General features: G+C 48.5%; 12 protein-coding genes, 2 non-coding genes and 1 pseudogene across 15 annotated transcripts; 7 read left to right on the top strand and 8 right to left on the bottom strand.

The window, feature by feature from the left end:
* Window positions 1-46,813: 46,813 nt before the first annotated feature.
* LOC149372333 (uncharacterized) lies at window positions 46,814-60,506 on the bottom strand. The gene is made up of 3 exons (XM_089581975.1): window positions 59,411-60,506; window positions 57,892-58,150; window positions 46,814-46,988 (listed from the first exon to the last, which is right to left on the bottom strand). The coding sequence occupies exons 1-3, from the start codon at window positions 60,504-60,506 to the stop codon at window positions 46,844-46,846; spliced, it is 1,500 nt and encodes a 499-aa protein (XP_089438101.1). The 3' UTR covers window positions 46,814-46,843.
* A 19,710-nt stretch (window positions 60,507-80,216) lies between these two features.
* TRNAT-CGU (transfer RNA threonine (anticodon CGU)) lies at window positions 80,217-80,288 on the bottom strand. The gene has a single exon. It is a non-coding gene; the product is annotated as a tRNA-Thr (tRNA).
* A 7,139-nt stretch (window positions 80,289-87,427) lies between these two features.
* Window positions 87,428-87,499, bottom strand: TRNAT-CGU (transfer RNA threonine (anticodon CGU)). The gene has a single exon. It is a non-coding gene; the product is annotated as a tRNA-Thr (tRNA).
* A 1,123-nt stretch (window positions 87,500-88,622) lies between these two features.
* Window positions 88,623-212,489, top strand: LOC149372336 (uncharacterized). Its single transcript, XM_089566801.1, has 3 exons — window positions 88,623-89,121; window positions 198,684-198,883; window positions 207,774-212,489. Exons 2-3 carry the CDS (start codon window positions 198,763-198,765, stop codon window positions 209,246-209,248), a joined length of 1,596 nt encoding a protein of 531 aa, XP_089422927.1. The 5' UTR covers window positions 88,623-89,121; window positions 198,684-198,762; the 3' UTR covers window positions 209,249-212,489.
* Window positions 212,490-217,341: 4,852 nt separating this feature from the next.
* On the top strand, window positions 217,342-280,350 carry LOC149372337 (uncharacterized). The gene is made up of 37 exons (XM_089566804.1): window positions 217,342-217,528; window positions 219,955-220,101; window positions 222,455-222,553; window positions 223,748-223,834; window positions 224,142-224,228; window positions 225,807-225,953; window positions 227,304-227,369; window positions 230,850-230,937; window positions 233,053-233,399; window positions 236,098-236,269; window positions 237,032-237,143; window positions 238,134-238,250; window positions 239,398-239,628; window positions 242,758-242,871; window positions 244,045-244,351; window positions 245,375-245,537; window positions 247,004-247,150; window positions 248,180-248,326; window positions 248,774-248,883; window positions 252,591-252,780; window positions 255,232-255,374; window positions 255,976-256,194; window positions 256,370-256,489; window positions 258,998-259,119; window positions 260,641-260,726; window positions 260,900-260,960; window positions 261,303-261,549; window positions 262,722-262,871; window positions 265,468-265,614; window positions 267,012-267,059; window positions 267,261-267,341; window positions 269,633-269,716; window positions 271,680-271,753; window positions 272,805-272,988; window positions 275,310-275,381; window positions 276,396-276,502; window positions 280,187-280,350. The coding sequence occupies exons 2-36, from the start codon at window positions 219,982-219,984 to the stop codon at window positions 276,492-276,494; spliced, it is 4,788 nt and encodes a 1,595-aa protein (XP_089422930.1). The 5' UTR covers window positions 217,342-217,528; window positions 219,955-219,981; the 3' UTR covers window positions 276,495-276,502; window positions 280,187-280,350.
* LOC149372338 (uncharacterized) lies at window positions 228,379-229,287 on the bottom strand. The gene has a single exon (XM_089566803.1). The coding sequence runs from the start codon at window positions 229,270-229,272 to the stop codon at window positions 228,379-228,381; it is 894 nt and encodes a 297-aa protein (XP_089422929.1). The 5' UTR covers window positions 229,273-229,287.
* Window positions 280,351-293,336: 12,986 nt separating the features above from the next.
* Window positions 293,337-316,886, top strand: LOC149372339 (beta-1,4-glucuronyltransferase 1-like). Its single transcript, XM_089566802.1, has 3 exons — window positions 293,337-294,076; window positions 308,667-309,875; window positions 313,449-316,886. Exons 2-3 carry the CDS (start codon window positions 308,685-308,687, stop codon window positions 313,671-313,673), a joined length of 1,416 nt encoding a protein of 471 aa, XP_089422928.1. The 5' UTR covers window positions 293,337-294,076; window positions 308,667-308,684; the 3' UTR covers window positions 313,674-316,886.
* A 14,078-nt stretch (window positions 316,887-330,964) lies between these two features.
* On the top strand, window positions 330,965-341,418 carry LOC149372340 (uncharacterized). Its single transcript, XM_089586102.1, has 4 exons — window positions 330,965-331,171; window positions 333,769-333,879; window positions 335,938-336,117; window positions 340,693-341,418. The coding sequence occupies exons 1-4, from the start codon at window positions 330,965-330,967 to the stop codon at window positions 340,831-340,833; spliced, it is 639 nt and encodes a 212-aa protein (XP_089442228.1). The 3' UTR covers window positions 340,834-341,418.
* A 7,005-nt stretch (window positions 341,419-348,423) lies between these two features.
* LOC149372341 (uncharacterized) lies at window positions 348,424-352,246 on the bottom strand (annotated as a pseudogene).
* On the top strand, window positions 349,476-354,674 carry LOC149372342 (chitinase-3-like protein 2). Its single transcript, XM_089566805.1, has one exon. The coding sequence runs from the start codon at window positions 352,500-352,502 to the stop codon at window positions 353,895-353,897; it is 1,398 nt and encodes a 465-aa protein (XP_089422931.1). The 5' UTR covers window positions 349,476-352,499; the 3' UTR covers window positions 353,898-354,674.
* Window positions 354,675-361,399: 6,725 nt separating this feature from the next.
* ft (cadherin-related tumor suppressor fat) lies at window positions 361,400-464,861 on the bottom strand. The gene is made up of 20 exons (XM_089581999.1): window positions 462,303-464,861; window positions 428,241-429,563; window positions 424,103-424,483; window positions 422,031-423,248; window positions 385,646-385,972; window positions 383,109-383,342; window positions 382,343-382,544; window positions 380,215-381,315; window positions 379,067-379,247; window positions 378,266-378,519; window positions 376,077-377,807; window positions 375,203-375,442; window positions 373,056-374,917; window positions 371,778-372,432; window positions 370,652-370,986; window positions 370,324-370,427; window positions 368,818-369,122; window positions 368,186-368,394; window positions 365,711-365,984; window positions 361,400-364,331 (listed from the first exon to the last, which is right to left on the bottom strand). The coding sequence occupies exons 1-20, from the start codon at window positions 464,838-464,840 to the stop codon at window positions 362,647-362,649; spliced, it is 15,159 nt and encodes a 5,052-aa protein (XP_089438125.1). The 5' UTR covers window positions 464,841-464,861; the 3' UTR covers window positions 361,400-362,646.
* A 2,771-nt stretch (window positions 464,862-467,632) lies between these two features.
* Window positions 467,633-487,091, top strand: LOC149372344 (uncharacterized). Its single transcript, XM_089566807.1, has 3 exons — window positions 467,633-467,916; window positions 485,562-485,760; window positions 486,753-487,091. Exons 1-3 carry the CDS (start codon window positions 467,779-467,781, stop codon window positions 486,797-486,799), a joined length of 384 nt encoding a protein of 127 aa, XP_089422933.1. The 5' UTR covers window positions 467,633-467,778; the 3' UTR covers window positions 486,800-487,091.
* A 1,541-nt stretch (window positions 487,092-488,632) lies between these two features.
* LOC149372345 (uncharacterized) lies at window positions 488,633-544,493 on the bottom strand. 2 transcript variants are annotated; one of them, XM_089586120.1, is made up of 5 exons: window positions 544,341-544,493; window positions 495,266-495,457; window positions 492,765-493,013; window positions 492,313-492,519; window positions 488,633-490,875 (listed from the first exon to the last, which is right to left on the bottom strand). In XM_089586120.1, exons 2-5 carry the CDS (start codon window positions 495,395-495,397, stop codon window positions 490,189-490,191), a joined length of 1,275 nt encoding a protein of 424 aa, XP_089442246.1. In that variant the 5' UTR covers window positions 495,398-495,457; window positions 544,341-544,493; the 3' UTR covers window positions 488,633-490,188. The 2 variants fall into 2 exon arrangements, with proteins under 2 accessions (XP_089442246.1, XP_089442237.1); XM_089586111.1 differs by lacking the exon at window positions 544,341-544,493 and adding an exon at window positions 496,052-496,391.
* Window positions 544,494-544,678: 185 nt separating this feature from the next.
* Window positions 544,679-554,525, top strand: LOC149372346 (xaa-Pro aminopeptidase 3). Its single transcript, XM_089566809.1, has 5 exons — window positions 544,679-545,015; window positions 545,247-546,197; window positions 548,162-548,403; window positions 551,711-551,831; window positions 553,280-554,525. The coding sequence occupies exons 1-5, from the start codon at window positions 544,985-544,987 to the stop codon at window positions 553,459-553,461; spliced, it is 1,527 nt and encodes a 508-aa protein (XP_089422935.1). The 5' UTR covers window positions 544,679-544,984; the 3' UTR covers window positions 553,462-554,525.
* LOC149372347 (ATPase family gene 2 protein homolog A-like) lies at window positions 553,238-567,247 on the bottom strand. Its single transcript, XM_089566808.1, has 14 exons — window positions 566,920-567,247; window positions 566,421-566,753; window positions 565,696-566,205; window positions 564,702-564,831; window positions 564,291-564,347; window positions 563,459-563,579; window positions 563,203-563,337; window positions 562,542-562,659; window positions 562,073-562,227; window positions 561,079-561,288; window positions 559,076-559,209; window positions 558,536-558,662; window positions 555,447-555,611; window positions 553,238-553,657 (listed from the first exon to the last, which is right to left on the bottom strand). The coding sequence occupies exons 1-14, from the start codon at window positions 567,113-567,115 to the stop codon at window positions 553,478-553,480; spliced, it is 2,571 nt and encodes an 856-aa protein (XP_089422934.1). The 5' UTR covers window positions 567,116-567,247; the 3' UTR covers window positions 553,238-553,477.
* Between the last annotated feature and the right edge of the window lie 9,469 nt (window positions 567,248-576,716).

The following is a 576,716-nucleotide window of genomic DNA, read 5'->3' on the forward strand; positions in this document are numbered from 1 at the left end:
CTCTCAGTGAGGAGAGAGGAAATTGGAGATAAAAGAGAGGGTGATAGGCGTGTGTGCAGAGGGACACCGTGGTGGCCAATAATAGTATGGGTGTACAGCGTGTCTCATGGTGATTGATGGACTGGATGGCGCCACCAGCTCGCGGTCTCAATCGGACAGCGGCAGAGGTTGCGCCATCCGGGGGAACACTAACGCATACTCTACCACGTGAATGGCAATGATCGTCAATAGAGTTTTTCTACTTTGTTTTTTTTTTTTGCAAATTACTACATGGCTTGAAGCATTCGCGGTAAGATAACCTTTGTTTCTCATAGAGTATGATCTGTGCCATATATGCTGCCATAGAGCAACCACCCGTGTGACGTCACAGCTGTGGGCCTGCGCGATTGCCAAAGGAAACGGTGAACTGACGCGTGCTCCTCGCCCGCAGCCACAAATAGAGGAAGAACAGAAGAGAAGATTTCAGTTGAGGAAAACTGCAAAATATAGATATTGCGAATTTAATTTATTTGCTCTTTACTCGCGTTTAGGCACAATTCTATCGAGAAAACGTCGCTCGTTAGGCTCCCTGTTTATTCCGGTGTGTTTCGTAGTCTGCCACAAAGAGAAAAAACGGCCCTACCTCGTCACAAGCATCCTCCCCGATTCCTAATCGTTCATCTTTTATTTTTCATTTTTCGTTCAGTGGTGCCATCTTGTGTGCAGTGAGAACATGGTTTCGGCGCAGCCGTCTTTGCTGCGTTTATTTTTCTCAGGGAAACTACACAACAAGAGACTCCACTGAACAAGCAGGGCAGTTAATTGAATTCGATTTCCGCAATAGGTCGCTTGGTGCCACGGGTGCAGAGCGCTGCGAAAGGACTTATTTTTCTATGCACGCCTGTCTAGAATTCTCTTTCGTCGTCGAAGCTATAAAGACATTACGAAAAAACTCGAGCGGCCTTAGTGTATACAATGTCGAAAGGCGAACTAAAACTCAATTTATGCGCCGGCGCGCTCGCAAAAATCGGTTGTAAGCATCAGCGAAGTCTCGTCTTTCGTGTGTATTTTTAATTTTGGAATTAAATGTTGGAAGTATCAGCGGGAAAGCGAAATAAGACCTCCCTGAAATAAGGAAAGTGGGTGAGCAAAGAGCGAGTGTCATAAGAACTTTCTTGTGAGTGTCTTCTTGCACACTAAATTCGAGATAACCTTCACTTGAGAAATATCGCCGGAGTGACCTCTGTATCAGTTTTATTTGTTAGTCGGCATCATGAAGTTTTGTGCGCTGCGTTTGTTTTATTGAACTATGGAACAGTAACTGGAGCTACGAAACGAAAAATCGCAAATAGCGTGCATCTCTTACTCGTTTTCTATGGTACGGCAGCAATGTCATCTTGAGCAGAGCAAATATTTGGCTCACTTCTCTTACAAAAAAAGTTTTAGACATTCTGTAGAGTGTCTATAGACTTCTGTCTATAAAGTCTATATACTATCTCTAGACAAATCCTGTAGGCAATACAAATGCCATAGACAGTCTATAGACAATCTATAGATTTATGGTCATATACTTTTAATAGACTTTTATCCATAGACAGTTTATAGACTATGAATAGACAAAAAGCAATATCTATAGGAAGTCAATAGAGCCAATAAGAAGTCTTTATAAGGGGTATGACACTCTCCTCCCTTTCTCCCGGCTAGAAGAATCGTTCGAAACACATTCCTAAACATTTTTTCCCCGTTTTCCTTTTCACGTTGAACAATGTGTGAGCCTACAGATGTAAAACGTAGAGAATAATGAACTAAGAAGACATTTGTAAGATTCAATGTCTTCTTCCTTAAGAGAATGGGAATAACGGAGTCCTTTCACCACCTTTTTTACGTGTTTGATTTTGCTTTCCGTCTAACGATCTACCTGTTTTTCACCCTTGGGAAACACTACATCGCTCGCAAACTCTGGCTACTATCATCCAACCCAGTGATGGAAAAAAATAAATAAACAGAGTCAAACAGGAATTTTGAAAAAAAAAGTTTTTTGGGTTCTTTCTTCTTCCCGAGGGGTGGAAAACAGGAGAAAAAAAATGGACATGGTCTAGGGCTCGTAAATGAGGCACTGAATAATTATTCCAGTGCAAATTGAAACTGTGATGGGCTGCTGCGTAAAAAAAATAAAATCTTGAAGAGTGCGTTGATTTGGTCTTATATAGAAGTTCCGAAATAATTAGCGGCTGAGCCATATAAACAGCGCGAAACCAGAACGGGATAAGACGGGGCTCACGACGCACGAACGATAATTTCAAACGGTCTTTTCTTGCTGAGGTACGATTTATGTATGTACAAACACCGTACAAATTTGCGCATACATAATTCGTGTCTCAGCAAGAAATAAACAATTGGGAGATAGAGCTCGTGTTGCTGAATACGCAGTTTGATTCTTGTCCCGTCCTATTTTGGCGCTGTTTACACAAACTTCAACTCTAGGGTTTAGCCATTACGTCAAGCTTCCCTGTCAGCTGCTCAGGATGGCCTAAATGACCAATGTTGCTCTGTTATGTTCCACACGAGAATGCAGCTGCATGTGGCGTACATTTTAAAAGCGCATTTTTAATAAACTGCTATGTTCTCGCTACCGCATGCCCATGCCTAAATAATTTCCTTCTTCAAGAAAAAAAAAAAAAACTCGTAGTACTTTCTGGTCTTGGAAAAATTGCACCACTTGCTATTTCTCACTTGTAAAAAAAGTTCATAGGCTCTAAGTGCCAAGTGTGGTGATGGTACAGAAAGGAATCGCGATTACATCTGAACACCCCCTCGAACGTGAGAGTGCTATATATTTTTTAAGCATCTTTTCTAGTGTTTGCCACTTCGCCCTCTCCTACTAAGCCGTCGAAAGCTGCCCTATTCCAGGCTCCAAATAATGCAAGGTAGCTCGAATGCGAGTGTTCGACGCTCGAAGGCTTCAAGCCAGTATCGGTGTACATTGTTTGTGCTGACTCCTTATAAAGTGTCCTCTAGCAATCTGGTTCTGTCCGCTCAACAGACGTTTCTAAAAAGTTCGCTGATCGGCTTGTCTGTGAGCTTCATTCCTTTCTGTGGTGCAGTGTGTTTTCAACAACGTACTCCTGAATCCCACAACTTCACTACATTGGCTTCTAGAGAGATGTAACCAGACAGGATCCTTGAGACACCGTCGTGTAGAGACTGAACAGGTGACCCTCTGGTGGCCACTTCGCGCACCTTTCAGTGTTGTTCTGCATGCGCCTTCTTTGCCTCACTACGGGCGTGAGGGCATAAAAAGTTTCAACCATCGGTAACACACTCAAGCAAGTGGCAGACTTAGGAAAGCCAAAGCACCAGGCAGTATTGCATATATGTGAACATGAATCCATGAAAAGGCTTGTCGGTGTCAAACTTCGAGCTTGTCTGGATATAAATCATGTGCATATCCTTGTTCTTAGTATTTTCTCAATCTTTCTAATCCCCCCCCCCCCCTTTCCAAAAAAAAGTTTTTTTTTTCTTCGTCTTGTTGCAGCATACAAAATTTCCGGAAATTTTACATCAATTCCCATCCCAGTTCTCACTTGTAAAGCTGTCTTCTCCGCTCAAAGAAAATATGCGCGGCGAAGAAAACTTTACAGGACTGGGCGTGTTGGGGAACAGGGAACCTGTGACGAATCACGGTGCGTGAGTGCAGCACAGACACAGAAGCGAGCGTACAAAAAACGCGTAGATGGAACGATACGCTTCAAAGCATTAGCGTGGCAAGCGCTGTGTCATTGCAGCCCACTCGTCCCGCTGCTAGCGAAGGCAATGTAACGCCTGAACATGACGTACAGTTTGCTGCCACTCAAGAGAGAGAGAGGAATAAAAAGAGTAGGAACATTGCTTCCCTGTTTTAAACGTAGACTGCACGTACAAAACTTTTTTTTAACCGGCCTGAAGCTACTCAGGGTGAGCCCAAAAGTTCTTTCCTTAGCTGCGAATGTGCGGTACCCGGAGGTTTTATGCAATGTGTCTATCATCTCGAAAGCAGGGACATCGGCCCGTTTCGTCTAACACGGAACGCAACCCTGTGTACCGTCCACATCATTCTTTATGAATGCTTTTCGTGCTTTTTTTTTCCCTGTTAATTCTAGTTAAGCAAACGTTATGTTTATACCTACTAAGGCTTGGGTTGCCGAAGACATGCTTCTTCATAGAAGAAAAGACATAGAGAAGGGGGAAATGAAGTTAAGTTGGATTTATTTTTAAATGGTTTCCTTTCCCTCTTTTTTCTTCCCATCAATGAAAAAAATGTGTGGCAGTAGACAATAGATTTTAACTATATGCCTCGACTGGTTATTTGCGGTCCGTGACACCCGGCTTCGAAATGGCTCTGGAGAAAATAGCCCTTCAAAATGGCACATGCCCTCAAAATCGCGCTTTCAACTTGTATGTTTAGCAGTTTTTTTGTTACCACCTTTTCCAAACAAATATATACTTTCCATTGCACCCAAGCTTCTGAATACACCAGTGCTATAAAACTATCACACACATTGCTTATTTTGGAAAAGAATAGACTCAACAGCAACCTGGAACCCTGCGACCACATTGTCCAAGTACAACATATTCGTATGTTTCTTTTTTATCTGCCCACCCCCTTACGGTTAAGGCACTAGCACGCATTCAAACCGTATTCAGACAAGTAAGAATAAGACATGGACTCCGACGCATTAGCGATGGAGCATACATTTGGTTGCCACACACAAGTTACCACACCCGTACCCTTGGAAATTAAAATATGCGTACGATGTATCTTTCCAGCGCTCCCCTGTGGGGAATAAGCTTGGAGGCTGACAAAACGGCTATAAATCAGGCTATTACGGCACAGCGGTAGAATGAGAAAAATAATACGTGTAACTTTAAGAGAGAGAAAAAGAGCAGAGTGCATTAGAGAGAAAATACTACCAGCTGAGAAATGGAAATTAAAAATGATAAATGGACATGATTAAGACACGTAATGGGCTAAATTGACTAACTGCTGGTCAATTAATGTGAAACAGTGAATACTAAGCGAAGGAAAACGTAATTTAAAAGGGCCAAGAATCATGATGTAGGCCGAAATTCAAGTTAGCCGGAATAACGTGGCATCAGCTACCGCAAAAAAAAAAAAAAGAATCTTCGGAGGTCAACGGGCGAGACCTTTCTCCTGCAGTGGACTTAGTTATGCTGATGGTGATGATTATAATGAGGATGAGGGCGATTGTGTTGTGCTTCAACATCTGTCTTTCAGCATTTTACTGGGAAACTCTATCATTGATATCAGGTACTGATCTTTTTTTTTTTTTTGCGTGTGTGATATGAGAGTAGGGAAGCAAATTTAAATTCTCTTTCATACTGCTTTGAAGTTCGGTATGATGAGTGCGTTACCGCCTTTTCTCAGCTTGCTATCGCCGGCGATAAGTTAATTATTTTGGGAGCCACGCTTTCTGCACGAAAGACAGTGCATTAGAAGCGCGAATTCAAATCTGCACATCACTCTTCTTGGCCTTCAAATCCTGCTGAAGTTAATATTTTTTTCATGCACATTGTCGTCATAAATTGCCCAAGCACATTGCAGGCAAATGTTGCAAAATATCTCCCTGCAGGAAAGACGACTCGAAACACCTGGCATACGTCCGAGACGTGCTGACTTGAAAGCAAACTGCAGCGATGAACGAAATTTATCAGGCCTAAGCGACGTCGTTAGTGTAGTACATGGTCACGTGACCCAGCCGCTCATTGGGGAGGGCTTTCAACATGAGGTGGGTTGGAAGAGCGGGGGGAGGAGGGGGAAGGAACTGCTATCCCTCTCACTCCTTCGCTGAGCATGGGATGAGGGTCCTAGGAATTTCTTTTCTCTATCCCCGCGGTGAATAAAAAAAAAAAATATCGGAACAGAACAGTTCCCGAGACACGTACGTACCACAAACACATTCTCAAGAGAGCACGAGGCACTGATAATTGGAAGGTGATGAGACTCCTATCACGGCGATAAAAATAGTAAACAGTAGTAGACGAAGCAAACGGCTGAGAGTCCAAAAAAGGAAATAACACAGCCAGAAACGACGCCGCCCCTCATTAGCGCGAGGCTTAACGCCGATGAGCCAGGCTTAACGGCCACACGCCAGGCTTAAAGCTCGTAACAGAGCTAATGTGCTCAGCTCGTCTAACGCCCCGGGTTTGTGGATGTGAGGGCACAATCGACCGTGAAAGCTGCGCTGAGCAAGCGTGGCGAAAGCGTCGTCGGTTTCATCGGGCGCACCCGTGGCGCATGTTAGCGCCCCGCATCTCCGGCACACCTCGTTATCTTGGGCGTGCTTAGGGCCGAGTGGAATACTGCTCGCACTTCGTCTTTCGTTTTTCATGCAGCAGTGTCAAAGGTGAAGTTATTCGGAGAGGCGCTTATTCGAGTACGCACGCTAACATAAGAAGAAAAAAAACATTTGCAAATGCGCAAACCGCTGCAGGTGTAGCTACTGCAGACATGAATTCCACGCCGACTGACCGCAGTTCTTGTGCAAGCATCTAATGGCACATACGCAACACTAGCGGATCGTCCAATAATTATCGAGTGTAGAAATGCTAAGCAGCGGGACCTTTTCGTGGCAAAAAAGGAACGAAAAGGTATAGATGATGACGCACGCGGTAGAGCATTAACAGGCAGACCTATTGAAGTTACGGAGCGGACTGAATTCAATAGAAACTGAAGAGGTAAGTAATATTAAAAGATTTAGCGAGGCAGTCCATGGGATTCCATCATGATATTTTGAATGGCGAAGCAAACAGTCCTGCGGCTGTACTCAAGCACTGCGACAACAAATGATAGCAAGATGGAACACCCTCAGTCTCAAAAAAAGGAGGGGACGACAAAGCTGGTAAAAGTGGTCTACTGATCCGAGTCCACGACGAAATGCACGTGGGATAGAGCACCAAACTAGACCTGTGTACGCAAAATTTTTTTAGAACAGGGGGGGTTGAAAGTCTAGCATCGTTGGGAAGGATGCCGTCAAATGTAATTTGAACAGAGGCTCCACACCTGAGCGCCATAAGAATGTTATATATTTGAACATTTGAAAGGACCAAGTAGAGTTTGCACAAAGGTAGTTAACTTGTGGGAAACAGCGCAACATAAAAACGTTCACAATTGAGACAGTCAAGACAACGCGTTATGCGGTGTGAAAACAAGCTCCATGTGTCCTGTGCTGGCAGGCAATCTTCTTCAACAATTTCTTTCTCATCTTATTCTTGTTCATTGAGCTCACATGGGTAATGCGGGATACTTATCCTCCTACGTGCTCAGTCATGTATGCGCAGTATCCATATATGGCATATTCCATAAATGGTCATGTCTAGAGTTTTGAAAACAATGGTGGTCTTTATTTTTACTCATGTGGGCTCTGCAGAGAGGACGTGAAAATGTTTGCCACGACGTGCGGACACCAAATTAGATCTGAAAAAAAAAATTGCATAGAAGACCTAGAATGTATTTCCCCGTTAAGAAAAGAATATAGCATTGGCTGATAGCCTCGCGGAGATTACGTATCTGCTTTGTAATTATCTATACTCAGGGCCAGATTAAACAATAAAAAAGTATCTTTAGAAACCCTCGAAGCACTGGTTCGAGATCGAGACTGAACCGTTTCAGTAACCATGCTGAAAAGACCTCGCTGCGTAAAAGCGTCAAGAATCGCTATGATAGACACTGTATCTTTTATGAGCAATAGGGATAAGGCGTCCCAATAGGGGTACTTGGAAAGTTTTTTGCTTTCGCTTTCTCAAATGTATGTCTTAATTCAAATTTTTCAAACTTTTCGTTTTCTGCTTTTGGAGTTCAGTTTTACCGGATGTTGTCCATCTCGGTATATTTAATCTTCAGTAGCTGATAATGTGTGGAAAGCGGCTTTTCATAATGTAATCAATGCGTCAAGCGGACTCTGGGTTTTATTGTTATTTTAATTTTTTATCTGAACTGATATATTTTCTGTTATTTAAAAGTTTTGTGCTGGACAAGGACTGGCGATGATCGTTTTAAATCAAGTACGAATAAATAACCTGAGAGGATTAACAAAGCTGAGCTGGGCTAAATTAAAGAGCACAGCATTAGACCCAGGCGATATGATGTGCATGCAGTTGCAGCGTGTCCTCCATAATTTGTTTAAAATTCATTTTATTCGAAATTCATCTCGTTTATAAACATGCCACCACTGAGTATTTTATTCCCTTTAACTTGCTTCAATTGACCGGTATAAGAGAGAGATGTAGAAAGGACCTCTACAAATTGCGCCCTACTGCGTTCATGACAGAAGAAAAATTCGAAGGACCAAAATACTTACTTGTCTGCGCAGTAATTAAATTTCAGAGCAAAAAAAAAAAGTAAAAAAATCGGCCATTAGCTGACGGTCCAATGATTAAAAAGATCAACAGCTAGAGAATAATAACCGCTATGTAGCTTAATGAAATTATACATCAATAGGCAGAGGTTCCTAATGACGACACTAATTTGACGACTACAAACTTCGACCAAAAATTACCGAGGGCACTTATGAACTTGCGAGCGAGTATGCGAAAGTATTTCATTTCTATTTTAATTCTATTCCAATTATGTTCTAAAAACGTTCTAATTTTATTCCGGTTCTGTTCCATTTCACTCTATTTATTTGTAACTGGTGGAGCTCTAAGTATCATTCAATTCCAATTATATTCCAATTATATTCTAAGTCTAATCTATTCCTTTGTAGTTAGTGCATTTCGTATTTTCCGGCATTTGATGTGTAAACCGTTTCGACCAATCGCGAGTTTTGTAACGCCATCACTTTTTAAGCGACGCCCGATTTTCGTGTCAATGAGCCATTTAATGTTTCCGCAATAATAAGCCCCTCTTCCCTCACCGCAGCTTCTCCGTCGCGAGGTGCCCTTGCCGAGCTCATTAAACTCGCGCGCAGCCGAAGCACTGTTTTTATTTGTTGGCGAGAATTCTGCAAGCAGTCTGCCCACCCAAACCACTGTTAATATCTGCCTCTTTGTAAACATATCTGCCTTCAGGACGTTCATTCATTCTCAGCAGCCTTACGCATCGCGACAGGGACATCGCACTTCATGCATACTTTTTCGCAGCCGGAACCGGAAATACATCGCGGCAAAGGATGAATGAGCATCGCTCAGCACCGCACCGAGGCGGCAAAGAAAACTGGAAAATAACAGATTGCGCCTCCGACAAGTCATTTCGTAACCCGGACAAGTTACACTCGCGCCCTCGTACATCGTCTCGACTAATCTAAACTAAACATGGCGGGCACTGTATTCCCGTGTTCGCCACGGCAACGCGTGTTCATATCGCTTTGCCCGCCGTAGTAGGAAAAGAAGTGGCTGTAATACGGGGCAGAAATAAATAAATAAAATGACTCACGGATTGAAAGAAAGAAAGAAAGAAAGAAAGAAAGAAAGAAAGAAAGAAAGAAAGAAAGAAAGAAAGAAAGAAAGAAAGAAAGAAAGAAAGAAAGAAAGAAAGAAAGAAAGAAAGAAAGAAAGAAAGAAAAAGGGCAAAAGCAGAAAAGGAAGCAAGCAAGATGGAAGGAAACGAGCAAATAACGAAAACAAAGAAAAATAGAAAATAGCTAAATCATCAAAGAGAGAGAAAAAATTAAATACACTGCGAAGAAAACGACGAAAAGTGAATTAAAGAAGTGGAAATTCGGCGCTCGCAGAGGACTCGAAATGAAAACTCGTGTATTCGCCTTTACTTCGGGTGTAATTTCGGCGATGGGCCCGCAAAGGAAGGATCGTATTAAGGCCGTCAGCGGTTTCTCTTTTCTTTTCTTCATTTATTTACCCATCAAAACATCGTTCTTCCTTTGTGGACGCGGACACTCATCATTCGCCTCCCGCTGGTTTAATTATTTTTCATTCAGGCAGACCACACATAAACGCCGCGTATTTCTTTTCCCCGTGCAGCATTTATACTTATTTACATCCTTACCTCCAAAACCGTACAGCACTGCAGAAGCTACAGCTCGCATTCCGCCAATCAGAGCTACTGACGAAAACCAACGCGGGGCGTGCGCATGCCAGAGTATAGGCCGTCTGCTTTCCGAATTAAGAAGCAGACGATGCTGTTAAGGGCGCAGTGTGGGACGAATCTGCTTTGAAGAGTTCGTCTACTGAGCTCGTGTACAGAGCAGTTACGAATACTCGGCTCTGTATACTCTTGTGAACCGCATTACAATGTCTTCTACTGCACTGCACGGTTTTAGGGGGAACAAGGCGTATCGTCTGGCGAGTATCGTCGGCATAATCTCCCGCGGGAACGAGCGAGAGATGTATATGGACATTGTTCGAAGTGCGGGTTCGGCTTATGCGTCTATATTTTCCTTTTTTCGCGTAAGCCTTTATTTCCCGACTGCCATGGCTGTCACGGTTTTGCCTACGCGAGCTAATTGAAACGCTGTGTTTACGTTAGCAGCGCGTGAGGATATATCTTACAACGAGTTCTTACATAGCGGAGATATTAGGACTGCCGAGACAATTTACCCCATTTATACCCTGCTACATTTTTACAACAAAATTTCTTAGTCTCTCCCACTCACTTTGGGTCTCTTATTTCGAACTGCATTTGTAATTCACCCGACACACGATTTCTTTATGGGCATGGCTACGTAGAAAGTGGTATGATTGACTTGCTCATTGTATGCATAGCCCTGGTCATGAATAGATGCTAGTTATCTGTTACGAAAGACAAAACATAAACTGGACACTGTCCTAAACTACACAGCCTGTTCTGTTTGCTCGCTTTTCAGTGTCATTATGCTGGTGCATAGTAGGATTTCTTCGATCTAAATGTACTTCTAGAGCTAAAAAAAAAAATGAAAGTAACTACACTATAACCGGATAGGTTGAAAGGAGTCCTTTCTTCATTAGCTCAGATTATGCGAAGCATCAAGGCGTCCAATCACAAAGCAGCTTTTTGATTTATCAGCGTGTTCATCACCACTTCTGTGGAACTCTATCTTTTTGTAGGAAAACAATCGCAGCTGAACGTCAAAACGTCAGGAACAAGCAAGCAAAATCCACTCGAAAAGTTTCACTCATGGGCTCTGACGTAACATCGGAGGCTGGGCTTTTTCGAGGCCAACTCCACCTCGAAGATGCTAGAAAGCGAAGTTTGCTTTCAACGACGGGAAATTAAATTGCCTCTCTAAATAAAAGCAAGTAGCTCAATATTTTCATCGAGTACGAACGTCTAAATGGCATGAACTCCTTTATTCAAGTGGTCATCAATGCATTTCAAATGTACGGTTCCTTCGACGTCGATCATTTGGGGTGCAAATAATCATTATTATTACTATTGTTTGCTAGTATTATTACTATCGCTGCTTGGTCGGCGGTTGCGGCTGCTAAGCAGAAAATTGCATTTAAACCGTGCGTAATTTACACTTTGGTAAAAAAAATGTAACAGTAGTTCAGCTATATTTCGGGCTTAGCTGGAGCTGATAACAGTCCCTGAACCAGTTTAGAAATGTTTCTTTGCATCTGCATCGGCTCAAAGCGCAAGGAAAACATTGGTTGAAGAATACAAAGATGAATCAAATGTTCATAATTTAACCAGATTGAAACTAGAGCAAATTAGGTACAACAGTATTTAAAAATACAATTATTAACTTAAATACGCGTTCCTGCATTGTCTAGCATTGAGAGTTGAAAAGTTATAATCCGATTAAGATGACGAACAAGCATACAACGCAATGAATAAGCTGGTCAGCGCCAGCATTGCTTCGTTCTTTCGATTCTAGCAGCTTAAAAAAACCGCAGTCTTGAAGCAGGGAGCCAATTTTAGCTTTGCAAGCAATGGTGAGAAGGAATTCGGGCCGAATAAATTCGCCCCATGTTTAGTAACTGGCGCTGAAACTTCCTTTCTTCTTTTGACCTGCAGGAAATATATTTCCATCGTTTCGCGCGCTTCCACACATGGTTGCTAAACCAAATAGCTATATTTCTCTCATCCACTTTCGTAATGTCCACACAGTGAAACGCCTACCGGCCTCGAGCGGAACCGGCAGACGAGATCTTCCCGTCCATTTTTCGCGGCGTTGGGACGGTCGTTGTGCAGCACATGCAAACGCTGCTTTTTTTTTTTTAGGTTACATATTTATGGCGTCACCACATTTGCTTTACTATCTCTTTTTTGTGGAGGTACGCGCACTGCTCGTGGCTCTGTATGGACAGATAGATATATGACCTTCCCGGGCAGTGCAAGAAGGGGGTCCCGACGGCCGCCTGGCTTTCCACGTATATCTATATCTCTCTTCTCTGCAGCTGCGGATTCTCCTCTGGCTTTGTAGCCGGCAACGTCGCAATCACGGTCCAACCCAACCTTCGCTTTCTCCAGTACGTTTTTCATGCTCGCGTCCATAACTTTGTCGTGGAAATGTGTGCAGCTTTGGGAAGGCTGCGAGGAGCGCTCGACAGAAAACTGTAGCGTCCTGCGTATATAGGCTTCTCACGCACTACACACTTTCTCGCTTAGAAAACCAACACAAAACAATATGAGTCAGATTTCTTAACTATGCCAGACGACCCATAATACACGTAAAGACCGGGCAGTTTTAAACTAGCTGACGAAGACGCTGTCTATGAGCTGCCGTTCAATCTATTCGCAATACGTCCAGAGTAGATCAGACTTCAAAGAAAAAGTTACGCGATAATTTGCGGATCCAATGCAGGGCGTCCAAAATTAAGATTTGCAGATTTCTTAAAGTTAGGCACTGAGTGATGCTTTAAGTCCACCTCTGCACACAAGTTATACGGCTACGGGGTCACAGAGTGGAATAAGAGTGGTTACCATCAGGCACTAATTAACTAAAATCAATAACCTGACTTTTGAGGGACTTCAGTGAGCGGCATATTTATATCGGGAACTAAAAGGCATTCATATTTCTTAACAATTTCATATTATAGAATTCCCGTAGCGCGCGTGTGTTCCGAGATATTCGCGTCTAAATTTTCATCTCGGTCCGCGTAATTGCGCATGTAAGGAGGTGAGGATATGCACGAAACTACTACCGGTGTGACGCGGCGTTTCGTCTGCCAACGGCGCAGAGCACCCCGTAAAGCTGATAACTGTTTCCTTTTCAGTTTCGGCTATCGATGTGGAATAAAAGAGCCCGAAGCAACATCTGCGTCCCACTAAGGAAGAGCTTCGCTTCGACTGCCACCGCTTTGCATGCGTAATTATGCGAAATTAGTGGAAAGTTTGGTGGCGAATATGTCGGAGCACATGTGCTCTAGAAGAATTCTACCATATTGAGTAATCTAGAAATTCGTCCGCCTCTATGTTTCCATTATAAAGATTCACGCTAGCAGCAGTGGCTGAAACGTTCATTAATATATTTTAGTTATTAGGTGCCTGACGGTGACAATTATCACCTCACTTGGTGTCTCCTTAGCCGCATAACTTGTGTGCAGACGTGGTTTTCACGCACCGCTCAGTGCTTATATTTAAGAAACCTGTTTAATTTGAACACCCTGTATAATAGAACATAAAGAGGCGCCGGCTGTGCCAACGGGTGCCAACAATTCCTATAATCGCATCTAAATAAAAAATGTGCTAATTTTCTATTCGGCCAATAAGCATATCAAATTTTGAAGGACGGGTCTCTCGGGTACCTTCGGCATCTGCTAAGGTTATTTAAAGATCGGCATTCTCCTTCGTGACTTTAGTCCCACTTGCTGCCAACTTGCAGCGTCGTCTGCTTTCTGTTTTGGTGACCAGACGATGTAACCGTCAACGTTTGCACCCGCAGAGAAACACTCTGCTTTAGTACGCCTGCTCTTTTGATTGGCTCACGTTGGCTCTAACCGATACAGCGCTGCACAGTTCTAGTGAGGGGGAGCACAGACAACCTACATCGGCGTTGCCACTTTTGTTGTTCACGGGAACGGCGCGCTGAGATTGTGAAAGGGCTCTCGACGTCGGCTCGAGTGTTTTTTTCGCGAGTGCCATCTCGTCACCCCCCCCCCCCCCCCCCCCTCCCTAGACCTGCTTCCCCTTTGGGGAATGAAGGTGCGAATCGAAAAAATAGGCGCACAAAGCCGCTTGAAGTGGCAGCCGCGCGAATACAAAGAGAACCTCGAGCGCATTGCGTAAGCAAATTTTTTTCATATGTTGGCAAATCGTCACCTTAGAAAACAGGATTTCCGCAATCCGGGCGCGCGCTCTCCTCGAGTGGGCCCAACGAAAACACGGCTTTCAATTCGCGGTACCGTTCCTAGACCAATTTATTGGATCGTTGTTTGCGACGCGCATTAGTTGGGGTGCTGAGAAGCTCTGTTATTTCTTGTCGACCTATCACAAATCGAAAAACATGACAGAAAATGTAAAAATTGCTTATCAAAGACTGCGGTTAAGTTCAATCATTAGACTTGGCAAAGAAACTACATAGGAAAACAAATCAAGAAAAGTTAATTAAAGCGGACGAACCAACCGAATGATTTTTGTAGCTTGCGAGTGACAGCACTCACTCACTCACCCACTAACTAACTCACTCACTCATTCACTCACTCACCCACTCACCCACTCACTCACTCACTCATTCTCTCACTCACCCACTAACTCACTCACTCATTCACTCACTCACCCACTAACTCACTCACTCACTCACTCACTCACTCATTCTCTCACTCACCCACTAACTCACTCACTCATTCACTCACTCACCCACTAACTCACTCACTCACTCACTCATTCTCTCACTCACCCACTAACTCACACACTCGCTCACTCATTCTCTCACTCACCCACTAACTACTCACCCACTAACTCACTCACTCATTCACTCACTCACCCACTAACTCACTCACTCACTCACTCATTCTCTCACTCACCCACTAACTCACTCACTCAATCACTCACTCACTCACTCATTCTCACTCACCCACTAACTCACTCACCCACTAACTCACTCACTCACTCACTCATTCACTCACTCACCCACTAACTCACTCACTCACTCACCCACTAACTCACTCACTCAGTCACTCGCTCACTCACTCACTCACTCACCTACTAACTCTCTCTCTCACTCACTCACTCTCTCACTCACCCACTACCTCTTTTTCTTAAATTTTCCATAAGAACAGACTACGCTTAATCATCCTCTGCATTATTCGCTGACAGTTACTTGTGTAAAAAAAAGAAAATCGGGTCAATCACGCCCTTGTTAAAAAATACGAGAGCTACGTTTTCCCTCGCTATACACAACCAGAGCAACATTACTCATATTGCGAAATTCGAGTAAAGTATTGAGTAGCTGTGTAGATTTAAAAAGTTTCTCTCTAGTTGTTTGCAGGGGTGCTCGCTTCTATCTCGGAGAAAGTTAATACGGTTGTTTTATTGTCTTTCATTCAGCCTTTGTAGACTGCAGCAGCTGCAGTAGGCTATCATATTTTTTCTTCGACCACAGGATGCCTTAGCACTTTTGTATTGAATTCGTTACTGCTTGGCTGAATTTGAGGCTTGCCATTATTTGACAACTTTAAATTCCATCCGCAATTAAACCAAGCTGCATGTATTCTAACGTTGAGTCTTGTTGTCATACTCTAACGTTCAGTCTAACCGGCTGGCTCTCAATGAACCATATTTGAACAGCAAGTTTTTAACCTAACAAGCATGCAGCCCTTCTTAGACCGGATCTACTTCTCAAAAGTGTAGCGTGTGCCTACTTGCTTTAGAAAAGAAAAAAATATGTAGGAAGAACGTATTTGTAGCGTTTTGCTTTTCAGAAAGCTTTCGACTGGCCTGCACCTTGTCCTTCGGGTTAATGGCTACTGTGATTGGTCAGCTGCTGACACTTATAGCCAGTCACAATCCAACCTTGAGTATGAATAGATTGCTATCAGCCAACAGCAGTTCAGCTTGGAATGAATTTAATGGTTTTTCTTTCTTTCTTTCTTTCTTTCTTTCTTTCTTTCTTTCTTTCTTTCTTTCTTTCTTTCCTTCTTTCTTTCTTTCTTTCTTTCTTTCTTTCTTTCTTTCTTTCTTTCTTTCTTTCTTTCTTTCTTTCTTTCTTTCCTTCCTTCCTTCCTTCTTTCTTTCTCGCTTTCTTTCTTTCTTTCTTTTTCTGACCATTTTTCTTCCTTCCTTTCGTTTGATTTTTCCTTTTTCCCTTCTCTTTTTTATTCCTTCTTTTCTCTGGCTCTTGCCTTCTTTCTCTCACGCTGAGTTACACCTTTTTACGTGTATCACTCGTCCCCCGACTCGACAGCACGCCGACATGCGCGGCGGACGCGCTAAGCGGATCGAGACACTACGCGCGAGCCGCAAATATCTCCCTTCTCTTATGCCTCGTTTCTTTGCCCCCTCTCTCGCACTGTCTGGCTTCTTCTACCCCGATACTCACCTCCGTCGACTGGCATCGACGTAAGCTTGCGTATGCCAACGACTGCGCGTTCCCGCACACCCTCTTATATACACCGCTTCCAGAGCACCCCGGATTCCCCTGCCCCATTCTTTGGCTGGTGTGGCGCCGAAGCCGCGCCAATTGCGTTAGCCTGATTCATGGTCCGCCCGACTTCGGCGCTTTCCGATCGCCTTCTCCCCCCCCCCCTCCCCCCCCCCCTCCCCCGTTCTCTCTCCCTCACCTTCTTTTCGAACGTCAGACTCTTCCTTTTGTATTGTCGAACAGTGCTTTCTTTTTCTCGCTGTCTTTCCATCCGTTTTGAGCTCCCCGGCATGCTCCATTTTTTTCTTAGCCCTTTATGCCTTTTTTTCTTGAGCAGTATGTGGATATGACCCGTTTTCGTTTTGAGCTCTTCTATATGTTTCACTTCTCGCACGCAGTTTTTCTATGAGAAGCCGCGTGCGATCGGCGCTTCGGCCCGGATGAAGCACGAACGGTCCCATTGTGACAAGGGTTGGTGGATTGAGACAAGTTTTATGATGGCCGACGTGTTTTCTTTTTTTTTTTTTTGCGCGCGCGCGTTACCGGACTGCTCCGTCGGCTGCCCTACTGTATGCGAGCTTGAGCAGCGTTCTGCCTATTATTTAGCAACAGAGTAGTCCAATTTGCTTCGCAGAAAACCATTTAGTAAGTTTCTGGATAATTGAGTTTCATTCAAATACACATCTTGCGCTGTTCCTACTTAGATGTTAAAACGGACTTTCCTTGTCTCGCTATCGGTGAGCTGCATGGCACCAAGAGCTTGAAAATTGCTCTCGAAATGTATAGCGTAGAATTAATTAAGGAAAGCAGTTGTTGCCACATACATATTTTCGCTTCAGATATCGCCTCATTTCAACGTTCTCATGATATCAGACCTGAGCGGGTGTGTTTGAACAAGCTTCCCCTCCAACATTTTTTTCTTTTAACGTGTTCGATTTCGTGTTTCTACAAGCATGCTCTAGAACCTTTTTCAAACCACCGCATATGTTCCAGCTTGTGCGCACCTTACGAGCTCAACCGTTTAGTACACAACGTTTGTGGTATCTACCTGCACTTAAGAAAGCTGAAGAGAGTATGTATAAGAGAGACATCTGGATTGAGAGCTTTCCATAACTGTTTAGAGCTTTACGTTGAGATCACCTTGGGGCTGCATTGGCTTCGTTGCGAGAATTGCGGCGTTTGTAAATTTTTATGTGCCAGATTATTGGGGCAAAGTGCATCGTGTGTTCATTCAGTGGATACGAGCTTGTTATGCGCAGCGATCACTTCGTTTTCATAGCGTCATTCACTCCCCGCTAAAATTGGTGCAACCCTTCCAGTAAACAACAAGCAATAGGAGGTATTCACTGAGGCCGCGCTACCAGACGGCGCGAGCGTCGTCGCGGCAGGCGCGCCATGTTTGCGGTCGTTTCAGGCCAGTTCGCACAGTGTCACGGTGCGCCGTGAGGTACCCGGCCTGAACTGCTAGTTATCCGTAACATATTTGTACGTTTTTGAATACGTCAGCGACCACTTATCTTTGTGGAGCGCGTATTGTGCATGAAGTTTGCAGCAGAATTCTTCTGCGCCGTAATATAACCGAGCTGCCTCAACTCGGCAGCAAAACTGGCTGGCTGCGCTGCACGCAAGAACGTACACGACTTGCAGCTTTTAATATCAGTTGATAACTGTCAGCTAGTCATGCAGGGCACATCGTGGATAAACAGCACGATTAATTACCGAAATTCCAGAACTGCCACCGCAGAAATTGACAATTCAAGCGCCTAGCTGTAGTCCGCGAACTGCTGACGCTTCTCAGACGTACGGTCTTTTAGCAGAAAGGCAAAGCGTCATAGCTGCCTTATTTACCCAACAGAACGGCCAAACAAATACTGCCATGCGCTCGCAGCACGAACGGCAGACACAGCGAGAATGCTTTGCAGTTTTGATTGTAGCTACGTAGCGCTGCTTCGTATGCACAAGACCGTTTTCGCAGCAACGCAGTGTGCAGCCATTCCGCTAGATTCAGTTGTAACACGTCACTTTCAGCAGGTAGAGATGACAAGTTAAGCTACAGCTAAGTGAACAGACCCTTCGAATTACTCACCTCTTCAAAAACGGCACTTCGGCCGTCGGCACCGCGGACGTCGGCACCCATAGCACGACTCTTGGACTCACCCGCTTGTCAAGTAATTGCACCCTCTCATAGGTTTATATCCTTTAATTCCTTGGCCTGCCAGCAAACTTAAGCCGTGCACAAGGTGGGCCTCGATACCGGTGAATTCAACGCGCGGCAGCAGTCTTGTATACGTCGCACACCATGCCGGTGCCTCCGCATTCCTACGGGGGGTCGACCTTTTCACAAAGTGATAGAACCTTCTGAGCGTGCCCGCTCTTTTCTGCTTCGCACAGTTCACGGAATATTCACTCAGTCACGCGGCGGCACGGGTCGGACGGAAATTACGTGCGGCGAGACGCGAAATACACTCACATTTCACCCATCACCAGCTATTCAAGCGCTGCGGCTGGCTGCGGCGGCCGCGCGCGCGACCACCAACATGGCGAATGCCGCGCCGGCCGCTAGCGCCCCTTGCGGATGACGTCATGTGAATACCTCCTATAGAAGGGAAATGAGGCAGGGCATTTACATATTGTTTGCTGCTTTCGAGTACTAAGCTTCCGTTCAGACAGAACTGCTAGTGGTGTATCCGTTAGCTCCCGTAGCTCGAAGCACAGCTACTGTAAAATTTCGCAATATTCAAGAATTCAAATCTATATAGGCTGTAGGTGAAGCATGCCAAGTGTTCTTGCACTAGCGTTTAAAATAGTGAGGTAATCGACGATCCAATTTTGCGCTTTTTCTCAAAGCACTGAAGTAGTGTGGGGAAGTTTAGTGTGACGTCACGGAAGGTATGATTTCAAATTAACGCTGCCGTCAGTCACACCCTGCCGTGCCTCGTTGGATGCTGCCAAACAACGCTCAGCGGGATTTGCCTTCTGTGGGGTTGGCTTTTTCTTTCAAAGCAGGCGTTTATGCTTTGGAAATGTACCGATACCTTCGATGACGTCATCAGCCCCCCCCCCCCCCCCACACACACACACACTTGGCGTTGTGCGCTGTGGAGAAGCTTGAACGTCGTCGCGATTTTAGTCTACGATAACGCCACTATTTCAAATGCTAGCCCAAAAGGACTTCGCATGCTTTACCTGCAAGTTTCACACATTCGACCATTTTAAGGTCGCCGATATCTAAAACCTGTGCAGTTGCCATTTAACCTAAAATAACTAATAAACTTTTTATCTTTAATTTTAGGGGCAAGGTTTTATTCCGAAATTGATGGCCGTCAACACGGAAGTGGAGCCCTGATTTTATATTTTTTTTAATCGGCAAGTGGCTAGAAATATCGAACGTCAGAAATAAGTATTTGAAAGCTTGTTTTCTTTCCAGCATTACGTAATTATAAAATGGCGTCGCTGCACAAGGTGTCTTAGCCGAAATCAAATAAACTTATTCTGCATCATCACATTCGCGTCTTTGGAGCTGTTAGGTTCGTCACAAACCTCTACACTGTAACGAGGCGGTAGGTGGACTTGTGTGTACTTACGCCCAAAAGATTGAGGCTTGAAAGTATTCTACGCCTATCAGCGAAAGTCCGAAGAGTACGTGTTCTGACAGAGATACTTGTTCAATGAAAAGGTCTCTAGGCGCTGTCAGGAGTCGCTTACAACGGCATACAGCAAGCACAGCACCGTACATTGTTCTGGAGCAAAGTTTGTGAGGCTGTAACGAACGATGCTAACAGGCTTTCCTTGCAGACACTACTGCACGGCGGTAAACAGACCAACAGCAAGCAAAGACGCACTTTCGGAGTGCAAAAGAACTTGGCGCATTTGCTTTATGGATGCCTAATGTAGGGATACGTTACCCTACGACCAAACTGATAAAAATCAGTGCGCCTGAAGCATGAACCAATCTCACCCAAAATCCGAACAATATCACATGAACCAAGAATTCTAGGGGCACGATACCTGCGGCTTGCACCAACGATGGTTCACTCCAGGGAGGCCTGAAGCTCGGGGCAGGGCACTGACGAAATCACGAATCGCAACAAGTCAAACTGGAGGGAGAACCTGTTTAGCTTCTTTGATTGATCTTAGCGTTCGGCCTAGAGAGCTGTAGGAGCAGGAGTTGTAGTTGGCTCTGGGACTTCGTTGGCGCCTCGTTAGGCCTAAATGCACTTCGCCGAGGTGTGCCAGCTTCTGGCGGTGATTTCGTCAACCCTTTCGCGACCTGGCCCGCCTTCAGGAAGGAGGCGTGTCGTTCTGACACTCCTCGGCCTCTCCTCGCTTAGCCTTGGCGGGCGTAGTGAGGTGGCAAGCTCAGCTCGTTAGAGCGCCACTCCGAACGAAGGCGCCATGGATTCTCGCGGCGTGGCAAGCCAAACGTCGCGCGGCGTTGCCTTTGGCTGACGCGTCCACAGGTAATAAATGTCAGCCCGTCTGTGTGCAGCGCCGGTAATAAATGTCACTCAGGAGGGACAGAGAGGGAAAAATAAATAGGTAAATAAACAAAGAACGCAAATCACAAGCCAGGCATAGAGGTAAGGGGCTCTCTGGAAAGGTGACCTGCGGCTTCTGGGCTGGATTTTGCGAATCGTCACAACAAGGACGAATGAGTTGACGCAAGCAAGTCACAGCAATGCGCGAGAGCTATTTCGAATAAAGATGCGGCGTGCACGACACAGCGATTATTTTGGGCTTCGCGGTTCTGAAATAAACGCCTCTAGCGTTGTGCTCCTCATTTAAGTATAGTTTGATCACTAAGGTTGTTTTGTTTCAGCTACTAAAGTTAGTTCGCGCCTAAAAACTGGGCATGCATGTCAAGTCTCTACTTTCAAAACCGCACACTGCACAGTACAGAGCACATGAGCTAAGTAAATAAGAATAGCGGAGGGAAGTCACAGTCTTCTTTTATTTTTTTAAGTGTGTGTGTGTGGGGGGGGTATAAGTCTTGCTGTCGCTCCTGTACAAGTCGCGTACAAGGGGTGTTCAAAAAGTGAGCAAACTGAAAATGCTATGTTGAAATATTACCCTCCAGATAATCACCAGTATACAGGACCCGTAACCCCTCCGTCTATACGGTCTTCGTCGATTCGATGTAGGCTATACGTGCGAGCACGGAGATTGCTGGAGAGAGTGTTTTACCTTACTTTAATGTGAATCGGTGCGCAAACCGTAGTTCTCCACAGGAAAAATAAAAAAAAAATCCCACATGATGGGTGCCAAGCAAGATGACAGAATATTGTTGCTGGCATTCATCGCATGTTTACACGAGGCATTTATAGGACAGCGTTGGGAAGAAGAGTAACCTCCGATTTACCGACGATATTGCCTTTGTAAGTAACTCACGGGGAGAAATGCAGCCCATGATTGAGGACCTAAACACTCAACGCAGAAGGGTAGGAGTGAGCATGATTAATATGAAGAACACTTTTGTCCAGTAGCCAGGGAAGGACCGTTTGTGAAGGACCAATAGGGAAGGACCTATAGGCAGGAGTTATCAGAGGTGGCAACTGAATGCATCTATTTGGGGCATGCGCGACGCATGCCCCAAATCTCCCACTAAGATAACGGACTGCTTGTTGACGCGGAAGAAAATTTCCCAGAGGTCAATCGTGGCAGCTCGATCTGTCGTCGCTGCTGGGAGATGTGGGCCTCGACAGAAAACACGCCGGATGGTGGTAGTTCGATGGCGCGAAACCACCGTGGTCATGCGCTTCCTTAGCGTCATTGCAGTTCTCGCCTTTATATCCCCTCCTCCCTTTCCCCCAGCGCAGGGTAGCAAACTGGCTTAATCTACCGGTTAACCTCCCCGCCTTTCCTCTTCCTCCTCCTCCTCGTTACAGTTCTCAGAGGCACTCTCGCTTTCCTGAACTGAGCGATCCTTGACGACATTAAGGAGAACACAGGAAACAAGGAAAGAAGTTGACATGACGCGCGCTTCTTCCTTTGTGTTCTTCGTCCGCTTAAAGCTGTTTTTTTTTTAATCCTAAAGTTAAATGCAACCCAACTGCCTCGATTTCCTAATCTTTCTTTATTCTTACTAGTCGGGACCACTGAAAACCTTTTAATTATTGTTTAGTTCAAATTCAATCCTTTGTTACTTCTAACTCTAGCTTAACAAAGGGTAACAAATTTTCGTAATGGTAACACTTAACCTGAAATATAATTCTCTTGAGGGATATTCCCTCAAGGCTAAATAAGCGTAGCTAACCACCATTTGGTACCCCTTAATACAGCTCTACCTTTTTTAATGGAAACATTGCCGGGACGGCGTCATCGTTAAAATGGAGCCCACGAATGGATCATTTCATAGATAATGGCTGCACTCCCATCTACGCTCGCATTAATTCCAAGGCGCTGGAGCGCCGGCAACTTGTTAGGAGCGAAACATCATCCTTCGAGCGAGAAATTTAGTGAAAACCGCGTATCTTGCGTCTTCAGCAGTAATATATGCCATGGATTGAACACTATGGTCTTCGAAGGCTGTCGCTGCATCTGTAGACATGAAGACCTACGCAGAACTAGCTTCATGGGTTGGTAGCCAGGACACTTCAGATAGGATCAGGTCACGATGGGAACTCTTATATTGAAGCGGCGAAGAGCTCTTTCAGTCTGGAGACGCCAATATCCCGGACGTATGCGACCTGCCTGTCCACCGTTTTTCGGCCCATCGCCATGATTTACGGATGTGGCAACCGATACGAAGATTTACGCTCCAGTGATCGGCCTTCATCGACCGCGGCCCAAGACGTCCGGCTATTGAAACTGCCGGGTAATGGGAACATGCTTGTATAGGGCGCTGTGTAGCATAGTGCCCGGGGGTACCTCTGGATTCTGCACTTTTTTCCCCCTCTATTTGCTGTTCACCGCTTCATCTTGATTAACTCCTACGACTCGCTAGATGTTCTACAGTGGCTAGAAAAGCCAGAAAGTAATGAGAACAGAGAGTGGTATTAAGGAAGCCACTGACGTTCTCCATCGCACATTTCCGGCGAATTGACTGACAAATTGTTTCTTAAGCATCTTTCGCGGCTTGCATAACGCGAAATGTGAATAACCCTGTGACCAACTGGTTACAAGAGTTGCACAACGTATGATACAAAGTTTATGTTGGAATGCCTCAGATTATCCTCAAAGTTCTTTCAAGCTGTTCCTAAAAAGATACTGAAGGACTTTGTGCTGGTCAAGTTTAGCAGGAACTAAACAAAGTATCCCTACTAAACAGAATACGTGCAGGAAGCCTGTAAGTGTTCTATATACTACGCAATTATGCCAATACGCATTTTCAAGTTTTGCATTTTGACATACCACAGCTCATACAACTGAATTCCGTGCCCCGTATATGAGGGCCGGGCCTCAGCCACTTAGAGTCCGTGGATAAAGTGAGTATACAGCCACCATACGTACGACACCACACCTCGCGTTTCAGCTGCGTGCAGTCACAATGTGCGTTCAGGGCAGCGGTGACACATTAAGCGGAGAGGCGCGATGCTTGCCCCCTCTTCCTCCTCGTCCGCGTCCCTGGCCGGGCGCCCGTGTCGACGATCGACGAGCGGGGTGGCGCGGTGACAGGACGAGTCCGATGACGAGCCAGTTCGACTGGCAAACCACAATTTACGACGCGATTACCGCCGTCTCTTCCATCATTCCTCCTCCCCCTCGACCCCCTCCCCCTCTCTCTTATTCGTCGTCCCGCTAAACCCTCCCACCTCTGCATCCACGCATCTCTTTCCTCTCCTCTGCGCCCATTATTTTATTTACATGCATTTCCTTTCCAACGCGCTCCCGTTTTCCGTGTCCTTCGGCACTGCCTTTGTCTTTTTGCCTGTTCCGGCGCTCCACTTATTTCGCCGCCTTCTTCTTCTTCCTCTTCTGCCGGGCACGGGTTCCCTCGGCAGAGAGCCAAAAAAGAAAAGAAGGGGGAGCACTCTCCCCGCTTGTTTGTCGCGACGGAAGAGCTGCGTGCCGTTATTATACGAGCAGAGACCGAAGCACGGCGAAGGCCTGCCGCCGCACGGAATCGACCCGTATAGCTTCGCTCCACGCAGCCGCCGCGACCATCGGCCCGCCGCTGCTGCACTGGCGCGGTGGCGTCCAGGCGACGACTGACTGTGTACCCCCTTCTTGGTCCCTGGTCGCGTACATATACGAAAGAGCGGCCATCCAGCTTTCGCTGTTATTTCTTCGGGGCTCCTTTGGGCTGGGACCTTCTAGAGTCTCCTTTTCTCCTGCCAACCTACTCCTTAGCGAAGGCGCTACATTTTTTTGGACTGACATGTCTTGCCCGTGCGCCGTTTCTGAAGACGGCTGCCATTTTTGTATGTTTTTCTTTCTTTCTTTCCGGTATTGTTCGCATTCCAAGGTAGAACAACTGAATCCCGTTGGTCGGGTTTTACCGCGTCAGCGACATCGCGAGTCCGAATGGGACTATTCCTTTCCTTCACGGACACCACTACGTAGCAGCCAAAGATATGGGTTCGGCATATCTTCTTCGACGCCCTTGGTGGCTGCTGAGTTTGGTAACCTAAGCGAGGCGAGTTGTTTGTGGTCGTGGGCTGCTAGAGCGGAGCTTGAATATACGCAGTCTTCCCTGTCGGATACGGTGCATGTTTGGCGCATTTGGGAGGAAATGTCACCACATAGCCAGACCACTACGGCGCTGCATATTTTGTGCTGGGTGACAGGCAGGGTTAGCGACGCCTTCATCAGAAGTCCTCGTGAGAGACTTTCTATCGTCCGCCGTGCTGCATGAGACCCCGAAAGAAATACTGTGTGTCGTGTCGTGTGGCAGCGTTTCAAACCACACCATCATATAGGGGTGGTTAAACTACGATGCAAAATACAAGGGGAAGGGAGGGGGGGGGGGGGGGGTAGAATATCTTTATTATTTATTTACTTGTCGAATGCTGTTGACCAAATGTGGTGCAAGCAGCGATTTACTAAGAAAAAAGATATAGCGCAAACACAGACAACCACAAGTAGATGGCAGACATATACACAAGCGCTACTGACAGCATAGCGCTTGTGTATTTGTGTACCGTCTCGTTGTTGTTGTCTGTGATTGCGCTATAACTTTTTACTAAATCGCTATGCACAAACTCGCCCAAAAAGAAGTTAAAATGTGGCGCAAACAGGAAATGGCGAATGCAGATTGCAGTACAAAAACTGCAACCATAAGAAAATTGATATTGACAAAACATTCGCTGTTCGAAAAGGACAACGCTAACTTATGCCCTTTTGATGAAAGGCGGTGCTGCCACGCATTGACAAATACCAGAATAAGAAACTCAACAAAACGCAACGTCGGCGTCATAACACGCCCTCGGTGACGCTCACTCAATATAAGTTCGAACCACTTACATAACATGAATCGCTGGCAGCTTACGGTACCAAGTCTGAGTTGTAATTGGAAGCATTAATTGCTTCTTTCTGCTTACTTGTGCCAAACCGTGGTTCAATGTGCTCAAGTAAACGAAACCATGAAACCGAATCACGTACGCATACTATTTAAAAAAAAAAATGGTTAACCGAAGTGAAACGTGCCTGTACAGTCAGGTTGGACAAATTTTTGCATGCCGATGCAATACAATAAGCTGAGTCGTAATGTGAAGGGCTTCAGGTTAGCTTAGACCACCTGAGATTCTTTAGAGTTCATCGAAGTCTCAGCACGACGTCATCTTCGCATTCGCTCACTGGTGCCGTGCAATGAACCCTCGAGATTGTGCTTGGCAACCGAACGTCCTGGTATGCTGAATCACCGCGGAGGGAGGAAATGAAAGAGAGCGGCAAAAGGAACCAGAATACGAGAGGCGCTTAGCGACAACGCTTCGATAGAGAGCTACGCCAGGAAGACGGAAACACCGCAGAATGCCAACACAGCGTCGTCACCCCAGTCGCCTGTTTTTTGCAGACAGAAGACGATTCTTCGTTCCGCATTCGGAACAGTTATTTACGGCGTGCTCGAAAGAAGCCCTTCAAGTCATCTGCTACAAACTGAGCACAGGTCAGTGCGGAACTAGGCTCTGTTTAGTTCTTCTGACGTGGCACCTGAACTGAATACCGCATTTTGCAGTCCATTAGCCGCATCTTTGAAAAGTTGCACCTCTATATACAAGGTGTTTCAATGAAGACTAAGTAATTTTCAAAAATTGTCTTTTCTGCTGTAAAAATAGCGCTTTTGCGACATAGTATTACGAGTGTTGGCGGACACCGGAAAGCCTGAATTGCCTTAAGTAGTAAGCTGATTAACTAATTTCTCATAATTAACTTTTTAACTATCACAGCTAGGCAACTGGTTGCAATTAGAGATTTTCAGCCGGTTGTTAGTAATAGCCATATCATTTTTTAAATTTCGAAAACGCGATTATCCTCGGTGATGTGGCTCGACAAATTTGGCTGCATCTTGCCAAATATATGCGCTTTCGAAAAGTATGCAGACAAAGCAACCTTTCCTGTGTTCGTAACTAGTCAAAAAAGCCAAATTTTGCCGAGCCACAGCGTCGAGAATAATCGTGTTTTCGAAATACTAGAGGCTGATATGGCTATTACTAACGACCGGCTACAAATCTCTAATTGCTGCAAGACTCTTAACTCTAACAGTTAAAAAGCTAATTATTAAAATCTAGTCAACCAGCTTACTACTTGAAACGATCCACAGGTTTTCTAGTGTCCTCCAACACTGGTAATACTGTGCTGAAAAAAACCATATTATTACCTCAAAAACCTATTTTTGGTTTGGTTTGGTTTATTGGGGTTTAACGTCCCAAAGCAACTAAGGCTATGAGGGATGCAAACCCATTTTTGAGAATTTTTTAAAGTCATCCCTGAAACATCCAGCATTTTTACGATGAGAGTGCCATAATAAGACCGCATGTGTGTTTTGAGGTATAACCCTGCTTTGTAGCTTGCCTGCCCTAGCATGATCGATTCGCGCACACACTCGCACAAGAACACGCAGTCACGTACAGGAAAAAAAGGACGTCTTTGTGCACTGGAAAAGACGATAGCCTAAACATTTGTCCGCTATGTTTCGTTTATTTATTACAGTTTTCTCAAAGGCCTTTGGGTAGGGCTTTACAAGTGACGGCTTTACAAGGTTAAGCTAGCATGTCTCCTTCCGTTTTGTTGAATACCGTGCCAGAAATGCACTTACATGGCAATAACTAAATTTGATTGTTAAATTTGCTCCATGTGTCGGTACCCGAAAAGAAGCATGCAATAAGCTAACCCTGTGATCGTAATAATCAACATCCGAAGGGGGGACCAGTATTCCGGTGTTATAAACGGCGTCATCTAGGCCATCAAGGCGAGACAGAGGGCGGCGAGGACAGACCTCTACAACAAGAACTTAACACGTACAACCCCGTGTTGATGTTTTTTAGCCTGCAGCAACACTCGGGCTGCGGTCATCAATCACCTTCGTGCACAAAGGCTGCGAAGCCGCTTCGACGCCTCTTTAATTACTGACGGAAGCACTGCTGGCACGCATAGCATCACTTCCGGCACGCTGCAGCGAGTCGGTGAAAAAAGCTCAGTGTTCAGCGACGCTGTAGGCCGCACGGTGCACACTAAACGAAAGTAGAAAAAAGGGAATAATCTGTCCTCAAGCACACTATCTTTTATGAAAGGAGCAGAGGTTACTCCCTTTTTACTCCCATATAGGCGTATTCGTGCTTAGCGTGTGGCGGAGAAAGCAGCCACGTGGTGACGTATACGTGTGATGCGCGTTGCGTTGACGACACCGGTCTAGACATTGTTTCTTTTTGCGTCAAAAGCTTATTGGGCTGTTTTTTTTTTCTATTTTGATTTGTCGTGTTTCTACTGCCGGAATCGGTTTCTACTGCTGTGCTTGGCCTTTTGCTGTTGTGGTCGTTGTCAAGGTGCGAACTGGCGCCGTGTTGTTCTCTTGTTGTAGGTTCCGCTCCCCCCTACCCCCCTTTGCTAACATAGACAAGTGCTTATTATTATAAATTACCGTTACGTTTTCTGGCCTCCTTAAAGAGCAACTGCACCTCTTTTTGAGAATTCCTCTTTATTCAAAGATTCAGATTCGTATATAGCGGCTGTAAGCAAAGCATGCCAAGTGTTTTCGCGCTGGCATTTGAAATACTGTCATGATCGGTAATTAACTTCAGGCTTCTTCTCAAAGCACTAAAGGAGTGCGAGAAAGCTCAGTGTGACCACTTGGTAAGATTTCAAATTTTCGCGGCCGTCATTCACAACCTTCCGTGCTTCGTTGGATGTTGCCAAACAACGCTCGGCAGGCTTTGCCTTCTGTGGCGTTGGATTTTTCTTACAAAGCAGGTGTTTATGCTTTGGAAATGCACCGGTACCTGCGTTTACGTCATCATGCGACTTCCACTTGGCTCTTCGCGCTGCAGAGAAGTTTGAAGGCCGCAGCGATTTTAATCGGTGATTACGCCACCATTTCAAATGCTAACCTAAAAGGACTTGGCATGCCTTACCTGCAAGTTTCCTGCATTCGACCCCTTTAAGCTCGTCGGCTTCTCAAACACATGCAGTTTGTCTTTAATCAGCAACGAGGAGAAAAGTATTTACAAATGCCTCCCAGAAAGACCTGCCGAAATCAGCCCCCGGTCCTCCAAAACAGCCTCTTTTAATTTCTGTATCCCCGCCCTCAGTAGGGACAACAACCAATTTTGCAAATTCCAAAACTCTCGGTAATCAGAGCTTGGGGAAAGGACTATACAGCAAATCAAAGATACTGGAAAGGAGATAAGCTCCACTAGCTTGGCAAACACCCTTGCTTTTCCACGCTTCGGTATATTTACAGACTCGCAGAAGACGAGAATAGTATGTGCACAATTTCGTCGAAAACCCGCCTCCGAGGCAGACTGCGGCGTCACTTTGTCATCACTGAAAGCATTCGGGGACCCTGTGTTCGACAAAGCGCGCCTCCACTGCCTGTGTGCCTCACTTCAGAATGACATGCTCTAATGAGCGGCCATTGTCACCTGCGAAGTTGTGGCAGCAACCGACTTGTTGACGATAATCCATCCAGGAACTCCCCAGAGGGCAACTTCCGCTTCCGGCGGCGGCGCCGTCGAGTCGGGACAGAAAGGCGCAAAGCGGACCACTCCTTGCTACCCGCGTGCGGCATCGCTAAACGGTGTAAACGGGACGTTAACAAAGGATGCCTCCTCCCAGTTTCGTGGACTACTCAGCGCCTCGAACGTGTCTCCATAATACATCGCCAAGTGCTCTAACCAGCACAGTCCTCAGTAGCGGCTGCGACTCAGCTCTTTGTTCTGCTGTCAAATTCCTTCTTATGCTGTCGCCTTACCTCACCGCCATTCTCTCAACCCCCCCCCCCCCAAAAAAAAAAAAAAAACACACACACACACAGAGTAAGCAAGACAGCGCTCTTTAAACGCCGGCTAAAATCTGCTTTTCATTAAAGAGCCTCTCTTCCTCGTCCATACGATTTAGTTCTGGGCAGGGCTAAAATTTTTCGGGCTATTATGTAATTTGTGGTTCGGCCAAAAGGAGAATCGTGAGGGACAGTAGCTGAGAGAAAAGCAGTAGCTGTCGTCACATGAGGTGGCTCAGTTTTCAAGTTTTCTTCCACGCAGTTCGCAAAAGAAGATATAGTGATAGCAACTGAACATAGCTCGACTGTGAGGAAAACTTTATCGTGCCACTAACTGCTTTATAAATGAATAGACTAGAAGGACGTTGCGATACTGACAAGTCGGAAAACACCAAAACAGCGGTGTTCGACACCATGTTACTTTTCAACTGCAGTGTATCCTGTAATCGAAAAGTGCTTCACTAATAGCGAGAAAGAAGCTCTAACATCTTTTCTCCCACTCTTTCTCTCGTCGCAAGGCTGTGAACGCAAGAAACAACGAAAAACTGACGAAGTGAAATCATGGTGAGCTGGGCGGACACTCACAGTGGGTGCAAATTTAAGAATCCGGTACGGTTACCGAAAGCACAAGAGGTTTTTAGAGGCTTTGTTGTTTTGCGGAATTAATTTTTGCTAATCCTTCACGCTGTAGTAAATAGAAGGAAAGTGTACGAAAGGGACGATGCTCTTCCAGTGCTGGATTCTGGATCCCCGACTTCCGAGTTACTCCGCTTTGCCGATCGAACTAAGGTGATGGCTGCCTTGCTTTCTGTTTTCGAAGCACAAAAAAGAAAAAAATTCACAGGGACACCTACCTTATGTTATGGCAGTGCGCTAGTATTGGATGCTGTTGATGCCTTTATGCGAGGAACGTCACTTTCGGTTTTGTGACGTCACTTCGTCCAGCCAATGAGCAAATTTTATGACCGATGACACGTTTTTTTTTCTTTTTTCACGATGAGGACTTTATTGCTATTGCGTTAATAAAATCGACGGTAAGGAAGCCTCAGTCAGCTGGCCAACGTCTCAAGAGGGATTGTCATCGCTTGGGCTGTGGTCGGACACAACTCAGGAAAGAAAGCGGCAAATGCCCTTCAAAGGAAGTCCTCCAGCCAAAGGAGTCCACCGAATTTCATGACTCCGTAGATAATCTCACTAAGCCGTGGTTAATTCTCTTTCGTCTGCCAAACCCTGCAATGTCGTGCTAGAGAGGTCAAGGGTATTAAATACGACGTCCTGAGAACCGGTCGACGCCATTGGTTGGTAGACGTCCCTTGAAGGGCATTTGGCGTTTCGTCCTTGAGTTGTATTCGACTAAAGAGATACTTTCTTGGTATTTTGCTATTAATGTAATATTAATAGCGATTAATTTCTTCGTATTTTGCTATTAACGCGAAAAGAGAATACGTACCGTGCGCTAAGCCTCGGGCCAGTACCACACTCTTTGATCAAAAAGCTGTGAGCCCTAAGGCAAAAAGTTTTATGCAAAAAGAAATGTCTGTCGTTTTATTTCCTCTCAACCACCGCTATAGCTATGCCGGTGAGGCTTGAAGACTTACATGTTGTCTGAAAGTAACTTAACTCGCCGCTATTGACCCACTAAAATTTCCTCGCTGTTTACTTTGTGGACTTTTTTTTCTCTCGCTTCTGATGCCTCTCTAAAAGCACCGAATTTTATATACCACTTCTTCCTCCACTGCTACCATTTTCCAACTCTATAATAAAGAATATGCGATCCGCAGTGAAGCTGCAACGAGAAAGTGCCTTCCATAAATACACAGTCAAATCGTGGTTGATTAAAAAAAAAAAAGAAACGCTTGCAATACCTCTGTGGACAAAGAATCCTGTTCGACGAGTACCTTTATTCCATGGCTTCCTCCGACGGACTACTTCAGCGTCTGCTGTGAACATCCTTGGTGATCGCCTCTACTTTTCTGAAAACACTCGGCGGTACAGATGTGCCGGTTGAGCAATGCCAGTCAAATATTCTAAGCGCTCTCCTACGAACCTAGTGCCTTCGAATTCTACTTGAGCCATCTTCTGAAAGGCTATCTTGACCGATTGCCGCGAAGAGTGAAAACTGACTATCTTTTGCGGAGGGACACCGATCAGCTTTGCTGGTTTATTTTCTACGTGCAAATAAACTTGTAGTGTGTGGGGAACGGAGTGAGGGGGGGGGGGGGGGGTTGCTTTGAAGGCGGCTTTCGTCTTGCATATATAGCACCGGAATTCCTTTGCTCATCGATATCACGGTGGAATTTTCACCCCGATGGAGCACTGCTCGGTTATTCGGGGAAACAGATTGCAGCTCGTCGTGTTGTCCGTCATCGTACGAGTGAATGCATGATTCAATCAAGTAGACGGATGGCAACGTAGACGTCCTCTGAAGCCTCTTGCAACATCCGGTTCCCACTGCTTAACTCTAAGAGAAATATGATCTGTTAAGGAGAAAAAAATGCCACGGCTTGCGCTTGGCTGTAGAGAGGGCTCTCTCGCTATTTCGCGAGCCAGTAGTGCCACCATCAAGCACAAGATATGTGATTTATCTTGGCGCACCCATATTGGCAACATCATTTCAGCATCGAATAAAACACTTGGTTTTCTCAAGCGCCATCTCCGCCTTGCCCCTCAACACGTAAAATTACTCGCATATAAATCGCTCATCAGACCAAAATTAGAATATGCCTCTGCCATATGGAGCCGCACTAAACTTATTTAATTAATGCATTAGAAGCTGTCCAAAACCGTGCCACTCGATTCATCCACTCTTCATACTCATATGACGTCAGAATTTCTTCATTGAAAGCATTATCAGGACTACCGCCTCTTTTGTTCCGTCGTCGCATTTCAAGTCTCACCCTTTATCACAAATTATTTCATTCTTCCCTCAATCGGTCACCATATATCACAGCTGCCGCACGCATATCTCACCGCACCAGTCATCCCCTACAAGTTGCCCGGCCGCCATCGCATACTGCCACCTTTTCTGCTTCATTTTTCTTTCGAGCAGCAACGGACTGGAACGGCCTACCCCGTGACATCGTCAGCATCGCTTCATCCTCTACTTTTCAAGAACATGTAACCGATCACCTTCAGTGCTAAATAATATTCGCTGTTTTGTTTGCTCATTTCATTAAAATCCCACCCCTTATGTAATACCCCCGATACAAGGGGGCCTTTAAGGTAAATAAACTGAACTGAACTGAATCTCATGGTGCGCTAAAGAGTTCTCCAGCCTGTGGACGTGCTGAGCAGACTGCCTGCTATCAGGCCCGTATGATACGGGTCAATTGCGCAAGATGTCTAGTAATAGACAATAGCGCGAGTGGTTGCTCATTATGACACAGTTTACGTGTCGGCTGAGAGAAAAGTGAGAGCGTGGCGAGTTCATTAAGGTGTGCCGCTCAGGAGTGAGACGACCACGCCATAAACTTGCTGGGTTCTAAGTATGCAGAAATAAAAATTTGACCTTCTGCGGTCATTCTAATATCTCACGAATTCGGCGGATTTTGAAAGCGATATTAGATCCACCCTCCTATTTACTAGACAAGCATACTGAAAACCGCCTCTTAGCCTCGACTGGCGATTCTCTTCGTCTTGCAAGTGATGAACGGACGTTCTTGGCTTTAGCGCCTCTGGACGACAGCACCAAGTACTGTGATTTAACTCAGTTTTTTTTTTCATAACCCTGCCTAAGGCCCGTTTCAGATGCTGCGAATTTCACCACACCGACACTGCGAACTCGGTACCGCCGCTGATGCTGCAATGTGATTTCCGCTCAGTCGTTTTACATGCAGCGCATAACCTGCGAATTCCGTCGGAGTGACACGCATGGTCATTTGATGCTTGCATAGGCAACCCGTTGAAAAACGCGACAGTAATCTAACATGGAATGTGTTAATGTTGTTGTAGCCATGCGTACTTTTAGATACAAGGTAATATTTTGTATGTGTTATTCAAGTAACCAGTTCTGAATTATTATAAAAGTACAGTTTTTGTCAAAAGTAACCAGGCTGCATGGTTTGCTTCTAGCACGTACAGTGGAGCCCTTACAGCTTCCCTGAAGCTGAAATGGTCGTTGAAGGTAAGGACTGGGGGTTTTCTTACCTTCCAACACGTTTTGATCTTTAGGAAAGCCACAAGGGCTCCATTATGCAAGCTAGAAGCAAACTACGCAGCCTGGTTACTTTTGACAAAGACTGTACGTTGATGCGCTGAATGAAACCACCGGGGCGTGAAAACAGCGCCAGCCATCAAAGCGTCGATATAACGCCCAGCTCAGGGTCGGTCCTTAGCTCGTCTCTGGCCATGAAAGAAAGGTTCTTGTGATCCTGAAGACGTGCGCCTTCTAAATCTCGAGGAGTATACTTCCTATATAAAAAAAAATGATACTCCTCGCTGTGCATCGAGAATGACATGACTGTCAAGGGAGCCTTAGCTGGCCAAAGCCAAGCCCAGTCTGACGAGGTGCCAAGCAGAAGATAATCCCCATTGGTCAGTCGCAGAGCGAACACACCGACAATTCGTTTGCAAGCCGTCTGCGGCTAGACCGGCGGCCCCCTGCCGCAGATCGAACAAATTCGCAGTGTCGGACAGCATGTGAAACGGGTCAAAGTGTTCGGAATCTGGAGCCGTCTGCGTGATGTTCATTGCAATTAGGTTTTCTGGACACACCTCGACGTTCCACTAATGCCTACTCCGGCGCCATTTTGTACGCAGGCTGGCTTCAGCGTACACAATAACGCCCTTTTGTACAGCACCACAGACCCTACCCGAGCAATAATAGCTTGAAATAAGGAGCAAGAAAATAACTATGTCGCAATTCGAACACTCTCCCTTTACCTAAACGCAAATAAAGGTTCGATTTCGCCATAACTTATGTAATAGGGCACTGTGTACACTTCTCTCGTCCTCTTTAATGACTTGTTACGTGTACAATGCGCTTGATGACATATTTGTTGGTGTTTTTGCTTTCTTTTTTTTTCCTACCACTCCTGTAATGACCCTTCAATAGGGTTAACAGTATCAATAAACAAACAAACAAACAACTTCAGTTTCTTGCTCGAGGCATGACCCTTGGTGCGGCCGGTTGCTTAAGTAGGACCACGATATTCACAAAACGATTGAAACCGGGGGCGAAAAAAAAAACAGATGAATGTCAAGATGGGGCGAATTACTGTGTCGATGGGGCTGAAAAAGTAAAAAAAAAAGAGGTGAAGAAGAAGGATATTAACAGGATTCACGACGTTTCGGCTGGAGGACCATACTTTTTCAATGTACTATATATATATATATATATATATATATATATATATATATATATATATATATATATATATATATATATATATATATATATATATATGTGTGTAGAGTACACTCGAAAAACATTAATCGATATTGATCAATCAGCTGCCAATAAATACCCCTATATATATATGCGTGCGTGCGTGTGTTATGTGTGTGTGTGTGTGTGTGTGTGTGTGTGTGTGTGTGTGTGTATGTGTGTGTGTGTGCGTGTGCGTGTGTGTGTGTGTGTGCGTGTGTGTGTTGGCATGTAACTAAAACAGCGGACATCATCTTTACTGGCCCCTGGCAAGTTCTGTGTGAAGGGAGACGACCTTGCCTTACCATTGTGGGGTCACCGGATGCTCCGGTTGCCAACGCTGGCTTCCTCGCTGCTTTTTTTTTTCTGGCATTTCTCTCTTTATGTCTTCATTTTACTTTTCATTACTTTAACGTCGGCTTCCTTTCCCCAGCACAACCTTTTTGCTGAGCGTTACGAAAAATGTTCGTTGTCCCCTCGTTTTCTTGCGGTCGACAATCATGTTACGTCCGGCCGTGACAAACAACCGCGTTGTCTTGCTAAGGATGGAACTTATATTCAGTAAGTGCACATAACTGAGCGTGGCAGAGTAGTATAAGGTAGCCGATGTGCAGCCGTATGCATCCAACAACTGAGTTCATTTAGCTTAGTTATGAGCTTCTGCAAAACTTCACGAAATGTGAGAAAACTCGCTAGACATTCTTTCTTCGTTGCAGCGGCACTGTGAAAACGAAGAACATTTATGCCTTGGATATACATAATTGCATCTTTTGTGAGTTAAAAAAAAAGGCAAAACAAAACGCAAGATATATATTTAAGCAAAACTGACAAACATTGGTGCTACTCGAGCTCGCTTGAACCTACTTATTAAACCTCCGACACCAGAAGACAAAATTGATTGACCTCAGAATCCTTACAGCCTTACGTATCTCACCCAACCTTACGTATCCTTACGCATCATTGCCCAACCTGACTGCGTCTATTTGGGACTTCGGGAAAACAAACCGTTCAACATATTTTGAAACAGCACTCACCTTATATTGCACGAGAAGCTCAAGTTGGCGAAGGAGGTTTTCCAGTGACTGTTGCGAGCATCCGACAGGCGACGTACAGCAAAGAGCGGCCTCGACCCTTTTTAGCAGCCCACTTATAGGCGCTTCAGCGACCCACAGCGCGCGTACACGGGTGCATACGAGGACTGCGAAAGTCAAGGCGGACCCATATGCCACCAGCGTGCGACTGGTTGGATACGTCGTGCGTCACGCTGCATGAGGCGAGAGAGAGAGGGAAAAAGAGAGACGGGGGAGGAGGCTGAGTGCCGTCCGGGGGGTGTGTGCGTGATTGGGAAGGGGGGGGGGGGGGGGCACTTTTTGAAAGTAATTCACAACTTCTCTTCTTGACGTTGATCCGCGGGGCGATATTTATATAGGAGACGGACCGTGTCCGCAAAGACAGCCGGAATAGCTGGGACGACTCGTGTATTTTTAGAGCCCCCACCACGCGATGTGGTGACAAGGAATCGTCAGTGAGAAGCTTTGGCTCACCGTGCGGCCGCTGAATTGCGGGGTGTATCTTATGGCAAAGGAGCTATGCACCGTTTCCCACCTGTCGGCAGATTTTTCATCCCTCTTTTCTTGGTCTTGTTGAGTGCTCTTTTTTTGCTGGCTTTTTTTTTCCCTCCCGCCATCCTGCAGGCGGGTTGGTAGAGTTGCTACGCATGGCTAGCCGGTTAACAAATTACTGTTCTTATTTAGAGCAAGTGGAAAGCGCGTTGGGCGTGTACCATTTCGGCGCCGCCTAGAAGCTGCCTGTTGGCGGTAATGAGGGCGTCGGGACATGAACGTTTGAGTGCAGTGGGGCCGTGCGGGGGCCCAAGGACCGACGTGTCCAAAACTCCCTTGTTATAAATAAAGTTTTCATCATCATCATCATCGGTGCGGTTTGGTGACGCTTAGCGCAATCTGTACTTGACAAAACTTGCTGGGCACTTTTTTTTTATACGAAGAGATTGAACTGAATTAAGAAAAAAAAAACGGGAGAAAAACTACTGTTCCTCGCCACATTTTTAACTGTCAGTTAGCCGCCCGTTGAGACAAATTTCCGCGCCTTGTGTTGAAATCTGAGAGTCTCGCCAACACCCTCAATGTGAAGTCCGCTCGCTCAAGTTGATTAACTGGCGTGTCCTGAATAATTTTTTCTAGCTAGTCAACTTGGCTGAACTAGTTAATGAGCTGTGTGTCAACTTGATTAATATTTAGGCGCTTAGGTCATGCAGCTCTGAAGCTTTTTGTGACAGCGTCAGGATTTTTTTATTAGTTAAAGGCGAAATTCGAAGGAGCGGTCGGAATCACGTAATCTGAAGAAGGGGTGCTTCGATCCTCCCTTCTGGCTGAGGCTAACAACCTTGTCCAGTCTTTTGGATTGTTGACATCGTTAATTACGGCTAACTTTATTGACTCGTGAGTGCTGGAAAGTAAAAGATTGAGGGTGGAGACTGGCAGGAACTATAGAAATCTTGTTGTTGTTGTTAGTATCGATTTATTAGCAAAAATAAAAATGGAAGCAAAAGATGTTGCTAGCCGCGGCATCTGCCATCGAAACAGGCATCTGAGCTCCGGCTAGTGGGCAGGAAGAGGGCAGGAAGAGGGAAAGAAAGGGAGGGAGCAATAGTAAGAAAGGATAAGGGTAGGGCGGCAATATACACAACGTACAAATACAAGATATGGAAATACTGGAACCACCTTCCCCACGAAATTGCAGCCATAACCTGTCCATCCACGTCCCTAGACGAGGTCACATCGCAGTTGTCATCTTGAAAATATTTTATATGCAATTATGTTAACCCCACCTCTTATGTAATGCCCCAGAAAGGGTCTTTAAGGAAATAAAAATGAAATGAAATGTTATCATTTTAAAACGTCGACATTGGCTTGAGACTGGCGCCTTTTGTTGACCTTTTGTTGACAGTGTTGACGGCTCGATTTTTAATCAAGGAAGAAATTTCTCGTTATCATCGAATTGAGCGCCATTATACAGCTACAAGAAAAGGCTCTGGCTAAAGTAAGTTTCTGATAAAGCTGTACAACTATTCTTTGTAGCCATATGCTGAAGCTAAGGAGTATGCTAATGAGCAGCTACTCCCTCGATTGAGATCTAGCTACCCTACCTTGCGAATTTTCTCTAAACTTTTCGAACTAGTGGATTTTTCCATCTTAGTTTAACACTGCTGACTGTGCGGTTACATTGTAGTTGAAGACTTCGGATAAATTTCAACCACCGCGGCTTCGTTCACATGCTTCGAGATCTCAGTACATCGTAATATTTTGCATTTCGCCTCTGTCAAAGCGCAGGTTTTGCGCCCGGGATTCCATCCCACGACTTTAAAATTAGCCGCCGATCGTCATGGCCACTGAGCCACTGCGGGGGTTTTCTTTCTTACGACATTACAGGTGCACTAAAGAGGATTCTCTGTTCGTATTTTTGCCGCGAGAACTAAACCTACACGCTCCAAACATTCTTAGAAGCTGCGAATTATTCTCCTGTGCAGCCCATTTTTTTTTAAACTCACCTCCGAAAAGTGGAGGAGTCAGCGAACGCGTGGAGTGCCTTTCAGCCAGCCGCGTGGCGGCTTGCCGCTCTGCCATCGGCGGAGTGATAGGTAGCGATCGGCCAAAGCAAACAGTCCACGCGTATTTTTATTTCCGTGGGCCCAATTTGCGGCTATGTAGTCTGCGACTGAAACTATTTATTCGCGGAGACCGAAAAAACAAATTAAAAGCGAAAGCGAATTCGCCACTCGACTGGTCGCAAGGAACTCTGCACATTGGTTGACTCCTCCTACTCCGGAGGGCAGTTAAAAAAAAAAAAAAAAAGCGGGAGCCGGGACGTATATTTCGATTTAAATCGGCCGCACAGGACAATACTTCGAAGTTTCTAACCGTTCTCGGAGCGTATAGGTCGATTTCCCGCCTTAAAAAGATTATTTCGGATTCCTCTTTAGTGCACCTTTAAGTCAGATATATCATTTTTCTCTTTTATGCACTTATCACCATGGTTTTCTCAAAAACTCATGGCGCCGTCAGGGAGGAGCCATACTCCGTTAATATAATTACACTTTCTCTTTCCTGTAAAGTTAGAGCTAGCCTTTGAAATGATTGACAGTAAAGAAGGATGGATAATTTGGCGAGTTGGTAATAGTAGTTCATTGCGGGCGGTACAGCTTAGAGCTGTGCACGGGCTCGGGCCGGCCCGAAAGCCCGTACCCGGCCCGGCCCGCTGGCCGGGCTCGGGCCTTTCGGAAGTCTATTCACCCGGGCCCGGGCCGGGCTCGAGCCACGGTATATTTGACTCGGACGGGCCGTCGGGCTTCGCGATCGCGATTGCTCCTGCGTGGCTCCAGCCGCCCTACTGTTGCAAGGTTCGAAACTAATCTGCAGGAGCGCCACACTTGCCTCAAGCCGTCATCAATGGATGATTTGTTGTTTTTACATAATAACTTGAAGTGATAACTCTCTACATGCGCCGTGTTTGCATATACTCACTAATTTTCATCTAGACCATGAGCGCCGAGCATTTTAAAAACATTGAAATAAACTGATTTTCCTTAAATTACCTCTTTCTGTTTCATCGTCACTTCAATTAAAGTTTTGCCGGTCGGGCCGGGCCCGGGCCGGGCCTTAACTCGGGCCGGGCCCGGGCGGGCTTAGGTTTCTTCAATGTCGGGCCGGGCCGGGCCTCCGTCAGTACTGTGGGGCTCGGGCCGGGCGCGGGCTGAAATTTGCGGCCCGTGCACAGCTCTAGTACAGCTTCTTCTTCAACTTTGTTTTCCCTCTGTTGGCGCCGCCGCGATGGCTCGGTAGTTATGGCGCTCGGCTTCTCACCCGAAAGACGCGGGTTCGATCCCCGCTGCGGCGGTCGAATTTCGATAGAGGCGTAATTCTAGAGTCCCGTGTACTGTTCGATGTCAGTGCACGTTAAAGAACCCCAGGTGGTCGAAATTTCCGGAGCCCTTCCCAACGGCGTCCCTCATAGCTCGCTTTGGGAAGTTAAACCCCCATAAACAATAAACCAAACTTCTTTTTTTCTATTAAGTTAGAGCTAGCCTTTCAAATGATTGACAGTAAATAAAGACGGATAGTTGGGCGAGTTGTTGTTGTTGTTCACCTCGTAGAATGGCGCATACTCACACAGGGGGATTGGCCAAAAAGAGGGGTGATTTTCTGGTGATTTTTTTTTCTTCTTCAACTTTGTTTTCAACTTCGTCTTTCGTCTGTTTTGCGCTGCACCACCGACAATGATTGACAATCTCTCCTTCAGCATCGCGCTCAAACGAGATGTATTTCTATCATGGCAATGAGCCGCGAATCAAGCAAATTAGGGGTATGCACGAGAAAACGCTCTTCGCATCGCCCGTGATGCAACGATGGTCCATTAAGTGGGACGCGAGACCATGGCCCATGCAGAAGAGCGGTGCAACACAGGCTCGCATATAGGGTGCACGTGTAAGCGCACTGAGAGGTATAGGTACACGCGAAGACCCAGAAGGCATTCGCGGCTCCGGTGACAGGGGTGGATGATTTCCCAGGAGAACGGGAGATATATAGCGAGCCGTATAGAGACCGGTCACTGCGTCCTTGCTCCTCCTGCCTTCTCCGCGTTGCGGGCGATCCCGCGAATACGGGCTGATATCTCCACGGGTTCCCGTGTTTTTCCGGCGTGAGACGAGAGAGGAAGTGACACATGGCGCCAGTCTTCTGCTCAATCATCGCCAGAGGACGTTGCATCTGCATAAGCAACAGCGTGTCTTCTTTTCGCTCGATCCCTTTTTAGGCCACGATATGCACGGCCCTGGTATAAATATGTATATGACCGTATATGCAACGGACGTGCCGTTGTGTACTGTGTGTGTATATATATTGCGTATATGATGCATATGCGTTTGTCTGTAGTAACGCATGTGTATATAATTGTATACAGATCTTCATTCCATTAGGAGCTCCGTCAAATAAAGCTGCGTTCGTATATTCATATGGCAATTTTTTCATATATGCGCACATTTACGCTCACATTATTCATGCATCGGCACATGCTGGCATACCCATATGCGCGCAGTATCATGAAAATGTACGTTTGTGTTTAGGGTTAACTATTATTCTCAAGCCTGACTTTCAAATTTTAGCAAGTTTTTGTTTTTTTACTTTTTTTTTGCCGCAGAAACTCTGCACAGAGCATAAAAGTTCAAGACCTCGCTAGCGCGTGCTCGTCGACAGTGTTGCCAGTTTTTGCTCCCTGTTACCGTGAGACAGTCTGCCTCGCGGGATTCGACGAGTGTTGGGGTGTCCGCGATTGAAATTCAGCATAAATGGGAGCGACTTTTTATCCGTCCAGCCTGCTTATAAAGCAGGAAACTAGGATGGCGTGTGTATACAAGGTGCGAGAGCACCTGATTGCTGCAGAAGCTGTATAGCTGCGCTGCCGCCGTAAGCCTTTACGAGCTCCGCAGTGCAACACATTCAAATGAATATACGGGAACCGCACGAGCAGTAAAATAAAACAAAATAAAACAAAATACGAAGTAAACTTATTGGCTGCAGATCGTAAAAGCACGCGTAGGTGTTGCTGCAAAGTTTACCTCGTAAGTTGGGGAGGCGCGCGCTGCAGCAGGATTCAAGAAGCGGAGCAGCGCGTTGGACGGGCCGTGTTCTCGCTTTTGCATACCCACTAACGGTATTTTATTGAACCGGCACTTTATTATCGATGCTCGGTTTCCGGCGCGGCCTTGCGAGTCGGCTCGAATTGCTACCCGTTGAGCCGTGCTGGGCGGGCGAGGCCTGGTCGAAGCCTGGTGGGATATCGGCGCTTCGACGCTGCGGAGACGGAGGGGGAAGCCTCCGTATTTCACAACAGCGAGGGTGGAAGTCAGTTAAAGGTATTCCAAAACAATTTTTACGTATGTGCCATTTTGAGCGAATGAAGTGCTGATGGCGCACCCAGATGTGATTGCACTGTCTTGTTGATGATGCATTGCCATACTGTTACGAGACAGGAGGCAATGACGAGGGCACGGGAACGGCTTGGTGTGCTTGCACTGAGAACGAACCTTCTGTTAAATCACGTCATCAACATCTTTCAGTCTACACCTTCCTTCGGCTTGCCGCCGCGTGTTCATTTCTTTTTCTTTCTATCGGTTTCACGAGCTGCAAATTCGACGTCTGCACAAAACACCCGGGACACCGAAGCACTGTATGTGGACGTGGTAGCCTACCCGAACGGTGACGCCTTCGTGGTGGAGACCTTGGACCACAGTTTCAACGCGGTTCTAACGGCCTCTATACGAGCCGACAGCTCAGCCACCGCAGAGGCCATTGCAGTGGTACTGGCTATGAAATATTTGATAGAATTGGTACCCTTTCTAACATCTTCACCGACTATCAACAAGCCTGCCACGGTTACACTATAGGCCTATCACCCACTCGAGCGGCGATCATCTTGGGCTCCCGCCTCACCGAACATCATCGCATTACGTGCACACTAGGCCACGAGGGCTTCAAGGAGAACGAGAGGGTTAACGCTTTAGCTCGCGATTTTCCCAACCGAGTTCTGGCTGGTAAGATGTGCACTGGCTAAGTTCTTCCTACTCATCCCAACAATGCGTTTAGGAATACAGGTGCTCTTTTAAAAGGGCAGTTTGACCTGAGTCGCATTAGTATTAGTGGATATATTCTCGGCAGACCCGACGCACATTATGTAGTACATTTTGATTACAGGGCGCTTTTTAAAGAAATGCATCAGTTTTAAACCTTAACCACTATTGAAAGTCAGAAGAACTCAATGTGCTTTTAGCAGCCACGCTTTCGAGAATGGTGTAGCAACAGGGAAGCACTGTCCAGCCCTATAAATTGGTTGCTTTTCCCTGAATCAGCTCCAAGCAGCTAAATAACTTCCAGGGTTCTCGCTACAAATTAGATTACTTCTCAACTTGAATTCAATGTGTATTCTGCCGTGTATGTTCTTGGCTAAATGTGCTTCATAATACGCTATACTTTCATATTAATGGACGCACAGAAACCTGTAGCACAGAACGTAGAGAAACGTCATGAAGGTAATTTGCTGAACCGACGGCTGCAAAACGTTTTGTCTGAGTTCATGGGAACACCCAGATCTGAGAAATCCATTTTGATTAACCCCTAAAGACCAAAGATTAGCTCAGATCTGAAGTGGATGTGCCTAAGGCTTGAGTGAAAACAAGCAACGTCCCCTCCGTAGCACTGCCACAGCGTAGACATCCTCTCAAAGCAGGAACTGAGTTTCCGGCGGGAGCCGTAAACAAGTTGTAAACTGCGCGTAACCTGATACCTGCAAAGTGTGATTTGCGAAGCAGCTGCAAAAACAAAACTGAGCTTTAAAATGGCCTCCCAGTACGTGCCACCTTAGTTCCCCTGGGACCATTCGGCGGAGACGGGCAGTTTAGTGTGGTGAGATGTAAAAGAGAAATAAGTGAGCTTCGTACATTTTGTTCTTGGTGTTACACGACCTGACCAATAATAGTTCTACTGCCTTCGTGTTCATTTATCACATAAGAGCAAAACCAATTAAACAGCCTTCCCGAACTTTTCATATCGTCTGTAGATCGACAGATTCGGAATGGCAAGCAATCTCGGTTGCGGTCCCTAATATCCTTTACTGTAGACGGGCCTTTGGATGAAGGGATTTAGTACATAAAACAGCCGCCGCATTCCAGTTTTTAGTTTTTGTTTTTGTAGCGGATATTCTTTCAATTATTATGTGCTTGAAGGCTGATTCCACCGTGTCAGGAGTGTAATATGATCATCTATTTATTATTTATTTATTTATTCATTTATTTACAGAATACTGCAGACCGAATCAGTCCAAGCAGGAGAGGGTACATACATTTGTTAGTAAGTACTGTGCCTTAGGATCAGCAACAATGGTGAAGTTACAAATTACAACAAGAAAGTATAATAACAAAAATAAACAAGGTTACAAAGCAAACACACTATGTGAGAGTACATGCCCCAAACACAGGCACATAGACAAAGAAGCACACTATGCACTGTTAATAAATAATCATCATTTCTAACCATACAGTCAGATATATAGGCTCTAAAATGGTTGAAGATAGGACAGGTGAATCATGAGGCAGAGAATTCCAGTCGGATATTGTTTTCGGGAAAAATGAATATTTGTCGAAATTCATGAGGGCAAATATTAGCCTGATGCTATGACTATGTTTATGTCGTCGTTTTTTGCCACCTGTCGCGAGTCCTGACCGGTGGCTAGCACCGGTGATAGCGGAAGAATAGTGCGTTTGAGCCAGTCAGGGGGAGCGAGAATAATCTAAATGAAGCAGAATAGGAATAGAGCCCCAAACTCTTTCAGAGTTTTGGAAGTTGCATCATCATTATCATCATCACCCCGACTACGCCCACTGCAGGTAAAAGGCCTCTCCCATATCTCTTCAATTAACCCTATCCTTTGCTAGTGGCGGCAACCGTATCCCCGCAAACTTCTAAATCTCATCTGTCCACCTAATATGCCGCACCCTGCTACGCTTCCTTTCTCTTGGTATCCAGTCTTTTACCCTTAACTATCATCGGTTATCTAACCTTCGCATTACATTCCCTGCCCAAGCCCTTTCCTTCGTCTTGATTTCCACTAGGATATCATTAACCTGCGTTTGTTCTCTGACCAACTCGGCCCTCTTGCTGTCTTTTAACGTTACAACTAACAATTTACTTCCCATAGCTCGCTGCGTTCTCCTCAATTTAAGTTGAATCTTTTTCGTTAGCATCCACGTTTCTGCCCCATAGGTGAGTACCGGTAAGACACAGCTATTGTACACTTTCCTCTTGAGGGATATTGGCAAACTGCCATTCATGACCTGAGAGAACATGCCAAACGCGCTCCACCCCATTCTTATTCTCCTAGTTATTTCTCGTGATCTGGCTCTGCGGCCACTACCTGTTCTAAGCACACGCATTTCCTTACCACTTCCAGCTCTTCGCTACCAATTCTACATATTCTCGCAAAGTAAGTTCGCGCAGGTTCTAGGGCAGCCTTGCAATGAGTCCGAAAAGTATCCCTCAAGGGTGAATTGGTGAAGTTCGCGCAATCTCGCAGCGCCTCCAAGTTATTGAATCAAAAATTTAATTCCTCCTCCCCTCCAAGCTTGGGCAGTCACGGCTAACCATGTCTGTAAATGACCATTGACTAGTAAAGCAAAGAAAGCCGACCAAGCCAGCCATACAATCGTCGGTGTCTTCTTCCCAAGAACGACGCCTTACTGAACCATGTGCTCGTCGCTGTTACTGCGCTTTCGGAATAGTGGATAATGGTGCTGATGCGGAGCGCGCGATTTGGAGGAGGAAGAAAATATCAGACATTGCAGTCAAAACGCCTATAAGATTGCGACGAACACGCATTTGCGCCTTGAAGAGAGTCGATAACTATTTTCTCTTCTATGAAAATTTCACACCTATAATCTTTTTTTTCTAATTAGTTCTAATATATTTATAATTTTTCCCTTTGTGCTATTCGCTGTGTTCTTTGGCTGCACAGCTCCTTCCCTAATGTACGTCTTGTACAGATGTGACGAGAGAGAGAAAAAAAAAAGCCCACTTTCATCGGGACTGATCATTCGTCTGAACACTCATGCCAATGCTTTTGTTCCTTTTGATCGGTGAATTCTCCAGCGAACTCTGCCCTTTTTTACTAATAAGACAGCTACAAGTTATCATGTGGAGGCAGCGAAAAGTGCCTTAAAAATCTTGAACTAAGGATTACTGCACTCTCGTGAGTAGACTTAAAATTACACACGTTCAACGCAACCTGCTCACTTTCCCGGCTTAATTTGCAGCGTATACTAAAAACTTTTCTCCCCCATATTTGAAAATTTGGTCATGGTCGTCTTCCTATGTTCACATTTATTATCCACGCGTCAGAATGTCCTTTTCTTCGTAATTCAGTATACGCAGCAACCTGCATGCATAATAATGTAGAGTTAGGGCAAAAAGAAAGAAAAACACCGTGCTTCTTTTTGCACTAAAACAGTCTAATGTCTCATAAGCTTGTTCAACAATTTCTTCGTCTGTCTCGCTCCATTCTCGTCTAGCCACACAGGAAAGGCAAAAAGCGCATAGAAAAATATCAGCCTGTACCAAAACGGCAGTACATACTGAACCAACGCTATGGAGTCCTGCCCAGTGGCCACTATTGATGATCTATACTATATAGTAGAGATACAACTGAAGACCAAACGACAAATGCCTCACAAATGCGACCCTCCAGACAATGGCGTCGGCTGGTTCTCTTTAAGTCGGGGTCAATACCCTTGCACTTGGAAGCACGACCTCGGAGGAGGCTGGCAGATTCAAGCTAACTAACCATGGATTAACAGTTTAACTGTGACGTCATGACAATCACTCGGCACCATTGACTGGAAGGCTTCCTTTGAGAGGTATTTGCCAGTTCATTCTTAAGTTGTATGTGACTATAGTTACATGACAATGCTAAGCTCCCCCGTTTAATAAAAAAAGAGAGAGAGAAGGAGAAAAATGCGTGTTTCAGAATAGAACAGAAAAAGTTTTTATTTCGTGTTACAATCCCTTATTTTTTTTTCTTTCCCTCCCTCGATGCACGGCGTCCGTTTGATCAGAGGTAGTAGTACGGAGGGTGGGTGTCGAAAGTGGCCGGCTCGCCGTCGTCGACCTCTTCGGCTTCATCCTGCGTCGGAAATTCCGCGTCTCCGATGTCGATGATGTCGACGCCCGGCTTGGGCGTCTGTAGTTGGGAGCCCCTGCGAGTCATGCGCGCGCATCGCGTCGATATCACATCGGTCGACGAAGCAGCAAGCAGCTCCTTTCATGGCTGCGTTCACAGAATAATGGTGCATGCGTACTTATGTTTCATGGCAAGGAGAAAGAAGCAAGAAGGAAGTGAAACTCTCGCGCGAAATATTTATAGTAGGATACAGCATAAAATAAACAGCAGTTAACACGGGGTCATGGTCTGCGGAGTCTTGTGTTACTCCGATAGCCAATCACAACAGCAAACGAAATCAACTTTTTAATGTTCGACTTGATTAAACGCGCCATTTATCAAAATTTTAGAGCTTATAATTTTTTTTGTCATTGGTTTCTTGTTTATGTGACAAGAAAAGTTTTAACAAGAGTCTACTTTTTTGTCATAGAGTTATTCTGTGTGGCCGCCCTAAATATGGGCGGAGCTTCACTGCAGACTTAAGTTGTAACCGACTACAGTCAGAAATTCCCGGCTCGTCACATACAGAAAAGCATTTGTTGATAAAATACACATTTCCAAGCTCTCTCGTCGTTCTAGCTCAATTGGAGCGCCTTTTGCTGAACGGGACTTAAAGCTCCTTTTTTAACGCTTCATAAAGCTCCTGTAGAGTCAGTGGCATTCCTGTAATGCTCGTGTACAGTGTTTGTTACTGAAGCTCAGTGATAGAACCGGGTGCAGTGACACAGGCTACGGAAGGAGCGCTATAGGGATGACACAAACGCTAACAGGAGCACTTGCAGGAGTTACAGAAACGCTTCAGAATGCGCGCAGATACAACTCTGGCGTGCCCAGCCCCGTTCACAGAAATCAACTGAAAGTCCTCTAGCCCTGCGCCGCACCTTCGAGATAAGCCTTTATTTAATTCATGAATTCTGATCAAACTGCATGAATGAAGGAGGAACAGGCAAAATACGTATCAAGACGCTTGACAGAGGCCTGTCCTCCTCAAAAAGCATGGCAATCCATTTGGATAATGCCATCAATCACACAGGTTCAGCAGTTGATGAAAACAAATTTTATACAAGAAACAAAAATAGAAAATAAAACAATATATTATCAGATGCTGATCTGTGTTAGCAAAATGAGAATATTAACATAAAGTACGTGCGAGGAATAATCACTTCGTTTACTTCATTACAGGAAAGTAACTACGTCTGCCGTGTACGTCAATTCAGGTGTTAGCGTTGGTATTCTAAGGTGGTATTCTAGCTCGGTATGTAAATGCGACAGTCACGCTCTGTCAGGCTCTTGACTGTAACCATAATTACTTACTATAACTACTGGCGCAGTTGCGTGCAATTATCGAAAGCTGCTTTTCTCCAGCGAGTGACAGCTTGCCGGACGAGCACTCGGGCCTCTCCTCACAAGGTCGGTCGAGCTTGCGTTTGCGCATGCGCGCGTTTGCGTACGTCTCCCAAAACGCCGCGACAGAGGTGTCCCATTTCACTGCTGACCATGCGCTCTCGCAAGCGTGACGCCAGGGCAACTTCGAACTTCTTTAGACTGACTTTTTTTTCTTTTTTTTCCCTCCTTTTTTGTTATCTACTAGTGGCTGATTTGTCCTACTTTCTTCCTTTCCGCATGGTAGGCTTATTGCAACGCCTCTTCCGTTAAATGGTTGCAACATTCCGGCTGTACGGGCGCGTGGGTGGAGAGTGACTACGCCGCCGACTTTCACATAGGCTTCTGGACAGAACGAACGCCCGAACGGATCTCAAGCAAAAAGATGGGAGTATGAGTACTGACACCAACCAGGTCAGGATACTGGGAACACCGTGTCTTGTTCGACGAGCAAATTGTTGCAAGGGTGAATAGGCACGACGGAAGTAGTTTGATGGCGTACGTTAGTTTCGCTCACTGATAGAAGAACGAAACTTGAACGAGAAGGGGGAAGAGATGGACAGGGGGAATTGGAGGCTGTAAAGTTTCACTTTTTACTAGCGGTTGGCAAAACGATTTGCACGTCACATTTCATATAGCCCAAATATCTCGCGCATGGTTTCATAAATTAATGGTGAATGAAAGCTGACACGGGCTTCAAGAGGACGATGGTCGGCGCACCGCCTCCGTAAGTACACAAGTGGCTCGGATATGTTTCGGCATAAATATTCTATAAAGTTGCATTTGCAGGATGGGTCGCACGCTGTCGAGCAGCTTTGTCTGCATGAGGGCGCTCAGTTTCGCTGGGTTGCTGCGCATGGAGTTGAACGAACGACAGACGAACGCAAAAGGGCATAGCAAACAACAATATAGAAAAATAAGAATTGCTACTACAATCAAAAGCGGCATTACAGCGAGCAAGGCTAGTCGTCGTAGGCGGTAATTACCATGTGTAGCAAAAAGCACTTTTTATCCCTACCTGTTTTTGCGTTGCAAGAACGCGAAAACTTGTTCGCTACTATTGCGTACAAAAGTCTATGCACAAGCCCGTTATACTTATGTGGCACGGGCCGGGACGCTTAATTTTTAATAAATTCCACCTAACTAAAACGCAAGGAAACGTACACTTAATCTTACTAATACCGTCCAGAGTTGCACAAGTTGGAGCTGGCGTAGGTTGGAGCTAGCGTAGGCTGTGGTCGATAGCCATGAAGCGCCTTTTTTGTGGGGACTACTTTGCAGCCAAATATCATGTTGTAATAAGTCAGGGTAAAAAAAGGCGGGGGGGGGGGGGGGGGGGGGGGAGTAGGCACGGCCAATTATAGAGAAGCGATAAGAGCTGCAACGAACTGCCGGGAATGATGCTAGTACTACTAATAGTAATGTGCACGAAATGAACGCAGAACAATTTTAAGCACAGCCCAGCAGCAGAGGCGCGTAAAGGAAAGATTTTTCAATATTATGATGCTCATCCAAACCCGCCAGAAAAGGCCCGCTGCATGCGTGGCTTGGTGGCTTTGGCGGTCGGTTGCTGATACCAAGGTCACGAGATCAAATTCCAGCTGCAGAGGCCGCAAATCGATGGAACAGAAATGCAAAAACGGCGTCTATGTACGTTAGAGAATTCCAGGCGGTTTAATTTAATCCGGAGTCCTCCGCTACGGCGTACCTCAAAGCCCATGCGTCGCTCCGGAGCGTCCAACCCCACATAGCATCCGTAGCCGTAATTACACCAAAAAAGGACACTGTGTTCAAAGCGCGATTATTTAGTGGGCACTGGTTAATTTAGTTCACAGCTGGAGCGAATTAGCGGGTGTCAGCTTGCATGAAAAACGGCTCGCTTTCATTTCAAATCGAACAACTAAGTCGATAAAAACAGAGACACAGTGAGCGCTGGGGCCACGCCATGCTTGCACGAGAAGTGAATCCCCCGGAGTAAGTCTCGTTTGTGCGTGGCAGGAAGCTGGAAGCTTTCGTATTAAGCCGACTCGTATCCGCACATAATCTGCTTAACGGATACGCCCAACCCCCGAATCCGCATCGCGCCAGCCGCAAGTGGGCATGAAGGCTAGGCGGATTAATGTGGCAACTACTTTTTGCGCGCTTTATCTTTTTTTACTTAGATGATGAAGAGACGCAATGTATGCCGAAATTTTTTTTTCTTTTACTAACAAGCGTATAATGAGAAAGAATTCTTTTTCGCGAGGCTTGCGACAGCTCATCTTTGCAAAGCTTACTGTCTCAATTCTTTTTTGTCTCTTCTCACCACTGGTCTCTGCAGCCTGTGACATTAGGGCTTCTATAGCTAGCACACCGTGCTTATTCTCGTTCTTTCATTTACACGTACGCCCAAATAATTGAAAGGAGGCGAAAAATAAATAAAGATAGCAACAAAATAGTAATCAATCATGGCAAGTCGCGTACCGGTGTCAGTACGCATTTTATTTAGTGGGCTTTCTTGAAAATATTAAGCGAAACGCATTCCTCGTTTATAGAATCTGCAACAAATCATAAATTTCTTTGTCAAATGGTTCATAAGTATTTTCAAACAAGAAAAGAAAACACAAGTGGCACCACCTCAATATTGGTCGGCACTAAAGGCTTCCTGGAAGTGAGCTTCTCAAATATATCCGACGACACCGAGAACCCGGCTTATCATTCAGTTTTCACCGTTGAACACAAACCCAGAGCCACGTCATTGTTTGCTTATTGCTCTAGGCAAGTTCCTGGCGTCGGGGCAGTTTCAACTGTCAATCGTTCGCATTGCTTCTGGTCGATGCTGAAGAACACTGCTGCCGCCTGCAGGAAATTCTGCTTTCTTGCAAAGAATCGTCTTCGCATCATGAATGCGTCTAATAAAATGGACAAATCAAGAAGCGCAGTCGGCGGGCTTTTGTCAAGTGTCTGTGATACAAATGAGCGCATGTGAAGGTATATCTCAATCAGTCGTGTACTTTATCAGGATGTAATAGCTTTACATGGCTATCACTGTACGACTTTGTCGGGGGGGGGGGGGGGGGGGGGGGGGACTTTGTCGTTTTCCCTCAAACCACACTTACTTGTTACACTTTTTGCCACGTAAGGATGGCATTGCTCACTCGCTAAAAATAAAGCGCTGCTTTAAAGGGTAACTGCACCACTCTTGGAGAATTGCGCGATATTCAAGAACTTAAATGTATATAGGCTGCAGGTAAAGCATGCCAAGCTTCTTCTTTTTTTTTTTGCGCTAGCATTAAAAATTATGGCGTAAGCAACGATTAAATTTTGGGCTTCTTCTCACAGTACCAGAGGAGTGCGGGGAAGCTCGGTGTGACATCCCGGACGGTATGATTTTGGTGTTATTCCTTCAAAGCATGTGCTTATGCGTTGGAAATGTACCGGTACCGTAGATGACGGCATCACGCACTTTATACTTGACGCTGTGCGCTGCGGAGAAGCTTGAAGGTCATCCCGATTTTTATTGGTGATGACGTCAACATTCCAAATGCTAACCCAAAAGGACTTCGCATGCTTCAACTGCAAGTTTCACACATTCAACCACTTTAAGCTCGTCGAATTCTGAAACCTCTGCAGTTGCCCTTTGAAGTACTAACCAAAGAAAGTTCGCTCACAAGGCAGTTTCCTGAAGATGAACAAAGAATATATAACAGTCAGTACATTTAGAGATCAGGGCGGTCGTTACATAGGACTTGCCATTCTGCACTTCCAGCCCCACACCACCAATGATAATAGAACAGCGACAGTTTTATGAACAAAAACATGACAGTTTAGATTAAAGGTAACTAAAGAAGACAACTAGGATAGGTTCCAGTAGTTCGGCAGCTCAGACATTGTAACAGCGCTCTAAAAACACAAAGAACAAGGAAATGCACTTTCGCAGCACACAACGCTCTGACTAGGGAAAGGATTTTTTCTCGACGTTTGCTTTTTAGTTGTTATTGTTTATCAAGCGCTAGCTACCATGTCCGGGTCGATTAAGCGCATTTCATTGCCCCTTAACAAAGCTGCATGCATGAGAGACAGGGGAGGGCGCAAAGAAACCGTCTAGAGCACGGCCGCAGGAACGCTTCTCTGCTCGCTAACCGTCTGTATATAGACGAAAGCCGTTCTGCTCAATGAAGATGGAGGGAGGCCCAATTCTCAAATTCCCGCGCGACACGGCGTAGCGCCGATGAACTTCTCGGAGCGAAAAGTTTTTTGCGGCGTAAAGTCGAGGGAGGCTTACTCTGCGACCGCGGCAGGGAAAGAAGGATAGGGGAGAGGAGGGCAGCGTAGCGTCTCTTGATTGATCTGCGCAGCACTTAACGTCGGCCGTAATTGCCAGAGGCAGCGGGCACCATGGGTCCGACGACGGCTTTATGCTCGCCCGATTCTCGGCCGCACGGCGATGACGGATGGGCCCCGTATAGAGTCGCGATGCCTTATTGATTTTACATAATGAGCGCTCGCCGCGGTTTCCCGATAGGCCTGCGCCCGCTCCATGCTCTCAGCCGCGCTGCACTCTCCGTCAATACTGCCCCGCGCGCACTCTGCCAGACACGAGCCGTTGGCACCTGCCATGGGTTATCTATGCGCGTCCTTGCGAGGAGCGCTGGAAGCGTGTGAAACGACAATTGAAGAGCGTTGGTTCGTTCGTTCGGGCGAAAGTGGAATGGTTTGTTTGGGAACAGTCTGTGGTTGAGCTCGGTGTAATGAGCCGTGCGCCCTGTAAACACGGGAAAGAACGATATCGAATCGCGAGCAGGCTTTAAACTTTCCGTATATGAACTGAAGAAACTCCTGACTCTCACTCACTCACTCACTCACTCACTCACTCACTCACTCACTCACTCACTCACTCACTCACTCACTCACTCACTCACTCACTCACTCACTCACTCACTCACTCACTCACTCACTCACTCACTCACTCACTCACTCACTCACTCACTCACTCACTCACTCACTCACTCACTCACTCACTCACTCATTTTGTTATTCTACTCAATTCCCTTTAGAAGTGGCGAAGGCTGTCGCGAAGACCAGGTATGCAAAACAGAAAATAAGCGATAAGGCTGTTCTTGGAGAGAGGGCCGTCCCGTTGTTCGTCACGCCTGCTGTTGCGCGCGCATCAGAGCTGAGCGGCCAACTCTGCAGCATGCAACTCAGGTTTGAGTATGGCTAATTTGACGATCGCTTGCCGTGCAAGTAGTACCTGGAAGCGGCCTCCTTTCGTCAAGCTGTTAGAACTGTAATTGGTGCGAGACGCGCAGCGTCCGAATTAGCGTGCATCCTACACCATAGACTCAAACGGGCGACGTCGGGACCGCGGTGGCAGTTCGATTTATCCGGATTTGCGAATTATTGAACTTTTGCTGTATCGACGCACAAGGCGCACAAGGCGCATTTTGTGATGCCAATGATAATAGGGCGTTACTGGCGTATTAACATTTTGGTACTCGATTCTAACGCTCATGCCATGTTTCGCCAAGTTTTCCCGCAAAACGGGAGCGTTAGAATCGAGTAAATGCGGTAACCTCAGCTACACTAGAAACCAGGGCTTTTTCTCTGTTTTTTGCTTATTTTCCTTTCACGCTGCTAGTATATCTCAATAACGCGGAAGCGTGCTCTCTGAGCTTTTAGCCCCAAGTGCAGCAAGGGCTTCAGTGAGGGTCAGTTGCTTGTGCCTTGCCTAGTCATTATTTGCTCTTAACTTTTACGGCAACGTCTGAGTGAACCAAAATGGTTAAAAAACTGCGACCAAGAGGCATAGTGATCCTCGACGTGACGTATCAACTTTGGCTTCTTTTTGCAACTCGCCTGCAGTCTCAATCCTTGCAGATAAACGACACGTTTCGTGTCAGTAAGAAAGCTTGGCGAAAGAAGATATAACCGGGGCACGCAACTTCCAAACGCTTCAGTTGCATATGTTAGAGCAGAAGAGTGGCTGCAACGGTAACGACATCGACAACTGGGAAGATATAACAGCGACAACAGCGAAAGCAGCGACAGCACGCTGGCGTATATATACACATCTTCGAAGACGCCACTCATGAAATGAAAAAAACGGCAGAAGACAGAGCTAGGCACGTGTCTTAAACGTCCTAGAATACAGCGCAATTAAAATAAAAAGGGAGACCAGCCTCGCTCGAACTGGAATTCGATTGATCGCCCTCGCTGCAAACAAGCCGTGGGCTGTTGCTCTTCCGATTCGTCGGCGAACGAAGGACGCGTGCCGTGCGCTATACGTACGAGCCCTCGCATCCACGGCGACGTAATTTCGTCCCAAAGCCGAGTTTCAGTTCGATGTTGCTGTTGCTTCGGTCGAAACCGTCGCGGTGCGAGGTCGCTCTATTTCCATGCAGCACCGGCCCCGTCTGCTGCGCGATATGCGAACGAATATTTCGATATGGGCGGTGCTTCGAGCATGTTCGCTTTTAAGCACGGTTTATAGTCTGGCGTTTTTTTCTCGAAGTTTTGATCGTCGGGTGTCACGCGTCTATAGTCCAGAAATTTTGCATAGAATTGCGTGTTGATGCCGGCGTCAGGTGGCGGAAAAAGACTCGCTCTGCGGTGGTTTTAAGAATGGTTACAGCGATTTTGAATCTGGGTGCATATGGGGACTGCAGTTCGAGCAATCGCTGTATCTCTAACGAAAGTAACGGCGAGGGGTATACACTGAGAGCACAAAGGGTATATACGCATGCGCGCTGAGAGAGAGAGATTTGTTCACAAAGAGAGGCGGAAAATGCAAGCCTGAGCTATAAATAATCTCAATTGCGGCTTAGAGCGGACTGTCTGGGGGGACTCACCCCCCCCCCCCCCCCCCCCCTAATGCGACCTCATGCAGATACGTTCTGTAGGATAGGGTCAGCTTTACTGAAGGCCGAAACACGAAGCCGAAGCACGCGCCTTACCAGGATCGCTTGTCTGCTATTAATGAAGCCCTCGGTAATAATTTGCCGCTCAACTCACTGTACAGATTGACGCAAACTGCTGCTTACTGTAGTTTCAGCCAACACTCTGCAACTGGCGAACGCACAGAGGAGGTGGACTATACTTGGACTTTCTAGCCGAGTCTGTACCTTTGCCTTGCCGTAAGCATGTTCGGAATCTAACGCAGATTATGACACCTAAGAAATGGGCTACAGCAGAATTGCGTGGATGTCACTCGGTCTCAGGACATTCGCTTTTGTGTGGCTTCCCTCCATATTCAACTTGATTAGCATCAATTAAAAAAAAAACGTACGTTACCGAAACGTGTGAAACCAAAAGCAGGATGAGGTCCAGCAATGTAATACTGAAGCAAATGATGCAGATGTCAGTTGGTGCCGCAGGAACATGAATGTGGTAAAGATTTATTACAGACATTGAGAAAGTCATAGACGATAGTAGCGCCCGAACGCGGGGCCGAAACTAAAGCTCTGTCTACCCGACGCTGCAGTCAACTATAAATTCCTTGCGAAACTCCTCCCCATCCCCTTTTTTTCCCCTCTCTCTCTTTCCAAAGGCGCTCGCGCGCGCCTTCGGAAGCTTGGCAGCGCGTGGCGACCGGACCCCGCTGCTTCGTCGTGAGTTTGATTGCGTCGTCTCAGGATCCGCCGTGCTCCGCTCCACGCCGCCGTCGAAGACGCAAAATCTAATATCCCCAGGATCTATCTGGCGGCAGCGGCGGACGCGCTGCAGATATATCTCTTTCGGGGCTCGCCCCTAAGCAAACACAAACCTCTCCTGTCCTTCCCTTCCTCTCCCTTCTCCTCCCCCATTTCTCGATTCGCCGCTTCGCTTTCGAAAACTGGGTCAGAGAATGGCAAAAACAAAAGGAAAAAAGAAGTCACGATGCTCACAGATCGACAGAAAAACCACAGCCTTTTTTTTTTCTTGTACCGGATGAATTCTTCGGTGACTCGGAAGGACTGCCCTTATCGGTTTGGCTTTCCTTCTCGAAATAAGTTTATGTAATTCCCTTCTTTATTGCTAGAGCATCCCAGCTGCCTAGAATCCTTTCTCCCTCCCCCCCCCCCCCCCCCCACTCCACCCTAGACGTTCTTAGTCAAGAGGGGGCGTATACATCTTTCGCTACATAGGCCCCCCGAGTACACGTCCCCTCCTTCCGCCCTATACGTCACATTCAATTGGGCGCGCCGTCCACTTGAGAGGAATTAATGCCGCTGTCCCGTGTATCCACGAGTCCGCGAGAAGCGAGAGTTGAAGACCGGGGCTCGCGCCACTCTGTGCCTTTCTCTTTCATACCTCTTCGTTCCTCTCTCTATCTAGCTGTGCGTGTGTGCTTGGGACTGGTCGCTCTCCGGTCTCGTCGTCCGTCGCGTGAGTGGATTCATTTCCGCTGTTTGCGCCGTCCCGGCTATCCCTGTGGACCCCCCCCCCCCCCCCGCCCCCTTTCTTACTATAGTATACCCTTGCCGCACTCCTTCCGCTTGCTTTGTTCCTGCCGTTTTCGCCTCCAGAGGGCGACCGACACGACATGTCAAGCTCCGTACATGACGACACGCCACGCAGATAAACACACACAAATGCATGCACGCACACACACGAAAACCTCGCAAGTACAAGAGTGTATATCTGCTACCTCCCGGTTCTGCTGACACTGAGCTTGTAACGACACCGCCCTGCAACAGCGTGGCACTTTAATATTTTGTTTTTGTAAGCTCGCTTCAGCTTAGTTTATTTTTCTCGTCCGTTTGTCCCCTTTTTCTACTTCTGAGCGCGCGAAGTACGTGCGCGGAGATCCTCGAATCACGCCATCTCGAGTCACGCCATAATCGAGGGACGCGAAATGAAGAAGAATTAATGTTTGTGATTTCAGCATAGCGTTCTTTTATTATTTCTTGGTTTTGCCCTTTCGTCATTTTCGTTCACGAAAGAACTTAACGAGCGGTTGGAGCGTCAACGATAATTGAAAAAGTGGGAACCAAAGCCCTCTTAGTCTGACCCGTGCTCGATATACTTTTCACGAAGAAGGCTCAGGTTGATTACGGACTCGCTTCCTCGAAGGCAGCGACGTATGTGTTCTTTGTGGTATATGGGGTTTAACGTCCCAAAGCAACTAAGGCTATGAGAGACGCGAAAACATACATACATCAAAATAAAGGTTTTAAAACATGACGTCTCGGGACTCCTACGGGTCCCTTGTTCACAAAATGGACGCAATGGGCAGCTTCTTTCGCATAAGCAGCGCTCATGGAGAAAGGAATGAAGATATTGTCGATTTCGCTTTTACTTACATGACACTGGTATGCATTTAGGCACGTTAATCGACTCGATCGAGCAGTAGTTACCAAATTTTCGTTTCGGACCCGTGTGATGTGCAGTGTCAGTGCGCGTTAAAGATCCCCAAGTGATTGGAATTATACCGCAGACTTCCACTACGGCACTTCTTTCTCTTTTCCTTCTTTAACTTCCACCTTCCTTCATTCTCTCACAGCGCAGTTGAAGTGTCCACCAAGAAGTGGAACATTTACTGTTCATTTCGTTTCCTCAGTCATTTTTTTCCCCGTACAACCGGGCAGCAAACTCACCCCAACTGCTTGTCGTCGAGGGGCTGCTTCGCTGCGGGAACTTCCGCGGGGACCTCGGCCACGGCCACCAAGAACTTGAACGGTCCTCCAACCGCGTTGCGCAAGCTGTAGAAGACGCCATCTTGGGTCGCCGACTGAGCCGCAGGGGGCGTCGCGGTCAAATCGCCGCCTCCGCCGCCGTCGACCGGCGGAGGGCCCGTGGAGGTGACGCCCCCTGGACCGGTGCTGGTGGTGCCGTTGGTCGAAGGGCCGCTTTTGTCTTTGTAAGGAGGAAAGGGCATATACAGTCAGCGTGCACACTGCTTGCTATTCGGGAAGCAGTCCATTTTCCTCAGTCGCCTTAGTGGCTCTTCATCCCGAGGTTCTAAGTTCGGTCACCGCAGTGGTGGCCGTATTTCGTCGGAGGCGAAAGGCAAGAACCCTCACGTACTGAAATTTCATCGCTCGTTAAGGACGCAAAAATGAATGAATGAATGAATGAATGAATGAATGAATGAATGAATGAATGAATGATATTCTCACTGGTTGAGTCGGAGGGACTGATGCACCATATCTAGTGTCCTCCGCCATAAGAAAAATATTAATTAGGTTCCTTATTTGTAAATAAATTATGAATTCTCGAACGAATTTGCTATTCCAGGGGAGCGAATTCGTCGACATTGACGAGAGGGCAAGAGGTGCAAATTGAATCTTGCGCAACAACAAAACACCGACATCCAGTCCTAATGATGAATTTGTAGGAAGGTTCAATATGGATGACAAATTGGCAGTGAGGAAAGTAAAATGAAATACATTGCAGTGATCAGTTATTTCAGCACACACGTAAACTTGTGGTAAGGAATAAGAAAGAATAGAGAATACTGTTGTCCGTAAACGCAAGAACAAGAATCGGACAGGATAAGGCAAACGAAAGCTTCGTAGTAAGCGCCAATGCCGGCATCAAAAACGACGTAGAAAGGCTAAGCAGGGCAAAGCATACCGAACAGGATCATGAGGTCTGGGGTGAGTTAAGATGTGAAAACAGAACGATGGAAAGACGTCGGAAACAAAGCAAGTCAGTGTTGCTCGGAAAGGAGACAATCTAGCTAGCATTGCCGCACCTACGGGGACATCTCGCGTCGGTGGATACGGTTTAGAATGCGCACATAATCACTGCCATAGCGTACAAGTGAGCCAGAAATCTTGCCCGCGCCTTTTGAGAGAAAGGAATTTAATGAGGAAAAGGTACCTACTACGGTGCCATAGTCGCTGAGACACTTTGCCCCTCATCACGAGTACGCGGGATTGAACCGCGGTCGCGGTGGACGCTTTTTTGTCGTGGAGAAAAGTAAACACGATCGTGAACTGGGTGATGTCTGCGGGCATAAAGGAATCCAAGGGTGCAAAAATGAATCCGTAGCCCTCCATTAATAAGACTTCTTACGGACCGCAATCCCAACACGTAAAGCCTGTCTGGAACATTTTCAAGGGTGAAATTGGTGAAGCGCCGTCACAAAACATTCTTATCCCATTGCCGTACCTTTGACCGTTCCGGGCTTGCCCGTGCTGACGATGCGGGTGACGACGCGAAGGAAGGCGTCCAGCACATGGCCGACGGTCGACGCCCTCCGGAAGACGGGTTCTCCGTAGTCGGGTTCTCCGTACAGTTCGAACTCCGGCTCCACGAGGTAGTCCCTCAGGTACGGCCTGTACGGTCTATACGGCCTATACGGCCTGCGGCGACTGGGGTAACCGGGGCGGCGGTTCGGGTAGTAAGGCCTGTTGTAACCACCCCCCGGATAGCGTTGACGTCCTTCGACGTCCAGGTGCTGGTCCGCTGGTTCAGACTTCACTGGCTGTGAACTCCGAACGTCGTTTGAAGGCTGTGTTGGGTGGCTGTGTTCGACGTGGGGCGCGGTGGAAGGCTTCGGAGTGTATGTGGTGGAGGCATCGGGATGGGGAGTGCTATTTCCTTGAGATACCACGCTGGCGGCGTCGGCACCCTGCTGGGAGACAGCGGGCGGCTGAGGGTCGAGATGACTGAACGTGCTCCGGTAGAGGGATTCTCCGTAGTCGGGTTCAACATACAGCTCGAAATCCGGTTCCACGAGGTAGTCCCTCAGGTATGGCCTATACGGTCTATATGGCCTACGCGGCCTGTACGGCCTGCGGCGACTGGGGTACCCGGGGCGGCGGTTCGGGTAGTAAGGCCTGTTGTAACCACCCCCCGGATAGCGTTGACGTCCTTCGACGGTCGGGTCTTGGCGCGCTGGTTCAGATTTCACTGGCTGTGCCGACTGTGAACTCCGAACGTCGTTTGGAGGCTGTGTTGGATGGGCAGGCGTCGTAAAGCTAGGTAAGGGGTGATGAGCTCCGTTATGCGCGTGTGACTGGACGTGGAGCGCGGTGGATGGCGATGGAGTGAACGTGGTAGTGACATGGGGAAGGGGGGTGCTATTTCCTTGAGGTACCACGGTGGCGGCGTCGGTACTCTGCTGGGAGACAGCGGGCGTCTGAGGATCGGGATGGCTCGGCGCCACACCGTCGGGCTTGTCGGCGGGGACAGGAGTGGCTACGGCCGGGTCTTGACCAAGCAGGCTTACCAGCAGGAAAAAGACGAAGCCCCACGGGCCCATTCCTGGAGATTGGGGGGCAGAAGAAATGACACGGGTCACGTAGCGCGAATATCGAATCCATGGTAATGCTCTGTTGTAACATTACGATTCTCCAGGGAGAAATATGCTTTTTCTTCGCGTGTACTCTGATGCGCGAAATGCAAGAGCAGTAACCGAGTCAGAGTTTAATGGTCGTACTTTGTGCGGCTACTGCCTTCCAATCGAAATCGCTGTCATAAACTTAGCAGTGATTGTGAGCGAATTATTACATTTCTTTCTTCTCGTGGCATGTAAAAAATAGGTGCAGTGTTTGTTACAGCCTTTGCGGACAGGGTAAGTTTAAGGAGTTTGTAAGCGGTATTTTGTAAGCCCGTTTTTAACCTTCATGCTAAAAGCTGTCCATTGGCTATGAAGCACATGACCTCGCGCGTCACAAAGAACGGCAGACCTAAAGGATGACACGAAATGTGCTTACCTAGAACTTTTTGGGCCAATGCACTGACCAAGTATCGTCGGCTTAGTGTTCTTTCTCACCTTTATATACGGTCGCTGTCACGTGACGGTAAGGTTGAAGCCTCTTATATGCTTGCCGAATATCCAAAACGAGTTCTTTGTTTTCTTCCTTTTTCTGCGCGACCGGTTTTTTTGCGTTAGGGTAATTCTTGTCTGGTGCGGCTCTTTTGTTATTTTGCTTCAGATACCCGCAGGAGATAAGGCGTAACTTCTGCCGTTAACGAGACTGGCGCCGTCGCTACTTTACGACGACGCCTTGTTATCTCCCTCTAGGGAGAGTTTCCCGTCCACATATGACGTCTCCCGACAGGGGTGGACCGTTCTTATCGTGCATGCATCATTTGGTGCTTGTTATCCAGGTCTCTGTCCCGTGAACCTTTTCTCTTCTTATTTTTGTGACCTGAGCATTCTTGCAAATGGCTTCGTGCCTGCCCCCCTCAGGGGTGACAAAAACATTTGCTTTAAACCGAAGCGGTTCGTGTGTAAGGCAATAGTGTGGGTTCATACCATGTCTGGATAAACAGCTTCCCATAACGAACATCACGGTCTCTCGAGAAGCTGTTGTAAAATTTTATTACCGCTTTTACATCGGCATCAACGGCTATATAGCTCTGGGCCGAAGACCACCGCGTGTATTATAGGAGGCGCTGCTACTCGCTACACGGCCCGCTAGTTGCAAGAGTCGAATACACGCTTCCCGTCAACAGGACCATTCTGACGCGAACGAAACCGTTGCGATCTGCGTGCTTTACGGCGCGAAACAAAGCCATTCCGTTTCTCTCCTCGGCTGGAGGGAGCCGTATTCGATGCAGCTAAGTATTGCGAACGCTCACAGACGTGCCCCCAAGAAGTGGGAGGCCGGGCAGGGACAACAAGGCTTCGACAGGTGTTTTTGTTTCGATGCGCCTTTTTTATTGACGATTCGGGCGCGTTCACGCGGAGGCCAGAGCGAAAAAAGCGAGAGAGAGTGAAAGAAGGGAAAGAAGAGAACATGGAAAGGCGATAGGGAAGCAATGCTTCAACGTCTGGCGCAGGCCTTTTCGAAACCGTGTGCGGTGGTCCCGTCCGAGCACTGCCTTCCCGACTGGCACCGCAAGCAAAACGGCCTCAAAGTGAGAATAATCTCCGAGACTCAGGCGGCCATGTGCGCGCGCACCTTCCTTTCGCCTGCCCGCTTTCTGAGGGGGTTTGTTTTTTTCGTCCCTCGCGTTTCCTTTCCATTAGGCAAACGCACGGTTAGGCGTCCAACGTGCACGTCGGTCGGTCGGGCTGCTGCTCCCGCTCTTTTTTTTCTTTCTTTTTACAATTTTTAGAAATCTCTCTTTCTTTTATATGTTGTTCTGGTTCCCACTGTGTGCTTGCGTACGTCTCGTTCACTTGATTTCTTCTTTTGGAGCCGCTTGAAAAAACATTCCAAGGCACCCTCCGCTTGCCGCCACTTATACGACGCCAACCTCTTCTCTAGATGGCGAACGAAACCTCCACTTTATCGTTAAGCTCTTCTCCCCTAGGCAAGAATGTCCTAAAAGAAAAGAAAGTGAGAGAAGGTGAGGTCGAGTGAGAAGGTTCTGATAGAGAACGAGCGAAGGAGAAAGAAAGGAAGGTCCTGTTGTGAGAGGGGCATGAGTGAGGGCTGGTTAACTTAGCACAGTGCCGCCCACTTAAGCCTCGAATGCCGTAATCTTTAGAAGGAAGGAGAGAGAGAAAAAAAGAGGATGAATGAGGTTTTTGCTTTAAAAACTACCTTTCACACACCTTGCGTTCACTTGATTTTCTTTTTTTCTTTTGGTAGACGAGAATGAATGGTTCGTTCCCTCGCCCCAAAAGTGCCACACTCTCAACGACTAGTGCCCGGCCGCATGCCCCGGTATCCTGTTACCCCCTGGTTCCTCAAGTTTCTTCCAAAACGTGTCCTGTGAGGGAAAGGGAAAAGGCCGAGGCAAATGGGAGAGCGGCGCTGTTGTAGCGGACGCTTGCGAAATTTTTGCGCCAGGTGTGTGCAGTGGAACACGAAACCGTTGTCGCTAGATTCGATGGACGACACGTCAACAAACAGGGCGCAGAGTCGATGTGCTGACGCGGCTCCCTTTTTTCTTCCCTTACTGGCTTCTGCGGTTGTTTTTGCTATGGCTTGGCGACTGGCTCTGAACGCTTACTGTATGCATGCATTCCTGATATCTATTTTGCTTTACGCGGCCAGTGCTACTTGATGGACGACGAGCCGGAATCGGCAATAAATCCCTCGCGCATTCGTCGAAATTGTGGACCGTAAACACGTCATCGGATTCCGTGTCGCTAGCACCGGAAGGAAGAAATTTGGTGGACGCTTTATTTGAAAACTCGACAAAGCAGTAGAATGAACCATCTTTTCTGCCACATTAATATTTGACGACGCTGATGCAAGCCAGGTGAGAGGAGATTCAAAGGTGGCAGCTTAAACCTGACCAAAATGCCACGCACCTGTCTTCAGAACGCGTTTGTTACAAGTCATTAAGATCATGACACGCGAACTGGACAGCACCAGAAACTCATTTCAATCATTCGCTGAAACAGGTTTTTGAACTGGCACAACGCGTAAGCATGCTAGCTATTTTGGAATTCAGGTTTATACGCTGGAAAGCAAGCTTTCTTGTAAGTGGAAAGTGTGCGAATAGTCCAGCGGACGTCAGAATTAGTGGTCTTTTAAGTGCGAAAAGTTCACCCAGCAAAACCATGGGCACACTCGAAGCCTGGCCACTTTATTGCGGAGGATCCCCGGTTAAGTAGCTTTTTGATCCACCTATACCTGGTAATTTTTAGTGCATGGAAATACCCGCCCTCCTTAGGACAACCTCCGAGATGGGGCCGATTCACTCCTTTCGTGCACCTCCGTACGTTCTTACTGACTTCTCCTGACTCCATAATCGTCCATCTGACGCGGTTCGCGAAGTTTGTGCTCATACACGCGAAACACGTTCTTCTCACAACGAATCCTGCAAAGTACCCTGCGCATTCCGCATCCATTTTTTTTCTTTCTCAAAATTCGAAGGTGCAGCCATGCACCTCGTATATATACACAGACCGCGCGCAGCGCCTCTCTATGCTGCTCCAGCCATCCTCGTGGATTTGTGAGGGGAGAGAGTGTGGGCCCAAACGCTGAACGGCCAAGGAACGCTGCACATGCACACACGGGACACGGAAGAGGGAGAGAGAGAGAGAGCGCCCTGCACGGTGCCTGCACACATACGTATTTTTTCTCGAAGACGCCGCAAGGTGTCGCTGCGCAACCTCGTTAGCATAATCTCGTTCTAGGCGCCGCTGCGCTCGCTCTAGCTAGCTGCCGAGCCGGGGAGAAAGCGTTTTGCCGAGCTATTTTCCGTGAGCTTATTTGCATCGCTGGCAGATATATACCGCCGCCGCCGCAGCCGACGCTTTCCTCCCCCCTGGGGCTCGAGGTTAGGCTATATCGCCCTGAGGACTTTGTAACGTAATGAGCGTTCCTCCTCGCTCGTTCCCTCCTCACCTACAAACCCCCTCTCCACCTCTTCTTCAAGCCCGCGTCGTCTTCTTCGTCCATCTCTTTTCTCCTGTACGCCTGCTGTGCGCCTCCCCAATGCTCTCCCGGAGATCCATTGAGATCCATTTTTTTTTTTTGTCTTCCGCGCATTCGGGGCGTACTTCAAGGGAAAACGTACGCATACAAGCGAGCTCCCGTTAAAGAGGGAACTTCCTTGGGAGGCCCGCTCCCAACATTAGCTGACTCGATCAGCACGACGAAGGGTTGTTGCAGGGGAGCAAGGACCTAGTGAATACTATTGGCTTGAGTTGTGGAATGGAATCGAAAGTTCGGCGAGCTTTGGTGATAATTCATGTCGAGTGTACGCAGCGCAAGAACCGCTGCGGGGCACACAGCAAAGTGATTGGTAGAAGGCGAAGGCGTTGGAGAGAACACGCCCAGAGCCTGTGTCGGATATTTCAGTTTCTTTCCAGAGCGTGTTTTTGCGCAGCGTATATATGTGCTCGAAATGTGGTGCATCGCTTTAGCTTCGACACCGGATGAACAGAGCCGCTATCGTAATATAAATGAATATGTTTGTTTGAGGACTGCACATTGGATTGCCGAGAGGCTTTAGAAAAGTTTGGCAGCGCTTTCTACCCCTCATAGCTTTTCATGAACAGGAACTGGTTCGGACGTATCAAAGCTTATCTGAGATACTGAGAGTTTGCTAGGGCGCGGCACAAGGCTAAATGGAGACCACTGACAAAGACGTTTGTCCTACCTGCAGTGGAGATAACCAGATTGATGATGCTAACCGCTATTAAATTAGTAGAAGAGCAAACAAAACGAGTTTTTGATAAGTGCTTTTTAAGTATCTAACACCAAAAAAGCACTTCAGTGCGCCTGGAACTCTCACAGCGCGAAAAAGGGAGTACTGGTGGTTCAGTACCAATTATGGTTGGTTTGGTTTGGTTTATGGGGTTTAACGTCCCAAAGCGACTCAGGCTATGGGAGACGCCGTAGTGAAGGACTCCGGAAATTTCGACCACCTGGGGTTCTTTAACGTGCACTGACATTGCACAGTACACGGGCCTCTAGAATTTCTCCTCCAAAGAAATTCTAGCCGCCGCGGCCGGGATCGAACCCGTGTCTTTTGGGTCAGCAGCCGAGCACCATAGCCACTGAGCCACCGCTGCGGCAATTATGGAGCTCGGCCTAAACTTGATCCGACCTCAGGGTGCCTGTAGCGGCTTACTGTGGGAGCTGCACAATGGCTCAGCCGTTGCCTTGTGCAGATGTGTTACTCACACGCACATTCGGTGCGGCCTATAGTCGTTACATGCCTCCGTCAGTGAGCGGACGGCGATCAATTGGAAAGCAGAACGGCGCGCCGGCACTGGCGCGAGATCAATGGGACTACTGGTTCAGCACACCAAGCACGCCTGCAGGCAAGCGCCTTGCGGCCACGCTGACAGAAAAAAGGACGAAAGAAAAAATGTTTCACGAGAGAGGTGGTGGGGAGAGGGGACACAAGAGTAGCTCTGGCTCTTCCTTTTCCCCGTCTATCTGCACGCGACGTGCTATGAAAGGGAGAAGAAATCTCTAGGGCTCTAGCCGCACGAGAATTTCTTCGTGGGCTGCAACAACTGCTGTAGCTGTTGTAGCCAGTGGGACCCACCGTCGGACGACCGCGGGGAACCCGAGTCGGCTGCCGAGCTGCAGGGAAACTGGTCGGCGCCGCGGGCGAGGGAAGAAGCGGTTGTTCTGTGCGGGCTCCGAATCAAAATTCGGGTCAGACATTTTCCCTTTCCTCGCGGTCCTCGTCGATGTTTCCGCGATGCGTCCGCGGCTGAAGCCTTTGCTCGTGCCGGGAATCCCTCTGGTACACTGGTGCCGGAGATGCTAACGGCTTACAAGTCGCCTGCTCTTGTATAACAGTCTTCGCTTCTCCTTTCAGCTACGATTTTCTCGATATGTAGTTTCATCCTGGTGTTTAACGCGACGCCATTTCGAGTGTCATAGGGAATTCCCAGCATACGTGGCCGGAAGCAGTGCAGGAAAGGGGTGGAGTGGAGCATTGGACAAACAGTGTAGCAGATATATTAAGTTTACCAGTGGGTATTAGAAGAACCTTCTGTCAGTATATCTATGTAGTTTTAGAGAATTTGGAGTTAATTTTATTTTTTATTTCGCCCCTAATCAAAGTAAAATTCTGCAGTAGACGAAAATTTGTCGGTATTTGCTCCGGATAGGTCACCGGGATTGCGTCGCATCTAGCAGATATTAAAAGAAACCTCTCGACTGATTTGGAAAAATAGGGTTTTTGAGGTAAGGAGAAGCTTTTTGCGGCATAGTTATACCGGTGTTGGCGACCGTCAAAGAAAAAAAGAAAGAAGACAACATTCAAATCATGTTAACTTGTTAACTAGTTAACTAAATTTTAATGCCTAACTTTTTAACCTTTACCGATCGGCGCCTGCTTACAATCAGTGGCTTGCAGCCGGCAGTTAGTATTAGCCATATCATTTCTTAAAATATCGGAAACGCGATTACCCTCACCGCTGTGGCTCATCAAGTTTGTGCCATCCCTCGAGCTATTCGAAAGCCACGCGCCTGCGGAGAGCGAAAAGTGACTACAGCGGTCACTCGCAGTCACCTGCGTGTATGCTCCTGGCGAGATCTTTTTTCTTTAGCCCACGTTAGCAGCTTTACAAATGACATAACGCGTACCGCGCCGAAGCAGAGCTGAAATGCGGAACGCAAGAAGACGGACGAGCGAAACATAATCAACTGAGGTTTTTGGAAACGCTGAAATACGCGCCGCGAGTCGGTGCCATTTAGTACTGATTCTCAAGGAAGATAATGAAAGGAGAAAGAAGAAGAGCTTGAGAGCGAAAAAAAAAAAGAAAAGTTTGCTGTGTCAGTTTTTTTTTTTTTTCATAACAGGCAATTCCTTCTCCAACCGAGGAACAGAAGGCTATAGCTCACAGAAGATTCCCCATTTGGGTAAACGGCGAAGGCTCTGACATCCTCGCGGTTCTAACCGACCATGTCAGACCTGCTCGATCTGTCCACTACAAGAGAGGTAGTCGAGCGCGAATACCTATTTCCAGAAGTTAGTAGAGTGGAGTAAGCATAATATTTGGTGCAAAAAAATTATAATTTTGTTGCTACTAGGATGATTGGTTTGGTTTATGGGGGTTTAGGGTCCCAAAGCGACTCAGGTTATATGAGAGACGCCGTAGTGAAGGGCTCCGGAAATTTCGACCAGCTAGGGTTCTTTAACGTGCGCTGGCATCGCACAGTACACGGGCCTCTAGAATTTTGCTTCCATCGAAATCGACCGCCGCGGCCGGAATCGAACGCGCGTCCTGCGGGTCAGCAACTGAGCGCCATAACCACTGAGGCACCGCGGCGGCGCTACTAGAATGAAACAGCTCTATAGTATCGAGATACGAGCGCTGGCTGCCTGTGCCGTAAATATGACTACAATGGTGAAGATCGCTTTGCTGAATGGCAGAAGTTCCCAGTGGGGAGGGCCAAACAGTCTATGCGTGCTGCGCTAAACGGCATAAGAATAGCAGTAGCACAGAGAAAGTCGCTGATTGGCCTTACAAGCCACATGTGGTTGAAACGTAACTTGTAGGGTAGTTCCTGTCAAACCAACAAATCCTCGATGGCATTTCGATCACGGCCCCGCTGACACGGTTGATGAAAATAAAATTTAAGGGTTAAGCTCCGCCTTAATTGTATGACGCGATACCCCAATGAATTAATTCCCATATATGCAGAATTGGTCATTCAGTACTTTACATTCATAGTTCCCCGGGAGTCCTCACACCACTCGCGGCGCAGTGGTGCAGCGGTTAAGCGATGCATCACTGCGCTGACAGGTGCTGCCATAGGATGGGGCTTGTGCTCTTCCCGAGCGGCCACTCATTGTTTAGCTGCCGCCTGCCACGGTGGGCAGTTTGCTCACAACCCGGGTGGGCAGTTTCTGATAACGCCGCACGGTCACGTGACCTAGGTGGGCCACCTGACTCCTTGATCGCTTCTCTGGGGATGTTTCGTGGATATTTCGCTGACGGTCAACGACGCCGTATTTTCTGCGACATGAGCTCCTAAACGTTATTGCGTTAAAAAATGATGGTCGGTATGCGTAGTTAGGCCAAAGTGCGCCAACTCTTCGGTTCGGTTCCGTTGTTCAGATGCAGTGTTCCCTGATGGCAGTTGACTGGATAGCGATAAAGGGCTAATGTCCATATACGCGGGATTGGTCATTCTCTCTTTTACATTCTAGATCCCTGGGAGTCCCCATACCACTCCTGGCGCAGTAACGCAGCGGTCCAACGTTACGCCACTGCCTTTGTATGGCAGACGCTGCCATCGGTGGAACTTGGGTTGCTTGGGTTTAGTTGCGACTCAGGTCCCTCTTCTCGAGCATCCTGTCGAGATTAATTGAGCTGCTGCCTGACGCAGTTGGCAGGTTGCTTGGTATATACTCTATAAACGTATATACACACGGACAGACAGACGGCTCAATGCGGAGAATGGGTACTATAAGTGCAAGCCCACTAAATATTTGATTGATCGATCGATCGATCGATTGATTGATTGATTGATTGATTGATTGATCGATTGATTGATTGATTGATTGATTGATTGATTGATTGATTGATTTTTTACTAAATGAGATGTGCATTACTTCGTGTGCATTACAGATATGTCTACTACCTTTAAAGTTTCGGTTCTTCCAGAACGGTCACATCCAGCCTTATGGGGGGCTGGAAAATGGCAGCTACAGAAAGACAGAAAGAAAGAAAGAAAGAAAGAAGGAAAGAAGAAAAAAGAGAAGAGAAGAAAGAAAGGAAGAAGGAAAGGAAGAAGGAAAGAAGGAAAGAAGGAAAGAAAGAAAGAAAGAAAGAAAGGAAGAAAGAAAGAAAGAAAGAAAGAAAGAAAGAAAGAAAGAAAGAAAGAAAGAAAGAAAGAAAGAAAGAAAGAAAGAAAGAAAGAAAGAAAGAAAGAAAGAAAGAAAGAAAGAAAGAAAGAAAGAAAGAAAGAAAGAAAGAAAGAAAGAAAGAAAGAAAGAAAGAAAGAAAGAAAGAAAGTAAGTCTCGTCTAACCATCCCGGCACGACGTTTATAAAATAACGTTCAAAAATAATTCTGGTTTTATCGTTTCTCAATAGCTGGAGAAGTCAGTACCGAGCAGCCGTATTCCCGTTCAATACGGCCAGCGACCCCCTTGCAACACAGGGAGTATCTGCGGGCTTTCGCAGCGCATCCGGGGAATTTCATGCCTGTCTGCCCTTTCAAGGTCGATTGCGCGCGATCACGCTAGGTGCCTCCAGGGATGGATTTGCACTGAACTCTCCTCTGCGTACCGGTCGGTGTTTACTTCCTTTTTTCTTTCGTTTACCGCTGAAGATTAACTGTTCCAGTAACAACACAAGCATGAACGTCACTTAACAGAAAACTGGCAAAATAGACAGTGAAAAACTTTCAGGCGACAGCCATCGATTTGCTCGGACTCATTTTCGGAGAGGACGTTTATTTTTGCTACCAAGTTTTCTACACGTATCGCAATCATCCACCCCTAGTTTCACTCCTCTATACAGATACAACTAAAAATATGCAATGTAAAGAGCACTTTAATCCTGCTTTCCTGGCGCCAATGACATCTGTTTTCATTTTGTTGCGTACGTAAGTTTAAATTTCGTTAAAAAACAGCATTAGAGCTCGAGAGGTTGGGTGAAACGCAGGCAGTTCAGTACTTCTGTTCCGTTTGCATTGCTGCTTTAAGCTGCAGGACTTTCAGCTGTTCTGTGTCGTTTCGGCGAAGCCTTTCATAAAAGTAGATACACCATAGTGCTTAGTGCGTATAGAAAACTGAATGCTGTGCTTAGCTGTCACCCAAGAGATCAGAAATTCGGCTGTCTATCGAAACTTAGCGGTACCGGATTTCCGCTATTACTAGACTGACTTTGCCAATTCATTCCTATCTCTTACTTTTCAAGTCCACGGAATCCCCTGAAAGCATCGAAAGGGCCTTGCGTTAAGCTTTCGCAAACTTGGCACGATTCTATACGCCGCCCATAGCTGTGCACACTGCAGTGGATTCTAAGCAACGGGCTGCGTAATCCAGCCAAAGGAGCGAACGGGAACCTGTGCACGGTTCGTCCAAGCTGTGCGCGAATCTGCGCCTGCCTTGGACCGCGAGCAGTTGACGCGGAAAGCTTTCGTGGCACGAAGCGATACGCCGCTCATGAGGAACTCGGGAGGAGTGCGTCGCGTCTAGTTGTATAGCGTCCAGACTACGCGGGCGCGAAATTCCCTGTTAACCTAAACCGGTCCTTATTAGTTTCGCTGTGCGCAAATAAGCCTGCCACATATCTGCAGATATATCTCGCAATTCGCAAAGCCACGCAATCTCTCAGCCCATTTCAACCCAGATTTGGGCGTGGATCCGCAAGGGATATTGTATTCCACACAACCCGTATTTGTTTTGAGCTTAGCAAATGTCCTCCCTCAAAGAAATTGAATAGGAGGGAGCAAGTTCTGCGGAGTGTGAAGAAGGAAAAAGGAATGCGCTGAACTCTGCGCGCGCTGCTTTCGAATACAATTGCGTTGACACAGAGGAAGAGAGGCAAGAAATTTTGAAGAGAGGGAAGGCGTAGCGTAGAGAAAATGTTAAATTAGAATGCGGAAGGGAGAAGAACACAAACGACTGACCCGCATCTGCTCAGGTCCGTTCTGTAGCAGCCTGTGAACTTCAGACATCCCTGCGGACTCTTTGAGCAAAATAGATAGCACTATCACGCTTACCCAACAGAATGCGCTGCTTCCCACCACCAATACTGCGCCACAGTCCCTTAAGTTCCAGCGAAGGCAGCCAAACTTAGCGAAAAAAGTTTGACTGCTAGTATTTTCCTCCGCTCTCGTCATACCCTCTTTTTTCTGCGGTAACCACCATCAGAATGGTTACCGTGGCACCGATTACGACGACTACTACTACTACTACTACTACTAGTGCGACGACGACGACGACACAAAAGGTAGAAACAGGCGGTTAACAGCTGTCACTGTAAAAGAGCGCTCTATAACTACACATATAATAATAATAATAATAATAATAATAATAATAATAATAATAATAATAATAATAATAATAATAATAATAATAATAATAATAATAATAATAATAATAATAATAATAATAATAATAATAATAATAATAATAATAATAATAATGTTTATTGCCACTTTATAGCTAATACAATAAGGTTCAGGCCCGTCAAAGCCAACAAGAGGCTTGAGTGACTGGGCCCGGCAGTTACGGCCAGGACTACAAAAAAGGCATTAGATACAGTAACGCTTCTCGTTACACCCAAGCGAGAGCAAAAAAAAATGTGGAAAACACAGGTTAACAGCATAAGTATTCAGAAATTCAAGTCTAAACCAAGAGTATACGTGAAAATAAAAATAAAAATAAATGAAATAACGACTATTTTAAGCATAACTTCACTCTAACAGAAGAATACCAAGATTAACACAGGGCTTTCAGATGCATCTTCAGGTCACGCATAGAAGTTACAGCAAAAATTTCATCCGGTAATTCATTAAAGATTTCAGGTACATAAGCACAGCGCCTTGCTTTCCCGTATCTAGTTACACTCCGCGGTACATAATAACGAAATGTTTTCCTTAATTTCCGTTTAGGAGTATTAATAATTAAAAAGTCTGAATTCCAAAAATGCCGGTGAACAACTGTCTGCACAAAAAGAGAATGAAATGACGGAAGACCTAGGAACTGAAAGACGTCCGTGCCGGATGGCATGTGACAATTGTACACAATGCTCTTCAACATGTTTTTTAGTATACTATCAATACGGCAATGCCAGCGTGAAGGACATGGCGCAAATGCAGTTAAGCCGTATCTGAGAACACTGTACGCAAGTGCATGAATTATAGTTTTTTTTCACTGACATCGGCGCCAAAGACTTCATATTGAAAAGTAACCATGCAACCTTCCGTAGCTTAGCACACAGATATGACAAGTGGTCATGCCAAGATAATCTGCTGTCAAAAACAACACCAAGATATTTGATCGAGTTTACATATTCTATTGGCTTGCAACAACAGGGAAGGGAATCACGACCATGCAAGAATACTTGTCTGTCTATAAGTAGCGTCTTTAACGGATTTCTGAAACATATCATTTTGGTTTTGTTTATGTTCACCGAGATTCCATTATCGGAAAACCATTTCATGACATAATTAATGTTTTCCTGCAACACATTCACTGCCGTCTCGTAGTTAATATGCTTCGTGAGCAGAACTGTGTCGTCCGCGTACTGAAAAATCAAGCACTTGGATGTTACTGAGCTGAGATCATTTGTGAATATATTAAAGAGCAATGGTGATAGAATAGATCCCTGTGGCACACCCGCTTTCACAGGGAGCTTTGCACTCTGCTCCATTTGGCTGTTAATTCTGACCACTTGTGAACGTCCGCATAAGAAATTCTTTAGAATAGCATAGAAAGGATCTCGAAAACCCAGAAGGTACAATTTTTCTAATAAAATAGCATGATTAACCGTATCAAACGCTTTCTTAACGTCTAGAAAAAGAGCACAGCTAAACGTGTTTTCATCGAAAGCAGCGCACAACTCATCAGCAAATTCCTCAAGCAATAAAGTAGTATCTCTTCCCTTAATGAACCCATATTGACGGTTTGAAATGACATCGAATTTATCTAAGAAGGAAGTCATACATTCAAATAGGAATTTCTCTAAAATCTGTTATAAAATTGGCAGGATAGAAATCGGTCTGTAGTTCTCGATAGCGTTCTTTTGTCCTCCCTTGGACAGCGGCCTTACGATAGCAGTTTTCAAATCTTCAGGTATTACGGCGTTTTCCAGAAACCCGTTAATCAAGAAGAGGAGTATGTCCGAAAGAGCGTGAAAATTCCGCTGTACCAGTGCAGCCGATATACCATCTATTCCGGCGGGCTTGTTTCGTCGGAAGCTAAACACAATTAATAATAATAATAATAATAATAATAATAATAATAATAATAATAATAATAATAATAATAATAATAATAATAATAATAATAATAATAATAATAATAATAATAATAATAATAATAATAATAATAATAATAATAATAAGAAGAAGAAGAAGAAGAAGAAGAAGAAGAAGAAGAACTTTACTTGCCATCAAAATATACCGAGTGTTCCACCGAAGATGTTTAGCAATTTCCAAATATAGGATTTTTGAGTGAGAAAGGCGCTTTTTTCGGCACAGCATCGTCAGCTGTGTAGCGTATCAGAATATTGCTGGTTAACTTGGAATCGGAATAGGCTGGTGAACTAATACTGAGTACCTAGCTTTATAACTATTATCGTTGGTCTCCTTATTTATTGAGACGCGTGTAGCCCACCGTAAGTAATATCCTATGAGTCTTTCGAATTTCTGACACGCGGTTACCCTTGGCGCTGTAGCCCAACAAATTTTGGCTATTTCGACGTGTTACGTACGCTGGAGGGGTTGCTTTGCCTGCAAGGTTTTCGAAAGCGGATGTATATTTTGGCGCGATGTCGGCAAAATTTGCTGGGTCGAAGCTCAGAGGGTAACTGCGTTTTCTAAATTCTAAAACTGACGCGGGTATTACTTTCGGTGAGCTACACACCTCTCAATAAATAAGACGACTTGAAGTAATAGTTAAAAGTTTACTATACAATTCATACTAGTTCGTCACAGACGTATTCAGATGCGCTACACCGCTAAGAATGCGATGCCGAAAAAAAAGCGCGCTTCTAAATCAAAACGACTATTTTCAAACTGCAGGACATTTTAGGCGAAATACCCGGTACGCGTGTCGCTCTAAAATTCTTCGCCTCAATATATCGTGAGATAAAAATACCTCTTCAGCAGTCGCTGAATCTTACGTTACAAAGTACCCATCCTAAGATAGGCGTAAACTACGTCTTCGTATAGTATTTCGTATCGAAACGTTTAGGCTTTCGTAGTAGGCTGATATTAGCAGCTTAGTTATGCCGTAGCTAAAGGATATCCATTAAGTTAATTATTAGCCTAATATTTATTGCGATCAGTATCATGAAAACTAAAGCAATGCTCAAGTCTTGGAAGAGATCACGATAGGCAGTGAGGCACTCTATATTGTAAGGGAGTACACTATGCCTACAGGCCAAAAATTGGCCGCAGATCTGGAGGATAGAAAAAGGAAACAGTTTAGGTTACCGCCAGGTTATCGCCAGCAGCTTATCAATACCCGCCAAGAGGAAATTGTATAATAGAGGCATTCTTCCGGGTACTTACCCACAAGGATCAAGCTTGGAGTCCAAAGAAAATGCTTGAAATTAAATTGAGGAGAGATCAGCGAGCTGTGAAACGGAAAATGCTATGGGTAAATTTTAGAGAAGGAAGAGAGCCGAGTTGATTAAAGAACTCGGGTTAATGATGTCCTAGCAGAAATTAAGGCAAGCAAACTGACTGAGGCGGAACATGTGGTTTGGAGAACTGTTAGCCAATGGCTCATTAGGTAGCAAATTTGGCTCCGAGAGAGAGAGAAAATTAGTGGGGAAGAAAGAGATTCAAGTGGGAAAATGAGATTAGAAAATTTGCAGGGACATGGGGCGGCAGCACACGGTGCGGGATGCAGCTAATTGGAGATATATAGGAGTATGGGGAATGCGTTTGTCCTGGAGTGTGCGCAGCCTGACTGCTGATGATGGTTATGATAATTAGCGGCGACGTTTGACCAGCTGTATAGCTCGAGAACTCTACTGTTCAGTTAGTTCGGGTGAGCCGTCTGGAGTGAAAGCTGCAACCTTTAATTTCTTGTTGATGTTGAAAACCTTATAGGGGATCCTGAACAAAAGTATGGTAGCCGCTGAAGCCTTACCGATGTGGTTTCTACCCAAACTATAACGTGCCTATTAAAGCTACAACCGTTACCCCCTCCCCGTATCCTTCCGGAGAAGCTCAGCTGGTACCAAATCATTTTATATGAAGCAGCCTTTTTTTTTTCTTTCCCGCGCTCTCGGAAGCGCATCGTGTAGCAACAATGCAGTGTGCTGCCGTGGTCTGGTTCAGCTGTTCGAGCCTCATTCTTTGTGTCTTGGCAGCTCTTGTTGTAGGTGTCGGAACACTGCGCGCCTGCTGTCTCGATGTTGACCGCGATGGGCGGCTTTATAATGCGGTCGAGCCGAGCCCCCCTACACTCCCCCACCAGCTCGCACACACGCTCTCCTGCACTGGTGCTAAGCATTTCGCTCTTCGTGTCGTATACTTGCCACAGCCGGTGCACACTCAGCCTTTCGTCGTTGGTCGTCGGCGCCTATCGCGGCTGCACTTGTTCGCCGCTGGTCGGAATTTTACTGTTGTTGATAACTTCTCTGTTTGGGAGTTTTGTGCTGCTGGTGTCTGTCCACCTATCTTCTCTGTGTTCCCGCTTGTAATAAAGAGGGAAAAGAGTAAGAGGGGATGACTTTCTCCGATTCGCGTCGAGTGCTGGAGGGACAAAGACATATTCTGCCTTCATGGGTGTCTTTTTTGTTTTGTTTTTTTCTTGTGTCTTCTTCTCCGGCAATCCTCATTCGCGCGTGAGCTGTGTCAGCGACAGTTTTGACACTCTTGAACACAGCCAGTCTCGGTCATGAAAAGCGGAGGTCGGTGTTTAAGCTTTTTTAAAAGCAGAGGGCAGCACATTATAGGTCACCGTTATTGTGCGAATACAATCCACATTTTTAGGTGCATATCTGTAGTTTTAATGACAGGCGCCTGTTGGTTGCACAGCAACAACTTTTTCTGCTGATGTTAGAAAGGTAGGAGTAGATGCTGTGTTGAGACGCTTATTAGTGTAAACTGAAAACACACTATAGTAGGTGTTTCTATCCTTATTAGATTGGACTATGAACTCGACGTATGACCAGAGAGATAGAACCTGACAAAAATATCAGAAATGTGACACAGCTTTTTAACGAGTGCACTTCTATTGGTCACAAAGTGCGCTCTCTGTTAAGGAACAACGTACGTTTATCTGCTTGATACTACGCGTACAACATACGACATATGACACGTGCAACCAACTATTACAGTACTTCAAAACTATCCAGAACACGATTATCAGTGCTTTAGCAAGAGTCTCAGGTTTGAGAGCGGCTCCGCCTACTGAAAAATGAGCAGAGTCAGGGCACTGGTTCCTTCCGTGATGTGATTATTATCCGCCAACGCTCTTCATCAACTTGTACTTTTATGTCGTCGCCTTCTTTCCACAGTGAGCGCTGCAGTAAGTCAGAATGCGTGCCTCCTTACGCGTCGTCGTCTTTATGCGCAAGCCAGAAGAACACCTGTGGCACTAATAATTATTTTTATCTCGCCTTCGTCCTGCGTTTACATGACAAATTATTCCCTCACGTAGACGCAGGTGCCCCGTTCACTGAATTCTTCACTTCCTCCATTTCGCTCTTTATTCTTTAAAATGTCCCGTACGCCGACTGCCTAAACACTAACAGCCATGACTTTTTCGTAATCTGTCTTCGCTAAGCTTTGTAGTGTTTCGTTAACTGACACCGTGGGCGCGTAGTTTGCTTAATTGAGTTCTCTCTTCTTTCATCTCCTTTCTCTCTTTCCAACCCCTCGCCCCCATGTCTGTCTCTCACTTTCCTGACTGTCGTTTGTCTTGCATGCATTGGGGACCTTGTGTGCGCGTACGCTTCCCTCGACGACGATGAACTAGGAACGACAGGAAAGGTAAAATGAGGGAAGAGTGAAGAAAGAAGCAAACGCAGGCGCTGCACTCACTTGTCATTCTCGCTGAAAACAAAAAAAAACAATAAAAAAACGAAGAAAGAAAGAAACGAGGCGTGACGGCAGGAAGAAAACAGGAGTCAAGGCGCGGCGGCGGCGGCGACGAGTTGCCGCGGAAAAAGATGAGGAGGAGGAGGAAGGGGGGGGGGAGGAGGGGGCGTCTCCACAATGGCTTCTTATTGTGAGCGTCGGCTTCCGCTCGTTGAGCATTCAGAGCCCGCTTCGCAAGGCTCATCCATCACCGTGCAGAAAAACCACCCCCTCGCGAGCTGGCGAGCGAGAGCGCAACTCCAATCCCGGGCCGTGGCGGCGGCGGCGGCAAACTCCTTTCGTCGAGGAGCGCGCCCTTCACACGGCCGGTGCAGTGGAGAGGCAGGCACTTACTTCGTGGAGGGACTTAGCTGTGGAGCGCTGCTCGTTTCTGCTCTAGTCACACTCCATCGTCGCTGCTTCGCCCGTTGTTCTGCCTGCGCCAGCCTGGCTCGATACGTATGCTGCGCGTCACCCTCACTCTCATGATCGCTTTCTCTCTTTCCGCCTGGTTTGCATGCAAGGTATCAACCTTAGACATCAGTGAATGCAGCCTTCCCTTGGTTGTGCAGGCACTACTCACTAGATGGCGGAGATCGCGGTGATCGAACGATGCATTCGTTGAATGCCGGAGTGCTAACCGAAGTTGAATACAGCACGAAGGGCGCTGAAGCCGCGATCGGTTCGCATACCTCCCACGCTTTGGGTCCCCAACTCCATCTTGCTCTACGTGTCAACGCTTTCAAGAGGTCCAAACTCTCCGGCCCCCTTTAAGACTTATGTCATGCAGTACCTATATCTGGCTTAGTCTATGTGCAAGTGCATGCGTTCTGGTAAGGGACTACGCCGCTACCGGCTCTTGTTCACTGCCGCAGGCTTTCCCTAAGCTGCTTTGATTTTCCTGCAGGTGGTGTTCAACGCGCTCAGCGCTCGTCGCGTATCCGGCTTCGCAGGCTCACGTCCGGTTTAGGGGGTTTTTTTTTCTTCCTTCCGTTTTTCTTTCGTTAATTTCCTGTAAAGAAGATTCGCTTCTTAACCATCCAGGTCATTTTGATTACAGCGCCCACTTCGCAGTTTTTATTTTTCCGATATAAAGGACGCGGTGCGTGGGCTGAGCTTGCCTTCTCTTGGATTCCAAGAGAAGGCAAGCGTAGTAGAGGGTGGCAGAAAGTTAGACGGGCGGATGAGAATAAGAAGTTTGCGGGGATACAGCGGCCGCAGCTGGCGAAGGACAGGGTTAATAGAGAGACATGGAAGAGGCCTTTGTGTTGCAGGGGCATAGTCAGGCTGATGATGATAATGGGCAAGAAATAAAAAGAACATATTATTTGTAAGCAAAGAACAGTAGCGCAACCAAGACGAACACAAAAGAGGACCACACAGGTGCACAAAAAGTGCCAACCACGGTTTCATGAGATAAAGATTTTAGGTAAAAGCAAAGACACAAGGGCAAGGGAACTATTGGAAGCATATCATATAAGGAAGATAGGTGTATCTTGTGTTAGCGATACGTCGGTGAACCTCTTCAAATCGGAAATGGCATATCTTGAACGGTTCTGTAGATAGTGTTGTGTGGAAACTGGTATCTCTCTGCACGTGTCCTGGTTTTCCTTATATTTGCTGCGCTGTTAGTAAATAAAGTTAGATGAAGTTTAGCGCTAGTCCTGTGTGGTCCTCTCTTGTGTTCGTCTTGGTTGCGCTACTGTTCTTTTCTTACAACATGCACCATCTAGCCCAACAAAAAGTTCATCTAAAACATATTATTTATTTATTTATTTACAGCTTCTGGGTAGGAACATTACAAAAGGGGGAGGGGGGGGGGGAGAGATAGGTTAAATACAAAGATATCCATACGCACATTTCTTGCTGTGCTTTGTATTTAACCTAGTTCATTTAATTTCCCTAGTACTTGCCATTACCAAGCTACAGAGAATTGTGTGTTGCTTTATGAGCGACCTTTGCAGAAATTAGCTAATAAACCCATTACTGTAGAGAAAAAAAGAACTGGCTGTCTATCTGTCGTCGCTAAAATGTATTTAAAACTTAATTCCGGGAGCGATACCTTTGACTTCATCAATGTCCATTATCTTATATTGGTCGTAATTTTTTTAAAACTGATCTTTGTACTTATATAATACGCATAGTTGCAGTGTACCATCACTGCTGTAAAGAATTAGTGCACTGGCCCAGTCAAGCCTCTTTCGCTTTTTTGTATGGAGGAAGGAAAGAACTTGGCTTTTTGCCTTAACATCACCTAGTGTTGAATAAAGATGAATAAATAATAAAAACTCAACCTGTAGGATAAACTTTAGCTAGTCCAATAAATTATTAGGTTTGTGATCCTATGTGATTTAGCCCCAGGAGAATCCTGACTCTCCTAAATTACATGATTTTGCAAAGTCATTCTATGGCAGCTACTGTACAGCTCAAGCTCCCCAGTGTCTTCATCGTGTAGTAAAGACCACGGAAAGAATCTGTTGACCTGAAGCCTCCTCTGATCCTGAGGTAGCTGGATTTTCGGAAAAGGTGGCGCACTGAAATAACGGGAAGAACAAGTGAACAATATGCGCGCGTCTGAGGCTTCCCCCCCCCCCCCCCCCCTTTTTTTTTTCTAAGTCTTCTTCGCCCAGCTTCATCGCTAGAACCAAAAGCTCGGTTTTCAAAAGAACTCATGAAATACACACCAGCAGCAAACATTTTGAAATGAAAGCTTCGCGTCATCACTTTAATGCGCAAGCTTTTGGTATATTCATGGTAACGTGTCTCAGCGAAGTATCTGAAGATATGACGAAACTGTGCGTTTGCAGTGCGCGAGATATCTGCGCACTTAATGGGTAATTTCTTCTAAATGACCAAGGTTATAAAAAAATTGTTAGCCGCCAGTGAGGATCGAACTCACGACCCCTGGTTTACGAGACCAGTGCTCTGCCACTGAGCTATAGCGGCGGATGTGCGCTCGGTTATCTAATCTCGCCTACGTAGAGAGCTAATTACTACAATGCAGAACTTGGCATTATGGTCTTTGCACGACCGAACGTATATGAACACGTTGCGGTGGTCACCCACAAATATGCGAGCTCTACAAACGGGAAAGCTAAGATTATCAGGGCAGACTTTATGCCTTCCAATAGCATACAGGTACAAAGAAGGAACGGTTCACATAAATCGCTGTGCGAAGAACCCGCAGCGAGTGAAATCCAGTCACCGCGAAGGAACTGCATGAAACTCCCTTTGCCAAGTGTGAAGTACAGATGAACCTCGTTATAACGAAATTGAAGGGGCCAGGCGATTACTTCCATATAGCCATAGCTTCGATATAGCCCGTGTTGACCGAGCTTCCAAGGGGAATTGTCATTCCTTCTCTGTAATATCCATTATTTCGTTATAAACAGTTTCGATATAGCCAGGTTCGACTAGTAATACAAAGCCAAAAAGTATGCAGCGACCCGCGCGGCAGACGGTGGCGAAATATGGAAGAGGACGAAGTGTCACTAACATGCGCTAGAGAACGCTTGGGGTGTGCCATTAAGCCTGAGGTCATCATCATCATCATCATCATCACCTTGGCCTCGGCCGGACGCTGCCGGTGCCGCTGCGCAACTCTCTCTTCTCCGGCAGCCCTCTAATAAATGTGGCCGCGGTCGCCTCCTGGGCGACCTCCACAAGTACGATCAAAATTTGTTTTCGCAACCTGCTATCAGGATTCGGCACTTTCTTCCCTTAGGGCGTGTGTGCCCAGCATTTATAATAAATACGATGGAAATCAAAGGAGGGGGGGGGGGGGGGGGGGGCGGAGATTGCAGTGTGGAAAATGAATTCCGCTGAGGTGATCCTCGTCAAAACGCGACAACGTGAAAGAGCTCACCGCAAGGCTTTCAGTGCGCCGAAATCGAAACACGAGGGGTAAGCACCGCCAAATTGTAGACAACGCTGCCGCTGTTTGACCACTACATAAGCTACTTTGCGGTTGCTTTGCCTGCCCTGCGTCGCATCAGACGCCAACGATACAAAGGCACAGTCCACCGATATAAATAATATCAGAAACGAATCTGGAGACATCTTTAGGGACTTAAATTAATGATGACAGAGCGATCACAGAACATAACAGAGTTGGATTCGAACGGCCTTGTGACTTGTTCTTTACGACCTGTTGGATTCCGCTATGGTTAGTGTCCATTCAGTTGACTTAATTATTTGTTACTGTGAACTAGAATATTGACTATACGATGTGTATTTGTGATTGTACTTGTGGCTATACTTTTTCCTCAAAACCAGTTCTGATTGATTTGATTGGTTTTGAGGAAAGGAAGGGGGGCAGTAATGGTCTTAAAAAAAGTTGGTTCGCTTTAGTTCTTGGGGAAAGGAAAAGGCGCAGTATCTGCCTCACATATCTCGGCGGACACCTGAACCGCGCCGTAAGGGAAGGGAAGAAGGTGGGAGTGAAAGAAGAAAGGAAGGAAGAGGTGCCGTAGTGGAGTGCTCCGGAATAATTTCGACCACCTGGGGATCTTTAACGTGCACTGACATCACACAGCACACGGGCACCTTTTCGAGTTTCACCTCTATGGAAACGCGGCAGCCGCGATCGGGATCGAACCCGGGCACTCCTGATCAGTAGCCGAGCGCTCTAACCACTGAGCCACCCTTGCGGGTATTAAAACCAGTTAATTAATCAATTGCAATTCGTTATGAGGAAAGCAAAGGACAGACCTCTTTTACTCTCACCTTCCTCCCTTCCCTCGTAGCGCAGTTGGCGTGTCCACCGAGAAGTGGCACAATTACTGCGCCTCTCATTTCCTTGAAGCTTATTTCATTTTTCAAGGCGAGGTTGACGCATCCATTAAGAAGTCAGACACTTACTGCGCTCTTTCCATTCCTCGAAGACCAATTTCATTGAGTGTTTGGGTGTATAGTGGGGTCATGCGGGGGCATAAGGTCTGCATGCGCAAAGCTTGTCTGCTTCAGTAAAAGTTTTTACTATTACTACTTCACAGGGCGGTTGAGGCATCCACCGAAAGTGAGACAGCTATTGCCCATGTTCTTTCCCAAAACCGATTTTTTTTTTTTTGCTCCATGTCAACCAATCGACGGTACTGCTTTTTTCATTGATATAATTTGCGTTTAGGGCCAGCCATGTATACCAGGTGTAAAACTTGTAACTTTGTACTACATCAACTTTATAACTTCACCCAGCCGGTATAAAATCATATACTTCACCCAGCCGGTCACCCAGCCGATATAAAATCGAATGGACATATATGACAGATGTTTCATTTTCTATTTGATAATTATTGTTATATCACGGGTGATCTGTTTTTATTACCTTCAAGGGCATGAACAAAAGCATTGCACTGGGAAGTGAAAATAATATACAGTAACAAGCGGGGAAAGCGCACATGTTGAGCACGAGGAACTAAAAACAATGCATATAAGTGACGAGAAAAATGTCAGGGATCAGCTGCGAGGTATATCATGCAAGTGATGAGCGCTACAGATTGTGATCTGGTAATAATGCGATGTCGGTGGGAAATGCGATTCTACTCTGTCGATCTACTACGAAGAAAATAAAGGGCACTGGTTCTATAATTGATGAGATTGATTTTTAAAAATAGTTTCTGTGGTTGCGAGCAATAAGATGACCTTGAAATGAATGCATGCTTCGACTTTCTTTTTTCATAAATTTTATAAGCCCATGGAGCTCATGATGATGATGATGATGATGAGCTCAAGAAATGGCAACGATATTGTTAGTTTCACTGAACTAATGCTGCTGGTCCGACTATAAGTGGAAACAATGAAACGCGCCTAATTGGTTTGGTTTATAGGGTTTAACGTCCCAAAGCGACTCAGGCCATGAGAGACGCCGTAGTGGAGGGCTACGGAAATTTCGACCACCCGGGCTTCTTTAACCTTCACTGACATCGCACCTTACACGGGCCTCTAGAAATTCGCCTCCATCGAGATTCGACCGCCGCGGCCGGGATCGAACCCGCGTCTTTCGGGCCAGCAGCGTGAGCACCATAACCACTGAGCCACCGCGGCGGCGCCCATGATTGTTCAAATATTTTTGACAAATGAAATCTTGAAGGGATAGTGAGGCCAACTCAGTCTAATTTTTGGTCTCAGTGAAAGGCGATTCTATGGAACTTTATTCAGGTGATGTTGATGTTCGTTCGGTAACAAAATACGCATTTATAGTTGATTGTAAAACATTTTATTCGCCGGGAAGAGCTTGGCAAGAGGTCGCGTTAAGTGGTCGAGAGTACATAGCCCTCGCTCAAAAGAGAAATCTGGATTTCAAAATCTAAAAATTTCCCGCCACTCCATTCACGCTCGTGAAGCCAAGACCAAAGAAGGATTCCGTGATCCCCATTCGGAAGTGAATAGATGTGTAGCCTAGCCTCTGGGATCGGCGACGGTCTTGACGTCATCGCAGTTTTAATGCGAAACTGGCCAGTGGTGGCGCTACCTCTGTTCCATTTTTTATCTTTTCTAGCTCATAAATATTCAATTTTAAATGAAAGTAACCTCTTTGTTATTGTAACGCAGTAATTTATTGATACAGGCTGACTTCGGTTTAATCTCAGTGCCCATTGAGGCGCCAAAGTCGCAAGCAATGGCGTCTGTAGTGTGCAAGCATGTCCAAGTGTGTAGTGCGCCCCGAGTTGCTACACCGCGGCTCCATATTCAAGTGGTTTTTGCCCAGCCGGCACGCCCTAGAACATGCAGGTATGGGTATTATTTCACTTTTCGCTTCCTTGATTCCTTCTCTTACGGCGCGGCAGCGCAGTTACCACGTATCTCCTTCGCCGACAACCTCCTGCTCTGTCTCAAGCGCTGCTGGCCTTAGAAGGAACATGGATGTTGCTTGGCTGCTGAACACGAGAGCGGTGCACGTTCAAACCCAACTGCAGCGACCGCATTTCGAGAGGCAAAACGCAAAAAGGCATGCCCGTGTGCTGTGCGATGTCGGTGTACTTTAAGATCCCCAGGTGGGCGAAATTATTCCGGAGCTCTCCACTACGGCATTTCTTTATTCTTTTTCTGCTCTCACTGCCTTTATCCTTACCCTTACGGCGCAGTTCAGGTGTCCGCTGAGATTTGAGACAGATACAGCGCTATGTCCTTTCCTCAAAAACCAACTTTCATCTTTTTCGCCGCCGAATATTTCCAGCACAACGAATGGTAACTTGTCCAGTGAAATCTCCAATTGCCAAATTTTATTATATTTATTTATTTATTTACTATGTTTAAATACTTGAGGGCCTGGGGTCATTACATAAGTGGAATTGAAGAGGTGCAAAAATGCAGGAAATGAATGCGCCAAATAACGAGGGAAAAATTTTCAACACAGCAGAAAACGCATAACTGAGAATAAACATGTTTTTCAATGACGGATTTGTTTAACAGCGCGTCGGAAATTGTGGCAACTGAGACGGGCAGATCGTTCCGTTTGTTACTTAATTGTCTTTGGAGTAAATGAGTAAAAAAAAAAATGCGTTAGTCTGGCAAAATGGGACGGCTGTTTTCGTTTATTTTTTTCTCCCTTTTCTTCTGGATTTAAGTTGCAATACCAGCCAACCTACCTGCCAATGTGTCTCCTGGCTTCAAGTTCATTGTTCACAGTAGCAGCAACGCAAAAAGAGAGATATACTACCACAGTGTGTACCGCAGTGGGGCCTATTATTTTGGAAACACCATCTAGATGTTCTCACTGGCCTCGGCGTTCGACTGCTGAGCCTGAGGCCACGGTCTTGATACTGGTGAAATTTTAGCTGGAGCGTAATGCTGTGGGACGTCAGTACATGCCTTGAACACCTGGGCGTTTAAATTAATGCAGAGCTCCGGATCACGGCGTCCACTCCTAGCCAGTGTGCAGCTTCTGGAGCCGGTGGAAGCTGTTTTTGAATGCCGGTGGCGTGCAAAGAGGAGGTATGCGGAACTCTAATATATTTTGTAGCGTGAGCGACATTGGCCACAGTCTCGCCGTTTCGCGTGCTCCCTCCGTCGACCATACTGCGCATGCGCGAGGAGCGAGTGACGTCACTGCGCACAGCTGGCGCGCCTCACCGCGCGCGCTCGCCGCTGCCGCTGCTGCCGCCGGCGCAGAGCCGCGTAACGTCACTGCCCACGCTACGTATATCAGGGCATAGCAGAGCTAAGCCACTGCCAACTTTTTTTTCACTGAATTTACGATTACCGTTATCCATTGGCAAGCATTGTTGTTGTCATTTAAAGAGAATGGCAACAATGATTTCAAGAACTTTCCTTGTCAGTGCACGTTGAAGAACCCCAGGTGGTCGAAATTTCCGGAGCCCTCCACTACGGCGTCCCTCATAGCCTGGGTTGCTTCGGGACGTTGGACCCCAATAAACCAATAAACCAAACCTTGAAACTCTTTTTCTTTACGCGCGAGCATGTGCAGCTCGTTCGGCCGAAAAGCCGTCGGCGTCGTAGTAGTCGGCACCACGTGTCGGAAATAATCGGGGGTTGTGTAAAAAAAATCGCATCATGATAATTGTGGTTCTAGTGATTAATGATTGGTTGATTCGTGATAGGCAATGGTGAGTTAATGAAAGCATTGTAATTAATTGGTTAATTGATTTATTAAATAAGTAAAAAAACTGGAAAAGGGGGTTGCCGGTAGGGATGTGTTTATAGCATTGCCTCTTTATAACAAAAAGAAACAAATAAAACCAACAAAATGCAGCAGCCAGAGACTAACGTACAGCGTGGAGACCTGGTCTGCATTATCATGTAGCGCCCTCCTCTCAGGGTGTATGAAGAAAACAGGAATTTTATGTGTAACATATTGCAATTACTCAGTTCAGCCCTTGGGCGCGGCCGGGCAGCCACCGTTTGGTGACGTCGTGACGTCACCAAACCCTGTTAAAAAAAAAAAAAATGAAAAAAAAAGGCTGAGCATGGTGGCGGTTGCCACCGCCCCGTTTCAAAGGGGGCGCTCCTATCCATCCATCCATACGTCACGAAGGAAAAGCTGCTCAGAAAATCGAGTGCCGCCAACATGGAGGAAAAAAAAACTGAGGAGGGAGCGTCCGGCGACAACCTTGAAGCCTAGTCTTAACAAGTAAAGATATAGCAAAAAAAGGAGAGTGTGTCCCCCCGTGATCGCACCACGTGATAGCGTGCGGTAAAGTCTAGCCCCGCTGGGCGCGCGCATGCGCCGATTAGAGCGGCAGACTAACTGTAGATCAACTTCCTTGCTGTAGACGCCCGCGCCGCGGGTCGCGCATACGCGCGCTCTAAAACATACCGGAATCAAAACATAAAGGACCGGCTCGGAGAGCGAAAAACTGAGGGAGAAAACGACTTCAAAACACTCGGCTGCGCGAACGCTGGCCGCGTGACGTCATGCTCCCTCCTTAGTTTTTTTTCCTCCATGGCCGCCAAGCAATACCTCGCGCAAAAAGACCGCGCAATATGCAACGCATTCTTGGCTTAACCAAGCTAAGCCTGGGCATGTTTTTTTTTTTTTGTCATTTGGAAAATTTTGGCGTAGCGGCTGCCACCACTCGCTTTCCCTTGGCTCCGGCACTGCCCAGGCGGTCAGAATTACTCCGGAGCCTTGCACTACGGCGTTCTTCATAGCTCCTAACGTTGCTTTGACAAGCAAAGTTCATCAACGTTGTCACTGTACTTTTCAACCTGTGACCAGTTCAGAGATCTATCCTACCTTTTTTTTTCTTATTTTAGAGCGAATGTGAGTTACTAAGGAACTAACACATGCGGCAGTTAATCCAAGTTTGAACTAACCCTTGCTAAAGAAGGCCGCAATTTTCACTTGTGCTGCGGAATATTCAAGCGGAAGGCGCTTTGAATTATTTGGAGTAAACACTATTTACTGAACTGCACATTCAGAGAGCATATTAAATGAGAACGGCAGGGTCTTTACAATGCCTAGACTGCAACGCGAAAGGGGCGCGGCTTAGGTGCGGAGCGGGCGTCAGCGGCGATCTTTCTTTTTGTTCGCTTGAGCGGCCGTTTCAGGAAACCTAAGCCAAAAGTAAAATTTTTTTCCCTTGAAAGTACGCAAAAAAGTAAAAAAAAAAGAAAAAAAAAACGCCTGCCGCCAGTGAGGTTTGAACTCACGACCCCTGGTTTACGAGACCAGTGCTCTACCACTGAGCTATAGCGGCGCTGGTTGCGGCGGTTTTAAAAGGCGATCAGATGCAGCTTCACTCCTCTTTCACTTCTGCAAGCTGCTGTTTGGTTTTGTGTTCTCGTCTTTTCTGCCCACAGCAGTCTCTCCAATAACGGCGTTTTCATTCGCCTTTTCCCTTGTTTACTTTGCTCACTGAAGCACATCGAGAGACGTTATCAACTTCACGATTTTCCTGCTCCGGCAGCATCGCAAATATCGAGACACGGTTTGGTTCGGTGTTATGAGTTTCCATGTCGTGTCCCACTTGCTCCGAGTTTCGAAAGTTACATTCACCAGTCATGTCTTCGTACTGGTCGGTGTGAGCCGCTGAGGAATTTCGCTGGCGTTAATGAGTTCGCATTCGAATGTCAGCGCACTTCCGAGCTCCAGCGGCTCTGTCAACGCGGTTTACATCTCGACCTTATGCTGCTGCTCGCGTTGACGGTGCTGTCTCCTCAACGTGCTTCGCATATTCTTTTCACGATTAGCACAAATTTCAAGATGTTGCGCTTTGAAGTTCTTTGTACCACACTGGAAGCAGACACTGAAGCGTTGATTTTACGAAATAGCTAGCTGTACCACTCCTGCAAACACGTAACTAATGTAACGTAGTCATGTTCTTCGAAGTAAATTAAGAGTAATTTAATCGGGGACGACATCGGCTATCTGCGGTCAGCTCCCGCAAAACCTCACAAGGACAGCATTATTGTAAGGGTGTAAGGGTTTTACAGTATTGTTTCATACATATATTATAATCTTAAAAGGCTTTAGTCTCCAACACCGAGCGGTCCAACAAGAAATATTTTCTATTGGGACAGCGTGCAGTCCGAAAACTTAATGAGAAAATAAAGCCTGCGGCTCTGCGGGTCTCGGAACAATTTCAACACATATTGCTCGCGCTGGAAACAAAGAAAAAAAAAACTATTGGAAGATGCGACTCTTTGAAGAGGGGCTTTGCGAATGACGAGAACAAGCGGAGAGCCGCGACCAACGCAAAAACCACTGAGAACAAGAAAAACGCAAACCCAAACAACTTTATCGCAAGCGATTGCCGCGCCGCAGCATTTGCGGCGGCCGCGCCTGAAAGCTCTGCCCGAGTCGTCTGCTTCTGGGCACAGTGCGGCCGATACAACGTTTCGCATCGGAGCGTGCGCGCCGGCTTGGAGCCAGTGTTTTTCGACCGGCAGCTTTTTCTCCGCGTTGTCACTGTGTGCTGGACTCTTGCTTTCTTTAGCGTGCTGCGCAGCCGCCACGGGCCAGCGCGGGTGGCATTTTTGACAAGAAGTTTCGCGGGGCTCGCCGCTCGCTCTTTTGTGTGTTGCCACTGTTCCCGATCGTCTGCTTGGTGTGTGTTTTCCGACGTGCGTTCCGACTTATGCGGCGCTGCAAACGAAGCGCTTGGTGCGGAACGACGCCGTGAGAGCTCTCTCTCCGAGAGATAGGCGACCCAGCGGCGGTGGTCCTGCCGTGCTTCTTGACCCCCGCTGTGGAATTCGGGAGATAAGAAGTCATTTGGGAACCGCCGTCTCTCGGCTACCGCTCCATTTGTTTTCCCCGCTATCAGTCTCCTGGAGACGTGGATGCGTGGACCGTCTGACCAACAGCGTTCGCCCCTAGGTGAGTGCCGCAGCAAATCGTGATTGTTTTTTCTAGAATTTGTATGACACTTTTTTTTTCTTTTTGACAAGCTCGTGAAGGAATGCAGAACAAATATGTAAGAAATGAAAACGGAAGTATGAACTCGTGGACAGCCTTCTGCGAAAGCCGTCATCTCGTGCTGTCTGTGCAGACAAACCTTCACCCGCCCAAATAAGGTTTTCTTCAAAGCGTGATTACTGTGATATACTATGTATACAAAGTTAGCGCTGTCGCAATTTGTTTTATTTCCTAGCTGAAAACTACTCTATCTCGAATTAAGTGATCGCAGTTTTGCTTAACAGTTGATTGAATGCTACTTCTGGCGGCAGCAGTTTAACCAATGCCAGCTAGACGCTTTTAATGGTTAGCGTCTTTAAAAGCACTGTCATCCATTTCCTTAAAAGCCGCTGGCACGTGACGCTCGTCCATGCGTCCGTTATCCAGACGTGAGCGCCCCGATGTGGTCAAGAGATCGCCGATGGTTCCTTCTGCCGCGCAGCGGTTATAGTTCGTTGGTATTTTCTTCGGGGCGGGGACAGCTCTGCACGTCAGCGAAGAGCGGAAAGCCGACGCCATCCGTCTCTCCGAGCATACGTGCCTTCGTATACAATGGCTGTGCTGTACGTGCGCACGGCTCACTTATTTCTTTGTGGCCTTTTACGGGCCATCTGATCGCTGTCATTCCTCGCGGTCTTCGGCTCATTGTTCTTGCTCCTTCAGAGCGCGCTGCATGCAGCCTTTGGCAAAAGTCAAGCCGCCGCCTTTTTCGCTTTGTCATTTTTATTTTGAACAGTTTAGAGAGGGTAATGGAGAAGGGGGCCTTCTGTTAGCGATCGCGTCGCTCACGTTTGTTCCTTTTCTTTTTTTCTTCGCGCGATGCGTTCAGTTTAAAAAGACGCCCCGACGGCAAACGTGTCACTCTATGACCTGTCGAACGTCGCTCAATGTCTCCTGTTTCCAGCGCGCTTGTCATTCATGGGCCGCCTTTCACCGGGTGAAGGTGAAAGCGAACACGCGGGAGCCGGTCGAGGCTTCCGCTGGGGGTCGACAACTGCGCAGTTTTGCGTGCGCTCGCTGAGAGCGTCGCCTTCGTCGTCTTTCAGCTGGCGAGGCCGCGTGAAAGCCACCACCACTTTGTTCGCTTTCCTTTTTTTTTTGTTTCTTTATCTCTCGGTGAAACGGCCGTTTTATGGAACTGCGCTACTCACATTACCAGTTTTGTTGCATAAAAGTGGACGACCTTTTGGGCTCCCACAGACCACGTTGATAGAACAGCACGTGACAGGCGCGTTTGCTTCGTCGTATACTAAACTCTGGAGTGTGCCATAAAAAGTTTGGTAGATCTTCAAGGATTCCTTGTGAAGGTGCGCCTGATTTCCCGTAGAAGCGTGCATAATGGCGTCAAGAAAATAACGTTTCCTGAAAGTGTGCGTAGAATCTCTTGATGGACTAAGGTCAGCATTGTGCCTTCTACCAGCTTCAAGTGAGTGGCAAATCCAACTGCAGTGTTCGATGCGCTATTTTAACGTTAGGCAGTGGTTGGACAGACTGAAGCCTTCGTGCACTGCGAAATATCATCGGTCCTGAAGAAACCAGGCATTTTCCTCTCCGCTCAAGTCTCCACCAGTTGCCGCAGCGCACCCGTGGCCTGGCGGTTTTACCACTCGCCTCGCAAGCGGGAGGTACTGGGTTCGATACCCAGTGCCGCCGGGTACCCACCGGTATACAATGGGTACAAGATTTCTGCTGGCCTGGCGTTTGCCATCTCTGGAATGAAATACTTGGAAGATGAGTATTTGGCCCCGCCTTGTGTAAAGAAAAATACTTTGTGCATAGCGCTCTTTATACACAGCTGCTTTGCGCGATTGAAATGCAACACCATCATCCGCCAGTAGCCGAACTGTTCGAGAAAGACAGAAAAAGAATAAAGCACAAATCTCGCGTCTCTCGTTATCATCCAGTTCCATGCGTACCAATGTCCTTCCTGGTCGCATTAAACAAAACAGGTCCAGAGAACTGCCACTGAACTCAGTTTTTTCTGTTGTCCGTTCCACGTTCAGCCCCAGCAGCGAAACAGCTCAGCGGGGCGGCTGCACCGTTTCCGCTGGCATGCATTGGAATGCAGTGTCAAAGTTAGTCTCATCGCGAACAGTGTCAAGCCCACAGCATGCAGTCGACCTCCTCGCCCATGTCATCGTTACTGCGCTGACACCGGAGGCCGCCGCGCTCGCTAACGGTGCCGAGGTCACGGGCTCGGTTACCCGCTTTGGCAGCTACGTTCGAACCTAGAAAATCTCCTGCGCACTATGCCATAACTTGGGTGAAAAGAAAAAAAAAATTACGTATTAGCACTGTTGTGAACGCGGTCAGCCAGCGTACAGTATGTCACGTGGTGAGGCAGCATATAGTTTAACATCGGCGTTGTATCTGAGGAATCTGTGCATAGTCTAATCGCGTATGCCTGCAAAAAGTTTAATGATGACCCTCGCTCAATCTGCTCGCTGTGAGGAGGTGTAGGTACGGGTAATAAGTTCTTTGAAAGAAACAGATTTGTGCAGAAAACGGCCCGGGACTGATTACTGGAACACGAAGAGAACGCAAAAGAAGCCTTGCGCTGTTAACCACACTTCTTTATTATTCATAATAGAACATGAGAGCGCATTAAAGGGTCATCTGTCTCTGTCTGCAGCAGTGTACAGCTTTACTTTTGAGCCGTATGGCTGCTCGTGGGTGGATGCCAATGTCTGTTGTTTAAAACCGCGTACTGTACCTTGGGAGATCCCCTCAAACACACAGGACCATCCGCGAGGAAGAGCTGCTTCGAAAAAAAAACAAAAACTATTAGCTTCTTTTGCATATCTGGGGAATATAGAGTCGGTGACGGCGCGCTAAATAAGAGTTCGCTTGCGTATTAATTGACTTGATCTGTATGGGTGCAGATCACCGCTGTGTGACATAGCTCCGCCATATGAGGCTTATTAGCGTAACTGCAGCGGATTAGAAATTAACAAGCTCACACGTGACAAAGCTACGGCCTGCTCTATTTCGGATACAGCTTCGGATTGCCGCAGTTGAATCGTCTAGCGCGTTCCGAGATATCAGTACGCGGGGGTTTTGGCATTTAAACCCTACTGCAGCATCATCATCATCCACTGCAGTATGAAGGTATTTCCCAGTAATCTCTAGCCACCCTTGTCCTAGCAGGCTTCTTAATCTCCTCTGTCTCCCCCACCTCCCCCGGTTAAATTACTCTCCTTTGGAATTCGCTCTTGTTCTTCACATTACACGTTTCCCGTTTAAATCAATTTACTTCTCTCACTTTCCGCTTTAGGATGCCATTCAAAAGAGTAGTCCCCTAATCCACGGTGCTCTCTGTCTCCCGACGTACATTTCCGGCTATAGTACGGAGCGTCCTTCGGTGATCACCCTCCTATCCCGCCTTGCGTAGCGAAAATTACGAAGTACTTTACATATTCGTTAACACATGCCGCCAGTGCGCTTTCGTATGATCCCAAGAAACCATCATAACTCGTCTGCAGAACGCGTGAGAAAATTTCTTACGCGAAAGCGTGCTCCGTAATACTTTGGAGACATCTGTACGTTCCTTTCGCCTCTATCGAAATGCGGCCTGGAGCCGAACCCGCGTGAGATAGCCGCCTGAGCCTTCGCGGCGGGTGTGACGTACTGCACCGATGTTCTCGAGGCGAACGTGTACACTTCGTCAGACATGCGAAACTCGCGGCAGATGTCTGTGCAGTCCTTGCGAATCGCGCGTGGTGACATTTCCAACAGGGCAGAAGCGATGCAACGCAGCGCTTCACGAACGAGTGTCTTGTACTTGGTCTGTCAACCACGTGTCAAGGATTCGCATGGAGGAAAGAAGGATTCGCAAGGCAGCGCCGCTGTACTGAAGAAGCAGCAAAAGCCTTACCCATGGCAACGTACTGGCCCACGTAAACTGCCTTCTTCTTTTCCTCCTTATCGTTTTCTTTCTTTTTTCTCCTTGTGCCCTTCGAGACGTCATATTCAGCACTTTACTCCAGGTAAGGCAACAGCGGCGCGCACTTTAGGCGGCTGCCCGACGCACAGCGGAGAAAATGAAATTTTGATTTCCCAACCGCTTGCAGGGCAGGGACGGCAGAAAGCTCGTTCGAAAAGGTCCGCGTCCTATCATATGTTAGCTCACGCCGACACCGCTGTCTACAGCCGTGGAGAACAACGGCCGGATATATCTATAGCAATCCAATTCTGTCAAAGCTGCCGCGCGTTCGTTGAGGCCGAAGCCGCTCGAGAACGGTGCGAGGGCATCGTCCGTACGGATGAGGATATCGGATTGCAGCTCAGATCCGTTGTTATACTGCTGACGTCACCCGTAACCATGTCGCGGTTCTTCAGGAGCCATGCAGAAACACGATTCTTCTGTGCTGTTCGCATCATACTGAGCCTAACTTCCGGACGAGGACCGAGCATCTCGTCCGGTGCATGTCGACGGTGTATCGCGGATTCCGGGTGAGTGGCAGCTAGGGTTAATACCTTTCCCACTAATTGCTCGGAAACGTGGTCTCGTTTGGAGATTCATCCTTTACCACTTCGACGACCTTATTCAATGAATTGATCCGGTTCTTTTACTTGACCGCTTCGGCGTCATTTTTCCGGCTGGTACAGCATTTTTTTTATTTGATTTATTCAGTTTAACGTCCCAAAGCGACTCAGGCTATGAGGGACGCCGTAGTTAAGTGCTCCGGAAATTTCGACGACCAGGGGTTCTTTAACGTGCACTGACATCGCACAGTACACGGGCCTCTAGAATTTCGCCTCCATCGAAATTCAGCCGCCGCGGCCGGGATGGAACCCGCGTCTTTCGGGCCAGCAGCCGAGCGCCATAACCACTGAGCCACCGCGGCGGGTGGTACAGCATTTGTTCAGAGCAGCTCATCAGCATGTCATCGGTCCACTCGTACATACTATCGGCCGCCGCATTGCTTCCACCATAGGCATGGTTTGGGCCTTTGTTTCTTTAAAATTACCGCTATATATCTACTCCCGAAGCAGACAGGCGTTCTAGGCGACCTCCTGTAGTGAACCTTTCACATTGCTTTGCTCTCCAACCAAGTAACGGATATATGGAATGTATACGGGGAAGGTTGCGGTTGTTGTAATTTTAACTCAGACTGGCTGATCGATTGGTTGAATGATAGATTGAGTGATGTTCATGTGCCAAAGTAACACTGTGGGATATATGATATATGAGACACGTGTAGAGGAATCCAGCAGCTGCGGTTTTCTGGCGTCGCTGAACTGTCAGTACACCGGTGTTTTTCAAGCTTTGTATACATTAGAGGGCTACATTGGCACCTCCTCGCGGGCTCAAAGTGTTATCCAGGTAGGTTTGAACGGAGTTGATAAAGCAGACGAAGAAGTTGCTCACCTGAGTGGCAATCTCTATTAAACTCACATGGGCAAGTGTAAAGGGTACCCATGTGTCGTGCGCGTTTGTTGTGTCACCCCCGCGTTTGAGCGCAACCAACGCTGCGTGTGCTTTTGTGTGTGCGAGCGAGCAGACCAAGGAGGGCCAAGCGTTTCGTGCCGCGGAAATGTGTGTACTCTGCTCGAGGGGGCCGGCAGGTTGGCAGAGACGAAACTCCAGCTGCAGGAAAGCGCGCCGCCCTCGAAAGGGACACCTGATCCTCCCGTTTTCCGCAGCGGGGCCGGTGTGGAAGCGATATGTTCTAAATTCTATGGACCGTGTACTGAGCTCTGCGGCCTCTCGGTTCTGAGAAGTGGCGCGCCGCCGCTACCTCCTTGCGCGAAGGAGCTCTGCGGCGTGAGCGTCAGCGACCAAGGGCCCGCTGGGAAGAGAAGACCTGGAGAGAAGGAATCGACGAATTTTCGAAGGAGACGCCTGAGAGAAAAGAGGAGAGAACGGACACGGATGTCATGTAGATAGACCCCAACCTGGTGATCAAGAAGATGTAGCCGCAAATGAATACACGTGTTCAAGGAAAGGAGAGAGTGAAAGAACAAGGAGAGGACCCTTGCGTAACGCCACTGAGGTGGTCCCTTTAGTGGACACAGTTACAGCGCTGCACAATCAGCCCAATATTCACATATCCCCGCCTTGCCAAAATTACTAATAATACTCACTGAACGAATAAACATCTCGGTAGTGATAACTACATGGTCACGCATAGGACGGTGGTGATGTTCAATTCCATTAACAAAAGTTCGGTCAGTGACATCCAATAGATCCCTATTCAGGCTCTTTTTTTTTTCTGCAGAAGCTTGGAAACTCTTGCGATTTGTTAAAAATGAGAGTTTCGGTCCTTAAAATATCCTGGAACTACGTACAAATTCCCCTTTCGCCGAGTTTTACTGCTCAGATTCCCCGAAGAAGGGAAAATTCTGCGAATGAGATATCACTGGGCCACGGGTATATCGTACACCGCATACGCAACCGCGTAGGTAGGAAGACGGGCGATCCGTATTATCCGGGATTCTTGGGGAAAGAAGATGAAGAAGTCGTAGTTGCACAGACGAAAGAAGAAGAAAGCCTAGATCGAATATATGAGTTTCAGCCCGAGGACATCATCATCATCATCATATGAGTTTCAATCCATTAGCTTGGCACCAATTTGCCTTCTTTGGGCTCTCCTCACTGAACCCTGGCCAATCCCCCGTCGTGGGTATGTGCCATGCCACCAAGGCAACAACAACAACAACAATAGGAGCCCCATAGATACGCAATGCTCGGTGTGTATGCACCTCAACACAACATGCACGCAAGCTTACGCATGCATTTTATGCACTTTAGTAGCATAGAATATAGCTTGCTAGCTTTTCTTCCTTTTGCATTCCGCGTCCGTTCAAACGCGCCAGCCGCAGTCAGGAATAGCACCCGCGCTAACTCTGGCTTAGCAGCCAAACTAATACGCCGTTCCGGCCTTTAAGACCGACCCTTCCTTGCCCAGATTAGTGCCACAGCTTGGGAAAATAAAATAAAATAACATCTGCGGCAACCCGGGCCGCTGTCCCAGTACTGACTGCGCTCGGCTAGGGAGCAGGGCCTCATAAAAATGCCATGGGTGACCGACAGGCTTACAGTAGTCTCTGAATTGAGAGTCCACGAGAGGAAGTACCAACAAGTACGCTAAACTGGGCTAGTCGGAGCAATTGCATCTTAGAAAAACGTAGCGCGAAAAACGAATCTGTGTCTCGTTTTTCGCGCTACGTTTTTCTAAGATGCAGGAAGTACGAAGTGTCCTATAGAAATCAAGAAATTTTTCCCTTGAGGGCAGAAGCTTGGTAAGTACGTCATCGGAAGGTGCTGCTAACGCGTGACATCAAGTGCGTCTTTAGGACATCTTGTTGGTGTTCTCTTCCCCTTGGGAAACGAACCGAGAACAACGAAGTTACGCGTTAATCAAATAAAACAAAAAACATTGTTTACGAGTGCATTCGGCGTTATAGCTAGCTGTCGTGCAGCATGAATGTCCAGGTTTTGCTGAAGGTTACCTGAATAACGTCGGCTAATCGTGGTTTTTCGCTATTGACAGTAAAGACACTATTTTACAAGGAGTGGACTGCGCTATTACATTTCAGGCCAAGTCGCCAACTACGTTGTGCTCTGGCACAACTGAACAAATAACTGATAGATAAAAAAGCTAGCTCCCTCACCTCATCGATTCACCGCCATTGTAGGGCAATATCACCTTGCAATTTATTCCATTCAGTGCTAAAGACATCACTCTATATTTCCAGCTCCTTGCGCCGCTTTAGAACATACAGTTAACGGACTGTTCACTGTGAATTGAGGAAGCCGTAACTTACAAACATCGAGGCTTGTTACCCTCACCCCGGATTGTGTTTCTCAGTGTCTGTAATTCGTGCAACTGTTTGCTCATCAAGTGTTTGTAATACGTGGCTTCCTCTTGTCCCTGTCAATGTCTTGACGACAGCATGTCGTAAAGCGTAGCGCAAGGACCTGAAGCACTAAAATATCGCGAAACATACAGTCTTACGCACTTAACAGAGAACGCCGCACGCACCCAGCACGCCAGTTCAACCTCCGCGAGCGGCCAACAGACCGTGCCCCTCGCCACCGAGCAGCACGTTTTGAATTTTGCATTCGCAAGACGACGAGGCGCGATTGAGCGCCGAGCGGGCGAAATCTGCGCCGCGTACGTGAGCTCGAGCAGCGTTCCCACCAGGGCTGCCCCGCAGCTGCCAGCTGTCCCGAGGGCCGGCACCCGAGGGCAGCGAACCTGCGGCCGTGCACCGTCTAGGGGCGCTCAATGGGCCAGGCCGCGGGCTTTAAAGGGACCCCAGTGTGCGAGGCTGTGCGTGTCCTTGGCTGCTCGTCCACGCGAGGGGAAGGAGGACGAAGAACGGGCTGTATTGTAAACTGACGGGAGGGGGAGGGCAAAGGGATTCGTACGGAGAGGGCGAAGGTCTGAGCAGTGCGACTCGCGCTCTTCTCAGCGAGGAAGGAGCTTTGAACTGGGGCCGCTCTGTGGGAACGCCCGGCGCTAAGATGGAGCGTCCACTTCTTCAGAGACACCCTCCGCGGCGAGTTCTCGCGTCCCTTTCCACCTCCCTCTCTTTTCATTCTTCCTCCTCCTTTCGCGTTCCCGAAAACTGTCGCTACTCTTCTCCGCCGAAGCCCTGCTGGTGTCGGTCTGCTCGGCACGAAAGCAGCTTGAATTACACATAGCTTTCGCCTCCGCGTGTAATAACAGTAATTCAACGTCTTTCGTCATTGCCCCGCGTTATTGAACCGTGTAGAGCTTGTTTTCTTCCAGCGTGAGCTCGTGAGTCGGATGAGTTCGTGCAAAGCCGGTCGCAGTGGGCATCGCTACCGCACATTTGCCAGCGCGCGTCGTGTCCTCTTGCTGCAGGTGAGAACTCCCGGGAACCCGTGCAACAATAAGTTCGTTGGCTTCAGATTAGCTTGTAGCCACGCTCTGGCTTTGATCTTTTACAGGCGCTTTTCATTTCACTTCGTATATAACTCCGTCATCAACTTGATTTCATCTCCCCACCCGACTATTTTCCGTCCCCTCCTCACAGAATCAATCCGCTAGCCTAACGGACTATATCGGCAATTCACCACATTACATTTTCTTTTCTCCGTTTATTCTCATTGAAATCGCCACATGACATTCTCATTGATTGACATTGACATTCTCATTGACGTCCACTCTGTTCTCTTCCTACCTCTTGGCGTTCATAACTTATAGCTCGATACTTGTAATAAGCTCCAAGAAATCTGCTTCTCGAAAAGCATCTCCGCGACCGATGCGCGATGAGCTCAACTTTCTTGCTCGTTTTTTTTTTTTTTTTAACTTTGGCTACTTTTGTTTTCACTCAGATTACCAGTTACTCAACTTACTGCCTCGAGCACCTGTCTGAAAAAATTATACCCCACCCGCGCACGTTGTCAAAGGGACATTGATCTAAGCGTGGACAACCTCTGCGATCAACGTCATTGACCGCTCGTGGAATCTGTCGTCCGCGATGACACGCTTGACAATGCCCGTGGCTCCTGACACACTGTCAACTGCGAGACGATCCTTGGCTCTGCATTCTTGCACATCGTGTTCGGCTCTTTCGTAGGTGCATTGGCCTTAGATCGAAAGTGTCAATAAAGCAGCCGTCGCGCAAAATTCAGTCTTTAAATCGCCATTAATGAGACAGGGGAGGGCAGCCCAGTTTATTACGGTGCAAGGGGAAACGACAATGTATAACGAGAAACAAACAAAAAAATTCGCAGCCTTGCCTTCTTCTTCTGAAAAAGTTCATTCCGGAGAATGACCGCGCACATCTACTACGGTAAAAAGAAAAAAAAAATATCAGGAAAAAGATTAGCACACAAGTGAATCGATAGTTGTTTCTTTAGACTGCCTAGCTGTTTTGATACAAAATGGCAGTAAATTCTCTTTCGTATTTTAACCAGATAATTTGTTTTTCGTGGTCTCGCTGTCGTGGTGGTTTCTCTTCCCCTCAGATGAGCCAGAGGCAAATGAACTGAGTTTGGTAATTTGATTTGAAGAAAATAGCGCCAGAGCATGCAAACCACGAAAAGACAAGGACGAGACACAAAGCGCTAACCCGTACAAAGTTCTTATTGATTGCCGCGTACGCCTTCTGATCGTACAGATCCTCTGGCAGGACAACAAAACCAGTCTCCTTGTCAGCTTGAACCAGCTTTAGGCGGTTCTGCACAAAGAAGGTCACTACGCCGTTTAACATTCTGTCGCCCTGTGCTCTAGCGCAGTCTGAAGCACTGTTTTTTAAGCAGTCCACACCCTCTAGGAGGCACCGGTCTTGGTGTTCATCGACGCCTACCAGAGGATCTGCCAGAGGATCTGTACGATCAGAAGGCGTACGCGGCAATCAATAAGAACTTTGTACAGGTTAGCGCTTTGTGTCTCGCCCTTGTCTTTTCGTGGTTTGCATGCTCTGGCGCTATTTTCTTCAAATCAAGTATGCACCAACTCGCCCAAAAAGAAGTGTTAATGAGTTTGGTAAGTATGCGAAATGCTAAACTGATTAAGTTTATGGGGGCATAAGCAAATGGTGATGTAGGAAAGAAAAGGAAAACGGGTTTATCGTGGAAACGTCTTGCAGCTTTGCTGTTTCAGTCCAGACTGACCCATAGTTTGCGCAGAAAAGTCCCTACACTAGAGGGGAAGTTTGGGAGACGCGGTTGTGAAAAGCTTTTAGCGTTTGCGGCTTCCAGAGCAGGGTCCCAGGGCATCTCGGTACGCGGTGTCGTCCATTGTCAGGTTTCCCTTCTTCATAGCGCCGGTGGCGTTTCCCCCCAGCTCGTGGATCGGGATACCGTCGTCCGTTTTTTGCTATCAGCGGCTCCATCGTTTCTCCCCTTCGTCCAGAAGCTGCAGGGAGCACCCCGCTGGTCTTCGCATCTATCGCCCCCTTTTAAGATTAGCGGCTGTATTCCACTTGTCGACACACCCGTTCGGGCTCTACACACATAACCTATGGCCAACCGGCACTTGCGAGAGTCTGACGCCTCGAACCATCATCTCGAGTCCAACAGCTCCGAAAAAAAAAAATCAAAGAAGCACGCGCCCTCTTTTCTCACCTATAGTCTGCTGCTTAGAGCAGTTCAGACTTTGCAGGCAAAAATGCGACATACCGAATGCCGACACCGTTTAGTTCGCAGCTAGGTATACTATACCCCTACGTCGACCACAGCCTACGCGCTCTTGTCAAAGTATTGAAGGTGTTGCAGTGTGAGGCAGTACCGCAGAATCCGCTGTCTATTCTTAAACGCATTCTGCGTCAGCTCTTAGAATATACTAGAAATATTAGCACACAGCCTCATGATGACGCGTCTTTCCTTGCCTCCGCGCGAAAAGGCCTCTAATTCCTAATCAGTATTCCGGCGTAGTTCTACGACTCCTCTAAGGACGGCTCATCTGGAATGTCTGAGGTGCCCGCAGGAAACCACTTCCTCACGCGTGCTCTGCGACGCATCTGAAACTTTATACGAGCCAGCAGCGTCTTCGGGGGGCATCCCATGATGAGGTCGGGGAATGGATGGGGAAAACAATGGCCAGCGCGTTTTGAGCGAACGTGCGCGAAACCCCACCATGACCGCTGAACGTGCACGATGCCTTGCGAGGTACGCATTGCTTGCCGGGTCGCTAGGAGGCGCGCCATGCAGTTGCCCCTTACTACTCGCTCAAGATAACCCCTTCGCATCTATGGGGTATGCGATTTCCGTCCTCGTACTTCTATGCAGCGCTCTCCAAGACTGCGTGCATAGCCATGGAGCGGAGGGCACGCAGTGGTCTACGAAAGGAACTCACGTACTTTGCAGCGCCGTTGCTGTTTTGTGGTACGAATCTTCGGCCCTTTCTGTACCGAGAGTGCAGTGTTTTCGTTGAGTGCTTCAAATTCACTTTATGTGAGCGTTTGACTCATGTTCCGCGGGGCTTGCAACGCTCCTTTGGTCGATTGCTTCGTTGGCCTCGGGCTACTCGAAGGAAGCCTCTTGCTTGGCTTCTGGCCGGTTGAATTTAATTAGGTCGAGCGTTCCGAGAAACCGTCTGCCGTCATCTTGTGTCGTCCGCGTTTTGTTCTGGGCCGTCAGTGTAGCGCCGCATTCTCGAGCAGAGTCGCGCAGGTATTCCTTCAAACAGTCGTGCAGAACTTGAAAGTTCTGTCACATGTGAAAGTCCTTAGGCTCTGGAACGTTACCCACTGCGCGGAGTTAGTGAAGTTCAAGCCGTTTGCATCGTGCTGACATTGTTCTCTCGAAACCGCATAAGGTATAACGGCTATCAGTAGTTCGCTTCTTTCTGCCTGCGCTAGTATTTGTGTAGCAGTTCCCACTACGATAGTTGTTCAATACTGGCTCTCCCGTGTTTGAACGGGAGCCAGGATGGTAAAATGCGCGTCAGTTGCAAACTGTTCCTCTTCAGGCAAATCGCTACGCACACGCGCCAACAGACTGGGTCGCGAAGCGGTGTAAAGACAGGGCACTTAACCGTCATCCACTTGGCAACGCAAAAGACTGCACTAAAGGCGCTTCTCTAGCTGAATAAAACAGGTTAAAACTCGGCCGCGCAACTTCTCCAGCAGTGCATCCAACGAGCCGGCGCAGGCAAGTTCTAGCACTGCTCGCCGACCGGGTACGAGACTCGGGGAAATCGGAGACCGCGCGCGCGGCCGTCGCCGACCGGTCGTATCCAACACCGCCCGCCGTCGCCGGCCACGTCCTCGTTCCTCCCGGCCGACGGAGGAACGGGGTATCGCGTTCCGAGTCGGTTTTCGGCCGGACGGTTGCTGTGGCTGCCGGCGAGTCCCCCCTCGTGCGTGCCGGTGCCATACGAGAGCCGCGCGGGGCAGAGGAGAGGCGGGGAATGTGGCCGTACGACGTGGTCGCGAGGCGGCCGGAATGGCTGGCTGGCTTGACTCAGCAACGCGGTCTCCGCGGCGCCGCTCAGCGCGAAATGGAGACCGACTGTGTTTCCTCTTTGGGGCTGATGCGTGACAGCTGCGCGTGAGCGCTTGTCTCCCGAAGCTCGTGACGTACAACAGCCGCGTTTTTGTCCCTTTCTTTCTTTTGTTGCTCACTTTGGCGCCCAACTGCCCCAGCCAAAGCTGAGGTGGAACTGACACCGTGGCGTTGTGTGTACCGTGTACGTGATGTTAGCCCCGTTGGCCTCGAGTCGCTCGCCGCGGTGCGCGCGCGGCACTTTTGCCGTGGCCGCGGCAATCCCGCCGCCGCCCACTTTCTTTCTGATTCGTTTTCCGGTGTTCGACGTTGTTTGCGGGACGGAAACGGGGTACGCGCCGTCGGTCTCTGTGTGTTCCTGTTCCGCCCATGCAGGACCAAGGCCGCGCTTTTCTCTACGCCGCGGCGTCGTCCAAATTTGGAAAGCGCTGACGGCCGCGTCCGTATAGTTTCACGGTGTGCAGTTTGTCGCTGAAGAGGCTTAAACATCTGTAGTTATCGTTGGCCCTTTGAGATCGAATGACACCGCGCCCTTGTTCGCACCAACCTTGTTGATTTAGTATATTTCGAAACTGTCGACAATGCGGATAATACGTTGTAAGTTAAAAAAAAGTAATAAAGTGCGCTGTACCGTGACTCTGCTACACTTATACTGAACCCAAATGAGATGTTCTAGCTCTCCTGAAATTCTCTTGCACGAAAGAAATTAGGCTGAGAAGTTTCCTACGCATTTTTTGTTTTTATCCATATGAGTTCAACTCTTCTTGCCTTCTGACGACTTTTTGAGCCTCCTGTGCACGCAAAACTCCTTCTTTGCACCGCGCTGGTGATTTTTGGCGGTTCCCCTTGCGCTCAATATTGTTTACTGGAGCATGAACTGTAATGTGTAGCCCATATATATACACAGAACAGGCTTAGTAGGAAGTCGCACGTCTCAAGTCCTGAGCCACTTAAAGGTTTCGTCACTGCACTTCGGAGAATTCTGTTCCAAAACGTTCTGTGCCAGTGCTTGCATGCACTGAGCATTGGGCGAGGAGCTGCAGTGCAGCTGATCGAATTCTGTTCTGGTGGGGTCGTGGTGTTTTTTCGGTGTCTTTCACGAAGCCGGTCGTTATCGAATCTGCAGTGCAAGACCATATTTTCGAATGTATATGAATATATAATGTTTTTTCTCGGTGGCTAAGCAGTTGTGCACACAAATTTGCCTTTTTCACACAGCCCTCATGCGCTCCTTTTTTTCCAGCTTTTCTTGGTAGTCTCGCGTGCTCCCCAAAAGGCACATCTCGTGAAAAATGCGGATTTCTGTAACCGCCTGGTTTTGAAAATTCAGCCCCTCCCCCCTCCCCTCTCCCCCAAGAAACGAAGGAAAACTTTCACGAGTAGAAAGTCAAGTTTCGACTTCCTACCCGAGGAAAGGTGACACCAGCAAAAATAAAAAAGAAAACAAGCTAGTCTTCTTCTGCGTCTGACAGGCTGTGTAGCAATAGGTGGAGCTTATAAGCTCCACCTATTGCTACACAGCCTATTTCTATAGACCGTCTATAGAGTGTCGATAGACTCTTTATAGACATATCCTAGAGAACAGTCTATAGGCAATACAAATGTTCTGGACAGTCTACAGACAATCTATAGATTTATGGCTATACACTTTTAGTATAATTTTGTATGTATAGACAGTCTATAGACTATCAATAGGCAAATAAATATAGGAAGGCAATAGAGTCTATAAGAAGTTTATAGACTGTCTATAGACCATTTTTATTCGGGCATTCTGTCAGGCTCCTGGAACAGGAGAACGACGACTGCGTTTGCTTAGCATCAGTGTAATTCTGGAGCTATATTCGGAAACATTTTGTATTCCCCAAGAGCGCTGCTAAATTGTGAGATTCAGCAAAAAGATAGGCCAGTCACGATGGCCGACTATTGAGGTAGGCGCTGGCCGACCAAGAACGGCACTTGCATGGGAGTTTGTATATATGGCCTCCCCATCTCTGGAGCTCAAAATTATTTCAAAGAAAAGATTCGTGCAGCTGAAAGAGAAAAATATATACCGCCGGATTCTGATCATAAAGCTCGTTCAGTGTGTCTGAAAGATTCTCGAGGGTTTACATGCCGGTACATTCACGTAACAAATAAGTTTACGGTATGGATATATATGTGGCCTTGAAATACTCTGTCAGATTCCCAAACAGTTTTGTTTGGTCCCAAGAGCGGTTTACATTTGGCTCTATAAAATCTTGCCTGGCAATAAACTTTACATTTGAATGCGACATTACAGGGGTCGTTATATAATTAACAAGAAATATTATAATTAACTGCAAATATTTTACCAAGGCTTCCCCAAGGATTCTGCCTACAGTTCCCTGTTTTTTTTTCGTCTTGTTTGCGGCGACGTAACTGCCGACTCTGTCTCAGAGCGACCGAAATGCAAAAAACAACGAGCAAGAACTCGCATACCAGGCGGTGCTCGGAAGTCTCGCGTTCGACCTCCTTCGTCTCGCACGCACCGTCAAGCTGCAGAATGTCAGCAGAGTGCGCTTTCTTCGCCCTTTGCGCCAAAGGCGAAAGAGTCGCCGATGTCAACCCAAGCGCCACCGAAGTCCGGGTCGGAGAACGAACGACCGCCTGGAATTCGTCTAAGTTGCTTCGTCGCAAACACTTGCTTCTTCTGCAACTCGGGAAAGTCTCCTCTGGGGTACCGCATTCTATATTTATGCATTTTCTTACTCTCTTCTTTTTTTACGGTGGCCCGCTCTTTAAGGCTTGCGTATTTTGCAGCATCTTCGCTCAGTCCTACAGCACAAGCAAGAAGTTATCACGCGAGCTATCAAAGATATGGTGCAAACTGCAGCTCCAGCTGGTCGCTTCTCTATATGATGTTACTCATAAGTTATTCATCCCTCCACCACTCTATATGATGTTACTCATGAATGACGTCGCTGACCGAATGACACGCAAAACCGAGCGGGTAGACTCTGCACTGACGCTCAAACGCCCTTGCTGCACCATCGTGGTTCGGCCGTCACTTGTGTTCTGCTCTCAATAGAAAAAAGGAGTAATCTGTCGTGCCCTTACTCCCTTTTTACTCCCATGTCGGCGTATTCCTCTTTAGAGTGTGTGGCTTCGAGCTCCTTCCGATCCTGAAACAGTTGCCTCGTTCCAGTATCGCGAGCTCGCGCATCGGTATAATCTCGCTGTTGATGCTTTCGCTCCACTTGCGGGCCTGTAACTACCCGATCTCCGCGTAATCATCGTTCTCGGTGATTTTTGCGAGGTCTTCCCGGTTACCGGCTCGAACGACACATCTTTTGTGTCACGATGACGATTCGGCCTAGTGACGGCGCACTTGTGAGCCACGTGATGCTGACGTCATAAAAGCGCGTGGCTTTGGACGACGCGAAACCGCCACAAGTGCCACTAACAGTTATAGCGCCGTTGAAACCGACTGGATTCATGGTCGATCGGTTGTGCGTACCTGAGCTTGGTGAACCTGTCGCTAGGCATGCGTCTGCCGAATTCGAGTTCGCCAGCGCAATCCCGGCCGACCACGGCGGCCACATTTCGATAGAGGCGAAATGCAAAGACGCCGGCGTTCTGAGATTTCGGCGCACTTTATAGATGCGTGATTGAAATAAATGCGAAGCCCTCCACTACACGGCGTGCCCCGTGGCCCACAGTGTTGCTTTGGTACTTAAAAACACGGGAAGAGAAGAAGAAAGCGAAGACATAAAATTAGCCGGACAGCATTGTCCCGTGTGCTCTTTTTACCATATATTTATTCAGTCCTGTTGCCTCAGCTGATAGTTCCAAGCTTGTAACTCGGGGTTATCGCGCAGAATTTCTGGCGAGAAAAAGGCTCGACTATACACAGCTCGACCGCTATCGTACTTCGAGGTATACCCACACATGGCGGTGGTCCACGATCTAGAAGGCGTGTGTTGGTCTCCGTCCCAGATCTAGTACCTTCGGAAAAGGGGTTTAACGAAGCGCTTCTAAATCCAGCCAACGCACCCTTCCTCCCTAAGCAACTTCCTGTTACCCCTCCTGTCACAAAAGTACCACGGAATAAAATTTAGGTTTCTTTAACGTCCCAGCAGCTGCACCTGGGCTATAAGGGACGCCGTAGTGGAGAGCTCCGCATTCATTTCAGCCTCCTGGTGTTGACGTTCGCTGATACATACTACACAGCCTCCATCCAAACGTGGCTGCCATGGCCGGAATTCGATCTCAGCGATCACGGTGTTTGCATGCGACCTTGGGATCAGCAGCCGAGTACCTGAGAATGGTGAAGGGTGAATGGTGGGGCTATTTATTTCGATTTTTTGTTTTCTAATTGCTTATTTCTTTCAGAGTAATTTAATTGCTTTATTAGCTGCAGTGCTTCGGAATAACTGGCTTAACTGCTGGAGTGCTCCCTCTATTCCTCATTAATAACTATTTCTCTATCTCTTCACACTGCGAGCTTCCGTGAATGGTAGAACAGCACAAGTGAGCAGAGTGAAGCGCATCTTTCGCAACGGCGAACGAGAGAGAGAGTGAGAGAGCCCTTTGATAAAAACAGCGATTTTAGCCGGCGCCGATTCTTTCTTTTTTGCTGCAGACACGTTTGCTGCCTTTTTTGTCTGGCTGCGCGCCCTTCTCGTTCACAGCATGCGATTTTCCCATCTGTTGCCCGCGTGAAGGGGATACGGCACGAGTTCGATCGCCCTGCACGAGGACCGGAATTTCCGACGGTGGTTCAGGAACCGGAAATGAAGGGCGCGCTTCCAGCTTCCGGCGGCGTTTCGGAATTCGAGAGAGCAGCTCTACGCCACGACATCGGCTTTCATAGCGTTTTAGAACTTTACTCTGCCTTTACTTGTTGCTGCCTTTGTGACGATGTTTGCTGATGGCTGTCATACGTTGAGTTCCCAGGTTTTTTACACTTTTGTGATTGCAGAGTAGATTCGAAGCGTTTAAACTCTATCCTGACTGTACAATTTTGTCCCCGTGTACGGTTTAAAGGGCTTTGTTGAACGGTCTGCCGTCTTCTTATTTTGCATGGCGTGCTGCAGACGAATCCTTTTGTTGATGCCTCTGTGGCACGTGTTCGCAGGTTCTTGATAGGTGCATGTTAGTGTGTGGTACCTACGGTTTATATTTAACTTCGTTACCGCGCTACTCATCGGAATGAACAATACTTGGCGCAAAAAACGTGTGGTTTTTGCTTCCAGTATTGTTCATTCCCATGAGTAGCGCACTAATGAAGTTAAATATGAACCAACTAGGCCCATTTGCAGCTTTACTTACCTACGGTTTACATTGCACGATATTAAACAAAGTTCAGCGAAGAAGCAAAAGCACCGATAGATATGGACTTGAGCAGGGTTTGTTGCTGGGTTAGCTGGTTTGTTGCAGTTATCATGGAATCCACATTGGGACGAAGGCACAAAAACGAGTACGACACACGCACTGTGCCAGCGTGGTGTGTTTATCGTTCTCGTCTTTGTGCCTACGTCTGCAGGCGCTGTGGATTCCATGATGACTGTTTATTGACTACACGTTCGATGTATTAGGTAAGCAGAGTGACAGGTATGCATGCTGGGCAGTGTGGGTAGGAGTCCAGCCAGGAAGTCCGTGGTCCCTTTAATTCTCTGAAGCACTGTGTCACTGCCGGAAACGGCACCGTATGTAGCTTCCGAACGCGCGAGTCCTTTTTGCACCTTTACCCCAAGAACCCTGCTGTTTGAGACGTGAGCATCAGTATGCGTGCTTCAGGTAGGTGGGAAGCAGAAGTAGCCCTGCCACGCTTTGCTTAGTTCCTGTCTGTGAGTTCACATGCCATAGCATGGCTTCTTTTCTCTAATGTGCTCCGGGCACATGTTTCGATGCTCTGAAGCGTAAGCTGACTGTTTGGAACTGGGTTGCAATGACCACGGTGCAGTATGGTTTTCTGATCGTCATGCAACTTTCTCTGCCGTTATTCCTGGTCAATAAAAACCCGCCGGCAGCTGAAACTCGGAGAACATAAGAAAAGAGGTAGATGTGCGAGCAGTAGGAACGAAAGATTTGAAGCGAATTACATCCATGAATTTTTCTGCAAAACGTTTCGGCGACTTCATCTTCATTCATGTAGAGTGTTCGAACCTGGCCAGGAATGGTTGTTTAAGGAAGCGCGCAGCAATCGAATAGAATAAACCTGAATGTGCGACGCACGCAGTGGTCAGTAAAAATATACTGCTATCCCGCGTCTGTATATGTGTCGTCCTTGTGCCTCACCTTATCTATTTATAGCTTCATCATAACCACGTAACGTCCTAGGCAATGGTGAGGGCGCCTGCCTGACTGTAGCATACTTGCTGACGAAGGGGGCTTTAATAGCAGGCACGAAGACAGAGAAGGCCAGGCAAGCTGGGGCAGCAAAGCGACAGATTCAAGGGCGTCCACAGAACTTTTTCCAGGGGGGTGCAGCCGATGTCTGGGGATGGGGGAGGCGGTAGGTTTGTAGTTGTTTTCTACTAGGGCATAAATAATATCCGTAATTCCAAGGAGGGGCAACCGCCCCCCCTTGCCCCCCCTTCCGGACGCCCATGGACAGATTCCTCACGGCGCGAGCCCTACTTCGTCGTCGTGGCCCTACTTCGTATGCGCCACCTGGCAATACTAGGTGGCAATATCGATTAGCCGCTGACTTTTCATAGTGACTTCAACTTTCTGCTACTCTCTCTTCTTTTTCAATTTTTATCCCCTCACCCCATTCCCCCCGTGTAGGGTAGCAAACCGATTATTATTCCGGTTAACCTCCCTGCCTTTCCTCTTCTGCCTCCTCCTCCTCTTCCTCTCAAACTAGCGGCCAAGCAAGCACCAGCGAAGGTCTTTCTCGCACAGCAGACTTCTTTCACCATCAAGAAAGCACTGCTAATTTTCTGCAGGAATTATTTTTGTTAATAATTTATGCGCAATAGTCGCGTTTGGCACGTCGCAGTGATAGCTTTTTCCAGAGTCTATATTTTGCTAAGGTGTGGGTAGTATACGCGCTCTTTTTATGGCAAATATGCCACTTATTATTAGTTTGTTGCTTCGATCAGCATGTCGTTTCAAGTCGTAACTATCTATCGAGGGTCTCGTTGCAGTCGTTAGCTCTGGCTCTCGTCTTTGTATAACCGGAAATGGCTGACTGATATTCGATTGATAACAAACTCAAATACTACCTTTTTAATTCGCCTATTGTCAATAGAAGAATAACTAAGCGCACCGAACAATCGCAGGTCGTCTCTGACCGAGACCACAGGGATAAGGAAACACTCCGCAAGAGCCTACATACACCTGAGGAGGTTGTTACGACGCTTCGGGGCAGTCGAGGCAGCTGAGCGTATACAGAACGTGTCGCGGAGCCCCAGACTCCGGGAGACCGCGGCAGTCGCGCGAAACTTCTCCCGTGTCTCATCTTCGCGGCGTGCCTTGCGTGGAGCCGGGACCTGCGACGACTTCCGCTCTGCTTGCAGCATAATTGCGTGCCGGGGAGGGCGTCAAGGTGTCGACGGGTGGATGCCGCCGGGGAGAAGTTTCCGGAAAGGGTGGTCGTGTGAGCGGTCGTGTTTGCCCACTTGTTCCCTCGTGTTTGCGGCGCCCGCATCGATCGCACCCCAGCACTCGGTGGGAGAGAACTAGGCGCCGCGAGGTAAAATCGGAGCAGTGTATGCCACTACCAGAGCGAGAGAGAGGGGGACAGGCTCCTCGCTCTCTTCTGTGTAGCTCGCATGTGTAGAACCGCGGCCAAGTGCCTGTGCCGGAAACGAGCGTCCGCGCACCGCCTTCTCCGTTTTCCCTTCCTGTCGATGTGCCGACGCTGTGGCCACCGCTGAGTGCGAGTTCGTTCTGGGGCAGGGGGCGACAGGCGACGACGGGGACTCGTTGGGAGTCCGTGTGTCGTTTTCTCTCTCGTTCGTCGCTGTTCGTTAGTGCCCTTCTTCTTGGAGAATGGTAATGACTTTCCTGCACTGGTCCTGCAGGCAGAGGAGCCAATCGGAACGGAGGGGTAGACTTTAGCGAGATTCAACAATTCATTCCTAATGGCGGTGAATTAATGAATCAGTGAACAAGTTAATGAACGAACGAAGGTTCGATGGAACAAATTATAAGCAACTGCACGATGTTTGTTGCTCAAAAAGATAAAATGGTCTAAAAAAAGAAAAAAAGCCGCTGTGCAAAGTGGGTCGCGAGCCATCCCATGGCCGAAGCACGAGGAAAAGGGAGAGAACCGAAGTATATAATGATAGCACGCTGTTTTTTTTTAATGACACAAAAGAAAATAATATGGATGGGCATCAAATAGCCCGTCATCGCACCTTGTTATGTTACGCTGTGCTGAGCGCTCGCTTTTCGACTTGCCGTACAATATCTACTTTGTCTGGAGTGAGGTATGCGTATACACGGATGCAAGATCTTTCTTTCTTTCTTTCTTTCTTTCTTTCTTTCTTTCTTTCTTTCTTTCTTTCTTTCTTTCTTTCTTTCTTTCTTTCTTTCTTTCTTTCTTTCTTTCTTTCTTTCTTTCTTTCTTTCTTTCTTGTTTGTTTCTTTCTTTCTTTCTTTCTTTCTTTCTTTCTTTCTTTCTTTCTTTCTTTCTTTCTTTCTTTCTTTCTTTCACAGTTTTTTCCTCCCCACTGCTGCAATAAATTCTGAGAGATCCTTTGTTCTCAGAACAGTGAGGCCTACTTGGAGCACAGGAAGTGTATAGGAGGTGGAAACTGCAATACTGCGAGCCGCGCTGGGGCTGTTCCTTTTGTTTCCATTTTTTTAAAGGTGTCTGCTCAGAGCAAGAAAATAACAATAAAACTAGGTTTTGAAGAAATGAAGAGCGCAGTAACTGTCTCATTTCTTGGTAGGCACCTCAACCGCGCCTTGAGGAAACAGATGAAGGAGAGAATGAAAGAAGTAAGGAAGAGGCGCCATAGTGGGAGGGCTCCGGATAAACTTAGACCACCTGGGGTTCTTTAACGATGCAATGCGCCATGAGGGAAAGGATGAAGGATGGAGTGAAAGAAGAAAGAGGTACCTTAGAGGAGGGCTTCGGATGACCATCTGGGGTTCTTCAACGTCACTGTCATCGCAGAGTATAGACGGGTGGGGGGTATGCTGCATTTTGGCGCTATCAAAATGCAGCCGCCGTTACCGGGCTTCAATCCCGCGGTCTCGCGCAGGCCAACGTTATGACGTCTGAGCCACCGCGGCAGGTTTTCTTCCCGTAAAAATTACTCTTTCGTCCAGACTTTTCCATGTTTCTCTGTCTTTTCGCATGAACCCGCTTCGCTGCCTTGCGCTTTGCTGTCGGCAACTTTTCCTTCTTTCCGCGCGGTCAGTAGGGTCCACGCTGCTTCGATTGGCCTCTGTGCTCCAAGAGCGCTTTTTTTTTTTTTTACTTTCCAGGGCCATGAAACTTTACTTGTTTAGGAAACGAGAAGGAAGGACCGTTGTTGGAGGAGCCGCGCTGGAGTTTATTGAACAACCCGTCACTCCGGGCAGCTATACGGGATGTCAGACCTGCCAGAACCTGTCACCTTGAAAGCGACGCGTCCACGGCACGAATGGCTGGCCACGCAGTCAACTGCCGCGTTCTTTGTAGGGTATAGAAAACACCGTTCCGCGCTCAGTATCAAGCGATAATCGTGCATATGGCAAGCCCGCATGGGCACAGAACTCGTGGACCGCTGCACAAAGTGTGTTGACAGCGAAAGATAATGCAGAATAGCAGAGCGAATTGCTTGACCCAAACACATAGCTCTGTCGTTCTCGAAATTTCCCCGTCTTACACTTATGAACTATATACAGCGGTAGCTTGTTCCGTTCTAGATGGACGATTGTGCAGCGCGGTTCCACTTGTTGGCTTGCGGCACATGTGCATGTTGTTGACAACGACACAGTGTCAAATATTTGTATGTTTTCTTTTTTTTTATTTTGCTTCCTTGCGACCGAACCGACAAACAGCTGCACTGCCGCGGAAACACATCCGAAAAAACACTGAAAATTGCCTCTCAAACATTGAAAAATCCTCGAAAACACTGAAGTAGGGCCGTAAGTTACAAGTCCTTGGATATTCGAATTCTCGCGAAACGTTGGACTACGTCTTGCTTTGCTATACATAATAGCACTCATTCGCCCCGCACGGAAGGACCGCTGTGCCGCAAGCTGGATAGGGTTTCCCTGCCCCACGGGTCATCAATTATCAAGTAGGCACTGCCGCTGGCAGCTATCCCATCAAGGAACTACTGTGTTGATCGCGCATAGATATCAACCTGGCTGTGCGTCACCCTCGGTTGTCCTAGATAAGCAACGGTATGAAAACAAAGGTCTGCCTCAGAGCTCGCTGCACGATGTCTGCCTTCTCCTCTGTTTCGAATCACGAAGGGGTTTCCTATTATTTTCCTTCCTTGACGTGGTTCGCGGTCATAGTTATTCGGGCCCGGCACACCAGTTGTGGAACTTCTGTTAGGTCATGCATCAAAATGCGGTCCTCTGATGTTCCGACTGTCACGCCTCTTGGGACACTCAGATGAATTGCTCAGCGCTGCTGAAAAGCACGGTTAGGTTAGGGAAGGATCTTGCAAGGCGCCACTGGTGGGTGATTGCTCAGATCACAGACGGCGCCACCGTTTTGCTAATCTCGAAAAACAGGCCGCGGGTCATATGCATTGACCTCTGTACCCGAAATTTTCGTCACTGGTAGTGCGAGGAACTCAGCTGTACAGTTTATTGAACCTTACTTCCGCATGGGCGTAACTCCGAACATAAACTAAGTGTGCGCCCGCATAAGAGACACCGCCGCCGCCGCACTGTGATATAGCGCTGGCACGCGTTCGAGCACTTCAGCTAGGTTTATCCGAAACGCGTCACGGCACTGGTCGATTCATGGGCACGGCCCAGCCGAGCTTGGTGATGCTCCCACGATCCCTTCCACGCTGACTCACCACCAAAACAAAGCGATCGATTCGGTGGCTGCTCTCGAAGCGGCGAAATACTCCCCCCACCACTCCCTTATTTTTCGTGGCTGCTGCCGTTGTTACTGCTTGACCTTTTCATTTTTTTTTCGTGTCCTGTGCCCTCCTGCCAAACACTTTCTCGCATGACGTGTGGGCAGTGACGCGAGCACCGTCGCCCGCCTGCCTTGTCGCTGTGATTTCCCCCATACTTTCACGCGTGTCACAAAGAGTCGCGGTGCTTCGGACCGACGAGCCGGACTTCTAGAAGCTCAAGAACGCGAGAGAAAAAAAAAACAAAATCGGCGCTTGTCGAAAGATTTTAGCGCGCTGGAGTGGAAGCTTTAAACTAAATCGTTTTATAGCCTCGGCAAAGAGTAATTGTTCGTCGATAAAGAAACGGTGAGCGGGCAGTAAAGACTGCGTGATGAATGGAAAGAGCTTCAGGATTGTCTTGGCGGCCCTTATACGTGGGGAGACTGACTGGAAGGGGGGGCTTTCATTTTACTGTGCTAGCGCATTGCCCCTTTACGACTGGCAGCTCTGGAAGCAGCTTAATCTTTCTTCGCTGTCTCCGTGCATACAGTGTCGTAAAACTCGTCGGCCAACTAGGCACACATACGCGAAGCTCTTCTCGTATCTTTTCATGCCGCTGTTCGTGCGTGAGCTGCGGCATTTCAACATTGAATATACGCCTCATGGGCAGTTAACGGAGGCCAGGTGAAAAAAAGAAAATGTCTTTCACAATAAGTAAAGGGCACATGGATCGTACCATGCATTCTAGTAGAGGCATACCTATGCACAGACGGCTGACGCTAGCTTATGTTTTGTAGTGTAGTTTCCCTTTTTAATTTTTATGTGATGTTGAATTTTAATGCCGCAAGGGCAGCTTTGGCCAAAGAACGCCAAGGCACACGGTATTTTATTTTCATATGGTGGGGTAAAATACCTATTTTTCAAACATTTCACCCTAGAAGAGCCGATCACGAGGCTAGGAGAAAGGTTGTGCCGATTATCACCGGTGGGCACCCGGCGGCACTGGGAATCGAACTCCTCACCTCCCATATACGAAGCGGACGCTCAAACCTCTATAGGCCACCACTGTGCTCACTTTTTATTTTTTACCTTTGAATTTTGTATTTATATTGGTATTTGAATTTCGATGGAGGCGAAATTCTAGAGGGCCGATGTCAGTGCATGTTAAAGAACCCCAGATGGTCGAAATTTCCGGAGCCCTTCACTACGGCGTCCCTCATAGCATGAGTCGCTTTGGGACGTTAAACCCCATAAACCATATTTCATCGATCGTTCTCAGTTTCCAAAACACGTCATGTTAATATCCTCCTCCGTAAAGAAAGCCGGTCAGCATCTCGAGTTTCACACGCGTGGTTAGGTATAGCCAACGGGAAACTTAATGCGCAGCAGACAATGATCGTTATAAGCGATGTGTCGTTAAAAGCGGATTGCGTTGTAGTCGACTTTAGCTGTAGTTCTGCGTTTTCACAGTGCGCAGCATCTTTTTCTCTCATATTACAGTAGCAAGTGGAAGTACAGTAAAAGCATGCACTGCATGCAATCCATTTATAACAACAAACCGCATACAACGATCAGCAGTGACCAGCGGAGTCATAATGTGAAGGTCTCGGCTAGGGCTCGCGTTCTTTGACCATGCAGCGCGGTTTAGAATACCACTACCACCGAAATGCGACTTCTGCTAAGTTGCGCAAAGAAAGAAGAAAAATACGGAAAAGTTCATTAATACCGCCCGGGGTTAAACGGCGACACGGGAGGAGCGAGTTATAAAAGGCAGAGTTTCGCGCGCTCCTGGGCGGATTATCATTTGCTCGAAAGTGCACCGGCAAAGAGACCCCGCGCGCTCGTTACTTACATTACCCAGTGCTCATCAGCTCCTGCTGTTGCCGCGCCGTTGGCCCGCTGCTGCTGCTGCCGCCAGCCGACCGGGGTCAGTAACGACTAATTAATGACCGATTATTAATGGTCTAGCCGCGCGCGCGCGCGTGCCCTCTGTCCCGTCTCTGTCGGGATTGGATTAGACCAGATTATGGACGAACCGTATATACACACCAGACCCAGCAGCAGCTCAGCTTCTCCCCCGCTTTCTTTTCTTTATTCGTTAATGCGAACTTTGTTTATATCGCGAATGCTGAATGTCCGTGACCTAAAGAGGGCTCACGCTTATCGCCGGACGGTGCGCACAAGTTGGGCCAACAGGGTTGCGTAGGCTAATTAGCGCATAAGCGGAGGAGGGTCGCATTTTCGCGAGCGCGCTCGCGAACACGAGATTAGCGCTTTACTTTTTGAATTTTGACTTTTCGCGGAACGCGATTTCCACAGGCTGTACTTTACTGCTTATCGCCGGGTCTCGGCACCCGCGGGGTTTGCGTGGGTTTGAAAGCACGAGCTGATGGGCGAGTTTACGCAATTAGAGGTACCACCTGTGCAGTGCACCCACATTGTGCTAAACGTTTGGGACGCGAAGCTGTATGCCGTAAACCGCTTCGTGGGACGTCGCGTTGCTGGGCTGTCAGCCCAACCCGCCGCACTCGGTTAGCTGGCGAGAAAGACTGTGCAGGCTCGGAATATCCTGCCACGGCTGCGGCGGTGGCACCACACCACAACACACCACACACCGTACACCACACAGCGCACACCACACACCATGGGCGTCCGGAGGGGGGGGGGGGGGGGGGGGGGGGGGGGGGGGGGGGGGGCAAGGGGGGGCGGCTGCACCCCCCTGGAAAATCACTCCCTCGAACCGTGAGTGATGGCCGCACGCTAGGGGCCGTGGTGGGCTCAGCCAAAAGGGTAAAAGCAGCTCCGCTTCCACGCTTTGGGTCACATCTGCGAAATGCCGCGTCCGGGCACGCGTCTTTATGCCGTTTTCAAACCACGCCATCGTTAGCTCTGTTGAAGGCCGACCTGTTGCAGACATACAGCGGCACCGGCGAGCATGTGTTTCAAGCCGTCTTGAAATGGGTGCCTGTTTCTTTGATCTCTAGACAGATAGCGACACGGAGGCAGACAGTGCACAGTGCATCTTGTTTTCGCCTTCGTTATGCCGGCCACCGATGAATTCTTCAGGAGGGAAAGACAAATCAGCCGTGTCCACCCCCGCTTTGTCGGGCTGCTCATGGGCAAGCGGGCGATCAGTTGGCGCCGCCGCCGCTCGCTGTGCCTCCGATCCACGGGAGAGCGCAGTGCGGTAGAAGCGCCGCTATCAGAATCTTCGGCAAAGGAGATTAGCATCTTTTGTTCACGGCGACGCAGTCTCCAGAGGCGCCCCCACACCAGCGTCCCTTGCGTCTTCTCCGAAAACCAGCGCCTTTGGTCAACGCAGCCCGATGGCGCCTGCCTGGCTCGCCTGTCACCTCTGGCTGGGCCTCAAATGACAACAGCGCCCATGTACTGTGCGAGGTCAGTGCCCGGTAAAGAGACCCAGGTGGTCGACATTATCCGGAGCTCTGTACTACTCCGTTCCTCATAACCTGAGTCGTTTTGGGGCTCTGAACCCCATAAAAACACACAAAACAAATTTTCCTACCGGAGTGGCGAGTGTCCCTTCCCCTTGGAAGTCGCACGGAAGTAAGCCCTTGCACGTGTGCGCGCCTCTGTATTTGTGCTTCGGTGTTTTTAGTGGCCGTTTGTCAACGAAGCTGAGAACAACCAAGACAGTGGACGAGAAAACGACGAGCGGCGAGCAGTGTGTGTGCGGTTGCTCGACTGTGCGGATGCGCGAGCAAGATGGAGCGAGCTGTATGAAGCTGCGAGCGTGCATTTATCTTGTAAATAAGTTTTCGTTGTATGTATAGACATCTTTTGTTTTCAACGTGCGCGTTCAACCGTTTTTCCAATCAATGTGTGTGACGAGTGTGCACCGAGAGCGTGTAATGAAGCACAGAAATGAATTTATCACCCGTGTAATCACGCAATTCGCCCAGAAAAATCCGTGGAGTCTACAGTTGCTGTTCAAGGAAGACTGACTGAGTGACTGTAGTTGCGTGTTTGTGACCATATTGTGCTGTGTGCTGGTCATCAATCCGGGTGAGTCGAGAACCCGTATGCAGCAATACTGAGCACTCTTCTCCACGAAGTGACAGTATATTTTTGGATTTTTTATTAATTTTAATTGTTTCTTCGTTGATAAACTGCAATGTATCTCTCCTAGCCACACTTTAATTTGCTGTTTGTAATTTTTATTTCATGTGTGTATTTCACTTATTTTTTATTTATATATAAATAAATAAATTCATACCGCAAATAGTGCCTTTTTGCTACGAACATGCCCCCCCCCCCCCCCCCCCCCCCCCTCCGGCGCCAACAACCAATGGGGCCCCCCCCTGCAAAAAATTCTGCGGACGCCCTTGCCACACACCTCAGCACACCTCACCGCGCCTCACTTCACTTCACCACAGTTCACCACACCTCACCTCACCATCTCACACCTCACCACACCACATCACATCACACCACACCACACCTCATCACACCGCACCTCACCTCACCTCACCATACCATACCATACCATACCATACCACACCATACCACACCATACCACACCACACCACACCACACCACACCGCACACAGTACACAACTCACCATACCACATCACATCACACCACAACGCACATTACACATCACACACCGCACGCCACACCACCACACCTATTTTGAAAGGTAATGCACACCAAAGTCGAAATCTGTCGGAGGCCTTCTATTAAACGGCAAAGGATCGGAGGGCAACACTGAAAATGCGACACACAGAAACAAGTTCACTCACAGCGCTGCATTTCTTTGTCATGGCTCATCAGCTATCCCTTACCCAAGCTGACTTCCATCAAAAACCGTTTTTCACGGCGTGTTGTTAAACTTTATCACCAAGCTCCATTACTACTTCACTATCTTCTATCGTAGTCCCTTCTCTCATGATTCAGGTTTTTTCAAGTTTACATTCGGTGTGACGCTTCCATATTTCCATGTACACCAGGCAGCAGGGAGCACCCATATAACGTGCTCCTTCGCGCATATAGCCATTCCGGTATGCTCACACAATTTTGCTCGCCAGTGTTTGAAAAAACTCGCGTGCGTCCGCCGTTCCTTGCCGTTGTTTTCTACCTACACGGAAAAGCCGCGCGAGAGACGGGGCTGGATAAAAAGGAACTAAAAGAAAAGAAAACGTTTCCGCAGCTGTTGCTAGTCAGACGCACGTGAGCACTCGCTTGCGCTACAGCAGCGATTTCACATTCCTCCATAAAGCGTATTCTCTCTCTCTACGGTTGCCTCTCTGCCTCGCTCTTCGCCCGCGCAAGTGCAGCACCTACACTGGCTGCAGAGAATGGGCTTTGAGCGTCCCGTTGCTTGCGTGATCTTGTGTCTACGTGTGATTACCAGATCACATGGTTAGCTGTTTTGGGCGCGTTGAAATGTTGTTCGGGCTAGAGGGCGGAACTTAAAAAACAGTTTAGGATAGGTTAGCACATCAGGATATTACTATGTGCGGAGGGGAAAAAAACGAGGGAAATGTAAGGAGGGGAAAAACGAAGGGAAAGGGAGAAAGAGAGGAGGAGGAAGAAAGAAAGAAAAAGAACGAAAGCAGCTCGCATGCGCGATTTGGTTTGGCGTACCAAGTGAAAAGGACATGCAGTGTAAACAGTGGACATAATACTGCCGACCTCGACTATGTAGCATAAAGCTTTTTTATTGCACCATTTGCGAAAGTTCCCGTGGGTGAGTGAGTGAGTGAGTGAGTGAGTGAGTGAGTGAGTGAGTGAGTGAGTGAGTGAGTGAGTGAGTGAGTGAGTGAGTGAGTGAGTGAGTGAGTGAGTGAGTGAGTGAGTGAGTGAGTGAGTGAGAGAGAGAGAGAGAGAGAGAGAGCGAGTGAGCAAGCGAGGAATAAACATTTATTCAAGGGGGAGAACAAAGGGTGGCTGGAGCAATTGAGCAGGTGGAGTTTCCTGTCCAACAACCCACTGGTTCTGGCCAACGCTGTGGAGATGGCGATGAGCGCCTCCTTGGCTTCCAGGGTGGCGCATCAAAATCTGGTGCTCTGCTTTAACCAAATGTAGAAGGTTACCAAACTGCCACGCCACCTGCGACGTTCTGCCGTACTGCTCAGCGCTGTTCAAGAACCGATCGGCACCGATAGCTGACTGCCCAGCTCATAGGCGACGCCACCATCTGTTAACCTCGGAAATTGGTCACCGGTCATGACCAGATTTGAGTGGAAATTTCGAAGCAGTATGGTTATCCAATTATAGTCATGACCAGAGTACCTGGCTACAGCTTTATTTTGTCTATTAATGCGATAACATCAAAAGCCTAACCGAAGAAAAAAAAAACCCATAGGCGTTCGGCTATGTCTGCCATAAAATTCGCTGATTGGTCGAAAAAGTGTGTGACGTCATGAGACCATGTGACACGGCCGAGTTGCCAAGTGCGCGGGCAGTTGGAAGGTGCGCTGGTCATGTGATACGGCCCAGTTTGGTGGTGGGCTCAGAGCAAGGTTATGGTACCATGGCTACAGCTTTATTTTGTCTATTAATGCGATAACATCAAAAGCCTAACCGAAGAAAAAAAAACCCATAGGCGTTCGGCTATGTCTGCCATAAAATTCGCTGATTGGTCGAAAAAGTGTGTGACGTCATGAGACCATGTGACACGGCCGAGTTGCCAAGTGCGCGGGCAGTTGGAAGGTGCGCTGGTCATGTGATACGGCCCAGTTTGGTGGTGGGCTCAGAGCAAGTTGACGGATGCGCAGACGTATCTATAGAGCTCCGCGAATCGTTATGGAATGGAGCCAGATTCGACGTCGCGTGTTTCTACCATGGGCGAAAATTCCTGCAAGCGGTGAGGGCGACCACGGAAGTATGTCGCTGAAAATGGTGTGTCGATGGCTGCGCAGTTTCAGCGGATGCGGCAAGCAGTAGTGAAGGAAGAGGATAGGCAAGCCGAGCGGACTTCAAAATTAGTGTCCCCTAAATTTTCAGGGACGGAATACTATCAAGGCATCGTCCCATCGTTATTACGAACTACTTTATTCGGCATTGGTGACTGCAGTTTATTTTTTTTTACTCGTGCTATACGGGCGATTTTTTTTTATTTTTGCAGGTGTTTATTTTACTGACAGTAAGGGATGCGTCGGTGTGGTCTTAATATTTGGATTGTACTACAGGGTGGATAATATGTACGCGATAGTAGTCAACTAGAAGACGAATAATTAACTTTATAATTTTTTGGTTTTAGTGCACAAGATTATTGCCGAATTGAAGCCCATCAACAACGAAAGCGAGCCCAATTTATTAATTTTCTGAGTCGGCATTTTGGTTAGAAATATCAAGCGTCAAAAATACGCTTCTGTAAGCTCGTTGAGTTAGCTTTCCCGCATTGTGATTTCATAAAATGGCGCCGATCGCGTTTGTAATGCAATAAAAACAGATGCAGTTTCTGTATTTTGTGATGTAGAAGAATAAAACGTCATCTCGGCGACGATCTGCCATGTGGAGCGACGCCATTTTGTAAATGTGCACTGCGGGAAAGCCAACTCAGCCAGGTTTACGAAGGCGCATTTTTGACGCTCGAAAATTCTGACCGCACCGATAAAGAAAATTGTGAAAAGCGGGCTCACCTTCAGTCTTGACGGCATTCAATACGGCAATATAATCCTTGGCTCCAAAACAAAAAGATTTAACGTTAATTGGTTCATTTTAGTCAATAATTTGCTTTTAGTCGTGCTCTCTCACGTTCACAATGTCCGCCTTGCTGTAAAATCCAACTGCGAAGGCCACACCAATGTACCCTCACTGTTGTTAAAATGAAAATTTGTAAACATTAAAAAAATGGCCTCACGTCCAATGAAAGCGACTTCTTTAATCCAAAAAGAAAGCTGCAGCCATACGCGACTTACATGTCTTACGCACGCTTCTTGCGCCTCGTTAAAGTTTTCCTGAGTTCACATTTAGAAGGAGTAGTCGGGGCTGTCGGCTGCGCCAGCTCATAGAGAGGAAGACTCCGTGCAAGCTTTTGCGTGCGTTTTCAGCTTGTCAAAGAGAAAGCGTCCTATACTCAGAGCGGCTGTGCACTTACACCACACTGTTAGCAAGCAAAGTCTGCCCAGCAAAGCCAGACAGACCTATTCAGCATGTTTTCATGAGAAATCTTTTCCATTTGTGCCACTGCACATTCTCCCACGTGTGTACCCAGCGAAGCGTCAACAAAGGCTTCTGCTGTGTACACAGCTTCGCCTGTGTTCCGCTTTGCGCTTCGCACGTGTTGCTTATAAACCACGGAGGTCTTTTAGTGCGACGTTCTTGTTGCTCAGCTCTCAGCGACCCTCGCTTCCCGTTTATAGGCTGTGCACACGCGTACAGTCTCTGTCAAAAGTCTCCAGGCCACACGTTTCGGTGTTTATACGTGTGTAGGGGACGTTTCGGTGTTTATACATGTGTAGGGGCATTTACACAAACCGCGATGCTGGGAAGCTCTGGAAAGAGTGGGTGAGGACTCTCCTCGCCTTCCAGAGATTTCCTCAGGTTTACGGCAGGTGCTTCACTCCACGTCTCTACAGAGAAGCTTGGGATGTGATGACCTCTGACCGAAATTGTACTACAGGCGAATCTCAATAATTATAACTAAAAAGAAACCAGTAACTCGATCTAATTATGCGGAGTTCGAGTTGGGCTCTTAACTCACCTGACTATGACTGGAGCGGAAAGTCGGTTCGAACAAACCGGAAGTTCGAATTAGGCGAGTTCAAAATAGTGAGACTCCAGTGTATTCACACCTACGCTTACTTCCCTTTAAAAAAAAAAAAAAAATCTTTAGGCAGTCTGCAAACTCTATAGTCTTTTGTCCATAAAGTCTATGGCCTTTATAAATTCTGTATACTAGTCATAAACAGCACAAATCCTATAGACAGTTTATAGATCATCTCTAGATTTACGGTCATACACTTTTAGTAGACTTTTGTCTATAGACAGTCAGACTATGAAGAGAGATGTGGAAATATCTATAGGAAGGCAGTAGATTCTATAGAAGATCCATAGAAAGTCTCTCGCATGTAGAGCGAGCTTAGCTAACGGGCTTAGTCTACAGACGTATACGATCACTCTGAACGCTTGGCATCTCGTCCGCACGCTGCGTTTTCCGAGTGCAGAGTTTTAAACCACGTGCCTGCTAGGACGATCGGGGAGTTCGCGTGAGGCTAGAATAGTGGGGCGGTGGCGTGTCCGGCGCGCGCGCTTTTCATCGACGACGTGCAGCGCGGAGCAGAGTTCTCCAGCGCGTGCTGCTATGACTCTCGTTGTTTTCCGCGCGCTGGCGAGGACTGTTTTGCTGCAGGCTGCAATGCGAAACGTGCCCGCGCAACCGCCTGCATGCGCGCGCTCGCTCGCTCGCGCCGCGCACGTGTCCGCCTGCGCTTGCGGCTATCTCGCCGCTGCGGGCACGTCTTCCGTCGAAACTATAGCCGCGCAGCTGGGCCTTTCTCCTGATGGGATAAACAGTGGGACGCCGCCGGGATCGACGCGCTGTGGCTGGAAGCGTTGCCGCATTCCTATCACGTTCAGTCATCTCGTCTTTCTACGACGGTTTCTTCTTTCGTTATTTTTCTTTCTTTCCTGCTTGTGTTTTGAGCAAGCGAGATGCGCATTCGGTGGCGTATTTCAAAAGCCACGTATCGCTCGGACTGCCACGACTGTCACGCATGCGGCAATTTTGGTGCAGAGGCGTCGGGACGTGCGTGTTCCGGGCGAAGATAGGAAGATGTGTCATGCCGGAGTCGTATCTTCGCTGCGGCTGCGTATGCGCCTATACTGACGGGCAGGCACCTGAAGGACTCTAAACCTCTTTTGGACGTCCTGCAGACGTCCTGAACGTCCGCAGGACGTCGATGGGAGTTTCAGTTGGACTGCAGACCTTTGCTTATCAGCGGTGGATCGCATGGAGTGAAATACATTTCATTGCATTATGTTCGATGCAGATCGAAGATAAGTTGCACGTAAATATCTTCTAATCCGTTCACGTTTCAAATGTGCTCGACAGTTGTACACCCGCCACATTTCGACTTCATCGACTGAATGCATGCGGATTGCTTCCTTTTGCTCTGGACAACCCTTAGCGCTGTCATTTGCCGCATGAGATATATGGAAAATAAAGCTAAGGCCAAGTTAATGCCGGTCCAACCAAGTATACATTACGCGGGTAGCGCGCGCGGAGCCAAACAGCGGAGCATTTTATTTTTCTGAGGGTCGCAGAAAGTTCACGCCGTGTCAGTTTGACGCAGTGAGACCCTCCCTCTTTCCTCCTGTTACAGCGTAACAGGAGGAGTTATTTTTTCGCTCTATTTGCTTTCTTGCAACGTTCGCGATGACTCATCCGCAAAGTCGACGCTTGGGAGACCGAGTGTCGTCGCGCGGATTATCGTCCCTAGGCGAACGGAAGCGCCTCTGCGCGAATAATTTTTCCGGTCGGGAAGGCTTTGAATGGAATTCGAGGCGGGCGTTCGTTTATTATACACGCAGCTATAGCGGACAGCGCAACCTCATCCACTCCCTCCTTCCATCTCCTTACCCGTTTTTTTTTTTTCGCCTCTGACGGTTTTTGACTTCCATTTCAAGCGTGTGTCGATTTGAAACGCACCATGCCTGAGGCATGTTTGTATACGATACCAGGGGCTTTTTTCGGGGCTCGGAAAGAAGGCTTCTGCGGAGTCGGCAAGGCGGGCACGCGCTATTAATAATTTATAATTACGGCCGAACTGAGAAACGAGAGCTGGGAACGGGTGAGGTGGGGAAGTGTGACATGGTGTCCGGTGTACTGAATAGCCGGCGCGGCAGGCTGCGGCTGGCTTGTCGGCTAATGCCTTTTGAAAAGCCTTCTCCCAATTCCAGTGCGAGCGACTTTTTGTAAACGTCCCACACTTTCCTTTTCATGTGTTCGTCATATCCGTCCTGCTTTCACAGCCGCTCCGGTTTTACAACTTTTTTTTTCTTTTGATCACCGGTGTATTAGTCCGTAGCTTTGCACGACTGCGCCCCCGTGATGTGCCGAATTAAAAACACCATGTCTCACATTGAAACGGACGTAGGCAAAGGTTGATGGACGTGCTCCAAGCGCTCCTCGGTCTTGGTGGTAGAATACAGCAGCCAGCTGTATAATATTTATATTTATTTTTGTTTCCGCTACCTAAGCAGATTTCAAAGCGGATAGAATGCTGCGCTTGTAATCTTTGGCTACCAAGCCCGCCTACTTACATTTTTTTCCACTGCTCTCGCGCTCTAGGCGTTGGTTGGTTGGTTGGTTGGTAGCAACTTTATTAGAGCCACTACGGTGGATCAGGTGAGGGTGGGTGAAGGGGGAAAGGGATGAGCAGGACGACGACGGGCCCTATAGGGCCGCTTCAGATGACCGGGCACTGCTGGGTCGCGGTGATCTGCAAGGCTCAGCCCACGATGCGAAATGCGAAGCTGTAGATCCGGTTGTGAGCTGCGCAGAGCAGTCTCCCGTCGCTGCTGTGCTTCTATCCCCTGACAGGGAGGTTTCGGTTCGTTTCGGCAAGTTTGATATGTGTGTATAACATCCGCTCTGGTGCTTGGGCATAATTGGTGTGTTGGAGATTTTCGTCCAAGAAATTTGGACTTGACAAGGCTCCAGGTAGCCACTAATGTGATGAAGTAATAGTTTTATGGAAATGGCCGCTGGTTAACTGGAGCCAGCCGTACAGCTTTAACGTTCTGCGCGCTATTATCGAAGCGTTGTGTATGTAACGAACTTTAACGCTTGCAGCGCGGTGGTAGTAGTGGGGTTAAGCTTGAAGGGGGCGAGGTTGTGTGTGTTTCGGGAGGGGGGGGCGTAGTCCTAGAGGGGGAGGAAAGTGCCAGACGGGGATAAATGAACGTTCGGTTAGAAAATAAGAGCATGACGAAATAATAAAAAGGGATGTGCGCTAGAAGAGCCAGAGAAGCAGAAGCAGCGAGCAGTTCTCCGAAGAGATTGGTGTCTTGAAACCGTTCCCGGTTCTCGCGCCTGATTCGTTCTCAAGGAGGCTGAAAAACCGAAGTTTCGCCGAGTGAAGGGAGTGTGTCGAATCGCGTCCCTGTGTGCAGCGCCCCAGGGCTGAGCCTGGCGCCCGACAAACAACGAACGAAAGATGCGACGGTACGAGGAGTCCGTCGCATTGAGGAGCGCCCAAGCGTTATACCTGAGCGGCCTTCCCAGCGTCTCCACTTGGCAGTCTGGATGGCTCTCTGTCTGTGTCTCAGCGGGGGATCCAGAGTGGAGCTCGGCATTCTGCTGCAGGGGCTGTGGGATGGATTCCCGTGCCACGTTGGCGCGCTTAGCGTTGCGAGCGGCAGATCTGCTCCTCGTCGGTCTGCAAGTCGCATCGCACCGACCGTTCTCTCTTTTCCTCCCCCTCTCTTTTTTAGTTTTTTATTTAACCAATTCTCTTTTCTCCTTTGAGTCCGGTCCTCTTTTGAATCCTGTAGGTCTCTCGCTCGCCTCCGTGCTTCGAGTTTAGCCACTTTAGATGCGAGTTTTTGGAGCTTCAAGAGCCGGAGGGTAATGCGGAGGATGAAAAAAAAAAAAAAGTCGAGTTGCTGCCTTTATATTTTTTTTTTCCCTCGACCCAGATCCTGCCTAGTAACACTCGTCCCGTAGAAGATGCGTGCCTCTCTCGTGTCCGTTTCAGGAGCTTAAATTTTTCCGTACTTTTTTGTTGTTTCCCGTGTTTTTGTTTTCTTTGTTTCTGCGTGTTAGCGCTTCCGTGAGGCATCTTCGTGTTTGTTTTTATTATCTGATCCGTTCCGCGCCTACTTCGGCCACTCAGCATCTTGGGGTTCCTGGGAGTATCTTTTCAATATGGAAAAGAAAGCGCGGCATCCTCGTAAACCGGCTGCGTTTTTATGGCGTCACGAGTAGGGCGGACGCGCGGGATGGACGCAAATCCAACGGCGGAAAGGGTTGCAAGGACACATGGAAACAGTCTCGATTCCGTTCGGGTGCTGCGCTGCCGTGCCGTAACGTTGCCATATCCGCTGGCACTGCATATTGTTTCCTCGATGTGACCTAATTCTTCCCAAGGTCTCGTGTCGAGGTCTCAGCTCTCGCGCATAATTTTTTTTTTTTTGTTTCCACATAGAAACAAGTCGAAAGGGAAGAGTTGGCGCTGCTACGTTCAAGCATATCTGTGCAGATAATTTCAGCAAGCCCGGCGTTCATTCTTTCGTGTCATTTTTTTTTTCTCGTAAGCCTTGCCGTCGAATACAATTTATGCCCGGGAGTAGTTTCGTTTTCAGTGCACCGGACGCATTCTGCTCTGACCTGCCTTTGAAATGCCATGATTTTGGCAAAGTAAAGGCAAATGAAAGGCCACTCTCAGAAGCAGAATGGGCAGAAAGAGAAGAAATCATTTGAGCCATTTCCGTAAATTTCTTCGCGTAGTTTTGAAATGCGGTGTTCTTTTAGATTACGTTCCTTTAATGCACTAATTTCTTGGTACGAGTGACGCAGCCTTGCCACGACACCCGTTACCTCTGACGACAGCGCGACAGAGTCCGCGTTCTGAAAAATCGAGACCATTAGCAGTCAGCGCGCCGCATATGATCTCGGTTTCCTGCTTGTTTTCCTGTTTGTTTGCTTGTTTGTTCACACTAACGGCCCTCTCGTGCATTACACAGCGGACTGGAGGACAGCATGATAGCTCGATGCACGCACTGTCGTGTGGCGGATGCACACGACAAGCTGCTTCAACGTGCTCGTTCTGATTACCAATGCGGGCAAATCATCTTCCGCGCGTTGCGCCGCACGTATTCCGCTGCATACACGAGACACCCGGCATTCCCTGCATGTTCCATCCAAGCTGGCGCCATCTGTTGCTGCCTCGCCGCACCTTTGCTTCCATATTGCCCGCTGCTCGTCTTGAGCTGCCGTCATACTCGATGGGCCGTGAGAGCCGGCGCCTGACAGGCACGTGTTATTGCTTGAGGCGCGTTATTGCTGCGCCGCCACGCGCAGATGTATGCATGCGAGTGCCGAGGAAAACGTGCGAATTGGCCGCTGCTGTCTTGCACTCTTTTCTTTTCGTGTTTTCCTTTGGCGAGCGCGATGGGAACTTCTCCGTTGGCGTCGGCGCCGAGACATCTGGAAGGGATCAAGGGCCCCGGCGTAAGCAATATATCTCCGGCGTCTGTATAGCAGCAGCGGCGGCGGTGGCAGGAGCGACTGACGCGTGCACCTGCTGTAGGTGCGAAGTGGCTTGCCTTTGTTTTCGTTTCACCCCCCATCTTTCTCTACCGTCGGGAGCGGAACTTCCGACGTCAACACTGGCGCCTCCTACATCGCGCCTGACGCTTCAGGCTTGCTGCTTTTTACCACGCGTCTGTGCGGCGGCGTTTGCATTAGTAACACTTCCGGCTGAGTGGGGATGTTCATGCTGCAGATCGCGATTCCCTTAAATGCACTTTCGCTGTACACTTTCGAAAAGCTGTGCAGTTTCGGAAGAGAAAGTAAAAGTTGAACAGTGCCGCACACCATCGCACCTGTTGCTGTCAGACAGGATAACGTCGAACATCGCCTGTCGGATATGCGGTGCAAACTCCGACGAATGGAGTGAGCTCGCCTCTTGCATCCGCCTTCTCTCAGCAGATTCGTCACCGCAGTTTTTCTTTTTCTGAAGAGTCGTGGATTGGGCAAATAGGAACGGTTTCAGGTTTTCCCAGCTTTGCTTGCGCCGTCCCCGTTTTCTCTTGTGTTCGGCCCTCGTCGTTTCCGCTATTTTGTGCCCGCGTGCGATGCTGTTGCCACTGTTTTTCGCTCTCAACCACTGTCAACACGTCATCTTGTTGTCCTGTGTTTCTCCCTTTCTCCGGCCCTCTTCCATTGCCGTCCCCAATCCCTGCCCGTATCCTTTGTTAACCCCACTTTCTCTTGTTTTTATCCTTTCTAGCTGGAAAAACATAAGTATGCGCACACTAGCGCAGTTAGCGTCGTAGCAAAGAACTGCGCGTGGTGTGTCCGACCGCAAAACCGCTGTTTTGACCGTCTTATCCTCTGTACGTTCTCAATTTTCGCGCGCGGTTTCTCAAATTGTTTCCTAAAATTTCATTATAACGGTCGTTATTTAACCATGTTGCATCATATGCGTATCAAACACTTCACTTATTTGCATCAAACCGCCGGAACTCATCGTAATAACTCGTATTCCCAGGGTCCATCCACTAGCAGTGGATTGTAGCCGTAACAAAGAACTCACTATTCCCCTAAATTCCGTCGCATTGAACAGTTGTTCGCGAAGCTCGAGGATTAGAGTGCACAAGCGTGTTTGACGATTTTCCCGTCCTTTATCGTGCTATGTGAGCCTTGCGCCACCGACAAATAATACGAATAGTCGCAACAACGGAAAATATTAAGGGAGAAACTACTTATTGGCATCCACCTGAGCGCAGCCCTACGGCTACAAAGGAAAACTATACACTTTCTCAGAAACTTCCTAGTTGAAGAAAAATTCGTCCTTGTCCGGGTTCGAACCCGGGACCACCGCTTCACCTGAGCAGTCGCTCTACCAACTGAGCTTACCGGGACGGCAAGCTTATGGTAGTGCGGGGATGAATTGATCATTAACTCGAAGTGGGAAGTGTTGGTCAAATGTTTCTACGGGATTCCCCAAGGGGGAGTTTTTATTTTTAGGGCAATTCCCTTATGGGATTCTCCTAAAAGCCATTTGACCAACAACGGAAAACGTTCACCCTGAACAAGTACTACCCCTTCTCGCGCTTTCATCGACGTCGATTATCCGTATCATCATTTCGACAGCATTGCTTTGTCAATTTTCAATCTCTCAGCGCACCTGTCCCGGCGTCTCGCGTTCTCGCAGCTCGCGCCTTTCAGAGCGCAGGCGCCGCTCACCGCGCTGAAGTGAACGACCCTTCTCTCCGAACTCTGGCTCCAGGTCGCCTCCGTTGCCCCCCCCCCCCTCCCCCTTCCCCTTGTTTCTTCATAACTTGCGCCCTATCTCTACTAAACAAACCGACGACGAAAGGCGCGCAGGGCTGACAGTGCTGCCTGCGAGATCTCAGGGGGTTCCTTCCTCGTTCAGAAGGAGATTGTGAGTGAGCGCCACCCGAGTGCGGGCGGCTGTGGTGGGAGGAGGAAGGAGTTTTCGAGAGGAAGAGAGCGGAGGCTTTCGTCGGGTTCGAGTCGCCGTCGCCTCTGAGGGCGACCCTTTGTTCTGGGGCCGAGCCCTGGATTCCTTCCAGAGCGCTTAGTCATGTAGCACGCGCGCGCTCTGGGGCAGCTTCTTTCTCTTCTGGGACCCGTCTCCACTGTTCCCCATCATCGCCCGCCACTCTCCTCTCCCTATTCCTCTCGTCGCCCTCCGCTGTCCGCCTTGCTTGCTGCACTTGTCCTCCGATCCCTCCATCTCTAGTCCTCCTTGCCCCATATCCCCTCTCTCCCCTACAAGGCGCTGTCCCTTGCAAACGCGCGTTCAAGTGATTTATGTCTTCGCCGCTCGTGGCGCTGCTGCTTCTACCGTACTCGTGCCTGAGGGGGATCCCGTGGGGGAATCACGCGGATGATTAACCGTCCCGAGCGTGTTTCCCCGACTCTCGGCCCGGATTGCGTATATATACCTCTTCGAAAATTGCGCTGCGCGTGCGTGCTCTGACAGATGTTTCTTCCCTTCTTTTCCGGAAGCGCCTGCCCTATTCTGTTCGGCTTCGGGACGCCTTAGCTTTTAATCGGCCGATGAGTGCGCTTTTCCGCGTGATGACAGTGAGTGGCGCAATTTCGTTCCGACTTCCGCCGAAGGGACCGATGCGCTTTTGTCGGCGATCACGCGTACTGAAGAGTGCGGTAATTTGTTATTCTAGAGCTTTATTGACGTGCCTGCGGATCAGTGACCTCGGTTGAAGGGGAGTAGGCCTTAGATATGTAGTGTGTCGCCGGTTTCTTCGACGTAGGTTGTCTGTCGCCTTTATCTGTTTTTGTCTGTTTCTTTTTATTCATTGATAGACTTTAACCAATAAACGTCACCAGCACGCGAACACCTCCTCTCGTTACTGGCAATCCGCGCCGAATCATGTCATATATATTGTTTTAATCAACGCAATATTATGACCCCGCACTACGTGATGAGTTGCGCCGTCCTGTTCCCCGCTCTGCGTCGTCCCGCTGCGCTGCCCAGTACCCTTCTAAATGATCAATTGGTTCTACATTGCTCATTTGCCTAACCAGTTTATCACTGTCGCATTTGTGATTATATTTTGTGTTTTAATTTTTTTTCTGCAATGGTTACTGTTCTTCTCTGCCTTATATAAAGTGTTTTACCTTGAGGGCATTTAAATGAGTGAACACATGCCGACCAGGAAATGATCGCTTCCAGTCAATCCATCTATACGGCGTAATCTATGAGACAGCGTTTGCAAGTAATTGCAACTTCCAAACAAAAAAAGCAAAAAAAAAAAACCGCACCTCTGTTCGAAGCAGTGCATCACGTCGTAGCGCAACCGAGCCGCGTATAAATTGCGCACGCCCTTTCTTGGCAGTTTTGTGCCGCGCATACGAGAGATGGGATCCAGCATCTCGTTTTCTTCCGCATGAGCCGATGTGTCCGGCCTCGCCTCTGCATGCATACGTGCTCCTTCGCCGTTTCAGCAACGACAACGGTATCGTGCTCGCGCGCTTTCTGGGAGACCGAATAAGGAAGGAAGGAAGTCCCATATCGGCGATGAGTCTCGGGCTCCGTTGCCCGCCCGCCCCGTAGTATGCGGAGGTGAGATCGTCGCGCCCTCCGAGCGAGCAACCTAGCGATATACACCATCGGGCGGCGGTGGTGTCCCAGCAGGATGTGCCAAGCCGAATGAAATATTCAGGCGCGCGCAGAACGCGTGGGGAGTCCGCGCATAGAACGCGCGCTCTTGGCCGCGTGCGATCACCCGCGGAATACGAATCCGGCCCGTGCGTGTGTGTTGTGCATACCGGCGGAGGAGACCTTTTCGCCCAGTGGATTATTAATAAACGATAACCCGGAGCACTGCGAAATGAGTGGCCTGGGAGAAGAGGACGGGGGGGGGGGGATGTCCGGGAGAGTCCCGCGCACGCGCGCCCCTGAATTAATTAAGCTAAGCACCGGAGTCTGTTGCGCAGGCCGCGCTGGAAGCGAGGATTAGGAAAACATGCGAGCGATAAGTGTTGCTGCGTTTTGTTCCGGCCAGGTGTCGCCTCTCTCTGCAGACGAGCGGTCACGCGGACTCCTCTCTAGTGCGAGGTCGGTGCTGTTGTAATATCTCCAACCTGGGCGTGATGTGTCGGGGCAGATAAAGAAAAGCAGCTTTGGGGACACTTAATTACATTACGTGGAGGGAATTCGAGAGCATTACAGTCAGTGAATTTGATGACAGGCCACAACGCTGTTTTCTTTTTTTTTTTTTCCCGTGATGAGGCTTCTTATGTTATCGCATTAAGAACAGGCAAGAATTGTATGCACAGGAACTGGTTTCCAGAACGAATGAATCTGAACAGGAACCGACGGTACGGTACCTGCGAGTATGCGAGATAAAAATTTTGGGGACACTTTAGCTCCGCCTTAAGGGTATGACGCGATAGGGTGATTGGGTCCCGGCAGCGGCTGCCCACACAGACACCAACACTGTTTTCGTATTATGTGAAAGACCGCAGGGCATACATATAAAGCCACACTTTAACCCAGCTGTACGAACATGCCTGCGTGGCCTATTCGTTGCGTGTCTGACTGGCAACCTAAGGGTGAGGGTTTCGATTTCTGACTGATTACACAAATTTTCGTATAAGTGCAAGTTTACGTTATAAACATACATGTCCTAATGACGTGTGAGTAACGAACTTTTTAATGCTTTATCCACTTTTCACATCAGCCTCTTCACGTCTGCCGTAGCTACCTTTTCAACCAATCTGGACTTTTCGCTCACACATGTTCTGTACTTCGTTTTTTTTTTAATTGGCAGCCGTCGTAATTAATCTTGTATGTTCCGTCTCACAACCTGCTCGCGGTGCAGTGCAAAACTACAAGCGGGAGCCGACCGCTTCCAATAATGCTCTGTTATCACTCACTCATGATCAAATCATAGTGATCTTGAAGCTGTTATCTAGTGATCGTAGCTTCCGCACCGCACCGAAAAAGCTGCACTGCGACCAGTATATCTTTCTCTCTTTTAAATTCTTTCTCTTTTAAATTTTTAAATTTTTCATCGCTCTCATTTTTTTTTCGTCTTCTTGATTTGCTCTTTTTATCAGCCACCGTGGTAATGGCTCCAGCTGATTCTCCATTCTAACTTATATTTGCTAGCAGTTATGTTGGCATGGAATGTTTGTTTATTCATTTACAATACCCTTAAAGGCCCACGGAGGGGTACTATGGCTTCTTGCTTCCATAGCTTAAACTTCTATCATAGAGTCCATGTTGGTGGCTCACCGTTGTAACATACTCGTGTGTCATTAGGCTGCTCTTAGGAATTACGAAATTAAAAGAAGTCACTGCCGGTAAAATGGAGTAAACTTTGACACTGGTTAAATCTTTCAGCTGGCACACAAAGGGAGTATGTACGGTTTGGGTGCGCTGAGTAGGAGTCGGACTGGAACACTCTCACCGTAGTCATTCCGCGTGGATCTGATTCCTCAGCGCAGAAAATGTGCGTTGACCCGATGCTTGAAGCGGTTTTGACAAATCTAAAATGCTGCGCTGATTTATCGTAGCGTGACGCCGGGCTGTTGATGATCGAAATAAAATGATTAACTAGGTCGGCGTTCACACATTTGCGCAGTGATAGCCGTTATTCGGCCCCGGCCGAATTATGAGAGATTGTTAGGAAGAGGTTCGGTCTTCTATTTTGCAGGTTGTATTTCTTAAACCTATTCTTCGAAAAGGCGACTGTGGTTTTCGCGGTGGAAATTTTCGCTTATAAACGAGAGCGGTTGCTCTTTACGAGCGAGTGAGTGAGTGAATGGGTAAGTGGGTGGGTGGGTGGGCGGGCGGGTGAGTGAGTGAGAGAGAGAGTGAATGTGTGTGAGTAAGTGGGTGGGTGAGTGAGTGAGAGAGAGAGTGAGTGAGTGGGTGGGTAGGTGGGTGGGTGGGCGGGTAAGCGGGTGAGTGAGTGAGTGTGAGAGAGAGAGAGAGAGAGAGTGTGTGAGTGAGTGAGTGAGTAAGTGGGTGGGTGGGCGGGCGGGCGGGTGATTGAGTGAGTGAGTGTGAGTGAGTTAGTGAGAGAGAGTGAGTCCTGTACGCAGACAAGGTGCAGGCGAGTCGACGCACATCGAATTCTTCCTGCTCAGAACGTTCGTTTGGCCACATGTTTTTTTTTTTTTCTTTTTTGTCCCATGTGGTGTCGAGGCGAAACCTAGGCTAGGACGACGGCGGCAGCCTGAGGCGCCGCACCGGGTATATACAGGAGTCGCATTTCGGCCGTCTCCACGCACCGGGGAAGAAGGCAGCTGCCATTGATGAATGTGCGACCAAACTGTATGTCGGCGCGTAATCGTCGCCGGCGCCGGCCGGTTGGCCCGGTGTGTATTGCGTCGCACACGATCGGCCGTCCCTTTCGACGCCAGTCGAGGAAGACGGATGGTGGCGGTCGCCGCTCTGTCCCGGCCGGTACGGCTGGGGCCGTAACTCGATGAGCTAAAGAACGGGTAAATGGCAGACCCCGATAGCTTGCGTGTGTGTGTGCATGCGTGCGTGCGTGGGTGAGTGAGAGTGAGCAACCGCTAGTGTTGCGCACCCTGCTTTTCTTCTATATGCGTAGGCTTTCGCAATTCTTTTCCATCGTTGCGCAGTTACGAGCCAGTATACTTCTTTCCTTTCTTTCTGCGATTGGAATATCGTCTCAGGCGATCACTTTTTATGTGGCTTGAAGTCACCGAAAAGAGAGGTGAGCGCGTCGACAGAGTGCAAACAGAACCAAAGTAGGGAGGAGCAAATTCTCTGAACAAACGTGTCCAGTGAATTATTGTTGTGAGCGTAAGCGCATGCACGTAAAAGTGCTCTGGCAAGCAAGCGCGTGTAATGAAAGGGAATTTGCGGTTTTCGAGCTTCTGCTGCTTCTTTTCCTTTTTTCATAGCCTCCTCCTTATCATCTTCACTATCATCATCGTCAGCGCCGTGCCTGAAGTCGGATGTTTTTTGAACGTTGTGAAAAAACCAAGCGCAGTGCCGCTTGAAAGCATACACAGTGGCCGCCGAGTAAACACTCTATAGAGGTCTTCACACGATTCTTAAAAATAGGCTTTTTGATTTAGAAGAGCACTTTTTTCGCCATATCATTGTTAGCTTTGAAGTACATCAGAATACAGCTAAGATATGCTAACTAGCAGGCTGGCTAACTAATATTGAATAGTTAGTTTTCTAACTATTAAAGTTAGGCTCTTTAATTTTTGAGAGGCGTGTAGCCTGCCGTAGTTAGTATCCATACCAGTTTTTAGAATTTCGAAAACGCGGTTACCCTCGGCGCCGTGGCACGACAAATTCTGGCTATTTCGACGAATTACGTGAACCGGAGAGGTTGCTTTGCCTGCAAGCTTCTCGAATTGGCATGTATTTTTGCGCGATGTAGCCAAAATTTGTTGGGCCGCAGCGCCGACGGTAACCGGGTTTTCGAAATTCTAAAAACTGGTATGGATATTACACGCCTCTCAATAATTAAGGAGCCTAAGAGTAATAGTTGAAAGTTAACTATCCAATATTAGTTAACCAGCCTGTAAGTTAGCACGTCTTAGCTTTTCTAGAGGCCCGAGTACTGTGCGATGTCAGTGCACGTTAAAGAACCCCAGGTGGTCGAAATTTCCGGAGCCCTCCACTACGGCGTCTCTCATAGCCTTAGTCGCTTTGGGACGTTAAACCCCATAAAAACCAAAAAAAAAAAAACTTCTTAGCTTTATTCTGATGTACTTCACCGCTAACAATGATATGTCGAAAAATGTGCTCTTTTAGCTCAAGAAGCCTGTTTTTAAAAATTGTGTAAAGTCTTGAGTGAAACATCCTGACTTGCGCTTTCCTTGGTGGGAGGCGAAATCGCCCCGATAACACGGACGAAACTGACGCAAGTTCTCGGGATTGTAAGCAGCGGTGCGTTGTGAAGCCGCGTTGCGCATGCACAGTCGAATTCTCGCTCGCGATTGGCCGCTCCTATATCCATCCTCGAAAATGAAAGGAACCGGTTTACGTAACGGCGTATCGGGTTATTATTTAGTCATGCGATGCACACGTGTTAGCACACAGGAAGCGGCGCGTCTACGCCCGTTCTTCTTCGCGATCTGTCGTAGTCGGTCTGTCGCAGTCCATGTCTCGACAGACTTTCGAGATTGCGCTTCGCACTCGGCTGCGTGTTTGTGTCCGTGTCATCTACATGTTTTATGTTGCCCGTGAACACGTTCCGGTGTGGACGACATGGCGCGCCCAAGGGCGCATCTGTCTCCTTTGGGCTGTTTTACCGCGGCCATCGATCATGCTCTTGAATGTGACGGCTGCGTTCCTGTGGGACCACTCCGGGGCCGTCTTCTTCTTTTGGTGGCCCGTCATCTCGAGGCGGCTTCCGGGCATACGAAATGGGTCGTTTGTCGGCTACTTGACTCTGTCGGCCCGGTAATGCCACGGCCCAGTCGCGTTCTCAGAGGAGAGACGGATGGGGAGCCTCGGACGTCGACAGCTTCATCGTCACCCTCCCAATACACAGCCGTGCTGGTTTAACGAAGATGCCCCGGAACTCAGCCGTAGATAATGAACGGCTATTTCCTTTCACTTGTAGAAGTCCGTCCGAGCACGCGTTACTACTCATTTATATATGGTAGGCCCATACCTCGGCACCAATAGACGTGGCTCAATCACACTCACACTCACGGCCACTCGCACTCACATCCACTCGTTCACATTCACACTCATGTCCACTCACACTCGCAACCACTCACTCACATTCCCACTCATGACCACTCGCATTCACAACCACTCACTCGCATTCACACTCATGACTACTCGCACTCACAACCACTCACTCACACTCGCACTCATGTCCACTCACACTCCCAACCACTCACTCACACTCGCACTCATGTCCACTCACACTCACAACCACTCACTCACACCCGCACTCATGACCACTCACACTCACAACCACTCACTCACACTCATGACCACTCGCACTCCCAACCACTCACTCACACTCACAACCACTCACACTGATGTCCGCTCACTCTCATTCACGTTCACTCACTCTTTCCTTGTTATCTAACAACGGAGGGGTTGAGAGATTGAGTGCGGCAGCCGACTGCCCTCATGGCTCCCCTAGCATAGCCTGTGTCGCAAAGATGGGGTGCTGAGCGGCCCAGGCTTTGTCGGGTTGTTTGGCCAATTTTCACATCTTCACTGCTCGATGAAAGTGGTCACTGATGACGCATATTCCATGCACTGAATGGTACGCACGTGCGCTTCCGGGCTTGCTGCTGAGACGATGAGTGCCTGTTCAGCGTCAGCTAAGATCCTTAGAGAAGTTTTTGAACGGTGTCCATAGGCGTGCGCAGGGTTCTCCATGAAAATGAGCCATGTTTCAGCGCAGTGCCCCCACCCCACCCCAACCTTCTCTCCTAGGCCCTTACGGCCAGAACGGAGCGCAAAGGTGAGGAATGGTTATAAAACATTTTTTCCATGCGATGTAATTTCAAAATATACAAGAGATTATTCAGCAGTAGTTTTTATTTTAATCTGTAACATCGGAAGAGGAATATATGGTATAGAGAAGAAAAGCCGCTGGTTCCTTCAAACTCAAACTGTGAACGAAGAGAGGGGAAAGGCTCAGGGTGCTTGCCAGAGTTTTCACAAGAGGTCTTGTCTTCATCCTGACTAAGACAGCCCTCTTGTTGAAACGTTCGCAAGCACACTGAGGCTTTCGGCTCCCTTGTTCACCACGTGAGTACCGGCAGAGGAAGGCATGCCACTGCGTCGCTGAAGTATCAATGTAACATCCCGCTTCCAGAGTAATTTCCATTCTCTCTAAACCCCCGCAAATATGTGACAGATTTGTTTTTTTCACTGTCACAGCAAAAAAGAACCTGAAAAGCTTGCCTCAAAATGACCCGGACAGTAAACAGTTCTTGAACGCAACATCATGGGTCTTCGGCCACTAAAAAACCTGACTGGACATAGCACTGCACTGTAACCTGTGACAAAACAGGTCCGACAAGTAATTGTATGAGGCAGACTTGGCGATTAGGGGGCTTAGACGATTCAGGGGGAGGGGGGGGGGGGGGGTGACACCTCCCTCCCTTGTGCGCGCGCCTATGACGGTGTCTAAGTAAAAATAATGAATTTGTCTTGGCAATAGTATTGGATGGTGTCTAATTACCAATATTTGGTCTTGCTTGACAATGACGTTCCGTGACTCTGCATGAACACATTGGAGTCAAATGGCAACTATGAATACTTTTCGGGCATCGAAAATGGAGCGTGTTTTTCAAACGATCGAGTGATTTCCTCACGCAAAGGAAAATGGCTGGAATGAGCCGCAAGTAGAGGATTTCCCCGCGTAATAACGATGCTAAGGGGAGTTGTCATTAGCAATCCATTTACAAAACCTCCTAAGCTACTATGTGTGACCGATCTGTAGACATGTATGCAGCGCAGAACGTTTTCTGCATTGCACATAATCCCTGTCTGAAGGAGGTTTTACAAACCAGCGCGATGTTTTTGAGGCTAGTGCGTGCGGATACCACATGCACATCCGCGTGGTGATAGGGGGCGCTTACATTTCACCTGATTATTCTTCAACGTTGTTCGCGGAAGAATGCGTATGCAGGTAACTTGTGAGCCATTTTGTAGCGCGCGCCTTACTTCACTGAAAACACGAAAAATAAAGAAAATCGCATTTCACAAGCTTCTTTAGATTTCACTCCCCCAGTGACAAAGCTTAGGCGCCAAGTAGGTCAGGTTTTCGCGTGGGTCCGGCCCAATCAACAAATTACAGCCAGAGCAGAGCTCTGCAATGCACACACTTGGGCACACAAAAAAAAAACCTAAGAGTCCACTGCAGCCCTCGAGATCCCATGTTACGGTAGTCATTGCCAAGAAGCGGACAGTCGTTGTTTCAGCAGTAAGCATCGTAACTCTTGTGTATATGAGGTCGAGCCGTGCGAGGAGCGTGGCAAGATACACCTGCCTATATTTTCAGGACTGGCAATGCGAAATTCGGTAAAGGATCTCACAAAACTTGTAGAGGCACATTGCATCCGCGAAGGGTCTGCGCCCGTGCCAATGGTCAACTACAAATGCAACGAAATATTGCCGTTCCTGTGCCAGCGGAATCCTCTGCTTCGGTTGTCCAAAGACATGAGCACATGATGTTTTATGCTGCCTCGAGCGCCCTCAGTAGTCAATATTTGCTTCCCTCAGCTGTCAACAACATGAAAATAGCTAAGCGGGTATCGTCGTCGCGAAACATACATGACAGACTTCGCTGTCGCGTCCACCCACCACTCACATCCACTCATTGCCACTCACCTCCACTCACAACCACCCATTGCTACTCACGTCTACTCACAACCACTCATTGCCACTCATGTCCACTCATTTCCACTCACAACCACTCATTGCCATTCATGTCCACACACAACCACTCATGTCCAATCACAACCCCTCATTGCCACTCATGTCCACTCACATCTACTCATCAAACATATCCACTCACCACTCACCTCTACTCACGCTCACATCCACTCACTCGCACTCACACACATCTCCACTTACACTCACATCCACTCACTCACACTCACATTCATCGCCACCCATGCTGACATCCACTCACTCGCACTCACACTCACGTCCACTCACAATCACGACCACTCACTCACACTCGCACTCACAGACGTGAGTGTGATTGTGAGTGAGGCGACATGAGTGCACTCATGAGTGAGTGTGCCGACCTATGGGTAGGCCACAATGAGCTGAGTGGAAAAAAAGTCACGTGCTGGTGTGTGCCCTATAGGAAAGGAAATGCGCAGTAGCTGTCTCACTCAGAGTAGGCACCCGATTTACGCCACGAAGGAAAAGAGGAGGAGGAAAGCTGAAGGACGGAAGGAGAGTCGCCATTGTGGAAGGCTTCGGATCAATTTAGACCACCCGAGGTTTTTTTGTTGCGTGATTGTCCTTTATCTCGGCTGAAGTGCCACATGCAGTTACGGTCACGAAGGCACTGAAGGCTCTTAAACTCCGAAAGTGGAATGGAATTCCCAGTTTTAAGAGCAAGCTTGCGCTTAGTTTCTTCCATGATGTTTTCGTTGTTTCCTTTCTCTAGCGCCGTCAGTGCTGCGTATGTATAGAGGCCTGCCTTTCAGCGTATAAGCCTTACGTGCGCGGGCGGCTGTACCTACGCACGCATGTTTTGCGCATACTAATTCATCGTGATGCAGTGAGAAACCGCTGCCTCTAATCAAAGAAAGAAAACGCGCAGTTAACTCACTCTGCTCTCTTATCTTTCTTCCCAACCGCATGTTAATGTCCTCCCTCTTTCTTTTCTGGTCGTTCACGTCGTCGCTGAACTGTCAACCCATCTCACAATAGCGTATAATGACTCGGCGGCGCGCGTCAGCCGACGGAGACAACGTAATCCGCTTTGTCGTACTCTCCCTTTCCCTAGATCTCTCTTCTCCCGTCCGGTCGTTTTAATAAAGACCGAGACAGGAACGGCGGCATACTAGGGCGGGAACATACATAGCCGCAGCGTGCGCACACATACGCACGCTCTCTAACACATATGCCTGTCTCACACCACCCTCGCCCCGTCTCATGCGCTGGTCCGTCCGCCACCCGACTGCTGGGCGGCGGCCGTGCAGTGCTCGCTCTCTCTCTCTCTCTCTGCTTCACTCCTAGGGGAAGTGTGTGTGGCGCGGGGCGATAAAAATTTTGGCCCGGCACGGTTTTAAAACACAATTAGCGCAAATCACCGAGCCGGTAATCCGGCGGCAGCTTCCCATTTCGGCTATGTGACGCTGCCGTCACTGTCGTCCCTCATTCTCCTTTCTTCCTTCCGTCTCCCCCCTCCGCCTCCTCCCCGTCTTTCTCAAGCCGCTGCTCCAATTAGCGGACCCGAGGAGGGCAAGAAGCTGAACGTCGACACTCGCACGCCTTTCATGCCTCTATTCCCCTCTCTGACGAGCAGAAGTGGGGAGAAGGGAAAGGGAGGGAAGCAACACGAGGTTTTTCTCGCCCCAGTGTGTTCTTCGTGGCCAAGCTGCGTGGACTTAGAGCGGCGTATGCGGATTACACGGGGTATTTAAGGCTGGCGTTTCTCGTCGTGTCCCGGAGGTGTGTTGCCAGCAGCAACACAGGCGCTGTCACCGCTAGCGTACAAAAGTAATGATAGTTTGGTTTGGATTATGTGGTTTAACGTCCCAAAGCGACTCAGGATATGAGGGACGCCGTAGTGAAGGGCTCCGGAAATTTCGACCAGCTGGGGTTCTTGAAAACAAACTGTAGCGAGGAGGGCGACGTAGCTTAATGTGAGTCTGCCACACCTCCACAAAAATACGTCGATTTCTCTGAAAATTGTGGATAAAAATGATTAGCGAGATTTAGAATAGTGTGACCATGTCGGTTATGGGGGTTAGTGCTGTGCTCATACGTACTGGCCTCCCGTTATTCCCCTGTCCATCTAACCGATAAGGCCACCCTATTCTAAACCTCCCTGTTGTTTAGGCGGAGAGAAGGCTCTAGCAAATAACAGCTGAGACTGATGACTACAATATTCATGCAGAAGGTCCGCCGTTGCATTTTCGGTCTATGCTAAAAAGCGGCTTTGCAAGACTTTCTGTCGAGCCGTTGAGGAGCTTCTTTCTGTTCAGAGTTCTGAATCAGATACCCTGAGGGCACTATAGCCCCATCCTCCGCTCATATATATGTGCGAATGTCTGATACGTATTCTGACGCCACCAGACCGTGGGCATGAAAACCGATCGCTCTTGCCTTTGGGTTGAGCCGCATTTCCCACTTTGCTTCCTCGGCGCAGATCCTGGCTGCGAAGGAAACACCATACTCTCGGTGCGCAAGAAAATCTCCGGTCGTATAAGGGGATGGCGTGACCGACGAGGCCACAGATATATTGATTGTCGCGCGTCCAGTATATAGGCAAGCACGAGCCAGGTCCAAGACGAAGCCAAAAAGGGGGCATGCCCGGGACAGCCGCGCTCACGCCAGGGCGCTCATTAGCGATCCATCTAATAGGTGTCACTTCGACGCACCCCCCCCCCCCCCCCCTGCACTCCCTCTTCCCCCCACACAAACCGGTAATTGGTCGCCAGGCACCATGCCGGTCTTAGGCCCCGATGTGCAAACTGGTTCAGACCGCTGCCACTGGCGGCGCCCGGGTCGCCCTTATTGCAAAGTTAATCAAGGTGCGTTGGCCCGTTACTTTTTCCTACAGCGGAAAGGAGAGCGGGGAGGGGGTGGTTACTCTAGAGGTGTGACTTTGGAGCGATGCTCGGGGTGCTCCCCGCTCTTCCAATAACGAAGGATCGCGGAAGCCCGTTTCCATTTCTCCTTCTCGGATGCCTACTTTATTCAGCGCTGTATATGGGACGCAGAAATCGTCCTTTCGGCGCGAGAACGAACGGGCTCGGCCAGATTGGAATGGATCCGCGTGGTGTGAGCCGGCTTTGCATGTGATTGGAGCAGTCCTGGGCGAACGTCGGCGCCGTCGTTGGAGTTAAGCATCTGTCGGATCTAGCAATAGGCTCACTGAAGCGAGCTTGACTTGTCTGGCTTTTCCCCTGTCGTGATACTTGAAATTAGCGAGACAATATTCGACAGGCAGCAAAGAAAAAGTAAAAATAAGCATGTGGTTGGTTGACTCCATCACTTTGCACGTTGTCAGTCTAAACGAAGTGGCATGTTCGGTTTCTACTCTCCGCTATGATCTGACTTGGAAACGTTTCAATCCAGTCCCTGTGTCCATATATTACACGTAACTACGCGGATGGACTGGGAGAACACGGCTGCCCGCATTTTAGTGTACTTACGCTTATGTAGTGTATGTCTGTGGGTGTGCGTAGGACAGTCGATCTCATGCAGTGCAGGGAAGTGTAGTGTAATGTACTGTACTGTAATGATATGTCTTTGAATGCTACAACAATGTGTGCTGCCAAAGCACAGGAAGTGAAACTCTCACCGCTGGGTACCAGGGACGAAAACGTGTTCACCGATTGTTTCCTGCGGTCATCAATCAAATGTCAATGCGCTCTCCTTAATGACCCGCCACGAGCCGCTGACCAAACTTGACTCTCCCGGTACTCAAACTCGCCCAACACAGACACAGAAGACAGGCGCGCGCGCAGATTTCAGGGGAGGCACCGTCCCCTCCGCAAAGTGAACCGCCGGCCGCTGTTCGAGCATATCACTCACGCCAACGCGCGAGAGCGTCCCTTCGGCATTCCGTTTCACCAACAAGCCCGCAATTCGCTTACCCCTCCCTAATCGGGAGAGCGACGCCGCTCGCACTAAGCGCACGCGAGCCGCCGTTTGGGGAAGCTCTGAGAAAGGATGGGGAGAAAGAGGAGGAGAAATAGGGACACGTCTCCCAATTCCTCCCGCTTCATCTGCCACAGGAGTCGTCCCTAGACTCGGAGGAAAGCGTCTCTCTCTATACCCTCCTCGCTCCCCTTTCCTTTGATTAATAGCTGCTTGGACGCTTCAGTGGCGCTGGCTACGTTCGCTGTCCCGAGAAGCGGGCGTCGACGTCTTTCTGACGGGAGGCGGTGACGGGGAAGGAACTGGAGCCGTGTCAGTTTGGACTCCCAAGGCGTACGAAAAAAAAAAAAAAGGAACGCGAGTCCTGCTTTCCCGCATTTGTCAGCGCCACTTACAGTGGTCGCGCGCTGGTGTGGTTGAGCCTCTTCCTGGCTCCCGAGAGTTCTCTACCGCCCTCCCTTGCTGCTTCTGCCTTTCCAACATAGCTGTCGGGGGTGTTCTCGCGTTCCGGTTCCCGCTTCCGATTTCATTCATTCGCCGCGCCGTGAAAACTTTTTCGCTCAAGAAAAAGTGGGTTCGATCGGGGTGCTGAGCCAGTTGTGGCTTTTTTGAAGTTTGTTTCTCGTCACGCCTACTGCTTTTGACGCCTTTTTTTCCCCTTATTTCCTCTTTCATTTTGCGTACCCTTTTTCCCTTCACAACCTCCGGAAGTCTCTGCTCTCTGTTACTCTGCCTGAATTTCTGCTTACATTTCCTCTGTTTTCCCTACGGTGTCCCTCTTATCTCGTCGTGTCCGTTCCCCCCGTACAGGGACCTTTCTTCCAGCCACCCCACCGCACCCGCTTTGATTAGTTCCCGGGGAGAGGAACGAATAAAGGAAGTTGTGGAGAGGTGTTCGGCCAGTTTCGCTCTCTTCCCTTGCAGGTCACCCTCGTTAGGATGACTTCTCTCGCACCGGCCGCCGGAGAACAAATTGCCTCCCGTGTTCCTCTCCTTGTAGCTCGTGTCTTCACTAACGAATCACTCCTCGTTGGAACTTCCATCGGCGCTAGAGCTGCTGTATCAGCGCATCGCGGCTGGATCACTGCGACATTAGCCTCTTTCCAAGGGAGCCGGAAACAGACTGATGACCTGAATGAACCTGAGTTCGCGAGACGGGAAGCAGGTTCGTTTCAATTGTGACTGAGTGAATGGGCTACCTGTGGCATTTGCATCTGCGTTAGATGTCACGAGACGTCGCTTAAAATGCAAATATACTTTCCTCTCGAAACTTCCTCTTACCGCCGGTGTTACAATGTATGCTCGCTTTCCGCCTCCTTTACACCCTATCTCAGAGCAGCACGACTGTTCAACGTTGCTGTGTGTTTTATGGTGCGACAACTGGCAGATGGCCCTCAACCTGGAGAAAACCGTCTGCATGACCGTCACAAGAAAGAAACAACCATTAAACTTCACTTATGGAATTGAACAGAAGTCCCTTACAAAAGTAGAGCAATTCAAGTATCTTGGTGTGATTATTAGCTCCGATCTACGATGGAACAAGCACGTGACACACATTGCCACAAAGGCACATTCCGCGCTTTATACCATAAGACGTTCCCTTCGACTTGCTTCACCTGAAACAAAACTGTTAGCCTGCATTTCACTTGTCCGCTCAGTTATAGAATACGGTATTATTGCTTGGTTGCCCTACACTAAACAATATATTGATAGATTATAAAGTGTTCAGCGAAAACCTGTCCGCTTCATTTATAACAAATACAGTCGCCATGACTCTCCTTCACTGCTTTTACAAAAAGCCGGCCTATCTACAATTCACACACGAGCTAGACTGTTGCGGCTTAAGTTCTTGCTCCTCCTCTTGAATAACGACACAAAACTTGATAAAACTAGATACCTGCTTACGCCTAATACACGTGTCACAAGAACAAAACATGAAAAACATCTATCTGAATATAGATACCACAGTGATGCATTCAAATTTTCATACTTCCCGCATGTAATCCGTGAGTGGAATATGTTGCCTTCTGAAATTGTAAGCCAGCTCACTCCTGAAGCATTCGTGTCGAAGGTAGCAAACCACTTTCAAAACGGTTAACATTGTCACCATGTGTCATTTACCATGTTTCTTTCTATGAGAGTGAAAAGTTCCTTCTCTGCAGTCTTTCATTGTGTACTTTTTCATGCATATGTGCATCCAATCCTGTTACGGCCTCAAAGAGAGGCCAACAGTATGTAATAAATAAAATAAAATAAATAAATGTGTGCTTTCCAAAGCACCGCAGGCAATCGGCCCAGTATTGCAAATGGATGGTTTCACTCTGGTCCACTGTAGGACCTGTCCTTGTCAATACGTTTCCAGTATTGTGCCGATTACCTCTGCTACTTGTGTTTATGCAACAGTAAGACCAATTTTAAGCCGTATACCGGATTGAAAAGTAGGACCAGCACGTTAGTAACGAAAATAGAAATTATCTATGCCATGGTTAGCGTTTTTTATTGTTTTTAATTGCCCCATCTGGCGGGCATTTACGCCAAATTCACGTAGCGCGCCGCTCTGTACTCCGTTGTAGCAAAGCTCATTGACCCGAGCCCACTCGTATTTGGATGCAGCAAACAACATTTCGAATGGCGACGCCTCAATTTGAGCCGCTTCTTCCACGATCGCTACGAAAGGCGCGGCTCTCCGTCGGCAGACCCGACGCTGCGGCTCTGAAGGCGGCCATTAGCTTTAAGCTCGCGTAGCCAGCACACAAACGAACCACGACCGACGCTGCCTGGACAGCCCTCGTTACGAACTTGATCTTCCGGAAGAGGGGCCACTGTGCAACCCCCGTTTCTCGGCCACCGCCGACGGGATCCGGTCTTTCATTTTTGTAATTCCATTTCGAAGCTTTTTCCGCTCCTCTTTCACCGCTGCGCGGCGCGGTAGTCCCCGGGGTCTCGCGGCGCGTCCGCTGGAAGAGACAATGAAGTTTCGTGAAGGAAAACGTCCTGGCTCGCGGGTGAAGCGGAGGGGAAGTGTTTAACGTGATTTATCGCCAAAGGAACTGGCCCCGCGGCACCGAATCGCTGCTGCTGTGGCCGGAGAGCACCCGCGAAAGCTGCTTGCCGTCCACCATGTACGGAGGAGGGAAGACTCTCCCTCGCGCTGCCGACAGAAATCTCTTTGGGGGTCCCGAGGAAATTAGCACCGTTCTCGGGTTGTCGCGCTGCGGTAATATATGTCCTTCCGGCTTTCCGCCGTGTGCCGCGTATGATTGTTCTTTTCGTGTATTATTTCCGCGTTTTTTGTCATATTTTTGGCTTACACTCGACTCATTGCAGGGGTGGCTGGTGTGAGGGTGGACCATCGACTAAGGTTAATGTCATACGATATGTCTCTTCATCGAATCCGATTTCGGAATACTCTTCTGTGCCGACGCTTGTCTTAAGATGTCTTTTAGCGCCTTGGAGCGCGCAGGCAAACTGCCGTCACCTTTGATTTTCGATCGCTGTCATATCTCTTGGAGTGTGGCGCTCGCGGCAAAATTTTGATTCAGCGAAGCGGAACTCCCTGTCTGTTCGGTAAATATATGGTCACACGATTCAAGTGTCTCTCTTGAGAATGGCTATATGTATAACACGGCAATGCATATATGCAGCCACTAGCACAGAAATCCCCCGCCCCTTTCTAATTGTATTTGATTTTTGTATTAGCAGTCTATTTTTACTTTCAGTGTTATAAGAGGAGCACGATGATATCAAGCAGCTATTAAGGCAGGTGTGAAAAAAAAAATGGCGGTGGCTTAGCTTGGTTAAGCCCGGTAATTGCGAAAGCAATATCCGTAGCTACGCCATGGTTCAGCTGGTAGTGTAGCTGGTGGTGGTGCTTGTGGTTAGACTTGTGGTGAAGCATCGGTTATACAATCCAATCCAATCCAATCCAATCCAATTCAGTATGCTAATATGGTAGCTACCGGCCTCGCTACGCGACGGGCTGAAAGTGCAACTAGTATTGCTTTCGCAATAAAATAGCGGACACCACGCGAGGCCATCCTTCTGGCCAATAGATTACACCGCCGCATATAGAACCACCGCCGCGCCACCTGAGCAGTAACCTTCAAACACGTACATGCGCTAAAAAACACGGACAGAGAAGAGACTTGGACAACACGAGCGCTTACTTTCAACTGAAGGTTTATTGATACACAAGCACAATTTTATACACCTTGCTGCATGACGTCAAACTGATAGGCCTGCCGACATCACGTGGCTGCTCCCAAAAACATTATTTCCTTTTTAGTCAGTGTGACAGATGGTGCGCTGACGCAGGATGGACCGGCTTTTCTAATCAAATCTGCCTCTATTATCTCTCTCACATCCTGACAACTATGTTTGGCCACAATCTTGCATGCGCTGAAGACAGGTTTACATGGTTTCTTATTCTTTACAGCACAATCATGACAATGTTCAGAAAGATTACCGTCTCTATAATTGCCTACCTTCCTCCTGTGTTCCAGTAATCTTTCGTTCAGACAACGGCCAGTTTGACCGATGTACCTAGAGCCACACGATAGAGGAATGTCATAGACCACACCAGAAACACATGGTACAAAAGGATCCCGGTGCTTGATACCGCATGGTTCTTTAGGCTTTAGAAAAGGATTAGTCAACTTGACTAGTTTTTCCAACTTCTCAGGCGCCGAGAACACTACTCTGACGTCACTGCGTTTCGCAATCTTCTTTAGGCGATGGGAGGTGTTGTGCAAATAGGGGTAGTCAGAACGGTAGTCATCCCCTATTTGCACAACACCTCCCATCGCCTAAAGAAGATTGCGAAACGCAGTGACGTCAGAGTAGTGTTCTCGGCGCCTGAGAAGTTGGAAAAACTAGTCAAGTTGACTAATCCTTTTCTAAAGCCTAAAGAACCATGCGGTATCAAGCACCGGGATCCTTTTGTACCATGTGTTTCTGGTGTGGTCTATGACATTCCTCTATCGTGTGGCTCTAGGTACATCGGTCAAACTGGCCGTTGTCTGAACGAAAGATTACTGGAACACAGGAGGAAGGTAGGCAATTATAGAGACGGTAATCTTTCTGAACATTGTCATGATTGTGCTGTAAAGAATAAGAAACCATGTAAACCTGTCTTCAGCGCATGCAAGATTGTGGCCAAACATAGTTGTCAGGATGTGAGAGAGATAATAGAGGCAGATTTGATTAGAAAAGCCGGTCCATCCTGCGTCAGCGCACCATCTGTCACACTGACTAAAAAGGAAATAATGTTTTTGGGAGCAGCCACGTGATGTCGGCAGGCCTATCAGTTTGACGTCATGCAGCAAGGTGTATAAAATTGTGCTTGTGTATGAATAAACCTTCAGTTGAAAGTAAGCGCTCGTGTTGTCCAAGTCTCTTCTCTGTCCGTGTTTTTTAGCGCATGTACGTGTTTGCTATGAACCAACTAGCCCAAAGGTCTGTGCTCCTCAGTAACCTTCTCCTGGTAAATGGTGTTTCAGCAGGAAAGCCCGCTTTACAGGCTTCTGTACGAGGATGGTTGGGTGTTGGGTTTGCCTGTGTTGTTAAGTTTACTTGTCGCGTTGAAACCCGGGGTCGGTGTCGTTGTGCCTGGAAAGTTCTCCTTGGCTGAGAGAGTAGTGCCTTAGAAAAGCAGAAATAATGGTGTTGAAGTGGAACCGAACCGCCGTCCTTTTGTCCGGAAGCCGGGCACGCTACCTCTGCTCTACTGAGGAGTGTTCGATCAATGGGATAAATGGAGGCCTTGTACGAGCACCTCACACGGCATAGTGGGCGAATTACATTACGGGAACACTTTTTTAATTAGAGCGACTAATTCGCTTCACTAATTGATACGGACGATGGTGTGCAATAAAGCAGTAGGTGATGGCAACTAGCGTGTAGTAGATGTCTGAGAAAGGGTACTCCAAGGGACCCCTAAACGAACGTGGGCATCCTATAACGCTATCGCGTGATGCCCTTAATGTGAATTATGTGTACTCGAAGTTTTCGTTCCTTTTTATTAGGTTATAAAATTGAAAACACTATATTAAAAAATTGTAATGTTCTCTTTTCCAGAAACACCCACTCTTATCACTAATCACCACCACCGGTGCACTAGTTTCTGAATGCTGTCATAGAAGGAGGAGGTGACACGTCAACGCCTAGTTAATATCCGTGGAATGTATACCCATCGTCTGGCGCAACTGTAAAATGCGTCACGTTTTCACGGCTTGACCACAGCAGGCCTCAAAATACAACATCATTCTTGAAGCATCCGCTCGCGTTCGCTTTTTTGTCTCCACATTGCTGAAAAGGGTGCCTATGGGACAGAGACGTGGACGCTAACGAAAATGGTTCAGCCTAAGTCAAGGACAATGCAGCGAGCTGTGGAAAGAAAAATGATAGGTGTAACGTTAAGAGACCGGAAGCTGGCAGAGTGGGTGAGGGAACAACGCGGGTTAGTGATATTCTAGTCGAAATCAAGAGAAGAAATGGGCTTGGGCAGGGCATGTAATGCAAAGGCAAGATAACCGCTGGTCCTTAAGGGCAACGGAGTGGGTTCCAAGAGAAGGCAAGCGTAACGAGGGACGGCAGAAAGTTAGGTGGGCGGATGAGATTAAGAAGTTTGTGGGGAGACGGTGGCCGCTGCTGGCAAAGGACAGGGTCAGTTGGGGAGACATGGGAGAGGCCTTTTCCTTGCAGTGGGAGTAGTCAGGCTGATGATGCTGAAAAGGGAGCAGGCATTGACAATGCGGAAGTGATCACCAGAATCCCGAATTTACCTGCCCAGGGCCATGCCGTTACTTGTCTTCTTATTTGTCTTCGTGCTTACGGAAGAGCGCACCCTTGGCTGTGGTCGATGTGCAGCACCAAGCGAAGCGTCACCGCGGGGCCGACGTCGACTTGAGCGCAAATCGACCGATTAGAGGCAGCGACGGCGACCTGCTACCATCCGACCCCCACCCCACCTCCCTCTCGTTCGCCAACCTCTCATCTCGGCGCAGTAAGAGGCCACTCTCGCTCGTGGGACAACCGCGCACCGTGCGGCGGTCGGGACACGTTCGCGCCATCAATTTTGTGTTTAGCGCGTCCCTTTGGCTCTTTCCTTCTTACACCCTCTCCCTTTTTCCTCATCATCTCTTTAGGATGGCTGGCGGCTTTGGATTTCGAGCGCTCCTCTTCGTCTTTCTTATTCTCGCCGCAACCCCCGCCACCAAAGTCATGATCATCATCATCGCCGTCGTCATCTCTTCCTTTTTCTTCATGCTTTCCTAATGTCTGGTTTCTCTCTCCTCCGCTCCACTTCAACTTCAGTCTTCAAAGGATAGACTCTGCTCTCCTTCCAAAGCTTTTCCTTCTTTCAGTGGCTTTATAAGTCTCGGGTAATCTTCTACTGCGTTGTAAGAGCACACCGGAAGGTACGTTGGCTTCAGGATTTGGACAGGGAAGTCTGGTCTGAAGAGCCTCATTCTTTTCTCATTGTTTTCTTCTTTTTAGTTCTTGTTCCATCACCGGTTTTTTTTTTCTTCCTTCCGTGTCTGCTTCCAGTTCATGCTGACTACGCTCTTTTTCACCGCTTCCTGCGTCGCTCATGAAAGTTGCAACAGGGTATCTGGGTGCAGAGTCGTACGACTTGTTTAGCTGATAGCTAAAGCGTTCTGGCTGTGAACTTTGTTTCAGTCAATTTTTTATTGCATGCTGGGTCTAAAATGAAAGGACGGTCTGCAACTGTATTCAGGAGCCTCTTACAGAAGGGTCTTATCCTCTCATCTTTTCTTCTTTTTTTTTCTCTGTGATTTGCTGGCTGGTCGCGAGTTTTTTACTCGTTCCTTTACCTTAGTCAACATCGTCTTCCAAAACAAAGGTTACTAGCGTCGAAAATATATTTATGCCTGACTAACACACTTCAAATTGTTGCCAGCTCATAATGATCAAACATGCCATAGATCGATCATTAAAACACATCGCTTCTGAGTAAGCCCCTGAACTCCTTGAGACTCGCCTTAAGAACCTGTACTAAATTCCTACTTTCATGCTGACTGGAGTTTCAAATGACATTAGTCAATGCCGTCACTGACTGAGAAGCCGTTTCTCTTAAAAAGAATGTAGCTCTATGAAAATCATGTTAACCGTTGGCAGCGATGGCTCTGAATGGCTGGAGTTTTTCTATTCAGTTGAATTCTTGTTTAATATGTCTTGACAAAATGTAAAAGTAAAGCGAGAGACGCTAGGGCGCCGCTCGCTAATTTAACGTAATGGTTTCTGAGTTTGGTCCGTTGCTCCATAGTTTTTCGGCGTTCCGCTCGTTCCGCCAGTTCGCCTCGCCTGCCTTTGCCTCGTACTGCTCACCGAGAGTACGGTACTGCACCTGGTTCGCATTCTCGACGTCAAGAGTACATAGAAAAAAAAAGAACTGAGGAGAGCCTAAGCAAAAGAGAACAGTACGAAGACCCTAGCCTCCCTCGTACAAGCCTCCCCCCCCCAATCCCTCTTCCTCCATCGCCTTCCCGGCTCTTTGCCATAGTTGGCAAGGCGCGCAGCGCGCGTCTAGGGGGAAACGGGAACCGTGGCTGCCAACTAGTCACGCCTAATGACGTCGGCAAGCTAGGCCTAATTAGGCCTGAGGCGCGTCTTGCCGTGCGCTCGGCCAGTTATTGGCCCGCTTGGTTGTTTTTCCCGCGCGCTGCTGCCGTATTAGGCGGCGCCAACGAGGGTTGTTTGTCTGCCACGGCAGGAGCAGCGGCGCTGGTCGAGTTAACGTGCCACCGCGTCGACTTTGTCTTTTCGATTTGCATTGCGGGAACACGTCTAGTCTTCTCGCAACCTGTTTTTTTTTCTGATTTGTTTTTGTGTATCGTAGATTAGCTCTCGCTCTTCTGTCGTAGATTAGGTGCACAGGTGCTCTCTTGGGTAAGAGGTATACCCCTGAACCGCCTGCAGCCCATGGTGCGCGCCCACTGCCTGCTCGTTTTCGTTCATCGAGTTTGCTGTGAGCCCCGTAAGAAACTTCGAGTCTTACTCTGTTCTCTTTTTTTCTTCTTCATTAATTAGCGAGCAAGAAGTTTTAGAAGGCGAATTATTAATTACACTTGTACGTGACAACAGGCCAGGTGCTTTGGGTAGTTGGCTAGGTTCCATAGCGTCGAAAAATCTGCAACGAGACAAAGTTGAAGGTAAAGGCAAGACGAACGCGCAAGAAAAAGTGTGAGGGGCACGGTAACAAACAAGACGGAACTAGTGCTTCAGTTCAGACTGGCAGCCTTCGTTTTGTCTTACGTCTTCTATTTATCTTCTCTCTTTATCGCGCTTCGAATCTTTAGTGTTCAAGACGGGCACTTTCTGTGTGCCATCTTATGTAGCACGCAGTGCACGATGCTCAACGCGAAGCTCGTATGGGACATCAAACAATTTCATATTTTATTTTAACGCGACAGTGTTAAAGGCCCCGTTAACTAGAAAATCCGGCGTTGTGCGCGAAAAATCACGAGCATGGCTCTGGCAGGTGGCGCCCACAGAGGAACCTAGGAGGCAGGCGGGCCACCTGTAGGTCACGTGACCTTGGGGCGTCACCACAACCTGCCCACGTGGTTGTGAGAAAACTGTCCACCGTGGCAGGTGGCAATTAAATTAATGATTGGTCGCCCGGGAAGAGCAACCGGGGCCGCACAAGGCCCACCGTTGGCAGCACCTGCCATAGAAGAGCAGTGGCGCATCGCTTAGCCGCTGCACCGCTGCGCCAGGAGCTGTGGAGACTCCCATAGATCTATGAATGTAAAGTAGAGAAAGACCTTCTGCATATATGGCAATTAACTCATTAGGGTTTTGCGTCATACCCTTAAGGTGGAGCTTAAGTGTCTCCTCCAATTTTTTTTTTTACTTCTTCTTTGGTGATTCGTTGCGTGTCGGCAGATTAACGACAAATAAGTAAGTCTGCCTGACAGGAGCCCCAACATGCACTTGCTAGAGAATGGCTTGTGCATACTTTCCAACACTTGTGTGATAGTCAGTCTGTGTAGACTTACGGGAAACATATAGCAACAGTGACGGCAAGTGTTTTTCCACTTCAAAACATATCGTATTTAGCCGTTTTTTACCTTAGCTGTTGAAGATATTTATTGCTTGTACTCAGGTCTGTCTGAGTGCTCTGCGAAGAAAACCACTGCTTTGGTTACAAAAGTCTCTGGGATAGGGGCTTGCGGGAAATAAAAAATATTTGAAGTACCGACTCACGAGGAGACATGCGGGCTCCATTCGCATGAAAAAATCAGCTGACTATCCAGGCAACGCAGCTATAATTTTTTTCCCCCTCGAATGCATATCCCGGAAACATTCGTTCATGACTGTACGTACATATATATGCGAGTGCACGCATTAAAAGGACGCGTATAATATATACTGCGAACAAAGTACAGTTCGAAAAAAAAATTGGTTCCTTATCACTGTCACCGCCATGCCCTCAAAGCCGAAGCTTGTACTAGCGCCTATTCCTATTAGAAAGTTCGGAGCTGTCTTTATTGCACTCTTCGCGCATAGGCGAGAGAATGCAAACTAATCCTTCGTCAGGCTGGGAAATTCGCCGCTCTTTTCTGGCCTACGGAGAGCAGCTTGATTGCTAAACTTACTTGCCGTTTACTTTTCCCGAATCCAGCGCATCATTTTCTTCGGTCTCCTTTTGTTTCCCGTCCGTGGGCTTATATACGAACTATCCGCGGTAGCTCGGAAAACAAAAGGTCTCGAAGTAAAGAACGCGAGCCGTAATAAGTCCAGGCACAGCGATTGGCCCATGACCCCGGGGCGTACTGGAGGAATCGCGCCTGAAATAGCGCGCGTCCCCGATTGGTCGATGAAGCGCGCTCCTAGCGGTAATATCCTGCCCCGAGCGCCTGCGCCGAACACCGTCGAGGAACGGGAAAATAGCGACGCCCAAGAAACACTTTCCGGTCGGTACTACCCCCCCACCCCCCTCCCAACATACACACACACCCTGGCACCGCCGTTAGCCGCGCTTTCCACGTAGCCGCCTTGCGCGTTCGACGACGAGCAAATGAATAAGCCAGGCCTCGCGGGTGGTGAGATTAGGGTGTAAGGAGCGGCAAGCCCAGTCCTTCCTCTTCTCCCTCGCCAACTCCTTTGATCGCGCCTAGCTTGGCGCGGACCACACCAGCGGAAGAACCACCTTCCACTGGCCGGACCACACCGGACCGCCTCGGGGCCACTGCGATCGAGGACCCGAACGCGAAAACTTGTCTAAAAGCCAAGTAGTAAGTGAAAGAAACCGGCGCTGATGGGAACATCTTTATCTTCGATGTGTGTAGCGCGTTATACAGATTGAGAGACTCGCGCCGCAAGCTGGAAGCGGTCCGACTGCCGGGATCGTACAAGACCCACGTACAGTATATAAGTATATACACGCACATACGGCGCGGGCGCTTGGAATCGAAGCTTTCTCGCCCGATCACCCTCTTGGTGGAGCGTGAGCCGAGGGCCAGGGACCTCCAGCTGCTCTATTGTTTCCGGCTGGCGGGAGAGATTGGATTACAGGCCGCCGTTCTACGGCCCAGGAGGGTCTTTCTCTCTCCCCCTTCGACCGTCTCCTCCTCTCCTTTCTCTATCCGATGGATGAAACGGGTACACTGTACGTGCTCGCGCGTTTTGACCCGCGGGCGGCAGCAAAAGGCAGAGAGAAACCGACGTCGCGCCTCCGTTGCCCGCTTCTTGCACCCAACGCTCAGCTATGGCTGTCTGCCGCGCGCCCTTTCCTCAGACTCGGGCGTAGCTATAGCCTCCGCCTGGCTGCAGCGGCGTCCTTTCTTTCTCCGGATGGTGTCAGACGGCTCTGGCAAGCGCGCGGCGCCGTTGAGTTGCGAGATTGCACCGACGTCGCCGTCCTGTCTGCGTCTCCTCCATACCCTGATGAGAGTGCTTCCCGGCAGGTCACGTCGCTTTGAACGACACCCTCCCTCCCCACCCTTTTCCGCGCGCCCTTCTGGTTGCACTGTACGAGCGCAGCCTCTTGCCGCTACTGCCTCACTCCTCGAGGCAACGTGGGAGTCACTTCCGCCCCTGCTCCGCCCTCGTGTGTGCTTCGGTTCTGCCGGGATTACGGGCGCTCGCCACGGGATGAAGCCTGACGACTTACTACGAGGAGCGTGGTAGACGGGGGCGGCACAAAAGAAGGCGAGCGACTTCTAATATATTGTTAGGAGTATCAGTGTCTCTAAGCCCTTTGACTGCGTAGGATCCTGATTGAGCTAGTTCCCCTTCTCTTTGTCGTTGATGTTTTGTGCTTCCTATACACTTGCGAACTCGCAGCGAGCGCAAGCTTCTTTGGCTTAAGGATTTCCTTGCTAGACTTAGCTGGGAGTGTTCGTCGAATGTTAGTTGTGTTGTCTTAGGTTTAAAAAGAAGGCATTTTTATTTATTTTTTGCCAGCATAGTGTGTTGTGTGGGCGAATACTTCGTTAAAGGTTGCAATATTTTAGCAAACGCATCAAGCCGTTTCTAAACTAAGGAATCTAACTGTGGCGCCAAGAAAAAAAAATGGAAGGGCTTTATACTCTGACTTCCCTTCGGGTTGGAGAAATGAGGACGACAGCTTTTTAGGTCGGCTTAAGCTTTCCGCCCTAGCCCGTCCAAGACTGCCAATCAAAGCGGGTAGGAGAGGCGGATGAAACAACAAATGAAGGGGCGGCGATGGGAGCAAGATGGGAAGAAGTAGTAGTAGAAAATGGAGGGACGCTGTAGGCGACAGAGAGAATGGAAGAAGATAAACGCAGCGATGCCGCCCACTGCTTTCTATCGGAGCCACGAAGGTCATCGGTCACGTGAGCAAGTCTAACCGGTTCTGTGTTTCTCCTCCGGAGCGGCTGCAGCTCTGAAGCGAAGTGCTTTGTGAGAGGGAGCTCATGCAAGATTGCGTCTGCGGGCAGCGCCAGAGAAACAGAACAAGAAACAAAAAAACCAACGTGCGCGGATGGCGCAGCAGTTGCCCTTTTATTACGTTTTTATTCGCCAACTCAAGAGAAAGGTAAAAAATACGTAAATGAGAGAGATAGAGACTCCGGACCAGCTGAGTTTTTCCGGGCTTAAAGCCAATACAAAGATGAAGATGACGCTTGTCGCGCTCGTGCTCGTGACTCCGAGCGAGAAGCCGACCAGCTGCGTAGCTGCAGACCGAACTGTCGTCTTGGACGAGGTTCGTGCTGGGAGGACCGCGCTGGAGCGAAAGCGTAGGAAGCGTCAGCGCGAAGCAGCCGTCGCCACCGAGCCGCCGGCTCCCGCGCATTGTTTAACAGGGCCTTTGCCTAGTTCAGCCATTTTCCTTGTAATGTTCGTGCCCCTCCCTGTGAAAGCCTTGGACATAACCTGGACAGCGCAGTCTATAGCGCTACTACATGAAACTTGTACTGTGCACGCACCGCGAAGGTTTGCGTTTGAGGTATCACTGGACATGAAAAAGCAAAAGAAAATATATTGCGGCATTGTCACAGGGTGAACTGAATGCAGAAATATGAATAGGTAAGTCCTCCAGAACTATGCACTCTAATATACCTTCTCATTGCGACATTGCAGTAAGGTCAGATTTTTTTTCTGTCGAAGCAAATGCGCACATTTTAGTCGTGTGATGAAATTTAATTCTTGAGAAATCGCGGTTTATTTTTTGCACTGAGCCTGGAAGTGTGTGTGCGTGCGTGTATGTGTGCGTGCGTGCGTGCGCGCGCGCGTGTGTGTCTGTGTGTTTGTGTGTGTGTGGTTTGGTTTGGTTTGGTTTATGGGTTTAACGTCCCAAAGCGACTAAGGCTATGAGAGACGCCGCAGTGAAGGGCTCCGGAAATTTCGACCACCTGGGGTTCTTTAACGTGCACTGACATCGCACAGTAGGAATTTCGGTTAGGAATTTCTCCTCCAAAGAAATTCTAGTCGCCGCGGCCGCGATCGAACCCGCGTCTTTCGGGTCAGCAGCCGAGCACCATAACCGCTGAGCCACCGCGGCGGCGGCGGCGGCGGCGGCGGCGGCGCGCGCGCGCGTGTGTGTGTGTGTGTGTGTGTGTGTGTGTGTGTGTGTGTGTGTGTGTGTGTGTGTGTGTGTGTGTGTGTGTGTGTGTGTGTGTGTGTGTGTGTGTGTGTGTGTGTGTGTGTGTGTGTGTGTGTGTGTGTGTGTGTGTGTGTGTGTGTGTGTGTGTGTGTGTGTGTGTGTGTGTGTGTGTGTGTGTGTGTGTGTGTGTGTGTGTGTGTGTGTGTGTGTGTGTGTGTGTGTGTGTGTGTGTGTGTGTGTGTGTGTGTGTGTGTGTGTGTGTGTGTGTGTGTGTGTGTGTGTGTGTGTGTGTGTGTGTGTGTGTGTGTGTGTGTGTGTGTGTGTGTGTGTGTGTGTGTGTGTGTGTGTGTGTGTGTGTGTGTGTGTGTGTGTGTGTGTGTGTGTGTGTGTGTGTGTGTGTCTTTGCGCGCATTTTTCTTTTGTTTGGTCGTTTAGTAAGCCTACTTTTTTTTCTCCCCAAGGGACTGCATAGGCGTTAAGCGTGATCGATACCTCTCGTCGAATTTCGGTAGGGCCGGAATGCAAAACAAGCCCCCTCTGCTCAGATATCGGTGGCCGTTAAAGACGCTTAGCTGGTGGTTATGAAACCGTGGGGCCCTTCGACACGCTATCCCATGCATGCTGCCGGAGAAGCCGAGATGCATTGATTACGCAACTCGGTGTTCAAGTTTCCTGCCTCAAGAAATTGCACGCTGCGGCTTCTGAGCTGCAAAGGCGCTGGAGAACCAATATCGATGAGGAGACTACCTAAACAAAAGGCTGACAACAGCTGCAGCAAAAGGCCAGCGCTTGACTTTTTTGGGAAAAAAAGAGTAGTGGCTGCAGCGATGTGCAGGGAGAAAAAATACGAACAAGAAGGTCTCCGCACGGAAGAGTAAGAAGTCAGAAAATGCTTCAAACACCGCCTCTTCGGAAAGCAAAGAGAGTACAGCTAAACAACCAAAAGTGTCGAACCTCCTTTTGAAGCGACAATAACTGAAAGAGTGCGACAAGATTGCTGTGGGGCATGGCAGGCGCTAAGCTGATTGTTTTCGTGTCTGCAGTAACGAAACAAAAAAATATATATGTAAACAGCATGCTCGCGGCACATTTGTAATACCGCGCGTTCTTTCCACTTTTTTTTTTAATTTTTTTTTTTTGCACCCAAAGCATGGCCCGTTGGTTTCGCAGTTTTCATCGTTACGGGATGTTGCGCAAATTCTTCGATGCGGCTTATGCTCGTCTTCTCGGTGAATTAAATTAGGCTCGATTCCCGCGTGCCGGTTTACGTAAGTGTTACGCAACACGCGTCTTGTTAAGTGTGAATGGCTGTTGCCGTGTTCCGAGAAGGATTTCTTCTTTTCGTCCCTGACGCGTATTCGGTGCCAAGTGTAATGAATAGGCTTATGGGTATCTGGAGCTCATTTTCTTCTGATGAGAAAAAAAGGGCGCGCAAACTCTGGGCACTACTTTCAGTTTATGAGCTGAAAGCCCTTGCTATCTAAAGTTTCACACGTAAGACGGTTACGTAAGAGTCGCAAACTCTGGTAAAGGGCTTCTGCTTAGAGCCCTTCGCAATCCGAAGAAACATCGGAATCATACGGCTTTGCAGATCAGAGTTTTGATATAGTAGGACGTCCCCACAGCATGGTCCTTTTCCGTAACCTAGACAACAGCAATAATTCTTCAAAGCGGTCATCTGCCTTACATACATTTGGCGTTGGTTAAGCAAGGTGTAACGATGCCGAAAATTATTGGCATTGGTAGCTGACATCGGTATTTCTCAGGCAGTGCGCAAGTAAGGAAATGCTATAGAGTGCATTAAGGGGCTACACATTTCCTTTCTAACCAGCGAGTAATGCAACCAAAGTAACTAAAAATGACAGTATGAAGAAATATAGATCCTGATAGAATCTTCGCCCATAAACACATGCTGACATGCAAGGTTAGCTTAGGTTAGATTTTGAAGAAATGGAAGGCACGGCAACTGCTCCACTCTGATTTTAAACCTAACCGCACTTAATGGGAAGGGATGCAAAGGTTATAAAGGGTGCAAGCACGTTTATCGTGCGATCGCATTCGGTTCGCCTCTTTCTTTGTTCCTTTTTTCGCACACTTCTTGCTCCCTTTTCTTACGACGCGGTTGAGGGGACCGCCAAGAATGATACTTTACTACGCCTTTGGTTGGTGGCGTAGTATACCAGAAAAATTCCCACTAAATCGACGTGCACGCAAAAACGTACGTAAGCGCTCGCGAACATCTCACTGCGGAGATTAAAAAAGCCATTTTGAAAAAATAAGCTACACTGTGTGACCAAGATGCAGTCATGTAAATGACTTCTTACGCTTCTAAAAATCCAGTTGTTTTGTGTCCGAGGGACCCAGGGATCCAATTAAGCCGAACCATGGCAACTTCAGTCTCTGGCTGAAGGGTTATAAACCATTGCTTCTAGTGCAAAAGCCTGAGTAAATAGGCAACACGTTCAGATTAATGCGTCTTAGAGGTGATGCTATTCGCCCCTGTTAGAACTGATAGCCACCAGTTTTCCTATCTCCCTCCAAATTTTAAAGCATTCACAGGACCACAAGTATTGTATGTTGGTTTTCCGTAAATGGTACCTTTATTTACAGCATTCAAATAGACCATTACAAATTATTTGTCCTGAATGTTCGCGGAAAGGACATTAACCAATATGTCGTTATTAGCGCAACTAAATGATTGAAAACGGTGAGAAGTATGCACAAGCGCGCAAGGGTAATGCCAGCGACAACTGCCACCGCGCTTTCACGCAGACTTTGCCTTTTGATGTTTGCACTCCATGGAAATGCGTTCCCGCCTATCGAAGGGGTCTCCAATTATCATTTACTTGTCCCGTTGCGTAGGGTCGTACTTCTCCCCTTATAGCTTTATTAACGGCCCGTTCATATGCTCAAATCGGTCGCCGATGTGTTCGCCTCTTGGCCGCACTAATTTTGTTCCCCTGATGCTTTTTATCCAAAGCTGAAGTAATTCGGTAACCACAGCGGTGGCCTAGGGGTAGACTTTCATCGCTAAAAATTCGGAATACTTACGGGTGGAAACGCGAACAAATCTTCCTCTTCAAAACATTTTAAGTTCAAGCAGTTACGAAGATTTTAAACGAGGTTACTATCTTTATTTGCTAACCTCAAGACCTCCGATGCTGGGTTTAGAAGCCTCGTCCCATTGTTAACTGCATCAAGTTACTATGCATTTCAGTGTGAATGTACAGTCGCCGTCAAAAGTAAATGGAAGGCGACTTTGTCAAAAAAAAAAATTAATTTCTATAAATCTAAAGCGTAATGGTCCATGTTTGTTGGTGCACACTGCAATTAGCACAATCACAATTAGTCTGCACATATGTATTCAAGGATGGATGAATAGAGCGGGCAATGATTAATTTTTTTCGTTAATATTGCCTTCCATTTACTTTTGACAGCACCTACCTTCGTTGCCAAGAGTAACCGTTCCGTATACTTAGTGATTGAAATCTGCTCCGGAACTTGAGTGCGGTAGAGGGCAGCTTACACCCTTTTTATTCCCCTATAGGCATATTCTCGTTTAGAGTGTATTCCTCATCGCCTACAGAGATAAAATGCGGCCTTCCGGAAATACGTTTCGGCGCTGTTCAACTGAAACAGTATGGCGAAGTCGTCACCAAGCTGAACAGCGGAGCCGAATATCGAGACAGCCTAATCCGGCCTTCTCGCGTCGATGGGTGCACACCCGGTGTCTGGAGGCCTAGACGACGACCCCTCACACTCCGCATCGCTCTGCTCCAAAATTTCTGCGATAAGAGCGAGACCGGGACGCCCGCAGGGGAGCCCCCCCTCCCCCGAAGCTTAAAAGTCTTTCCCTATAAAAGAGCTCCAGGTGGCTCGAATTTCCTCGCACCCCTGAAACCATCAGCTCGCTCGCGTTTATCGCGCCCCACGTTGTTTGCTTAGGACGCAAACGGCGCCGGATATTATCGTAAACTTCACGAGGAGGCACAGCCAAGGCGGTATAGCAGGGCTGGAAGGACGTGTTTACTTTGCTTTCGGGAGCTTTCAAAGACACCTGCCGCCCCAGCGCTGTGTTTAAGAGAAGAACAAGGCGCCAGGGTTGCTGGTACATGTCTGCGAAGGTGACACTGAACGTGTCTGTGCTCAGTTGATTCTAGTAGAGCTAAAAATATCTTCGTTGTGAGAAGCCCGAAAGCCTCCATTACACTTGTCTTTAAATACAGCGCGTGAAATCGCGTAATGAAAACTAGGCATGAAGCCTGAATGACGGAAGGCATTGCTGTAGGCACTGAATCTCACAATCTCGTACGGGAGACATTCTCCTGGCGATCGTCCGCAGCATTGCTAAAGAACCTCTGGTTTGTTCAAAATATTCGGGTGCACTTCAGCATAACGTGTTTGGCATCCCAGATGGGGATTAGTACCTAAAATTACATTGAATTAGAACTCGTCTTTACTAGCGTAGTTACATGAGAAGATAACCGCGAATCCTGTAGACTTCGTCACTCTGGAAGGCAAACGTTGTGAGTTGGCATCGCAAGAAAGCCTTGCTTCGAAACGTCAGTGCAGCACGTATACCTTACTAGCAGCGGCTTTCACAGAGTGCAATCCAACATCCGTCGTACTGCCTGCAGAAAAAAGAAGAAAAAAAAATCAGATTTGCAAGACGCAACATTACTGCGGAGCCGGACGCGTTTCTCCAAAAGGTTTTTGGAGCGACCACTTTGGCGAAACATTCGTCTCTCTACAACGCGCGCGGTGAATGGAGCTGGTGCTGCAGGAGCCCAACTCGTATATACCGATATATATATTCCCGCTCACGCATGGTAGACCGGTGTGGCTGTTTCGTATGAAATTTCCATTCTCCTGACTCTAGCTTCTGCTGCACTGAGAGCGACCAGGCACTCCCGCAAATACGCTGGCGGAGCTCGAACCATACGTTCTCATAAAAGTATACGGCTCACCGGACCTAAGACATTTTAACTCCCCCCCGCATCCCCGCCCCCACCTCCTCTCTCGAAGTAGCAGGCCACACGCCGAGTGAGTCACTTTCTTAGATCTTGTTTCCCATTGCCCTGCCACAGCTGTGGAGGTGCTCCACCGGCGTCTATTTATGGGGACCACAGACAGAAAAGATGAATTTCGCAAGCACTCGGACTGCCCACTGGACCGTGTTGAATGCTCGCATTATATCGGGATAAAAGCTTGCGGTAAAGTGGAGTCTATTTTAGATACCCGCATGCATCTATAGCGAGGTCCTTCGCGAGGGACGAAGCGAATGCTTTTGGCTTTTCACAACGCGAAATGGAGCGGTACCAACGCTAATCGCACTGTACAGCGGTCTGATGTAGACAATATCTATATATATATATATATATATATATATATATATATATATATATATATATATATATATATATATATATATATATACACACACAAAACCGCAACCTAAGAGTGACCGAATAAATCTGACTGAGCACTTTCCGCAGTATGTGGATTTGACATAGAAGGCTTCTGGGACTGAGGATTTTGTATACTTATCTCATATTGCTCTTGCATGTTGCACATTCGCACTTCTCTCTCCCGAAGTTACTGTACTCCCTTCTCCCCTTCAAGGAAGAGTTCAGCTGGTGTTTCTCGTAGCGTAGGGGCTTATACGTGCAGACAAAAAGACAAAAATCCAGAATGAAGTTAAAACTGTAGGAACATATCATAGTGGCATCTATAAATTTACGAAAAATTCACGGTTGGAAAAACAAAAAAAAAATTGGCGGAGGATGGCGGGGGTTGTATTTAGGCTTGTCAACAAATGCTCACCTTTCAGGCAGGCCAAATTTGAGAAGCGATAAGGTTTCAATCAGTGCTTGCTTTCACTTTAGACTTTCATGTCATTCCTTGGAACGTGCTGATGATGTTACACGCTATAAGAATATTATGTAATGCTCTTATTATTGAATTAATTATATACTCTCCACGTATGTCAGGTCTCTTCAGGCCTTCCACATTTTTTCCGCCTCTAAGGGCTCGCTTAAGTCTAAACTACGCATCAGCGCTACTCATCCTTTCCTATGTCTCCTCAGGGTAGCCATACTTACTCAGACTGCCTCGAAGTCAATCGGGGCCAGTGTCCTCTTCATGGCCACTGGTTTTCGGGAAGCCCTCGCAGAAACCACGCGCAAGAAGCCAGAGACAAGCGCAGGATCTAATAAAGAAAAAAAAACACCCGGCAGTGCGGGAGATGCCAGCGGCGAAAAGAACGGCAAGTACAAGAAAGCAAAAAAAAAAAACAGTGACCCGCGTGCCACGCCACGAGGCTGCCAGATAACCATCGAAGGCTCCAACGAGGCGCTCGCGCAGATGCTGCTGGAGGTGTTACACCAGCAGCGGACGTCGTCGCCTCGGTTTATCGGGATGCAAAGGGGAGAGAGGGCTCGTGAAAGAAGAAATAGGGAAGGACGATAAATAGAGGTATAGGGAAGGATCCAGAGTTGTGCAGGGCGGGGGAAGCCTATTCTATGTGTACGTGCACTGACAGGGGGGCAGGCAGCACACTGCTGCAGCTGCTCTGGAGGAGATTGGAAATTCTTACGAGGATTCCGGCCTTCTCCCTTCTTTCTCTTCCTCGTGTGTTTTCTTTTAGGTGTAAGGCTCCCGCGCGTTTATTTTTCCTTTCGTGTTTTGGGGAACAAGGGATGGAGATGAGGGAAGAAGGGAGATGCTGGGCGTTCCCCAGCTGGCATTGCTCCTCGTTGCCTCGATACGCGGCGCTCCTTTATTTTTCCCCGGGCGTCTCGCGAACGGGGCGCGAGGAGATCGCTTTTATTGGGGCGAGCGTGTCTAGTGTGAGTGCGTGTGTGTACGCAGGCTTCGCGAAGGCACAGAGCCCGTGGCGTGTACGTACGTCGTCGGCGACGCCTGTTTACAGGTTGTGCTATCGGGAAAAAAAGGGATTGAGAAAGAGTGACTTGGGGGGAGTGGGAGTCTGCTTTTGCCTAGTGTTTCGTGTGTGCCTACGAGCTTCTATCGGTGTTTGTATGTCTGCGTGCGGATCTCGTGGCTAAATAAATAAAAAAAATCTGAGGCTCCTGAGCACAGCTGGTTTCTGCCGCAAGACGGCGTTCCGGGCGGGCAGCCTGTTCACCCTGAAGTATTCGCTTGTCGATTGCTCGCCGATGGAGTATGTGTCCTCCTCCTGCAGCCTCCATCGCCTTCATAGTGCACCATTCTTCAATAGCGGGCGCCTGTATCGCGGGAAATTTGTCTAGTGTTTTCTTTTCTTTATTCATGTTTTTTTCCTTCGATGTTCTTTCTTCTTAAAGGAAGCAGTGAGGGCCTTGATAAACTGCCGTGGAATGGCGCAGCCGGCTAGTTCGTGGTTTCGTCACCTTTCGCCGCAGCACTTCGCGCTGGACGTTTTGATTTGTTTCTTTTCCTAAAATAACGGGATAGCGTAAAATATGAGCGTTGTGTTGAAAGCTCTGCCGAGATTCACGAAGTGGGTGCGTGTCAGAGCTAACCTGCCGTGGGACGCAGTGCAGTTCTTTACCATGCTTGCTGATGAAAACCAGTAAAATCTCGGCAGCAACTCTAACTCAGCGGTTCCGGACGTGAAAAATGATGACTGATGATTAAGCGGTTGTAACCGCTGTGCTTTTTAATTCGAAGCGTTTATATACATGAACGTTTATAAATTTTGTTCTGTCTGGTGTAGCTGCGTACGGTATAACGCAATGCTATCCAGGGGAGTGCGAAAGAATAAATATGAACAAAATAAAAAGTAATTAGAGTCGGCGGGTGCGATTGCTGAGTGCAGCGTTCTGAGACAAAAGACGACGACGCGGGTAGTGAAGGCCAAAGCTAGCACTGGAATAAGCATATTACCTTATATATATATGGTCGGAAAAATTCTGCATCTAACAATTCTGCCCATTTAACAATTTATTTCGCTACATGTTTAAAAAGCTTTAGGAACATGCCGAAGTTGCAGTCAACTCTTAAAGGGAAGGTAAATCATTTTTTAGAATTCCACGAGATGTAAGTATTCATATGTGTGAAGCCTGTAGGTAGAGCGTGCTAAGAATCTTGCGCTAGCATTTAATACGACAACGTAATCGCCGAACAAATCTCTGACTTGCCCTCACAGCTCCAGAGAGGTGCAGAGAAGCTCAGTGATGACTTCAGGTGCGGCGAAATCTCCAATTTTCGCTCCATTCATCTGCACCATGTAATGCGTCGTTGGATGCTGCCAAAAAACGATCCGCGTGCTGTGCGCTGCGGGGAAGCCTGAAAACCGTCATGGTTTTAGTTTGGCGATTACGTCACCATTTCAGATGGTATCACAAAGACTTCCGGTGCTTCATCTGCAAGTATCACGCATACGGTGCATTTAATCTCGTCGAATTCTAAAACCTCTTCAATTGCCCTGTAACTCTGCGAGAAGCCTGGTCATGTTCTAGAAGTAGCTGCGTTGGACTGAAACAGATTGAAAAATTGAGGGTTGTTCAGTTTACACGGGCTGTGACCGTATCGCCGATTGCCGGCGATAAGTGGGCACGCAATCATAAAGGGAGAGAGGCTGTACTTCGAAGAGAACCGAATAGATCTATGAATCCGGTCATTGATTCACTGGCAAGATGTTGAGCCCGTCCTCGTTTCGGGGAGCAACGAACGCAAATCATGACACATTTCTCAAAAGCTCCCCTTTGCGATCTTAGGAGCTAATCTGTAGTGGTATTGCATATGGCGTTCAACTTCCTGAAGCTACTCATGAGCTATGAGGGACGCCGTAGCGGAGGGCTCCGGCTTAATTTGGACCACCTGGGGCTCTTTAACGTGTACTGACATCGCACAGCACAGGAACTTCTTTGCCTTTAGCCTGCATCGAAATGTGGCCTTCGCGGCCGGCATTCGCTCCTACTACCTTGCCACGGGCAGCTAATTTCCCTTGACAAACTTTTTTTTTGCTTAGGTTCAAATATGTGAACATGGGCTACTTGTATTGTGTAACACAGTGTTGTGGTGTCAGCGTTATAAAGGCTATATCAGGATTTCGCGCGCTTTTGGTACGCCCTCTATTTGTTGTCGTGCGCTTCCCTATAAGGGAGTTATCGCTGCCTTGATGCTAATTACTCATTAGCACCCACCTAAGCACACTGGTACACAGGAGAGCTATACAACTTTCACAGAAACTTTTTGATTGAAGAAAACTTAATCCTGATGCGGGGATAGAATTGGGCACCATGGCATATCCAGGGAGGTCACTCTACCAACTACACTAATTAAGACGACTAGCAAGTGGTGCAGGGCGAGACCGAATTAATAACTCGAAGTGGGAATGGCTTTAGTCCAATAAGTTCTAACCTACATCACATTGGAGGGTTTTCCTAATACACTAGACTGACATTGTTCGCTTTGTCTTGAAACCACATCGCCACAAGATCCAGAGCGTAAAGAAGGAGAGACATAAAGCGCCTCGACAGCGTTTAAACCGGTTATCCTCACGTGTTTGAAGAAACTTGTGGGACGTTGGCGTCGATATGGTGGGACGTTGGCGTCGATATGCCGTATCTCTAGTGACGAGTGTTATTTGGCGATATGATAGACTTCCCTGCCCGTCGCTCGCAGTTGTACATTTAATCAGCCTGTTAAAGCACATACTGTATAATAAAGTTTTACTAGAGCGCCCTCATAACGACAACCTCCTCACCATGACGTGCTCTCTCATCCACCTACTTTCACTTTCTTCATTACTTTCCTCACATGTTCCTCACTCTCCCTCTCTCTTCTCACTCCCATTTCCTTCCTTTATTTTATGTTGGCGTCCTATACAGTATCAATGACAGCAGCCAAGCTAGGAAAGTGGAGTGCGCGAAGTTTGTCTCCTCCACTTTCCGCTTTTTTTATTTTTTGGCCTCCCACCTATCATTAAACGAACAGCGCGAAACTTCACGCTAGCAAACAAAGCGCCCGGCGCCAGAGCAGCTTCCTTGTCCGTATAATTTAGCAACGTTTTTACGGCTATAGTTTCGTGCTCGTGCCCCCTTTCATCTTTTAGCGTTTTTTCGTGTTGCCTAAGAACAACGCTGCTCGAAATTCGCTTGCAGGCACTAAGTGGCAGTGTGAGGTGGCAAAGAAGCAGCCACGTATACGGCGATCAAAAATACATAGCGGCCCTGCCTGGGCGTGCGGGGTCCAAGCTTCTTTCTTTTTCCTTGCTTCCGGGCCATGCCGGGCCTCCGGAGCGGACAGAGCAGTAAGCAGAGAGCGCAGGGGCGGGCGGCCAATTCGCGGCGCTCTGTGCTCACCCCCCGGGGGCGGTTGCAACGTGGACGGGAGAAGTTTAGCGCGCGGGGCAAACACTGCGGCGGCGCGTCGGTGGGCCCCTTCCTGTTTGTTCTCTCTTCGGCCTGCTGGACAAAGAATTCGACCCCGGGGACGTTTCTGGGGGCTCTGCTTCTTGTCTTCGCGAGCAGAGGCGAGGTTTCGGGGCAACCGGAGGTTTAAGGAAAGTGGGAATGAGGGGGAGGTTGGTAAGCAGCCTGCGGCGAAAACCCGCTCGAGAAATGAACAGCGCGCCTGTGGGGTGCTGCCGCTTCGCACCTTCCACACGGACGGGGCGATGGAGGAAAGAAGAAGCTGCGCTCGGATCTGGAAGCCTCCAAGCCGTCCAGCCGAAGCCGTGGCCGATTCTGAGTGCGTTTTTGTTTTTGCGTGTGCGACCTCGCGTGTGCTTGTGTACGCCTTTGCGTGTGGGGTGGGAACAAATATACACGAAAGAGGATAGAAGAGTAGAGAAGAAATAAAGAAGAGGCGAAGAGCGTGGCGTTTTAATTACCCAGAACACGTGAATATATAATCGCGCATTGTCTCGGGTTCCCTCCGGGAGACTTTCCTCCCCTAACGCCACGTCCTCTTTGTTTATAAGCGCTGCCTGTAGGCGTAGGTAAATGTTTTATAAGCACCGACAAACGAGCTGGAGAAGTGCGTGAACGAAGACGGGCATCTGGGAGGCTTCTGCTTTCCGAGCTGGGAACAACGCAGGCTTTGTTCTATACACGTCCGCGATGGTGAGCTGAAGTGAACCGAGAACGAAAAAAAAAAGGAAATAAAGTATTACGGGAAAATAAAAACGATGATGTTTTGAAACGAGACCTCACAGCTTTCTTCTGGATTTGACATTCTTCCCTACTGTCAAGAGAGCGCCAGTAAAAACAGCGCAAACCCAGTTTGTTGTTGCGTGTTGGCCGTGGCCTCCATCGCCTTCGAATCATCTGCTCACCATAGGGGAAGGTTTTCGTTGTTTTTTTCAGCTGTGAATACTAGGCACGTAAGTGTACTGGACTGAATGCACTTAGAATGTGGGATAAGAACTGAGTGTGCTCGGCAAAAACTTCTCACCCAGCTAACAGCAGCTATTAATAGACACGCGTGCGTTTAGGCTCACAGCGCCCGGTTTCCGATTCTTAGCGCATTTGATTACTTTGGCACGAACTCCACGTTCGGCTACCTCTCCATGGCGAGTAAAAAGCTCACCGCGTGCTCTTGAGTTCCCCTCACGTTTCATTCCAATGAAGGAATATTTATTCTGAAGAATCCTTATTGTTTGATTGTGTTCATTTTGTCAGTTGCAGTTCTTCAAGCTGCCACATGCTTTGTTGATCAGTACTGTCGAGATTAACTCCATACGACACTGAACGCGAATAACTGGATCCTTACCGTGGAGTGTTTTAAGGACGACTGCCGCCTTCGAAAACGCAAGAAGAGTACTTCCGGCTCCTAATTTAACGCCCAATAGAACTGGTTGGGTTCTAAGAGCTGTTTAAACATTCACATGTGGCATTGTTGATAGGAGAAAGATGTGCAACCACATTATTTTGCCATTTCGTTCATTGTCCTCTACTTTGAGGTCAACGCAGCGAACTATGGAAAGGAAAATGTCAGGTGTAGCGTTAATATGCAGGAAGAAGGCAGAGTGGGTCATGGTACAAACGCAAGTTAATGATATTCTAGCCGAAATCAAGAAGAAAAAGAAATGGGCATGGGTGGAGCGCAATATGCGAAGGCAGGATAACTGATGGTCGTTGTGGGTAACGGAGTGGATTCCAATACAAGGCAAGCGTGGCAGGGGATGGCAGAAAGTCGAGTGGGCGGATTAGATTAGGAAGGTTTGAGTGGATAAGGTAGCTGCAGTTGGCAAAACACAGAAATAATTGGAGAGATATTGGTGACGTCTTTGTCGTGCAGAGGCGAAGTTAGGATGATGATGATAATTATAAAATATCACCCCCCCCCCCCCCCAAACAAAAAAAAAATGGACGGAAGGGTTTTCTAGAGCGCCGGTTCCTTGACATTTTCGACCTTTGTTCTGCTTCCAAAGAATTTAGGGGGCACTTTGTTGACCTAAAGTGCGGTGAGGCGAAAGAAGCCTTTAGCGTGGTGTTGCTGCTTGTGTCACTGATGTGTGGTTTGGATGTTAATTAAGTACACAATTGTTTGTGAATCTTAAATGCTGGAGTCACTGGAGGGCGTTTGGGAGGCATCCGTCTGATTCGACGCCTTTCTGACAACACAGTCCAGCGTCCGAGACAAGGAGAACTACATATACGTTGGCAGGAAGTAGCGTAGCCATCAGCACGCTCAGCTGCGAAACGGAAGGATGGTGGTTCGAATCCCATCATGCACAAAGATTTTTTTGTGGTCTTACTAGAAAAAGCGTGACACCTCTGCTGACAACCTACTGCTGACACCCTTAGCAGATGAGGCTTTCGCCTTAATAAGTTCTTCCTACGATGTCAAAAACGCGGATAAAGGCTATGCACTACTTTGTCCTTAGTCGCTGCATGCGATGCAGTTCCTTGCTATGCACTTCCATGCGCACTATCGAAGGAAAATTAAACGCAAACGGGACAGTAGAAATGAGAGCATCGAAAGGGAGGGATATTGATGCAGGTCACGGAGTAGGACCATTAGGCAGGCTAAATACGGGACCGTGTCCGGTCTGCCCTTGTGACACGCGACTGCTGCTCTACGTGAGCGAAGACAAACGGCCTGCCGTCATTTAACGAGGTTTGTTCATTGCGGTATATACACTGCTGACGAACCTCGCTTCTTGCGACGGCCCGGAATCTTCGTCCAATGTGGCCCATTCTATCGTCAATCGCATCAGGAGAACGAAGGCGTAAAAAAAAAGAGGTCTTGACACTTCACGTGAGCTTGCAGGGAACAAAGAAATAAAAAAAAAATGTGCTAATGAAAGTAGAATACTTGCGATTTACTGCTAGATTCGTACAGAGCATTTATTACGCCGGTTTCGCCTTTGTCCGAATTCCGAAGAAAAAAGTTGATAACGGTAAAATTAGAAACAGGCCAAACAGATGTTGGGTGCTTGATCCGCTCTCGGTAACGCAAAACTGACTCTGTCATTCAGGTTCTGCATTCTTATGGCCTCAGCTTATTAGAAACCCGCAAACTGAAAAAAAAAAAAAACAGTGAACTTACTTACTGTGACAATAAAATGGCAGTGCGAATCACTCACAGAAACCAATTGATGAGCTCAGTTGAACTCATCGCAAATTTCCAATTCACTATTAAGTTTATCGTAGCTCCGTCATGCCTTATTTCTTTTTTTCACAATGTAGTGGAATTATGAAGCCGATTGAAACTTATGTCTGTAATGTCGGTGACTTTTGACGTCCCGTATATATGTATTCCACAAAATGTAATGCTTAAGTTCGGTGCGTATCTTTCTTTGTTGTAAGTCCTGTTATCTCCCCTTTGTTATAACGACCCTCAACAGAGCGTTTTCTCAGTGAATTAACAAAACAAGGGACCGCATTAAACACGAAAAGAGGGAGCGGAAAGGGGGGGGGGGGAGAGAGAGAGAGAGAGAGAGAGAGAAAGGCGAGCAAGCGTAACAATTCCTGGCAGCGTCGTCACGGGACCCACTATATGGACTACACACTGCTGCAGTTCTAGCTCCGCCAAAACATTCCGGACGGCCAACCGGCAATCGCCCCCCACCCCTCCTTCCCCCTGATATTGTACGCTCGTTGTGTCTTTCACCCTTCCTCACTTCCACCTCGTTTATGACGAGCGGGTAATGATAGGCGAAAATTACGTTCGAGATAACCGCTTCCGCGACGGCGCGCTCTAGCCCCCCCCCCCCCCCCCCCCCCCCTTCTACTCTCCTTCACGCGCCAACACCCAAACGGAGTTTCGCGTGAAAATGGCCGTTGCTTGCTCCTATCTTGCGCGGACACGCCGCGGCAGTGAGCCGACACGGCTGGGAATGCGCGGTCCGCCTGTGTTCCCCACCCTGGGAAACAGCGACCCGTTTTCAGAACGAATATCTCGCCAGAAAGAAGAAAAAATAAAAAAAGAACAGTGAAATGAAAGTGTTTTAAAGAAAGCTCAAAAACAAGGGGACGACTAATCGAGTTTTCAAGCCGGCTATGGCTAGGAAAGGAGTGGAAACGGAGAGGAGGCAAACCTCTTTGCGTCCCTTGGCCGACGATGCTAGATGAGAGAGGAGATGGGAGAGGCGAGGGGCTAACAAAATAAGTAAATGAAATGAGGGCGTTCAAATACTCAAGATACGAACTCGTGGAAGAAATTAACCGCGAAGGGTGCGCGGAATGCTGTCGTCGCTCATTATCGCGCAACCGTCGTTAATTACAACGACGTTTTAAGTCATTATATCGGTGCTCTCCAGTGCAGTCCCTTTCTTCCTTGCGCACAAACTTAATCCGCCCTGCGCATTTCTTTCCGCCAGTTTCTCTTCTAAATTTATGTACGTGTGTGCCACGACTTAATATTAGTCGGTGGTGGTGACATGCTTACTGACTCTATGTATAAGAAAACTGTATCACTCGTGCGCAATGTTTAAATGAAAAGAGAAGGAGCCAGGAAATGAAAATGAGTTGTGCGACGGTGAAACGAACGCGCTGCTGTGAGCCGACCAGGCGAAGGAGAAGTTATTCCATTATTGACGCGAAACTTTGTTTGTTTGTTTGTTTGTTTGTTTGTTTGTTTGTTTGTTTGTTTGTTTGTTTGTTTGTTTGTTTGTTTGTTTGTTTGTTTGTTTGTTTGTTTGTTTGTTTGTTTGTTTGTTTACGCTTAAAGATTCCGGCATGCGGCTTCATCGCTTTGTTTGGGACGTGAGATGCTGCCAGATTTATACGAAGTGATTGCAGCCGCGCACAACTGCCTCTACGTTAGTCGATATTGTAGTAGGGGATTTCTGCGCCTTATTTCGAAAGCTCTTGGTCGGCTTTAAACTGAGCGCGACCGAGAGCGGCGGCAATTCTATTCGTCGACGACCGCCGAGCGCGCTTATTTCTGTCGCCCCCACGTAGTTCCAATTTTTTGTTTGTGCAATTCAGCCTAATAAAGAGTTTCGATTAAAAGCATTTTGCTGTCTTCCTGCTTGCTGGACTGCCGTCAGCACCGCGTGATATTATGCCATTTCATCTGCTCTCACTAGATAATTAATATTGGCCGATTGGCTGTGTTTTTGTCGCACTATAGGAGGCGCTACGTGCTCTTCTTCTTCCGTTCATGAGATATCAGTCAGACATTTAGAGATTTTTTCCTCGATAATCGCAGTAACGCTTTGTGTGGTTTATTTGGCATGAATAATATGTGTGGCGAATTGGACGCTTGTTTTAGCAGCAGGGGCCAATTTATAATTCAGCATTTTCTAATGAGTAAGAAAGCAGCGCAATATTTGTAATCTGTGCGTTCGGAAACTGCTGTCTCCGTGCTCCCAAATTGTGCTCCGTACGATTCTTGCTCGTAGCTTGGCTGTGCGTACGTATGACTGTGGTGTGCAATACTTATGCCGATGCTATGCGCAATCGCAACTGGCATGTTCGCCTCAGACGAATACTCCCCTTGCCTTGAAACGGCTCACTTCCAAACCCACGTCACTCAGGCTCACATCCTCATTGGTCAGAAGGTGGTCACGTGACCCCCCAAGTAAAAGATAGCGTCATTAACTTTACATTTAGCGCAACCATACTAAGACCAAGACAATACCTTCGCCCTAAGCTCACAAAAAGCTTCCTGATACTACGTACTAGTGCCGCGAAATGACGTACACAAACAAAAAATGGTTATAAAATGTCATGTTGTTTCTATGTGGGCCCGTGCGTGCCACTTCTTTCTACCAGCCGTCAGGCGGTGTGCATACGCCGGTTCGATACCAACGCGTAAGAGCCAGCGAAAAGAAAAAAAAAAAGGAGTTGAACTCGCGAACAGGCACAGGGTAGCACGCCCTGTGCTGCGTGCCGAGGTTTTCAGTTCAAGTCCCAGCTTACATTTCACCCCGATCTGTCCCGAAGCAAGACCGCACCACAGAAACGACCAGTGCTAGCTCCGCCATTGTGTCACCTTCTCTCCGCATTTCAGCGCCTATTTATTCCCGTCTCATCTGAATTCCCTTTTAGAAGCGACAGGACACTTTTCCGCGACCTGGAAGCCCACGCTGCAAATCTTGAACTCTTTGAAGAGTGAAAAACAGAAATAAAGTCAACCGGTATGCGGCTAAAACACGGGAATAGGACGCATCGCCCCTTTTCTGCGTTCCGGCGTGTCACCCCCTTCCTTAAACACTTATACGACCGCGCTGACATGCCGCCACGGCCGCATATATTATATAATTTTCTTTTTTCCCCGTTTCTGGTGCGGTAGCGCAGTTCCTGTGATGATCTTTCTTTCGTTCCTGTCGTCTTTCTCTCTTTTTATCCTTGTTTTCTTCTCTCTCTCTCTTTTGCGTGTGTCTATTCTCCCATTGGTGAAGCGAGGACAGAGTAGTCCTCCCGTGTTCCGGCTCGTCGAGCCAGGAATCTCTATTGTGTCCTGTCGTCTCCCGAAGCCACAGCGGCGTTTCCCATTCTCCAGCGTTTTCCCTTTCTTTCCGAGCATGCTGTCGCCGTACACGCCTCTCTTCTTGTCGGTTCCACTTTTCTCGTTTGCTTCTCTCTTTTTTCTTTCCCTTTTTTTCCACCACGACTGGAGTGCCTATCCTTCTTTTAACCCCACCTCTTCCCCTAGGAAAGTAAAGTATACGTGAGAGAAAAGGAAGGTTTTCACACGTATCGCCGCTAACGGTCTTCCCTGTTCACGCTGTGCCTGCAGCTATGTTTATGGGAAGGTGCATTCTTCAGAAAGTATTACCCGTCGACTGGCTGATGCAGGCTGGGTCTCCACTGCCGCGACCGTGCACCTCTAGGAGGGCCTTGTTTTCTGCTCCACTGCCTGTTTTCACAATTTCCTCTCTTCTTCAGCAACGGCTTGCGCGCCGGGCGACACAAAGGAAGAGGCCCTGTCGAGAGGCGCACACAGGCCGGCTCCGAGAGGGGAATTGGCTTTTCAGCTGTCCTTTCTCGTCCTTATCCGCCTGTGTATTCTCAAGGCCTCAACGCTTAACTGGCTGTCGTCGTCTTTTGTTCTCCCGTATTCATGTAGGGACCGGAAAATGCGGGAAATGCTTTGTGCGCAGGGTTGTTTGAAATGCGTTCGGGGTTAGGTTATGTTCGGTTTTATGGCGCGTAAGCAGCTGAAGCTATTGTGAGCTTAACACAGTGCTACGAAAATCGGGGTTAAGTAACCTCAGTGCTGGCGGGAACAGCTATGAGCGAACTTATGTTTTATTCCTGCGTGTATGCGAATATCCTGTGCAATTCTGGTCAATGGGCTGTGCTGCTTAAATTGACCGTGGAGTTGTGATTACCGATTTTGAATGTGCGTCCGTACCGCCTTCAGCTTTCCTAGCTTTCGTTTGTCAACTCAATTTTTATTCCCTAGTGTCACACTTTTCGCAACATTTGCTGTGAAGTCGCGCATGGGATTGAAGAGACATCTCAGTGATAGAACATAGAGTTGTTCCATTTCAAAAGTAAAAACGTCCTTCATTCGCACCAAATGTTTGACGACGTCGGAGCAACAAAAATAATTTGTAGAGCTAAGCTTTCTGGCTTAGCGCATTAATCAGCGAAGCTGTTGTAGCTTTGGTTTAGCCATTTAGGTTAATCCCATGGACCCCACAATTTCCTTCTCGCTCCTCTGCCGTAAACGTGAAGAGGGGATTACCGTCTCTTCATTTTGCCACCGGCCAGTCGTATCAGGTGGCCGCCACCTGGCACGGTTGGCAGGTAGCCTAAAATATTTAAATGTCATTAAGTTAAGTTATAACAATTCAGTAAATAATTAGGGTCTGACGGCGGTCACTGAATTTAATTTAATCAGAATGGAATGAATACCATTGAATAAAATGCATTAAGTTAAATAGAAAACCAGCGGAAAGGACGCGTTCACAAGGAGAAGTACACAGGACAACGCTGAACAACCAGCTTTGTCCTGTGTACTTCTCCTCCTTGTGAACGCGTCCTTTCCACTGGTTTTCTACTTACCATGCACCAACTGGCCCAACAAGCTACGCTTCTTCAATGTATCAAGTTAATTTACTATGTAATTAGACCTTACGGCGGCGCTCTAAATCCATGGTCGAATGCAGAGTTATGTGGCTAAACCAAAGCTGTAACAGCTTTCGCTGTGAGAAGGAATAAAAAAAAAAGCCGCAGTAAATGAAAAACGCCGAGCGCTACGTTATCCTTTACATTCTGTTATGTACAACTAAATAACTGGCTCCAAACGCAAGATTTAAAAAAAAAATGTGCCTGCGCAGCTCTGGGTATTTATTTCTCGTCAGTAGTTTCTTTAACCGAAGAGGCCAAATGTGCGTATTTACAGTATATTGTTTCTCGCGAAACTACAGCACATGGAACCTGAACGGCCTATAGATACAGGTGTGTCTCTTGTATCTATGCCCTTCTCCATGCTGTCGGAGCTAGCTTTTCAGTCGAGGCTCCCAACCGCCGCCGCGAGAATAGCGGAGGAGAAGCGAAACCGCTTTCTTAATTAATGGCTACCAAACCACCGGTGTTCATGCACCATCAAGCTGCGGTTTCTTTTTATTATTTGATCTTTCAATTTATGGCAGGCGCCAACACGCCACTGACAGGCTTGCACATATATTACCCTCGCAAGGAATAACCCGATCGCTCGGCTCGACAAACGTTCATAAATCATTCCACTTGCGTCTTAAACATTTAAGGGCGATTAGTGAAGCGAAAAACTGCCGAGGACGTTTAGAAATTTCGCCTCGCTTCGAACCCTCGTGTTTTCTTTTTTCTCGAGCGCTTCTGTTTTTATTTCTTCGTTTTACTTCGTGTAATAATATATCACACACGCAGGCATTTCACTGGCTGCGGTCCGTCCAGTACCCGTTTTTGCTAAAATGGTGATTGACATAATGCACAACTTAACCGCATAGTAGTGCTCGTTTTTAAGAGCTTCAAAGAGTTATTACACCGTAAAATGAGAATGAGACAATTTTGCTGATGTTGTGCTGCATTATATTTCTTTATATATGAAAAAATAAAATTAATTGAAAGTCGCAGCAACTGCCTCATTTGTGGTCGCTATTTGGACCGCGCCTTAAGGAAAGAGATAAAGCGAGACCGTAGTAAATTGTTGCGGAATAATTCCCACCACCTGCGGTTCTTTAACATGCGCTTGCGTATCACAACACGCGGACTCCCGCGTTTCACCTTCATCGCAACATTGCCTTCGCTGCCGGGATACGATTCCACGACCTTGTGGCCACCAATTGTGCGGCATAACCACCGTGCTCGGATTTGTAAGAGAAGAAAGGTACGAATGACAATAGCTTTAGTACTCCACTTCCGGAAAAAGAAGTAACACTGTCCGTACCTTAATTTGGCTTTGCCTCAATAATGCATTGGATGCAGTGAAGTACCCTTTCGCGAGGGCATCTTTTGGTTGGGATTTTGCTTTGCCTCAATAACAAAATTGTTGCAGTGAAGCACCCTTTCGCGATTGCACCTTTTGGGTGCGATTGCAGGCGATGTGACCCTTTATTGAGCAAATAATAAAGGAAAATGTTATCATCGGCCTTAAAGGAATAACGTAGGTCTTATCAGAATGCGTTTTCTTTTATTTCTTTCCGTTTTTCTACCCTCCCTTGCTTTTTATCAATAGGGAAAGACGAGGTTTTTTTTTTTTTTTTTGCTGTCGGCTTCACGCGTTGGCGTCGGCTTGCTTTGGCTACGACTCGCGCACGAGCAGGCGAATACCAGCAGCAGCTAGGTGCACAGAGCGGCAGGCGCTCGAAATGCTTTTCGGCCGCCCGGCAGGCGAGCGTTGGCTGACGGAGCCAATTTGCCACCTGCGTAGAGCGCAGCGGGGCTTCGCCGTTGCTTGTGTCAGCACGAGGCACGAACCTGATCGGTATTCGCGTTCACTGCCAGGCGCCAGAAATCGATACAACTGGTAAGAATTTGTTTGCCGCCGCCCCCGCCGGCTGCTGTTCGACCGTTGGCTTCACCGTAGGCCGCTAACCAGAAGGATCGGAAACGTTGGGCCGCACGCTTCAAAGGGAATTAGGCGTGGCGAGCGCGGGCAGCTTGCGTTAGTGAAATGTATTATTTTTGTTCGGTTGGACTTTTTAACTATTCTGGGTCAGATTTTACGCGATGGTAAAACATTCTGCCCTGTTTTGCTGAGTACTGTGCCCGACTGCAATGTCTGCTTGGTCTAGAGAACTGGAGATGGTATGCGTTTTAATCTACTCGAATTAACACTTACGATTGCAACACTTCCGCAGTTCGTCCGAATTGTAACAATTTCTACCCGTTGATAAAGGCCATAAACGCCGAATCAATGCTAGACGACTTTATGCCGCAACGAAATTGAACCTAACAAGCCTGAGAATTCAAGTGGGGATGATTTATCGTCCGTTGCCCTTTACATTTAAACTACTCACGATGAATTTGCTTATTACTGAAGCCAAACTGAGGTTTTTTAAAACTGCACTTCAACTCTTGCTAATTAGATATGAGGCCGCGTTATATTTCATCCACCTTTGATTTCTTCGTACTTATTTATCTAATTATCTGTTTCTGTTTTTGTTATTGTGCCTTCAGTTATAAAAATGTTGCTTCCTTCAGAAATAAGCTGAGTGACAAGTCAAACGGGCTTTGGAGAACGCTGTGCGGAAAAAGCAGTGTGAAATTAAAAGGAAATAGGAAATGTTGCATTCCGACGCTTCTCCTGACTTATTTTACAGTTATGAAAGAAGCCAACAGCCATAGAAACCAAGGGGCACAGGGGATTGTTAATTTATTTATTTATTTTGTGGTGTTGATCAGTTTTAGAATATACTGAATATGTTATCGCTTAAAGCTAATTGATTAGAAAAGCAGAAGAAAAAACAACCACTGCCGTCGGTGGGATCCGAACCCACGACCTCCGAATTACGCGTCCGGTGCTCTACCTCTGAGCTACGGCGACGGCTGTCAAATCTTCTGCTTTCGGGGGTATTTATGTTTACAAGTAACCTAACCTTGAGAGAGTTCATCAGCGCCACCCACGTTCATAAGCGGCGGACGTAGAACGTCCTGAGCTACCGCAGGTGTGACATAGAACGTCATCGAACGGAGAGGGTGGAAGCTGCGTGAGAACCCTCTTATGCTCCCTATGGCGTCAAGGCTGCCAGAACCGAGGCCCTCGCTAAGCAATTAAGCAAACAAGGGAAGGGGTAGGAGGGGCTCGTTATAAATATGAAAGAAGCCAACAGCCATAGAAACCAAGGGGCACAGGGGATTGTTAATTTATTTATTTATTTTGTGGTGTTGATCAGTTTTAGAATATACTGAATATGTTATCGCTTAAAGCTAATTGATTAGAAAAGCAGAAGAAAAAACAACCACTGCCGCCGGTGGGATCCAAACCCACGACCTCCGAATTACGCGTCCGGTGCTCTACCTCTGAGCTACGGCGACGGCTGTCAAATCTTCTGCTTTCGGGGGTATTTATGTTTACAAGTAACCTAACCTTGAGAGTGTTCATCAGCGCCACCCACGTTCATAAGCGGCGGACGTAGAACGTCCTGAGCTACCGCAGGTGTGACGTAGAACGTCATCGAACGGAGAGGGTGGAAGTTGGCTGAATTATTTTCATTTGTAACTGCTACTTAGGCTAGAACTTTGCCTTTAGATATTTCCACATCGCAAAAGGCTTTGAATTCGACGGCGTTAATTTAGTGTTAGAGGCGTTGAAATGGATGCAGCATATGAAGGACATGCTCATACTTCTACTGAAGGGCAAAGAGGTCAGCCTTTCGTATGTTAGCACGCAGAAGTTCCACGCACTAGAGTTGACCCACACGCTTTTGTTTGAATGTTTACGCGTCGCCGGCGAGGAATGATTCCTGCCGCATTACTGACTATTACCATACCGTGAACATAACTTGCTAGTTACGGTGCTATAACGTGTTCTTTGGGGGTGGGCGAACAAGGCGTTTCTTTTGCGACTGACTCTCTGAATCTTTTATTAAGCCCGTATTTGTAGATTCTTGCGATGTCTTGGGCTGTCCCACCTTCGAATTGTGTTCCTTTCGTTCGTTCGCGATCAGAGGCTTTGATTTAACATATTTTGATCGACATTACTTGGGCATTACTTTACCGACCACTTGCATTGGCAAGCCAGGGCATTCACGTGCTCGTAGCTGCAATTTGTAGCTCGCGACTGGCTTCGCGTGTCCCCTATCGAATACGCACATATTGCTCCTGGTTCATAGCAGCTGCGTTCCATCATGCAAGAAATACGGGAAGCAAATGCTGTTCAAAGTGCCCGGCCTTGCCAGTCACGTCCCTCGTCTTTGGACTCTGTCCTGAGCTCGCTACGCTCTTCCCAGCTTCCGGTGGATAGCGTACTCCGAGCGCATTCGCACGCGCCTTTTTCACTTTGCATGCTACAGCCTGGCTACTGGCCTCGCGGGAATATGCAGCGCGAATGTGGAACCAAGAGAAAAGAAGGGATAGAAAAAAGAAATAAATAGGACGCGAGGCACTTTCTCTGCGCGAACGGGCACTCTATCTTGCCAATACCTGAGGGGTATACACCACTCGCCACGTCGGCCACGCGAAGACGTGCTTTGCATAGGCACTTCGTTTATTTTTTGTTTATTTTACATGTTGTCGTGAACTTCCACGCGCGCTTTCTTGAAAGCGTGCCACGCGCAGACTGTGACTGACCCTCTTTTCTGCATGCGCCTGCAGCACTCTCCCGGGCTAAGAACGCGTGTCCCCAAAAGTAAACAACGAGTAATAAAAAAACATACATAAAACGAATGGTTTTCTGTCACCAACTCTACGCCGATGTCGCGGTCCATCCATTTCCGCGCGGCCGTAATTCAACTTCACCGTAACAATTTGCGATGCTCTCCCCACATCCCAAGATTTATCTTCAATTTATGTTAATATTTTTCTACTTTCTTTTTTTTACGATCAGACCTCGCTCTTCCGTAATGCGAGGGCAAGGCGCGTGCCGCCTGTGACCTCGTTTTTGTTTGTTTATTTGTTTGCAAAGAATCGTCTTCCCATGCACTCGAGTGCCAAGCCTCGTTTTCGAAAAGGAAGCCGCGAATCGCCCGAGAAAAAGAGTGCCCGATGCATTCTGAAAGACACCGGCCTTCTCCTTTCCTTGCGCAGGCGCACACGAATTTCTAGGGCTGAATAGGGGAGACAGAGGTACGCCGTAGAAGTGGCAATTGCAAAATCGTGCATTCTCAAGTACTCGACCAGTCTGAGCTCTTTCATTGCACCGAGACCGCTTTCAACTGCGCAGGTGCGATGGGGGCCTAAAAGCAAACAAACAAATAAACGAAACAGACGCGGAGAACTAAAGTTCGGTGTCGATGCGAAGCGTTCCCTTTGAGTTTAGGGAGCCGCGAAACTCAGTTCGAAAAAAGCTCGAGATTGTTTGTGATCGAGCGCTGAGCGCAAGGCGTGGACGGGGCGGGGGGGGGGGGGGGGGGGGGGGGGTTGCAACTTGCGTCGAACGGAGATTTTCGCTTTAAGAAGTGCGGCCGCCAAGCAGCCACGTGCGCCCGAGCGAGTGCTAATTGAAAGCCCGCTCCTTGCGTTAGCGGCGGCCCGTCTGTGCTTACGAAAGGCTCGACGTGTTCTTCCTCGGGCTTTCTCGTGGCCAGAGCGGCGGAACGTGCTCTGAAACGCCAAAGACTGGCCTCGCGGGATTCGGATACACTCTCGGCTATTTACCTTGGCCGCGACACCTGCAGGCTTAGCTGTTTGGCGGGAATGCCATCTGCACGTTAAGTGCGCTTGAACGGAAGAATAAAATAAGGAATGAGGAGACACGCAAGTCACACGATACTGGGCGTCATCAAACAAGCCGCTCAGCATTGCGGTCGGCTGAGTAAGAAAGCAGCCTGAGGCTTTTAGTACGTTCTTATCAAACTTTTCTTGTTTCTTTGGGCGTGTCGCCGAGGACGAATCGCAGTGGAGATAACTGGATTATGTCATGCCTTTCTTTAGTTGCTAGCTCTCTGTGCGTAAATTAAAAGTTTATTTGGGCGTGTCGCCGAGGACGAATCGCAGTGGAGATAACTGGATTATGTCATGCCTTTCTTTAGTTGCTAGCTCTCTGTGCGTAAATTAAAAGTTTATTATGCCTCTCTTAAAACAGAGTATCTCGTTTTCACTGGGCAAAAAAGGCTAAGTTCTCCCACATCGGTTGCATGGATTTATCAATTCTTTTAAATTTTCTTTATTCGTTACTTTTGTTCCACGGTGAAAAAAGACGGCTCGAGAAAAATCACTTTGCAATCGCGTAGGCGCACTTGGCCCATTTGTCTTACATTGTCATCATCATCAGCTTGACTAAGCCTATTTCATGCCAAACTCATCTCCCATATCTCTTCAATTAACCCTGTCCTGTGCCAGCTGCGGCCACCCTATCCCCGCAACCTTCTTAATCTCATCCGCCCACCTAATTTTCTGCCTCCCCCTGCTGCGCTTGCCTTCCCTTGCAATCCTGTTCGTTACCCTTAAAGTCCATCAGTTATCTTGCCTTCGCATTGCACGCCCTGCCCATGGCCATTTCTTTCTTTTGATTTCGACTAGGAAGTCATTATCCCGTGTCAAAACATGTCAGCAACAATAACATGTCATAAAGCAATAAAGCAAGTGTATAATTAAGCATCTATGAAACAATATATACTACAGCGCATGTCATAAAACCCTGTTGATAGGAACTGTATTGGTGTAAGTTAAGGCTTACGCCATAACCCACAAAGTGTGTTATAATAATCAAATCGGGAGGTAAATATTGAGGTTGAATCTGAGAGGCTCAGTTTATCAGTAGGACAACCTGACCTATGTAGTTGTTCTAAAGCAGTAAAACCTCTTCGAGCTTTTGTCTACCCTGATAAGTGCTACAGCGTCGAGTCGTGTGGACAGCTATTAGTACTAGCCATCAGCGGTGGCCGGCAAATGAGCCGAGTGGACGCAATAGCTGCAGGATGCGCCTCTTATAGCTATACGCGGTCTCACCGGGCGCACTTAATAAGTTTAAAACAGTGCGCAGGGACAGGACACAGTCAAGAAACACACAGACACAGCACTGTGTCTGTGTGTGTCTCAGTGCGTGTGTGTCAGTGCTGTGTCTGTGTGTTTCTTGACTGTGTCCTGTCCCTGCGCACTGTTTTAAGTTGAAAAATGAACCAACTGGCCCCTCTACTTCCCATGATGCACTTAATAAGTATCTGCTTGTGGAGACGCGAGCAGATACTTCTTGTTACACTCTAAACTTTAAAACACAATTCCAGACAGTCGGCGGATTTCTTAGCCTTTGTCTCGCAATAGTGCAGATTTAGTACTAAGGTAGCTGGGGCAAGCATAAGCTAATCAGCGGCCGAATCCACGTAGCTGCGTGCACACACACAAAAAAAAAAAACGATTGACGAGGGGCCAACCCCTCCAACTGCTATGCTGTCACAATAGCAGTAAGTAATACAACAGCCAATATTTCGATTAATCACAAACTCATGTTGCGAGCACCGGAACAGCCTTGTGGATTCGGCCTCTTGAAGAGGTGACTCGACCTTTACGCCTTCTACGCTGCTGCACGGTTTTTAGTGAGACGTGCGCATATAGCTACGTCCGTCCGAGATTAAGATGCCAAGAAATAGAGCGCAGCGCCAAAGAACATGCAGAGAGCCGATGTTTGCAGAAGCGGGCGTCCCCTCCCTAATATCGTCCCGTCTTCTCGGAGCTCTCCTAGCTCTGCGCAAACACGCGCGGCCACTGCGCCCAAGACACGCGCCGACGCTGCCTCGTCCTCACAAGTGTATATACACCCACGTTGTGCGGTATAACCGTGGCAGGTATACGCTGGCAGCGACGAGGATGGTGGGTATTCAGTCGCGCTACCCCCCGCCCCTCCCGGTTGCCCGCCGAGGGAGGCCTCGACTTTAAAGCTTCGCCATGGTTTGGCGGCGTAATTAAATCTGGGGCGCCGTCGCCAGCGTCGCCGCTCGGCGTGGCACGCGAGCGGAGCGGCCGCGCGGAAACGGATAAGCGAGACGGATGACCGCGCCCCATTGGCTGGGCGCCAGCCGTCGCGCGGCCAATCAGCCGATGCGATCCGGCACGATGAGATAAGCTGGCCGCCGGAAAAATCTCATCAGTCAGTGCGAGCGGCGGCGGAGGCTGTGAACGACCGACGCCGGCTCTGGGAGCGCAGAAAAGAAAGTGACTACGCGAGAACTGAAAGGGAAATGAAAGAAGTGACCCGGCGAATGGGAGATGAGGGAGCAGAGCATCTCTTCCGCTGCTTGGGCGCAGCAGTGTTTTAGTCAAGAGGGCACAGAAAGAAACAGTGAAGGAACTGAGACTGATTATATGGGTCACGGCAGTAACAACGGCCGCGAAGAAAGCGCGCTCATTTCCGGATGTTATAATCGAGAGTTCTTTAATCACGCCACTAGCGAAATTCCGGCGCAAAACTGGGTGGCCGCCTCTCGTGGCTGTTTTGCGAGTGTTATAGAGGCGTTTGAACTTGTGCCAGGGCCCGACTACGTTCAACGCATCTGGTCTGGAACAATCAGCTCTTCCTGGTTAGCCGCAGAAGGGCGCCACGGGCGATTTTTTTGATGTCCTGGAGGAGACCATGGGCCGTATTACGGAACTGTCAAATCAAAAACTTGTCAAAAACGCGTCAAAAAGCCCCGCCGTAGCCGCGCTCCTATTGGTCGGCCGTGGCCGGCGGCCATGTTGCTTTCTTGCGTCATGGGTGACTGGCGTTTACGTCACGGACATGACAGAAGTGGTGACGTTGCACGCCTAATTATGCAGGCGCATTTTGACGGCTTCGAGGCGGTCAAAATTGGACCGTTGAGTTTTTGACAGAAAATGGGGGCGGCGGCAGCGGCGGCGTATATGGCTGTAAGACTGAGGCGGCTGCGGCGACGCGAGCAACGGCGAAGGAGGGCGCACGAAGACGCGTTTGACTTGCCGGACGAGCTGTTCCGACGCCTTTTTCGACTGGAGAGGCAGACTGCGGTGTGGCTGTGCGACGAACTCGCCGATGAATTGGGAGGGGTGCGTGCGAGCGCGCTGTCGGTGCAGCGGCGGGTGCTGTGTGCACAGCGGTTATTTGCGACCGGCGGCTTTCATGCAAGCTTCGACAGCCGGCGACACCTCTGTGCCACAGCTACATACAAATAAAACATGCTTATGCTGGCAAAGAACTTTATTTCCCCCTGCAAATCGCACTTCATGGTCGTCTTCTGTTTACCGGTCGAGGAAAAAGAAACAGACGACCACACATCATATACAACGCTTCACGCTTTGACACTTTTGTCATCGATCGTAAAAGCCGAACAACACAGACCTTAACAAGTTGGCTTCGTCGATTTTTCCGCACTTAGATCAACCACACAGTACCTTGATTTTCGACGCCGCGTAAGAAAACAGTATCAAGGCGTGGAACAGCTGTTTCGTGCAAAGCGGCTTGTTGACGTTTTACCGCCGTCTGCGCACCCCCGCGGCAGCAAAAGTTACCCGCCAGGAAATTTAATAGCCTAACTTCTTGCGCTTCTTGTTTTTCTTAACATTTTTTAGCTTTGAACATCATTTTCTGGCAAAATAAAATAATAATTATCTTTATCGCTGTGCATTTCTTTACTCTTTTAGCAAAAATTTAGCAGACAGTCCCTCGTCGTGCAGGCAAATGCTTCGGGGCGCCGCTCTGCTTTAATTGGCTGATTCCTCGTTGCGTCAATTTTGCGTCAGGCGTCGACGTCACATCGTTTCGTCATTTTGACGTCACTGCCAATAACTTTTGACAGATTTTTGACAAAGTTCCGTAATACGGGCCCATACCTGGAATAAATACAGATAGAATGGTTAAAGACGCTGGCTTCCACAGTCTTTCTGACTCTGCGCTGTAGCGCTGTTGTAGTAATTACTTTCTTCTCTTCATCCACGCAGAGCCTACCGTGTTGCTAATCAGCTCACATTGCTAATAAATCAACTGACATTGTAGCGCTATGCGTTGTCCGCACTTGATTTAAGGAGCGTTTATGCACACATATTATGACGCGGTAGGTCTTTTTCGGCCGTCCCCACAATTATAGGTCCCGCATGACGAAATGTATGATTGAACGACCATTGCGGAAACGAAAAAAAAAAAGATTAAAAAAGTGAACCGCCCTGACGAAAGCTCTTGGGAGTAGAGCAGACTCAAGTCATCGACCGAAAGTCCTAACAAGCAGTGCCACGTGTCTGGTCTTCACCGTTCATCGACGGCATTGGAGCAGCGAACAATCTAGGCGAAGCATAGCGGTTCACTGACTCCGCATCTTCTCTTCCTCCCACTTATCCACGGCAAGAGCGAGGGGAAAACGAGCTCCCAATCGGGAATAATGGACGAGGCAAGACGAGGATCTACCGCCGCCTCTCCAGGCGACGGCGGTCATACGTGTGCCACTATATGCTGTACCTCGGTCGGCTCCCTCTGCTGTACCTCCTAACCGGCCAGCGTCGTGTGTATAGTATATGTGGCGTGCGAAGGAGAATGATGCCCGACGGCCAAGTGCGCAATGGGAGCCGTGGATGTGATCCCCTCTCCGCCAGGGGCGCTGGCCGCACTCCCCGTGCCGCTGTGTTTACGGCCAATTTGTAGGCCCCGCGCGCACTTATTTCAGCCTGCGAGTCTCATCATTCTTGATACAAGTCAGCACGTGCCTAACACTTGTTTGCTTCTTTCCCATCACGACCCCTTTTATTGCGCCATCTTTTTTTCTTTTATCATCTCCTTCTCTCCGGGCTGCTCCCTTTATTGTGCAACTGTTGGTAGGGTTGCTGGTGTTTTTTTTATTTTTCTGGGTGTTTTTTTTTTCGCATTTCACTCGACGTTGCAGGAGCTCAACTCACCTAGGGTTTGTTCTAGTACTGGTTACTGATGACCGCCGTACATCGTGAGTGGTTTAGACGTTCGCGAAGCCGCAGCCACTCGTGAAACTGATTTATTCGCCGAAACGAACATCTTAGTTCAGTTCGTGCTGCCGTTGCTTGCTCACGGTAGTAACTAAGATGGCCTCTATAACGGCAAAGCTTCACAAAGGTGCACAGATTTTCATCGCAACAGCGGTGGCGTTTACGCACATTTTGCCCACTTAGGTCGGCTTTATTTTGTTCATGGTTAAAACCAGCGGAAACTAGACCAAACGCATAACAGAATGAAGAGCCGGTCGTGTCTTCCTTCTCTTGTGTGCTCCGTCTAGCTTCCGCTGTTTTTCACTATGAATAGTCACCAACTAACCCTAAGTTTCGTTTTACTACAGTTAATTTCTTTTGTTCACCTTATATTGGCTTAACGTGAGCTGGCTTCTGCTTCTCTCCATCTATGTGCACGTGGTGTACGCATTTGGGCCAGTTACGTCGCAGTTATGTGCATAGTTTGTCGCGTAAGCAATCCATGTGTTCGCATCATCACATCGGCTAGCGCTATAGGATAAACAATACCGGGACATCTAATTCCATTATGTGTTGGTAATGCTAGAGCATTCGAAGTTGTTGATGCCTTTGCCGGAAGTGATTGGTGGGGCATGCGAGACCCAGGGATTGGGAAAGGCACTTCCTTTTCTTTTTTTTCTCTTCTTTCCACTTGCGAACCAGAGGTGTATATATATGCTCCGGAACCGCAATAAACCTTTGTTGCTGGTAGGGCTTGTCCTATCCTCGTCCCGTCTTCGGTAGTTAATGCGCTGTGCGTTCTGTGTGATTGGAAAAAGCCAACCACGCGAGAACCCGGCCCCAGGTGACTTTCCCCCCACGCATTGCTCTTTCCGTATGCCATCTGCTACGGTTGGCAGGTAGACGCTTCACATAAACGAACCAGCCGCCGCTGTGGCTCAGTGGCTATGGTGCTCGGCTGCTGACCCGAAAGACGCGGGTTCGATCCCGGCCGCGGCGGCTAGAATTTCTTTGCAGGAGAAATTCTAGAGGCCCGTGTACTGTGCGATGTCAGTGCACGTTAAAGAACCCCAGGTGGTCGAAATCTCCGGAGCCGTTCACTACGGCGTCTCTCATAGCCTTAGTCGCTTTGGGACTTTGAACCCCGTAAACCAAACCATAAACGAACCTGTTCTGGTGATGTCACTTCCGCTTTGGTTACTCACTGCCGGGCTGATGACGTCACATCCCTTCAGGCAACCAGATTTCTCCGCTCTGGCGACGTCACTAATGACGCCACTTCCCGCCATCCAATCAAGAATTGAAAGAACCCCAGGTGGTCGAAATTTCCGGAGCCCTCCACTACGGCGTCTCTCATAGCGTTAGTCGCTTTGGGACGTTAAACCCTATAAACCAAACCAAACCAATCAAGAATTTTTAGACAACTCCGGGCGGTCGCCGCCGGCCTTTTGCTCCTGTGAGGCTTTCATGCTATCGCATAATATGCTTGCGTTCAGTGAAAGGAAGGACTGCGCAGGAATTTTACTTGTGGCACTCCTTGATGTGTGTTGTGCAGCAAGCAGGCTGAATTCACAGCGAACATGTCGCGCCTACTTGCAGTGACACCCAACTCTGTCATTTACTTCTCTTCCCGTATTTATTGCGCGCATTCTTTCGAGGCAACAAAAAGCAGAAATCTCGCCTATAACAAAGAATCGAGGTGCTGTGTGCAACACATGGACACAGCGCGCCGGCTCAGAGGAAGCAATCTTGATGTCTTCTCCCGGGTCCTTCGTGCGTAGTGAGTTCCGACGGCAGGAGATGAGGCTGGCAGGAAAGGGGAAAACAGCGAGTGTAAAGGAGATTAATCTGTCAAGATTTTCAAGGCCTCCAAGGCTGTCCGGAGAGGAGGGACTGGCAACATCCCTGCCGCTCTTCTACGCTTATAATTTATATGGTTTCGGTTAGTTGGCCGCCAGCCCGTGTGGTGGGCCAAGTTAGAGCCCCGTCAAGCCCTGCGCTCCTCTCCAAAGACACGTACAGTTTTTGAGAGCGCAGCAAGGAAGAAGAGAGCTGGGGAAGGCCGTGTAATGAGTCTTGATGTGGAGTGGAGGTGCAGCAACTCCACCGCAGCGCAGGCTGATGCTGACGACAGATAGCTACTATAAAAGCGTCGTAGCGCTGTTTGCAGCGTTTCAAACATTCTGTGTACTGCGTATGCAAGCTTACTGCGCAGGCCCAACTAAAGCTCTGTTGTCCTGCGGCTTCGTTTCCATTTGACACACATTGCAAACCATCAAACACCACGCACTACCCGCTTTGTTTTCGAAGCTTTGCTGCAGCGGTGATTTGTCCTCAAAGCCATTAAGACGAAAAAGCATCGGAGGAGGAGGCGCGCGGTGATATCCATGCTTGCACTCAGTTAACGCTTCGCAGTCGGTCGGCAGTGCTTACTCTTCATTGAAGTGCAATTCCAGCTCGAGCTGCGCTTAAAAGCCGAGACGTGAAAGAGGCAGCACTGCCGCACCACGGGTGCACTGTATGCAGTGGTATTTAAGGAAGAAAAAAAGATAGAAAAAACTCTGTGCCCAACAGTGAAAACGGGTGGAGTTTAAAGAACAGCGGCAGGAAGAGTGATGGGAGAATCAGAAGGGGAGAGAGACAGGAAAGAGAAGGAGGAGAAACCAGTGGCTGGCGGCCCTAGCGCTGCAGCAGATTACAATGCCCTGAGAGAAAAAACTTTTATCTGTTCAACGATCGGTGCCCTGCGCTCAAGAGCTCCGGACACCCCTTCTCCTACCCGCCCCTGCGACCGCCGCATCCCTTTTTCCCCCGCTGTGCGGGATGAATCGGGACGGACAATGAAAACGACCGGAGTCAAAGAGGCGGCTGTGGGCTGCTGTGCTTAAAGATGGGCCAAAAGAAGGAAAGGGACGCGCGCTACAATAGGAGATATCGCGTTTGCTTGTGTTTGCGCGAGCGTGCACGCACGCGCCGATCTTGCTTCCTCTCCGCCCTTTCCATTAGTTCCCTTCGCTCTTGCGATGAGGTTTTTAAAGCTGTAAATTACCTCCTCTCTCGTCGCACTTGGGTTGAAGACGCCCCCCTCCCCAAACCGACAGGCGTGCTGGGGGTCCGCGGCTCTCAAAGAACCAGGACCGTTACCGCTCTCAAGCATGCTTTTTTTGTTCAGATTTCATTTCACCCCTCCCCCCCCCCCCCCCCCCCCCCCCTCTTCTTCCTTTTTTTTTCTTTCTGTTGTTCCTCATATATGCACGCGGTTCCAGCCCTATCTGCATGTATGCATCGGCGAGCTGGCACGCCATCACCCGCGGTTTTCGATATTCTTTCTTTCCCAAAGCGAAAGCAAAGACAGGGAAAGAAAGAAAGAAAGAATGAATCAACACTGTGAAAAGTGTGCTATCGCCGTGGTCGCACGCTTGGCCAGCCCTTGAGTAGCGTCTGCTGCGATTCATCGCCCAGGCCTCTCGTTGCTCGCTCGCTCCTTCGTTCACTTATCCATTCACCTGACGTGCGGCGTATACACCTCTCCCATCAATACGGAAATTTCCCCACACATATTTCACTTTCGAAATTTAAGGGCGTTTCACCGCAAACAACAATTAACGACGTGCGAGAGAGAGAGAGATGAACCTTTGATGCCCGTCCTCTCTGCGTCGATTCCGTATCGATTTCCTTTTGAGTCCCCGGCGCAGGCCGGAAATTGATATCGCCATTTTTCCTCCCTTTTGTCTAACTTGAAAGAGGAGGAGGAGGCGAAAGTATCGTCTTCGACCTGCTCCTCCGATGATTCTTCGTTTGTGTTCTCTGTATCTGATTGGGAGAGCGTTAACTTTCCTCCACGAATCGCTTTGATTCGCGCTCTGCGCTTCACTCGATAACCTTGGGAGTCACGGGAACCCCTTGTTTACTTCCGGGTTCTCTTCACCGCAGGCCCGTAATTCTTTTCTTCTTTTCAATTTTTTCTTTCCTATTTCATCATCACTTCACTTTCATTTTTTTTTCTTTTTCTTCCTCTTATTCCCGGCTATATAGAGGCGCTCCGATTCTGTGATCACGGTTCTGTATCTCTTTTCATCGATTGTCCGTGGTTCCTTTCGTAAATAGCACTGAGAAATTTTTCTTCGCAAAGAATACAAGAACAAAAAAGAAACATATAGTTTAACACAACGCTATTTCTTTAGCCTTTCACTTGGCGGAGTATCTTTTTTTCGTATTAAGTAATTGCAAGTTAGTAAATGTATTTGTGTACCTGCCTGTTTCTTGGCTAACCCTCTCTGTCTTCCTTCTCCCTTCAGCTACGTGTCGGCTGGCCGCGCAAGTACCGCCACTGGTGCGTTCCTCATTTCTTTTCTTTTTTTTTTTCATTGATTCTCAACCCTTTGCGAAAACAGGAATCCGTTCATAGCGCTCCCGATACAATGGTCGAGCCCGCTGCCGCGGCTCCGCGCGCGTTGTTTCTTTTTTGTTTTTCTTTTTTTCTTGTCGCAAGCCGCCATCAATGTCTTCTTCAGCGCCGTCGCGGCCGAGGCGGTGCCACGTCGTCTCCTTGCGTTGGTAATTGCTCGCCAGACCATGGCTCATTCAAACTCGTTTTCCCTCCTTGCACCATCTCCCGGTTTGTATGCCTTGTTTGATTTCCTTTTCTTTACTCGCGTATGTTTTCATTACAGTTTCATCCCTTATCTTGTTGTATTTTTACTTCTGTTCGTTCTGTATCGCCAGAGATCTTCCGTTCAGGGTCATATATTCTCGTTTCTAAGCTGCATCGCTGCGCGTTCAGACATCGCAGAGTCACATTCAATCTGCGCTGCGCTATTTTCTTGTTCTTTTTGCAGCTTCCACAGCCTTTCTGAGTGTTGGGATTCTCTGTCTACAACTCTGTCCACTGTATATTTTCTTGCTCACTCTTTCGTTTCTGTAGAGAAGGGCCTTTGTTTAAGGTTCTTCTAACCACACACGTCTCCTCGTAACCCTGCAAAATGAGTTTTTGAGACGGCGACGGAGTGCCCTTTACTAACGACACGCCCAGTAATGACTTTTGAAACAAAGGCGAAGAACTTAGCTGCCTAATTTTTGTTTGTTTCTTTTCACGACTCGTTAATGTTTTAATACTGTTACCTATCTAGGACGATCGCTGGCGTGACCTGCACGCAGCAGAGCGTGTCTTTGATACTGTGTTGAAATATGATTGACGACGTGTTGGGGAACGACTTTTTGAAACAAAGGTCACTAATCTCGTTGTAATGTTTATTTTGGTAGTTTTCTGCTAAAGGTTACTTTTGATTCAGGGTCATGTCAAGAAAAGTGCTTTCTAATTGCCTTTCAGTATTTATCCACTGGCCCTGAAAAGCCAGCGTTTTCTTTCTAAATTGTGAAATTTGAAGCTGAAGCCTGTTGTGCCTTGAGTGGGATCTGTGTCTCAACCCACAACGTTTGATTTTTTATTTCTGCAAAGTTTCTTTGTTTATAAAGCGACTTCTGTCGTTAGGAAGCATGACTGGTTTGCAGAAAAATCCACCACTACCTATTGAAAAACTTCAGCATGAGTCTGTCGCTCTCGTGAAAAAAAAAAAAGTGTTCTCGAATGTTCTTTTCTTTTTTTTTTTTAGAGAGAGATAGAATAACTAATCGCACGAATGTTCGTATTCGATTTGGCTTCGACAGCTCCCTATTCGCACTCCGCTAGTTTGAACTATTCGTTACCCAATTGTTAGGAACGAGCATTGGTCACCACATCAGCTGCTATCTAGCATTGCACGCAGTCTACGGAAGTATACCGGGATGCGGAAGTACGGTTCAGTACGACGGTAAACAACACGCTCCAGTTGGCTGCACTTCCGTATGCTGTATGAGCGCATTTATTTTATTACGGGGCTTTCTACCGGAGATGCTTCAGTTCGGCGTGATGGTATACAGTCCAAGTCTATATTTTTTTATGCGTTACATACGTGGAGGTAGTTCGCTCAAATACTTTTTTATTCTTGTTATTAAGTTTCATAGTGCACGCAAAAACTACCCCCTTTCTTAACTATAAAAATAAAAAAGTAACGAAAGTTTATCTCCCTATGGCTTCTCGTGATGAGGCCGCAGTGGTTAAATTACCGTACTCAAAATGGGCGCTCATTTTTTGCTTATTACACATAAATGATCTAACGGTATCTTAGACAGATATGGGACCGCGCCTTCTTCGTATACGAATTCATTTTCTAGATGAAAGAAAGTGGTCCCTCTTCGCTCTCTCAATCTTGTTTTCTTCATCTTTCTCTATCTGCTTTTCCTTGTTTATTCACCCGTGCCGTATTGCGGTATGTCCCACTCTAAAGCACCCCGACGACCAAACATAACCTTAACTCAAGACTCATTTTTCAACCCACTGAGCCCTGTGCACTTACTCCATCCAGTACGTATTTATTCTAAGTTTCTTTTTCTTTACTTCCTCTTTCCCGTTATGTCGTAAACAAATCGTTTCATAAACCATGGATGCATGGGAGGTACGCGCTTTTCTTGGAATTAGGAAAAAAAAGCCAAGTCAGAGCGTGGAGAAGAGGTTAGAAGTGAAGGAAAGGAATATTCGTGTTCCCTCAGAAAGCCTTTGCTTCCTTTTCCGCTTGCTCGGTTATACTTCCCTGCTCTTTCTATTACTCTTGCTTGTTGGTCGTATATTTCATCATCCGACCCTCATTCTATCTAATTACTCATCCGATTTCCACGTATCATGGTTTCTCTTCGTACTTGAGTATACGTGCTCACTGTCGTGTGCTTCCTTTTTTTCCTTAGCGGCCTCGCGTACTAGGCATGAGGGAAATTTCTTGTGCTGACTTCTCCTCCCATGTGCCTACTTTTTCCCCCATCTTCTCATTAAATCCTCTCCTCAGATTCATTTCTTTTGACTTTCTTTAAAGAAACTCAAGTCCGCTGCGTCTGGTTTCTCCGGGCGACAGCATCCTCGGCCTCTTTCGCATGCTGCACTTGGAAAGTAATGCAAAGAGAGATCAAAATATGTTTCGCGCTGGGACACAGTCCACGTCCACTATCGAAAGTACAGCAAGTCCGCAGCGCGGTGGATGCATGTTTCGTCAGTGGCTCGTCTCAGAGTTGCCAGCTCGGCAAGCGGGGTTCGCTCTGCTTTCCCTCTTCCTTTTTTCATTTTTGCTTCGGAGCGTTTTGATCTGACCTTTTTTGTTTTTGTTTTTCCTCCACACTATATAAAGCGATTCCGCGTTTTTTGGCTCGTCTCGGCTTCAGCCGCTGCTGTAGCAAAGCCGGCTGCGGCGGGCGGCGATCTTGGCGCTCCGTCGTAAACGCGTGTGGCTTTGAATGGGATCAGGCCGTCTCTGCTAGGCCTTCTCTCTCTCTCTGGCCGGGGTATGAGCGTTTGGTCCGCCGAGGAATCCGCCGCGTCTCCTAGATCGCGTCTTCTCCGCCTTGACTCGTTTGGTTCCCCAAGCTTTAAGGGATTGCGCGCGGGCTTTAAGTGAGCGAGCCGGCTCGGTATCCTGATGGCCTGAGCAGAAAACGAGGCCTGAGCCGATCTAGGTTTTTTGTTCGTTTTTTTTTTTTTCATTTGATGACGGTGGAGCCGGTTTCTCTGTGTGTTTCGTTCACTATCTCGTCCCTCATCATATTGCGGTGGCCGTGTATAATTCGTCATATAGCTGTTTCTTCAGATTGTTTTGTTTTAGTGTTTTGCCTTCCTCCGTGCGCGTAGTTCAAAAATTAGGGACTGAGAATCGGACAGGGCTTTGGTTGGAATGCAGGAAGTTTGACATTTCTTTTTTTCTACAACGCCTCGTTTCCTCAGAGTGACTGGTCTCTTTCTGCTGATTTTGCCCTTTTTATATTCACTGACGCAGGACTGCTCAATGTTATAGATCTATCTCATTGCTCAAAAGGCGCCTGAGGTTTAGGAATTTTCTACATTATTAACTGACTTCGTTGTTTTTTTTTTAAAGCATTTTCAATTTGGCACTTCCCATCTTAAAGATATATCAAGTCCGTTAGCCTATTTATAAGTCATCAACCTGAAGGTGCTGCATGACTTGGCGCAATATTGTGATGGAGCTCAGTTACTTGAACGTTAAAGACATTTTCTAGATGGAAGTATTTCTGCAGTTCAAGTATCACGCACGTAAACACATGTAACAGGGCTCCTACTAACTTAATCCAGAGGTGTAAATAAGAACTGCGCATGATGCGGGGAACCCCGCCGCGGCGGCTCGGTTTTTATGGCGCTTGGCTGCTGACCCGAAAGACGCGGGTTCGATCCCGGCCGCGGTGGTCGAATTTCGATGGAGGCGAAATTCTGGTGGCCCGTGTACTGTGCGATGTCAGTGCATGTTACAGAACCCCAGGTGGTCGAAATTTCTGGAGCCCTTCACTACGGCGTCCCTCATAGCCTGAGTCGCTTTGGGACGTTAAACCCCCATAAACCATAAACCGTAAACAGACCGGACGCCAACGTCAGCTACTTTCCAGCGCAAGCTGCATGTTTGCGCAACTCATATTAGTCGGAACAAATTTTGTAAAGCAAGAAAATTGACCTCTAGGTAAAAAGAAAGAAATTGGTTGCATGAAAGCACAGCTTCAAATTTCAGTACTTTCACGATTTGTTTTCAAAGTACTGCTCTGTTCGCAAATATTGCGAGAAGAGATTCAGAAGAAGATAAAGTATCTCGGAGAGAAGAAAAGAGAGAAGATAAATTTCCTGCACTGTCGTCTGAATGACAGACAGACATTTCAGGCCCGGCTAGTTAGTTAAGTGGCAAAATACGCAGTGCCTTTTGTAGTATATGCGCCTGTGTATAGCTTTTTCTTTTTAAATAAAATGATGAATTCTTTGGCACACGGAAAGAAGAACCTGCGAATAAATACCGAAAAAAGCCATCAGCGGTCCACACGTTCTTTTTAGAACGTTAGCTCCAATACTCGCATTACTGAAGGTCGCATTAGTAACTCAGTGTGAAACACAATGTCATTCAAGTGAGACCAGTGGGTGGTACCATTGATACACATATCGTGGACCACAATTGATGCAGAATGTTCGGAGTGGTATCAAACGATTGAGCGCGTTACGGAGCATAAGATTACTAGTCGAATCAAAACGTTGCTTAAAGATTCGCACCGACGACTTTTGGTTCCCGAAACCGCGACTTCTTGAAACTTCAAACGTCCATTACGGCCAAACTATTGACGCAGGACATTCGAAGTGGTGTCAAACGATTTGTCTTCTTGCGCTGTATACGTTGGCATCAAAAAGAAGATATCCGGATATAACGAAAAATTTGTACCGGGTACAGCGAAGATGGGAAATGACGCAATATTCATTCGATATCACTAACGCTCGATACTCATACGCTGCCTCAGCGTTTTGTTCTTTTTTGTACTATTTCAGTTAAACTTGAGGACACTTTTTTTTTATTCTTGAGGGCAGTCATTCGCGTTTTTTTTTTTTTTGTAAATGTCACATACCCGTGACATGCTTTGGTATCCACCTGAACGAACCACTCGTTTCTTCCGTTATTGTCACGTTGCATGCATACATAAACGGACGGACGCTCACAGACAGACAGCTCTCTCCTTGGGGAACACAAATCTCCGTCCGAGAATTCGTGGCACGAGCGCTGCTTCCCCGTTTATACCTCCGCTTATGCTTCCGTTGTTGTTCCTGGCAAAGTGCGTGCCCCAGAGGGACCGCCCTTTCCCTACGTCGCACACCTCGCGCAAAGCGCCTCTGTGGGCTGCGGAGCGTGCTGTTAATGGTCGCACCAGCCGCCCTCCCTAGCACCCTTTCTATATTCAGGTGTTCGCCACACGGACACGCAGCCCTTCGGGGCCGCGTGAAGCGGTATTTATAGGCCGCGCCCCCTCCGCTCTGCGCTGGAACGATATGCGCAGTGATATAGGGACAACCCCGTGCTGCCCGTGCGCATGCCTCAAGCTCTCGCCTTGTGTATACACCGGGCACGCCCTACGCCTTGGCATCACTTGAGGAAGCGGTTCCCCCGAGTGCTAGAGTTTGCGCGCAGGTTGGTGTAAAGATTTGTGCGGATGCCTGAACGGTGTAATTTTAATAAACGGCGTTAAATTTTGCCTCATAGTTGTAGACTTACTCCTTTGAAACAATAACGCTTATGGAGTAACTTTACTCCCGCTCAATAAAAAATAGTCCATGTGAAGTATTGTCTTGCGTAGTAATTTCTCACGCTTTATTGCCTTTGGTATCCCGCAGGGGTCAGTGGTCATGGAGGTCGGCTCCGGAGCTCGAGTTCACAGGTTTCACGCTAGATGCGGCGGCCGCGTTTCGATGGAGGCGAAACGCGAGAACGCCGGTCTTCTATAGTTGCGTTGCACGCTATGGTTGATGGTTTATGGGGGATGGATGGAAACAACTTTATTACAGAAAAAAAAAATGTCTGAGGCTTAACTTGGTTAAGCCTGGAGAATGCGAAGCATCATCGTGTCGCGTAATTTGGAGGCGCACAACCACAGCGACGGCGCGAGGTGGGCCCCCGTTTCTCCACTGTCGTGACGTCATCGTGTCACGTGGTGTGACGTCATGTATCACGTGATTTGGAGGCGCACAACCACAGCGACGGCGCGAGGTGGGCCCCCGTTTCTCCACTGTCGTGACGTCATCGTGTCACGTGGTGTGACGTCATGTATCACGTGATTTGGAGGCGCACAACCACAGCGACGGCGCGAGGTGGGCCCCCGTTTCTCCACTGTCGTGACGTCATCGTGTCACGTGGTGTGACGTCATGTATCACGTGATTTGTAGGCGCACAACCACAGCGACGGCGCGAGATGGGCCCCCGTTTCTCTACTGTCGTGACGTCATCGTGTCACGTGGTGTGACGTCATGTATCACGTGATTTGGAGGCGCACAACCACAGCGACGGCGCGAGATGGGCCCCCGTTTCTCTACTGTCGTGACGTCATCGTGTCACGTGGTGTGACGTCATGTATCACGTGATTTGGAGGCGCATAACCACGGTGAAGGGCTGAAGTGGTAGCTAAAGTAGTATTCGCATAAAAAAAATCTTCCAGGGTGGTTCCCTACTGGCCCAGGAGTCCACGGGCTTGTGCTTCACGTAAAGCCCGATCCACCAGCCATTTCTGGCCGGTGGGCTGAGCGGTCCGTAAAGCAGCCTCCCAGGAAGAATGAGTGGGATTGGGGATGGGGGGTACCTTTGGGGAAGGTTTAACGTCCCAAAGCGACTCAGGCTATGAGGGACGCCGTAGTGAAGGGCTCCGGAAATTTCGCCCGCCGGGGGTTCTTTAACGTGCATTGACATCGCACAGTACACGGGCATCTAGAATTTGACCTCCATCGAGATTCGACCGCCGCGGCCGGGATCGAACGCGCGTCATTCCGGTCAGCAGCCAAGCACCATAACAACTGAGCCACCGCGGCGGCCCGTTGCACGCTGTAGAGAACCCCGGGTAGGCGAAATTAACCCAGAGCTTTCCACTAAGGCGTACATCACAGCCCACGGTGTTATTTTGCCGCCTTCGTTTCATTGGAGAGAGCTTGTGCAGCTGATTGTATTGTGACCTCGCACCTTCACCCGAACACTGTCCCTTTATTTCTGCCGTTGCCACTTCCCTTCAGTCACTGTGGAACAGCAGCAGGGCAGAGACATGTTTTACTGCGAAAGCAATACTACTCCCAAGAACAGCCTTTCGCGTAGCGGCGGCCACTTGGCACGTTTGGCCTTTACAATGACCTCTGGCGTCATACCGACGGCCTACCAACTCGGCTCGTCGGGTGACGGCGGCCGCTTGGCACGGCGCGCCGCGCTCTTCCCACTAGAGGCGCTGCATATGCAGTATAAAACACCTGTGCGGAGGCGTGGGTATAAATAAGTATCTGTCCTCGCTTCGGCGAGCGCGGCTTCGGCCGCTTATCTGTGTTTTCAGCAGCGTCCGCTCCGGCGGACGCAATTGTTGTTGCGACGCGCGTATTTTCTTTCCTTTTTCTCTTTCCTCTGATCTCTTAACTCTCCTATCTGCACGTGGCAGCGGTGGTGGCTTGGCTCGAGCGAGTAGGCAGGCCCGTGCAATTTCCTTTTCATCCTTCTCTCAGTCACAACAACAACAGCGTGGGTATAAAAAATTACCGAAGACGCTTTGAGTCGTCGCGCAGCGGCGGCCGGTAGCCACGCGTGACCTGTAGACGCGGCGCACTGCGTTCCTTCAGTTAGAGGCGCTGCGCTTTTGCTTTCGCAACCTACCAAGCTTAACCAAAGCTAAGCCCCCGCCAATTTTTTTTCTCTAGCCGACATCTCTCCACCCTTCCTTGCATTAAACCGTTCACTCCGTTTCTCCTTGCGCGTAAACACCATTTTTAATCATGCACCACCTGTTGTCTTCAGGTCGAGGTGTTGTCTCTGCTTTCATTTTATTCGGCACTCGGCAGTAGCTCTTGTACGTGCCTGGACGGTGGAGGGACATCTCGGAGCATAGCACATCTCGCAATATGGCGCTTCGCTTCGGCCAAGAGGCTTCGGTATCGAAGCCTCTTGACAGACATTTCGCGTTAAAGAGCACACTCAGCCTGGGAGAACTCTTAGCTTTTCAAGAAATCGCGGTGGTCTCTGACCTGCGTGGTTGATCTCTTGCTGCTGCACCCTCCCTCTCTCTCTCTCTCTCTGTTTTTTTTTTTGTTTTCTGTACTTTATACATTTTCTTCCTATTCGCCTGCGCAGATGTCTTTCGGAGGCCCCAGCACTCACGGAACAGCGCGGCATGAGCGGGGAACGTGACCCCACGTGACCAAGCTCGGCCATGACGTCACCGGCTGCGCCGAGACCTCGACACCGGGCCAGCCTTGCTCTGGTGGCACTGCTGCTGGCGCTGCGCACAGCCGGCGTCGCTGCTGCCACCGACCAGCCGTCCCTGACGACAGGTGAGGTGCCAATTCCGAGGACTCATTAGACTGCGTGGGCGGTCATGCGCGTGCGCATTGGTGCAATGGGCGTGTGCACCGTTATTTAGTTCCGTCGTACCCAAGTCAAGCCAAGACCATAGGTACCGATTATAGGAGCTGTTCATGTTACGTCACGGGCGCCATTTTGTGGTATAGCTCACAGCCTGATGAACGAAAACCAGAGCAGAGGCCGACAAGCTGATCAGAAATGCCTGCAGCCTTTCACCATGCTTCATGCACCCCAAAATGGCGGGTGCTGCGACGTACGGTCTTTGTCAAAAGTAACCAGGCTGCAGGTTTTTCTTCTCAGTCGTATATTAAAGCTATTATGCCAGCCCTCAAGCTTCAAATCACTGTATGGTAAGGAGAACCCCTGTCCTCACCTTCAAAGAACTTTCTAATCTTAAGGGAAGCCGTAAGGGCTCTACTATACCAATCATAAGCAAACCATGGAGCCTGGTTGCTTTTGACAAAGACTGTACGTGCACACTACCTGTACTCGAGCGCAGTCAATCCGTGTCTGAAGACATGTGTGCCTGAAGGCATGGTTAAGAGATCCCGCCGCGGTGGCACAGTGGTTATGGCTCAGTGGTCGGCTGCTGACCCGAAAGACGCGGGTTCGATCCCGGCCGCGGCGTTTGAATTTCTTTGGAGGAGAAATTCTAGAGGTCCGTGTACTGTGCGATGTCAGTGCACGTTAAAGAACCCCAGGGGGTCGAAATTTTCGGAGCCCTCCACTACGGCGTCTCTCATAGCCTTAGTCGCTATGGGACGTTAAACCCAATAAACCTAAACCCATGGTTAAGAGAGCGGTAGTACAAGAACAGAAAGACAAAAAGGTTAACTAGGCTAACTACTCTTAAGCCGCATCATTTAATTAGGTCGATTAATTAATCACAATCAGAGCAATATAGGATGATTGTGCAGAGACTATGATCAGCAAGACGTCTCTTAAGTAAAATTGGTCCTACCACGTCTTACAGGCCCTGACCAGTCAAACACAGCCAGCGAAATGAGTCCTCATACTGATTACAAACCAGACCTGTACGTAAGAGAAGTTTTGGGAACGTCATAGCCTTAGCTCTGAGAGTAACGTCGTCACGAGCGATTAATGGATGTCTTCGAGCAATAAAGTCTATAATTGTGGCTCTACGCGGGTGCTCGCGAACATACAAATGCAATTGATCATTTCCGATAACTGCAGCTGAAGTACAGGTGTGAGAAGGCCGAAAGGGTAAATTGCAAGGTCGCGCTCAAGAACCTATTTTATTTTTACTTCTAGATCGACGCTTAAAATGTAATAAGAGGATGTACGCTTGAAGAAAAACTATTTAGGAAAAGAAAGCAACAGAGATACGGTTCTTTCTCATCACAGGGGCACAACCGTTGCTTACAGATGTGCACCAATTGATATCGCTTCGGTCTCTACGGGAACCTGTGGCTTAATTTATCAAGTTACCTTCGTAAGAAGTCAGCCGGAGCTTCTGCTCTGGCGTCGCGGAAGATATTACTGCTGTTTTGTTCATCTGTATGCATGCAAACGCAACAGAAGGGGAATGTACAGTTTAGCCACTTACACATCAAAAAGTCACATCGCACAGACTTTTATCAATCACAGAGGTGCAATTAGCTTTGCGGTTTGTGGCTGCCGGCGTAAAAAGCACAACCGTCTAATTGGCATTTACCGCAGGAAATGCTTACGAAAGGCTATACCAACTGCAGTGTCTGGCGGCGGTGTTTTGACCCATTCATTGCGACTTTACTCTAGTTACTCATTCATTTGTTTGTTTGCTTAGTGTCATGTCTACAAATTGCTCGCCTGAGAGCTGCATTGTTTGCGTTGTTCAAAGCGATATCGAAAATGTCATAATTCATCTCTTAATTCTTCTAATCTCGAAATTCAGAGCGCGCTTGTTATCAGAGAGTTAAGGCACCTTTAGTGGGCATCTCTCTTTTGTTCCTTTTCTGTCTCTCGAAGTTTTTCGGGAGCGCCCTTAGCTTAAGGCTGGCATCGAGCGGCGTATTTTTGCGGATCATCAAAAACGGTAAAGGGAGCCGTCAATAAGGAGGCGCGGCGTTTTACAAAGTCGTCCACTGCCGGACGAACCGAGTGCGGGGAGGAATTGCGCGGGAATGCGACGAGAAATCGATAAATAGGAGCCCTTTCTTCCGATTGATGCTTTGATCGATTAGCTCAGTACAGGTCAGTTGAAGCTGCACTGCATTTGCAATATTCGCTGTAAAAGATCGGCCACATATATTGTTACATCCTACTACGCAGTTACATCCTACTACCAGGGTGACCGTAAATCAGGGTCATGGTTGGCGCTCGATCTGCGACGTTCACAACGAGGCCGAGTTGTTTCCAAGACCGTGCAGCATCACGACAACGCACTCGACACGCAGTTGAAGGTGTGCGCGAAGTAAACTGGGATTTTGCGCTGCTTTCTCAAGTCCAACATTCTCGAATAAAAATTTTGAAAATTAGAAAATTGTAAGACACTGTTAGGGAAATATTGACTGTAATGGTCCATTCTTTCGATATGTAGCAGAATCGTTACTTTAAAGTGTTTCCATCGATCGCATCGAACAGTTAAGACTGCCACAGAAAACCAATGGGAAACGGTTTTGACGATAGCGAGAACATTAATAAAAGAAAAATGCAAGACTACCGTCGGATTATCTGCGGATATATTGATTGTTATAGTGAAATCTTCCATTATATGAAAAAAATTGCGTTCATAAACCGTCTCCCGCTCAAAAATGGTTTTGTCCGGAATTGCTGATGATGTATTGACTGAAACGGCGAAGGGACGGACTAGTGCTTCTGCCCAGCCTTTCAAGTCTGCGCACAAGTCAGGTCTTAATTAGCCACCGTGGTGGCTCAGTGGTTGTGGTGCTCGGCTGCAGTCCCGAAAGACGCGGGTGCGATCTTGGCAGCAGCGGTCGCACTTCGACGGAGGTGAAATGCTGCAGGCCCGTGTTCTGTGCGATGTGGCTGTGATGTCATAACCCCAGATGGTAAAAAATATCCGTAGCCCTCCACTACAACGTCCCTCAAAGCCACTTAGGTACTTTAAACCTCATAATACAAAAACAATAAATCAAGGCCTCATTGGCACACGAATGGTCGTTGCATGGTGCGATAAGGTGTTCCCTGGAAGTGTGTACTGACAGATGGTCCAAGAGGGGTCCCGCATAAAATACGCAAGCAACCCACTTTTTTTTTTTAGCTCGCCTAGCTACCACCAAGCCAGCAGTTTTTTAACGCTTTGACTTCTCGCATGCATACTTTCAAAATTACTTTGCCGGTAGCTTTCCTGGGTGCATTCATTAACAGGTCTCATCACTGTCGGTCCTATATACCACCTTGTATTCCATATCTATCCCTATAGTCCTTGCCGCAATGTCAAAACAAAAAAAAAATCGCTGTTCGAAGCGCGATTACGAGCGAGAAGACGGAAAGGGCTGGTCCCACAGCGCTATTTTGATCACCTCGCCGACGCTTGGCGTTATCCTCATAACGCCTCCTTGTGCTTTTCGGCTGCTGGGCGCAGCTTATTGCGCCCGGGGCCTGCCTGTCTGCGTGCTTGACTGAAACTCCGATCGCGCGCGAACGATGGAAGTGGCGCACGGAAACGGGCAATTTCCAGGTCGTTCCCGATCGCCAAAACAAGAACAAGCGGCGCCGGCTGCCGCTGCAGGCGTCATCTGCTCACACGTCCTCCTTCCCCACCCACCTCATCCAGCCTTCTCGCTTCCTTGCGTCCGCACGCACACACAGCGCCCGAGGCGCGCCCTGGTGAGCTGTTGTCTGCGAGGCCTCACGGGCAGACGTGCCCTTCGTGGCGCGCGGCTGCGAAGGAGAGCCAAGAAAGCGATCAAGGTATCAACGACTGCGGAATCGCAGCCCCTGCTTGGTCGAGAAAGGGAGAGAACGAAGGACGAGAAGCAAAAGTAAAAGCGGGGAGGAATAAGGAACGTGGCGTCGTTCGCTTTGCGGCCGGTATAAACCTGAAAGCAAAGGACGGGGAATCGGCGGCGGCAGCAGCTGTTAAGCCTAACGTGGCGGCGTTTAGAGAGCAATTCTGTTCGCCCCGCGCTTTCGTCTTTACGTGTCCGCCCCCTCCGTCTCGCTGGCGTGTATGTGGTGAGAATTTCGCCTGCATGTAGGGGGGAGCCCCCCCCCCCCCCTTCCCCCCCCCCCCCGCTCTTTCTAGAGGCCTGCTAGTATGCCCGACGGTTCGCTTCGCCGGCAGGCATTTAGGCCTAAAGCGACCTTGTATTGCGAGCACACACGGATGTCGTTTTCGTCGGCGGAGTTGCCGAGTTGTGCGGTTTTCTCGAACTATACCCTTCCCGCCTCGTTTCGCTCGTCTCCTTCTTTTGGGACTCGCCTCTCGCTGCGTTATTCGCTTCCGCTTTTCTAGACACTAAGTACTTTCTTCTGGGCGAGTTGGTTCATAATTTCCAAAGGTAAAAACTTGCGCAAACAGTAGAAGAAGAAGGAGACGGTACAACAGGACAGAGCGCAAACTTCCAACTGGTTTATTTAGGAAACTGTACCTACAAATATAGACAGGTGAAATCATATCAGAGTGATCAAGCGTAAACACGTGTGCACACAACCAGCGTTTACCTTTGGAAATTTCTAGACACGCTCACCATCTCTCCATCTTTTCGAAATAAATATCTTTATTCTTTTTTTTCCTGATCTCTCTCTCTCTCCATCGCTTCTGCTTCTTCGCCGCGCGTTTATGACAACTTTTTCACTTCCCCTGATTGCGTGCCGCACCGCGCTTCTTATTACTGACCTCGCACCCCGTGGACAAGGAAGGACGCGTACCCTCACTGCGAGGCCGCGAGAATTCTCATCTTCTTCGCGTTACGTTGCTCCGCTCTCCTCCTTTCTTCCCCACGCCCTGCTCCCGTATTCTTACACTCGCGGTTTTTGGTTTCCCCACCGTACAGTCGACGCGCCCGTCCTTATGCCCACCTCCAGCCGAGGTCCCGGGAGGCCCGCTTGGCGCATGCGTGCGCTACTGAGCCCGCCGCACCACACGTGTGTCGTCCCCAAACACACGCATTTCGGAGGCGCCTGCTGCATACGAAACTAAGTTCGCCGATTTCTTTTCATCCGTTCCTGAGAAGCGGGAAACAAAAAATTTCTATCTTCGTCCGCTGCTCCGCCTCCTATAGGGATACTTTTATTTTTCCTTCGTCTGCCAGCTCTGACCGTCTGGTTTCTCCGCTGTGTTGTTTCTTTCTTTACTTTTTTTCCCTTCCCGTTTCGTTTTTCACGTGCGCTCGTGTTCTGGAGGCGGGATAGGATTACTAGCGCCCGAGACGGCTCTTGCTTCGGCGTGGATTCGGGCTCTCAGAGGCGCTGTTCCTGTGCGTTCTTTAGTGGCGCGCGCGTGTGTGTGTGCATATGCGAGCGCGGTCTTATTGCGCGACGGCGCCCTGTCTCACTTGATATGTTGTTGTGAACGGAAGCGCTCTGGCCGCAATTTACATCTGTCGCCGGCAGTATACTGCTCAGCCTTGCGCGAAATTATTCGTGCTTCATATCGTTTCGTTGCGTTTTGATTTGGTCTTCCCCTTTGATTACTTAAGCGATACTCTGTTTGAATCCGGTTACAGGAATCGTGGAATGTGCCCTGAGAAACTCTTCTCTTTCACTATGCTCGTGTTTGTCGCTAAATCTGCAAATATCGATAATGTAAATTCATTATTCGCTGTTCTGTAGTGGTTTCTTTGTTTTTCTCTTTCTTTAATTCTTGATTGACTGAGTGTTTACTAGTTTATTTTAGTTAGTTTGTCTTCGTCGTCTTATGCCGACTTTTCCTTTCATCTGCGGCCGACCAGGCATTTTATGAACTGTTACGCTTACACCTGCATTGAAGACTACATAAAGTTACGACTACTTTGTAATATGTGTTCTGTGCCGACCTGCGCAATAAACCTTTTGATACGAGTTTCTGCCAGTGGGAAGCTGTGATGTAAGCGTCAGGAGAGCGACCACAGATCTTATGATAGAGTGCTGATGAAATGCCTAATGCGAATATTTCGCCGCTAGTCGGGGCTCGTTTCGTCATCGTTGCGAACTGGATGAGCTGCAGTGGGAATAAATTAAAAGCCACGCTTGGATTCGAGATTCGAAAATTCAAGGTCAGGACACGAGGCAGAACGCGATTTTCTGTGCGGAATATATTCGCGTTTCCACACGCACTCTGGAATGCTGGGAGCCAATTGCGTCAACTCTCTCAAAATCCTTGCATTTATATATAAATGCAAGGATTTTGGCGGCGGGGGGGGGGGGGGGGGGGGGGGGTTGAGTAGAAGATTCGCCCACGCATCTCGAGCAAGGTGGTTCGATCACTTATCTTCCGGGCCTACTTTCGCGAATTGCGAAAAGTGCGCACTTGGCCGGTCTCCGAATCGGCTCGGCGCCTCGAGGTGGGCCCCGTCCATCGTACGTCATCTTTAACGATCTTCCTTTTCCTCCCTGCTAGCCCGCGTCGATGCCCGAACGGCGACTATTGCGTGGAAAGAGACTTCGGGGCCGGTATATCCGCGCCATATATTAGGGTAGGAAACCGCGCCCATTCCTTTGGGTGCCATCATCGCCAGGAAATGGCCGCTCCCGTGCGCCACTTCGGCCTGGCGATCGGCCGAAATGACGGCGACTTGCCGCCGCAATCCAGCATGCAGACCGTATAGGCCGTCTTTTCACTTTCAGCGTTGCCTTGCTCTGCACTGCCGCAGCGGAGTCCTTTCCTTTTTCTTTTTAGTGTGACCGAATGGACAGTGGCGGCGAATGAAGCTGCCTATAGCTAAAGGGAGAAGTGCTGGAGTCTTAGTCCGTTCGCTGGTGCTTTCTCCTGACGCCAGTTGATAGCGTAGCGTGAATCAAAAGAACTAACAGATGCAGTCTTTGAGAAGGCGTTCGATCTATTTCCAACTTTTAACCTGCGGCTTGGTTGAGGGTGAAGAGGTATTTTCTAAAGACTACAATCGCGATTCATTCTTTTCCTTATCAGACATAGATCATCCACGCCTTCGATACCGGCTGGGGGATACCGTCTTCGGTATCATCGTTATCACGAGCATGCTTTCTCCAGCATGCCGAGCCCCGGGCTTTTGCTGTAAACGGTTTGGTTTTATTGGGGTTTAACGTCCCAAAGCGACTGAGGCTATGAGAGACGCCGTAGTGAAGGGCTCCGGAAATTTCGACCACCTGGGGTTCTTTAACGTGCACTGACATCGCACAGCACACGGGCCTCTAGAATTTCGCCTTCAAGAAATTCAGCCGCCGCGTCCGGGATCGAACCCGCGTCTTTCGGGCCAGCAGCCGAGCGCCGTAACCACTTAGCCACCGCGGCGGGTTTTGCTGTAAACGTAAAAAAAAAAAATAATGTTTCCATGCGAACGAAGGCTTCTTCGTGCTGAAATTTGTAGGAAAAAAGGCTGAAAAATTTTATTGCTAAGGAAGTGCCAAATTCGTGATTGTTTCCGTGTACTTTTAGGGGCTCGTTTGAACCAACCAAGTGCTCGCTTCTGGCGTATGATGTCTCGTTGCAGCCGTAAGCTTGGGTTGTTCTACGGAGGCTGTCCTCTGTATATGCGTGCGATGCAGAAGACACTGGATTATTCAAAGCTTGCCGCCCTTTAAAGACAGTTTAGGGATCAATTATGCTAATTTCAAAGCAGCGGTAGCAAGGTCCGAAATATGAACGCAAAGGTATGCAGTGTCCAAAAAGAGGTCATTTAAACCCACCATCACAGATGTTCTTGTCAGTCAGAGAATCAATCAATCATGACAATAATCACAATTGGCAGCCATTTAAATTTGAAAAGGGTGGCCCGGGTTCAGTGCCTACAGAGTTTAAAATGCGAAAACAAGCACTTTCTTTCTTACATTTTTTTGTTCGCGTTGAAATTTCGGCCTCGGGTCACCTGACATGAGACCTCCCATAATGCCATTTCACAGAACCTTTGATGATGGCAGCTAGTCTTAGAAGACGGGTCGTATGAGGAGTCAAAGGAGAATGCATATGCTACCGACGAATTGATAATCACTGGGGCATGAGCAGCTCTTAGGCTAGCCTCACTAGATATGGGTCTAGCGTTAAACGTTGCCTGTCCGGAGCCAGTGATTCATAGCACCCTCCGCTGCGTCATAAAGATTAAGAAGTTTGCGGTGATTCGGTGGACGCAGCTGGCAAAGGACAGGATTGATTGGAGAGACATGGAAGAGGCCTCTTCCCTGCATTGGGCGTAGTCAGGCTTATGATGATGATGATGAGCAGCTCTTAAACGAGTGAACTGAAGAAGCTTTATTACCTCTGCAACTAAGGAAAGTACCTGTGGTGTGTTCTTTTTATTCCAACTTATATAAAATTAGGTCCCGAGTATAAAGACTACCAATCACAATCATTGCAATGGTCTCTGGTTTCGATGACTGCTGGCTTCTCAAGCTTCTGACAGAAAACTAAAGCCTATCTGCACTTTGCGGTACTTGGCTTCGGAATGTTTCAAGAGATTTTATTGGAATAGCGTGCCTTTGAATTAACCTGCGGTAGTCAAGTCACATCGTATTTATCACCTTCCTTTTGCCTTTTAGCGTCTTATCCTTCACCAAGGTTCACCAATAAGGATGAAGAATTTGTGTTTATAAATAAAAACGCGAACAATTGTCCTTTTAAGCGTCTGTATGGGCATCTCTGTTGTGGTAAAAATAAAGCGTAAGACTATTTTCGGAGCAAACAAAGCAAATGAGAGCAGGGCAATAACAAAAGAAACGAAACCATAACAGTTTTCCATGTTTCGAAGGTTACATATCTCTTTCTTCTCTGGTTGCTTGCAGGCACCAGCACTGGCCCACAACTTGGAGAGGCTACTTCACTGCCGACCGTGAAGGCGACGGCGGAAAGTGGTGCAAGCACCTTACCGACTACAAGCCGCGGAGATGCTGCTCATCCGGATGAGTCCATTGCAGTGACGCAAGGCAGTGGAACAACAACAACAACAGCTGCACCGGCGCCTCCAGCTATCAGCCCGCCGACTGCCTCGCCCGAGCAGGCACCTTCGTCTACACTTGTTGAGCAAACAACAGGGCCGACGTCCCCTAGCCCGGAAACTACTGCACCGACAACAGCAGATGCCAAGCCTAAAGCGCCTTCCGTGTTTAGTGGCGCAACAGGAGCAGGCGCACAGACTACGACTACACCTGCTACGAATCATTCTGAAGAGACAACTGTGGGGCCCAGCACTACAGTCGAAGGCCTGCAGCCGAATGCCACAAACCGAAGCGAACCTACGTCGCCAGACGCGACTGCGATAACGACAGTGGTTCCCGCGACAATAACGCCTACGACGACGAGACGCCGACTCTCGGACGTCACCGAAGACGACGTCGTCATGAAGTCCACACCGACCCAGAGACGGCTGTTGCTGGTTCTGCGCGGCAACTGCAGCCACGACAACCTCAAAAACGACGTGGAAGGCGCCTTCCGGAATCTCTCGAGTGCTGCCGAGAACATCAGCGTCACCGACATCCGCTGCACTACGTTGCTGGACGTCAACGTGACTCTGAAAGCCGGCGAGATGCAGCTCAAGCAGCTGCTCCGCAACCTGAGTCTGGCCGGAACTCTTCAGCTAGGCGACACCGGCCGGCAGTTCCTGCTGACCGACTTCTCCGTCAAGGAGCAAGTCTCCACGGATGGCGCTCGCACGGTTCGGTCCCGCTGGGTGCCGACGCGTGAGGAGCTCATCATATACGTAGCCGTCGCCGTGCTGTTCGGCATCGTGCTCATCATCGCCTGCGTGGTCTGCAGCATCCGCTGCTGTCGGCGGCAGCCTTCCAAGACCCTCGACTTCCTCGACACTCCCCGGCTCAACATGCGCCTGGAAGACTACACCCTGACGCGGATACCGCGCCCGCACACCGTGTACGCGGACCACTTGCGCACGCCCGACCAGGAGCTAGGCGTGGTGCAGGCCTTCGACACGTGCGTGGTCCCTCTGGAGGACGTGGTGCCCCCGCCGCCTCCCGCGCCCAGCATGCCCGCGCCGCCCTGCCCACCGCCGAGGCGGCTCGAAAGCTGGAGAACCGAACCCCTGATGACGTTCAGCGGGAAGCCCAAGGCTTCGCCCGCCAACGGCTTCAAGGTCGCCCGCAGGAGCCGAGCCGAAGAAGAGGACGACGACGAGTCCTCGCTCAGGGGCACAGGAACCCTGTCCACGTCGACCGAGCGCCTGGCCCAGAGGGACTCGAGCCGCCGCCGGCAGGGAGTCGACAATCCCATCTACCTGGTGGACCACAGGAAATCCAAGGGCTGAGAATGTGCCCCGGCTCCACCCTCACCGCTGTCATTCTCCTCGAGAGATTGAGGCTACTGCGTGGACCTGAAGACGGAGCGTTGCCCGTGCCGTCAGAGGCTGGCAGGCCGTCACAGACTGGCCCCTTCTGTCCGTTCTCTCTTTCCCCTCCGGTGTGTGTGCCGCGGGCGCGGAAAGAAGTAGGCTCGTTAGGCTTAGTGGTTCGAAGGCTCGTGTGTCGTGATTTGGAGCTGCTCTGCAGCGGATGATGCGAAGTGGCCCCGACCGGGACTCCTGGTGCGGCATGCGCCTACGAGAGGTTGTGCTTTAGGGAAGAGCTTAGTAAGATTGGGAGGAGAGGAGGGAGGAGGAACGCGCCGAGATGCCGCTCAGCGACCAAGCGCAGTGGAAAGTCGCTGAACAGGCAACGGCAGAAGGACATGCGCGTCGTGTCTGATGGGGCCTATATACTTTACACAGCTGTCAAGCACATTGTTTACTGGCAGTACCCGACATTGTATCCTGTGTTCGGCTCCGCGCATCAGAGTGAGACGAGCCTCATTGTTGTGTAAACACGTTTATGTGGAGGCCGCCATTTCTTTGGTCTCTCATTTTTGTCTTAACTTTCCTTTGTTTTATTCCACCGTTCTTCGACCGGTCCCTACGACATGTAGCGCATGGATGAGTATTTTCTAGTTTTTTGTTCGTTAGACGTTTAGCGTGGAAAAGAAAAACACGTGCTTAGGTGACGTGTGTAGAACAGGCTGTGCTCCTCGTGTGGTGTCTCTCAACTGGCCACTGCTCGCGACTGTGGCCGCCGTTGTTCCGTGAGTCTCAGAGCAGAGATGGCCTCGCCAGGTACAGAAAAAAAAAGATACAAAGCTAATTCCCTGCCACTCGCTGTCAGAGGCCTTGTTTACAGGTAGTCCGTGTGTTCAGTGTCGAACGCCGCTTAAACCTCCTTTTAATTTTTTCTTCTTGCGTTTATATAGCATCACATCACTGGAGGCAGAGATGCGTTTCCTGAAAGCGATACTTGTTGTAGTCAACCCGTTTGACGGAATCATGGGCATTACTTCGCCGCTTACAGGACATCTACAAGGTCAGCGAAAAGAAATACTATTAGCAAAGCTGCAAAGTTCGTCATTAAGGATGTGTATTAATTGACTCATAAGTCTGTATAGAAGCTCGAAAGCCCGAGCATGTGTCGCTGCTTCAGAATAACCCATAGAGGACTATTTCTGACGTCACTGTCTTGATATCTCTTTCTCTACAGCGGCTCACAAAAGCCATTCAGTGTTGCAGAAGTTATCTAGCCGATGTGAGCCAATAGAAGGAGAGTGCTGGCGTGTACGAATGTTCAGTGCTTCTTTGTAACATGAGCAGGGTCGTCCAGATTATGGTGAACGCTCAAGTGCGTGGCCGGCTCATGCGCTGTCATGTCGGACGCACTGGCGCGCCGAACAGCGTGGCCACACGCTCGCGCGTTCCCGCTTAAGTTGGACGGCCTTGTATAAGCTGCGTGATAAGTAAACGTAACATGACTGGGAGGTCAAAGTGCACTGACTCAGGTCATTGTGAAATTTATCATGAATACTAAGCGTACCTTTAGTGCTCCGAAATGCCACACAGCCGAACTTCCTTGACGCCAGTTCAGTTAGATCACAGATCTGCGTTCCGTTTAATTTTGAAGCGACTGCACCCGAGCGAAAGTTGTTTACTCGCCCGAAGAGAAGTAGACGACTCTGTGCCTCGTGCTTCGAGGTAATTGTGATATGTTAAGCAACAAATTGCGCTATATAAGCAATGTATAGACTCTGCATATATATCTGTTCTGCACTAAACCATGTAGAGGCGGCTGCAGTGCGCCAAAGGGCTTCCCTGGTCTTGACGGGATAAAATATCGTTTCTATGTCGCGCGCTATTCGTATTTCTTTTCACTGACCTTGTGCACACATGCTTATCATCGCATCTCTTGCCTCCGGTCGTGTCGGACGAACTCAAGGTTCCATGTGGCCTTTAGGCTCTCTTATTTTTGTTGCAGCTGTGGTGAGCGTAAGTACTACGAAAACCATGTTCCAGGTTCAACCTTTGTCCAAAGTTTTTGATGATTTCATTCTGAATTTGTCCGTCTCATTTTTTAAAACTTACTTTCTTGGTCGAATACGCTACATTTTGACGCACTTGAAGTACCGCAACGTCTAGAATATTCTCGCATGTCTGCTGACAGTCAGAACTTACCCCTTTACTTTAAAATGGGCGTTTTTTTCATTTAGCAGTTTTCTGAGAGGCATTAGCTTGTTCCTTACAGTTGTGGTAAGGGGGCTGTGCGCCATCACGAAGTGTGATTACAAATCGCGGCCAGTACTGTATGCGGTCTTCTGTTTTCAAGAGAGAGCTTATACACCCTGGAATATCCGAAATGAGTTTAGCGTACTGGATTTTTATCAAAAAGCAGGATGTGGAAGAAAGCATAATGTAGCACATAACAGCTCGGGGACACACCGAGCTCACACTGCCGCCATACTTAGCAGTGCGTGGCTTTGCCGCGGCCGCTTGTGGCGCTGTAGTCGCGCGCTGTACTGGTCAAGATTTGAAAATTGGCCACGCCAGAAGTAGTGTGTCATCGCGGACACGCGAAAATACCTGGGCATTATATATCAATTGTTTGCAGCTTTGGCCAAGTCAGGCCTACTTTTCCGTATTCCTGTTTGGCCTGTCTGCTTGTTTGTGAAACTATGCGGCTCTAGCACTTTGACTTTTGGTTTTTGAACCGTACTCTTTCCACGTCGCGAAAGCGCATCTCCGGAGTCGGAGAATCACGGGGCATTACACGTACAAACTGTTTCACTGTCTATACCCTCCCGAGCCCATTGTGCAATCATAAATTTTGCTGTCGCAATTTGTTTGTACTATAAAGCGTATCACTGATTTTGTATGAATATATTATCTCTAGGTCTCTACTTGCGTTTGATGGAGCGTCGAGGAGGTCCACCTAGCGTACTGCTTTATATGTTCGTGTGATTGAGTATCGTGTTTTTGCGAAAAAAAAATCCACGCGGCAGTGAAGTGTATTCCAGCTGACCATATGTAACCAAATACACACACACACAAATACAAGCAAGTATGGAGAAGAAAAAGAAACACACAGAAGGAGAAGAAGAGTGAAAACGTTCCATTACTTTTGTATTCAGAGATGTACACGTGACAATAAACGTCATTGTACTACATTAGTACGAATAAACGTCGCGCGTGGTGTGGTGTTGTGCACAATCAACGTTCATTCACCACAAAAGCCGCAACTCTATTTACCCTTGCCCCGCATAGGATGCGGCGGAAGAAGGCGGAAGACGTGGGCAGAAGCCCGAGAGCAAACAGCACATCTGGCAGCAGCTTCCAGCGTAGCCCTGGACTAAGGGCAGCCGACCTTTGTACAAGCAGATGGACGAAGCCATTTGGCAGCCGCAGAAGAAAAGCAAATCTAGAGCTTAATAAAGTTGTTCACTCACTCACTCACTCCACCCGAGATCTGCCCGTCGATGCGGTTACAAGGTATGTAATTGTAATCTGGCTTTGAGGAAAGGAAGTAATTGGCTCACATCTAGGTGAATACCTCAACCGCGCCGTCTGGGAAGGAAGGGAGGGAGAGAACGAAGAAGGAAAAATGAGGTGCTGTAGTGGAGGGATCCGGATTAATTTCAACAACCCACTGGCGCCTTTGTGCGTTTCGCTCCCATCGAAATTAGTTCCCATCGGGCATGTGTGCAGAGGCTCTCCTGTGCTGTGCGATGTCTGTGCAGGTTAAAGATCCCCTTGTGATCGAAATTATTCCGGAGCCCTCCACTACGGCACCTTTTCCTCTCTTTTTCTTTCACTCCCATTTTCATCCCTTCCCTCACGGCGTGGTTGAAGTGTCCACCGAGATTTTCTGCCCCATTTCCTTTCCTCAGAAAACAGTTTTCGATTTCCGAAACAGTGCAAGCCTAGCACAAAACATCACAAAATCAAACAAAAATTCAAGTTCTCTCGTGGTGTGGTCTGGATGCTGTCCCTCTCTTCCCTCGCTCACAATTCCTCTCCCCTAAAAGTCGAGAGGTGGATTTTCCTCTCTCCACTTTTCCACCTTCCAACGGATGCGTGCAGGTGGCAGGCGTCTCAGCGGACGCCAAGGGCAGCGAGAAACTGAGCAACGAAACGAGCTAATAAGAACTTATTCTCTAAAACGCGGACACGCGATGGAGGATAAGGACTACAAAGCTTACGACAGGGTAGGCAGGCAACAACAGCAGAAACGAAGTTATCACGAACATCAATAAGAAACTCCACGAAAGCGAGGTTATTAACTGGAGACAAAAGATGGGATGAAAGAAGAAAGGAAGAAAGAGGGGCCGTAGTGGAGGTCTCCAGAATAATTTCGACCAGCTGGTGATCTTTAACGTGCAGTGAGTGACATCGCACAGCACACGGGCGCCTTTTCCGTTTCGCTTCCATCGAAACGCGGCCGCCGCGCGGTCGGGCTCGCACCCGGGTACTCCGGCTCAGTAGAAGAGCGCCTTAACCACTGAGGCATCGCGGTGGGTCCGGTAACCGGGTCTGTTAGCTAAGGATAGGTTCGTCGATGGCTCAGAGAGCGTGGTAGAGAGTTATGGAGGGAAGGGCGCGCTAACTGCCTCGTTCTGGCTGGATGCACGAACCGCGCCAGTAGGGAAATGATGAAGGCGGGTTCGAACCCGGAAGAGAAAGCATTAAACGTGTTCTGGTAGACTGCAAAGCTATACATTCAGATATCAAAGAGGCCATGCTGAGCCTTCCAGTATATTTCGTTTCAAGGAGAGCGGATGCAATATTAGCACACCAGCAGTAAAGGCGAGCACGGAAAGACCATGCAGTCATCATCATCATCTTCTTTTTGTTCAGCCTGACTACGCCCACGGCAGGCCTCTCCCATATCTCTCCAATTAACCCGGTCCTGTTCCAGCTGCGGCCATTTTATCCCCGTAAACTTCCTAATTTCATCCGGCCACCTAACTTTCTGCCGCCCCCTGCGACGCTTGCCTTCCCTTGGAATCCAGTCCGTTACCCTTAATGACCATCGGTTATCTTGGCTTCGCATCACTTGGCCGGCCCATGCCCATTTCATCTTCTTTATTTCGGCTAGGATGTAATTAACTCGCGTCTGTTCCTTAACTGAGCCACGCTGCTCGCTTCCCGTCTCTTACCGTTGCACCCAACATTTTTCTTTCGATCGCTCGCAGCGTTCTCCTCAGTTTAAGTTGCACCGTTTCCGCTGCTCGCTGCGTTAGTGCCCCATTGCTGTGTACCGCCAATTTGCAGCCGTTATTGATTTAATTCATTTGTTTCAATCAGAATGACTCCGTGGCCTAGTTATTGGTAGTGGCGTAGGGCAGGAATTCGTGCACATGCGTCGGTCGACGCCGGTGGTGCACGCAAAAGCTCACAAGGACATAAGCGGGCCCTTGGCTCGAGCGATGCTGGTTAACTGCCATTCATGATCAGAGTGCTTGCCAAATGCGCTCCGCCCCATTCTTATACTTCTAGTGATTTCACTCTCGTAGTCCGGGTCTGCGGTTACTACCTGCCCTAAGTAAATCTTACCGCTTCCATCAGCTGGCTGTCTAGCGTAGACTGCTGTTCCCTTCCGAGACTGTTGAACATTACTTCAGTTCCCTGTATGTTCATTTGTAGACCTACTATTTTGCTTTTCCTGCCTAATTCATTGATCACCCTTTGAAATTCGTACCCATAGTTACTAAGCCAGGCAATGTCATCGGTGAATCGCAGATTACTAAAGTATTCTTCATAAACTCTTATCCCCGATTGCTCCCAGTCCAATTATCTGAATACCTCCTGTAAACACACAGGGAAAAACATTAGAGATATAGTGTCTCCTTGCCTGACACCCTTCTTTATTGAGATTTTATTGCGTTTTTTATGTAGGACTATGCATGGCGGCTGTGCAGTCGCTATAGATATCTTCCAGTATTTCTACATATAGCTCTTCTACACCCCAATTCCGCGATGCCTGGCATGACTGCTGAGGTTTCGACTGAGTCAACTGCGTTCGCGTAACCTATGAATGTTATATATAGGGGTTGGTTGCATCCTGCGCATTTCTCTATCGCCCGATTAATAGTAGGAATAGGCCTAATATGCCTTTACGAAAGCATGCCTGGTCATTCGGTTGATTGAAGTCAAATGTTGTCCTGAGTCTGGGCAACGGATAGTAAGCTACCCGGTCTGTAATTTTCCAAGTCCTTGAGGCCTGCTTTCTTATTATGGATTATGATTATGTTAGCATTCTTCCAAAACAAGGGCATATGTAGAGAAATCGCTGCTTGCTGACACCGAAATAACTGCAAAGCCACGTCCTTTAAACTTTCGCTGACGACTGTACTCGATAGCGCGTACGGTGACTGTATTATCTACGGCCGTAACATAAAAAAAAAAAAAAACAATGCACGGCTTTCTCGAACGCTTTTTCTTCTGGTAACACTTCGATTTAGCCCCAGAATATTTCATGTTTTAAGAGGAACATTGAAAAGCTGGCGCGTCACCATGCACCAGCGCCTTTTCAAACACTGTGGGGGTGGTGGTGAAAACATTTATTAGCAAGGGACAGGAGGTATGTTTGGATCAGCCCGTAAGAGACCGATCCTTACAAGCACTAGGTGGAGGTCCTTAGTTTGGGGCCTCTGGCGGTGGCCGCCGCCCGGACGCGGGAATGCTTTGCTTTCCGCGCTGTCTTGTCAAAACCAGCGCGACACGCGTCGTCTGCACAGGCGCAAGTCTTTTCAAACACCGCGCCATTTGAGGAGCTTTGGGGCTAGTATCATCATCAACACCCTTCTTTGTTTACAGACGTCTAAACCGAAACCGACATTATATGCTTAAAACAGGTCAATTTAATGCCACTAATACAAAAATATAATAAGTAAGAAGCAAAATATACATTTTTTTTACTTTAATTTTGTTTTTTCAGTTGAAAGATACTATGTTTTGATGCATCACTGGAATACGAAACTAATTTGTGTGGTTCGATTTGTATGCTTAAAGAAACATGATCCGGATCTCGCTTGAGGACAGGGTTGCCAGGTTTGGCTACTTTGCGCCAAATTGGCTACTTTTGAGAGCTCTTGGCGACAAAAATTTGAGTTTGGCTACTTTCGAAGTGCTATTTATGAACACCATTATCCTGCTGTACCTGCCTTGTTGTGGATAAACGGGGAACAATTTAGCGGGGTTAGGCCAAATGCGAATTAGTTGTGCAGGCACTTCGGTTTTCACTTCGGTTTCGATTCGAGGCTCGATTTTGCACGTCAAGCAGGCTTCAGAAAAAGATCGGCGACTTGATCAGACTTAAGCTCCGTCTTAAGGGCATGACGAGATAGCATTAATGGGTTAATGCCCAGATATGTGGAATTGGTCATTCTCTACATTTAATGATCGCTGAGAGTCCTACTACTCCTGGCACCGCGATGCAGTGGTTAAGCAATACGCTACTGCCCTGCGATGGCAGGTGCTGCCATTGGTAGGGCTTGTGCCCAGGTTGCTCTTCCCAAGCAACCAGTCTCAACCAACCAGTAATTTAATTTCCACAAGCCACGGTGGGGAGAGTACTCATAATCTGGTAGGCAGGGCTTCACACCTAAAGTTCCACGTACGCCTTCACGTAGGACTCACAAGGGCTTCACGTAGGGCTTCACTTTGTTTACCCATCACGAAATCGCGACATGTCCCCTCTAACGCTCACGCATTAATAACTATGACTGCGTCAAAAGAACACAGAGTATTTGCTCTGCCGAAGAGAAAATGATTTGTTCTGGTCACTTTGCAAGTCATGTCATAAATACCTCTTATGCTTCCAAGTTATTTTACAAGCACTGTTGCCCCATAGGTTGCCCTCTGTCTTGGAGGAAAGAAAGTTCCCTCTGTCTTTAAACTGTAAATTTCCTGCCTCTGGTGACGTTTTTGTGGTGTCTTGGCGCCAATTCTGGCTACTCTTGAGACCCTGGCCGTGGATTGGCTACTTTTTTGGCTACTTTTATCATTTTCGTGGCTATTTTTTGAGATTAGGACCTGGCAACCCTGCTTGAGGATCGCTGTCGAACCCATGGAGCCTCGAATATTTTGTGGGGTCTTTTGTCTTTCCCCGCATGAATTGTTCGTCACAGGCTGACCCCCGTCTTCAGGAACTACGACTTTGTTTTTCTTCAAACCTCAGTGACGGAGTCGCTTTCTTAATTTGCTTTGCCTACGTCGCATCTATCCGGGCTCCAGTCGGTACGTATGTCTCCGGTCAACGTCCAGTAAAATTTATCTGGAATTACGCGTCTGTTAGCTTTCATCGTCTGACGACAGGATGAGCACTCACCTGAGTCGTTTTTTATTCTCTCGCGGTTGGCGTTGAATCTCTGATCTTGAGTCTTCTCGTTTTACTAGGTTCTCAGAAGCCGGCATTACGCACGCGACCGAATACCAGCGCTTTGCTGCACGCATCGAAGTCCGAACATTCTTGGGCGTGTCTTGTAGTTAACCGCGATAAACCGCATAACTCTCTGCACCTTGTCGAGGGCCTCAGAATCGATGTGTGTATGGAGTGCACTGTGAAAGTGACCGCACCTTGAAGGTCGAGTGTTCGAAGTCGTGCCTCTTGATACTCGCTTAGGCTCGCTTTTCCGAGACCTTTGCAGAATTGTGTTACTCTGTTTGTCCCACCATGCCTTCTTTAAGTTTAAAAGTGCCGTTAAGTTTATGTTTAGAGTTCCAGTCACACGCATCGATGCGTTGTCACGATGTGCCGGTTCAACCGAACTCGAATGATTGCTCTTGTTTTCGCGCCTGTCACCTGTCATTCTGCATGCACCATCTCAGGGCAGCGAGTGTTGTGGAGCATGCGCACTGGAGATGATGCAGAAGCAGGATCACTGCCATACTTATCATCATATTTACTACTTAATGACATGGAAAAAAAAAATACCGGAGTCGAAGCGTTTGTCAGTAGGAGAGTTAAGGTTACCTCATACTTTTTGTAATGGCTAGCAGTAGGAGATGGAGCTTAATAGTGATGTGGCCAATACGCAATTTTGGAAGCTGCAGCCGGAGAATAGGCCTTTTTAAAAGTGTGCTTGTCCACGTGTATAGTAGCATTTTATGTCGTATTGAGCAGCCTGATATTGATTGTAATATGTGAGCTAATTATAATTATTGAACATGCGCAGTGACGTTGCCAAGTCTGCGATTATATTGTATACATAGATATGAGTTCAAATACTTGTTACAGTTACGAACAAAAGTTCAGATCAGGCAATAGTTAAGACCCGTTGGATTTTGCTGCACTTGATGAGCTAATTTATAAGATGCTGCACTTAATCACCCATTACAGAGCAGTGCAAGCGTCGTGCAGCAGTGGACAGATGTTGTGTAAGCATTGTATGAGCTGAGTTCACAGCAGTTGGCACACTTGAGGAAAGGATTTTTAACCCTGTGATGCACACAGGATTTTAACCCGCATGATACATGAGCTATGAAACCCAACACAACTTTTTGGAAGGGTAGTGCGTACTTCGTGCTGGCGGTGCACTTTTAGGTCTGCATTCCAGAAGCACTATGATCGAAAATTTGGGAGAAGACATCATGCACACTGCTTCCAACAGTCATTACTGAAGTACATAAAGTAATATTCTGCTGGGTTCAAGTCATGTCATAATACAAAATAATGAGGCAAGTACAGTAGCATGAGCTCATGACACTGGAATTAGTAAAGCAAATGTTCCTTATAAGGAGTGCATCTGGTGTGTCCGCGAGAAACTGATAGAAAAACATGGCAGCCTAAATGGGATAATGAAGTAATAGGAAAGATTCACACACTAAAACCCGTCCTGGGAAAGTTGAAATCACATAGTGCACATAGAAATGTTTCTTTGGTGTGGCCTTATGCTGTCTTCTTATTGGCCGCACTTGCCTTGCACACAGAGCTTCATAGCTGTAGGGCAAAAAAACCATGTTTCAGTGCTGTAGAGATGTGGAGCCATACCTTGGTAGCATTATTTTCTTATTCCATTCTTTTTTCCTTTTTACCATCGGTCAGCATTGCCTTAGGTGTCAGAGTTGGTGAATGACATTGCTTGTTGGCTAACCTATCAGCTGTGATGTTATAGGTAGCAGGTGCCCATGATAAATCGGAAGGAAAATGAATCGCTGCACAGCATAGCCTTGGTTTCAGCAAACTGCGTGTTTTCATGTTTTGTGCTAGATACTGAAAGGTCTGAGGAAAAAGCAGTAGTTACGGTTATAGGGCTAAAGCGTAGCTTTGCATTCAACTTGCTTCGTGAAGAGGATGCTGTCTTAAAATCCTTATTTCTCAGAGGCTGAAACTTTTTAAAATAAGCTACATTTCCTAAATATATTAATAGAGTTCTATCTTCGAGGAAGTGACATGGTGACCATGTCAGGCAGCAATAAAAAAAAATGTCTAATGATTGATGACCATACTTGCATTTGGTTCATTAATCCCACCATTACTATTTAGGAACAGGTACTAAACTGCCCCTAACCACTCCAAATAGTGATGCAGAGCTAGTTGCACAAACGTTAGTCAGCAAGGCCGATGTCCATGCATGCAATGATCTGTTTATACTTCCGCATACATATAGGAACCTTGTTTTTTCAATAATTTGTGGTTGTGTGGCTTGAACTTTTATATGCAGGGCTGGCACCGGACCATTTTGATTAACATGCAACGTCGAAACACGGACTCGGATCAGGTGCGACGAAATGCAAGAACTGACCGAGCCTCCCCGAGCACTGCCTCCGTTGGCAGTGCTTCGTCTGCCAGCAAAAATACGAATCGTGCTGTAAGTTTTGTACCTACCTAGTTTCATGATAATATCCAAAGTGAAGAGATTTGAAAATATGTCGCAATGTACCCAATGCAATTACTTAAACACCAGGCCCTGTATATTGGTACCTTGGTGTACAAACCAGCTTGTGTCACCTTCTTATTTCTTAGTGAAGTGGTCTGGTATTAGAAGAGAAAAGGGTTGCTGGCAGTTTTTAGTGTCTTGTGAGCTAAATCTTCACAGTCATGCCTTTAGCGTCTACAGGGAGTTTTGTGCATGTTACAAGGTAACCTTGTAAATGTCTATGGTAAGCTGAGTTGTGCACAGGATCCTTATGGTCATCTAATTTATGACATGCACTTAATTGTATATATTCTAAAGCTTTCTATGCTATATTGTTTGAACGACTGTATTTGTGAGCAAATTTAGCGCATGTAGCTGCATATCACACTACACGAGAAGCTTATCCAACTCAAAGAAACACCCAGGCGTTTGAGTGCCTACACATTGTTGAGGCATGTCCACGGATTCACAGCACCCATTTATTGTGGCATTTTAAAAGGATATTAGCTTTGAAACGACGCCATTTACTTTTTGTCTTCTCAGAAGTACTCGCCAGCTGTTAACAAGCGGCTGCCTTTATAGGTGCACTGCCAAATGAGTGAATTATATTGGAAAGTTTAGTTTACATATGATTCCATGGGCAGCACACTGTCTCTGCACTCCATCCGGGAATAACTCTAGCTCTCACAACGTGTTATGATATTTTAAAGATACATTGGCTTCGAAGCAGCATTCGATACCTTTTAACTTAGTTCCAAGGTGTACCAGGCTTTTGTCAGTGAAGGGACAACCTTGCAGGTGCACTGTGAAATCAGAAAGCTACTTTGAAAACGTTTATTTACGTGCGTACCTATGGGCTGCGTCCTCGGCTGTTAACCCCTGTGCAGCGACAGCAGCACCACTGCATCCTGCTTACGTCACAGGTTGGCGTTGTTCTATCCTGCAGGGGAAGATTTCACACCTGAAAATGTAGTGCACATTTAGTATAACACAATCGTGACCAAGTCGCTCTTTTAAGCTCGGATCATGGTATGTTCATGACATGCCCAGCAGAAGTTGCCAGCGTACAGTGCAAGATCATGCTTCCACAAAATCCAGAGAGAGAGAGAGGGAAAGGCAGGGATGTTAACCAGAAAGGATTCCGGTTGGCTACCCTGCACAGGGGAAGGGAATGAGGGGAATTAAAGAGGAAAGAGAGAAGTAAAGGGAAATAATTACAGTCTGTCAATCAAGGCAGTCGCTCTCAAAAAGCGAAAGAGTGCCTTGTAAGCCTTGATGGCAGTTGACTGTTGTGGCCACGGACCGAGGATCTTGGCCTCTGTGAAAGGGCGAGGGTCCAGGCGGTCCAGAGCACATCGCAGCTTATGTCTTTCGGCTACAAAGGCAGGGCACTCACACAAGATATGGGTGATTGTCTCATCACACAAAATCCAGAATGTATGAGAAAGTAGTAAGCTCATGTTCGTCACTCACTTTTGAGCCAGATGATCTTTACATGACTCATATGAGCCGGTCTTTAGGGAGTATTCATGTTACGTCACCAGCCTCAGTTGAGTGCTATATTGTGGTGGAGAATGTGCACGGTTGGCATCGTTGCCATAGCAGCCACCAGAGAATTTTTTCAGCCATGTGTGCTCATTCAAGCATACTTTGGGGAATCTTAAGAATCTCGTCACTTTTGATCTTTAGCGCAATACCATCTCTGCTCTTTATTACTATTTGTCACGAGGTATGTTTATCTGCAGTTAATCTAATTCTGACACTTGTAATTTCATATTCCAGCTCAGCTCATTCAGCTACTGCAACAGTGTGTAACTGAAACAGCGTACATTGTTGGTTTGGCTATGTACCCACTATGTACCAAATGTGGCTATGTACCAAATGTGAAAACAAGCATGCATTGCGATTTTTCATGCGCATTGAAAAATGTCAGATGATTGAGACCCATATGAACGTTCTTTTCATCTTCATCGTCATCAGTCTGACTACGCCCACTGGCAGCGCAAAGGCCTCTCTCATGTCCTTCCAATTAACCCTGTCCTTTGCCAGCTCTTTTGTAAATGTGTATCTTTAGTAAGCAAAAAAAAAAATGCGATAAATAATTTGTGTAATGCTCATTTACTATGTTCTCTGTTGGAAAGTTCAGTTCCATCTTACAGGATATTATGTGGTTGCACTGGAAGCGCTGGTATTTATTTTGAGAATCATTATAGTAAGAGGCTTACATTTTTTACAAACACTGAGTCACCTTTTAAGATTACTTTACTTGTAACTACATTGTCTACTACTATTTGTTTTGCTGCAGCACGACACAAGTGCCTTGACCAACAAACTGAAACACCTAGACGACTGTATGCGACAAGTGAAAAGCCTGATGAAAAACCTCGAGAAGTCTGAAGATCCCGTGAGTATACAAACTCTTTTCACTTTAAAGAATATTATTGCTCTGATGGGGTAGGGGTTAAGATGTGCTGTTAACCAGTTCTCAGCTTTTTTTTTGTCGTTGTTCTCTTGTGCATATAGCAGGGGTTCATGTGGGTGGAGGCTTGCTGAAATGTTTGTGAAATGATATTTTGTTTAGTGGCAAAAGAGCCTCACGTGTTCTAAATCGATATGTGCAAACAAGGTGAAGTTGGCTACTACTGTGTCTTTTAGGGCTACTGCTTGTATGATACAAATGGCTCATGTCTTTTATCATATTTACTCATGTAATGAATGTGCCTGTTGTCGTTGGCGAAAGATAAATTTTTGCTGATGCATTTTTTCTTGTAATGAATTCCTACTAAAGTTTTATAAATTTTTTGGGAAAAAAAAAATTCATTTATTATACAGGTGAAAACGGTACTGGTGCTTCACTTTGGGAGCACTTGCACATAAGCTTTTATTCTTTAGCAGTCATGTATATCTCTTAATTTGATTATGGCTGCAAGCTCATCTTTGGTGATCACTTGGCCGACATTGATAGCAACACCTTTTTTAATGCCTGTAAATGTGGCTCTGTGTGGTCATTGTAGGTGGAATTAAGGAAGCACCCAATTCACAGCTATGTAGAAGTTCTCGTTTTCTCTTCAACACTCTCATTTACATATGATTTGCTATATAAATTGAGTGTTAATTGCTGTCACGTTGTGGCAATTTGCCAGCCCGGGCACGTGACACAGACCTTACTCCTGTAGTGTTCTCGAGCATCTCACTCTATCTCTTTGATGCTTTCCATTGTGTAGCCATATATAACAGCTTCCCTTCAGGCTCTTTGCAAAACATTTGAGGCTAAATTTGTGGATGCAGTTCAGCGATTGCGATGGTTGCGACTAAGCTCTGTCTATTTGGCCACTTTGGTTAATCAAACTGAATTACACCAAAAGAGCTTGTCTGCCATGGAACCAGCACAGCAAAGGATATTTCATGGTTTAATGCTGCGTTTAGAAATCACTGCAAAACCTAAACTTTGCTGGGTTACCACTGAGACAATCCTGAAGAAAATTGCTGATCAAGTTATGTGTCGGCTTAAATATAATTTTTTTTTTTTAGCTTGTTGCATAACGTGAACATTGTACATGTTTTTTCTTTACTTTTGTTTTTGTTCTTCTGACTACAGCGTGCTCAAGAAGAACTGTGTCGTTTGCAAAGGCTTCATAGTGACTTGAGCGACAAGTCTGTCTCAATGAAGTCCCTTCTTGACCAGGTCTGGCCTATTGGCATTAAAGCTAGTGTCCCACTCTATGACTTATCACTGCATTTTTTATGCTGTTGACAGTCTATGCTGCATCCTGTCACTAACTGCACCACACTGACTAAGATTTCCCGTGTGTGTCTTCTACGCTGCACCACACTGACTATGGTCCCACGTGTGCGTCTTCTGCCTTCTTAGAAAACACTTCTTGTTGATGATTCAGGTGTACTTGATGATGTGGTGAAAATCCATGTGTCCCTTTCACAACTGCCTGTGTTCGTTTAATTGCATGCCTTTCCTTTCCTGTGTGAACATCCAGATGGCTCAGCAGCACTTACTGATGCTTCAGCAAATGATGCATCAGCTGAACATTGAACAATCAAACAGTGACGCTCGCAAAGGAAGGGTATGGAACCTATTTGTGGCATTCATTTCCTAGTAACTTCCTTTTTACTAGTTATTTATATGTTCAGTACAGTTTCTGAACTGGAACTCCATTGTTCATATTCCTTAGAGGACTTAGCGGAAGATTTTTTTTTTGGTTTTGTGGGACATACATAGTGGCAGATGTGTGATGTTCATTATAGAGTTGTTGGTTAGAGAGGTCAACAGAGCTCACACTGTAGTGAGTAATTTGCGTAATGTTGCTCATTGTTAGATTCTACATTGTAACTCAGGATTAGTGATTTTTGAGTGCGTTTAAATAATGAAGGAAGGGCCTTGGAGGAGGAGGAACAACATACTATTTAACCACTGGTAGATTGGTAATTGGTCACCATCCTCTTTGGGCAGTATCCTTAGTCCAGGACTGCGCTGCATTGACTGTCGCTATCCTGCGCACCCGCTCGATCCGTTGCTGGACTTGTGGGTCTGTGCTGGACAGAGCAGCCTCCCAAGAGGAGAAAGTGGGGTGGAGGATGTGTCATTGGTACCCTTGGAAAATTTTTGGACATCTACTTAGGGTTAGAGTGGCAAAAATGTTGCTTTTATGATAGGTACTTCCAGAAAAAGCATGTATTATAGTTTGTAGATTAGCATGTTTGAAGGATAAGCATGGCTCTTTTATGCTTTTCTTGAGCATATTTTGTGTGCATTGTTTGGAATTGCATCATGAAAGCTGGTTTTCTTTCATTAATAAATCAGCTGAACAGTGGCAGTAGGTGATCTGAGTTAAGTGAGTGAGGTGGATTGGCATGTCATTTGCTTACTTACATACAGTGTTTTGCTGCTGCCTGCCTAAAATGTAGTATAGCAAACGTTTGCCATTGTAATTACTGCATGGAAGACCTGAACATGAGTTGTGATCTTTATTGGCGTTGAGGTTTGATGCAAAAGTAGGGTGCACTAGAGTGAGGCATGGATAGTACAGCTGAAGGTGCCTGCTGTATGAAGAGAAGCCTAATATTTAGCACCGGAAAAGGTGTCGTGCAGGTTTCAGAGAACAAATACAAGGAAGAAGTAGCTTACTTGCCGAGCACAGCACAAAATCTGTTCACTTCTGGAGTCACTGAAAGAGGGTTCTGAGTAGTTGCATTGTGCTGGACGACATTAAAGTGCACAAACCCCGGGAATCAGGTGGTTAAGCTGCAGGGGAACACAACTGTGCCAGCTTTACGAGCAGTGTAGCAGTGGTGTCAGATTATCACCCTGTTAAGTTCCTTCATCTGGTTTCAGATGACATTAAGCTGCTCACTGCAAATATTTTGCCTTAAGATTACTGCTGGAAAGGGGGTTTTAACTGTCAAGGCTGTAATGCGCAAAAATTACTTCCTTGGTGACAAGATAACTACTGGTAGTTTTCTTAATGTGCTGAAAAGACTAACGATATTGTACAGTGAGCCCCCAGTACTGTGTATTTTTTTTTTTAATGCTTGTTCTTCCAGTGACGTGAGTTGGAGTCATTGAGGTTATATGTGCCTTGGTTATCGTGATGAGTTGCATTTACGTTGATGACCCCCTAATGACATTTTTTTTTTCTGCATAGTTCAATGCACTCGACCAACGACAACGCCACCTGAACGACCGTTTAGAATCTGGAGTGCGTGACACTTCGCCACAGTCTGCACGGGGCCTCGAGAACAGCCACGACTGTGACGCTGTGGCTGACATGCAGTATGCACAGTTGCTCGAAGTAAGGAGTTGTACAGCATTTTATTGTGCTGGCAGAACATTTTTAGTTGTTCTCTTCTTTAGTTGCCACTGAAAGCAATTGAGATTTATCTAAGCTGTTCACATCTTCATTGTCACTTGATGTGGCCGTGGTAAATAGCAGAAGGAGTTTATTAAAAGGGCTCTGAAAGTGCTTTCGATAAAAGTGCAGTATTCTTGGGATGCTAAAGGATGCCGCTTCACGAATATCCTCCAGCAAGAATTTTTTTGATGTGTTTTGTAGAAGCTGAGCTATCTGTAGTCACAATTTGAATTTCAGCGTCTTTGTATCTTTCCCACCTCTCATCACTTTTTGCATGCTCAAAGGTTGGCACTTCTCCACTGGCCTTACTCACTTGGCTTGATCGCCGGGAGAGCGAGGCTGATGGGGGGGGGTTTCCTGACCTGGTGCAGTGATGCAGCTTACTGGCCACGGCCATGGCAGCTGAGCAATACCTGAAAGAACCTAATCGATAGCCATCTTTTAATATAAATACGCAGGAGCATGTCATAGAGGAGGGCGCGAGCATGAAAAAGTTGCTGGAAAGGAGTCGCCAACTTTCACACGCGATTGTGGGCTCTTTGCTGCGTTTAGAAGTGTATTATTTGGCTCAGGTGTTCATGACAACAGAATGTAGTGATTGATGGAGTTTATGTTTGCTCTCCTCAGAAGATGTTTCATAACCCCTTTAACATTTTCAAATAATTTAACATGCACTGACATCACACAGTACACGGGCCTCTCTAGAATAGTGAAACAGAGCACACCCACAACACTTTGTGTCACAAGCAATTTCGCAAAGTTTAATCAGAGTGATGGGAAAAAAATGCCATTTCTGTCTCAAAATTTCTCAATAAGGAATGCATTTTTGCTGCCAAGCAAATGTGAACAAACTCATGACAGGCCCGGGATATGATTTTGGTCCTCTGTATTCTTTTGAGATGACAGAGAGAACACAGCATTTTGTGACGAAATATGTTGCGAACATTTCAGCAAGTGCATCTGAGAGCGTCCATACGGGTTCAAATTCTCACTGAAGGCATGAAGTAACGATATTGATGAATGTTTCACTAGGTGTCTGAGTGTGACTGTGGGCCTCTTTACAAAGTTTTAATTTTGCAAAGTAGTTCCTGACCTCAGCAATTGCATGTTGGTAAACTTCATCACCTCAGCTGCAACGGTTCATATCTTCCTTACCCATTTTTTTTTTTTTCATTTTTGCATGAGGGAGGTGTAGTAATCGTTTTCTGGCATTTGATAGAGATATCTTGCCTGTGTACATAATACCATTACAATGTCTATCTTTCCTTTTCTTGGCCTTGCTGCTTTCAGGATGAGAAGGAAAGCTTGATGCAGCAGAATGCAATCATACGGAAGATTCTAGAATCTCAAAAAAAGGTCAGAATATTTAGAGCTGATGCTGTTGCTTTTGATTTTTGTGTTTAATGATGATTTGCTACATCCCCAAGATCATGGGGTAACTCCGTGCTACCAGCTGCCTTATGTTATGTCAGTATGTGTGTCCAGAAACCTCATTTGTTAAAACTTCCTAGTATTTCCACACTGTGGAATTTTGTAGTCAGATTTTTTTTGACGTCGCTTTTTCATTAATTCTTGCTCAGTACCTGCACATTTTTAATTAGAATATGTAGCTGTTTTATTTCTGAAGCATGCAACAGCAGTTGAGAAGCGACTACAGCTGAGTGGATTATGATGCAAGCACTTCACCTGAGCCTTTACTTTCCTATTGCGGGCATACCGCTCAGGTGAAGATTCTTAAGGGGAGATGCTACCCGAAGACACTTTTTTTTTTAATACTTAAGCTAGAGCAATGAAACTCTGGCTCCTTATGGAGTTTTTTATGCTGGTTTCAAATATATATTTAGTTTTATTGCAAGTTTTATAGTTTTTGTTCTGTGCTATGACAAAGTGCAAAATATAGGCCTTTTTGCCCCCCCCCCCCCTTTCCATCATTAAACTTCCATAATTATGAACCATGGGTGGTTCATATTCTTCCACATGCACTATAGAATGCCAAAAACTAAGTAAGAAGAGCACATAATATATCATAGCCACATGAAAAATTTGTACTTGGGAAGTCTCCAATAACCCCAACCCCTATATGTGTTTACTTGAAATTTGTGACATATATATAAATAATGTTGACATTTAAATAAGATAACGGTATTCCTCACACTTTAGTGAAAATGCAGGTAAAATTTCATCCAGATCCAAGCCCTAGAAGTACCAAAAACAAGGTGGGCAAAGTCAAAAACGTGCCAGAAATTGCATTTTGAGAAAAACGAATTTGAAAGTTAGAATTGAGTTTATTTACAAAATAAGGCTTGAAATGTGATTAAAATTGCACAGGAAAAGAGTCAAACTGTCCCTTCAGCAGCCACTGCCACTAAAACGAGCCAGCACCATAGGTTTCTCCCTCACGGCGCTTGCACGCAGAGTCGTCGGCACGAGACTTATTTCTCAGCATGCACTGACACGCTCTCGACTCTGCTGTCTGTTTGGCAGACATCTTTTTCTGGCTCGTGCTGTCTCTTGATGAGCCTAGCCCGACTAAATCTTGAGGTGGAAGCACGCCCAGCTCTTCCAGTACACGCTCAAAACTAGAATGCCCTCGGTTGAACCAGAGAACTGCCAAAGCAGTGGCCATCTCCACAACAAACCTTGAAGCAAACCGTGTTTTGGGACAGAGAAGCCATATTTTGCTATTCAGTGACTCCACTGCATTCTGAGTTTTGCCCTGAACACAGCGGGCCAGCAGCTTCTCATCGGTAAGCCTCTTATATATGGGAAGTATAGCTTTCCCCTGGGCTTTTGTGAGCAGGGGTGTGTGGGCTGGTGCAGCTTCACCTAAGGCTTCGGCACGCCTATGCTTGCACCAGGATGCTGGTCCATCTGGGCAATAATTATGGCTGCTCGCACCATCTGATGAGCAAGAATGAAAGTAGGAAGCCCAAATCGCCTGGTGCATTCCTTTCACACTGCCCCTGTTGCTCGTGATAGCAACCTGATAATAAGTCTTCAACCTCTGAATGGCAGGTTCCTTCAGCTTCTCTCCTCTTGGGAGTGGCTCTTTCAGCTTGCGAAGAGCAGTCCCAAGGCGCTTCGCCACTTGATTTGTGCAGTCCTCTTTTTCAATATCCACGACACCACTATTAACATTTGCTTCTACAACTGCAGTGTAGGCTTTCGAGTCACCATCACTGAGAAATTTTTTAAACCGCAATGGTGTGTCGTAGGATTGGCTCCTTCGCCATATCCGCACTGCAGCTTCAGCTTCCATCGCATGGGACGAACAATCAACATTTCTTTCACAAACAGGGCCATGAAAAGCTTGCCAAATGTCTTCATTTGGCAGGGCCTTGTGTCTGCTGCACGCTAAGCAGAAGTTGGACAGGACTTCAAAGTCCAAACAAAGTCCAGTGTCAAGGGACACAACAGTTCCAATCCCATTGTGGCTTTTATGGCCTCGTTTGTGCCATGTGCCGTCATACATAACGGCAACTTCATCGCCGCCTGCTTCACTCTGTGTGATCTGCCTGGACCGCGCAAGATTTTCGGACACGGCACTCATTGCCGCATCACGAACTTTCCGGGTGATTGCAGAAAATGACTTGTGGTGCATTGGCTTTTGCAGGCCAAGAACTGCAGAAAATCGAACTAACTGCTCGTAGCCCATCCCTACCGAGCGCGCTGCCACAACAGTTTTCACATTGACAGCGAAGGCATCGCGCGAGCTCCCGCTGTCATAGGCTCTGCTTGCCCTCGGTCCGTCGTTGCCTGCCACACTCGAGCTGGCCTTCCCGCCTGAAGAAACTCGCCGTGATGTGTATGTCGCCGAGAGAACACTTTCGGGGCACGCACTGTTCTCGCAGCGTAGCTCCAGGTACGACGCAAGTCCTTTGCGTTTGTCGGCCGATTCGCAGACGCGCATTTCCGACCGTCGGCACGTCGGACAAACCGCACCGCGCACAAGAAGGCTCAATGCCGTCAGGTCCGTGATCACAGACGACTCCTCATCTTGCACTCTTTCTTTGTCGTCAGAGTCCAATCTTCTTTTGCGATGCACTGACGTATTCCAACGTCGCGTCGAACTCGCCGGATGAATTGGCGTTGCTGTCGCTAGGCCTCGCGGCCGCGGGTTCACTTGCCGTTTGGCGAGTCTTCACCGTCGATTTTCGTCGCCGTCCTCTAAATTTATGCTTGGATGCATGCTTCACTGGCCGGTGACTACGCCTGCTACTGCCGCCTTCATCCATAACGAATATAAATATGAGAAATGAACGTCGTTTGGCTACGCAGCTCGAAGAGAGAATGGACCCAGCAAGTAGGCTTCGCCATGCGAAGGTGCGCAGTGGCCAATGGCGATCCCCGATCCGCACCACGTGATTTAAAAACCAGTCACAGCTCTCGAAAAACTCGGCACGCGCATGCTTTTTATTATTATTTTTTTGCACTCTAGCAGCCCGGGCAACCATGGTTATTGGAAGAAAGAGGCTTGGCTTAGCTCCGCATGCGGCTGCCAGTGGCGAGCGGCCGTGCGTTGTCGGCCACGAGACGCTAGAAGACGGTGTACTTTCGGACTTTTAACAGTCACCCTGTGCTCTTTAAACGCAATTTTGACCCAGTTAGAGTTCTAATTCAGCTTTAATTTTTATTTTCATGATAGTAGATACACTAAACTTGACAAAACACGCGAAAACAAAAATCGATTTTTTTCGCAAAAAACCGCGTTTTCGACCCGCATCTCCCCTTAAGGAAATAAAACTGAACACAACTGAGCTGGAAATAAAGGAATGGTTGTCTTGTCTCTGTTTTTATATATCTCTCACTTGTTTTTTCATTCCCATTTTTGCGCAGCTGTCAGCACTAAAAGAGCAGCATGACTATGTCACGAGTGTTCAGAAGAAAGCTGAAAATAAACTGGCTGAAGCAAAGGCTTTGCAAGGTAATTTGAATAGACTAACCCGCATTCCGAGTGCTGGTGCATGTCGTCATTAACATGTTCATGGCGTCGTGAGTCACCGGTAGATCACTGCTTTTGCCAGCATCGCAGCACCGAAAATTAATTTTTTTTGTGTAGTGAGAAAGTGATATAGTTGAGAAAAATTAATTTAGAGGAATAATTTTTGCTGCATCAAGCTTCATCAGGCATGACAAATGCCTAATGAAACTTTGAGCTCTCTTGGACTACAACTCCGGTAAAAGGGGGGTCGGCTATATTGACCTCCTCACTCTGCAAGGGGCTCATGTGGTAGGGGAGAATTGCAACGGAGCTGATTGCTGAGAGTGCTCTTGTTACTGCATGGGTCATTTACACTGTGATTGAAATAAAAACGATACCAGTTATTCGATTCCGAGAGGTGGTGGCATGTTCCTTTTTTGCCAAACCTCACCACAAGGCCAAGAGATGCCGTGGGAAACAGTGTGCCCACACACTCGCGAAAGCTAACAGACCATCACAAAAGGCGCAAAGATGCTTCACAGGCTGCTATGCAGAAATCGTTGTCAATAACAGCGCAAAGCAGGCCAGAGCAATGGCAGAGGCGTCACATTCTGCACAGACTATCCAGGAAAGCCATATATGTGTCTGGTGTGCTTCAGTCCTGGGCATAAAAAGCTGCTGAAAAGCCACTTTTTTCACAAGGTGTGGCACACTGTGGGGGGAGTCAGTGAAAAGTGGTTGAAAGCAAATGCGCATGAGAGATGCTGGCGGGGTTCAGCTTCCCAAGGCATGCACTGCACCTGCGAAGTGGCAAGTGAGTGCTTGACAGCTGTCGCCATCTGTCTCTTGCACCTGTCACTAACGTGAACATGCAGTAGGAACTGGCAGTTAGTTTTCAACCAGTAGAGCTGAAGGAGGAGAGGCACGCATGCGCAGAGCGGCCATGTGAAGAAGGCGGATTCAATGTCTTGTGCATTGAGAAATTTTGTTGAGTAAACCTTGCAGTTTCACCAATATCATTTGTTCTTACCGAAGTGATTAAAAATGTTCCCAATAAAATTTACCAAATTAAACGCAGATGTGGAGCATCATTCTGCTGTAGCCATGTGTTTGTGATGTGTTGAACTCTATCTGCTAGTTAAAAAAGAAAAATAAGTTCTCTGATACCTCAAGAAAAACTTTAAAGCCGTCATCGAAATTTGGTAAGTGCATGGAGCGAAATGCACTATGAGTGATTTCATGTGATGAAGGCCTGTCATGGCTCAGTAAATTTCAAGTAGCCCTCACAACGCATGCAAGCGACATTCGTTGCACCATTTCTTGGCTTCTCAAAAAGCTGTTTTCACTTGTGGCTCACGGGTGAGTTACATCACATCCAAGAAAATTTAAGGGTGGCCCACAGATAAGCGATGACACTCGCTGATTAGAGCTCAAAAAATCATTGCCGCAGTGGACATGTTAAACCTTCCAGTTTCTTTTGAATGTGTATGACATGTGCAATGAGAACAAACAACAGTCATCTTTTGTGCATTATCGCCTACGGTAAGCAAGTTAGACAGGAATTCATTTTTTTGTTTTTAGTGTTTGGCAAGTTCTTGCTTGCTGCTTGATGATACTGCAAGTAGAATACAGGGAACTGGAAAATTCAATAAAATGCAGAAAATGCAGTTATACCAAATAATCAGGGTTTATGTGTTGCATAGGCAAAAGAGAAATAAATACTTTATGTTATCCTGAATGTCACTTCTTTTCACACTGAAAATCCGCATTAAGTTGGAACATATTAGCAGACCAGCCAGTTTCATGACTCATGTACACCACGAAGTAGCGAAAAAGGCACCTGTGTGCCATCTTTACTGACGCATCTACTTTTGAGCATGCAGTCTAACAGCATTTTCTGCCTCAGTGAAAGAACTTTACCTTTTCGTCTGGTTGTATGATTTGTTTACGCTATGTTTGCATTTGTTACCTTTTATTATTTTGGACAGGCCTTGAGAAGATGCTAAATGAATAAACAAATAAAATGGCTGAGCAGTTCTTGACTTCTGAATAGTTATTAGTGCCCTGAAAGACCTTCAGCATTTGAACGGCTCTCAACACCTTGTGCATACCTTACAGACCAGCTGGCCAACTCCAATACAGACTTGAGCGAATGGGTGAGCCAGATGCAGCGCGAGACTGCCGCCGGCACGCTTCTGGCGCCTCCCCTGTCAGCCATGCGGGAGCCAAAGCGGAGTGCGCCTTCGCGACGCTCGCACCAAGGTGCTTCCGTCATGTCGTCCGGGGATATCTCTGGTGGGGGCGATGGCAACTGGAGCATGTCCGCCGACTCGGCTGCGGATGGAGCCTCGGCTGAGGCTCTGGCTGGAGCCACTGGAGGAGGCCACCCAGCGGGTGACCAGGGGCTCGAACAGCTGGACCGCCGGGTGCAGGTGCTGCAGGACATACTTGCTCAGCATGGCAAGGTGGGTGCCTCAGGGCATCCAGGCGAGTGTTGGCTTTTAGTGGTGTGCGAACAATGGGGGCTATTCAGGTGGTGTCACGGGCGCCATTTTGTTGTCCAGTGCGTAGCTTAAGCAGTGCAGGCCAGGGCAGGAGGTGATAATCTAATTAGATACGCCCGCAGCCTTTTGCAGTGCTTCGCAGACAACAAAATGGCCGCCGCTATGACATCAGTGAATACTCCCGATAGCTTCTTAACAGTTTACGCCTAGCATGAAGTATTTCAAGATTTCAACAATCAGAGAGTGTTGTATGGGGGGTAACAATAAGCGACTGGAAGAGAACAGTGTGGATTGTAGAGAGAAAAAGAGAGGGGGGGGGGGGGGTTTATTGCCTGGAAAGGCAGAGAGGTTGGCCAGAAAAATGAATATCTGGCCTGCTACTCTGCACTGGGGAACGGGAAGAGGAGAAAAAAGAGGGTCAGGATGGGGGATGATTGGAGAACGTACGAGACATAATCATGTTTTAGCTGAAATCAACAAGAGGAAATAGACACACAAGGAGAGCAGATAATCAATGGTTCTTCGAGTTACAAAGTGAAGTCTAGAAAAGGCAAATGTAGCGGAGCGTGTGCATGGGTCGGATAAGCAGGCGACACGAAGGCAGAGATAGGGTGAATGCATCTGGCTTCAGATGAGGGCTATAGGGATCACTGGGAGAGGGCCTTCTCCTGCAGTGAACACATTCCGGTTAGTGGTGGCGTTAATGATGACAGTGAAATTGCTGACAATATCGCACAGCACGTGCTAACGCTTCTGTAAGAGGAGGAGCAGTGCCATTACGCTTCCCCACTTGTGGCATGTTGCTGAGGCTCCGGTCTACAGAAATCGAAACTGAAATTGCAGTGGTGAAATTATGCAGCATTAACTTACTCAAACTGCACTGGAGAATAATAATTGTGTTCCAGGGTTGCTGAAGCCATGTCCAATACCGTCCTTACTCGCGAAATGAACCCTTTCACATAATAAACCTGCCCCCACTTTTGTTGTCGATAATTACTTATAGGGTTAGCTTTTCTTGTCCTCAGTTTCATGCCGTGGTCATCACCATCCACAGCGCAGACCTTGGCAGGGCGCCAAGATGTGTCGTGCCGATATCATCACGGCGTGTTTTTTTGAGGAGTGCTCCTGCAGGGCTTACGTATTCGGTGAACTTGGTGGAGTGCCAAGATTCTGTGCACCCTTGACGAGAACGCTGTTGGTGGTGGCTTGCTCAGCAAGCATTTGAGCATCGGAGAAGAGCGCAGCAGTTTAAACCAGAATGCTATAAAACATCCTTCCTACTGTAGTGACGTACAAAAAGCAGACCCCTCAGACCCCGAAGTGATTTGGCAAGCTTGAGATCAAGGAGTGGAAATGCCTAAGCCCTCATGATTGGCCGGCGCCATCGGCTGTCGCAAAATCATTTAATTGTGCCATGATAACAGCAAACACCTTTTGAAGGGAATGATGCTAAGCACTGGCGACACAAATAGGGCTGACCATGCACTTTTGTTGATGCATGGGCAGACAAACAGACATTCAGGCAAGCAGGCAGGCCAGCAGACATATGATATGAAATTTCAACTCGCATAAAAAAATCTGTGAACCCTTTTTCCCCTGTGTAGTGGACCGTCCCCCCCAAATCGATGTCAAGTTTTCTAAAAAAAAAAAAAAAAGTAGGTTCATTATGCAAGTAAATACAGTATTCACAGTGAAAAAATAAAGAATGCAACTTGTGAATTTTGTGTGTTCTTTTCTTAAAGCACGGAAACGTCCAGTGGAACAGGTACTAGAGGGCAGCGGAATTAGCTGCTTTTCTAATTGCTTTTGTAACTTTGCTGTCAGGGTCATATTCTGCGTTGTTCCTTCATCCATTCTACACTCTCTTGCTATCTGCCCATCGAAAAGGAATGAAGAGCCAATTAGGCTGCCAGCATAGTTCACTATCGCGCAGTAACATTTAACTTGCCCCTGTCTTGCCCAGGAAGGATTCGGAAACAAAGATGTCTGTTATGTGGTCTTTACTCTAACAATGTTGAAACAATTAGAGCGTTTGCATGCAAAACTTTTGTACAGATGTCCACTCACTTGGGCACTCAAACAGCTTAGATCTGTTGGTGGCATTTGTTGCCACCTCTCGGACTCCGTACATGTTCTTGAGACTTCAGAAGAGAAGCCACGATTTATACAACAGTGCATGCTGAATAAGACATTGTTTCAAGCCCAGACCTCTTATAAATGGTGGTAGTGTGCACTCAGTGCTTTTTTCATGCACTGCAAAGACGAAAACACCGGAGTGGGTTCGGGACTAACAAGGGTTAACACTATCCTAGGTGAAGAACACACGGTGGCAGGGCACATAATGTGGAGAACAGATAGCCCGTGGTTAAGTAGGCTAATTGAGTGGATTCCAACGGAAGGCAAACGTAGCAGGGAGCAGCAGGGAATCTGTTGGACAGATTAGATTTTAAAGTTTGCGGGGATAACTTGGATGCATCTGGTGCAGGAAAAGATTAATTGGAGATCACCGAAAGAGGCCATTGTCCACCAGTGGGCATAGTTAAGTTGATGATGATCTTGGGGGAGCACTCTGTGCCATAGCATGCTTCTCGTGTTTTTCTGTGTCACGAGCTGTGCGAGGTTTTCCCAACTGTTTTGTGATGGATGTATGCATGTGCAGTTTGGCTTTGCGGATCCTGAGGCTGCTGTGGAGGACTGTGAGCTGGAGGACCCACAATGCAGCCAATTAAACGAGAACATCAGGGCTCTGCAGGAGCAGAAGTCACAAGTGGACCAGCTTCTCAGTGAACTCACTGCACTACAGTCAGAGGCATCAAGGCTTGGAGCCCAAAGTGAGCCTTTGATTTGTAACCGGATTCAGGCACCTAGAAGGATTTGCATAGATCAAGGCAGTCAGATAGCACTTGCAGTGAGGAAAGTGGCAGTGGCATATGCATGTGGACTGCAGCTGTGGCCTAGTGGTTCGAGCACCCGACTCGCGTGCAGGAGGTGCGGGGTTCGATCCCCAGCGCCGCTGTGTACCCACCGGTGGTACAGTGGGTACAAGCTGTTCCCTGGCCTAAGGCTCGCCTTCTTTAGGGTGAAAAGAGAAGAAGCAAAACAGCTTGTGCAATGGCACTCATCGACCTCGGTTGTTCTTGCGCATAAAAATCACAATCATCATACACAGTTGGCTTAATGTTGGCAGGCATGTTGACATACGGAGGATGATGTGCACAGTATTTTTGCAGTAGCTGGTGACGTTTCATGCTGAGAAGTTCACTGACCTCATTTTGCTATACCGCTAAATTGGAGGAACAGATTGTTGACTGTGATTTGCCTGATTATTTGCAGATTATTTGTCTTTACAGATGTCACCAAAACTTCCACATGTGTACACAATAAAAAAGATGTAATACAGCTATGCCTTTTGACAAGCGGCTGCTAAAAATGTAGGAGTAGGTTCTGTGGCTTCATCTGCTTTTAAAGCACAAATTTTCTCGTTTTCATTGTCTTGCAGCTCTGTTCAGGGCTTGCTAAACACATTCTGCTTGATTATCGTTGCAATGGCATCATTCATTATGCTATTTCCGTTTCCTCCCCAATCAATACAGGTAACCTGGCTGCTGGCAGCACAAATGAAGGCTCCAAGGCAGACGCTGCAGCAAGGGGTGCTGCAAAGCTTTCTACTCCATACGAGCATCCATCGTTGAGGGATAAAAGGAGGTAGTGATGTCACTTTCTCACTTTCTTCTTAGGGTACAAACTGCACTGTAGAAAATCGTTTGTGTTTTCTGATTTTTAGAAAGACTAGTTAGAGCAAAGTTAAATGTCTCTATGGTTTTGAAATATGTTTTGATGATTCTTCACAGTTGTATCGTGTCGGCTTTTCTGGTTTAAAGTAATGATGGACTGGCTAGCACAGTACTAGAATATGAACTTGATGTTATAGAGTTGTACGTTTTTGCATTCAGTAATGTCATTGCTGGTAGGGGTTAGTCAGTGCAGGGACGGCAGCGCAGGTGATCCTCACTAGAAAAACGGGAAACCCTTTTGTGAAGCTTTAGTGCCATTGCAAAGGCATCCATGGCTGCAAAAAAATCGGGTGCCAGTTAGGTTGGCTCCTACGCCCAGCACCGCCAGCATGCAAAGGTGACTAGCCAAATGCGAGCTAGGGTAGGTTTTCCCTGTTACAGCCATGGTGTAGGAAAATGGTACACCTGAGTGAAAGCTACAACCTTTTTCACCTCTTCTGTGACAGTTGATATCAGCACATTGTTATAAGGTTACAGCTGTTCCCGCCACTGGTTCCAGAACACTTGCGACAGGTGCTAGAAGCATGAATGCGTGCTGACTACCTGGTTACCAATTCTCCATGTCGCTGTGTCTTCCATGGCACTGTTGGCGAGTGCAAGATAAGAATGCACTAGCTATGAGATAAAAACATGAACCTTGGCACAAGCACTTGCCGCACCACCACCACCATGTAGCACGGTGAAGCCTGCTGCCTGCTATCCAAGCAGGCTCCACTTGGCACAGGGGAGTTCAGTATATTTGTTGTATAGCCAACCACATCCGATATATATATAAAGCAAAGATTGCACGTGGTTGTTAAAAATATTTAGGAAGAGCTCTATGTAGCCAGAAATTCGTAATATCCGTGTTCTTTGTATTGAGGTTTGACTTTCATTGTTATTAAGCACTTCCCCTATGCAGGCAAGTGAACGAGATGCGCAAGACTCTGCAGCAGCTCAAGTCAGCTGTGAAAAACCTTGACCAAGAAGTCGCATCGGGTGCAGCAGGCAGTCCTGACTCCTCCCCTCCAGCAGCACTGTGAGTCAAGATTTTGTGGCATCTAAATGTGTCTGTTTTATAGAGACAGTTGTTAAGGTTGTGTGTCTTGGTTACGCAGTATTGTGAGCAAGGAGGTTCTGACTTATGCGTGACGAGTTTGAGCTGACTGTAGCTGCCACAGTTGGTCTGCTTTGCTTGAAATTCAGTAATCATGTGCGACTGCGCGAGCATGGGGCTCATGGAGATTGGTGAGCTTTTTGCAATGCCTAACAAAGGATGGGTGCTGGGTGCATGGTGCGTATGCCTCGCAGGCGTCCATGGAGTCTCCGTTTAAAAGCAGCATCCACGCAGCGACGTAGTTGGGGTCAAGACCTGTAATTGGAGCTCCCACAAACAAGTTTCGCATCCCACAAATAGGTTCCCTACGTGTGCAGGTCGACTCCCCCAATTTCTGATGGCCATTTTTCCAAAAGGTCAACATAGCTTCATTGAGTGCGACAGAGCTTCAATGTGCTCCATTTCTTTTACATGTAATGACACTGTGTGTTAGAAAAATGCATGGTTTTAAAAATGCCTGATGTGCCGATCAGTCTTTTTTGTGTACGAGAAGTATTCGAAATATTCAATTCGAACCAAAAAAAAAAACACTATTTGTTCAATCCAACTGTTGTACATTTAAAATGGGCTCTGTGATGTTGAATAAATGTATGCATGGTATACAAACAGCTGTACCACAGATACTAAAGGGCTGTCCACAGAAATGGTAATGTACAGGACTAAATTATTGTAATAAGTGGAAGAGAAAATGAAAGATCTGAGTTCGTGAGTAGTCACTTGATGTAACCAGCAACTTCTAAATTGTTCATGGCAATAATGAACAAAAAAAAGTATTTTATGTCTTGTTAAAGAATGTATCCTATTAGTCGCTATTGTTTCCTGGAAAAAATAAACTAAAAAAAAACCTAAATGATGGGACCTCTTGAATAACTCAATTCTGTTCAAATTTAATCTATAAGGTTGTAAATTTTTACCCTTCGTGTCCCAAAAAAAAGAAATAAGAGCTTGAAAACGACACTAATTATATGCTACATTAAGCATTTTTGTGGTTGTTGCTGCAATTGAGAGCTTGTGGTGCGCAATTTTCTGTCACGAGCATCGGGTAATTTGTGACTTGCTAACTGCCCAGGATGGGGTCCCAGCAGAGGCCAAGAGGAAGTGCCGGGTACAAGAAAGACAACCTGCAGGGGGACTTCCCAGCACGGCGGCACTACGAGGCCGAGGGCAGAGCCAACGAAGAGCCCGACGTTGTGGCTGGAGTTGGGGCCACAGCAGCAACAGCTGCAGTGCAGCAGCCTTCCGACCTGCTGACTGCGGCACAGACCAGGACCAATGGGGAGCTGCTCGCCGAGAAAGTCAAGTACGTTGAGGGAGTTGCTTTATTGCTGCTTTTTTTGTTAGCGTAAAATGTGGTAGAAGTTGGAGTAGCCCCCTGTACCCTTCAAGAAGCACTTAGTTCTAACTAAGGAGAGGAAAGAAAAAAAGAAAGCTGCTGTTTCGAGTTGTGTGTGCTGTTTCGTAGGGAGTCTGGTCAGGTAGTTTTCTTTTTGAAGTTTCGTTTCCAGCCAGTGATGTCGGCTATCAGCCACACATATCAGCCAGCCAGCTAAGCCTATAGCTGCACGCCATTTTGGACAGTATATGCCTAGTTGCACGTCTTTTTCTTGTTTTGTTTTCTAAAGGCGTCTCTTGCTGTTCCAGCGCCATTGTGCAATTCCATCTGCATGGGATTTCGGTTACTCAAGCGTGCCGAAACGCCACACTTGTCACATGCTTCTAGCAAAAAAGAACCAGTGAAAAATGACACACAGGACCAGAGAAAGGCACATACGCACACACACACTCACATCTGGTCCTGCTTCTCGTTCTTCGCTGGTCCTTTTTTGCTATAACATGGACCAACTCACTCAACAATTCACGCTTGTCACTTGCTGTTTGTTGTGTGATGAAGCCTCCTCATGTGTGATACCACGTGATACACCTCCAGCGCTACCAATTGCACAGTGAAAGAAGCCGTGAAGACATTTCTTTTATAGAGCAGTCCTTCTTGCGACAGTCTCAAATTGGTGTGCATGAATTGAAGCATTTGAGGGAACTGCGAGAAATACTCATTGTCAGAAACGTTTCATCTTAAAATGAGATGACCATTTTCTAGTTTACCATCAAATAAATTTTACCTTCACACAAATGGTTTTTGTCAGTTTTGGGAGGACGTTCGAATTCGATATGCAGATAATGCGGACTTCTTTTTCCATTCCCTTGAAGTTCGAAGTATTGGGGTTTTAACTGTACTATTGTCCCACCGATTTCAATAATTCAAGCTCAGAAGAAACTGAAAATTTGTTATAATTATGCTGATTTAATATGTTCTATTTTGATGGGGCAAAGTTTCAGTTTGAATCAAGCAAGTTTGAAATAACCTGAACATAACTGGTGAAACATTCACAGTTTTTCATTTCATGTAGGTTTATGTTACATGCAGTTTTTGCGTGAAGACTGGAAAGGACATTGCGAAAATGAAACCAAAATGTGCAGTGAATGCAGGTGAAATCACCTAGCAAACATTTTCATTAAACTCCCATTACTTGAAGCCGTTAAAATGGAGAAATATTCCATGATCTCTCTGATAATGCTACTGCGGCCCACCATAATCAGCACCACGGCTCGCATGACACCACTGAGCGTTGGGTGCTGAGGATTCAGAGTTGCCTGCCTTTTCTGACGTACCCCTTCTCCTGCCCTAGGAAACAGACCCTGTCCTCACTTAGCCGGCACTTTTCGCCATCCCTTCTCCTGGCACACATCAGCCATCAGTGCCTATATCATGAACAACTGAGTGGCGACAAGGGGCATGCACTGGTTGTCTTGCATCTTCTTTGCTATGCCCTGTGCTTTTGCATTGCTTTTGAGCATGAACTGTTTAGTGTCACATGGCTGGATTCTACCAGAGACTGCTACGTTTACCTCTGGGAGACAGTGAAAACGTTTATTTAAATGACCCCTCATGTCTGGAGAGCCACGGGTGGCATCGAAGCATGGCGCATTTTGTCAGCCGCATTCGCCTGCTGCAAATTCGGCTTAATTTTAGGCAATGCAGCATTAGCTAATACATAAATAGTCGGCACATCAAGTTCATTATATCAAGGCCGACCGCTGCAACACCTTCGTTACATGGAGTTCACAAATACACATGCTTCAATGGGGGTGGCATTGGATAATCAAGAAACTTCGTGATATTGTGGAACTCACTACAAGGAGGTTTATTACGTCCATGTTTAACTGTATATATGTGTAATAAATAATAACATTAATAATAATACAGTCAAGCCCACTTATAACAATACTGGTTATAACAATATATTGGATATAACAATGGTCAGTCGTGGCACCATCAGCTTTGCCATGTGTTCTGTTGTAAAATAAACTGCTTATAGCAATGCTGTCAAGGCACATTATTGGTTATAACAATTAAATCTGGTAATTGAGTGTCAACCATTATAGAAAAAAACCGAGGAAATACTACAACCACACCAGCAAAACCATGCTTACAACACAAAAGCGCGCGCATGTGGGGCCGACAAAAGGACTGAGCTGGCGCAGCAACGCCACGAAAGCAAAAGAATCCGTGAATGCGTTCCCCTGAGCAAAAGGCCCATGCAGAAAAGAAAGTAGGGAGCATGGTAGGGAGCCTTGGCGGAACAGTCGATTATTAACGTTTCTGAGGGGTGCGCCGCTCGCAGAAAAAAATGCGCAGACGCATTTTTCTTTGTTTTTACACTCTGAGCTACGGCTGGCACCGGCAGTGCGTACGTTGTCCCATCTTCCGCTGTTCTTCGCTAACTTCCCCAAGGTCCCCGCTTCACAAATTTAATGCGTCCCAGGGGCAGGCGTCATCGCGTCAGGAGAGCTGCTGCATTGCTGCACTGGCTACGCACGCCATGCATACCCCCAATCAGTCGGTGCAGTGCGCATGTGTGCAGCCAGTGCGGTTTTTCTCACTTCAGCTGTCACCGCACCCTTAGTTCTGCATGCTTCTTGAATATCCCATAAGAATCACTTCCGGAAAGCCGGCTTGATTCCTGTGATGTGGAGGTGTGCGAAGCACGCGGTGGGGCAGTGATGGCGGTGCTTTGGTCATCAGTGAACGGTGAACACTGTTCCGGTTCCCTGAAGTTTGAATAAATGAGCTTTTACAGGTATTAGGACAATCAAACCCCTCCGGGTATTTACTGTCAGTAAATGCTCTGAAGTTTGTCATCTTTTTTTTCAGCACAACCCTGTTATAACAATTATTGGTTATAACAATGGTATTTCCATGGCACCTGAATATTGTTATAAGTGGGCTTGACTGTAATGCATTGTTAGCTGATGTTATGTAAGTGCTCACCGTCTGAGATTTATTTCAGCTCATTGAAGTTTTTTTTATCCCTTTTTTTTTTACTGAATAAATCCTGGCCCAGTTGAACTTTGTTCTTTGACTGGCCCGCAGGCAGCTGCAGACAACACGCAATCAGCTGCAGTACTTGCAGTCCTTGGTCGCCTCTTTTCAAGACGGTGGTGGTGACACAGCTGGGAGTGGCCCCGGAAGTGGTGCGTCATCTAGGTGAGTCACCTGTGTTCAGTGGCCATAGTTAAATGTTTTGCAGTATACTTGCCCACATACCGTATTTACCTGATTCTAATGCCACCTTTTTGGTTGGCATGGACGTCTTACCATTAATACAAAACCAAAACCTCACTAAGAACCGGGCTCTCAAACCGGAATTTTTCAAGTTTGGTTCAGGTTCAGGTTCATGTCTTTCGAGTTCATTTCCAGGTTCATCGCTGGGGTGACACTGCACTCCGGTTCAAACCGGTTCAGATGGGTTCAGACTAATTCAGGACAAAAAAAAAGTTGTATATGTGGGGTGGGTTTTAACGCAAGAGGGTTAATACCCTCATGTCGGAAAAAATTGTCCGGCAGCTGCGTTGGTGGCCATTTGAAGCCTCGCAGCCAGTTGCTCCAGTCACTCCAGCAATCTGGGTGGGCCGCCTAGGTAACATGACCTTGTGGCATCATCACAACTTGCCTATCAGATTGTGAGCAGATTGACCACCTTGAGTGAGCAAACTTGCAACTGCAGGTGGCAGCTAAATTAATGATTGATCGAAAGAAGTTATTCAGGAAGAGCAATTTGGGTCTCACAGGCCCCACTGGATGGCAGCACATGCCGTCATAAGGCAGTGGCACATCACCACTGCACCACTGTACAGGCCAGGGAGTGATAGGACTCCCAGCGATCTATGAATGTAAAGTTGAGAAGTCATACCCTTCACGGGAAGCTTAGTATCCCCTCCAGTTGTTTATAATAAACCTTGTTACACTGTTTACATTTCTTTATGACACTGACATACAAAATAAAAATGAAAAATTTGTGAGCAGAAAAAAAAAAGTATTTTTTTTTTTTGCTGATGCTGTTAATTCAGCAAACTCATGCAGGATTGTTTTGTCCTGCCACTGCTACTGATGACTCCAGCCTCTTACCATACCAGTCATGCTGTCACTCCTTTGCTTTTTGCTAATACAGAGTGTAGTATAATCTGCAGTTATGTTGCTGAAGTTGACTTTGGCATTATAGCCAGTGTTCAGGTATTGAAACCCACACAGCATGAGAGACTAAATTGGATTATATTTGCTGCTGGGCACTGCCTAATGGTGATTCGTGTGTACTGATGTCTTGCATGCCATTCTAAAGAAGAAGGCAAGCTATTGAAAACACCATTTTTTGCCATGCAGTGGTGAGGCTGACCAGCGAAAGGAGCAGCAGCAGCAGCAGCAGCGCCACAGCCTCCAGCAGCAGCTGCAGGAGCAACGGCTGCGTCTGTCTCTGCTGAGGCAGCAGCTGACGCCCAGCCAGCAGGCTCCAGCCAAGAATCAGCTGCGCGTCGCTCCCGAGGGCCCCCCGCAGCGTCTGCTGCCACAGCCCTCGAGCCCCAGGGGAGCACCCACAGAGGCTGCTGCGGCCCTCTCTCCGGCCAAGAAGGACAACGTTACCTTGCCAAAGAATCTCTACGATGCCACCAAGACCAGCAATCGCTCACATGTGAGTGACACGCCGGGGAACTTTCCGCACACTTCGTGCTGTTCTTGCCAGTCTGCCCTGTCGTTTTTTCTTTCTCTCTCTCTCTCTCTGACTTTCTCCCATGGAAGAGGATAGACAGGAGTGTTGACGTTGCTGATAAGAGTGCATGACTAGCACTTTTTTGAGGGTGGAGGATCCGGTAGATGGCATCGCAACGTAATCAGAGGCACATCTAGAACTCTCCCACATACCCTGACAGCACTTGCTGCTGCATTTCGTTTCACAGCAATGTTGACATGTGGCACGTCAACTGAATCATGTTGGCAAGAAGGGTGGTGGAAGACGCAGTGCTCACACAAAGATGCACCTGCGATTGATGGTCTGCCGATGGGAAGAGTGTAGGAAAACACTGAGTGGATGTCACTGCCATGGAATTCTCGGCATGTGTCGAATGCACTGCAGCACACCTGTATTCTCGCTCTTGTCTATCGCACTGGATGCCCTCTTCACACTTTTCTTCTTTTTTTCTCTCTTTTGGAGATTGTGTATTTTGCTTATATGTTTTCGTTAAACAGTGGAAAGTGTATGTTTTCATCATACTTTCAGTAGCTTGAACCCTAAAAAGAATGAAAATTGTTTCAAATTACATGGAGCTCTAATTAAGGGACTCTTTCTGAAAAAATACACTTCATGTTGATGGCATCAATGCGTCACTTTGAATAAACCAGATTTTAAAATTTTAGAGTCCATTCTTTTGTAGAGTGCATGCAAAGGGGATTGTGAAGTCGTTCGATATATTGCCTCTAGAGTTAACAGCCTATTATAAGCAGTTACATTGTGTTCAGCCCTAAAATGAAGATGGTTAAGGAAAGGTGGGTCAAGGGGCGTGCATAGATCTAGGTGCTCAGGGAGCCCAAAAAGCAGTCCGAGTTCTGCAGAATTGATATTGAGAACTCTGGCTGTCAGAGCACTGGAAGAGCAGGACTTGCTTTAAGCTTCGGAGGAATCAATTGTAGCATGTGTAACGCTTCTTGTGTTTCCCAGGATCACTCATCCTCCAACCTTGAGTCGTCGGGGCTGAGCCGCGACAAAGCCATCCTGGAAGAGCTTCTGCAGCAGGAGCGAAGCAAGCAGCTCCTCTCGTACTCCCACAATGAGGATGTGCGGAGCCCCAGCTCGTGTTCTGCCAGCTCGGAGCCCATAGACGGTACGCAGTGCGCACTGCACCCTTTGCATCAAGGCGATATTGAGGACAACTCCATGCAGTTTTAGCTCATAGTAACACTCATTTGTTTGACTTTTTGTGGCTCTGTCAACGTTCATTTGGCAGAAAAAGATGTGTGCATTCTTGAGAATTGTGGAGTTGAAAATGAAGTATTTTTTTCCTGTCATTTAATTCAAACTCATTATTACAACTTTGAAAGAATTACGGACACCGTGTCTTACTTCAGGTGCATTGTAGTGCAGTCTAGCCACAGAAATTCTCAAGCAAGAAAGGTACTTGGCATCATTGCAGTTTCCTAGCAAAAATGGCCTGAGGTAGCGATACCTGTACTGAATTTTTTTTTGCCTCTTCTAGCTGAAGGTTTATTAAAAATAAAAAAAAGCTAACCTGTGTGTGGAGCCAAGTGGCAGTCGAGTGGCCTCACTTGCGTTTGGTGTTCCTGAAGAATGTGCTTGATTGGAGGAGGCAGAAACAGGAATTTTTACTGCAAGTTGACTCGGAAAGGTTTCAACGGGCCAAAGAAGGGCCATTTTCCCGAAATAGAAGGAGAGCTTGCTGACTTCGTGCAACAACAGCAAGCCAACCATAGCCTTATGACTATGAAATTCTTGAAGGTTGGAGCTTTGCACCTGGCGAGGCAGAAAGGCCTAACAGCAACAGAGTTCAGAGCATCTGGATTTCAGACTTAATGAAAAGGTGTGGATTTTCATTTCAAAGGTGAAGAGGCATCTGCCAGAAAGGTGGTTGAGGCGATGGCAGCGTTTATTTCATTGCGACAAGTGAGAAGTGTCATTTCTTTATTGGAGTATAAAAGTCTCTTGCGCATTACATTTGAAGTCTTTGCGCTCGTTATAATACTCATTATAATCAAGTAAATACGGTAGTCAAACATTAAAAGGTTGATTTCACCTACTCTTGTGTCTGGTGAGCGGAGTAATACAGGATGCCGCAGACCATAGCTTGTTGTTATCATATTTTTTTTTTTTAATTGTATCCTACCATCGCCCAGCTCCTCACATTCAGTTAACCTGTTGAATGGTACGGCAAAACAGCGCTGACGGACGGGACGGAAGAAGATGAGACAAACACATGCGCTGTTGTCAGCGCATGTGTTTGTCTCATCTTCTTCCGTCCCGTCCATCAGCGCTGTTTTGCCGTACCATTCAACATGAACCAACCAGCCCGACTCAGCCCTCTCCTTGAATTCATTTCTTGTACATCGGGCACTTTCCTTTCCGCCTATTGCCTTTCAGCGCATGTGTTTGTCTCATCTTCTTCCGTCCCGTCTGTCGGCGCTGTTTTGCCGTACCATTCAACATGAACCAACCAGCCCGACTCAGCCCTCTCCTTCAGTTAACCTGCCTCCATCTCTTGTGGCCCTCTTTAGTTTTCTGTGTGTGCTGCTTTTTTTCTGATCCCTTGTTGCCTCACCCATTGCTGTGCTTCAGGGCCAGGAGGAAGTGTCATGGCCGGAGGGAACACAACAATCGCTGCCACGTGGGGAGGCTCCAGCACGCAGGAGAACTTGGAGGACGATGAAGATGATGATGAAGACAGGCAAGAGGGCAGCGTCGAGGCAGGCCATGACTCTGATGGTAAATGTGTACCTGCTTCCTGTTTTCTTAGTACAAAACAAAACGTCTTGCCCAGCACATGCAATAGGCTTATGAATACCCACCCATTGAAGACATCTGTCATGGTCTTCAGATTTTTCAGTGCAGACAGGGATAATCTAAAAGTCAGAATGGTCAATCAGCTTCTTTCATGAAGTTAAGTGCATTCAATTTTACTCACAAAGAAAGACCGTGCCTGCAGTAAGGCAGGAAAAAAACTTCTGCTTTGGAGCAAGGCAAATGTATGGCCAACATACACTCTTGCAAAGCCCATTTCATTGTTGCTGCATGTTCTTGCAGTCCTGCGGGACTGAGTAATGCTGCTATGTCAGCGCCACAATCATCTCTATGAGTCTATGTTTTGGGGCAACATCCAGCAAAGCGCATGATTTTGGATGGTTCAGTTTTCACAGACAAATGTGCACACTAAAATACTTGTCAGCATATATGCCGCTAAAAGTATGTTCATGGGGTGTGGCACATTCTTAAAGCTGTTGTGTACATTCGCTTGGAGTCACTACATAAACTGAGCTATTCTTGGACTCAGCATAAGCAAATCGGTACGTGCTTCTGCTGTCGTTTAATTTGCAGCAGTATGTGCAAACAAAATAAGGCAGGTCTATGAAGTTGTACGCGAGCATTCCACATTACAGGCCAAATTACTCTTGTCTAGAGCCAGTGGGTGGTGCCGTGTCAGTCAAAGAAAACAAAACTTTTCAGGCATGTTTTCAGGGGATGAACATGCCTCTCAGGTTCAGGGGCAAAGCATATGCATGAATGCAGTCACGTAAGTGTGCAGGCTGTACATGCGGGGGCACCACTCCTCAAATCCAACAGGTTCTGCTAGATTTTAAGGCCTTTTTGCAGAGTAACCAGTGTTTGTTCGACCACTGCAGCTTTAATAAGTGCTCCACAAGGGCTTTTTATAGGTGCACCTTCTCTGGATTTTTTCACCATGTTCTCTCTTGGCTGGGCTCTGAGTTTGTCTCTCTCACTCTTTCTGACGCGAAGGCAGCCACAGTGATGGGGAGAATGATGCAGCCTGTGCTATGCCGCCGCCTCTTCCTCGGAAGGATCGGCAGTCTACAGTTGTGGACGCAGCTACTGCCGCTCCGGGGCGCACAAACAATCGGCTGACCTTCATGCACGTACCCAGGGGTGAGACAGCTGCATTTTGTGTTTAATGACTTAACTGTGTGGCGGGAATTGCTTTGGCTGCTCACTGCTTTTTGCTCTTTAATCTTGACCCGCTTCAAACCTGCAAGCATGGTAGATGCCCACTGCTCACTACTGCACTGATTGATTTCGGGAGTATTGAGAAGTTGACCCAGCATATCAGGCAGCAATAAATGTACCAAAGCTATTAAGTGGCATCACCGATAAAATAAGAAACAATACCTAGAAGGCCTCTTTTAACAAAGTTTTGTCACTTTGTGCTTAATATGCATGCAGTTTGTACTTGAATACATTTGGTCTGGGTGTCACCTAGTGACTTTTGAAGAAGCGCTTGGTCGCCAGGGGATTCTAACATGTCTTCGATAAAGTAACTGCAGTGAAGCTTTTTTCTTTACTATAACATTTTACCTGTCGTCACATTCTCAACAGTGAACGGCACATATGGTGGAGGCGGCCAGTGGAGCAACTGGCAGGGTACCGCTGGCTACTCCGCTGCACCCGTGCAACGTCAGCAGTCTTCAACCGTCCAGGGGGAAATAGTAAGCATTGATGTCTGCACAGTTAAGAGTTTGCACTTATCTCTGTGAGTGGCTGGTCTTCACTTCCTGGCCTGCAGGTAATACACCAGAGTCTCTATGTTACAAATATCACAGGGTCGCAAAAAGGGTAGTGTGATTCAAAAGCGAACAGAATTTGTTTGCAGAAGGGTAGGAAATGCATTCATGCAGCTATGTTTGCAGTTGACGAGATTTATTTACGGCCGCGCATGTTGCTGATGGTGTGTACGGCACAACTGGCAATTGCGGTGATATGTGGGCCATGTGCCACCGCTCACTCGTGATATCGGCAATATATGGCCCGCGCACCGCCGCTCACTGCCCACAATGCGTTCTGTGCTACTGGTGATCGCACGTTAGTATCATCCATAGCAGCGAGGAAAAGGGTTCGAAACACCCAAAATTCTGCACATTGTATACAATGCATTCCTGTCAGGAAATTTTATAAATTCGTCAAATTCGTATCAACGGTGGTCATATCATCAAAGTTCTACTGTACACGAGCTTGGATTCGAGTAGAAGCAGAATAAACATACCTCTTCTTGCAGTGCTTTTCGTGGTATCGTTGGAGCTTGTTTGGCAACGGAAAACAGAGTTATTGCCAAGAAATCTGGAATAAAAGTTGTAGCATTTTTTCCGTCGCTCAACCTGCTAACTCTCTCGAATTTCGACCGAACTTTCCAATTGTGTGTACAGGATCTTATCTGTCCCGAAAATTGTCCTCAACTTTGTTCAAAGTCATCTTCTCCAGGGGAAAGAAAAGAAAACAGTGCACGCAATATTATGCAGCCATAATTACTAGCACGTCCATGTTGGCAAAAGTTTGGTTTTCAAAAATAAACAATGTATTTCTGTCGTTAATCCACGGTTTGGGAGCAGCCATGCTCAATTTTCGCTTGGTTTAGAGTGCTTCTATGAGCTCTTACAGTGCATTTCCAGGCATTTCACTGTTTTTCTTGCAATCATTGGGAAGTGTTGCGTGAATATGAAAGACAGGCAAAGAGGATTCAATTTTGAAGGCATGATGGCTGCCCGAAATTGTCAGCGTTGAAACAGGATATTTGGAACAGGCAAGGGTCAGTCATATTACCGTATTTACCCAATTCCAACGCGCACCTTTTTTCGGGGAAAATACGTCTCAAAATCGCATGCGCGTTGGATTCGAGTGCAAACCGAAACTGCCCCATAGCTGCCCATCGTCATCGCCATTATACGATGTGGGAGCTCACTAACTGCTGGAAACATGGGAGCACGTTTGCTCGTCGTTTTCTGCGTCGCAGGAGCAGTTTTCAACCGGTGTGGCGCTTGTCATTGGTCGCGTGCTCAGCGACCACGGACCGCGTTCACGACGACGGTATCCCGTGCACTGCCGCGGGCGGACGCCTCATCACTGCCGTTGCACGATCAAGATACGCGGTTCGAAGAATATGTTGATGAAACAACGGTTGTCGGAAACGCGTCATTTCGGCGGTAAAGTTCCAAAAACGATGAGACTCCTTTCTGTTTTGCGGCCGACTCTCTGACAGAGATTACATCGTCCGCAGGCGGGGCACGCCGCGCCGCTGACGAGGTCGTGCATCATGCCGATCTCACAGATAACAGCGCTCCCGCGCCCGTTTTTACAGTCGAAGATCTTTATCTTTCGCTCAGACGCACTGACGAAGTCATGGATGCTCCTCAAGAAGCATCGCCGTTGCCGCAGTTACGCCTAGCAGCAGACGAACCTCCCGTAACCGGAGCTCTCCGCTTGCGCTTGGGGCGTCTTCCTTTATACTGATGCTTTGTCAGGAAATTGCGTGAGCGAAAATCTCGTTTCTCAGTCACATCCATAGCGGAGATAGGAGAAAAACCCGGGCAGAAGCGTTGGTTCACGTCTCGGTGGCGGCAGAACGAAGAAAGAGCGTCTGCGCCCGACCGTGCGGTGGAATGCTCGTAGCCAATGGAACGGCTCCGATCGTACCACGTGATTTGAAGGGCCAGTCGCGACGCTCGACTCGGGCGTGAAACGATCTTTTTTTTCGTATTTTTATCAAGAATGCGCCGCTGCCGAAGTGGCTTCTCGTAGACCATGTCGTAGACGATGGGTAGGCCTACTTCCCCGCGAATATTCAAGAGCGGGCGACGCCGTGGAGCGAAATGCCGCGTTCCCGAAATTCGGTCAAATTCGCACTTTCGCGAGCCACCGCGAGTGCTTTAATAGTATTTTTTACTAACTTCCCATTGATTATTGGCTTTGATTTTTTTACACATAAAAGAAGAGGCTTGGGGGAATACAAAACGCAAGAAAATACAAAATCGACTTTATCGAAAAAAATCGCGGTTTTTTCACCCGCATCTCCCCTTAATATATAAAAACGGTTGCAAATTATTTTCATTCGGGGAAGTCACATGCACGTTAGAAGCGGGGCTTGTAGTTTTTTTTTTTTTCATTACCAATATCGGGCGCGCGTTAGAATCGGGGCTTGAAAATTTTTTTTTTTTTGGTGCCGTAAATTGGGTGCGCGTTGGAATCGGGGGCGCGTTGGAATTGGGTAAATACGGTAGTCAGCATGAAGCAAAGACGACAGCATTTGCGGGCAGCCCGCATTGTTGCATGCATTGTCCGTGACAGTATGGAAGAACCCTCGGAAATACAGTGCAACCTTGATTATGCGTCCCCTGCTGATGTGACGACTCATATTTTACGACAAATTGGCGTGGCTTTGGTGAACTCTTCTTAGAGATAATGTACTAAAAGTCTCGATTATATGACATAAAATTATACGCTCCTCATATAATCATACGACGGTGAATGGGAACCATTCGAAATGAAAGAGGCTGATGGAGCATTTTATTGGCAGTCGTCATGTCTCCCCAAGTCATTCTGAGTTGAAAATAAGGTGAAGACATGCTTGCATAATGATGCAAACCAACGCACAGTTGCGTGCATCGACGGTTGTGGTTATGGCATTCTGATCCCCCTCTTCATGTGACTGTTCTTGCACAACGAATGCACCAGCTACATCTGTTATCAAGATATAAATTTTTGCTAATACAGTTCTTTTGCGTTCCGCATAATAAATATATCCCTCAAGTTTTTGGAAATTTAAAAAAAAAATGGATTCATTGTACAGGTAAATACGGTGAACTGTACTTTTTTTTGTTTTTACCTGCAAATGCTTGACTGATAGTAATCATTGAAGAGATTAGTAATTCTTGCTGGCAGCAGTAGGCAGGGTACATAATGTTGGCCAAATGTTTAGGGGAATCCCCCAAGGTGGAGTAGATTTGTAATAAGGGAGTAATTACTCATTGACGTCCACCCGAGCGCAGCCATACGGCTACAAAGGAAAGCTATACAGCTTTCTCAGAAACTTCGTAGTTAAAGAAAAATTCGTCCTGGTCCGGGGTTCGAACCCGGGACCACCGCTACACCGGAGCAGTCGCTCTACCAATTGAGCTAACCAGGACGGACCAGGACGAATTTTTCTTTAACTACGGAGTTTCTGAGAAAGCTGTATAGCTTTCCTTTGTAGCCGTATGGCTGCGCTCGGGTGGACGTCAATGAGTAATTACTCCCTTGGTACATAATGTTGTATGCGAAAAAAATTCCGATTCCTGGGTGTCTTAACCATGGACCCCGTAGCCCTCGAACAGGATGGACTGCCATTGTTTCTTTCTTCGTCATCTTCCTCTGTGAATGGCTCCAGGTGTCGCCTGACGACAGCGGGTACCAGTGTGATCGGTTTCCTGGTGGGGCTCCCAGCCTGATGATGGTGCCAGGATGGCACCAGCTCTCGCATAATCTGATCCAGCAGCTGGAGAACACCAACACTGTCTACCAGTCAATCCTGCAAGAGCAGCAGGCATTGGCAACTTCTGCGGCGGCCGTCTCCCCAGGTGAAGCCCAGAGCTGGCATGCAAGCGCTTCGCTTTCCTAGTCTTCTCTTTGCCGTGCAAGAATAGTACGAGGGGGTACCCAAAAGAAACCGGACTAAATTTTTTGGTCGGCAAAGCTTCTGTGGTACCGCGTTTTGCCACTAGGAGCGCATAGAACGAACATTCCAGAGTCAGTAAGCCGAGTGCCGTCGTTGAAGGAGGTCAGACTAGTTTAGGCAGAGTTCTAGAGTGACGACTGTTTTGTGTGAATGTCGTTTTTGCAATGGCTGATTTTCGTGAACAGCGTGCGCCGGTGAAATTCTGATTTTTGCTCGGAAAAAGTTGAATGGAAACTCTTGAAATATTAAGAAAGACGTACAAGGACGATGCTATGGGGACAACTCAAGTGTTCCTGAATCAAAGCAACAATCATGCCAATGGAAAACTTCAAATTCACCTCGCCTCAAGAAAGCTCGTCAGGTGAAACCAAACCTCAAAACAATGCTGATTTGTTTTTTCGACGTGAGAGGAGTCGTCCATTGAGAATTTGTTCCGCAGGGTCACACAGTTAGCCAGGCTTTCTGCTTGGATGTTTTGAAAAGATTGGGCAACAGTGTGCGGTGGAAGCGGCCAGATTTGTGGCGGTCGGGTGGCTGGTTTTTCCATCATGGCAATGCCCCTGCTCACACAGCCCTGTCTCTACGACAATTTTGGACCAAAAATGGCATGACCCCTATTCCTCAACCCTCATACTCTCCCGACTTTGCCCTGTGCTACTTTCTTTGTTTCCTAGAATGAAAAAATAGGTGAATGGAAAGCGTTTCGCTGATGTTGCTGAGGTGAAGAAAAAAACGACGGAAGCACTGTCAAGCGTCGCAAAAGATGAATTTAAACAATGTTTTGAAAAATGGAATGAAGGATTCGACAAGCGTATCATTGCAAGTGGGGAATACTTTGAAGGAGATTGAAGGTCTGTGCTTAAAATGTGAACAAATAAGTTCGAACAAAAATAAGTCCGGTTTCTTTTGGGTACCCCCTCGTATAGTAGCTGCCACTGCTCATCTCATGTAGTCACCCTTTTACTTTACCCAATACCTGCTTCAAGTTTTTTTTTGCATATTGTGTTAGTGGAGTGCTAGTTTCTTGGTGAGCATATGTGCCAGTAGCCGTGCTTTGTTGCACGTGCACAATGCAGTCATATCAAAGCTACCTTTCATACTGAGGCACTGGAAAGTGCACAGCAGAATTCAGTTTCTTGCTTTCATTTGACTGATGTTGCAGGTATGTCATTCTAGTGGGTCTTTAATTTAAGGGTGTTGACATAATTCTAGCACTGCGTTAGGTCCTATAAATTCACTTATAAAATTAGGGGCGTTCAAGTATTGAAGCTGTCTAGCGGAAAATGAATTAGAAGAAAAAAAATGCTTTCGACTATCAAATCGAATATCTGTTCAGTGTAAAAAAAAAAAGATTTCACAGAAAGGGAAGTATGTAAATGTTGTTCTTATTTTTTTTTTTCAAAATAGTGTGTGGTCTTCGCAACCGAAATAAACCTAGACTGATCCAGCACCATTAAAAAAAAACACGGTGCCCATAGAAATGTATGCTGTTTGATTGGGCAACATCACAATATTCAACCAGTACTGTGGCCATACAAAATGAGCTGCAAAACAAAACAAAACGCGACCATCAACTGAATATGACATGATGGGTAGTAAAACCTCAAGAAACATCCTAATTAAAATAACTGTTGAAAATTCGAAAATTTAGTTAAGCCTTATGAGGAGGCTCCACCGCTCAAACAATGAAAACATTGTGAGGAGTACGCAGTTTCACTGTGCTAGAAGAACAGCGCGGGTGTAAGCAAGGCGAACGCACATTGGTGTAGGAACAGCGAGACTGCTTCCAAAGAGAAAAAAAAGTTACCAGCGATGCATCAGTCGCTGTCTGAAGGCGGCGTACAGTTGGATTCGGACAGCTGGCGGCAAAGCTCAGAAACAGAAACTATGCGGCCAAGCTATTGTTTTGGACGACTGTTTTGGACGAGCAAAATACTATACGATTGCTAGTGAATAGTCGAGGATTTTCTAATGTTCGGAAATTCTCGAGTATCGATTTCGTTTATGTCACCTCTTTCATGTCACCTCCTGTTTAGTCGTTTGTTTTGTATGGACATTTGAGCACCATACCATTTATTGTCACAAACTTTATGCTTTGTCACCAAAATGTCCTTATGATAGCTACAAGTTGACAGCTGTCTGATTTGAAGATTAGAAAACGCATGCAGCAATTTGACAAGCCTCATTCACTTGAACTGGCCTTTCAGTTTTTTCTTAATTTTATTTTCTGTTTAGTAAAGGCTTGGGGAAAGAGAAGAGTGGCATCGCAGCACAGCGCTTCTGTTCACATATGCCTTTGCTCACTTGTTCTTTTTCTTCTTTGCGAGACTAAGGGTTGAAACATGAATTGCAGGTTCCCACCTACGAATGCCGAGTGCAGACGCCCTTCAGCACTATGCCATTCAGCAGCAACTGCTTCTGAGCATCATTCATTGTTACCAGCTCCTCAGCATCCAGCAGGTGGAGATCAGCCAGCTTCAACAGGCTGTTCACCAGGTGTGAAAACTCTGCCTCCACGTTACTGAATTTGAACAGAAGTCAGTACTATTACTAAATTTCAAAAACTCGTAAAACATATTTGGACTATAGTGGGATACAACTCAAGAAGGAAGCTGCTTTTCCCTTGAAAAGGCCCCCTTCTAGCCAATGGCATCGGCTGATTCTCATGAGCCTGCTTTAGAGCGTCAATGCAGGGAGTGGTGGATAAGAGTGTACAGTTCCCTGCCTCCATCGTGGGGGGAAGAGCAGCTTTGTTCTCGAGTTGTATTCAACTAGCACTATGCACTGTATGTATGTCTATTTGATTGTTTTTGCTATGTTGTTCATATTTCAAAATTTTGTTTTTTGATAAGGCTATGCTTTTTGGAGTTCTGATATATTTAGACCGTATTGCTGTTTGCATCCGTTTTTTTCCTCGATTGTCTTTTATTGTGCTTTTTTTTAGTTTCCCATTTGTGTTTCAATGCCGCCTCTCATGTAATGCCCTCAGCTGAGGGGCATAGGTGTATTAAAGATGAACGAATAAAATATGCAGCACCCAGCTACTATTTGCGTGTGTGCACAACAGCACGGTCACCGTGCACCCATCGTTTTGCAGGGCACTTCTCCGAGCTTAGAAGAGGGCCTGAGGGGTCCACCAGCAGCAACCTTGCCAGAGCCGGCTGTGGGGAGCCCCTTCCTTTTGGCCGCTGAGCCTGTGGGTGGGGCGACCTGGATGCATGGCGTGGGTGCGCCCACACTCCACTCCGCCCAGCCGCACCGCCCCCTGCCTGCCGAAGCCCGGGGCGCACCTCCGGGGGCAACACTCAACAACCAGGCCAGTTTCTTTGCCGTCTTCTTTTTTTTATGTCAGCTTGTCAATAATGCCGCACCTAATCCCCAGCTTCATTTGGGTTAACTTCTTGATTACCTTGCAAAATAATTTCAGCCTGCATGCTGGTATTGATGTGTGCTAACAGTCCTGAAGCTTTTCCTCTGTTGTGTTTTTGCAGGTAGTCCCAGGCAGCCGAGCCAATAATTTCTGGGACAACTTCAGAAGCTATTCACGCCAGAACCTTCTGTCAAATCCTGGTGCTGCACCAAAGACCAATGAGCTTCCTGCAAACTTTCAGGTTTGTTTTGCTGCAGTAGCTGTGTTATGACTCTAAGGTGTTAAGAGATTCTTTCATAAACCAGCGCACACTTGTAGTTCTTGTTTTATGTTTAGTGACAGTTATGGGATGCATTGCATAACACTGCATGCAGTGCTTTGAAGTTTTTATCGTGATGCATCAATGATGTGGCATGATTGCTTGAGTTATGATGTGTTGTAATTAAGGGTGTGCGATATTTTTGAATATTCAGTCAAATGGTAGAGTACAGTTAAAGCTTGTTAATTTTAACTCTAGTAAAGTACAATGAAGGCTTTTTAATTTGAACTCCAAGTGGCCAGAAAAAATTGTTAGAATTATCCCGGAGCACTAAAGCAGAACTGCTCCAAAATCGTAAGAGCCATCCGCATCCGTCACAGTGCCACACAATGGAGCTCGGCCACTACCAATGAGCAAAGAGTTTGAGAACCCTCAATGTAATCTCCTTTTTTCATGTAATGGTCTTCTGTGTTAGAAAAATACATGATTTTAAAAATGCTTATTGCGCCATTCTACCTTTGTTTGTTTTGTGCGAGAAGTTCGAAATCTTCACTCCAAATTATTCGGAGAAAATTACCATTCTCTTCAAATTCGCTTTAAACCAAGAAATCACTATTCGAACAACCCTGGTTGTAACATGTAATTGTTTAACTGGTACAGAACTCTGACAGCTGCTGATAACTTCCTTTTGTCTCGTGCTCTTTTGCATGAATGATTGTAGCAGACTTTTTAATTACTTTCTCGCACTTTTATCTCTGCTGATGTATTTGAGAACTATTGCATTTTCTCTCAGAGCATTTGCTTTGAAGTAGGCCACTCGAAACACAGAGTTGTAGCATATGCCATCACATTTTAGTTATTTGCTTGCTTATCTTTATCAGGACAGACAGACAGACAACCAAAAGTTGTGAATGTGCACTCTGCCTTCATGGTCTTTGCTTATTATCCCCTTTTCAGCATGCCAGAGTCTGGCCGTTTTACATACAGTCAACGACCGAAAATTCGGACGCCTGATTTTTCGGACATGCTTGATTATTCGGACTTTTTCGCGGCACCGTGACATGGCCCATAGAGCCAATGTGTAAGAGTGCTTGAAATTTCGGACGCACCACAACTGACCACTCGATTTTTTGGACCTCGTTCGCACTCGCCGCCAGTACCCAAGCCGCCATATAATGTGTACAGTGGAACCTCATTAACTCAAACTGCAGGAGAGATCGAAAACTTGATCAAACAAAATGAAATTAAAGCTTAAAGGGAGCCTCTTAACTTACGACGCTGAAATTCTGCGCGAGTCGGCAGATTGCGCTCGCGTGCGTTCGAATTAGTACTGTTCTTGAATGTCTTCTGCCGCACGAACTTGAACCGTAGTCTGAGTTCACGGAACTCATCTGTGCTGAGTCTTTTGTCCCGAATACGGAATGCGAATACGATCGCGGAGGCTACGCGCACGCCGTGGCCTCCGCGATTGAAGCTTGCTTTGGGCGCGCCGCCGGATCAGATCGCAGCGGCCATGGCGCGCGCTGTGGCCTCCGCGATCTGCTCCGGCGCTGTTTCGTTCGCGGAGGCCACGCGCACGCACAGGAGCTTCCAAGTGGCGTCTATGCATGGCGCCTGAGGCCGTGATCATCATCATCATCAACTTTTTTCTCCGCCGCGATTTTCCGCTATCCACATCGGCATCGGTATCGCCAGCTCCAGCCTTTTGTGGCGTGTTAGCGCGTTCGCCGTAATAGTTGTGATTGTGGCTTTCGCGTGCTGCCGCCAAGCTTCGCAGTTTTAGTGCGATGGGCAAGCACCTTAAGCTACACGGCTGGGAGTTAGCTCTCGAACACGGTAAGCATGCGGCAGGCAGGAAATTCGACGGGGCCGAGAAGTGCATCCGATGATGGTGCAACCAAAAGAGAAACACAAGCTGCAAAAAGCGCGCTTTCCAAGGCAAGCCGTGCGAGTTCCCCGAACTGGAAGAAGAGCTGCTCCTCTATGTGATGGAATTTCGGAACAACGGTTACGCGTTGACAGCGGACATGCTGCGCGACTTCTTTTGGTATGAGCGTGCACCAGAGCACAGCACCAGCTCAAGAGTCAAAATACTTCGCGAGTGACAATTGAACGTAGAATAAATGTCGCTCATTCCCTGGTTGGTGTGTTTCTACGCTTTAAAAAAAAAAAGAAAAAAATTTCGCACATCGCGTGTATGGGCCGCACACCAAAAATTGGCCCTCGAATCTGGAAAAAAAAAAAGTGCGGCCCTTATACGCGTTTATACGGTATGTTGCGTGGTGAAATATAGTCATGAGGAGCTTTAGAATGTGTGCAATACAACTGGCCGCTTTCTCCAGCATACTGGTAATAAATTCGAGATTTTTTCGGTGAAATTTGATTTTCCGGACTGCCCGATTTTTCGGTCGTTTTCGTGGTCCCTAGAGAGTCCGAAAAATCTGTCGTCGACTGTATCCACCAGCTTTCCTCCGTCGTCATCTTTTGCAGGTCCAGCAGTCTCAGCCTAGCTGCACTATTCCAGTGACCAGTACACCCCTAACTAAATCGTGGGCTTCCTCTCGTGGACCAAGAGACTATCCTCCATCATATGCAGCAGCCACTTCTAGCAGGTTGGTTTTGTTTTACTGTGCTTCCTCCTTCTTTTCTTTTTTTTTTCTTTCAAATTGCGATGTGAAAGTACAACCACATAATGCAACACAAAGCCAGCAGATTGTTCAAACAAACTAAAGAGCTCAACTACAATGTACAATGTAGCAATATACTTGTGATCAGAAGAAAAACAGCATGCTTACACTAAAGCTTGAAATACACTAGGTAAGCTGTTCTCTCTTCATTGTTCTTGTGTAATACTTCCAAATAAACATTCCAATAAACAAATAATCTCGTTAATTGGAACTCCACGAGGATGCTGGCGCAGTTCAAATTAAATCAAGTTTGAACTAATGAAAGTGAACAGATATGCAACTGAATATGCAGTGCACTGCATTTCATAAATAGTCTTTTAGTGAGATTACCTAATTTTATTGTTCTAAAGTATTCCATCATCACATTCTACTTTTCTTCTTGGAAGGCAATGGCCAGCACCTGTTATAAAGCCCGGGCTTTATCGGAAGGCCTCTTTGCCTTCAGAACTGAAGAGGCAAGCAGTGTTTACCACATCTGAACTTGGGCAGCGGATAACCGCACCAAAGTCACAGAGGGTGGGCAACTCCTTGTGAGCATGGTCGCAAGGCTGGAAAATCGAGCAGTGTACGACTATTCCACGACTGCCACTTTTCAACCAAAACGATAGTGCAACCTGTATGACTAGAAAATTCACACCTGCGAGTCGTGAGGTTATCCGACCCTTAAGGTTGAAAAGCGAAAGTCGCCAGTACGGCCACGTGTACTTACACTGCCCGATTTTCTAGCCTTCCATGCCCATGTTGCAAACTGCCAATGCAGTGACCATGCTGTGCTCTTTGGCGACATGCTGTTCCGATAATGCACTGGCGCCGTCTTCACACATGGTTTCAATCTTCTTTTGAAGCGTTTTGGCACGGTAATTACTGTAGACAGACAGCATTGCTAAATTACTATGCCATGGCACACTGTGGCCGCTACGGTTGCAACCAATCGCATGCAAAGGGCACTGGAAAACCAAGGCAGAGGCATGGAGCAAACATCAGCCAAAGCTCCAATGTGTTGTTTTGCGCGTGTCACGGTTTTCATGCATGACCGCATGGTTTCAGATTCACGGTACTGGAGACGCTGTGATGCATTCGAGTGCTTTGCTTATCTTAAAAACTATCATCTAATTCTTCTCAATTTTTATGGCACCATTTTAATGATGGTTTACTGCAAAATATGAAGATTTGCCTTTGTGACTGCAGTGAGCATTCCTGCTTGCCTACGTTCACTCTGTTTGCCTGCAAAGAAATTCATCTACAAGGAGTGCACGGCAGCTTCGTAGCAGGCCTGATCAGTTCAGTCTAATTTAATTCACAGGGCTTGTCTGCCCTCCGTAATTTTTCAATAGTTTTGATTGGTGGTATGCCCTTGACAGTTTTACTGTGCTAGCCAAAAAATTCTCCAGCTATTGGTGACTGTCGCATCATTCTGCTCTTCCCTGTCTTATTCTGCCTTCACAGCCGGTCTCGTCAGATGCGGCCTGTTCAGAATGTGTGGCCTCAGGAGCCAGCTGGAGGTCGACCAAATGACCCAAAGCAAGCCAATGGTATGTGTTTCCATCCAGTATCCTCATTGTTTGTTTTCCTCTAGAGATTTTGTCTCTGGTAGAAAAGGCGAAGATAATTTTCGGCCGTTAAAGAGCATTATGGCTGTTTCTTAACCAGCAGTAGTAGACTCATTGTGCCATCTCGCTGTCTTTTTCATTTTTTTCCCCAATAGGTGCTCAGAGCCACTTGCCTGTCATGGACTTTCCTTCCGACACTCCCAGCACATCATCAAGGTGCCTTGCCAAAGCATTTTTTTTTGTCTTCTGCAAGTTTGGAAGCAAGACACAATTAGGGCAGAGGCATTTTCTGTTGGATGTATACGCACATTAGCTGTGCATATCTGGTTTCAAATAGATGCCCCCCCCCCCCAATATAGATTGGTGCCAAATAGTATTACATTCCTCTTTGCTATCACTGCCCCCCCCCCAATATAGCTTGGTGCCAAATAGTAATCCCTCTTTGGTATCACTGTTCACCATTCATGAAAGCGGCAGCCTTCGCTGCCTCTGGGCAGTAAGGTGGGATGGAAACGCTGAGTTGTGTTTGTTCTTTATAACGTGCAGTACTATCTTCAGGTATTTCCTGCTTAAACGGTCGCCACTGCCACGTCTTCCGCTCTACACCAGCAGGCGACCAACGTCTCGGCAGCAGCAGCCTGCATGCGACGTCCTGAAGATGTCCATTGGGGCTGAAGTGTCACGCCTGCTGGAGGGCAAGGAGGATGCGGCCAGCCTGGCTACAGTGCTCCGCCAGTTGCAGCTCCTCAACTGTCCCCAGCCAGACCTCAGCTCCGGCCAGGCTGTTGGGGGAGCACGACGCAAGGTGTGTAGACTAAAATGGCATCGGAAAGGAAATGATTTCAGGCATGCCCACATAAAGCCACAGCTGCCCTAGCTGTCGCACCCCAAACCATCGGGTAAAGGAAGGCTGTGGGCTTTATGTGACAGATGCTGCTTCTTATCTCACTTTATAACCTCCTGTTTTGTCATTTAAATGGTAAACACAGTCAAGCTGGTGAAGGCATAGTTGAGATCTGCGGCCAGAAATGATGGAGTTACTGGCCACATTATCTTTGTGAGGCCATGTAAGGCACAGACACCACCGAAAGAAGGCTTTCAATGGAGTTTCCAAAGCTAATCCTGTAGATCATTCCAACATATCTGGCTGGAGGTTCGTAATTTTTTTTTCTTTTATGAGCCCTTTTCAAGTATGTTTGATGATTAGTATGAGCCAAACTCCTCTATTTTGCATCAGTTTTCCACTCTGTCTTTTGAATTAAAGATGTCGAGAAAGAAAGCCCTAATGGGTTTAGTGTAGGGGAGAGACAAATCAAAGCTCGGAAAGCTGGAGCCGCAGCTCGTAGTGTGGATTGCTTAGCACAATCTGCTGCATCTATGGGCTCAGTGTCGAGCTTCAGTATCTTGCATTTGCGATCTAGAACCTTGCAACCCTTACAAAGATTTCTTCTGCTGTTTACAGCATATAAATCTGCTCGACCACTGTACATAACTCTTAGGAGACCAATTTGACAAGGTTTGCCATGTCATTATGCTGCAGAAGTTGCTGGTAGTTGTAGCCTTTTTAGCAGGCACTGAATGCTAATGATGGTTGTAATCAGAGACGTCAGTGGTGTTTTTGGTTAGTTGAGGGGTAGGTTCTTCACGCCCCTTCACGTGAGAGGAAAAATAAAATAAAAGGAATAGTGGCCCATTTTATTGGTCCTCCTATTTCCATTTGTTTGTGCATCTGGAATAAAATTGGAAGATTTTGACTAGGGTAGTTATTGGCAAAAGCTATCTCTCCTTCTATTACTGCGCCATTAATACATGTGTGGTCCTGTCTTATGTGTTTATGTCCTAAAGCATTTGTAAAGCATACATGCCGCCGTGCATTTGCCATGGCTGCTAGTGAACGAAGCCTATTCTCAAGGAAGCACACATTTCGAGCGGTGGGCTGTGCCTTCATTTTTTGTAAACATTTGCTCTCCCCAACAGGTTCCATCATCAACTAAGAGCAACATCCCTAAAGAGAATCGTGCCCTCAACAGTGAGCGCCATCTTATGTTTCAAAGAGGGGCCTCCGAGTCGTCGCCCGACCTTGTGGCCAGTGTGGAGTTTGCAACTGACAGCCATTCTAGAATTGAGGTTGGCCACTTTACCTCCACAATACTACCAAATTAATTTCCTTGGTGCAAATACCAATTCCATAACAAAACGCTTCACTGTTTAAACATAAAATGTTACAAACAGTGCTTCATAGATTTGAGGAATGAGTGTTGTTCATTTTATCAGAAGGGAAGTCCATCCAACTTTTTAAAAGCTTTGTGGTCCCTCCTGCAGTGTTGTCTTCCGATTCAGGTGTGCAGATATCAAATTTTTGGTCAGGAAGTGGATGCGAAAAATAAAAATTGGTTGCAGGTTGAATCAAATACTTTCAGGTAGACTCAGTATGAGCACTTGTAGTTTAGGGCTCTGCCAAACACACATGTACTCTACACAAAAATTTTAGTCATCGTCATCGCAACTTATACTGCTAAAGCCATTCAACATAATATGAGGGGTGGGGGGGGGGGGGGAATAATGTAACACAGGTGTAATTCGTACAGTTGCATAATTATATGCAGTGCAGAGGGTCTGACGTGATAGTGTGACCTTAGTTTACATGCATGAAAAAGTTTAATAATTGTCACGAGGCATTTTAAGCAGCTCAACAAGTTCTGTGAGTGGAGGCTTCTTTTTTGCTTAACATGTTTGAGACACTTGAAATCATTCACTTGCAGAATAAATGCAAAAATTTATACTTTGGCAACCGAAATATTTATTGTGTTCATTGTGCAAGTGTATTCATTATGTGAGTAGGTACAACACGTAGATGTGGAAGGGCATTATATGAGGGGTGCAGTGTGGTGCATTGCTGTCAGAATGGAACATGATCCTAGACAAATCATGAATCCATCAACAAACCTCAGTTCATGCAACCTCATTTCATGGTAGCTTTAACTGTAGGTGGCCACCCAAGAACAGCGCCATAGCATGGATGCTGTTATCAGTCCTTGGCATTCATGCAGGAACAACTTTTGGTGTGCATCGGGAGTAACATAGTGGCAGATATATCTTAGAGATTGTACGGGTGACTGACTTGCCTCAAAGAAATCGCTGTAATGGAACAAGGTTAGTCAATGCCTTGCGTGGTGTATGTGATGTTCCGTGACAATCACTGAGAAGCACCTGTTTCTGAGGTTGGCCTGATCCTAGCAGCTCATCCAAGGCAGTGGCATGTCCATGGCATTCAGGAGGTCTGCGGGCTCACGCGATTGTCAGCTGTGCTCGGCAGGGCACCTCGCAGCACTGCAGTATACTTTGTGGTTTTCACGGTGAAAACCTGAGGGGTCTCAATGAATGATGATGTACAGTAGACTAAAATACTACAGTGCTGTAGACTCTCAAAGGACCAGAGATTTTTTTTTGAATTATCAGAAGTTTTAATTGTCAGAACTGCTTCTTAATGTGATGTGTTTTCCTTCATGGATATCTCTGTATACAAATGGTATTTTAGAACATAGCGGTAAGCATTACTACATTAAAAATGGGTGCATGGCACTGACTTGCAGCAGTCTTCAACTGGTTGTGGGACTGAAAAAAAGTTAACAACGCACTGTTTCCCAACAGAATAAAACCATATTGATTGGGACTTCTAGGAATTGGAAAAATTTTTCAAATTATGAAATGGCCACTAGAAACACTGCCAAAAATAGACTCACATCATAGCAATTTTCATTGGTAAAAAAAATGAGCAAGGGTCATCTACATCGGAGTGAAAACTGCGCAGCAACGACAATTTTTCACAGTTCCATCAATATTTTGTTGCGTGCACACTGTCAAGAGTGTCGAAGCTGAGCTGCTGCAGGGCTTCCACGTCCTCTCCCACAGTGTGTCATGGCAGTGGTGTAGCCTCCTCAGAAGTGGCAGTGGTGTCCATACATGTGAGAAGGTTCCACTGCACAAGCCCACAGTTTTTCTGCACAAAAATAGCCATGTGGACAGATGCAAGGGGAACGCCTATTGTTGCCAAAACAGCGAGGCAACTTTTAAAAAGAAAAAAAACTAGCAACTCTTTAAACGGCGCTCAGCTGGACTTGGCTGACATGTGCGGCCGATAGCCACTATCGCCTTGGCTTAACAGCGAATCTCAGAAAAAGAAGCGATGCGGCTGCGGGGAACTTCAACCATCATCACTGTTGCCCCTTTTGTGGCAACAATGTGCCATGCAATTAAGGCATAAAGAGGGATGTTTGAGCAGTCGCATGCCATGCCGAAGTACAAGAGGCTGATTTTCAGCTGGAATGGTACCGCCAGTCTGATGTATCCAACCTCGGCTAGTGCTCTTTCGCACATTGAGATTGTTGGCATAAGACAGGAGGTTTGAGTTATGTGAAACCATAGCCAGCCAACCAGAATTTTGAAATTTGATTGAATTAACCAAAAGTGCGAATTATCCAAGTTTGAGTTATCGCAAGTCTGCCGTATTTCTCGCATTCAGTGGCAATCAGTGTCCATCACCCATGCTTTTGACTTGTAATTCTCGAGCAAGTGGCTGCCTATAGTAAAGCAGAAAAGAAAAAAAATATTTGTTTTATCTGAGTACTTGTTTCACAATCATGTGGCATGTAGTTGACTACTCTGAGAAGAGAGCACTGCCAGTGCTGTACCTGGCCCCCAATGTGCCTGGTTTGTTTCTCAGGAAACCTTGTCAGACTCGACCTTTGACAAGAACACTTCGAGGCCACTGGCAGCTGTGACGGCTCGCAAGAGGGCCAAGCCACTGTGCAGTCCTGCTAGCCAGCCTCCCCAGCTGCCCACTGTGCCCACTTCTTCCATGGAAAGAAGCGTGAGTAGTCCCCGGATTATATAGTTGCATGTCATCACCTCCTTCTTCACTCTTGGTCTATGCTTTAACCCTTTGAAGGTTTTTGCCGTATATGTACGGCGGCGGTTTTCTGTCCCGCAAGGTCTTTGCCGTACGGGTACGGTTTCGATCTTCCGTTTGAAATTTTGCGCCAAAAGAACAATGCGTGCTCAGTGGGGTGTGCTGCCACCTCTTAGGACTTACAAGAAGTGTTTGAATTTTGTGCTGCCTTCTTACGGAGATAAGCAGAACTTATGTCTAGCTTTAGCGCGGCGGCTACACCGTGGCGGCGGCACAGACTGCGGCAACACCCCTTTTGTAGTTTTGGATTCGCCGCGTGAACGCAACGGAATCGCGCGAAAGTTGAGTTTTCTTTTTGTCAGCACTATCTTGCAGGGGCTGCCGAAGTTGATTTCTATCTTCATTGGCGCTGCTCTTAGCTTGCTTATCACCTTTGCTCGCGAGGTATTTCTCGCCCGCTGTGGCAACGCGCCTACGCGGTTTCGATTCCGCCGCGGGATCGCAACGTAGTCGCGCAAAACGTGTTTTCTCTTTGTGGGCACTGTTTTGCATAGGCGGCGAAAGTTGATTTCTATCTTTATCGGTGCTGCTCTTAGCTTGCTTATCACCGTTGCTATTCTATTCTATTGAGCATTTTCCAGTTGTGAGTGATGCTGTCACCAAAGTACTGTTCCTAATTTTTTTTTACTATTTATTCTCGATTATATACATTTTGTAGATTCAAGATCCGCAATAAAGTAATTTGACCACCTGGGAAAGTTTTCTTCAAAATAATTCGACCCTCAAAGGGTTAAAAGCTGTGCGCAGAGTGGTTGCTTGTTGGACCAACTGGTAAAAGAAAGGATGAAAGTGAAATAGAGTCCAATGGCAAAGAAATGACAACTGGAGTTTGGATCATCGCCCTTTTTTTTTAGTATTTACCTTTACGTTGCTAGTTTCTCTGTGATCTTTCTTTGTGTGTCATATGGCCATTTAATTTGCAGTTTGTTAGCAGCTACCCAATCAAAATTGTTGGTCTTATTGTTGGTTGTCGTGAAACAATAAAACTTAACAATTTCAGTTGAAACCAGGTATTGAACGTTTTTGCTTTTTGATGGGAATGGGTTAGTGGGAAAAGTCCTGATGAACACTTTAAGAAAATGGGTTTGTTGACATTGTTCAAGCTCACTAGTATCTCTTTTTGGTGTTGCTTGGAAGCGTTTGTTAAACACCTTGCACCATGCAAAAATTCGTCAGTGTTTTTTCTTGCCTCATGATGCTGCATTGCATGTTCTGTTGAGTTTGCATTCGAGTTGACGTAGCAGCCGTTTTTGCGTTGCTTACCATTTTCTGTGTGTGCCGACTTCACATTCTTTCAGGCTCCTGCTGAACATATGGTAGCAGAGCGTGACTGTGGCACTGGTGAGGTTTGTACGCTTTTCAGCATTACTCGTCCTGCACTCAACACAAAAATGATGTCATTCGAAGCTCTCTGCTTTCTGTTACTCTCGACTTTCTTCTACTTGCTGTAAACATTGCCTCATATTTTAATGAAGAGCACAGTTACTCAGCATGCAGTGCAACTCTCCACTGTGGTGATGCAGTGCCCTCTCGAATTTTGCATCTAGGAGCAAGGAGCTGCAGCCAGGCCCATAGAACCTGTGTTCGAGCAGACCTGGCCTGAGAAAGATACAACAGTATCAGCTCCAGTAAGTGCTGACCTTTAAGGTACCCTTGCTTCATCTTTATTTTTTTTCTTTCCATACAATTTCTTCCATATCTATATATGTTCTGAAGTGTTAATGGATGAAGTCTGTATTGATCGACCACTTGAAACATGTTCTCTATCAACCCATCCATGTGTCCCTTCTTCATCTCTGTCCTGTCGTTTGCGCTGTAGTTATGGATCATCAAAACACCAACTCGCCCAACAAATGCTTTTGTCGAACTTCATTTCTCTATCAAGGCATGATGTGAAATGTGGCTCAGGGTACCTGCAACTACGAATTTTATTGGCATCACAAATCAACACATGTGTGTAAAACTTGTAATCAAGTAATAATAAAATTGCTGCCATTTGAAAAATTTGTGTTTCAGAACATCCCTTGTCAGGCTGGACCATTTGGTACATATCATGCTACCTTTGCTTATCAAAACTGCTGCTCAAAGGTGAGCAGACACAGACCACACTAAAACCTCGGTAATTTGATTTGGGTTAGTTCAGAGACTTGGGGTGCTATGCAAGAATGGCCGAGTTCACCGCAGAATTGGGAACGCTGAGCTTGGCTGGTAATGTAGGATTGCATCACTTATAATGCAATTGTGAGCCTGCATTAAGCACCGTGATGTTTAATCGGGTTCCCCAATACTTCATGCACCATCGTGCAGACAGGCAGCACTATTCATGTAGAGAGAGATGCGTGATCATGTTTGCGGGTGTCGAAACCGGCAAGCCCGAATGTCAGATGACTGGCAGCACCACTGCGATCTTGAGTCCAAACGAGCTTTTATAGTCAAAGGAGTTATAATCGTTAAATATTGACCACAGCTTTTTTGAGCATTTCGCGCTTGCCTTTCTTGTTCTGCTTCATTTCAGATAATTCGAAGACCCGTATTCAATTGTTCTACGCAGTCCACTGAGCTTCAGATTAGCAAGGTTTTACTGCATATCATCTGCTGTCACAAAACACACAGCTGCTGATAGCGAGCAAGGGTCCATGCAGTGCTATATCAGGTCGCCTGTCTCCGTCCTTGGGAAACTTATTTTGTCAGACAGGAAAGTGGTTAAAAGCACAACATAACAATGACATTTTATTGACTTTAATCAGTATGCTTTTTTAGTAATCGATACATACTTCTGTAACCCCCTAGAGGTCTTGAACAAGCCAGGCTCATCGTAAGCCAACTGTTATATCTTGCTCATGACGAGTCCGACTTATCGTATGTATTCTGGCACTCGATGTCTGGTTTAAGGCGAGTAGGGCTTGTCCAAGGCATTTTTTGGTTTGGCAACAGATGGCAGCAGCATGGGTGCGAAATTACCATTTAAGTGCTGTTTTCGAAGAAAAAATGTGTCCATTGGCAATTAAAGGGTCAGTCTACTCACCGAGATGAGTGTATAAATAATGGCATATTCTGGTAGTTGGAACCCTATAACATCAATAACGAGGGGTCTGAGCCCGGTTTAGGCAGGAATTTGCATTTTATTTCGGCGTTAAAAGTCACGTAAAAAAGCATGGTGGCGACCCCAAACGTTCATTTTGTTCAAGAAAGTGGTAGTCTTTTTTTGTAGAAGCTTAAGTGAATATACTACGTACCATTTGTATGCCTCAATGTCAGAGAAACGCACGTTTTGTTCTAGTAAACTGTAGAAGGCGTACCGCTCGCTTTTTCTGTAAATCACATGAATATTTATACTTACACGTACTCAAAACGCAGGCACATTACCACTTTTAGTTCAGCGTATGCTAGCAGAGACGCAAAAATAAACTCAGCCTATAGTGGCGCCATCTGGTCGTCAGGACGGGAACCATTGCTGTAAACAAACCGACTCTCCACTTAAGCCTAGGAGCGGCAGAATCGTCACTCTAATTATTAAAGTAAAGCAAATTTATCCCTTATACGTTTTCTTATAGGCGAGATGAGACGAAGCGAAAGACCGGCGCCCCATTTATGGCCAGTGAACGCACTGAAAAAGGCAGCAACAACGAGAATTCAGCCCGAAGCGAGAGGTCTGGCTTCGACGGGTGCCGCCATGTTTGTCGCCGCGCGGCGGAAATCCAGATGGTTGCCAGATGGGTCTACCATCTCATACAGATGTGTTCCCACATTAATAAATTCTATTTTAAAATGGTCTACCGCACTCCTTGGCACCACAGCTGGCTAAACGGTAATTTGAGTAAAGAGCTATCGGTTGCCGCAAAGAAAATATGGTCGATAAAATTCAGTAGACTGACCCTTTAAGTCACTGCCACCTTTTGATTACAACACTACTTTTCAGGCTCAAGACTTGCCACAGCCTTCCGGTGATGGGCCTGTTGCAGAGCCATTGCAGGGCCTGGACAACATGCTGTTGCTGGCAGAGGTGGGCCTCTTCATTATTTTTTACGGGGCTTTTGTAGTTAGTTTACTTGTGGAAAAGTTTTTCTTTTCTCCTCTCTTTAGCTGTAGGTGTTTCTCTTTATTTGTTAGCCTGCTTTGGTTCGAGTATACCGAGGAATTACCAGTGTTAACCGAGCAATATTGCAATGCAATGCCAGCTGTTCTTTAATTTTAGTTACTTCATTATTAGAAGTTGCTTTATGTTAAGGGTGTCTCATAAACACTTGCTTTGAGCTGACGGTAAATGCAGCCTTGCCTTACCATATTCTCACTGCCCTGAAAGGCTCATTTTCTAGAGCAACTGCTTCAGACTAACACCTCTGTCACACCGGCAGTTTGAGTGCCCATTGGGTTAATTCACGTGAGACTTAGTGGAGATGACTGGTTCCGCGCATTGGTTTCAATGATAATTGAACTCAATGGTGATCAACTTAATACAGGTCTGTGAATGATTACTGAAATCTATTAGGCTCTTGAGAGCAATTTTGCACTGAATAAACGTTTAAAAAAAAAACAGTGTAGAAACTCGAACAAATAAAGAAAATCTTTTTGACTTAATTACATAATTTTTATGTAATAATTTTTTATGGAAGTCTAAATTACAGCTCTGCAGGATGTTCTCAGTGGTTACGGTGTTCACCTACTGACACGAAAGACGTAGGTTCGACCACGGCCGCGGTGGTCACATTTCGATAGAGGTGAAATGCTAGAGGTCCATGTACTGTGTGATGTCAGTACACATTAAAGAACCCCAGGTAGTCGAAATTATCTGGAGTCCTGTGCTGTGGCGTCCCGTATAGCCTGAATTGCTTTGGGACGTTAAACCCCATAAACCATCCATCTGGAAAATATGCATCCGAAAATTTGTTGCTCGTATTCCTTATAGCATTCAGTGCATCATGGGCCACCGGTAGGTCACATCACGTATGCAAGCTGTGTGGCACAAACACAGCAACCTGTGACTGAATACAGAGTTCCGCGATGAAGCTTAGTAAGTTTCAAAGAGCCCGCGACAAAATTGGAGAAGACACTTGAGCTCCACTTAAAGGGTATGAGCCCCGCCGCGGTGGCTCAGTGGTTACAGCGCTCGGCTGCTGGCCCGAAAGACGCGGGTTCGATCCTGGCCACGGCGGCCTAATTTCGATGGAGGCAAAATTCTAGAGGCATGTGTGCTGTGCAAAGTCGGTGCACGTAAAAGAACCCCAGGTGGTCGAAATTTCCGGAGCCCTTCACTACGGTGTCCCTCATAGCCCGAGTCGCTGCTTATCGCTGAGTGCTGCTTATCGTATGTTTTCTGGCACTCCATGTCTATCCCTTCCTTTCCCCCTCTCTGTATCTCTCACTCTCTCTCATTTTATACATCCCTGGGAGTCCTCATGCCCCTCCTGGCGTAGTGGTGCAACTGTTAAGCAATCCATCACTGCTCTGCGATGGCAGGTGCTGCCATTGGTGGAGCTTCTGCAACCCTGGTTGCTCTTTGCGGGTAATCTCTCGCAACCAATCATTAATTTAACAGAAACTTGCCACAGTGCACAGTTTGCTCACAATCAAATGAGCAGGTTGTGATGATGCCACAAGTTTACGACATTAATGGATCTGCCTCCTAGGTTGCTTCTTTGGGGATTTTTGGCTCACAGTCAATGCCGACAACGCTGAATTTTCTGCGTCAAGAGCTCCTTAACGCTATCTTGTTAAAACACACTTTCAAAGTTGCTATTGACAACTGTTGGCAGCTCAGAGAAACTTATTTTGCCAGTGGCTCACTAGGGGCTCACGCTGCACCCAAGAAAATTTAAGGGTGGCCCACCAGTGGTCCATGGTGCACAAGAATTAAGACTCCACAAAAATCAGTGCCTCAGTCAGTGTGTTAAAAAAAATAGATCTAACTACAAAGTGTGGTCCCTCACACTGCAAACTTTTTTTTTTCTTTTTGTTTCCTTTCCCAGGCCCATGCTTTGCGTGGTGTGAACCAGGATGTGCAGCAGGCTATGTACAACTTTGAACTGGCTCTCCTGCAGCAGTGAGTTTTGGGCACTTCAGTATTTTTGTGGGCAGTTTCATCCTTGCTACACCCTGCCATAGTCATGTTGTAGTATGGAGTTTTAAAGGGTTGCTGGGTACTACTTGGCTTTCTATGTCTCTGCTGATGTTCATCCAGCAGAAAAAGACATAATTATTGTTGAGAAATTCGGAGCTGGAAATGGGATATTTTTCCTCGTCCTAGTCGGATACAAAATGAGAACACAGTGGCATATACCTCTAAAGAGATGCCCTCCGACCAATGCTATCGACCGATTGTCATAACGTTGGAGTTAAACCCATTCCGCAGTGGTACCTGCCAGCCACTGGTGATTTCACACTTGGGGATTAATCATAACGTCACAAGAACTGGCCAGTGCCGTTGGGTGAAGGGCCTTCCTTGAGGGTCACTTGCCGCTGCGCTCTTAAATCGAATCCGACTATACTCAGTTCAGATTTGTAACGTTGATGATGACATCGGTAAAATTACGGACTCCGCGATCGCTGCCATAATAGGGATGATTGTAAGGATTAGCCTCGGTGATGCTGAGGCCTAACACGCAGCAGAAAAAGTATTGACATTAATAGCTTACAAGTCTGGGTAATCCATGTCTAATTCAATGCGTGAAGAGACGAGGACAGAGCTGTACGGAATACAGAGCTGTATGGTAGATATAATGCAAAACATTATGGTGCTGTCACGTTATTGTAGTTTGCTTGTGAAATGCCCTGTGGTATTAATACTGCGATTTCATTTTCTGACCTTTTCTAGCTTATAAATGGTCCATTTTCGCTGACAGTAGCTTCTTTGTCTGGAATTGCTGTGAACGGCTCAGAGTAGACATTCTTCAGATTAAAAGCCAGGTTTGCATATAATGCACCAACATCTGTTTGGTGTTGCTCTCTTCAAACAGTCCACTCCTGTCACTAAAGTACTAATGGCACTGGCAGGGAAGTAAAGTGTACTTGTATTGCTTGCTGCTGCTAGCTTGAGGCCGTCTTGTTACTTTGTAGATTTCTGTGTCTAAAGCCCCTTGTGGCACTTATTGCAGGGGCCTTGCCGCCGGTGGAGAGCAGCAGGGTGAGGAGGCGGAAGATGATGAAGATCGAGAGCTGGAAACAGAGCCAGAGGCTGAGGGCACCCAAGATCTGGCTGAAGCTGACCAGTCGCCAGCTGCTGAGCAAGATGCAGCAGACCAGCAACCCGAAGACGTAGCACCACCAGCACTGCTTGGGGTGAGATGCGTCAGAGGGGAATTTCTCATCTTTCCGGGGGCAACCTCACTTCCTGAGAGTAGCAGTGGTGAAGGCCTTGTGAAAGAAAGATTATTCTCTTCTGTACTGCAAATTCTGTATTTACTGGGTCAGAAACATGAAGTGAGCATAAGCTCCTAGCAGTTTGTGGCTTGCTGGTGAGTGCTTTTAGCTAACACCGGACTAACACTGTTCCCACTTTGAGTGTTTGATCAATTCGCTCTTTCCCTACCGTGCATGTACAGCCTTTGTCAAAAGCCCAGGGGGTTTGCTTGTGGGCCACATTGCTTTGCTCGTAATGAGTCCTCAGCGTCCCAAATCTCCTGAAGGTAAGAAGATTTTTGGTCCTGCTCCCTCCGATGCGTAGGACTTCTATTAGTGCTACAGGAGCGCTACAATAGTGCTTAGAAGCAAACCCCCTGGGCTCTAAACTTTTGACAAAGGCTGTACATCCTGCTTAGTTAAGTTGGTAGAGCAACTGCCCTGTTTAGGTGGTGGTCCGGGTTCGATCCCCAGGCCAGGGTGTTTTTTTCTTCATCTTTGAAGTTTCTGTGAAAGCTTTACAGCTTTCCTTTGTAGCTGTATGACTACATTTCGGTGGACGCTAGTGTGTAATCACTTTCTATTACATATCTACTCCACCTTGGACAATTCTTCTAAACGTTGGGCTAATGCATTTAGCTTGTTTGGAATGGGAATATATGGAGTTGATCCCGGATATATCGAATTGTCAAAACATACCCTTGAAAATCCCACGCAAAGGTATAGTGCTGTTGTTCGCATTTATCCAACTCCCGTTCACCAGAACATTCTATTTATCAAACGGCACCACACTTCTGCAAGTAGGTTCTCTTAACGTCGTTCCTGCGGTCACTTTTCGCGCACAAAGACGAGTCGGCTGATTGGCCTTCGGAACCTGCTGGCTGTGCTAGTGTTTCAAAACTGCGTGACAAAGGTGAATGTTGTGCTTGAGGGCAGCTTTCGGTCTCTCATTTTTCATGCGACACCACTGTCATGTGAAAAAGGCAGTTTTCACTGCACAGCTTGTCATGCGGTGAAGCCAACCTGATGGAAGCCTAGCTGCAGCCATCATCTGATGTATTTTGCTCACTTCACTGCGAAAGTCATTACAGCAACCAACTGTACCTTGATTTCAATGAGAAATTATTCTATTTATAGTGTACTGGTAACAGGATTAGAGGATTAGACCTTTTGCCATAAGCAGTGGCTAGTTCTAAACACTGTCCATTATAGTTTCGATGCAAGCAGGCTAGACCTACAGTAAAACGGGGGAGTTGAGCTAGTTGGTACATTGTTTGACTAGAAACACAGCACCGTGATAAGGGACGAAGAAGGAAGGACAGGAAGGAAGCGATTCTCCTTCCTTCTTCGTCCTTTGTCGTAGCGCTGTGTTTCTAATCAAACTAGCCTAGACATAGCGACATGTCGTGTGTAGTGCTCTGTGAGCATGCCAGTGGTCACACCACTACTAGAAGTGCATCACAAGCGTGAGTGCAATGTACTCTTGCTTCCAGTTTACAGATAAGCTTTTCTACTGCCATTTTTTGTACATTTCTTAACTGATATATCGAACTATTTCGAGATCCTCTTTGACTTCAGTATAGCAGGGTTCAACTGTGTGTGTGAGGCATTACCTGGTGGCGGTCAGTTGGTTAGGGGCATTATATCAGCTTATCTTTTGATGAGCGTGGAAATAATGGTCCAAGCAAGCCTGTCTTCTTTTAAGCATGTTTAGAAAATATTATCAGATTCTGGTATGGAAACAAAGCTTGTTGTTACATTGTCATGACTGTCACATTTGTTCAGTTCTTTGAATTGGGCTCCTAAAGTGAAGTCTAAGCTGTACGGTTGTTCTGACGCAAGATGCGAACACAACACAGCTTTTAATGCGAGAGCATTAGGAAGGCCGTGGCAGTGAAAACTGTCTGGCATCGTCATCTGTTTGAAGCCTCCGCTCATCGCCTGCTATAAAACAGGCTAGAACAAAAGCACAGCTAGAATGGAACACTGGCTCTCATTAAGCACCAGCACTAGCAACTTGATGAGGGCACTTCTGTTGGTTTAGTGAAGTTACAAATAGCGGTAGTGGCAGTAGCGGTACAGTTCATGCTGCAGGCTGCAGACTGACAGCGCAAACGAAAAAAAGGTAGAGAAGAATGCTGTTGTATTTCCTGCGCATCAGTCCAATTGATCCCCTTCAATTTGTTTTGTTTGTTAGTGCATTCTTGTTTTGTATCTTGGCTCAAACGCTCAAACCTTCTTTTGCACTTGTCTCCATGCAGGCAGCTGGTGGAGCTGAAGGTGGTGCAGCAGAGCAGCCTTCGGATGATGCTGCTTCTAGGCAGGCAGCACCCGTGAGTTGATTCTGTGCCTCGCTAGCAGAAAACATTATTGCCGAGTCGTAAACAGTGTGCCAGCTTGTATACAATGTGCTGGTTATTAAAATAAGAATTTTCATTTGATGCCCAAGCAGACACACATCAGGTGCTTCTCAGGGGTCAAGTTTGCTGTTAAAGGTGCACTGAAGAGGAATCTGAACTCGTCCTTTTGCCGCGGGAACTCAATCTACACGTTCCGAGCATTCTTAGAAACTTCGATTTATTGCCCTGTGTGGCCGATTTCCCTAATTAAATCAAATTAACGTCCGGCTCCCGCCTTTATTTTTTTTATTTCTCTCTCGTACGGTGGGCGGAGTCGACCAATGCGGGGAGTGCCTTTCAGCCAGTCCCATGGCGGCTTGCCACTCTGCCATCGGCGGAGTAATACGTAGTAGTCCGTAGAAGCAAATAGTCCGCGCGTATTTTTATTTCTGCGGGCTTATTTTGCGGTTATATTATCTGCAAATGAAACTATTTATTCACGGAAACCTAAAAAACAAAATGAAGCGAAAGCAAAGCCTCCATGGAGCTGGCTGAAGGGCACTCGCACGCATTGGTTGACTCCACCCACCGTACGAGGGAGAATTAAAAAAAAAAAGGCGGGAGCGGGACGTTAGTTCAATTTAATTAGGGAAATCGGCCACACAGGGCAATAAATCGCAGTTTCTAAGAATGCTAGGGACGTGTAGATCGAGTTCCCGTGGCAAAAAGACGAGTTCAGATTCCTCTTCAGTGCACCTTTAAGAGCTGCTATTGCTTGAAGACAAATTGAAGTGTTGGAGGATGATCAAGCCATCTGATTAATCATGTCTCCTACTGACTTGGCACATTATAACATTGTTAATTAGTTGCAGCTGCATAGTCATCTGAGGCAGGGTATATGTGAACCTTCCATAGGTTAGCATTCAGCGCGAGTGGTTTTCCTAAGTAGGCAAGGCTTTTTCTTTATGCGTGTGTTTCTGTTCCTTCCGATTAATCTCATCACAGCAGGAGGTGCCAGAGGTTCCTCAAGAAGAACAAGTGCCAAGGACCGAATCTGAAGAGAGCCCTCCTCGCCAGCATGAGGGCTCTCAGCCACCAGCCAGCTAGTTAGTCAGGTAACATAATCGTTCCTTTTTTCTAGGGGTGTGCGAATATCGAATCAAATATCGAATAACCAAGGACGACGCATTTAATCACTACAAAACATTTATTTGGGCACCCAAGAACATCACAGTTCAACTACCGATGATTAAATGAACACAAAAGGTGTGTGTGGCTGCACAAAAAGTATCAAAGTCTCGAACATTATTCTTAGAAGAGTGGAAATATCAGAGAAGATGGCTAGTACACAGCAGTGATTAAGGCTATCTTGCCATCAGCACAAAAGCGAGTTGCTGGGATGACGTAAAAGGTTGTCGTGAAGGAAAACCAGCTGCACCACATGGTCAGGCAGAAGTAGTTCCCTTCTAACTGAAACGACTCCTCCAGCCACAGAAAATGCCCTCTCACTTGGCACTGACCTGGCACGTATTGCGAGGTACTTCGTGCACAGCTCTGACTATACCAGCTTCACAGGTATAGCCACAAAGAAGCTCACCAGCGCAGTCAGCTACGGCATGGCCCTTGGAGGAAGAAAGAATTTTCCTTCCGGGTAGGCGCCGCCATGTTGTTATGTATCTGTCGATAGGGCTTGCGGATCGAAATGAACGCCGGTGCTCACAATGGATATTCGGCTAGATACGAATATTCGCGTCGGGTCGAATATTCGAAACAACACGAATACTTGGATTTCGAATTGAATTCGAATACTAAAAATATAATATTCGGAATATATTCGAAAATTTCGAATATTCGCACACCCCTACTTTTTTCCTTTGTCAGTCATCATTGAAGCCAATTCCTTGTTAGTTTTAGGTGTCGTTTATAAGATGTCATTAAAAAGTAATAGTGCTGGCACATTAGAACCCCTCTATAGTGGAATCACTCAGTCTAGCAAAATCTTTACTATATCAGGGTCTTTCATATCAGTTGTTGATGATTGCATGCACCTGAGGATGCTCTCTGGTAATTAATTCACTACTTACTAAACACAAAGTGTTGGTCTGTAAAAGAAACACTCAGAAATACTTTCCATTCCGTGTTATCACATTTTACATTATCATATTTTTAATTTCGTTTATGTCTTCTGGAAGAACTGCATTTGCACGAATACAATGCTGTTGCGAATCTAATGTGAGTTTGATTCTGTGTAAAAACCAAAGCTTTGTGTGAACACAGCCTCATCTTCCGCAGCCTTGGCGTCATATAAGAAGCAGTATTTACGAAACGCGCGGCACAGTCAAGCGCAGCAACACCGAGCCTCTGCTCCCCCGTGCTTCGCGCTGCTGTGCTGGGAATGTTTGCCCCCCTTTCTTCCCTTCACTACACCTTTACTGGCTTTCGTTTCTCAGCAATCAGCGCCGCCTTTTTTCTACGTTCAAAGCCAGCTTTACTTTTTTTTTTACCCTGTGCACGCCGTGCGCTTTGCCTCAAGCCCCCAAGACCTTCAGAAAGTTGCCTTCCCCTCGCAACTCTCGCGATGGTGGTGAAGCCATCTCAAAGAGCGCCGTTTTATCGTTTTTGGTATCCGTTTGCCGCCAAATGTTGGCCTCGCGTTCCTAGACTTCACGCGTGCCGCGATGTCATCAACCTGCAGGAAGTACGTCGTTACGGCCAGACGCCCTTTACTATAGCCGTTTCTTCGAAAAATATGTTTACTATAACCGAAAAAAAATGTACAGTTGTCTGTGCATAGTGAAATTGGACTACAGTTCACTTTTACTATACCCATAGGTTTTACTATATCCGAGATTACTACTGTGGGGTTTTGTTGTAGTAGTATGGTATGCTGTGTTGTAGTGTACAGTATTATAGTGCAAGGCCTCCTTTTCCAAAACTTTGAGGTAAAAGGGTACCTTTTTTTTATTTTCAATTGTAAAAATGATGAGTTTATGTTTTATGGGGGTTTAACATCCCAAAGCAACTCAAGCTATGAGGGACGCCGTAGAGAAGGGCTCCGGAAATTTCAACCACCTGGGGTTCTTTCACGTGCACTGACGTCGCACAGTACACGGGCCTCTGGAATTTCGCCTCCATCGAAATGCGACCAGAATCGAACCCACATCTTCTGGGTCAGCAGCCGAGTACCATAATCACTGAGCCACTGTAGGAGCTAGAAAAAAAGAAAGGGGATTTGCCGATATTTAGGCCAGCTTATGCCGGTAAATATAATACATGGTAGCCGGCTGTATAGCCTACACTTTCGGGATTTCGCATGAGATGCAGTCACACTAAGCCAACGCACCCTTAGTGGTCACTCTGGAACCCAGCAAGTAAGGATGAATGATAGGGAAAGGGAAACGGAACATGTCCTGATGCAATTTCTGCATAGCTGTTGTGCTCATACTGCCTCATTTTGTCTGTTCCCGCCTTTTTTGTTCGCAGTATTTTTTCAAAGGGCAGTAAACCCACCCTTTTTTTTTTTACCTGTCTTTTAATCCTTCACCATCCTTCATTGCATTAGGATACTCTTGCTGCACCTAGGAAAATTAAATGCCATAATTGGCTTGCTTTGCTCTACCTAGGAAGGAAGGATGCATTCATGGGCTCATTATCAAATGAAAATTTCTGGGCGCGAACAAACAAAGGACAGCGAAGAAACCATAGGACAAGCGCCTTTTTCACAACTAGTTTAATGGGAAAGCAACAAACACTTAAATACTTAAAAGAATCAGGGAGGTGATGGAAGCTTTCCACATTGCCTCGCACGGTAACTGCGTGAGTAAGCCGTCAGTATCGCTCACGAAAAAGGAAATAGGTTATCTGCGAAAATTTTGAGTTTGTTCAGTCATGACATGGAATCTCAACTGTTTTCATCTGTACCTACCTTTGATATTTTTTCGTATTTAAGTGTTTGTTGCTTTCCCATTAAACTAGTTGTGAAAAGGCGCTTGTCCTGTGGTTTCTTCGCTGTCCTTTGTTTGTTCGCGCCCAGAAATTTTCATCATGAACAACCTACAACTAGCCCAGCTTTCCATTCTGTTGAGCTCATTATCAAAAATGTAGCTCACAAAGACTCATCAAAACAGCATATTTATTGAATGTTGGGTTCTCACAGCAGTCGTACTTGTGCCAGAAGTGGCAAAAGTTAGTTTAGAATCACTTCATTGTTGTGAAAATCAGCTGTGCTATAAATTCTTATGCATGCTAGGAGCACCTGTTGCAGCATTCTGCTGGTACCTTATGGTGAAAGTAATATTTCACTGCAGGCTTGTCAGACTTGTTTCTTTGAAAACCGAGTGACAGGAGCTGGAATAGGGTCCTGCTATCACCAAGCTGAGCCTTACATCTTGTTCCTTCACCCATGTATGTCATTAAATCGTTTGGTTTATTGAGGTTTAACGTACCAATGTGACTCAGGCTATGAGGGACGCCGTAGTGAAGGGCTCCGGAAGTTTCAACCACCTGGGGTTCTTTAACGTGCACTGGCATCGCACAGTATACGGGCCTCTAGAATTTCGCCTCCCTCGAAATTCGCCCGCTGCGGCCGGGATCGAACTTGCATCTTTAGGGTCAGCAGCCGAGCGCCGTAACCACTGAGCCACCTCGGCGGGGCATTAAATGGCTTGTGGGGTTACCATTGTTAAACTCTAGCATCATCATTTCTTGAAGTGGTGCTCGGAGGTACTAGTATATTGCAGAATTGGTTGTGTTGCATGGTATTATATTCCTTCTTTTTTTCTCTCTCTCTTCTCTTGCAGGAACCTGGAACACTCATAGGTAAAAAGGAACTCAATGTTAACAGTGATGAGTCACGGATACCTTAATGTTTAGCTATTATTTTTGTGCAAGTTTCTTCTCCCATTAAAGTAATGTATTTTTGCCCATACGGTGCGTGGTCAATAAAAGACATCACTTGTTCATATTTACTCTAGTGTTCTTGATGGCGTTAAGAAATGTTACACCAGGAGGTATAGTTACATCTTTAGGTGTATTGTTATCGTTTCACATTTTTCATGTCAGTTCTTGAAGAAACCTGCAGTCCTGACATGGTCTTTATATGTGATCTGTGTATTTAATTGCTTGCTTAGAGATGCGTTTTTAGGTAAACACCTGAGGTTCCTTGGTTAAACACATGAACCAGAACAGGTTGCAGTTCAGGCATAGAGCAATGCACATAGACTGTATTTGGACTTCAATCCTTCGGAGTACACATCGATTCGCTGAAGCACTGGAAGAGGTGTTGATGTTTTAATATGTGATAAAAGTGCAGTCCACCAGCTGCACTTGTTTCTAACTTGCTATAGGAAGCCTGGATGCTTGCACAGTGTGCAATTCACATTTTCGAACTAGCAAATGCAAATTGCACTCCAAAACTAAATATGTACCATATTTAATCACCTAAAGAGAGACTTGGTTTTCCAGAATCGTGCTCTCCAAACTCTGCATCGACCGGTACGCAAACCACTGTCAGGGGCTGGTGCAAGCCCGGCTACAAAGCGAGCAAGAAGAGGGAATGATGTCGACGTTGCTACTGCATAAAGTTCTGCATTCTAGCCGTCCCTTAGGCTTCACCAACTACAGCATTTGCTGCCACCATTGCTGCACAGAAGTTTCACACATTCTTTTTTCCACAAGCTGCGTATGGTTCTCAAGCAAGGCTGACACAAAGATGTGGACGGCGCCCCACTTCGCCGTCACCACGTAGACCACGCGCATCGTTGGGAGAATAAAGCCGTGTGAAGAGTTGTGTCTTCTAAACATGGGCAACCATCCTTGGCACTGTTTACCCAGGCCGCCATCTTACATGTGGAGGTGTCGGAAAATTTTGTGACAGCACGCCTGATTTCAATGCCGCCAAAGTGAGCGTTAGGTATAAGGGAAAGCAGTGGGAGCACCTCTTCGATAATGGTTGTCACGGCAGTGCACAGCTGAAGTATTTGGTATGATTGGGCCTTTTTCATTTACTTGTTCTGCCACCTGTGGTAATGTGCTGGAATCAAAATGGTATGGTAATGACCCAGAGTAAGCTCTCTTCTCTTCCAGATAGCCGAGCACTGATTCGTTGCTGCGGTGGACCCAATGATTCCATCGACGATGGCTTGTCCTAGGCAGCATGTCATACCTGGAGGATTTCGAGGACTGCATGATGGCTGGATGCGAAGTCCGAGGCAGGCTCCTGTGCTTACAGAAGAGAAAATTCTCTACCTCCAGTTGCCCGGCAAGCAGTGCTATTGCTAGCTGAATAAGGGCCATCACTTCAAAGAAGAGGCTCACATACAGAACATATTCTTTAATGAAGTATTCCCTTAGTGTTGTGAGAGTTCGGATGAGTGGGTGGTCAACATGAACATTCAAAGCACAACAAACATACAAGGACTCTGTGTGTTTGCTGCGCTATCAATGTTCAAATATCCTTTGTAAGTGAGGTTGTTGTTTTTTGGTGTATACCAAGTGTTTCACCTAACATGTTCTGCAATTTTTAAAAATAAGATTTTTGAGTTAGAAGAGAGCTTTTCTTTGGCCAGAATGCAACTGAGATGTGAACAAGTAAGCTGGTTAACTTATACTAGTCTCGCTATTATTGGGAGGCGTGTAGCCCACCGTAAGTGATTTGATTGCTTGATTGATTTTTTGGGGTTCAACGTCCCATAACAACTCAGGCTATGAGGGACACTGCCCAGAAAATTTTTAGTTCTTTAGACAAGTTACGTGCACTGGGGGGGGGGGGGGGGGGGGGGGGGGTGCTTTGCTTGCAAGCTGCTCGAAAGCACAAGTGTTTTAGTGCGATGTAGGCAAAATTTGTTGGCTATAACGCCGTGGGCAACTACGTTCTAGCAATTCTAAAAACTGATATGCATATTATTGTGCTTCGCTACATGCATCAGTAAACAAGGAGACTGGCATTAATAGTTAAAAACTTTACTATTCAATACGAGGAAGCCTCCCCCTCCAGGGTGTGGATCGCGAGCCAGGGTATCGCCCGACGAGCGACACAGCACCAGCACAGCCAACACCGTTTATTACGGGCTGACGGAGCAACACTAAAATGTACAAGAAAAATCCACTCGCACCGCGGTCCAAGCAAAGTGCAGCGCGCTCACACTAGCGGAAAACAACAGTAGCGCCCGAGCCCCGAAACGGTTCTAACAGCTACGCTCAGATATGAAGCAAGACGCTCCAACGAACGGCGCGACGACAGTCGAGCCTCAGCGCTACGCAAATGACACGGGCCGGTGTCACGACCACTCGCTCAAGGTACTGCTATAACGCTGCCGGTAGCCCGCCGTGAAGGACGCCGCTCTTGTAGCGCATGCTAACAAAGAGAAGAAAAAAAGGAGTAAGGTGTTCCGTAGCGCACTTCTTTTTATAAAAGAAAGGGAGTTTACTCCCATATAGGGACATTCGTGTTAAGAGCGTGCGCTGCTTGCTCGGTCTTATCTAGCCGCTGGCGGGATCGCATGCATGCTCACCGTGCTGGCGGCGAAGAACTTGCCGGACATGCGCGGTGGTGCTGCACTCGGATGCATCCTTGCGCACCCGAATGACGCAGGATGACGTGTGCTTGGCGCGCGCAGCCTGTTGCGTCGAGCCATTGGGTGCCGTGGGTCCCACAAATATTAGTTAACCAGCCGACCAGTTAACACGTCTTATCTGTATTCTGATGCGCTACATCAATGACAATGCTGTGCCGAAAAAAAGAATGCCTATTTTTAAAAACTGCTGAACATCTTAAGCCCCACCTCGATGGACACTTCCGAGGCGTACACGCGAAGCGCCTGCTCTCCCAGCACGCGCCGCGACGGGCATCGAAAAGTGGCATGCACCTCCATGCTCCTGGTGCTGGCTCGCGCCCCCTCGCGAGCAGTCTGAAAAAATGTCAAGCCGTGAACAGAAGACGGTTGGGGAGCTGCAAGGATTCCAAGAAAATTTGGGGGAACCGGAAAGAGCTTCCAGCCATGAAGAAAAGAGCCCCCGAGAGCCTCGCGGTCCTCCGATTGTTGTAAACCGGACCCCGCTTCCGACGCGCGCGCCAGCGCCCGTGCGCAGGCGCCGATATCTGCGCCCCGCTCGCGCCTTGCGCATGCGCAGACAGGCTCCAGCGTACACCCGTGCGCGTAGGCGCTCCGCCCGTACGCCTCGGAAGTGTCCATCGAGGTGGGGCTTTAGGTGAAACACCCGGTATGGCCGCCATCAATTAAAGGTGGATACTACAGTAGATAAAATGACTGAGGCTGTCACCAAGGCATGCCATTGCCGGACCGGACTGATGAATTTTCGCAATATCGTGTAGTCACTTGAAGCATTAACTATTGCTTAATTATCTTTCAATATTATTAGCATAGCTTTCAATATTGTTAGCAAAATCGTGCCGCAGGCCTCGTGCTTCGTGGAGGCCGACCACTGTACGGCGTCAACGTATGAAACGCGCTACTCTGAGCGCGCAGCCTTGCTTCTGTGTGAATCTTGTAGTACATTGCCCTCAAGTGCACATATTTACGTTATAATATTTGTACTTGATAGCTGAGAAATGAGCTTTGAGCGAGAACAAACTAACGATTAACGAAAAATATGTACTGCGTCGTCCAGCACGTCTTTAAATTCTATCTCAAGAGCAAATTGCCCCAATGTGCGTGCCGTTTCTGTGCCGGTTTACCACACGATTATCTTATTAAGTGCCCTATCACCGGTATGACTCGATGCGCGCCGACCGTGACTGCAGAGGCACGGGCGCGCCTGCCTCGAACGTAAAGGTATAACGCAAGCTGGATTGGATGTATGCAGTCTAGCCCATTTATAACGGCCGCAAACATAACAACTCGTGCTTATTACGAATGTGTGCGACGCTACCATCGAAATCTGCATTAGGGCAATGCCACTTCTCAGATACAACGAACATTTGTGGCCGCACTACTCTGTTATAGCGAACGAGCAGGAGTCGAAAACTCACTAGCCCACTTATAACGGCCGCAAATATAACGAACGCTCGCTTATTACGAATGTGTGCGACGCTACGTCGAAATCTGCATTAGGGCAATGCCACTTCTCAGATACAACGAACATTTGTGGCCGCATTACTCGGTTATAAACGAGCAGGCGCCGAAAACTCGCCACCGAAGTTGAGCAGTAGCGCTTCCAGCAAGCGGGGAGACCGAACGTCAGCGCTCTCGACACAGCCCCGAAAGAACGTGACGAACCAAAAAAGCAATAAAAAGGCGGCATTGAACTGTTGGTAACCACTGTCCAAGCGCGTACCAATGACCTGCAAGGACAATCGTTACCTGCGTGTGCGCCAGCTGGCCGAAGCATCCGACCCTCTTGTGCACGTGTAGACAATGCAGCTGATAAAATTCTGTGCTCACGTGTGCTGCGCTGATTTCGTTGCTGCATTAGCCCAGGGAACGGTAGACTACGCTGCCGAAAACACACGTGATCAAACGCACGTGGCAAAGCGTCGTTGATGCGTACCTAACCGGAACGAACGAACTCAGTCATCGGAGCCATTTGGCTACGATGACTGCGTTCGTCAGTCACTTTGGCGGAAATAGTATTTGTTACTGTAATACTGGTCACTTACTACGAACATCGGATACAACGAACACTCCGCGTGACCGTCAGGTTCCATTTTTCCTATGCGTAGCAGAACCTTAAAAGTTTTTCCATCGCTCGCAAGTATAGTTAGGCTGCCAGAAAACCAACGGGAGCAGTTTTGACGATAACGAAGACGTTAATAGAAAAACAAAAAAATCAAGCCTGTCGAGGAGAGATCGGCGGGTTTATTGATTGTTATAGTGAAATATTATTCTATATGAAAAACTTGCGTGCATAAACTATTTCCCGTTGAAAAATGCTTTTTTTTCCAGAATTCTAGATATGGCAGGCATTGCAGGATTACAAGAGCAGAAAATATTTTATTGTAGGCTTGCAAAATATAGGTTTAATTAACACCCTAAGTGTAAAAGGAAATGTCCCTTATTAATCGAAGAAGGCAAGTTGTGCTGTAGTGACTGTCAATTGCAGTTTTTTCGGAATCTTTGAATTAACCAGGGGTCAGTTCTCCATGTATCAAAAGTGTTAAGTTTAGGGTTTCAGGCGGGCAGTTGTCACCAGGAAACGTTAAGAGGCGACGCGGCTTTCTGAAACTTTTTCATGCGGAAGCATTACTGGTCCCATTACAAGAAAAGCCTGCAGCGCGCGCGCGCATTTATGCGTGCGCGCGTGTATGTGTGTGTGTGAGCGCTTTCGCATTCCCACATGTAAGCAGCCTCTCTGCTGAAATGCTGAAATTTTTATTTCTTGTTGGGTTGACATGACATTTTTTGAGTCTATTACGAATATTACTACTTTCACAAAAGTTTAGTTTTATATCTCTAGAACACTGTTTTCTACTGTTTATTTTCCCCTGAATCTTGTGAAAAGCCTTCATCGTTAACAAAATGTGGCAGAAGGTTGGTTCAGCACTAATTGTGTTTCTACGGGCGTGCGTAGTACAGGCCAAGGCATGCTTACAACTTTTTCAAAACACAAATTTTCAGTTTTGAATTTTTGTATTGCAGTATCCGGAGACGTGTCTAACCGAAACGAGAATTTCTACTAGAAATTTAAAATCAAGAAAAAAAGCTAAGAATGCCTTGACCTGTAGTATTGAGTGCAACAAAACAAACTCTATATAGCTGTCAAAGTAAACGCAACAGTCGCAAAGAAATCTGTTGCACAAAATTATCAACAAGCGAGAAAAAGAATACTGAGAAAGAAAAGCATTAAAAACTGCCCTCCACATTTACTTCTCTTGAAGGCACCACGGCTCTAGTCCTTGGCGACCTTTTGAATGCAGTGTTTCTGGGCTGCTTCTTTCTGCGCATGGCATCCTTTTCATAAGTTGTTTGTGTAAGCGAGCGCCCTTTATATATTTGTTTCCCTGAATGTCGTCCCGTGTTAGCGAGCCTCCTTTTCGTGTCTTGTTTCTGTGAAGTGCCCTCCGCTCCGTTTTACGACCGGAGTGCTGGGTGCCCCTTTTGTTCGCAAGTCGGGCGGCGCGCTTTCCGATCCCACAGCCAGGTGTCCTATCTCGTTCGACAGCCGAAGCGCTTACCCAAGAACTGTCCGGCGTTTCTTGGAAAGAGCCCCAACAAGTGTGCGCGCCTGTGTGCCTGTTTGCGTGTTTCTTTTGTGTACACTTGTGCGTTTTCGGCGCTTTGAAGTGTGCGGCTTTCAAAGGCGACGTGAGAAACGAGGAAAACAGCATTGTGGACGGAAGAGCGACGATGAGAACGACCTGGGCGAGTGCGCGGGCATATGAGCAACTTTGTCAACATGTATTGTAGCCATATAAATATTTTTTCGTTGTTAATATAGCCTTTTGTGATATAACTAGTATGAATATGGCTCGAAAGTGGCTTGATCGGTGGGCGCCATATGGATGTGCAGCCTAGTTTTCCGTGCGCTGTAGCTAGCACGCAACAGCCAAGTAACCAAGTAAAACTATTTTTTGGTCTAGTTGTTTTGGGGTGAAAGTAATCTGAAGACGGCGCAACTAACGGGGGATAGACGCCACGCGAACGACGGGACCACCGCCTGTGTGTGTGTGTGTGTGTGTCTTCTCTGTCCCCGTTAGTCGCGCTGTCTTCAGATTGCGGGCTGCCAGCGTCATGAGCCTCCGGGACATGAACGTTTGAGTGCAGTGGGGCCGGGCGGGGGCCCAAGGGCCTACGTGACCAAAACTTTCTTGCTACAAATAGAGTTTTCATCATCGTCATCATCATCATCTTTCACCACGAACCAACTAGCCCAAAAAATTGGCAGTGGCTTAACTCAGCTATGCCAGGTTTTATTTTAATGGCGGCCCAGATTGTGCGTGCCGGTTCTCCTTGTGGAAACACGCCATTGTTAGCATTACCATACAAAGAAATGGAATTCCTGACCTCGGACTACCTCTACTGGAGCAGAGTTGGCCGCACTTCTTGCGGCGGTACAGTATATCTCACAACAATCACCTCAAAAATGGGCTGTTTTCTGTGATTCAAAAGCTGCCCTACAATGTCTTCAATCTGCCTTGAGACATAGCGACCATGAGCAACTTATAGCGGAGATACGATATCTGCATCACCAGGCAATCGAACAAGACCATGAAATCATCTTCCAGTGGGTATCAGGCCATAGCGGCATTGTTGGTAACGCCTTAGCTGACGATGCAGCTCGATCGGCTCACGAGACAACCAACACTGTCCGCATACCACTGACAAGAGCTGACGCAGCAAGGCACCTTCAACTGCTCGCCCGAAACCTGACTGTAACATCGTGGTCTGCCCCTGGAGGTTGGACACCCCGCTCGTATCACTTCAACCTCTTGCTCCAACATCATATACCATTCGGCCTCCCCCGCAGTGATACTACGCTGTTGTGCCGCCTGTGGCTGGGAGTGCCGTTCACAAACGCCTATTCCCATCTCATCTCAATGGCTGACTCTCCTGCGTGTGGCCAGTGTGGTTGTGACGAGACGATCAGCCACCTCCTCTGTGACTGCCCTCGTTTTGAGCGAGAGCGCGGTTGCCTAGTTGCTTCTCTGCTCCGCTTGGACTCGCGTCCTTTAACAGAGTCTAACGTTCTGGGGCCTTGGACGCAACCTTCCAGACAACGGAAAGCGGTGAAAGCGCTCCTGAATTTCCTAAGGGACTCAGGGTTGCATTCCCGCCTATAATCGAAGTTTTCTGTGCGCGCCCTCTGTCCCTGTGACATAGTGGTTGATGGACACTTGACAGACTCATTTCTTTGCCGCTCTTTTTCCTTTTTTCCCCTTTGTTCCCCTCCCCAAGTGTAGGGTAGCCAACTGGGCATCGCCTGGTTAACCTCCCTGCCTTTCCGTCCTTTTCTCTCTCTCTCTCTCTCTCTCCTGACCTCGGTGGCACCGTTTAACGAATTAAACCATGTAAATGCATCGCTTTATATAGCGAGAGGTACGGCATATCCCTGGTTACGTCTAGTTGTTTTGCTTATCGTCATGACTACGTGTTAGACATTAAAAACGAGACGTGGTAAAGGCGGCACGTGTTATTCAACTTTATTGACTGTCAGAAAGACGGCCCGATGATCCGTAAAGTAACCGCGCCCCGTCTCGATGGTCTCTCGGTCGGAGGCGAGCGGCGTTGGCGCGCGGCGCCGGCAGTTGTGACGTCACTCGGCTCCTCGCGCATGCGCACAAGTTGCGCCGAAACGGCGAGACTGCGGGTAATGTAGCTTTCGTTGCGTGCTAGCCGCAGCGCACGAAATGCTATAGGCAGCACATCCATATGGCGTCCACCGATCGAGCCACTTTCCGCTCAAGCGCTGTCGGCGGAGCCTAAAGATCTCGGATGCGCGCCCACTACGCCCTCCACCGTAAGTTCACTCGCAGCAGTCCGCAGAATGGATGGATGGATGGAAAAACTTTGTTTTCGTCAGACAGCATGTGTGGACGATTCCGTGTTAGATGGCCATCAACCCATGGCTGACGGCGACCTGGGTGGCCCACTCCACGGCCCTGGTCTGGTCGACCGGGTCTGAGCTGGCCAACACGGTTTCCCACTGCTCGAGGGAAGGATCACGCATAATATCCGCCGGTGGCGGTGCTATGCTGCAGCTCTATAATATGTTGTCATGGGTTGCCAATTCCTGACACCATTTGCACTCCGGTTGAATGTCCGGGTAGATTTTGCTCAACACGTATGGGTTGAAGAAACATCTAGTCTGAATGTCCGAAATCGGTGCCAGTCCGTCACTCGAGTTCCTTTCACCTTGTCTTTGTGCTTAGCAGCACTAAATATCGTGGAAAGGATATAGTGATCACTTCCCAGTGGCTGTCCCGTGTTTACCCACTTTGCATCCCTGATACCGCTCACAAATGTGAGGTCTGGAGAGGTGTCTATGCTCACGCTGTTGCCTATCCTCGTATGATCTAGCTGGCTGTCCAAGATCGTCCATCGCAGGTCCTGGGCAACCTACCAAAGCTTATTTCCCTTCGGGCTGGCTCGGATGTAGCCCCACTCCGGATGAGGCGCATTGAAATCTCCCACCACGATGAGTTGAGACCTAGCCGCTAGCCGTTGCGTCTTTATCAGGAGGTCTGGCAAGCCCACCCCCTTGTCTTTTGGAGAAGAGTATACATTAAGAACAAATAGACTCTTATCGTCCTTTCTTTTGGGCAAAGTCTCCAGCAGGACGTAGTCCTCCCTGCTGCTGTCTATGGTATGCTGAATCACTGTGGTGTTGCGATGGGCCAGCACGGCCGTGAAGACGCTCGATACGCCCCCTAGATCAATCTCTGGTGGTGCAAATGTCTTAAATCCCAGTAATTTGACCGAGCCGCTAGCCTCCTGCAAAGCTGTAATGTCCGGCTTACTATCCAGGTTTTATATGTGCAACTGCAGGTTCCCCCGCTTGCGACGGAAGCCCCTGCAGTTCCTCTGCCAAACCTCAATTAGCTGGCGAGGGGCGATGGTGAGGCACTAGGTTCACTATCATCGGCTCTTGGCCGACTACGGGAGGCAATCTAACCTCTAGCATAGCATTTAGCTGTTTAAACATGCCCATTACCTGGGTCTGGAAACCCCGCATGTTATTGGTGAAGGCGTCAAGACGCTCCTCAATGTTGCCTAGTCTAGCTTCGATCCTGTCGACCCGACCTTCCAACCTATCCTGTCTTTCTTCCAGTTTTCCTACTCTCTCCGCAAGGGTAAGCATGTCCCTCCTAAGACAAGTGACTTTAACTACTGGCTGCGGCGTGTCCGCCGCCGAAGTTTCTGCTACTCTCTTTGCATGAGCTCCCTCATCTGCCGGCGGTGGCATTTTGACCGTCTCTCGATTCTCCAGTTTCTCCACTTCCATAGCTGTGTTATAGTCCACCACAGAAAATTCTTCTCAACATTTTTGACCGTTGACGACTTTCGCTTCCGGCTGCCGTAGCGATGCGCTATTTTTGTACTTCCTTTTAAATAGGCGTCGGGCTGTGATCGCAGAAGGCCGAACCCTGAACCAGTACCTCGTCTATTTTGTGGCGCTGTGAGAAAAAATATAATCCCAAATGATCGAGCAAGCGTAGATAGTTCTTACGAAAAACAACCAGCGGAAAGACGCAGACACAACGAGGGACGCAGAACGACGCTGGACTTGCAACTGATTTATTCGCTGGAAACACCCTTCAACAAAGTGTGCCACCACATCCGCACGCCATACATCACACATAAGGAAAAAAATAACCCTTGGGTGATGTATGGTGTGCGCATGTGGTAGCATACCTTGTTGGGCGGTATTTTACTGTGCGTTTCCTGCGAATAAATCAGTTGCAAGTCCAGCGTCGTCCTGTGTCCCTCTCTGTGTCTGCGTCCTTCCGCTGGTTTTTTTTTTTCTTTTTCTCTCGTTAGAACTGTGTACCAGCTGGTCCAGAACTCGCAGTATCCGCTTGGTGCTGGGTTGAACTGCGGAGGATACCAATGCTGATGCACGGCAGTCACGTGGCGAGACCTTGAAACTTGTGCCTTTTGTGTCATTGCTTCTGGACGTGGAGTTACCACGAGCACCGATCGGCCGCCGTAGATGCCCGGTTCTGTGTATCGGCGCCACAATGCGCGAGATGTGGAGCCCGCACGAGCCGCACCTCATTTATCCACGTATTAATCATGTGCCCGAGATTGGAGACAGAGAGACGACAGTACTTCCCAGAAGTATACACATATAGAATACTATTGCACCCTTCTTTATTTCTAGGTGATGACCGCATGTTTTCATTGGATGTTGTTTTTTTTTTAAGTTTTTAACTCATGTAGGCTTTTTGCAAGATATCTTTTATTCCAAGTAACCTCAGCCCCTCCTCATTGCTGAGGAGAAGGCTGAGTTTGGCCGTAGCTGCCAGATGCCTCGCCATTCTTGCCCAAGCAAGGACTCTGGTTGAGGATACCTGGCTTCGTCCTTTATATGTAACAACTCTTACCACAATTCTTAGGCGCTATACACCACTTTAGGCCGTTCGATCTCATTTATACATCCTCTTGACACACTATATAATCATGCACATGCTCACTACTCTTAGGCCCTATACACCTGGTGTTGATTTTAACATGTGCCATATTTTAGCCTGCTCCGACCAATAAACCTTGTGTCTGGCGCTCTTTGGCCTTAGATGCCCTTGCGCCAAAAAAAAAAATAATAATAAATATACCTAGCATCATCTTGTACTAGGTTCTAAAAACGCTGATTTTTCTACCCTTTCGCGGTTAATAAAGCAGTTTTAGGGTATTTCTCGGTACATTTCCGCAAAGACACTTCGTGACAACATCGAAAATGAGTCGTACAAATAGATACGACGACTTGAAAATCCGAATGTTTCGTCATTTTTTTGTGATTTGAAAGCCGTATCCCCATCGGGTCTATTAAAAGAAAAGTTAAGGCTTTTTGAAGATAGGAAATGACGCAGTGACTGTCTCACTTCTAGGTGGACACTTCAACCGCGCCGTGTGGGAAGGGAGGAAGGTTGGTGTGAAATAGGAAAGAGGTGCCGTAGTGGAGGGCTTCGGAGTAATTTTGACCACCTGGGGATCTTTAACGTGCACCGACATCGCACAGCACACGGGTACCTTTTGCGTTTCGCCTCCATCGAAACGTGGCCGCCGCGACCGGATTCTAACCCGGGAACTCCGGCTCGGTAGCCGAGCGCCCTAAGCACTGAGCCACCGCGAGGGGTCCATCGCCCTTCAAGTAATCGACGAATATGCGTCCCTGGATGTCTTCATGGGGAGAGCAATCTCGTAATGGTTATAAATAGAAGCCGAGATTTTCTCTGTTGCACTTATAAGCGTTATTTGGATGAGGCCGCACCAAATGGTATCTATGAGGCAGCAGACGTACATGATTATACCTTCTTAAAAGTTCTGTATGTTTTATTTGGCTACATTGGGAGTTTTCGCTGCACGCTGCGGTATATTGGGTCTATAATGCACGTGGCTGAGTGGCCAACACCTTGGGCTATACCGGCCGATAAGCTGTTTATATGTGGATTGCGAGAAAGAGAGGATGATTTTCACAATGCCTGGAAAAGCCATATTGTGTCCATGGGCGCATATTACTGCAGAAGAAAAATTAGCGCATAACTGTACACTAGGAGCTGCTTACGTGGTCTTAACGAGTCGTGTGACTCCAAAGAAAAATGGTAGCGCTTGCATTGCGCCTGCCACAGCTGAAATGTTTTTGTTGATAATTCGTCATGATTCGAGGGTTCGAATGTGTGAAGTTTCTAGGTAAAGCGTACCAAGTATTTTTGCTCTAGCATTTAAAGTTGTGGAGTAATCACCGGTTAAAGAAACACTAAGGACAAATTGAAGTTTGCCTTTCTCGATATATAGCGGCATTCTAAAGACAAATACATTAATCTGACCGAAAACTGAGCTCTTATAAACCAGACAATGCCAGAAAATGATATAAATGGGTTGCCACCCCCGCCGATTCATCAAGTAAACTGCGGTGCATCAAAACAGTCTATTAGGTGTCGATCACTAGCTGCACGCCATTCACTTGAATACACTGGCCACGGAGTATTTCTTGGTATAGACTTCACGAAGTGGCGGAAAGATTTTTGGGTGCCATGTTTTCAGAAGCAAGCGCATCTTTTGGTGCTTGACAAACATCTTCATATCCACAATGAGGTATAAAATCGACTTTCACTAAAAACAAAAATCGGATAAACCGCGACGGCAATCAGGCTTCACCGCTGTGCTCTAGAGAAGTGCGGAGAAGCTTGGTGAGACCAGATTTTCGCTGTCTTTGCCTAAAGTCAGTGGAACTGGAAAGTCACTGGAAGAGTTCCAGTGACTTTCCAGTTCCACTGACTTTAGTTCCACTGACTTTAGTTCCACTGACTTTCCAGTTCCACTGACTTTTAAAGTCACTGGAAGAGTTCCAGTGACATTACCTTTGCCCACATCCTGCCGTGCATAGTCCGATGCCGCCAAACAACTGTTCGTGGGCTTTACCTTCGGTGTCATTCTTTTTCTTCAAGCAAGCGTTTCTCCGTTGGAAATGTAGCTTTACCGTACATGACGTCATAATTGCGCCCCCCCCCCCCTCTCCCCACCCGGTGCTGTGCGCTGCTGAGAAGGCTGTACGCCCTTCCGGCTTTATTTGGGTAATTGCTTCACCATTTCAAGTGCTAGCACAAAAAGATTTCGCACACAAGTTTCGCACATTCTATCCCTTTAGGGGCGTCGAATTATAAAACATCTCAAGTTGCCCTTTGATTGTATGCCACTAGGAATGACCCACGAAGTGCACAAACATGAGAAGCAGGTCGTAAACGCAAATCCAGCCGCGAAGTGTTTACAAGGACGTGCTCTAGGCATCTCGCCAAAATCGTTTGCGGCAACACGCAAGCATACCGCATGCGTCGTCTGCTATCCCGGAAAAGTCGACGGAAGCCGGGCGGGCGCGACGGCGGCGCTCGCGTCGCATCCGACGCGAGTTGCGATGGCGGCGGCGCTGCCGTCTTTCCGCCGTCTCTCCGGACGCGCTCCATCCTTCCTCCCGGCATCACCGAGATGAGACGGCCGGCCGCCACTCCTCCCGCCAGGGCCGAATGCCGCCTCTCCCCTGCGTCCCCGATCCCGATCTCCCCCCGCTGTCCCCACACGGTAAGTCCCTAAAAAACTGTAGTCTTTAGCCTCTGTGCGACCTGCGGGTCGCAAGCTTTCGTCCGCTCATTTCTAGCGGCCGCATCGTTTTCGAAGCTGCGAGTATATTGATTGTGGCGGTTGCTCCTCTTTCTGCATCAGCTCTTCGTCATCTGCTGGCTCTGCAGGAGTCGCCGCGGGGTGTTAGCGCAATTGATAGCTCCCGCACTTAGTAATATTGAGGCCGCCCGCATCCGTTGATGGGGCTGACAGCTCTACAGCTCGGCTGGCGTACGTGTGAGCCCTCTAGCAAAGCGTTCATTCGTCGCTGCTGATTGTATTTTTCTCCTTCTTCCGCCTGAACTAATTTGGTTCCCGTGGCCCGCTAAACACCTGTCATGGCGATATAAAAGTGCTGCTGCAACTGCGTCTTGACTCTGTCGCCGTATGTCTACCTAACCCAGGACTCATCAGTGCGCGTGTAGTTTGAGGAAGGAAATATGGAACCGCCTTTTTTTAACTTATCGCACTTTAGTTATAATTTGATCCACAAAATGATTTAGCGCATATGAATACCGGAGGCTGCCGCAGCAATTTATTCGTTCAATCATTCGGTTAATTGGTCCAGTGCGAGGGACTGTAGAAACCTTATGACGCAGCGTGTTTGAAATCATGCCCAGCGTCAAAAAATGACATACTTTTTTCTTCTTAACGTCAGGGAAATAGTATAGCTTTCAGTGATGTCGTTTTATTAAATCTTGTTGGTTTTATTTTTGTTTTCCTTCGTATGGAGCCGAACGATGGGATCTGCTTATAGAGGCAAAGTAAATACGTCTGTCTTTCCCTTCAGCAAACCTACACCGTCATATGCTCTCAGGAGGTGTGTCGCAGTAGGTGTTGCTTCCAATCTCAGTATAAAGTACGTGACCGCGTGCGGCGGTATACGAAGGCTTGGTAACGGTTACTAAAGGCACCATTGGTGTGAATCTCGTAACTATATATGGCGTTAAAAAAAAAAAAAAGAATATTGCCATAATGTGGTGTGAACGACGAGCTATCAACGTGGGATGAAATGTGACCAAAACAGATAATTAGCAAACAGCAAAATAAAAAGATATGAGCCAAATAGACATCGAAAACTAGGGCGGCTGATTTTTATTTCGGAAGAACGAATACCGCCCTTTGAAACTGCTAATAGAACACACTTATATTTCCTCTCCAGTAACTAACAATTTTATGTTTGGCTTTCGCCTTTTAGTTCTCGCACTCGCGTTTCATTTCACGCTGATGAAATGACTCATTATGAGTTCTCATTCGTGCTTATTCCTTGTAGTCAGTTATTGTTTCATCAGAGTCAAATGATATGCGAGTGCTGAAACTAAAAGGCGAACACAAAAGCACCAAATATTAGCTGCTGGAGAGAAAATTCATGCGATTTTTATTAATCAAAGGGCGGTTTTCACGACGTGGCCGATATGTTTCTTTTATTTCTTTCATTCCCTACTCCACCACTTCCCTCACGACGCGGTTGAGGTGTCCATCGAGAAGTGAGGCAGTTGCTGCGCCCGCTCCATTGTTCAAACTCTTTTTTTTTTTGTGAATAATGTAAACCTTGGAGCAGTCATATTTGTACTTTCGGCGCATGGTCAACTGCCTTTGAGAGCGTTACAGCACAAGCTGAAGATTGCGGACTTATATTTGGATTTAACTAGTCGCTGGTGATGTGAAGAAGGCACGCTGGGATAAATGTCACCGCAAACGGTCCTGCACTCAGTATGGCTTATAAATTGTAAATAAATTGTAAACAATACAAAAGCGAATAATTCGTCTTATTGCGAACATGGAACCGATGGCCACTAAAACGAGTACCTTCAGGTCATTTGAAATACTTCTTGTTTAGGATATTTATGAATTCCGCCTATTGAAAACTTTTTACTTTTCCTCCCTTACAACAATCAACCAACTAATGTCATTAGCATCTCTGCAGCGCCGTGACACTAATCTACCCACAAGAAATAGAGATTTATGGGAAATCCCAAGGTTCCGAACATTTTATAAATATCAAGCCCTGTCACATAACCTCCCAGTTATGCTAAACAAAAATACACATACTTTAGGATTGAGTAGAAGAGGTTTGAGGTCTCTTTTTTGTAACTGTTGTGTTCTGGTAATACTTTTGTTTTGGTACACTTCATTATGTTTTCTTTTTTCTTTCTTTCCGTTCTTGTACTTCATTTCTACCAATTGATTGTACAATGCTGTTGCCACGTTTTTGAAATGTGTTTTCTGACGTAAGATGTTTCACTTATGTTGTTTACCTGCTATAACTTCAGTGCTCAGAATTTTGTATAAAACATTTATTTACTGTTGCAAATCAGAGGTAACATATCTGTTTTAAATATATTATGATGTTACTGATGCTGCTTTGTAACGGTCTTCTTGGCCTTAGTCAAGCTGCATGAGCAGCTTTTAGCCAAGAAGACCCTCCAGGCACTTTCTGGAAAATAAACATTGAATTTAATTGAAAAAGTGTAATAGAGCTTAGAGGAGCTCCCAAAATAATTTTCTGCATACTTTTTATAGCATGCTGGTGGGCGAGTTGGTCCTGCATAATTAGGAAAACCTTAGCTCAACAGCGACAACACAAAGAAAGACAAGGGACGTCTACAGGCGCCTGTGAACGTTCCATGTCCATATTTTGCCCCCTGCTTGTTGCCCTAAGATTTTTCTATACACGCATTCTCTCGAACTCGTCGCTTTCTTTCATGCGCATGAAGCCGTTCCTTCTTTCTTTCAGGGCATGAAGCCCATTACACCGTTACATTTTGACGTTCCATTGACCGGTATCCCGCTGTCCGGTCTCGCAGTGTCCGCTTCCACAATATCTGCTAATTTTTGACCGTTCATCCGTCCGTCCGCACACGTGCACTTGTGCATATTTAAATCTTCACCCGCTCTGCACCTGCGTTTATCCTTTGTACCCGCGCGGACACCGAACGTCGTGAACGGGCTAGCGTCCTCATAAAGCTAACGCTGTGATACGTGGGCTCAACGGGGACCCATCTCACCAGTACAGGCCTTAGCTAGCCCGGATAACAGAGAATGTGTTTACGAGCGCAGACGACAGCCTCTCTTGAAATGCATTTTTCCCTAGCGCTTATGAAGAACTAGGGACGAAGTGACAGAGAGACAAGACACAAGCTATAGACGCGGACTACATTTTACGTACAGTTTCTCATACATACAATAGAGGGAAAACTGGTGGCGCTGCTGTTCATCCTCCAAGAACATGCCGGGAAGATTAGGTCTCGTATTTGGCTTGGCTAGTGTTGGACCGAAAACACGAGTCCAGTTGTAACAATACAACTTTTCTCGGGGCATATACCTCCAAAAAAAAAAATGCTGTTAAATTTTTTATGCCAGTCTGACACCGAATTTTCACGTGCGTTAAATTCATCGAAGAAGTATAGAGCGCACTATTAAAATGTTTTAATCTGCGCACAGAGGAGGAGAGCATCGCGGCGCAGCTACCAATTTCGCGAAAGAATCCATGTTTTCGTCCCAACACTAACAAGAAATAAAAACCAAACCTCATCTGTAGTAGAACTTTTTGACGGGTTAGTTGGTACATTGTCTTGAAAGAATGTCGTACGCCAAAAAAGGACGAAACAGGAAGGAAAAACACAGAAAAAACGCCTCTTTCCTGTTCTGTGTTTTTCCTTCCTGTTTCGTCCTTTTTTGGCGTACGACATTCTTTCAAGACAAACCTCATCTTCCCGGCACGTTTTTGGTGGATGAAGTGGTCTTTAAAAAACTCGCATAGATGGTGGCGCCATTTTTTCTTCTATGTAGTTATGAGAAACTCTAACATTTTTACTTGGTAAAGATCGGGTGTATTCGTTTGTAAGCGTTACAGAGAAACGCATTTAGAGCCTGCTCGCCAAATGATAACCATTTGCATGCATTAACGTGGACGACAGCCCATGGGCCTGTATGGGAGCTCCGTTCAGAAAAGTGCGCTGCAAAGTTGCCTACTATGTAAAGTAGGCATTTAATGGAGGAGCGTCATAATGCAGGCGTAGCACTAATTAGCCAGCAATCTCTTTCTTTTTTATGTCACAGGAAAGACGCTTGCGCGAGGCTGTTCGTATTCACCACGCTCGCAACCGTACTCATGACGTGACGTCTATGCAAAACACGAATTGCGCTACCGCTCCTGTTACGTTGAGCTCGTAAGCGTTATTGAAGCGGGCGGTAGGAACGGTCTGCTAAAATTGTCTGTTATAGATCTGTTTTAAAAGTCGCCTGTTTGCCTAGACTTGATTGTGCTGGTTCAGCTAACTACATGGACCACTACTTAAGCGAGCATGGCGAAAAACACGAGCGACCCATTATTACGCCATCCGAGTACCGCACGCGAGCGTCGACTTCGTCGCCACAGAACTGCCCTGTTCCTCCTTCTATAGCGTCAGCTGTCATGCTCTCATTACTCAAGGTTTCGTTAGTGTGAAACACAAGGCCATTCAAGTGGGACCAGTGGGTGGTACCATTGGTACACAGACTGTGGACCACCTAATTGGCGTAGAATGTTTGGAGTGGCATCAAACGATTGATCGCGTTACAGAGTATAAGATTACTAGCCGAATCAAAGCGTAGCATATCACAGGGATTTGCATCGACGACCTTTGGTTCCCCAAACCATGACTTCTTGGAGCTTCAAACGTCCATTACGGCTAAACTAATTGACGTAGGACATTCGAAGCGGTGTCAAACGATTTGTCTTCTTGCGCTGTATATGTTGGCATCAAACAAAGTAGATATCTGAATATAACGAAAAATTTGTACCGGATAAGCGAAGATGGCTAATGACGCAATATTCATTCGATATTGCTAACGTTCGATACTCATACGCTGACTCAGCGTTTTGCTCTATTTTAAACACAAATGCAAGCTGTAAAGCACGGCCAAATGGTATACCGTTGTCTTGAAGAACACATTCGACGAGTACGACATATATAGCTGTAATCGAAGTTCATTTTAATGCCCCTTTAGGGAACATAAGGGTGGCGCCGCACGAAGAGCTATTTTTGACGAATTCGTCGATGGGATAATTAGCCACCGGCCGAAGCACTGATCGATCAGTCAATACGCAGACCTAGGCAGCGGGGTTAGAGAGCCATCGCGGCTGATCGAGACCCGCGTGCAAGGTACAAAACGCACTGAGGGTTAAAACAGTCCAAGGCACATTTGCCTAGCGTTGTATTTTTTTTAACGTTTTCACGGGGAAACCGAAGTCTGCACCTCGGCCGGATGCACGACAGGTCTGCAGTAAGTGATTGATTAAAAGTTGGTTATGGTGAAAATTCCCTGAAGTATTGTACTGGTTAAACTAAATATATTACTCTATCGAAACGGAAGCACGGGCGCAGAATGCTATAGATAGTGGCGGTGTCGGATGTACTGACTCGAATTCTTGACAATTTGTTAAGGTCCCACCTTAATTCATTGCCTAACTTAACTCAAACTAAGCAATTTCGTATGGTTGGCGACAGAACATGATCTGGACACGTCCGAGCTTAATAAACTAACCGTTCATGTCTCGAATGTATCACAGGCAACCCTCCGGGCATATGTGCAAGATACGCCACGCATATCTTGGCATTTTGGCTCATACATCTTACATTTTACTGCACACTTCACTAATACCATTGTTTGGAACACCTTTGACAGTAGACATATACAGAAAACTTGTCGTTGTATGAGGAAGTTGTTTGTCTACGCTGTTAGATTCTAAATGAGCTGAGAACTCCTTTTTTTTCAGAAAATTTTCGGGGAAACGCAACAAGTGTCCTATTATGCAACAATTGCATTAGATATTTGCATGAGATTTGTGTTGCATATCTGAAAGAAAAATAATGAAACTACATGTTTAGTGCCGGAGTAATTTTATAGATGTCCTCCATTCCCCGTAGTAAGTTTTCTGGTGTTGCGAAATTTGAAAAATTCCAAACCCGCGGTGGCTCAGTGGTTGTGGTGCTCGGCTGCGCTGACCCGAAAGACATGGGTTCTATCCCGGCCGCGGAGGTCTCATCTCGATGGAGGCGAAATTCTAGAGGCCCGTGTACTGTGCGATGTCAGTGCACGTTAAACAACCCCTGGTGTTTGAAATTTCCGGAGCCCTTCACTACGGCGTCCCTCACAGTCTGAGTAGATTTGGGGCGTTAAACCCCCATGAACCAAATGGTTCTCAGTCCAAATGGTGGTTCTTTTTTATAAGTAATACTTCTGCTAAACCGCTGTGTCTGTCTTAAGAATTTCACGCACGGTTTAATTTTTAGAATGTAAAGTCAGCCCACTTGTCATTTCATAGCCCACAGAATTTCGATACCTGCTTCTGTGGCCGGGCCACTAAGTTCGAGAAATGGAGCTAGTAAATTTTCAAGCTTATTCACTATCATGAAAACGTAACGCGTCAAATCCCGATACCACTTTCGTCAGCCGAGAGAGTTTTACTTTCTCTTCCTTTAAACGCACCGAATTTCATCGAAATCGGCGTTGCGATTTCTGGATAAGAGAAATTCTCCTTTCCTTGTTGGCTTGGGAGTTTGGACGGCCCCAACGGTCCCCGAAAATAATCGAGCCTCGAAGAAAATTGCCAAAGGCTTGAGGAGTCGGATCTCGCGACCTTCTTGCAGTTATGGCTGCTCAGTGGTTACGGCGCTCGGCTGCTGACCCGAAAGACGCGGGTTCGATCCCGGCCGCGGCGGTCGAATTTCGATGGAGGCGAAATTCTAGAGGCCCGTGTGTTGTGCGATGTCAGTGCACGTTAAATAACCCCAGGTGGTCGAAATTTGCGGAGTCCTTCACTACGGCGTACCTCATAGCCTGAGTTGCTTCGGGACGTTAAACCCCAATAAACCAATAAACCAACCAATCTTTCAATTATGATACTTTCATGACTCCTTGGATCACTTTTATTTATTTAAATAAAAGTGATCCAAGGAGTCATGAAAGTATTATAGGATTCCATGCGATACATATTCCCGAATTTCGTTCGTTGGGATGCTGTGCCCCATTAACCTGTTGTGAATACTGAACGTATGTTGAAAATTTTACCAGAACAGTCCCCTTGTCAAGCTGTCTCTTGTTAACAATTCCGACAAACGTCGTTGGATCGCGACCGATGCCTCGCAGTGCAATGAAAACACAGGCGCGGTCTTCGCACTCATTGGTATTATTCCCTTCGGCAGCTCTTTTAAAGCCTCTCTGTATACTCCACGAGTTCATTATGGGCAGTTATTGCCCAAGGTGAACTAAACTTCTTTTCTTCATCAGTCCTCGTCACTCGTCTGTCACTGCATCGATTGACCAGCACATGGTAACGCTTTTCTGCCTATAGGTGTCTCACACACTCCGCTTTCGCTTGGGGCTTGCTCGTTTCTCCTGTCTTTCTGGGCAGCGCCACGCCAATTACACACTCGGCACTTTACTCAGATCAAGATCCTGGGACAGTGGCTGCGTCTTTCATCGATCGGGACACTTTTTCGATGCCTGAAAGCCGCAGGTATGAGTGACCACGTATGCAGAGAGCCAAGCGTAAATTCTCTGAGCTCTTTCTTTTGTGATTGGCTTCCTCGTGTGTCTCCTCGTGATGCGCTGGGCAGCTTACCGAACCTATGGTTAACCCTACTTTCTTTATCTTTCCCTCTCTGAAGATAAACTAAATTCAGCAATCTATAGCCACAAAAAAAGAGAGAGAGAGAGAGAATTTAAGATGTGAAGACCAACAAGGGGAGACAGAGAGAAGGAGCGACCTAACATGCAACCTGCACGTGGATCATAGTCACGTGCTAACCTGCCCTTGCCATCCTTGACGCGAAAAGTGACGACCAAACAGAATAACTGCTAGACCTTTGCGGTGAGCCCTTATCTAATTGCGTCATTGTACCGACGTATACTAGCTTGGTCATCGTTATGACGGGGGTTTGGTAAAGTAAACGACGCGTGGGTGAGTGCATTCCGTGCTAAGACCTGATAAAGGTGCGCGTCTGCCCGAAAGCAGAGACGAAATGGAACGTGCGGCTCGGCGTGCAATCCGTCCATCCACACCTCTTCTTTCGCGCTGCATTTGATGCGTTTACAAACCGTTCCCGTGCAGCCCTCAAAAGCGGTCGTCTACGAGACTGGAGTATCGCGAGCTGACATGTCATCGAACGGCAGCCTGTCCCCGTATCGGAAAACAAACAAAAAAAGAATTGGGCCCGAAAATTGTCCGTCTTGAGCGCGGGGGACTTCTGGAAAACGCTTCGCCTGCCTGCCGTATACTATATATCCCGCGAGTCCATTACCGGGGCGGTCATACATCATCGCTATACGCGCCGATGGAAATCGCGGAGGCCCGACCCCTGCCTCAGTTGCTGCGTGTTTCGGAGGAGGAGTGAGAAGAATATATATAGGATCGGCTCGGAGAGAGGGTAAGGGGAGAGGGGTAGAACAGCATTGATCAGGCGATTCGCATTGTTCGTGACTGGTGTACACTTCCGAAGTGGTCGATGGTGCTCCGATTTAATCGATGCCCCCCTGTCGCGCACGCCAGATGTTTATTCCTGGGAGCCCGCGCGCCTTGGAGTCGCGTTGCTCTCGTGGCCCATTGGCCGGCTTCGCCTCACGGCACTGGAGCATTGCAGCGAAGCTTGTGTGGCCCTCAGCGCATGCTGGACACGCCGAGTACGACATGATGACCCCCCCCCCCCCCCCCCCCCCCTACTACTCCACTTCTATTGCACGACGTTCAGGGCATTGAAGCGTTCGTGCCATTTTCCTTTTTCCCTTTTCTTTTCGTTTGTTCTTACCTCACTTTTTATTTTAGGCACGTTCATTCGTTCGTTGAAACGAGCTGCTCTATTGGCTGGCTGTTGCTGCTGTGTATCGACGGCTGAGAAGAACTCAATATATAAAAGCGCCGGGAGTATTGTTGTATAGGTATAGCCATTGCCTCAGGACTGTACAGCTGGGCCGCCGCTTTGTTCGGCTTATTCTCCGGTCTCCGGCGCTTTCGCCCTCTCCTATCCGCGACCCTCTCGGAGCGTCCGCCTTCCCCCTTCCGTCCTACCTCTTTTATTTTTCCATTGAGTTCTCGCTTCACTAATGCATTTTTCACGATTTTCGTCGCACCCGATCGAATCTGTCTCCACCACGCCGAAAAAAAAAAAATACTTTGCGTCTCTTTTTTTTTTTTTTCTCGCGCTCTTTTTTTTCTTTTTTTGTGTTTTCGCAGCGGATAGATTTCAAATCGCAGCTTCGCAAGCCTCTGCCGTCTGACTCCCCGGCGCTAGAGCAAGATTTGAAAAGGATCGCTGAAGGTATAGGGAGAGGTCGCGACTGAAAAAAAGGGACAGGAGAAATAAAAAGAAGGAAAAGGTTAATCTTTTTCTGATGCCTGGTCGCAGTTAAATAGACGCGTGCTTTTGACGTCTGCCAGTTCAAAGAGCCGCAGTTTTCATCTCTCACATTTAATACGCCGTCCCTTTATTCTTCCTTTCAGTCCTTGCAACTTTTTCTTTTCCTTGAGCGTTTTAAGCTGCGCTGCTCTGTCGGAATGAATCGCGTCTTCCTAGACTTATGACAGGCCTGTCGTAAGTTCAATATGATTACTTCCTCATCTTCAAGCAGTGGGAGAAATAAAATTTTCGGCACTGAGTGCGGATTTGGAGATCCTCCCTTTTGTACAAAAAACAAAATGCTGTAAACAGCGGAGAACAGACGGCTGCGTACGTTCTGCATTAGGCAGTTTTTCTGGTAAAAAGAGAGAATAATGTCAACGTTGTGAACTAACTGCACCGAGTGCCTGTCTCGCAATAAATAAGCGGATTACCTCGCCGACGCCTCTGCACTCGCCGCTGTACGCATCGTTCAGGAAGGATTGAAAGTAAGCAGAAAGAGATCGAGAATAAAAATACGTAAGACTTCACTGCGCACACATTACAGGAAGGCTATAGGATAAATGTGCGCGCGCGTCGAGGCAGAGCAGACTTTATTTGCGCTTTTCGTTTTCTATCTTCGCGCGCCAGGAGCAGTCTGAATCTGGCAGTGGTCTTAATGTGGAGGGAAGGAGACACGAACTATACTGAAGCACGAAACATTTAGGTGTCGAAATAACGTAAAGTTGCGGGAACCTAATGCCGTCATATATTGAACTCATCAGAACCTCGCTGGGACTGGGGCAGGTAGGAGGAAGTGACAGTGATTCGGTAGAAGCAGGTAATGGTCAAGTACCATTCCTCATTATGATATGCGCAGTACGTAGAAGAGGGTATTCACCTACAGGGTCTGTTCTGAAAGTAGTAGGACTGATTTTTTTTTTAATTTTATTCATGATAATAGTACAAATGATTAGCGTTTTTCAAAGGAGCACCCTTCCGCATCTACATACTGCTGCCAATGAGTTTTCCAGTTTTAGTACACCTTCAGAAACGCCTGGACCGGAATGCTGTTTAGCTCCCTCGTCGCGGCCTGTTGAACCGCCTCTACCGATCCGTGATGCTTCTCCTTGAGCTTCGACTTTATTCTCGGGAATAGAAAAAAGTCAAGCGGGGACAAGTCGGGACTCTAGGGGGGGCCGACGCAGCGTTGCCACCTTGTGCTGGGCAAGATACTCCATTACGAGGCTCCATGTGTGGCTCGGCGCGTTGTCATGGTGCAGCCGCCATTTGTTGGCGATGGCTGGGAGGACACGGACAATGAGTTTTCGCAGTCTTCTGAAGACTTCCACGTAAAAAACTGCATTAATTGTTTGTCCGGGTGGTACGAACTCTTTTTGGGTGACTCCATGTCGATCAAAAAAGCAAATGAGCATGGACTTTTTCTTGGATTTGCTCTTTCGCGCTTTCTTGGGGCGTGGGGAAGAAGGGGTGGGCCATTCTGAGCTCTGCCGCTTGCTCTCCGTGTCGTATTCAAACACCTACGTCTCGTCACACGTCACTACGTTATCTAAAAAATCGGGGTCCTCATTCACGTGACGAAGAATATCCTGGCAGATCGCTTTCCGGCTGGCCTTTTGCTCCTCTGACAACACTCGCGACACCAACTTCGCGCACACTTTCCTCATGGCTAAGTTTTTTGTCACGATCTCAAAAACTTGGGTTTGAGGAATGTTAAAGTCATCAGCAATCATTCTGATACTCATCCTGCGATCACTGTTAAGTAAATTTTTCATCGCGACGCATTTTCGTTGGTCTTGCTTGTCGATGAGCGTCCGGAGCGGTCGTCGTCTTCCACTCTTTCCCTACCTTCTTGGAACAGCTTGTGCCACTCAAAAACACCTGATCTACCCATGCGAGCATCACCGTAGGCCTGCTTAATCATGTCGTGAGTCTCTTTGCCCGTTTTACTAAGCTTTACACAAAATTTGATCGCGCATCGCGGATCCAATAAACACTCTATGATTCTACGTGACGAGGATCTTCAACAGGGGTCCACAGTACAAGCAACCTGCTCTCTTCAACGGCCGAAAGCAGACTGCCGATTTTCCCCAGCGTTCCCAATATCCCCCTTCACCGATCCTGCGCGCGCAGACAACCTTTCGTCCGCCCTCTCGCCCAGGAAAAAACCAGTCCTACTACTTTCAGAACAGACCCTGTATGTCACAGTGACGACCGTTTTGTGGTGAATGTAGCACGGCGAAAGGCTGCAGGTATTTATCTTAATCGGCTTATCGCAACTTGCTCCGGCTTGCACTGCTGAAGCTGCACGATGTACCCCAAGATGACGCCTGTTACGTCACATGAATACCTCCTACGGCTTTTGTCAACGTTACGCTACATAATATAAGTACTTCCATAGCACTGGTTCTTCTATTATACTAGTAAGCATACGCATTTATGAATAGTGATTAAATGCCTGACTCTTACTAGTATAATACAAGAACCAGCGCTCTGGAAGTACTTATATTATGCGCTGCAACGTTGACAAAAGCCGTAGGAGGTATTCATGTGGCGTCACAGGCGCCATGTTTTGGTACATCCCGCAGCTTCAGCAGTGGAAGCCGGAGCAAGTTGCGATAAGCCGATTAAGATATATCGAAGTAAGACATGATGTTGGGCTAGTCGGTTCGTGGTTAGAGCGAAACAAAACTGCGCGAAGACGACGGGACAAAAGAAAGGCACGAACACACACACACAAAGCGCAGTGTGTCTGCGCTTTGTGTGTGTGTGTGTGTTCGTGCCTTTCTTTTGTCCCGTCGTCTTCGCGCAGTTTTGTTTCGCTCTAAGATATACCTGCAGCCTTTCGCCGTGCTACATTCACCACAAAATGGCCGCCACTGTGACATCGGTGAATACTCCCTTTTACGTACTGCGCATATCACAGTGAGAAGTCATCGTTGCACCACATAATATAAGTACTTCCAGAGCTCTAGTTCTTCTGTTATACTAGTAAGCGCACGCATTTATGAATGATGATTGAATGCCTGACTCTTACGCCATAATTACTAGATCGTGCATTAGCGGTATACGATCAGGAGAAAAAAATTAAATGCCTTGATGTTCCTAGGTAACTTCTTAGCATTTTATCTGTTCTGATTATTTAAGCTCATGTCCGCTATCTTCGCAGTCCGGTAGCTTGTTTCACACTTCGGTTGCCGAATGTAGAAATGATTGTTCAGAGCCGGTTTTCCTCACTCTGATTCAGACGACGTCGGAGCACTCATCGAGATATGAACAGGCTGTGAGAGATGTTTCGGCTGTTCTTGGTTCAATTTTTTTTTTTTTTTTTAGAAATACTTAACTGCGAAAAATTTTGCTCATCTGTATGCGAGCTTGGAGTGCTCTAAAGTGCCTTCGCGGTGTACGAACTCTGAACCCTCACCATCTGTTTATCACCCGTCAACCTGGCGGTGTGACATTGCGCTGGGGCAAACGCTCGTCTTCCCTTTCCTGCCTAGCCTTAGCTGCAGTGACACAGAAAGTTGACCGCGAGTATAATGTTTTGGAGACACTACTTTAATTTCGCCCTGCAATTAGTCTTCCGGCAATTCTGAGTTATTTCCCTTGTTTATCGTGTCCATAATCTTGCGCGGCCTCTTTATGATGAGGCAATAATTGCAACTACTATATCGACAGGAGTTCGACTGTAGAGCGACGTTCGACCCGTCGCATTTAGTGGTTCTGACGTCACTCACCGGCTGCAGCGGTCGCACTTCAAAATCGGGGCGCAATGCTAAATCGTCCTTGCGCTGGGTGGTGTCAGTAAAGGCTAAAGAACTCCATGTAGGCGAAATAAATCCGGGGCCCTCCACCACGGCGCCTCTGATAGCCACATGCCCCACACACGAAACCAATAGCGTACTACGAACTGCTTAACCGTGGTTTTGATTCTGCTGTAAACTCATTACACTTGCAAACCCTTTATGCCCTTCCGACTTTCTTACTTTTTGTGTTACGGCGCATATGAAGTTCCGTTCGTTCTTTTTGGTCGGGCAGTGCAACGACCTCTCCCGCTGCTGACCATGGGAGGGAAGACGGGTTAACAGCCCCGGTTCGCAGTCGTGGCCCGCTGCTCGCATCGTTAGATCCCGGGGGTCGCCACGCGTATTTGCCCATTCACCGCGCCACTCTGTGTGCCGGCCGGAGAAGAGACGACGCACAACGCCGAGGAAGCGCGTGGCCCCCTTCGGCTGGTAGCGCGTCGCCATCGTCGTGGCCGCTGTGGTATAACGGTATAAGTTCGTATACGTGCAGCGGATCAATGCCGCTTCCTGCGGCCGGTACAAAGAAAACGGCGGGCAAGGAGGAGGAATGGGAGGAGGGGGCTGATCGGGAGTGGCTGTGCCCGCTGTGGCGCGGACGCTGGGCGTTACTCTTGGGCGTTGGCTCGGGCACGTGCTCCGCACGCCCCGAGGTACCCCCCCCCCCCCCCCCCCCCTTTTTCTGTACTCCCTGCGGAGCCGTCTTCTCTGCACGGCCTTTTCCTGCCGGCCCGTGACTTCGCAAAGGAATGGCTGCTTGAAACGAGCTCTGACGGTCGTGCTCTGTGGTGCGGAGGGTGTGCACTGCAGCGTTCTCGAAGGCGCCCGTGTATACCGCGGATAGCGGTATGCGCTGCGGGGAAATTGTGGGTACGTGCAGGACGTTTTGCGAGAACGTGCTCCCGTGTCTTCCACGGCTGCGGCTTTGGATGTTTTGTTTTCCCTGGCAATAACGAGAATGAGTAATGCTATTCGCCGCGGTTGTAGTCGTGTATCTATCTCTCCGGCGTCGTCTTGTTAATGTTTTTTTTTTTTCCTTTTGTGTGCATAGAGATTTTGATGGATATGGCCGTGTTGTGATGATTGTATCTTTATATTTTGTTTGTCCCTGAAATTTGTCTTCTTGATTATTTTATTTTCCTTTTGCTAAACACTGCACTGTCACAGCCTAGAATTGTTTCCGTTTTCGCGTTGTGGGCTGACTGAAGACGGAAATATTGCTCTCAGGCAGCCTCGCTAAGCGCGTAAACTAGTTTACAAGCTCTGTCTTAGGCGCGCGTCTCGGAAAGTAAAAGAATACTTGATTAGGAGAAACGAATATGGGAACGAATCTAACCGGCCGCTCTGCGCTTCGCGCCCTCGACGCAGGTGTCCCCGTAGCCGGTGATGCGAGGAGAATGCCTTCCGGGCAGCAGCAGAAGCCTGGGCCGACGCCTCCTCGCCATCATCGTCGTCCTCGTGCTGGTCGAGATGTTGGGCCTGCTCGCCTTCAACCGGCTCGAACCGTCGCCGGCCGGAGTGCGCAACTCCCGCAACTCCAGCTCCTCGCCGTCGTCCCCGCCGCCGCAGCAGCAGCAGAACTTAGTCGAGGACGAAATGACGCCTTCCGGCGCGAGCAGCGTGCACATTCTGGACCTCCTCTCCCGGCGGGCGCCGTTCAAGTTCGACGAAGACTCGAACGAGCTCGATGCTAGCGGAAAGTACAAAATCGCGCGCTCCTTCCTCGCCTCCGACGCCGAGTTCGGCTCGCCGGATGACGCCGGCGAAGTGTGCCTGGCCACGCAGAGCTCGCTGGACCGGCTGCACACGCTCGTCGAGTTGGCCCAGCTGTGGAACGGACCCCTGTCGCTCGCCGTGTTCGTCGCGAACGCGGCGCAGTACCACGCGCTGCGCGCCTACCTGTCGCTGGTGCGCTCCTGCTCGGAGCCCGTGCGGGCCAACGTGCGCGTAGACCTCGTCTACCCGGTCGGCGTGAACGTGACGCGGCGCGTTGCCTGGCCCCGTATGCCGAGCTCGCCGTCTTCCACCTACTCCTGCTCTGCGCACGCGTCCCTGCTGCGTACCCTGCACTCGTCGGGCCGAGCCCGCGTGGTGCGCGGCACCGCCAAGCAGATGCTCTACCCGCAGAACCACCTGCGCAACGTGGCCCGGGACGGCTGCTCGCCGCAGCGCCACTTCTTCGTGGTCGACATCGACGTGATGCCCAAGCCCGGCCTGTGGGACGAGCTGTCGGACTTCCTGGGCGGTAGCCAGCGGCGGCCGTGCGCCAAGTGCGTATTCGTGGTGCCCACGTACGAGGCGCGCGAGATGGCGCCCGTGCCGAGGACCAAGCGCGAGCTGCTGGCCATGGTGCGACGGAGGGAGGCGCGCCCCTTCCACCAGAAGTCGTTCGTGTTCAACCAGTACGCGACCAACCACGCGGCCTGGGAGGCGCTGCCCCACTCGGAGGACGGCCTGCACGCCGCCTACCGAGTGAAGCGCTACGAGTTCTTCTACGAGCCCTTCTACGTGGCCGGAAAGGAGGTGCCACGCTACGACGAGCGATTCGTCGGATACGGCTTCACGCGCAACACGCAGGTATACGGGCGCTGCTCGCTATGTGCACGTAGAATCGCTGAGGTCCCTTGACGTCCAGCTTCGCCATTTGAAAGAGATGGTACTGCGCAATTCTGAATCAGACTCGATTTCCGGCGGCGAATTTTTGGCTTTCTGGCCTACGACACTGTGCAGTACCGTTTCCAAGCATAGATGTATATTATTTCAGGTATAAATTTTTAATCTTCAGTCTTCATATCCATGCCAGAGGCCTGCGCTGTGCTTGTGAAAACAAAACCGGGGACGATCTAAGATCCTGCGGATCCAGCATGCGTGCACTCAGTGCATTTTTTGTCTGTTCTCCCGCCTTAACTAAATGCATTACGCAACAGTCAGATTCAGCGGAAGCGAATCGGATTGCTTATTATTTGCCACCCTCCGTCAGCTGACTTTGAGATTTCTTCCCTCCTTCTCTCTCTTTCTCTTGAGCTGCCGCGATGGGCCAGTGGCTCTCACGTTCTGTCCTAGTTCTCTTAACGCACTAGGAAAGTAATTCCCTCTGCCCAACATCTCACCTTCAAGAAAAGAAGAGGAACTAGGGAATTCTGGCTCGCTCAGTAAGGGTAGTATGCACTTACATAAAGGTTGGCCTCAGCTGTGATTGATAATCTGGCCTGGCACTCTGATCTGGGTGACGAGGGACAGGGGAAGAAAGAGGCTTATGATTCGTGACGATGTCGACAAAATAGATGTAAGAATATAGACGAGCGTATGGCTAACTGGCGTGATCACAAGCGACTCGAGACCCGCGCTGCGTAAGAACCTCAACCCGAACGGCCTGTAAAGCCCTCCACACCTCCGACCAAGAACGCGCGCGGTCAGTGCGGCGACACAGGTGCATCCGGTAAAAAGTCTAGGTGGTGTTGGCTGAGGAGGGGGTTGCCCCAGGCAGTAACAATTCCTCCAGACCATTTCTCCCACCAGCATGCCTTAGCGAAAACCAGTGACGTGCTTCCCATGAACGTTCAGGATTATATAAGTTCGTATTCACGTCAAAAGTGTTCATTCAGGCAGGCAAGTACAAGAAAGAGCGCATAAAACTCTGTCCGCGAAGCTGGAAAAAAAAAATACTGCTGGTCGATTTCCGTAGTTAGACCAAATACGAATTAGGTGCGCTAGCACTTTGGTTTTCACGTTTTCACTTCGGTCCTGCTTTCAGATCCAGTGTTCATGGAAGGCAGTTGTTCGGATAGCCATGACGCGTTAGTGACCATATATGCGGAACTGGTCATTCTCTGCTTTACATTGATATATCCCTGGAAGTCCTCATACTACTCATATATATATATATATATATATATATATATATATATATATATATATATATATATATATATATATATATATATATATATATATACCTGGGGCAGGTGGAAGGTCTCCCACCACCCGGTGGGCAGGTGAGCGGCCTGGCACAAGGCAGGCTTCACACTAAGGTTGAATCCCACTATAAATGCTAACTCGCTGAAAAAAGTAACACGAGGCTCATTTCTAATTTATGTGTCATATACTAAGCACCCGACACTCATCAAATGAAGAGGCCAAACAGGTGAGAACATCGGGTGCCTAATTGACTGCAATCGGCGGTGACGGAAATATTGAGCTCGAAATAATGCATCAATCCTCCCTACAAAGCTATAATAAATACCCGTTTCATAAACGACCATTCGCAAATGATCTCGCGGTGCTCCTTTGCTGCGCCTACGCCTATGTTTCCATTGGGCAGCGTATACTCCTCGCTCGCATGCCGTTCGTATAGTCATTATTCTTGCATGTTGTCTAGAACGGCATACGGCCGATTGTTATTAATGGACAACGATGGAGCGGCTAATGACGTTGACCTTTTTACCGCCTCTGTCTTTGTTCTGCTATGGTTTGTTTTGCCCACACTGCACACGCATCTCGGTATATGGCGCGTATTCATAAATAGCGGTGCATTGGTGGGCGCACACAGGGCGACCATGCAGGTACTGGACAGTGGTGCGCAGTATTGATGAGAGGAGGAGGCCTACGCCACAGGCCGATGGCCAGGTGTGTCACGAGGATCCTTTCTGTTTCAATGCGAAAGCACTACTTCAATAGCAAGCCTGAAAAAGACTTATTATCTGGAGCCTCGACCTTTCACCTTCGAGGTAAAATGACTTGCATGCGGTGTGTCTAGGGGAAGGTCACCTGATACAACAGTTTAAAAGATAATTGTCTTGGAGGACAATGTAAGACAATGTATAGGCAAGAGTCAAACGTATTCGAAACCAAGTACTTTCGCACGTCATACTCGGTTTAACGGCACTAAAACTCTGTCAATTTTTGTCACATTCTGAATAATCCCTCAGTCCTAACTGAGGGATCAATCAGCAGTCTCCCGAACGCAGCCGCAACTTTGCGAAGGGACGCTGTCCAGCATTATTATTAATTACAATGCTTTGGAGTGTACCTTGTCGCCAAAATAATGATCCTCGCGTCGCTATAGTGAAGCTATTTTCTTATGTGAACGTAGTCGTACAGGGAACTTACAATGTATCGTCTAACAGTTTATTTCAGCTTACAATTCATGCCTATAACGGTGTGATGTGCGCTACTATTTGGACGCACGGACCGTACCTTATACGTCGACGTTACAGTTTATTCTTTTAAGGTATGCTGTACCGCACCTCTCCCCTCCCCGCACCTCCCCATCCCCGCTCCTCTTAATACACTGCCGCCCCTTGAGGGCCTTCTATGCCATCCTTAACCCTATACGCTTTAGTGCGTTTAGTGTTTAGTTTTTCTTAACAATTTCATTTAGCGCTCCTTAACACTAAAGGATGGCTTTGACACAGGCAGTGACCTTGCCGCAGAGCATCAGCCTCTCATAAGGAAGGTGCTGGTTTCGATCCCCAATGCCGCCTGGTACCCACCGTTTCTCTAATGGGTAAAAGATTTCCCCAGCCCTGGTGGTCGGCTCTTTTGGGGTTTAATGCTTAGGAGAAAAAAGGGGCCACGATGGGCGTTATTGCACAAGGCAAATTTCGATCCCTCGCTGATAGATTTTCCATCGAGGGAGAGTGAGGTGACCACAGGCCCTTTTCCAAGCATTTCACCCCAGAAGAGCTGAGCACCAGGCAGGCGGAAATTTTTTATCCGTTACAAAACCGCCTCGAACCCGCCGGTTTTTATAATAGGTAGAGAAGTCCCTCGTTTGGTTCTCTGCCTTCTAAGGGGACTCACGTCTCGAAAGGCGGCCTGTAGTTTCTCTGAGAACCGTTGCCAAGGAGGATACTCGGCGCCACTTCCTGGCGATGGACGGCATCACCGTGGAGCGCCCGTCGCGGCCATGGGAGGCGCGACGGGCCATCACATCCCGAAGCCGAGGCTGGTGCTCTTGCGAGTTGCAACATTCTGTCACACGCGAACAAACATCGTTTCCGTCACTTTGCTACAGTCCATCCAAAACCAAACTGGCTGTTTGGTAGTTTCTACTCGTTCTTCAGATTCGCTGCATGTCTGTACGAAGGACTGCCGGCTAACGGTCGAACCCGAGAGCCCCAATCCTGTCGCTGTGCTGCGCGATCGCAGGTGTACGAGACGCACGCGGCCGGCTTCCAGTTCTGGGTGCTGGACGAGGCATTTGCTCTGCATCGGGGCATGCAGAACCACCGGGCCAGGGGCTACTGGCGCGAGCGCCAGAACACGCTCAACTACCGAAAGCTGGCGGGCTTCCAGCGGGACGTGCAGCGAAAGTACCGCATCACCGCCTCCACCACCACCACCGCCCCGGCCACCAAGCCGCCCTTGGCGTGACCCGAGCGGCTGCATGGCTGCCGTGTTGAAGTGCGGGGGACCTCGCGCCTACAGCCGCTCTTGGCGGAACCTATGGGACAGAGAAGTGTTTCCAAATGCGGCTTCGGCAACTCGACTCGTGGGTGTGTTTGCCACTTTCGGGGAGCACACCGCGATCCCTAGAGCGTATAGTCAAGCGACCCGAACCCATCTCTGGTCATGTCGCGACGAATGGTGAGCATGGCAGACAAGTCCCTGATCATGCCGAAATATTAGAAACAAGTGGCATTCAAATACCGCCCTAATACCCGTATTCTTAATACAAATCGCTCACCGTTACTTTTAATGACCGCAGTGTATATACACCGGGTCCGCAGAGGTTCTTAATTTATTATTTATTTTCATTTCTTGTTTCGACTTGGTGAGTGACTCGTCTGGCATGCTGACTACATTGGGGATAACCACTTTTGAGGTGTTGTGGTCGGTTTACCGGAGATGTTGACTGGTCGGCGCTATGCGCAGCAGCGCCCATTGCTTCCATGCACTTTCCTATTAAACAGGAAGAGCAACTAACTTAGTGTTCGACGGGCGCCAACGAGTGTCTGTCGCTGGAACTTGACGAAGATATTAGCTGCACCGAGCTTCCTGTGTCCTTTGTCTGTAGACGTTGCAGTGATGCAGGAACGAAACTGAAGCACAGGCTTCAAAGTTCAAGAAAAAAACGCTATACGGGGTCCAAAGTGTACTCCGAGGTAAGCGGCGAAATGAGTTTTAGTTTGCAACTTTAATGCGGAGATAGTGGAGGTGGAGGAGCGGGTTCGGTGGATAACGGGGTGTTGTAGCTCACCAGTGGGCCATAAGCAACGCACAACGCCATCGCAGGATCTTCTGTGCATTGCCCAATCGCCTGATATCAAAACTTGCTGCTGTTGCTTTCTGCGCGATTGCACAAGCTCTATGGGAGTTTTCTTACAAGTTTGTATATACTTGATCTCTTCGGCGACTTCTCTGATGTCGTCAGCTTAACACGGTGACATTGTACGGTCCTTGCTTGTTTGAAGCAGTGTACTTGTGTGCGCTGGGGAGATGAATTGCTTCAGTCGCTCCTAATGCTGGATACCCGAGTGCTGAAAAATAGACGCTGTATGTTGAAGAGTACCGCTGGTTTTTTTGTGTTTTTTTTTCAGCAGGCGCACCTGCCCGAATGCAACGTTTATGTGCGCGTTTTGCGATGTAGCCGTCTCAGAGTTCACTTAGGAAGTGAGACTGCGATTTTGTTGTAGCCATTAACCAATATGGACAATTCGTAGTGGTGGCTTCATACCAAGGGGACTAACTGCAATGGCTTATTTCGCTTTCACTGATTTGTAGCCGTGGACACGTAGCCCTGTGGAGTTTATCAATGCACCATAGACGGAAAATTCGTCATCGCTGCTAACTCCTTCTGGACTCGGTTGGTTGCATTCATTTGATCTTTTCGACGATATGTAGGGCCCCATACTGTTGCGAGACTTTGTGACAGAAGGTGCAGTGCTCAATTTCCGTAATTATTGCGAGTCCGCAATTCATTTGCCGTGTACGATGCTTCGGCCCTTTCACTTTGTGCTTGTGCCGCCACATGCGTTCGCTGTCTGCACATAAACCGCCCGGACATGCCTTACTTGAATAGCGCTGCTGTAAATGCTTGCCGCAAATGTTAACAACGAAAGATGCGTGAGTATCCGCGAAAACCGATAGAACGGGATGAAAGAATATGACACATTCTTGAGGAGGCTGAGACGTAACGGAGCGACAACTTGGCCTATTTCTGCAGACCGCAAGAGACGGTGGCGATCGGGTTTTTCCTCCACAACCTCTCTCTCCCGCTCTCTCTGTTCTTGCTTTTTGGTGCTCGCTATCTGTCGTAGTACGCTGTGTCCATATTTCGCCAAGTATCTGCGCAAATACAGGCACGGGCATGTTCTTGACAGGTTAATGATGTGCCTTGCGGACCCAGTATTTGGACTGACAAGTGGCAGACAGTCAAACCAAATAAATAATAGCCCATGTTGTGCGAGAAAGAGACTGTTTTATGGCCTGTACAGGCCAACAGGCATAGCCGTATTGAGAACATGGGAATTGTCAGCTAAACACTTCCTCGCTGCTCCTCTAATTAATGCATTTGCGTCATACATGTATAAACGTCTTGGCTGTTTGCAGATTGTTCGTAACACGGTTCGTTTGGCCCAGCACTGACAGTACTTCCATCTTTATCCGGTCCAAGACTGCGGTTACTGCCGCCCACCTACAGAAAAAAATCTTTATACAGGCTAACAGTTCTCCAGCAAGTGTGTCTCCTTTCGAACGACGACGCACGCCTGAACAGACAGGGTTACACACCGCGCTTATACTTAGCTATAGGTTCCACGAGGATTACTCTGCCAGTGTTGTCGTTCACTACCGGTTTCCTCCATAAAACTTCAGCAAGCTCTAACAGAGTGGAAAACGAAGAGCGGTTCTGTAGCAAAGCTGTTTGCAGATCGCAACGCGTTTGAGCGTGCCCTTTATTCCGCTGCTGGGCACAATGTCCCGAGTTCGATTCCTGTCATGTCGGCGAATGTTCGCTGCAATGTGTTGTGCGGAATTCAAACAGGAGCTTTGAAACTGATGATGAGGTATTCTACACTACTGATGCCTCTTCAAGAAATCAAGCCTCACCAGTATTTGTCCGGAAGGCCGTGTTTAAATTAATTTTCCGATAAACAGGCTGGATTGTTAAGTTAAGGCAGTGTTGTTCGCAAAGAATATTCCTCAATGTGCGCAAAGTGTATGCGTAATGCGATTAAATTATCGCTGATTCGATCGCCCGTAAGTCTCGAGCAGCTGTGGGAACAACGCACCTTTCCTGCGCTGCCTGTCATAGCGTTTACATCTGGTGCTTCGAAGAATGCCTGTTGCATAACGTACACACTTAGGAGTACGACCAAGCATGTCTGGTAGTCGCATGGCCGTGTTTATTTATTTCCTTGTTTGGAAATATGAACGGGAAATGTCCCGATGTTATATTGTCTGTTTATTTATTGCACCGCGTATACATCGTGTGGGTTGTCGCCATTTGCTCTGAGCTGAAATCCGAAATAGGTCACTTGGAGCGTACAACTGGCATATGATTAGACAACCACAAGAGGAAAATAACCACATCTGTGTACTGTAGCAATCGCTTCATAGTTGAAATAAAGATATGTTATTTGTTTATAGGGGCTTGTGCATAATTTTGTGTGCACGATGTCTCCGCCACCGAACAACACTCGGAGATGACCTCCGACAGCCCTCGAAGACTACTCAACACGCTTCTCGGTGCCTTCTCCTACTTATTGTACAGTCGTATGCACACCAACAGCGTGAACAGGGCTTTCATCCACGGAACGGCAACGTCTGTTTTAATGCACCGTGCTTTTTTCTGGTTAACGGTGACTGCGGCTGTCCAAACGACCAATTAATGCCTTGATGTGTGCACGGGGGGCTTTGACGTTCTGTGTCATAATTCTCTGCATTCGTTTCTTGCCATACGTTCGTCAGGAGTTCCACGGGGCTACAAAACATAGCGTTCTTGGTTCTGTTCGATTCCTGCCGCGGGAGCCGCATTGTTACAGGCGAAATGCAAAGACGTCTGTGTTTTGTTCGATGTCAGCATACGTTAACGAACATCAGGTGGTCGAATTCAATCTGGAGCCCTCCGATACGGCGTCTCTCATAGCGCTTATCGCTGCAGGACGTCAAGTCCCATACACCACATCACATCTTGGTTTTATCTGTCACTCAACAGCACATAGGAGCATCTAAAGGAAATATATCCTTATGAGCATGGCTCCGTGTTGACTACTGTCTTGGTGGGGTTTCATTAGCATTCAATGTGATTAGAAATTAAGAGGTATTTTTTTAATAAGCTTCCTTAAACGTTTGTTTGTTTGTTTGTTTGTTTTTTGTTTGTTTGTTTGTTTTTGCAGACGGCCTCAGAGTAAAACAAGGAACTCCCATTACAGGACTCGCCGCTAGAGCTCTTCGCAGCCGAAATACTTTCGAAAGCGCGCCCGAGCACGGTTTATTCCGCGACACAGCGAAACTGCGACGCGCGCGCCGCCTGTGTGCGCCACCAGCACCAACGCGCTTGCGTGTACGTTGCGCAGGACAAGACTCTGGCGTGAGTCGCGCTTGAAATGTTTACTTTGTGAAACGGATGGGGTCCATTATGTGGTCTCTCTCCCCACCCTTTGTGTGTCTGTCTGCCCCTGTTTCCAACGCGGACGGCGGATGAGTGCGGCATCACGCCATCCTAATGTCCCCGTCCGTCCACGGCGCCCTTTCGTACGGCTTCTTTTTCTGCTCTGTTAATGTTCCCCGGAGTGTACACAAACGAAACAAGCGACTGTAAATATGGCTGAGAAAGACTCGGCTCGTCTGTAGTGTCACTCGGCAGTAGCTTATGTTTACAGTAATAGCAGTGGATCATCCTTGTGCATTATAGTGGTGCATTTAATACCACGCGTAGAGCGGATCCAGCTTCGCAATATACCGAAGCTAAAACTCTCGCGTTCAGCAACTGACCACGTCATTCAGGCGAGACGCTGGAATGGGAAAAGCAGCACGGAATAGCCGGACGGTACTGTATAAATACAGTGCATAAAGACATGTTCCTTCGGCGGCAAGAGGTGTAGCCACCACAGACTGTATGGAAGACTGTCCACGTATGAGTACACTGTACTGCTTCGAGTGGGTGAAATTGGACTAAATACTTCTTGGGTATTTTTAATTTTTCGTGACCTTCATCCCTTACCCTGTCCCGACAGCCGGACATGTCCAAATCGCCACCGCCATAACTTCATTCTTGGACACAAAATCACACGGCGCATGTGCAACACTTTCGGACAAAAACAGGAAAATTGTAAGATACTGTTATGGGTATAGTAAAGGTAGTGGTCCATTCTTCCGATCAGTAGCCAAATCTTTCTTTTAAAGTGTTTCCATCTATCGCATCGAACAGTTAAGACTGACATAGAAAACCAATGGGGGGCGCTTTTGACGATATCGAGAATGTCAATAGAAAAAAAAAGCAAGACTGCCGTCGGGTGATCTGCGGATGTATTGATTTTTATTGAGAGATATTACATTATATGAAAAAAATTGCGTTCATAAACTGTACCCCGCTCAAAAATGGTTTTGTCCAGAACTGTTTGATATGGCTATAGTGTACTGGATTAGGTACATATCTAGTACATTATAATGGCTCGTGGCGTACAGCAGACATTGGCCCATTGACGTCACAACTCTGCTGGCCCACATGACTTCCGCTGCATATAAGTGTGAATTTCGTCACTCGCAGCTTTCCTCCGGTGGACCTCAACCGAAGGTGCCATTGGTTCAAGAATGTTTTTGTAGCCGTGTACGCTGACACGTACGACATATACTGCTATTAACTGTGCCCGCAGATCGGCGTGTTATTAATCCCCCCCCCCCCCCCCCCCATTTTTGTTACGTAAATTCTTAACGTCACCGATGCATCAGACAGCGTATTATCATGTGAAAAATGTCAGCTATGAGTTCAAGCGGTTCTTGAAAGCAAGAACTCGGATGATGGCGCTATAGCGCTCGAGCCTTAATTTCCTGGCGTCGACGGGCGTCGAGGAGCTAAGAGCTAAAGTGAGCTAAAAAGCAAGTTTCTGGACTCAAGTTTGCTGATCCAGTTTTTAGACTGTTTTATGTTCGCTCATTTTATCACACTTATAAATGTGTGGCGAGGTTGTTTCTGGCGTCTCCTCCTACGAAAAAAACCTACAACGCCTGTACAACGCCGCAGGCGGTTAACACGATGAAGAGACACCTACCCGCAGACAAAGTTTATTTTTCCTCCTCCTTAAAAGTGAAAAATCTTAATTAAAAAAAAATGTTTTCCTAGACAATATTGTCGCGAGTGGAAGAAAAAGACGAGTAGCGATTGCGGCGCGCCGACGACGACGTTGCTGCTGGTGGACCTGCCTGTTTTGTTCTGTGCTCTCTGTCTTCACCCGTTCTCGCCGCCGGCCTGTACGTCAAGCCGTGACATTTGGTGGAGGTGCTGGGTAACGCATCTCATGCAGCGCACCCCGCCTCGTAGTTCGAGCCCCGTCCTAAGTCCTGGCCGTCGAGTTTTCTTGGGAAAGGAGCCCGCGCCTTCAAATCCCAACACTGTGAGCCTTGAACAGGCAGGTCCACCAGCAGCAACGTCGTCGTCGGCGCGCCGCAATCGCTACTCGTCTTTTTCTTCCACTCGCGACACTAGCGAAAATGACGAAGAGGACGGCTTCCTTGGGGCATTGGACATGGCAGATATGGCTGCTCGGCAACGCAGTGATCCTCAGCTTGATCAGCTGATGGCGCACTTGAAAGGCCACGAAGCTGCGGTGCCTCGCATTTTCCAGCGCATACTGCCGACATTTAAGATAATGCATGGTGTATTGTACAAGCAGAACTTCGACAGCAGCCCGAGGTCGTGGCTCCTTGTTGTGCCGTAAGACCTGCGCGCCGAGGTCGCCCAAGCTTGCCATGACGATCCTACAGCTGGTCACCTTGGCTACAGCCGGACACTTTCTCGTATTCGAGAACGGTACTACTGGCCGACACTTCCTAAGTACGTCCGTCACTACATAAGAACTTGTCGAGAGTGTCAAAGGCGCAAAACACCGCCCATACGACCAGCTGGCCTTCTCCAACCACTCGAACCACCGCCTGTTCCGTTCCACACTGTCGGAATGGATTTTCTTGGTCCATTTCCAACGTCGCGGTCGGGCAACAGGTACGTTATCATAGCGACGGACTACCTAACACGATACGCGGAGTCCCGAGCACTTCCGTCGGCGACAGCTGTTGAGGCAGCCCAATTTTTTATTGAGTGCATTGTGCTCCGTCACGGTGCCCCTGCCGTTTTGATCACTGACCGGGGTGCCGCGTTTCTGGCCAAGCTCACACAGGAGATCCTCCGTCTCAGCTGCACCAGCCACCGCCGAACTACTGCGTACCATCCGCAAACGAATGGGCTGACGGAGCGGCTGAACAAGACCATGGCCGACATGATCGCCATGTACGTGGATGTCGCCCACCGCAGTTGGGACGCGGTACTGCCCTACGTTACATTCGCTTATAATACCGCTGTCCAGGAGACGACAGGTATGTCCCCTTTCCAGCTGGTACATGAAGACAGGTCACCACGATGCTTGACGCTATGCTACCGCACGAGCCACCTGTCGACGTCGCCGATGATGCCCGACTAGTCTGCGAGCGCGCAGAAGAAGCTCGGCAACTCGCCAGACTCCGTACCCAACATCAACAACATGCCGACGCTCGTCGGTACAATCTCCGTCGACGCGACGTCCATTTTTACCCTGGAGACAAGGTCTGGGTGTGGACACCGGTGCGCCGTCGAGGTCTCTCCGAAAAACTCATGAAGCGCTACTTCGGCCCGTATACAGTTGTTCGCCGCCTCGGTGAACTTAATTACGAGGTGCTGCCCGAAGGAACCCGACCGTCATCACGTGCACCCCGCCCTGAAATAGTGCACGTAGTGCGGCTTAAACCGTATTACGCGCGATGATCGCCTGGACCTGAACTGATTTTACCACTCCCTTTTACACTGGCCAGCAGGAGTTGCTGGGCGCGTGTGTGGTTTTCCTTCCTGTGCTCTTGCTTCCGTGCTAGCATCGGGACGATGCTTCTTTATAGGGGGAGGTAGTGTCGCGAGTGGAAGAAAAAGACGAGTAGCGATTGCGGCGCGCCGACGACGACGTTGCTGCTGGTGGACCTGCCTGTTTTGTTCTGTGCTCTCTGTCTTCACCCGTTCTCGCCGCCGGCCTGTACGTCAAGCCGTGACAATATTTCGATATCTTAAGATGGCGGCCGCGGCAGAAGAGAAATTTTTTTCACCCAAAACAAGCTGGGAGAGTGTTTCCGGCAGTAACGCCATAAGTCGTGATTTTTTTCTTTAAAGAATCGAGGATAGTCGCACGCAAAGTGTTGGTTATTTGGTGTGGAATGACCCCCTCAGGCAACACGAAGTGCAGCTATCCTTTATAAAAAAGTCTATAGACTTTCTATAGACGTCTTATGGACTCTATTGCCTTCTATACACAATTCGTTGCGTCTATTCATAGTCTATACTCTGTCCATAAGCAGAAGTTTGCTAAAAGTGTATGGCCATAAATGTATAGATTGCCAATAGCCTGTCTATAGGATCTGTATTGTCTATAACTAGTCTATAGAAAGTCTACAGACTTTATTGACAAAAGCCTATGGACAGTCTATAGACTGTCTAAATTAATTTTTAAAGGGATCCCCGAATATAGTTTATTCCTCATCCTCACCCGAGAGCTGCGAAAACACACTGCTTTTAAGAGGCCCGTGCTATATTGTTAGCTTTTTAAGAGACACGGACATTTTAAACAGTTTATAACGGCTCTGCAGCATACTTTCAGCCTTTGAAACCTTGTGCTTGGCGCATGATAGCCTTAGCTGCTTCTGCGCCAAAAAACCAAACACTACTACCTTCCCCCTCCAAGCTTTACGCGGGAAGAGGCAGCTATATTACACCGAGCGCAATCTCAACTAGTGGAGGTATACTACACAAATTACTATTACATTGGCTGTTCGGACGCTGTTCTTGCACCCAATGCCGGGCGTGCCCACGACACTCACACACGTTGTAAGAATGCCCACACAGCGCCACAAAAAATTACGAGGAACTTTAGCGGCTAAAGTGGTGAAAGGCGAAAGCCTGAGCGCTGCATTCTGCTACGCGATTGTTCACTTCACATTCTGTTGGTGCATTAATTAACTGCCAATTTATGGCGCTTAATCTTTGCCTGTAGGAGTGGGACGCGACAGCGTGTTGTAGGGCTGCCAGGGAGTCCACGAAACGCCACCACCCGTTCGGCGCGATGCGTGCCCCTTGGACGCAACGCTATTCGAGGAAAGGAAATGGCGCGGTAATTCCCTGTCATCACGGTGGACACCTGAACCGAGGGAGGAAGTGAAGTGAAAGAAGAAAGAGAAAGAGGGGCCTTAACCCTTTCAGCTCTGAATTTTTTTTGCTACTTCGGGAATTTTTCTAAAGTGTTATTTTGCTTCACTGCCACCCAAGGAACACACTAGTGCAAAAAATTTCTCTAGGACTCCCTTGGTTTTAAAGATGGCGCCGTGTCCTATATATAGGACACCAGGGCTTAGTGATTGCAAGAACAAAAAAAGGAAAGTTTGACGTTACTCTTTATTTCAAGACTTTCACAAAAATTCAAATATTGAGAACAAACAAGCTGGTTGCCTTGAGGTGCAGCTAATACTGGATGTCGATTAATCCGTGTTAAAAGTTTTGAAACAGCTGGAATGAGTTCAGTGGATGAACCTTGATAAACGACGAAGTCGTAGGTAATCCCCGAGGCGGCGCACAGCATGAAAACTTTCACTTCCCACGTATGTGGTTTCCCTTTGATGTATTGTTTTGTCTCGCTGTCCTTTGAACGGAATGATTTGCTCATCGCTGCAGAGATGCTCCTCGAAAGAGAGGTTTAGGCAGGCATCTTTCACGAAATGTGTCCAAATCTGTTCTGACCTTCCAGAAAGGATAATTGGTGGTGTGGTCTTGTTTGAAAGCTTGTACGCGCATTGCGCGTGCCGTGCTCCTATGGAACACAAACGGACGCTCGGGATAGAAAGAGCGTTTATTTATCCCGTTCAGCCAGCTTACATAGCGTGACCGGGCGAGGGTAAGGGGAGGAAGGGACGAGGGAAAGCGTGAGGAGCATGTGCTTCGCGTTCGCCGTTGTGAGTCATAGCGTTCGCCGTAGTGAAGGCATAGCGTTCGCCGTAGTGAAAGCATAGCGTTCGCCGCAGTGAAGGCAGAGCGTTCACAGCAGGTCCTCGTTCATGTCTACAATGTGCAAGCAGATTCTAGCCGTGGCTAGCGAAAGACACCCGTCGCTAAATGCTGTGAAATCAGCTTTCTGATTTCTTCTTCGTCATCTCAAGGGATTTTCCTCCTTGATGAATAGAATACATGTTTGTTTCCTCGGCAAGAACAGCAAAAAACACTCTTCGGCACGTACCGAGAAAAATACGGATACGGGAACGGGGTCGGTAGACCATCAAGATCATTCTCATTCTCGTCACCAGATCATTGAGGTTGATACGTGGCTGCTAGCTTATTGAGAGCTCTCCTGCACCACGACCTGTCTTCCGGTGTTGCTTTGTCAACTTCATCACCGCCGGAGGCAGCCGAGAGCTCAAATCCACGTCCTCCTCAGCGTCTTCAACCTCCGACACGTAACCATCCTTCAGTGCAGCAAAAATGACATTTGGATCCTCGAGACGCAGATGTCTTAATCGAGGCCGCTTTGCCATTGAGTAAGGTCACAGTTTTTGCCTCTGCAATAAAACAAAAACAAAAATTAGGCATCACCAAAAAAAAAATGTTGCGCACTGCATGCAACACGCGCCGGTGGTTTATAACCACTGAAGCCTGGTGTCCTATATATAGGACACACATATCGCGGCGTGCTGCGACAAATGTACTAACCGCACAGAAAACGTTCTGCAACTGTTAAAGCCTTTAGTGTCTTTAAAACAACCTGCAAAATTCTAATCGCGAACATGCTCTTAGGTATGGAGTAAAAAAATGACAAAATAGCACTTACCATTGCAGCCGCCGTTCCCATCTTCCGCCATTTTGTTTGTTTACTCTCGGCGCTACGATGAGGAAGACGAAGGAGAAAGTGCTGTCTGTGCTTATAGGGATGCCTTGGGAGTCGGCTCAGTTCTTGTTTCAGATTATTGGGCATTTTAATCATGACTTATAGCCGTCTTGCTTCGTGTCCTTTTTATAGGACACAAGGGCCGAAAGGGTTAATGAAGAAAATGAAAATTGTATTTGAGGAAAGGAAATTACGCAGTAACTGTCTCCCTTATCTCGATGGACACCACTCGAAAATTGTATTTGAGGAAAGGAAATTGCGCAGTAACTGTCTCACATATTTCGGTGGACACCCGTGAAAATTCGCGCGCAGTGATGTCACGACCATTTCAACCAATCTGAAATGCGGACAAATTTGCTAACACGTCTTGGTCACGACAGTATCAGCCATTAAAGGCTTTCGCCGTAATATCCAACAGGTTGCACCTCCTTCCTCGAAACATTCCCGGCTCGAACCACTGAAAAAGCAACTCCGACACCTTATGCGACTCCTTATCCAGGACCGCCGTGAGAGCAGGGTAGAAACACGGCCGCAGCGTCAGACTGTGCGCGGGATTTCTCTCTCTCCATGGAAAGGAACACTTGAGGCGCATCGATTACCCGGCTTGGTTTCGCTCCGTGTCGTGCAAAAGAGCGAGATTTGAACAGCTCTCTCGATGAGTCCTCCCAGGCAGCCCATGAAGGTAAGTCGCAACTCTGGCTAGAGAGGAGCTGCCGCAGAGGGCGCTGAGGTACGCATAGAGGCAGATTTTCGCGCTGAGTGGACGCAGTGACAAGAGGCACAGAAAACATATCCTTCGTCCTAGAAGGTCGTGCCTTCGACGCATTTCAAAGGAACGCTGCGCTTACGCTCATACTGTCTCTCGCGGTTCTCTCTCTATATACAATTGAGGTTTTTATCGTGAACATCAGTTACACATAACGGTGGATGCTTACAATGGATAACTGGTGTTTATACACAAAATGGTTCATTTTATTGTAAATAAAATTCTTAGAACAGATTATACAGACAGTTAATTATGGCACATTAGATAACTGATTAATATGAACAGGCATGCTTCAGTAAGGTATTTGCTAGGTTAGATTAATCAACCACAAAAACGGTTCTCCGTAGACATTTCAGAACGACCATAAAAAAATATTGCACAAAAGAAAGCTCTATATCCTGCGCAAAACAAATTCTATGAAGTTTAGAAATGTTTACTTTCTTAGTAAACGGCCGATCTTTACCGCCACCGGATCACACATCCTCATCATTCTTCAGCTTCGCTTCCACGAATTGTACGCGTTTCAATTTCAGGGCATACATTCATGTTATAAACGAGTTTGGGTCGTGATTAAATGTAAATCCCGGCTGAGTGTCGCGGGAATTCTAATTCCGACAACTGCCAGTTGGCCTCGTCCCTATGGCCGCCACCCAGCTATATACTTCCGTCTGCTGTTGGCACATGTTCGCCCAACAAAAAGTTTGTGGCCAACGTGATCACCCAAGTTTGTCACCGCCACTTCACAATATTGTGCATACACCGTAAAATATCTACACCTCCACAACATAAAGTCTTGTCCCGCACGCAACTTTGGCGGGGGTTTTTCAGTGCAGAGATAACCGCGCCAGGACAATATTCATTACGAGTTCTGCGTTCTCTCTCACTCTGCACCCAAATGGACCTGATTTTATTTTGTTTATCTTTCATCGCTTCGTATTTTCCCTCATCCCTCCGTGACTCTTACGAGGCGTGACGAAAGTTCAAATAAAGCAACAGTTTTGTCGTGGAAACTTTAAGCAGCGTGCAGAGCTTTAGATTTCGGGCTGGTCATCACTATGTAGCACGTACCCGTGATACTTTAGTGGTACCAGCGAGGCTTCTCGTCATTGACCTCTCTTATAACAATTACTTTAGACATTCTATAGACTATACCCATAGACTTCTGTCTATAAAGTCTACAGATTCTCTATAGACAAATCCTAGAGAACAGTCTACAGGCAATGCAAGTGCTAGAGACAGTTTATAGACAATCTATAGATTTATGGCCATACACTTTTAGTAGATTTTTGTCTATAGACAACACTTTTAGTAGACTTGTCTATAGACAACACTTTTAGTAGACGTTTGTCTATAGACAGTCTGTAGACTATGAATAGACAAAATGAAATATCTAAAGAAAGGCAATAGAGTCGTTATGAAGTCTATCGACTGTCTATAGGCCATCTTTATAAGGGCGCCCACTGCTACCTACCCACGCTGCATGTAGCTGAAATAAAAGCGTAAAGAAACAGGACCGAAAGGTCACACAAGGGGCAATCAAAAGGGCACTGTTGGGCCTATTTTCGTTCCTGACTCCTGTCTGTTGCTCTTCTGCCACCCTCATCTCTCACGCCGCGCTACACCCTCCAGAAGTGCGCGAGTCAGATAAGGTTTTCGATGCGGACGCGCCTTTCATCGGAACCCCTTTCGCCAGCCAGTTCTCGCTGCTGCATCGCCCATGGAATGCCATCGCGCCCGCACAGCCGGCGTGGAAATGAATCCGCGGATCCATTTCCTCTCCGAAAGCCCCGCGAGAAAGGAAGGCCCAGCTCGCGACGATCCGTGTGACGCGTTATCTCGTCGGGCCACCACCGTGAGGTTATCGCAGCCCTGTGTATACACCGCGCCCCCGGAGGGCTCTTCTGACCTCTCCGTTCTGGCGATGCGGCGGAGCCGTACTGCACGGAGCAGAAGCGAGTCTCTGTGATAGAGAGGGATCATAGACTTGCATGCTTTGTCCCCTGTTCGCTGTTGTATTTTATTTTGTCCTCTTCTTCGAAATGACGCTCACTCAAGTCTTATCTTAATGAATCAAATGAACATTTTGTGTGTGTTTGAGTGCGAAGTCTTCACCCTCGTCATTTGGCTGTTTCTTTAAGAGTCGGTACTATTGATTTTTTCTCACCTCGTTCTTAGCTGTGGTAATGTCCTCGTTTTATTTATCCAGGGTACAAATAAATTTTTCCTCATAATTAATTTCATTCCTCTCTTACCTTCCTTCCTATTTCTTTCTCATATACGCTTCGCGTATATAAACGACTCTCTAACTCATCTACGGGCGTCATGTCTCAGGATTTTTTTTGTGTGTGTGTGTGCCACGAAGTCCAATAATCTCTAGTTTTTAGAGGACTTTGGCCTAATGGGACGATTGTAGAGACAGCTTCGTTCAGTTATGTGATTCACAAACACATCCATGGCACTGCCTCTAAAACAGACCCAGATATTTAATGAGAAGCATGTGTCTTGTCGAAACTGAGGCATCCCTCAGCTCTGATTAAGGCACCGGTAAAAATGGCAGCAAAAAGAAATGCACTTCTTGACTATTATCCAAAATTATTGTGTGGAAAAACCACATTTAACCCCCCCCCCCCCCTTTTTTTTTTCGAGGAAGAAAGGTTAAGAATTTTGCGGTGTAAACCAGACCGAAATGCTTGTTCGGGATGATTATATCATAACACTTCCGTGTTTCATTTCGTTAATTGACTGTTGATGCTGGGAGGCGGTACTGAAGGGATGGGTGTCAGTAGAGAAGGCACTGAAATTTCGTTCACGAAATCCGTGTCACGTGCTTCCCTTTAGACTGAGCCAGAGTACCCGGGTTCGAATCCGACCGCGACTGCTGCGTTTCGATGGAGGCGAAGCGCAAAAGGCGTCCGGGTGCTGTGCGATATCAGTGCACGTTAAAGATCCCTAGGTGGTCGAAATTATTCCAGAGACCTCCACTACGGCACTTCTTTCTTCCTTTCTTCTCTCACTCCCTCCTTTATCCTTACCCTAACGGCGCAGTTTAGGTGTCCACCGAGATATATGAGATATGTGAGTTACTGGGTCATTTCCTTACCTCAAAACCAATCCAATTTTTTTCTTTCACTTTATCCCCCTTTTTGAGAACAAAGCGGTCTATAGAACAGACAAACGCCGCCATTCATGCAGTCCGTCCCTGCGCGTACCCGTTCGCAGAGGATGTCGCGTCCGTTCCGGTCTGCAGCGCCCTTGCCTCGCCGGGAAGGGGAAAAGGATCCGCGCACAGATAGCGGCATGCACTCCCGCGAGTCGGCGCTATGCGGAACGGTATCGCGTGACGCTCCCGTTTGCACTTCCAGTCCGACACTTCCGTTATCCGTCGCACGCATCGCTCTGTTCTGCGGTAAAACACAGCTGCCCGCGTCTCGTGCCCGGTGATAGACGCGTCGAAAGTTCTCCTGCCTATATCTGAGTGCTCTCGTACTTCCGCTTCATGAATGAAGTCTGGCTGGCTCCGCTTTGAACGCACGACACGAGCGGCTCGAAGCGTTCAGCTACCCTTGCACAAATGTGCAGGCTTTCGAAGGTACGCCTTTGTTAAAAGAAATATACAGCCCTAGAGATTTGCTTCTGGGCCATGTAGCGGGGCTGGTTTTGCCTCCTCAGTGTTCTAAAGCTCCCAAAGGTATGAAGAACTTCTAACCTTTCCCATCCAAACTTTGGGACTCCAAGGAGTCTCAGAGAGCTCCCCTTACACGGTCGTGAAGCGATCCCCTCGAACTGTATATTTTTGACAAAGGCTGTACATGTCGTCGTTCTATCGGAAGCAGCACTCGCTGCAACCCAACTCGCAACGGTGCTCAGGACCTGTGGCGTCTGTCTGATACTCCAAGGGTTCGATCTCGGCCGCGCCGTCCTATTTATGTGGCGGCGAAATAAAAAACAGCCATATGATGTGCAGCGTCAGCGCACATTATAATCCAGAGCCCTATACTACGGAGCCGTCGCGGTGGCTCAGTGGTTACGGTGCTCGGCTGCTGACCCGAAAGACGTGGGTTCGATCCCGGCCGCGGCGGTCGAATTTCGATGGAAGCGAAATTCTAGAGGCCAGTGTGCTGTGCGATGTCAGTGCACGTTAAAGAACCCCATGTGGTCGAAACCTCCGGAGCCCTTCACTACGGCGTCTCTCATAGCCTGAGTCGCTTTGGGACGTTAAACCCCATAAACCAAACCAAACCTATATATACGTACGGCGTCCCTCAGAGCCGTGTGTCGTTTCTTCTTTTTATTTATTTATCACATGCCGCGCAGGCCAGCACATAGCCCTAGCATGAGCGGGATAAACCACGAGAGACCTGGACTACACAGCGCCAATAAAAATGTGCATTGCACTAAACAACAGGGAAGCAAGGCAGGCACCATGATAAACCCCACAATTTGCAAATATTTACTCGACGTGACATTCCCGGCGCATTGTTGCGCTGTGAAGCTTGATCACAGGAGAAAGGTATACTATCAAGCTGCTTAATCTTAGCTTCCCGCTACGTAAAGACACGCCCGGGTGTCAGGTGGTAAGTTGACGCTATATCATATATTTCCATATAATAGCACAGTATCCGCCGCGGTGGCGCAGTGGCTTTGACGCTCAGCTGCTGATCTCAAGGTCGCTGGTTTGATCCCTGCCGCGGCGGCCGTATTTCGATGGAGGCGAAAAATAAAAACGCCCTTGCGGTCCCTCATAGTTGGACTCGCGTCGGAGCGTTAAAACCACGCAATGCACGATATGATAGCACAAAAATACTAAATCATTACTGAGCTCTCCACTACGGCACCCCTTTCTCTCTTCTTCCACTCCCATCATTCCCTTACGGCGCGGATGAGCGGTTGATGATGATGATAACAACTTTTATTTTCACCGGTGTAGGAGGCCTCCTACTCCCCGTCCCTGGCACGCAGGCCTAGGGGACGGGGGGGGGTTGAAGACTGGCGAAGATACATTGGCTCTTCACGGCTTCAGCCGCCAGGCGGACAGCTCGTTTCTGGTCGGCGGGGACCTCGCTTCGCAGAAGGGCCTCCCAGGCTGCTCTACTCTTAATATTGTCCGCAGCACCCGGGGATCCACCGAGTAGTGAGACAGTTACCGCGGTGTTAATTTCCTCAAAACCATCTTTACTTTTTTTTTCAGAACACGGTTGAAGTGTCCACCGATAAGCGAGTCAGTTGCTTCGCCTTTCCGTAACTCAAAACCAGTTTTTCACTCTATATCCGTTTTCTCTCGAGGCAGGTATAGACGTTGTGCGCCGCGCACCTCGAGAGCCAAATCGCCAAGGGTTTCCGGACATAGTCCGAGGCTGCCTCTAGAGGGCTCCTAGACTAGGAGGCCCTCCTACGGAGGACATCTTCGTCACTTTCTTTGCTTCAATAAAGGTTATTTTCTCCTTCTCTCTCTCTCTCTCGCTTTTATGTACAAGAATTTCGCTGTTAAAGAAGACGCGCAATTAGAACAGACAAGGGCAGCGGGCACCGTACCGAAGGGTATGATAAAACAAAGATGCAGGATAGCAAATTTCGAATATGCAAAAAAAGGCATAATTTCCCACTTCTTCTGTGCTTTATAATAATGATAGCAATGTCTTACTGCGTCACCAGAGGAAAGTTGTTGTTGTTGTCCTCAACAAGATAATGCCGCGTACCCACTGCGGGGGATGGGCCAAGTAAACAGTGAGAGAACGACGAGGAAGAGGAACCCTCGGATGGGCACGTCCCGTTCTCCGTGAGGAACAAGAGAAGGCATGGCGTACTATCCAGCCGGCCCGAAGCTTGGCGGCGGGGCCCTCGAGGAGCAGTCCAGCTGCGGCCGGACGGAGGACGAAGGCGAGTCCCTGGAGGCCACCGCCGACCAGGCCGCCCTGGCCAACACGCTCTCCAGCAGCGCCCTCGAGTACCCTGCGGACGCCGAGGACAGGCCGCCGCTGTACAGGGCGCTGGACGCACTCAGGGTGCGTCCTGAGCAATCTAACGCCTAAGAAATCTGCGATTCGCTGATGACATTGCCTTGCTAAGTCACTCAGGACATGAACTGCAAAGTATGGTGAATGAGTTAAACAGGCATAGCAAAACGGTGGGTCGTGCAGAAAACCAAAGTAATGTTCAACAGTCTTGCAAAGAAACAGCAGTTCGCATTGGTAGCGAGGTGCTGGAAGTAGTAAGGGAATATGTATACTTAGGGCAGGTAGCGACCGCTGATCCGGATCATGAGAGGGCAATAACTAGAAGAATAAGAATGGGGTGGAGCGCATATGGCAGGTTTTCTCAGATCATGAATGGCAGTTTACCAATATCCCTCAAGAAAAAAGTATACAACAGCTATATCTTACCGGTACTCATCTACGGGGCAGAAACGTGGAGGCTAACAAAAAGGGTTCAGCTTAAGTTAATGACAACGCAGCGATCTATGGAAAGACTTTCCACACTACGCGCCTTCACATCAGATGGCCCAAGAAAAAGCGAAACACGCAACACTATGTGGCGTCTTTGCCTTTCACTCTGCTGGGGCGCTCGACGCAGGATTGAACCTATAAACACAGTTAAGTTCGCGGTGCTGAACTTTGTTTTCCCCATCCGGTTTGCGTTAATGGAATGCCCATTACGTTCTTTCTCTTGTGCCCTCCGCACAACTGCAGAGAAGGGGGTGAGTCACACTCGCTACCCAGCGGGATAAGGGAGCGCCGGATAGCGGAGTATTACGGGAAAGGTCAAACTCCCTCCAGGGACGAATTCATTAGGTCGCATCCTGCTGTGCACATGCTTGCGGTGAGGCGGATCCGCGTCACAGTGCGTGGCTTTTGTCCCATGTCTGCAGCGGCGTGCGTTGACAGCTTGAAGCGCGGTCAACAGGATATTGCCATGCTAGCTGCAGGCAGGAGTGACGATGATGAACAGATGGGTTGAAGTGACTTCCCTTGAACTTCGGTCAACCGGACGTTGAAATAATCTGCATCATGGGAAAGTGAGAGTGTTCGCGAAGCTCGTAGCAGGAAAGCATAATTCTCCTAAATCTGGACGGTAGAAAGTGTACATATGTGTACAGTGTCGCGATGAGTTACCTTCTTTCCCCAGTCATTGATTGGTTGTGTTGTCCTTTCCGAATTGTTGATTGGTGATGTTTTTCTTTCCCCAATACTTTATTGGGTGGATGTTTGTGCAGTTAACTGATTGGTTATTCTCCCCACCGAGGGCGGGGACATTGGGTTTAAAACCAGCTGTTTCGGCAGGCCCGAGGGCTTGTTTCGTCACGTAGAACTACGAGTCAGTCAACTGTAGATATGTTTTCTCCTTGTTTGTATCTTCCTTTGTGTTATTAATTGTTATTAAAAGTTAACCTCTCCAGAAGTATACGCTAGCAATGTGATGGAGCAATTCGAATCTGCAAGACGTCAAGCATCCTTCAGCAATCATCATCATCAACCCAATTTCCCTCTACAAGATCCAGAGGGGACTTCAACTGGAACTGAACACAAATGCGCCTATATGGCAGTAAAAAAGGAGTGAGCTGCCCTATAGCACTCTCTCTTTTATAAAAGGGAGTGCACTAGAGGACAGCTTTACTCCCTTTTTACTCCTTTGTGTTTAGAGTGTAATTTCTTAGCGTGGATGCTGGAGTCCCGCGTATATTGTTACAGTGGGAAGAGCAACGGATGGGTGACACACTATAGATTTTCGACACATCATCTGATATCGAGCACAATTTATTCTATAGTACTGACTATCTCCCCTTTGAATCGGAGACCTTGCAGCTTTTAGGGAGGAATCTTCATACTAAAGAGTGCGAATATCAGTTTTTTTTTTAATACCGGTCGAATACGAATAGTTAGCTTCGAATCAGTTATCGTAGGAAGATGCACTTAATCACAGTAACGTTTTTATTTTCACATGCTGGAACAGTGATTTTCGTTGCAGGATGAACCATCAAGCCTTCACGCTAAGGGCACAGCTCGGACAAATAAAACTATAAGGCTCAAATGCAATCCATGCTTATGAGAACTGAAAAACTATTTTGTCACAATCGTGAAAGACGCTAATGCACCATGGCAGGAAGAAATTAAATGTGCCTAATGGAGCACGTATGAATTTTAGTTTACAGTAATAAAAAGTCCTAATTTGGGCTAAAAAATGTTAGCCTGCTCTAGAACGTGTGCGGAGTCGGCCGAAGTTGCTGTGTCACTGTCGGTGAAGACTACCAAGCTTTGATCGCGAACAACCAAACTAATGTTTGTGGATGCATTCCTGTATATTCCATTCGCCTAGAATATTTGTCGTTTTGAATATCCAGAATGCATAGAAGACTGAGCTTTCAAATCGAATACGAATATCAAATACATAATATTCGATTCCTTTTCGAAATTTCACAAAAATCACTGAGTGTTTTCTTTACACTGAGTAAACACTGCGTCATAAAAAACACTGAGTGTTTTCTCTCTGAATGGCTAATGAATCCCCTCAATCCGGAAACAAACATTACGCACTCCGTTCTGTCGTGCTCGCCATACATCTACCATTGCAGGTCTAATGTTCTAACTCGAACGTTCCGGCCCAGGTGACACCGAAACCTTTGGAGAAGACTGCGCTACCACATCCCGGTGCTCCAGTTAGGTCACCAGCTCCTGAAGCCGAGAGCACGCCTAGGCCTCCAAATCTACAGCTACACGTGCGTGGACTGAAGCGTTCAAATATATGTTTGTTACATGGAGGTACACCCCCCGTCAAAAGTATACAGCCCAAGGGGTTTGCTTGTGAGGCCTGCAGCATGCCTCGTTAAGCATCCTCAGTGACCATAATATATGGAAAGAGGAATGGCGCTACGTCCCCAATGCTCCCAAGGTTTGGACTGCTTGATGCGCCAGGGAGACACGCTAAACAGCTTAGAAGCAAACCTCTTGGGCTGTATACTTTTGACGGGGGGTGTACGTTATGTGGCCATCTAGCAGCGTTCTTTTTGTCACTCGTGGAGTGTGAACGGTACATTTGACTCTTTTTGTCGAAAAAATGGAGTGCAGCGCGATTTTCCTGTTCAAAATTTCTCGCTTGAAGCAGGAGACTGCACCCGTTAAAAGCGTTCCTGCCGTGCATGCTGAATGCATTTGATATTCCCCAGTAGGTGTTATCAGTATTCAACTATTCGACGGTTTCTGCATTTGCAGCTCGACGTGAATTTGCTCGTCCTGGGAACTTAATTACTCTGTGCTTGTCAATTGTAAGAGCTAATGAGACGGGTAGATGAGAGATTGGCGGCGTGGTTAGACTAAGAAGACAGACAAACGCTGTTCTGGTTCAGATTGGTTCAATTGTGCGGTCTCTCCCTCGGCTAGTATCGCTAGTTTAGTTAGTTCACTTAGTGCTGTCATTTGCCTGTAAGTGATGGCCCAACCGAACATCGATGTGTGGGCTATTTCTGGACGGTACTCCATTGTTCCAGTGTACATCGCAACCGGGCAGACAAGAGTACGCTCAAAGCGCTTTGTGGTTAATGGTCGATATTTTTTTTTTCGTGCAAAAGCAACACAATTAGCTGCGAGATACTCCGTAATGGAGTGCTTCTGGTTTGCTTCGACCGCCGGGTCTTGCACCGAAAACGTAATGCACGATCGTTTTGCATTTGGAATTGTTCACAATGCGTCCTCCACGACCTGGATCGAACTTGCCACGTTAGTTTCAGCAGCAGTACAGCATAACCAATAAGCTGCTGCGTCGGCGCGTGCGTGTGTGCGCGCGTGCGTGCCAGGGCATACGTAACTCACTATCGCTACTGAGAGCTCTGAAGACATCCATTTCGTCCCATTCTAACTTCCGAGTTTGCATGGCGACGCGATCATGCATGCAGCATGCACGACAAACTTGGCAGTGGAATAATTTCAGTCAGGCAGGCCTTTCCAGGCATACTACGCTCTCTGCACTGGTTACGCGCGCACTAAGCGGTGCAGAGAGAGAATTAATTTAAAACAGTACCGCCCATGTCGTTACGCTGGCTGCGGCTAATACGCCACATGGAAGAAGCACTGTGTCCTGGTGCATGTACGCCTATACACTCGGATGCGTTGGTATAAAAATTTTGTGCGCTATAGCACTAGGACCCCCACTCACCCATTTCGCCACACTCTGTGTCAGGTGAGCCACCCAGTCACGTGACCTTGTGACATTAGCACAGTCTGTCCTCCGCATTGTGAGAAAACTGCCCACAGTGGCAGGTGGCAGTTCATTTGAGGATTGGTCGCGAGGGGTTGCTCGGGAAGCGCAACCTGGGAAGCACAAGCTCGGGAAGCACAAGCCCCACCGGTGGCAGCACCTGTCATCGCGGGGCAGTGGCGCCGCCTCGCTTAACCTCTGCACCACTGCACCAGGAGTGGTATGGGCGCGCTAACTTTTCCAATGCAGTCGATTTCGCACCTCGTTTGATCATCTTTCGAAAGTTGCTCTTTTCAATACAGGTTTCTCTTGCACTTAATGCAAAATAACAAAAATGAGAACAAAACACAGCGCACCGTCTTGGAATCCACTCCGTTACCCTTAAGGACCAGCGCTTATCTTGCCTTATATTCACGCGCCATCTATCGGTGCAATGCGTACACCTCGCTCGGAGACAGTGTGATCATGCCATCTTTTTGGGGTCATCTCTAACAACGCCGGCCGCCGACAGAATTTCGCCTAATGGGGCTAGTTATGCTTTCGCGTTAGTAAGTGCGGGCCCCGCTTTTCGTACGCTTTTCAGGCGCAGCCACGAGCAGTCGCCAGCAGCGGCGGCCTCAGCAGCACCCGGATAGTGCTCTTGACATTCGCTGCGGCGACGCTATTGGGCTTCGCGGCTGCAGCGGCCGGCGTCGCATTCGTGACCGCCAAGAGCTCGGAAGAGCTGAGGCGAAGCATGAACGAGGTCGAACGTGTCCTGCAGGTCAGTGAACGAGACAGTAGAAGCGTTCGGGCAGGGTCATCCGTGTAATGCTTACGGAACACGACGAAACAAGTACCCTTGGTGCGCAAAAACTGGGATGCGGGGCCACGGGTGGCACACTATCCGGTGGGAGCGCACATTCCACGTTCCTTGGGCCCTTGTGGCCCACGGTCAACCTCAACCTCATTTGCTTTAGATAGGTGACCAAAGTCGTTTTCGACAACTGCAAACGACCCGCCGCGGTGGCTCAGTGGTAAGGCGCTCGTCTATCGAGCCGGAGTACCCGGGTTCGATCCCGACCGCGGCGGCCGCGTTTCGATGGAGGCGAAACGCAAGAGGCGTCCGTGTACTGTGCGATGTCAGTGCACGTTAAAGATCTCCAGGTGGTCGAAATTATTCCGGAGACCTCCACTGCGGCACCTCTTTCTCTCTTTCTTCTTTCACTCCTACCTTCCTCCCTTCTCTGACTGCGCGGTTCAGGTGTCCGCCGATATATGTGAGACAGATACTGCGTCATTTCCTTTCCTCAAAAACCAATTTACCAATTTTTTACTGCAAACGACGCCAACAGATACGGTGTTTACCTGTAAAGAAAAGGGAACTGCGAATGGTACAACAAAACAAAAAGAAAAGTTGTCTGTACTTGTACACACACGTCTTAAATTTCGCATTAGGAAGTAACTTAACCGTATGCATTTTTTATGCGAAGCATACTACTTTAGCTACCACTTCAGCCCTTCACCGTGGTTATGCGCCTCCAAATCACGTGATACATGACGTCACACCACGTGACACGATGACGTCACGACAGTGGAGAAACGGGGGCCCACCTCGCGCCGTCGCTGTGGTTGTGCGCCTCCAAATTACGCGACACGATGATGCTTCGCATTCTCCAGGCTTAACCAAGTTAAGCCTCAGCCATTTTTTCTCCCCACTCTGGCATTCGCTTTTAAGAGAATTTTATTTTATTTTCCCATTATCTCGGTCTTAATTCCGCATTGTACACACACGTCTTAAATTTCGCATTAGGAATTCTATAGAGGCCCGTGTGCTGTGCGATGTCAGTGCACGTTAAAGAACCCCAGGTGGTCGAAATTTCCCGAGCCCTTCACTACGGCGTCCCTCATAGCCTGAGTTGCTTTGGGAAGTTAAACCATGGTTAAACCCCAACAAACCAAAGAAAGAAACAGAACCACGACTATTGCCGACCGCCACAAAAAAAAAAAAAAAGCATCCGAAACCACCATTGCCTAGAGTTATGAACTCACTCGTAATGCTCAAGGTCGAGTTAATATGAAACACAAGGCCATTCAAGTGGGACCAGTGGGTGGTACCATTGGTACACAGACTGTGGACCAAATAACTGGCGTAGAATGTTCGGAGTGGTATCAGACGATTCAACGCGTTAGGAACCATAAAATTACTGGTCGAATAAATGCGTAGCATATCATAGGGATTCGTATAGGCAACCTTTGGTTCCCCAAACCGTGACTTCTTGAATGTTCAAGCGTCTTTTAAGGCCCAATTAGTTGACATAGAACATTCGAAGTGGGGTCAAACGATTTGTCTTCTTGCGCTGTATACGTTGACATCAAAAAAATTACCGACGATTACGTTACTTCCTAATGCGAAATTTGAGCTCAGCAAATAAGCTGTTTCACCTTTTCGATAGATTGAGGCAAAGAAATCGAGCAACACATGTATGCGCTATCACAGAATTTTTTTTTTATATTTCACACGTATTCGCAATTTCGGCTCGGGCGGTGCACATATACAGATCCGCCGCCACCGATCTGGCTCTCTGATTGCCACCGCACAGGGGTTGCATTGGAGGAGGAGCGAAGAAAGGAATTAAGTTCGAGCCGGCGCTTTGACAACCGGAGACTCGCAGGAAGAGGGGGGAGGGGGGCGGCGTGTACACCCAGCGGCAAACGATGGGGGCAGAAGCGCGCGCAGCAAGCGGACAACACGATAAAGGGAGGAGGGAAGAGATAGCAGCGACTGACTGATGCCGCTGACGCCGATAGCGCTGGGGGGATGAAAGGGGGGCGGAGCTGGTTACGAGGCCGACGACAACGCCGACGCCGACGCGAAACCCAGGAACGGACGCCAAAGAGCTGCGCTCTAAAATTACCGAAGACACTTTGGAAATTCTAGGCGAAAGCCTTGTGGTCAACCCACCGCCGCTTCCCCGAACAGCTTGGCACGTGGCGGGCTTCCCGCATGTGCGGTTTTTATTGTCTTTCGCTTTTTTTATTGTAGTGTTTTAGAGCGCAGCTCTTTGGCGCCCGTTTCGCGGCGTCGCCGTCGCCGTTGTCCGTTCGGCGTCCATTTTGTTCATTGGCGTTGACGCTTTACACTTCGATCATTTTATGGAAAGGAAGCGCGCATAACTGGCTCCCTGGGTCAGTGGACGCCTGAATCGCGCTTTTGTGTTGTTGTTGCGGCCGTAAGAGCCGTTGCCTAGCAACCGTCGAGGTGGACACCCGAACCGCACCGTAGAGGAAGGGAGTAAGTGGGAGTGAAAGAAGAAAGACAAATAGGGGCCGTAATGAAGGAAATGAGAATTGTATTTGAGGAAAGGAAATTACGCAGTAACTGTCTCACATATCTCGGTGGACACCGTCATCCACTTGTCGAGGAAGGGAGGAAGTGGGAGTGGAATAAACAGAAAGAGGGCCGTAATGAAGAAAATGAATTTCAGGAAAGGAAATTTAGGAGGAGGTTGCGCCGCTGCGCGGAGGAGAAGCCACAGTTGGCACGATTCCAGCGCAAGGACGGACACCGCGAGCATGAGCCATTAAAGGCATTCGCCTTGAAAATTGGCTGTGGTTTGACCAATGGCCATCCCGAGTAGAATTGCCGAAGCAACGGCGTGGCAATCGCAGAGGCGGCGGCATCTCAGGGGGCACTTTGACTGTCTAAAGTGCGCATAGGCGAAAGCGTTTTCTGCGCCACTTTGGCTGCCTCTGTGGCACTGGTGACGTCACCACTTGATGACTTCACACATAATTAAGTACTAATTATTAAGTAATGACAAATTACTAATTGTTAATTACTGATCAATGACTAAATACGAATTAACTAATTAACGACGCTTAAGCTTCGCCTTTAGGAGTGGAACGCGACAGCGTGTTCTAGCGCTGCCAGGGAGTCCACGGAACGCCACCACCCGTTCAGCGTGATGCCTTGCCCTTTGAACGCAACACTTTTTGAGGAAAGGAACTGGCGCAGTAATTCTGTCATCTCGGTGGACACCTGAACCGCACCGTACAGGAAGGGAGGAAGTGGGTGTGAAAGAAGAAAGAGGGGCCGTAATGAAGAAAATGGAAGATTGTATTTGAGGAAATGAAATTACGCAGTAACTGTCTCACACTCGCTCTTCGCGCATGCGTCGTTGGGGCTCTCCGGGGCTCCGAGAAATCGCTCACACCTAGCGTTGTGTTGCTTCTGCAACAAAATGGTCGTTTAGTCTATGGTTTGATGCGGTCGATTCAGTGAAAAGCTGTCATAGATATCTAGGCTTGGTCTGTTTTGGCTGTCGTTATGTGTTTGAGTTACACCGAATGATGCCCCTTAAACAATTTCTTGTTTTGATATTTGCAGTTGGCGTAACGCACTAGCATGCCGAGTTTTTTTCCAAAACAAAGGAGCTCCCACATGGCAACGTCAAAACTGCACTAGGCCGTGTAACTTGCTTTCTCTGGCACTCCTTGCGCTCCGAAGCCCTGGTAATTAAAAAGGGCAGTTCCTCTCGGTCGCTGCAGCTTCTACACGCTGGAGTGCCCCCTACAACAACGCGTTCCGCCTTCCTTCGATTCATATGTGCAGTGCAGGATCTTTATCTTTGTACTGTGCCAAAGGAAACGAATGCAACGTGAAAACTAACCAGAGAGAGAGAGAGTGAGAAAACTTTATTTCAAGGAGAATTCGGGGCACGCCCCAGGGTCCCCGCACGACCCCACTGCACTCAAGTGTTTATGTTCCTAAGGTCCATAACACTGGCAGCCCGGCCGGTGGCGATGGTCTGCACGGCCGGGTCATCCGAGCGCAGCAGGGTCTCCCAGTCCTCCCAGGTCTAAACATTTTATGTTTCAGTGAAGTGTAAGGTTGCGTTTGCCGCTCACGTAGCAAGACATGCGTGGGGCAAGATGCTATCACGTTCTATATCGTGTAGAAGGCCCTGATATAGATATATTGTAAGTACAGTGCGTTGTCGGCTGTCGCGGCTTAGAGATTGTTCATGCTTCGCGCTTAAAGCCCGTCGCCCTACTTCGTTATAACCTACGCCCGAGCCAGTCGCTTTCGTCCATGGGGGAAGAAAATGTAAGCACACTGTGCGCGCGACCTTCGTCTTCATCGATAAATATACATCACAATCGCTCATCGTCTTCGGAGAAGTGGCCGCCATACTTGCGAGTGACAGTAAAGCTCGCCCCGTCCTCAGTCTCAGGATGTAAACATGAGCAAGCGAGTAAGTATAAACGGGAAATTGGACAGCGAGCATGGTTGAGAGGTCCCACTTTGCTTAATTTCTCTTTTAACCTTTCAACTTCCCCCCTTTTTTTATTGCAGGTAAACATTGCTACGATGCAGGCAACAGCACTCTCGTCGGCGGTGACAAGAGACCCTCACTCGGCGAGCAGCAAGGCGTCGCCTAGCGGCGAAGCTCGCAATGCTTCCAGGAATTCGCTGGACACAACGGGCTCGTCATGATGATCCTGGTCTGCTTCGCACTGCAGCCGTGACGTTGTGAACGTCTGTCGACGTTCATTCCGCATCAAGGCGTTCGACTGGTAGTCTTCGTCGCAATAACGCCAGATATCGAACTGTTAAAATCTTACCGACTCATTGCGACACACCCGCCAGAAACTCGACAGAAACGGTGGCGTATAAACACAAAGCATATGCAGCGTTCGTGATAGTTCAGGTTATACGATAGATTAAGGGAATGAATTTCGATGTAAAGCTAAAATTTTTATGTAGTGAGCTCTCGGTACGTTAGCGAGTTCTTAGAGACGGGGAGAGAACTAGTTGGATGCTAAGGACTTTTACGTGAAATTTTTATATGCGTGATTCGGGTTTCACATGGTTCATTCTTATGCGGATTTGTGTGTGTCCCCTGCTCCCTAATGCGCAGCCCGACCCTCCCTACTCTAGACTGTTTCCCTCGTACGAAAGAGTTCATCTCCCTGAACGTTTCTCCTCAGTGAGCACTTCACATCATCGTCTGTGTAATCATAATGCGCAAAATAAGAAATTTGATAGCTATTGAAGATTGGGTTTATTCTTTCTTTCTCTCTCCCTCTCGCCTAGGAAACGCACAGTCATTTGCTTACGCCAGTGCTAATAAACAATTGGTGTACAAAATATATCCTTAAATTAAGCGCCCACTGCTTTTATTCGAAACAGTACCATTTTCCACGTCACTGAGTTGCCATTTACACGGTAGCACACTCTGCGTGACCGCAACTGCATCACGTAAAGAGAAAAGGCCTGAGTTCAGGAAAAAACTTAACCGATGGTTTAAGCCGGGCCTGTCACCGCAATTAAGGCATAAATCATAGTTACGTCTAACACATTGTCAACAGTACGGTGAAAATCGTCGATCTCGTGTGCATTTTTGCACTGTTTTTGTCCTGCCTATAGAGATATAGCGTGCAGTCTAAAGATGGAGCACCGAAGGCAGTCCTGTCCCGATTGCTTGAAGCTACCGCGAATGAACATTCCAGGAAATGCGCCTGTCCATCGTGTACGCCCTTGCGCGCACCTGACATCTCTATATAAAATTAATTAGGAAGCACAGAGACTCCTATGCGTTGTTAGGGTCGAGGTAGCAGCATCCCACCGCTGCCACCAGTTTGTTAGGGACGAGGTAGCATGGACGTGCCCCGGAGAGCGAATGAGGGACGCCTGAGACGAGGCTGCTGGGAAAAGACAAAGAAGAGGAATTTATACATGAATATTTACAAGTGAGCTGCAGGAACGCTGCATCGTGACAGCTCAACAGGAGAGCATGATGACAACGAGCTCTTCGGCCGTGCCGCTGCCGGCTTTTTTAAGAGTTCTCTTCCCTAGGGTCCCTAGATGGGGGCCGGGTTTCACTGGCACCAATCACCGACACGCACGCACTCACTCACTCCCGAGAGATCACGCTGTCGTCACGCGCTGGGAGAGGGGAACGATGCCAGCCACGTAGCGCAGACGCCGAAATGTCCATGAGCGGCGTTCGCGCGCATTTCGAACGCGCGTTCCCACTCGGTGTACGGGAAACGCTCGCTCAACCGGGCAGACGGACGCGGCTTCCGTGGCCATCCAGGCGTTCACCCAACGCGCGTCTCGGGGTTTGTCGGCGTTTCGCTGCTGCCATGTCGTCGTCTTCCCCAGGACGAAGGCGAGTCGTAACAGACTGCCCCGCCGGGGGAAGGAGATCCCGATGGACAGGGGACAGCATCCGCTGTCCGGAGGGATGTCGCTTGAGGCTGGTCTCAACTGCAGTCGGTTCTCTCTCGGCGGTTCCGGAGCTCAGCGCACCCCGAAGTCTTCCTTTGCAGGTGCAGGTTCCCAAAGGGCACTGCAAAGTGACTCGTGCTCCGCTAGCGTTAGAACCACGCCGAAAACCCAACCGCTCAGTCCGCAAGCACGACACAATCCCCACTTAGTAATGCCAGGCTCTTTCCTCCTTACAAACCCAATCAATCCCTGGGAGTAGTTCCGCAGCACTGTGAAATGCCCACAAATCGGCGCATTACACCACAAAGCGCATCTCAATTTAAAACAAACAAAACCAATCGGTTCAAAATCCTAGATCAGGAAGAAAAACTACCAGCAAACTGCAACTATGATGCTGATTCTTGCGCTAGGGACCTCAATTTAAGCTATCGGCATTACCTTTGAGACTCCCCTTTTTGTGATGTATTCCGATTAGTAATGACTACGGCAATTACGAACGCACTTGTTTCCTCACAAAGATTCGCTCAACAACGAAGCCAAGGTCACAGTAATTTTCCTAATGCCATAAAATCAACTCCAGGCGCTTATGCTAGTCGCTTACAATGGCCCGTCTGGCTAGTACTTCCGCGTGTCAGCGGACGCTGCTACACATAGGCACCACTAGTGCATGTTTCAAAACAATTTCAAAAGAAACGCTTTCAATGTAAACAACGCGTCGGGAACCTATTCCTGCTCAAACTCTTTCTTTTTCTACAAAACTTTTTGTCTGCAGGAATGGTTTAAAAAAAGAAAAAGCAAACAGCAGAGACATCCTCGGAATCCGCTGCTAGCGAGCCGCGCCGCGGCTCAAAGGGGTCGCCTATTCTTCAACCGCGCCCTGCGCGGACGCACACCAACAGTGGCTTTAGCAGCCGACAATTCACAAAATTCGAAGGGCTTAACTGCGCTTCGACACCTGCGAGCCTCAGACGCCACGCGACATTGATTTGTTTCGCACACCGGCCGCGTGTCTCCAACACCCAAGTAGCGTCTGAACATTTGAATGCGAGGGGTTGACGGACGCGCATGAAAGAAACGCCTACGAGAACTCCTTTCTCGATTCAACAGTGTCCTTCGACTGGAACGCGTTCTGCGGCGTTCTTCCATGCGGTAGCTGGGCGTCCTCTTCGGCCCGCTGCGAGTTTTACGCGTCCTGCTACCGTAGCGTCCCCCCAATGGGTAAGGTGGCTTTCGCGCTGTCTGTAAACGCCGAGCTAGTCTGGCCTTAGCGCGGTGCCTGACGCATATGGAGTGCCGTGATGATAGCCTCGGACGATTACGCTGCTGGCCGGCCTTTAACTTTACAATGTCCTCGGCCCGTACTTCGTCCGTTCTCTCGAGAGCACCCCTCGTCTTGGCTCTCCTTGCGCGTGGTCGCCTTCCAAAAACTGCCTTCGCAGAACGGCCCTGCGCGCCTCCCTTTCTCGCTGTGTCCTCACCCTCCGCATCTTCTCGCTGACGCAGCACCGAGCCGTATTTCCCCCTTAAGTTCGAATTATCGGCTCGTGCTTTCGGTGAGTCACCGCAGGTCGCAATAGCCAGCTGTTCCGACAGCACTTTATCTCCTGCTGAGCATAACTTGCTCTCCTGAGGCTTGCTAATCGACCCTGCGACCCTAACTACCTGGCCTGCAACTTGATCTAAACCACACTCGATGGCTAACGTTGCGATCTGCCCTTGGGTTTCAGCGGTGCACTCGGGTGACTCGCAGCCGCTCTCCTTACAGCAAAGCGCTGTGTCCAAATCTTGGCTACTAAGGTTCGCCAGTCGCATCGAAGGAGGGTCTCCCTTGATTCCTTGACTGCTCTGGCCCGCAAGCTCACTAGTCTCTTCCTGAGCAGAAGCATCAATCTCGCTTGTCAAAGCAGGTTTTGCCTCAGGGCTAGAGACGGTCGCTTCCCCCTTATTAGCGTTGTCTGTGCTCACTAACGAAGCAGATCGCTCGGCTTTGTTTTCGGTGGGAATCCTGCAACTCACAGTTCGCTCTGCATTCCCATTAAACTCGGCCTTCACAGAACTTTCATCATGATTTTCCTCAAATAACCCAAGGACTACTTTTCCCTGGTCACGGAGACCTTCGGCGTCTTTCTCCTGGGTATTATCCTCCCGACCGCAGGAATCCGCCTCCGTCCCGGAAAGTGCATGCTTCTCTGGGCTCAATACCAATGCATTGCCCCTTTCCTTATTTTTAGCAGTGCCTACATTATTCCCCAAGCCCTCACGGCTTGTGGATCTGCACTTTTCCTCGTTGCTAGCCTTAGTGCTTACATCATCGCCCGAGCCCTCATGGCTGGCGGATCTGCACTCTTCCTCGTTGCTAGCCTTAGTGCCTACATTATCGCCCGAGCCCTCATGGCTGGCGGATCTGCACTCTTCGCTAGCTTTTCGACCGAACTCATCGGTCCTCGCTGCCGAAGTGGCCTTTCTTTCCTGGACCAAACCTGTCCTATGCCGCCACTTCTGCACAGCACGCGTGTCATCCGGCGACTGAGCGGAGCTTCTAACTCGGTCCCTGACACTATCGCGGTGTAGCTTACCAGCGTCAATTTGGCCTTCCAAATCTGCCTCCGCGGGAATACGAAAGTATCGGAGGAGCGCACTTTTAGTTATCGCATAATTGCGGGCATCCTCGTCAGACAACCTCGCCCAGACATTACAAGGTTCACATGGGAGGAATCCCATCAACACAAGTGGCCAATAATCCTCGTCTAGCTGCTCCTCCATGCAAATTCTTTCAAAATTTTCCAGAAAAGTTCTGAAATTTTCGCCTTTTCTGAAAACACTTAAGCGAGATCGCGTTCTAATACTTCTGAGCGTGTTAAGTTCACGCGTGAGTTCCCGCATCTCTCTTTCGTATTCCTGTTGCCGCTGCTCTCTTTCGCGTTCCTGTTCGCGCAGCTCTCTTTCGCGTTCCTGTTCGCGTTCCTCTTGCTTTTCTTTACGTTCGCGTTCCTCTTTTTCTCTTTTTGCCAATTCCCTCTCCTCAATGGTCTCAAGGCATTCCGCAAGCTCGTCATCTTCAGCCTCCAACGCAAGAATAGCCTTCAGCAGTTCTGGTTTTCTGAGTTTGTCTGATACCTCCAGACCCAACTCTTTCGCAAGCTCCAGTAACTTTGGTTTGCGCAGCGTCTTCAAATCCATGGCTGCTCCGAGTGCTGCTTCTCTACTGCCCGCTATTGTCTTGCTGCAACTAACCCAGCAGCAACGACAACCCAATCACCAGCTCTGTTCCCGACACTAACAAAAGCCTGGCAAAACTCAGCAGAAGAAAGTCCCGCACTCACCAAACCTCGCAGCCAAGAATCCAGCGCAGTCGGTCCGCTGCAGGCAACCAGTCAACACACAGGGCTCGTTGCACTGCCCCCGACTCGCCGTTCTGCTGCTCAGCGTCCCGTTGTCCGCAACTCTCCGCCGGCGTCCGACGATTCGCATCCCACCGCTGCCAACCAGTTTGTTAGGGTCGAGGTCGCAGCATCCCACCGCTGCCACCAGTTTGTTAGGGACGAGGTAGCATGGACGTGCCCCGGAGAGCGAATGAGGGACGCCTGAGACGAGGCTGCTGGGAAAAGACAAAGAAGAGGAATTTATACATGAATATTTACAAGTGAGCTGCAGGAACGCTGCATCGTGACAGCTCAACAGGAGAGCATGATGACAACGAGCTCTTCGGCCGTGCCGCTGCCGGCTTTTTTAAGAGTTCTCTTCCCTAGGGTCCCTAGATGGGGGCCGGGTTTCACTGGCACCAATCACCGACACGCACGCACTCACTCACTCCCGAGAGATCACGCTGTCGTCACGCGCTGGGAGAGGGGAACGATGCCAGCCACGTAGCGCAGACGCCGAAATGTCCATGAGCGGCGTTCGCGCGCATTTCGAACGCGCGTTCCCACTCGGTGTACGGGAAACGCTCGCTCAACCGGGCAGACGGACGCGGCTTCCGTGGCCATCCAGGCGTTCACCCAACGCGCGTCTCGGGGTTTGTCGGCGTTTCGCTGCTGCCATGTCGTCGTCTTCCCCAGGACGAAGGCGAGTCGTAACAGCGTCTAAAAACTACCCAACTTCTCCTCAGTCCTCAGTATGCCTTTCCCGCCGAGTGCACCAGCTTTCCAAGGTAACGCTGGCCAGTTTTACTTCCCACTGCTCAGGTGACGTGTCTGGTTTCTGTAAATGTTGTGGTCTAGCCCCTCCCTCCCGTTGGATACGTATTTTGGCATTGGGTGAGATGGGTTTTGTGGCATCTAGAAAGGTTTGAAAAGGTATTTGTTTGAATTTGAGGCCAGGCGTAGGCTTCCTCTACGGTGGGGTGCCTGTGCGGTGGTGGATAAATCCGGTGATCGAGCCGCTGGGTCTCAAGGCGTTCTGAATAAATGTGTGGTAGGAAGACATTGGGGGGGGGGGGGGGGGGAGGCAGCTCCGCTCGGTTGGTAAGATCGCGAGCTAAAGCGTTAACCCTCTCGTTCTCCTTGAGGCCCTTTTGGCCCGAGGTCCACGTAAATGCGATCATGTTCGGTGAGGTGGGAATCCAAGATGATCGTCGCTCGAGTGGGTGGTAGGCCTGTAGTGTAACCGTGGCAGGCTTTCTGAGAGTCAGTGAAGATGTTGCAAGGGGCACCAATGCTATCAAAATGTTTGATAGCCTGTACCACCGCAATGGCATCTGCTGTGACTGGGCTCTCGGCTCGTATAGAGGCCGTTAGAACCGCGTTGAAACTGTGGTCTAAGGCGGCTATCACGGAAAGGGTCACCGTACGGGTAGGCTGCCACGACCGTGTACACTGCGTCGGTGTAGAGCTTTTTACGTAGGCGCTGAATCCAGGCTAGGCGGCGGACTACGTGCAGCTCGTGGTGGATGTTCTTTCGTATTAGAGATGCCTAAATGTGCCGCACTACCATGCAGCAACAAAGGAAGAATGATCCAGAAGGGAAAAAAGCAGTGTTTTCACCTTTATTGTGTCCACGTTGTAAAACCCTCCAGCTTGTGACGAGGCTGTGTACTACAAACAAGTCATTAAGGCACACTACACATAGCTCCGTGAGTGATTTCAGAAACTCCCCATACCCTACCCTCAACTCAGCGTCACCCAGACTCATTCTCCGCAAGCTTCTCACCAACACACTTCTTAACCCAGCTCGACTGTACCTCATGCATGCGATCAGACCCTTCCTGCCACAACTGGCCGCCACCGTACGCCAATCTGGAGCACTGTCTCTCAGTGCCCGGTAGCCCTCCGAAATCCCTTCTTCCCTTCCCCACCTCCTACCTGCATCACCTGGCTGTCGTCGGACCATCTAGACGACCAACGTGCTCTGGTGCTCCATGCTTAGGATATTTTGTGCGCTTAGTGTGCCGCTCTCAAATAAAGCGCTTTTCTCTTCTCTCTCCGCTTCTCTTGCCTTCATTGGTACTGTATTCTGTTCTTTCCCGCTATCATCATCAAGGTAGCTTTAGATTCTGTATTTTCTACAGCGACAGCTGTTCAGGTAAAGTTTCCCACACCCGATGACCTTTCACTGCATCCGCCTGTATTACAGCGCTCTCAATAAATTAAAACATTCACTTGAGCTTGCCTGTGGTGCCATAAACGCATCACATATCATGCCTCTTACCGAGCGTTTCTGAAGACTCAAACTGGCATCAGCATCTCTCCTCCCGCTGTCGCTGAAATTCGCAATACCGCAAAGGTAAACGTCAGGTGGTTTATTTCTAATCACGGCCAGCATTTTGTAACACATGTATGTACACAGCGCGATAAATCGCTGTTCGTGAAAAGCAGCTGCTGAAACTACAGCGAGAAGAGAGCAGTCTTCGTAAGTCTACGGTTTTATTTTATACACGGGAAACAACATCCGCGCCTAGTGTCGTCTGCCAGCCTGCGATTTGTCGCTGGAAGTGAGGTTGGCACCGGTCTCAAAGAAGTTCGCGGCATCCACGGCGTCCGAGGTGGTGGCTGTCGTGGCATTGGCGGCAGGCGCGCCCGATCGCGCTATTCTGGCGATCGTCCAGTTGTCGAATTCCTCGACGATGCGGCCCTGGTGGCCGATGCTCTTGATGGTGCCGTACGTCAGCGCCGCCACCACTGCCGCGAAGCAGCAGGCGACGATCGCGGCGCACGCCACTTTGCGCATGCGCGATCCGGCGGCCAGGATTGTGGCTCGCGTTGCCGACTCGCCCTGGTGCCGGTAAAGAAAGGCAACACAAAAGGCGTGAGAAACTTAAGTGAAAATTCAGAATTATGCGCATTGAAGTATTACGCTAATCCTCTTCATTTGGGCGGCCTTCGCCGCAACTATATGCATTTAGCTAGAGCAACGCATATGCGCAGGCCTGTCTTGGGAACCGCTGCCGTCTTCGTAAGACTGGAACGTCATCCCTTTTTTTCAAGCGTACTGCAATATGACACTCGGAATTGATTTTCTATAGACAAGGTGCGCCTCTGTCTTACTGGCTCACCATGAAGTCGTCAAGGCCTTTATCAGTAAAATAGAAATTTCGAAGGAGCCGAGTGCATAGGTGAAAGCTAAGGCAGTGCGCCGGACTAGTGGGGAGAGCCCACCTAAATATTATCGTCAACTAGACCACTTAGGTTATGAATTAAAGAACCACTCAAGTATAAGACAGTGCTTCTAAATTTCACTAACTCTAAATGCATCCTGCTATCGCAGAAAAGCAGGGGGACCCCTGCAACCCAGGTCATGTGACCTTGTGCCGTCACCACAACCTGTCCACCGAGGCCAAGTGACAACCTGCCCATCGGGTTGTGAGCAAAGTGAGGACCGTGGCAGGTTGCAGCTAAATTAATGATTGGATACGAGAGGTTGCTCGGGAAGAGCAACGTGGGTCTCACAAGCCGCACCGATGGCTGCGTTTGAAACAGCCATCTGCCAGGCCAGTGGCGCATCGCTTAATCAATGCACCTCTGAACCAGCAGTGGTATGAGGACTCCCCGCGAGCTATGAATCTGTGAAAGAGAAGGAGTCCTTGCGTGGGAGGGATCTCTAGTGTCATCGCATTGTACTCTTAAGGGTAGGTTAATCGTTATGTGATGGTGAAAGGAAGACCAATGCCAGTGTCTGCTAAGTGACACGCTAAGAGGACCCCAGGCCGCTGAAGGGGCCCATTAAGGCTATCGCCTCATACCCGTAAGGCCGAGCCTAAGTGTCCCCTCAAGTTTTTTGAGCCTGTAGTAGTCCGGTCATTCAAGTTCCACATCATCACCAGAAGGCAAAGCCAAGAGCTTTGCGGCTTATGCGAGTGTCTCTCCAATGTCATTAACTAAACGAATCGCGAAAACGAAAGGTATATATGCTTGCAAATCTATAGCCCAACGTAGTACGTTTAATCGCCCATAGCACATAAACGTGCCGACTGAAACAGACTCTCGCATTTCATCCTTTCCTCCCTTCTTTCTCCAAAAGCTTTTTATGCCTTTGCACTCTAACGTTTCTGGTAGAAGGTATACAGCTGCAGCTGGTCTCATTCTACTGACTCGATCGTAACAAGAGATGCGCTAGAGTCTGCAATAAGATAGGAAAACGGATATGCACCCCTATGCTCACGACTCCGATACCTTGAAGTCAGGTGACGCGTAAAAAAAAAATTGGAGGCGCTTAACTTCCACCTTAAGGCTATGACGCGATAGCGTAATGAGTTAATACCCACATACGCATAAGGTCGTTCTCTACCCTGAGCGGAAAATCCGCGAAAAATCCACAGAGAAGCAACCTAATATATAGGGAGGGGCGCCAGCTTGGTCGCGTAATCTTGTTGCGTTATCACAACGTGCCCACCGGATTGTGTGCAAACTGCCCACCGTGGACGTTGGCAGTTAAATAAATGCTTAGCTACCGCGGTGGCTCAGTGGTTATGGCGCTCGGCTGCTGACCTGAAAGACGCGGGTTCGATTCAGGCGACATTCTAGAGGCCTGTGTACTGTGCAATGCCAGTGCATGGTAAAGAACCCCACGTGGTCGAAATTCCAGAGACTTCCACTACGGCGTCCCCCATAGCCTGAGTCTCTTTGGGATTAAACCCTGTAAAAACAAAACTAATGCTTCTTCACGAAAGGTTCTTCAGCAAGAGAAAGCTTGGTCGCACAAGTCCCACCCCACCGGTGGCAGCGCCTGCCAGCACAGGGAAGTGGCGCAGGGCTTAATGCACCACTGCTCCAGAAGTGGTATGAGGACTCGCAGCGATCTATGAACGTCAATTACAGAATGCCTAATTCTGCATATATGGGTATTAACTCATTAAGCTATCGCGTCATACCCTTAATGAGGAGCTTGTGTCCCCTCCAACTTTTTTTTTGCTGGAAAAATGTTAACGTATCCAGGAAGAGCCATAATACTTAGTACTGAGAACAACAATTCGATAGAGTTGTCTAGCGTCTCTTTGAACAGCGTCAGCGCAAGTGCATGCCACATACGAATTATATAGATTATAGAGAAGCGGACGCGGCATTCGCCACGTACTTCGGGTTCGGAAGGCCAGCCTTCTGCATCCTCTGTAGCGAAGTCCTCTGTAGGTGCACGCACGTTAGAGGGCGTCAGCGCAGCTGACACCATAAGCGCGACCGGCGTGGGGGACCTGGAGGCGCCACGATCACGTTGCGACCTCCTGGACCTAGAGCGTCCCTGGTGCTGGTCCCGCCGCTCGTTCGTCGGACGAGCTCCGGCCGCTGGTGTCTCTTCCGTTCGCTTCGCCTGTGCATGCGCAAGAAAGGAATACTCGACACGCACACACAACAATAATGAAGCAGTAGCACTCTCGCTTAACGTCTATGCGACAAGAACTGTGAGAATCGCATTCCAGCAATCGCTATTAAGCATGCGGAAGACTGTTCCGCACATATGCGGGTTCATAAAGCCGTCTTCTGCACGAAGTTGGTCTACTTCAGCTTTTGTACGGAAGTGCGGGTCCGCAACTTCCGCGAATAGTATATCTATTGGCTACTTTCTGGTGAGGTACTCAAGCCCGCCTTTTGATTTCTTGCCAATTCAATGATCACCGTCCGCGAAGTGAAGATAGAAGAGAGGCCTAGATGGTGGTGGCGGTGCCACACATATTGAACTTATGTTTTTGTTATAAGTGCTCTGGCGACTGCGAACTGCGCCAGCAGGTTTCAGTATCTATATAGCGCAGCAGAGCCTTCACAACACCTTCTTAGCAGCGTCCCGTACATCGATCGGCCCTCAGCGGCGCTCACCTGTCGATGCCCGGCCGGTGAGGGCATCACCTGCCCGCTATCACGGCGCGGACTGCGCTCGTTCTTCAGTGCCACCCTGCTCAACGGGCGAAGGGACAGCACTCTTAGAAGGCGTCCTTACCTTCGGCGGGGACCGACCCGCCCGGCCTGAGAGCGACTTGGGCGATGCGGCGAGCGCAGTCTCTTGGACGGATGTGTCGGGGGTCTCTGAAGCGTCGTCTGCTCCTGTCGGGGCTGCGACGCCTGCTTCAGCGGCGTTTCCATCCATGACCGCCTCCTCAGCGGACTCCACTTGGCCCATGACTTCTTAACAGTTGGCGCAGACTGAATCCTCTTACTGATGCTACTTCGTCCAACCTAGCAAAAGGTGCCGCCTGCACGTCCTCTCCTCGCGCCCGCTGGAAGTCCACGCGCATGCCCGGCCATCACGCGCAGCTCGTTCGCAAACATTTAAAGCTACCCGTGAAAGAGGAAGATTACGGATACGTTAGTTCGAGAGCTCGCGACGAGCGAGAAGCCATTGACACCTCGTGAGAAAAAGCTCCGCCACCCGCGCCGTGATTCGGACGAAGCTCATCCCCACTGCGAACCTGTCCTTCAGAGGTCGCGTGTCTCGGCGTAGAAAAAGCTACCGACAAGTCCGTCTTCTGCCTGCTGTCCGAACCGAGCTGCGTTTACAACCGAGTCATGGATAACACCAACAGCGACACGACCGCTCCTCAGGGCAGCCGAAGGTCGTCCCGGCGGCGGGCGGACCAAGATGAGTCGTTTCTGCGCTACGTCGTGCACAACCATAACCTCTGCCTGTTGGCTTTGCTCATCGTCGGGGTGCTCACCGTGTCTGGAGCGTGTGCCGCCGTTGTCGCAGCCGTGTTCGAGCACTTCTGGACGTCCATCAACGACGGTGACGAACCGCTGAGAGCTGTCACTAAACGCTCGGTCAGCGGACAGCGGCACGACGGTATCATGTCCGGCGTCCAGATCTCAATGCAGCAGCAATTCGGCGAGGACGCGAGCCGGACGGTCGTCTGCTTTGTAAACTACAGCATCGCGTCCGGCTCTCCTCATCAGTTTGAGGTGGACAATGCGTCGGCCATTCTTTGCGACGCACTGGTCTTCGTCTCTGTAGGAATCAACGTGGAAAAGAACAACCTACGTTTCAAGAAGCCCGCAGAAGACAACGAGACATTGAGCCGGATGGTCTCACTTCCTACGGCCGTATGGGCCTGCGTCGGCGGTGAAGCCTCGGACTCGCCCGACTTTCACGCCCTAATGCTTGACAGGAAGTCGCGCCTCGAGTTCGTCCATAACGCCGCAGCCTGGTCGCGACGCATGGGGCTCGCTGGCCTGGTTCTTTACTGGAAGTACCCGACCCTGGAAGATCGGTCCAGCTACAGCACCTTCGTGAACACCATGCGCCTGGTCTTCCGACAAGAAGCACTCCACGTAAGCGTCGTCGTGCCATGGGAGACGGCAAGGCGGCGCGACGGCTACTACGTTCACGCACTGTACACACGGCTGCCTTTTGTTGTCGTGGACACCCACCAGACCGTAGACCCTATTTCTTTCCCGGTCACCACGTGCCAGAGCCCGATGCGGGCCGCCTTCAGGGCTCGGCACAACGGCCAACTGGGGCTTACGTCGGTGCTGAACGAACTGTCCATGGTAACGGAACACAAGCTCGTCAAGACGATGCTGAGCGTCTCACTCGCCGGGGCCACTTTCACCCTGAAGCGTCCCTGGATGAAAAGTGTCCGCGTCGGGATGACTGCCTCCGGTCCCGGGCTTCCCTTCCGTTACACCAACACCTCTGGTCTGGTGAGCTACTACGAAGTGACGGAGGTGCTGAAGCGTAACGCTTCGTCCTGGAGCCGTGAGACCCACGGCTTCTCTCGCTGCTCCGTGGCCCATTGGAAAGACCAGTGGATTGGATTCGAGGACCGCGCCAGCCTGCGCTCCAAGCGGTCCTTGGTGCACAAGACCGCGGGCCTTGCGGTGTGGGACTTGCCCATGGATGACTTCGCGGGGGACCTGGGGCCTACGTGGCCGCTTCTACGCGAGGTTCACGACCTGGTGCACAGCTGAGGTGAAGGAGCGGGGAAATCTGCTACTGAAGGAATATAAAAAGCCAGTATTTCAGGTTTCCCTTGTTCTTTTCGCTTAGCTTTCCTTCTGAGACTGCCACGCCTTCTCAAATGCGCAACGAACGCATTAAACGTATGCCCTTGCGAAACTGATTTGTCTCGATGTGCAGCGAGCATGTAATGCCACTGTAAAACAGTGTGGCAGTGCATGAAATGTTTCAGGAGCGCACCGTACGCAGTGAGTTCCTTCAGACTTAAATCTGGCAACTAGGCCCCCGCGGTCGTAAATGAAAGTAACTTGGTGCCCCACCGAACGGTGCAGTTACGCTGAAAAAGCACCGGCGGCTAAAATTCAAACGTCCCGCGCGCAGTCGGGGTTGTGCACGTCACGCTTCAGGGCCTTTTCATATTCGCGTCGACGCGCCTTTGCAATGTAAGTACGCCATTTCTTTTCAGCGCTAATCGTATTATAGATAGTGTTGTGTCCCCTTGTTGCTTTTGTGTGTGTGCGCCCCCGCGTCCTCCTCCTAACGACAGTTCGCATCCTCCTCCTAACGACCACTCAATCCTCCTCCTAACGACACTTGCCCCTCGTCGCACGCTGTCACCAGATGCCCCCCCACGGTGCGCCCCCGCACCCTCCTCCTGTTCTGGGAAGCCACTCCCTCCCGTGGACGCTTCTCAGCTCCCTCCTTTCTTCGGGCGGCCAGTTCGGCTCCTGCCTCGGTCGACGCTGGTCGCACCCTCATCAGCTTTAAATAAACGAAGTCTAAAAGTACCGTGTGCGTCTTTCGCTGCATTCAACACAGCGACCGGACACAGCGACCGGACACGACAGATAGATCTATCGTCAATTAGCAATAATTGCCGTGCTCCAAGATGCACAATCAACGTTGATCGTCGTTTGTTCTAGTTCAGCGCGGTCACGCCGTAAGTGCACCAATTTGGAAGGGTATATAAACACTTTATATACCATTGACATATATACCGTGGCATTCGGACATGTGGTAGGTCCGGATGCCAGGAATATTTGCTGTCCAACCGAAACCGTGTCCACCCTTGTGCCACATCTTTCAAACTTCTCGGCTTCTGCCCTCTTGCTGCCCGCGGTGCTCCTGCCTTACCCCTCTACTTACCTCCTCAAGCTCTAACGGTTACACTGTGACCAAGAATGTTTTCATAAAAAATCTCCTTGATTACAACATCGCCATTCCTGCCAGAAGCAGTAGTACGTGGTTATCTAATTAAACAAAAAGGGAATTATTTTTGCCAGCCGCGTCATCTGCTGAGCTGCATCCAGCGGAAATAAAAGGACTGCGAGTAAGCAAAACCTACGAACGGGGCATAGCTGCGATGCAAAAAAAAAATGTTTGGGAGGAGAGAAAGACGCAGTAACTGTCCTCTCGATGAACACCTGAATCCAATCAACTACGCTGTGAAATAATTTGTTTTCAGCAAATTAAAGGCGCAGTGACAACGCTTCAAGCGTGCCATGAGAGAAGGGAGGGAAGGAAGAGTGAAAGAAGATAGAGGGAAATAGATGCCGTAGTGCAGGACTCTGGATTAATTTTGACCACCTGGGGTTTTTAGCCTACACTGACATAGGGCGCCTCGATCCTGCTTCCTTTAGTAGGGTGAGCCAAAATGGCGATGTCACCACCATGCCCACTGACGTCGCTCAGACCACAGACGTGTTATACAATCTGCCGTCATCGAAACACAGCAACCGTGACCGAGAATTAATCCCGCGCCCATGTGCCTATAGCATCTGAACGCCGTAAACACTGAAGCAAGTGAACGCCGAAGGATTGCAATGCTGGGGGAGTGCTCTTGAATGTTCATTTGCGGTCTGCAACGACCTCCCGGCATTAACATTTGCTTGCTACTCTGGGCTCCAAGAGGTGCTTCCGAATGTCTACCTCAGTGCGCATTCCAGCTGCGCATAAGCTGCCAATGAACTTCGCGTTTCATTGCCATCTTTTTTTTTTTGCTGCATTTTAGAAATTGTTCGAACAAACGAAACACCTTGAAGCACTGCACTTCAGCGCCGCACGGACGATGCGCTCACGAAGACTTGCTCACAAAACTCGCGTGCACCCCGCTACATGGGCGTCCAGAATGGGGGCGGTTGCCGCCCCCCCCCCCCCCCCCCCTCTGGAATTACGGATATTATTTATGCCCTAGTAGAAAACAACTGCAAATCTACCACCTCCCCCATCTCCGGACATCGGGTGCCCCCCCCACCCTGGAAAGAGTTCTGCGGACGCCCTTGCCCCGCGAGAGGGAAATTCACAATCGAGCATTTTTAATTAGGCACTACATTCGCTTCCCCATCTTAAAGATATCAAGTCCATTAGCTTATATATAAGTCATCAACCTGAAGGTGCTGCATAACTTGGCGCAATATTGTGATGAAACTCAGTTACTTGAACGCTAAAGACATTTTCTAGATGGAGGTGTTTCTTCAGTTTCATTTCATTTATTTTACCCTCAGGGCTTCCGCATTGCAGAGGGGGTGGGACAGTGAAAAAGAAACAATACATAGATCAAAAACAGGGCTACAAGTATTACACAAGTATTATTCAAGTATTACACACGTAAACATATGTAATAGGGCTCCTACTGACTTAATCCAGGGGTGTAAATAAGAACTGCACATGATGCGGGAATACATCTGCAGTTCGCATGAAGCAATGGGGTTTTTACTTCATATTAACCTATTTAGCAGGCAAAAATAAGTTTTAAACAACTGAAACCGCGGCGACACATGTCATTAGAAAATTTCAGAGCGCCAAAACAAACACGAAGGGTTCGCGGCGGCGAAACTTTTGCTATTCCTTACGATTCCCGCAGACCACGTCCAGTCGGGGTGAGGCGGGAAAGAGCGCGGTTCTCGTTGAGCTTTCCAAGCGTCGCGGCCCGACCGACGGGTCACGTATGGCCGTCCACCCGTCGGGCTGCGGGACGTGATGTGGGGGCCGAAATTTATTTGCTCGGAGTGGAGATCGAGGAAGCGCGAGATTTTCAGGAGGAGTGACGACACGACAAGGAGCCTAGAAGAAGCGGACCGTTTTGCACTGTTCTTGAATTCATCGCTGGTGGTCATTCGCGTGTCTTGTCCGATTACGTTACTTCCACTCGCCTAGTGCATCGCAGCCACCTGAGTTAGCGTAATGTGAGACGACCCGCAACACACGCGTAGTCGCGTCCACCCCTATCCCGAGTCAGTGAAGGTACACGCTGCGGTTCTCGAGTCTCACCAACCTGTCCCATCATCATCGATTAATTGATTGACTGATTGATTGGGGTTTAACGTCCCAAAGCAACTCAGGCTATGAGGGACGCCGTAGTGAAGGGCTCTGGAAATTTCGACCACCTGGGGATCTTTAACGTGCACTGACATCGCACAGTAGACGGGCCTCTAGAATTTCGCCTCCATCGAAATTCAGCCGCCGCAGCCGGGATCGAAACGGCGTCTTTCGGGTCAGCAGTCGAGCGCCGTAACCTCTGCGCCACCGCGGCGGGTGTCCCATCATCGTCATCATCATCAGCCTGACTACGCCCACTGCAGGGCAGAAGCTGTCCTTTGCCAGCTGCGACCACCGTATATATATATGCACAGAATTGTGCATCTTTATTGTGCATATATATATATAGATCGGTCTTCCGATCGAAACGTCGAGTCGAATAAATATGTGTCTTTTAGTCTTTTAACGAAGCGTATACTTCGCTATATATATATATATGCGAAATTGAGAAACGCTTCATTTAGGTAAACATTTATTGCGAGTCGACGTTTCGGACAGAGCCTGTTCTCTTTCAAGACAGGAGTTACACGGCCCTTGCTTCTCTTCTTAAAGGGACAGTGAGGAGAGCTCTATCAATATTTTTTTTTACAGCAAAATCCGATAGTTTGGCGTTTCATGACTTTGTTGCCACTTGGCCGGCAGTGAAAGATACATTTATTTCTAAGAAATTTGGATTCGAAGTTGAAAAAGTTTTCCCGCCGCTCTGATTCAAACTTGGGATTCTCCTATGACGACACAGAACTAAGTGACGTAAAACATGATGTGCACATGACGTAACGCAGACTCCGTGATTTCTGACGGCCAGCAGTGCGGCCTGGCAGCAGCCGAAAACAAAGCTACCGCCGGCCGCACGTTGAAGGCATTGTCGGCTATTGCGGCCGTCGCTACCGTCGCTTCGTTTACGTTTGCACCGGTGTTTTGCCAGCGTTACGATGGATCCCGTTCTCGAAGTCGTCAACGAAGTTCTAGCAAATAGACACCTTTAGCATACCGTGTACCTTGTTACCGCTAGCGGAATACCGGGAGCCCGCCTACTGCCGGTGAGCAGGCACTGATTGGTCCCGATGCTGCAGGCGCGCGTGTAGCTGCCGGATACGTGGCGCCATCTGGCGGCGTCAAGGAGATTTGCGCATGCATTGGCTGCGCCTCGGTGATCCGTTGATTCTCATGTTCTAGTGTTTCTAGAACCATTGGTTCTAGCAACATTGTTTTGGCCTATGACGTCATCACGCTTGTACTTGGAGAGTTTGGCCTGTGGCGGCGATACCTGTATTTTGGTTCTTGCTCTTTTCTACGTTACAAGAGCTTTGTTGTCAGTATGAGTGGCGTTTTTGTAATCAGGAGCTGTTATTCTGTCGATACAAGCCAGCTTCAATTTCTCCTCAGTGTCCCTTTAAGGGGTCTTCATCTGTACAGGTGTTCGAACACCTGTACAGTCGACTCGCAATAAATGTTTACCTAAATTGAGCGTTTCTAAATTTCGCATATATGTATATATATTACCATGAAGAAATGATCCGCTGGCTCGTTTGATGTGAAACTGCGCACAGAGCTTGCGTGTTCTGCTAACTTTTGTCTCGTAGCAAGTTTAACGACGGTATTTACGTGGTTCAGCCGCACAAGATGCAAACCCGTAATCATCTGCACCGAGAACGAGGAACCAAAAGCCGCCAGCGCCGGGTTGCAGCGCTGACGCCATCTCTTGTCTGCAGAGGAAAGCGCCACAACGCAAAAGGCGCCAAGCCGAGCGCTGCTAAATGCGCGGGTCCTTTGATGGCGCCACAACCGCCCTTCGCGGAAACCCGGCGGTTCCTCAATCTCGGCGCAGATGATTACGGGTTTGCATCATGCGCGGATGAACCATGTAAGAACAATTGTCAAACTTACTGCGAGACAAAGGTTACGCGCTACACGCAACCTCTGCGCTGCGTTACCCGTGTGGACCACTTTTCGTATTCACATCAAGGTTGCGGTTCCGCCGCAGGAGGCCCAACCGCACAAGCGCTTTCGCACAGAGGTACTCACGTGACGTCATCCGCAAGGGGCGTTAGCGGCCGGCGCGGCATGGCGCGGCATTCGCCATGTTGACGGTCGCACATGCGGCCCCTGCAGCCAGCCGCAGCATTTAACTCGCTGTTGATCTGTGAAATGTGAGTGTATTTCGCTTCTTGCCGCAGATAATTTCTGTCCCGCCCGTAAAACCGTGTGACTGAGTGGATACTTGATGCACTGCGTGAAAGAGAAACGAGCGGGCGCGCTGAAAAGGTTCCACTTTGTGAAAACGCCCATCCGGAGGAATACGGTGGTTCCGGCATACGAAGCGTGGCTTAAGTTTGCCGACAGGCCAAAATATTGAAGGGTAAGAATCTGAGAGGGGGCTCCTTGATAAGCAGGCGATCCCAAGAGCCGTGCTCGGTGTCGACGTCAGTTCCGTTTTTGGAGAGCGACGAGTGTGTTCGCTTAGCTAGATTGGCATCTCTATCTGCTGCTGGTGACGTTTTACTACTGGATCTAGCGGAATCGCTGGACATCGCGTTGCTGCGGCACGGCCTGGATACCAGGTCTTGCGCATTTGCAGCTGCACTACGTTCTACAATCAAAATTGAAAAAAAAAAGAAAACATTCTCACCATTCGCGCTGCGTGCGCATGCCAGTGTTTGTTTATCCACGATGTGCCCTGCATGAGGAGCAGACAGTTATCAACTGATATGGAAAGCTGCAAGTCGTGCACATTCTTGCGTGCTGTGCAGGTGGCCAGTTTTGCTGCAGAGTTGTGGCATGGGGCCGCCTAACTGGAACACTGAACAGGCAGCTCGGTTATATCACGGGGCAGAATTCTGATTTTTGCACACAAAGTGTGCCACAAAGAAAAGTGGACGTTGACACATTCAACAGCGGGCAGATACATTGCGGATCACTACGGAGGTATTCACAAGCCACGGGCGCCGTTTTGGTGTCAAACGCCGAGCTGCAATTGCAGTGCAGGCTAGAGGAGAGGGGGAAGGGAGATAGTCCAATTATACACGCCCCGTAGCCTTTCGCCATGCTGCATGGATGCCAAAATGGCTACCACTGTGGCTTGAGTGCATACCTCCTATAAGCTGGATACCTCATGTTGTATTTGACAATGTGCAAGCTGCTGTAAAATGACCACCAACATGGCGCGCTGGCCATGTGATGCTCGCGCCGTCTGGTAGTGCAGCCCGAGTGAATAGCCTCCTGGGGCACGTCTACAGCAAGTTCCGCACATCACACAGGTCCGGTGAAGCTCCACATTGAAAGCGCTTGTCTGTCAGCTGCTGTCACGCCACCGATGGCATACAGAAGGGGTCAGAGCTCCCCTGCTACCCATGCCCAAATCTGGCGCACGGATACGCTCCGATTCGGATGCATAGAACAGGAATGGATCTGGGGAAGGGGGAAGGTGGCGGGCAGTCTTGTGTGTCAAGATCTGTCACTATGCTGATCGTGAGCATCGCCGCAAGCCCTAAATATATGCACACAGGACATGGGCACTTTATGCATAGCTGATGAATGAATTGTGCTATTTGGAATGCGCGACAAACAGCCTTAAGTTGTTTAAGGGCGGCAAGGTAGTCGGTGTGCAGGTGAACTATGTATTTATTGGTTTATGGGGGGGTATTAAATGTCCCCAAGCAACTCGGGCTTTGAGGGGTGCCGTAGTGAAGGGCTCCAGAAATTCGACCACCTGGGGTTCTTTAACGCGCAGTGATTATGGGAACAAGCGGAAGGTGAGCAATGGCATTGTAAATTGCTGGAGGTTCCAATGCCAGAGGGGTGCACGTATCCACAGTATATATCACGCTAGAGCTAAGATGAGGATGGGAGGGAATGTAGACAGCGAACTAGTGCTTGCATTGTGTTCATCACTGTCAAGTGCTGTAGCAGAATGTCGCGTTTCTCACTCAGATGTAGTAACCATCACCGGGTTCTTTTATATACCTCCACAAACTAACTGTTGCTTAATTAAGTTTAAATCGATAAATACTTTGATACGAAAATGCTCCTTACTGCTCCACGGAAAAGCTAACAGAATGACCGAATTCAGCTTCATTCTTGCTTTATTGAAGCCCTTTAAAACATGCATTTTGTGAGGCTCACTGTGTGCTTTATTTGTAGTTCCCCAGGAAGGTAAACTTGTTTTTCAAAAAGCCCATCAGAAAACATGGCATAGTTCATGAGCAACAAGCCATTTTATTCATTTTTTGTTGATTTTGCTATAAAAAGAGAAGAAAACATGGCACATGGTAAAGAGGTCAAATGAGAATGTTTACAGGTAGACTGAAAGCTGTCCTAAATGATTGGTCAGATGTGAATGTTTCTGCCTTTGCAGCACTTCATAAGGTGGGTCTGTTTGCCATTGCAGAATGTAGAGGCATTTTGTTTTAAGACTAGAGGCTAGCGGAATATGGCTCGGGGCTATGGAAAACACGTACCTGATCACTTAGTGCTGCAAATCGTCAGCCATGGTTTTTCATCTGAGAGCTGCAGTTGGCTTTGAAAGCATATGTGAACCTGCAACAAAATATGCTCCAAAACAACCACTGCCGAAGGTGCACACAAAAGAAAAAAAATAACATGGCAAAAAGGAGGCTCTGAAAACAGGAACACAAAAGACAAAAAACAACACTGGACAAAAGTTGAATCAAAGCTTGATATGAGGTATGTGTCGTTAGTTCACAAATGATTGGACATTCATTGTCCAAAAAAAAGAACTGGCCCAATAAATTAGGAAATGGCAGTTATGCTTTGGCCCATGCGCCAAGAATAACCGTGACCAGCAACTCCTTTACAAGTGCTGAGCCACCTACGTATCTCAATGGCATTGTGGACATTTCCTCTTTCTGCGCGCATTCAGTGTGACTAGGTTTTGGAGAGTGCACCAGTGTAGCACTGAAGACCTGCTGGGTCAAAGGCAAAGCAATTATTGCCTTATATCATACACAACACTGTTCTCAAACATGAAGCAAGCAATAACACTTGTTCCATTATGCCAGTGTCTAAATTCTCCTCAATCTGGCATATCAAAACATCTGCACTTACAATGCATCAGTGGATTTGCATGAACTATCCTACACAAAAGCAGCAAACAGCAGCTAGAAGACCATGCAAAGTAATCTAAAAAAAAACTTTCAGAATGCATTTCTTTTTCATTGCGAATTTACCAATTCCATTAGCAAAGGTTTTCAGCCAAATGCATGAAAAGCTGCTTATCACATTGTTTTAGGGAAGGTACAAAATTTTATCCATGTACTGATAACATTAACGTAGCCGATAACGCTGGACTCGCGACCAATTGCTTTCAATTTTAGCCTTCATAGAAGCCACTTTCCTGACAGCAGTACACCTCCTGACTCTTTTCTTTTGGCATCTGAATGCTTTTAACCCAGCAGGCTCCTCTGAGTATTCATAGAGGCAAGCTCAGACGTACTCCTCATTGGGCTTGGGATGCCCAGGCGTGAGTGGGCTGACTGTGTCCGGCAAGTCAGCAATGTCCTTAAACACACCCACTAAATTTTCAAAGTTCGGTCCCCAATTGAGCAAGCAGTCCCAACCAAGCACTGCACCACTGGGGGGTTTGTATGAGAGGTGTGAAAGGTCATCGTCCGAGGCCACTAAGGTGCTTAGTGAGCCTCTGAAAGAGTCAAAACCATCATATGTCTTGGACGGGTCTTCATCATTTTCATTGTCCTCCTCAGCCAGCTTGGAGAAGATCATATTGCCCGGGCCAAAGTCGCGGTGGTGGGCTTTGTCGTATCCGTTGTCATATTCAAACTCTGAACAGGTGAAAGAGTCGTTGCCACTTTCATCACTCGAGGAGTCGTGAACTGCAGCAGCATCAAGCAGGGTGGTTGTGGTTGGTCGGTCTTCTAGCAGCTGAGACAGCTTGTCCTTGGTACCTTCACTTCCAGAAGAAGAGACTGCATCCAGAGTGCTCACCAGGCTGGAGTTACGTGGCCTTGCATTGAGGCACTCAATCTCCTCAGCTGTTAGGCCCAGCCCTGCAAGCGGCTGACTGCAGTGGCTTTCAGCAGCCGGAGCACAGGCCTGCTTGAGTTTGGCTGAAGGAAGACTTCCTGTGCTTCGACTCAGCTGGCTCACAGGACTGTTGAGACTGCGTTCAGAGTTTGTCAGTGGGTCTTTAAAAGGCTTGGACCCACCACCTGGATGAGCGCTTGCCAAGAGAGCTGTCTGAAGAGGTTTTCCACTTATGTCCTGGAGAGTCAAGATGCGTGGTGTTTGGCGAGACAGCTCACTGGATGGGCTGAGCCTGGCGAGGGGTGTGCTGTGCATCTTCAAGGCAGATGGACTGTCACGAGCCGCTGGTCGCAAGAGAAGCTGCTGCCTTGGGCTGTGGCGCGCCTTGGGGCTGGCTGGGCTGTGTCTGTGCGTGCCAGGGTGCTTGTGCACGCCCTTGTGCAGTTTGCGCAGCTGGCTTCCATCTCGGAACACTCTGTAATGGTACACAACATCGATGTCCGACGGCGCAATGCTGCTCGCATTTTCTAGGTCGTAATGCTCTGGTTCAGCTGAGCTGTAGGCCGGCTGTTCTGGGCAGCGTGGTGCCACGAGTGGTGATGATGCATGTAGAACTTCTCGTTCTATGATGTCGGGTCTCTGTGGAGCACGAACCTGCTGCATGTCAGCACTGCCTTCCCTCTCCCTGGTCCTCTTGGGCAATACCAGCTCTGGTGCTGATGGTGTACTGCGTGGATGATCCTCCGGTGCAGATGGTGTGGCTGGTTCCGTATAGTTGGGCTCTTGGTGTGCGGGCGCCCGAGTGGTGTCAGTGAGCTGGTTGATAACACTGCAGCCATTTGACTTGGCTTGGGTGCTGCTGGTCGCTGCCTTCGGACGCTTGAGCTTGCACCGGCGGAACACAAGCAAGCTGACAAGGATGACCAGAATGAGCACCACGAAGAAAGCAATCACGAGAATGATGCCCACACCAAGAGGATCGGCCGCCACATCGAGACCAAGAGCTTCCTGGTTGCAGCTGCGTCCCACAGTGCCCCTAACCACCAGGTGGAAGTAGTTGTGACTTGCGTTGAGAGACTGGAGCTCACCATTGACAGCAATCTGCTGAATGCAGCCTTGAAAGGACCCTACACAAGAAGGGTATAAATACATTTTGTTGTAAGCCAGTAATCATGTGGGGGAATTCTGAATTTCAAGCCCTCCCTTTGCTTGAAATGCATTGATGAATGATCGTTTCAGGTATCATTTGCAACTACGACACCATATAACATCAAGTTATGCAGTAAAGTTTCCCTTCGATTTTGAGGAATTTTTTGGGAGGGCAATAAAGGTAAAGCTGTCAAAGAACAAAATATTAATGCAAGTCATTTAGCGTTAACAACATGAGAAAGTTGCACCCACTACGCACCCTATTGGCTAAAACACCCATTCGTAGTAATGAATTAACAGCCTTGCAGTACTTGTCACAAGTGTGCATACCAGAATGCAATCTGCACTACGTTCAAATCATCTGAATTGCTGTCCTCTCTCCTTCTGGAGTGTTCATGACTAGACAAAAGGAATAATAAAGAAAGCAGAATGGATGTGGTTGTATGATTAGTGCTAAACCTACTGCATCGCAGTCAAAAAAAACTTTGGAAACCACAACTGGAACCAACTGCAAGTGCCACAATTGCAATTGATTTTGAGTGTGTTGCATGTTCTTTCATTTTCTTCACTAGGTTGCTTCATTCATTAAACACAGCATACTATGAGTAGCAAACAAGCACATATTCTTTCAATCCCTTCTAATAGTACTACTATTTGTACTGTTCTACAGCATCAGCTGTCTCCTTGTCTGCTCTCCTGATTAATCTCGCATTGTACCGGCAATTTGGGTATTCAGATGGAATAGTACAGGCTGTTCAAACATGAATGCATAGCACGCCATTAAAAACTTTTTTAAGCTAAGAAGTCCCCATCTCTAATTAAACATGATTGCTACAAGCCATTAAGATATGTACTCTGACATTGTTTTCCCTCATGACCTACAAGAGCACATATGTAGAGAAGGCTCAAAATAGGTTACATTAATAAATTGCAGTTCATTTTGAATGTGCAATGAATTCTGACAATTTAAAAAAATTGACAAAGGAGCCTAAATCGTGTGAAGTGCTTTAATGTGCCAAATGCAACAGTAAGGCAGTACAGAGAACTCCGACACCCTCACTGATAAAGGAAAAAAATGAATAAACATGTCAAATGAGTTGATAAATGTAGTTTACTTTTGTATTTCTGTCTAGTGTGTAATCCAATACTATTTGGAAACCTTGGCACACTTTAAACAAAAGAAAAAAAATCTTATGTTGCAAAAAAAAATTCTTTTAAGTGAGGTGCTTCCTACAACACTTATTTTTTTTCCAACTCTCTAGCACTTCCCACGTGTCATCTCTCCATTTGTGCTCATCAAGGTGAAAAAAGAACAGAAAAGTTCATGCACCCTTCCGAGTGAGAGCAATATCATTACCTGCAGAATTCTCCTGAGCCACGGAGTTCAAGTCCCAGTGTCCACCAATTGTGAAGGAACTGAGGAAAGGGTCCAGGAAGTCATGCAGGGTGTTTTCAGATGGGATCTGATGTTCTGCCTCCCCAACAGCAAGAGTGATGGTGCCACTGGGTTCCAACTTGCGGCTGAGAGTAATGTCTTGCCAGTTTCCATCAGAAATGCGCCTTGGATGACGCCACCTCACAGGCTCCTGCTGTTTTGTCTGAGAGGTGTACTCCAGATGGCCATCCACGAGCTGTAAATTAGCATATAGCGCAGGTTAGTCGGTGTCCTCATCCAGATGCCCTGAAACCTTGCAGCCTCGAGGAAACTCTGCTAACTGCCAAGGAACCCCTATGCCCTTGCTTTTAAGTTAGGCACAAATTAAAAGGCACAGATCACACCCTCAATTTCAGCTCGATGAGTTAAATGTTCCCACAAGATTCTACTTGAAACATAGCACACTATCCCTTCTTCCTTAGAAAGAAATGCTTCATTTTGCTGTGGGCAGTAATAGTGTGATAGAGGATACAGGGCCGTATCATGTGCTGCACATTTAAATGCAATCATCGGCCAATTGAGCACCACTGTATTGCGTCTCTTTTGTCTTCATTTTGATGAAGTCCGCATTAATATGCTCCCGTCCTCATTTGGAGAAGGAAAAAAATTAAGTGTGGCATTTTCACTTTTACGTCCGCACCACACGTAAACCTTTCTGGTGGCCACCACGATGGCTCAGTGGTTATGGTGCTCGGCTGCTGACCCGAAAGATGTGGGTTCGATCCCGGCCACGACGGTCGCAATCCAATGGAGGTGAAATTCTAGAGGCCCGTGTACTGTGCGATTTCAGTGCATGTTAAAGAACCCCAGGTGGTAGAAATTTCTGACGCCCTTCACTATGGCGTTCCTCATAGCCTGAGTCGCTTTGGTACGTTAAAGCCCCATAAACCATAAACCTCTCTGGTACAATAGGTTTATGGAAAGTAATGACAGATTGTAAAAAATACAATAACGAGCTGGCGAAGCCCCCTGAGGCAATAGAAGAACCAATAAATGCCGTTGTGTTACTGAACTTTGTTGTATTGCAAAAAGGGTTTCATGCGCAAAACAAAAGTAAAGGCACATACATCTCCAAGTACGTATTTTAAAAAATGTGATACAACTAAAGATTATATTTTCATTACCGATTTCTTTGTCAAAATTTGGCTAAAGAGGATTCTTTCTATGATAAAATAGTTGTTGTAATATAGCCAGCTCTGTTGCATCATTTTTTTTCAACAAATATATTTCTACCCCTTTTGCCAGAAGTCAGCTGGCACTAGCTGACATCAGCTACGAGTTTCATCAGTTTGTTTAAACTCAAATCTGATGAAAACTTACTTCAGTCCCATGGTTCCCACTTTTTATTTATTTTTTATTTATTTTTTCAAGTTTTGAACTAGGAGGTGGCTACTGACTGACAAGCAATAAATTGGAGGGGACACTTAAGCTCCGCCTTGAGGGTATGACACGATGGCATTAATGGGTTAATGCCCATATATACGGAATTGGTCATTCTCTACTTTACATTCGTAGATCCCTGAGGGTCCTTATACCATTCTTGGTGCAGTAGTGCAGTGGTTAAGCGAGGCGCCACTGCCCTGCGATGGCAGGTCTTGCCGACTGTGGGCTTGTGGGACCCAGATTGCTCTTCCCGAGCAACCTCTCACGACCATTCATTAAGTGCCGCGTGCCACGATTGGCAGTTTGCTCACAATCCGGTGGGCAGCTTGTGATGACATCACAAGGTCACATAACCTAGGTGGCCCACCTGCCCTCTAGGTTGCTCCTCTAGGGATTTTTCATGCATTTTTCACTCATGGCCAACGACACCGACGCCGGCTTTTCTATCGCGTTAAAAATGCAACATACTAATCTTTTCTTTCAGCTTACAACTTATATGTGAGACGAAGAAGCTAACTGAAAAGACTCAAGAGCATTAAAAATTATATTTTCAAACCATATTCATATGAAATTATCCCCAGAACACAGTGAATCTACAGTCAGTGTCGAATCAAACACGAATAGAACAAGTGAAACACATATAATAACAAAAACACAAAAAAATACTAGCTGATGGAGAAGAGATGCAGGCAGGCTCTTCACATCTTTGCATTTTGCACTTTCTGTATCAGTTTTCTTGTTCGCATTTCATTATCCATTGAGAGCACTTGTTATGCTTTGGTTGCAACATCGAAAGTATAGCTTAGAGCCTAGCCATAACTGCTGTTAGTCTAGCTTCTATGTGTTTACAGCACCTTCTTAAAACCACAGGTTTACCAATGCTGCACAGGGTATCCCAGCAGTAAAAGAATCAGCCTGTAGCAGAGCTTGGCACCTGTTCTCTGTCACCCGCAATCCCATCACAGCTGCGAGACAAATCAGCCAGATCTGCTTTCAAAAAGCTGCACTTCTCACCTGAAGCCTGGTGTAGTCTCTCTCAGTGGCGACTTGTAGAAGCAGCCCTGTGTCTGCTCTGGTGCGGATCCTGAAGGCCATTGTCTTGGAGCTGGCCGTGCTCCTGGCACCACGTCGGCTCTGTTGAAAAAGTAGGGCTGCCCGCCTGTGCTTCTCTTGGGGCACGAGCTCCAAGTATGAGCCGCTTCCAAGTGAATAGGGCTCTAGGGCTGTAAGAAAATTGTTTAAAACAGTGTAAGATGTTTGAATGCAAGGCCACGGCATCATTTTACTCGTCTGCACACCACTCTTCACCTTTGCTGTCAGCAGTGTTCTGGATATAAGCAGTGTTTCCTTTGGAGCCTCGACTCAGCTAAAAATGTGAGATCAGTGCTGAGAAAGCTGCTTTTGTTTTAACGTGCGCAAAACCTGTAATCTTCGTCTGTCCAGCTGTGAACAAAGTCACTCTGTTTCACTGCAGAGTTATGCATTCTGATTTCACTACTGTGTCTAAAAATACTAATTAGACTAATTAGAGTAAATGTTGCTAGTGCTGTTACTAGCCCCTTATAAGACTACAGTGACACAGAGACTACAGGGGGGCACAAGTTCGGCCAAAGCTGGACCTTTTATACCCTCATAAGGAGACTCACCTTCATTGCAGTCATGTGCCAGAAGGCGTCCTCCAGAACAGGTGCACCGGCTCGTAAACCAAAGATCGTGGCACTGGGTGCCACCTTTGCAACCACCAGCACAGGGGTCGCCGCGGCGACCGCAGGCTACCGTTGTGTACTGTGCCCTCAGTGGCGCATCCAGGGCGAGTGGGTGGCCGTCCACCGCAACGCTGTGCATGCAGCCCACAAAGTCATCGGCTGACACCTGGCTAGGCCGCTCCAGCAGTGGTTCCACTGACGGCAGCCCACCCACATAAAGCGGCTGGCTGCTCAGGCTCAGGGTTCTGCACGAAAAGAAGAAAAAAACCTCCTCGTCAGTCTTATCATGTAGAGTACTTTAAGCGTGAAATGTTCTCTCTTGGTCTTTTACTGCAGTTTTGAGAATACTTTTGTGTATGGCAAGAGGTGCTGTACAAAGAAACCCGTGACATCACCGCTAGGCTTCCATAAATGCTCCTTCAGTCGCACTGCTCTGTCACTAAACTGTCAATAAGATTTCAATTCCATAGCTCACTGGTTCAACTCTACCAAACTGACCACTCTTTAAAGAAGCTTTGACAAACCCAGGGACAGATACATTTTTATTTGTTCATTTTTGTTTCATTTTGTACCTTTCTAAATATAAAGAATATCATTTTCAAGCATACCATGTTGTAATGTAATGGCATGCATACAATACTGCTAAACCAGGGAATATCATTAAGCATTACCTGTTTATTGTAACATTTTACTCTTGATAGGCTCAGGCTTTATAGGAGCTGGCTAAGTCTCACTTGAGACCACTTGTATGCTGCACATCATAGTTTGTCCAGTCTGGCACTGCACTAATTTAGCGGTGTTACCATTCATATCATATGATAAGATACTGCCATTAGTATAACACAATAAAACTTAGGAGCAAACACATGACTGTGTACGCATGAACATTTAAAAAGCAGCAATGGAAAAAGCAGTGCAACAGAGTGCTCATATTGTCAGTTCCTTTTGCCCTCAACTGTTGAGCTGCTTTCTCTATTGCTGCAAATGAACCAACTAGCCCAGACTGCTATTTTCAATCAGTTCATATAAAAAGTCTATCACGAGTCAGAACCCAAAAGTACTGTTAGTAGTGTTCGAAAAGCAGAAGCTAGATCAAATGGTTAATGCATGTAGAATACAATGCTTCTTGTATGCTTGTTATTGGCCTTTTCAATGTTGCCTTGTTGCTTTTTATTTTTTACACTGATGTGTCTGCCTGAGCATAATTTGTGCAGTACCCGTGCATTCAGTATGTATCCAGCATTAAAACCGCAGTTCTTGCCCTTCATTTTTTTCATGACCTGTTTGTTATGAGCAAACACACAGAATACAAGCTTTGGAGGATATATTCTTGTTCAAAATATAACTTACCACATTTAGTTTCTCACAGTATAAATGAAGAAACAGAGAATGGGCACGACATGGCACCTACTGCTCCTACTGCATGCTGATAGCCATCACACTCACCCTGCTTGCCCAGTGACCGACAACGAGCAACTTGAGTTTGCATGAGAGCATTCTTCACAGAATTCACCATGGTCTTGGCAGCTTACGACCGAAAGTGATGCCACCTACAGAGGCAAAAGAAAAGAGCAACTTTAACATTCAAAGCCAAGGCATGCGATAATGCAGTCATGCATAAATATGGGTACCAGTACAGACTGCCTTAAATTCTATGCAATGTTTAAAATGCTATATTTCTTTTCAAAAAGCTCAGCTAGCAGCCATAGGTTATGTAAAATGAGCGGGGATTGTAACTCGTGCATTTCAGTCATGATGGGTTCAGTCCACTTACCCGGCCATTGCGAATGACAGTGACTCTGTGCCATCCACCATCGGCAACTTCCTTGTCAACGGAGACCTTGGCGATGGCCGTGCGAGATCCACCGAATGAAAACTGTGCTTTGCCGTCCACGATCTCGAGAGCCACAAAGTCGGAGCGGCCACCATTCTGCACACCAAAGTTGTAGGCGAGCAAGGCATCCCTTTGGTTTGTAGAGAACACGATGGAAATGTCATTTGTGCTTGGCTTGAGCGAGGGGAACGCCATGTATGAGTAGGGTTGGAAGCCATATGTTGATTTCTCACAGTGCTTTCCAAAGTAGTTGGGCTCACACTGGCAGTGGTAACCTGCATAGGAAAGCAAAGCAATGTTCCATGAAGCATTATTTATACAAACTTGGTTGGCGCACTGTTAGCAACTTCCTTTGTAAATGCAACTACAAGCGATGTCAGTACTGGTCTCTAATTAAAGCTGAAAGAGTTGCAGCTGCTCTTGTGCAAATGTGTGCTGCATTTTGCTTACACTTGCAAGCCTAATAGCTGGATTTGTGCGAAAATATGTCTGGTTTCTCTCTGACCAGGACAACCAATGGATCTCATTTTTGTTGTATCGTAAGTAATGGTAATTAGAATGAAACAGTACACGTAGCATACGGTCGAGCCGATCTGTATTCTCCTACTTCGTCGTCTTCTTCACTCCCGTGCGCGCGAGTGCGTGCAGCGCACTTGCCAACTTCATCTTTATCACATTTCCGCCGCACTTAAAAAAAAAATGTTTAGCGGATGTCATAGTCTTTGAACCATGCGGGCCGCTTTTTTTTTATCACAATTTTGTTTGCTCAAACCTAAAGGCTGCCGGCATATTGCCTGTTCATCTGATAGAAAAAACCATTATAACCAATGCATACTTGCATACTTCTATTGTACCAGGAATTCGACATGTGCAGATAATAAAACTCTATAGAAACGTAAGCTTCTATCAGATGTTCTGCAATAGCTAAATATTAAGCAGATCGAATCATCTGCTGCATGTACTGAAGCAATATTAACAGTTGAGCAGAAGTGGCATCCATATGCGTAAATGCCTTTTATGAGTGAAAAGGAGGACATTAGACATGCAAGGCAAATGAGTCGCAAACCTGCAGGTCCATCGCTGATGCAGGTGCCTCCGTTGCGGCACCGGCTTGGTCGGCAGCCATCGGCTGCCTGCTCGCACAGGCTTCCCTTGAAGCCGAGTCGGCAGAGACAGAAGAACGAGCCACCAGGAGCCTCCCGGCAGCTGCCTCCATTCTTGCATGGTGAGCTGGCACAGCTTTCCTGGCGCGCACTCTCGCACCTGGGGCCTTGACGGTCAGGCGGACACGCACACCGAAAGCCTGCCTCAGGGTCTGGTTGGCAGGGGGCTCCGTCCATGCAGGGGTTTGGTGAGCATGGATCCAGTTGATCCTGGCACTGGTCCCCGGAAAATCCACTGGGGCAGGAACAGGCGAAGGAGCGGCTCGCACGGGGAGACACGAACACGAGCTGGGGTGAGTCCAGAATGAGCAGCGAGGGCTGCAGGTCAAGGAAGCTGTAGCAAGTGCCACCGTTTTGGCAGGGTGTGCTCATGCACGGCTCAAAGCCAATCAGAATGGTCTTGGCAAGCATCCCTTGCAGGGAGTCCTTTTTGGCTTCTAGACGCCGAACCACTTTGTCTGGCGCCACCAGGGCACCGGACAACCTCTTCACAGCCAGAGCCAACTGGAGTTGCCCTTGGACATCCGTCATGCTGTAGATAATTGGTGTGCCTAAGCCCTGCATGGGGTGAAATCAAAGTTAGCCTTGTTAGCTTGGCAACTGTAAGCGCTTTTATTAGAGAGCAGTTTAGCAAAGTGGCTGCAATGACTGTCATCACCTTTTGTCATCAATTTTCGCGATTCATTTAAAGAAGTTACCAGTGTTCTGTTTCTGACTTGCACTTCGTTCAACTTAGTTTCATTTGACCCACTTCAAAGGTTGAAGTTAATACTAGGTAAATTATTTACGAAAAGAACTTGTCCAAAAGATTTCATTTTTCCCTGAAAATTTATAGTACATACATATTTCATTAACACGAGTTTGATATTTGATGTTGATATTTATATTTGTGTTCTAAAATGATATAAACAAGTGAAGCAATGAGGGCAGAACATTTGTAGGAATAGCCTAGTTGCAGCTGGTGCCAGACAGGGTTGGCTGGAGACAACAGTCAGATGCCTTTTTCATGCAGTGAACTTAGCTAGGCTGTCAATGAAAATGATGAATAGCATAAACATAAATTAATGATAATAGTCCTCATCTGTCGCATCGTTTCACACCTGCTTCTCACAGTATTTCCACTGGTGCTTTGCAGAGGCTAGACTTATTTGTGGGCCTTTGTAAAAACCATGTGTACTCACCTCAAGTATATGTCCCAGCAGCCCAAGGAACCTATCATAAGTGGAGCTCAAGAAGTCGTGGGCAGATTGGTTGACAATGTTCAGTGATATGCTGTTCTCCACAGTGGCATTGTCAAAAGCCTTGAACTGAACGTTGACAGTTGAAGTGACGTCTTGATGATAGCCATCATTTCCACGCACTGTGAGGCTGTAGTTGCTGGGGCTGAGTAGCCGAGATGCATGCAGATCGCAGTGGCTCACAATACTAAAGATTGTGTCACGACCCTGCAAGCGGCACTGATATTCACCCGTAGTGTCAGGGTCAAGGGGTCTGACGTCTGCAATCTTCCCTCCTGGAAATAAGTTTTGGTAGACCCACACCATAACTGTGACAAGGCGTGGTGATGAAGGGCTATCATTCTTGTCAACCAGCATGACAGTTAAGGTGTGTCGCGCTCTTATGGGTGGGCTGCCACTGTCCTGAACTTCAACCAAAAGCTGTATGGATGGCGTCGCTTCACGATCAAGTCGCTGTGTGGTCCTCAAAAGTCCAGTGTCACGGTCGAGTTCAAACAGGCTCTTCCTAGCCCCACCTACCAAAGTGTAAGTAAAGGGTGCACCATTTGGTGCTAGGTCAGGGTCTCTGGCAGACAGAGTCATGACACTCGTGTAAGGGGGCTCATCTTCAAGCACATAGCCCAAGAGGTCGGCAGGTTCAAGCTCAGGACCGTTGTCGTTGACATCGTCCAGTGTCACACGAACTACTGTAGTTCCAGTTTGTGGTGGGCTTCCATGGTCAATAGCAGCAACAGTTAATGAGTATACTGGGACAGTTTCACGATCTAATGGCATTGAAGTCTGCAAGAGGCCAGTCTGTGCATCCACACTAAAGGCTTTGTTTGGGTCACCGTCAACGATTGAGTAGAAAAACTGATGGTTGTTGGGACGCACATCTCGGTCTACTGCTGACACTGTCAGCACAGACGAACCCACAGGAGCTGCTTCACTGATGCGGGCCTCATACAACGCCTGCAGAAACACTGGAGGGTCGTTGCCATCTTGGATGCTCACGACAACTTGTGCTTCGTCCGTGTCATTGCCACGAATACTTCCAGCGTTCTTGGCCATCACAGACAAAACCACTCGGGCCTGCGCTTCACGGTCGAGAATGCGTGCGACCGTTATTATGCCTGTGCTCGGCTGGATGCGAAATCCTCGGTCATTGCTGCTTCCTACAAATAGGAAATAGACATGGCCATCAGGTCCAGAATCTTCGTCTGTAGCAAGAACACGGCCAACTGCTGTTCCCACTGCTGTCGACTCACTGACCGCAAACTGGAACACAGGCTGTACAAAACGAGGATAAAACTCGTTCTTTCCCGTGATGTGCACACGCAGCTGACAGGAGCTGTACTGTAAAGATCCAGGGTTGCTCGCCACTACTTCCAGGACATATTCACTGGCCTGCTCATAGTCAAATGTTGCCTTTGTCGTCACCAGCCCTGTGTGGCTGTCGATGGCAAAGTCAGAAGATCCCACCAGAGCGTACTGAATGAGTTTGTTTCGACCAGAGTCTGCGTCTGTCGCTATGAGCTGTGTCACAATAGCCCCTGTCGGTTCATTTTCTGGCACATATGCGTCGAAGACAGTGGCATTGAATTCTGGCGCACAGTCATTGACGTCGGTCACGATAACAGTCAATGTAGCCCAGGCACACTTGGCATGAAATGCGCAGTCACATGCACTGATGTTGAGCCGAAACTCTGGTGTGCTTTCATAGTCCAAGACACGACGGATGGCCATTGCTCCACTCTGTGGTTCCATCGTGAAGCTGTCGTTGATGTTTCCGGACTGAATTGAGTACCGCACCAGACCATTAAGACCTGCAAGAGCAATGTTGCAAAATAGTCAATCTTGTTAACTTTGAAAGCCGCACAGCATACATGATGAAACAGTCAATACGGTACCCTCTTGAGGACACCTTGCTTGCTAAGCATTTATGCCAGTTGTGAGTTCAGGAGGAAAAATAATTTAGCGTAACTCAAAAATGTCAAAGAGATACAGCATTCACATCTACCAAGTCAGAAATGCTTTTCTCACTGTCTGGCAGCCAAACTTTATCGTGTAGATAACTCCAGCAGAGACACATAACTAGAAAAAAAGATTACCTGTGTCAGCGTCTGTAGCAGAGACAGTGAGTAGCTCAGAGTTGACAGGCTCATTCTCAGGGATGATGATCTGGTAGCTCAGTGCACTGAACACAGGGTTGAACTGGTTCTCAGCAGTGATGACAACAGACACCAAAGTGTCAGCTGTCTTGGGTGGCACTCCTTGATCAGTAGCAGTGACCTTCACAACAAACTTCTGACCCTGGTACCTTGGCACCGGTTTTGCTACTGTCAACCATCCTGAAAAGAAAAAGTGGGGATATTAACCTTGGCTGAAAATTAACAAGTTCAGAAGCCAGTCACATGTACTATCTGTGGCAATAGTTTTTGTGATGCAGGTGTGTGGAAGAAAAGTTTTCGGTGCAACAATGCAAGCCAATCATCTGAAATGCCTGCAGCTATGTGGAGACGCGCATGCTCTTGCTGTTCTGTCTGTTGGTATCAGTATCACATGACTAGGCCACAAGGCAGAACAACAGTATTATATTTCATAGCAAATGATTCTCATAAGCTTTAGCCGATGACTGTAAATATATTTAACTTTACATGGCTGTCTCTTCTTCCCATATCTTTTAAATGCTGTGTGGGAGTGAGAGCTAAGCGTGTCAACAGTTTTCCGCTCATAGCCGGGATTTGAAGCTATCAGTATTTAGCAGTGTGGAAGTATAAAATTTACAGGCTCATTCTCAAGCACCTACCACATTAATTCTAAACATATGAGGTATTTGCAGCTCGTAGGACGAACACTTCAGTAACGAAAATATTTAATCTCCTGCATGCAGCTGACACCTTAGCATCTTTCTTAACTGTAAGAGCGATTAGAGAAATATTTGAAGGCAAAGAACTATAGAATGTATACAAGGTGAACAATTACCAGATGAAGGGTGAACATCAAGGAGGCCAGTTCCATTTCCGCCAGCAATGCTGTACACCAGCTCTGCGTTGATGCCGACATCCTGGTCATCCCTCGCAGTCACTTGAAGCACAGACATTCCGACAACAGCGTTGTCTGGCAGTGGTGAAAAGTATGCTGCCATGTCAAATTTAGGCATGTGGTTGTTGGCATCGACAACGTTGACATAAATAGTAGCCTCAGACGACAGTGGTGGCTTTCCATGGTCTGTGGCCAGCACACGAAGCACATGCTGGTTTTCAGGGGAGGCCATGCCTCTGGGCGATCGTCTGTAGCGAAGCGGCTGCTTGCTTAGCAGTTCGCCTGTGGTGGGGTCCAAACGGAAGAAATCGGATGGGTGCCGGAGTGCATAGGTGACAGCTGAATTAGGCCCGGATTTGTCTGCATCCATTGCTGTGACACGGCCAATAAAAGCTCCAGCCTGCTGCAACTCAGCAAGCCTGAATCGGTACACTGGCTGAACAAATCGTGGTGCATTGTCGTTCATGTCGTGAAGAGAGATCGTTAATGGTGTCTCAGCTTTCCAAGACCCATCGACAGCTGCCACTTTGAGCAGGTACTCTTCGTGCAGTTCTCGATCCAGCAGGCCTGCAACAGTCACATTTCCCGAGTATGGGTCAATGGCAAATCGCTCACCCGGGTTCTCTGTGAAACTGTATGTTGCGTTGGCATTTTCAGCCGCATCTCGGTCAGAGGATGTGACTTGGATGACAAAGGATCCAATCGGGGCATTTTCAGTTACGTTCACGCTGAAGAGCCTGGTGAATCGCGGCGGGTTATCATTCTTATCGGTGACAGTGACAATAACCGTGGCAGTGCCTGTCAGGCTTGGGCTTCCATGATCGCTGGCTTCCACCAAGAACTGGTAGGAGGAAATCTGTTCACGGTCCAGCCTAGCTGTGGTACGCAGTTCACCTGTATTGGCATGCAGTTCGAAAGGCAAGGACGCGACACTCTCCTTCGATGTCATGGGCCGTAGTTTGTACCGCACTCTTCCGTTTTTGTCACTGTCAGCATCGCGGGCATAGAGTTTGGCAATCAGCTGACCTGGGAGCTGCTCTTCCCTTACCGAGGTGTTGTACAAATCTTGTTCAAACTCCGGTACATTGTCGTTCACATCTGTCAGGTCTATGTCAATTCTTATTGCACTGCTCAGCATGGGGTCATCACTGTCCCCAGCCGCCAGCCACAGCTGCATTTTTGGCATTGTTTCCAGATCCAGCACCTCGCCACGCACTACTCTGAGATCTCCGGTAGTTGGATTCAAGGCAAATGCACCACCACTGTTTCCTCCAGCAATGTAGTAGGTGATTCTGGCAGCTGGTCCAGTTTTAGGAGACGTTGCCATTATGGTTGCCAACACTTGACCCTTGCTTCCGGTTCCACCTTCGGAGAGCGTAAGCCTACTTGTTGTGCCTGGCTGAAACTTGGGGAACAAGTTACTGCTGGCAACGAAAGCTCGAACACTGGCACTGGATGACAGTGGAACTTTTCCTTGGTCTGTGGCATGAATGTGAAAGAGGTAGATGGTGTCCTTCTTCTGTCCAGCCGGTAACTTCTTGGCCAAACGCACGATCCCTGTCTCCTGGTTGATTTGAAATTTCTCCGCATCCGGCCCCGAGAGGTGGAAGATGAGTCGTCCATTCGCTCCGGTATCCATGTCTTGTGCTTGGGCCCCAAGGATAAAATGGCCTGTGAAGTAGGAACAGAACGTGTTTGCAATCTCTCACCTATGCATTGATGGTAGGCCATGTATGAATTTACTGCAGAAAAGATGAAGCTGTGTTTTGCCTACGCATTTTTTAACTTTTGTGAAGGTATTTTCGAACTCCAAGAAGCGACACTTAACAAAACTATTCTTCTTTGACGATTTTACCAATTTTTTTTCTTTCACATGAATCTAGGTGTAATTAGCCTATGCTTCCCCCTGGTTTTTCTTCAATTAGTGGCTCATGAAAATGCCATCAGGTATGCAATAAAAATTATGTACAAACTAAATTTTAATCATTCCCGCCTCATTTCTGTTTACTTTAATGCATAACAAATTCAAGGATAAAGCTCATCTCAGCTTAATTCCCACAACACAACATGTATCTTCAAATCAACCTCTTTCTACATTTTGGTGACAACACTACAGAGCTACATCTTACCCGTATCAGAGGTGTCTGGAATGACAACTGTCATGTTGCTTTTACTGAACATTGGCCTGTTGTCATTCTCGTCGGTCACAAGTATAATGACTTCTGTTGTTGCGGTGTGCCGCCTTGTCAGGCCACTGTCCTCAGCAACGAGTTGAAGCACGTAGCGCTCGCACTCTTCGTGATCCATTGGGGATTGGGCTGTGAGTAATCCACTGTCCGGGTCTACCCGAAACTGACTTGAATTTTCTCCACGTAAGGAGTACCTGAAACGGTACACAAGCAGCCAGTGTAAACACACAAGTGTGTTACTGACGATGGCATATTTAACAAACCCAGTTTATTGGGCCTAGCTTCATTACATCATGCCATAACAGTGTAGGTCTTAGCTATTGCAGATGTTATTCACATTGTATGGACTGTGCAATTGACATATTATGGTAAATAATATGTCCATACAATGTAAAGCTAAAACACATTGCTACAGTGCTAGAGCAGAGCATGTTTATTTGAGATGACCAAATTCAAGAGGACTGAGCATTAAATCATCTTTTGAATTATAACGATATGCAAGTGGTTGCTAAAAATTAGGCTAAAAGAAAGCAAGAGACTCTAATTCCTCGAGTAAAGGTAATTTCTTGTACTAAATGCAACTTCTTCCCTTTTGGCTCAAAAGGCTCACCTCCTTTCAAATCTTTAAAAAAAAATGGCATAGTTGACCACTTTCAGCTCAGTGCATTACTTGGTTTGTAAAACAGTAGTTATGAGCTTGGCAAGAGCTTCTGATACACTGTCACAAAGTCTGGCACTAACCTGATCTTTGCATTTCGTCCAGTATCCGCATCTGTGGCTGTGATAGTTGCAAGAGGTGTGTTTACTGGCTGATTCTCGGGCAGGCTAACCGTGTAGCGGCTGCGTTCAAACCGGGGAGCATTGTCGTTGACATCACTAACAAGCACATTAACAGTGCCTGTCCCAGTCTGCCTTGGACTGCCTGTAATGAGACACAAAAGAATCCATCTGTTGCACAGAATGTCTGAAACTCGGCATATTGTCATCAAACTTTACTAGCTTCCAGTTTCAATTCTGAATGACAGAAAGATACCAAAAAATGCGCGGTTTGCAATGCAATGCATTATGAGTGAAAGCTACAGTGCTGAGCATCTCTTGTTCAGCATGTGACCTAACACAAGCTATTATTATGCACCTATGTGTAGTTCTTAACTGCATGAAAGCATATGATTGTGAAATGCACAATCACTATTGAACTTTAGTTCGGAAGAACAAATACCAAAGATTGTAATTTCGCATTACCACTCATTAAAAGAATGCCCCTTCTTCATAAATGCATGCATTACACTTCTCACACATCACCATGCTGTTATAAAGTGAATGTGCTTGCTCATTTAAGGCTGCATCATGACAACTGTACTCCATTTCACAAGCAGTTTGCAGCACTGTGGAACCTACAGCTCTTTCGTCCAATTAGGGCTGCAGGAACACAACAAACAGTCCCTCAAATATTTGAACAGTGTTGATAAATTTTTCAAACAATTATTGCAGTAATTAGAAAGAAAGTTTTTTTTTTTTTTTTAAGTAAAGTGAATGGTTCGTTCACTGATTAAATTAGATGAGAAAGACTGTACAAACATAGCACTGCGGAGGCCTGCTGCGAAGTGCAGTGCGCCACCATTCACAAACATGGCATCCACATAGTTTGCTAGTCTTCGCATGCAGGACCTGCGCAGTAGTGCTTTTTCCTTCCCAGTGATGGAGCCACCAGTTTTAGGATGTTGATCAGGAGGAACACATTTATGTAGTGCATGCCATTCTGATTAGCTCAGATCCCTGTAGATTCCACAGTGCTGCAAACTACTAGTGAGATGAATTACAGGGACACTGCAACAGCACATGTTACTTTATGTGCTGCCTCGGGCAGTATAAAGTGAAGTTCAACATACCTGAATCCACTGCAAGCACAGTCAGCTGGTAGCGGTCCTTGGTCTCTCGGTCAAGTGACTGCACAAGGGAAAGTTCACCACTGGAGCTGTTGACACGAAACAGGCCCTGGGTGCTTTCCTCCAGGCGGTAGTAAAGCGGGCCACTGGGCAGCTGGTCAGCATCGTGGGCATTGAGAGTGAGGAGCACCATGGGAGTAGCCGCATTTTCCACTACATGCAGTTCGTAGGGAGAGTCAACAAACGCAGGCGCATTGTCATTCACATCAGTCACTGCTACAGTCACTGTGGCGGTGTCGAAGCGAAGCTCTGTGCCCTCGGCACCGGCACAGTCTTCTGCCTGGAGAGTGAGCAGGTAGCGTGTCCGACGCTCATAGTCAAGAGCTCGACGTACTCGGAGTACCCCAGTGTCCTGGCCAACTTCAAAGTCGTGGTTCGGATCGCCCGCAATGATGGAATACCGCACCTGACCTGACGCACCCTCATCCTGATCAGTGGCAGAGACCTGAAGAACACTCGTGCCAAGGCTGGCATTTTCAGACACCGCAGCACTATACTGCCTTGGGTCGAACACAGGGCTGTTGTCATTTTCATCAAGGAGTATCACCCGCAGCCTTTGCGAAGCCGAGCGCATGGGATGCCCTCGGTCACGAGCTGTCACAAGAAGCTCATAACTGGCTCGTTGCTCCCTGTCCAGGGGACCTTTGACGCGAAGCAGGCCGTCAACGGGTCCCAGCGTGAAGCTATGTTCGGGCGACAGGCTGTACTCGACGTAACTGTTACGGCCCTCGTCACTGTCCACAGCTTTCACTGCCATGACGATGCTGTTAGCTGGTGCATTCTCTTGCACGCTGGTCACATTGGGTGTGACGAACTCTGGTACCATGTCGTTGACATCCTTTAGCACAATGGTCACCTGGACGCTGCTTGAAAGACGGCGGTGGACTTCTATGGCTTGGTCAGTTGCTCTAACAATGAGGCTGTACAGTGACTTCTTCTCCCGGTCTAATGGCATACGTGTTATGATGGTGCCATTGGCTTCGATGGCCAAGTGACCATCTGGGTCACCCTCCACAATACTGTACACAATGCGGCCATTGTCACCTGTAATGCACAAAATACAAAGGCAAAGTCAGAGTTGTGTAAAAATTGCTAAAAAGGCAAACAAGCACGAAAAAAAAAATTCTAATATCTGTTTCTACATCGCAGCAAGTAAATTCAAATATAATACTGAACACTATAATTTATGATGCCAAAGTTGACATGTTACAGCTATGAAGTTAAGAACTAAAAGTAGCCTACATCAAAATGCATTTTGTCCTCACAATTTTAGCCAATTGAAGTATAATTTAAACAAGCATTAATATATGGCAGTAATTATTTTTTAGCAGCCACCCTAGCGCAAAGATGTGGCTATAAAGAAAAGCTATACAGCTTTCACAGAAACGTCGTCGTTGAAGAAAAATTCGTCCTAGTGTGGGGTTTGAACCTGGAAACGCCACCTGCCCGGGGCAGTTGCTCTAACGACTCAGCTAACCAGGACCACTAGCAGAGGGTAGGCAGATGGCAAATTGATTAACAACTTTAAGTGGGAACAGTTTTGGTTGAATGTTTAGGGGAACCCTCCATTTCTTCAGCTACAAAGTTTCTGTGAAAGCTGTATAGCTTTCCTTTATAAGCTGCGTTTGGGTGGATGCTAATGAATGATTACTCCCTTATTAGAAATCTACTCCACCTTTGGGGATTACCCCAGATATTGGACCAAGAACAAGTATTGCATGGCCCTTATAAAGCCTAGTATTATACAGAAAGTTCAGGCCTATCACAGCCATCATTTATAGCTGTTCACTACCTTTTTTGCACATTGTGTACTAAGTGCCCATTAAAAACTCTATTTTCTAATTTGTTCATTAACAATGCGTTTTTAAATATCGGTCACATTTGTCTGCTTTGTCACCACTGATGTGTGTTAAGATTCATTTGTGTTGAACCTGATTTTAACATCTTGCATTTAATATAGTTTTGATTTCGATTAGAGCAGTTTTCTGCAACAACCCTTTGCTTGTGCTTGCTGCATTGTTTCAGTGAAAGTACTGCTTCAAGCTACAAAATTACAGAAACGGATACTCACCAGAATCAAGATCTGTTGCACTGACACGCAGTAAGCTGGACCCAACAGTGACATTTTCAAACACCTCATCGCTGTAGCTCATGGGGTCAAAAAGAGGGGCATTGTCATTCAGATCCATAACATTCATGTATACAGTAGCAGTTGATGACAGACTGGGAGTTCCAGAATCCTGAGCTTGTACCACAAGTACATAGTGCTGATGCTGGAAAAAGAAACATTGTTGCAGTGTAAAAAGGTTGCCACACAAACATCAACCAGGACAGCGCATCAGTGCTTCAGTGTTTATGCATTACCACAGATTACAGGAGCTCTTAAAACATGCTCACAGGTTACTTCCAATTGTTGGAGGCCTAAAAAGGTATGGAAATGAGAACTTTTCAAAATGAAGTGAAACTTTCTATTCATTTCTAAAGAACAATATCTTAACTGAAATCAATGACATTCAACAGAAAGTCTCGTACATAGTTTGTCTGGCTGACTGCTTAAAAGGCATAAGGTTATTTAAAAGCAAGTTTACAAAATCAAAAACTTTTGCAGGTTTCATTACAATCTGTAATTTTTTCATGAGCTTCTAGAAGATCATGCCAAGTATGATATTTTCAGGAATCAGTTAATTAAGTGATCAGTCACAATCCAAGCATATAAATGCCGTCTCTCCAAATCAGTAGCGGATAGCCTTAAAGCATGCACTGCTGAATGGGTGCAAGGATGCCATGCAAGCGTGCCAGCACCCAATTTATTATGTATGGCACTGTCGGATGCATACCTGTTCGTAGTCCAGGTGCGATGTAAGCGTAAAGACGCCAGTTTGGGGGTTCAGGGAAAAGACATCATTGGCCCAGTCGCTCAGCACCGAGTAGCTAACCTGCCGATTCAGGCCCATGTCAGTGTCCGTGGCAGACACAGCTCCAACCTGTGCACCCCGCTGTGTGTCCTCCCACAGGTCGAATGAGTAGGCAGCTTCACCAAACAGCGGCAAGTTGTCATTTGTGTCCAGTACCTGCACCAGCAACATGATATGTCTGGCTCAAATGCTCTTATTGTAGATCTCTTCATGCGGAAACAAAATGTTAATGTATAAACACACAGATGCTGATTGCAGAGTCGGATTCACAATCTCCTTGCGCATTAGACTAGCGCCTGACTAGCTGGCACATCGGTCTGTTGCATGGCTCTAGCGATTGAAAAGATCACTCAGAAACAGGCACAGCAGTAAAGGCCCCTTTCAGGTGAAAGCTGAGGTCGCATAAACTCATAATTGCTGGTAGGCGCGTTATCATAATCTTGCTGGACTCATGAAAGCTTTGGTTTGTCAAATCAGCTCTTGATTGGCCAGCACTTTGGCTACTGTTACGTGACTGTCCAGCTCACGGGCACGCCGGACAAGCACGAACTGAACTGGCGTTAATAACATCTTTGTGGACATGGTGAATCTGGCCACCTGTTTCTTTACAGTGCTAAGCCTTGCAGAGTTCATTTGCAAGTGCACAAAAGACGTAAATCCTCCTCGCCTTTACAATGATTGTTTTTATTGAGAATTACAGATATCTCTTATCTACAGTTAACATACTGGTCTGTAGCAGATGCAATGAGATGCTTGGATTCTGCATTCCAGTTGCATTTTTCTTTTTCTTTTCATACTTGTGGATGGTGTGCCAGGGGCCAAAGAAAAAAAAAGACAAGGGAGGGAGGGCTTGAGGAACTGCCGCGCTGTTCAGGAGCACGTAAAAATGTCCGAAATGGGCACAGAAGTCGTGAAGCGCGCACTAAATGCATCGCTGCAGGCGTAAAGAGGCGCTGCTACAAATAAAAAGGAGAAAAAGAAAACGCCCTCGCTTCCCTAAGCCTGGCTGTAAATCCGCCCCTGCAGTCCGCTCAAATAGCATAGACCGCCCCCTTGAACGACTGGGGCAGCTTCTCCGCAAGACTTCTACCGGTTTGGAGCACGTGACTGGGCCTGCTCGGTCGTCTTTGCGCCGCGAAAGGAGCGCGCGTAAATATAAAGCGACCAAAAACGGAACAAGAAAGGCGAGTGTCACGGTGCTCTCTTCCTGTGAACGGTTGTAAACACGCGTGAAGCAGCAGCCGCGAGGCACTCCCCGTCCTTCCCCGGTCGCAGGGCCAGTTCTGCTTCGTGCATGGCAGCGTCAGAGAAACGTCCAGTTAGCGTACCTACGGTACCGAGGCAATAAAACGTATATGGGACCGATTTACGGTGCCTGGAAATTAACTCTCGGACACTCGCCGGCCGCGCACAAGGAAGGAGGCGTATAATTTCGCATTTCCAACGAGCAAAGAGCGAAGGCACAGACGCGGCCACGCGACGGCTATAACTAGTACTCGTGAACGGATCACCGTGACCTAAAAAAGAGCGCACTCGTGACACGCACAGCGAAGAGTTGGGATGACGCTGCGCATGCGTCCATTACGGTATCCTCCGGACGTTACGGAAAATGGAGCGAGGCGTCCATTACGAACGCTTAAAAGCGCCTCCGTTAACCACTGATTGCGGGTTCCATTCAAATGGTCACGGCCAGATGCACTGTCCATAAAGGAGGCTGCCGTCTAATGCGCCCCTATACACGAGTGTCGTGAGCTGGCGGCTCAATATCCAGCCTCGTGCGAGACAGTTTTCCACGTAGACTAGTTGCCTTGAGCATAGCCAAGAATAAAGCAATGAAGTATTTTTATTGAGAAGTACCAAAGATGGCGTTTTCATTCTATATATGGCAAGGAGGCAAACATATCCCACACATGTTTTAGAATTTCAGCTTATGTGCAAAGAGAGCCCAAGTTATTTGATCCCAAAACAATCTCATCCTTTACACCCCCTTGCAACACCGCTTTCCTGCGGAAAGAACTTCGTTGATGTAGAAAATATGCGAACATGCACCTATATCTCAGCTTCAAATAAAAACGTTTCACGCCTCGTAACAAAAGTGGCTTATATTAGACGTTTTTAGCATATCGGATTAGGACCCTCTTGTGCATGCGCAGTTGCATCGTTGGGGTCACGGGGAGTCACAGCGAGTGCGTAGGAGGGGTCCGGTAAACCGGTATACGTCTACGCTAGTACGTTTCCGGTATGCTAAAAACGTGTCTAAGACGTCTAAAAACGTCTATGTCTGCTTATCATAACGACATGCATTGGCGACAGTGTGGGTATACGTATGGTCCTTTTGATGTTCTCGTCTTGTGTGCGCTTTACCCAAAAGAACAGCACCAACTAGAGCCCAACCATATATCCACGATTGTACAAGCAGACCTGCAGGACACAATTAACTGGCGACGTCGACGGCTTACCTCGATGGTGACCAGGGCTTCCTGCGACTGGACTCCGTCAGTGGCGGACACGTGGAACTGGTGCTGCGCCTGCAGCTCCCGGTCCAGGGGCTCGGCCAGCACCAGGGCTCCGCTCAGCGGGTCCACCTCGAAGCGGCCGCCGCCCTCGGAGTCCTGCTGGCGGCCGGCCACGATGCTGAAGCGCACGCTGCCCTCCAGGTCCGGGTCCTGTGCCTCCAGCACGGCCACCGTGGTACCCACGGGGGTGTCCTCGGAGAGTGACAGCATGTACGGCCCGTTCTGGAACCGGGGAGGGCTGTCGTTGCGGTCCAGAACAGTCACCGTCACCTGCGCACGAAAACGGGGACACGGTTCAGTCTTTTTCCCAGCAGCAGTCGAGGGAGAGAGAGAATAAAACTATGAGGACACTGAAGGCACTTTAAGAGTGCAATGCCATAGCATTTGATTTCACACTTGACGCAGCTTCTGTTGCAACTTCTGTGTAAGTTTCCGTCAGTTTCTTTGCAATTGTCCATCAACAGCCTTATTCGGACCGCCATCTGCAGTAGCAGGTATCCGTTATGCTGTGACGGTGCCGGCATTTGCATATATCACATTTACTCATAACCCGGTGGCCATTTTGTGATGACGTCACGAGGTCACGTGACTTCTCTCGACCAGTCATTAATTGCCGCCCGCCATGGTGGGCAGGCTGTCATGACGCCACGAGGTCACGTGAACTTTCTCGCCTAAACAGGGTAGCCCAGTAGAGCAGGTTGTGATGACGTCACACGGTCACGTGACCTACCAATCTGCGAATTTCGCGACACCCGACATCGACGGGGTTTTGGTGTGACTTCTCTATAATGATATAGCGTTAAAATTTTATTCAGAAATCTATCTGTCCGCTTCTCGCCGAAGTCCTTAGCCCAGGACTCCAGCTGCTGGAGAACAACGCACGCTAATGGTGAAACTTGTTTACTCTAAAGCAGGGGTTACCAAACGTCCCGCGGTCTTGGACCCACGCTATCTTTCAAAGACGACCTAACTCCCTGCATCTCTGCCCTCACCGCCTACTGCCATATAGAGGCATCAAGTGGCTGCGTATTGTTCACTTGTGACTATAGTGCAGTGCTCACATGCGTACGCGTAAAACGTGCAGTGGATCCAGCAGTGAGATTCGCACGTCTCCCAGCGTATTCAACTCACTCAAATTGCTCCCGTGTCATTCTTTAAAAACGCAAAGAAAATCATAACGATGAAATCCCACATTGATGGCTACTGTCATTTAGAGCTTGCCTATGTTCTCTTTAATTGGGAAAAATTTATTGCACACAATATTCAAATGCCAAGCGATATATCTGTTCACGTACAAAATAATAGTTCGTGAATACACCTTTCTTCTATTGACTGTTTCATAAGTATGATAGGTAGCTCTATCCGTGTAAAGTGACTTAATGGCTTTCAGCTTATATTTCTGTGACGGTGTGCAATGAAGTTTACACAACATGCACCAGTACCAAGCATTGCACACCACTACAGAAACATGAGTGCACCCGTGGGCCTTAGTAAGAGACGCAGGCGACATCAAGATAAGCTATCAGAAGGCGCCACTTTTAGACGCGTGCTTGCTTTCCTGACCCATCCAGACAGTGCATGCCTGCCTCGTTGCGTGCGACGCAGACAGCGCCAGACTGGCGCCTCCGTTAATCGAAACAGCCACAGCGTTTCGCCGGACACACACTCACGCAGGGCAATTAACCCGCGCTCCGGAGCGAAAACCAAGCACGTCGGTGCCTCTCGCGCAAACGCAGAACTCCGCGTATTCCGGGAACGTGCATCTATGCATGGCACTACGTGGTATACGCGTTGTTATCCATAGTCCATTTCACCTAGTTTCGCTTTGAAAGCCGTGCAGCGCTGTGGAAGCCACACAGCTGCTATCAGTCGGTCATGAGCAAGATTCAGAATGCTGGCTACTAGGACGAAGCGTGATTGGCTGGGGCCAAGGCTCCCGTATATCAGTGGCTATCGTGATTGGTCACCGCATGGGCACCAGCTTGGTGACAACTGATGAACAACGAGGTGAATGCGACCTCTGGTTAGCTCCTGTCAACTCTAAAGCCTTCACAGCGTGATTTTAATGGAACGAGGCAAAGTTGCCGCTGCAAGCGCGCACCGCATAGCGTGCATTCCTCGTTTAAGTGTGAGCACGAATTACACGATCCGCGATAAGAGCGCGGGGACCTTTCCGCTGTTTTTCGCGGAAAAAAAGGAAAGGGAGGAAGACGTCGTGCGTGAGCTGCGACGGCGACCGAGGCATCGGCTCTGGCTGCTCCTTTCGCTCGCTGTTCGGCGAAGCGATCGATCCTGTTCCGGTAGCACAATAAGCCCGACCCTGATTCTCCCCGGTCACGAGAGCGCTTCTTCTTCCTCCCACGGATTCCTTCCTCTTGTCTCTTCCCCGCCCACACTCTTTCCCACCATTTCCTTTCGTACTCTTATCTTTTGCTCGGAGGAGCCCTGCCTCCATTACTTCGTTTTAAAGAGAGGAGAGGGAGGCACGCAGAGTCGGAGAGGACGCCACTGGCTGGCAAGCCGAACCCAGCGCTTTCGTCATCCATCATCATCGGCAAACGCTCGCGCGTGAGAGTGATTGTCTCCTCCCCACCCCCTTCTCCCGTCGCGGCAAAACTTTCCCTCCCATCCCAGGATGAACCATTTGTGTACGGTCCGTAGTGGCGGTGATGGTGGTGGTGTGTGGACCAACTTCTCCGGATCTGCTGACAAAACGTCTCGTTTCGGGGGAAAAAAAATGAGGGGCGACTTCCAGATTTTTCGCTCTTACAGGTGCGAGGGGGTGACAGCGAAACTTCTACCACACCTCAGCTTTGCCCACCCCCCATGCATGAATGTAGCAGTTGCCATAGGGACCACAGGTCCCTGGAGGCCATGTGCGCATGCGCTGATTCTAGCTGACGGAAGCGGTATGCGGTAACACTGCGCTAAAAAACCTCTATTGTGCTTGGGCAGAACGCGAATGAACGCAAGAGTTTTAATTCCGGACATAGTACGGCACCATTTACTCAAGAGCGGGTCCCACATACGGCTGAAAAAAGTAACGTGGACTCTCCGTCCCCGTACTTCCGCTTCTTCAGTTACGTGACCGCACGTAGCTATGTCTGTCACGCATTGATTCGGAACGCAGACATTACGGCGCCAGACTGGCGGCCCTTGGCAGAAGTGAGTCTTTCATGCAGGTCAGCAGCTTTCTGAGTTCGGCCGCTGTTTGGCTGGCAGATGGTAGGTTTCATTCCTGGAAGTCACGGTGCGCGGCAACCACTAGTGCGCCGCGCGAGAGCCTTTCATTGACGCACGATGGCCGCACGAAGAGTTCTCGGACTTCTCTACAGCGGCCGTAAACCGCAATGTAGTATCTCGTTGTTCTGATGAATGTCGTCGTGAACACCCCTGTTCCATTTGTTTTTGACTCTTCCAGGCATCCGCTTCGCGGAGACAGGTTAGACATTCCATCGCAAAGCATGCAAAAACTTCCAACGCGTTAAACTATGACCTCCACCTGCAGCGCTGAGGTCACGGAGGCAAAGCAGCGACGCCAAGCTGAGCCATTCGTGAACAACAAAAGGCGTTTTCATCATCTCAGATGCGCTCGGTCCCGCTTGCAGCGGTATGCAAACAGGCCCTCGCACACTTGCGAAGCCTCCTACCACGAGGCGCGACCGGCCATCACACCCACGTGCCAGCGTCCCTTCGCCAGCGTGGCAGCTCGGCAGAGGACACACATGACGTTTACATTGTAGCACAGCGCGCCCTGCGGGGGTGAACCGGCGTGAGCGGTGCCCCACCACCGTGCTGGCGTAGCTGTCGTGGTCAGCAGCTTCGACACAGGGCCATTGGCCGCCAACGGCGGCCACTGCTGCCTCTACGCTTCGGCCCTTGGAACCACACAAGAGGCCTGCCTCTGCGAACAACGCCGGCGGAGGGAATCCACTCGTTCTTTCAGAAGCGCACCCCCGCGCATGGGCAGTTGCAGTTGCTTCTGCTGCTGCTGCTGCTGCTACCTCCATAAGCTGTGCACGGGACCGGTTCGCAGCTCTTCTCGCTCGATGGCCTCAGCCCCCTCGGCCCCCCTCGGTAAAGCACCGCCGGCGTGCGCTCTTCGACGACCAGCCGGGGCCACACCTAGGCTGCTCGGCAAACCCCGCGGATAGGAGGTGTCCGGGACGGATCCCAAGGGGAGAGGACGTATGCCTGTTTTGCCTCCGTTGCTTGCCCTTTCGCACACACTGGCTCACACATACGTGTGCTGTGGGCACACATTGGATTCTCAGCGGCGACGAATCTGGCGCGCAATGCACACCAGCAAGGCACACGGGCTCGCAGCAGAGACGGTGGAGGGGGAGGATGAAGAAGCAGAGGTGGCGGCGGTCATTCCGCGCCATCGTCTCCGTCGTCGTCTACGTCTTCGGCCATGACTTGTTTCCTTTCGTGAGCGCGCCCCGCCTTCCACCCGGCTCCACCTCTGACCCCGCTGTTTCCTGTTTCGGCGGCATCAGCGGGCAGGCCGCCCGCTTTGGTCGTACGCGCACACACCACGGCTGGCTACAGTGCGCACGTGTGTGTGTGTGCGTGCGTGCGTGCGTGCGCGCGAGAATGAACGAATGAAGGAAAAAAAAAAGAATAGAGGAATGAAGAAAAGAACCGAGAAAAACGCGCCCCCTCTCCTCCCTCCCCTTTTCCTTCTTTAGCCGTCGTCTTTGTGCGCCGTTTTATTTAAACCCCGAGGCGAATGTTTGCACCGCGACCGAGCCGCATACGCGCCGACTCCTACCGCTGCCTCCGCCGCCACCGCTGCTTTATTGCTGCTTCTGCCGCCTGCTGCTCCCAGCAGAAACCTCCCTCCCCCTGCTCTTTCCCAAAGCTCTCTTTGCAGCCTCCCGTTTCTTTTCGCGACTTGTTCTGCCCCCAACCAACTCCAAAGGCGGCGGTCTCGGAGGCATTTACACGTGAGAGGACGCTCGGCCATCAATCAGAGCTTTCCCCCACACCCTTCCCAAAAGTTTTTTTATATATATATTTCTTCACCAGTCTCGCCGTTTCCTTTTGTTCTGGCCGCGCCCTGATTAGTCACCCTCAGTGTAGATGAGATGAGCGATAGCGGAGAGGCGCTGAAATTCTTTTATGTACGTATACGTATTTCGCTGGTCGTTATTACCTCGAGACCATTAGCGAGAACAAGCCCGGCATAGTTCCGACGGAGTCCGTGTGTGGCGCCGAAATGTGCATCCGTCTGAGTTTGAACATGGTTCGCGCGAATGGTGCCGGCCCAACCCCATGCTGGTGCTGGAAAAGAACGACCTTGCCAGATCCGGCCCGGAATGGTCAAGACCTTGGTGCGGGTAAGAAAAGTAACTTAAAAAAAGAGAGATAATTTTGAACTTGGTTACCATGGGTTTATGAACCCACCTTTCCAATTTTCCAATTTTTTCCAGGGGGGATTTAAGGTGAGGGGGAAGAGAAACTTCACATGGGAAAACCATGCTGAAGCCCATTTTTTTAACACAAAAGTACTAAGAATACATGGTTCAAATAAGACCCCCCCCGTTCGCCCCCTCCGTGAGCGACCTATATAACCACCTCTGATTTTTTCACTAGCTAACGATAGCACATCTGTTTACCGAGTTAACTTGTAACATCAAATGACCTGGTCTCCCCGAAACAAAATAATTGATTATCGCCCAACCCTATTACCGGTAAATAAAATTTCTAATCATAAAACGGTTCGGAGCACTTGATAAGTTAATTATTCCCACAACTGTATAAGTATGCGTTCGGTTCTTATCGTTGTTAAATAAAGTTTACCCTCCTCCTCACCGTCGTTGCTCTCTGACTGCGGTGGACTGCGTTCGGTTCTTATCGTTGTTAAATAAAGTTTACCTTCCTCCTCACCGTCGTTGCTCTCTGACTGCGGTGGCCCGATAGGTTAAGTAAAAAAAAAAAGAGTCGCACATTTTACGCCCTCCGTTCGGGGCGATAAACTGGCGGTCTTGAACGCTGTTTACAAACTGGTGAACGTGAGAAGACTCCTTGCGAGGAGAACGATACCGCATAACGTCTTTCACTTGACAGTTTGTTTGCTTACGTATGTTCACGCTATAACCTCTTAGTTGTATATCACTGTCTTTGCCTCGGCTGCGCGCTAGGCTGTGAACCCGAGGACACGGGTTCGAACCCGTCCGCGGCGGCCGCGTTTTGATGGAGGAGAAACTCAAGGCGCCCTTGCACTGTGCAATGTCAGCGCACGTTAAAGAACCCCAGGTGGTCGAAATGAATCCAGAGTCCTCCACTACTGCGTTCCCCTATGGCCCATGTCTCTTTGGGACTTTAACCTAAGGCTTCTCTATATCACACAGTCTTGGCCTCCTCGTCAACTCTGCTGTACCGGCAAATCGGAGCCATGACTGTTGTTACCTCTATTTGATCGTCCGCCTACTCATGCTGCCTTCGCTCTGTATAGTGACGTCGTGTTGATGCTCTATTGGCCAACTGACCCGAAAGAGAACTTCCGTCTGTCCTTCGGAGTTAAGACACCGTGTGCCGTGTTACCGTTACCGGAATACCGGGAAGCCCGCCCACCACCAGTGCGCACGCGATGATTGGTCCCGATGTGGCGGACGTCCGCCCTGCAAGGCGATCTGAGCATGCGCATTGATGGCATGCGCTCCCCGTACTCCGGTGACTGTAACACGGTACACTTTATGCTAAAGGTGTCTATTGTCTATTGTAACAGCACGTATTAATTCGCTTAGAGTTCCTTCGCACAGGCGAATGGCCTCAGGTGCGATGATTTCAGGGTTCCTCCTACCGCGCAAGGAAGACGTGGCGATGAGCACGTTCCTTGTGTTTTTTGCGCCGACGATGTAACGAAACTCCGTCGTTACACAGACGGGGGAAACGCCTTCTCGTTTGTAGCGTCGCCTCCCACCATCCCGGTGACTCACGCGCGGCAAGCGCACATAAGCGGCTTCTAGGAACAAATTAACTGCGTTCCCTGTGCGGGCCTGCATGCTGGGAGCTTCCCCTTGCTCGGACCGTTGGCTAGCTGCGTGCCTCCGCGAACGTGAGCGGTGGACCGTGAGAATAGCTTCGGGGAACCTATAGCGGGAGAATGCGTCGGAACCGTAGAAGGGGGCGGAATCGCGCGGTAACTTCGAGGTTTCGCGAAGTTTGGTCCTGTTGCAACTAAACGGGAGAATTAATTCATGGACATCAACGAAATAAACACAATTCCTCTTGAAATGTACCGCAGTTCGTCACGGAAACAATAAAAATGTGGTTATAACGAAGTACTGTAAACAAGGGCGTAATTTACCCGCGTTAGTGCCTCCATGTACAGCTACAAGGAAAAGCTGTATAGATGCTGAACCAACTCGCCCAAACTGCCATTTTACTACGTTTCCTTTTTCATTATGACTAATGGCAAACAGCTCGAAAAAAAAAAAAGCTGTATAGTTTTCTCAAATCTTCGTAGTTCGCGAAAAATTCGTCCTTGTCCAGGGCTCGAACCATGGGATCACCATTAGCGACGCCGAAGCAGTTACTGTTTTCTTGATTCCTCCTAGCTTTATTCAAATAGCATTCTTTCATTCTTCCTTTTTTTTTTTGTCCTACTCTACAGACAATCTGCGAGCAACGCCGAAAGCAATCGTGTCCTCGTTTCAAATGCTACGCATGAGTGATATTCTGAAGCGGATTTGAAGGCAAGGCTTGAAAAAAAAAACAACAAAAAAAAACGTTAGTGGCCAAGGTTGCTCATTGCTTACAGATGGGAAAGATAATGTTCCTGCCTCGTTATTCAATAACAAGTCACTCGACCACTCCCTAGGTCTGGTCGTGTACTGAAACAAACACTCCTGTTTATTCTTCTATTCACTGGCGCATACCGAGGGCTCTGTTTTTCGTCTCTTGTATATCAGCGGGGTTTCTCCTTCCCCATAGCTTCGCCCACGTTGGGGTGCGCCCGGCCATACAAATGACACGCAGTAGTTTGTTCACGCAGTCTCTAACCGAGTAACAACAGCGCAGAATTGAGCGCAGCCTGACCTTTCCTTTGGTTGCAAGCGCACACATAACTCCGGACGTGTAGCAAAGGCGACGGTAGGCCTGATTCATGCGTGACAGCTGGCAATTTCCAGACAAGCGAGCCAAGAGCACGCGACGTCGAGCGGCGGCCGTGAGCGCTCGTAGAATCAACAGCCGTTGCGACCGCGGCTGCGACTGTAAAGCCATGCACGAACTGCCCTAACCAGCGAGCACCGCTTTCATGATCGCATTAGCTGACTGACGTATAAGAACTAGCAAAGCGTTCTTTTCAATATGGGCCTTCTGTAAGTTTAGCTTGTGAGTATAGTATAGTAGGAACAGGCGGCAGGATGAGATGCAGTAAGCGCCACATATATTCTGGCTGCTGTGTTCAAAACGTGAGTGTCCTGCGGAAGAGGGGTGGGGGGTATAGATGCATGCAAGGTTCTCACGATTTCACAGACCGTTGCAGCGCAGAAGATGGCGCCCCAATAGCGCCAGTCGGGTCAATAGGTGACAAGGAAATACGCCGTTTCATGATAGACTCGTCCGAGAACCCCATTGTGTGCAAACGAAGTAGCAGGCGCCTGGGCGGGGTCACCACGAGGCCTCGGCGAGCGTTAATCGAGCGAAGCACCGGCTTCGTACACTCCTCGCGCATCGAAGAACTGGATTGTAGTACAGAGGCGATATATATATGTATATATATAAAAAGGAGAGCATGCGCGCGATTTAAGCAGCTCGCGCGTGTAATAGGATTGTCGGCCCCGAAGGGAGTAAAAACAGCCGCTCCGTAGCCAGTGGTGCGTGACAATCCGGCCGAGAGGCTGAGAAAAAAGCGAGAGGAAGTGCGCCAATTTGGGCGTTTTCCCTTTTTAGCCGCCAAAGAGGAGATCCTCCTGACCCGCTCAATTAATCAGAGCTGCGGGTTCGCGCGACCTGCAACACGTACTACGTACACGCTGCGTGGGAGGAGAAAACGTGAGTGCGCTTAACTCTCGTGATTTCCGGTAGGACAGTCGGTGCGCACAAGACTTTGGGAGGGGGGGGGGGGGGGGGGGACCAACCTGTAGCAGAAGCAGCTAGGCCTCACGAGAGCGCGCACTTCGCGCCACCATGACTACATACGCTCGGGGCCACCCACCCACTCTGTGTGCTCCCACTCGAACACCGAAGAGGGGGAGAGGGAGTACACAGGCGGTCGCAATGTTCCCTCCGGAGAGAGAGAGGCTAATCTCCGGTACCCACCGCTCCTAGCCATCCTCCCCCAAACTCACCATCCATCAGCGCTTTTCGGCCCGAGGACCGACCCTGCATGGGACCGGCCGAGGTGGCTTGGTGCATGCCCTGGGCTGTTAGTGGAACTGAGTGCTGCACTCCTGCAAGCCGCGCGGCAGAGTGCAGCGGCATGCACGAGTTGCACGTATACTATGCGCGTCGATCCTCCGAGTAGGAACGGTCGTCAACACGTCACTGGCTTGCGCGACTCGATGCAAATAAGGATCCAATCCTAATGTGATATCAATAAAGGTCCCCATCACATGAAAAGCCGGCGTCCGTCCGCCCGTGTCATAAAAAAAAGCAGGGTGGTCCACCAATTACGGTGGGAAGGTGGCAACCTGTCCACCTAAGTAAATTCAATGCAATTGTCACCTGCCCACTGTGGCACTGCGCATCAGCTCGGTGATCGAGAGACAGCCTCCTGAAGAACTATCTGTACAGAAATAAGCCTTACAGGAGCTCGGGAAGGGCAACCTTGGACTCGGAACCCCCACCGGGGCAGCGACGCGTCGCTTAACCGCTGCTCTACTGTGCCAGTAGCGGTATGATGACTCCCCATGATCTATGACTCTATGACAGAGAAGGAATTCTTGCGCAGGATGTATCTCTGATACGATCGCAGTAGCCCTCCTTCGTCACAGGCCTTCGCGGAACTCTTCGGTCATGCGAATTATATGAAGCGAGTGGGCGCACATGTAGTTGCTGGCATCTGGACAACTGTCAGTGTGCATTTCACGTTGAAATGGAATCGTTATCAGTGGCAGGAAACCGTATCTTGTTTTTATGGCCAATCAAACAGAGCCTTTTACTTGACTCCCATCGCAAGGCTGCCTAAATTGTATATTTGGACGCTGAGTGGATAAGCCAAGGACACTCAAGTCAGGTTAACCAGCCCAGAACAACCGGCTACGCTCCTGGCTTTCGAAAATTGCGGGAGCTAGCCAGAAGATAGCTCATGCTCTGCAGTCAGACACAAGCCTCTATCGACTACGACAAGGAACGAGTAGGTCCATGAATATGGCCGCAGTTACAACTAGGAAGACAAAATTAATGATAAAACATCATAAAATAACCATTGCACCGAGACGCCGGCAGGAGTTTTATAGCCTCGCCCCGATCCGGACTCGAAAAACATCCTCTATCGCTTTCGTATATGCCAATGACTTTCGGAACGACGGTTTAAATATAGTAGCAGCTAATATCGCGAGGACGACTTATGAGCTGAAGGAGCCGTGATATAGCCTTTAGACGAGAAGAAAAAAAAAATAGGGGTGTGTCTGTGTGTGTGTGGGGGGGGCAGAGAGAGAGAGAGAGAGAAGCGAGTACGCGTCGAGGAAAGCAACGGCTTAAAATCTCGTCCAACGTCTTTGGTGATGGCGCCTGTCATCAGGCTGCCTGCCACTGACGCCGAGGCCCCGGCCTGTCGACCTCCTTCTATTTATGGCTTGCAGAAGACCTCCTTCTTAAAAAAAAAGAAGTGACCGCAAGAAGCCGTAGCAGAATTAAAATCTTCGTTTTGTATCCATGTTTGCGGCGAGCTATATGGTTCCCGTCCATCTCGGCACATGCTTGGATTCTTTGGGAATAACGACCTTTTTAGGAGCATTGCAGACAGAAAGGCTGCAATATTGGACGATATTTCCACCGGCAGTGTTTCTTTGTGTGCAGCACTAGATGACCGCCTGCTTAGGTGAAGTTTATTCTACACATATAAAAAATTACCGTTCACAAATTTCCATAAAAAAAAATCCGCACAAACGAGTTTTACGAAGCGTCTGGGTGTATACGTCCGACGTGTTCAGTCAATTGGCATTTTCATTAAAAGGTACGGCGGATGCTGCTGCAAGGTGCAGACTTTCCAGCTGTTTCTCGCAAAGCATGAAGGTTGGACGCAAAGTGCGCGACTTTTGAGGCGCCGCAAGCTGCTATGCAGAGTGCGTGTGTGCGCGCTCCCGTTTCATCCTGAAAAACGCTCAGACGACACCTTACGTCTTGCAAGTCATACCGAGGACGATTATAAGTGCTTTCAACGCGGAACTTAGTTCGTTCGATGACAGAATGGCCGGTTATTTCGTGCAGCGAGACTTTCTCCCCGCATTGTCGCTCAATAAACCAAAGCGGTATAGTGCTCCGCGGCCTATCGCAATCGCAGCGGTTGCGCACTCTCATCGCCGCTCCCCTTTCGAGGCAGGAACGGTTTCGACAAAATTCACTGGCATCGTTCACAGAATTCTCCCGTCGGGGCGGGTGAACACAGGGCTGCTTGCATGGACAACAAAGAACGGGGCTGCATGGGGCGGAGACGACCCCTCACGGCTTCTTCTCGGCTCCTCCGAAGGGCGGGACGGAAGGTTGTGCGCGGAACGCATTGAAAACGCGAAATCTGGGCCGCCCGGACCGCGTGCACGTACACATGCGCCGTCGGCGTTGATGAGGGAATCGCTCCTCGCCGCCGCAAGCCGCTCTGCTTCAACCGGTCCTCCGCTCGCTTTGAGGGAGCGATGAAAGGCGGCGCGCGGGGGTGCTCTAGGACACCCCCCCCACCCCCCCCCCCCCCCCCCCCCCCCCCACCCCTCCTCATACACTTCACCCTATGCAACTACCCTCGGTAACTGCGTTCACGAGCGCCCACGGCACGAATTGGCGCGACCGCGAGGGCACAGACTCTTACGAAGAGCGTTTTTTCGCACCGTTCGCCGCCCCGAATGGCCTCATTCGCTGCTGCATAGGCGCAAATGCTTCGCGAAGCGACCGTCGCTTCCAAATTGCAAAGGGAGCGTTCGCGCGTCGCACGTTTGTTTAGAGAGGACGAGCATTACGCCATCGCCTTTTAAGGCTACTGCGATTTTTCTTCCTTCGCGTTTCGGCCAGAAACCGTGGCGCCCTTTGAAGAAAAAAAGAGGCAAATGACTGTTTCGTCTCTGGAGAATGAAATGAGGTCCTGTGGGTTTGTAGTTCGCATAAACGGCTGGGTAAGCAACATATGCATGGCATGTGTGCTAGTTCGACGGAATAGTGAGGACAGGTACATTAAGGCGCAGCCTTACAAAGTGACCGTTGCCTCGTTAGCCTGCTTAGGCTCGCTGCATCGTTAATCTGCTTAAGGGTCAGCAGCGCCTCGCTTGGAGTGCCGCTCCAAAACAGGAAAAAAAAAGTACACGCGTGCGTACGGTTTCAGCTGTGCAGTTCTCGCGATATGTGTCTGGTAACTTCGTAACCGAAAAGCCGGGAAGTGGTCGATGCTATACGTGAAAGCGCATCGCGGCCTTACGTAAGTAGGGCTCCCCGCCGCACCTCTGCCTGGCATCGTTCGTGCCACCGCACAGCACGAGGTGATCACACCTGCAGGGGGTGATCACTCTAGCTTAGCAAGGGTACCTCACGCAAAAAATATGCTGGCCGGAGCTCGGTGTAACCTTTACGCTAGAGGCAAATTCTTGACCCTGGGAGGCGGAAAAGCAATTAGGAAAAAAAAAAGAAAGAGGTAGAAAGATACACGTGTAGCAGGTAAGTATACCACAAGGACGGATAATAGCTACGACACAGCTGGCTATTTCGGGCCACTCCTTTCAACAGCGAAGCGTTCGCATAAATTGCCCGCAGAACAGACCGAGAGGGTGAGACAAAGGTCGTAGCCCTCACCCTCGCATGGAGATGTTCCTTTGGTGCCCCCACCCCTTGATGCGGACGCGTGTAGCTCCGTGTCCGTAGGTAACCGGAGCTTGCGTATCAGCTGATCGCCGGATACCCGGGAAGTATGGCTAATGCAGGGACTCAAAGGGTTATCCGCTTTCCAGCGCTACAACAGCCCTCCGTGTCCCTCACTGGACGGACGGAGACAAGCATTTAGTGCCGCACATCGGTACTCCCACCCCTACGTGCGCGCCAACCCTTTCCGAGGCCCGAAGAGTGTTCCTCACGCACGCACACACGCCGAAGACGTCCTGGAGGCAGCGGCGGCTGCATGCAGCGGCGCATACATATGCAGTTCCGCCATCGCAATGGCCCATTGCGGCGCCTTCCACCTCACTTGCCCTCCTTCCTGCCGGCACGGCAGAGGAGCGGCGCACCGCTCGATCCTCGCTCACAAAAGGCGTTCCTCTCCGGACGTGGGAATCGCTCCTCGCGAAGGAGAACGGCGTCGTCGCCGTCGCCGCTGCCCGTCTCGTTCGCCTCCTCCTGAGCGGCCGGCCTATACTCCGTCACTCCGTCTCGCGGATGGAAGTACCGTGCAGCGCTGTCGAAGGCAGAGCTGGTGCCGTGCGCCGGTAATCGGAGCACCGAATTCGCGAAGCTGTCCGCGCGTGAGAACGGCCTGAGATCGTCCGGAATAGTGGCTGTCGTCATGAGTATAGCTCTCCCGGTTGGAGAGTGTCCCACGGGTTCCACTGGTCAGTGATCACGAACTGTTCATTACGTTGCGGCCTCTTCGTAAATTCGCGACGTGATTAGCTACCGGCCCTCGGCTTCCACAGCGCTGCACAATTTTTCAGAGACGCGGAAAAGCCTGGCCGAGGGCGCGCTCTTGGCGCCCAACTTCGCGGGCTTTGAAACAGACACGTACAAACGCACGCACACACACACACACACACTGCCTGGCTTTCCCTGCACTAGGAGTGTACAGGCGGGGAAGGTGGGTTGCTCGCGCACTGCGGCGCTGCCTAGGCGTGTTCGTTATAGTGTTCGCGAAGGGAAGCGGCAGTGATGGGGAGGCCCGTCGGCGCGAGGTGCGCGCCCCGCCCAGGCCGGACATTGCATCGCGGGAGGCGTTCTGCCGGACGCGCCCGCAGAGCGCGCCGAATCGGCCCGCGCAATCTCGGCGCCGGCGGCCCTGATTGGATTCCCGGGGCCAGCGCGAGTCGGATGCGCGTACGGTCGCCGCTGGCGGCCACCGCCCACGCGTTGGGGCTGCGCGCAAAGAGGACGACAGGAGTCGGAACGCCGGTTCCTCCCTCGCTTGTCCCACATCGAAGCAAGTGCTTTACGGAATGCGGCGTACTAGCGTGCGGCCTGTTCGCTGGCAGCCACAAATGAGGCAGCCGTGTGCGCTATATATAATGTACGGTTAAGTGAGAAGGCATGGCCCCGACTTCAAGTGGACTGAACCAACACCTCACTACGTATCTATCCATACGGCTCGAGCTGGACCTGTTTCTAGGTCCGGCGGACTCGTACGCTAATACTATGGACCGTGCGTAGTATCTAACTGCACTTATTTTTCTCCCTCTCTCTTTAACCTCACACCTTTCACTCCCTTCTTCCCTTCCCTCGGTACACGCGCCAGAGTATATCCAGTGAGCGGCAGTTAGTTCTCCAAATTGTAGCGAGGTGCACAACGCGCTATCGTTGAAAATTGTTTTTTAAAGAAATGAAAGGCGCAGTGAGGTTAAATTATTAATCTTGCAGGTTTAATTTTATCTCTACTTCATTCGCATGAGCGGAAACCAAATGCAGAAATAATGAATAAAAAAGACATATTTACGCGCAATTCTATCAACTGTAAAATGTTTTTTAATTGAGCAACATGAACTTGTTTGAATATCCCGCGCCTTCTGACCCCTTGCTTCCATGGTCACAAGACAAGGCGTACTCGCTAAGCCTAGCAGCTGATGGAATCCAGCAGCAACTTTAAAATTTGCGGCACCTTATCGACGGAACTCTGTGGTCATTCATTCTGCGCGAACGTCAGACACAATGGAGCAATAGCGACGAATAGGTGGTGAAGCGTGCGGCCATCGCTTCGCCGGACACAGTCATGTTGATCCAACGCAGGACTGGATGGGAGCCACGCTATTTCGCCTGTTTAGAACCGACGGCGTTCGCGTTCTCTGCATCCGCACTGGTGACCCCTTAATCCCGTCTCGCCATAAGCGATAGGGTCACTCTATTCTAAAACTGCAGCAAATTAATGACTCTCAAAGGAAGCCATCCAGCCAATTTCCATGACGTCGTCGCTAATTCAATTAATCCGTGGTTAATCCTCTTACACTTGCCAGCCCCTGCGATTGACACTATAGGGTTGAACCTAGCTGTAACGAAGTTGAAGGGGCCCGGTGATCACTTCGCTATAGCCGTAGCTTCGTTATAGCCCGTGTTGACCGAGCTTCCAAGGGGAATCGTCTTTCCTTCGATATATCCATTATTTCGTTATAAACTCTTTCATTGCAACGAGGTGCAACTGTAGTCGGATACAAGTTAAGTACGAAGCCGAAGATGCCCCTCAAAGGAAGCCCTCCGGCCAATGGCGTCAACCGATTTTCCTGGCTTCGTGGTTAATTCCCTTGTACCTGCTAGCGTGACATCGCAGAGTGTGGCAGATGAAAGGGAAGCGACCACGGCTTAATTGGACTTAGCAGGTACAAGGGGACTGATTAACAGCGACGTCATGACAATCGGTCGACGCCATTGTCTGGAGGGCCCCTTTTGGGGTCATTTGAATCTGACTAAAGACTCTTTATCGACGTCCCACTGAACCCATTTTTGACTCGGGGTGTACGAGCAGGTTTCGGAATTCTGGCTGCCGATTAGCTGACGCCAAATTCCGCAACACCCTCAATTCTGTGTCCGGACTAGATACTACATCCTGTACACAGCCCCACCTGCGGTGCATATATCTCTAAGCCGAGCATTTCTTCCCTCCTACTCCGGCCCGTTATAGACCGCAGAGTGAGGCGGCGTCATTATGCATGCCCACACCCACGGGCAGTTATCGTGGTGTGTTTTGCCAGGCGGTGCGACTGCTGCACGTCGAAGTCCGACTGCGGCGGCCGACAGCAGCTGAGGCGCGCGTTCGGCGCAAATGGGAGGAGGGGGGGAGGCTGCGGGCGACCCGCTTCCACGAAGCCGCGCGAAAGCCGCACATGCTGGCGCGCTGCTGCCGCAATTTCCGGCGCATTACCGACGCCGCAGACGTATTTGTAATGCGCGCAGAGAAAGAGAGAAGAAAGGTATAATGGCCGCAGTTCAACGGTCGCCGCGTCTCGGATATAACACGAGTGCCAGTTTGCGATGTCGGCGCCAGTTCTGGAAGACAGGGCAAGCAGCCCACGGCTATATTCCCCCACCTGACGAGTGCCGTGCGTGTGGTTTTGAGCGTTGAAGTCGGTCCTTTCAACGTTGACGACTTTTTTGTTGTTTCGTTCTATCGAAGAACAAAGACCTGCCAGACCGTTGCAGACACCACACTCCGTTCCTCCGCCTCACTAGTTCAGTAAAGGTACGAAAACTTTGGTGGTATTGTCTGGTACGACAACAATCCTCCACTGTAATATTCGGCTAACCTGAAGTTGCAGATTTTTCTTCAAATATACTATACAACAAGACTGCTTAAACAAATTGTGGACAGTGTCATTGCTCGAGACTGAAGGTGTGACTCCAGCGCCATTATTTATAACCTGCATTGGTCTGAGACCTGGATTCTATAACGAAAAATCTAGGAATCAAATTATGGACAGCGCAGCTAGCTACGGAGAGGATAATGATATGCGGTCGACGTCAAGTACACAAACAGGTTAGACTGGATTAGCTGACTGAGAGTTGATACACCTCTGTATTTTGAAACGCGTCGGTGGTACATCGTCTCAAGTTATAGTTAGAGCTGCGATATAACTTCCGGAGAGGAAGTACTGTGCGCATACCGTCATTACTGAACTCACTTCGAAAGGAACTCACTTTAATCTCTTGAAATAAATCGTTTCTGTTTCCTGGCATGGGAAAAATAAACGAAATTACGGACGATTTAGCGTGGTTACGTCAAATGCGAATTAGGTGCAGGTATACTTCGGTTTTTACTTCGGTTTCGGTGTTCGGGCTAAGTACGCACGGATGGAATGAAGTTTATTAGGATGACGATATCTACAGCACATCGCGATGCACTTGCAGTTTAGCACGCGAGATGATGTAGTGGTCTAACGAAGTGGCCAATGATGCTGGCCTGTTCGCGCCGCCCGGATGGAAGTTGATGATGACGATATCCAAAGCACCGCGTGAGAGACTGGCAGTTGATTAAGTTTGCTATACCACTCTTTTTTTTTTTAAATCACAGCGCAGTTTCAATTGCGGCTGCCACATTGAATATTATTGTATTGTTGTCATTTTTGCTCCGCTGTAATTTTTATTTACCCTGAACAGGAAACAAATAAATATATAAATAAATAAAAGCGGCGATGGCGTATGGTCTAATGCAGTGATCAGCGGCGCTCATCTGTTCGCGCTGGCCTGGCCTCGAAATCCACTCACGCCCATAAAGTTTATTTCCGTCAATTTATTTTGGGGTCAATCAGGGACCGCACTGACAATGGCTAAAACGGGGAGTAGAAACCATTGTTACCGCACTAAAGGTGCCGCAGACTGCATGGCTTAATGTCACTATTTATACATAGCCGACCCTGCAGCATTACTTTGTGTCATAACTCCACACACCGTACCTAGTCACTTTAGCGAAGATGCCAAGCTGCGCGTTTTTTTTTAAATCGGGATCATAGTGAACGCACGACACGAGCTCGCGCAACGTGAACGCACGACGAGCTCGCGCAGCGACGCCGTGTACTGCGCATTCGCCGAGTAGCATTTGCTGCGCCGCGTCATGAAACGAGACATGCTTATTAGCAAAACGCATTAACAAGATTTGTGCCGCCAAACCCAAACGAGATAGAGCAACACGCACAAAAACCATTATCCCAGAACAGCACATAATGTCGCCTTCTCTTTATGCGCAGTTAGCTAGCGTCGAGGGTATATCTAATTGCATGTATCTCTGCGTATACAACCTAACCTTCGTATCGGCGCGCGCGACCGCGCACAGCCAACGCTGGCACATTTCGCTTTTCGTCTCTCTCATTCTGTTTTTTCGCTCCTGTCAGAGTCCTTGTGGCGCTGCATGCAGAGACAACGCGTTATCCGTGACCTCCATTGCTTCGGCCAGGGAGTCGGCAGTGGCGTGCCGCTCTCCCATTCACAGTGGGCAGCGCCCTGAACAATATTCCAGGCGCAACACAATACAATCGGAAGAGCCCACTGAGGCGTTCTCATCGCACTCGAAGATCATAAGGCCATGGAAACACGGAGGCAAGGCTGACTTCGTTCTGTGTGGCAAAGTGATTGGCCTGATGTCCTTGCTTTGCTCCACTAAAACCGCTTGTGAACCGCGTCTTGCAAGCTAAAGATTCCCTCAGCTAATTAACGCAATGGTGATTGGTGGTGACGGTTTCGCTTAATGATAAAAAAAAAAAGGTAACGTAAGAATGTGTGCCCAATGCCGTAGGCGCCCCGCTCCGGACTGGCCAGCATTCATTGGAATTGAGAGTTGAATCTGAAACAGTAACTGAGATGAATGCTGGCTTATTTTGTGTACGTAAAAGGATGGGATACAAGGTCGTAAAATTACACTTAAAATAATCGTCAGTTAAGGGAGTAATTGCTGATTAGCGTCCAGCCGAGCGCAGCGACTACAATGGAAATATATAGGACATTCCTTTGTAGCCGTTTGGCTGCGCTTGGGTGGATAGTATGTAGTATACTTCCTTATTTCAAACCTACCCCATCTCGGAGGCTTACCTTTGATGCACTGAACTTCAAATAATCTTGTGGCACGAGCTATACCGGTATCATTTTATAACAGTTCATTTTTAAATACTTTTGTTCCTTTATCATTCGTAGCAACCCTCCTGCAAAGTCGGGGTTCATAGCAAGCAAAGAAGCGCTGTCGTCTCCTGCAGTATTACAAGCTGGTGTAATAAAAAAAAAAAAAGCAGGGAGAAAAAATATTTCCGCGCGATTATACGATGTTATGCGACAATTCTGCGTTAGCAGTATTAGTTTTACATTACTCTTTTACAACGATCGCGTTCCCACTGCATCTTTGAACTTAATTTCGCCGCCGCTTTTTCGTTCCGCCGCTACATGGGCTCCTGACGGGTGGATGTGGGTGTAGGTTTGGATGGAGACCTACTGGAGGGTGGTGAGTGGATGGAGGCTTTGGTCACACAGAGAGCGGCATTATTGTCGAATGTTGGCTGTATACTCTGCTAAGGCAGAAAAAAAGGGTGAACTGGGGAGCGAAGCATCATAAAATAGGGTTCTGTAGTTTAGAAATGCCACTGTCGATTTATGAGCAGCATGTATCGATGGCTATTGAGACTGCAGCCAGTGCCGGTCTATCACGAGCGAGCGGCCTCGAAAATTCAGGCACAGATCTCTTTTTTTCCATGACGTCACATCCACAGTTTTAGAGTAAAAGAGGGCGTGGACGTTGCAATGCGGAACCAGACCATGTTTCAAAGAAACCATGCGTAGAGAAGTAGGCGAGGCTCCGGTATCCTGCGGCCGTCCGAGATCACAGAACACACCGTTGCAGAGTCAAATATGGTTGACTTCAGTGTCGTATCTTGAAATGCTCTGACGACTATCCTTGACAACCCTTGTTTAGACGTCCACAAGTAATGAGCGGGCCCAAAACTGGAGATCATCGAATGGCAGCTAATGAGTTGCTCCCAGTCACGTTAAGCGCAGTGTATCGAAATCCCAGTGGCACAACACAGCGCGCCAACAGCTCGGTCGCAGGGCTGCCGCGGACGGACGTTGCACGGCCTCGCGGAGAGCACAAAGCGAGCCCGCTCAAAGCGCGCGACCGGATCTCGGCCGGCGGCGCGGATAACGCTGTTGTAGGCCGGATAACGCGGCAGCAGGTGCTGGCAAGAAAAAGCGACGGCGACGACGAAACGAAGCAAGTGCCTCGCGCTCCCCCGTGTAATGGCTGCTGCTGCCGCCCCGGCCAGTTCCGTGCGCCCTCGGCTGCCAGAGGAGCGGCTCTGCAAGAGATGCGGGCCGGGTCGGGCCGTCGCCGCCGCCGCCGCTGCGCCCTTGGGGCGGCCGCTCCCAGCTGGGGTCCGGGGACGAGTCCAGCGGCCATAGGGCGTTGCACGCTGCCCAGCCCACAGGGTGCGGCCCGGACGGCGGCGGCCGGCGCACGCAGCAACAGCGAGCCGCTCCCGCCGCTGTCCGCTTGAGGACGGTATGGCGCGAGGCCTCAAGCCGCCATTAGAGAGCGCAGCGCGCGCGCGCGCTATCAGACGGGGAATTCCTAGCGGCCGCTGTTATGAGCTATGCTAAACGAGCCGAGCGCACTCAGCGCGGCGGCCCCCGGAGACCGAAGATGAAGAGTGCGGCCGCGCGAGGGCCGCACACTCTTCTTCGCTCACACACACAGGCCGCAATCGGCTGCGCGCAGGGAAGACACCGGAGAACAAGATTCATGGCGATTAAAGTAAAGCCGAGCTTGTATATACATCGTGTGGAGCTCGGCGCGAGCCTTCTTATCAACGCTCCTCCGGCTTCCTTCCACTCCGCATTAACCGCCGCGGCCGTCCCGAGCTGATTGCGTTTCGAAGTGCGCTACAGATGCTACGTACTCCGCCGGAGGAGTCCGATGCTGCGGCGGCAACGACCTCTCCCCTGCCCTCCTTCTTCCACTGGCTCTATCGCCTGGCGCCACCGGATTCTAGCGCAAGGTTCCACACAGCCGTCTTCTGACTGCCCGGTGGGTCGCCCGTTGTTGGCAGCGGCAGGCAGCAACTGTGCTTACATGCACAAGCGGAACTGCACTCAAGAGGGCAGAGCCGTCTCCAAGGGCGTACATTACCCGAAGGCGGGGGTGCATGCCACGGGCCACACAGCTCTGAATACGCGAAGGTCTTCGCACTGCGTGGGACGTAGTCGTAACTGCACGTGAGCCGCGCGCAAGGTACATCAACGTAAGTACACACCGAAGCAAATTGCGATACTGAACAACGGACTAAATGCCTCACGAAATACAGGGTAGGGGTTCGTCGGGTGTTAACGTTTCGGACGAGCCTCGCTCGAGGGCTGTGGTGGGCGGGACGACAGCTGAATACAGTTGCAGTCAGGAATATATTTTGAAACATCACGCCCTGCCTCGGTGTTGCAGCGTGGCGTTGCCGAACTGTAGCATCGGTAAGTATGCGGAAAGAAACCACAGCTTGCTCGGGGTCGACTCACAAAAGTGCTCTTGCGTAAGAACGTCAGTGTGACTGGCCGGCGTAGCCAAGACAGCCAGTGTGAAAGATACTGGCCAAACCCTAAACGCACTTATGCATGATTAGATTTGCGAATCTCGCCATTAATGCGCGCCCTAGCGTAAGAACTTTTTGTCCGAGGAAAAACCTATTTCCGGTACGCGCTAAATTCGGGAATGCTTCAAGGGAACTTGACGCCGCTAAGTGACCGCGGCAAAGCCCAATGTCGTGTGTCGACGTGAAGCGTGATCAGTCACGATGTTCTACGCACAGCAATACAGCGACGCAGGCGGCGTGTGTTTCGCGAGCAGGGTTTAAACGTGCGCAAGTTATATACTGAACTTCAAAGCTGGAAGAGGGCCGCCGCGGTGGCTCAGTGGTTATGGTGCTCAGCTGCTGACTCAAAAGACGCGGGTTCGATCCCGGCCGCGGAATTTTTTTGGAGGAGAAATTCTAGAGGCCCGTGTACTGTGCGATGTCAGTGCATGTTTAAAGAACCCCAGGTGGTCGAAATTTCCGGAGCCCTTCACTACAGCGTCTCTCATAGCCTGAGTCGCTTTGGGACGTTAAACCCCGTAAACCAACCAACCATAAAAGCTGGAAGAATGGAACTCGTCGTCAACTTATGATCTGGTTATAAACAACGTAGACGTAAGTGTTCAGCGCAACGCGCCGTCAGGACGTGGGTTCCGACACAAGGGAAATCATTCCAAAACGCAGACGATGCTTGTCAAGCCAAGCCTCACGCGATACAGTTTTCCAGATGCTCTGACAGTTTGTCCCCTCGCAAAATTTGTGCCAACGTCCATAGCTCGGGAAGTGATACATGGAGAAGAAAAAATTAGGAGCCACTTTGGCGACTAAAGTGGTGCAAGGCGAAAGCCTGAGTACAGCATTCTGCCACGAATGTGGTTGTGAATGATGATTCAAGTGCTGCCAGCGAATGACGTGTCCATTGGCTGTCTGCTTGTGTCACTGATGTGTGGTTAAGATGTTGAGCTTCGCCTCTAAGAGTGGAAGACGACAGCATCTTGCAACGCTGCCAGGGAGTCCACAGAACGCCATCGCCCATTCGGTTCTACGCCTTGCTGGAGGGTAAATTTATTTTTGAGGAAAGGAAATGTATCTCTCTCTCTCTCGCATATCTGGGTGGACACCTGAACCTCGCCGTAAGGGAACGGGGGAAGATGGGAGTGAACGAAGACGCTGTTAGCTAGACGCACCTTTGTTCATTCCAAACCGTTCAGCTGGCATGGCGGAGTGGCTAGCGTGCTCGTGTCGCACTGCGGAGACCCTGGTTCGATTCCCCAACTCTATCAATTCCGTATTCGGTTTTATTGATTTATGTGGTCTGACTGGAAAGGTTAATTAGGCTATTTGATATTTGTACTATTGCAATTCTATCCATCGCGTTCTGTCCTTCAACTCTCAAATGTTGGAACTGTCTGGGATGTTCGACACAGTGTATATGAAACGAGAAACTGGTCTTGTGTATCGGGTGGTGGAGTATCTGTTCTCGCTTCGGCGAGCGCGGCTTCGGCCGCTTCTTTTTGAGCAGCGTCCGCTCCGGCGGACGCAGTTGTTGCTGCGACGCGCGTCTTTTCTTTCCTTTTTCTCTTTCCTCTGAACTTTTAACTCTCCTCTATCTGCACGTGGCAGCGGTGGTGGCTTGGCTCGAGCCAGTAGCAGGCCCGTGCAATTTCCTTTTCATCCTTCTCTCAGTCACAACAACAACAACAACAGGGTGGAGAAGTAGGTGGTGGTGGAGTGAACGAGGCTTCGGCCGGTTATCTGTTTTTTTTTTTTTCGTCAGGGTCTGTTTTTGCGGACGCGGTTGTTACTGCTACGCGGCTCTTTATATTCTTTTCTTTTCCTCTAACCTCTTTATTCTTCTGTATCTTAGTAGGCTAATTAATTTAATTAAGCAATTAACTAAACTCACTCCCTCTCAGTTGGAGCATCACTATACGATCCCTTTAATTGGTTGTATGGTTACTAGCCAAAGTACAATTGGCCCCATTTGAAATTCGCGCCCTGTGACGTCACGGCCGTTTCGACCAATTGAAAAGCGTGACATTTTCTGTCGACAACTCCTGCTTACAACGATGAGGCATTAAAGGCTTCCGCCTTAAAAGATGCAGGATTCCCTCGAGGCAGAGCGTGTGCGAGCGCGCGCCAGTGTCGCCGCTGACCCGGCTGCTCAGCAGACCCCAGCGGCGCGCGCGCACTGAACTTGTCCACTGCGGCGCGCGTTCTTGCAGCGAGGGCTCGGAAAGGAAAGGAGAGGTGGCGGCGTCATCTCGCCCCGATGGCCTCGGGTCCGTCGCGCGGCGCGATGGCATGCCGCGACCTCCTCTTCTCTTTCTTCCCTCATCGGCGGCGGCTCTTCTTCTAGTATTTGTTTACATGGAGGCAGCAGCCAGCGCCGCGGGAAGCAGTCAGGTCGGCAGCAGCTGCATAGCCTGAGCCGCCTTCCTTGGGAAAGGAGCGCCGTCCGAGCTCCCGCGGAGAAAGCGAGGGAAATGAAGTGAGGAGGAGGATGCCCCTCCGCGACGACGCTGTGCTCCTGCGTCGTCGTCGCCGCCTGACCGTCTCACCCCTCCACCTCCGTTCCTGAGGGCCAGATATGCTCCGCAAGCGCTGCGGTGCAGATGAGGGGGAGGGCCGAGGGGCGGCGACGGTCGCGCAGCGAGCAGCTCAGCAGCCAGCCGATGCCGTGCGCTAGCACACATACACACACACACACACACGCTCAAAAAGAAAAGAAAAGAAAGGCGCGCAGCCGCGCGCTCGCGCACCGGACACCACCGGACGCGCCGCCGCACGGGGTCTTCTCCTCCCCACTCAGCTCGCACCCCCTCTGCCGCCGCTGCTTTCCAACCGCTTTTGCCTGGTCCGGCGATTCAGTGAACGACGCCGCTTTCGCGCTTTTCTTCCTCCTCGCCTCGTCGATCTCTTTTTCTGCTTTTCTCTTTTCAGCTTTGCTCCGCGCCTCCTCCTCATCCTCACACCGCCGTCGCCTCCATCAACAGGCAGCAGCAGCAGGAAGAAGGACCGACTTTTTTCCAGGATAGATAGATGAGGAGGACAGCCTCCCAATTGGAAGGAGGAGGCAACCGAGGCGGCACGTTGGGAGGGAAGCAGGGGAGGGACGCCGAGCGAAGGCGAGGCAGGGCCTAAAAGAAGCGTCCCGGGGTAGTTTATTGACGACGTCGGGTAGCAAAAGCGACAACGCCGAGAAGAAGGAAGAAAGCATGTGGGGGAGGGAGGGCAACTGGCTAGAGAGAAGGGAGGCCTCGCGATTCCAACTCGTCAAAGGACCCTCGAGCAGCAGCAGCGGCTGGCCCCGCTATTTTCTTGTACTCTTTTTCTTCTTACTGGCAATACGCACCGCACGGCGGCAGCGGCGTCCAGGCGCGTGAAGCAGCACGGTTTCGCGACCGGCTCGCGAGCGTCGGAAACCAATTTCACGCGTGTCTCTCGGCGATGCCTTCCCCCGATCGGAGCGCCCTCTCCCTTCCCGCGCTTCCTTCTTCGGCGCGCGAGTGTCATGCGCGCCGTCGCTTGGAGGAGACATGCGACTGGGGGACAACACAGGGGGGCCTCGGCAGCTGAAGATAACGCGGCAGAAGCAGTCACTGCGGCGGCGGTCAGCTCGTCAACCCGAGATGTCACGTCCACAACCATCAACTGCGTCGTCTGCTCCCCTCTAGACCGGGTTTGCGGACGTGGCTTCGCCCACTTTGTGTATCTCTTTTGACTCTGACGGTGCGTCGTACTTGAAGGCAACGCATACATCGTGTCTGAGGCAAACGATGTTTGTTGCTTGCTTTGCATGCGGCCGGTGCATACGAATTATGTGAGAGCAAAAAACCTGTCCGGTGACACCTTTCTACGAGGTTTAACAATGAGGAAGGAAGGCAAATAACACAGAGGCGCAACCGCCGCTAGTGAACTATTCACAAATTCTGCAAAAACAGATACACGGAGCTTAGCGTTTGAAAAACCCACTTATTGAGGTGCACAGGAACTGCAGTAACAACGGAAGGAAGGAAGAACAATCGAAACGTCCTTCGTGTCAATCCGAAATTACCTTCGCAAGTTACAAACTTTTCTCGTCTAGATATCTCGCTCCGGTTATGTTTTCAGTGAAATCACGAGGACATTCGTTCGTTAGGTAACCGTTAGACTTCTTCATGAGCTGTGGTGACAAATTCTTGAAGGGTTTGGAAACGAGTTAGGTATATGCAAAGGCCGACAAGAATCTAGGCTGCTTGAACTTTACACAGGAAAACGATGTTAACGCCATTTTTTTTACATGTGAACAGTACCAGAAATACATGCTTCAAATGGAACCCCCCGTCGGCCCAACCATCCCTCTCTCCTTGAGTGACCTATAAATTTGCCCTTGTTGTAAATCGCGGCCTGTTCTGGATGGTAAGGTAGCGAAGGACTTAGAACGAAGGAATCAGGCTAAAAATTGTTCATGATTATTATAGAATGCGGCCTTAAGCGGAAACGCTTGCTTTCAGTCCTAGATGGAACACACCGGACAAGGTGCAAAACTTGCTCGGACTCGACGATAATCAAAGTATTGGAGACTACTCTGGGCATGCGCAATGACTCCTGAAGCACGCCACCACAGTGGAAGAGCAGCCACGGGTCTGTTCAGGTCAGCCGCTGTAATGAGCCGCCGATCAGGTCTCAGGAATTTTCGCGTGTGATCCCTTCTGTGAAAATCATAAATCTAAGCCGTCGCGATGCCTCGCATTCAAGAGCTAGTGGCTCATCGCAGAAGTTGCTCAAAGACTTGTGTAACTAAAGCGACAAGTGACTTCTCTCCGTCCTGGCGCACTTTTTCAACCTAGTTTCCTTCGGCGTAACTCAATTTTGGAGATCGTCGCAAAAGTAGAAGAAAAGTTGCATTTCGAGGCACTGGGACGTTCGCTTTAGAAGCACCTCCACCCGTTGCGATAGTGGGACTCCATCGACGGCAGGCGGAAAGCGAACGGCTGCCGCGAACAACTCTACGTACTCGCCCGCAGGCCGCAGTGATGCGGCTTCGCCGTTTTTTCCACCCAGTAATTGAAGGAAGGTAGCTGTGAGGCCAGGTCCCTTTGAGCGTTTCCTCTTTCGTAACCCCACCCCCTTATACCTTCCCTATGCCGCTGTGCGTTGGTTAGAGCGCGCGCGGCAGGGAGTGTTCGGTTTCCGGGCGGCCCCAGCTGCGAACGCCCACCCGTTGGCGGGGGACGCTCGCCGGAGAACGCCGCGCTGCAGCGTTCCCCTTCCGGCAGAGAGACAGAACCCCGGCATTAACCGGGCGTTCTCTGTGACAAGGCGAAGAGCGGCAGAGAAAGAGGGCAGAAGCGTGGCGGCCCAATGCACTGCCGCGATCGTTAATCTCCACTGCGTTCCCTACGAGAAGCGTGCACCGCTGAGAAGAAAGCCGGCCGGCCATCGGCTAATCAGTTTTGTAGTGGCAGCACATGCATGGACAATTTCGCGATTGGGCGGCAACTATGCGCGCTGACCAATCATGGCAGAGGACAACGCGAGTGCAATAGGCGCCGACCAATCCGGAGCTGATGTTCAATGCGGATCCGGCTCCTGATTGGCTCAACTGCGCGTTGAGCCTCTGCAACGCTGTACGGTTTTAGTGAGAGTTACCGGTAACCGCGATCAGCATGTGGCGTGCCTGTCTATGCCTTCCAACACACCGCCCTCAATGGCCCCGTTCGCGCGCACAGGCTACATGGGGGAGGCTGCTCTGTGCTTGCCTGCAGGAGATGGTCGAGATATTCGTGATGCGTGTCAATCCACGCAGTCAACCCCCCTCCCTTTCTTTCCGCGGTCATACAGTTTCTTACTTCCATTTTTCTTTGTCTACATCTGTTCGGTCCCGGCAGGCAGGTTCCGCGGAGGGCGCTCGTGAAAGCAGCGTGCAGAAACTCGATTCCCTGACTGCTAGCCGACGGTACATGACGGTTATACCACGCAGGAGGCGCAGCCGCATTGGCAGTGCGTTAACCAGTGGTTTAGGTTTGGTAGGAAGGGTCCGCCCAGAGTTGAGAAAGCGAATGCAATGCGGGTGTGATAAGAGGCGAGATGGAAGAAGCATACAACTGCCGCGGATGGGCAAGTTGGGTAATGCAGCAGAAAAATTCTTTCTCTCGACCGCAGTGTTTCGTCATGGTTGGTTGGCTGATCCATTCTGTCTACAGTTGCTTATTATCTACGTTGCCGTAAAGTCCGACCTCAATACTGGCGTCTATAATCAACAGGCCGTTAATGGCCACCCTGCCCTCCATGCTGCGGAGCTCACTTTCTCGGTGGGTTGGGGGGGAAGTCGACAGAAGCTGTAGGAATAGCGTGGAGGAAAAAAAATTCAATGCATGAAAGAAACGAGGCTAACGCAGAAAGTGTCGTAATAATCGCTAAAAAATGTGTAACACACTATCGTCGGATACAACTGACGAACGAAGAGGTAAATGCACTTCAAAGAAGGCCCTCCAGTTAATGGCGTCGGCCGACTTTCATGACGCCGCAGTTAATCCTATTTCATCTGCCGCCCCCTACGATGTCACGCTAGCAGGTCCAAGGAGATTAACCACGACGTCATGAGAATGTGCCGACGGCATTGGCTGGAGGGCCTTCTTTGTGGGTCACCTTCCACTTCGTTATTGAGTTGTATCGGACAGGTATTCACGTGACGTCACGGGCGCTATTTTGCGGTACAGCGCATAGGCTCAGCCGTTCAAACCGGAGCAGTTGGCGATAAGTCCATTAGTATTCCAACCTTTGGCCGTACACCACAAGATGGCGGCCACTTTTGTGGTCACTCTGACGTCGGTGCTTAAATTACGCTTGAAATATAGACCATAAGCCTGTTGCGTCCGACGACCATATCATTATGAGCTGCTGTTCTACTGCAGGACGGCCTCACCATCCACTGATCGCATATTAGCCCTGGTCTACGCCGACCGCGGCCAGCTTATCCCAGCAGATTTGCTAATCTAATTCTCCACCTGACCTGCTGCCCGATGCCTATCTACTCGGTCACTCCAAAAGACCACGGCTTATCTGTTCCTCTCATTACACGTCCAAAACAAATCCGTTTGCCCCTTTTCACTTTACCTATAGGACGTCATTAACTCCAGCTTGGATTCTAATTCGTTCCGTAGTCTTATTTTTTTCTGACCTAACAGCGTCGGTCGCACAACCGTTTTTGAACGCTGGGCTAGTCGTCCACGACAACTGCTATATATGAACGCTCAAGACATGTCAGGTGGAGCTGAACAACATGCGGTCATTCACTTTCCCGGCTTCAGAGGAATTGTTTGTGTGTTGAACAAGCGAAGCCAAATAAAAAACATCACTGACAGTGACATCAGCACCGCACTTTGAATTCAGCTAGTGCTCTCATAAAGCAAAGCCTTTCTTTCATTCGCGTCACATTACTTGAACCTTCCAAGGACAAAGCCTGCTTTCTGCGCAAAAATCATCTCAAAACAACGCGCTTCCGTAGATTAAGATCTTACTCCTGGAGCTTGAAAACTATGGTCATAACCGAGTACGATGAGCGCCACACCAACATACTTCCGTCCTGGAAAAGCAAGGTGGCTTCCACATGAAAACAAAACTAAAAGGGTTACGAGACGCGAGTCGTTAAACACCATAAACACTCGCTTGATTCAAGTTTCACTTGGACGCGTTCCCCCAGCGCTCCCACAAACGAAGCGCGCATGATGAACGAACGGGAGGAATAATGTTGTTTTTACTTAATGGAAGAGAAAGGGAAGGAGGCGGGGTGCTGCCTTAATCATTACACGAACGGAGGAGAGGAGTGAGTGAATGCCGCGCCGAAAGGACGCTTCCGCTGTAATGTGACCGTCGCGTGATGCGTTGCAACCTCGGGCAAACGAACGAGTTTAAGGATGCCGCCGTGCGCGCGACCGCGGGCATGAGAACGCGCGCGGCTCCGCGGAAGCGCGACTGGCGCGGCCGATCTCGCGCGAGCTTGGCTCGGCTTGGCTTGGCAGACACGGAGGCATGCGCAGCGCTGTCTTCGCACGGAATGCCGCCGCCGCGTGCACTATTATTTGAGCGCGGAGACGCTTTCTACGGCTGTACACGCGGGGTCCCCGAACTATGTATGCAGATTAGTGCCCCTAACCAGCTCCGCGTGATTACAGGGGGCGCGGTCGGCTCAATAAATTTGCCCGCGCGGCAGACTTGGAAAGGAGGGGAGGCCTAGTAGAGATAACCCGTTGTCTCCTTTAATCGCTCTCTGCAGTACCAAGCTTCGTGGACGTTGTACGTGGAAAGCAGCAAGACAGACGCGACGAGGCGAACTAGCCCTCCTTCGGGACGACGAGGGGGTACACCACAGCACTGCAGGCGAGGTCGACGCGCCGGCTGACAAGGGACCGGATTGCGTTCTGTTGGTTACTTCGCCTTTCAACGCTCGGAAACTGCGAGGACGTATTGCCCCGTGTGTGTCCCAGCCTCTAAAGGAAGCGCGTGGCCTTGCGGACAGGGAAGTAGATAGCTGGCTACACCCTGTTGCGGGGTTAAGCATGTCCGCAACGAATGGAAAAATGAGCGCTTGTAATGCGGTGCTGATATACGTACAGAGAGACAAAACTGTTTAACTGTTTTACCTACCATCAGCGCCCTTGTGCGCACAGAATCGGAATGATAAACCGTTTCGTAGCAAAAAAAGAACGTTGTGGTACCGGCACTGTACAGTTAGGAGCGCACTTGTATTAGTTCTGCTGTGGACTCCTTGCTATTCGATATTTGCAGACATTACAAGCTCTCGTCTCCCATGTTGACATCATTTGATCCTTTCTGGTTCTTCGTCCCATGTAATCGCCGCCTTCGCCGCCGATTTTAACGGGGTATCGTTAAGGAGCTCGTGTCGCAGAAAATCCGGCGTCGCCGTCGGTGACCGTGAGCGAAAAATCCAGGAAAGATACCCAGAGAAGCAACCTAGGAGGCAGGTGGGCTACCTAGGTCACGTGACCTTGCTGCGTAGTCCCAACCTGCCCGCCGGATTTCGAGCAAAGTGCCCACCGTCGCAGTTCAAGTAATGATTGGTCGCTCGGGAAAAGGAACCTGGGTCGCGCATGGCCCCGTGGTGACAGCAGCTGCCATCGCAGGGCAATGACTTATCGCTTAACCGCTGCATTACTGCGCCAGGGGTGGTATGAGGACTCCCACGGATCTATGAATGTGAATCAGAGAATGGCGAATTCTGCATATAAGGGTATTACTCTATCAAGTCATGCCCAGCTTAAGTGTCCCCTCCATTTTTTTTTCCTCTTTTTCTGACGTGCGTGAGAGGAGAACACTGAGTGCGTCGAGCATTGAGCAAATACTGACGGGTCACATTTCGTAATGCTCCCACACTTCTTGTCTTCGTTGCGTGGCCTGCAAAAAAAAAAAAAACGAAAAAAGAAGGAAAAAAGACAGAAAAGCAAGAGAAAGAAATGAAGTAGGACACGCATTGCTATTCCTAGTTCAGCCATCCGTTTCTCGTACTATTGCCTCCCGCAAGGAATTAAAGAGAATCTTCGATTTGGCGCCTCTTACTATGCCATCAGAGATAGAAGGAAAGGTATGATCTCGTGCTTCGGGCCCGAACGCACCTTTGGCAACTTATGCCGAAGACGACAGCCGCAGATAAGTATCGCCCAGAAGAAGGCGCAAATAAAAAATCTCTGCCTCTCCCGTAACCGAGAGTAGAGTAAGCATTAAATGTTTACGGGCCTAATGTCATCTCGGTGGACACCCGAACCGCACCACTGCACCGTACAGGAAGGGAGGAACGCCACCACCCGTTCAGCGCGATGCCTTGCCATTTGAACGCAAGGTTTTTTGAGGAAAGGAAATGGCGCAGTAATTCTCTGTCATCTCGGTGGACACCCGAACCGCACCGTAATGGAAGGGAGGAACGCCACCACCCGTTCGGCGCGATGCCTTGCCCTTTGAACGCAGCGCTTCTCCCCCGGGCCCCTGTGCGCCTGCGCGGCTTTGCTTCGATGCGCGAAGCCCCTAAGAGATCACGTATGACAACGAAGTGTATCGTGGCATTTATGTGCTTTTTGCACGCGTTATTAGAAATCGGAACTTATAATTCCGTGCATTATCAAACGCACAGCGACTGATATCTTGATAAACATTGAGAAGGCACTGGCAGCAGTTATTTTTTGTGACTCCTTTGGAGACCAACCGGCGCTTGCATGCCGGTCGCGTAGGAGGGCTTACAGAGTCTCGTTAAATCTCGTGAAGTCTCGTACGGTGCCCGGATGTTCTCGTTTCAGAGCCCGGATGACTGGATTTCAGTGCCCGGATGAGTAGATTTCAATGCCCGGATGAGTGGATTTCAATGCCCGGATGAGTGGATTTCAGCGCCCGGATGATGGCTCTCGGCCTCGGCGTGACGTCACCACACTGCCGACAACGGGGGCTAAAAGCATTTCATGCTTAAAAAAGGGGGGGGGGGGGGGGGGCAGAAGAAAAAAACGGAAGGAACAAAAGATGCGGCGCTTCCACACAACAACACCAACGCCCTCTCGTGGCCCCCACATTCCAGACTGTGCCGAACTTGAGGGCCGCATGCATGCGTGTGTGTGCTCCGAGAAATAATAAAGAGATAAGAGAGAAATAGCAGGGGCCACCAAATGAAAGGGTCCGCAGCAGGGAGACGCTTTCACGGCCACTCCGCGGCGAAGAAGAAGGCATCCCGAACAAGAGAACAACGAGGCGGCGGGCCAGAACGGCTGCCAGCAAAACCAGTATGCAACCACGCTCGCTCCATGCCGCGCGTAGGCGAGTCCCTCGGCGGGGCAAAAATACGACGGGCGACGCCATGCAGAAGCAGTTGTCTCCGGTGCGGATCCTCGCAGCCTTACCTACTTTTGATGCTGCTGCTGCCGCCAATACGGTTGGAGGGAGGCTCTTGGGTAAGGAAGCAACGCGTGCCCAACTATTCAAGCTTGGCTCAATCTATGCGTTGCTATAGTAACGCACAGCACCAGCGGCGCACTTGAGTCTAGACACTGCATTACCGAGACACAGATCGGAGCCTCCGCCTCCTCTTCTCTTCAGCTGCTTATTCTATCCACGAAGAAGCATGCTGGCGGTGCCAAATAAACTTAATTGAACTGAAAACACACCCTTACGATACAAAGTCCAACATCCCTCAACGACAGAAGACGGAAATTCCGTAGCCAGAGCGTTTATGTCACAAATCCAAAGACTTTCTCAAAACTAGCAAACAAGTGCGACGGTGTGTCAGCGAGCGCAGTCCAGACTTGACTGCATTCGTGCTCCTCTTATCAGCGCGCCGACGCGCGCACGTGAATCGAGAGCTGGCAAGGTTTGTTGGTTGCGGGGTCGTCCCACGTCTGCACTTGCGAAACCCCACTTGTTGAAAGTGAAATTTCAAAAGGTTCACTTATTGCGGAGGCAGAAGCTCAAAAGGAGGGAGGAGTGCAAGAGGCAACGCTAGTTTTGCGCCAACAAGGCCGGCTGTGACTTACGTCATCTACTGACTTGGTTACTTCCTGCATAGCGCATGGTTCTCGTCGTGCACGGACAGACATCTCGGCTGAGGTCACCGCCTCTTGATGACGCGAGTCTGAAGAGCGCGACCAATATAATAAGGATGTCACTGCGGACACAAAAGCATGCTTTCCATCTCTCTCGTGCGCACTCCGCACAGACAAGCACACGCAGACAAAGACTGAACTCGTCCCGTCTCCAGCAGACAATGCAGTAGCGGACACGAAGGCGAAACCACGGAGGGAAGACACACGGCGGTTGAATTTCACACAGTCTCCAGAGCACAGGCAGTGTCACGAGGCAGCGCAAAGCACCGTCTCCCAGCGCACTGCACAGAACTAGGCCGGCGGCAGCGCACAGCATCACCCCACGCCCGCGCGGGGCACCTGCATACCTCCCGTGTCGAAGAAGAAGACGAGGAAGGGGAGATGGGGGAAACAAAACGGCACACACAGGCCGTGGCATTGTACGCGCGACAAAGGGCGCGACTGAGGCGGCTGGCTCGCACCCGCAGGTGTGCACGGCCCCGCGCCATCGGCGTGGTTGTGGGAGCAGCAGCAATACCACTGCCGGAGACGGCGTCTGCTCCGGCTTCAGGGGGAGGAGAGGGCTGGTCGCCCCCCTCGACCACCCCTCCCCGTCCCTTCCGTTTTATGCCACCAGTAAACGTCTTCGGCGGGCAATAAATCTGCGGCCCGCACTCGGGCCCTAGGCCGCGGCCTGACGGCTCGGCTAAGTTGTGTTTATGGGCGCGCCGTGGGGCCTGCATTCAGCGCGACTGTCGCACACACCGTGGGAGGAATGGCGGGGAGGACCTCGCTTCGGCGCGGCGCGCGCTTCGGGTGGTTCGGGTATGCGCGTCGCCCTCCCTGCGCACGCGCATTCGCACTTGTCGCCGCGTTGCGCCCAGATGCAATTAGCCGCGCACTGCCGCCGGCGCCGCCTCCTGTTGCTTCCTTGCGAGAAGAGCGCGCCGACTCCAAAGCCGAGAATGAGGCGCGAATTCGAGAGTTGCCGCCGCATAAATTTACCGGCCGTCTGTGCACCCGCTCGCCGGCAGCTTTTGAGATTGCAGCCATTATTATCAATTTTTTGATCAGCGCGGAGAGAGTGGTTTCACTGCTAGTGTGAACACCGAAGCGAACCTGCACGGAATTTTGTCTGGCAAAAGCCCCGACTGTTCTGCAGCCTTGTGTTAATTTGAGTTCGCTAATCTTTTAGTACAGTGTAAGGTTCCTTCGTAACTTGGCTGCTCTTCCTAAATAGAAATTCCTGGCGTAAATATTCAGGAAAACTGCGCGGAAAGGCTCGGCAGGCGATGATGCATAGAGGTCAAACAGCGCCTGCCTGGCAGTCTCGAGTGCCTTTTCGTTCGTGCTGCATTCGGGCGCTCTTTCTTCGGGACCCAAGAACATGAACCGGCAGGTCCAAGCTGGGATTTTAATTGCTGGGCGTAGAATGGGTGGAGGCGGGACAAAATCCTCCAAGAGCTTTACAAGAACGGCAAAGCGAGACAGGAAACACGTAGCTCCATGCGCGGAGACCGGCGAAACCCAATTGTAAAAATTGACTCTCTGGCTCTTTTCTGGGTGTGTTGATGTTTGTATGGCAGCAAAAGACACATTTCTGACTGAGAAATTTCAATTTAAAAATATTCCCGCCACTCGATTCAAATTGGTGACGTCTATATCGAAAAGGACGGGTTGCCGCCGCATGGAAGTGAATGGGTGTGTGGCATAGCCTCTGGGATCCGCGCTAAAATGCGGTGTCGACGCATGCATTTTAGTTGCGAAATTGCCCGGTGATGGCGTTCTGTGTGTGTGTGTGTATTTTTTTGGCTTATAAAGGCTCCGTTTTAAGAGGCGTGGCCTCTCTGCGATTAGAACCCGCTACCAAATCGATACAGGCCAACTTCAATTTGTCGTGAGTGCCCATTTAACGTGCTCTGGCACTGCACAGCACACGGATGCCGTCTGTATTGAACCCGGGTCCTCCGCACTGCGTGCACTTATTTCATAGTCTCGGTTAAGAGACTCGCGAGTGCAAGTCTAGGTTATTGAAATCAGTTTTCTGCGCCCCATTTGGCGTTCCGGTCATGAGCACCGGACAGACGCAAAACTGATTTCCAGATAACGCACTGCCGCGGAGAATTTCGAGGCTAAACGTGCGCGTAACGGAATGCGGCAGCGCAACAGTTCGCGCAGCCCTCGCCACCGGGTGGCAATATCGAGCGCTTAATCAGGCCGGCGAGGAAGTACAACACCTTCGCTGTTATTACAGCAAAGGCGTCCCGCGCAAAAAGGCATGCCGAAAGAGAAAACAAGATCACACCCTGTACTCAAGCGCTTGCGCGCGCGCACACACGCCGCGAAATGAAGCGTGAACGCCTGGCGCAGCATGGACGACCTATTTGCATTAATTGAACTCGCGCCATCTATCATTTCACTGTGCTTTCCTTGAAGCAGCGTCACAGCACCCAGAAAATAGACTGATAGCGGGGGGCGTACGTCCAACTGGGTCGCAGGTGTCGGCTGCCGTGGGCGTAGATATAGCGCTTTGAATTCTTCAACACCTTAAAATGCACGTCGTTGCCTTTTACTTCCTGGTGAGGTCTCCACACTCGACTCAAACATGTATGGCCAGGCTTGTATGCTATGCTGTCCCATACACTGAGACTTCGGCTGCACCAGGTTTGGCAACACTTCTGTCACACACTCTTTCTAAGCGGGTTTCTTGATGACGACTATCGATACCGGGGACCAGGAAATGGTGCCTGGGAAATACCCTACACAGCAAGAAGCATTTGTCGCTTGTACTAAAGCCAGTGTCACGTCTCAGTTGCGTTCTTGTCATCCGCCCCACTGAGCATGCGATCCGGGGGATAACTGCCGCGCGGCGGTGCTCTGAAGCAAGGGCGAACAGGGCCAAAAGCCGATAGAATTGATATAGACTTGTTGCATTGTAACGACGCAGATACTCGGCTCCGCTGCTTCGACTAGCTGCTACTCAACTTTTTTTTTCTTATTTTTTGTTCTGCAGAAAGTTGGCTTATAAATCAAAGGCCTTCAGATGCGAAGGCCACTTTCCTGAACACCACCCGTCAGCCATAAGCAACTAGGTCACGAGTACGGAGCCAATTAAAACGACTGAAGTGGGCCCTAACTTTGAAGTGAAAGGTACTAAAATTTCATTAAGAAATCAATAATTCTCTTGCAATTCGAGACTGCAGCGCCCGAGCAGCGAGCCCGAGAAGCGAGCCCAAGCAGCCAGCCTGAGCACTTCTCTCGTTGTATACTCGTTAAAGCCCTGGTAGTTTCAATGCCGCGAAAGGAGCCATACACCCCCCCCCCAGCTATGAGAGTAACTCCGGCAGAACGCGCAATGGTTCATGGTACAATAAAGGGGTACGGTTAACTCACCGAAGCCTTGGCAGTCCTGGGCACTTTGGCGGAAGCATCGATGGCGAGAAGCTCCAGTTGAAAGACGTCGCTACCAGCCTCCCTGTCCAGCGGCGCAGCCGTGGTCACAAGGCCGGAGTCACGGTGAACGGCGAATCGGCGGCCCGCCAACGCACCGGAGGCCGCCGCACGCACTGAGGTGAGGAAGTACTGGACGCGGCCCTGCGGCGTACCCTGGGCCCTGGCCGCCAGCACACTGGTGCCGGCCGGCTGGTTTTCGGGAACCGTAGCCGAATAGTGCGGCGCCGAGAAGGCGGGCAACGGCTGCGATCGCTTGTTGGCACCGAGCACTGTCAAGTGGACGCGCGACGACTTGCGTTGCGACGGCACCGCCTGGTCCGACGCCTGGACCGCTAACGAATAGGATACCGCCGGCCGGGTCACAGCTCGCAGCAGGGATAACTCGCCCGTGGTGCGGTCGACGGAGAACAGGCTCCTGTCGCCGTCAACGAGCTCGTAGGTGACCTGTCCGTTGGCATTGGCGTCCGCGTCCACGGCCTCCAGCTTCATGATGACGTAGCCCTTCTCGGAGTCCTCCGGCAGGATGCCGGCGTCTACCGAGACGAAGGTGGGTGCGTTGTCGTTGACGTCTTCTACGATGATGGTGACCGTCTTGTGCGACGAGAGGCTCGGGTTACCCTGGTCCGTGGCAGTCAGCGTGAGCCGGAACGTGTCGCTGAATTCGCGGTCGATCTCGGCCGCCGTGAACACGACGCCGGAATCCTGGCGCACGCCGAAGTGCATTCCCGGCGGTTCCTGCGACGTGATGGCGTACGTGAGCTTCCCGTTGGCCCCGGCGTCCCGGTCCACTGCCGTGACCGTCACGACGGGCGTGTGCAGCGGCAGGCCTTCTTCGATCTGGCGAACGATGGCCACGTTGGCGAACTGCGGCGGGTTGTCGTTCACGTCGAGCACGCGCACGGTGAAGCCCACGGACACTGCCTGGCGCGGCGAGCCGCCGTCGCTGGCGGTCACGTTGAGCTGGTAGACACTCTGCTGCTCGAAATCCAGCGGCCGGTCCAGGAAGAGGGCGCCCGTGACACTGTCCACCTTGAAGGCTTCCTTCACGTTGCCCGACGCGATGGAAAAGGACACCTCGCCGTTGAGGCCCAAATCGCGGTCGGTCGCAGAAAACCGGTGCAGCTCGTAACCGATCGGAGTGGTCTCCGGCACGTCCGCCTGTGCGATAACAAAGGCATGGGTCAAGAACAACAGAAAGGGCAAGCGGTGTATTCACGTGCTCAATACTAAAAGTCCAGAAAAGGGACAAACCATGCCGTTTAAGAGCACGTAACATGTGCAAGATTTACCTTTTGTCGTTATTTAGAACGCGTAAGCCGATATTTATTTGTGACAGCGTGACACCATGTTGTTCAAACGGAGCGCACAAGACCACTGGCCCACATTTCGTTCGTATACTGCGGCGTCACCGGACAGCTTGAAAAACCGCAGCTGGGCTTGTCAGTGTTCGGTGCTTGAAGCTGGGCCCCGTCTCCCGTAGGCGTCAATTTATTGGTGCAGGATGTTTCTCCTACAAATGATTTGCGCCCTTAAGCATATAGAAAAGCTCTGTTTATTTCTTTTACGCAATAATTGGCACAACAAGGCCCAAGAAACGCAATTCGGCACCATGAAAGGTTGTGTCTCACTCACGCTTATTCTCGAATATTTGTCCTCTCAATGACTCTCTCACCCTCGTACTCATACCCGCATGCACTCAAACTCACACTTGTGGGTGTGAGTGTGAGTATGCATTGCTAAATGCATATGATGTCCTGTGCCAAGAAGATGTTGCGTTCAGTGGCCACAGCGATTGCCCGAGCAAAGCACACGGGCACCTTTCTTCCATTTCTCGTGCATCAACAATCCTTGGTGTAACTATATAGCGCGAGCAGCACAGTTTCACTTCGCGAAATGACACATAGACTGTGCTTATTCGGTGCAGCCGTGTGTGCTGGTGACAAATGAGAATATGCTTTACGCCCCGCGGGACAGAAACCCTCGTTAAAGTCAAGGCACGTCCGAAGCCTCACCCTGAGCGAGCCTGGAGCGAACTCGGGCGCGTTGTCATTCTCGTCCAGCACCTGGACGACCACCGTGGCGGTGGCGGTGTGTCGCAGCTCGGCGCCGGTGTCCCTGGCGATGACGAGCAGCGCGTAGGTGCCGACCGCCTCGCGGTCCAAACGGCCGGCCAGGCTGAGCTGTCCCGAGGCCTCGTCCATGGCGAACGCGCCGGCCTCGTTGCCGCCCGCGATGGCGTACAGCACGTCCCCGTTGCGGCCCTCGTCGGCGTCCGTGGCGCTCACGCGGGCCACCGTGGTGCCCGGCGCGGCCGCCTCGGACACGCTCGCCCGGTAGCTGGGCCGGGAGAACACTGGCGCGTTGTCGTTGACGTCCGTGATCCGCACCACCACCTGCGAGGGACGCGGGTGTATAGGATACCAGCAGCTCCAGATGGGCACTGAAACTGCCCTTTGTGTGTGTTCTTTATAAACTGAAACCAAGGGCGGATTGATGTCCTATTCCTGGGGGAGATGGATGGTGATCGAGACGGTTAGTGATTGTAGCATGCACCATACGTGCCTGCAGCAACTATAGACCGAATGCTCCCAGTTTGTATAGTACCGAAGTAGCCTCATAAACATTACCACAAAATGCAAACGAAAAGTCGCGGAACTGAAATACATAGGAAAAAAAAACGGCGGGTCAATCGCGGTAAGTTGAAGCGCCTGCCTGAACGTGCTGAGACGTGTGTACACAAAGGAAATTTACGGAGATTTCTGAAGCGTTGAAGAGCAAGTCGTTCCGGTTCAAGGCCTAATTGAAGAAAGGTTCTTGGTCGGGCATAACGAATTTTTCTGCAAAACCAAGAACTTTTGAGTTTTGATACGCTGATGTGGATGTTAAAGGTATAAGTGTTCCTTATATCGCAATCTAAACTTTGGGGAAATCCCCTAGACACACTCAAGTACGTTTCGAAGCGGTTGGCAGCACGGGAATGTACTGTCAAGCCCGACAGGGCTCCCATTAAAACAGGCCGAAGGTCTGAGTTCGAATTAACCGAAAGTTCGAATTAAGCGAGTTGGAATTAACGAAGTTCTACTGCAAATGCTTCCGAAAGAAGAACTCGCAAGTATACACGGGAAGCGAGACAGGGCATAACACCCTGTAGGATCGAAATTCGTGCATGTCTGCTGGTGATTTCAGTAATGGTGATCTTTTAAGTTCGATCCATTCGCAACATCCAGCAGTTGGAAAGTCAGCAACTGCATGCAGTCGACTTCACTGGGCCAACGAACTCTCATCCATGCGTGACGGGTCATCATATGATAGCTATATCGCACGAGGAACAATGGATCCAGATAAGCCGCGTTGTGCGCACATAGGTCATAAGGAGGTAGGAAGGAAGTAAACCTCTAGCGCGTAATGCGAGTGAATGCTTCCTGTTGCTGAAGATAATAATAACAAAAAAAAAAACAACCAGGGATCCGAGTTAGAAGGAGCCGCAGACAAGGAGCTCACATCACGCAGCTGCCCAGGCGAGCTGCAGCCGCGTGTTTAGAAGACAGCCCCGATAAGTGGCGGCGGACAAGCAAGCAGACCACCCATGCAAGAGAACCTCCGCAGGTCGCACGGTACCTGTCACCACCACGTCTATTTCGTTGTCGACGTCGTCGTCATCATGCGTGGCCTCCAGTGAATTGCGCGCACCGCAAGAACACGCTCCCATACGCGACAGGAAGCATGTTCCGCAGATGTCTCTCCCCCTGTGCAAGCACTCCGGCCCATTAGCGCAGCCATGCATTGAAAGAAAGCGAGTATCACGAAGCCTAGCAGCGAGTAAACAAACAGCCAGGGCGGAAATCACTGCGGCCGACGCGTACCGACGAAGGCTGTTTAGGGAACACAAAGCAACCAGAGAACGCTATTTGATAACATCCTCTTCCTCTCCTTCTCTCTCCTCTTTCCCTCTCGCTCTTTCTTCGGCCCGCCAGCAAGTGACAGCGTCGGTGGACCTGCCAATTTTCCCCGTGCGTGTGATTCTCGGGCTTGATATTTCTTTCCTCCCGGTTCCTGCCTATCACGCTTCCTGAAAGGGTATCATTAGAAGCCAGTCTCGAGGGCGGATGGTGGTGGTGGCCGGGAGAGGAGTAGCCATACTGCATGCAGCGCACAGAGGGTCGCACTGCGAAAGCGCGTGCGTGCGTGCGTATGACAACGCTCGAAAGCCGGAGTGCGCGCGCATGGGTACATAGCTAGACGACATGGTGCAGCGGCGGCGGCGGAATCGTCCCTGTATATGCCTTACGACGCCACAGCGCGGCTATATAGGAGCCGCCACGCACACAATATAGCTGAACGCCGCCAGTGCGCGCTTTTTCGCTGCCGCGCATCCCGTGCACAAGACAATTTGGAACGGGCGTTGACGCGAGCGCGAGCGGTCGTCACGACTGCGGCAGTCGGATGTCCTGCCCCTTGCGGTCCATGAACCGCCGGCGCTCCACAAAGAAGAAGGCGCGGCGGTGCGCTCTCCCTGAGTGTGCCGAGCCCACCACAACCATTCTCGTCCTCTCCACCGTCGTCCTGCTGCTGCCCATACCCCGGCCCCAGCGAAGCTCATCGCGCACCGAGCGAATGGCGTGGCGCATATGGCGTTGCTGAGCGAATCGGCCTTTTTTTCTTCGTCTCTCGTCTTTCCTCCCAAGAGGTTCGCCGCCGCCGTGTGCACACAGATGGTTTTGCGCGGTGATGTCTTTGTCCCTGTCGCCCGCGGAAGGTGAAGATGCGAGATTGTGCGCACACGGGGCTTGCCGAACAATGGTTACGGAGCCGGAACGCGCGGTCTTACACGCTCTCTTGCTTCAACTACGATCTTATGCAAATTCAATGTTTTCGGTTCAGTCGAAGTCGCAAGCTGGGGCCGCGTTCACCCTCTCTGCTTTTCTGTTCTTGGGAACTTTCGCAGTGGAAAGTCATTTTTTTTTTCGTAATCTTTTAGTCTCGCAATACCGGCTGCGCCAGTGGGGTTTTGGAATTTATAACGAAAGGGTACACGGGGGAAGGAGCGCGAGGATTCGAGAAACCACAGAGCCGTTGAGATAAGCAACGCCGCAGCATACCTGTGCGGCAAAACTATGATGTCCGACTGCGCACGAACCATAACGTTGTTCTTTTTTTCTTTCTCTTTCGAGGTTTAGTTTGCGCAGACCACTACTACTGGCTACTGCCCAGGTCGTTGACTTTTCTGGTTCGCGCTCACCACCTGCAGCAAGTCAGCAAGGGCATACTGAACAGAGGTGCGGCAGTGAACCAGATCCGAGCAGGAGCTTATGCTATAGCCATTTGCTTGTACACCGACCGGGCGAGTCAGGGTGCACTGAAATGTCAGAATGAATTTCTTTAGATATTTGATGCTCACACGAACAAAAGGAAAAGAGAGGGTGACGCGAGGAAAACGCGTGTTGTATAGAGAGCGGAGATTCAAGTGTTTTCAGTGGTCTGCTTAAGTTCCACTCTTGTGTGCCAAACATAGACTTGCTTGTGGTTAAAAAGTTATAATAGCCAAATCAGAACAGGATACATCTAGATGCACGCGACTCGGGGGCGGATTTAAGGCAGGCAGTTGGGGGTTCCATTTGCACCATGTATTTCTTCTGTATTTCTGTATTCTGCATTGTATTTCTGTACTTCTTGGAGTTTATAAATCCGCCCCTGACGCGACTCAGGTGGACGACAGTACATTACATGGTTTGCAACGGCTGAAACAATTCTGTCAATTTTAGCTGTGTAGTGTCGAATTAATATATCGACAAAACAACAGTGCTAAATGTGTGCACGAAAATCAAATCATAACAGTCAGAGAGAGAGAGAGAGTCAAGTCGACGGTTCGGCTCTGTGATTGTAATCTTGAGCGGTGCGAGCTCACTTGATAAATGAATGCCAAATTCTTTAACGGAATATGCATAAAGGCGTTCATACACAGCACTGTTATTTGCGCGAGTTTATATACGCGCGCATATTTGGATATTCTGCAAAAAGAACTGCTGCCGACGGCACCTGTACAGATTTAACGGGATATATATCGACAGGAACACCCTAATTCAACACCAAGCGTGTCCTAAAGAATCCGTTACAGCTATCTATAGGCCCATCTGAAAGGGCGAAACTCACCTTTGCTTCGCCTCTCAGCCTGGTGATGCCGGAGTCCAGCACCACGGCGTCCATGGTGATGGAGTCGTGTCCCGTGAGCGACACCAGCTTCTCTCGGTCGAAGTAACGCAGCGAGCGCACAAAGCCCGTCCGCGGGTCCACCACGAAGTCGTTCTCGTTGGACGCCAGCGAGAAGCTGAGCTCGGCGTTGCGGCCCCGGTCGCCGTCCTCGGCGGTCAGCTTGCCCACGTGCGTGTCCGGCGGCTCGTTCTCGGCCAGCGAGAAGACGAACGTGGCGTTGTCGAAGGCCGGCGCGTTGTCGTTTTCGTCCAGCACGTGCACGAGCAGCGAGACGGCCGACGAGCGCGGCGGCTCACCGTGGTCGCGCGCCACCACCGTCAGGGCGTACAGGTCGCGCCACTCGCGGTCCAGCGCCTTCTTCACGTACACGGTGCCGTCGGGGAAGACGCCGAAGCGGCCTTCGTCGTTGCCCTCGGAGATCTCGTACGAGACGCGACCGTTCTCGCCGTGGTCTGCGTCCCAGGCGCGAAGCGAAAAGAACCGCTCGTTGACGCTGGTCAGCTCCAGGAGCGACGTCTCGTACGAGGGCCTCTCGAACGTCGGCGTGTGGTCGTTCACGTCCAGCACCGTCACGAGCAACTTCTGGCGCGACGTGAGGCGCGGCTGGCCGCGGTCGCTGACAGTAAGCTCGAGGGCGAACTCCTTGCCCGCCTGCAGCCGCACGGGCTGCAGTAGCCTCAGCATGCCGCTTGTGTGCTCCACGGAGAACAGCACCGCGGGACCGGAGGCGAGCGCGTACTCCAGCTCGGCGTTCACTCCGTCGTCGGCGTCGCTGGCGTCGGGAACGTACAGCTCCAGGCCGGGCGGCCAGCTCTCGGGGACGCCGAGGCGCACCAGAGGCTGGCTGAACCGCGGCGCGTTATCGTTGACGTCACGCAGGGTCACCGTGACGCTAGTGCGTGTGAAGAAAGAGAGCGTGTTGGCGACAACTCCCAGGGTGAGCCTCTGGCTGCGCTCCCGGTCCAGCGGGGCGGCAGTGCTGAGGACCCCCGTGAGCGGGTCCAGCCGGAACCAGCCCAGGGGGTCCCCGTCCACGATGGAGAACCGCGCCCGGTCCACCTGGTCGGAGCGCTCCAGAGACAGGCGCCCCAGCTCGCGTCCCAGGCTGGGCTGGACGCCGTCTTCGTCGATGGCGAAGCTGTAGCCTTCGGCCGGAGCCCGGAAACGCAGAGGCGCCGGGCGGCCAGCCTCACGCACGAAGACCACGACCAGCGCCGTGTCCTGGCCGTCGCTGTCGTGGCTGTTGGGGTGTCGAGCAGCCACCTGCGTAGGCAGTGAGCACACTTCTTTAGGGCCAGTACGAGGACAGTTTTCATAGCCGCAGATTCATGCAAGAACACGGTCCGGGAATGAGAAAGAAGTAAATGAGAGCGCTTAACATGCAGTTCATATTGGCGCATATGCAGAAAATAATATAGCGCTAAATGACGGTCGAGTCGTACACGCGTCTTGGCGCTGGTGACTTCTCGGCCGCGATCGGATCCCTTTGGGCTTCGAACGAAACTTGTAATATTGCGAATGCTGTCATGTGGGAAACGGTCTACTGACATTGAACAAAGGCCCCTGTAAATAGACTCTTTGTTCTCAGAGCGAGCGGAAGCTCCACTACCATGACTGAATGGATACTCCGCGTGCAGTCAATGGTTGCTCTGCAAGACAATTGTGATGAAAAAGCAAGGAAAAAGAGAGAGAGCTCTGAAGCCCATAATATGAACGTAATGTAATCATAGCGGGATGTCAATGCGAGCCGCGCACCACTGGAACAAGGTCACGCCTCCCCTGTTTTCACTTTCAGTTACTGTCCACTTTCATCATTTTGCGCACCCTCATCACTCATTCCTTCCTTGCTCGCATTCTGCGTAGCCTATGATCAGCCATCACAAGCAGGACTACTTCAGTCGCTTGCACGAGGAAATACGCTGCGCCACCGTACACACAACAGCAACGGCGCGCATGCGCAGACCGCGATACATATCCGCCCAGCGCGAACGTGCGAAATCGAATGCCCTAGAATACGCTCGGGCGACACGCCCTATAGTGGATTGTGTTGCTACAGCGTCATATGTACACGGGGCGGTGAACAGCGAAATTTGCCTCGACCCTGACAGTGTATGATAAATAGAAACCACAGGCATACAAGCGCATGGGCGAGTTCGTGTACGTATGCGCGCACGTCACAAACGACGTTGTGCTCTGCGCTGTGCAGTCAGTCACCAGAGCGCTAGAAGCCTTGGCGCCCGGGAGAAGAGCGTATACTCCCAATAGCGAACAACCGCTTTCTACGAAACCAAATGCACTGCAATTCGTTCAAACGCCACACCTTAATTGACAGTCGCATTCCAGGCGCTGCAACGCGAGTAGCAAGAATCGTGGGCGCCTAATGAATATAGCGGACCTCACATGCGCACACGGCGTGAGTTCTATGGGCGTCTAATGAATAGCAGTCCCCTGCATACGGGCTGTCTTTCTCTCCTGCGCACACAAACACGCACCCTTCATGCTCTCGCTACGCGCAGGGCTTCGCTCTCGGAATACGAGGAAAAGAAGGAAGGAAGGCAGGAAAAGGCTTCCCTTCCCCCTTGTACGAAAGCACGCGTACGGTACACGCATTACGCGCGCACATACAATTACGGCGGCTCGCGCGCACGGGTCTCGCTCGGGCGCCCAGCGGCGGCGACTACCGCCGCCAACACACCGATGAGTGACAGGTGTTCATCAGAGACGGCATGTCTCGGGGCTCGGCGAGCACCCCCACCCCCCCACCCCTCCTCCGCTGCTCGTCCCGCACAAGAACGACCGAAGCCAGCCGGCGGCATAAACTCAGGTTCGCCGCGTCTGACTCGAGCGAGAACCGGCGCTGCCTTCGTGCCCCGCTGGTCACGACATTGGCGATGCAAAGCGATCTCATGATTGCCTAAACACGCATTGCCGCCGCCGCCGCTGCAGAGACTGGCGCGGGCTCCTGCCTAAAAGGATGTCTCTAGCCTAGCCCACCCCCCCTCAACTTCCCTCCGCCGCCGCCGCCGCCTGTTGCCCCCTGCAAACCCTGTGTTCTCAGTCTCTCTCTCTACCTCCCGCGCCCCGTATATATGCGATGTAACGCCGAACACGTGTTTAGGAAACGCGCGCAAGGTGGTGGTGGTGGTGGTGGTGGTGGTGGGGGCGGTGGTTTCTAGTCTTTGTCGTTTATTTTTCGTCCCACGTATTACCTCTTCTTTTTTTTTGTGTGTGTGCATTGGCTTATTCATTATTTCACGCAGGCAAATGGCTGGCATGCTGTTTATGGGTCGGCTGGACGAAAAGAAATGATAAACGAAGGAGTGGCGGGTCGCGGAGGGTATATGCAGCTGGCACCGTGAGGGCGAGAAATGCGCGCCCGGGAAGTAGAACTAATGGTGAAGACTGGGCTGTAATCTTTCTCTTCCTTTTTTTCTTACTTCTTTTGCTTTCTCCCCTTTTTCTTTGCGTCTCCCGCTCGCTGTAGTTCGGTCTTCGCGATCTTGCAAGTATTAAACGGTTGGTACCTGCAAATGCTTGTAGCCACCAACCTTCGCGGCAGCATGTTTAGAGTTACCAATTGTCGTGTTTCGTGCTCGTGACCGGCTGCAGTGTGTCGTTTGCTTCAGCTCCAGCGAGATTCGTCTCAAGCGCTCGAGCAGTATCATCACTACCACCACCACATATAGATCGACCAATAACAACGTCTACTCAAGGACTAAGGCGTCTTCTAACTTTCTGCCAATGTTGCCTTTGACTTCGCGTCAACGCCACCTCTAACTTCCCTACGAATGCTTGCCACCCAACAGCTGCGTTGCACACATTCACAGCTCCCCCCCCTGCTACCAGAACCACCCTTACGAATTTTTATAGCAACGTAAGTTTTCGAGTCTACAGCACCATTGGCGCAGAGGTACACGTCGTGTGAAAGAGGACCACGGTTCGAAACTCGATGCCGAGCAATTCTCCACTGAAAAAAAAAATTGAGTGTCGATGGAACTGAATAACGAGGCCAAGGGTGTGGCCTGATCCCGGCGACCAGAGCCGACAACGGACCCTCCCTCACCAGAACAGGATTTTGCCACCCTGGTGTTACAGTACTTGGCCACCACCTCGTATTTGAATACACCAATTAACTTTCGGCCCTCAGTCCCCAGCTGCTATACGGAGCAACTGACCATGGCGGCGGTCATAGCTGCAACGCAGCGGAGAGTGCTGAGAATCTCCAGGCCAGGACAGGCCGCCTTAACCTGGCAACATTTAACGCTAGAATCTTATCCAGTGCGGCTGACCTAGCAGTGCTAATCGAGGAACTAGTCGGTAAGAAATGGGATGTCATAGGGCTTAGTGAGGTTAGGACGACAGATGAAGCATACCCAGTGTTAAAGAGCGGGTAAGTATACTATATGCTATCCTGGCTGAACTGACCAGCGAGAGCTAGTTGGAGGATTCCTGATCAATAAGGATGCAGCTGTCAACTCGAGGAATCCTGCAGCATTAATAAGCGGATGGCAGTTTTCATAATAAAGCTTAATAAGAGGCACAGATTGAAGGTTGTGCTGGCCTATGCACCTGCATCCAGTCATGATGATGAGACAGTGGAAAGGTTCTATGGAGATGTGAAATTATCATTGAGTAAAGTAAAAAAAAAAGTACACTGTCCTAATGGATATGTCATGCAATGGGAAACTATACGGCATATATACACTCTAAACAGGAGGGAGTAAAAAGGTGGTAAGCTGTCCTCTAGCACACTCCATTTTATAATAGAGAGTGCGTTAGAAGACATCTTACTCCCTTTTTACTCTCATACAGGCGCATTCATGTTTAGAGTGTAGGTTATAGAAATAGGAGCCGGAATTTATTAACAGAGTTCGCAGAACGAAAAATTAACGGGCGATCAATACGGTTCATTCGGAGCTAAGTGCGTTAGCATATAGGTTCGGATTTCCTGTTGACGTGTGTTGACAAACTGCGTTCATTCTCGCCAACGTCAAATTAATTTCTTTACCAGCCTTCTGCGGTGATTCAAACTTCCCGCGGACTTTCTCCATGCTCGTCAGATGGCACTTCCTTGCGCTTTCTTGATTTTTTTTTTTTTTTTGAGGGAGGGGTCCACGCGTCCAAAATTGGACTCGCACGGTCAAGTGCCGGCGTGCTCTTGCGTTTGGACTGACTCGCGAACGAATAAAAACTGATGGCGACTATATCCAAAGCACAGAGTGAGAGGCTGGCAGTCAGAAGACCAACTCCGGAGGTTATTCGAACATTATGAGTTGACCGCTCGCTTCGGTACAAAAAAAAAAAAAGTTCAAAATTCCAAGTAGAAATATTTTAAAAGGTGAAAAACCAGGTAATGAAACTGTCGCAAAATATATCGTGTGCGCGTTGATTGGCTAAACTGGAGACTCCAAATGAAAGCTTGGGTCATTATATGTCTCAAATGACCCCAAGCCAACTCCTAATTTTGTCCTTCAGCAAACAGAGAGCGAATATCGAGGGTCCTGCGTCCGGTGACGTTACACGCGCAAGATTGCCCGTAGAAATCTCCCCGACTGAGTCCACGAAATGGGAAATTTTAAAATCAGTTTGCGCCGCAACAAAACAACGCCCCGCCGCGAAACTTGTCACAAAGGGTAAGAGAACTGCGGAGAACATGCCGTGGAATTTTCACTAAAATCGGAGAAGGTAGAAAAAAAATGGCTGGTGGTTTAGCATTGCTAATCATGTAATACCGTGCGAAAGCGTGTTTTTTTTTTTTCTGATGGACACTACCGCCACGTACATCAAAGCGCGATTGAGGTGTCCACTGTCCCAGCGAGCCAATTACACTTGTTACCTAGAGCCTTCACACAGACACACACACAGATACCGCTGAAACCCGGGAGTACGGATACAAGGGCTTTCGCACTAAAAACGGCGGAGTTGCCCTTTAACAGGCGGCGATAAAGGCCGCGTGATGGTCGAGTGGTCTAAAGCAGCGGCAAGGGAGGTTGATCTGTTGGCGCCGGCGGATTTTTCGTAGACAAACCGGGCAATGTCATTCCGAATATGGATAAGAACTAAAAACTGGAGCGGAAATGTAAGCTCCACCGTAAAGATATGACGCGACAGGGTTAATTGGTTAATGTCCATATATGCGGAACTGGTCATTCTTTACTTTACATTCATAGATCCCCGGGAGTTTTCACACCACTCCTGGAGCAGCGGTGCAGCGGCTACGCGATACGCCACCGCCCTGCGATGGAAGGTGCTGTCATCGATTTTACTTGTGCTACCCAGGTTGCACCTCGTTGGCAACTCATCGCGACCAATCATTAATTTAACTGCCACCTGCCACGGAGGGCAGTTTATGATGAGGTCATAAGGTCACGTGACCCAGGTGGCCCACCCGCCCCCTTGGTTGCTTCTCTGGGGATTTTTTCGTAAATTTTTCGCTCATGGCCAGCGACGTCGTCGCCGACGCCGGCTTTCCTGTCACACGTGACAGGACGCGTTAAAATAGCTGAAGAATTGTTTACAGTCTCTCCAGTAGCCGAAATAATAAGGATGCTAGTGATGAAGCCCTGGATGTGGAAGAATTAGATGCACCGTCCGTAACGAAAGGGGAAGTAAAGAAAGCCTTACATGGAACGCAAAGGGGAAAAGCGGCTCGTGGTAATCAGGTAGCTGCAGATTTTTTTGAAGGACTGTGGGGACATTGTGCTGGATACGCAGTGCCTCATGACCCTCGAACCCACCGGAATCTCGGAAGAACGCGAACACTATTTTAATCCAAAAGAAAGCACACGTCACAAAATCAAAAAATTACAGACCAGTTAGCTTACTGTCCGTTGTTTACACGATATTTACTAAGGTTATCGCTAGTCGAATTAGATCAACCAAAGTACCAGGCTGGCTTTCGGAAAGGCTACTCGACAATGGGCCGTATTCCCACCATCGGTCAGGCGATAAATAAAAGCGCAGATTATAACCATCTTCCAAATTATAGCCTAAATAGATTATGAGAAAGCATTTAACTCATTCGAAACATCAGCAGTCATATAGGTATTGTGTAACTAGGGTGTACAAGAGGCGTGTCTAAGATTTCTTGAAAATATCCATAGCGGTTGTTCCCCAGGAAAAGTGATAAAATGCCGATCAGGAAGGATTTCAGGCAACGAGACATGATCTGCCCTGTACTATACACCGCGTGTTTATAGGGGGCATTAGATAACATCACTGGGGAGAATTAGGGATAAAAATTAATGGAGAATACCTCAGTAATCTACGGTTCGCTGATGGCATCGCCTATATAGCTAATTAACTCAGGAGACGAAATGCAAAGCATGATCGATGACCTATGAAGGCAGAGTAGAATGTTAGGTCTAAGAATTAGTATGCAGAAAACAGAAAAAAAAAATTATGGCTGAGGCTTAGCTAAGGTTAAGCCTAGTCAGATGCGAAGCATATTGGTGGCTAGGCTTGGTAATACATGGCTTTCCTTGGTTGCATACTTGGTCATTTTAATACAACCACTAGAAGCCTTCGTCGTGGGGGAAGACAACGGCATGGCTACAGCGGAACGCCGACTAGCCCCGAGACGCGCGTTGGGTGAGCGCCTGGATTGCCACGGAAGCCGCGTCTGCCTGCCCGGTGGAGCGAGCGTTTCACCTACACCGAGTGTGAACGCGCGCGTTCGAAATGCGCGGGAATGCCGCTCGAGGACATTCCGGCGTCTGTGCGATGGCATCGTCACGACGACGTCACGGTGTCACGTGGCGTGACGGCTAGGGGTCCCACGGCGACGGCGCGAGGTGGAGGCCGCCTCTCTCATCCGATGTCACGTGGTGTGACGTCACGGTGTCACGTGGTGTGACGTCTAGGGGTCCCACGCCGACGGCGTGAGTGGTAGCTCTAGCAATATGCTTCGCATAAAAGTGTTCGACAGTCTCGGAAGGGACCAGCAGTTTACTATACACAGCGAGACTTTAAAAGTTGTCTACTTAAGGCAGATCCGGACCATGAGAGTGAAATAAGTAGGTAATGAGAACGGGGTGGAGCGCATTTGGCAGGTACTCTCAAATCATGAATGACAGCCAGTAACCCTCAACAGGAAAGTATATAACATGCCGCTACTCACCAATGGAGCAGAAACGTGGAGGCTGACGAAAAGGGTTGAACGCAAACTGAGGGCAACGCAGCGAGGTATGGAAAGAAAATGATAGGCGCATACGCCTAGCGTTATAAAGCTAAGATACAAGAGAGTACAATAGGCCGGGGAACAAACGCGAGTTAATGACATCCTAGACGAAATCCAGAAGAAATGGGCAGGGTGTGTAATGCGAACGACCAACCGCAAGGTAACCTAGGTAAGCGAACGCAAGGGGGGTTCTCCGGAGCGCTGTCCCCGACGAAGCTTTACGTTTGTACGTATACTGGGAGAGACATGCGCGAGCAGCTGTCGCGTGGTAGCTTTTGTACTTCGCGGGTTTTTTAAGGCTAGTAAATAAACCTCTGAAAATAATGCCTTTGTGCAAACATTTCGGCTAGGTTTTTTTTTTTTTCAAGAGAATCTAGAATTTTTGATTTGACACTTTATTCCTGCAGCCTATATTAAAAAAAATAGCTACAGACAAGGCCACGCTACTCTCAGCAGCCCACAGTTGGCTTCGCTCGTCTAGGACACACCGTCTCTTTATAAACCTTGGTTACTTTCAGCTGGCACGCCTGGTATATTGACACTATCGGTGCTCATGAGTAGCGATGTAGTGATACAGTAAGTGATCTGTCGATCCTTAAGACCCTTGAGAGAAGTCGCTTAGAGACTGCACGTTGAGTCTAATATCTGCCCTATAAAGGGCACGCTCTCTAATAACTTAGTCAAAACGTTTCCGTTTGGTTTCACTGAAGGAGAATTGAATCTTACCGCCCGGGTCCTTCTAGGTGCCTTGGACATACATGACTTTGTGGAGGGAAGCCGTAGTGGCATATTGTATAGTATGCCGCCAAGGTGGCTCAGTGGTTATGGCGCTCGGCTGTTGACCCGAAAGACGCGGGTTCGATCCCGGCCGCGGCGGTTGAATTTCTATGGAGGAGGAATTCTAGAGACCCGTGTACTGTGCGATGTCAGTGCACATTAAAGAACCCCAGGTGGTCGAAATTTCCGGAGCCCTTCACTACGGCGTCTCTCATAGCATGAGTCGCTTTGGGACGCTAAACCCCATAAACCATATATTGTATAGTATGGCATGGTATGGTACGGTGTGGTATGATGTGGTATGGTATAGTGTGGTATGTGGTGTGGTATGGTATGGTATTGGTATGGTGTGGTGAGGTATGATGTGGCATATGGTATGGTGTGGCATAGTGTGGTATTAGTATGATGTGATATATGGTGTGGTGTGGTATGGTGTGGTACATGGTGTGGGATGGTATGTTGTAGTGTGGTGTGGCATGATGTGGTATATGGTATGATATGCTATGGTATCGTACGAATTTGCACATGGGCTATGAGAAACGCCATAATGAAGGACACTGTACTAATTTCGACGACTTAGCGCCTGGGGTTCTTCAACGCGCATTGTCATTGCAAAGCACACGGGCGCCCTCTGCACTCTGCCTCCATCGAAATGCGGGCGCCGCGGCCGGTATAAATCGCAGAAGAAACTCGTAAAGGTTGCTCCCCGTCACCATCTGGCTGATCAGGTGAATGCCAGCCGTGAAGTCCGCATCGACTGCTGTTTAGCTTTCGTACCTCTGGGAGGTAACAGCCGCAGTGCAACACCGTACACGAATGACTGCTCACCCCGCGCTTGGCGCCTACACATTTTATTGCCCAGCAAGCGAGCGACGAAGCAGGCAAGCGCGCGTCACGCGGGCTCTTACACACACAGCTGGGCCTGAAAAACTGGTCCTTGGAGCCACGCATACGGCTGTGCATCTGTACGCCTCCCTCAAGCTCGAACATTCTCACCTCGCGAACCCAGCCCTTTCTAGCGGACGTCGGAGTCCCCCACTTTTGCCTGGACCTACACCTGACACCGACCAATGAGAGGGCGAACAAAAGCCAGACGACGACGAAACGTGTGTGAAAACTTCAGGCGAGACTGGGGAACTAATGAACAAAACATGAAATGTGCGGGGAGACTCCAGACGACTGTGGAACTGTGCATAGGGATAGACAGAGCAGACGCTCACTGGCTTTTGGTCGGCCCGCGACGGTACAACAAACATCTGCCCCTTCATGGCCACCGACAGTGCGCACTGCTGAGCCAGCAAACCAGTCGTGTGTGCGTGTGCTTGAGCAGAGCGCGCGCCAAGGCGGACTGAAGCACGTGCGCTCGAAATTCAATCCTCTCGGCGGTCGGCGGCGCCGTAAGCGAGGCCTCCCAGCCGCAGCAGCGCAGGAAGGAAGGACGGCAAACACACCACGGTGTGTAGAGAGAACGCGGCGCCTCCGTAGTGTAAACATCCCGTACGTGCTCACTGCTGTCTCGCTGCCAGACACGCACTGTGTGCGTTTGGCATGGCGATGCTCGTGAGCCAGCGACCTTAAATTTGGCTGACAGTGGACGCGCAGCATGAAACTCTCCCTCTACGTGGACTATACTCCGTTTCATACATAGCTGTCAACGCAGCCAAGGCTGCGGCGCCTGTTCGCGCTCCTCGTCCGTATCGTAATGTAGTGCGTCGAAAGTGAAAAGAGTAAAGAACTTAAAATTAAAGTAAATGTTGGGTGATATTGCAGTATAATGATAATGGTGTTTTATTTTGCAAAAAGATTGCCTTTTCTTTTATGTTCTTCAAAACAGAGTGCCTTAGTTTTCTGGTTTTTTTCGGCTCCTCCTGTATCAGGTTTTCGCAGCTAGGCCGGCCGGCAATGTCGTCTGCTTTCGTCTTTCGGTTTCCGAGTATGCGAAAATGGTACCGCTATCTCCTACTCGCTTGTTTTCTTCGCCCACTGCGGCTTCAAAAACATCTCCTGCTCGCCTGTTCTCCAAGCTGAAGTCTCCGAAAATTTCGAAAGACTCCAAGCAGGTTATTGTCAACGTTTACTCTAGCGTAAGGAAGCGCTTCCCGGAGAAGAATGTGCGTGAAGTTCTCGAAACTGTGGGCGAGATGACCGGGGTGAGCCCTCGGACAGTTGCGAGGTTCAAGAAGGAAGGTCTCGCTACTGGAATAAGATCACCGCAAAAACGACCTAGCAAGGTGACCATATCTAGCTCTCGCAGTGTTAAATATGACAGCTTTGCAGTCAACGCCATCCGACTCAAGTTACATCGTATGTATGCCGTACACTACACTGCCTTTTCCCTTCGAGACAAGTAAACAGCGCTGTTTTTCAAAGTAGGTATTAGAGTTTGATAGTTTCGAGTTTCTACCTAATGAATATTTTAACAAAAATAAAAAAATAATAAAAAAGAAACCAGCCGAGCCGGGAGTCGAACCTAGGCCCTTTGTAAAATGAACACACAGGCGCGCGCTTCGTACCACTCAGCCACGACGCGAGGCGGACGGATACATTTTGCTTGTTTTTTGCAGCGGACTACTTCCGTACCTTTGACAGCGTTGACAGCTATGTATGAAACGGAGTATAAGCACTGAAGCGCCATTATACCGAACTCGGATGTATAACGAATTATGCCCTTCATCCAGCAACCGCGGTTCTTTGAATGTTACCCGCGCAAACCGCATTTGTTATAACACACTGAACAATGAATGCAGTCAATCCCCATTATCGAATTTAAAGGGGCGCTGAAACTGTTATATGACTTACCGTTAGGCCTTAGTTTAGGGGATAGCCGCACGTTTTGAGGAAAAAAAAAATATTCGCTATATCCGTTTCTTCGTAACAGGCGGTTTCGCTATAACGGGGTTGTGCAATAAAAGTCGAACTCCATAAGTGTATATACGGTCAAACACGACAGCGCGCGAATGCTTTCGTTCCAGAGTTTGGCCTCCTCACGACTCGCCTTGTCAGGAGACACTGTTGACAGCGTCACCAACTTTTTGAGAAAAGTGACACACTTCTCGATGACGTCCAATAAACTGCTCAACCTATAGGCTGCCTTTCATGCGCAATGTGAGCTGACAGGCGCAGGAGTAGAGCAAGGTTTAAAAATAGGCGCTATGCCCGACGCCGTGACCTGTAGCGGATGGTTAAGCTCGTTACTCGCAGATTCGGCTATATCGAACTATTCGATTTGCAGAACAAGCCTTTCCGCGTCCGGCAGTTCGTTATAAGCGAGCTCGAAATCACAGTGTTCGCGCCGCTGATGCGCTACATACACACGTCTCGGACCGAGACGGCAATCGCTTCGGGGCCCAAGGACCGGTCTGCACGATGCCGGCAACGAACAAACAAGAGAATCGAGGGGCAAATTACCTGCGTAACGTCGCGTGTAGGCAACTAGTAAATGGCGCTATGCGCTCACGCGTGCGTTGTCCCCGGGAGCTTATCTGCTGAGATTCATGGGCGCTGCCGCGCCCGGACAACTGCTAGCTACGCGGCGGCCAGAAATGATGTTCGACTGCGCCGAATGTTTCAGTGGCTATCCGGAAAGCTTGTGACGAGATGTGTACCGGGTGCAAGATTCGGATCGATTTTTTTTTTTTTTCCGTTGAAATCTGAGCAGACGATCGTACCATTGAATATACTATAGCTCACCGGTCGGTTCAGCGTGGTTTAGTTAAGCTGAGCGGCCTTGCGTACAAGCAACAGAGGCCATATCAGACGGAAACAGAGCGCTGTAAATGCATGCCCCTTTTCTTTTTTTCCTAGGAGCACATCAACCTTGTATGGCAAGATAACAATTTATTTAAAATGTCCACCTGCGTTTTTCGAAGAGTTGTTGTTGCCTCTGAAGCAATGGCATATACCCACGGCGGGGGATTGGCCAGGGTTTGGTGCAGAACCAAGCAGGAACAAAGAGTTAAAAACGAACTGAGCACTTGTTCCTGATATACTAAAGCTCTTGCACGAAAATAAACTGCGAATCCCAGCTATCAGTCCGCCGCAATCTATACGTGCGGTTTTTGCTTTCACGGAAATTTTCACTGAAAACCGTGTGCTGGTGTAAATAAGTGAACGTTCATTGCTTAAATGGCACGCTCTTAAATTCGCTAGTTAGGGACATTTGAAAAGCACAGCGCCTGTAGCGTGAGCATTGCCCATAAGAAGAACGGAAACAAATGCTGATTCACGTGAGATAGCAATGAAAAATATTAAATGATGGTGCATGCATTCAATGAACGTGACTGCGGCCACACTGAAACCCACAGGTAAAGTGGCCGCTTATATAAAGAATACTCTTCATTATGTAACTATTGCGCCGACTCTGCTGTGGCCATAGTTCAGGAATGGGTTTAGAGGTTAAGTGATAATTTTCATCTTCCGTCCCGCACCCACGAGCATACGCACCTCCGAACTCCTCTGTCGAAGCGTGACACCTGTACATCATAATCATCATCGTCATCAAAACTTTACCTGCGCACAAGTTGTGCCTATATAATTTTTTTTAATGCAATATCATTAGTAGCCCCATTGGGTCAAAATGAGTCGTCGATCATAAAATTCGCTCACTGGCTAACGGGAAGTGACATCACCATACCAGAGCATTACCCATTGGCTGGAGGGAAATGACGCCGCCAGACCGGAAATGACGTCAACTCCAGTGAAGCCGTCAACAGCTTCTAGTGCTATCGCAATGCCAACACGTAATGGAATTAATTATGTGTTGCTGCCAATTTTTTAGCTGCAGTATGAAGAACAAGCTTGTGGATATAAATCCACGTATATAAATCATCTTCATCACATTAAACTGCGCAGCAAAGTTAGAACGCTAAATAATCAAAATAAAAAAAAACCTCGTACATAAATAAGGCTGCACTTGTCCGTCCGGCGGGTAATTGCGCCCCGCATTTGTAAAACAGAGGAAGCCGGGAGACAAAGCAGCTTCGCGCAATTATTTCGGGAAGCGTATTTGCGTACACGACCAAATCTCAACGTCACAGGTGGCCACGCGGCCATTATATAATGCACTTCCGCGTATGCACTCGTTCAGAATGATTTTCGGTCATATTCGGCGCTGACTGTGCACAACGGGCCCACCGAATACACTAGCCTTGCTCTCGCGACAACGTCGAGACCGGTGGTCCCCCGCTGGAATCGGCTCGGGAAACGATCGCCGCCCAGAACTGGGCTAAGATGCGACCTCATCAACGGAACGAGTTAGTTGCTAAGCTGCCTACGTCTTCTTTGTTCGCGTGCATATTCTTATACGATGCACGCGCGGCCGTTGGGTAACACGGAACGGCCGCGTCGCTTGGGCGCGCGCTGATGTCGCGGGAGGGATTATTACCACTGCGATGAACGAAGGCAGACTCTTTTCGGTAAGGATGACTGCACTGGATCGAGAGTCCCTCCCTCATTAAAGTTGCCGACCGACAGAACGGAAACAGTTAGCTGCCGTAACCAGAAGGTTGGGTATGACTGCAGAGACAACAAGACCAGATGTGTTGTTGCCGAATTGAGAAAGACTCAGCAAAAATGAATAAGAGAAGCGCTTTCCAACAGAAATGGAATAAGATTAGGATCAGAATTGGAATAGAACAGAATTGGACTATATTGGTGAGTGATGAACAATGGAATCAGAACTGGAATAGAATTAGGATTCGAATAGATTGGGGAGTGAAATAAAAAAATGCTAGTGCCTCCGCATCAATCCAGTGGATCGTTCCTTACATTTTTTTTTGTTATGTTTTGCACGAAGCACGTTCTGCTTGGGCCAGAATGTCGGTCCTCAGTATTTCAAAATAAAATAAAAAATACAACATAAGCTGCTCTATGCGTATATACATATAGATCACTTTTCGATTGGTAGGAGGTTCCCGCGGAGGTCGATCACTAATCGCCCTGCATATATGTGTTAGTGCTCAATTCCACCTGGCGTTGCCCGTGTTTGTAAAACAAACAAACAAACAAACAAAAACACAATGGAAGAGAGAAAGAATCCACATTTTGGCTTTCATTCCACCACGCCTGCCATCGCCTACGTCAATAAACGCAGGCAGCCGGTGGTTTCGTCAAGCGGGGACGTCTCACACGTATGTCATTAGCAGAGGCCACGGCGTGCGTAACGGTACGCAACCTGAGAGGCTGCTTAGCGCGACCAACAAAAGGTGCAGGGGGATGCTGTCGGTCCTCTTCCGGCTGTTTTCTCCCTCTCCCCTCCCTATTCAGTGCTCACAGCACTCGCAGCGGGCACACGTATCAAGCTCATCACCCCCGTTTCAGGATATACCGCCGGAGGCCCGAGGCCAAACAGGCCGTCGCTTCTATCCAAGCTCGCGCAGGCGCCGAACCTCTCTGCGCATAATTGCCTCCTTCTTTGGTCAATTTCGGTCTCTAATAAAGCCCGGATCCAGGAACAAACAAAGCACGAGCAGAGAGAAAGAATAAGAAAAATAAAGAAAGCTAGGAGCTAAACCCGGTGCTAACGAAAAAGAAAAGAGAAAAGAATTTCGGCGCGAGATTATAAAGTGGAATACGAGAGTAAAGAAAATAAAAGCTGGGGTATGAAGGGGGGGGGGGGGGGCGAGGGGAGAGGGCTGGCTAACTCAGTGAACGCACGGGTGCGGGTACGCGCGCGCGCGTCGTCGTCGTCGTCTCCACCATCACTCATCCGGGCCGCAGCCATCCATTAACTTCTTGTCCCCCTGATAAACTTTGTTCTCCCCCGGTTCTCCCAAATTGGAAGTCGCCCTCGGCTTCGTCTTCGCCGGCCACACGCGCCCGTCCGCCTCGAGCTCTCCTCTGCGTGGCTCCGCGACTCCGCTCTCTTTCTGCTTTTGAGCAGGCAGCCGTTACTTCCTCGACGAATTCAAGGCGCGCCTTCTCCTCGAAAACTACCACCAGCATCGCAGCCAGCGAACGAGCACGTGCGAGAAGCGGTATGCTGCGCAAGGCTCTCAGCTCTCCCCTCGGACAATGGATACCTACGGCACCGCACCCGGTTATGGATCATCCTCGACGCGCTTTTCCCGCAGTTCTCGGAGCGCCGTGTGACCTTCGAGCGAGCAGCACCGAGATGGGAGGCCGCGGGTTGGGGCGCCGCACCGCGGGAGGGGAGCATGCGACGGGAGCGTGGGCTTGAATCCAGAATGGGGCCCATCAACAACTGCGGCGTCATGCAGATGGGCGCCGGACAATCCGTTTCGCCGCTTCCGCCCAAATAGCATGCAGCCGCGCCGAAGGTCGTGTACGGCAGGCATGGCATCCGCGGCCGGTTGGCCGCATGGTGGCAGTGCTTTCTTACTACTCCCCTCTTCCTCTGCTTCCCACCTCCTCTTATATATATTTTTTTCGATTTAGTGTCTCGAAGTTCTCGCGCGCTCTCTTTCTGAGCAGATAAGCGTATGCGAAGGAATGCGAATATCCTCCCGTGATGCGAATCGGCCGACCGATCTTCTTCCCTTCCCGGCAACGGCGAGCGCGCAATTGATCTCTGGAACCGATTTGACCTCAACCAGCTCGCCACTGCCGCCGAAATAGAGGAGACACTTGGTGGAACCAGCGCGGCAAAAAAGAGGCCGCGAATTGAATGAGTTGATTGAGAGGGGGTTTATAATGTGACCTGGAATTATTAAACGCCGCATGTCCGACCAGAGAGAGGGGTAAGAGACAGGTTATGCACAGTGTTGTACGTAGCTTGAGCTCATATAAAAATTAATTTGTGAGGTCATCTTGGAGAAAAACGACATCCTACTGCTCGCAACCGAATTGAGCAATAAGTATTGTAACTAAGACTTACAACCGATTTCTGAAGAAGAGAGAGCTTTCCGTCTCCGAAGCGCGGTAGAGCGCAGTTTATTCCCCCCCCCCCCCCCCCCCCCCTCGTCCCGGGCTTGAAAGATCATAATGTCCCCTCAAGCTAAAAAACAACCAAATTCTGTCTACATCACTAGCCACAGCGATGCTTTCATATATTATACTGTAATGCTCGAGGTTACCACATGTTCTTTCATCTTGAGGCGTCTGTGGCACTAGACACATCTAGCTCCACACACAACAGGCGTGCAGAATGACTAACGAGCCGATACTGAAGAGTGGGGAAGCAATTCACTGGAAGGCAAGCGAGCTGGGTGAAAAAGGATGAGATAAGGATGTTAGGAGGCACGGCTTTGGAAGAGGCCGCCACATGCAGCTGATGAGAACAAGGAAAGGCATCCATTTCACAGGCCACAGTGGCCGTGATAAACCTTCTTGGTGTGCTAGTTTGAAGGTTATTAGAGGACGGCGAAGTGCACTATTTAACGAGCGATAGTGGATGTCAGGTTAATTGTGTCGGCACAAATTTAGGCTCCTGCGCTGACGTAACAGCCATCTACTTCCATTAACGGCTCAGGAAAGAGAGAGGAAAATAAATTTAAGAAAGCAGGGATCTAAGGCGTCGGACTTTTCGAGAGCTCTGAGTCCTGTTTCTTTTATATATATATATATTTTTTCATCCCTGCTTGCTTAGCTGAGTTGCCGAAAGGTGGCCTGGAAGGCATCTCGAAAAGAGGCCGCGCGACTTTGCTCTGTTTGCAACAGTTAGGATGGCTGAACAATGCGATAGAATTTTTCACAGTTGTCGGCTAGACCTGTATAAATGCAGCATACGCCTTCTTCTGTCGATTCGCTGCAACTGCAGTCCGCTAGCTGGTGTTGGCGGATACTTTTCAATATTTAATCCATGCTTATCAAGCTGCTGACACCATTCGGACACGGAGTTGGTTGCTTATTGTCGTCTGCCGCGAAAAAACCATTAGTTGATCACGTAAGAGACTGCTTTTTCCTCACTTCCACACGCTTCGGTTCGCGTGAAAGAGTGTGTGAAGGTTTCGAAACAGCAGAGTTTCTTCTTTGGACACTTTGATCCTTATTGCATCTAAATGGCTGACAAACCGAGCGATTCTGACATAATTGAAGATGATGAAGGGGTTGGTAATGAAGGGTGATGCTAAAGGAATAAAACAGATAGGTGCCAGCTGCAGACACCGATACGGGAAATAAAACGGATAGTAAGTGGAAAACCAGCGGAAAGAACGCTTTCACAAGCAGGAGAAGTACACAGGACAACGTTGAAAACCCAACTAAAATATTTTTTACTTGGTGAATCGCCAACAACAGAACAGGGCGCACATGCGCAAGAGCAACCACATACGCTGTCGAAACAACAAGAACAAAATTGATTGAGCGGCAGAAGATTGCATGTGGCAACCTATGTACCATTCATGAACCTGTACTCTTTTGCCGCGAACCTGACAGAGCTGCCCTGCTGAAAAAAAGTTATATGATGCAATAACCTCATAGAGGCTTCATCATCGAATATCTTACAATCTGAATGATATATCATAAAATCTGTATGATATTCTATGACATCTCTATGATGACTGTATGATTTTACAGAATTGTATTCAATTTGTATGATAATTTTTGTATGATTTGTATGATAAGTCTATGATACTTGTATGATAAACTGTATGAGTTTATTGCATCATACAACTTTTTTCAGCAGGGTGTCGCTGATGCATTGAGTTCGTAACTGCTTGATTTTAAAGGCTTCTAAGATTTCTCGTTCAATCTGCGTTTTACGGCGGCCAATGACTCTGAAATTATGGAACTGAGGGGTGCAGTCTTTGTAATGGTTGCAATGTTTTGGCAGATTTGCTGTGTTGCCTGGCTGCAGCGAAGTGTGGTGCTTTCACCTATGTAGACCTTACCCCATGTTTGCCATGCACCAACTGGCCCAACAAGCTACGCTTCTTAAAACAGATAGGGTAGGGAAAGAAAGGTAGGATATGATACAGGAGGAAGGAAAGCCGGGCGAGGCAGGCGCTATTTACAACCTACGTACGAATAAACACACACGAACGATAGAAGGACTGCATGCGTAACAAAACTCTAATCTTGTGTTTCGGCCATTGGGAGCTCTCGCAAAGCAGCAACTGTGCACATGCAGAAGCCGTAATCCTCTCCCGGAAAGCGGCACCCTCCTTGAGAGAGAGCGTACCGCTGGAAGCTAGAACACGCTAATGCAGCTGCCTCGGGTGCCGCCATCCAGCGCAGCATACCGGAGTTCACGCTGAAATTCCGTCATAAACATTCATACCGAGGCTGACAGGTGCGCGGCAATCAACGTCACAGCCGTCGCTTCGACACAAAGGAATGTCGCGGCGAGTCCGCCGTCACTCTGCGGGACCGGCCGACCACCTTGCACAAGAATGAAAGAAGAGGGCGGGACGAGCGACGGCGGGGACTCCCCCTGGTGCCGGCTCTTGCAACGGGCCGTTTCTTATTGGGCCAAGTGGTCAGCGCTGTCTTTCGGCACGACTCGCCAGCTACTGCCGCTGCGCCGAGACAAGCGCTAGATTCGACAGACGGGCCGCAAGAATGCGTCCGCGGGTCCACAAACACGACGTCCGCAGAGATAAAGAGGAGAAAAACAAAACGAAACAAGAAGCTTGAAAAGGCGGCCAGACTGGACAAGGGGCCGTCCCGAGACAGCGAGAAGCTGTAGTTGCGGTACACACTGTAGAAAGAGCCATCGCTGCTGGACGAACAAAGAGCGACTGGGCGAACAAGGGGTGGCGGGCACGGAAGGTTTGGTAGGAGGGGGGGGGGGGGGGGGGGGCAGGTGGAAGAGGCCTTAGGAGGGGCTACGTCCCAAAACTCTTCCTCGAAACTGGTTCATTGCGTGAAACAGTCGGAGACAGCGCCGAGGCTACTGTCAGCAGAGCAAAACTGGGAGCCTTGACAGCGTTCGACGAGAGGTGTCACGATGAGAAGAGTCACCGGGGAGAGAGAAAAAAAAAAGCGCACTACTATCCTCCGCTGCCGCCGGCTGTGAGAGAGCGGGGGCCCGGCTGCAGCAGCAGCATGAGATGCCATGCAGCAAATCCCGCAGCCTTTTCGTTCTCGCGCACCAGAGTGCCGAGCAAAAGCCCGGAGAGGAGGAAGAGAAGAAGGATCAGGAGAAGGGAGGCCGTCACAAACTCGTTTCTGCAGGGGAGAGAGAGAGAGAGAACGGTGACTGGTCTTCAGAAGGCGGGCGGAGGAGGAGGAGAATGCCGAGCGGCGGCGCGCTTCTTGATCTTTACGACGTTTCTCGGGCAGGGCCAATGAAGCCGACCCTGTCAGCGTAGCGGCGGTGGCCCGATAGCGATCGGAACATCGGGGACATGGGCCCGGCTCGCACAAGCACCGGTGTCATGCTCATGCATTGCATTTGCCACCAGCACAAGGGGGGGCAACAACAAGAATAATAACAAGAAGGGCGCGCGCAAGCGAGGCATGTTCCTCCGGCAGGAGGCGATAGCGACCATTGTTGCGCGCTTGCTGCCGCCTCGTCTTGGCCGCTGGCAGCAGCAGAAGCGGCGGCGGTCGCTGGTCAACAACCCGCGGGCCGCCGCCGCCGCTGCTCGGGATTAGGAGGCCCGGCACACGGACCGGTCGTCCCCCCCCTTTCTTGGTCCTTCCCGTCGCGCCGCCGCTCGGCGCGCGGATTAGCTCGCTCTCATGACAACCCCGCCACGTCACCAGTGTGCGCGCCGCGGCCCGTTTATTGCGCCTCCTCGATTATACGCGCCCGTCTCTTCTCCTTCGGCAGCAACAGCAGCGCAAGAGTCCTCCCCATCCTCCTCTCCAGCAGCCGCCGCCGTCGTGGTAATTAACTCCACTGGTCATGCACCCCACGGCGGGCCGAGCAGCGGCCGGCGACGACGAGAGGACCACGACGGACGATGCATGCACACACACACACACGCCCGCAGTGCGCTGCTCCTCATATTCGTGCAGAGCGCGTGAGTGACTCCGATAGGGAAGGCCGCCGCTACCGTCTTGCGCGCCGCCGCCGCCGCCGAGGCGTGTGCATGTGATGGACCTCCTCCTCCGCATTAGCGCCGATTACCGCTCGATGAGCGTCCGACGAGACGAGCCAGCCGGCCCAACAAGAACAACAAGCAGCGCAGAGAAAGCGGCGAGCATTGTGCGGGCTTCTTGCTATGCTTGCTTGCTTTTGCGCACGCCACGGTACATTACTACGGTGACGACGGGCCACCCCCGGCTCTCCCCGTGCAATGCTGCTGTTGCCGCCGCCGCCGTGGTGGTTAGTTCGCCAAGTCGCGAATTGTTAGCGCGAATGCGAGGAACGCACGCAGTGCGGTGTCCGTTTCCAGGCGACACGGACGGAAGGAGACCGCCTGGGCGCGCAGGACTCGCTGCGACAGGAAAGAAAGAAACAGGTCCAACCCGAAGGGCAAGAAGAAGGGAAGGGCCGAGCCTCTCTGAATGTGCTGCGTGGGGCCCCTTGTGGAGAAGACGCCTAGCTGGCAGAGGCCAGCAGCCATCCAACTCGCACTGGGTTCCATTCCACATGTAATAATTACGGGCCATTATCCCGACCGACGCGAATCTGATTGCGAGGGTAAATACGCGCGCTGCACGTATGCGCGTTGCCCAGGGAGGTCTGTATCATGTGCGCGAGCAAAGTGCCGCACACATACCCTGTCCTTCCTCGACGCGAGAACGAAAGAAAAAAAAAGAGAAAAGCGGCCGGCAGGTGTCTGTCTGCGACTGTCTCCCAGCGCCACACCACACACCCGGTGTTGTTCTTCGGCGAGGTGGCTTCGAATGTGACCCACACTCGGTCTCCAGCTTACTCCTTCGCCGTTCTGTGTCGCTGCGTAAGGCTGTAATGCGCTATGCGTCTACCGCGAATTAGCGCAGAAAAGAAATTAGAGGTAATGGCGAAGAGAACCAAAGCACGTAATGCGTGTGCGGCTAAACAGTACGCCACGGGTGGAATGGTACGATCGTAGGGCCCTTCACTTGCTGGAGCAAACAGAAGCTCGGGAAGAAGAAGTAAATAAATAAAGGAAATTCCAGCCTACTGCGCTTCCCTCGGCACGAAGAGGCAAAAACAATAACCCCTCCTAATACGGAAAGTCCCTCAGGCACATTTTGGGGCACTGCTACGTGCAAATAACGCAGACATAAAAAAAGTAGACAGGACAATGGCTGCCTGCGATTGTGCAGTCTGTACCTTCGTCCTGTGCCTACGTCCTTTCCGGTGAATGTTCCAAAAGTCCAATCACCAACTGGCCCGCCTTTCTGTGTGAACTCTTATCCCCTCACGTACCTGTTCCTGTAAAATAAAACTGGAAGGCTTCATCTTGTTCGGAGGGCAAAATCAGGGTCTGGTCCTATGCTGTCCGGGATGGTTTGGTTTGGTTTATGAGGTTTAACGTCCAAAAGCGACTCAGGCTATGAGGGGCGCCATAGTGAAGGGCTCCAGAAATTTCAGCCACCTGGGGTTCTTTAACGTGCACTGACGGATATGGAGGTGGTGGTTGTATACAGTGGTGGTGACGTATACAAGTATTAGTCTGATATTAATTATGCTGGCAAATGCTACCCCTTGTAGTAAAAAAAGAAGCGTACGTCCCAGCATTGCCCCACAAGGCCAGTGCCCTTCGAGAGCTTCAGAAGTATACCGCGCGCCTCTCACTTCGTGTGCACTCAGGGAGCAAAACTGGAACGAGGCTGTCCGCATGGCGCATCCGAACTACTCTGGTCAAAGACCAGTGTATAACGGTTAGAACAGAAACATAGGTGCACCGGAAGCGAACGCTGTACACTATATTCCCGCCTTCCCCCACCGGCACAGCTCGAAAAAACACTCGTAATGCGGCACGGTGTTTCTACTGTAGCCATGCATGCGAATAGTAGACACCTTTAGCATAGCGTGTACCGTGCTACCGTTACCGATACCGGAGTACCGGACGTCCGCGCGTCGTCAGTGTGCATGCGCAGATCGCCTTGACGGCACCAGATGACGTCAGATACCCAGCAGATGTGCGCGTGCCTGCCGCATCGGGACCAATCAGCGTGTGCGCAGTGGCGGTGGGCGGGCTCCCGGTATTCCGGTAACGCTAACGGTAACACGGTACATGGTGTGCTAGAGGCGTCTATTATACGGAGTGCCAGTGCGCAAGCGGTACACAAGGGTAACTTTCTCTTGCGATAAATTCCGTGTGTGTCAACAAAGGAGGCCAGCGGGCGGCCGAAGCCAAGTAATCAGCCAAAAGACGCTTTGCGATATCCTCGTCTTTAGGAAAGGCGTGATCAAGCTTCTTGCCGAAGGAGGACGTGAGTGCACAATACTAGTGTCCTTGTGTTGTGTAAGTAGACAGATGAACACATTTCTGAAACGTGCCGGGCAATCGCAATAAGCAAGCTCAGACTGTTTCTTGCGGCTGCAGTAAACCCGACCGGCACTGGCTGTCGTCAAAAGAAAAACATACACTGAATCTTCTTCGCAAAAAAGATACGCTGACATTAAACTGACGGGAGACTCGCAAACTCTGCGAAAAATGTATATTTGGCTGGTCTCAGTCAAAAGCACTATTTCCATACGGTTGGATCCTGAGACCTTAAATTACTCCCTGACGGTGATCAACAGCGCGGGGTGTCCCAGCAATACTTTGATTTGAGCTAGTTGGTTGTAGCATGACATGTTTACGCAAAAAGCGTACTGGCGCTAAAAGACGAAGACAAAACACACAACACACAGGACTGGCGCCATGGTGTCCCGTTCTCCTGGAAACATCCCTGAATTGAAAGTGCGTTATTTTTTTTTTTTTTTTCAGAAGTAGATGGGCAAGCACAGTATACTTTTGTCTTTCATTGACCCACGTTCGTATCGTTCCCAGATGCATCTCGATACTGTCGTTGACTTGTTGGTCTTCCTCACCAGGCGCTTTTAAAGTGAAAACATAAAGCTAGGAAAGTTGATACGCGTTCATTCCTGAACGGAAACGGACGGGCGAATAAGGTACACCAACAAGCTTCAATAATAACCACTGCCAGAGTTACAAGTTGGGCTGTATCCAGAGTGGTCATAGCCAGGGTACACTCGAATCGCGCACAAAAACAGCTCATTGTATAGCGTTCTATTGGGGCGTGAAGCGAGCTGACGCCAATGATTAACTAATTAGGTGCCATCACACGGCAAACCCAAGGTAATGTGCGTGTCCATTGGGGAAAAAGTTATAGTTTGTTTGAAACGTTGGCGTCAGAGGATGTAAAGACCGGCGAGGCACTTAGAGTGCATTTTTATAGCGTTGATTACTGTTTCTGGGCATAGAAAGGATGAACTACGTAAACGTAAAGGATGAACGATATACGTGACTACGTAACGAAAATGTTTGCGGAATTAATGAAGTCGAGCAGGGACCAGTGATGGAGTCCCTGTGCCTAAGCAACATAGAGTGGTGCACTGTCTAGAGAGGGACTCGTTGCTGCCAGGTATGTCAAGTGCATTCTCTTCAGCAAGCAAGCAGGGGTGAAAATGTTCGAGCAGTTACGAGTAAGCCCAGCCTTGCCCGCCAGCTTTCAAAGGCTGAGTATCAAAGTGGCCAGCGTGTCACACTATCTGCCTACTCCATGTGCTGGCTGCTTCGTCGGCAGCGCAAACTTATCTTTTAACTGCGAAGTGTCTTGAAGACAGGGACGAGCAAGTTTTAATCAGTTCCTTGCAGAGTTTCGCTGAAAAAAAAAAAAAGCCGTCACCGGTCACCCGGTACGTGGTGGTGGTGATAATGTGATGACACCAGCAGTGTTCGCCTTGCAACAAACAGTATTGTGAGCAATCGCTCCGCATGTGCGTTACAGCGAAAAGAGAAAAATTTTAGCTGCCCGCTACGGGACAAGACTGTCAGTGGAAGTATCTATTGCGACCTATAGCCAGTCCGTGATCGTTCCAGGAACGAAACTATACCGACGCTTTCCTATTACCAAATCTGGCCTTCTACTGTAAGTGAAAATGGGAAAACCAGGCTGTCTGGTAGTGGAGGACTTATGCCGCCCCTCAAGCTAAGTCTCTGTAAGACATGGATAAGGTTAGGTTGTCATAGCAAACCATGCAGCCTGGTTACTTCTGGCGAAGACAGGCGGTGTGTGTGTGTGCGTGCGTGCGCGTGTGCTTGCGTGCGTGCGTGCGTGCGTGTGTGTGTGTGTGTGTGTGTGTGTGTGTGTGTGTGTGTGTGTGTGTGTGTGTGTGTGTGTGTGTGTGTGTGTGTGTGTGTGTGTGTGTGTGTGTGTGTGTGTGTGTGTGCGTGTGTGTGTGTATGTGTGTGTGCGCGCGCGCGTGTGTGACAACACATCTGCAGCTACAAAAAGGTGAACGCTCCTCGCAGTAGCGAGCGCAGTCGTTACGGGGGCAAGCCGGTCAGAGTGGAACGGCGCGCTTTCGGATGGGGATGGGCGAAGGAGGATTAGAAAACAAAACGAACGAAAAGGCGCGTTTCTTTTCCTTCCAGTCCACTTTGACAATCGGGCACGCAGAGTTTATACCGCGATTTATCATCCTCCGCGGAACAATGCGTAGTCCATTGTTTCCTCAGCACGCGCGCGCGCGTCGTCTTACCGAGCCCTTGGCTCTCACTGCCCGTGAACTCGGCAGGCGTAACGCGGCTGGACGCGTGACCCGCCGCCTCTCGGCCGCCTTTCTGTCCGCGCGCCGTTTCGACAGGCGATACTACGACCTCCTCCGTTCCTTGGCGAATATGCATGCGAGGTGTGTCGAGCGGAAACTATAACAGGCTTCTCTTAGGAACGGATCACCTTTCTAGGCACTGATTGAGCGGCTGATAGACTGGTTACCGTTGAAGGATATTTAGTCGTGATATGCTCATAGCCTTCAGCGTCGACGGCGGCATTAGCCATACTCTCACGAAGTCTCGCAGAATCTCGTTCAATGTGATCCGCTACTGGTAATGAGGTGATGAGGCGGGGTCAACCATGACTAGCGCCATGATGACATCATCATTATCAATATCACAGTCATCGGCCATCTTACGTCTAATGCGGATCAAAGGCACATCCCATTGATTCCCCAACTATAGCTCTATCCTGAGCCAGTCGCAAGCCACTTTATCCCAGCGAATTTCCTCACCTAGGTTCTTGCAGGGGTGCATTTACGCGTAAAGCTGAAATTTGGACCAGTTGGTCCGTATTCACTGTGCGCCAACAGCTCATTATACGTGTGTACTGTTTCTCCAATCAGTTCTGTTCACAGTCGGCGTTTGTATATCTCCGTTCCGTACCGTATCTGATACGCTATTGAGACACAATTGTTGTAGGGGTCACTCTTGGACGGGGCGGCGTGTTTGTGTGTGTGTGTGGGGGGGGGGGGGGGGTAGTCCTATTTGAACCAGTTCTTCCTTTGACTTTTTTTCATCCAAAAAAAAAAATGTTTTTTATCATGGTTTGCTTTTTGTCGCTTTAGCGGGGGCAGTATAGCTGTTTCCAAACTGCTGCAGGGAAAAAGGGGCACGAAATCGAGAATTTCGGGTCTGATTAAGGGAATTTTCGGTTACGGTATGGTGCATCACTGCGCTTATCGTAAACGCTGAGACTGCTTCTTGTCTTTAAATACATTTTTCTTTTCCACATAGTACCTGTTTCACACGGATGAGAATTAGAGAAGTTCAAACGGGTGATGTCAGCAACAGACTGGCTCTCCATTCCTTTAGTATTGCGCTCACAAGCAGGCGCACACAGCCCAGCAGAACACGCAACCTTCTTGTGCTCGGACGTCCATAGGTCTTCAGGAATATACAGTTGAACATCGTTATAAAGAAGCTGAAAGGGCTCGTCGACTGCTTCGTTATAGCCGTAGCTTCGTTATAGTCCGTGTTGACCGGCCTTCCGAGGGGAATCGTCATTCCTTCGTTATAAAACGTTTGGTTGTAACGAGGTTTAGATGTACTCCAAAAGCAAAGCGGGGGATTAAAACAAGCCAAAACACGAATAAAACTAAGGACAAGTCCGAGCTGGCTACTGTAGCGCGCATCTATACACGTCGATACGAAGAGGATGCATCTCGCTTTGTATATGCCATACCTGTGTGCTGCAAAATACGCGGCTTCTCTTTTCGATTGCTTTTCTTTATTTACACACTGTCAATTTGGGCGCCGCGCTTGCCCTCACGGCCCGAGGGGTCAGACACTAAACGAACCTGACGGACGGGCTGCGGCGGGATTCCAGTGACAGGCCCGGCAGCTCGTGAAGGCCACCGCTTCTTAAAACCTGCGTCCTGTCGTGTGACCGCTGCAGCATGCGGTGTGCATGCAGTCTTCCGCACACCACACAATGAGCACCAGGATCTTCGCAGGCACTTCCGATGACGAGGCTCAACGAGCATCTCTACGATGCACACTTCGAGCTTTTGAACGGACCTAGTGGCTGCATATGGTAGTTGACTGTTCTGAAGAAATGGCAATAATAGGTTTGACTTCATCGCGTTGATTGGTGCGGAGGAAACGCTGCTTTATGCAAACAGAGCGCCAAAATGACGAACGAAAACTGGGTGACGCTGTATAGTGCCTCTTAGATAAGTTCCAGAGTAAGTGCTTACAATTTCTAGAGCCGCCCCAGCGCCTTCTCAGTGGCGCTCAACTGTTGTGTAGGAGCTCGAGGGTTCGATCGTAGCCGGACACGGTGGTCGCATTTAGATGGAACCCCCCCCCCCCCCCCCAAAAAAAAAGGAGGGGGGGGGGGGGGGGGGCGTGTATGAGACTTCGCTGCATGTTAGAACCCCTCAGGTGGCCAAAATCGATCCGAAGGTCTCCATTAAAGCGTGTCGCATAGCCATTTGGTAGGGAAAAAAATAGCTTACACAGACTGTCAAAAGGGAATTGACGAGCGGCTGATCAGCAGCTCGATGCCTCAGCTATTACCGTCGACGGTAATAGCTGAGACATCGAAACTTCACGCGGGCAGACATACAGCAGTCCAGGAAAGAAAAGAGTGAGACAGCAGCAATGCACGGCTGAGTTTTTGAACGAAAACGTTTATTTTTAAACCATACATTGAATTTTCGAACTGACCTCTCACGCTGAACGAGCAAGAGAAGAAGCTTCGAGCGTCATGAACGACAACCAATGGAGGTTTGCAACGTGACAACGAATGTACATATTTTTGTTCTTTTTCCGGTTGCACACAGGAAGCCAGGCATTGCTAGGTCGTAATAATAAATTCCAGCCAGTTTTAATGTCGTGCAGGTAGCGCTCCTTCCACCCTCCCAGCACCCGAGGCCGCCTTGCTATCGAAGAAAGAATGGCGCTGGCCTCCAGCGTGGAGTGGTTAGGCCTATAGCGCCCTGTAAGACTTCTGTAAGACTTCCTTGCTCGTAGTACTCGCGCATGCGTACTTGACTGCGCTCACACACTCTCACTTTATTACTGAAGTCTTCCATATGCGCGCTCGTTACAAGCAAGCGAACTGCTTGAATGGTTTACCACACAAAGTGCCTACCCACCTGTTTTCGGTCTTCCTTAATTTTAATCACGCGCACGATCTTTACCGCGCTCGTTATTATGTCTCAGCCATTACGAAAGCGCAGTACATAGTTGAGGAAAACAAAACAAAAAGTTAAAAAAAAGTTCACCGGTGAAATTTGCGTACGCAGCGCCTACCCTTAAATCACTTAAGTAACGACCAAAAATGAAGCTTCTTCGCGAGGAAGTATTTACACGTAACTACCTGTATATATAAATACACACACTCTAGGCCGACGCTGAGCGCGCCTGGCGCCAGGGATCCGGTTAATGCGGCCGCCGCTCTTTAAACGCATCCGTTGTATCGCGTGCACTCCCAGGCGGCACAATATTCTCGCCAAGCTAGAGGGAAATAAAGGGGCATTATAGCATTACGCCTTCCACTACCCTTACCCCTTCTCCCTTTCTCCAGCGACTCCCCTTCATTGACGGAACGCCGGGGCATGCAACGGCGGCGGCTCGTTTCGGAAAAAATATAGCTAATAACAACAACAAAAAAAGAGCGTAAGAACTGTGCCTCGCCTCGACAGCAGCGGCAGCACGGAGTGCGATTAGGCAGGTTTGATTTACGCTCGACAGGGACGCAACCCGTTTGGAATAAGGGGGAGGGGGGTTAGGTTTTTGCGTCTTCGGGGGGCCCCCTCCAACAACCTGTTATATATATAGGGTGGCGCTGGCACGAGCAGCCTCACGACGCATTGTTGCGCTGTTGCCGCAGTGGACCGTGCTTTATTTCGCGGTTTTCTCCGGCGGAATACGTGACCGTGACGTTGACGCCTTCCCTCCTGCTCCTGTCTCGTTTCTTCTCTCTCTTTTTTTATCCCCCCAACAGTGAGAAAACACCTTCGGTTGTTGTTGATGATGATGATGATCGCGGCGCTTCGACGAAGCCCCGCTTTCTGTCTTTTCTTTTTCTCATCTCTTTCGCGCTTTGTTTTGCCGACAGGAACCCCCCTCTCTCTCTGGCGATAAAAGCGATATCGCGCGGAGGCGGCCTTTCTCTTTCGGCCTCTGCTTTTGTTACGGAGCCCCGTGGAAATGGGACCACGACGGACGCCCTCGGCAGTCAGCGAGCCTGCTTTGGCGCGGATGATCTTTCTTCGGTCGTTTGTTTGCGGTTTGCTTTCGGAGCTGCACTGCTCCTGTTGCATGCCATGCATGAGAGCGCCGTTCGAAGCATCGCTGGAATGCCGAACGCCCCGCAACACACCGGATGCAGGAATGCATGTGGACACTGCAAGAGTTTTCCTTCCATGCGGTGCTCAAAGAGAATGGCTCCCCCCCTGCACTTCTTCACTCGCTTCTTGCGGTGTGAGAGCTCGATTTGGATCGAGCCGGCCGTTAGCGCTGGCGGAAGAGACGTGGCACGACGTATGAAATGGTCCGCGGCTGCCTGGGAGAAAGCGTGCAACGAGACCGACCGGGCACGGTGTCTCCCGGGAATGCGGGATAGCTCAGGTCACCGCTCTGTACACTCGGAAGGGGCAATGGAGGGGTGTATAATGGGGCCACGTGATGCATGCACGAATTCCGGAAGAAACCGGCGTTATTTCTGCCGCCGGTTGGGTGGCACATTGCCAAGTAAATGACAGAGCGGAGATGAATGTAGCAGCTCTCACATTCGTTTCGCTGCTCGCCGCAAGGAAGCTGGACTGGTGAAGACGGAGCCGTCCACAGCCAATCGCACCGTGTTGGACTGAGAATCGTGTAATGCCTGCAGTTTTGTAGCGCCTACGGTTGTCTAACTCGAGCTGTTCTTGTCGTGAACGGTACGACGTGTACCCGCTCTGGGCACAACTGCGTCTGTTACACGTCTTGAATATATCTTGACGGGACACGCTCGACATCTGTACCACAGCTAGCTTGGCAGATATGAACCATCTGCAAGCAGTTTTGCGAAACGTCTAGTGCACATCCTCACTAGCCCTTTCCAAGTCTTATCAAGGTGTGTAGTAGCCATCTCACACCTGTAGTCGTCCTAATGCACCGTCAGTTTTGGGTTGCAAGGCATCTTGCAAGACGTTTTGTAGACGTTACAGAGATGTCCTGTACACCTGTTCAAAGTTCTAAACGAGGTTTCTTGTGAATGTACTAGATCATCTGATATTGTCTATTGGTCTCAAATAGGAATGCGCAACAGAAAACCGCTACATAATCACCCAGGCATGCACACAAAACGTAAAGGTGCAGTAGTAGCCCTGTATTTACCTCACTGTACCAGAAAACATTATATGCAACGCTGCAACGGCTTCATCATACCTCCAAAAAGTTCTCAGGTATTTTTTGCGGCTGTTAACATGATTTTTGTGCATTGAAATTAGGTTTGGTTTGGTTTATGGGGTTTAACGTCCCAAAGCGACTGAGGCTATGAGAGACGCCGTAGTGGAGGGCTCCGGAAATTTCGACCACCTGGGGTTCTTTAACGTGCACTGACATCGCACAGTACACGGGCCTCTAGAATTTCTCCTCCAAAGAAATTCAAGCCGCCGCGGCCGGGATCGAACCCGCGTCTTTCGGGTCAGCAGCCGAGCACCATAACCGCTGAGCCACCGCGGCGGCGCATTGAAATTATTCAGCGATGCGACGTCCTGTTATTTGAAATCCTTGATTCTTGAAAAACTTGAAACTTGAAACTTGAAAAAACAACGCGTCAGTGAAAGCTGTACCTCTATTAGCACAGCACACACGTTTTACATAAACCGTATAGCAGAAAGTGTGTACGTATCAGTAACAGATGTTTAATAATCGACTAAAAAAATACCGTTCTTGTGTCGTATAAATATTTTAGGCCACTTTAGATTTTTGCACACGCCTATGAGACGTACTTTGTTCAGTAGGTATCTACGTCTGCTCGTATTTAAGTACATGTTTAGGTTCGTGTGTTGTTCGATAAAGATCTAACGCCATACGCTCTAAAGAGCTTCAGTCCCTTCAATTCGCAGCGGGGATAGCCGATGTTATCCGGGAGCATACATTCCATCAAAGCACACCATCTTCACATTATCGGACGCCAGCTGTCCACAAGCCCTGCAATGCCCGAAAGCCTCGTTTGTCCACGAATAAAACGGTAATTCATTTCATTTCATCATTTCATTTGCTCGCCGAATTGCTCTATTCCGAAGAAAAGCGACGAGAGCCGCAAGCACGTGTCGCCCCCTCCAACGGCCGCGTACACAACAACTGCTCCGCGGCACAATGCACGTTACGTGCACCACGCCAATTTCCACTGACAAGTCGAGCGCATGCCGAGTTACTCGCGTCCATTAATCACGAGCCGCATTTCCATTTGGAACGGCGCATGCGCGCGCTGCGTGACGAAAGGGAACAGCTTCGGCCTAATTGGGACTCGCGCGGCATTCTTCTCGAGGCTGTGGCCAACCGGTTGACTTACAAATTCAACTACTGACGCGGCCTGCATGCCAGCTACCATCTGTCATGATGACTCCGCTGAGAACACGGGCCTTGTATATCACGACATGGTACGCGCTCGGCGGCACGGCGAAACAATTACTCGCCCGGCGCTTACGCGTTGTTTGTCCCTTTGTCTTTGCCTAACTCTTTTTCCGAGATTAAGCGTTCGTACAAAGACAAAGGTTATAATCACACCGCGTGCTCCGAAAAAATGCGACGTAGTCAGAAACGCTAAAAATTACCCCCGGAGCGTGACCGAAGCACGATAATGGACGCCTAAACAGGAGCGTGCCGGTGGGCTCTACTTTTGCATCTGCCTCCACCAGACGCCTGTACCGTGTGTAGCAGTGCTAACAAGCTCTAGTTAGTGCAATTAGCGCACGCGTTGTCCGCGTTAATGTGCTCACGTGTGTTCGCGGGGCAGGGTGTATCAATTAACTCGCGCAGCTTTTTGGAGCCGTGTATTTGGCGTTATTCATAAAACTCTGCGTCCATTTCGTTGTTACCCGCCGCGGTGGCTCAGTGGTTATTGCGCTCGGCTTTGCTGTGCGATGTCAGCGCACGTTAAAGATCCCTAGGTAGTCGAAATTACTCCGGAGCCCTCCACTATGGCACCTCTTTCCCGCCGAGATACGAGACAGATACTGCGTCATTTCCTTTCCTCGAGAGTCAATTTTCGATTTCGTTGAGTATCACAGGCTCTTGCCCGCTGTAACGAACTATTGAAATGCGCAGGGTTTTGTGCCAACATTTTCCAGACACAGAAACGACGGAGACCGAAGCGACACCACGTCCCTTCACATCATAGCTCCGAGACGAAAAACGCGCGTTGTTTGGTTAGAATACAGAGAAAGATAACACACATGCGTGTTTCAGGGAGTAGCATATCCTGAGACACACGACTGATTTAAAGTAGATGGTCGCACTGTTATATGGTTAGCAACAGCGCTAGAGGTCGCAGTTCAACGCTGGCTATCAGAAACATCAACCCTTATAAAATATAGGCTAAAGATGATATAAACAAAAATACCGGAAAAGACAATAAACTGGGGCAAGCAACTGATGTTTTGAACACCGTTTCCTACCAAGAACAAAAAGATGTCGAAGCAGCAAATAGGAACCATTGTTATTACTGCTGCGTCTTCCTCCTCGCGTGCCTTAGACATCGTTGCATAGGTGCTTATTATGGGCTCTGATTATAAATTCTGGGCTTTAACGTCCCGAAGCAACACATGACCTATGAGGGACGTTCGCCGTAGTGGTGTACTAAGGAATCATTTGGACCACCTGGGGTTCTTTACCGTGCACTGACATCTCACAGAACTCAGGCGCTTTCGTATTTCGCCTCCATCGAAATACGGCCGCCGAGGCCGGGGTCGAACCCGCGACCTTGGGACCAGCAGCTCAGTGCCAAAGCCACCGCGGCGGGTGCTATGTGCTCTAGCAAAAAAGTTGAACCTCGTTATAACGAAGTTGAAGGGGCCGGGAAATTACTTCGTTATAGCCGTAGTTTCGTTATAGCTCTTGCTGACCGAGCGGAATCGTTATGCCTTCATTTTATCCATTATTTCGGTATAAACCGTTTCATTATAAGGAGGTTCGACTGTATACAGTTCGTAAAGCAGAAGGTGAGCAGTGGCTGTTGCTTGTGACAAAAAGTTATGAAATGTGAGTATCTGGATAGTAAACTCGTCCCGACACACATACGGCTAGAAGAGGAGATACAAATTTTCGACTGCATTGTTTACCCCGTGCACACACAGGTGCCATCTGTCGAATTATGAAAGTTACTTACTTTACTGCTTCCTCTGTTGTGTCATGTTTCTGTCAAAGCCAGCTCCCGAAGTTGTGATATGTAACGACAGTGCAGCATAAGTGTGCACCACACGTGCATCGAAACCAACCACCAATGTGGTCAAAAAGACCGCCGAGAGCGACACAAGGAACGGAATGTTCTGTAACGATTCGCCTTTGGTTGAAGCACTGCCGTGCAGCCGTTATACGTATATTGCTGAGATGATTCAGTTGGCTAATGGGGATCACGGAGGAACGGAGTTAGTGATTTAAAAAATCGTAATACATCGGACCAGAGCTTCCATCTGGCTGTTGGATGGTGGCTGCGCATAGGCACCTAAACATCCACTGTGTTAGAACTCTGTGAAGACTGGTTTCAACTAACCAGGCTGAAAGATAAGGCAGGAGAGTTTAGAATGCCAAAAAAGAACGCACCTGAATTTCATATCGGGCCTGATGTTCGAGTCGTAGTTCCTGCGTAGTTTCCAGAGTTCCAGAAGTGGCGTCGATGCAGAATTTCCCTTGGGCTCCGGCCAGAATGGAGTACGCTACGCGGGCGTTGTTCCCGTCGTCCTGGTCAGTCGCGGTGACGGTGCTCACGAAGCTGCCCGGGGGTGCCCCGTCAGCGAGCTCCACAAAGTATTGGGTAGGGTAGAACTGCGGTCGATGGTCGTCGACGTCCAGCACCGAGAGCTCGACCGTGGCCGTCGAGGACTGCGGGGGATTGCCCTGGTCACGAGCGACCACGATCACGCTGTACGCGTCTTGGCGCTCGCGGTCTAGGCTCTGCTTCGCAATAAGCCTGCCGTGCACTTCATCCAAGTGAAACATCCCTGGGTACATGAGTTCGACTTCGGGAGCCAGACTGTAGGCGATGCTACCGTTGGAACCGAGGTCCCCGTCGGCCGCAGACAAGACAGTGACAAGGGACCCGGGCTCCGCGTTCTCCGGCATGGAAGCCTTGAACGAAGAAAGCGCAAATGCTGGCGCCTGGTCATTCTCATCAAGTAGCTGGACGCGAAGTATGGCGTGCGCCCAGCGCGGGTTCGGGCCACCGTCCTTGGCCGATATCTTGAGTTCGATAAGATCTTGTTGCTCGCGGTCTATAGGTCGGGCAGTGGTCACAAGCCCTGTTGCGGGGTCTATGCGAAACCATAGCTTTTCATTCCCTGATGAGATGGCGTAGGAGAGACGAGCGTTTATCCCAGTGTCTCGGTCCGTAGCTGTCACGGCTGCTACAAAGCTACCCACGGGTGCCAGTTCACTAAGCTGAGAGGAATACTCCGACTGCTCGAACACCGGCTCGTGGTCGTTGACGTCGTTAACGAGGATCAGGAGGAAAGCGGTCGACGACCGAGGCGGAGAGCCTCGGTCCGTCGCGGTAACAGTAAGGTTGTACCTGCTCACTTTCTCGCGGTCTAGAACGCCGTTCACGCGCACTATATCGAAGCTGGGCGTCGGTTCGAGCCAGAAGTGGCCTAGCTCGTTGCCGCCTTTAATCTCGACGACAGTGTCGCCGTTCGGACCTTCGTCGTGGTCAATCACGCTCACCGCGGCCACCACGGAGCCGTTCTGCGCGTTCTCGTCCACAGTGGCATAACTGTCCGGGGCTGTGAACACCCGGAAGCGGATCACAGGTTCGTGGTCGTTCGCGTCAACCAGACTGACGGTGACGTACGCGCGGCCATCCTGCCGAGGCGACCCGTGGTCGTGCGCGAACACGGTGAACACGCAGCTTCGCGGGGAGTCGGGCCGACTGCGTTTGCAGCGGGGCGGTCCAGCCGACGCCGTCCGCAACACACCCGTGTCGGCGTCGATGGCGAAATCCGCCTGCACCGCGGGGTCGAGGAAGTACGAGAGCTGCGCGTTGACCCCGGCGTCAGCGTCCGTCGCGCGCACTTGGAGCACGCTGGCGCCGGCAGGGAGGCTCTCGTTGATGCTCACGAAGTAGTCACTGTGGTCGAACATGGGCGGGTTGTCGTTCACGTCCAGCACAGTCACGTTCACCTGCAGATGTCCCAGGCGTGGCGGCGTGCCGCCGTCGCGAGCCGACACGTTGAGCGTGTACGAGTCCCGCGACTCGCGGTCCAGCCTACCCGTGGTCTCCAGGTGCAGAAATGGAGTCTCTCCGCTGGGGTTCGTCGTGACCACGAGGCGAAACTTGGCGTCCTCGTTGCCCGCAACGATGCGGTAGTCCGTGCTGAGTCCGTTGGCACCGGCATCCCCGTCACTGGCCGTATCCAGGATGACACGGGTGCCCACATTCGCACTTTCCGAGAAGGCGACGTTCAGGCTGGACTCGGGGAACTCGGGCGCGTTGTCGTTCACATCCAGCACCCGCAGGCGCACCTCGATCGGGTACGTGGGCTGGCTGCTGAGCACCACCAGGTCGAAGCGGTCGCTGGCCAGCTTCTCGCGGTCGATCTCCACCGCCGTCCGGATGGCGCCCGACTCCGGGTCAAGGGTGAACTCGGCCGGCTGCTCGTTGAAGCGGTACGTGAAGTTGGCGCGCACGGGTATGTATCCGACCAGCGTGCCCGCGGGCTGCCCTTCTTCCAGCTCCAGGAGCACTCGCGTGTCGGCCTGCCGCGAGCGCATGGCCGGCAGCGACGACTCCGACGGCTCCGTGTTGACGGTCAGGCCGGCCGCCGGCGCCGCCAGCAGAAGGAGCAGGAGAGGCAGCAGAGGCGCCGGCACCGGCCGCCGCTCCTCGTTGGCGGACCTCATCATGGCAGTGCTGCCGCGGGGTCCCGGCGTGGCTGGGGCCCACAGCACGGGCTCTCGTGGGTCCCGGCCGACGGCTGGGCTGCTGGCCTCATAGTGGCTGCGGCTGCGCGGCTTTCTCTGCCGGTGGCTGTCCTCTGCGCCAGCAGGCTGCTCTGCCACCGCTGCTCGGCCACCCCCCCTCCGCGGGAAACCTGCTCCTGCGAGACGGCATTCCAGCGTCCGGGAAAGGGGGGTCCGTGACGTCATGACCCCCCTCTTGAGAGGAGCGCCGGCAGCAGGGACCCCCCGAACGAGGGAAGGGTCCTCCTCGCCCGCCCGCTGGAATGCACGGCCCTCCTGCTCCCGCGGCCGCTCCTTGGGACGGCGCTGTCAGCCGGAGCTCGGAAGCGGCTGCAGGGGGGGACCACGCGTGGCGGCGCACTGAACGCGCGCGGGTGCTTACCGAAGCAAGACCGGGAGGAATGCGCGTCGCCAGTGGCCGTCCACGCGACGATTATCCCGCGCTTTTCTCTTTCTTGGCTCTCTCACCTGCCGTGAATTGGAGGGGGGCTGGGACGCTGCTGCTACTGCTGCCGCAGCATAGCTGCGTATTCGTGCTCATAAGCCGCGCGTGAGATGTCTTTTCACTGGTGCGTGAGCGCCTGGTTAAGATTCCGGGCACAGCGTCTCGGCGGCGAAAGAGACAAAAAACCAGGGGGAAGGGGGGATTGTCTGCATGAGGAGGAGACAGTGCAGCGCGACGACGGTTAGTCAGTCTTGCCGGTCTGGCAGCGCCACACAAAGGCCATTCATTTTGTCTGCGTTCCTCGACGACGTATTACAGAGTGTCCCATGCCGGAGGTCGGCCTGATGCGCTCCTTTGAATGACACGTACGCGCGATCTTGGTCTTCTTATCTCGACGTTTTTCAGCCCCCGTGTAACCTTACGCTTTCCCACGATAAGGAGGCGTTGGGAGCTGATCTAAGGGCTTGTTGCCCGGCATTATCGCTGGTCTCCAAGAATGCACGGGAGGAAGCTAACCCTTTATATCCTCGAGGAGGGTGAATCAGGTGCTCGAGTATCTTCAGTGGCCACCATACCGACTATTTTTTGCATTGACGCATTTAATCCGTTAATGACTTCCCTGAAACCACCTGTTAAACACATGCCACCATATAAACCGACGCTTTCATACGTGGAAGCCTGTGAAAGAGGCCTGCTTAGGCTTGGTGGTTAAGGCGTGCTGTTGAGTCCAACTACACGGGATCGAATCCTGCCAGGTGTCCGCATTCTCATAATCATTAGCATCGGCCTAACTATGTCCACTGCACGACAAACGCCCTTCCCATATCCCTTCAATTAACTATGCCGCTCCCGCTCCCTGCTACGCTTGCCTTTTCATGGATTCCGGTCCGTTACCCTTAAGGCATTACATGCTCTGCCCATGCCCATTTCTTCTTCTTTATTTCTACCAGGATGTCATTAACTCGCGTTTGTTTCTTGACCCACGGTGTTTTCTTCCTGTCTCATAACGTCATACCTATCATTTTCTTTTCCATATAGCTCGCTACGTTGGCCTCTATTTAGGTTCAACCCTTCTGGTTATCTTCCACATTTCTGCCCCATAGGCGAGTACCGGTAAGACGCATCCGTTGTAAAGTTTCCTGCTGAGCGGTATTGGTAAACTGGTATTCATCACCTGAGAGTGCCCGCCAAATGCTCTGCGGCCCATTCTGATTCTCCCAGTTATTTCACTCTCGTGGTCCGAGAGGCTGCATTTTAACAGAGGGGAAATACAAAACACCCTGTAGTGATGTGCAAGGACCTTAGTGGTAGTAATTAATCCGGAGCCCTCCACTATGGTGTTTCTCATAGCCCATGTGCATTTTTTAACGTTTCCTCACGTGTCATAGCATAGCATACCTTACGAAAAATATATATATGAGGAGACTGATTTAAAGTGAATGACTAGACGTCACACTCATATGGAATTTCTGATGACCTCAGTTTAGTTTTTGATAAATTCCGGAATAAAACTGGCCTCCCAGTTTGTGATTAAGGCATGATGTGTCTTTTCTTATTGAAATTCGCGTTAATATATGATGTGATGAGTTCGTGATGCCTTTCTATATGGATATTCTTCCTATCAAAGGTAGAATATTCAAAGATGTTTGTTCGGGCGAATAACGGAGTCAATTTACACAGTGAAGTAACATTAAAGTGACACTAGCATTCACGTACTGAGGGGAGGTGCTGCTCTGATGTCTTCATATATCATGACCTGTGATGAAAGATTTTGTTTTTTCGTCAGTAAAGCTAACGCGAAAACCCGTCAGAAATTTATAATGGAAGCCCGATGCAAAAAGTCAGACAGATATTGCATTCTTGATCAATTTATGGTGACTCGCCATGAATACAGCCATACCTTTGTCCTGCAGTATAGGCACTATTTGACGGATAGTGATGATCACTAATAGATCCTAGGGCGAACTCATGATCAGAAACTTGTTTTTAGAAGTACTGCTAGGCGTAGGGTTATTCTTGTCCTAATCTGAACCGGTATAAATGGACACATGTTTAAAACAAAAAATTAGTAAAAGCCTTGCCTTGCTCCTGGCTAAATAAAACTGAATCCAATATCCGTACACGACTCCCACCACGGCGCCAGGTCATAGAGCTTGCATAAATCTGCTGGCCGGCGCATTAAATAACGCGAAGAGGGAGAAGGTATTTTTCTACTGAAGATCGTGATGAACACGGAGGCTGCTACCGTGGGCAGGCATTGCCGGGGAGCCAATCAGCCCTGAAAAAAGACAAACACGGGCTGTCGTCTCACGCTGCAATTTATGGGACCAATCGGCTTGGCCGCGTATCGACAAGACAATGCTCGAACCCTCGCCCCCCTATCTGCGGAGGAAGGCGCTCCTGTGGCTCAGGGCAAAGCCGGCTTTGCGGTTAATTAAGCCTTGCTCGCGCGCAGATTGCCAATCTCCCACGAGGCGACCAATCATGCGGATTAGAACCGCAGCTTACACGTGATATCTTCTGGTGCGGGGGCACCTGGAATACCGAGTCGCCGCGCATGTGTGGAAAAGATGGCGCACGCTAATATAAAAGCCCGTGGAACCAGAAGTCGGAGAGACCAGCCCGGCACCGGGGTGTGTACAGCGCCCGCATTTGCACCAAACCTTGCTGCCTGCTATCATGGTGGGTGGAGTCTCGATGCCGGCTCGCCTACGATCTTCATCGGTCGTCCTGGTGGTGCTAGCCCCGCTGGTGGCGCTGGCGGCGGCGGTGGCACCTCCTGACTGGGGATCGGCCCTGGAACGCATGGAGAGACGGGCGAGTGCAAAACTTCTTACGGTCGCGCGCATTGCTATACTTATCCGAATAAGGATGAAGCGAGAGAGAGAGGGAGGGAAGCTGGATATATTTACGGGCCTAGACTGAGGTGAACATACAGTGGGGCGGGCAACTACACGACGAATATGCTTTAAGCGTCTTCTGCACACCAAATGTGAGTTGTACCCGCTGAAATAAGGCGTCGAGCACAGTGGCTATCAAAATTGCCCAAGGCTGATTTAGGCACTGTATGTAAGGGTACGTCTGGGTTTGCGACCACTAAAACAGTAAACAAAGTGGCCTTAGTATTGCGATCGGGGTTTTAATCGATGGTCGTGTGTCTTGGATCTTTCTTTTTTTTTCTAGTATGCGTGATGGGAAGGGGAATGATATAGTGTAACGTTAAGAGACAGGAAGAGAGCACTGTGCGTCTGGGAACAAACGCGAGTTTGCCGGAATAAAGTCGCAGCAGCTGACACAGGACTGGGTTAACTGGAAATATATGGGAGAGGCGCCTTTTCCTGCAGTGGACGTAGTCAGGCTAATCACGATGATGCTATTGATGTGTTTGATTTGTTCGGCATCTGCCACAGACCTTCAGTCCCTGCTTTTTCCGGCTTGCAAATGTCGCACAACGCATCTAAAAGCGTATGCGTACTCATGACTTCCGAGTTATGTTGCCCTGTGATTATATCGCAGGTGCCGGCTTCACTTACGCTTCCAAAACGATATATTTAATAATATTAGCGCTGAATTCCACGCAAATTTTCCCCAAGTTTTCATAGTGTCATTTTTATGCACCGGTTACTGCGTCTATCACTTCACTTTCTCGTGAGGAGTCAGTTGGTTTACAGACTTTTTTTTGTCAGCTTTGGGAGTGCGTACCATGTAAAACATTCTATTCCAGGGGCGCATTTAAATGGGAGACGGGATCCCCCAACCTCAAGCGAGAGAATTCTCATAGGAAAACTATGTTGAACCCTATTTTGTCGACGAAAAAAGTAAAAAAAATACATAGTTCAAATTGGACTAACCCCCCCCCCCTTCCCCTCTTCGACCACACCCGCCATGAGTGACCCATAAATCCGCTCCTGCACTGCTCTAACGATAATAGCCTTGGTTTTTGCTCGATAAAGGATATTACGCGAACCTCACGGCAACGCAATTCTCAGAAAAATGTCGTATGGCTAGCTGCCACAGATACGGAATGTATCTGTAAATCTGTAAATCTGTACCTGTATCCGTACCTGTAGATCCCTCTCTGCAAAATCCAACCCTCTGGGACAGCTATTTATCTGCAGCAGGTTGTTGAATGGTTTTGAGTTTTGTTATTAATTTATTCTATGTGCCCAAGTATGCAAGAAGAGTTTCACTGATCAGAAATCAAGCTAAATTTCTTCGACTAATTATTTTTTTTCATGAATGTTCTAGACTTTTTTCCCATTTCTACATTGTTTAGCCCCGTATAAAACAAAATGCAGGTCCAGAACTTTTCGGACAAAATTTTCACTATCTTCTGGTTCACGGGATTAAGGGAATCCGACTTGTTTCTGAACGTTAGCCTTGCTGATGTACTTTAAGTTCAGCACCAATGTCATTTCTGACACCATTCGTCGCAGTGCATGGATTTCCAGAACGCGCTGTGTAGGCCAGTCACTTGTCAACGTCTTCAATTGTCCTCCGCCACATTACGACACAATGGTTTCTTCGCCACATGTCTGACGTAGCAGTTCAAGTGTTTTAAAGGGTCGTTTAATTACTCCCGTGCTAAAACATCTTCCTGCGGGAAAGAAAGGCTGATATTTCCGACTTACCATAGCAGGTACCGTATAGTTCGAAGCGGAGAAAATCTCCGGGAAGCTGACTACAAGCAGCACAGATGACGCTAACCCAGGAATTTGCTAGAGTAATGAGGCCAGCGCCAACGGAGACATTTCGAACAGAGCACGCTCTAAGCTCGACGAAAAGTGCTCTTGTAGATAGACAAAAGTAGGAAGCGACATTAGATAGAGCACGAAAGCATAAACGGTTGGGAGGTGATTAGTGGCGCGGTTGAATGGTCCCGAAGTCGCTGCTTTCGGGAATCATCTTTTTGAGTGCGACTCCGGGTTGCCTAGCTTCCACAACTGAGCACAGTTGAGAGAGCAGAGTAACAACGAGGAAGCAAACAGATTTCTAAAGGAAGCTTATTTACAAATCGTGGCAGGCACAGAGCGCGACTGCAGCGCCACCGGGGGTATAGCGGCACGCCCAAGAACTGCTGTGTTCACGCCAAACCGTGCCAAATTCATCGGCTCAATGGCGTTTAGCGCTAGCGCAGCTGCCTGCGGCTATAATGCTGTCTGATTCGGTCCCCGCTGTTCGATGTTGCATGCGTTTGCTTATTTTAAGGTGGCGAACACTTTTCATTTCTTCTGCTTGTGACCAAAGCTTTGCGCCGCTGAACCCATTCACGGGAACCTCAGGAAGAGAGAGAGGAGGAGCAAAGGCGACGAGGTTGACTAGAAGAAGGTACCGGTTTGCTACCCCGAACTGTGAGAAATAGATGAGGGAAATAAAGGGAAAGAATAAATGAATTAGAAATGAAGTATAGAAAGGAAGTAAGGAATTTCAGAGTACTTACTGCGCCTTAGTCTAGCTCCGGTGTGCTCGCTGTACGGTCACGATTTACAACTGCGCGTCCCCAAAACCGCGACCGACGTATGTCGCTGCTGAAGTGAAAGGTCTGCTGCTCTCAGAAGCTTTGCGGTGCGCATCACTGTCGCATGATCGCTTCTAGCGAAGAAGGGATTCGATGTACACTGCAGAGCGGAGTGACAAGAATGTCAGCGCCCGTCCTGTGTTTTTCGTGTTCCTTCTGTCCTCGTTCCGTAGCGTTACAGTAGTAAACATTACACGATCCAGGCACTGTAGAACCACGACGACACGATCCAGCCACATCCTTCAGGCGGAGCGAATATTGTTTCTTCAGAAATCCTTGCATCCTGACGCGTTGGGACGCCGAATGCGTCCGTACAGGAATTACTTCCAAGGAGTCATGCTTGTTGCATGCTGAGGTAACCTGCTGAGGCGCTGGTTTTGTAGCGAAAGCTACACTGGCCACGAACTTGAGATTTCGCTGTGGCGGTGCTCCGAGGAGGCACAGATACCGACCTTGAGCAGTTGCCTAGCAACCGCCGCAGCTGGCGGACGCCGCGCGCTCGCCGCCGCGCGCTCGCAGCGCCATCGGGCATGACGTCACACCGCGCGCCTCGCCGCCGCCACGTTTGGTATGACGTCACACCGCCTGCCTCGTCGTAGAGCTCGCCTTAGCTTTCGCTACGTATATCCTGGCATAGCCGAGCTAAGGCACTGCCAATTTGTGAATTAGGTAAGCGAGAGAAAAAAAAAGCGAAATAGCAAAAGCATCAACAGAAATATGCGTGGAGGAGCAGAGAAGGGTTCCCAATACCAGCCTCTCACGGGTACGCGATAGGGTACACGGAGCCGACGGTGACCAGGCGAGGCTCGCCTGCTTTGTATATGCGGGTATATATAGCGCAGCACGGCCGGGGACGTACGCGCAGGGGGGGGGGGGGGGGGGCTCCTCGCACAAACGCGCGCACGTTTGATACCGGTGCGACGGATCACGTAGCCGTGACGGCGTGCGTGACGATGTCCCTATTACGGCGCATAAGCCGCTCTCTGCCCCCCTTCACCGTGCACCTCGCCGCTTTCCCTCCCCTGGATGGGCGCTCGCTAAAGGGCAGCATAAAGAAAGAAAGAGAGAAAGAAAGAAAGGAAGAAAGAAAGAAAGAAAGAAAGAAAGAAAGAAAGAAAGAAAGAAAGAAAGAAAGAAAGAAAGAAAGAAAGAAAGAAAGAAAGAAAGAAAGAAAGAAAGAAAGCGTTTTTTTCTTAATGTTTACAGTTTCGGCGTCGTCACCACTTTGTTTTCCCGTCTTCAACGTTGGCGCGCGCTTGACGTTGCAAGGGAGGTGGGAGTGAGAGTCGGGAAAGGGGGGTAGAAGCCTGCGATACCAGCATGTTATAGTGGTCGCCAGCAGCTCCTTTCTGCCGAAGGTAATTGGTCGAGCGCTCGTCATGGTCCCCTGACTGCGCGTGCTCCACAGAGAGAGCAAACCAGACCAAGAAACAGCCCTTGGCGGCGTTGCATGCGGCGCTGCATTTATGCTGCTGCTGCTTCTGCTGCCGTTCTTCGTGCCGGATCGCTTTCTTCTTTCCCCAACCGCAGTGGCCCTGATTTTGCACAGTCAGGCTACCCGACACCCGTTTGCCATGGAGCCCCGAGTAATAGCACACTGTCTCCTCCCCCAACCGCTCCTGTCGGCCTGCGGACGTTTTCTTTCCATTCTTTTTTGTTCGTTGTCTTTTCTCTCGCCCTGTGTCCCTCGCCTTGACGTTCCGTTCGAATCTGCTTTCACAACAATGCTGTGTTTACGGACAGCGTCAACGGATACCACGTGCAAGTACGGATGACAAAAGTAGATCGATGACGTCATCTACGAATGCCTATCCGTTAGGCTACTACGCACCGCTTTAGCGGGATTCCACTGAACTCGTGGAAAAACTTGGCTTAAACTTCGAGTTGTTGATGCATTCGGCTTGATCATGCCTAATAGGCAGCCTAGCTATCTGAATCGGTGCTGCAACTGCATGTTTTTGCCTGACTGCGTTCTCGGGTTGGATCCTCTGAATAGGTCTAATTGTTTCTGGACTATGTAAACTCCAGGAATGTATGTGTAGCCTTATCTTCTGGTCGCAATGCGGCGCTCAGGCCGATGACATAGAAGATGTACCTTTAAGTGATCTCTGTACCAAAGCTGTAACATGCATAGCCCGCTGTGAGAGAATTTTCTTGGTGGAGGGCTCCGTAACAACACGGAGGGAACTCGTAGCTTGCCTCAACGCCTGAAATTTGATAAATTTGCACTGTCTTTTGAGCACCTTAGAACAGTGGGTTCTGGTGACATTCGCCGAGGGCTTTCTGGTGTTCGCGTTCAATTGTGGCATGCCTGTAGCGGGGTGCATCGTATGCCAGCTGCTTAGTCGCCTGTTTGCTTAGCTTGTATTTCAACCACTCATAGTTGTAGTAATAGTATAAAACTTTATTCCGAAAAATGGGACGGGGTTTAGGGGTTGAGGTCTTATGCAGCAGGTGGTGTTCCTAGGTACATGATCCCATTGGTTCTTGCTGGCTCCTCGGCCCGCTCAACCAGCGCAAGCTGATCTTGCGAGTCGGAGCTGGACAGAAGCTCCTCCCACTGCTCGACTGACGGGTTTGTAATTTTGGGCTCTATTGCTGACTGCTTTGCATTTAAGTGCGACATCCAAGTAAGGGCCGACCCGAACGTCAGCCCAAGGCCCGCCTCGTGTTAGATCTTCTTTGTTCAGCCTATCCCGCTCGTATTTATGAGATCGCGTGTTGTAATGTGCGCCCTTCATTTCTTCCTGTCCCGAGCTTCCTTCGAAGAAAACTTCTTGTCCTAAACGTCCATCTCCACCAGCTCTCTTCATCTTCCTTCTGTTCGTCCCCGTACCCTATATCTTTCGATGTCCATCCCTGACATCGTCTGGATGCGTTTTCAAAATAACTACGTACTAAATACATGTAAATGCACCCGAGTACACCTAAACACGTTTAAATACATCGTATGAATACATGTATTCACTGCGGCTTTGGTCATCGAGAGGCCTGCAGCACTTTCTTCTAAAAAAAAAATTAAAAAATAACACGTTTGCGCGAAGGCGACAACACGAAACTACCGGAGCGCGACTCGTCATTCCTTCAACCGTGAAAGCGCGATAAATAAATACAACGCTCGGCGAGTGTGCCCAGCGGCGGTGACACCTCCATAAAAGACGGCCGCGGTCGTAAAAAATAAAGCACGTCCGCGCGCGTCAAAAGTGCAGGTAAGGGAAGGAAGTGGTATAGAGGATAACGCGTAGCAGCTAGCAGCGCCTCTCTCTAAAGGGCGCCTTATCGGGGCCCCCGATCTCCGAGGCCGTTATCTCGGTACACGACCGCCGCGCGCGGTGAGCAGTTAAGACGAAGAGGCGTAAAAATCTCGCGCGGCTGCAGGGGCCGGGCGCGGATCACGGCGGCCCGCTCGCGCGCAACCATATACGCGCGCATTGCAGCACGCCGTCGGGGAAGACCCGTTATACAGGGAGAGAAAGGGAAGGGAGAGAGAGAGATAGCACGCACGAGTAAACGGCGAACTACACACACACACACAACCCGCAGGTCCAGCCAACTGACCGCAGCAGCCTGGTGTCCATAGAGGCACAGTGTGCGTATACATGCACCAACACCACTGCTGCCAGCCGCGGGAAACAACGGCTTGTTCTGCCGCGGCACGCCGCAATTGCTCTTGCTGCTGCTGCGGCGGCGGCGGCGGCACGTTCCCCCCTGCGCGCCATGCACCACCAGCGGCAGCACGCGTCGGCGCCTGGCGCGTGAGGAGCGCGCCGGAGATAAGCACGCAAATGAAGCGCCTCGCTGTGAGCGCGCGGGAGTTGCTGCAGTGAAGCGTGATGCTTCGCTATCGGTTCCATTGGGCTTATTTGGAAACTGGATAATGGCTCCTCCGACGGGGAGAAGAAAAAGCAAGAGGGAAGGGAGGGGGGGGGGGGGGGGTGCTATCTGCTTCTATGCAGAGGAAGAAGTGCAAGGAGAAGAGTCCTTTCTTTCTTTCCTTTTCGTCTTGCGTCGGCGGTTGCTGCCGGTGCAAGTGAGAGACTCGCCCCCTCCTTGCTCCTCTCAGGGCCCTCGTGGGGCTGCTAATATAGTGACCTTGCTGGCTTGCGTGCCATAATCGGAGTTCTTTAATTTCTTAATTTGTTTTGGCGGACGTATGCATGCGTCGATCGGGAAGCGAGCCGTGCTTGCATAGCTTCCGGGGCGTCTAGAACGGGGTTTTATGTTTGGTTTCTGTTTTGTTTGCAGGCTGGCTTCCGTATTGTCATCGAGGGAGGCATCTGCCTGTCTGTCTTTTTTTTCTCTCTCCTAGACTAGAACGAAAGTGAAACCTTTTTGATTTCACTTCGCGAAGGAGGCAGGCGCAGGTAAACGCAAATATTACCTTACATGCTTGCCTTTTGGTGTCTGTGACTGAAAAAAATTGGCAGTGGCTTAGCTCTGGTATAACAGGATATACGTAGCATGTGATATACGTAGCGTGAGGTATTGGTATATCTTCGTTAAACTTGTTGTTATTAGCTTGGTTTCCCCCTTGTTAAACCTTGAAATTCCGGTACGTGTAACTATGACTAAATTAAAGATGAGGCAATGTGGAGTATCAATAGTGAAGCGTTTATTTATTTCTTATGGTTTCTCTTCTTGTTCTCCTCGTTGGTGACACTCTTGTTGCTGCTTCACAATCGCCATATAGACGGCCCGGTAGTCAGGGAAGTAGCATGAAGCCGTATGTATGACCCCGATGTAGTACTTTGCGTGGAGCGGTCGTCTGTGATACACGAGGTCAATTTTAGTTCCCCACTGAGTAGTTTGTACTCGGGATTACTGGCTAATTCTAACTGAAACACATCTTTCTAATGAAGGTGTAGGTTGTTTGGCATGCTATTGAAATCCCCCGCCACGACACTCAGTCCTTCAGTAACTGTAGGGGAGTGAATGCAAGTGGCGACCACGTTCATTGTTTCGCTGATAGAAGTGTTAGGTGCCACGTACACTCTTTGGAAGACTATTCCAGTTTCTTCAAGCTGTACTGCACAAGCTTCATCTTTGGGTACAGCTACGGACGCCAATCGTTTGGCGGCGATTCCTGTCCGATCGTAGATACAGACGCCTGCGTTCTTGTTAGACTCAATTCGACAGGCGTAAGTAACCAAGCTAGGACCGGGGATTTCGACAGCTTGAGATCGCGCCGCACGACCAACCTCTGTAAAGATCAACACATCAGCCTTCGTTAGAAGAGGGTCAAGACAAACGTCCGCCATATGGCAAATGAGAGATCTAGCGTTGAGTACGGCTATGGAGTACACCGTGACGGGGTTTGCTAGCAGCGTTTCCCAGAAAGCATATGCCGCATCCAGGACGTGTTTGTTGAGGCGCTCAAACTCCGAAGCCAGTGCGCATAGGCGGGTAACGATATCCGTTACTCACACTGTATAGGGGGATTTTCTGTTTCAGTAGAACGTTCTTACACGTCACACAGACGCTCGACACGGGTTCCCCTTCTTCACCTCACTCAACCACTGCTAAAACGAGAGTTTCACGCATGGTACTACTCATCGCCGTCAAGTCTTTCTTATGCCACAGTCTCTCGCACATGTCACACACATATCCAAATGAATTGTTCATGAAGTCCGCTTCGAAGGCCCTTGTCGCACTCGCACTTTCACTCAGCTTGATCGTGTGTTCAGTTGCATGGCGAATGTTTACGTCGTCTTCTGCATCTTGAACCCCGTTGTGAGGTAGCGGTACGTCTCTCTGGTTCCTGGCGACGCACGTCTCTTGGTTAACCGTTCCCCCCTTTGTTCCGGCGTCTCCGCCGCACGTTTGGCCTTGTTACGCTCATTCTTCCGTTCATTTTTCCTACGCTCAACGGCTAACTGCCACGCGACAACCTCGGGGTCCAATGAATTGAGTTTTTTCAAATATCCTGCGTCGCTCAGCAACAGCCCGACTCTCTTTTTCCTCCATGGAACACGGCGCAGTAGCTGTGTATCCTTCCACATTTATAAACACAGCGCAATCTCCTCGCGCATGCGCAGTAGCCCGCAGCGGCGAGCGCATGCCGCGAAGCACGCCAGCTGTGCATAGTGATATGTCACTTGATTCTCGCGCATGCGCAGTACGGTCGAGCAAGAGAGCACGCGAAACGGCGAGACTGTGGCCAGTGTAGCTCACGCTACAAATAGAAGACCTGTGCGAGTATGGGAATAGGTCACTAGTATTGACCACTCTGCCAAATTGGCATTGCGCATGTTAGTCATGTTTTACCGACTTTGGTGTGGTCTGTCAGTCAGCACTCACTGGATCGCATAGGCAAAGGTCCCTGGCCAAGTGTCAAACTCAGGACCGTAGTCAGCCGCGTGACGCGCTTTGCGGGCATCAAACGCGGTTATAAAGAAACTCAGACAGTCAGTTCAGGTCTAGCCGAACACTGTCGCATAAAAGGCTTCTGATGTGGCCGAATTTTGCGCTGCATTCCTGTTTACGGCGCATTGTTAATTTAAGAGGCAGCACGAAAAAATTTTCAACGATAACGATTCTCTGTAATACGAAGGGACAGCGCAGCTAAGCGGCGGTATCGGTCGTCGACACTTTCGGTATGTTGCCTTTGGTCACCGAACTCAAGCACAACGCACACAGGCGGAACTGGCTCAAGGCAGCAGTAGCGGGGTGCCATGGGTCCAATTGGAGCCATTCTCGCGCGCGCTTCGTTTTTCCTCCTCTCCCCCTCCCACCTTTTCCTCCACTTTCCTTCTCTTCTTCTTCGAGAGCTGTCATGGTCGTCACTCGACCCATGGGCAGGTGCACTGTAAGTAAAGGCGGCTAAGAAACTGAAATGTCCCGCGTGCAGTAAGGTTCATGCAGTTCACGCGGCCCACTGAGCCTAGCAACTTCATGTTCGGGATACTTTGTGCAAGAAGCCACGCTGCCGCAATAAAAAAAAATGGACAGAGGATTACGATAGTCGGTAATACAAAATTCGCGCCACTTGTCAGGTGGCGTGTTACGCCGCCGACGACGACGCGGAACGGGCACCTAAGAGCTGTGCACTTAAAAAGAGAGAGAGAGAGAGCGGTGATGACCCATTTGTCACGAACAGGCGCAGTGCAGAGAGATTCTCCAGTGTTGTCACAGTGAAGGTTTATCTTGCGCTTGTAATGAACAGTACAGTGTCCCTCCCACCTTGGCAGATAATGTCATGGGATTCCAGGCGCCCAGTGTTGAAATTCGCGGGCGAGGAGACGCATCACCTCATTCCTGGGATCGCACTGTCACCTTGAACCTACCTCTCATCTTTTCCGAGCACTGCTGGAATGCGACCCATTTGACCTGCGCATGTGGCTTCTATCGGATCGGTGTACTCAAGTAGTTCCTGGTGAGGTTCCGTATGTTGATGATAGGGAGCGTGTCGAGGGTAGCGTGAAGGAGGGATCAATACAAGGACCCCACGGAGGATTTCATGATCTGGCGGTCACGTGCAATAAAGTATGTCTAGCAGCGCCGACCTGTGTTCGTGAAGCATCTGTGAGCGTGGCGACCAATCGCCCCCATTCCTGAACAAGTCGCGACCGACGCCAGTCCAGGTAGGGGCGTTGTTAGTTTAAACTCAGAGTTGAAGATGGCCAGAGCCACACGTACAAGCTGCGAAAGAGCCCAGTCCTCGGAAACGCTTCATGTTTTACTGGGTGATAGCTTTCGGCGCCCTTCAACAGTTCAAAAAGATATCGCAACAAGTGAATCCGTTCATTCATTCAAAAGCCAAAGGGTAGTTGTCCGGTGGCCTGCGACACAAGCAGTGGGGATGTCAGCGCGTTTGCTGCGGTTCGATGACGCTGTCTCTCATTGGTGTCATTTAGAGAAAGAAAGAGGGAAACGGAGAGCGAGAAATCGTTTCCATAGAAGCAATTCCAGCGCCCGTTTCTACCACTCCTCGGTCGAGATGCTCTTGACGTGCTGGACCTCAAACGGAGTAGCAGGTGACTCGCACCGGAGACGTACGCATACGAGACCCAGATAACAACAGCCTCCGGCTATTCGCTACTCTTCAGAAAGGAGAGAGAGAGGGGGGGAGAAATGGACGCAGTCACGAGGTGGGGCTCGCATCCATCTGGCGCTGAATGCCGAGGGTAATGGCCCATATTCCTCGCAGTGTACAGTGTGCCAGGGTGTACGGCGAAGCACGGAGAGAGAGAAGGCGAGATCGCCTAGCTGGTGTTCAGAAGTGGGAGAGGAGGAGAGACTCGTAGATGGAGCGAACGCACAGCGATGGATACGGGAAGAGAAGGCGGAGGGGGAAAGGGCGTTTTCCGCGACGTGCCACACACGGCGCACGCTGGATGTGTGCGTGCGCGCGTGAAATGCGCGAAATCCTGCGAACGCCGCAACTGACAGCGGAGCGGAAAAAAAAAGAACGAGAGAGACGCACCGTTCACACGCGGCATCGTTTTAGACGCGACAGCACAAACAGAGGGAGAGAGAGAAATACCAGGAAAAGGAAAAGAACCAGCTGAATCGAGGAGCGAAAAGCGAATGAAGGCACGGCGAACCAGGCGATTATTACCGTCACTGAAGACGTATTTCTTGTTCTGCAGCATTTAGCCCATGCAAGAAAAAAAAAAGATACTCGGGAAGGAGGGTTATGTCATCCGGCCGGCCCCCGCAAGCCAAGCCCTTTCTTTTTTCTCTTCGGGCGCGGCCAAGTCAGCCCCACTTGAGGGCCGAGAGCAGGCCCTGGCTAATAAAACGAGCTACGGACTGTCACGTGGGGCCGGCTGTCTCCCTTCTATTTCTTATCTCCATAGGATTTCAAAATATCGCGTGACCCTCCCTCCATGGTTACGTGTTCCTTTCTGCATGGTTCAGGGATTTTACGTTGACATGGAAGACTACAACAGTGCGTTTAAATTCATCGCTCCACGTTCCCCTCGCTGAACGTTTGGCAAAATAATCGGGACGTATACACAACAGTCAGCCATGTTAACTGCGAATACAATTAGCCCGTTAAGATCGGCTGTGCCGTATGTTCACCACAGCAAGTAGGGAGAGCTAAGAAACACGAGAACCTCATGCGTTCCACTAAATTTCTCTGAGAATTTAGCAAAGCGAACCATGCTTAAAGACTTCCTGGTGAGGTTGCGTAAAGTATTTGCCGAAGTTTATCGTTTTTAGGGTTTAACGTCCCTAAGCGATACAGGCTATGAGGGACGCCGTAGTGGAGGGCTCCGGATAATTTCGACTACCTGGGTTCTTTAACATGCACTCACATCACACAGTACACAGGCTTCTAACATTTCGCCTCCATCGAAATGCGATGAAGTCTTCTGTTTATGAAGTCTGTTATGCCTTCCAAGACTGGCTCTGACATCTTTACTTTCTGCTTCTCGGTATCGATCAAAGATCCTTTTCGAGTTTCTTCCTTCCTAGCCTGCTCAACAGGTAACGTTGCTACACGTTCCCACTTGATCCCAATAGACGAGCTGGCTGGCTAAATTCCAGGCGGCGCTACGAGCACACGTAGTTGTAGAAATGGCTGGAAACAAATGGGCTACTAGTCAAATAAAAGTAAAAGTAAATAAAAGGCTTCTGATCGAAATGTCTGCGGTTTCGACGCAGCTAAAGCAGGTTCCATCACAAATAATTTGTTAGAGCGCAAACTTGACAAGGACATGTGATGACGACGACGTTGGAAGCGCCTGTCCAACGTCGTCTTGTTGTTAAGCTCGTGCTCTTCCCAAAAATTTCTTATCGAAATTCCCCAAATATTCACATTAATCTGTCACAGACTCACGCAGAGCACCGTATACTATCGGCTTGTGCCCGTGGATCCGCTGCGTTTGTTCTCTACAGTTGAGGCAGACGTGTGACGTTGAGAGTATTAATTCTGGAAACGAGCCCGCACTGAATGAAACAAACAAAAAATGAACAGAGGCCTCTAATTACATTACGCGTCGACAGTGCGACAGCATTAGAGGCTGTTGGTGCTTTTACGTCGAATTATGTGTCATTCGTGCACGGTGGTGTTTGCGGACCCTATACACGTATTTCTGCACACAACTATGACATCATTTCGGGCCATCTAGCAGGTGACTAGAGGTGTTTCCCCGCAGGCGTCGCGAGTAGGCGACACGGACGTGTAGTTGTCGCTTTCTTTCCAATGACGTCACTGTCGATCTGGTGACGTCACTCGGAGTCTTGTCGAACAGAACTGGCCATGTAGCAACGCTGAGTCTGCATTGAGTTCGATCACGATAGACTAGATCTCTATGGAAAGTGCCCGTGTGACAGCAATGTAGAATATACACATCTACAAAGTGCTAGGCCTGTTGTGATGGACCGGTTTCTTAAATTGGCCCTGGGTCCACACTGGGCACGAGGAGATTGATACACAGACTCCAAGAATGATTTTAGAATATGATTTAATTAATGGGTCTGGCTTAATGCCGCTTACGGGAAAATGCAGTAGGGCTCGTCCACGTCGGGGCTCAGTCAGTTCGTTGTGGCACGGGCTCGACGAATGGCTGGAAGTCTTCTGCGGCCGGGCTGGGGATTTCTTCACGGCTGTGCGGCTCTCGTTCTCGGCCAGGCGTTGAAGCGGGCTGTGGAGGTCCGAACGCGAGCGAAGGCTAGACCCCGGGCTCCCTGGTCCATGCGCGGCCCCGGTCTTCTGCCTTCCTCCGTCTCGTCCGCTCGCTCGAATGGTCCCTGTCTGCCCGTTCCTCCCGTCGGCTCCCCCTTTTTAAGCCTTTTTCTTCTTTCTTTCTGCAGCCTCCACCTTCGCCGTAGCCGCCGGCTGCCCCACGCCGCCCCCGCGGCGCCGCCCGCTCGCCGCTTCCTTTTGTTCCCTCCGCGCAGATCTCCCCTGGAATCTTCGTGACAGCGTCGAGCCCCCCTCCGTGGCGACACGACGCCAGCCTGCCGCTTCCCGGGAAAGTCGCTGACCGGGTCCACTCCGCGCAGCTCTTCCCTGGAATCTTCGTGGCAGGCTTTATCCCCACCGTAGGAGTCGTCGGCGGCCATCCTATGAGCTATGTGGCCTTGTCCCTCCGTGGCGACACGCCGCCAGGATGGCGCGGTCTGCCGCCTCCCGGGAGTCACTGACCGGGTTTGTGCGGCCACTGGTGTATGCGCACGAATCGTCACACTGTCATGTGGTCTTTTTACCGTAGGTTTGTCATAGTATATATGACACAGTGGTTTGATAGTAGTAGCATAGTCCTACCATGCTATGATTTGATTTTATTGGGGTTTAACGTCCCAAAGCGACTCAGGCTATGAGGGGCGCCGTAGTGAAGGAAATTTCGACCACCTGGGGTTCTTTAACGTGCACCGACATCGCACAGTACACGGGCCTCTAGAATTTCGCCTCCATCGAAATTCATCCGCCGTGGCCGAGATCGAACCCGCGTCTTTTGGGCCAGCAGCCGAGCGCCGTAACCACTGAGCGACCGCGGCGGGTACCATACTATGAATTGAAGGACTTGGTAGTAGGACTATGGCAGTAGCAATAGTAAAAACAACTTTATTGGCGGGACATCAAATCCCCCCGGGTGGTGTCCCTATTCCCTTCTTAAAGAGCGTCGAGGGGCAGGGAACATACAGAAAATAACGGCACTGCGCAGTGATGAGAAGCCTGCCATTATGACGTCAAAGTACATCACTGTCACCCTCTCTCCGCATCGTCGAATTGTTCTGCCCCTTTTTATGAATTACTCTCTTTATATAATGCAGTGTGTTCGTTGCAGGCCAAGCAGTGAGCACAGGTCAGAACTATGGGAAATAAACCACTAGGAAAATAGGAATGAAGTCGACAACATTTGGCAGGCATACTTCCAGGTCATAAAAGGAGCTTACCAATGTCCCCGGAGGCAAAGGTACATAACAGTCTTATCAAAGTCAATCAATGCTTTTAAGGATTTGGGCTCTAGAGAAAACTGTCCACATTTCTTGGCATTATTTGCCCGATGAGTTACCATCTCTCTCTACCCCTCTCTCTCTCTGTTATCAAACGAACTGTAACGACATGCCAACTGCCACCTTTTCTATCGTCTTCTGAAATGTCTGTCTTTTAAGGACATTCAGTAACATCGAGCAAGACCGGCGTAATCTCTCACAAGTTATTTGACAATTTCGCCTATAGGACAGAGATTTTTCGCCTTACTCTAATCTGTATGATTTGGATCCCACATCGCTATGTTCATCAAGTCGCCTACTGAAAGTTTACTATCCGGGCACAGTTGATCCGCTGGCCAAGGCCCTCGGAAGGCGGGTCGAGACTGTCCCTTCGAACAGCCATCAACGAGTATGACAACGCTCTCCGCCTCGACCCTCTTCCTCGTCTTTCGGTGAGGGATGGTCACGTCCTTCGACAGATACAACTTGACACACTTCTCACATGCACGGCTTTATCTATAGGGAACCCAAGCTCAAGTTTGGGAGCGCGACGCCAGCGCCGCAGCGGCGAGCAGCGGAAACTCGGGGCGGCGCCGTAGCAGACGCCCTGCTAGCTTTGTGTGCATGTGCGACGGGAGAGTCGCGCGAGGCGCAGTCTTCGCGCTGACGCGGTCTCGGCGAACCAAAAAGGAGGTAGTACGAAGGCCGTAATGTAAAAACCAAAGCGTATGTACACGGTGATCCACTCTTACCGCGAACACGCGAGTATGCGGCCGCGCTCTTCGGAGAGCCAGTGAGTCTGTCCCTACCATGCACGAAAAAAGTGACAGACGACGCGCAGGCAAGTCGCTCGCTGCTCGATTTTCCAGCCTTGCGACTGGGAGTCGCAAGCCGCTGAACTAATCGGCGATACAGTGGAGCTTTTGGCAATGACGCCGTCCGCGGACAGTAGAGCTTTCGGCAACGACGTCGCCCGCGGCCACGCCGGGCGACGAGCTGCGCTGCTCCCTCGCTGCCGTAGTCGTCGCTAAGCCTAATCATTTCGCACTGATGCTGTAGCTGAGGGCACTTCGGAACTGGCCAGCGCTGTAATAAAGGTGCTACTCGCGTCACCGTTTTACTATGTTCACCGTCACATAATAAAACAAAGACGTGACCGATTTCCGTGATGCCTTTAACTGCGGAGCCAGGTGTCAACAGGCGAGCAGCACTGGGCATCAGCAAAGCGGCTTTGGAAAAGAAATATGCTTGTATCGCAGTTATCGCTTCTACCAGCAGCTCGGTATTGGCCAACGATCCTCAAAAATGATTCATTTTTGACATTGCTCTACTCCAGGGTTTGGTATGAACGCGAACAAACAATATTAGCGTATTTTTCTGACGGCGGCGGCAGGCAAACAGGTCGGCAGGCCGGCCCTAAAAAGCGCGCCGCTGTCGCTGTCATCATGACGCTTATACGACTGCGGTGCACATCAATACCGTCACGACATCCTCCTGGTCACCGTAGTGCATTGAGAATCGCACCGAGCGCGAGTGCAGGAGACGCGGTCAAAGCAGACGAAATTCTCGAAAGCGCGCAAGCAATGTTATTCCGGGGAGTTTTCGTTTCAAGCAAGAAGGCGACCCGCAGGTCGCACTTGCAAGTGTGAACAATGGTGGTCAAATGTTTAGGGGGTTCCCCCAAGGTGGAGTAGAATGTTGACGAACTGTTGCCTGGTCGCATGTCCTTTCGACTCGCACGTAAGTGGATCGCCCTGCGCATCGCATGCAACAACTGACAACTACGATCAACAAGTGTCTCGCTTTATTTCTCACAGCTGATAGTACTTCGCATATTTCGAGCATATAATTATACCGTGGACTTACCTCTAGTTACATGTCATACAGTACGACGTTAATACTCACTCGAGAAACGCATTTTACAGTCAAATGGGCCTCCTCATCGTCGACCGTCTGCTCCACACAGTAGACGCGACTAATCAGTTTCCCCCCTTTAATTAAGTTTGCATTGCAGTACTGCGCGTCAGTCTGAACGATCTTATTGTGGCTCATGCAGGCGACACATCGCGACAGCGCGGGCGCGCGCACGTGCAAGGAAGCGCGCGTGCAAAGAAGCGTGGTGAAAGCAGCGCGAGCAGCGAGCAGCGCCCCAGTTTTTACTTTTCTCCCATAGATGGCGCTGCACATCAGGCGCAGCAGCGCCACCCGGCGATGCTTTGGGAGCCTATACAAATTCCGTCGCGATCCTTCATGTCCCATAACTGCCCTGCCCCTTATGCCAACCTCTCCCACTGCTCTTTCTTCTGCCCGGTTGCTCTGCAGTCGGGTTTCTTTCCTACCCTCTCCTTCCACACTGTCGGCACCTGGCTGAACTGGATTGGAGATGAAGGCGAAACCAACAGTGCCTGCTCGTGCAGGAGGTCATCGACGTCTTAGGCACCTAAGCTGTGCCTAAATAAAGTCTCGTACTTCAGAAGGGTATATGCTTGGGCTTGTTGGTTCATAACTGAAAGGTGAAAACCGTAGCGCAAAGAGACGAGGACACAGAAAGACGGACAACACACGGCGCTACGTGTGTTGTCCGTCTTTCTGTGTCCTCGTCTCTTTGCGCTACGGTTTTCACCTCTCGTACTTCTACTACTACAAAGCTGCCATTAATGCTAATTGACCCTTCGCGATTTGAGTCACCTAGCAACTATTTAAGCATTCCAAATGTGGTCTCATTAACAAATACTTCAGCTTTTCCCCCTGGCACTGTTATGTTCAAACGTTTTTTTTTTTTTTTTTCCGCGTAGAATAGATATTTAGAACTCTCTGCTCGGGCCCTGCCTTTGAAGGAATTCTGATACCGCGACTGATGTGTTCTTCCGCGTCCCCTCCTTCCTTATAGCCTCATATAAGGCTGAAGTATATGAAATTGACTGAATAAATAAAAATTATGGGTTTTAGCATGCAGTGAAGTTCCCTAACGCTGCTTCAAACCTAACGCGCTCCGTGGCCTCTCGTATACAGCTGCACGCTTCGTCGACGGCCGTTGAATGTTCCGTTCTGTGTGCAGGGCGGCAGCCTGAGCAACGCGCAGCTGCAGTCGTGGCCGCTGCTGTCGCTGCTGCCCCGCCAGGGCACGCTGGAGTCCCTGCAGCTGCGCTCGCGCCAGAGGCCCCCCCACGCGGCCTCCTACAGCGTCGAGGGGGACGACGACGGGGGCGTGGCCCTGGACTCGCAGGACGAGTCACGGAGGGCCAAGCTGCGCGGAAGTCAGTATTTGCAGCAAGGGTACACTGGCACACGCGGCAGCATGATGCAGTTGTCCGGAGCCTTTTCACTTCCCTAGAGCTGCTCCCTTCGAGATCACGTTTGAGACGGTCCCTGGTGCCCCTTCGTTGCATACGTTGAACGTAGCGACGGATATTAAATAACAACAAAAATTAAACTTTCCTCCAGTCAAAGTAATACAACTGGACAATAGCAAATCAAATTTTCATAGAGGAAAAGACCGAAAAAGATGAAGACATGCATAGACTGTATAAAGACTCAAAAAGAAAAAGAATATGGGAAATCTTAAGGCATCATAAGAGTGAATTGTGATGGCACTGGATTTCACATTTGTCGCAGCTTCTGCTGCAACTGCTGTGTGTGTGTTGGTGTCTTTAAAGCTGTCGGTCCATCAGTCGCCATATTCGGACTGCTAGCTGCAGTAAGATGTATCCGTTTTGCTGTGATAGTGCCGACATTTGCGTATATCACATTTTTTGAGATTTTTTAAATTTTGATTCTCTATCTAGGTTGCTCTCTAGAAACTAGGCAGGTTGCGATGACGTCACATGGTCGCGTGACATCTCTCGACCAATCATTAATTTAATTTCCTCCTGCCACAGTGGTAGGTTGCCACCTAACACGGTGGGCAGGTTGTGATGATGCCACGTGACCTCCCTCGACCAACCAGCGAATTTCGTTGCATCGGACTTTGGCGGAATTTTAGTTCGGCTACGACTCTAAGGCCATCACATTAATGACTACGACTCAAAGGCTATCACATTAAAAAAAGATTAATATTACTGTCCCTTCGTAATAAGTTTTGCGTCATGACTGAGCGCCGTTTGCGGTTCCGGACATCGGCGGGATTTTAGTTTGACTACGACTCTAATTCCAAGAAAGAGAAGGCGCTATTGCGTCTACTCTTAAGGCGAAGCTTAAGCGTCCTCCTCGTTTTATTTTTGTCCTTACAGTATATTGCTTCCCTTTTCAGAGGCCTGCTACTTCAAGATTTGCCCTTTCAACACCCGAGCCCTGTAGCGATCAACTTGGAAAACAACTTCACACCACTCTGACTTTGCCATGGAATAAAGATCTGCTGCCCCGTAAATACTTCATGCTAATTTCGTGAAGTGGTTGTAAGTACTGCGCTACATACACTGAACTAACGCACATAAATAAAAGAGAGCAATATAATAATCTGATTGTTTTACTGGCAACCGTGTAGTGAACCTGGGCGTAGCGAACACGTTTATGCGTCCGAATTATCGCACTTTTATCTCCTTGAACAGCACGCGAATTTAATCTCTCTACGTTTGATCGCCAATTGAAATTAATCGAAATTTCAAATTAACGAGAAAAAATTGACCCTGGATTCGGATTTCGCTTTCTCTCTCTCTCACGCGCACAAACACACAATAAATAATTGATAACGGCTACCCCATGGGTGTGGATTTAGAAGCTGGCAGAGAGGCCGAGGCCTTCCCCCCCCCCCCCCCAGCTACCCCCCCCCTCACCCGAAAAAAAAAAAAAAGAAACCCTGGTTGAGGAAAATTCTTTTCATGAAAAACGACATCCCCCCCCTCCCCCCCCCCCCCCCCCCCCCTCCCAGCTCCATTTTATTTCTTAAGAAAGAGAAAGGGACAATGACCGTCTTGCACATGACTTCCATGGCTTCCCTTACTAACGTGAGATGACCTCTTAGAGCTGACGCTGAAATAGCGCGTCACAGTACGTGAACGCCTATTAAACTTTTTTTCTCCTTAACGAGTGCATCACGGTAGAACACGAAACAAAGGACGTCGCCATCAAAGTTGACGCCGAGTCACTTTTTCGGTTTTGGTTCACTCGGCTGTAAACAAGCGCGGATCGTGACTTACAAGGCCAGAGCCGGGCGTTATCTCCCCGCATGTCGGGAACAGCTGCCGCAGGGAGGGTGTCGTTTCGCGGAAGAAAGCAACTAACGAGAGCCGGCGGCTAATTTTCTCTGCAGCCAGGAACTTGGCGAAGGGGAGGCGGTGGGGAGGGTGGTTTAGTGAAACTCAGTCACGCCACATACCTGGAACTCTTTCGCCGAGACGTGAGCTTGTAGATAGGGCTGTGTGCCGGAAACAGTGCCGGCGGAGCCAGCATACCATGTTTTCGCTGTCTACTTACTCGCATAACATTGTGCGCCAGCCTCGAACTTTCACCTTCCAGCAACATTAAAGTGCGTTTCTCTGACCGTTGGTTGATTTTCGAAAAATCACCGGAACAACTCGCTGAAACAAAAAAGGGGACCGAAGAACCCGAAAGTACGCATAACTCAATATGATTTCGGCTGGTATATCTACTTCGGATATGATAGTATGGCATATCATATTGGCGGTGATGCGGATACATTAGTCAATCGAGTGATTGCTGTGAAAAGACGGTTACTGCAAATAGATGCAAAATAAAATTATCCAAGTAAATTAGGAGCTTACTCATGCTTTCGATTCAGGATGTACGGTGAAAGATAAAAGCACGAAAGGGTAGGGGCGGGGCCCGTTCTGGTTTCTAAAGTGAACCACACGGTAATAAACGTCAGTAGCGGCACGCAAAAAAAAAAAAAAATAACGAATGAAACCAACAGAGACTGGCAAAGGGAAATGTAGATAGGGAGGGGCTGAGATCTTTCGTACCATTCCCTTCCTCGTGCAGAATTTAAAAAAGGGAAACGTAGGCGAGCAGCAACATTGAACACTATGCGCAGACAGAAAAGGCGCATTTGAAACGGAACACAACAAACAGCAGCTTGAACATGTGACGTGCGCTAGCAGCGATATTATTACATAACTTCACTTTTTGTCGAACACTGAATGATAATTAACAATGGCGTTAGCAGGCAAAATCATTAAGAAAATATGTTATCGTGACGAAAGCATATATAAGCCTATCGACAGTTTGCTTGCTGCTAATAAGAGCAAGTGTTTGCTCTCTTTCTAAACATTTAATCTTTATATCATGTAACTTACATATATATGAACACTGCGCTGCATAACACAACGCCGTCTCGGGCCACGTGCCATTCCATGCAAGGCGGATGCCCATGCGCTACCCGCAATCGAAGCCTCCGCTCGCCGCTCGTGCCCTCTCGCGGTGAACCGGGATTCAAGGCGGCTCGTGGCTGAGCGGCTTGGCTGCAGATGGCAGCACCAGACAGTTTGCAGCCAGATAGTACTGCATGTTTTGCACCACCGACCACGTGTTGACCCGAAGATGAACGTACGTTGGTAATCCGTTGTGCAGGGAAGTCTAGCGACGCAGTTCTTGACAGGATTTTCTCCGCCTGATGGTCTCTTAGATGGCAGGCGGCATGGTCATGCTTAAGTCACACGTGCGGCTCGAGTCTTAACATTTGCCAGGTGGCGCGCCGCTACTCCCCTCTTCATCTTAAGACCGCGATAAAACAAGATGCACGACACACGTCTGGTCCAGTCAGAGTCCACGGGTCCACTCAACATTGCACAGACATAGAAGTACAAACCACGTAGAAGACGCTTTTTGCGCTGTGTTCTCGACTATTTGGTGGTCAGGGCACCGCTTCCCTTGCAGCATAACGTACTGTCACCATGTCATTACACAATTGATTTGGTCACCGTTAAATCCATTGTTTTAGGCTAGAGAGTTTTAATACCGCAACATAGCCACAAAAGCATCTGCCCACGGTGGGGACATCGTCGCCTTAGCTTCTTCATCACTATAGCCTGTCGAGTAATTATCGCCTGTACGATTGACACTCGTGTCAGCGTTCTAACGATTGCGAAAAGACCATAGGTACGAAAAAGAAGGAAAAAGTATGAACGTTATACGATCTGATGAGCGGTTGAGCAAAGATCGCCCCCTCCTTGAAGGCTCATTAACACATTTGTTTCGAATGTCACGCCACAGGCAACTCTCCACAATACAGCTTCGGTGAGCGATCAGCGCCGTCTTCGGCCTCCAGGCGGAGGCAGACAGAGCAAACAGCACCGCAAATGTCGCTGGGCTTTTGCGCAAATACAGCAATGCAAATGCGATGCAGCAAAATGCCATCAACGCAAAAGGCATATGCACAATTAAATCATCACAAGTTCTTGCTGCGCAGGCTGCACTGTGTAATGCGTAACGGTGCCAGCAAAAGTAAAGTGAGGGAAGAAAGGAGAAAAGAAGGACACCGTCATTCCGAGCCTCTTGTATGGGCTAGAGCGCATTAGCAAGTCTATATGAACAGACAACCATGCGCACGTTCGTTTCAGCCCACAATCACATGCTTTCGCCCTGAGTATCTGGGAGCACGTCCTTATGTTCCCGATTTGCGTTCACTGCCCGACTTGTGACGACATAACTCTTGACGGGCGTCACAGTTGCCAACAGGACAGAAGGCGCACTGTCCCTTCACGGGCAGGTTACACATATATAGACGGCTGTCAAAGGCGATTTCCCACGAGGCACGTTATCTCCATACAGCTCTGCAGCGGCGAGCATCTGACAACGGATAGCGACAGCAGCGCAAGGGCCACCCACACCGGAGCACCGGCGAAGCTTCGAGGTGTCGGCGGTGGAGCGGCGCCGCTTGTCTGCTGGCGTCCGGACAGTGGACTCTGCGGCCGCGAGTGGGGCACGAAGTGCTCGGGCAGACACCGCGGCAGCGTGTCCAGCGACACCTGTGCGGCGGACGCGTTGAGCAGATGCGCGGGCGCTGAACAGAATCCTCGCCGCCTCAGGGCTTCCGGTGTCCAGTGCAGGCGGCAGTCACAGGGCAGCCAGTTGCCCGCCAGGAGGACATGGCCCACGGAGGCCTGGTCCAGGGAATCCAGGGCGCCCGGCAGCACGCTGCCCAGCCGGTTGGCGTTCAGCCGCAGCTGGCCCACGGCCCGCATGCCGGCAAAGGCGGCTGCGCGCACGGCCTCCACGGTGCAGCCTTCGAGCGTGACGCGGCGCGCGTGGCTGAGCCCAGTGAAGGCGCCCGAGTCGATGAGGCCGATCTCGGCGTCGCGAATCAGGAGCTCGCCGGCGTGCTCGAGGCCCCGGAAGGCGAACTGTGGTAGACGTTCCAGGCGGGGCGCCTCAAGGGACACCAGGCTCACGTTCTTCAGGCCCGCGAACGTGTCCGGCTGCGTCAGAGGGGCGAGGAAGGAGTCACGCTCATTGACCATCATTGCGGCAGCGCTTTGCGGAGTGTACGACTGTTGTGAACTTAGAAAGGGCAAGTGTCGTCCGAGGTCATCTGTACAGATATATTATGACTGACGACCTGAGCGTTCATTTTCGCTGTTTACACCAGCCGCGAGAGCATCCTCCTCCATAAGGAGCCTGCATCAGGACCTAGCGCTCCTTCCTATACCCGGCATCATGATGAACCTCGGTGTATTGTCGGATACGCACTCAGACCAGGCTAGAATTTCTGCGTAATATCAACAGCCACCGACTGCTTAGTTAATTCTACCCGTCTGCAAGGTCCGGGGTCATGCCGGCAATGTCCGTCTTGATCAAGGTGAAAGCAATGTACCATACTTCCTCGGCAGGTGAGCCACTCGCTTCTGGCTGCCATTCAGTTCATTAGCCAAAAGAACCCACAGTACAATGGTCTGTTCTTAGTGATTAAGCCACCCTACAAGGTCTGCAAGCTACACACGCCTTGGATAGTACGAACAAATGATCTGAGAAAATCCGAGTACTTTACTATATCGCTACCACCAAGGGCACGACATTGCCACCGGAGCACTAACGCATCACAGGAAACCACTGCGCGAACGAAGCCGCCCGATTTGGCCAGGGCGATCTCCACGTAACCATCCCTTTCTCAAAGGTTGACGCAGCAAGTCTTCCTATGCTTGCGCGGGAGTTCACACTCACTGTTTCCATGTTTTTGGTAGCCCTATAGGCAGTTCACTCCAATGCTGCAAGTGGCATGACAGCCTGGAAAACCTGCAAGATTTTGGTACATCAGATTGCTGCATTGCGACGCGTGGTAACTGGAAAGTTTCGCAGCTGGTACGGCCAAAGAGCTTTGGTTTGCTCAGGGCGCTCGTACACACTAAACACGAATACACCTACATGGGAGTAAAGACGATGTAAGCTGTCCTCTCGCGCACTCCATTTTGGGGGCAGGGTATGCCGCCCCAAGTTCCGGAGTAGATTTCGATGACTAAACAGTATGCTTACTCTGGGCAACGGAGGCATATTCCCACCGCAAAGCATAATAACTTAATGCAGTTAGCAATGGAAGGAGGCTTCTAAACGTGACACCGGAGGTCTTGAGGTTAGCAGGTACAGGAGGTCGAAACCTCAGTTCGGAACTGCTAGAACTTCGTGTGCTTTGAAGGGGGAATTTGTATCCGTTGCCAACCGCAAGTATACCGTATTTTTAGCCCTGGAAATCGAACTCGGGGCTTGGGCAGCACACCCTGCTCCGTAAAGAGAATACCCTAGAGGACAACTTACTCCCTTTTCACTCCTTTCGTGTTTAGAAGAGCGAACCCTCGGTCCTACAGCCAGAAAAGCCCACGAGCACCACGAACATCTCAAAGCGCCTCGCATGAGTTCAGTACCTCCATGGCGGCGAGGCTCCTGGGAAACCTGAGCGAGCCGACCCGGCTGAGGTTGGCGAAGGCACGCGATCTCAGAAGCTCGAGCGGATTGCCCTCGAGCGAGATGCTGCCCAGGTCGCTGCTGCCGGCGAAGGCGAACGGCTCCACGCGGGCGATGCGGTTGAAGCCCAGCTGCAGCATCCGCACCCGGCTCAGTCCGGACAGCGCCTGCGACCGACGCGAGGACAGTGAAGCCGACGGCGTAAAGCATTACAAGCGTGTCGAAGCACCGTGCCCGGTTCGGAAAAAAAGTTTAGGACTCATAAAATATTGAACGCACCTCTACTACAGACGCTGAACTTTTCTGCCTTCTCTTCACTCCATTCATCCACTTCCCCATATGTAGGGTATCCAGACACACATTATGGCTGGTTAACCTCCTTCCGTTGGCAGTATATAGTCAGGGTGCCTACCTGCTGTGAGAGCACGGTGAGCGGGTTGTTCTGCAGGCTGAGCTCGTCGAGGCCGGCCAGTCCGCGGAAGGTGAACGGCGCCAGCGCCTGGATGCGGTTGTTGTCCAGGATGAGCTTGCGCAGCCGCACCAGACCGCGGAAGGAGTCGGAGGCCAGCCGCTCCAGCTGGTTGCTGGTCAGCAGCAGCGCCACGGCCGCGCGGGGCACCGGAGCCGGCAGCTCGCGGTAGCCGGCCTCCTGGCACAGCACCTGCGCACGCCGCCACTTCCCAGTGAGTCCTAGGTTGCTGCAACCATTCACCTTTTTTTTTCACACGGCCGCTCTGCGCGTGCCCACCTCTACTCCATCCTCCACCACCTCCACTGGTTGAAAACCACCGTGTTGAAAACTAACCGCCAGCTCTTTCTGCGCATGCGCGGTTCATGTTAGTGACGGGCGCATCCGACAGATGGCGACAGCTGTCAAGCATACTGTCGCCACTTCGCAGGCTCTCTTGACACCTCTGAACTGGATCGCGCCTGTTTTCGTCGCTTGTTTTCAACCAGTAGCAGCCGAATTTTCGCCATTCCCCAGAGGGTGGACTCCAGCCCCGGCGACAGCATTTCGAAGTGAGTGCGTGTTAAAGGATACAAGGTGGTCGGAATTAATTTCAAGCCCTCTAATACGGTGTCCTGCATGGTCCCCACCGTGCAGCATGCATGTGTTTTTTTTTTTTCTGGAATGAAATAATAGCGCTGAGAAAAGGCACTCATGGAAAGGCCGAGAAAGACAAGGACACGCGCTAGTCCTTCTCTTTCACGGCCTTTTCGTGTCTTTTTTCAGCGCTATTATTTCATTCCAAAAAAGTTATGCCTCATCTAGCCCATCTACAAGTTTTGCTAAACTACCATACTGTATATACTCATATGGAGAACATAGGGAACACCGAGAAAGGAATATCACTAGTAAAGACGACGCTATCACTTTAGGCACACACGCACCCGATATTTCTTATGTTGAGTACAGAGAACAACTGACGGACTGACTTCGGATGATACAAAAATAAAAATAAAACTAGGCTTAATGAAGGCAAATGAAGGAAAAAATAACAGAAGGAGAGCAGCTGCGGGTGATCAGCAATTGTCTGCTACTGAAGTGCTGCCCTTCTTCAGCGTGGGTCTTGGTTGTTTACCTTCTTCTGCACAAAAGACAGGTTATGAAATAGATTTTGGAGCAGCGTACTTGATTCTAATGAAATCATAAAGTGCGCAGCTGGAATCGCAGAATCGTCATGCACAAATTTAATATTTTAAAACGACTTTGTGCCTGCATGTTCACCGTGTGCGTCCGTAAATGTTTCGTTTTTATAGCCCTCGCTCATCGCAGTTAATAAAGATTACATGATTTGCCGCCAAGTTTGCGACAGGAGAATCCTGTATACTGGCGTGGTTTCCGCTTTTCCTTTTAAGATGCCTCCCGTGTAGCCGCCAATTGAAACAGTGAAGGCAATGCAAACTGCGAAAAGCTTATGTCGCTGTTACGTAAGCTTCTGCCAGAATGCGGAGTGATGATGGCTATTGCTTCGCTAGAAGCAATGCAAGTTCGCTAGAAGCTTTGCCAAAAGTTACAAAGGGTGGAGAAAGAGCCGGGCGCAAGGATTGTTGTCCGGTCAACCAAATATACCTTTCCTCTGTTAGTGCAATGCCAAGAAAAAGGGAGTGAAAGGCAGACAGCTGAACAAGATTACCGTACCAAATATCTTTGAAGGCAATGAGGAAAGTAACTCTGATTGATTGATGAAAGGATTTAAAGCCACGATTTTAACGCATTCAGAGAATAAATAAACAAATATAAAGAGCGCCTAACAACATTACGCGTTAGCAATGCGTTAGCAATGCGTTAGCATTAAAATCCTTCGTGAAATCTTAACCGCTCGTGATACTTACTCTATCTTCACCTACCATTTTCAGGTAGATAGGTGTCTTGAAAACACAGAGCGAACAAACGTTTCGACAAGAGGACTTATCTTCATGTGGGTTCAGACGAGGACCAATCCCCCCCCACCCCCACCGAGGCTTTCCTCTTCCTTGTTTTTGCGACGTTAAACCCCATAAACCAAACCACTAAACCAAATCTTCCTTGTTCACTTTATGTTTTCGTTTTTCTTAGTCATGTTGATTTTCGCTCTGTCATTCTTAGTCATTATCTATGTTGCAAAGTCAATTCTTTAATCTTTTTTTTTTTTTTGGGGGGGGGGTTCTCATCGTGGCAGCCACCTTTCGGCCGCTCCTTCAACTCTCCTAAAAGTGGAGAGGAGGATGCCCCTCTGTCCACTCCACCACCTGCCGGCCGTGGCGGCTTGCTCTTCCGCGTACACAACCTTACATACGCCGACATCGGCGGCTGTTCACAATGAGACTTATAATGCTATCGGCTAAATATATAAATTAACGAACAAACAAATAAATAACCAACTTCGTAGAGGTTCTAATGAGCGACACAATCGAGCTTCAAATGTGCACCTGAAGTTCGAGGCAATGGCATCGCTGGGGACAGGCTTGAGTCGCCCGGAGGTCTGCAGCAAGCAGCAGCAGCGGCAGCAGGAACAGCGGCGGAAGCTGCAACATGGGCATCACCCGATAGCGCCTCAGCATGGCGCCGAAGCAGCCGGGGCGCCCGGGTCCAGTGCTGGACGTAGTTCGATCAAAGCCGATCTGTGGTGAGGTCAAAGACGGCACAACTGCTCTGATTAACCAGGTTTAACGCTTACACTGGATACGTTTGCGCCAAGCCGGGTACAGAGCAAACATTTAACATTAAAAACAAAAAAAATAAATGAGAGAAAAATTAGGTAAGGAGGGGATAACAAAAAGAAGCACGCGTGAAAAAAAAAGCGGTTGGTAACTAACTAGAAAAAAAATTAGAAGAGAAGCCTTGCAAGAAAAGAAATGCGTAAATAGATGTACATTATTTCTTTTTTGGTGTGATGGCCACCATGTTACCTGCGCAGACGAATAATAGGAAGAAGGAAGGCGGAGAGGTTAAATACAAGAATGTTTTGTTGACTTCACCACGCCGATGGTCGACACGAGCTACTTGACGAGTGGCTACTTTGAACCTAGAGTATCGATAAATGGCAGGGTTCATGTCATTCTTTGCACAGCATTAGAAAGTACACACCGCGATGCATCGTTCATGCGAGCTTGTAATCCTTCCAGGCCAGAGATCTCCGCAAGAACAGAAATAAAGAAAGAGTAGCAGTCAACACACGGACACTTGGAACCAACAAAACGGTTGCGGCTTCTTACCAACCAGAGCTGCTCTACACCCCACCGAATGGCCCGAAAGAAAACGGCCCATTTACAAGGACGACGGCGCTCGCATGAATATACCAGGCGTCGACGACGCCTGGGAGGACCTGACGACGCCTGGGGCAGAACGGTCGATGGTCCGAGAGTTTGTTGCGACGCAGCCCCCGGATGAGGCCAATATAGACGACCACGCCGCGTCCAGCCAGGGCCGTCAGAGGGAAAGGGAGCCACATCTTATACACCGGGTGGCTCGCCTCGTACCCTCCGCCTCTGGAACGCGATCGGCATGTGAACTGCCTGCTGGCACCGATGCCGCGACCGGGGCGCCAGGTTTTTAGCTCGCCTCCGTCGCCGTTGTGCCTTCCCTCTCGGAGCAGGCGTCACGTGCGCACAATGCGGCGCACACAGCGACGCGCGCGTTTCCCGTCGGAATGAGCCGACGTGATTCAAGAGCAGCGCTGCTCGCTGCACGTATACGTATATGGCTCGATCGGGAGAAGACGTTGTTCCCTTCGCCGCGGGGCCGACCAACAACAAGGAGGCTTGCGCCGGCTCGTACACGGCAGCAGACCATCGCTGGGCCTGAGGTGGGGCAGCGGTGTGGTGGGTTTCTTTCTGGCAGGCACATCACACTTGTCCGGCAGCCGCAGGTCGAACTTTATCATCTTTCGGGAAGGTGTGCAGGTATATAAGGCCGGCACGGAGTTCCTTGATTCTTTTATAATGCAGGTACTGGACGTAAAGTTAGGAGTTGTGCGAGAGTACAACCTTAGCTGAATACTATGGAGTATTTTTCTCGGTCTTAAACTAAGAGAGAGAGAGAAACTGACGCTTCTGAACAACTAGTGGCGCTTGGTTGCTTCAGCACAGTTTGTAAGAACAAAAAAGTGCCTGAATTCAGCATGCCTGAAGAACACGTCAGCCTCACTTTATTCTTCTTAGGTTTCAACTGCTTCTGGCGTTCCAAGGTCTAATAAGCGTCCTGGATAATTACCCTTAGCAATATCTTCCAAACTTATGGGGCTTCGGAAAGAGAAAACTAAACGGTAAAGAAGCAGCTTCGGCCACGCGTGCGGCGGAGGCTTTATTTAGGACAAATGCAGCGAGATATAGCATCCACGTTGCAAAAATCAGAGGTGCAAGGAGGCGCTGTGCTTGCGTGCGCATCTTCCGCTGCAATACGCGGAGGCTCCCACCGACGCCGCCTCGAGTTTGCCACGTGGCTCGCTTTTGCGTGCGGATTCGCCACCGGCTGAACTTGCAATTAAGGAAATGAGGGCCCCTTGCGTCGCGCTTATTAAACCGTGAGCGCATGCGGTGGCATACCGCATTCTTTACCGCTGCCATCGTCATCGATACGCTGTAATGACCTTTATTTTCGTGAACAGCTGAAACATAATTGCGTTTACCTGCTCACTAAGTACCACGGGAGCCTTTTTTGTTTCTGTTTTTTTTTCACTCACACGATAATTCAGCGGTGTTCAGTATATTTATTCAAAACAAATTACGCTCCGAACTGCACTCTCCTGATTTCCTCCGGTTACTTCTTATTCAGTATAGTGATCTAATTAATTTTGTTTTTAGAAATATTTTATCTCTTGTCCAACTTTTTCTTGCTCGTCTTCCCTGTCTCTTTAAGGAAACGAAACCGAGCTTTCCAGCAAACTTCTTTCATTATCTTGTTCAGCATGCGTTACTTGGGCGTGGTTTCGCTCACAACTTGTGTCCTTCCTTCGAGGCTTCTCTGCTTTTTCGCGTGAAAGTTCTTTCATAGACTCGAGCCTTTTTGTTTACCCTCTTCCTCAAAGTTATCGGTTCGTGATATTGAGTGGCCGGGTGTTCGTTGTAAACGCGAGTGCTTGTTCGTCCGCTGGCATGACCGTCTAACAAGAAGGCTGCAGAGATACATGCAGCCCAAAATAGGAGCAGCTTGGTGAGAACGAGGCTGGTAAGGTAGATTGCTGAGATTGCGAAAATCTGGACAGAAAGTTAGGCCCTATTCTCGCCGACCACCGCTTGCTCCTTAGAAAAACATGGCGTGGTTCTATATATAGTGAGGAGCTCTGGCACCGGGTACTTAAGCGATGTCGACCGCCTGATTTAAAGTGTTATTTTTTTTTATAAGCCAAGCGCAGCAGGGGGCGGTAGAAAGTTAGGTGGGTGGAGGAGATTAAAGAGCAACTGAAGCGGTTTTAGAATTCGATGAGTTTAAAGTGACCGAATGTGCAAAATGTGCAGGTAGAGCCTGTGAATTCGTTTTGCTCTAGCATTTTAAATGGTGGCGTAATCGCCGAATAAAGTTGTCGTCAGCGTTCAGCTTCTCTGAAGTGCACAGCGACGTGCAGAGGCCCCGATAATGACGTCACGTATCACGGCACTACGTTTCCAGCGAAGAAACGGTTATTCCGTGGAAGAAAACCGACGTCATCGAAGGTGAAGCTCACGATGCATTGTTTGGCGCTATCTGGCGACGCACAGCAGCATGCAGGCGTAAGCAGCGGACATTGAAATTGCGGCAACAATGATGTCACTGCCGAGTTTCCTCGCATTCCTCCAACGTAGTGAGGAGAAGCCTAAACAACGTCGAGGTTTTAATCGCCAATTATGTCCCCATTTTAAATGCTAGTGCAAAAATACTTTGCATGCTTTATATGATTAAGATGGTGATGAAAGCCCACCTTATTTTTGATAACTTTTGCTCTTTGTTTGTTAGTGCTAGAAGAAACGCGCACGCACGCACGCACGCACACACACACGCGCACACACGCGCGCGCGCACGCACGCACACACGCAAAACAACACAACTCTAGCGTATAGAAAGAACGTCCTTGCGCAAAGAGGGGCACACACTCAACATATACAGAGCACAGAACGAGCACCGCAATACGTAGGCGCCCGCCATACGTCACTATCACTATGTGGGTATTCCTCCTGACGCAAGAATGTAAGTGACCGAGCAACAGGAACAACTTGGACGCTTTGGAGTAAATAGTGCGGAATACATTCACACGGAAATACATTTAACAAGAACTACGCCTACAGAACACAGTGCGCTGTTTCGTACGCGCTATACTCAGCGCTAAAAACGACTTCTACAGAGCACATACACACTGCTGCGATGATAAAATGACAACACTCACCCAATAGAACGAACCCTCGCACCCTTTCGCCCACTCACTCACTTTCGCATTCATCTGTTCAGTTACAATCATACACTGATTCATCCATTGACTCATCTATGAACTCACTCATACATTACAGTACACACACACGCACTAAGGTCCGCAAATGAAAGGACTATAATGCGTAATAAACTAATCAGCGAGAAACTCCTGCACCTAACGTCCGTCTGGACTGAACCTATAGCTGCACAAACGAATTTAGTCGCTGCCATGTGACTTCCTCCAAATAAATCTCCTTCAATTTCTCCTACTGTATGACTGAACACAAGAACAACTCATTGAGGTCATTAGTCCCACAAGAGATAATAGGAGGGCAGGTACGAGGAGACCTGTGCCTTGACTGAAGAATGCCTCGCCCAGCCGCCTCACTGCAGTTCTATGGCCATGCAGGTCAGCGGGTTAAAAACGGCATAAACCCCGGACTCACAGTGTATTCAGAACAGGGCTGCATGCGAACTTAAAAGGAGAGGCACATAAAAAAGCAGCAAATAGCGCGACAAAAAGCGTAGTTATATAATGCGCACAAGCGCCCTAGCAACGGAGGTATGCAAAGCTGACTGACCACCGCTGACGCTGCGGCCTTCATTTGTTTTTCTTTTCTTGTGCACATATCTATAGATTGTGCTGCTTTACTTTCTTGCGTAGCCAACGTTTCTTTTCCTTTCGTTGTGCGCATGCGCGCCCTAGCGCATGGGTCGCTTCACATTCCTGCGCCTCGGGGAGCACGGCGGGGCCTGCTTCCTGTCAGCGGCTCGTTATTTGGCCAGCGTATCTGCATGGGACGACAGACCACGCGGAGGCAGCTCTGTCAGGCGGGGAACGAATAACGCGGGCAGCGCGAACACGCACTGCCAATATTAAAGGAGGGTTAACCAGTCAATCTCGAAGTATATATGCTGCTACTGCCTTTATACGTGCCGTAGTACGCACCATGGCAGCGTGTGCGCAGTAGTACACGGGCAGGGAAGTTCCTTCTTTTAATAAAGAGCCCTACCTTGTTTCTCTCTTATTTACTCACTGGGCCCGTGTTTCTTATTTACATGGATATGGACGGGATATTGGCGGCGGTCTACTCATGATCCCGTGGAAGTGGGAAGTAATCAAAGGACAAAGCGAGAAAGAAAGAGGTGGAAAAGAAGGAAGAGAAAAAAAGGTGAGACGGAATGGAAAAGAAAAAAACGAAGAAAAAGAACAAGAGAAACCAAGTAAATAGAAAGGACGAGAGAAGAAAGGCAGAAAACAGAAAGAAAGAAGGAAAGAAAGAAGTAGAGAAGGAAAGAAAGAGGGAGAGAAAGAAAGAAGGAAGGAAGGAAGCAAAGAAAGAAAGAAAGAGAGAAGGAAAGAAAGAAAGAAGGAAAGAGAGAGAGAGAGAGAAAGAAAGAAGGAAGGAAAGAGAAAGAAAGATAGAAAGAAACAAAGCAAGAGAGAAAGAAAGAAATGAAGAAAGAAAGAAAGAAAAAAAGAAAGAAGAAAAAAAAAATAAATAAAGAAATAAATAAATAAAGAAAGAAAGAAACAAAGAAAGAAAGAAAGAAAGAAAGAAAGAAAGAAAACAACAGTGTTCAATCAGTCGACTTCGCTTCAAAGAGGCGTCTTAGGACAGGCGCTGTGTATCAGTGAGCATTGCTTCATGAGCGGTGAAGTGTTTGTGTTAAGTCTTCATTAATGCATCTGGCATGCGGTTAAAGCTGGACATTAGAGAAGCGCCACAACGTTGTTGATCTATACTTACTGAGTCGAAACAAAATACAGTTGAGACACAAGCTGCAGTTTTTGTCATTAACCAGCAGCAATGAGGAAATGACATTTCAACACGCTTATTATCATGTGAATGGTGAATTTTTTTTTTGGTGAATGGTTAATTCAGAGCAGTTAAGCAAAGACAGCTAAGAAAACTAAACGCACAGTTAGGTGAGGAGAGAGCAAATGAGTTTCAAGATATTTTTCACTGTTCGCGACGAAGAGCCAGCCTCGTGGTAAGCGGGTGTCTGGAAGCTGAATCTGTCTTACATACTGTAGCCGTATTGCTGGCGTCCCTTCGTAATTGCTTTTACTACCTCAGGGTATCTGCAGAGTGCGGACACACGTCTCGCCTGGTGTCGCTTCGCCAGCCTATTAGCAACTATTGCGCAATCCGTCTGATACACATTGTCTAAAGGCATCGAGTATGGAAATTAATTTGTTCGCAGCGCCGCTCGAAATGAAGAAGAAAGAGAGAAAAAAAAAATCCCGACCTTCCGGTACGCTCCCCCCCCCCCCCTCTTTCTTTTTGCTCTTCCTTAATGTAGCCCTCTGCAGTGCTTATTATCGATAACTACTCGTTGTGCTGAGAACCCCTGGCATTTAAAAGTGTAAAAAGTGCAACAACAAATCATAGAATAAAAATGAGGTGTGCGCGCCTTCGTAAAACACCGATAACACGCTATCCCATTATAACCGCTTTGCCCTAATCTCTGAGGGCAGATTCGTCACATAATGTAAGGGTTTCCTTGGAAATGTTTCATACTTTCTTCAGCTATCGGTACGATCTTAAATATACCCTTTTCGTTATGAGAAGTACTGGGACTATTGACTCAAGTTGTAGCTAGTAGAATGCCTTTCACTGTTTTATGCATTCTTTCCTCAACTTCTTCTCTTTCTAATATATCGCTGCCGCCTTTCACCATCCCGACAGCGGCAGCGAGACTCGTTCCTGAATGCAGCTTTGCCACGTACATATATTCTTAGCAGAAAAGCACTCTTTACAGGCACGAGTAAACTTCAGGTGGCATGACCAGTATGAAAAGCGAAGGCCTAGCTAGCTCTACGCGCTGAGGATGATGAACGAGAAATAGCTCTCGCGAGAAGATGTTTATGAATAAATTTTTCTCTTCTTTACGTAGCACAACTGTTCGCTCTACCGTGTGCAAGCCCCTCGTCCATTCTTTAATTTCCTCTGGCGCACGCTTGGCACTCAATAAAGCGGAACTTCCAACGCGGCTGCCAAGAACAACGCCCGGGCGGGCGATCAGTCATCAACACCACTGCAGAGAAAAAAAAACTAAAAGAAGTGAAAGATCGCGCCCATGTCTAAAGAATGCCTAAGCGTATGCCGTGTCTGCGCTCTGGTATTATCCATATGCGCCCGTTTTGCGCTAATAGCGTCAACAAAATCCAGCGTGAAAACTCGGTTTAAGAGATGTACCGTGGAACGAAAAAATGTTGAGCGAGAGTGGCGCCGACATTCCTCGTTATGCCATCGCCCGTATGAATCTCAATTCGTCTTGAGGAATGCCATTTTCTGCTCTTTGACATCCGTGCCATAATACTGGCATTTTGGGAATATTTTCAAGGAGCATGTTGTAATTGATAGTAAAACTTGCGAGATCCGTGCGCCAACTCAAAAGTTCTCGTAGTTTATTAATAGAGCCATGAGGTGACTGCAGTTCTTCGTAATAGTGCACTGGCTAAGGTTCAGCGCCTAAAAATAAAGGTGAAAAAAAAAAGAAAATGTGGAAACGAGCAGTTCAAGTAAATTGTTGCAGAGTGGAAACAAATTCATTATAGCCAGGCACTGGCATGGTCAGTTGCGTTGCACAAATCATATGGCACGCGCGTACTGCCGTAGAAAATTAGATCTTTCGCAAGGGGGCTCGTGAAGAAGTTTGGCGACAGCCTGCGCTTTGTACCGATGGTGCAACACGTCCTAAACTCTGTGGCAGGTGGTAACAGTGTCACCTGTCCATTACGAAACTCGCGCACGAACTCTCAAACCAGCTCCATCGTCTGCGACTTAATTCTTTCCAGAGAGTTTAGCGACAGGTTTCCTACGTAAAAAAACTGCACTGGGCCACGAATGAAGAGGCAAGCCTATCGATTTCTTCTGCCACCGTGCTCTCTCCCGCTTGCAGTAGGCCCAGCCAGTTCGTGCAGCCGTTCGGCTCGCAATAAGTCGACACCCCCAAGCAGAAAACCCGAGAAGAGTGATCAGTCACCGGCAGCAGCCAAGTAGTTCTTTCTGTGCGGATAAAATGGAGAGGGTGAAGGGTACCACCGGCTCGTGGGTGGAGGGAGAGGGCCCTCGAAATTTTTCTCGCACTTGTTAAGAAGAAAAAAAGAGCGCGAACAAATAAAGGAGGCGCACGGCGAAGTCCTCAGCCGTACCACTTTGCCCCGCGCACGTACCCTTCCGGCCCCGAAATAAGTAAAGCATGCATCCGTCCACGACGCATCCATTGTGAAGCTGGTCCACAAAGGCAGCAGGAGTTCTGGCGCCACAATGCGCGCGCCCAGCAAAATTAAGGGAGGCGTTGGGTGCCGGAGCCCCAGCGGCTTCCCTCTTATGCCCTTCACCATTTCTTTCCCGTTGGGGAAGAAATGGGGAAGGGTATGAGGAAGAAAGGTGGAGGGCGCAGGTCTTTCTTTTTTCCTGTTCCCGGTTTCGTTTTCTACCAACGTTCAGGTGGTTGCGCGGCCTATAAGGCAGGAGTGAGGGAGGGAGAAGAAGGATGCGAGAGACAGAAAGAGAGAGAGAGAGGAGGAAAGAAAGAAAGACGACCACGCGGCGTGGAGCAGGGTGGGGGTAAGAAAGAAGGGGGGCGCACCAGCTGTGGCCAACCCCGCCAAGTGCCTATGGAAATGTGCGCACGCTGTTCGCTTCTCACCGTGCTGTATTCTTTATAGTGGCGGTGCCGCCGCAGAAGCACAGCCAGCAAGCCAAGGGCGCCCGCGTGCGCCGTTTCGTCCTTCGGGCCTTATTCTTTGCCTCACGGCCGCGGTAGGAAAGGGAGCTGTTAATTCGGGGCCCGTTTTACACGCACAGGCCGACGGCCGGCAGACCGGAGCCGAGCACATTCATCGCTACTCCTGCCCTAGTGAGGAAACTCGTGGCGAGCAAGCCGTTCTGTATCCTAACCATCTCAATCTTCTTTTTTTCTTATTCCTAACTAGTCGACACTTGTTTTTTTGTTTTTAGTCACTTGGGTTTTGAGACGCGGGAACAGAACAGCGAGTCAAGGAAGTCTTTCCTTGTGATGTTGCCCGAAGAGTGCTTTATCTTGGCTCAAAGCGTTTTCTTCTGCTCTTCATTAAAACTGAAAACTTGCTTCAGATGGAGCGTCCGAAGAAGTGGCTCTCCAAAAATAAAAATAAAACAAACAAGTAGGAGAGAGGCGAAATTATAGAGGTCCGTGTGCTGTGCGACGTCAGTGCACGTTAAAGAACCCAGGTGGTCGAAATTTCCGGAGCCCTTCACTACGGCGTCCCTCATAGCCTGAGTTGCTTTGGGACGTTAAACCCGAATAAATAAAACCTCAATGTCCTTTTCGAGAGTCTGTTGAAGAATGTCCCAAAAACACGGCATCACGGCAAGACACAAATCAGTGATCAATGGTCTCTCTCAGATGACACAGGCGGCAGTCCACTCACTATGGCACAAACGTCCCCTTAGCACGAGGCAACGTTGTGACAGGTAAGGTCGACTTGTGAAGTTAAAAAAAAAAGTATTTGCGCCACGCATAGCCGCCATATTCATGGAAGTCTCTGTTCAGAGAGCAGTGTGCTTTGATGCGGGGGGTATATGTTGCGAAAGATCGACCTCCTCTCTGACTGCCTTTACCCGATGCATGTGTGTGTCTCCCGAAAGTTTGATGTGCGGGAAAAGTTTTAGCAGGATGCTGGTGTCACTATGCACAACGGGTTCGCGGGTTGTGGCCTGATTAAGTAAGGCTAGAAGCCTGTCAGTGTTATTGTACTTCCATGCAATAAAGAAGAAAAAAAAGTTACATGATGCATTAGATTAGTGTTGCGTTTTTGAAAATATAAGTCAGCAGTTCGAATCACTTTCATAGGAGAGAACTTTTTCTTGTGCTTTTCTTTTCAAAAGCCACGAATTATAACAGAAAACATTAAACACGTGCCCTGAGGATGTATTTACCTTTTAGGTTGCGTTAAGAGATGCTTTGGAGCCAGAATCGTCGTTTAAACGCCACTCTTGAAATCAGTTTTTTCTTCTTTTTTTTTTTTACCAACAATTACTAGCACGCAAATTGTTAATCATTTTCTCTAGGCGCGTTTTACATTTTAGTTTTCATTCTGAAACACGCTTCTGCCGAGATTATGCAACGTGATCACACTTACCCTTAGCGAAAAAGTGGGTGTGCTTAAAATGCATTTCAAACATATTGTATTAATTTCATATTTATTTCGCATCTTTTTGTCCCTATGCTTAAACTGCAATACGAATGCTTTCTGAGTATACTACGAATAATATTTTAAACGTTCTTTAAAATACGTGAAAAGTACATTTTTGCCTGCTTAGAATATTTATAGTGCATTAAAGATATACTAAAAATATACATTAAATACATTAGATTACATTAGAAATACACTAAAATATACATTTAATACATTAAAAATATATTTACTTCGGCTTAAAAAAGGTCCAGTGGTTTGCTTCCCAGAATGAGACGGGTTAATGCTTCCACTGCAGAACAAATCGCACAAGCGCAGTTATCACCAATCCCGATGTACATCAGATTATAAGGTCACGTGACAGAATGGGAACGGCAAAGATACCTACACGGCAAATCATGGCGGAAGTGCCGCAGCATACAACATCAACACACGTTATATGCAGAGGACATTACAACTTGGACCACTGTGGGGAGCCTTGGGGACATGGACGACCGCCTTCAGCAGGCCGCTTCCATAGTCGATGCGTATGCTATTGACTGTGGGCTCCAATGTGCTCCAGCGAAATCAGAGCTTCTGCATGTCAGAGCAAACCCAAAGGATAGGACAGCAATTCACATCTCTCTGTCAGGAGGTCTTATTAGAGAGGTGGAGGAGCTCCGTATTCTGGGCCTTTTCATTCACCACAGACTCAGACCGGACTCCGCTATTGTGAAACTCAAGAGAGTAGGCGAACAGGTAGGGCGCATGATCCTCCGCGTTTCCAACAAGGGGGCGGTCTGCAGGTCAGGGACGCGCTTCGGCTCGTCTGTCTCTTCATGACTAGCCGGATCCTCTACGCCGTGCCATATCTCCGCACTACTAAGCAATACGAGGCGCGAATAGACGCCGTCGTCCGCAAGGCAACTAAGCGAGCCCTGGATCTCCTGGTGGCTACCTCTAATGCCAAACTCAAGGCATTGAGGGTGTTAAACTCCTACCAGGAGCTGCGGGAGGCCCACCTCGTGAACCAATACACGCGGCTCATGCAGACGGCCCCTGGGCGCCGCCTGCTAAACCGCTTACACATCCAACACGACTGCACTCCAGAGGAGGCGAAGCGTATCCCAGTACTGTGGCACCATATGCTCTGGGTCTCCCCGCTCCCCCGTAACATGGACACCGACATGCACGAAAACAGACGACAAGCGCGGGCTCGGGCTCTTGAGAGACAACACGGCTCCCGACCCGGTGTATATTATGTAGACGTAGCAGGGCCATCGCCCACGGGATTTTATACGGCCGCTGTCGTTCACCAGGAAATGCACGTTGATGGACTCTCCTTTCGAGCCCCGAATTCAACGCGAGCCGAGGAAGTAGCGATAGCACTTGCTGCCGGCCACGACAATTCGAGAATCATCATCACGGACTCCCGAGAAGCATGTGATCATTACTTGGCAGGGGAGATCTCCCCCTTAGCTGCTTGCATTCTATGACGGACTGCCACTGATCCAACACAGAAAAGAATCATTTGGGCTCCTGGCCACCAGGGCTTACGAGGTAATGAGGCCGCTGACGCGGCTGCCCGAGCGCTTATTCACCGGGCTCCTCATCCCAGCTCTTCTGGATCGGAGACTAACCAGCCGCTGCTGCGATTCAGGGAAAAATTAACGCATTATAGCGACAACCACCGCCTTTTCCCGGCCCCTGCAAAGGGGCTGAGTAAGACGGAGGAACGAACTTTAAGGCGCCTGCAGACAGGTACTCTACTCTGTCCTGCAATCATAAAACATTACGATCCTAACACGGATGGGCGATGCCCGCACTGTGGGGAGACCTGTGATATCTTCCACATGGTTAAATTGAATTCAGCGCAAAAATACAGACAAGGGACAAAGAGAGACACACTGAGACGTTCACGAGCGCTAACTACCAACTGTTTATTCATGCTGAAGTACAAGGGATATATAGGAAGGGAATGAAGAGCATGCGCGTAGCGAGGTACAGATAATGCACATCCGTCAAGCAAACGAGTTAATCAAAAATCGTTTTTTGATTAACTCGTTTGCTTGACGGATGTGCATTATCTGTACCTCGCTACGCGCATGCTCTTCATTCCCTTCCTATATATCCCTTGTACTTCAGCATGAATAAACAGTTGGTAGTTAGCGCTCGTGAACGTCTCAGTGTGTCTCTCTTTGTCCCTTGTCTGTATTTTTGCGCTGAATTCAATTTAACATGCTTCACCAACTAGCCCGGCAGCTTGCTCTCCTGTTCCACATGGTGTGGGCATGTACTCAAAATCCCCATCTCCCCCCTTCCCCTACTCCTTCCAGAGAGGCATGGGAGACTGCCCTCCTCAACTGCTCCTCGCTTGAGTCCCAAAGGGCTCTGGTGAAACGGGCGAGAGACGGGGCCTCGTCATGCATGCGGTGTCCCGGACTAGGGACGCCGACCATGTGGCGGAGCCACTCTATGGCTCCAAATCTCTATTTTATCAATTAAAAGTATTCACCATCACCACCATACAACAAATGCTCCGAGAAGCTCCATACTTAGCTTGCCTTATATATACCCACCGAGAGCGACGCACTATTTTGCCCGGTGAGGCGTTTTTTGCGCAAAGACTGTGGGCCCAAAAATTATCCGAGAAGTGCCCTACTGGTCGCGTTCGAATCGGGAGGCAATCTAGAACAGAATTGCTAGTCGAAACTTGCGTCAGAAATAGGTCAGGAGTCGAACTGTCAACCAACAGATACACAGGCGTCTAAGGGAGCCGGTCGGCCTTGCCGGTCGTGGTCCTTTTCGCTGGCATATTCGGACCCGGAAATACCCAAGGCGCGTTTGCCAGTATCATGCTATCACATTCTCCGCACGTAGTGTAAATAAGTGATGATTACCTACCTGCTACCATAAACCATAAACGAAGTTACCATAAACGAAAGGACTTCATAACAGAAAAGGCTTGAGCAGGTTGGTAATTCACTGCAACACAGTAATCATAGCGCGGGAACAACGCAGGCGTTCTCGTCCCGTCTCGTCTTTGTCCTGCGTTGTTCCCGCGCTATGATTACTGGGTTGCAACTAAAGCACGACAGGAAAGGGAGAATTTTCACTGTTACCTGAAACGTCATTTCGAGCTCTAGATTGTTCCACGGTAGCTTGAAGTGTAATGCAAATATGTTTACGCGGACTGCCCATTTGTTCGAATCGAAGTATACGTGGACGGATTAATTGCGTATTTACGAAAGTACGCTTTAAAAACATTGCCAGTACCAAAATGCGATTTCTCTAAACTCGATTTCGAGCATTAGGTTGTTCAAAGGCAGCTCGAATGTGTGCTGCAAATATGCTAAGACGGACTGCCAATTTTCTAGAATTTAAGTATTCTTTGGACGAATTAATTGCGTATTTACGGAAGCACACTTCAAATACGTTGACAACACGCAAATAAACTCGATTTCGAGCACTCGACTGTTCAACGGCAGCTAGAAGTGTGCTGCAAGTACGTTTAAAAGGACTGCCAGTTTGTTAGAATTGAAGTATACTTCGGATGAATTAATTTCATATTAACTAAAGTACACTTTTAATACATTGACAAGATGCTAAAACGGCATACACATACGTTTACAAGGACTGCCCGTTTTTTAGAATTGAAGTATACTTTGGATGAATTAATTTCATATTTCCGAAAATGCACTTTTAATACACTGAAAAGATGCTAAAACTGCATACATATTTTTTCACGTATTTGAAAAGTTCTCGAAGTATGCTTTAAGTGAGGTATTTTTGGCATATTTTAAGAATATAGTTCGAATACGAAGCATGAAATTTCAGGAACGTATTTCCTACATATTTTTAGTGCATTCATGAATACAAAATATGTTTAAAATACAATTTAAATAGCCCACCGTATATTCCAAACGTATTAGTTTTTGCTAAGGGTATCATTATCATCATCATCATCATCCTGACTACGCCCACTGCAGGGCAAAGGCCCCTCCCATGTCTCTCCAATTAACCCTGTCCTGTGCCAGCTGCGGCCACCGTATCCCCGCAAACTTCTTAATCTCGTCCGCCCACCTAACTTTCTGCCGCCTATAGCCGTTGTCTGATCCTTATGTACGGGGTATGGTCCGGAAATGCGCTTCCTGGTGGGCCTTACGGGAACTAGGCTTCCATTACATCATTAGACGCTTTTAGCATACGTACTAGCGTAGACGTATACCGGTTTACCGGAAGTCAAGTGCGCAAGTGCTGTGGCCCCGCCGTACCCCAACAATTCTACTGCGGATGCGCAGAATGGGTGTGGCAAACCGGCATACGTCTCTGCTTGTACGTCTCTCGTAAGCTAAAAGCGTCTATTAACAGCAATCATACATTTGGAGACAATACAATGCGTCCTGGAGATTCATTTCAGCTCCGTGATGCATTTCAGATTTAGTAAACAGTATTATTCGAGCTGTACTATCTTCAAATAACCTTCCTTCGACTTCTCCGAGAGTACCAAGTGATTCCTGGTTATTGTTTTGTGAAAGGCCTAAAGCACATGCCCCAGAGGGAGCACGTGCGCTATCACACCCTTCTGTTCAAAAACTGCGCGAATCCAGCTCGGCATCTGGATCAGTCACGGGTAAACACACACGAAAGAAGCAGCAACACAGAAACAAGAAGAGGACCACTGCAGTTTCCCCTCGCCGCATCAAGAACAAAAAAAGGACAAAAACAAAAGGTTAACGTGGTCCCTGTGCAAGGCGGCAGATAAGCGGCACAAGGGGAATGGAGGCAACGGAGGTCGAAGCGGGTGGGAGAGCTTTGGGCAAAACGCTTTTGGAACGGAGTGTTTTCGCCTGGCGCGAGCAGGCTGCTGCTCGGCGCCCATATAACAAGCGAGGCGCGCAGCGGGCCGGATCGAGCGTCAGGTGCGGGCCGATCGGGAACCGCAGCCACAGCCGCCACCAACTCGCACGCAGGGCGGATCAAACCGGAATTTCCTCCGCGCGCGTCTCTTCGCTCGACGAAGAAATGAGTCCATCCGTTCACATAAGGCGAAGCACAGGCGTCGCTGACCGAGCTGCTCCCTCTTTTTACCGCAAAACTCGCCCCCATCACGACCCACGCTTTCCCAAAGGATCAAGAGAGACGGACCTTCGCGGGGAAACAAGCGAACTTTCTGTAATAGCCTCCCTACGTATGCCGCTTCCCCTCGACTCTCAGCTATGCTTTTTTTTTTGTTTTGCTATTCGAGCAGCGTACACACAAACATGAATGCCGAAGGAGTCTTCACGGTTCAACGAGAAGGTGATAGTCAAATGGGCTCTGCGTTTACACTAATAGCAAAAGGAGAAATGGGTTGCAGAGTAAAGAAATATCAGAGTGAGGAAGAGGTTATAGTGATAGAAAATGAGGGGAGGGGTCAAAGATGCGTCGGCCTCTTTTCATTGACATCACTTTGTGGAACGGTACTCCTTGAAAGCTGCAGTCGCTTCGTTAGAAGGCGCTGCGTGGCTCTGTAATGTACTTCTTATTGGGCCGCGTATGCGAGGATCGGCAGTCATCGGTACACTCACTTGAATGTGGTACTCACCGCGTTCGATCTCAGCACACGAGGAAAACGAATTCAAGGGGCGGGAGAGGAAAATCTACTGCGCCTTAAAACTAAAGGTGCGCTGCTGTGGTTGACAAAACAAAGGAATTATACGGACAAAATATAGGCAGCTAGAAAAATGAACGAATATAGCTGAGTGCTGAGTGGGTGCAGTAAACCAAAAAAAAAAAACACTTTATCGTCGCTGCGGTGTACGAAACCTGTGTAAAGTATGCCTTTAAAGATGACGTGACCTGTGAGACTGCTTTCACGTGCGCAGAATGCGATCACTTAATATAATGGGCGTGTTGGTGATAGTTTACGCTATTAACACCAGTACAGTAGCCCTAATTCAACCGCTATTTCATTTCTTCCGAGACTATACGTGACCAGATAACCGAAGGTAGCAGATGGCTGTAAGCAAAGTTCGGAGAATAACAATAAAAACAAACAAAAAAAAAAGAATACGCGGTGACGCAGCGCTTAAAGGCGTACCTGCCTTAAAAAAAAAAAAAAGAAAGGAGAAATGCTGGAGAGCAGGCGTCTAAAATCAGCAATACACGTCACTTCGGTACTGCTGCCTTTACACATGCGTTTCTTCCCGTATCCCCTCGTGAAAAGACTCTCCGGCGATGTTATGAGGTATAAAGCCTATAAATTATGTCGAAATAACAAAACATCGAATCAAGGTGGGAGAAATAAAGGAGAAAAAAGGCTAAAGAATGCGCTCTACACTGAATGTTCCTCGGAATATGTTGTTATATGAAAAATCATACATATATAAACCCATTGTTGTTTGGCGTGTACAAGGGCCACTGGGTGGTACTACCTCAAGCTGCGTTTAGCAGCTTTTTGTCCAGTGTCCCGTCTTCACCGTACTGCATGTACTGTAGTGTGTGAAAGAGAAATAAGCTTCCCATTTCTATTTCGAAAGAAATCAGGGATTGGGAGCACCAGCATCATCATCAGCAGCAGCAGCAGCCTTGCTATGTCCATTGCAGGACGAAGGCATATTCCATTTATCTACAATAAACCATGTCCTGTGTCAGCCGCGCCAACGTATCCTAACAAACATCTTAATAGTATTCTTCCACCTGACTCTGCCGCCTCCTGCTACGCTTGCCTTTTCTTTGAATCCATTCCGTTACCCTGAGGGAGCATCGGTTACCTGTCCTCTGCATTACATGCCCTGCCCATGTCCATTTCCGCTTCTTGATTTCGACAAGGATGTCATTAACCTTCGCTTGTTCTCTGACCTATGCTATATCTCTAGTTCCCTGCCGCACTATCAAAGCTGCAATGAGTGCGCAGGCGATGATCCGACGCTGCAGAATGTAGTTCCAGTATAAAATAGGGATATGAGAACATGTGATAGCGTGTTTTGAAGTGCGCATGCGCCAAACGCTGTTTCATATCTAAGAATGAAACCGCCGTAGTCTGAATCCGTCTGAATACCGTTCGGAGAGAAAGTTCTGAAGTACTCCGAATAAGTTGGCTCGCATGTACGCCTTCAGTTTTGGGTTATGTTAACCATAATTTTGTACAACATGAACTGGTGTACAACATGAACCATAATTTGCCGAGAATGGGAGCTGAAAAACTGGAGAGGACACTTAAGTTCCGCCTTAAAAGGGTTTTGAATATTGCTCAAATAAAGTTGCGGCATGCCTGGGATGTTAAAGGACGCCGCTTCGCGAATATCCTCAAGCAAGAATGCGAGGGTGCGAGCATGAAAAAGTGGCCGGAAAGGGCTCGCCAACTTTCGCGCGTGATTTTGGGTTCGCTGCTGAGTGTAGAAGTGTATTATTTGCCTCAGATGTTCATGAAAACACAATGCAATGATTGAGCGAGTTGGTGTGCTCTCTTCGAAAGGTGTTCCAGCGCCCCTTTAAGGGTATGACGCGGTGGCGTCCATGGGTCAATACCCATACATGGTCAGGAGACAGCGCCAACACGCACAGGATGGTGAGCGGACCGCTTAATTACTTCGGGCAGCCACAGTTAGGAAATAAATTCTTCTTATTAAACGGCCGGTTGTGGTGTTGACTCGTTCATTCCTCAGCTCAGCACGAACCCGAGTTTGGCCACTTAACTGATTGAAAATTACGACCCCACACAAGGGACGCCACAGGAATGCTCCGGTATGCTGATATCACTTCCCTCTGGAGAATGAGTGAATTACCACGATTCACAACGTGATGCTTAGCAGCCGCATGCCTTGGCCACAGAGCCACCGCGGCGAGTAAGAGTACAGGAACCGTCGCACCTCTGCGCACCTTCAGGCTCACAGTTAGCGCGCACTTACAAAGCAAGCTTCTCCCCGCATACATGCGAGCGAGTAGCAAAGGCAGACAATCGCTGCGAAGCATTGTCGGTCGGCCACGAAAGCTAGTCTGCAGCTGCTATTATGGGAGCCCAAAGCGCGATGAGTGCTCCTCTCGCATCGCATCTTCGTCGCCGAGGGCCTTGAACGGCGGCGGCTGAGGCGTTCTCCATTCAAGGGCCGCGCTGGCTGCATACATGACTCGCGAGCCCGAATCACGAATGGCTGCCGACAATTCGGGAAGCCCGATCGAGCTGGGCTCGAACACAGATACGAGAGCGGGCATTGTCGTCTCGCTTTTGAGGGAACCGAACAGAGGCGCGCGGTGGAGCGATATGGCCGCCTTGCGGTGTGCCGCTATAGCATGCATCGAAAGTGTTTCTCACCTGCCGCGCCCGAGGCTTCGTGTACGGCAGAAATTTGTGCTGCGGGCCAGATCTGGTTAATCGCTATGTGCAGCCACTTTTTTGCGGCGCACAGATTGCACGAGTCACTAGAGGCGCGTGACAGCGCGGCAACAATGGACGCGCTCTTAGCCTCGATAGACCGAAGAGATTGAGCTCTGGTATAGACGTCACAGCTCGAATCAACATGAAGGAGCGTATACTCTGTACACTGTAAAAACAAATACGCCTATATGGGAGTAAAAAAGGAAGCAAGTTGTCCTCTAGCGCACTCCCTCCCTTTATAAAAGAGAGTGCTTTCTGTTTAGAGTGTAACGGGCATGAAATGAGCTGGACAGAGAACAGAAGGACGGACAGAAGCTCTATGAAGAGTGCCCGCCGACAGTAGGAATAGCGGGCTGGGAGAAATGGTAACACGAGATGGAAATAGGAACGTTCAGAGGCAAAGGGCAGAATGAAACGAAAGTGGGACAACAGTGGCTGAAGTGAATTTGGGAAGGGGCTTATCCTTTACTAACGGTACATGACGTAGCTGATAGCGTTGGAGGTGTTGCTGGTAATGAGGATGATGACTATTAATTGTTAAAAACTAAGATGCACTTTCCTATACTTCCGATGCTTAAACAACAGTGATGCTTAGAAAAAGACAACAGAAGAGAGCTACAGGCGCTGCTTTTCTGAGTACGAAATTCAAACCCGCCGCCTTATGAATGCGGTCGACAGTGCGGTGCACCTGCCCCAATAACAGACATCACCACCGCCATCACTAATGTCATAATCAGCATCGGCATCACCATCATTTCGTTAGAAGAGCTTTGGGAAAGTGTGACGGTGAAGTTATTATTCTCCAATAGCGCTATTGAGTGGCTGCTAAACAAACTTTTTCACTCTGCAGTGCTCATAGTTTTGCTTTAGAACCATGTACATCCGACTTCGCTGTATGAAGACGCAAAAGCGTGATAATTTCATCATTCGCTTGCGTTAAACACGGCAGATACCGGAGGGCACATGCAGTATGCGGCGCTGAGCACGGCAGGAGAAAAGACCGCTAGGTCCTCAGAGAGTCATAAAAAAATATACATATACCGACCGACCCGAGCGGGTGGGTCTCTAGCGACTCACTGTCACCGACGACTCCCGAACACACAGACCGTGACGCTACAAGCGCTGTCAAAAATGACGTGTCACGGTGCTTGCCTCAGATTCCCTCTGCATCGCCTCTTTTTTTTTTCTTCCTACCTCAGCAGCTCGCCCTTATTCGAAGATCTTTTCTCTGCTTTCTTCTCTTGCGGAGAAGTCAATTCCCAAGACGCCAAAGATGGCCGCTTCAAGGGTCCGAGCGGCGGGGGTAGAGAGGCGAAGACCTTGTACATCCTCCCTTCGGGATCCTTGAAACGTGAGCATTATCCTCGGATCCGAGGGACGAGCGCATTAAAATGGAGACTCGTGGGGCTCCCTTCAGCTTGCATTAGCGAGCGCGCAGTGAAACACACACATACCCGCGTATGCACAAGGTTCGATATACCGCTACAAATGGATGGGCAGAGGAAGAGAGCGACTGAAGAGAGAAAGAAAATAGAGACAATAAACGGGAAAAAGGACGTTTGTTCTCAGTCGTGGCCGAACTTTCAGAATCGATCATCGATTCCAGTCCTTCCCACAACCACTTTTTTTTTTTTCATCAGTTTTTGCTGCCCCGCTGTTCTTCACGCCGGCAGTCGCATATATTTCGTCACGACTTATAGCGAAGTGGAAGCCTTAATAACACGCGCTTGTGCATGTCGCTTTTGGCTGCCGCATTTCGAACTAAATACCGATACGATTAAGCGATGGCTGGTTTATTTGGATTCAGACCCTCTATACAATGACACTTTGAGCAGGGCGTTTCAGTTAGTTATGACATTATGTTTCGTTTGTTGGAACATAAGCTAATTGTGGCTATCATGTGTTCGGGCATTTTATGTGTATACAGCGTAAGAGTAATGGTTTCTCCCAGGTTGCTCAGATGGGCTGACTACAACGGATTACTTATCATATGAAAAATGTTACTACGTTTTTGTCTAGTCTGCAATCGCCCTTTGTTGTCGAGTACTGGTTCGCTTTGGAACCGGCTCGCTTCTCCGCGGGCCACCTCCGCGCATGATTGGCCGCTTCGCCGCGTGACGTCAGCCGCCGTGACTACACTCGGCGGCAGGGCCAATCGCGCGCGGCGGCCCATGGAGATGGTTGGTTGGTTGGTTGGTTTATGGGGTTTAACGTCCCAAAGCGACTAAGGCTATGAGAGACGCCGTAGTGGAGGGCTCCGGAAATTTCGACCACCTGGGGTTCTTTAACGTGCACTGACATCGCATAGCACACGGGCCTCTAGAATTTCTCCTCCAAAGAAATTCAAAAGCCGCGGCCTGGATCGAACTCGCGTCTTTCGGGTCAGCAGCCGAGCACCATAACCGCTGAGCCACCGCGGCGGGCGCGGCCCATGGAGAAGCGAGCCGGTTCCAAAGAGAACCGTCTCGTGGATTCGTACCATGCATGTTAGCAATGAATAGGAAAAAGAATTGCTAAAATTAAAGCCGTGCTCACAACATTACAAGCCATCAGCTCTAAGCGAACGGTGCAGAATTCTTTTGTGGATGACGGCTTGTATTACTGAAGTGCCAATTCGAATGACGGTTTGTTTGTTCATTTATGAAATTTACAGGCGTACAAATTGTAAGAAACAAAGCCGCGTCAGTAAGCTTTCGAAATGTAGCCGTTTTGCTTAGAGAAGAGAATAGTTTCACTTAATGCGAACTTAATGCGCACAGCGGATAATTTATGGGAGCGCAAACGAATGCAGCTTATGTATACAAACCACTCTTATAAAAATGCACATTAGTTTCTAATTGGCCGCTTATTGAGTCCATAAAGTGAAATTTTATTAAGCTATTTTGTTAAAACCTCGAAACGTTATCTTGTGATAGCACTCAACAAGAAGTCAACACGCTCATTTTGGAGTCCCTCTAGTAAGCAAACGTTAAAAGAAAAAAAAACAAGAAAGGTACGGTAATGCCTACCCCAGGGTAGCTATCACAGGAAACAGGGGCTAAAAGAAAAAGGAAACACAAAATGCCATTTAAATCCCAAAGGAACCGGAGAAGGGTATCCCTTGCATGTCAAGACAAAGTAAGGGCCGGGAGATGCGCACAAGACGTTGACTGATGCCAGAAAAGATGAAGGTCAGGTTAAAATGAAGCGTCAGGAACCTACAGATAAAAGGAAGAGCCTATAGGGTATGTTTTCAAAATGCAATATCACTGAAAAACCATGCAAGAAACAAGATAACGAAGAAGGAGCGGGGAAGAAAGGCAAGGAGCAAAGAAAAGACGAGGAGCAAAGATAATAAAAAAAAGAGACGATGGGGACTATACATGATGAAAAACCAAATTGGACGCAGAAAGCAAAAGAAAATAGAAAGTATAACATGAAAAAAAAATGGAGGGACACTTAAGCACAGCCGCGATAGCGTTAACGCGTCAATGCCAATATATGAGGTATTGGACATCCTCTACTGTACATGCATAGAAGCCTGGAAGTCCTCATACCAACCCTGGGAAGCAGGACGTGTGCGACCCAGGCAGCTTTTCCCGAGCAACCTGTCGCGATCTATCATTAATTTAACTCCCACCGGCCACTGTTGTCAGCTTGCTCACAATCAGGTGGGCAGGTTTTGATGATGATGATGATGATGACGCCACAAGATCACGTGACCTAGGTTGTCCACCAATAGGTTGCTTCTTCGGGTATTTTTCGCTCAAAATGCCGACGCTGTCGACGACGGGTGATTTTTGCACCCAGACTGCTTTAGGTGGTACTACGCTTTTACCGCGATTTTTTTTTATTTTTTTTTCTGCGAACGGCTTTGCTCGAACTTCTTGTTCGTCGACCTGGGCAGGTTGCCCACAACTGGGTGGGCAGGTGGGCAACCTGCCACAAAGCAGCCTTCAAAAAAAAAAACGAACGAACGAACGAACGAACGAACGAACGAACGAACGGACGGACGGACGGACGGACGGACGGACGGACGGACGGACGGACGGACGGACGGACGGACGGACGGACGGACGGACGGACGGACGGACGGACGGACGGACGGACGGACGGACGGACGGACGGACGGACGGACGGACGGACGGACGGACGGACGGACGGACGAACGAACGAACGACTAAATGCGGGGAATGCCCACTAAAAGTGCTATCGCAATAAAACGGGAATGGACGGACGAAGATCCAAGACGTACTGGAATGCTTCTGTGAGGACCGAACACTCAGCACCGCAAGCGGGGGATTCAACTTCCTACACGTCAGTAGAATAGGCCTTGAATATGAGTCAACAGGGAGCCAACTGCCTAGAAATTAATTGAATCTGGCTTAATTTCACTTGGCAATGATTTCCCTGCAGCTTTATCAAACGATCACGAAAAATCCGATCATTGGCGTTGAAGGCAGGGCGTTTAAGCAATATGCAGAGTGGTTCACCTAAGACTGCCTGCAATTAAAAAAAAAAAGGCTTTCGGCATGACATTGTCAGCGGTGTAATGCGGCAGAGTACAGCAAAGACGTGCGAATTATCACGCTGGCTAACTAATATTGAGTAGTTAATATTTAACTATTACTGCTAGACTCATTAGCCCACCGTAAGTAATGTCCGCATCAGTTTTTAGAATTTTAAAAACGCTGCTACCCTCGGCGCTGTGGCCTCACAAATTTTAGCTACATCGCGCAAAAATACATGCGCTTTTAAGAAGCTTGCACGTAAAGCAACCTCTCCAACGCACGTAACTGGTCGAAATAGCCAATATTTGTTGCGCCACAGCGCCGAGAGTGATCGCATTTTCGAAATTATAAAAATTGATGTGGATATTGTTTTGCGGTCAAGGCAAGGCCGAATTGGCCAACAACAACAACAAGTGGGAACGATGTCAGTCCAATCCTGTTAGCCTTTCTTTGTAGCCGTATAGCTACACTCAGGTGGATGCTAATGAGTAATTAATTACTCTCTTAATGGAGAGTAATCTACTACTATGGCCGATTCCACTGAAAGCAATAGATCACACACATTATGGGCGGCCCATAGAGCGCGGTCCATCAAATAAAGTCGTTCTCTCTATCTACCTGTCTACGTCATTGCTAACTTTCTGGAGTATGATCGCGCAATGATCGTGCGCAGTTCCTCCGCCTCGGGCCGTAATAACTCATGTTCATGGCTCTTCCGTAACAGGCCTAAGTTTTATTACAGCCGGACCTGATCGATATTTAATTGATCCATCTTTGCGTCACCAATGGTGGCTTGCTTCCGACAGATCTATATATGTATATCTACAGTTACCGCTGCAGCGCTCTCTCCTTTTCCATCTGTGATCTCCCAGCCGGGTCGCGCGCAAACATCCGCGTCATCCATCATATACGTCCAGGTACCCATGAAGCGCGACTTGCGGACGCCAGCGTTTCTAGGCTAGCGTGCGACTTCAATAATGAAACGAAAACCGACGTCCCGCGCACTGTACAGATCGGGTGCAAGCTGCTCCCACCACCGTATCGGGCGCTAACGAATACCGAAATTTGCGACCGACGACGACGCAGGAACAAGAGAAGCATTACTTCTGCTCCTGCACAGCTCATTTGCAAACGCCCTTTCTCTCGCTACCGTCAGACCTTCCGATCTCGGCACCCCGGAGTATATATATAGGTATTTATATGTACCGAGGAACCGCGGATGCGAGCAGGGCTAGCGGGAAAAGCAAAAAAAAAAAAAAAAGAGAGAGCGAGAGAGAAAGTTAATTTCGACACATTTGGATCCGAAACTTGGGGTCTTTAGCGAAGACAGCTAAGAACAAGATGGAAAAATGGAAAAGAATTAAAAACTAGAGCAAGCAACTAGATAACTGTGAAGCCTGTTGCCGTCGAAGCAGCGGGGCAAACACCGCGCACCGATTCCAGTCGCACGGACTGTGCTCGGGCGTTTTTGCCGAGGCTGCGGCATCGAAGCCGCCCCCGAGCGCACAGAAAAAGTAGCAAAGTAGCACCCCCCCCCCCCTCTCTCTCTCTTTTCCCTAGGCTAGCAGCGTGGGAAGCGGAGAACCATCATCGATCAAGCCGCAGGCCACGCTTCATTACCCGCTCTTCGGGCTTTCCCTCTCCCACTCCGCCCCATCGCAGCAGCATTTCTTCCTTTTCTCGTAATCCGCCAGCTGGCTTTGCCCGAAGCCGCGTGCTTCGCAGCCAACAAGTTAGCGCAGGAAATGGAACCGCGCTCGCGACCCACTCGTCATCTGAGGCGTCGTCGGATCGCGCAATACGCATGCATGCCGTACAGGATGCAAGCGGGGGAAGCGGGATCGGCGAGGAATCGGCCCACGGCCTTGGTACTTCGCGATGATTCCTCGTGTCGTCTTCTCCTTTTTCTCGTTTTATCCACAAATCCTTCGCCTCCGAGATGAACAGTCATCGTCGTCTCTTCCACCGTGATTCGTAGTCTTCAGAGCCAGCATTCGCTGTAGCTGAAACTATGCATATGCACACGAGGCGTTCCTATGCGCGAGTGAAGCGCGCACTTTTCTTCTGCAATGGGGAGGAAATCAACTTCTGAAAAATATTTGGTGCCCAAACTTCGGCCCTTTTCTCAAATCTTCAACGGCTGTTTGTGAATTTTAGCGCAAGTCTGTGAAAGTTGGCTGAAATCCGTAGACATGACGTCTCTCGTTCACCTTATTCGTCAGCAGTTATGACCTAGTTTGCCTCCCTAAGTTCCTAGGCTGATCATGATCTGCTGTCATCATTAAGAACATCTGCCTTATGATTCTCGGTCATAAAAGTGATGTTTTCTAGCCTCCTCCATTTGAATGCATGGTTATTCTGTTGTACTACTACACCAATCTAGTGTAGCATCGTAAGAGTACGAAAAGAATTGGAGTTTATTTGATGTGAAGTGAAGCATCTGCATTGGCAAGCAATGTTGTATACGCAATGAGTTCTCCCGCACATTTCGTATCGGGCACGTTCGAGAGGCTCAACAATCATCGGCTGCTGACTGTAATGTTGAGATAATCATCTCCTTCTTACATCCAGGCGACAGGATGATGAGTTATTCGTCCTCTTTCCTGTCTTTCATGCACGCTTTTCCCACGACACCAGTACACGCGAGCCTATTTCTTGAGTGCCTGCGAACACAAAATCGTTCCAACCTTCACGCTTCGATCATCGGAAATCACGTCAATGAAATATAGAGACTCTTGTCACTGTAGTTCTTCGTGCTGCCCTTTGGTATCAAGAAAATGGAAGCGCTGCTTCAGAAGGAACACCTCATGCGACAGATCTCGATCGATGGTTATTTATTAAGACTTCCGCGCGTGTCCATGGATCATCCTGTGCGCGTGATGACACCTCTAGCCGACTTCAAAGAAAAGCTTTTCCCAACGCGCCCAAGCTATCTGACAGCTGCCTCCCAACTCCCACCAGAGTGACACATACCCCTCAGAACCTGCGCTGCATTGCGATATAACAACCACGCTTATATATGCTCGTGCGTTATATGACCCATGCTTGGAGCTAAAAAAAGTGAGCGGACGCTGAAACCAACAAAAAGTGTCGCATTTAATCAATCTTTGTTTTGCCAGAAAGAAACGGTGCAAAAGGTTTTTTTTTTTTTTTTGCGCAGGGCACATTCTGCAGAGTGCTTAAGTAAACCTTTTCCTATTTCATCCACTGATTTAGAGGGGTGCGTTTATAACTCTAGCGCGCTCCTTTTGCGAGTGAATTCGTCATCTCTAAGCATCACTTTGCAAGGAGAGGTAACTAGATCGAGAGACCACCCTTACAAAATTTTCTTTAGACATTCTATAGACTGTCCATAGACTTCTGTCTATAAAGTCTATAGACTCTCTATAGACAAATCCTAGAGAACAGTCTAGCGGCAATACAAATCCTATGGACAGTCTATAGAAAATCTATAGATTTATGACCATACACTTTTAGTAGTCTTTTGTCTATGGACAGTCTACAGACTTCTGCCTATAATGTCTATAGACTCTTTATAGACAAATACTAGAGAACAGTCTATAGGCAATACAAATGCTATAGACAGCCCATAGACATTCTATAGATTTATGGCCATACACTTTTAATAGACTTTTGTCTATGGACGGTCTACAGACTTCTGTCTATAAGGTCTATAAACTCTCTATAGACAAATCCTTGAGAACCGTCTATAGGCAATACAAATGTTATAGACAGCCCATAGACAATCTATAGATTTATGGCCATACACTTTTAGTAGACTTTTGTCTAGAGACAGTCTATAGGCTATGAATAGACAAAAAGAATTATTTATAAAAAGGCAATACAGTCTATAAGAGGTCTACAGACTATCTATAGACCTTTTTTAGCTTTCTAACCAAAAATAGGGAGAATCGGCGACGGCTATCTGATCGTCGCGCTGTCCTTAACAGCTGGGCATTAACAAAGCCTCCTTTATTGTGCAAAGACTTCACCATCGACCAACGATGGCCAGCAGCCGGTCCAGAGATCTTACGTAAGACGAGCCCATTTGCATCACCACACTGTGACTGCTCCAACGCCCTTGACGACGCAGCCAGACAGAATGCGAGCGAAGAAAACGGGGCCAAGCGGTGCTGTGGTTCGCTCACTACACACGGTGAGATTGAATATCAATAGCGGCAAAGCCTAGCCTTGTGCCAGGGTTGATATGCCTAGCTGGCTGCTTCTCGCGCTGCTAGATCTGAAGGAGAAAAAAAGAGACAGGTGAAAGAAACAAGACATGGCGAATGTTAGAGAGTGCAATTCTTCTTTACTATCTTTGTAAAACGCAGAAGGGGAGGGGTGAGTCGCTTGCTCAACTTGCGGGGCGCGAAATGCTAGCCAGAAGACTAGGCCGTGGTCAGTGCTGTACGTTGTTGTGGTTGCCGAGAACCGCACCCCCACCGCGCGAAAGCGCGCGTTTTATATGACATAAGACTGGTCGGTTGCTATGGCGTCTCTTCGCAGAGCATGTTTTCAAATATATGTGTCTAGTCACGGCCCGAAGTGTAGTTCCGCAGGCGTGGAGCTATCCACACTCTACACACGAATACGCATGTATGGGAGGGAGTGAGCTGCTTTATCTAGTGGACTAACTTTCACAAAAGGGAGTACGCTAGAGAAAGCAGCTCACTCCCTTTTCACTTCTTACTGTTTAGAGTGCACCACGTGGTGGACAACAAATCTGCCGACCGTAAAATACGGAGCATCCGCCTATATGCTCGAATAAGCGCATACCCACCTTTTTCTCGGTAATTTAAATTTTCCTAAAAAACCGAGCAAGCGCCCATACGGTTATTTCTCGTATCCAGGAGAAGTTCGAAAACATGGTAACGACACATCACGCCCCCATTGTTCGGAGTATTTGCGACGCTTATCGTGGAGGTAGGGGAGAGGTGTGAACGTGGAAGTGACACCATTCAGACAATGCGCCGAAGCTCAAGCTGAAGCAGTTTCCAGAAGAAACGAACAAAGTGGTCCGACCATCGTGGCACGATTTCCTGAACTTCGTGTCCTAAACGTGGGTGGCAGTGTCAGAAGGTGTGATAGGGGAATCGTTCAAGGGCTGCCGCATTTGCCTGGACGGCAGAGAAGACGGAGCCCTCCATCAACGCCTGGCGGGACTGGGATCGCCATCCGTGCCCGAGCATCGCGACGCCCTCACCGACGAATGCTTGGAACTCATGTGCTGTTTGGAATCGGAAGAGTAGTTCGACGGATTCAGTGACGAAGGTTAGCCGTGCTTTAACCAACCGGTTTTTCATTTCTTCTAATGAACTGTTAAAAGTTTTCTCTCGCATTTGCTGCGTTTACTCAGTATGTTCATTCAGTGTGTTTGCTTAGAAAAAAAAAATAAAAGTGATGGCGTCATGGTGTTTGAATCTGCTTCTGCGTAGCCAAGCATGACAAACCAACTAGACCGGTTTTAAGCTTTACTAACATCAGCCATGAAACGCATCCTCATCTTTACTTTGGGTGTACGATCGGGTTATTCCGAGAGAGAGAGGGAGAGGGAGGGAGACGGGGCGAAATAAAGAAAGGCAGACAGACAGACACACGCACGCGCAGGAATGTGGAAAATAATGGCCGCCATTAACAGCGAGACGGAAATAAGAGATTCCTCGCTGAATCACGGTAAGGAGCGTCAATTCGTCTCGGGCGCATCAGTAGCGCATAATAACAGTGAGCTTTCCAACCCCAGAGTCACGAATCGATTCTTCCTTCTCTTCCATCGTCATGCACACAGAAGAGCGCAGGGCTAAAGATACAACGCCGTGCGCGCCGACTACGACGAACGCCCTCAGTGACAGCGAGCGCGCTGTGCTGAGCCTGCAGCCTGACTGAAGAGCCCGAGCCGCGCGTTCAGGTTTGTATCACCCCGCCCGCTATTCAGAAAAAAATAATAATAGAAGAGCCGAAGCGAAATTCTCGGCGGCCACAGGCATCGGGGCAATATGTTCCCACTTTTGGCGCTGACGCCTCTAGCTGGCCGGGAAGCGTTGAACAAGCACGCGGGACGACACCGCTAACGCGCGCGCGATTCTTTAATTATGCGCTAAATTGCGCGCGCCGATGACTCTCGCTCGCCTGCTCGGCGCGAAGCAGAGGCTGTCGAGCGCAGCTGAGGCTCGGCGCAGCCTGTAACTGAGAGGAGGGCATGCCCTGGTGATGCTGAGCAGTCAATCCCTGACTTTAATCATTGACAGAGACGACCTGACCTGGCGTTAATTCGTCGGCGCATACAGTGCGATAGGTCGCACCTGTCGACAGAGCGTAGAGGAGGGAGGAACAAAAGAGGAGACGTTTGCGCAGTGATGCCTCTGTGGCGTAGCGAGAAATTAGTTCCGAGGTAGCCGCAGCTTGGGTTAAATAAAGGTCAACTTCGTTTGTTTGCTTTTTTTTAACATTTGAGTTCATAATCATGTCACATTCCTTACGTTACTTAGAGACCCATCGCTATTGAACAAAGAGCCGTTTTTCAAAATACCAAGTAGGTGTATTTAAAATATAAAAAAAACCAGGAAACCGAAACAGAAATAGGGTTCCGACTAAACAATGACGTCACGATAGACCATCCTATGACGTCACGGATACTGTCACAAAAACTGTCGTGTGCGCGTTGATTGGACAAACTGGCGAGTGCAATTGAGAGCTTGGGTTATTATTTGTCTGAAATGACCGTAATCCAGCACGAATTTTTTTTCCTTCAGCAAAAGCAGAGCGCATATCGACAGCCGTGTGTCCAGTGGCGTCAAACACACAAGGCTGCCCGTAAAAATCTCCCCGACTGAGGACACGAAATGGGAGATTTTTTAATTTGTTTGCGCAGCAACAAGACACTGCCCCGCTGCGAAATCTGGCACAAAGGACCAAAAAATCGCGGAGAATGGGCCATGAAGGTTTCAGCAAAATCAGAGGAGATAGAAAAAACGCCGGAGTTGGCCTTGAAGGAAGCGGGAAGGGGGGGGGGGGGTTGGGAGGGGGTACGCTGTGTGTTCTGCTCTTAGGGGAGGGTGAGAAGGAAAGCCAAGGTAAGGGTTTAACGTCCCGAAGCTGAACGTAGGGTATGAGATGCGTATTCGTCGAGGGGTCCGGATTAATGTCAACCGCCAGGGGCTCTCTGAAGTCCACAGATATCGCTCAGCACACGGCGAGTTTTTGCATTTTGTCTCCATTGATATGAGGCCGCCGCAGCCGGGATTAGTTTCGGCGACCTCTCGCTCAGCAGCCGAAAGCCATATCTACTCAATGGATAGACTCTGCGCAGTTTCCGAGGTCATCCTAAATTCCTCTCGTCCGGGAAAAGGGATAATTCTTACATCAGATCCCGAACCTCACTCAAGGCGGAAGGGAACGAAGATTAGAAAATCACCCGTGCTTCTCTCCGAAGCTGTATATTAGCAACAACATCGCAGCTATGAATTGTGTGCAAGATGACTTTCACGGCAAAAAAGGAAGCGAAGGAGAGAGAAGTAAAGCACGTCACTACCGCCACGTTTTTCGCAATTCGTTTTTATGTGGAAGGGCTTATTCTAAACTTTCCTGTTCAGCGATGCCAAGCTCAAGTACACTCGCTGTCAAAAGTAAATGGAAGGCGGCTTTGTCAAAAAAATTTAATTTCTTTAAATCTAAAACATAATGGTCCATACTTGCTCAAGCACAGTGCACTTCGCAAAATCACAATTAGGCTGCACATACGTATTCAAGGATGCATGAATTGGGGGGGCCCATGATTAAATGTTTTCTTGAATATTGCCTTCCATTTACTTTTGACGGCACTTGTACAAGGAGGTTAAGCGTCTCGAAGCTTTCACACTAGCCAACTTCGAAATGTTGACGTAGCTGAGACCCGAAAAATGCTACAAATTCTGTAAAGAATATGAAAAGTTGCTATATCACTCTACAAGTTGCACTGAATGATTTGTAACTGCTTTAAATCAGAATATAAATAAGAAATACGAAAGGCAGGGCCAGCAATAACCACTCTGCTGCCCTAGCCTTTATTGAGGAATCAAGGTCAAATAAATGCTTGCCGCCGCGGTGGCTGAGTGGCTATGGTGCTCGGCTGCTGGCCCGAAAGACGCGGGTTCGATCCCGGCCGCGGCGGTTGAATTTCTTTGGAGGAGAAGTTCGAGGCCCGTGTACTGTGCGATGTCAGTGCACGTTAAATAACCCCAGGTGGTCGAAATTTCCGGAGCCCTCCACTACGGCGTCTCTCATAACCTTGTTCGCTTTGGGACGTTAAACCCATAAACCAAAACCAAATAAATGCTTGAGTACTTCGAGGATTCCTTTCCGGCATAATTTTGGAAAGGCTTATCTCTTTAAAAAGCACCGTAAACGCGTTGAAGATTGTTGAAACCTCACCACTGTTGGTCCATTCGGCCCAGCTTGGTCATTTCGGCTATACCATCGATTGTATATTGTGAAATAAAAGCGAGAACATTTCCCAATAATCAACAAACTAGAGACGCAGATAGGAAAATAATTTGCTTCCCCGAATATGCAGCCATTTTATATACCCGGTTTGGCTAAATCCATTTCGCAGCTGCTATTCGATGCCAGTGAGGTACGTGGTAACGAACAGTTTAACGCGTTTCTACTTCATAAAAGGTCGAAATGAGTCCTATTTCACGGAGACCAACCAGCCGTAAAGCAAATTTGAACGCTTCTCTTATTCTTGATTTTTAAATGAGGTACCCCTCCGACCAGGATGAGGTGCTTAGGTTGAGTAATTTAGTTCTTTTATTATTTTTTTTTTCTGAAATTAGGTCTTCAAAAGTTATCGAATGTGGAACGCTCAGAGTCGTTGAATGCTTAATTAGGCTCAATTAAATAGGGTCAACCCGCCCCAGCGATACGGTGATTAAGTTTTTGTTCGGGTCATTGAAGATAAGGTGTTGCTACAGAGGCTTTTAATAAACGTCATGGGGCAGAAGTCTTCACTGCAGCACGTTTGCAACTCGTACTACCCCTGAATTTTTAACGACTGACGCTTCTAGAGAGTGGTGCAATTCACCTGCATCACCGACCTCGTAGCACGCACGCAAGTATGACTCTAAACTTTTAGGAAAACTGTTTTCAAAACTAAAGAAAAAAAAAAGAGAAAGCTAATGCTTATTACATAAACAGACTGTGTGTGTACCTAGCCTCGCCGCTTATAAGCAGTCCGGTGGTTGCCAAACTAGGCCTTTAATGAATGAACCCTTATCAAAATAGTCTGTAGCCTATCTGCAGACTCTTTACAGACTCTACAGTCTTCCTATAGATATTTCCTTTAGTCTGTTCATAGTCTATAGACTGTCTACAAACAAAGGTCTACTAAAAGCGTATGGCCGTAAATCCATAGTTTGTCTATAGGCTGACTAAAGGATTTGTATTGCTTAATCAATTCACCTGTAGGATTTACTCATAGAAAGTTTATAGACTTTATATAAAAAAGTCTACAGACAGTCTATAGACTGTTTAAAGAATTTTTTTGTAAGGAAGGTGTTTGATGGCAGACGTGCACAAAAGTTACCGCTGTACAAAATTATCACAACCCAGAAATTATGCCTTAGAACAATGGTTCAGTGCTGTTCTGTCAAGATTTCGTCATAGTGCCCTTTAAAATTAAATACAGTTGTCGTACGCGCCGAAGACAACACCCTTACTGGACAAACAGCGCTGATAGAACACACACCATCACAGTATTCGAGCTTTACGACTATCCAGCAAATAGTTAAACACAAAATTTCCCCGAAACGAAAAATGTGAAAGACGGATTTCTGCGTCATTCATTGATTAGCTGCATCCTGCATTGGTATTTGTTTGTAAAATGTGTCGAAACTTTATAGAAATAGAACACTTCCATAAATCATTGGACTAAAATCTTCATAGTACGAGCATCTTCGTACGTTCGCATGTTCATTGTGTTGGCCCCCTGCAGATGCTTCTCCTGTTTCTGTCTGGAACCAACTCTCTGGACCCTTCACATTACCTTGAGAGTCCTGGCTCCAGGGAAACCGTTAATATCGCGCGTGTTCCGACGTGAAACTTTAAACGGAAGTCGAAAGAGAAAACTAAGAAAATTCGGTACATCGCCATCACTGTGCACGCATTTCACAAGACGGCAGTGCATGACATTTGTCACTCATGTCAAAGCGCGCGCGCCTGAAAAAACTACGTGACTCGCACTTACACCAACGGGCCTGAGCAGCTTTAACACAAAGCTCCGTAGATGACACCTCTTCAAGGACCGTGAGCTGATCCGCAAACACCGCTTCAGGCTCGAACGAGCGCTTTCTAAAGTGCCTCGATGACGCAGGGTGAGGTGATAAGTGGAATCCACTATGAGAGACCCCTTTTAACGCCCCGCCAACAAACCCCTCCCCTTCGCTTCACGACGACAATGCCCCCCCCCCCCCCCGCGCGCTTTCTTCTCCGTCACCTCCTTTCCCTAAAGCACGTCGTCGTCGTAGGGAAAACGGGAAGTTTATGGGGGAAAGAGGGGAACACACCCCGTCGAGAGCAAGCGACGGGCCGTCGCCGTCACGCGGATGCAGTCCATGCTCGCGGGAAAAATGGGGATGGGGTTGGGGGAGAGGCAGGTACGGTGGGCGGAGGGGGAGAGAGAAAACATCCGCGAGCTATATGAAAGCTCTTAGGGGCAGCGAAGAACAGCGGCGGGGAAAACCCCGCGCCCTTTCCCCTTTTTTTTCTCCCCATAGTAGCGAAGGATAGCCGGGGTTCCCGTATAGCTGGCCGCAGCGCCGGATGCCTGAGCGGAGTTTAATTAGGCGCCCGACATCGGAGACGCTGCACTCGGGGCTACAGCGGCCGGCGCTCGTCGACAGCCGATTTACGAGCGGGGCGCGGTCGTGGCACGCCGGCCTGCGCACGTCGACGACAGGCAGTTTAATTAAAGCCCCCTCCTTGCGCGCAGGGGAGAACCAGGGCCTCGTACAGCGGCAAACAAGGGGAAGAGAGGGAGGGAACGGGCTATATGCACTGCAGGGGGGCTCTCTTTTTCCGCCGTCATCTTCTCTCCATACCCCCACCGCGTGATGTGTATACACCGCGATGGAACAGAGTGGCCCCCGCAGCTTCGGCACCGTGCATGCACACGCTGGCTACGTTATGCATGGCGCCTGGTGTATGTATAGGACGTGCGCCCGTTCTTAATGCGTGAAGCGTTAATTCGCAGCCGTTTAACGCCGACCGCGAACGCTCTCGCAGCTCCGCAGGAAGAGAGAGTGACACATTATGCGCGGCTCTCACGCGTATAGCTTCTAAAAGATGGCGCTCTCGCTCGAGCCTTCTCGCGCGCCGAGAACTTCGAACCTACTCTGGGGCTGTTGTACAAGTTAGCTGAAATTCTGTCGGCTGGGCATCATCATCACATTAGACTGCAGTGTGAAACACATGCAAAGGTCCTAGGCCATAAATGTGATGCATATGTGTATGAAGCACGGGACGAAAGTCCTTTTAACGAGTTGTTTGTAAGTGAAAAAGTCAGGGTGGTTTCATACTGCGCGACGCTTATGGGGTCAACTCCGTATACGCCACGATACCGAGTTGGGCTATGCTTTCTAGCTGCACCTGCGTATTTGATTTGATTTGATTTATTTCCACAAACAAGGGGGTACAATGACTGTGAGGGAAACAAGGGGAAAAAGCTGCTCAGGGTAGCTTGACATGCCCAAAGTTATATTACAATGGCTGCAGCAGGGCAGAGAGAAATATTACGGACAAGAACGAAGAGAGGAAAAGCAAACAAACAAAAAATTCCAAAGAAAACTTATAGAATTATAAAAATTTGATGCGGAATGCATGGAAGTACACAGACAAGAGCGCAAAGACATTTCATAGAAGTTTATAGCAAGATAAGTGAGCACATCGATATTGCATTCCTTGATAGGAACAACATATAAAGTTCAAGCGCCTCTTAGGTCAGGCGTCAGCGGCTTCGCGGAAGGGTTCCGTAATCCGACGGAGCCCACGAGAATCCAACAGCATATCGTGAACTTTAATGAGACTAAAGCAAAAAAAAAAGAGCTGCTTCTTTTAGAGTGCATTGAAGTGCGAAAAGAGTCGGAACATTAGTCAATGCCTCATCATCCAGACGACACCAAAGATCGTTTACAGTGACATTGACAAGGATTAGTTTATGTAAATCTAATCTCGCTCGTATTCTAGTGGCGTCAGTTGAGAAAAGCGATATAATTACCGGGTTGATATTTGAAGAAGCCGAAAGCAAACATATACGTAAGTTGTATTCAGATGAACGTGTGGCATCCAGAGACACGGGTATTCTTGGTGACGCAATACGAGAAGAAAGCATTTCTTATTTCTGCTCCCTTTGCCAGATACTATGCACGTGGACTCTTTACTCATTAAAAATATCATAGGCTGATTTGCTATCTATGTCATTTGATAAAAGCGGAGGATTTTTACTACGAAAATGACATGCTAACGGCCAGCATAACATTCACCGTCCGTTAGAGGGAAGGAGATATATATTGCCAAAATGCTGTTAATTTCCAGGTGCTCGGGCATGACATCATCGATTAAAAAGCGCACATGCGTGTTTACAGATACTTTAAAGAGATTATCAATCATCTTAACGCTTAATACTTTTTATGGGAAGCGTCTCACTTGTTCACAATAGTTGCTTGCCGTCCACAGAGAACGAATCCCATGGATAATTAACTAACAAAAAAAAAAATCGGACCGATCGGACGGTCTGACGCGACGACCCTGCTAAAGTAGCGGTGATTTTGCGTTAATGATTTCACAATGAAATCTTTCCCGAATGATGTTTTTGCTTTTTGCGTGTCCAATTTTGCCGTATCCGGATGCTTGAAATTGCGTCAGTTCATTTAATATTTGATTTAGCTGGCTCACCTTAACCCATCAGTCACTCAATAAATGTTTTCACATGATTGAACTTGACACACGCTTTGTTTTATGCTTACTCGTTAACTGGTATTTCCGGCGGAGAATTCGAGAGTGGCGGTGATTGGGTGGGCAGCCCCTTACCTAGGGGTGTGGGATGAGGAGGTAGCTGGTGGGCAGTGCTTCTGGAGGGTAGAGTTGGGTAAGGGGGGGTAAATGACGCTGTCGAGTGGGGTGGTGGGTGGGTAGGCATCCCTTTAGCTCTAGGGTGGCTGCGAACGTGAGGTGGCTGGAAGGTGTTGCTTCTGAAGAATGGAATCTGGCGCCAGTAGGCTTCACAACCGTCTGATGCCAGATTCCTGGGAGGAAGAGCTTGCGTAGTAAAATTTTCGTGCCATTTGTAAACGTATTTAACCAATACGAGTCAAGCGGATAAAACCCCACAGAGTTCGATGGCTGATCAGTTTTGTTATACAAGGGCAATGACGAGAGGGGCTAAGTTTCAAGCTCGCAAGCGCACTCAGTCATTCATCGGCTCGCTTAATCACTCTGTCCTTCTTTCAGCCGCCCACACGCTTACCTAACAACTCACTCCCTCGTCCTCTCTCTTACCCATTCACCTACGCATTCAACCAATAACCCGCTTACTCACTTTGTTACCCTCACTCACTCACTCACTCACTCACTCACTCACTCACTCACTCACTCACTCACTCACTCACTCACTCACTCACTCACTCACTCACTCACTCACTCACTCACTCACTCACTCACTCACTCACTCACTCACTCACTCACTCACTCACTCACTCACTCACTCACTCACTCACTCAAGTGCAGAAGATGCTTACACGTCTTCTTGTTTGCAGAATCGTTCTCTAAGTAAAGCAAGAGAGTTAAGGATACATATTAACCTAAACCATCTTGGCGACTGCACTGCAGGTAGTTTCTTCGCCGCTATTCACCAGCGCTCAGAAACAAAGTTTCTTTGAGAAACACGGCTCACTACGGTGACCGAGCAACCGGTGGCTCGGTGCTCAGCCGCCTCTATGGCTCAGCGGCTTTAGCGTTCTGCTGCTGACGCCAAGGTCGTGGAACCGAATTCAGGCCACGGCGACCGCATTTTGATGCAGATGTGATTAAAGAGACGTCCTTACGTTGTGCGGTATCAGCGCCAGATAATCGAAATTAATCCAGAGCGCTCCTCTACGGCTTTCCTCATAGACCGCGTGCAGCCTCGGGGCGTTAAACCGCACATACCATACCTCCGCTGGTGGAAGCGCGTTGCTGGCTACAGAACATCCCCGCTCGCCAGAGGACCGCGGCTCCCTGAAGCGAGTCCAGCTCAATCACTTGCTCCATCGCGGAGATGAACTTCGATCTGCCGCGGTCTCGCATAGGTTCCGCTTCCAGGAACGGCCCGCGAGACAGAGCTGGAGTTTCGTGTTTGCCCTTAGCGCCCGTCCACGCCCGAGTCAATGAATTGCGGTGGTTGTTAAGCCTGACGTGTTGTCGGGGCCAGTTGGTACACGTTATTTCGGCAGGCTGTAGAATGAAAGAGACGAACGCAACGACGGCGAACGGGCGAGGCGGCTGGATGGCAGCCGTTTTGTTCTTTCGCGAAAGTCTCCTTATAACAGTGTGTCAGCACAGCGCCACCGTCGCCACCAGCCGCTTCCAGCGCATGCGCAGGCGACCTTGATGGATCTGCACTTGGCCGGGCTGGCCCGCGCGTGGCATCTCTTAGTCTGCGCATGCGCTGTCGGTGTTTAGCGATAGCGGTATACTCTAGTGGGTAGTGGGGGTATTAATAGTGACATCATCATTATTATTATTATTATTATTATTATTATTATTATTATGATTATTATTATTATTATTATTATTATTATTATTATTATTATTATTATTATTATTATTATTATTATTATTATTATTACTATTATTATTCTGCTGACCCGAAAGACGCGGGTTCGATCCCTGCTGCGGCGGCTGAATTTCGATGAAGGCGAAATTGTAGAGGCCCGTGTGCTGTGCGATGTCAGTGCACGTTAAAGAACCCCGGGTGGTCGAAATTTCCGGAGCCTTTCACTACGGCGTCCCTCATAGCCTGAGTTGCTTCGGGACGTTAAACCTCAATAAACCAAAAAACCAATTCTTCTTCTTCTTCTTCTTCTTCTTCTTCTTCTTATTATTATTATTAGTAGTAGTAGTAGTAGTAACAAACTATGGGGGCACCTAAGCTCCAACTTGAGGGTATGATGTGACAGCGTTAAAAGTTATTTGCTACTTTCTTTTTAATTAGCGCTTATTTTAACTACACGCACTAACTAGCGTACATCAGTAGGAATACTACACCACGTCACACAGCACAAGGCATACAAGTTCTCCCTTTAATCAAGTCGAACGAACGTGCCTCAATGACCTTCGTTTCGCCCAGAATTCATTTTAGCCGATTGTTGCTGCAGGTAACGGACGTTTACAAAGAATTGAACTTTTTACCGGATTGGTTTCCTTTCCTCATGCGCTGTATATTCTTACCGGCCTTTTAGTTCTAATATGTTTAATATCATGTTTGTGCCATGTAGGGCCTACCTAGGTTCTATGTAAATAGTTTTTCTTGTGTATATGTATACACACACATATGTATATATATCCTTTCTGTGCAAAACCATGTAAATAAATACCATGAAAGAAAAAAAAAGTGCCTCAATGACCTACGGGCTTTGGGTGTGACTCGCAACCCTGGAGTCATAAGTTCGATTCCCATCTACTTACCCAAGTCTTCTTTTCAGCGAAATTAATTTGCTTTACGTCCCTACATGTTATGATGACATTTCAGTCATGTTACGCCCTCATAGGCACCAATTAACTCGAGTTTTAATCGTTCTCATTCCACAGCTCAACGTGCGACGCCAAAACCCTCTTGAACGATCCTGAATTAGCGTGACAACGAGCACGGCTTTTTCCCCCGAACGTCTGCTCCAACGCAGTCGCGTTCATAGTAACAGTAGTAATAGTTCTTGTTGTTTAACCTAAGTGTTGGAGCGCTAGGCACCTTGAGCTGCACCAGAGATGTCAAGGAAAACAGGAGAAAGATGGGATGGTAGGATGGGTATATTACCATCCTACACATGTAGAGTGTGGATTAATATCATTACCGTTAAAAAAGACAATAGGAGGAACACGCTTGAAGTAGCGGTATCGCACTTTTTTGTCAATTGTGCTCCCGATAACTGAGAGGGAAAAAAAATGTAATCTACCTCGTAATCGAGAGCAAATGTACGCATGAAATGCACTGCTTTCTCTTCCAGCTGCACAACGCGCTCGTCTTTATGCACCGATGTTGGCGCCGTACTTTGTTGTTGTTGCCTCAGTGGAAATGACGCATATACCCACTTGGGGGGGGGGGGGGGGGGGCAGGGTTTGGTTCAGAGCCAAACAAAAGATGGACTAGCCACTCTCAGTTCGAACGGCACTAGATTGTCGATTGAAGGTTTGCAATAATATTGTAAGAAATCGTGGCGTGTAAAGAATGAGAATTCGAAAAAAAAAATTAATGCACGCTAAATGATGCTTTAGGTTCCGCCACGTTCAAACGCTTCTTTTTTGCGTGTGTGTGCTGGGCTGCGCGCCCAGGTTCTCGCTACTTTGGAGGTCTGACGTGTCTTAATTAGCTACCGCTCGCTCTTCAGCGGCCTTCGGAAACATACACGGCACAAAACGAACTGATATGAACGATGAGTAATGGGTCGATTTCAAACTCACGGTACGAGAGCCTATACCAGTTAGAACACGTAACGCGAGACACTGCGGCAGTGGCCGAGTGGTTTAAGGCAACGGCAAATGAAGATGCCATGTTCGCGCCGCTGCTGGTTCTGCTTGTTTTTTATGCTGAATGCCATTGCGACGGAAAGTTCTGCAATGTTTCGGACGAGTTCTGCTTCATGAATCGTCAGTGTTTGGCGGTTAATGTTCGGCTTCAAGCTCATCGCAGGGTCCTGACGACAATCGCTTAAGCTTGGCAATAATGGGAGCTAGCGCATTTCATAATCAGCATCATTATTAACAGCCTGACTATGCCCACTGCAGGGCAAAGACCTCTTCTATATCTCTCCAATTCATCCTGTACTTTGCCCGCTGCAGCCACCGTATCCCCGCAAACATTTTAATCATAGAAGGTTGTAGCCAGGTATTACACTAGGGTGGCCAAATCCTGCTCTGGTGACGGAGTGCGTTGTCGGTTCCGGTAACCGAGATCAGACCGCACTCTAGGCCTGGTTGGGCAATTCCCTCGACACGCGCAGTTTTTTTTTAAAACCCTGACGAGAATTGTGAGGCGCCGGGATTCAAACCCGGTCCTCTTGCACGTGAGGCGGATGCTCTCGCTGTAAAAGGACCATTACCAAATATGGTCGAGCAGCCAGGATGATGGAGAGATTCTGTTCTATTTCTGATTCCTTCTCCTTATCTCACTGGTCTGAGCGCCACTACGTCTCCGCCGTCACCGAGACCACACACTCGGCGCAGTGGATATATAACATAGAGCATAATCGAAGGAAAAAAAATGCTATATAGCAGCGACCTTATTTTCTGAATATACTTCGTTGATGCTGTTTATGCATTGTTGGCAGCTGTGCCTTCGCACTGGCGTTACCGCGAGTCGGCCGAGCAGATTTTGAGAACGCACTAGGAGAGGGAGAAAGAAGGGGAGAGTTGCCACACGATACAATCTCGAGCTTACATTCAAAGAGGCCATGGCGGTCATCAGCATTTCCTGCCAGCGCTCGAGCCGGCGTCGCAATTAATGAGCCTTCTCATAACTTGGCACCTCCACCCCAGCACAAGCCCATGATGCGCTCTTTGTGGAGCGAGCCGCCAGAGAGAGAGAGAGAACAAAAAGAAAACGCGGAAGTCGGGGTGAAGAAGAGGGGCAGCGAAAGGATTAGGGGCACGGTTCACACCAAAGGTACCGGCCATTTTCCTGCACCGCCATCGCAGAATCCGAAATGCGCACCGCTGTGAGTAATTTATAGCCATAACCTGGCGATTTCTGCGAAATGGATGACTGCGGCGCCTCAAGAGAAGCACACAAACGACTGTGATGACCCGGGCAGCTGGTGCGCTGGACCACCGACTCGCTCGAGAGTAGAGACGGATGATCGCGCCATCACAGATCGGAGATCCGAAAGCTCAGCGCGGGCCTCCCGCACCCCTGTGGGCCGGCTGCTAATCCGTGGGGATCGATCTAGAGGGCTTACAGATCCGCGCCAGGCGCGCTCTTTCGACCCCAGGTGTACGGGAGTGCGCCGACGGCGCAAGGTAGGGAGGGGCGCCTGCCTATGCAGCCCTGCTTGGAGGAGTCCACGCGCAAATCGTGAAACACAGGTTTGCGCTCGGGTGAGGACAGTGCAGTGAGACAGAGCCTGCGGAGAGTGAGTGAGTTAAGTGGGTGAGTTTGGATGAGTCACTTGTGTTGTGGGGAAAGAGAGAATGAGTGAGCAAGCGAGTTTGTGTCTAAATGGGTCAGTGAATGAGTGAGTTAGCAAGCAAGCGATGATTTATTGAGAGACTGAGCGAGTGAGTAAGTGAGCGAATGATTGGCCTATAGTAAATATCAGTAAGCCAGTGAATGAATTAATGCTACAGAGTGAGCAAAATAGAGCAAGAGCTTCACAAATAACCGACCTAAATTCACAATAAATGAAGCTGGGAGGCAGCAACAACTGTTTGCGCAAAACCTTGCTTCTAAGAAATCTAAGGCAAGAAAGCTGCCAGAGACTCAGGTAAGTGCAGGACGAGCATAATACCTCGTTATATGAGGCTCATGGTATGAGAAGCCGTCCTTTTACATGAAATGACCAGTGTGTGCTCGAAAACTGTCTCTTCTTTTCAGAAAACGAAAGTTTGAGCTGGTAATCTCGGTGCACTATATGTATAATCCTGCACGCGCCGCAACGCAATCAGCGTTGCCCTCACTTGGATAGGCAAAGTTAAATATGCGAGAAGCGAGTTAACCCCTTAGCAGACTTGGACAAACCAGGCTCGTCATAAACAGACTGCTATTTCTGGTTCATAACGAGCCCAACTCGTCGTGTGTTTTCGGGAATTCTGTGTCCGGTTTAAAGCGAGTAGGGCTCGTCCAAAGTATTTTTTTAGTTTGCCAACACATGCAGCACGGTGCTGAATGACCATTTTGGTATCATTTTGGACACAAAAAAATGTGTCTATTAAAGGGCTAACCGCTGCGCTGATGCTTCGGCATTTGGCGCCTGTACTTCTTATATCCCCTCATCCCTTTCACCCAGTGCAGGGTAGCAAACTGGTTTATTCTACCGGTTAACCTTTCCACCTCATCTTCTTCCTCCTCCTCTTTGCGAAGGCCCGACAGCGTTTTAGAGGATTCGATGCCACTCACTCTGCATGCATCTATCTGCAGCAATCCACCTTCGTTCATTTAAACCTCCAACTTCAGGAAAAGAACAAAAACAAGAGAAACAAAAATGCGCAACAGAACGCTACACTGTTAGCAAAAAAACACCCAAAAGGGTGTAAATGGCTTGTCCTCTAACGCACACCCAAAAGGAGGTTTTTTTTTACTCCCTATGTATGGTGTTTTTTATTTACACCCTTATATAAGGGAGTTATTTTGGAGTATAAAGAGAGTTATTTTGGAGTGAAAAGGGAGTACATTTTTTTACTACCCACAGAAATGAAGCCCAAAAATGGCGTCATGTTTATTTATCCTTATTCAGGCTCACTCTTACAGCAGTGACAGCGGCGGAAACGGGCAGTAGCTCTGCGGGCCGCCGGCAACCCAACTTGGGAAACTGCGCTGCCCTAATGTGACCCCCCGTCACGCATTCTTTCCGCCGTCTGCTAGCCCAGCGGCGGCGTACGCGGCAGGAGTCGTCTGCTTGTCGTCTCCTTTTGCTGTACGAGCTCGTTTCGTTGGCCATGTTCGTAGATAAAGGGATGTAACCTTATAATCAGTAGTTCAAAACTGAAAAGGATAGGCTGGGTAGTTTTCACCGTCATGCGCCACGCTATATTTGACCCAAAACCAGAGCAGAAAAGATGAAAATACACCTGATGGTAGTTTGGAATGGCAGTGCACTCTAAACACGAATACACCTATATGGGTGTAAAAAGGAGGCAAGTTGTCCTCTAGCGCACACCTTTTCAAGAAAGGTGTGCGTTAGAGGACAACTTTACACCCTTTTTACTCCCTCTTGTTTAGAGTGTGCTTGCTTTCATATTCGCGTCATTAAGGCTTGGATTTTAAACGTGGCTGAGGAAAAACGTGGCCTCATGAGCTCAATCAAGAGCTCAGTGTTGACACTATGTTCTATCACAGTTCCATGTTCATGCAACACATTGCGAGGACCACACTGAAAAAAGCCTGAGAGAATTAGGCCTAAGCGGGGGCTGTAACGGGGTGGCGACACAAACCAAGGAAAGTTAGGTATGGTTAGAGCACTGGAGACATCACAGGAGCAATTCAATTATGTACCGTACTGTAGCGGAAAACAGCGACAAGCCGATATCTTGTAACGCGGCAGGCGCCCATGAAGGAGCAGAAGTCAGCAGAGATCCGGCGACGATGGTAACCAAGCGGTCTTCACTCACCGCCGTTATCAGACGACTGACCAGAAGCAGACGAGACGCTAGGTGGCGGGGCGGATTGCGCAAATTGGTGTTTTTTTACTCCATTTCGGCACTGATGGAGTATTTGGCACAATTAACTCCCTTTCTAGACTGGAGTAAATTCTGGTAAATCCTCATTTTTATTCCCTTATTCCCTCATGGAGTAAAATGGAGGACAATCCACCTTTTTACTCCCCACTCATGGAGTAAATGTTTTCACAAATGGAGTAAAAAGGGTGGCCGCCACCCTTTTTACTCCCTTTTGGGTATATTTTTGTTTACAGTGTATGTAGATCAATGTTATACAGGTGCCCGTAAAACTTTTCAAAACAGAGAAATCACACACATATTATCTTGGCAGTACGTACAAGCATGCAGCCATGAACTGAACAGCGTACCACTCAATGTGGAGCCCTGCCTCTAGAGAGCGAGGAAAATCAGTTTTTTTTTTTAAATACACTCCGTGTTCGGAAAACTTTTGTGGCCGTCTGTACACGATGCTTGGCAGTGCTGTAGAGAGATAAAAGGCTCGATTGCGCCGCTGATGAGTGACATCAGTAGTCGCCGGATGGGCACTCTGCTATGCTCCGAAGATCGCCTTCTACAGGAGATGCCCAAGTTCAGAAACAGGATTTCGCAACCGGAATGAGTAATTAATGCTGGCTTGAACTAACCTTCAGTTCACTTTAGAAGCCACTACATACACGCGCCATCTTCGAACGCTTGACACAAAAGAGAGAGAGAGAGAAAACTCCCTTTCAGACACGCGTAAAATGTTTTTTTTTTTAGGTTGTATATTGAGCACGCTGCGAAGTTCTCACTTTTATTTTCAGTAGTTTTTTCATGCTTAGTGGCTCTGTACCTTCTTTTTTTTCCCCCTCGATAGAAAGGGTAGATTGTTATAAGGGTTTGTTACTGAGCAATAAGACTGACCACGTTCATGATGCAACGCTTTAGAGGTTAAAATTAAGTGGTTGATATTCTGCAATAAAAAAAATAAATAGCAATAACAGTTGGAATCAGTTGGGTTTACAATTGGTTTCAATGGGACCAACATAGAACTCAATAAATTGGTTCTATCTGGAATAGTATTCCAAATGGATAGTCCAAAGCATGACAGTCACATATATGGGATACATCAGTTGCAGCAAAAGTATGTTCTGTGGATATGTACTGAGCTCATGTTAAAAGTTTTTTGACTATAGTGATTCGTGTGTGTCACATATGCTTGTTTTCTTGGCTTGATCTCCATAAAAACGTGCAATTCTCTCGTATACGAAATGTCGGCATAAGGCATAGTGCCTGCCCTCATTCCTCACAAGTCAGTTTTCTTTCTGAAAATTAATGATGTAAGTAAACAAGGTACAAATATATTTCTCGCACTCTGTATTTTGCCAATTTAACTGGTTTGTTTGAATATCTCATGGGTGCAGTGGTCTTTGGGGAACGAATGGGTTCACTTGGTTCGGTCAAATTTGGTCCAATTTGTCGGCTCCAACTGGAGGGCTGGAACGTGTTTGTAACTGATTGAAAAATCCAATTAGTTCTAATTTGATTGATAGATAAATCTAGCTCTTTCCCACTTTGCATAAAATATGAAATCATTCTAAAAACAACAGTAGGTTAGGCTGCACAATTGTACAAGTATGTCTTACAGTGTAGCAAGCTTCGAAGGCTTGTTGAATAAGTGTGTGTCTTTGCTAGTTTTCTGGCGTGCCACGGGTCCCCAAAAAACACTGAGCTCTCTGCTATTTCGAGGATGACATAGCTACTGGAGCCTAGAACATCATCTAGGTTTCGTAACTTTCTATTTTTGAGCTCAACCTTCCACAAATCAGGTTCCGTGCAGCATTACATAAGCGTTATTTATGCTCTAGAGATCTTCGTAACCACGGTAATTAATCATGCTTTATTTTTTCTTCCTTATCATCATAACGATTCAACTACTTTTCTGGACACTAAAGCGCCTAGTGGGCCGAATATTATGTACATTCAGATCTCAATGATTTAATACATGCGCACGTAGTGCATGATAATAAATAGCTCTATTTTTGTTTACTGCCGGCAAGAACAGCATACTGCAATTAAAAATAAAAAGAAAATGTCAGCCACAAATGTATGCATTTTGCTGACGTAAGAAGAAGAGAAGGATGTGGAGGACTACGGTTGCTGTGCTTACGACAAGCAGCCGCTATTTAAAGGCTGACCTTAATTTATGCGAGACGCCTCTCGCAACGGCACTCCTGTTTAGTTAGGCAAGGTTAAAGCGGTCGTAGCATTAATTCTCGAGCTTATGTTGGAGGCAGAAGGGTAAAGAAACCGCTATTAATGAGATGCACGGAATGTCACTAATGCCACCGGTTAGGCAAATCCTGCTACTTCTCTGATTATACAAGCCGGGCGCGAACCTGAGCGAAAAGATAAAAAAAAAAACTGCAGGCGTTTTTGAACAGAAGTGAGGCAGGTTCGTTTATTTTTTCTTAAATACTCACAAACAAAAATAAAAAGTAAAGAAATTACAAGAAGCCAAATAGTAAAATTTCCGCCTTGCTGAGCTTTCTACAGTTCGATGGTATTCTCTGAAACAGACGGGATCGTCATCTCGAATCTTTGTGCTTTACACACTTTGCGGCTAGCCATGTGCTCACAAGGTCTTATCCCGCTATCTGTGTACTTAACCATATCACACTATGGCTTCGACTGCAGAGGCGCACTGATATATAACGCTAGCTCGTTCCCACTTTGCATGAAATATAAAATCATTCCAAAAGCAACTTTAGGTTAGGCTGCACAGCTGTACAAATACGTTTTACAGTGTAGCACGCTTCGAAGGGTGACGAGGAGTGAGATCAACGCAGTAGACTGCTCTCATGTATATTCTCTAGCTTGTGGCCTTTAGATTACTGTTGTAAAAAAAGTATAAAACTGCAACAGAAAGACGCTTTCACAATCCATCGTGGAAATTATCTGTTGTTCAAGCATGATGTACAAGGCGTTTCTTGATTAGTTAGGCTAATTCCAAGGAAAAATTTGACTAGGAATTGGGAATATGCTATTACTCGGCGCAATCCTAGCATGAATTCACCACAGCCTGTGCTGACATGCAACATTGCTGTGATGTTTGTAAAGCGACCGCCAACGTTTAGGTATGAACGGTGTCATGTTCTGAGCAACAGAGAGCTGTGTATTCCAAAGTGCATGCATAAACGCAACGCAGAAAGAACGAATCGAAATTAGCGTAAGAACAAAAATAACTAGAATGCAACCATTGCTCTCGGGATCATCATGTGCTCAGTCCACATAAGTACTGCAACGGCTGGATGCAAAACATCGTTATAATAAGCCCATGAGAGAAATAAAACAACATCAGAATTTTAAAAAAAATTACGGAGTACTCTACAAGAGTGCTCCGCTTAGCGTTAACTCGAGGAATGGTCAACGCACAGTCGAGATTCTCAAATGACAAAGATGGGTTTAACCGTTGGCTTAGTCTTCAAACGTTAAGAGGTTAAGACCTATAGGGCAAGTAGTCTTAAGTGCCAAGTAAACCCGGGACTCAGACGTATTTCGGAGACGGCCCAGCGGCCGTCTCTCGAGGCGACCAAGCTGCGTTAGTAGCCTTTGTGAAGCCACAAAGATAAGAGGTTTAGACAGTGACTCATAAAGAACTTGATTGTTCACGGGCGCCTGCGGAACTCCAAGCGCTCTCCTTAAGCTCTTTCGGTGCAAAATTTCAAGACGCTCAAACTGTGAAAGAGATTGGGATATTAAAGGCAGCTGATTATGCGGCTCACCACCAGGGCTTCATGAAATCTGACCATTGAGGAAGGATGACTTCTTCATTGTTCGCCTGCAATTCTACGGATGACATTGAGGCGCGAAGATTGAGATGAAACAATCGAGTCCAAAGCTCATCGCCACTGGAGACGGAACTCAAGAACGACGCCAGGAAAGCGCATGTGACTGTATTTTATGGTGAGTACATGGCCCTTATAAAAAAAAGTTTTAGACAGTCTATAGACTACCCATAGACTTTTGTCTGTAAAGTTTATAAACTGTCTATAGACAAATCCTAGAGAAGGCTATAGGCAATACAAATCGAATAGACAGTCTATAGACAATCTATAGATTTATGGCCATACACTTTTAGTAGACTTTTGTCTATAGACAGTCTGTAGACTATGAATAGACAAAAAGCAATATCTATAGGAAGTCAATAGAGTCAATAAGAAGTCTATAGACCGTCTATAGATCATTTTTATAAGGGGGACTACATTGGCACGAGCTGCAAGGTCTATCTGCAACCATGCATAACGTCTTCCAGTAAATGGAAACTGGACAAGGCCAGGCTTTTCCACTGATGTAGACAATGCTTCACCTTGAGGGTAGTCGTACCGAAAGTAGGGTCTGTCGAGCTATCAAGGCGAATCGCTTTCGTTAGTAGCCGGCAAACCAAACACAAATGTATTTTACATGCATAGATTTGCGCAACTACCTGTGATTTTTCTTCAGTGCCTCGGGAAGAACAGCCATTGAAACGTCGAAGAGCGTGAGGTAAAGAACACTTCCCTGAGACAAACATCGCGATACAGCCATTTCCGTGCTTGAAGTGGTCCCTAAACTTACTGGGATAAAATGATAACATATGAACGAATTAATTAATCGTAGAAGACGGCCCTGTACACCCATGGCTTGCAAACTATTTCGTACTGAGCTTTGAAGGACGCTGTCATAAGGTTTTGCTACGTCAACGAAAACGGCTAGTGTCGAAAGGACAAAAGCCCTCCATTGTGGATTACTAGGCCCGAGACATTTCTTGGGCACTCAAACCTGGGCGGAATCCAGCCATGTATGAAGGAAGTGCCTTGCTTTCCTTTAGCCATCACGTTAAGCGAGCACTTGCCAGCTTCTTTATCAGCTTAGCCACAAAGGATGTGAGTGATACAGCACGATACGAGCCCTGGTCCATCTTCTCTTTGGCAGGCTTCAGCACTGGAACTGCACAAGCTGCCTTCCATAACGGAGAAACGTCGCCGGTCTCCCAGACTTGATCGAAGTTAATTCAAAAGCGCCTTCCTGCGGTCAAGATAGAGTGCTGTGCTCGGACACAGCCCGCAGATATTATGCATGTTTCTGCTTGTTTCTGGCCAGAATGTACTCAGGAAGACTGATGTCTTTACGCACGCTCCAACATATTTTAGGATAGTCTTTTCCTTATCCATTAGAGCAGCCATATACGGCTACAAAGGTAATATGCGCTGAGGTGGATGCTCCCTTGAATGAAACGTACCCTACCTTGAGGGTTTCTCCCCAACATATTGAATGTCATCGTTTATTTTGTTATTGATTGGCTCCAGAGAGCTTTCAGAAGTGTGAGAAAATATCGATCAAAACATTGTCGTACCTATCTGAGTATGGACCCGCTTTTTTTGCAGTCCCGCGGCGAACCTCCAGAAACTGGAGATCAACGCCCGCGCACGTGACTGCTGGAGCAAAAGTTTCTAAACTAGAGAAAGCGGGGAAAAGTCCCGCAGGCGAATTACCTGGGGCAAAATCCGTAGTCAGCGCTTTCCCAGTGCACGGTCACCACCAGATAAAGTTGCCTCGCCAAGAGCTGAGCAGCGGCATGCGCGGATCGACGCCAAACCAACCTTCGTCTCGCCCGCCACTCAGTGCTCGTGAATCGAGCCAGACCGCCAGACCAACTGATCTCGCTCGATCCGGCGCAATAGCGCAACACGCTGTTTGTTCGCCGGGGGCCTGCTGGGGCGACACGTTTGAACCTCGAGCCGCGAAAGCAGTCAGTTATTTTAGAAGCTTGCTGGCGCCACCTAGGCACGCGTGTAGAAAAACATGACTTTAAGAAAGCCCACGTGTTGCGCGTCTCGAGCGTCAGCTGTGCCCGCTGTTCAAAGGAAAACAGAATAGTTAAGCAGCGAGGCGTCTAGTACAAAGTGCGGTATTTGGTTAGAAGTATTCTAATTAGGACCCCCGGGGCGCTAACAAAAAGGTCGTCACCAGCATAAAATATATAATGCTGCCCACGCCCGCTTATTCTGTCGTATATTTTCGCCTTGCATTGGTTCGGAGCAGCGAAGGCAGTTTCTGACCGCGCTATTTAGTTGCTCCCTGGCTCAACTGATTTCGACAGCACACCCTACGGAGAAACGCGTCCAACACCTTTAACATGTGGGGTAGCATTTCGACGCGACTGCCAAGTAAGTATACCCGTGCTGAAGTGCCTGTGACCGGTAGTTGCGCAGCTGATTTGAAAGACGTTCTCGCTTGCAAGTCTCAATGTTCCACACGTGGCGAGTGATAAATGTCATGTATTTAAACTGGGAACAGTACCTATCTGAACCCGCCAACGCTGCTGAGTAAACGCCCATTCATCAGCGTTGTCTTATTAACGTAGCTTTGACACGTCTTAAACGCGGGTTCAATTTCAGGTCGAGCTACGGCTGCAGGCTTCCGCTTGTGCCAGACAACGGCAGCAAAGCCCGAATGCGGTGCGCGGCAACCTCGGCATTACGGGCAGCCGACGGCGTCTACACACCCGCACCTTCTTCAGGAAGGCGAGCTGACACCTGGCTTGAAGCGCCAAGAGTTCGCCGAGAGGCGGCAGAAACTCATCGACGGCATTCTGCAACTGTGTGCCGTTTCTGGATCCCCTGGGGCAAGGACTACTAAAAACCATGCAGTAGTCGTCCTATCAGCGACGAAGACTTACATGTCCGACAAGATTCCATACCCTTTCCGCCAGAACTCGGACTTCTTGTATCTCACTGGCTTCCAGGAACCGGACAGTGCCTTGGTGATCCACACAGGTACAGATCAGCAGCGACCGAAAGCGGTCATGTTTGTGCCCCAGCGAGACGCGCACGCCGAACTTTGGGATGGACCATGCACTGGAGCCCAGGGTGCTGTAGATCTTTTAGGAGTTGACGCCGCTTATGAGGTAGAAGAGCTTGAAAGTTACATTGACAAGCTTCTGAAAGCCAAGTACCCCACAACTCTTTGGTTCGACAATGCACCCAGCCAACCAGAGGCAAGTGCAATCCTCAGGCGGCTTGCTGAACAGAATAAGAGCAACGTTGCGGTGGAGTCTCCTCGCCTGCTCATACAAAGGACACGGCTGATCAAGTCAGAGGGAGAACAGCAGCTGATGAGGCAGACTTGCAGAGTAGCCTGCGAGGCCATGACAGAAGTGATGCGGGCATCTCATGCAGGGGTAACTGAAGCGCAGCTGCATTCGAAGATGGAGTTTGAGTGTCGTATACGTGGTGCCCAGCGACTTGCCTACCCACCAGTCGTCGCTGGAGGTGCACGAGCAAACATTATTCATTATGTGGCAAATGACCAACGAATCCTGGATAAAGAACTTGTGCTGATGGATGGAGGTGAGGGCAAACTTCCATGCATACGTAAAACTTGGAAGCACTGACGCTTTAACAAATTAGTCGTATGCTTGCACTGACATACATACCTGTAATGCTGAATGAAGTTATAAGTTGACACCATGGATAAGCTGGCACGAAAGCGATGTTAATGTATGTTATTTGCCTCTTCACACTGTCATTTTGATAACAGCACGCTGACGTGTGTATGTGTTAGGATTTTCATTGCTATGTATGGCTGCTTTTAAAATGTACTATAATGTCAGTGCATGTTAAAGAACGCCAGGTGGTCGCAATTTCTGGAGCCCTTCACTGCGGCATCCCTCATTGCCCGAGCTGCTTTTGGACATTGAATCCCCCATAAACCATCACATACATTGAACATGAGAAAAGAAATTTGCAATTTCCTGGGCTCTTTGAGGGTTCACAAATTCTAAGAGTTAAAAAAGGAAAAGGAATATTTGTACTGCCATGTGGAAGAAAAGCTTCAGCCGGCGAATGCAGCTGAAATACATTTCGCCAGAATTGCAGATGAATTGTTGTGCAGCCTACAGCTATCATTTGACAAAGAAACTTGAATGCGAATCACTGACTTGTTTGGCTGCTTCTTGGAGTTATGTGTGCACCACTCAATTCAGTTATGTGAAGTCGACCTGTTGCTTTGTCCTGCTCGAACTCTGCAGATTGCAAAATTTAGTTTTAAACCTGTAGACGGTGGTTGTTAGTTGGCTGCGTCATCTTCGTTGACCAGCAGTTGCTACAAATAACACTAGAACACTGTTCTCTGCATTAATCTCTATCTTGAGTAATCTCTCGTGTGAACTTTTTTTCAGTTCACCACCAGGAGACCATACTTTACATGTGTAAACTTGACTTGCTGGGAGAAAGCCTTGGTGAAGCCGAAGATGGCTTCTGTTACTTAGCCATACTGTTAACCTCTTTTGGCATAATATTGTCATGACCCATGTTTGCAAACAAGCAAAATTCTGGAACTTGTGCTTGGATGCTCTGAAGTCAATGTTGAATGCATGAATTGTGGCCAGAGTTCATTTGGCTAAACAGTACGCATCTGGCACTGCCTAAAGATCAAGAGTAATGCTGGGAAATTTAGTACCTTTCAGTTTTCTTGGAATTTGGGCCTTATGTTGTGACATTATGTTGTGAACTGCAAGCCTTCCTTCAACTGCCATCCTCTTGCTCAGTGTCACTGTGAATTGGAGTGTACAGGTTGCACATCTCTAAGAATTGCACATATGAAAGTCTCAAATGTATAAAATGTCCTGGAAAGGATGTTAGGTTTAATACGTAGTTGCGGAGCTGCATGAAATAGCACTCAAGTACAAATTCGCACAAAAATCTGTGAAACTCGTAAAATGAGCATTCTTCAGGTATTGCATATCTTATATGCAAACCATCAACATTTATATGAAGCAGTTGAAGAAAAATGTGTTAGTGTTGCAGTACAGCTCATGTGATAATCTGGTCTGCTACCATTTCTCAAGCAGGAAAGTTGCAGCACTGCGCTCATAGATGGCGCTGATTGTTTTTGCCTGTGTGGTAGATCTGTAGAAACAATTCGACACCTCATACTCATATGTAATGGTATCCATTTGGATGTCGATGCAGGCACAGTCACTCTTCCTGAGGCCCTAGGGTTTAAAGATAAGGTCGTGTAAATAAATCTGCAGTGGAAGTTAGCAAAAAGCGATTGGAGGATTGGTGGCTGAAAAGCAGAGAGGTGACTTAAGGTTAGAAGTGTAGGAAACAACAGTGAAAGAACATGGCGAATCTTAATCAGAATTAACAACACAGTTGAAATAAAATAATAATAAAAAAGCTGAGCATGGTGGCAATTGCCACCACCCCGTTTCAAAGGGGGCGCTCCTATCCATCCATGTGCCTACTTTGTGCAAAGTAGAGGGAACTATCATTTGAGAATAGGCCAAGTGTTGCTTTCTGTTCCACAGGCTGTGAGCTTCATGGCTACACCAGTGACCTGACAAGGACGTGGCCCATCAATGGCCGTTTCGAGCCTGGCCAGCGAGAGCTGTATGAACTGCTCTGGGATGTACAGCAGTTGCTGCTGCGAAGGCTTAAGGAGCCAATGTCGCTCGACTCCCTTTTCCACATCATGTGTGCCCAACTGGGACATCGGCTACGAGAAGCTGGCATTCTGTCGCCCAGCACACCAGACTCTGAGCTTGTACAGGTATGCAGATTAATGTGGGTATAGCAAGGGTGTGGCTGTTAAATAATGCATTGTTTGGACCATCGGCAGTAAAGAATTATTGCCTGCATTTAGTTTCGCAACTTTGAAGACAAATGAGACAATCGCTCTCATCAGATATTAGGTCTACTAAATAGGCTGCAGTATACTTCCTCTGCATGACTTTAAAGTACCCAAGACCTCACGAAAAAGTTTAGCGCACTCACGACGAATGACAAGGGAGACAAGACAACACAGGCGCTTGTCTCCCTTGTCGTTCGTCGTGAGTGCGCTAAACTTTTTCGTGATGCATTACCAACTAGCTCAGACGTCGATCTTTCTACCCAAGGCCTAATGGTAAGGGAAGAAAAAAAAATTGCTTTTCTTCCTAAAACTGGCCATATCACTGTGTGTAGATATTGAGAAAGTGCGATATGGTGATGAACTCTTGGGGGCACCTTGTACGATTTCTGGTGACTGCAGCTTGTACACTGTTAGTGAATGGTTATTCACAAACTATTGCATGAAATAAGCAAGGCATTGCAGCAAAATCTTTTGCGTGTACTACAAATGCAATGCACATTCAGAGAAATGACAAATCTGATGAAGGTGCAAAGAATAACAAAAAGCAGTCCCTTGGCATAATGTGCATGTGTTACAGTAGACTATTTATTAATTTATTAATCAGATTCTGTGCTGAGTATGCCGGCTTGTGTACTGATTTGCATATTTCATATACCTATACATCGCAGTCTGCCTCTGTGTCTTGAGTGCAGAATTAAGCACTGAGTGACGATTGTTGATGGACATATCAATGCATTCCAAGTGTTTTGTACAGAACATGGTAGACTTTGATCATAGGAACGGGCCTGGTCTGCATTGCACTGGCCTGGCAGATAACGGTGATTGTGATCATGTGTTCAGCAGAGAGCTTTTGCATGAGTTGTTGCAAAAACATGCATACAAGTGCTTCTCTCTGGCACTGTTTTTCAGCACACCTAACTGCAGGACCATGCCCTCATGCATTCGAGCAGTGTCTGGTTGAGGCTAGAAGTATGCAAATATTCGAAATTTTTGAATACTTAATTGAATATCCTCTTATTCAGTTTGCTGAATGAATTGTGCACATTGAAAATTTTTCAAAGCTATTTGAATATGTTCTTAAGGATTCAAGCAGTTCTCAGTTCTTGATAATTGGTATGAATAAATGCCTCAGTTTTCTGCATGCAGATTAGGCCCGGAAGCGCTGCTGGTATGCAAGTTGAAAATACAAAAGAACTATATTCATTCATTAGGAATTTGTTCAGAAGTTGGAGAGGCTGGACATGACCCAGAAAAGCAAATTATATATGAAACTATTCATGTAAACCTAACCTAAAAATAGTTTTTGAAGAGCTACTGTTAAGGCCCCCGTTCAGCGGAAAAAAAGCGGCATCAGCATTGTGGCCAGAAACCCATGTCACACGTGGATGTCTCAAATGAAAATAATTGAAAAGAGAATAGGTGGTACATGTCTCAAATAGCTTTATGAAATAACTGTTTTTACATAAAGAAAAAAATGAACCGATGATTACGATACTCCCTAATGCGAAACTTGAGCGCAGCTTTTTAGGTATTTTGATTTTACGATATGTTGAGGTACGGATATCAGGAATATATGGTCGTGTGCAGCGTGGCTGGTGAGGACGGTCTGTATGGCACGGAACATTACACAGCAGCTGCCGAGAACGGAGTGGAGTATGCCACGACTACCTCGCTAATTGGGAGATCGTGGGAGGCAGAGCGCGTGCAACTGCTGGGAGCATTTCACTGCAGCCGCTGCGGACAGATCTGCACTCATGCTGGATGGATGGATAAAGCTGAACCCTTTAAATTGGGCAGTGGCACACGCCACCTAGCCGTGACTCGTAATACAATTCGTACTTAAGCTGGACGTACGCCATGCTCCTCTTTGCCTTTAGTGTGAGCCATTCCGCAACCTCTTGCAGAGGTGGATGAAAATTCAATCCTGCCTTGATTTTAGCCACCAGTCAGATAACCTTTGTTTAGTTATTTCTACCCGTCTACTGTCCTCAAACCCCAATGCTTTGAATAAACCAGCCCCGTTGCTCTCAACTGTAGGGTGAAGCTCTTTAGAGAAAAGTAACAAGCGTTTGGTCGTTTCCTCTTCCCCTCTACACACACCGCATAACATGCCCTATCTCTTGGTACTTGACTGGGTAAGTCTGAGCCCACAATAGTCCTGTCCCTGGCTTCAAACAACGAAGAGCTTCCCCTAGAATTATCGTAGATATTTTCTTTGCAAATTTCCTGCTTGAACGTTTTGTATGTCCCAGTGCTGATTTTGTCTGCATCCCTGTTTTCCACAGACCCATCTTTGTTCCGTTTTCTTAACCGATAATTCTATAAGCAATTCCTACATAGGTACAAGTGGGGTTTTATGTGTGTGCGATGGTGTGGTGTGTCATGTAAAGTGGTACCTTGGGAGTGTATGCTAATGAGTATGTGTGTAATTAGAGAAGTTATAATAATGCAAATAGTAATTAAACAAGCAGCAGAGTGCATGTTGTTTTTATACTCTTTGCTTGAAGTGGCACAGTGACGCTGGCATGTGGTGGCCAACAGAAAACCCCCATGATCTGATATATTCCGCTGCTCCAAGAGATGACACATTGTGGAAGAGTTCAAAAACAATAACATGGAAACTGTGTTGCGATGAATGTATGGATGTGAACAAAGAATAGCGACTGTTTAAGAAGAGAAACCGCTGAAAAAAAAAAATTTATGATGAATGTATGGATGTGAACAAAGAATAGCGACTGTTTGAGAGGAGAAACCACTGAAAAAAAAAATTATATAAAACGAAATATGAATCAATCAAAAGTGCATAAAAAAGTTAGTACTGTAGGAGGTCCCAAAGCAAAACTCTCTATATCTCCATTTTTTGCCAATATCAGTCGACATTATACCATGCAAAGCTTTTGTGTGCAACATTCTGTGAAATATATGTTGGGCTGTATTAGCCTAATATGCCAGTCTCTGCACCTTAGCATGGAGACTATCAATGAGAAGAAGCTGATGCATTATTTGCTCAAGGCTGAACGATAAGGCCAGTAGTTGCACTTGCGTACTAGCCGATGCTAGCGGCAACTTAGCAGTAGTGTATTTAAAAGCATCACTAGCAGTTCTGACCGCCTTTCATGACAAATATGAAAGTTTCCAAGTGTTCTAGCAAAGTTTCTAGCACCTTTTTTGTAACACACCAGTTTTGAGCCAGGATACTTACCACGAGCATATGAAATGCATGCAGGAAGCTCATCAGCTGTGCCCGCACCATGTTGGACACTACTTGGGGATGGACGTCCATGACACGCCTCTGATTCCCCGCAGCCTCCGCCTAGCTCCAGGATGTGTGCTTACAGTGGAGCCAGGTTGGTGACAATTTCCTTGAGCTTTGCATCAGTGTTCTGTGCAATTATTGCAACGGCCATCACTGTGATGTGCGTTAACTTCACGGTGAACAAGCAGGTTGCACTGAAAGCTAAATGAAGGAGCCTTGGAACATGTTCAGTCAGAGCTGCAGTTTCTCCTTGCCTCTCTTTTTGCAGTTTCTTTTGTCCTCTCGGCGTTTCAAATGTGCTAGAAAGCAATGAGAAAGCAGCTGGTATGGGACATGGATAACTGGAGGGCACTAGGAAGGGCCTCTTTCTTGTAAGAGGATGTAATGATGTTACTGTTGCCACAGCTGCCACTGATGATGAAGAAAGTAGCATGAAAGTAAAAATGGTGTGTCCTACAGTGTTCTCAATGCTCGTCTAAGAATTTGTGATCGTTTTGTCTTGCTTTTTCTTTATTATGATGAGCCTATGATCGACATGCACTGTCAGGGAATCTGGTCAATGGTGGAATTTTTTTCTTAGATGCAGCATAACCTGACACAACATGAAGTCGCGAAAGGTGAAGAGTCGAAAGAAACATTGGAATGTGCTGACAGAAGTGGTTGAAGTGCCCCCTTTTCTCAGTTATGAATTTGAAAAAACCCTCAAATAGGCCATAAAAGCCCACCTATAATACGAGGTTTTTTTTTAACAGATTTTAGCACGTCAAATTTCTACCTTGTTTTATATGCGGATCCAAACAATTTTTGGCCGAAATCCGTAGTTCCGGTTTCGTTATTCACGCTTCCAGCAAGAGGAGGTGCTCTCTAGCGGTGGCTTAGGTCGGCAGTTTTGATTTCGATGCCATTTCACTACGCCGACCTGACCTCGTGACGCCCAGAACGATTGCACCTTGCATGGTATTAAGACCGCGAAAGCAGCACTCGACTGCTTCTAAAAGAAGAGTAATCGTAGCTGCCGAAAGCGTAGGCACTGCGTCAAGCACTGCAACTTGGCCTGGATGAGGTAGGGAGAACCTGCAGTTACTGCCACCGGACACGGGCCTCTCCACCAATGCTGTGCATTTAGATCACGGACACTAGGCCAGCATTCCCGAGGAGCTCGCCGGTTGTTATTTCAAAAAATGCAGGATGTCGAACACGCTTGACGATACTGAAGATATGTTTCTGTGGGAAGATATCTCTGACAAAGGCCTCTCTGAAGACAACAAACCTGGTGACGACGTTCACTAGAGCTCAGACTACGGACACTTTCGAAACGTGCGACCGGTCAGCACATTCTCACGGTGCAGGACACGAGTGGGTGTGAGCGGAGCTCCTTCGTACCTGCCACTCGCGCTACACGGGTTGTATCCGGCGCGCCAGCGCGCACAAATAATCGCAGGGAGTCCGGCTTCCGCGACTTCTGCAACGTCTTTGAGCTGATGCACATACAACAAATGTATTGCAAAGTTTTTAATGTTGATGCGCTTCGGTTTCCAGGCATCTACATTCCGGAGGGCAACACCAAAGTGGCCGCAAAGTTTCGTGGAGTGGGCATGCGCATAGAAGACGATGTCCTCATGACGAGCACTGGTCCGGAAGTGCTGACTGAAGGCTGTGCCCGAGAGCCAGACGGGCTGGAGAAATTGTCCAGTGGTTTTCCTGCAGACGTGAAAAGTTGAGCGGTGCCTAGCTTTCTTAGGCCGTATGTCTGGTATGAGATGACGCCCAGTAGGACTCGTAGAACTGGACAGATTCTGGCGAGATGCGTGGCTGCACCACCCTCAGTGCTGCCTCCATGTGGCGGCCCTCGATGCACGTGGCATTCATGTCTTCCTCCAGAGCGCACAGTGCTGCTTCTTGACAGACGGCCACGACCTGTCAAGAGCCAAATCAAGCTGCAATCAGCAAATTGTGCCGTGCCACCATGCCAGTTCCAGAGATTAAACAAATGCCTTAGGACTTCCTCCACTGGCAAAAGAAAAAAGTGCATCTAAGCGTTGATTTTGTGAGAAATGGAGTGAAATGTGCATGCAGCTGTGTTTTTGATGAACAGAAGTGTGTCAGATGCAAACTACAATGAGCACTCTCGGCGGACAATAGGACAGTCGCTGCGTTAGCCCGCAATGCCCGTGTTCACTTTAGTTGTTTTTAGTTATGTCAGTAATCATTTGTGTATTGAGCGGCAGGGATGTTTCAAAGAATGCAACTGTGCAAAACGTGGGAGGTTATGATTTGATCTCTTGGTATGCAATATGCAATAAGACAAGCACTCTATTATGTCCTTGGCACCTGTGTTCACTTTGTTTTTAGTTGCACTGGCCTGTTAATGCTCGTGTTGTGTGTTTTTATGCATGGAAGAATAATGTACTGTGAAGAAACTTCCTGCTTGGCCATTAGCACGAATTTGTTTTAAGCAAAGAGTCTTAGTCATGACTTGCAACTGTAAAAAGCGAAATGAGCTGGTGTGCTTGTTGGGTCAGCAAGTTTGTCCAACAGTTAGTGCCAAACGATGTTTCATGCAGTGTTTCAGGTGCAGCTGAAGAATTACATATTGTCTTCCTACTGTAGCATATTTTTATGAGTGCTTTTGTTGTCCAATAATGTGTGCCTTTAGCAGGAGCCACATTCTTGCAGACAAATAAAGCTAGTACTATTTTAGGTCTCAGATGACTGCAGTGTATCCTCCTTGTGTGGACAGGCCTACCTCGTGAGTTCAACCAATAAAATTGCTGATGACAGGTGATGACACTCTGAGAGCCTCACATAATGCTGTTGTGTACAGTCGGGGACAAAAGTCTCCGGAACACGTGTTTCTCAAACGAAGCTTGTAGCTGTACTATCAGACAGTGGCTGGAGACCGCACTAGTGGAGATGAAAGAACAAAAATTTAACTTTTACCTCCACAAGTGTGGTTTCTAGCAGCCAACTAATAGCAGAGCTATCGGCTTCGTTAGAGGAACACATGGTCCGGAGACTTTTGTCCCTGACTGTACATATGCAGAAAATTTCACAATGCACCTTTTTGCACTTTTCATGAGTGGTTTTAATTCAGATTCCTTAGATGCCTAAACATGTTGAAGTGTTATAAAGGAAACCGTACAGAACAACACACATTTAATTTATTCATTGCTGCCACAAATCTAGAGGTGTGCAGCCTTTTCTGCTTCATCTATTTCGCAATGCCTTGAAGCTGGACCACCAATATGAAACACTTCAGTATGCTTCGGTAATGGTGATTCATAGTGTCCCTAACAGTGCGACTAAGGCACTCGCCTGTCTTGTTGGCTACCACTGCTAAGCTTCGAGTATACACTTAAGCTTTATGGGATGCCCATCATTCAAGGTTGATGCCTGCGTACTTTTGCATGCTGATAAGCTTGCACTGTACATCCTCAGTTTTCAAAAGCAGACAGGGTTTGCCAGTCTTGCCTAGAGAATTTTAACGGTACGCTGAGGAGGAAAAAGTTTAATCTGGCAGCAGCCGCATGATTCAAGACATGTCCATGCGCGTGTGACTTGTGTAATTGTTTCTAAACCCTGAAGCTATGGGACATTACACCATTTTTTCTGCACTGCTCAAGGATCCTTTGTAAGCCTGGGACCCTGTGTATGCATGGTCTAACAATGGCTGTCATTGTTAAGGCAATGACAGCAGTATTCTCACCTCTGCGCCAGAGTAGCCCTCTGTTTTACGTGCCAAGTCTTCCAGAACAACATCATTTGCCAAGGGCCGTTTTGAAAGGTTGAGGTGCAGAATTTCCTTTCGCGTGTCGAAATCGGGCAAAGGCACATAGACTATACTGTCCAGCCTTCCAGGTCGCATAAGTGCCTGCACAGAATGCAACAATGCATGAGAATTAAAATCCAGCGCTGAAAGAAAAACAAAATGATAAAGTTTGGTCTTGCTTTTAACATGCCAAAGTGACTAAAGCTATGAGGGAAAGCGCAGAGAAGGGCTGTGGATAATTTCGACCACCTAGGTTGTTTAATGTGCACCGACAACGTACAGTACAGCTGCAACGGAAAAAGAATGGCACAAGTGAATCATGACAGGAGCGAAAAAATCGCGACACGCGGTGCTATTGTCGCCGAGTACACCGACAACGAGAGTGCCAGGAACATTCCATTTCCTAAATCGGGGGCTGCCGGCAGAAAGCAGTCCACCTAGACATACGCCCATCAGAAATGCAACATCTTAAACGAACGCCTGTAGATGTCTTATCAGCCAAACCATGTGCTATGGTGGCTAAGCACATAATCACGTTTTATTTATATTTTTTTTGCGCTGGCATGGCGAGCAACGTTATTTTTATCACCGTTTTCCTTTAAACATGTGCTGGGGATGCACAGTCAAAAGTGGGGATGCACTGCCAAAAGTAATGTATGGCAGTGCCTGCTTTCGTATGGGCTGCTTTCTGTCGGCCACCCCCACTTTGGAAAGTGGAATGTGTCAGGCACTCTCGCTATCTGCGCATTCGGCTACAATAGCGCCGCGTCTCGCATTTTTTCTGCTCCGGTCATGAGTAACTTGTGCTAACCTTTTTCCGTTGCAGCTGTACACAGGCCTCAAGCATTTCGCCTCCATCAAAATGCGACCACCGCAACTGGGATTGAATCCACGTCTTTCGGGTCAGCAGCCGAGCACCATAACCACTGAGCCACCGCAGCGGTGTAAAATGGCCAATGCAAACAAAGGCAACTTAGTATAAAGTGAAAGAAGCACCTGTGCTGGTTGAAAGCTGGCAGCTACACTGTATCAGAGTATGCTAAGTTTCCAAAACTACAGGTGCCGTTAAATAATCCACATTTTTCAGAAAGCTGCTTTGCTTTACACAAGTATGCAACGTGTTGCCCACTGATTCTGAATCGTCGGGAGATGTTGAGGTTGCAGCTGGCTGCCAGCTATCCAGCTATGCACTGCGGGACTCTCATTATTAGCGGCACAGAACTGTGTTCTCAAGGTGCCGTTGCACTACTCATATCAGTATCTTAAAAATGCTATCTGCTCGCTCTTGGTGAATAGGAAGCACTTGACAGATACCATCACTGTGGTACGGTTCAGTGTTCAGTTCAGTGGGTTTGAACCCGGGAACTCCGGCTCTGTAGGCGAGCGCCCTAACCACACTGAGCCAACATGGCAGGACAGAAGTCTGACACCTGCTTGCTTTTGTTCCTGGGTGACCCAATACCACAAGAGGAAGCTCTCAAAATGGATGGACATTACTTGAAACAAAGTATTTTTTGCCGCTACTAGCAATATTGCTTTCATAGGTCACTAGTATCCCATAAAAGGATGTTAGTGCATTGTTGCCAGAGCTGCAACGCTTGACACGCTAGTTTACTTGTGGATAGGGAAGCAAACATGTCAACACATTAGCAGAACTTCGTTTTATAACCATATTCTTACCTTCAAAAGAACCCAGATGATACCGTAATTGCAAAAAAAGAAATACAAAATTTTTTCCTCAGATCACATGCTTCAGTGTGCACCTCACTTTATATGTGGAACTAAGGTACGAGTATAGTGAGAAGTCTTATTATTTTTCCCAGCTTTTCAAGGTAGCTAAAGCAACCTTTGCCACCAGGTTACTGAGCTGCTAAGAGAAGCCAGCTTTCAATGACCTTGCAGCGAAGCCCGCGACTGGCGTGTCGGGGTGCACAAGAGTGAAATGAAGGTGGCGTGAGCCGTTCACAAAGAGAAGGCACTGAAGGAGTAAAGTGGAATAAGGAATGGAAAGAATGGTGAACAGGTGCAGGACTGGGCAGCACGAAACACCAAGCAGTGGTGGCACGGCGATGACAGCTACGGTTGGCATGAACAGTTTGAGGTCTAGTTATAATTGTAATCGTATTTCTTTTAAAATTTTCCTGAGGTCTCAAACTCCCCTTCACAGTTATACTTGTGAAATAAGGTAAATTAATCGTTTTCCCATCCTTCTCTTATCTAACAACAATATAATGTGGCTGCTAATACATACTTCTGCAAAAAAATGATTTTTTGCAGAATCGCAGGAAACTGGGGGCTAGGGGCCTTAAGCATATTCAATATGACCTCCAGTTAGGTAGTGCATCAATTCATGGTGGGCAAACGTCTTCAAATTTCAAGAGAAGTCCTTTCATACCGGTGTGGAAGACACAATAATAATAATAATAATAAAGAACACTCAACAAATACACACTTTTGGATGGTTTAATTAAATGCACGATGGCTTGAGTAGAATGGACAAGAAATGAATAAATGCATGCGCAACCCCCTTCCCCGCAGACATATTCAACAAAGCTATCGTCATTATCATCACGCCACTTAAGTCCACTGCAAGAAAAAGGCCTCTCCAATATACCTTGACCTGTGTCAGCCACAACCACCCTATCCCTGCAAGCTTCCTAATGTCAATTGCCTACCTGATTCCTTGCCGCATCCTGCTGCATTCCCTTCTCTTGATATCTACTCCATGATGCTAAGGGACCATTGGTTATCCGTTCTATGCACCACAAGTCCTCCCCATTTCCATTTTTTTCTTGATTTCAGCTAGTATATCACAAGTCATGTCACCACAAAGCAGACATGACTTTGTGATATCTTAGCTGAAATCCACTCTGCCCACTTCCAGTCTCTTAATGTTGCCCTTATTACTATACGTAGGTAGCAGCACAGTGGTTCATTTAGATTCAAGCAAAAATGGGCCATGCACGCTTGTCATATATTGTGGCTTCTGGTGTAGCATCCTGTACGCAGCTAAGGACAAGTCCTACCTGGTCAATCATGTCTGGCCGGTTTGTTGCTGCTACTAGAATGACATCCTGAAGCTGTTCTATGCCATCCATTTCGGTCAAGAGCTGGGCGATGACACGATCCCCAACGTTGCTGCTTCCACTTGTGCTGCACAAAATAAGTACGCGAATCATAGTTTTCTTAAATTTGAGCAACAGCTGCTGTCAAAACTAAACTGTAAACTGCCTGAACATGCTAACTACAAGAAAATCCACGTAAAGTAATTTTACACGACAATACTGCTCAGCTTGGTTCTCCATAATACCCTGATAATGGATCTTTTGTGAGATTGTGTCAGCTGTGCACCACACCTATTGCTGTGTTTGCACACTTAGCATGAATTATGGAACTTGGCAAACGAAAAACTTTCCGTGCATTCTACATTTGAATATGTTTCATCAGTTGCGATACCACACGTAAGAACAGTTTTATTTGCTAGCAATAAAGCATTATGTATAACTCAAAAGCTAAGATGTAAAGTAGTAAAACAGTAATACCAGTGACAGCTACTACGAACTCACCTTCCTCTGTGTGCAGCCAAAGCGTCAATCTCATCAAAAAATACAATGCAAGGAGATGCTGCCCTGGCCTTACGGAAGAGATCTCGGACTGCTCGCTCAGAGTCACCAACCCACTTGCTAAACAGTTCGGGACCCTGAAAGAAAAAAAAAAGTGCTTAGCACCACCAAAAAGACCTTTTGTTCTCATTTGTTGTACAAGGGAGAGTCAATGCAATATGAAACATGGCAGTGTCAACCTTCGACTGTACGAGTGCTGCCACCTTAAACAGTCTTCCAAAAGGTAGTCATGAACATTGCTTCTTTTTCCTTCGTTTCCTTCCTGTGGCACACACGACAACATCAGAATGCTCTACACAACTCCTTTGAGGAATCCATGCCACAGCATTCTTCTGCCAAATTTCGGACAGGAGGTGCATAACAGGCATCACCACCATTGGCCATTCAACTGATCAGCAGTTGTAGTCTTTCATGTAATGGAAAGATGTTAAGCTTAAAAATTGAGCAGCATGTGATTTTAAAATTTGTAGTGAAAATGGATACCTGAAGAGCATATTTACAAGCCAAGGAAATCTAAACGAGAAACAGATGCTTTGGAAAATTTAAGTCCCCACCTGACAACACGAACGGTGAGTGAAGCGCCCTGAAGTAGACATAAAACATGAAACATGGTCAATGCATATGAGTGGCGGCGAAACAGGGAGGTTGGACAAGTGGGAGGGGAGAAAAGCAAAGAAACATGAGAAAAAAATTGGTCACATTATTTGAAAAATCCAGAGGCTTGGCATCTTGAGTGGTAGCCTGAACTGCAAAAACCGACACAGATGCTGTGAAAAATTTGGCACGAGGATCTCAAAATACAACAATGTGCCAAAATGGGCTAAGAGATGTTAACAACAAAGCAAGAAGAGCACTGCAAAAATACTTGCATGAACATCTAGCAGCAACTTGGTATGGAGTCAGCATTTAGAAAAAATCACCTCAATCTTCCATTATAATCTTGAGATAAACCAAGTTCATGCACTCGAAATAAAAACTATAGGTCAAAGGAATGAAAAAATTATATCAAAGCAAGTGCAATCTTGAACCTATGGTCACTGTTCTCTCTTTTTTTGACAACAATGTCACAAATCTGAAAGAATGGCTTTCGGAAAGCAGAACAACGAACCCGCATTATTACGGGAAAATTATCTAAATTGGGAGAAAAAAAATTGGCTAGACCTGGCAAACAAATGGTATTGCTCTTTATAAGCAAAATGTCACCACTCTGAGTAATATTTATTGGGGGGCTAGTTGGTACATATTTCGAGAAAAAGGTTGTAGCGCCGAAAAGGACAACACACAGCAAGCGAGACAGGACAGGTGCCTGTCTCGCCTCGCTTGCTGTGTGTTGTCCTTTTTGGCGCTACAACCCTTTCCTGGAAATGTCCCCACTCATACACACCTTCTGTGAAGCAGTTTTTGCCTGATAATTGCATGGCTACGCCTGAATGTCCTCCATACTTGGCAGGCTTGAAAACATGCGACCTTTCCTTTTGCTTCAAGTGACATTGGTGCTTAAAGGAACATATATTGTGTTTCGTGATGTAGGAAAAAAAGTAGATATGTTGAAAAACCTGAACGAGGTCATTCTTGTTCGTGCCTTCAACTAGTGAAAAACATGGCTGTTCGGTTGCGTGAGCACAAATTGTGAACACATTGTGAGTTGCACAACTGAGGGGACATGTGCTAGAATTTTAACGCATATGAAGAGGTGTTATTGTATCACTTTTGTTATTCAATGGACAGACCTCGAACACATTGCTCAGCATTACAATAAAAGAATAATAGGTTTCAGAAAAAAAAAAAAGAAGCTGCTGCAAGAATGAAGCTAATAACTTCACTGGAATGAACTGAAAAGAGAATTGCAAAAACTAAGGGCTGCTTTATATAAGGTAGCACGCACTTTACAAAATTTGCATTTCTAAAAATGTGTCAACTTCACGTGAAGTGACATGAAATCTCACCTTGATGGCAATAAAATTTAAGCCGCTCTCTGTGGCCAATGCCTTGGCGATCATGGTCTTTGAGCAGCCAGGCGGTCCGTACAAGAGCACTCCACTTGGAGGTGTGGCCCCGAGGCGGATGAAAGCGTCCCTGTGCTTCCAAGGCCATTCCACAACCTGCTGCAGCTTCAGCTTCACCTCCTTCATGCCGCCAATGTCAGACCAGCGCACCTGCAAAATAAATAAAGCAGGCTGCTGATTAATGGAATAAAACTACAAAATTTTTAAGGGCTCTGAGCACATCATGCAGTGCGTTTCTGCTTTTAGGTTACAACCAAAAAATACAAAGGAAAAGGACACTACAGAACAGAAGTTATTGCTGCTGCTGTTGCTAGGAATATTTTATGACCAGCACAAAAGCATGCAGAAACATATTTCCTGCAAAAGCAGGGTGGTGTGTATGTACAGTCTTTATCAAAAGTAACCAGGCTGCATAGTTTGCTTCTAGCTCGTACAGTGGAGCCCTTACAGCTTCCCTGAAGCTGAAATGGCCGTTAAAGGTAAGGACTGGGGGTCTTCTTACCTTCCAACACCTTTCGATCTTTAGGAAAGCCACAAAGGCTCCGCTCTACAAGCCAGAAGCAAAGCATGCAGCCTGGTTACTTTTGACAAAGACGGTACATGACACACAATGGCCGTAAAAAGATACACAATGGCAGAACCATTTCCTGGAATCCATCAGCCTAACATTTTTGTTTTTTTAGTCTCTAACAAAATAAAATTTTACATCTCCTGCCAGCGTAGCATGCAAATGCTGCAGAGACAGCAGTCAGATGCCTTCAATGCTTTGTACAAGGTAGATCCTGCACAGATGGTAATTTTCAGATGACGCCAGGCTGCAATAGCTTATAAGTTAATTCTGCAATCCACCTCAATTTGGCACCCAAAATGTGTCGGTGGTAATGCATAAACAGACACACAACACTAAACACACCAATCAACATAGCATACTTGCCTTGGGAACTTCTAAGGCAACTTCCCGCATTGCACTTGGCTTTGTGTGTTGCAGAGCAGTGGCCACATCAGCTTTGGTGAGCAGCACAGTTTGGGACAAAGCAGCGTCACTTAAACTGCTGCCACCGACGTTCCTTTCAAGAGCACGTAGGGCAGCTGGAAGAAGGCGAAGGCAAAACTCACTCAGCAACCAAAGCCACAAAAGCAGAAAAAACTGTTTGTATTCAAAGTTGTGGTCACTGAACCATGCGACATGTAATTCAATAATACGCAGGTCTGTGGCAGACATTTTTAGCATAAAAGGAAGCTGTAGCACCTTTGCAACGCAGCAGCATTTGAAACACTGTCATCTTTGGCAAACCAATCAGGGTGCTGGCTTTTACATGATCACAGTGTGGTGAAATATGCCAGCCATATTTCAATATCGAAAGAAGGAGTTTGGATGTCAAAAGATGAAAACAGATGCTTACCATCAGCACACATGGCTGCTAGGTCTGCCCCCGTGAAACCATGGGCAACATCTGCTATTTCGCTAATGTCTTCATCACTCAGTGAGTGATTGACGTTGCTCAATATTTTTCGGAGGATCTGCACAAAATCAGAAAATCCATATCTGACAATTAACAAGAAAAAGAATTTTTTGTCATCCATTTTTTTAATTAAACAAACATATTACTATGCAACTGTAATTATTTCCTTACTAGAAGCAAAATTTAACTCCAGAAAAAGAGGACATGTAAGTCCTTAGAAAAGCCATGTAATGCTAAATTCACTGTATATTATTAAAATATTATGCCCACTAAAACACTCCAAGACTCAGTGCTGAACGATGCAAATGACATGAACAGGGCTATCATGAATGCTTCCTTTGAAAACTTGTTTCACATATTTTGTGTGCTGTTTTTGTCGCATGCTTTGTGGCACTGCTATGGTACGTACAGCTGCCATAGTGAGGAAGTACACGGGAAAGTTATATGGGTTACAGCTGGTTACCATTTAACACTTCACATGAAAGGCCAAGCACAGCCTATTATCTGTAAAATTTATGGCATGTAAAGGGTTGCAACTTCTTGATGATTTATGCACAGCATTCGTTTATATACAGTAGGTGGCTCCAATGCATAGCATTACCTGCTGCCTTCCCTGTGCTGTGGGAACACCAATTTCAATTTCTCGGTCAAGGCGACCTGGCTGGCGCAGAGAAGGGTCCACATAGTTTGGTCTGTTGGTGGCACCCAATACAAGAACCCACCTGTCTTCGACAAGCTGCAAGAAGACAGAGAATCTCAGTGCATGTATGATTAGTTTCAAAGAATTGAGATGGCCAAAATCAAGATAGTACAAGCAGAATAGTTAAATCCCTGCTACAGGACAGATCCAGACATACTGGCAATGAATCGATGAGGGACACCAGAGTGGCCACGGCCCTTGCTTCTTGACTGGATGTTCCCGATTCTCGCTTCGGACATAGTGCATCGATTTCATCTATAAACAGAATGCTTGGGGCTCTACAAGGTGATAAAGAAAGAACATTTGTATTTTTGAACACGTTGTATATCTGTGGGACTATGCAACACACTGTTTTAGATGAGATATATGGTCAGTGACACTAAAAGACTGCAAGGAAGACTTGCACCTGGTAAATCAGCGCCGTCACGTATCATTGCAGAACTGATAACACTGCTATTGATTGCGTGTAAAGTACTAGCATTATGTCTCCTTATATGTTAGAACGGACGCTATCACAATAAAAACAAGAAAAAAAAGGCTTTTGTTATACCAATAACACAAAGCTCAGGAAAAGAGTGCAAGCAAATAAACAGCAGCTCTAGTGAGACAACCTCACAGTGTAGTGGGGCTGGCACATTCTATAGCAGGAAGGAAAAGAGGTGAGCACTTTGAATGTTAGGTTACGTGAAACATAAATGCTCCCACAATATAAGACTGTACAGCTGCTGCCATAGCTCAGTTGGTAGAGCACTATACATAAAATTCAGAGGTCCTGGGTTCCAGTCCCACCAGTGACACATGGTTGTTTTCTCTTCCACTTTCTTATCAATTATCCTTTAGTCATAAAATGACTGCACTACTGACTTCCCACTGATTAACACCACTGTTGGCTTCCTTCATAAGAAGGAAACAATGCATAGCAGATCTGGACCTCACGTCAATGTCAGGCTTAAAAGTGTTATTGAACTTATTTCATGCCAGTTTCATACCTTTCATAAGCATCCTTGAATATACTTCTGAGTGTAGCTTCTGTTTCCCCATAGTACCTGCAGATGTGAAAGCGAGTGTCAGCAGAATGTACGTGGTTTCACATCATGCCACACATTATTTTGCAAAAGTACCTATACTTGTGGACAACTTTTTTTTGGCAATGCAGTAGAGGCTAGGCAGGAAAGGGAAATAGACAGCCCTTTCTACCCACGTTGTGGAGGTTCATTGTTTGGGCTAGGAAGGCAGAGACGGGTGGAAGGGAGAATCTATAGAGATACATAATAAACAAAACGGCAGGGGTACAAAACCCTTCTTCTCCACTTTCCTGCCTAGCCTCTACTGCATTGCCAAAAAAAGTTGTCCGCGAGTATAGGCCTGGCGAACATAGGTACGTGAAAGCAGAAACATACTTGCTGAAAACCTGGGGACCGTCTAGCACAATGAGGGCTGCTTTTGACTCAACAGCTAGTGCACGAGCCAGCATGGTTTTTCCAGTTCCTGGTGGACCAAATAGAAGTGCTCCTCTTGGTGGTTTCAACCCTGCAGAAGAACAGCCATGATAAATAGTGAGGTGAGTTTCCAAGCACTTACTTAATTACCTTATGACATTTTCTTCTTTGTAATGGAATTGGTGTCACAGTTTCAAAAATGAATTTACCAGCCGCAACCCAGGTACATTAGTCACTAACCTGAGAATTTGCTTTAAGAGACGAAGTGTGTGTTTACAAGCCTCCATGGTACGCCTAACAGCAAAGTGCAAACAATTGATATGCAATACAGATCAGGAGCAGTGTGCAGCTATTCACATGCACTAGTGCAAAGTAGAAAGACGGAAATAGGAGAACAGTTGGGCAGGTCCTGTTTATCCACTAAAAGTGCAAAGGAATGAGTTTTCTTTCATAATGATTGAAAAACTGAAAAAAAAAAAAAACTAAACCAAAATTGCAGTCACAAAAATTTATAACAGCAGTTTCAGAAACTGCTGTTACTGACAAACATGAAAACAGATCAACGTGAATGCCTCACAGAAAATGACACACCAGACGTCAACCACATAAGACAACCATGAAGTTTACTCCCTATTGCTGCACTAATTGGGAATGAATCACCTCATGATAGCAAAAATTCCCCTATTTTCTGATAACCTGATTTCAATAAAAGGTATGTGGAGTGAAATACTTTATGTGAACCTCTTTTGATTCTTAGCCTTCTCTGCCAGCTCAGGAGCCCCAATTAGGAGCAAAAGAAAAATAAAGGCCCTTATGAAAGGAAGATGCTTACTACTAACACAGTAAGCAAAATTTCAGCGAATGAGAGTTCAATATAAGCTCTGCAGGAAAAAAAAAAGATTGAAAAGGAAGTCGTTGAAAGCAATGTGCTCATAATGATACATGTTGGACTCACCAAATCGTGAAAATGTCCCAGGATGCTTGAGAGGCACCTCGACAAGCTCTCGCAACAGTCGAATCTCCTTGTCAAGACCTCCGATATGCTCGTAGCTAACACACAGAGGCTTCTCACGACTTTGCTCGGCTGCTGGCTTGACAATAACATCTGTTCCAGATCTGATCCGATGGAAAGTCACTCCTTCCCTTCCACTTTGGTGTCGCAGCATTGACTTCGGTGTGCTAAAGGCAATAGGGCTGTGGATAGACCACGATGTTGCCCTCGCAGGTGTTCTTGAAGAAGGAGATGGGGAGCTTGCAGTAAAACTGCTGTCACCACCCGGGTCTTCATGTATCCCAAGTCTTTTCATACTCTCATCCAAGCTCTCATCATTGTGGGATAAAAAGTGTTGAGACGAATTCTCCAACAAGGAACCATCTTCACCTCGTGTTGCAAGCACTTCAAAGCTCAGCGTTTGTCCGTAAAAGCAACAGTGAAGTACGGAACCTGGCTTCACAAAGCTTCCCACTGCAATAATGAAAAGCAAGAATTGTCAACAAAAACTACAGAGAAAAATGGTACCTACACCTCTTATGTGAGTGAAATCATAGTTGCTGTTATGTTGGAGGACCAGAAACCCGGAAAAAAATCGGTAAGAGTCCAGCTTGTTTCGATTCAACACTAAGGTTACATGCTATATGTGCATCAAGCATGCTAATCATGTAAATTTTAGCCACACTTACTGTTCTGATTTAGAAGACACCTTTGGAGGCTTGCATCACCCTCGTTGATATTACTTTGCGTGGGGACAACTGTAACTCTGCTGGCGGCGACAACTGAGCCACAGTGTCTCTTTACTATCACCGCTTTGCTCTTGCTGCTTCTGCACTGCTTGTGCATAGCTACGCCAGTGAGACCGACATTTAGAGATGGCCACGCAATGAGTAGACTTGTTTGTCCATCCAGACAGACCTCCACGACATCTTTGATCCCTATGTTGCATGTCCTCATGCATGATGGATGGAGGTATAAAAGCTGGGATTTCGTCCAATCCGGCAGCGAAATCGTGTCGTCACCTGGAGAGAACACAAAACGGGCATTGCGCTTTCATTACAGCCGGATCCTTATGAGGTGTGATATATTTTGGCACAGGTTTGAAAACCTAAACCACTAACCGGTAACCACGCGACTGTGTGATGACAACACAGTTGATCGAGTAGGAAAGTTGGATGAGTTAGTTACCAGAATAATCTTGAAGAGTTCCGTGTAAAGTGTTGTCGTGTATGAAGTCGTGATCTAGCTTCTCTCCAACGCCTTCCATGAATTTGCATCGTGAACAAATTCGTTCGTGCAAGGCAGCATCCTTTGATGCCACAATCACACCACAAGCACCGCACTGCAGGAAGTCGGATCGTGCAGTTTTCCCTTTGGGCGGCATGTTTCACAAACAATGCTGAAGCAAACAACTTCGTTTAATTATTTACACAAACCGAGGTCTCTGTCTGTGGCAAGAAGCGCCAAACGTCAACACCCAAAACAAAACGACGCGGCATGCACGTGCATAACATGCCGTTACAAGGACGGTAGAATAATTCCCACTGTTATTTCGACGAGAATGAAAATCACTAAGTAAAGAGAAAAAACAACAGAAATAAACGCTATTCTGCATCTTCGTTAGTAATTTTATAAAGCCAAAGCACCAGATATATTTGCAAACATAGTTATTTTCTTCCTTCATATTCGCAACTGTATTAGAAGTCGTAGGCGTGGCCGCCGCGATCTGCTCCGGCGGGCCTCGATCGCGGAGGCCACGTCGTAGGTGAAGTACTTCTTTTAATTCTGGCTAGGTGACGCTAGAATACTGCTGGCTGTTAAGCGCGCATTTTAAAGAGATGCTTGTGACGTTCGTACACGCAGACGCTTTGCTAGCTTTGCCATCGGAATGAGCTCTTGATTTGTGTCAGGGGTAGGTTTATGGACGACGCTTAGAGCGGGTGGTTAGAAAGGGGTACACCCAGCGGTGGGCACTTGCCATCGCAGGGGCGCCAGGAGGAGGGGTATGGAAGGCTCCCAGGACTCTATGAATGTAAAGTAGATGGTTTATGGTGGTTTAACGTCCCAAAGCGACTCAAGCTATGAGGGACGCCGTAGTGAAGGGCTCCGAAAATTTCGACCACCTGGGGTTCTTTAACGTGGACTGACATCGCACAGTGCACGGGCCTCTAATTTCCCCTCCATCGAAATTGGACCACCGCGGCTGGAATCGAATCCGCGTCTTTCGGGCCACCCCAGTGGCCGAATGTGAAGAATGATTTTCTGCTTATGTAGAAATTAACCCATTGCGCTACACGTCATCACAAGGGCGGAGCTTCAGTTCACCCACCCCCCTCCTCCATTTTTTTTTGTTACTGCGCTGAAACAAATGTTTTACAGGACAAGAATAATAAAGAAATACATACACATACTTCTATGCATTTCTTTATTCTTGTTTTCAGAAACCAAATAATAATGCCGGACGTTCACTGCTAAGACCTGCTCACTGCTAAACGATTGGGTGAAGCTGTTGCGGTTCCAATTTGATAATATTATTTTATCCTTCAGCAGAGCAGTACCTCAGAGGCATCGCCTGTTCAAAATTTAATCCCCCCCTCCCCCCTCAATTTTATTTCTCGCGCTACCACACTACGAGCGACCTAAAAAGGGCGACCATATACGTATAAGGTCGAAGTATTCCAATTGCACAATTTATGGCCAAGTATTTTTTTTCTGTCACCGAATAATTCGATTCGTCTTTTGTCTGGGTGCGGCTGTGAGCCACCGCGTATTCGCCAGAGGCCTGTTTCTCTGGGCGAGCACCGCTCCCAGGCCCACACCACTGGCGTCAGTGTGGGTTTCGGTCGGTGCAGTCAGGTCAAACTGAAGTAAAGGGGTGGCGGGTGATACGAGAAGGCGGCGAAAGGGCGTAAGGTGATGAAAGCTTCATCTCGTGCTTTACGTCTGGCTCCATCGTAGGGGGGTCTCTGGAGATTCGAGCACAGGGGGAGAGTGAAATAAAGAGGGAGAGGAAGAGACTGACGGCTTGTTTTATACATGGTTTTATACAAAGGGGAGGAATCATTTTGAAAAACTGTTTTCTCATTTTGCACAAACGATCCCAACGTTCTGCCAGTGTGCCCGTTGTTGTTGTGTGGCCTTGGAGCTGAACGGTCAGCTTTGTACTGGCTCTTGGTGTGAGGGCCCAAGTTTCCTTTTTTCTTCCGCCGTTTGTGTAGTGCTGCCAACTTAGTTTTTTTTTTTTTCTCCGTCTTGGCTTTTAGAAAACATGTTAGGTTTGGTTTGGTTTATGAGGTTTAACGTCCCAAAGCGACATGTTAATGATTCGTACTAAAAGACATAGCCAAATTTTCGAAACGATAAAGAAGAACCGTTCCCACCACTACTGACAAAGAGACGAGAAAAAAAATGGTTGCGTGCGTCGGATTCATTTAGTCTCTAGATTCCAGCAGGGGGGGTCTCATATCCGTTGTCAATACTGATGGGGGCTCTGAGACCCCTGACACCCCCTTGACTTTAAGCACTGGCTTCATCACAGGCGAATGCCCAGGTGGAGAGATCGTCGCTGGCTGCGATGTAAGCAGGGTTAAAAAAGCGATCATAGAAGCGAAGTTACGGATAAAGCACCGGAAGTAAGAACACAAGCCCACGAAGCTGTAGAGCTCATTCAGAGGTGATGCTTTTGGGAGACAGCAACAACGTGCGTTTTGGCGGGATGGAGAAGCTTAAGGGCAACAACTTTGCGCAACCTCGCGCGCCGGGAACGATCGTCCTTCTCTTTGGCGGAGGTCTGCACTGGACAACAACAACAACAACAACAACAACAAACACGAGATTTAAATTAGAGCACACAGGCTGTTTCACACTGGGAGCACAGGACAGCCGTGCTTCGTGAAGCGTTGCCGCCGGCAGCCGAGGTCAGTCGGCGGCAAAGGTGCATACGCAATAAGCACGGACAGCTACTCATTCCGTGCATGCGCCTGGTGCCGCCAGTTCTCTCTTGGCTCTCGGCGGCAGCGCTTCCAGAAGCCCGGCGATCACGCGCTCCTAGATTCCCTGCAAGTGTGAACTCCTTCAATGAACGACCGTCGTGTGCACACTGCTGCCCCTCCAGGAAAGGCGGCAGTATATGTTGATACGCGTTTTCCTCAAGTTCGCCTCTCTCTAGAAAAATGGAGGACCTCATATCATGAGGTAGCTGCAATGGGCGTGAAATTTCCCTAGACAACTGTTGTGGTCGTGTCATGCTACGTAAGGCTTGCTGGTGGAGCTTCCTCCCGCATTAATCTGGATGATGAGGAGTAATAAGAGGAAAGGCAGGGAGGTTAACCGGAATAATAATTGGTTTGCTACCCTTCACGGGGGGAAAGGAGTGAGGGGATAAAAAATGAAAGAGAAAAGACAGTAACGGAAAATTGAAATCACATGGAAAGTCAGCGTTCGTTTAAGTCACAGCCTATCATGCAGGCCAGAAGGTCGCAAGAAGCGGAGCAGTACCTTGGAGGCCTTCACCGCCGACGATCGCCGCGGCCAGTGGCCGAGAATCTTCATTTCCGTCAGTGGGCGTGGATCCAGACGCTCCACCCCACGGCTGAGAGACTGCCTTTCGGCGCTCTACTTAGCCAGGGCAGTTACAAAGAATGTGGGATATAGCCTCGTCATACCCGCAGATGGCACATGCAGGGCCGCATTAATCTGGGGTGGTTATTATAACTCTCCGACAACAACACCCAGGGTGCCCTATTTTAGTCGCTGGTGACATTAACGCCCCTCACCCAGACTGGAGATACCCCACTTCAAGCCCCCGTGGTAGGCGTGTGCGGGACGCCTTCGCGGATGCGTTGTTTTACTCAACCATCCTGAGTCAGCAACGCGGGCTACGGGCCATGCTCGCAGTCTAACATATGCTTCGGACCTTACATGGTGGTCAGGTCCATGGGCATCCGGAAGAGAAACCAAAAGGGGGGGGGGGGGCGGTTGCCCCCCCCCCCCCCCCCCCCGCCTTTTCCCTGGAGTTACGGATGTTTATGCGCTAGTATAGAAAACAACTACAAACCTACCGCCTCCCCCCCCTGGAAAAAGTTCTGCGGACGCCATTGGCTGCCGGCCAGAATAGACCTGTCCGTTATAGGTCACTGACCTAAACTCTACTATTTAGCCTGCACTTCCCCTAACTAAATCTAAACACACGCTACTCTTAAAACTGTGAACGTACTCTATTTGACGCAGTCACGTCGCTCTCACGGTCGTCAGTCCGGTCCCGGTCACCACGCGTAATCCCAAGAGCTCCTAAGCATGCGTCCGTACAGCACGAATATCAGCTAGCAACCTATGCAAACAACAAATGGCGCCATTAACGCCCTTTGGCGAAAACCCAGAGTTCGCGGCTTTCGGTTCGCCGATTTCGAGGCAGACGATTATGGCTTTGCATCGTACGCGGCTGAACCAGATAACTGCTGTTGACAAACTTGCTACGAGACAAAAGCTACTATAAATATGCACAATACCGTACTACCGTGCTCAGTATGAGCGACAACGCGTGAGCGCCCGGGCAGGCGCTAGAGCGTTGTAGCTCATACTGAGCGGGATACTAGATTGTCAAGAATTAACAAGCATGCCCAAGAAAAGGCAAACTTTTATTGCGCAAGGCAGTCTGCTTAGAAGCTCTTTCGCCGGAGGTACAGTGGACTAAGATCGCTCCTGGCTCGAGCTAGAGTCAAAAAGACGCCGTTTGACCGACTCCTGAAGCTTGGGACAGCAGGCTTTTGAAGTTGACGTACGGGTGGATACAGCTTCATAATCTGCCCTAGAAGCCATGTCGCTTTCAGCATTCCATCCCGAAGAGGCCTGTGGTTGCGGAGGGGAAAAAAAAAGTGGCGTCACATCACAGAAAATAACATTTAGGTGTCGTTCTGGACTGTATTCTCGCCAAACATGGGCATTACAGCTTCCGAGTATCAAGATGCACGCACAAATAGTATCGTTTAAGAATCATTGCCCGAACCTGTTCGAAAACAGACCCAGCCTATTACCTGTTGGAGCTGCGAAGAGCAAAAAACTTGTGGTATGAAGGGTCATTTCAAAGGACTTAAGGGTAGTTAACGGTAGGACTTAGTTGAGCTGCCTGGCTGGGAGGACACGCACTCTGAGGCCAAAACAACGAAAGTACTGTTAAAAACAGAGGAGAGAACTGACAAAACAACTATTTCCCTAACGTTGTGCGCACTGCAATACACTCACCCGTGCGTCTGGATCGAACTCGTCCGTCCGGAGACAGCAGGTTAACGTCGGCCAACCACCGCTTGACATAGACGGCGCTGGATGCCGTACCCATTGGAATCAGGTACGACCTTATCAGCCACTGGTGTAGGTTGCATTTGGTAAGTGGCAGCAACATGCAACCTCCATTGCCAGGGTACCCTTTTTTACGCCCCCGCTGCGGTGGCTCAGTGGTTACGGCGCTCGGCTGCTGGCCCGAAAGACGCGGGTTCGATCCCGGCCGCGGCGGCCGAATTTCGATGAAGGCGAAGTTCTTTAGGCCCGTGTACTGTGCGATGTTAGTGCATGTGAAAGAATACCTGGTGGTCGAAATTTCCGGAGTCCTTCACTACGGCGTCCCTCGTAGCCTGAGTTGCTTCGGGACGTTAAACCCCCAAAAACCAACCAAAACCAAACATGGGCGTCCGGAAGGGGGGGAAAGGAGGGGCGGTTGCCCTCCCCCCCCCCTCCCTGGAATTACGGATATTATTTATGCCCTAGTGGAAAACAACTAGAAACCTACCGCCTCCCCCATCCCCAAACATCGAGTGCCCTCCCCCTCCCCCCCAGGAAAAAGTTCTGCGGACGCCCTTGGTCAAGTCCCGGTACTCCCTCGTGGCACCTGGAGCCTGACTGCCGGGGTAGTGACCACCATCCTATCATCATCGGTCTTGATCCGTTACGGGCCCGCCGATTACGCCGTAGGTGTTCTGTGGTCAATTGGGACACCTTTCGACCACCCTTGAAGATCTCTCTCTTCAGTGATCTACGCTACTTATGGACTGCATACAAACTACGCTTAATAAGGCTACAACTGTAAAATGGACATACATCAATCGCCCGGTGCAGAATGTGGGTCTGTTTAACTTGTGGGCTGCTCGCCGACAAGCGGTATTGGCAGCTTCCCGAGTCTCGACTTCTGCACAAGCACGCACAAGGCTTAATTACCTTACTGCCAAGGCTCGCAGATATGAACATGCTCTCTTGCGAAGGCAGTGGCATGCGTAGTGTGAGCAGTTTTCGACAAAGTCATCGAATGCTTCTCTATGGCGAACATTTCGTGCTATGGAATGCATGGTTCCCGTCGTCCTGATGCCGCGGCCACAGCATGCTTCGCTGCTAACTTAGCTGCGGATGATTTCACAAGAGAAGCGGCGCGGAAGTTTTTCCCCAAGTATGATGTGTTGCTTCCAAGGATCACAGGAGCCTCTCGGCTGGCATTCCAGCATATGCCGATCGGCTACCAGCTCCAGCCGACGCCGAGGGAATCGCAAGCCCATTCTCCATGCCTGAGTTGCTTGCAGCTATAGATGAGGTCCGTCGCAAGACTGCACCCGGTCCGGACACCATTCCGCACGAGGTGTACAAGAACTTGAGTTCCGCTGTACTCCCTCAACTCCTCGCCACCATCAACAAGGCATGGATAGAAGGCCTCTTACCAGAAACTTGGAAATCGGCTATTGTGATCCCCATCCCAAAGCCGGGGAAGCCGCCGACAGACTTTGACCTATATCGCTTACGCCCACTTTGTGCAAGCTTACTGAAAAAATGCTTGCCACACGACTGTCGTGGTGTCTTGAGCACTACGGTTTCTATCACCCCGCCCAAATCGGCTTTCGGACGTAAATAGGTACAGAAGATGGAATGGCTGACTTGCCTCCACAGTTCTAGCATCAACTCGCAGCCACAATGTACGTACCGTACTGGCCATGGACGTTCATAAGCTGTACAATAATATCAGTCATGCTGCTATCCTGGAATCCCTTGACATGCTGCATTTCCTCGTTAGAGTGCGCAATTTTGTAAAATACTATCTGGAAGGGCAACAGTTTGCCATACGCCTCAGTGGTGAGGCCGTCGGTTCCTTTGTGCCTCTTCACGGCGTACCCCAGAGATCAGTATTATCGCCAACATTATTTAATATTACTTTTATCCCTCTTGCTTGGCTTACATGACGTGTCTGAAATTAAGTTTTTATTGTACGCTGATGACATCACTGTATGGAGCATCCACCACGACCTGTTGCCTCAAGCCTCCGTCCTCCAATCATCCATAGATATTACGTCGACTAATACTTCTTCAATTGGTCTTCAGCTTTTAGTGAACAAAACTACGTACGTGTCAGTCGCCAACCACTGGGGACGCCGTAAACTCGCTGCGACACCAATTCGTCTCCATTATCCGGAATTCCACTTCAAGAAAGTTCGAGCGTAAAAATCTCGGGCTTGACATTACACGAGTCAGGAATAGGAACTACTTGGCTTTCCCGAGCTAAAAAGCAAGTGATTGCGGCGCTAGGTCTGATTACATGCATTGCTCCTAAAACAGGCGGCGCCCGCTCTCATGTTGCACGGCAGTTGGTGCGGGCGGTTGTGCAACCGCGCCTCGTTTACCAAGCCTAATTCCAGCATTTGACGAGGGCTCAATGGGATCGCCTTGAAGCTGTTAATCGAGAGGCAATGAGGGTCATCCCTTGCCTGCCACGCGGCGCTCCAAGAACATGCGCAGCTGAATACACTAGATGAGCTAGTGCAGCAAAGACGTGATGCTCACGGCTTAAGTCTAACCTTAGACGCGCAACGTGTGCACTCAGGGCATATGCTTCATCGCACAACACCCATTCACGCGCGCACTGATATGTTCAAATTTAGTTTTTTTCCTCGTGTTATCGAACGATGGAACTCTTTACCCGGTGATATACGCTCCCTAGAACCAAACCTATTTTTCAATGTTGTTGCAAATCTGTGATTAGTCTGTTGTATTTCTGTTCTGTATTTTAATGGTGTTCACTTCTGAATATGTTGTCCCTCTCTGCCTTTTTTTTTTCTTCCCCCACTCCTGCAATAGCCCCATCGGGGCTGCAGTATATGTAAATAAATAAATAAAATAAAAACCAACTGATCTACGTCGGCCATCATCTACCCTCGCGGCGGCGTCGTTTCGCGAACGAATTACAGAACAAGACGCCCGTCTGCTGCATGGCTCCATCGTTTTATACGTTGACGCAAGCATCCAGGCCTGCGAAACCACAACTGCAATTTAGTATCCTCGCAAGCCTGCCCTGAACAAAACGTCCAGGTTTCGCCTCCCAGAACCTCCTTCCTTTTTCTGTGCGGAGATGCTTGCGGTTCAAGAGGCACTTGGCTCTGTGGCCGCCGTTTCCCTGCCACCTAAGGCCCGCATTGTCATCCGCACCGACGCGCTTCACGTCATACGCCTACTACGACGCGTCAATCGCATCCCTGACATTTTCCAGGACGTCCATAGTCTCGCAGCACGCATCCCGCAGCCAATCCGAATTGAGTGGGTCCCACGAGACCTCCTGAGCTCGCAAAGCCGTGCAGATTCGGCGGCCCGCCTTGTCACCCCAACCCCGTCTTCGCCTCTCGTCCTCACTCTGGATGAGACCACCCTCAAGACAGGAGCACATCCGGCGCCGCACATGTGCTCTAATCCCTCCGTGTGCGGCAACCCACCCCCGTGGTCTTACTCCGTGCAGAGGAGGTTGCGCTTCGGAGGACCCGGGGGGGGGGGGGGGCGGGGGGGTTGCCCTAATTTCAGCCGTGACACGAAGGTGGCCGCAATTTGAAGGTTTATATTCCCGCCCCGGGTGTCCAGTCTGCAAGAACCGAAATCTTGAGGCCGACATTCACCACCTGCTGTGGGCTTGCCCGGCGCTGAAGCCGGCAAGAATTCGGCACCTGGCGGCAGCGGGTCTTTCACCGAACAATAGTGCTTCATACACCGCTTGGACTCAAGGACCTCATCATCATTCACTGCTCGATTTCATTAGATCAACGAACCTTTTTTCATTCATTTAGGCATTTTCATCTACCATTACATATCGTTTCATGCCCTGAGGCAATCGCTATCGCTTAAAAAAAAAATGTGAACTAGCTTGTACACAAGCTCTCAAAACGACTCTACTAGGCTCTAATAAGCCTATATGTGTGTGAAAAGGTAGTAAGCTGTTCTGTAGCACCCTCACTCTCAAGGGAAGAGTATGCTGCCCAAGTCCCGAAGTAGATTTCGTTCAGTAAATATGCGGAATACTTACTCTTGGCAACGGAGGCATATTTCCACTGCAAAGCATAGTAACTTCATGCAGTTAGCAATGGGAGGAGGCTTTGAAACGCGCGGCACTGCAGGTTTGAGGTTAGCAAATAGAGGAGGTTTAAACCTCGCTTAAAATCTTCGTATAGAACTTCGCATATTTTAAAGAGGGAATTTGTTTCTGTTGCCAACCGTAAGTATTTAATATTTTTAGCGATTTAAATCTACTCCGGTGCTTGGGCGTCACACCCTGCCTCGTAAACGAAGTGCGATAGAGGGAATGAAGGGGCGAGGAGCGGGGAGCACCGCACTTTACCACTAGTTAACATGATTCGCCTATTTTTTGACGTCCGCCAAAACTGGTAGTACTACACCCAAAAAAGCTTCCTTTTACCTCAGAAACCAATTTTTAAGAAGTAGTGGTGGTATTCCCTGAAACACCTGGTGTGTGTCACATACGTCGCTCGTTTGAACACAAATCTTCTGCAGCGTGCACTTGTCATCGGCGTTGCTATTTCCGCTAAGCATCTCCTGCGTGCGAGTCATTCTGAACAAGCTTAATTATTCCGATATGCAAAACGAGTGCGACGCCAAAAGTAGCCGCGCCTACGCACGCACCATTCACCCTGCTGTCGGCAAGTGTCGGGTAAAATATGTCTCGCTCTTGAAAAATT

Source organism: Amblyomma mixtum, chromosome 1 (assembly GCF_055824585.1).
Source record: "Amblyomma mixtum isolate Tamu chromosome 1, ASM5582458v1, whole genome shotgun sequence".
Lineage (NCBI taxonomy): Eukaryota > Metazoa > Arthropoda > Arachnida > Ixodida > Ixodidae > Amblyomma > Amblyomma mixtum.

What these genes read in the sequence shown, in the direction of transcription:
- LOC149372333 (XM_089581975.1), bottom strand. Translation starts at nt 60,506, where the DNA reads ATGGGCCCGTGGGGCTTCGTCTTTTTCCTGCTGGTAAGCCTGCTTGGT. An exon ending in CAAGCCCGGAACGGTCAAAG is followed by an intron (nt 58,151 to 59,410) that starts GTACGGCAATGG and finishes CTCCTTACAAAG; the next exon opens with ACAAAAGCGGCCCTTCGACC. An exon ending in CTCGACGACAAGCAGTTGGG is followed by an intron (nt 46,989 to 57,891) that starts GTGAGTTTGCTG and finishes CATGACTCGCAG; the next exon opens with GGGCTCCCAACTACAGACGC.
- LOC149372336 (XM_089566801.1), top strand. Translation starts at nt 198,763, where the DNA reads ATGACGTCACCGGCTGCGCCGAGACCTCGACACCGGGCCAGCCTTGCT. An exon ending in CCAGCCGTCCCTGACGACAG is followed by an intron (nt 198,884 to 207,773) that starts GTGAGGTGCCAA and finishes GGTTGCTTGCAG; the next exon opens with GCACCAGCACTGGCCCACAA.
- LOC149372337 (XM_089566804.1), top strand. Translation starts at nt 219,982, where the DNA reads ATGCAACGTCGAAACACGGACTCGGATCAGGTGCGACGAAATGCAAGA. An exon ending in CTTCATGCACGTACCCAGGG is followed by an intron (nt 248,327 to 248,773) that starts GTGAGACAGCTG and finishes CATTCTCAACAG; the next exon opens with TGAACGGCACATATGGTGGA. An exon ending in GCAGCAGCCACTTCTAGCAG is followed by an intron (nt 259,120 to 260,640) that starts GTTGGTTTTGTT and finishes CTGCCTTCACAG; the next exon opens with CCGGTCTCGTCAGATGCGGC.
- LOC149372338 (XM_089566803.1), bottom strand. Translation starts at nt 229,272, where the DNA reads ATGGAAGCTGAAGCTGCAGTGCGGATATGGCGAAGGAGCCAATCCTAC.
- LOC149372339 (XM_089566802.1), top strand. Translation starts at nt 308,685, where the DNA reads ATGCGAGGAGAATGCCTTCCGGGCAGCAGCAGAAGCCTGGGCCGACGC. An exon ending in GCTTCACGCGCAACACGCAG is followed by an intron (nt 309,876 to 313,448) that starts GTATACGGGCGC and finishes GCGCGATCGCAG; the next exon opens with GTGTACGAGACGCACGCGGC.
- LOC149372340 (XM_089586102.1), top strand. Translation starts at nt 330,965, where the DNA reads ATGGCGTACTATCCAGCCGGCCCGAAGCTTGGCGGCGGGGCCCTCGAG. An exon ending in CTCCAAATCTACAGCTACAC is followed by an intron (nt 333,880 to 335,937) that starts GTGCGTGGACTG and finishes TACGCTTTTCAG; the next exon opens with GCGCAGCCACGAGCAGTCGC. An exon ending in AGGTCGAACGTGTCCTGCAG is followed by an intron (nt 336,118 to 340,692) that starts GTCAGTGAACGA and finishes TTTTTATTGCAG; the next exon opens with GTAAACATTGCTACGATGCA.
- LOC149372342 (XM_089566805.1), top strand. Translation starts at nt 352,500, where the DNA reads ATGGATAACACCAACAGCGACACGACCGCTCCTCAGGGCAGCCGAAGG.
- ft (XM_089581999.1), bottom strand. Translation starts at nt 464,840, where the DNA reads ATGACGTCACGGACCCCCCTTTCCCGGACGCTGGAATGCCGTCTCGCA. An exon ending in TCGCTCCAGGCTCGCTCAGG is followed by an intron (nt 423,249 to 424,102) that starts GTGAGGCTTCGG and finishes GTTATCGCACAG; the next exon opens with GCGGACGTGCCGGAGACCAC. An exon ending in TGATGTTCACCCTTCATCTG is followed by an intron (nt 375,443 to 376,076) that starts GTAATTGTTCAC and finishes TTTTCTTTTCAG; the next exon opens with GATGGTTGACAGTAGCAAAA.
- LOC149372344 (XM_089566807.1), top strand. Translation starts at nt 467,779, where the DNA reads ATGGTGGGTGGAGTCTCGATGCCGGCTCGCCTACGATCTTCATCGGTC. An exon ending in TGGAACGCATGGAGAGACGG is followed by an intron (nt 467,917 to 485,561) that starts GCGAGTGCAAAA and finishes TTCTGTGTGCAG; the next exon opens with GGCGGCAGCCTGAGCAACGC. An exon ending in GAGGGCCAAGCTGCGCGGAA is followed by an intron (nt 485,761 to 486,752) that starts GTCAGTATTTGC and finishes TTCCCTTTTCAG; the next exon opens with AGGCCTGCTACTTCAAGATT.
- LOC149372345 (XM_089586120.1), bottom strand. Translation starts at nt 495,397, where the DNA reads ATGCTGAGGCGCTATCGGGTGATGCCCATGTTGCAGCTTCCGCCGCTG. An exon ending in GCCATTGCCTCGAACTTCAG is followed by an intron (nt 493,014 to 495,265) that starts GTGCACATTTGA and finishes CGGCGTGCGCAG; the next exon opens with GTGCTGTGCCAGGAGGCCGG. An exon ending in TCACCGTGCTCTCACAGCAG is followed by an intron (nt 492,520 to 492,764) that starts GTAGGCACCCTG and finishes CGTCGGTCGCAG; the next exon opens with GCGCTGTCCGGACTGAGCCG.
- LOC149372346 (XM_089566809.1), top strand. Translation starts at nt 544,985, where the DNA reads ATGTGGGGTAGCATTTCGACGCGACTGCCAA. An exon ending in ACTTGTGCTGATGGATGGAG is followed by an intron (nt 546,198 to 548,161) that starts GTGAGGGCAAAC and finishes TCTGTTCCACAG; the next exon opens with GCTGTGAGCTTCATGGCTAC. An exon ending in CAGACTCTGAGCTTGTACAG is followed by an intron (nt 548,404 to 551,710) that starts GTATGCAGATTA and finishes AAATGCATGCAG; the next exon opens with GAAGCTCATCAGCTGTGCCC.
- LOC149372347 (XM_089566808.1), bottom strand. Translation starts at nt 567,115, where the DNA reads ATGCCGCCCAAAGGGAAAACTGCACGATCCGACTTCCTGCAGTGCGGT. An exon ending in CCCTCATCGATTCATTGCCA is followed by an intron (nt 563,338 to 563,458) that starts GTATGTCTGGAT and finishes GTCTTCTTGCAG; the next exon opens with CTTGTCGAAGACAGGTGGGT. An exon ending in TTGCCTTAGAAGTTCCCAAG is followed by an intron (nt 561,289 to 562,072) that starts GCAAGTATGCTA and finishes TTTATTTTGCAG; the next exon opens with GTGCGCTGGTCTGACATTGG.